This window comes from Drosophila serrata, unplaced genomic scaffold (assembly GCF_035046125.1).
Source record: "Drosophila serrata isolate PLE 108 unplaced genomic scaffold, ASM3504612v1 contig_275, whole genome shotgun sequence".
Lineage (NCBI taxonomy): Eukaryota > Metazoa > Arthropoda > Insecta > Diptera > Drosophilidae > Drosophila > Drosophila serrata.
The window spans coordinates 3,144,101-3,720,816 of record NW_028257173.1 but is presented as its reverse complement, the minus strand read 5'-3'; the positions used below and the strand labels follow the sequence as shown (position 1 = coordinate 3,720,816).

At 37.4% G+C, this 576,716-nt stretch overlaps 30 protein-coding genes, 6 long non-coding RNA genes and 1 pseudogene across 86 annotated transcripts; 18 read left to right on the top strand and 19 right to left on the bottom strand.

Moving 5' to 3' along the window:
• Nucleotides 1-21,535: 21,535 nt before the first annotated feature.
• On the top strand, nucleotides 21,536-65,806 carry LOC110183951 (uncharacterized). Of its 8 annotated transcripts, none has more exons than XM_086834814.1 (7): nucleotides 21,536-23,050; nucleotides 34,441-34,485; nucleotides 56,113-57,826; nucleotides 57,890-58,670; nucleotides 58,903-59,633; nucleotides 59,690-60,063; nucleotides 62,141-65,806. In XM_086834814.1, exons 3-7 carry the CDS (start codon nucleotides 56,160-56,162, stop codon nucleotides 62,188-62,190), a joined length of 3,603 nt encoding a protein of 1,200 aa, XP_086690940.1. In that variant the 5' UTR covers nucleotides 21,536-23,050; nucleotides 34,441-34,485; nucleotides 56,113-56,159; the 3' UTR covers nucleotides 62,191-65,806. The 8 variants fall into 8 exon arrangements, with proteins under 8 accessions (XP_086690940.1, XP_086690938.1, XP_086690936.1 ...); XM_086834812.1 differs by having other exon boundaries at nucleotides 59,690-60,089; XM_086834810.1 differs by having other exon boundaries at nucleotides 59,690-60,362.
• Nucleotides 65,807-66,061: 255 nt separating this feature from the next.
• On the top strand, nucleotides 66,062-67,882 carry LOC110183948 (uncharacterized). Its single transcript, XM_020952309.2, has 3 exons — nucleotides 66,062-67,469; nucleotides 67,538-67,666; nucleotides 67,733-67,882. The coding sequence occupies exons 1-3, from the start codon at nucleotides 66,447-66,449 to the stop codon at nucleotides 67,784-67,786; spliced, it is 1,206 nt and encodes a 401-aa protein (XP_020807968.2). The 5' UTR covers nucleotides 66,062-66,446; the 3' UTR covers nucleotides 67,787-67,882.
• An 860-nt stretch (nucleotides 67,883-68,742) lies between these two features.
• Nucleotides 68,743-74,468, top strand: Ube4B (Ubiquitination factor E4B). 2 transcript variants are annotated; one of them, XM_086834805.1, is made up of 9 exons: nucleotides 68,743-68,986; nucleotides 69,060-69,206; nucleotides 69,871-70,165; nucleotides 70,226-72,222; nucleotides 72,277-72,673; nucleotides 72,727-72,839; nucleotides 72,992-73,316; nucleotides 73,384-73,726; nucleotides 73,793-74,468. In XM_086834805.1, exons 3-9 carry the CDS (start codon nucleotides 69,962-69,964, stop codon nucleotides 74,059-74,061), a joined length of 3,648 nt encoding a protein of 1,215 aa, XP_086690931.1. In that variant the 5' UTR covers nucleotides 68,743-68,986; nucleotides 69,060-69,206; nucleotides 69,871-69,961; the 3' UTR covers nucleotides 74,062-74,468. The 2 variants fall into 2 exon arrangements, with proteins under 2 accessions (XP_086690931.1, XP_086690932.1); XM_086834806.1 differs by having other exon boundaries at nucleotides 68,815-68,986; nucleotides 69,037-69,206.
• A 35,341-nt stretch (nucleotides 74,469-109,809) lies between these two features.
• On the bottom strand, nucleotides 109,810-118,189 carry mTor (serine/threonine-protein kinase Tor). The gene is made up of 5 exons (XM_020952302.2): nucleotides 117,612-118,189; nucleotides 117,327-117,547; nucleotides 116,682-117,248; nucleotides 115,818-116,554; nucleotides 109,810-115,758 (listed from the first exon to the last, which is right to left on the bottom strand). Exons 1-5 carry the CDS (start codon nucleotides 117,835-117,837, stop codon nucleotides 110,082-110,084), a joined length of 7,428 nt encoding a protein of 2,475 aa, XP_020807961.1. The 5' UTR covers nucleotides 117,838-118,189; the 3' UTR covers nucleotides 109,810-110,081.
• An 851-nt stretch (nucleotides 118,190-119,040) lies between these two features.
• Nucleotides 119,041-123,783, top strand: Vha68-1 (Vacuolar H[+] ATPase 68kD subunit 1). Of its 2 annotated transcripts, none has more exons than XM_020952306.2 (5): nucleotides 119,041-119,176; nucleotides 119,521-119,654; nucleotides 119,745-120,442; nucleotides 121,964-122,941; nucleotides 123,002-123,783. In XM_020952306.2, exons 2-5 carry the CDS (start codon nucleotides 119,579-119,581, stop codon nucleotides 123,092-123,094), a joined length of 1,845 nt encoding a protein of 614 aa, XP_020807965.1. In that variant the 5' UTR covers nucleotides 119,041-119,176; nucleotides 119,521-119,578; the 3' UTR covers nucleotides 123,095-123,783. The 2 variants fall into 2 exon arrangements, with proteins under 2 accessions (XP_020807965.1, XP_086690928.1); XM_086834802.1 differs by having other exon boundaries at nucleotides 119,109-119,242.
• On the bottom strand, nucleotides 120,946-121,629 carry LOC147643414 (uncharacterized). Its single transcript, XM_086834803.1, has 3 exons — nucleotides 121,416-121,629; nucleotides 121,302-121,358; nucleotides 120,946-121,245 (listed from the first exon to the last, which is right to left on the bottom strand). The coding sequence occupies exons 1-3, from the start codon at nucleotides 121,518-121,520 to the stop codon at nucleotides 121,054-121,056; spliced, it is 354 nt and encodes a 117-aa protein (XP_086690929.1). The 5' UTR covers nucleotides 121,521-121,629; the 3' UTR covers nucleotides 120,946-121,053.
• On the top strand, nucleotides 121,041-121,833 carry LOC147643413 (uncharacterized). Its single transcript, XR_015272142.1, has 2 exons — nucleotides 121,041-121,348; nucleotides 121,432-121,833. It is a non-coding gene; the product is annotated as an uncharacterized LOC147643413 (long non-coding RNA).
• A 96-nt stretch (nucleotides 123,784-123,879) lies between the features above and the next one.
• Nucleotides 123,880-124,928, bottom strand: LOC147643412 (uncharacterized). The gene is made up of 2 exons (XR_015272141.1): nucleotides 124,235-124,928; nucleotides 123,880-124,163 (listed from the first exon to the last, which is right to left on the bottom strand). It is a non-coding gene; the product is annotated as an uncharacterized LOC147643412 (long non-coding RNA).
• Nucleotides 124,929-125,861: 933 nt separating this feature from the next.
• On the bottom strand, nucleotides 125,862-126,315 carry LOC147643411 (uncharacterized). The gene is made up of 2 exons (XR_015272140.1): nucleotides 126,212-126,315; nucleotides 125,862-126,140 (listed from the first exon to the last, which is right to left on the bottom strand). It is a non-coding gene; the product is annotated as an uncharacterized LOC147643411 (long non-coding RNA).
• A 3,377-nt stretch (nucleotides 126,316-129,692) lies between these two features.
• LOC147643410 (uncharacterized) lies at nucleotides 129,693-130,383 on the bottom strand. Its single transcript, XR_015272139.1, has 2 exons — nucleotides 129,964-130,383; nucleotides 129,693-129,892 (listed from the first exon to the last, which is right to left on the bottom strand). It is a non-coding gene; the product is annotated as an uncharacterized LOC147643410 (long non-coding RNA).
• Nucleotides 130,384-131,886: 1,503 nt separating this feature from the next.
• On the top strand, nucleotides 131,887-356,639 carry Yip1d1 (Yip1 domain-containing 1). 3 transcript variants are annotated; one of them, XM_086834792.1, is made up of 7 exons: nucleotides 131,887-132,110; nucleotides 132,171-132,376; nucleotides 133,292-133,326; nucleotides 135,273-135,383; nucleotides 135,545-135,729; nucleotides 140,792-140,892; nucleotides 353,376-356,639. In XM_086834792.1, exons 1-7 carry the CDS (start codon nucleotides 132,016-132,018, stop codon nucleotides 353,426-353,428), a joined length of 786 nt encoding a protein of 261 aa, XP_086690918.1. In that variant the 5' UTR covers nucleotides 131,887-132,015; the 3' UTR covers nucleotides 353,429-356,639. The 3 variants fall into 3 exon arrangements, with proteins under 3 accessions (XP_086690918.1, XP_086690917.1, XP_020801217.2); XM_086834791.1 differs by lacking the exon at nucleotides 353,376-356,639 and adding an exon at nucleotides 157,308-157,387; XM_020945558.2 differs by lacking the exons at nucleotides 140,792-140,892; nucleotides 353,376-356,639 and adding an exon at nucleotides 140,027-140,520.
• On the bottom strand, nucleotides 149,706-151,309 carry LOC147643409 (uncharacterized). The gene is made up of 2 exons (XM_086834888.1): nucleotides 149,773-151,309; nucleotides 149,706-149,717 (listed from the first exon to the last, which is right to left on the bottom strand). Exons 1-2 carry the CDS (start codon nucleotides 151,039-151,041, stop codon nucleotides 149,706-149,708), a joined length of 1,281 nt encoding a protein of 426 aa, XP_086691014.1. The 5' UTR covers nucleotides 151,042-151,309.
• Nucleotides 160,900-163,794, bottom strand: LOC110183942 (V-type proton ATPase catalytic subunit A pseudogene; annotated as a pseudogene). The gene has a single exon (XR_015272137.1). The product of XR_015272137.1 is annotated as a V-type proton ATPase catalytic subunit A pseudogene (transcript).
• LOC110183944 (V-type proton ATPase catalytic subunit A) lies at nucleotides 164,452-169,935 on the bottom strand. 3 transcript variants are annotated; one of them, XM_020952305.2, is made up of 4 exons: nucleotides 168,710-169,935; nucleotides 167,395-167,493; nucleotides 165,234-166,909; nucleotides 164,452-165,166 (listed from the first exon to the last, which is right to left on the bottom strand). In XM_020952305.2, the coding sequence occupies exons 2-4, from the start codon at nucleotides 167,468-167,470 to the stop codon at nucleotides 165,074-165,076; spliced, it is 1,845 nt and encodes a 614-aa protein (XP_020807964.2). In that variant the 5' UTR covers nucleotides 167,471-167,493; nucleotides 168,710-169,935; the 3' UTR covers nucleotides 164,452-165,073. The 3 variants fall into 3 exon arrangements, with proteins under 3 accessions (XP_020807964.2, XP_086690916.1, XP_086690915.1); XM_086834790.1 differs by lacking the exon at nucleotides 168,710-169,935 and adding an exon at nucleotides 167,568-167,983; XM_086834789.1 differs by lacking the exon at nucleotides 168,710-169,935 and adding an exon at nucleotides 167,703-167,954.
• Nucleotides 169,377-368,494, top strand: kek1 (leucine-rich repeat, immunoglobulin-like domain-containing kekkon 1 protein). 6 transcript variants are annotated; one of them, XM_086834783.1, is made up of 4 exons: nucleotides 169,377-169,620; nucleotides 279,733-279,761; nucleotides 356,687-357,316; nucleotides 357,619-368,494. In XM_086834783.1, exon 4 carries the CDS (start codon nucleotides 363,289-363,291, stop codon nucleotides 365,986-365,988), a length of 2,700 nt encoding a protein of 899 aa, XP_086690909.1. In that variant the 5' UTR covers nucleotides 169,377-169,620; nucleotides 279,733-279,761; nucleotides 356,687-357,316; nucleotides 357,619-363,288; the 3' UTR covers nucleotides 365,989-368,494. The 6 variants fall into 6 exon arrangements, 4 of the variants coding, with proteins under 4 accessions (XP_086690909.1, XP_086690912.1, XP_086690911.1 ...); XM_086834784.1 differs by lacking the exon at nucleotides 169,377-169,620 and adding an exon at nucleotides 216,319-216,329; XR_015272136.1 differs by lacking the exons at nucleotides 356,687-357,316; nucleotides 357,619-368,494 and adding an exon at nucleotides 336,067-338,224.
• On the bottom strand, nucleotides 175,319-178,612 carry LOC110183947 (uncharacterized). Its single transcript, XM_020952308.2, has 2 exons — nucleotides 177,917-178,612; nucleotides 175,319-177,809 (listed from the first exon to the last, which is right to left on the bottom strand). The coding sequence occupies exons 1-2, from the start codon at nucleotides 178,070-178,072 to the stop codon at nucleotides 177,117-177,119; spliced, it is 849 nt and encodes a 282-aa protein (XP_020807967.2). The 5' UTR covers nucleotides 178,073-178,612; the 3' UTR covers nucleotides 175,319-177,116.
• LOC147643408 (neprilysin-2-like) lies at nucleotides 212,635-214,545 on the bottom strand. The gene has a single exon (XM_086834887.1). The coding sequence runs from the start codon at nucleotides 214,543-214,545 to the stop codon at nucleotides 212,647-212,649; it is 1,899 nt and encodes a 632-aa protein (XP_086691013.1). The 3' UTR covers nucleotides 212,635-212,646.
• Nucleotides 237,098-241,993, bottom strand: ACXE (Adenylyl cyclase X E). Its single transcript, XM_020952299.2, has 13 exons — nucleotides 241,819-241,993; nucleotides 241,619-241,759; nucleotides 241,400-241,559; nucleotides 240,569-241,343; nucleotides 240,409-240,509; nucleotides 240,023-240,347; nucleotides 239,512-239,962; nucleotides 239,092-239,453; nucleotides 238,938-239,032; nucleotides 238,729-238,880; nucleotides 238,539-238,674; nucleotides 238,008-238,484; nucleotides 237,098-237,763 (listed from the first exon to the last, which is right to left on the bottom strand). Exons 1-13 carry the CDS (start codon nucleotides 241,873-241,875, stop codon nucleotides 237,753-237,755), a joined length of 3,243 nt encoding a protein of 1,080 aa, XP_020807958.2. The 5' UTR covers nucleotides 241,876-241,993; the 3' UTR covers nucleotides 237,098-237,752.
• On the bottom strand, nucleotides 243,117-247,304 carry LOC110183936 (Adenylyl cyclase X C). Its single transcript, XM_020952298.2, has 11 exons — nucleotides 247,071-247,304; nucleotides 246,881-247,021; nucleotides 246,654-246,813; nucleotides 245,782-246,556; nucleotides 245,614-245,714; nucleotides 245,225-245,564; nucleotides 244,705-245,155; nucleotides 244,293-244,654; nucleotides 244,133-244,227; nucleotides 243,918-244,069; nucleotides 243,117-243,859 (listed from the first exon to the last, which is right to left on the bottom strand). The coding sequence occupies exons 1-11, from the start codon at nucleotides 247,212-247,214 to the stop codon at nucleotides 243,176-243,178; spliced, it is 3,405 nt and encodes a 1,134-aa protein (XP_020807957.2). The 5' UTR covers nucleotides 247,215-247,304; the 3' UTR covers nucleotides 243,117-243,175.
• LOC110177976 (uncharacterized) lies at nucleotides 268,439-426,105 on the bottom strand. Of its 9 annotated transcripts, none has more exons than XM_086834796.1 (4): nucleotides 425,872-426,105; nucleotides 425,674-425,781; nucleotides 367,238-367,258; nucleotides 268,439-268,510 (listed from the first exon to the last, which is right to left on the bottom strand). In XM_086834796.1, the coding sequence occupies exons 1-4, from the start codon at nucleotides 425,996-425,998 to the stop codon at nucleotides 268,476-268,478; spliced, it is 291 nt and encodes a 96-aa protein (XP_086690922.1). In that variant the 5' UTR covers nucleotides 425,999-426,105; the 3' UTR covers nucleotides 268,439-268,475. The 9 variants fall into 9 exon arrangements, 8 of the variants coding, with proteins under 8 accessions (XP_086690922.1, XP_086690921.1, XP_086690923.1 ...); XM_086834795.1 differs by lacking the exon at nucleotides 268,439-268,510 and adding an exon at nucleotides 308,430-309,251; XM_086834794.1 differs by lacking the exon at nucleotides 268,439-268,510 and adding an exon at nucleotides 350,342-351,312.
• A 2,981-nt stretch (nucleotides 426,106-429,086) lies between these two features.
• Nucleotides 429,087-430,564, top strand: LOC110183927 (beta-1,4-glucuronyltransferase 1). Of its 2 annotated transcripts, none has more exons than XM_020952290.2 (2): nucleotides 429,087-429,881; nucleotides 429,948-430,564. In XM_020952290.2, the coding sequence occupies exons 1-2, from the start codon at nucleotides 429,216-429,218 to the stop codon at nucleotides 430,500-430,502; spliced, it is 1,221 nt and encodes a 406-aa protein (XP_020807949.2). In that variant the 5' UTR covers nucleotides 429,087-429,215; the 3' UTR covers nucleotides 430,503-430,564. The 2 variants fall into 2 exon arrangements, with proteins under 2 accessions (XP_020807949.2, XP_086691012.1); XM_086834886.1 differs by having other exon boundaries at nucleotides 429,087-429,886; nucleotides 429,948-430,086.
• Nucleotides 430,565-434,363: 3,799 nt separating this feature from the next.
• On the top strand, nucleotides 434,364-436,147 carry LOC147643407 (uncharacterized). Its single transcript, XR_015272134.1, has 3 exons — nucleotides 434,364-434,790; nucleotides 434,848-434,971; nucleotides 435,036-436,147. It is a non-coding gene; the product is annotated as an uncharacterized LOC147643407 (long non-coding RNA).
• A 6,339-nt stretch (nucleotides 436,148-442,486) lies between these two features.
• Nucleotides 442,487-444,259, top strand: LOC147643406 (uncharacterized). The gene is made up of 3 exons (XR_015272133.1): nucleotides 442,487-442,902; nucleotides 442,960-443,083; nucleotides 443,148-444,259. It is a non-coding gene; the product is annotated as an uncharacterized LOC147643406 (long non-coding RNA).
• Nucleotides 444,260-462,852: 18,593 nt separating this feature from the next.
• On the bottom strand, nucleotides 462,853-481,235 carry MRP (Multidrug-Resistance like Protein 1). Of its 16 annotated transcripts, XR_015272130.1 has the most exons (14): nucleotides 480,975-481,235; nucleotides 477,333-477,462; nucleotides 475,742-477,259; nucleotides 475,286-475,423; nucleotides 474,680-474,826; nucleotides 473,748-473,832; nucleotides 472,868-473,687; nucleotides 472,428-472,801; nucleotides 466,896-467,116; nucleotides 465,378-465,598; nucleotides 464,812-465,029; nucleotides 464,244-464,750; nucleotides 463,797-464,178; nucleotides 462,853-463,712 (listed from the first exon to the last, which is right to left on the bottom strand). XR_015272130.1 is itself a non-coding variant. In XM_020952276.2 (13 exons), exons 2-13 carry the CDS (start codon nucleotides 477,384-477,386, stop codon nucleotides 463,521-463,523), a joined length of 4,659 nt encoding a protein of 1,552 aa, XP_020807935.2. In that variant the 5' UTR covers nucleotides 477,387-477,462; nucleotides 480,975-481,235; the 3' UTR covers nucleotides 462,853-463,520. The 16 variants fall into 16 exon arrangements, 14 of the variants coding, with proteins under 14 accessions (XP_020807935.2, XP_020807924.2, XP_020807937.2 ...); XM_020952276.2 differs by lacking the exons at nucleotides 465,378-465,598; nucleotides 466,896-467,116; nucleotides 474,680-474,826 and adding exons at nucleotides 467,390-467,613; nucleotides 474,994-475,140; XM_020952265.2 differs by lacking the exons at nucleotides 465,378-465,598; nucleotides 466,896-467,116 and adding an exon at nucleotides 470,947-471,167.
• On the top strand, nucleotides 478,039-487,090 carry LOC110183921 (PIH1 domain-containing protein 1-like). Of its 2 annotated transcripts, XM_020952282.2 has the most exons (6): nucleotides 478,039-478,156; nucleotides 478,231-478,321; nucleotides 478,405-478,516; nucleotides 486,035-486,672; nucleotides 486,730-486,873; nucleotides 486,946-487,090. In XM_020952282.2, the coding sequence occupies exons 2-6, from the start codon at nucleotides 478,253-478,255 to the stop codon at nucleotides 486,979-486,981; spliced, it is 999 nt and encodes a 332-aa protein (XP_020807941.1). In that variant the 5' UTR covers nucleotides 478,039-478,156; nucleotides 478,231-478,252; the 3' UTR covers nucleotides 486,982-487,090. The 2 variants fall into 2 exon arrangements, 1 of the variants encoding a protein (XP_020807941.1); XR_015272132.1 differs by lacking the exons at nucleotides 478,039-478,156; nucleotides 478,231-478,321; nucleotides 478,405-478,516 and adding exons at nucleotides 481,794-484,669; nucleotides 484,816-485,672 and having other exon boundaries at nucleotides 485,773-486,672.
• Nucleotides 487,091-487,131: 41 nt separating this feature from the next.
• On the top strand, nucleotides 487,132-491,352 carry LOC110183929 (uncharacterized). Its single transcript, XM_020952293.2, has 3 exons — nucleotides 487,132-490,038; nucleotides 490,132-490,979; nucleotides 491,042-491,352. The coding sequence occupies exons 1-3, from the start codon at nucleotides 488,202-488,204 to the stop codon at nucleotides 491,096-491,098; spliced, it is 2,742 nt and encodes a 913-aa protein (XP_020807952.2). The 5' UTR covers nucleotides 487,132-488,201; the 3' UTR covers nucleotides 491,099-491,352.
• Nucleotides 491,353-492,774: 1,422 nt separating this feature from the next.
• On the bottom strand, nucleotides 492,775-494,841 carry LOC110183933 (protein D3). The gene has a single exon (XM_020952297.2). The coding sequence runs from the start codon at nucleotides 493,712-493,714 to the stop codon at nucleotides 492,947-492,949; it is 768 nt and encodes a 255-aa protein (XP_020807956.1). The 5' UTR covers nucleotides 493,715-494,841; the 3' UTR covers nucleotides 492,775-492,946.
• spict (magnesium transporter spict) lies at nucleotides 492,775-496,729 on the bottom strand. Its single transcript, XM_020952296.2, has 2 exons — nucleotides 496,221-496,729; nucleotides 492,775-495,552 (listed from the first exon to the last, which is right to left on the bottom strand). The coding sequence occupies exons 1-2, from the start codon at nucleotides 496,522-496,524 to the stop codon at nucleotides 494,696-494,698; spliced, it is 1,161 nt and encodes a 386-aa protein (XP_020807955.2). The 5' UTR covers nucleotides 496,525-496,729; the 3' UTR covers nucleotides 492,775-494,695.
• On the top strand, nucleotides 496,710-500,020 carry LOC110183930 (ATPase family gene 2 protein homolog A). The gene is made up of 3 exons (XM_020952294.2): nucleotides 496,710-497,179; nucleotides 497,249-497,740; nucleotides 497,800-500,020. The coding sequence occupies exons 1-3, from the start codon at nucleotides 496,774-496,776 to the stop codon at nucleotides 499,305-499,307; spliced, it is 2,406 nt and encodes an 801-aa protein (XP_020807953.2). The 5' UTR covers nucleotides 496,710-496,773; the 3' UTR covers nucleotides 499,308-500,020.
• Nucleotides 498,330-502,107, top strand: LOC110183931 (thiamine transporter 1). 2 transcript variants are annotated; one of them, XM_020952295.2, is made up of 3 exons: nucleotides 498,330-500,102; nucleotides 500,182-501,143; nucleotides 501,430-502,107. In XM_020952295.2, exons 2-3 carry the CDS (start codon nucleotides 500,394-500,396, stop codon nucleotides 501,982-501,984), a joined length of 1,305 nt encoding a protein of 434 aa, XP_020807954.2. In that variant the 5' UTR covers nucleotides 498,330-500,102; nucleotides 500,182-500,393; the 3' UTR covers nucleotides 501,985-502,107. The 2 variants fall into 2 exon arrangements, with proteins under 2 accessions (XP_020807954.2, XP_086690907.1); XM_086834781.1 differs by having other exon boundaries at nucleotides 500,012-500,102; nucleotides 500,167-501,143.
• A 171-nt stretch (nucleotides 502,108-502,278) lies between these two features.
• Nucleotides 502,279-506,266, bottom strand: PICK1 (protein interacting with PRKCA 1). Of its 3 annotated transcripts, XM_020952258.2 has the most exons (4): nucleotides 506,105-506,266; nucleotides 505,760-505,963; nucleotides 504,809-504,920; nucleotides 502,279-503,696 (listed from the first exon to the last, which is right to left on the bottom strand). In XM_020952258.2, the coding sequence occupies exons 1-4, from the start codon at nucleotides 506,149-506,151 to the stop codon at nucleotides 502,335-502,337; spliced, it is 1,725 nt and encodes a 574-aa protein (XP_020807917.2). In that variant the 5' UTR covers nucleotides 506,152-506,266; the 3' UTR covers nucleotides 502,279-502,334. The 3 variants fall into 3 exon arrangements, with proteins under 3 accessions (XP_020807917.2, XP_020807918.1, XP_086690906.1); XM_020952259.2 differs by lacking the exon at nucleotides 505,760-505,963 and having other exon boundaries at nucleotides 506,105-506,264; XM_086834780.1 differs by lacking the exons at nucleotides 504,809-504,920; nucleotides 505,760-505,963; nucleotides 506,105-506,266 and adding an exon at nucleotides 503,778-503,894.
• LOC110183928 (uncharacterized) lies at nucleotides 503,886-504,792 on the top strand. Its single transcript, XM_020952292.2, has one exon. It carries the CDS (start codon nucleotides 503,886-503,888, stop codon nucleotides 504,732-504,734), a length of 849 nt encoding a protein of 282 aa, XP_020807951.2. The 3' UTR covers nucleotides 504,735-504,792.
• A 176-nt stretch (nucleotides 506,267-506,442) lies between the features above and the next one.
• Nucleotides 506,443-507,654, top strand: IFT43 (intraflagellar transport 43). Its single transcript, XM_020952286.2, has 5 exons — nucleotides 506,443-506,557; nucleotides 506,616-506,866; nucleotides 506,925-506,948; nucleotides 507,087-507,209; nucleotides 507,266-507,654. Exons 1-5 carry the CDS (start codon nucleotides 506,468-506,470, stop codon nucleotides 507,525-507,527), a joined length of 750 nt encoding a protein of 249 aa, XP_020807945.2. The 5' UTR covers nucleotides 506,443-506,467; the 3' UTR covers nucleotides 507,528-507,654.
• Nucleotides 507,577-508,562, bottom strand: LOC110183925 (PITH domain-containing protein CG6153). Of its 2 annotated transcripts, none has more exons than XM_020952287.2 (3): nucleotides 508,125-508,562; nucleotides 507,862-508,052; nucleotides 507,577-507,806 (listed from the first exon to the last, which is right to left on the bottom strand). In XM_020952287.2, exons 1-3 carry the CDS (start codon nucleotides 508,442-508,444, stop codon nucleotides 507,682-507,684), a joined length of 636 nt encoding a protein of 211 aa, XP_020807946.1. In that variant the 5' UTR covers nucleotides 508,445-508,562; the 3' UTR covers nucleotides 507,577-507,681. The 2 variants fall into 2 exon arrangements, with proteins under 2 accessions (XP_020807946.1, XP_086690899.1); XM_086834773.1 differs by having other exon boundaries at nucleotides 508,106-508,526.
• CCT4 (chaperonin containing TCP1 subunit 4) lies at nucleotides 508,519-511,253 on the top strand. Its single transcript, XM_020952260.2, has 5 exons — nucleotides 508,519-508,847; nucleotides 509,349-510,001; nucleotides 510,066-510,205; nucleotides 510,272-510,956; nucleotides 511,016-511,253. Exons 1-5 carry the CDS (start codon nucleotides 508,742-508,744, stop codon nucleotides 511,031-511,033), a joined length of 1,602 nt encoding a protein of 533 aa, XP_020807919.1. The 5' UTR covers nucleotides 508,519-508,741; the 3' UTR covers nucleotides 511,034-511,253.
• A 7,469-nt stretch (nucleotides 511,254-518,722) lies between these two features.
• Nucleotides 518,723-549,745, bottom strand: pdm2 (POU domain protein 2). 3 transcript variants are annotated; one of them, XM_086834769.1, is made up of 4 exons: nucleotides 549,011-549,745; nucleotides 533,033-533,890; nucleotides 524,975-525,031; nucleotides 518,723-520,499 (listed from the first exon to the last, which is right to left on the bottom strand). In XM_086834769.1, the coding sequence occupies exons 1-4, from the start codon at nucleotides 549,540-549,542 to the stop codon at nucleotides 519,175-519,177; spliced, it is 2,772 nt and encodes a 923-aa protein (XP_086690895.1). In that variant the 5' UTR covers nucleotides 549,543-549,745; the 3' UTR covers nucleotides 518,723-519,174. The 3 variants fall into 3 exon arrangements, with proteins under 3 accessions (XP_086690895.1, XP_086690896.1, XP_086690897.1); XM_086834770.1 differs by lacking the exons at nucleotides 533,033-533,890; nucleotides 549,011-549,745 and adding an exon at nucleotides 527,372-527,790; XM_086834771.1 differs by lacking the exons at nucleotides 524,975-525,031; nucleotides 533,033-533,890; nucleotides 549,011-549,745 and adding an exon at nucleotides 520,569-520,824.
• Nucleotides 540,571-542,586, top strand: Nepl7 (Neprilysin-like 7). Its single transcript, XM_020944973.2, has one exon. The coding sequence runs from the start codon at nucleotides 540,571-540,573 to the stop codon at nucleotides 542,584-542,586; it is 2,016 nt and encodes a 671-aa protein (XP_020800632.2).
• Nucleotides 549,746-576,716: the final 26,971 nt, after the last annotated feature.

Genomic DNA, 576,716 nt, shown 5'->3' with positions numbered 1-576,716 from the left:
ATTAAAGTGTACTATTTACACCAGTGCGTATACGTAATTTTCTATTTGATATTGAGAACAATTTTAACTTTTAAGAAATTTATTTTAAAATTGCAAATTATAACCTAACACAGACTTTCGAATTGAAATTAATCATTTTTTTTCGCTTAGTTATGATCAAATACTTGTTACACCAGTGCGTATACGTAATTTTCTATTTGTTATTGAGAACAATTTTAACTTTTAAGAAATTTATTTTAAATTTGCAAATTATAACCTAGCACAGACTTTCGAATTGAAATTAATAATTTTTTTTCGCTTAGTTATGATCAAATACTTGTTACACCAGTGCGTATACGTAATTTTCTATTTGTTATTGAGAACAATTTTAACTTTTAAGAAATTTATTTTAAGTTTGCAAATTATAACCTAACACCGTTTTCCGAATTGAAATTAATTAACTAAGCCAAAAAAAGTTATGAGAAATACTTTTTACACCAGTGCGTATACGTAATTTTCTTTTGTTATTGAGAAAAAGTTTTATTTTTAAGAATTTTATTTTGGGATTTAAGAATTATAACCTAATATAGTTTTCCGAATTTAAATTAATCGTTTTTTTGCCTTAGTTATGATCAAATACTGTTTACACCACTGCGTATACGTAATTTTCTATTTCTTATTGAGAAAAATTTTAATTAAAAAAAAATGTTATATTGAGTTTGCAAATTTATTAACCTAATAAGAACATACATAAGAATGCTTTGCGAATTAAAATTAATGATTTTTTTGCTTAGTAATGAGTTTTTTAACTTTGATTTATGGAAAAAATGTCATATAAAATTATAAATAAATATTGATTTACGGAATGCAAATTTTAAGCTTAGTTAGGATTTGCGATGGGATTTTAATATTAAATCTGCAAGGGTTTGTAAACTTCAACTTCCCGAAGTTCCTCTCCTATCATGTTATAGATTTTTTCAACTTAATCTTTTGAAAGACATGTTTAGTTTCAAATTATAACTTACTATTAAAAGTATTATTATTAATCTTTTTACTATTTTCAATACATTTTTAAGTTATTCATAAAACCCTTATTTTTATTAATTTTTTTTTAGAATATTCTCCACTTAACTGATATGTTAAACTAAAATTCAAAATAATAATATTTTTAATTAAATATTCTCTGTACTCACTACTTAAAAGAGTACCGCATTCCCGCTGTGACCCAGTCACGAAATTTTCCCCTCCCGTTCTTGAAGGAATTTCAAAAAAACTGATAAGACCGAGCCGCACCACTCCACACACACTAGCAACATCTACAGCAGCAACAGCAACATCTACAGCAGCAACAGCAACATGCATGGAGACAGCAAGCAACATCGGCATGGTGGCGTCGAATGTCTCAATGCGATGAAGAGCCTCCAATGCCCGGCACTCGAGCACGCATATGAACTACTACGTTCAATGGGGCGTGGCTCCAGCCATCGAGAGCTGCTCTTCTTCCCGCCGATGTCTTCGTCTCTGCCTCTGCCTCTGCCGCTGGGTTTCAGTTTCAGTTTCATTTACAGTTCCAGTTTCAGTTCCACATACTATCGCTTCTTTGGATTCAGAACCCTCCCGTTCCCCTAAACTAAAAATCTTCTAAGCCAGCTTCTTTTTTACGTATGCTGATGCTTTGTGCCATTTGATGATGATCTGTTTTGTACAGTGGAACATCGATATAGATAAAATAGTAATAGAAATTTACAGAATATCTATCAAAAGCAGTTCTGGACCAAAAAGTCTTAATTAATAATGGAGGAAAATTTTACAGAAGAACAAATATATATTTATTATTGATCCAGTATACAGTTTCAAAATATTTAATCAAGAAAAAATAACTTAATAATGGAAGAAAATTTTACAGAAGAACAAATATATATTTATTATTGATCCAGTATACAGTTTCAAAATATTTAATCAAGAAAAAATAACTTAAAGAATATATTTATTGCCTGAAGAGGAAAACCTTAACTAAAATAAGAAAAAAAACTTACGCTGAAAAGCACAAGTTATATACACTTGCAGTTTTTAATTAAATCATAGAATCAAATCGGAAATCGATCATTAGGCATAAAATATTCGCATTCTTTGAATCGTTATTTATAGATATTTTTATATGACAATTTTTGGGGCAAACCAAAGTTAAAAAAAACTCATAACTAACCCAAAAAAGAATTAATTGTAATTCGGAAAGCAGCCCCATTCAAGTTTTTATAAGGCTTATAAATCTGCATACTTCATTTAAAATGTAAAAAACTCAAAATTTTGACAATTTTAATGATGTAACCCTCTAAAAAGAAATTTTTTTAATTTTAAAAAATTTATAATTTTTCCAACATGCCCAGAAAGAATCGCCTGATGCTGATCAAGAATGTATATGATTTATAGGGTCGGAAAAGACTCCTTCACGGCGTTTTAAGCTGCTGACTAAAATTAAGAGATTATAAAATGTGGTAAATTTTATTATAATTTTCTTATAATTTCCTATAATTTTAAGACTACTTATTTATTTAGATATTGATTTCACTTAGCCAAGCTTGACTGTCCTACTTCCTCTGTTGAAAGCACAAACTGCTGCTACTGTTGCTGCTTCTGCTTCTGCTTCTGCTGGTTGAACTGCTTCCTCTTCCATTTGTATGAGCACTTCAATTACAAAAGCACGCAAGTCGCCATCATTTAATGGAATTAGTACAATGACAATTGTGGCCAAAGACCAAGGAGATGTTAAAGAAGAGACGACTTAGCTCTCAACTCAACTCGACACGAAACCACACACGACATGCGGCATACCAGCAGCAGCAATAGAAATAAATTGAATAAATTCAGAGCAACAGCAACAGAAGCAGCAGCAGCAACTGAAGAACCCAAAATAAAAGAAAAGAAGGGGCGAGGTCACTCAGTCAGAGACTCAGAAAGCGACTCAGAAGACTCACTGTTCACTGATAATTTTCGGCAGATAGGCAATTGCCAGGGAATGGAGATCATCAGACTTTCAGCTACAGCTTAGAGTTTGTTAAGTTTAACAATAACAAAAGTTCACGGGAAGAAAATGTACTTAAAGGTTTGTGAATTGATAATAAATTACTGAAAGAATTTTTGTGTTTAAGAAAAATTCTTCATACCTTTCTTAAATAAAAGAATTTTTCCAGTAATTTATTAATATTATAAATAAAGTTAAATGTTTGTAGTAAAATTGAAATAAAGATATAAGGAAATTAAAAATCATGTTAAGAAGTATTCATTAATTTTCACTTACCTCTTCTTTATTAAATTAAATACATTTAGACTTCAGGTACCTTTTCCCCTATAAATATATATATTATGATTTTCTAAAATGTTCTTGTAAACCTTTTTGTTTCTTGATAGCTTAAATTTCTTTAAAACCGGTAAATACTTCTTTTATCATGCAATCTTCTTTACCAACATACCCAGGAACCTTCTGAACATGTTTAATACATAATATAAATATTTTAGGATAATCTATTAGACCTTTTTATACCCTTGCAGGGTATTATAATTTCAGTCAGAAGTTTGCAACGCAGTGAAGGAGGCACCTCCGACTATATAAAGTATATATATTCTTGATCAGGATCAACAGCCGAGTCGATCTAGCCATGTCCGTCTGTCCGTCTGTCCGTCTGTCCGTCTGTCCGTTTCTACGCAAACTAGTCTCTCAGTTTTGAAGCTATCTGAATGAAACTTTGTAGTTAGCCTTCTATATACTCTCACTCGTATATATGTCGGAACGGGCCGGATCGTACGACTATATCATATAGCTGCCATAGGAATGATCGGAAAATTTTTACAAAAAAATTTTTAACATTTTCAGTTTTCAATAGAATTGGATCAAATTTGAGATATAGCCATTTTATTATACTCTACAATTTTGTATAAAATTTTATGAAAATCGGACTACTATATCATATAGCTCCCATAGGAAGGATCGAGAAATTAATACAAGTAAAAATTATAACTTTTTCGGTTTTCAACAGATTTTCATCAAATTTGAGGTATAGCCATTTTATATTAGTCTTAAATATTGTGTCAAATTTCATGAAAATCGGACGACTATATCATATAGGTGCCATACAAACGATCGTTTGATGTAGAGGAAAACTGCAAATCTGTGAATGTAAAACTGTAAATATAATATGTATAGGTGAATACAATGAAAGCAGGTATTACTTCACTGTTTTTTAACACAAATATATATAATTTATATTGTATGGATTCCTATTCATAGAAGTTCTATCTGCAAGGGTATATAAACTTCGGCGTGCCGAAGTTAGCTTCCTTTCTTGTTGAATCATATTACCTTAAATTTCTTTAAAACTTGTAGATACTTCTTCTATCATGCAAATCTACTTCACCAACATACCCAAAAAAACCCTCTGAAAATATATTTTTATATCATATTTACCACTTTAACAACCCCATATTTATTTCCCAGTGCATTCAGAAACAGAAGCAAACTGGCAAAGCCAAAGCCCATCCCCAATTTTCCATTCCATCCATTCATTTGAAGTCAGCTGCAGAACAACAAAGACCCGTGTCGATGACAATTAGCGATTGGCTGGGATGGCATCGAACTGGAATGGTTGGGTGGAGGATGATGATGTTCGCCTCTGGCCCAAAACATTTTTTTTTATTTTTCTGGCTGGGGCACACCTTTAGCCAACTGGTAGCCGGAATATGTAGAGCATGGAGCGTTTGTGTTGCGCCATAAATTAAATTTAACACCCAGCAAAAGCACACACACACACCCACAACACACAGAGAAATCAAAACAAAGACTGAAAAGCGAGATCCAAGCGAGATCGGTTGCCAGCGATAGATCCAATCCAAAATCATTTCTAATGGCAAGTGAAACAATGCGAAAAAATTACACGCTTCAATGGGCTGTCAAACAATTTATCAAGCTTGATTTCGAATCCGCATCCGCGGTTTTTGGCTAGCCTTAAATTTAAAAGCTAACTGAATTTCAATTTCAACCTAAAGTTGAACGCATCTTTAGGTTCGTTTTGAGCGAAGAAAAGTGGACTCCAGGGTGTAATTTTGAATGGTATCGGTACCATTTAAAAATAAACAAGAAAAGTCATATAAAGAGAAAGCATTTTGTAATTCCAGAGCCATTTAAATACTCTTCATCAAAATATGGAAAAATTCAAAAGTCTCTAATTAGCTTCATAGAATTCTTTTAGGTATTAATTACCGTTTTATATTGTTGAAGACTCAATTGTTATTTAAGTCACATAATCACTTAATATATTATATGGCCTGATACTTGAGATATGGCTTGATAATAAAACAAATTAAACAATAAGAATTCTCTTTTTGAAACCTCTTCTCCAACTTCCCACCGGAAATTCTCCATTTATCAGATCAAACCCTAAAGCCCACGTTGATGTAACTTTTATGCACTATCATAGAGCATCATAAAAACCCCCTTAGTCTACTCTTAACTACCATATACATCCATATATATATCTATATATGTTTACAGATAGCATCGTGGTCACTGTTGAATCGTCGTCGTCATCGTCATCGGTAATATATCGCTTCGAGGTTTGAATGACGCGTATCATTGGCAATTAAATTAAAATATACATAGCCATAAATATGTATAAATAAAAGCTGGACGCCGAAGTCAGCTCCCCAGACAAGCGCAAACTTTTTTTTCGCAATGTCAAGCGCTTTCCAGATACAGATACATTTGTATCTGTACAAGTATCTGTGTATCTGTATCTATGTTCGAGTGACTGCAGTGGTCTAGTGATTTTTCGCCAGTGACATTTTAATTGCTGTTATGTTTTATTGATATACAAAAACTACTAAAGCTAATTGTTTTATTGTTAAATACACTTTATTTGCTCTCTGAGTGGCAGCTTAATAATCAGCTTTAAATATCGTACAAATTAGCGCTATTATGGGAAGTTAATATTTATCTAGCACCCCCTACGTTTTATTTCTATATCTTTGTACCGGGCTCTCTCATTGAATCTTTCAATTTGATGGATTGCAGTTGAATTCCAAGTTGACATGGCAATGTTTCCATGGCGTTAATTGTGTTGAGGGAAGTGAATTTATTATTTAAATACTTTATACTGTAATTGAGTACTTGGGGAAGTGGAATTATTGTTATAAAATTGTTGTTATCAATGGTTAGTAATATTTTTGTATAAATTAGTTAGGGAACTACGGAAATATGGGTGAATTTATAATAAATATTTTAAATTAAAGAGTAGAACATTTATTTCCTTTGAATATTTTTATGTAGAATTTAATTAGAGTGACTATTTCAATCCCCAAATTATTTAATCTCAATTTTTTTCACTCCATACAACATTCCCTGATATTGATATAAAAGTTCCCCCTATTTCTCTGTCTTTTTCTTCTTGTCCCATCACAATCCTGGCTATTCAATTGCGTAATTTCATTAGCTCTTCGTACTCGTAACACAAATTTTGTTTGCATTATTTGCCGCTTCTCTGCTACTGCTCCATTGTTCTGCCTCTGGAAAAAACACTTGAACTGCCAACTGGTGACTGTATTCATCATCATTTTTGTTGTAGTTTTTTGTTGTATTTTCTTCTTTTATTCCACTTTTGTCACTGCCGCCTTCAACTATTGGAAGTTCGCATGTGTAATTGCTGGAACTTGGAATGAAGGAACGTGCACAACAAGAGCTTTTTGGATGGACGTGGCTCGTCATCATCATCATTACGATCATCCAAGCTCTGGTCATTATTGTCATCTATACCGTCATCGACTCCAATGGCTCAAATGACATTTCCGCACCTGCCGCCCCCTGAAGCACACAAATCCACCCTCCGTCCATGGCATTCATCAGCCGGGAGCAATGTATAAAATAGCCTGTGCCTTGTCTATATCTCAGAAATACCCTTTAAAAGGGTGGGTATTATGGGTTGCCTGAAAGATTATGTTAGGGCATAAAGTAGGTTATTAAATTTGCTTTAAATGTTTGGTTTTAAATTATAGAATAGATCTAAGACTGCGATGAATGACTTATAAGGTGTTAGATGGAAAATACTATGAGGATTCTTTCAGAAACAATTTTAAGTACCTAAGATTTTTCTTTTTAACGAATTTTAGAAGAAAAGTACTGTCCGAATTACTCCACAAAAAGCTTAAAAGACATAAGGTTTTCCTATTAAATTTTGCAGAACTAAAAATTTAAAAAATAGGTATGCATGTATGGATATAATATGGATATGTTTCAGTTATCAAGATACTTATTTATATAAAGTTATCTCAAGAAAACTTAAGCTATTGCTTGAATCTTTCATTATATAGGGACACTTTTTATGATCTAATTAATTTATAAATAAAAAGAGTATCTAAAATACCAGAACTAAAAAAATCTGAGTTTTTTAGCTGTCCGTCTTCTTTTTTTGCGTCTGAAGTGTGTGCTTGAGTTTTGCCTTTGCCTTTTCCAACCGCCTTCCATCCTCTTCTTGTTCTTTTGCTATTGCCTTTTTTTGTTGGTGTCTTGCGTTTGCATTGCGTTCTTTTCATTTGCCTCTTGTGCAATCCCCAACCACACACACACACAGCTACACACACACATAGCAATTTCTATGGCACTTGTCCATGCCGCCACTTGTCTTCCACTTTATGTGGTCGCCGCTGGCGGTAACTAACCAAACCGTACCGAAACCGCACCAAATCCGCACCAGAACCACCAACGGACCACCGGACAGCTCCACCACCACCACCGCCCTCTCATCAACGCCCCGAAAAAAAAATATATAAAAAAAAAGACCAAAGACAGACACTTCAATTGATTATTGGCGCTGGCTTTTTGTTGTTACTGCTGCTGTTGATTCTTTTTTTCTTTTTGCAGTACAATGATTTACATTTTGGGTTGATACCCTGTAAAGGAAAAGAATAATAAGAATATGCTGATATATATTTTCTTATATTTTATATAGATAGAAATTACTTGTACAATATAAAAATTAAGTAATAATAAAAAGCTAAAATAACTTGAGGTTTCATTAAAAAAAGGCCTTTAAGAGTCTCTCTAAAAAATTTATCTTTTACCCTGTAACCTGTAAAGTAATAAATACGTATATGCTAATTAGACATTTACTAATTTAAAATCTCCTTTATTTTGTAAATATATCAATTACTTGCAAAACATAATAAATAATAATAAAATGCAGAAATAACTTTAGGCACTATTAAAGAACCCCTTACAAAACCTGACTAAAAAATGTATCTTTTAAGAAATATAACAATCTTTCCTTTAAATTTAGTTAAAATTGTTCAAATAACCCCTCTTAAATAATCTTCAGTAATAAACAGATTTCAGCCAAGTTAACTGCCTATAAAAAACGTCTCTCTTTTATGATTTATTGTACTTGGTAATAACAAATTCAAATTCGTTGATTCTACCATATTAAACAGTTGTAAAATGTTAGTTAAGCATACTTAGTTACATTTAACGAGGTATTTTAGCCATTATTCGATTAATTATTCGTGTTAAATTTATAGGATATAAAGTATCTAATAGTCGCATCTTTAGACCTGACTTTACTGCCTAAAATATGCAAAATGCTAATCAATAAGTATCATCCAGTGCCACCACCTCAACTAGAGATATTCTTTGTTGTGGTTCTTCTTCGTCTTTTGTATTATTGTACTTGTGGATTTTGTATTTTCTTTTTTTTTTGTGACTGGGTCTCTCATTAACCATACTGGTTGGTCTCCCTTCTCTACAATATCTTGTTCAATCTCGGACTCGGCTCGTAAACCTGAGTATCCCCCCGATTCCTGCCTTTTGTTGTCATTTGCACTTTTGATTTCATTTGAAGTCCGAATACGAATCGCAGACATTTCGCTGTCTGCCGTTCCTTTGTTGAGTTCTCAACTTTTTTGTTTGACTTGTCGCTTCTTTCGTTTCGTTATGCTTCGTTTTTTTTACAATTTTTTTGGTCTCTTTTATTATAATTTTTTGGCATACAAATTAAGTTGCATTCTTTTGGCTGTCGCCGTCGTTTATATATACTACATTTGTTTTGTCATAAGTCAGAGGGTCGAAGAGGAAGGAGGAGGTGAAGATGGCATCTAATAAGCTCTGTACCTTTTGTGGTAAGCCCACACAATGATGACTTGAGATACTGATGGGGATGTTGATGTTGAAGCTAATGCTGATGACGATGATGATGATCAGCGAGCCATAATCGCAGCAACTTGTGACTATTCAAAGCACGTCAAAAACCGCAGATAGATTAATTACGGAACGGACTTGGACAACGCTGGAGGTTTTTTTTTTTACAAACAAATTGTTTATTTTTCTTTCCTGTGCTTGGCATGAAGTGCATTTCATTTATTCTATAAATTATCGCCACGAATTGTTCATGTGAAACGCGCAATTAGTTTTTCCTATAGCCATCAAAGCCATGCCATCCCCAGCCACGGAAAGCAATTTATCGAAAATATATCGAAAATATTGCCTTTTATATTAAATCGATAAAATAATTTAGGACTAAAGATCAGTAAGCTTTCTAAATTTCCTAAAAATTTATAATTTGTGGAGTTTGATTAATGATAAAGGTTGAAGAATGATTTAAATTATGTTACTAATAAATAAGCCTAAACTGCATTGATTTTAATATTTGTTATCGATAATATACCAACATGTCTTTCTATTTGGTCCATTATAATGGATATATATCTTTCGACATTCTCGTTTTCACAAAAAGTCATTATTTATTATATACAGATAGATTTCTATATTTGTTATCAATCACATAATCATTGGTTATAATTATAGCCGTATTGTTCTTGTTAATTTTCCATAAATAAATAGATTTATATTATATATTTATCGATTTCGCAGTTTTTTGACTTTACCATTAATATTTACATATATTCCTTAATCGAATTTCCACATTCTTTATCGATAATATATAATATATAGTTTATAATAGTTTATAATCTGCCATCCGTAGACACCGCCATCTTTTCGCTTCCGCCGTTTGCCTCGTGCATCTTAATTACTGTTTTTTTCACTTCTCCCCAACCTCTGCCGTTCCCAGTTGAAAATTTCCACAACGAAACGAAATTCAATGAAAAATACTTATTCAAATAGCAGCCAACTATTGAGGCTGCAAAGCCAAGCGGTAGCAGATACTTTTCCCTATCTGAATTCTGTATCTCTGCCTGGGAGTGTGTGCGAGTGTTTGTGTGGAGAGTATCTGTGTGTGTTTGGTTTCGTCGAACGCTTCGCTGGCTGCTTTGCACTTGAGATTCTTATCGCCGCGGCGTTAGTTGCGGGGGCCTTTAGCGTTGATTTTACAATGCACATTCTCAGTGTAGGGTCCCCATCGTTCCCCTCCTCGTTTATATCTATCTATCTATCTATCTGTAGTCCAAGAAATGTATTTGTATCTGTTGGGTAATTCTCTGGTTTTCCTGAAGAGGAGTTCTAGGCACACCCACTAATAATTTTGGTTACATAAATTGTCTAGAAAGTGACATTTTCTATGTCCAAGAAGGAGACCAAAAGCATTTCATACAAGAAGTGTCGTAGAAGAGAAGGTACTTGAGATACCTTGGAAAAAAATAAAGTTATCAAAAGGTAGAAGCTCTTAAAGTTATCAACCTTAAATTAATCAAACCCACAAGTCAAGGTCGAATTATAGAGTATTTAAGAATAGTTTCATTAAGTTTTTACTATATATATTTAAGGAAAGTTGTCTTGAATCTAAACCGACCCAAGAACTACCTAATCTAGGGTACTAAGAGAGTGGAGACTGGGTCTAAGGTGGCAAGATTCCCTGAGAGAGATGTCCAACTTAGTTGGGCACTGAAGTGCTCTGTGCTTATGTGTCATTAGAGATACTTTGCCGGCGAATCATCGTCGTTGTTGTGGATGCTTTGCCCCGTGGTTCTGGTGGTGCTGCTTCTGATGCTTCTGTCGTCTTCTGGGGCCTGACCTCGCTGTGGCTTGGCTTTATAAAAAGACACAGATTAGTAATGCTCTCGAGTGTGTGTGGACGCATTCCCATTCCCATTTTCATTTCCACACACAAGTGCGAGTGTAATGTGTGTGTAAGTAGCAGCACAAAGTGTCAGCTTTGGCTGGCAGATTTTCAGCATAAGAAGAAAGCTTGCTACTAAAAAGAAGGGGGGAGGAAAATGAGGGAAATCCAACGTTAAATTAGTGGCAATTGTGCGCGACATGTGGAGAGTGCCTTAACCCCACCCTCAGAGTCCTCTTAAATCTCTCTCCAACTATTTATTTAGTCGACTTTCACAGTTCCAGATACACATGTATCTGCTGGATACGAAATGGCCAGCGATTTGTCGCTCTACGCGGAACTCTATCCAAGAATATCGCAGATTTTGGCAACTCTATAAATGACTCTGGTTTTGCCATTGATGAAGGCACTCCTTTGCTGGGTCATAAATTACTTAAGGGTTTCGGGGTTTCGCTTCAATTCGTGCAGGGATTGAAAATAGTTTCAAAAGGAAATTTATGTAGCTCTCAACCGATCCTAATCTGGGCCATTGAAGGTGGTTAAAGCTGGAATTGGAAAGAGTTTGGGTATTTTTTATGCAATTTATATTATTTGGTTTTTATTTATAGAGGAATTCATGGGGGTTTTTTTTTCTAGATTAAGAAAATTCAAATTAGATTTAAGTATTGCTAAGAAATCATATCTGAATCATTAGGCCTGCAAATAACTTGCACCACGTGTTACTTGCCTTATTAGATTCAACTTCCTTTCTTTATTTTGAGAAAACTAGATAAGCTATGGTCTTAGCCGATCTTAAGTGAACTTAACCTTATGCATACAGAGTCTGTCTAGGGTTGATTGGCCACCACCTCCTATTACCTCTTATCATCCATCCATTCCACTCGGCTTTCTCGTGATATAGCCATGGATTTATTATCGGCCCTTTAGAGCCTAGAAAGCCACTTGTTCCACCGACTTCTTGTGACTTTCTGTGGGCTATCTCAACATTTATTTGGTGGCCGGGATTTGCAGCTAATTTCGCTTATCGCTTGACGTGATACAGTGAGAGAGATACACAAGGTAAATAATCACTTTAAATGTTTACGAGCCATTTCGTCTTCACTTCTGCGTGTTTGTGACCTCAGAGGTCTGGGAATTCAGCATCAAAAAAAATGAGGAATAAATTCTATATTTCCTCGCAAAAACCAAAAACTGACCCAAAAAGAGAAGCAGCGCGGCGGTGGGGAAATAAAGGAAAATCCCAAGGCAGACAGATTAAACAAACATTGGGCCGACAGCAGTCGAGCTGAGTCAGTCAGCGCCTTGAAGTGGCCAGTGCTTTTCCGCCGACACACCCCCCTTCCTCCCTTATTTTCCTCAATTTTCCAACCCCCCTCTCCATCCCGCTTCTATTTCTGTGGTCACCAGCGAACGAACTGCATAAATTTTTGCGTTCTGTGTGTGTGCTTTTTGGTCTCTGTAAATCTCGAGGCAAATCGGAATGTTCGCTCTGCGTGTGCAATTTGTGCCAAAGTTCTTGTTTAAAGACCGCACCGAAAGGAGGCCAAACTAATAAAGATGAAATGGAAATACATTGAGAGAAACGAGAACACAGACAGCGAACTATAGTACAATATGTGTGATCACCAGACCGAAGGCAGCGAAGGCGGGTTCAAGGCTGCCGCCCATTTGGAAAACTGTGGGAAAAATATATATGCCAGACGATCTGAGAATAAGAATTAAACGAGTATGGAAAGGGAAATGCCTTGGAATGGAAAAGAAAATAAGGAACATAACAAAGGAATAAACTAAATGAGTTTAAATTAAGGGTTATTTATAAAGTTATACTTTATCTTTCTATTTATAATAAATAATAGCATTATTTTAAAGGATTGCTTGTACCAATTTTATTCCCCTTAAAACCCAATAATAATAATCCTCTTGAAAAAACATCTGAAAACAAAACAGGGATTACAGCATTGTAATGATTTCGAGAATTGTCAATTTCTAAGCCAGCTAAGCCTCATTTTTGATCCATGGTTTATTCTAGGGCTTCGTCCCAATTAATCCCACTGAACTGCTACATTTTCCTAGGGTCCGTATTTAATTCTGTGGAAACCAAAAAATCCTCTTTTAAAGCATGCCCGACCACAGCAACAACATGTTGCACGACCTGCCCTCCGGTGGCAACCATTTTGTCACGAGTCCTGCCGCAAAGCCCCACTAAAGAGGAACAGGCTGCCACTTTCAGGTTCTGCCGCCCGCAAATAAAAACATTAAATGCTTTGTTGGCCATGACTACCCTTGGTCCCTTTGCCATCCCATTCCCCCTTATCCGGGGGCCTACTCATCCCCATCCTTATCGTCCTTCGTCCTTCGCGGCAACGTGTTGGCCATTCATTCAGTCATTAAGTGGCAGCTGACGCCGCAGGGGGTGTGGCTCCTGCTGTGCCTTCAGGGGGGGGTGGGTGGAATGGGATGTTAGGAAAAGCCGGGATCCTGCTCCCACAATTTGTGGCCAGCTAAATAATTTTTATTACAATTCGGTTTCGGCTTAATGCTGTTTTTAGTGAATTTATTATTAATTTTCTCGTGTGGCTGCTGTTGCGCTTTTGTGGGCTTCGAATATACATCTATGGCATTTTGGGTTAGGTGACATATGGAACTTTCATGGTATTTTGTGCTAATTTTAATTTTTGATCAATTAAAAAGTAATGAATAATAGACAACTTTAATAATGTTACTCCATAAAAACTTTGAAAAGTTTAGGTTTATATTTTGTCGAATTTTTTATTTTTAAGTCTTTATTGATTAACATTTTAATTTAAAATAGGAATACTTCTGGAAATCATTGGTTTTTTGGCTCTCGCATAACTAAAAGAGTCTAAAATAAGTTTAATTTAAGTATATAAAATCGATATTAAAAATATCCTATTTTTTTTTGTTTTTTTTTTTTGATAAATCAACTTTTTAAAATATCATAACTAAGCCAAAAATGCATCAATTTTAATTCGGATAACTTTTCTGTGTTCGTTTTTACAAGGTTTTAAAATCTGCGTACTCAGTTTTAAATTTTAAGAAAGAAATATTTTGTCAACATTTTTGACCATGTATCTCCTTTAAAAATTTGGTAAAAAATTTAAAAAGTTATTTTTCTACTGAACATGCCTAGATCGATTCGGCTGTTTGTGCTGGTCGAGAATATATATGATTTATAGGGTCGGAAATGACCGTTCATTGCGTTTTAAGTTACTGACTGAAATTATTATACCCTGAAAACGGCTATATAAGTGAATATGCTTTTAGTAAGTTAGGTTGTTAGCTTTGAGAGTACGTATTTATTTTAAATACAAATTGCTGTGTCACTTCAAATTAAAATAAAGTAATGGGATTAGTGACAAAAAGTTAATTAATTGGCACAGCTAATTCTAGACGTAGGACTGATCACTCCTATTTCGCCTATATATATGATATAAATCTCATGTTTAAGACTTACCGCAGTAGAGGACACGTCATTGTTTAATTTCTTCCACAGCTTTTTCCTGGTTATCCAGATGCATTCCATTTCTTAGGTGATATTTTTGAGGTTGAAGGGTAATCACTATCACTATCACCAGAGATTCTAACACTAGGGACTCCACGGACAGAATGAGGGCGGCGGGCCTTCAGTGCCTCTATTTATACTCCACGAGTGGAGAGAGCCGAGAAAGTGAGAGCGAGAGAGTAAGAGCTATCTCTAGAGAAAGATAGAGGGAGTTACAGAGAAAGCAGCATCTCTAGAGATACAAAGAGGGGGTTAGACATACAGAAAAATAGAGCGAGAGAGAGAAAGAGAGAGAGAGAGAGGCAGAGGCTACAATTACAGGCTCCCTCTTAGACTGGCCATAACTATATTTCCCTTGTTTTTAAGTCATAATACTCTTATCCTAAATTAGTACCCCTCCAAAAAAGTAGAATAAACATTTTGGGGGGGTTTTTTTAGTGTGTTTTGGAAATGCAATTAAAAACATTTCCATTGTGTACTTAACCTTGATTAGACTACGACTAAATCGCTGATAAAATAAATCCAATGTTGCGGAACCAAAGTTGTGCGATTGAACCTTTCAGTAGGTCTCCGGCACACACACTTGTTTATAAATCAAGTCGAAAATTTCGTGTAAAGTTTGGCACTTCTTCAAAAAATCAACAAAAACAAAAACAACGCTTTAAAGAACCCCCGTCAAATTAACCTTGAAATGTGAATAACATTTCGTCGAAGACTGGCAGCGCATTTTAATTGAATTTAATTAACATTTTACTACGCTCGATACTTTGGATATGGGAAAAGCAATACAAAAAAGAAAAAAAAAAACGAGACTTAAACTGGCGGACAAGCGGACACTGCGGACGTGCGGACAGCTGACAATTGGCGGACAATCCAAGCCGAAAAAAAAAAATAAAGAAACTAAAACCAAGTTGACAATGAAACGGCGACGCATGCGCAGACTAATTGTCGCTTCTTTGGGGAGATCGAGGGGGCTATGGGGGTTGGACAACTGCCCCTGAAGGCGACCAATAAAAAATATAAAAAAGTACATAACAACTACACACGCAAAGTGACCCAGACAACAACAACAAACACACAGTGGGAAATATTCGCAATTTGTGGGTGGGAGTTAAAGCACTGAGACATTGCACTTGAAACTCAAGACAATGGAAAATTTGTAATGATGAATGTTTGTCGGTGATTAGATTTCAAGGTTAGAGATGAGACTTTGGATTGAGGAGGAAGAGAGGGTTTCCCCTGCCTAGAATGCCAGGCAGTCAGCGGATGTAAGTGGAAAATTTTAATCATATTTAATAGGCTTAAGCAAACTAGGAAGAGAAAAGTGGCTAAAGGAAATGTAAATCTTGTCTATTTATTTATATTTAAATTATTAAAGTTGAATATATAAATAAAATGAGGTTTAAAATTTAATATTTCTTCAAGAGTAACTATATTCAAGAACCTACAAAATGTTTCAACAGAAATTTTTCTTGAAAGTAAATCTCTATATTGTATATTTTTGTTTAAAGGATAAATAAGAATGCAATAAAGATATTTTATATTTCTGTTTAAATTTGAAGTAATTTTCTTATATTACAAGTCCAATCAAATTTATATATATTCTTGTTTTTCCTCCTTTTTACTAAAAACAAAACCCCTGAAAATTCAACTTACTATTAAGCTGCAAATGGAGTTGCTTCTGCTGCAGCTCTTGTTGTTTTTCTTATAAAATCTCCACTTTCCGTTTATAAAATGCACTAAGAATTGTTTGTGTTGGGAATTGAATTTCCCAAGCCAAACTAAAAAACACAAGCAGACTCAACGGATTCAGGTGCAATGGCTGGCCATCGAAGATTCAGATATACAAGAGAAGTCACCCACCGTTCCAGAAAAGGTGTCAAATTTGCTGGGTCTTTTGTGTTTGTGTCTCATATTTAAAAGCTTAGCTGCCTGCCTCCCCCTGATAACACCCAGAACCCTTAGAAGACCAACCCCAACCCCTATTTTGTGGACAGTTCTCATCTGTCAACGAGAATCCAGAACTCAGAACTCAAATGTGTGTGCATTAAATGTCAATAACCATAAATTAATTCATTTGGACTTTCATTTGGTTTTTGGGCTTGGGTGTCTCTGCCTCTGTGTGTGGATTTGTGTGTCTTCTGGTTTGTCTTTCACATCGTTCATTGTCATTTGTTTGCTTTTGCTTTTGAAACAAAGGTCAACTGACACCGCCACCAGCAACGCCCCATTGTAAATTCCCCTCCACCGGATAGGAGCTCTGAAATCGAATAGGTCTGGTGGCCATTGGCCACTGCGAAAATATTGACTCAACTGCTGCATTTTTGCCGGGGCAGCCGGGTTAAGGTGCATCATAAATCACAATGATGACCTGACTGGGCTTTGTTGGTGTTCCAATATTGGTTTAGGCTAACCGGCGGAAAGGGGAAACAGTTTAAGCTAATTGTCAGTAAGAAAAGATCAAAGGTTTGGTTTACAGGAAGGAAGTATTAGAGTTGAAGACAAACAATGAATTGGAAAATATTACAGGTTATAGAAAGAAGCCAAAGATTATATGTAACATATATTTTATGTTACATTTTTATATTTAGTTATTACACATGATATTACACATGATTAAATATAACTGAAATCAGGTGTGATTATAAGCTTTTAACTGAATGATTTATTATAAGTGTCTTACTAAATAATTTGTATTTTAAATATAATTAAATGCTCTACCCTCCAAAATTTATCCTTATATAAACAACTTTTATTTCTATTTTCTAATCTTACTAAAAAGTCATACATTTCTTTCTTAAATTTATCATAAACTATATTTCCCTTTGCTTATCTTACTGACAACTCACACCGTTCTTCCTTAAATTTCACATTATAAATTTCTACATTATAAATTTCACTTCATCTGCAAAAGAAAACCCTTCCTTAAGGTCATCAAAATACTTCTCAACTCACATTTTATTACCCCCTAACCCTCGAAACATAAAACTGGCACTCAGTCCCAAGAACTTTCCACTCTCTCCGAGGACTCCTCCCTCGGCCATCATCAGGTAAATGGAAATGAAATACGTCTCGTCTCGCATTGAAATTCTTTTGGGAATTTTGGGGCATCAGCTCTTTGGGTCTGAAACTATCTTTCCGACCAATAAAAACGAGACCATATTCGACTCGCAAAAAAAAATGAAATACCACAGGTGACTGACGCACACAGAACACACAGAGACTTTTATGCATTCGGCCATAATTTACATATTTTTTAGCCAGCGAAAAAGTGGAAATATGAAGGAGCAAAAAGCTTGTGGCCGATAACAAAAAAAGAGCAGTGAGCAAACGCAAAAGTAAACAGAAGTTTTTATTTTATTTCATATTCTTTTATTTTTCCTTTTTTGGATGGGGATGCAACCCAGGAAGGTTTGGTTGAAATTGAAAACGGCGTTGATTATAATGTCAATACTCATAAAAACAACAGAAATACTCGTACAAAAAAACAGAACAAAAGTGGTTCGCTAAAAAAAAATGTATAACTCTAAAACTTGTGACACAACGTGAAGTACAAAAAATAAAACAGAAAGATATATACATTCAAATATATAAAAATATATTTTGGGGTCCACTTCTCCTCCTCTTGGGTGCGGTCCAAAACATTTGGCTCGGTTTTACCTTTTACCCCTTTTTATTGTTATTTATTTTGCGGTCAGTATATTTGTATATTGCTGTTTTATTGGCATGTCTCTTCGGGGCTAAAAAATCAAAATGTACGTTTCATGTTCACCATTGGCTCATTGGCACTTCCATGGGCATTACTAATGGCGAAAAAATAAAAAAGGTGAGGGTATATCTCTGGGTCTTTGGGCGATTAACTTGTTGAGCTAATGGGCTCCATTTGCTCATTAAGAGTGAAGACTGAGAATTAATTTAATGTACTTTTGATATTATTCAATTTAAATTATAGTTGGTTGGGCACTAGAAATTAATTTGTTTAGTTTCTTAGTTGCATTTAAATTTATGGTATTTAAATTGGGGGAATTATGGTATGAGAAACTTTATGGAAAATGATGATAGTGATCTGAAATTAATTAGATAATAATAATAAGAAAGGATATTAAAATGCTTCACTTGTTATTTTAAATTATTAAAAATGATTCTTAATACCCTTGCAGTTCACAATTGATTTAAGAAATGATATAAAAAATCAATCTTAAGTAAGCCTTAAATATATACATTCTTTAAATCGATATTTAACGATTTTTTATATGGCAATTTTTTCGAAAAATCAAAGTTTAACAAACTCATAACTTGGCCAAAAAGGCATTAATTTTAATTCGGAAAACTTCTCTATGTTAGTTTTTAAAAGGTTTATAAATCTGCATACTGCATTTAAAATGTAAAAATAATTAAAATTTTTGTCAATTTTAGACAATTTTAAAGATGTAACCACTTATATAATTTTCGAAAATTTTGAAAAAATTACAATTTTGTAAGACACAGCTAGAATCAAGATATATATGATTTATAGGGTCGGAAATGACTTCTTCACATTGTTATAAGCTTCTAAATAAAATTATAATTCTCCGCAAGGGTATAAAAGATACTTTATTTACGTAATAGTTTAATTAATATATAATAATTTAATTCAAATAGCATTTTGAGCTTTAATTACAAGCTAACTTGCAAAGCTTTTATTGTATAAAGTATTTCTATAAGATGTTAAATATAAATATTAGTAGTATTAGTAGTATTAGTAAATATTTTCCCTTTCAAAGAGTATAGCAAACATGGCTTTGTATCTAACAAACATTTGATATCTTGTTGCTGGCCTGTCCTTTGGCTACCTGGCCTGATCCTTCTCCCCTCTCCCACAGGGGGGGATTGCTCTCGGGGCGATGTCACCCCTCGGACCTTAATGCGCTTTGGCATGCTTTTAGGCAATAATTCATGGATTAACGCCATTTGGCTTAAGCTCATTTCTTTGGCTCTGCTTTTAGCGCAGAGTTTTTTTGATATTTGAAGCCTCACCCTCAGCCATCAGCTTCATCTTCACCTTTTCATTTTTTTTCTGGTCGTGGTGGTGCCACTCGGGATTCACATTCCTTGGACGTGACTAATAAACTTTTGTGTCCCAAACTCTAATGATCTTGCTCAATTTTTTGGGCAAGAAACCGAAAATCGTGTGTAGCGATTTGTTGACCACAACAAATTGCATTCACCCGCAGGCTCATAAATAACTTTTTGCAAATGTACCGGGAATCCCATATCCTACATCTATATATATTTTTGTATATATATATATACAGATATGTGGGTGTCCTTGTACCTGGTACCTGACTGAGTGACTGACTCCCAGGACTGACTGAGAGCACGTGCTAAGAGCAGGGATATCCATTAATCAATTCACGGAGAACGGAGGCGGTTTGGTTGCCTTGATTTATGCTAAGGAATATTATTTTTGATATTTTTTAACTTTAGAATATATATATATATATATTCGAGTGCCTGACCAACATCTTCTATCCTTTAGCCAGGCGTTGGATAAAATTCAATCGTTATGGAGAGCATCCTTAGCCAAGTTCCTTTTCTCTTAACCCCTTTTTACCCAACTTCCTTTGGCCATTTCTATTCCCAGGCGGCGAAACATTTTGCGCTTGCTTTGTTTCTGCCAAGGCATGCAAAATTTTTCGGACGATGGGGATGAAAATTCGAAGGATACGAAGGATACAAAGGGGTTGAAGGACCAAAAGCAAGAGCCGGAGATGGTCCAAACGGATGTAGAACAAGGCAAGGAAAGACTATCTCGAGGACCGAAAGTTTTAAACAATGTTGTCAATTTAAAAAGCTTGAAAAATATTTAAAGTTAATTTAAGAAAATTAAATCCAGGCCAAGTTTATTCCATCTATTTATCTGAACTGCAAGAAAACCTATTAATAGTAAATGCCGGAACTTACCTGATAGCTTTCCCGGCAATCCCTAAGAGTGTGTGTTTTCATTTTGAGAAATTCATATAAAATATATCTTTACAAACTTATAAATGCCAAGGAAAGTCAAGGGAAAACGCAACGGGATGCCGCCATGAAAAAGGAAAACTCATTGAGTAGCAGCTGGCCATCATTGTTTGGGGAAATGGGGAAAATGGAAAATGCCGGGGCATACACACTGGGGCATATCTTGTGGGTGAGTGACGTTTCTCCCCCCCCACCCCTCCCCTCCACAGCACCAACTTGCATAACTTCATCTGCTTCTTTCCACCAACTTCCGTTGCGTGAATTTCCGGCCATGGCATCTCCATTGTTTTTTGCCTCGACTACGTCCTCGGTTGCCACTTTCCATTTAGCTGAAAGTTGATTCGGATTCAGGGCATTTAATAAGCGCTTATTGTCCCATAAGTCCCCATTGTGTCCGGGCTACCATAGTTATTTGTGTTGTTCGGTTAATACTTTCAGCGACTTTAATGGCCAACGAAAGAACAATAAGCCCCAAGGCAAGTGGGAAAACTTTAGCCAGAAAATTAGCAAAAGTCCAAGAAGAGCAACAGGATTTTCCAGATCAATTGAAGGAAGTTACTTGTTGGGAGTTTGGTTAGAGTTATTTTAGTATAAAGGGAGTTGAGGGAGTGATTGAAATTATTAAGAAAATTGAGAAATAATAAGAAATTTAATATAACATCACATTAAAATATTTAAAATTGATAGAGATACATGAAAATTGAGGAAATACATATCTGTAAGCAACAGATTACTCTTTTGTATTTTCATTTAGTTTTCCTTTTGCCTCTGCTTACTCTTCTATTCCCCAAAAATTGGTCTAAGTTTGGGGGGTCGGCTTCTAATGCCATTTTGCGGCTTCTTTGGGCAATTAGATTGGGCATTTAGCCATGAAATTTTCCAACATATGGCTTCTGTCTGGGCAACAACAACAACAGCTAGCAATGGCTAACATTAACAGAGTCTGTTACTGCCATCTAGCACTGTTAATGGTACCAAGTGCAGCAGCAGAAGCAGCAGCAGCAGAAATGTGGGGCTTGGCTTTTGTGGGGCTTTCTGGGCTCTCTCTTTTGGGGCTCGCTCTCTCTCCCCCGCGTGAGAGCTTCGGCTGGCGCCTCGGCAAAACTTCGGCTGTTGCTTCGGCAGTGTTACAGAGCGGATGAGTTCTTTCACTAGCCAGTACCAGTACCGCGGATGCTACACTTCGGTTGTGTTTTTCTTCGTCCGCAAAATAACCGCCGCCGTGTTTCGCTCTTAAGCTTTGAACTCGTATCTCTTTCGCTCTGCGTTGCCGCTGCTGCTGCTGCTGCTGCTGCTGCTGGGACCGCTTCTGTTGCTGCTGCTGCCTGCTGCTGCTGTTGGTGTTGGTTCGATTCTGATTTTGACTTTGCTCTGCAGCTGCGTTCGTGCGCTTTTTGAAAATAGTTACAAGATGTTCATCGGAGTGAGTGGAACGCCGCAGCGGTAGAACGAAACGGTTTACTTTTGAGTGGACTCGAACTCGGAATCGGACTCGAACTCTCTTGGCAGCCGAAGAAGCTCGCTTCCGAAAACGCTAAACAGAATTGAAAATTCAATTCCAAGCACAATCTCGTGGATGCTACGTTCTTCGTGTGGAAGTGGAAAAAGGCAAACAGCACAAAGCAACCAATTTAATCAAAGCAAAAAGTTCTTATCAAAATCAAATATAATTCCATTTAAGGGGAAATATATGTTCCAAAAAAATTAAAAGTAAGAAAACACCGAGTACAAGACCAGTGAAACTAAAAGTGCATTCTGTTCTTCCTTCAACTGAAGCCATTTGTTATTTATAAATTGCTGACCGCAGAATATCTTCACTGCTTAAAAATAGACAGCAACAAACCACACACAAAAAAAAAATAAAGAAAACCAAAACACGCCGCAGAAACAGAAATAAATCGAAAAAAAAAACCCCAAAGGGTAAAAACTCGAAAGTGCCAAAACAAACAAGAATTTCTAAAAAAGAAAAACCTAAACCAAAAGCCCAAGAAGTGCGTGTTCTTAAAATATACAAAAAATACAAAAAAACACCGCAACAAAGTAGCAACTGAATATATTTATATTTTTTGCTTACAATTTTCTACACAAAACTGCATTTTGTAAAAAAGTTGAAAACAAGTGTCAAAGTGAAGTGCGAAAACACACAAAAATACATATTTTGTATACTGTTCTCTGCCAAAACATAAACAAATCAAAGAGATTGTGGAGAATTCTTCTATTTCTCATTTCCACTCGGATTCTGTGCATTTTTTATAAGAGATTCTCGTTTTCTTGGAATACACAAAACAAATAAATAAAAAACCACAAGAAGGCGAAATCCATTGGTTCCGCATTAAAGTGTTGAAATAAATTAACACTCTTTGGATACTAACGTGAACTTTGCATTTTGGAATACTGCAGCAGCACCGCTCTTGGATAAATACTATATATACTTTATATTTCCTATTATTATATTTACCGATCGATCTGGAACTTGGAGGGAAATAATTTCACAAAGGTCAGTAAACAACTACTGCGTGTGTGTGTGTGTGTGTGTGTGTAATTTCCCCGCGTTTTGTTGAGTAATAAATAGATTGTGGCTGTGTGGCATAAAGAAATTCATTTATTGCCGTCGCAAAATATTTGTATTATGCACACGTCATTAAGCATACGACAGGTTGGCCAATGTAAGAATCTGCTTGTGAGCCAAGCAAATGGCCCTGAGAAAAGTGTAAACAAGAAAAATATATTGATGTGTGTTTTGTTGATCGAAAATTAAGATAACAAAAAATACAAATTGTAAAAGAAATTTTTGAAAATATGTTTTCGGTGAATTTTTAAAAAGAAAGATTGTATTTTATAGAAGTAAGAGGTTTAAAAAGACAAAATGTATTAGAAACTTCTTTAACAAAGCATTCCTTTACTATTTGTTATGATTTTCCTAATTCATTTTAAAGTGCAACAAGTTTTCTATTTTAACTAATTTAAAAATAATAGAAACCAAAATCGGGACCCCAAAATACCTATACCCTTGCAGTGAAAATCTATCATAACTTGGCTACAAATGCATTAATTTTCAATCGGAAAACAGTTATATGCTAGTTTTTATTAGGTTAATAAATCTTTAAAGTTTAAACATTTTTAAATTTTCTTGAAATTTTTTGAATATTTTAACGATGTAACCCCTTATAAAATTCTCAAAAAATGGTCTAAAGTTTGTTTCTTCCTAAGATGGCTAGATCGATTTGGCTGTTGATGCTGATCAAGAATTCATATGATTTATATGGTCGGAAATGATTCCTTCCCTGTATTTTGTGCTTTCGAAAATTATTTCAGTCAGTTTTGTGTAAAAGTAATAAATTGTTAATATGAAGTTTTGACATATATAAATATAAACAACTGTTAGAAAATAGAAATTTTATAAACAGTAATATAGTGTTATTAAAATACAATAGCAAATTAGGAAAAAATTCATTGTAAAATAAGAAAATTTCCATGATTTACCTTATATTAAATTCAAATTAAGAAACTCTTGTATTTTTATATGCCTTATTTAAACTTTAAACTCTCTTTTACAATTCATACATATTTTTCTTTAAACAACAAATTTTAATAAGAAAATCTTTTTTAATTACAACTCCTTAAAACTTAAAACTGAAATTCTATCAACTGCTAGCCGGATTTATTTGGAATAATCATAACCAGCTGGGGCTTAGGTAATTGAACAGACTTTCCGTGGAAAATAATTCCATTTCGCATCAAAAGCGACGTCCACCTGGACACTGGTTCGGAACAGAAAATTGAAAGATATATACAAAAGAATAATACCTATTTGTGGCCATGGACGAAGTAGTGTAAACAAAAGTGCCTCGGTGCATATCTCGTTACCAGACCAAGGATCATCATCGTCAAAACAAAAGTGGAGAATTGCAAGAAAGAAAACAAATATGGGCAGAACAAAAAAGAAAAAAAGAAAAGCGAACTTTTCTCATTATCAATGCAAGTGTTTTTTGCACTCTCGTTCTTCTTTTTTTTTTATTTGAATCCCCCTCCTATTCCATTTTTTGTACTTATTTTTTACTTAAGTAAAAGTGTCATTCGGTGGGGCCATGGATATGGTCAGTTTAAAGCCACCTCCATGCACACCGGAATCAACGTCATTCACAAAAATCCTAGCAGCAGAAATATAAAATATTAAATATATATTGTAAAACGCGCAGCCTGACAATTTTTACATCTGTCATAAATTTCCCAGCGTTCGCACATAAATCTATTTTCTGCATTTTATTTGTTTATTTAAAAATTCTTTCGAGGAAGAGAGAACAAAAAAAGGCGAGAGCGCCATAATTTGCAGCCTGATTGATGTGACAATTCTTTAATTAATTTTTTTGTTGGAACTGCGCTGTATATATATGTACTTATGGCTGCCATTTAATTAGCAAATCTGTTTTTGGGTAGGTAATACATCAGAGTAAATGATGGGATGCGAGTGCAGCAGAGAAATGGGTTTATTCACACTCAAAAGTGTCTTATTATCTGGCTCATTTACCTTCCCCCTCGATCAGCAGGTAATTGAACCCTAGTCATGTCCTGACTTGCCCTTCCTACTAAGATATAGATCGAGATACTATATACTGTATATATCGATCTCGTGCTGTCACCTTTTCCCACGATTTGCCAATCATTTTTACGGAATGTCTCTGCCAAAAACCAAGACATATTTCGGTAATTATTTAGAGACACCCCGAAAAATGGGAATAATGTAAATAATACGTAGCGTTGATAAGAACCGAGCATTATGTGCCCTGACGTTGAGATCGGGTTCAGTGACTCGACTTTATCACTGCATTCGGTCACTGTTTGCTGAAACTTTTTCGGCTCAACATTCTTCTGGCTTCTTGTTTCTTTTCCACTGATAAGAAACAGAAACCGAAGCAAAGATTATTCTGCATTTTGGTTGCTTTACAAGAGATGAAGACCTCTGTACTTTCCAGTTTCTTGCAATTAAATTAATAAAACCTAAGTTTATCGCTGCCTTTTAAAAGAAGCTTAATATATAACAGCAAAAGTTAAGGATAATTTAAAGGTTTTCCTTAGTATATATTTATTTTTAAATACAAAAGGCAAAAACTCACCTAAATCATTTGCAAAACAAGTTACTTAACCAAGCCCTTGCAAACTTCATAAATTATTGAAGCGCTTGTTATGACACAAAATAATTAAAAACCAATTTTCTTATCGTACAAAACCCCGGCAAAGTAAGCCACAAATCAAAGGGAAATACAACACTTAGTATTTCAAGCTATAAATATATATATATAGTATATATATTATTGGCAAGAAACTACAACCGATGGAGAGTGATGCCACTTCAAGGCATTTCCCAGTCATAATAAATATTGTTAAATATGCACAATGCATTATATTACATTTTCAATCCCCCTCACCCAATTAGCTTCGGTTGCTTGTGCAGTAAATAAGCCGCAGAAAGGAAAATATACAAGAGGCTGAGGAGAAGAAGAGAAAAAAAGAAACATAACAAGAAAAGCTAGCAATAGAAGAAAATACGAGCATTTTCTGCGCCGCGCCACATTTTGCAGGCAACGCACATAAATAAGCCTGTGGACCCAAAGATGCCAAAAAGGCAACAGAATGGGCCGAATGCCGAAACTTGGTCGCATTGTTGCCTGCTGCCACTGCCGCTCGATGTTATGGTTGGCAACTGGCCAAAAAGACATGGCCAAATGTGCGCCAGTTTTTAGCCATCATCATCCAAAAAGTCAGCCATTCAGCCTCCCATCCCATCCCATCCGAGTTCTTCTCTTGGCCAATTTCTGTTGTCGGCCCCGCTAATAAATAATTTTAATTGTATTGCTTTTATTTTTACTCTTTTACTGGTGCGCTGCTCTATATTTTTTTGGTAATAAAAAGATTTCCATTGTTGCACTAGTTGACAGTGGGGAAAATGGCCAGAAAACGTGATCAACAGCAAATTGAGTTTGCCTTTACAGCCTGGCCAATTTGCACAGTGTGAGTCTTATCAGGTTGCAGCGACAGCATTGAGGTTGGCCAGGTTCCTCCATTACCTTTTTTTTTTATTATTTTCCTTTTTTTGCACTCTTTTGGCCGTGTCGTCTGGGTACGACGATGCCTCCCTCCTTCACCAATCTTTGGTCGACAAATATGTCGAGTGCTTGACTTGGGCAAACTTTGTCACTGATAAGACTGTTGAACACACCCGATCAGGCCGACTTCTTGCTCTTGCACCCATCCAGAAGCTCTTCAATTTTTATGCTGATGCACTGGGAAAAAATATATTGAATTTATGTATTTATATAATATATTTATTATGATTGGGAGGCATTCCTGTTGGTCTGGAACTTAGGATAGGGAAATAATGCAAATAAGCTTATATTTAACATAATAAAGTATATAATTTGCTATGTTAAGTTATATTATAAATTTTAAAATTTATTAAATCATAAGTTAATTATTTCTATTAATTATACCCTATTAAATAATTTCCATACCTTTTCAAAATATTAGTTTTTTTATATACTTCAATATTACGCATACGCCTCGTTGCACTGAAACTGAAATTAAACTAAATGTATTACTATTTTATCATTATTTAATTATTTCTATCTATTACTAGACTCTTAAATATAATCTATAACTTTTCAAAATATTATTGTTCCTCTTTACATTAAGATGTACTATATTACTCATACGCCATGTTGTATTGAAACTGTATTGAAACGAAATATTATGTTCTCATGCTATTTTATAATTTTTGATCATTTCTTATTATTTCCACAATGTTAAATTTATTCTTTACCATTGTAAAATAATCATTTTTCTCTGTACATAAAGAAGTAACATATTACCCATACGCCACGTTGGACTGAAACTGAAATATGACCACGAAATGTTGTTATGTTTATTATTTTATATTATTGTATATTATTTCTTATTATTACCACACTTTTAAATATATTTCTTACCTTTCCAATACATTATTTTTCCCTCTGTATCCCAAAGAAGTACCATATTACCCATACGCCACGTTGCACTGAAACTGAAATGAAACGAGACGAAAGTTGTCTTGGTTTTATTATTATGATGATGTTTTTTTCTCTCATTTCCTTTTTTTTTTGGGACTTGGTCACGTCTTCAATGCACTTTGCTACTCAATTGGGGGAACCCAAGGGAGAGGGGAAAAGGAGGCTTTTGGGCGGTGTGCAGTTGGTGACATTTATTGTAGCCTATCATTGGTGTTGTTGTTGCTTGGTCCCTGCCCGCGTATCTATATATCTTTATATCTATATAGCCAATGCACGGGTGTATCTACATATGAGACACACCCACACAAACACACACACAGAAGGATGAAGAGAGGAGGAAGAGAGAGGGGACTGTGAGTTTTATAGGCGCTTTCAATACTGGGCCAAGGTAGTTTTTATCTTTTTTACTTTGCCATTTCATTGTTGATGTGATTGCTGCTTTTCGTTGTTGTAATTGGTGTTGTTGTTGTTGGTGTTTGTTGTTGTAATTGTTGTTATTGTTATTGTTGTTGTTAGCCCGTCTGGCAGCTTTTGCCGATTTTGTTGCCTTTTGTAATTGCAATCCTTGAAACAATTTTTTTGTTCTCTTTTCTTTTGCACAATTTTCTTTCGACCGGCTGTCTCTTTAATGTTGCATTACTCAGTCGCTTAGTTTTATTTATTTATTTATTTTTTTTTTTTTTGCTTATGCCAGATGCAAAGAAAAGCGTTAATCTGGGAAATATTTAAAGGGGATTTAAGTACTTAAATAATAAACAAATTTTCCACTTATCAAACTTTTTTAATATCTGTAATTCATTCTTTCTTTTCTGCATTATTTTAGGGTTTGTAAAACTTTTATTTTATTTATTTTCTGTGACTTTTTCCCATTTCAGCAAACATTTAATCTCTCTCTATTTACAATAACGATTTAAATTATGTACAACAACTTGGAAAAGCTTCTTCACATTTCAATTTCGAATTTTCTTCCATTTAGTTTTGTTAGCTTTATGCTTGTTTTGCACTTTTCCACTGACGTCTGCTAGAAATTTTCCATTGCATCGAGACAATTGGCAGCCAAGTCAAGTCAAATGAATGCAATTGGCACACACACATGCATACTTGGATGCATTTTCCCCCCTCCTCTCGGTACGCCCCTGCACTTGTATATCTCTTATTCGATCAACCTTCCTTTCTTGGCCTGCTGACTCTTTGGGTTCGTTTTTCAAACAATGCCAAGCTGTCAATGCTATTGATTTGAGTGTGCGACTTATGTTTGCCATGTGAACGCCTTTGACGCCCATTGATGCCCCCTGCCTGCTCCCTCTTTACCCATTTTACCGGCGCCTCTGTTAGGTCCTTTTGCACTAACATCACTGGGTATCCTTGCATTCTTGTCTGCGTGTTGCAATCAATGGGTTTTCCTTGGCAAGCGCTTTTCTTGTGCGCCATTGTTCAAAGCCTTTGCCACTCGCTTCTGGTGTTGTACACCCCTTTTCCTCCCACACACACACACACACACACACATGTGACTGCATCCCAAGGCAAAAGTGCAAAACTAACGCAAAAAAAGAAAAAAACGAATAGAAAAACCAAGGCAAGAGAAGCGAAAATTTTCCGCTGCACAAACTTTGTTGCCGAGCTTGTTTTACTTAAATTGTATTTGTACAAGGCTTCAACACTGCCACTTTACACCCCGAAAGAGAAAAAAAAACACACCCGTGAAATATATTTCTTTGCCTTCTTTTTTTTTGGTGCTGCCAAAAAACTGCTAACTTGTAGTTTGGTACGCCTGCCGGTTAGTAACTCCTAACTTTATGCCTTCCAAAAACAAAAACAGCAAAAAAGAAGGTAATTCCTGGATATATATGAAGCAGATCCAGCTGTTATATAGCCACTCCCAACGAGACAAGGCAATGGAACCAATATAGTAAAGCGAATTCATTGGCTTTTGGCCTCTGCTGGGGAAAAGCTGGTCATAAACAAGACTTTCTAGCTGCTGAATAGATGGCCATAATCTATGATGGGCCCACTGCCTTACTCCTTTTGGCCAATGTCCTTGTTATCCTCCCATATCATTCGACTTTCGCCCCGGAGGCCTTTTGTTTAGATTTATTGCTTTTTCTGTTTTGTCTTCGCTGGCTGTGCCTGGGTCTGTTTCCCCTAACCCCCGGTTCTTTTTAGTTGATAATTGATGAACATTGTGACTGCTGCATAAAAGGATGTTGTCCCAGCATCCACACACTCGAGCGAAGATGACCAGAGATCATAGTCCATTGTATGCGATTCCAATGTGCCAATACATACATGTATGCAGAGGAGACATGTCAATCACACTGATTCAATTAAGTGAAGTGCAAGTCACACAAATAAGCAACGCATACAGACACAAATCCTGACAAGGATGCGACACCAATGCAAACAAAATCTCTAGAGGGAAGGGGCTTTAGTCCAGGCAATTGAGAAGCGACCTCAAAACAATTGTTTGCCTTGGTACTCCACTTGAGCCCATGCCAGGAATCTCTTATAGCTGGATGTAGGAACTCAGGAAAGCTTACATTTAGGACACCAAATGATTTATAGAATAACTAAGGAATAGTAAATAAACAACACAAGGAAATCAATCTGCAGACTCTCTCAGTAAGATTTATTTTCAACCAAAGAAAAAATCGTTTATAACACTCAAGAAGACCCGACAAAATCACTCAGTTATATCATATAAATGTCGTAAATAACAATCAGAGGTACTTTTCTGCCTTTCTCAATTCAATCCGTGGGCTGTCAACAAAGTCGTTGCAGGTGTTAAGGCGTGAACATGCACACACGATTGGGGGAGTGTTAAGGTCCTGCCGCTAACTGCTAGCAGGACTAAAATTGTGTGCCAAAATGCCTTCGAGCGGCAACTAAAAGTCATAACAGCCAAACGGGAACAACAACAGAAATAGCAACAAACGGCGGCGATGAAGCTGCTTTAATGATGACAGGACTCAGCCCCGAAAAGGGGAAGAAAAAATACAGCTCAAAGCCAAGGACCAAAAGTATTTCCTACCACCAAGCTCAAAGAAAACACAGCTAGAGAAAATCAATAAATAAGAATAAAATAAAAATACTTAAGATATTAGATTTTCAGTAAAATTTCTGGTTAATTCCACGGCAAATAATATAATATTTTATAGCTTCTGTGTAATATATACTTCTAACCAATGGATTTATATAAATTTTTCTCTGTGCAGTTCATTGTTTCTTTGCAACTGAGCACACAGTTGTTGAATGTTGAATGATTGCCGACGCCTGCTGCTGACAAGTGTTGCGTGTTTTGAATATGCTTCCACATCTATTCAGTGAGTACATCTATACTCACTCAAGTATGTCCTTTCGAGTTGCCGCCTAATGACAAAGCCAAGCGAATTTCGAGCTCCTCAAGTGCTTTGTTTGCCACGCTCATGGCAAATGTTGATTGCCGCTGTCGAGTGGGGGTTTGTATATTGAAAGTGTCCTTCAATGGAAAACATATGTTTGATCTGCAAGTACACAACCCAAAGCCTTCTTCAGTGACTCATTTAGGGCTCATAGGTCGTGGCCTGATTAGAGGTTCTTTGAAAAGAAGAATGGTGAATAATAAAGATAGATTTTATAAGAAAAAGAGACCCTTAGATTGATTGAAAGAGGGTCTATTATCTGTCTTAGTTTCTTTTTATTAATATAATATTAAACCCTCTTCAAAGCACTCTCTTTTTGTATAGTAGTTATAGTTAAAACCCAAGCTATTTCATCTTAAAATTCTGTATTTAACTTGATTTATCCCTCTAATTTATACTCCCCATGTGGACAGTAAATAAACCTCCGCTTTTTCAGCAAAGAACGGCAGCAGCTGCCACTTGCTTAAATCCTTTTGTTGATTGACTCACCTTGAATGTCGGCAACTTTGCCTTTTAACTGACCTGAAAGTTTGTTAGTGCCATTCCCTGAACGGCGATAGAATCCCGGCTATGCAAAACTGCAGGCAACAGCTTCTCCTGCTTAGCTTCATTTTAATTTTTAGCTCCTGCTCCTGCTGTGAGGGCACAAAAAAAATACAGCAAGGAATAAAAAGTTTGCCGTCGGGGCTTTTGTGCCACTTTTCATGCTGCATTGCAAATTTTTCTCAATGTTGCTACTGGCCCTAAACGAAAAGCGGGGATTACGAATGGGGGTGGCATAAAGTTTTAACACTCATTTCATTCAAAGTTTTTGCCGGCATAGAATCAAGTTGTGGGTAGAGGGAGGGGAAGAAGGGAGCTGTAACTGTGCGGCACTCTAGGGGTCATTCAATGGTTCATCAATCATGCCACGCCCTCTAATCAAAACATGAAGTGTCGAATAGAGTGGGCTTAGGTTATGGCCAGCCATATGTTGCCCCCTTTGGCTTGGTTGCTCTTTCTGTCTGCCAACGGCCCCTAAAAGGCTGCAGCAATTTCGTTGATTAGCCTTGTGTCTGCGGGAATTTTCCACCCACAACGCCCACCGGTCAACGCCCACCACCCACCGCCCACTACCTTTCTCTGCTCCCCCTTTATCCTGTTTGTTATGGCTAAACATAAAAACTAAACGTTAACGCGCATACACACACACACACAGATGGCTTGTAATTGATACGAAAAGGTAGAGAGATGTGGGGAGGAGACAGGAGAGAGAAGAGAGATATACCTCAGCAGTTTGCACAAATTTTTACCTGTATAAGGATATAGGGAGGTATATAGAATAGGTAACAATATTTGGAAAATAATAAATGTGGTTTGGAGTAAATAATTTGGAAGGAAAACTAAATAAACTACAGAAATATTCGCATTTAATATTTAATGGAATCAGCTAAAGATACATTGAATATAAAAGTAATAAATAAATAGTGTTTTACTGTAATAAATTAAATAATATAAGAGAAATCTAATGATAGATTTGTATGCCAAAACGTTTAATATCTAAACATTTACTAAATATTAAATAGATAATATGATAAGTAGTTTGCTTTATTAGTAAATCTCCTTTAACCTTTAAGTTTCTTCAAGTTTTCTTCAAATTTTCTTTTCTTTCTTCTTATTTTCTTAATAGGAATTAAGCAGAGTGTATCTTTCTAATGTCGACTCTTAGCATCATCTCCATTTAGAATACCTTTTGGGTTCCTTGCTTTTCTTTTTATGTGTGACGCTTGGTTTTTATTGCGACTTGGCTTGCCTCAAGGTAAAAGGCATTGCTTGAATGTGTGTATTCACACCAAACACCCACAGACACACCCTTCTCCTCCCATCCCCCCACAGAAACCACCCTGAGGCTCCCATTTCCACTTGGAAACCCAAGACCAAAAGCAGGCCAAACCTCAGCCATTCCTCGGATGGCGGCCAACACCCAACGCAGCTTCATTTGGGGGCCCAGGTTTTATTCCCATTTTGCCATTTTTGGCACACAGGTGCACCTTGATATATGAGTTTGGGGTTTGGCCAAAAGACAGACAGTGGGATGAGGCAGAGGCCAAAGTCGTTTTAGGCTTAGATTCAGAGCTGATATATGTATATATGTTTATATGGCCACGTGGCAATAGCCAGATCCCCAAAGCACATCTCCTCCATCTCTCCGTTTATTTGGCAAGAGCTACATTTGAGTTTCTAATCAAGGTAATTTTATGTTTGCCAAGCTCCGGACTAATGCCAAAATTACATTTTTAGTCGCTTTTGTTGTGGGTGCTATAGCCACTTGCTGTGGATCTTGCCGCACTTTGTGTGGTTTTTTTGGCCAACGCGGCGTATGCGTGATAAATGCAAGCCAACATTTGGCTTATCCTTAATGCGAATGTAGGTGTGTGTGTGTGTCTGTGTGTGGTATAAGGATGTGGCTATGGGTGGAGGGGTGGAGTGTACAATGTGTATATGGCTCTGCAAGTGTGACTGTGACTGTGGAAAATGGCCATTCTCTTTGAGCTGCTAATTAGGCCAACACTGTGGGTGGGTAAAACCAGCAAAACAACAGCATCAGCCGCCAATTGTATATGCCAAGACAAGCCATTAACATTAGTGGAGAGGCTGCGAATGGAATGAGATGAGATGGCCAAATGGAGATGAAGATGGGAATGGAGGATACCATTTGGTGGGCAGAAGCCAAAAACTAAAGCTCGTTATTACAGCCTTGACTTGCTAGCAGAAGCTGAGAAAGTGTAATACAATTTGCAATTACATATTAAAATATAACTACTTATTTATACCTCTCTTTTTTCTATTTTATTAAAATCCTTCACTTTCCTTTTCCTTGAGCCCCAAAAAGTGTGCTAGGCAAAATGTCCTGGTCATCATAATGATGTGACAATGTGTGTAAATGCATGAACCCTCCCCTCCCTCCCCTTGATAACTCAATACCAATTCGAATTGATGCATCCAATAAACCATTTCGCCCAGCCATCCATCAGTCAATCAATCAATCAGTCAAGCGTTCAATTGCGCCTGCGTTTAGGGTCAATAGAGGAGCGCTTGTCAACGATGAAAGCTCCAATAAGAGTGTGTGTGTGGGAAAATGTGAAGGGTTGCTATCAGTGTGTGTGTGTCATCAGTGTGTGCGATGATGATGTGAGAAGTGCATCACTTAATGCATCGATGAGCAAACGATATCTGGGCCATTGGCACTAAGTGTTAAGAGGCTGTCGATATTAAGACCTTTGCACTAAATAAGTTGAGATTGGGAACTATAAAATCTATAAAGCTTATATTTATAATGATAAATATCACTGTATTCTTTCTACTAAAGTTTATTGATAATTTCATTTTGTATATTGTTATAAAATATTCCTTTAAAAACTTACTTATCACACTCCAATTTTTCATATTTTTTCCTTTCTTTGCAGTTGACATGTTCAAGGGCAACGAGGAACGCTTTACTTTACATATCGGTAAGTGGAAATTTGTCTGCTCCATATATACACGCTCAACTTAAAACCTCATTAAAAATTGAATGCATATGCAAATTCCAAAACATTTTATTTGGGTTCCCATGGTGGCAGTCAAAGGGCACAACTTGAAGTTGAAGCTAATCAAAAATACATATTGACACCACAACGATGTGAGTGGAGGAGGGAAGGGAAGGGAAGGAAGTACTTGTGCAAATACCAAATGAACATTTTGGTAAAAAAAGGAGACAGGATAAAGGAAATTTCATTCAAATGTTGATGCTGGCATTTTACCCTCTTTTAAAATGATTGTACATGTGTGTGTTTGTGGCAGTTTTCCCAAAGTTTTTGTTTTGAATATTTGACAAGAGTTAACCTAATTGACAGGCTCAATGTTCTAGGATATCCCTCCGCATTTGTCGCATTAATCATACGCCATGTGTTACACACACACACACACACACACACACACACATTATTTTGGGTTTCCAAAAAGAAATTCAGCATTCCGGGTCACATGAAAATTTCATTAAATTTTAAGCTTGTTATTTTCCAACTGTCTCTCGGTCTGTGTTATGGGTCCGGAGTCTGGTTAGGGTTTGTTGCTATTTGCTGTGATGACAAACGCCCCAAAAAGCTGTCATTAGTTGAAATCACATGTCATTGGCAGGGAGACCCAGAGTGACCCAAGCGACGCCGATGAGCGTGTCAGTCATGGAAGGTAAAATGAAAGGCGTAGCCAAAGAGGGTCAAACAAAAGGTCTCTCCGGTGACCTTTTCGGGAAAGCTGTGAAAGTTTTTCGGGGTCGAAGGTAACACTACGCTTGGTTGATTCTTTTGGGGCTTAGATAGTGAAACCTATTTGTTATATGTCTTGTTAAATGAATCTTCTTTGACAGCTAGACTAGGGCAGAAGAACGAAAAGAAAGTTTTTAGAAATGTTAACAAAATATTGAAATAAAAGAGGTTTATGGAGAGATTTCTTAAGGATTATATATTTTAAGGAATAAATTCATTAAACTTTATGCCGATTAAGCTTAAAAGTATTTTTATTGTTTTATTAATTTGTTTTAATTTTTTTAAATACATTTCCCTCTTGAAAACTTCCCCCCTTCACATACGCTTATGAACTCGCTTCATCTGTGAAATTTGTGTGTCTGTGTGGGTTTGAGTGTGTGTGTGGCTGTCTGTGTTTGAGTGTGTGTATGTCCTTGTTTGCCGGCATCTGTTGTTGTTGGGTGCTTAAATGTTTGCCTACGTGTCACTCTTGTCACTGACAGTCGCTCTCTTACATTCACACAGGATGCTGCTTTTATGACAGTTCATTGATATTCATTTGTGTGCGTGTGTGAGTTATATGTCCTTGGAATGAGGTATTCCTCTGTCCAGTTTAACCCTTTATTTCTGCAAAACTTAGTAAATTCAATTCCGGTCAGTTGAATGCTCCTTCGTTAAGGTATTCAATTAAAAAAGCACAGAAAGCAGCAGCTGTACCAGGCTTAAAAACAAAACAAAGCTACCACAAATCGGCTTACGACCATAAAGCGACTTGCCAAAACGAAATGAAATGCAAAGGAAACCCGAATGAAACTCAATCAAAAGTGAAGTTTGATTTCCTGCATGCGACTCTTGTGTTTTTTCCCTATTTCGATTTCCTTGCATACTTTGCAGGGCTACGGGAAAAAAAAGAAAATTGTTCGAAATGCTGGCGATTTCCAAGTGCTCAGTCTTCCGTTGCCAGTGCCACTGCCACTTCCATTTCCCCCTTTTCTTTTTCTTATTTTCCATTTTCTCGCATTGTCTGTCGCCGTATTTTCCTGCCTCAATCAATATGGCTTAGGCAGACTCGTTATAAATTCATGTCCGGCGTTTTTTACTTTATTTTTTTATCCCAGGGAAACCGGCATGAATATGAATGAAATGGAATATAAAGACAGAGAAGGTCGGTAATATAGCAACATATATAGGATATAAAATATAAAGACAGCTTATTTGCTGAGTAACCATTTCTTGAAACTTATTTTTATATATTTTTTTGTGATTGAAATAACATTTTTAAAGATTTTTAGAACTATTATTTCATCCGCAATCGTATATAAGCTGCATAGCCCTGGGCACAATTCTTATGACAGTTTTTTTTCTACCCCCAGCTTATCCTTTTGGAGCTGAAAAAGTTTCACTCCAACCAGCCTTTTCTCTGTTTGACTTTTTCTCCGCCAATTGAACTATCTAAAAAGAAAACTCTTTTTTGCCATCCCTTTTGCGTCTTGGCCTTTTGTGCGGAAATTCCTTTTCAAAATCCTTAGGATGGATGGTTGGTAAAAGTTCAAGTGTCGACAAACTTTAACTTTAGCCCAGGAGCAAACCAGAGCAAACAAAATCTCATCAATTTTTCAATGCTCACCTGGCGGGAAAAACAGAACAGAACGGAAGGGAGAGAAAAACAAAACACGGCAACAGAAATTAGCAAAGTTAAGGGCGAAGCGGAAATTTCATGTGGTTGATGGGGGGTTTGGGTGATGGTGTTTCCACAAAATCCCCATTGATATACATCTTCTAGGCCGAGAGCAGACACTGAGACACTTAATCCGCACGTTTACACCTCAACGCACACAACAAACACTCGAAGTAAGGGTGGGTGTGGCCTCAAGCACTGTGTTGTGTTACCTTCAACATAAATTTGTGTATCCTACTTAATAATTAACCGAAAAAGGCAGAAGGGGGCGTAAAAAGTTTGAGGTTTTCAGCCAACAAAGGACTCGAAAGGTGGCTAAGTGGGTTTCTGTGGCAGCTGAAGGTCAAGGGGTTGCCATGAATAGAAAGTACCGAAAATCAAAAGTAAGATTAGACTTCGATACGAGTTGCCGAGATGAGCTTCTTCCGAATCGATTCACTTGCCAGATTAATTGCGACTCATCGAAGCGGTATAATAAACTATTTCCAAGAATCGAATTAGATATCCCCCAAGGACCAAGTCGAGTGTGTGCATTTAATTAAACTTGATATGGACAGGATAATGAGATTCAATCCCAAGGCTAAGATTAGCTGAAAGCTAGTAGAATATTATTATTAACTTTTTAGTGGAAAAATAGCTTTCGGCATCTGTTTGAGTTTAGGTATTGCATATCCTAGAAAATCCATAATTTAAATGTCAAATTATAAACTATTTGAACTTCCTCAGAAATAATTGGCAACATCAAGAAAATATACTCCTCCAAGAAATACCTTGAAACTTAACAAGTTTTCTCCTATTCTTTTCTAGAGATATTTTTCCCCCCATTTCGTATTCACTTTTCCTGCGGTTTTCCTTATTTTTCTCCTCCTCTCCAGTCAGCAATAAAAAAGAATAAAGGTGGAGAAGCAAAAAGTTAGATGATTACAAGACAAAATGCGGCGTTGCTTTAATTGCACCTGAAGCCCCAAACCCTCGACCCACATCTGACCCCTTCTCGACCCCAAAAAGTTACCCCCGGAGTCAGGCAGTTCAAGTTAATTTGCTCGACGCCTGGCTCAACGATGTTCCACTCGCTCATTAATTACAGCTTAGTCCGACCCGCAGTGCGGAGCCCTAATGATTTACCTGCAGATGCTGTTGCTCTGTTCCTACAGTTATTGCTGTTCTTGGGGTTTTCCCTACACTTGTAATTTCAATGGGGTTAAATTAAAAGGAAAACCCGTGTGATTGAACATAAATTATGCAGCGAGAAATATTGGAAATATCATGCCAAGAAAATCAAGGATGAATTTTTATTAATCTTACTAGAAATAATCGAATCCAAAGGACTTATTAGAGGTTTATTTTTCTGCAAGTTTTTTATTTAGTCAAGTTCATAACTCATTAAATTTATAGTAAAATCCTGTACAAATCTCCCATTTTTTTACCTGTATAATTACTTTAATATATATAATATATATCTAATTTTATTCTACCTTTTTTGCCTTATTATTTCTTGATTCCTGGCACTTTGTCTGATGCCGCCGCTTTTTGCACCTCTCGCTTTTGCGGCTGCTTCCGTTGCGGCTTCTGTTTGGAAAAAATAAGGACTCTTCTTTTGGCGTGGCTTTTACTCTGTTTTATCCTTAACTCTGTTTCTTTTTTGTCTTTCAGCGGCTTCTGCTTTTCCTTATTAATGCTTTGTAATCAAATACACTTTTACCTATCTGTTCTCGTTACCTTTTTCCGTAACGTTGTTCGTTGATTATTTTGAGCTTTGCTCACTATCTGATGGCCGCCTGCCACGCCCCCATTTGGTGTGCATTTAATTAAGCAAATAGCAGGAAAAGTTTGTTTGCTTTTTTTCCGGGTTTTCCCTTTCCCTTTTTTTGGGTTTTCCTTTTTTGTGGGTCAAAATGAAATGGATGCTCACTTGTTGCTTATTTTTTGGGGTTTACTATTAGTCTTTCCTTCTTCCTTGGCGGTTTTCTTTGAGTAAATAATTATGGGAATAGTCAAGTAAGCTGGTGGATAACGCTCAGAAAAATAGGACTTTTCCTTTTTGACTTGATAAATTAAAAAGCATTTATAAAGTGGAGTTTGAGTTGTATAAAAGTAAACCAAGAAAACCCCTGCAGTTTGCAATTGATTTGTATCGGAAATTGGTCATAATTAATTAATTAAGCTTCAAATTTATTGACAGTTTTTATATGAAAATTTTTTCGATCAATTAAATTTGTAAAAACTCATAACTTGGCCAAAAAAGCCTTCATATTTATTTGAAAACCGTTCCTATATTAGTTTTTATTAGGTTAATAAATATGCATTTTCAATTAAAAATTCGAATTTTTGCCAATTTTTTAACATTTTAACGATGTAACACCTTATAAATTTTTCAAATTTTTGAAATAATTATATTTTCCACAAACAAAGTTAGATCGATTCAGCTGTTAATTCTGGTCAAGAATATATATAATTTATAGGTTCGGAAATGATTCCTTCACAGCGTAACAAGCTTCTGATTGAAATTAAATAACCCTTTAAGGGTATAAAATTAGAAACTTTTTAAGAACTTACCTTAAGCACTTAAATACACCAATTAACTTTAAAATATAATAGAAAGCATCACTTTTCCTATACTTTTCCACTTTTTTCTTAGCAATCCGCTTTCGGAATTTTCATCTCTGTGAAACATCTGCTACAGTTGCAGCTATTTTGATTTCCTCGACAAATTTCCGCTGGGAATTGTCATTCCTTTTTTCTATTTTATTTCCCGGAAGTCAAGTGTGACGCTCTCTTAGACTTCAATTGCTATTCTCATGTAGCTCTTCAATGGTGCACATTTTTCTACATTTCTATTTTTAGTGCTTACTGAACTCAAGGATATATTTGGATAGGTATTTTCTATTTAAAGATGGGAAAGAGAAATATTCTACTTGAAGTTAAGATATATAAATATGGAAATAATAGTTGCTTCCATGGTTGATTTAGAAGAAATTATATACAAGTTTGCCTCAGGTTACATAGAATTTGTTAAAGATGCAGATGCATTTTTTTATTATTTTTTTTTTTTATTGATTTTTCCTGAGAATATGTATGTGATTGAGCACCTTTTCCAACAACTTGTCGACTCTCAACTGCACTCACTTTGCCAATTTGCAACTAAATTTGCACGGTTGTCACTCGGCGGAAGGGAAGGTGCTTTTTCAGCCAGGACGAAGGACAACCAGCTCGCTCACGTTTGTCGGGCAGGAATTTAATAAGAAAATATGCTCCCAGAGACGTGACACAGCTCAGAGCAGTGGAAATGGAAATGGAAACCATGAAGGAAGGAAAATAATTCCACTTTAAGCAAATGTCATGCCACAATGCACCACACAACCATTGGACCGCAAATGCAGTTTAATTTTAATCAAATTGCATTGTAATTAAGCGGGAAAAGGAGTCGAAGTAACAAGGAGATGCTTAAATTAATAATAAATTAAAAGGAAAACAGTGGCACAAGCGAGGGGAGACGTGAGGATTGTGGAAATTGGAAGGGGTTGGCAGGCACTCAAGCCGAAATGTCAAGATTGCTGCGACAAACAAGGTTGCCCCTGGTGAAGACAACTTAATTAACCTCGACCTTCTCTCCTTACAACAACAACTGCAATAATAACGACAACAACAACGACGACAACCGGCTGACGTCAGACATCAGACATCAGACATGAGATATACTTGGCTCGATATCGTGGTGGACATCGTGGGCACAAAAGTCACCGCATTCGAAACCAATTCCAATTTCCAGTTGACCATCGCCAATTGCCACATAAAGACATCAATAATAAACCAAAAAGTCAACTTTTCAACAGCACAATGTGACACTGTGCGTATTTTTAGGGGGTTTTATAACAAATATTAAATAAATATGTTTCAAATATTATTATTTTCAAATAATACAAAGCTTTTGTTGGGTATTCTAAATTTTGGGAATTATTTCCTGCAATTATCACAATGTTACGACTTAAATTGAAGCATTATTTCAATTTTATTTTTTGAATAAGTGTACCTACACACAAAAAAAAAACCCTGAATGCCTTATAAATCTATTTTTATAAGTAATAGATATACTATATAAATAATTTTTAAATCAATTTAAAATGATATATAATTTCTTCATTAAATTATCTCCCATTACTTCAAACCTTTTTCTCCCAGTGCACATATAAATTACATAGTTATTAAATGCGTGCTGGCGTGCATTGCAAATTTGTGCGCATGCGCGCGGTCCCAAAAAATGGAAAAAGCAAAACCAAAGCCAAAACCAAAGCCACTGCTGCTGCTGCGTTTTGCCGGCATGAAGCCAGCGTGAAACCTGTTTGTCAGCCTCTCTCAATGTTGCACAAGATTGTTGTTGCTGCTGCTGCTGCTGTGGATGTTGCTGTTGCTGTTGCCATTGCAGTTTCAAGAACCAGGTCAAGGTTGCTCCGCTGCACTGCCTCGGCGATCACAGTCGGCGCCAGCAGAGCAGCGCAGCTTTCGCCTTGTGCGCTTTTGCATTGAAAGTCAAGTTCGCGCACACATGTGTTTGATTGACATTGGACAGAGACAGAGACGGATAGAGAGACAGAGAGAGAGAAAGATAAAGAGAAAGAGAGAGATAGAGAGAAAGAGATATAGAGACAGATAGAGATAGAGAGAGAGAGGGACAGAGGCTGATGGTGATCATGAGGAGAGCAGCTGTAAAAAATGCAACGATCTGCAACATGTTTGATGATGGCCAAGTTGCAATTCAGTTGGGTTCGATCCATAAAGCCAGATAGGAGCTTTAAAAAAAATGTTAATGGGCAGAGTTTTCATAAACTTTAATCAGGATATTTTACAAGACTTAAGTGATATAAAATCATGTATACCCGGGGTAAGATATATGATACAAATGATTAAGAAAATACAAGGCCTTTGTATTAAGAAACTAATACAATATTTCATATCATTTAATATATCATCATCCGCTTATTATGATAAATATTCTTAATAAATAAGTACTATTTTAATAATAATATATAATTCCTCTTAATTTGTAGCCTCATAGTTCTACTGAATTCTTCTTATTATACTAATTCACATTTAATTAAAACATTTAAGTAAAAAAGTCAATTAAGGCCACTTAAAGAACAATTATCTGACAACTACGAATATTTTAAAACGATATTATTTATTACTATAAAATTCGCCCAATCTGATGACTGAATAAATCTCTTTTTTCATTTGCTATTTTATTGCCAAACTCAGCATATTTTCCATTATATATTCATAGGCAATACGTTAATTGCCTTAACTGAAATATAGCTTATCTCGCTGGATACATGAAAATCCTCTCCAATTTTTTCATATTTTAAAGCTTTTTTCCATGCATTTTTACCCTCTTCCAATCTCTCGCTGGCATATGCAAAAAACCCAATTAAATTGCGTATTTACGAATGCAATTCGATATGAAAGTTATATTAATTGGAATACACACCATAATTAATAAAGTTTTAATGAAATTGTCAAGTCAAGTAACGCACAACAAAATAAAAAAATGAAAAACGTTGGCATTAAGAGTGGTAATATAATATAAAGAAAATGCAGTGGAATTAAAGGAGGCAAGCGCCTTCCATCAGCTGCAGGCAGCAATTTAATTTTGTTTGTGGCAACATTCTCCCTCTGATTAATGGCTGGCCACGCACAGAAGCCTCTCTCGCTTCTTTTCCCACCTCCAATTTCCCGCCACCCCTTTTGCCGGGTGGGAAAACTCGAGCGCAAGTTAAGCGAAAATGCTATTAATTTTCATAAGTAAATGAAAATTGATGCACGTGGCCCCCAACCAGCGTCGTCTCATCGTGCATATAGAGTGCCTATACAGATAGATATATGTATATATATATGTGTGTGTGAGAAGGAGGCCTTGGCTAGTCCAACTTTAGCACTCAAAGTGCAAGTGGTGCCTAGCAAACTATCCTCAAGTGTCTGCCCGCTTAGATCGGAGTAATTTCAGATATTGTTCCCCCATAATCTATATAGGTTTCTTTGGTTCCATTGTCAACGAGCCGCAGTCGGCAAAACAGCTCTCAAAGTCATCGAGTGCCCGACCATAACACACAACTGAAACAGAATTTATCTATACTATATATATACTATATAGAGTGTAGACGCTGTTTATTTAGATGCACCAGAGACCGGAGACCCTGAAAACCGCGACGAACAGAGATAGCAGCACGCGAGCAAGGAGACGCAAGTGAGATAGCATTGAGCAACTTGGCAGCCTCGATTGTGCACTCATCATCAGTTGCTGTTGCTGCTGTTGCTGCTGTTGCTGCTGTTGCTGGTGTTGCTGCTGCTGCTCCACCGGCAACCGCAATGCCAAGCAGCAACTCAAATGACTCAAGAAGTTGCCACTGATAAAACCAGGGAGGGGACCTTGCAATGATTTTGCATAACCCTTTCGGAAAGTGGATTAATTATGTTTTGAGGGGGATACCTGAAGGTTATTTATTTAATAATTGATGGTGTCTTACAGCTTGTTTTTGGGATTTTTGAGTTCATTTTCAAGAGTTATCAAGTAAAGAGAAGAAATATCAAGAATTATTTGAATGCTATATGTTTTGTAATAATGGTAAATACCATGAAAACTATTTGCCAAATTCCAGCCAATATTTAAAAGCATTTATCTAAAACTCACTCAAAGCCAGATGTCTATAGAAAGAGCATTTAAGGCCTTGCGTGCTTTGTGTAATATGCATTTTCATTTAAGTATCATTTGCATTATTTGTTATTTTTTCCAAAGCGTTTTAGGCCTCGGCGGCTAAGAATAAATTATGAGTCAGGCTTTAACCACAAAAGTGGATGCCAAAGTGGTTCACTCTGGGGTGGCTGTTGTTATTGTCGCTCTTTGTGGCTGCGAAAATCAATTGTCACAAGGCCAGACTTTGGCTCGAGCTCTCCTTCAGCCCTGCCCCCTCTTTGCAACATCCCGCCCCAGCCACGCAATGCTTGGATTTTTTGTTTTTTTTCTCTCTTTTTGTATTTTTTTTTTTTTTGTTGTTGCTGCTGCTGATCTTGAACCAATTGCAAATTGCTAAAACGCAGCCAGAACAGCAACAGCAACAGCAACAATCGTTGTCACGGCCAGATAGGCACAGACACAGATACTGAAAATTGTTTGAGTTACATTTATAGGCATGCCATGGCATTGACTAGCATCAATAAATTAGAATTGTTCTCTCTTCTCGATTCGAAATGCGATTCTCTTTTTTTTAAACCGCTGTGGAAACGGGGCGTATGCGTAATAAACTTGAACTTGCATGCGTAATGAATACACGATATCGATATGGTGTGGACTAGAGGTGGCCTGAAAGCGATATATCAGTATAGTGATGGTAGAAACAAGGATCGGATTTTCTTATTCTATCGAAAATTAATTGATCTATACTAAAATTTGTATATGCTATATTTATCCATATGAAATATGGTCTTAATCTATACACATCCCACACATGCTACATTTATCTATATCATATATATTCTTAATCTTCTTAATATTTCTGTACATCCCTAGTCTCTATTTCACTTTTCCATGCCTTCTATGAATAATTCGTGTGTTTGGCCATATTTGCACATTGCGCATACGCAGCGTTGACCTCGCCTCGGACAATGCAACTAATTAGCGATTGCAGGCAGATAAACAAGCAAGTAAATGTGTGTGTGTTTGTGGACAATTGTTTGATTATCAATTAGTTTCGTACAGGCTTGAAGTGGCTGACCTTAGTGGGGCAGATAGCTTTAGATAGTGGAGGTGTTGGCTCCTCACTTCGCCCTCTTTTCAGCAAAACTTTACGCCTGGAACAAACTGAAACCAATGTCATATGCAAAATATTTAAGAAAAAACAAAAGCCAATGAAATTTGCATTTGTTTTACTTTTGCATTATATATTCCTCACTTTGTGGTAGTCTCCAGTAAAAGAGCTTTAATTGTTTGCTCATCGTTTTGCTGTAGAAATCTTTATCTATTATTCTAGTTATTACTTTAAGCCTAACTTATTTCAACAAAGCAGCGTAAAATACTTTCTGTCGCCTCTTTAAATATCAACCAAAACTGACTATGACATTTCCAGAGAACCCCAAGCGACCCCAAAAAAAAGAAAAACTTGTTCAAAGAACAAAGCTAAATAAAAACAGAAAACCCAGCTAGAGGAACATGAACTCGTCTAAAGGGGTGAAACAAATGGGGATTTGGGGATTCCCCTTCTGCTCAGACGAGGACGTGACAGCGGCAATTTAAGCAGGAAAATGGAACAATATGTAAACTGTGCCACATTTTGCGGCCCAGACATTTTTTTATTAATAAATTTTGGAATTCGGAAATTTCCTCATTCCCTATGGAAGTGCATTAATTTTGCCAGAGTTCTTGTGGCGCCCTTCCTCCTCGATATAATTAAAATGCGAGCCATAAATTTAGCCAGGGCAAAAACGTTGCATAAATTGTTTCTCTCTCTCTATACTTTTTTTATATTTTTGAAATAATTGCAATTTATGAGAGTTTTGTGGCCTATCTACGCGTGGCATCGGCGTCGCCGTTTTCGTTGCCGTCGCTCCATAAATTTCGACAACACTCGAGTCACAGACTGGCTCAAAGAATATTTAATAAACAAAACTTGCGCTAATCGTTAAATTATGATTAATGTGCCGACAACCAAACAATAAACTTTCCCGCCCGAGCACACCGAAAACGTGCGAATAAAAGCGTGGGCGACAGCATCGGACGTGCCTAACAAAATCCCAGACAAAAGAGGGCCAGACTAAAAAGACTTAAAGACCAAAAGACCAAAGAACTGAAGCCAAAGAAAGAGCCCAAGAGTCGACGAGTCCTTAATGTCATGTGTGAGTGTTAGTGTCTGTTTTTGTATTAAAATATGCGCCGCCATGAACTTTGCTGGGGAAACAAACATGGAAACTTGGAAGGCATTACGTGATAATATGTGACGAAGTGAATAATTAGAGGGGTTGTGTTAAATAGCAAGACGACAAAGTTAATGATTAAAGTCAGGGACCGCACTTGTAGGAAGTTAATGAAATCATGAGATACTTGGGAGTTTAATTCAAGGAAAAGGAGGGGAAAGTATTTATGAAAAGCTTATGGTTTTACAAGAGACAGAAAGTGTGACATTTTATAATAATATATCACATATCTATGTTCCATTTGTTCATATAAGAACTGGATAAAAATTACATCTTTTAACTTACCTAAATATTTAAGAAAACTCTTTATTTATTACCCAGAATTATTGATTATTCTTAAAGTCAAATTTACTTGGGATTATCCAAAGTAAACAGACAAACTTTTTCACTAGTTTATGCCACAGAAAAGAAAACCTTTTCCAATCTGCCACACCACTGCATAATTTCCAACCGGCCTTGGTCTTGTTTTTTCTTTTTTTGCCGCAAGTCATTGGCCATGTCACCGTCTGGGCCAAGTTGCCTTTTGCCACGCCTCTTTTGCATAATTGAAGGAGACTCCTGGTGCTGGAGCTGCTTCTGGTCCTTGCTCAGCTTTTTTCCTGCTGCTGCTGAGGCTCAGAGCTCTGAACTCGCCTAGAACGTAGTCGGCTTATTAAATATTAAAGCCTCGACTGGGGACCGCTAAATCCTGCGGCTGTCAAGGTGCCGCAAAAAAAAACGAAAAAAGAGAAAAAACTCTGCTCAAAATCCTGTCACACATCCTGCCAGTCCTGGCCTGCCACCTGCAGCCGAATTCAATTTCTGGTCCTACGCTTAGTGCCTCTGCCATCTTGTCAAAGCTGAAACTGGAAAACTCGGTTGCAAGTCTATAAAAAACCAGGACGGCAAAAGAAAAAAAAAAGAAACCCAAAATAAAAAAGGAAAAGTCCGTAGAAAAGCCCCGGGAGGAAAAAAGTGCGAAGTGAAGGAGGCAAAGCGAGAGCGAGGAGAAAAATCAACTACTAAAAGTATTATTATTGTTGGTTGCACCTGGAGGTGGTTTACTTTGTCACGGATATGTTTTCTTTAGACTTACCATGTCAGACCCAACTCTCTCTCTCACTATATATATAAATATATATATATGTGCATACATATATCCTTGCAGGATGTGCGAGGGTGTGCTGAAACATGCCGGAAGTTAAATAGGAAATTTTATATGCTTTTATAACTGTGCACGTGTCTACAAGTGGCGAGCTCCTAGTTTCTGCTGCTGCTGCTGGTTGCTGCAACCAAAGCAAGGAGTTCTCAACTGCTGTATGCTTTTCATAAACAGCAGAGTTTAAAATATTAGTAGATTTCAAGGAAATACGAAATTATTAAAGTTTCAACCAGAAATATATAGGTTTAAATGTAGAAAAACTATTTAAGTGCTTTCTCTCATTTTCAATAATTCTTTTTGAAATATTACTACTTTAAAATAACATTTTATTGGTTCTAATAATGTGCTCATATTTATATATATATATATAGCTGTGCTACCTTGCGGCAAGTTGTTCGTTTGATGAAGTGCCGCTCTCGGTTGCGGCTGTGGCTTTGACTGCAAGTTGCAGCAACTTTTGAGGCAAGTGCGTGCATCCTGCATCCTTGCCGCATGCCTAAAAAAGAAAAACTTTCGCACACGTGTATACACGGGTTTTCCATCCCCAGAGCAAATCGAACTTACCTGTAGAACGATAGAAAATTCGTAGCAAAACCAAAATCGCTGAAAGGTAGGCAATGAAATATTGCTGATTGAGTTGTGACGACAGGCAGCTGCGATTTATGTAATTTAATGATACAAGTTATTGACTTTATTTTGGTTGAATTTATTTTTCTATAAGCCTGTGATATTAATAATCATTTCCATTGGGTATGGCGAACAGCGCAGCAAGCTTATAATAATAAATAAATAAAAGCTTATTATAATAAATAAATAATGTATGAAAAGTGCATTACATGTACATGCCATTCTGCAGTATGCGAATTATAAAAACAAAAATTTACATAAAAGTTCAAAGCAGTTTATACAACTTTAAATTATAGTTCTAACCAGATTCAACGAATTCTGTTTTGAAAACTAGTTTCCAAATTCCCCTGCTTTCTCTTAATGCTTCCTTAATTTTCCCATTTCATTCGAGGATCGAGCAAGTAAACTGCAACAAATTATTTTCGTTTCGTTTTTCCTTCTTTTGATAACTGCCAAAAACCCCTGAACAATGCTGTCTGCATTTGTGCGGCTTCATTACACCTCCTTGGTAGGTTCCATCCACATCCACATCCACATTATCCTTCTCCTCGTCCGCATTCACTAACCAGGCAACACTTTTTCAACCACAGCAGGATATATGGATATAGGGATGCAAGCAAGGAGGTTGTGTGTGCCCGGAGGATTGCAGATGGAAAGGCTTCAAGCTTCACATGTTGCACTCGGGAAACTTTCTCCCACTCTCTCCCCCCCTCTCTGTGGGCGAAATTGAGCTGCTTCATTTAGCTGTGGGGTTAAAAGGGGGAAGAGGAGGAAACATGGAGCAGGCAAGAGTTCCGGGAAACAAGTGCAGCAGCAGCAGCAGCTGCAAACAAACAAACAAGTCGAGTTTTTGGACATGGGAGCACACACACACACTTTCCAGTGCTTCCGTGGCCAAGTGTTTGATTAGAAAAGTTTACAGAAAAGTTTCTCAAAAGATTTGGCTTCCATTCTCTGGTCCACCCTCAGCGTCTGGTCAATATTGGAGCAGCTTTTCCAGAGGATCAGCGGCATGTCCGGGTTCATAATTGCACAGACAGGCTCGGAAATTAACTGAATGTACAAAAAAAAAGTGTTCCCCCTGCATTTATCACTGTGCCTACAGGGCACACAAGGATATGCAGGTCCTGGCTCGATGGCCGGCTCAAATGTCAAGTGTCCGTGTCTGATGCTGACCAAAGGCATCCTTCCGGACCAGCATGTCCTTCCTAACTCGACAATGGCTCCTCTTTTTGGCCTTGTCTATGGTGCAGAGAAAGAAATATAAAAATGGGAGCTTGGTTATATAAACGGAATTGTTATAGATTTTATAAAATATTTTTTAGAGACTCTTTAAGGCTCATAAACTAAGTTATTTTTTGATTATTTATTTATATTTTCTGCTACATATTTTGTATGAGTTTTCCTTCAGTGTAGCAGCGTATAAAAATGCATGACCGCAACACATTTCTCAACCAAAAACCCTCCTTCTACCTCTTGTTGTATCCCTTTGGCTCGAAAGTGTTAAAATGTTGATTGTCCTTTTTTGTCGGCGCCTCATGTGTCTGTGTCTGTGTCTGTTTCCTGTGTGTGTGCGTGTGTGTGTGCGTGTCTGTCTGCCCCTGTGTGTATGTGTGCGTGTTAAGTGTTTGTGCTTTGCAACGCCTTCAGTTGGAATCCTTTTCCTTCCTCTGTCTCTCTCTCCGAGCCTTTGTGTCGGCGGCGTCTCGTGCGTGTCACAAATAAATTTTTAAGTAGCATTTGTGTTGATTGCCTTAAAAAAGGACACGGCAAAATCCGTCGACCAAAAGCAGCATAGTCATCCCAAAAAAAAAGAAAAGAAAACCAAACCCGCATCGCAGCTCGTCTCGTTTTACGGCCTCAACTTAGGCTCTCGACCAACTGAAGTGCGCTTGAAATCCACATTATTTTCTCCTCAGATGGCTTTCTTTTTTTCCTTTCATTCAGTTTCCGGTTTTCCCATCAAGTGGATCTTGTCGTCCTTCTGGTTGGTTAACAAATTAAGTGCGGCATCGGGATTGGGACAAATTAAAATGGTTTAAATTGAAAGGTTACCTTAGCTATTAATAAGGTGTGTGTGTGTGTAAGGAGATTAAATTTTGGGTTGAAAAATATATGGGTTTGTAGCTGTTTTTCTATAAACCTAATTAAATTACAAAATTAAAGTAAATGAATTGTAAATTCTGAAAATTTACAAACTATAATTTGAAAGAATCAGGAAATCTTCAAGATCTGGAAACTGAAAGAAATAATTTCAATCTATTTAGATTTCAAAAATATATTCCTAGCTGAAGCACAACTCTTCAAACTATTATTTCTTGTATTTTGGTCAGGGTGTTGTTTCAATATTTAATTATTTTATAAATAAAATATAATTTAGTTTTCTAGAAATAAATCGAAATAATCTATTAGCTGTAATTTTTAAGCATAATTCTGTCTCATGGAATTATTTCTTGGACTTAACATTCTTCGAAAGACAACATCCTCTTTTACTAACATTATCCTTACATTACCCAAGAGAGCAGACCGCTTCATTTCTCTTTTACTCTCTCTTGCATTTCTCTTTCATCTCTTCTCTTACTTAACATTTCTCTCTGTTCTTGGACTGTTATGGCATCCTTTTAACAGTTTTGGTGTCCTCTGCTGCTGCTGCTGCTGCCGAAGAGCAACCAAAAGCAGTAAAAGCAGCATCCTTTTCACAGCATCGTTTTCCCTGTGGAAATTCAACCGCGGCGGTTACTTCTTCAGTTGTTGTTGGACCGCAAGAGCGATTCGTTGTGTTGCCGGATGGAAATTTTCTAACAAAAAATTAATAATAATAAACATTGGCATTAAAGAGAGAAAGAGTGAGAGAGCAAGAGCGAGAGTGTTTGTTTTCGGTTTATTTCATTTTTTTTGCTCCTGCTGCTGCTGCTTCTGCTTCGGTTAAACAAAAGAAAATCCTGCTGTTAAAACCGACGACAGACGAATCAAGTAAGTGTCTGTGTGTGTGAGTGTCTGTGTGTGTGTGAGTGTGTGAGTGTGAGTGCAGACAATGCAAACGGGGCGCATTAGCAACGTTGTCCTGCCATTTGTTGTTGTTGTTGTTGTTGATATTTTTTGTTCCTTCTTTGCTGTCTGTTAATTTGCATGTGCGCGGGTTCATGGATTTCTCCTTGCGGTTTTTACACTCAACATTTGGTTTTTTTTGGATGCATTTTAAAGATTATTATATTTCCTACTATTTTATAAAATGTTGTACACTCTTATCCTTTTGTTCTTAATTTTCTTTTATGGAAGTATTTAAAATTAAACTTTTCAGCAGTTTTTTAGGCTTTTAAATCATTTGTTTATTTTAGTTTAATGATTTTTGTAACTAATTTACAACATTTCCTAATAATCTAAAATTAAAATCCAGAGCCATCATGGCGTATGAGTAATATGACCCTAGCAGATGACAACTTCCTCTCTTTTTTAAGTAAAAAACTAAGAAAAAAGGAACTTACTAAAAGAAAATAATGTGAAAATATATGCACATATTCATGGCCACAGGGCATCGCAGCAGGTGATTGAGAACATATGCTAACATATGCTCACACTCCCTCCCTCATAAACCCCAAAGTGGGAAAATGGGTAACAAAATCCAACTAAAGTAAATTAAAAAAGAAAGAATAACTCATACTTTTAGTAGCAAACTTCTATATTAATATTCCGCCTAGAAGCTCAAGTAAATTCCGGCCACTCAACTTTAATCAAAAGCGGAAGCGGAAGCGCTTCCAACTTCCGGTAAAAAAAACTTTTTTTTTCGCGACCCAAACTGAAGTAAGCGAGGAGGAAGAGCTAAATGCCAAAGTGTCTTGAAAAAAAATAAAGAAGAAATTACAATTTGCTGGCTAGGCGTGGCCAAGACTTGAAACTCCTTACAAAACACCAAAAGAAATCACAGTAGACAAAGTTTCGACCTTGGTATTTATCTAGGAAAAGTAAAGAAAAGCGTGGCACTTTTCCCTTATGCTGCTGTCTCATCGGTGTGAATGTTAAATGTGTGTGTGTGTGTGTTTGTGTGCGGGTTAGTGTGTCTTTTGCTAGTGATTTGCCAATATGTGTGGGGTGACTTTCACCAGAAACGGATTTCTACGTGACAAATCTTTATTTAATTTCAAAAATGCGAAATAAACTTTGACATTTGTTGAGATTTATGTGAAGGCAATAGAAAAGCTTTGCTTCATCTCTGCAAATTTCAGACTTTATCTTAAGAAGCCTGGTTAAGAGGGGGTCGGGTAAAAGTGGCTGACTCTTGTATAAAAGTTTTGACTGCCTTGACGGTTTTAGTAATGGCAACTGAATCCTTAAATAATAACACGGGAAAGGAAACAGCCTAGCTAATGAAAGTTTTTGGGTCTCAACTTATTTCGAAATGAATCTCTTTTAAAACTTAAATGCGGGCTTCATTTAAATCCTAACTTTAAATAGATATATATTTAATTTACATTTAGAATATGTTTCAACACTTTAAGGACATTGTTAATTATTAACTTGACTGCCCCTCTGTGCTTCTTTCATTTTACGATGTCTGTTATTAAATTTTTCGTACCAATTCGCATGGCCATAAACCAGGCGATAACTTCCTGTCGAACGGATCATGAAATTAAAATGAAAATGGCCAATGATGCCATGAAATGGAGGAGGAGCGCTTCGAAAGCGTTAGTTTGCCATCGAATAAACAAATTGATGATGAATAAACATTTTCAGACCCTTTTTCGCCTTTTGGTTAAGGTTTCTTATTTACTTCTCTGCAGTTTGCAGTTAATTTGTAGCAACAACACGGTTTCCCGTCTCCCGTTTCCGGTTGCCACACTTCCCTTTCCGTACGCTCTCTCTTTCTCTCTCTTTTGGCTGGCAACCAAATGACCAAACAAGGAAATTGGCTACCAGGACGCCACTCGGTCCACAGGATCTTAACGATTGCAGTGGCAATTAAGACGGGAAAATTCGAACGAAATGTTGGCATTTAATTTGATGAAAATGTTAAATTATGTAGCTATTTCGTAGTATTTTGTCACCACAGCTTAAAGTATTTATGGCTGAAGTCGTAATTTCTTTGAAGTATTTAATTAGTAAGCATGAAAATTCATGGATTTTCCAAGAGACCACAAAGCAGAATTGCAGTAAAACACCTTTTTTTTAAATATAGCCTTAAGGAATGCTTTAATTGGAAAGATTCCTTTAAATAAATGTTTATTACTCTGATTATTATTACTTTTTAAGAATTTCATTTATTTGTTTATTAAGTTTTATAAATGCTGAAGTTCGACACATTTTAAAACCCTTAACTAAACTCATTTCTTTTAATTTTCTAGATTTTTCATTTACTTTCTAAGATCCGCATTTCCCTCATATTGATTCTTAATTAAAAATTTAAATGCCTAAATTTTAATTGCAATGACAAAAAGTTAACAAGCCAAGCCCAAAACCATCCCAGAACCATCAATCAAACTGGCCAACGCTCAACAGTTTCAAGTCCAAGGAAAGGTTTTCCACAGTCGCCTCATTATCACCGAAAAAAAATCCAGGAAAAACCCCACAGAAAGAGACTAAAAACCAAAGAAAAGAAGCCTTAGAGCGTCAAAATGGGTGACAAAAAGGAGCCGAGGGGGGATAACAGGGATAACTGGGAGGATTGCCAGGACAACGGGCTAAGCCCACAGTGAGATTAATTAAGTCCGCATAGGCTGTAGCAGCGGCGGGAAACAAGAAAAATACAAACAAACAAAACAAGAAGCAACCTCGCGGAACATCCTTGCCTTGCCTTGCCTTGCCTTATCCTTCGTAGCATACTTTTTGGCGTCGCGTGAGAAATTAAAATTTCGCATAAGCAGGTTGTGTGTACGTGTGTGCGTATTTACAGAACCAAGAACAACAACAACAACAAGTAGAAAAACTGGAAACTGAAAACTGAGAGAGCAAAATAAAGGCAGGAAAACATCAAAAATAACAAAAACCAAACATAAACAAAGGCAAATAAGCAGGAAGCAGCAGCAGCGCCGTAATAAGCGCGGCATCAACCATGCACAAGTATAAGGTGATCCTGTCCAGGACGAAACGAGGGCTACATAAAACAAACCCATAAATAAGCTGTTTTTCTTTATGGAATATCTGGGATTTTAAGTATTTTAGGAAGTGCTTTAGCTGGTGAACGAAAGTCAGAGTAAAATAAGAAGAAATTGTATATATTTATAGTATTTTCTTTCATTTATGAATTAATTAACGAACTTAAAGCATTTAAACTTAAAGAAATTAATATAAACTTTGGCTAGTAGCTATTTTGTACTAATTAAAAATAAAATCCCGACTCATTTGTTATTTAATTTACTATTTAACCTGAAATTAAGCTCAAGGCTACTAAGTGTTGTCCTAGGAAAGTGCACCAATTTCAATCCCTTTGACCAACCCCCAGTGACATTTAGGTTTTGAGTGATCGTTAGCAGTGACTCCTTGCGTACCTGTGTGCACCTTGATAAAGTGTCCTTCCAACCCTGAATACAACCCAAGCCACCCCTCACATACGCACACACACCCACACTCACTTAGACGCCTCTGTTAATGAGTTCCGCCTTGACGCTGATGAGGATGTAGGATGTAGGGATGTTGAGATGTAGAGATGATGATGGTATGATGGTCTGAAGGGGATGTAGGGGTTGCAGGGGATGCCCGGCTGCTGGGAAGGATGATGAGCTTGTTGCTCTGCGACAATAAACGTGTTGAATGTCAAGAGTACACAGGGACACAGCCTAAGTCTGTGTGAGAGATGTGTGTGTTTACACGGGAAGAAAATGGGGTAGAATATTAAAGAGAAGCTTTAATAAATATATAAACATATTCAGTATTTAGAAAAGATCATAAGGGGTCATTAACTCTACAGAATTAAATGAAATATTTGATTATGTCTTAAATATTTTTCAAATATCTTTAAATTCAAATTTAAATACATTATTAGCTCATTTATTTCTCTCTCTGCATTCCTTCGCTTGTGTGATTTTGTATTTTCCACGCTATCTCTCTTCTCTCTCTCTCTTTTTATATAATTAAATATGTTACTTAAATGATGACACCAGAGAGATGCTTCATCAAATTGGAGCGTTTTTTTCGTGTCCCCCTTTTCTGCCTTGTCTAAGCCAAAACACAATTGCGGTTTTTGTGGGGGAGTTAGACACACACACACACACACACCCACACCCACACATGTGGGCAATAAAAAACACTTAAAAAGCAAAATTACTGCATTTGATAAAAACGACACCCCAAGGATTAGCTTAGTGGTCCGGGTCCGGGGAGTTTTGTGTGCTGAAAAGCGGTGAAGGCTTCCCGAAAATTCACTCATGCAAAAAGGTTGACCTTCATTGGGTCTTGGCCCTTTATTTATGTCTCTCTCTGTGTGTATGTGTGTGTGTGTGTGTCTGGGTATTTGAAATTTTCCAGCTCCCTTAGTCAGCCTTCTCCTGCTCCTTTTCGCAGTTTTCCCTTTTCAACTTGGCCAACTCCAATTAGCCTTAAAATGGATTTGTGTTACGCACAAACTACAATACATTTACCTTCGAGATTTGTTGAGCGAGCAGCTCTCAAGTTGCCTGCCTGCAGGACTCCCAGGACTCTCGAATGATTTTCCATTATCCCTTGCCCAATTTCCCCGGCTGACTTTCCTGTTGATTTTACGCTACTTTTGTCGCATTTTTGGCGGACAGAAAATAAAAAAAAAGAGGAGAAAACATTTCATTTTAATATCCTGCAAAGGAAGTTGGCAAAACCGAAGCAACTTTTGTTATAATCACTGGGGAGGGGATGTAGCGGTATTCGATGGGGAGGGAAGAGAGGATATCTGGGGAAAATGTGAAAATATTTAGGAGACTTACACACACATATATGTATGTATACCCGCTTGCTATTCATGTGTTATGCCCTGTGCGTTAATGTATGTGTAATGACTTGGCCAAGTGTGGAAATCTGCATTTACGGCAGCCTTTGTATCGCATTTGGGATTTAATTTCCTCCGTTTCGTCGCTGTCAGTTCTCATTTTGTAATACCCTTTTAAATGGCTGAGAAGTAGAAACCCTGGAAAATCTATCAAATATAATTTATTTGTATTAATAAAGAATAATTTAATATTTATTATGATTATTTATACAAACTACAAGTCAACATTGTTTTCCTTAAACATTATAAATATTATATAGAAAAGTACAGATAAATAACAAAAGTCAAATATCCTTACAAACCCAATTGGCTTTAGAGAAAACCCACACTAATTACTCTCATAAATTATTCAACAACATTGTCTGTGATGCAATTCCATGCAAATAATTATCACAGAATTGTGACCAAAATGTAATTAAATTGGTTTTTCAAGTCATTTTCCTTTCATTACAAATACAAACCACAACTAACAGGACATCTCCTTTCCTATCCTTGCAGTTAACTAAGACATTGTCCAATCAGGACCTAGCAGCAGCCACAGCGACATGGACCTACCGTCCATGGTTCAGCGCTCGGGGGATACGCTCATCGTGCGCAGCGTGGTCAGCGGTAATCAGCTGTACGCGGAACAGGGACAAAATCACCACAATTCCGCTGCCGGCAGTATGAGCAACATTGCCAGTCTCATTGGCAGCAACAGCGGCAACAGCAATGCCGGTGGCAGCAACACAGCCGTCTCTCAGGTAAGCTCGTCACTCCTAGAGCGGCATGTGGAACGTTTTCGGTTGCAGCAATTGCTGCAACAGCAACAACAGGCCGCCGCTGCAGCTGTTGTGAACAGTGTGCAGCAGCAACAGCAGCAACAGCAGCAGCAACAACAGCAGCAACAGCAGCAGCAGGCAGTGCTCAGCCTGGATGCCAAGGAGGAGGGTCTGCCGCAGTGCAAGATCAAGCGAAACTATAGCTGCAATCATTGCGCCTACTTCACCCAGAACCCGCGCTATCACCTGACGCACCTGCGGGACGTGCACGGCGAGAAGATTGTGATTAACAAGTGCAAGCTCTGCCTGTATGCCTCACGTCACTTCCAGAAGCTGGTGCGGCACATGAAGATGGTGCATGGCTGCACGGACGGCATACCAAGTGGACATGGTCAGGCGCGTGGCAAGCGCGGCATGAGCCGAGAGGCCCGCAAGCGACGCCTCGAGGAGAGCGTGGGTGTAATGGGTGGCCAGTCGCTGTCGGTGACGGTGCCCGATGTGCCCACACTGGAGCAGGTGAAGCGAGAACTGCTGCTGCAGGAGGAGAAGCTGCAGCGGGATATCCAAGCCTTCAAGCAGCGCCAGCAGGAGGAGCAACAGCGCGAACAGCAGCAGCGGGAGTTGGAGCTGGTGGCCACCAGTGCGTATGAGCGACAAATGCGCGATTATGAACGCCAGTCGCCCGCCGAACCGCCCACGCCCTCGCCCACCAGCGGCTCAGCCACGCCCCCGTCCAATGGGGAGGAGCCACAGAATCGTCTGCTCAAGTGCAGCGCCTGCGAGTTCACCACCCTCTATCGCACCCAGCTGCGGGCCCACGAGCTGGCCGAGCACGGCAAGACCAAGTTCTTCCGCTGCGACAAGTGCAGCTATGTGACCCACATCAAGGCGCGGTTTAGCAAGCATGTCAAGTACCATTCGATGCCCATGATCAAGTGCGTCACCTGCGATTTCCGCACACCCTACAAATGGAATCTGGACAGGCACATGAAGAATCATGGCGGTGCCGGTGCCTTCAAGTGTGCCGCCTGTGACTTTACCGCCGATATCAAGCAATCACTGACGGTGCATGAGATGAATCATCATGTGCCACCGGTGGGCAATGCTGGATCCATTTGGCCCCGTCGTCAGAACAAAGTGGGAGCCAGTGAGATGTGCGATGATTTCCTAAGCGATTCCGCTGAACTGGAGGATCAGTATAATAACAACAATGTGGATGATGATTTGGATGGAGTTGAGGATGTGGACGAGGCGATGAGTGGCGGCGAAGAGCAGGCACTGCATCATCACCAGCATTATGGCAAGCGGAGCAAGTACGATGACGAGGAGGAGCCCACGGATCTGTCGCAGAAGGGAGGCTGCTCCTCGGATACCTCCAGTGTGGGCACCACCACTCCGCGGGCCCAGCGACCAATGCCCAATCTCATACCGATCAGCAAGGGACCCAAGGAGTGAGTATTCATTGGAGAAGTTTAAAGGCTAATTAGATTATTAATTTTTATGTCTCACCTTAGTGTGTTGAACCTGTCCAAGGAAACGAATGCCTCGCGCAGTTCCCTCACCGAAATTGCCTCCATGTTCTTTAATGAGAAGCAAATCTCGGAGATGCTGGACAAATCGGATGTCCCTCAATTATCCCCTGCAACGACAGTGGCCTCGCACAACTCTTCGAGGAGCCAATTGACCCGAAAGTCCAGCTTTATGGACAAGCTAAAGACGGGGGCACACCAGGAGAATCTGGTTTGCCAGTGCGGTCATGTGGCCAAGTGCCTCTCTGAGTCCATCATTCATGGCAAAACCTGTCATGCCTCCGCCGTGATCATTGACGATGACGATGCCGGGCTCCATGAAGACGATGCCGATGATCGTCTAGAAATCGATGAGGATGACGATGACCATCAGTCCCACTCTGCCTTGAATCTCAGCGTGACGGGATCGACACGTTGCCAGCACTGTCGACACCGTTGCAAGTCCTCCACGGATCTGTTGCACCATCTGACGCAGTGTGTCGAGGCCATACGTTGTGCCAACGAAATGTATGACTCCAATTCCGGTGAGAGTGGCGGCGAACGTCGTCCAGACTCACAGAGCTTGCAACAACAGGCCGCCGTCCAGCAGCAGAGAGTTTGCATTTGGAACAAGGCAGCCAAGGAGATAGCTGCCGCCGCATGTGCTGCTGCAGTGCAGCAGGAGAACAGCAGCAAGAGTCTGGTCAAGTCACCGGCTGGAAGTCAGGGAACCAGCAACGAGGAGAACAGCTACTATGGTGTGGAGACAGCGCCCGGCTACGGCGAGGTAAGTCCGAACTCCACTAAGCACTGAAGCCACACAAAAAGATCCTTTGAGTTATTAGTTATTTGTTGAGTTTTTTTATTCCTTAAAAGAAAGTCTTTAAAATTCATAGAGCTATAGGGACCTTCCTGTATTAGTTTAGTTTTTCTTTAAAACCCATCCTCGACCCCAGCACGAGCATATGCCACGTCAAAATGAAATTTGACTCTCTCACGCACTGCAGGTAACCAAAAAGATGACGCCCGAGGAGGAGGCCGCCAACTCGTCCCTGAAGAAGGTCTACAAGTGTCCGCACTGCAGCTTCTGGGCCTCCACAGCCTCCCGTTTCCATGTCCACATTGTGGGGCATCTCAACAAGAAGCCCTTCGAGTGCTCCTTGTGCTCGTATCGCTCCAACTGGCGCTGGGACATCACCAAGCATATCCGCTTGAAGACCATTCGTGATCCTTCGCACAAGACCGCCAAGGTGCTGATGAACGATGAGACGGGACGTCGTAACTACACCAAGTACAACAAGTACATTACCCTGATGAAGGTCACCGAGGAGGATGGTGACCCGAAACTGATGAAATCCGGTGAGATGACACCTAATCAGGTGGCCTCGCTGGCCTTCCTCAAGGACTACACCAAGGTGGGCAATGTCACGGGTCAGGACATCACTCTAGAGCCAGTGTTGCCTAGTAAGCCAAGTGCCTTGGACGATGCCCATTTGGCGGATAATCTTATACGTATCCCATTGCTGGCCACCATGATGAATGCAGCGATGGCCCAGCAGCAGCATCAGCAGCAACAGCAGAAGGAGCACCAGTCCACGATGATCACACCTTCGGTGACCATATCACCAGTGAAGAGACAGAACCAGGGATCCGGACTGCAGGGAAAGCCCAGCGACGATCTCATCACAGAGGTGCACCAGGAGGGTAATGAGAAAAGAACCGTCTACCGGTGCCGTAAATGCAACTTCGGGTGAGTATAAAATTGGATTTTCTCTAGAATAATATTTAATAAAATTATTATGACAGCCACCAAAACCGTGATGCTGTGTTGGCGCATGTAAAGATCCACTATCAGGATGCCAGCTACCCCAAGTCCAGCTCTGCAACCAGCAGCACCTCGCCACTGCAGGTCTCTGTGGGCGGTAATCCACAGTTCTACATGAACAAAGTCTTTGCCGCCATGTGCCTGTCACAGCAGTCACAGGGTTCACCCGGTTCGGGTTCACCAGGATCCAGTCAGGCCATACCGGCTGGACTGCTGCAGCGGGCCATCCAGGAGGCCCAACATCTCACACCGTCGCCCAACGATAGCGCTCTGAGCGGGCTCGCTCTGGCGTTGGCGGGCGGGAAGCCACAAGCCAATACGACGAAAGCCAGTGCCGCCTCCATTTTAGAGCATGGTGAGCAGAAAGCGAGTCAAAACGAGGCAAGTGCCGACAGTCTGACGTCGCCGAACACCACCACCACAAATACGAGTACCAAAGCCACCACTAGCACCATCAAAGACACAGCCAGATCGCTGCAGGATCTGCTCACATCACCGCGCAGCGCCAGAAATGGAAATCATCATACCTCTAATGCTAACAGTAGTAACTCGGTTGTGGTTAATGGACTCCTTCGGCAGGATGCCGCCTACGTCGCCTCATCCACCAACACCAACAACAATACCACAACACCCAATGCATCAACGCCTCTGCCAGTAACTACCACTCCTACTCCTATTTCTACTGCCACACCATCACCATCAGCTCTTTCCAAGTCCCTGGCTCATCATCAACTGGGTGCGGTCTCATCCCCATCATCATCATCTTCCTCATCATCCCACAATCTTAGCCAGCGACATGCCTGCACTCCACCACCACAACACCTGGCAGCGGGTCTAACTCATGCCCACTCCTCCATAGCCACTAACACGACAGCAGCCAATAATCCCAGCCAAAGCCAAGGCCACAATCCCAATTCCTTTCCCTTGTCATCGTCGTCACCGTTGTTATCGTCGTCGTCTTCGTCGTCTGCATCTGCCTCCTCGTCAGCATCCTCGGTGGCGTCCTCTGCATCCGCCTCATCCTCTTCCTCGACATCTTCACCACCGCCGCCAGCGTCATCTTCCTACCTGGCAGCGATGGCCCAGCAGCATCAGCAGCAGCAACAGCAGCAGCACCAGCAGCAGCAGCAACAGCATCTGCATCAGCAGCAGGCATCAGTTTCCGTGCAGATGCCACACCCACAGACGAGATTCCATAGCCATAGTCCAGGTAGTCCCGGCCTCCTGACCATGGCCGATGGCGATCGACGCGATCCGTCGCCATATCGCTGCGGCCACTGCCACCAGGTGTCGAATTGGAAGCATGTCATCCAGGTATGGCCCAGTGCACTTTAATGGTTTTGTGTTTTGTCCCATTCAAAAACCGAAACGAGCCGCCGCCGATCCCACCGAAAGTTTCGTTTTTGATCGAATACCTAGATACCCTTTTTGAGAAGCCAGAAGCAAGTGAACTTTGGAGGAAGAAATCTTTCATAGAATGGGGGTTAATGGGGAGAAGCATTTGGAGGGAAGTAATTATTCCTAAAAGCTTTGTTACAAGTTCTTTAAACAAGTTATATAAAGAGTACTGAAGATGGGTTAATGCTAGATTGTTCCTTTTCAATTTTGGAATATATTTTAGATACCAAGAATTATAAAAATGTACACAAAAACTCTGTTTAAAATAGCTTACATTCTTGAAAGAGAAAAAGGTTGTGAAAAGATTCAGTATTCAACAATCTAAATAGCTTATATTGCCACAGTTCCTAGTATATTCTGTTTATAATAAAGTACATCCTCTGCTAGTTAAACACCCAAACGATGACTAAACCTTAAGATAATCCCTTGTGAGCCTTTAGCAGTCGTCCCCGATCCGTCACCTTTTGTCATCCAAAATCTCACCAAAAAAAATATCCATCTGTGTCCGTAGTCCCTGCGCTGCGCTGGTAAATATGCAAAGTCAATATTGTATCCCCCGATATTGTTATTATTCCCTGATTAATAATCAATAGCTATCGATTATCTGTTTAAATACATATGTGTGGTGTCTGGTCTTGCTTTTGTTGTACCCTACATATATATACATATATATGATAAACGATTAACTATAAGAAAATCATTGGTGAAAGTCTTGCTTGCTCTGTCTCTTTATTTACCTCAAACTAAATGTAATCCATAAATTCGTTAAATCATGATAAAAAAAAAACAAAACCCATGACACCATGAAACCTAAGTATAATTAAAAACCAAGCTAACCTTTCAGGGATTCCCATTACGGTGCGAGGGTTTTCGATTGGGCTAAACTCATGGTTATTCTTGCCTTTGAAAAAAGGATACATAAACACTCACACACATACACTACACAACACACCCACATAAAGACAGAAGGACACTCGATTAATATAATTAACATAAACAAGATACTAATTATTGATTCTTTCTCCCATCTGCAGCGGCACTGTCGCTTAAAGCATTCCGGGGATATTCGGATCGAGACCCTTGAGCGTGGAGCCAGTGTCTCGGCCAATGCACCGCCCATCTATCGACCATTGGGAGCAGGTGCCAGCAACGAGTCCCAATCCCACATCCCATCGAATCCCATCAATCACAACCTGAAGTCCGGCAATACGAACCCGAACAGTGCCCAGCTCCTGATGACCACCAAGCAGCTGGAACAGCTCCTCCATTCGCCGCTCTCCGCCAGCGCAGCGGCTGTGGTAAATGCGGCCAATACCCAGCAGGATATCCAGGCGGCGGCTGCTTACCTGGCAGCTGCCTGCAAGGCCGCCGTAGCCAGCGGTGGAAACGCTGAGGAGCTTCTCCAACTGCAACATAATGACCAGATTGAGATCACACGTCTGCCCTCGGCTGCAGATCATGGAGGTCACAACCTCAACAACAACAACAACAACAATACCAAGAGCAAGCAACAAAAGTGCCCGGTGTGTCCCTACATCTCGGAGAGCAAATCCCAGATGAACTACCATGTGTCCCTGCACAAGCCCACGCAATATGAGTGCCGTCTTTGCACCTTTGTTTGCGCCAAAAAGCAACACCTAAGCAGCCACATGAGGAGTGTCCATCAGCAGCAGATGGGAGCCGGAGGTGGAGCCAGCGCAGGTGGAGCAGCAGCCAGTGTTCCCTCCCTGGGTCTGGACTTTAGCGTGGCCCTCCAATTGGCAGCTGCCGCCAAACAGGTGCAACAACTGCCCGCCTCCACGCCGCTGTCCATTGATCTGTCGCAGCTGCAATTGGATGCCGCTGCCTCGGATGCCGAGCTTAATCCGCAGCAATTGCCACCGGAATATCAGTACAAGCTGATCAGCTACTGTCCTCGGTGTCCAGCCCGTTTTGCCCAGAAGCACAATGACGAGCGCAATGCCAAGCAGGAGTTGGAACAGCATTTGCTGGCCCACAGCGGCAGCGACCAGGATATGGAGCTGGAGCAGAGCTATGTGTGTGCATACTGCGAATATCGCACCGCCGAGGAAACCATGCTGCAGCTGCACAGAGCCGTGCACATGTCCCACTACCAGGAGAAGTGTCAGCAGTTGTACAAGAACTGCAAAGAGGATGTGGAGTATCCGGCACCAAAGTTGCTGCAGCTCACCGGTCCCGAGACCATTTGGGTGGTGGACAATGAGCTTAGCCTGCAGCTGCTTCAACAGACCACCACCGGTGAGGGGGTTAGCTCCTCGACCGGAAGCTATGATAACCAGAATTCCCTGCTTAAGAAGCAGCTAGAATCCGGCGGTGGTCAGGTGATTACCATTAACCGGGAAGCCACCGATGATGATACACCCCCGAAAGGTCAAGAGGAAAGCCCCGAGGAGGATGAGGAGCGACGTAGCACTTCAACGCCGTCGACTAGCGCCTCGGTGGCCACCAGTGACCTGGCTGCTGATGCCAGCAGTGATGCCGGCTCTATGGACATGCCCCAGTCGGCTTCCGCACCCGAACGTTGCCTCCACTGTCCCTTCGAGACCCAGCGGCACGAGGAGTTGCAGCAGCATCTCCAGAAGCATGCCTGCGTCAATCCACCGCCTCCCAATGCCCAGAAATGTGCCCACTGTGATTATAGTGCCAAGGGAGAAACCGAAATGGAGGAGCACACGGCCTTGCACTTTAATGCCAGCGAGAAACTAAAGTCCGTGGAGTTCTTCACTTGCTACGATCAGCTGGAGATCAGTGTGGAACAGGAGCCGCAGGATTCCGGTGAGTCCAAGCAGCAGGCAACGGAGCATAACAATAACCAGGACAATGTGATGAATGCCAATGTGCAGCAGGAGGAGCATACCAATCCAAATGCAGAGCAGACAGCTGCCGGCGAAGAAGCCACTGAGGATGAGCCGCCGGCCAAGAAACCCAGCACCAAGTTGATTCTCTACAAGAACGATGGCAACTTGAGTGTGAAGCCTTCTGCTCCTGCTGCTTCTTCCCAGGAGGAGCCAGCTACCGCCTCGGAGGCACTGAAGAGCGAGAACATCAGCGATCGCCTGCGACGCAGGACCCTGCGCGGAAGTGCCAATCATTTAGAGGAGTCGCCGGCCCAGGAACGACCCACAACACCGGACAAAATGATACTGGTCAATGCCAAGACGGGCAAAGTCATTTCCAGAAAGTAGGCCACCTCCAAAAAACAAGGCCCAACCTTTTATTAACTTTAATCAAAAACTATGCCTAGGTTTAACTTATTTTTTTATCTTTAATTTAGTTTTGGTTTTGTTAATATTTTGTTGTTGTTTTCACCTATTTTTTTTTCCTTGAGTATGAGTTTGTGGAGTTTGGGATTTGTTTTTGGGGCACCTTTTAAGGGGTTTTCTATTGTCACTAACACACCCACACAAATACACACACACACCTAGTTGGAACATGTTCCTGCACTTCAAATCTTTATTAAGCCATAAGTTAGTCATTAGTTATTCATATAATTTAAAGAAAAAACAATTCGAATACTTTATAAAAGATTTCTTTGCGTAATTAATTGCTAGAACGGTGCAAAATGTAATTTAAATTAATAGTAATGTGTAAATGATCAGAATGAGAGAAAACTATATAGTATATAGAATATTGGCTAATTAAGTAAGATGTAACAAGAGAAAACTTAAAACCCAACACACGAGCAAGAGATCCAAAAGCGTTTCAAAGAAATACATTTGTAGATAAAACTGTAAGAAACTAAAACAAAACAAAAAAAAGATAAATTCCAAATTAAATCTTGCTTTTTTAATTTTTATTTTGAATGGGAACTGTGATTATTGATAATTGTAAAAAACAAAAAAATATATATTAAAGAAGAATCGCGTATATCATGCAATGAATATGGTACTATATACATACTATATATAAATCTATACATATATATATATTTACACACAGCTGCTGCTAGAAGAAACACACAATGTAAAAGGCAATTCAAAAACATAACTGAGAGAATAGGGAAATTTTTTGCAATATTTGCAATATTATTCTTTGTACAATTGCAGCACACGGTTAAAATTAGTATATAATTTCTAGCTTTTGTTCTTATCATTATTATTATTTTTATTATTATCATTATTATTAATATTAATTGTTTTTGAACCTTCAGCAGTTAATCTTTGTAGCACAGTGTAGGCGTAAACAACACTGCAAAACAAACAAAATGTTATCATAAAATCTAAGCAACGGAAAAGAACACACATGTGGAATAGCGGGGCCATATATTTAAATAGTTTAAAGCAAACAAAAGAAAAGAATATTTAAACAAGAAGCAAATCAAAAACCAGAAGTTAAACAAGCGAAAAGTGTATACAGAACAACTTACTTGGGTATAACAAAAAAAAAAACAACTGTAAACCGCCTTTGATATGCATATATACATCTTATATCGAAACGATATCTATACACACAATATATTATTATATATTAAAATAGTCCTTAACATTGAACTACAATTAAACTTAAAGCTTAGTGTAAATAACTTAGTTTTGTTTACTACGCACACACAGATACACTATACACTGACACAAACACCAACACACACACAAGAAGATTTACGGCATTAAATTACAAAACAGAGAAAAATGTACAAAAAACAATTGTTAATAAAGAAATCAAATAAAAAGGAATACACACAAGTTGCATTTATAATTCAATGCTTTTATATAAATTTGATATAAATTAAAAAAAAAGAAAGTTAAAATATTATTGATGTGGTTAAAAGCTTTTAAATTTCGAAAAAGTTTATTTACACAATTATATATTGTATTGAATATGGAAGACCCTTTTCAGTTTGGTTGTTTTTAAAATAATTTCTTTATTTCTTCAGTTTCACAATAAAACTACCTGCTTTTGAAATCAAATTCTGTTACTAATTGAAATTTCAATCAAGTTGGCAGTTCAAAGCAAATCGTTATTGTTATTGGCAGTGAAAATGTATAAAATACGGGAATTTGGTATTTTGTTCATAAGCTATTGCTGAACAATACTTTCACTAAAAGTTAATAATTTAAATCAATTTTGCCAAGAATTTAAGATCCGAACTGTATAAAATTTAAATACAATTTATTGTTTTATTTGCATTTCGATTGCGGTATTTTTCTCTCAATCGTATGGTATATTTAAAAGATTCAGCAACGGTCACACTGAGTGGAAAGCAACAAAATTTTATGAAAGATTACAATTAATTGAAATTGCGATGCATTTAAGCGAAATTAGTCTGTAGCAGTTAACATATACGAACGATAGCCAACGCGGAGCACCCGGAGCCGCAGCCACATGGATACCAAGTCCAACGATGACTCGGCTGGCAGTGATTCGCTAGACAAATCTATGCAAATAAAGTGTGTGATGGTGGAGACAACGGGCTCCACTGTGGACGCAGTGGACGCCTCGGCAGAATGCGAGGCGCTGGACAATTGCAGCAGGGATTCCGCTGCCGAAACGGGAGCACAGGTGGGCAAGGCAAAGGCAACCAAGGGTGCAGCAGGAACGGGAGCTGCAGTTGGCAAGCAGGAGGACCAAAAGACTGACGCTGCGACGGGGGCACGGGGTGAGGGCGACAGTCCGGAAAGTAGCCAGTCCCCCGGCGGTCGTCCGGCCAGCAACTCGTCGTCCACTGCCTGCACTGCCTTCGAGACGAAAGTCAAGCTTATCTCACAGAACCTCAAAGAGACCACGCTGGCAGAGACCACCGCAGGCGCAGCCTCTGCCTCCGCCTCCGCCTCCACACCAGCAGCAGTATCAGTATCCGCATCCACATCCACATCAGCCTCCAGCAGCAGCAGCCTGCTAGAGCCGCAGCCCCTCAACAATTCCTCCACGGACGAGTCCACCTCGTCGTCGTCAGGCCGTGTGAAGAAAGTGCGCTTCCATCCGGACGTTAAGGAAAATGACGGTGGCAATTGGGTGAAGAAGAAACGACGCGCCGCACAGACCAAACGGGCTGCCTCGTCGTCCACCGGCACCACCTCTGATGGTATGGATCTCGACGGAGAGGCGGAAGATGCCGAATGTGACGAAGATCAGGAGGAAGAGACAGAGGAGGAGTTCGATCTAGCCAAGACAATCGCCGAGGCAGAGGACTACCTCAAACAACATCCGCTGACATTCGTGCGGCGCATCGAGCAGAACGGCGAGCGTCCGCAGGACGGACTCCTCAACATCGAGGATATGTCTACTCATAGCAACGATTACGAAGAGGAGGTGATGCCGGGCAACCGAGAAAAGGACTTTTACAGACACGTCAAGCCAGAGAATGGCATTGAGCGCGTTCTGGGCAAGGAGACAAAGGCGGGCAAGGCAAGTTTACTTTATTAAATTAATTAAAGTAGTTTTTTTTTTTATTAATCAATCTTCCTTACTTTCAGGTGGAATTCCTTTTGCGCTACGAAAACCATGGTGGACTTTTTTGGAAATCAGAGGAGTTCATCAGGCGCACGTGTCCTACGCTGCTTAAGGCCTACGAAAAGAATCGCGAGCGCCGACAACAGCGTTTGGTTAGTGGCTATTACTATGTTTAACGTATCTTTAATTATGGTTATTAATTGTTTGTGCCTTTACAGATGCATCACGTTGCGAAAAGGCAGAGTTTGCGACAGCGGTACACGGATTTTTAGTAGCGGCTGCTTAGGTTTTAGGCTCTTGATTAGGTTCCATATAATTGTAACGTTTTTGTAAAATGAAGTAAATGATTTTCTTTTGTTGAACAAAAAGTACAAAGCTACCATTTTATTTTGAGAGCAGTGGGCTATAATTGTATATAAACACAAATAAAGATTATTATAACCACATTCTGGTTTACTCTTCGAAAATTAGCTCCATAGCTCCATAATTAATTTTAGTCAGAAGCTTGTAACATAGGGAAGGAGTCATTTCCGACCCTATAAATCATATATATTCTTGATCAGCAACAAGAGCCGAGTCGAACTAGCTATATCCTGAAGAAAAATAAATTTTTTCGAAATTTAAAAATTTTATAAGGGGTCTTTAAAATTCTCAAAAATTCAAAAGGCAAAAATCCGAATTTTTCAAAATATTAAATGAAGTATGCAGTTTTATTAACCTTATCAAAACAAACATAGGAACGCTTTCCAAATAAAAATTAAGTCATTTTTGGCTGAGTTATGAATTTTTTAATATTTGATTTGTCATTTAAAAATTTAAATAAATATCGACTCAAAATATGGTAAGAAGCTTGTAACGTAGTGAAGGAGTCATTTCCGACCCTATAAATCATATATATTCTTGATCAGCATCAAAAGCTGAATCAATCTAGCCATATTCGAAAAAAAAATTAATTTTTGAAATTTTTTCGAAAATTGAAATTTTTACAAAGTTAAAATTGGCAAAAATTCAAATTCTAAATATTAAATGGAGTATGCAGTTTAATTATCCTAATAAAAACAAACATAATAACGCTTTCCGAAGTAAAATTAAGGCTTTTTTGGCTTAGTTGTGTTTTTGAAATTTTGATATGTGAAAAAAATTTTCATAGTCATTAGTTTAATATTTTCCTTGAAATCCAGAAAAATTCTACTTTAAGCTGCAAGGCAGAAATACAAAATGTATCTATAGTGGAAACGTTTCATTCTGACGTGAAAACAACGTGTTAGCACATATAAATCGATATATCGCACTTCTCGAAAGACATCGATAGTCGTAACATCGATGTTTTTGCAGCACTAACGGACGCGAAAACCAAAAAAAAAATATAAAATTAAAATTAATTTAGAGCTATGTGTGGACGTGTGCCACATTAGCTGAACTTAGCGCTTTAATAGTTAATTGTCAGCCTCAACAGCCGCATTGGGACAGAGGTAATATAGCCGAAAGAGGCCTAATAATCCAGCTCAAATCGGAACAAAAGAGAAATTTTTGCTTGGTCACCAGCCCCGTAGTTGACGTCTGTTTTGTTCGGGACTTGAAGCACGGAACGGGAAGTCTGGACAGAGGTACTGGAGACCAGGCCCGGCAGTAATATGCAATAGTTTAGGACCGGAATATAAACAAATTGTTTAGCAGGTGAAAATCAGCCAGGTAAGTGCACTGCCCCCGCCCTCGCATCAGAATGTCCCCTCTCCGCACGCCACTCCGCTGCGTTCAGTCACTCAACTCACTCACCCTTGTGCCCGAGTATATATGTATCTCGGTGGTTTTTGTGTACTTCCTGCAATGCGCAGCTAACTCTTCTATTCGGGGAGGGGCGGAGAGGAGTCTATTGGCCCGATCGGCTTGCATTATATAAGGTTTATACCTCCGAATTGCGCGTGTGTTATGATATTGTTTACTGCACTTGACTGGGCGAGGTAGCGGCGCATCCCAATAGCATCCCCCAGCTGCTTCTGCTGCTTTTCTGCCTCTATAAATAGTTGCAGCAGTGCATTTTTTGTCTGCCGCTGTCAACCTCGGACGGTGTGCGTCTGTCTGCCTTTTGCGGCAGGTCAGTTGTCCTGCCCTTGCCTCATGCCCACATGTAGTGCGTAGTTCGCGACAAAGAGACGGATTCCATCTAAATTCTGGCCCTGATCTGGGTGCGGAGGCGGCATTGTCTTGTCTTGAACTTGACGTTGACCGCTGGACTTCGTTATTTATTTGTTGGCTACGCGCGTGCCGCTCTTGGCACTCTCTCTGGCTCTCTCTCCCTCTCTCTTTTGTTTGGTTCATTAACCCACATCATCACCGCCGCTTGGCTGGTTCGCAGGAGAAAACTACGCAACAAACAAACAACAACAGAGAGAGGAAAAGCCATTTCGTAGCAACTGCGTAGTGCTTCCCAACGGATCAACAGAGCAATGCCGGAAGAAGAGCCGCCACAGAAGCCCATGGAGGAGGAGGAAGAAGATAGCGAACAGGATCAGGAGCAGGTAGAAGATGAGCAGCCGCAGATAGCTCAGGGCTTGCAGCAACAGCAGGAGGAGGAGCTGCCGTCACAAGACACACCCGCACAGCAGCCAATAGAGCCAGTTGTCGTGGCTACCGAATTAACAGCTGAAGAGGCAAGTATTTCATCATTTAGTTTATTCAAAGACTTCTGGAAACATTCCCTTATCTTTTAGATGCGAGCCCGACGCCTCCGCACCTTGGCCGCCCGCAGTGGCCTGCAGAGCTCACTAGCCCCATTGACGCCCAGTCCGGAAAAGACGCCACGCAAACAGACCAATGTCTCCAGTGAGTCTCGCCTGGTCCGAGAGGCCACACCAAGTAACAAGGAGGTTGTCTCCCTACCCACACCGAAGCCAGCTCCTGTCACCGTCTGGCCAGAACTCGGTGGCAAGCCGGACTTGGATGTGGAAATGAAGTCAGTCGCCTCCACGCCAGTTCAAGACGTGGAAATGACGCCGGCTCTTAGCCTGCCAGCTCCCAACGAGAGCACCAAACGGAGTGTTGTGCAAAGCACTAAAATATCCCCTGGAAATCCCGAAGTAACCATGGAGTCAGTGAGCAGTCCTCCCAAGAACGTGGATGAACAAAACGAACAGCTGCTCTCGCGACTACTGAACGCCACGTGGAATGAATTCGGCAGCGGTTCCATTATCTGCGCGCAAACCGCTAGCTTCCTGGAGCAACAGCCCATCCGCCGATTTGATTTTGAGTGCATCGTATCCAATGTGCTGATGGAAGCTGCGCTGAAGATTTTTAACGATGAGCTGAACGAGGGAGAGGGCGATTCTGTACTGGCTGAAGACAAGGAGTTCTCATCTGCCAAAAAGATCAAATCCGATGATACAGAAGTGCAAGAAATTCTGGCCAATGCGGTGGCACAGACAGTGCCCAGCGAAGAGGCAGCAGCTGGCGGAGCATCGGGACCAATGGAGGCGACCAACAGCGAGCCCGGAATAGCCTGCGTGGCGCCGTCTGTGCTCAGCATAGTGACCACGACCAAACACAATGTGCTGCTCTATCTCATCCGCTGCTATCAGAACTATCAGACGGAGTGCTGCCGCAAGATGGCCTACAACCAGCCAATCTTGCAACTCGCCTTTGAGCACGTAATGCGGATGACGGTGCTGGTGCTGACCGATCGCATCCACCAGAATCTCAACGGGCACATGGACCAGTCGGCTCTGCTCGAGCTCATGTACATGGAGAAGGTGAGCGAATCCTTCCTCATCGATTTGATGGCCCACACACACCCAGATGGCGACACCTTCGACGCCATCTTCGGCCAGGTGTTGCGCGGACTCTTTGCCGGTATGCAGCGGAACATTTGCACCTCCAAGATCAATGTGCAGCAGATCGAATGGCTGGCCAAGCTGGTCGTGATCAAGGTGGGATCCGTCCGACCAATTGCTGATCTCGTGGCCCGGCAGCCCAATTTCCTGCCACCCATCTGCACGAAGATCTCGGGACGGGAAATCGTGAAGTGCAGCTTCCTGGGACCCTTTCTTTCCGTCTCCCTGTTCGCCGAGGAGAACGTTAAGTTTGCTGAGTTTAGCACCAAGAACAAACTGGAGGATGCGGCTAGTTCGCGTCTACGTTGGGAGCTGCATTCAATGCGCACTCACATGCACGTCGTGTTCCACTCGCTGTGCGTGAATGCCAGCAGCCGTTCGAAGACGATGGAGTATATTGCCAAGATCCTGCGCCACAATGACCGCCGCGTCCAGTTCGCCAGCGACGAGAAACTGCTAGCCCGCGACGGCTTCGTAATCAACCTGATGAGCGTGCTCCAGCAGCTGGCGGTGAAGATAAAGCTGGATCGCATCGATTCAAACTTTCACTACCACAAGAACTCCCTGGTTAACATTGAGCAGGACACGAAGATCCGGTATAACGAGGAGGAGTATCGCAACTTCCTAGCTCGTGATTTTAGTGAGCCGGTAGAGAATGCCAACTTCCAAACGCAATGCTGGTTCCTCACCTTGCAGGCCCACCATCTGGGCTATTTGCCCGCCATTCAGCGCTACCGCCAGAAGGTGCGCGCCATCAAGGAGCTGCAAAAGCTCATCGACGAGCTGGACCGCACCAAGCCCCATTGGGTCAACTCTCGCTATGCCAACCGCAACAATCAGTTCAAAGAGCGCTGGGAAAAGCAGCTGCGTAAGCTCAATCGGTAAGTATTATTACCAAATCCTTTTATCGACCATCCACTGAAATCTGTCTCCAGTTCCAAAACCTGCAGCGAGATCACCCTTCTCGATCCCGCCCTGCTCCAGCGATGCACGGAATTCTATTCGACGGTCTGCGAATTTATGCTCTACCAGTTCGAGGGTCGCCCCATCGAGGGACCTTTCATCTCCAAGGTGCCCGTGCAACAGCTAAAGCCCACGGATGCATTTTCCGCACTGCCCGAATGGTATATCGATGATATCGCCGAGTTTATTCTCTTCACCATGCAGCACGCCAACGTAGACATACGCCAGGGCATCGACCACTCAATCATCACCTGGCTGCTGACCTGTGTCTGCGCCTCGCACCTCATCAAAAATCCCTATGTGACTGCCAAGCTGGTCGAGGTGATGTTCGTGTTCTCTCTGAAGCCGGCCAACTCGGTGAACACAGCTGTAAGTAGAGAATTTTGTAAGTTATTATGTTTACTAAAGCTTTTACTATTTAGATGTGGAACCACGAACTGGCCCAAAATGCCCTGGTCAGCGCCCTAATGAGATTTTATGTCGACGTAGAGACAACGGGCCAAAGCACTGAGTTTTACGATAAGTTTACCATAAGGTAAGCAGTCCAACAGCCCCACATGAACTCTGGCTTGTCGTTAAGTGTTCCCTTAAAGCCATAATGAATAATAGCATTCTGTTTGAAATACCCAAAATTATTATAATAATACATTCGAAATCTTTACCTATTCTCTCTCTTTCGTAAAACAGATACCACATTAGCCATCTGTTCAAATCCATGTGGGAGAATCCCATCCATCGGCAGGCCGTTATCTGTGAGTCACGTGTGGGCAATCAGTTTGTGAAGTTCGTCAACATGCTGATGAATGACACCACATTCTTGCTGGACGAGTGCCTGGAAAACCTAAAGCGCATCCATCAGACCCAGCAGCTGCTCTCGGACAAAGCGAACCTAAGCAAAATGAGTGCGGATCAGCAGCAGAGTCGGTTGACCCAGCTGGCAACGGACGAGCGCCAGTGCCGCTCCTACTTGACGCTGGCTCGCGAGACAGTCGATCTGTTTCATTATCTGACGGTGAGTGGCTACTTACTTACGGTCCATCATAAAATTTATAATATATATTTGTTTTTGATTACTTTAGAGCGACATTAAGGAGCCGTTCATGCGTGCAGAGCTGGTAGATCGCCTTAGCTCTATGCTTAACTTCAACTTGAAGCAACTGGCCGGGCCCAAGTGCAATGACCTGAAGGTCAGGAACCCGGCCAAGTATGGTTGGGAGCCCCGCAGCCTCCTGGCCCAGATCTTCGACATTTATCTGCACTTGGACTGTGATAGATTCGCTCAGGCCCTGGCCGCTGATGAGCGCTCCTTTAACGTTGAAATTTGCAATGAGGCAGCGGCGAGGATCAAGCGTCTGGCCATCCGCTCTGCGGTGGAGGTGGAACGATTCAAGGCTCTCACCCAGCGAGCCCACGAAATCTTCAGTAAGTATTGCGGTTTTTTCTGCATATTTTTCTGTATATTTCATTAAAAATATAATTCCCTTGCAGTTACCAACCAACAGACTGAAGATGAATGCGCCGATGCGCCTGACGAGTTCAAGGATCCATTAATGGACACCCTAATGTCAGATCCCGTTGTGTTGCCCTCCGGCACGGTGATGGACCGCGCGATTATTACACGGCATCTGCTTAACAGCTGCACTGACCCCTTCAACCGCCAGCCCCTCACTGAGGACATGCTGGTGCCGAACATTGAGTTAAAGCAGCGCATCGACGCCTGGCGCCGGGAGCAGCGTGGCAAGCGGAACAACAGCTAAGTCCTGCCCCTTCCGTTATCCCTCCCCTCTATAGCTACGCCTAGGACTAGTTTAATGTGCAGTTTTAGTGTCTACCTATATTCTACATCTATATATATATATATAAATATTCTTTGTGCAGGATTTAGTTTGTATTTGTGGCGCGCCCACCTCATGGGCATTCTGCAAGTACCAATAATCATCAATTGCTGCTCCCCATAGGAGTCCAGACAGTTTAGATGTTTGAAAAATATTTTGAAAAAATTTGCAATGTTTCGTTTCCTTTTGTAAAAAAAAAAACGATGTAATATCGCGATTAGTTTGTTCACCCAAAAAAGAAAAGATGTGTGGGTTTTTTGGTGATTTAAAAAACAACAAAAAATTAAATTTATTTGCAATTGAATTCACAAATAAAAATAATGAATAAAGTGGTTGTTGTTTAGTTTATTAATGAGTTGCCTGGATGGGCGTTTAATAGTTAATTCATAAGAATCAAGCTAATTGAATGGAACGAAATGTTGTATATCCTTTAGAATTGCAACTGATTAATTTAAAAATTTTGTGGCCAATACCTTGGGCCAAAATGTAATTTTTGACAATTTTAACGATGTAACATATGAAACAGTTGGCAAAAATTATTAATTTTTGCTACATGCCCAGAAAGATTGGCCTGTTGATGCTGATAAAAAAATATATATATGATTTATAGTTTTTATAAGGCTAATAAATCTGCATACTCAATTTAATCGCAAATTAGTCCCTTGCAGTTCTAAAAGGTTCTGACTAAAATTATAAAACCATTCTTTGAGTCAATATTTATCTACACATTTTAAAAAACGCATAACTAAGCCAAAAATGCATTAATTTTAATTCGGAAACCTTTCCAATGCTACTATTTACAATTTACTCGGAAATGAGTCCCTCGCAGTTCTACAATAAATTATATATTTTATATGACAATTTTGTGAACAAATCAAAATTTAAAAATCTCATAACTAAATCAAAAATGCATTAATTTCAATTCGGAAACCTTTCCTACGCAAAAAAATAATTTTAATGCTATAATATGGCAATAAAACTGCATTCTCAATTTACTCCGAAATGAGTCCCTCGCAGTGCTACAAGCTTTTGACTAAACGTCTAAAACCATTCTTTGGGTCGATATTTATCTATATTTTAAATGACAATTTTGTCAACAAATCAAAATTTAAAAATCTCATAACTAAGCCAAAAATGCATTAATTTCAATTCGGAAACCTTTCCTAAGCTAGTTTTTATCAGGGCAATAAAACTACATACTCAATAAAAAATGATTATTTTTGTCGATTTTTGACAATTTTAATGATGTAACCCCTTATCTTTTTTTGCAAAAATGGAAAAAATTTTCAAAAATTGTTTTTCAACCGGACATAGTTAGATCGATGCAGCTGTTCATTCTGATCAATAATATATATGATTTATGGGGTCGGAAATGACTCCTTCATAGTTTTATAAGCTTCTGACTAAACGTATAATACCATTCTTTCAGTATATATTTATTTTATATGACAATTTTGTCAATAATTCAAATTTTAAAAAATTCATAACTATGCCAAAAAAATATTAATTTTAATTCGGAAACTTTTGCAGTGCTACTACTTATTAAGGCAATAAAACTGTATTCTTAATTTACTCCGAAATGAGTCCCTCGCAGTGCTACAAGCTTTTGACTAAACGTCTAAAACCATTCTTTGGGTCGATATTTATCTATATTTTAAATGACAATTTTTTAATTTTGTCAACAAATCAAAATTTAAAAATCTCATAACTAAGCCAAACATGCATTAATTTCAATTGCCAAAAAAATATTAATTTTAATTCGGAAACTTTTGCAATGCTACTACTTATTATGGCAATAAAACTGCATTCTCAATTTACTCCGAAATGAGTCCCTCGCAGTGCTACAAGCTTTTGACTAAACGTCTAAAACCATTCTTTGGGTCGATATTTATCTATATTTTAAATGACAATTTTGTCAACAAATCAAAATTTAAAAATCTCATAACTAAGCCAAAAATGCGTTAATTTCAATTCGGAAACCTTTCCTAAGCTAGTTTTTATCAGGGCAATAAAACTACATACTCAATAAAAAATGATTATTTTTGTCGATTTTTGACAATTTTAATGATGTAACCCCTTATCTTTTTTTGCAAAAATGGAAAAAATTTTCAAAAATTTTTTTTCACCCAGACATAGTTAAATCGATGCAGCTGTTCATTCTGATCAATAATATATATGATTTTTGGGGTCGGAAATGACTCCTTCATAGTTTTATAAGCTTCTGACTAAACGTATAATACCATTCTTTCAGTATATATTTATTTTATATGACAATTTTGTAAATAATTCAAATTTTAAAATATTCATAACTATGCCAAAAAAATATTAATTTTAATTCGGAAACTTTTGCAATGCTACTACTTATTATGGCAATAAAACTGCATTCTCAATTTACTCCGAAATGAGTCCCTCGCAGTGCTACAAGCTTCTGACTAAACGTCTAAAACCATTCTTTGGGTCGATATTTATCTATATTTTATATGACAATTTTGTCAACAAATCAAAATTTAAAAATCTCATAACTAAGCCAAAAATGCGTTAATTTCAATTCGGAAACCTTTCCTAAGCTAGTTTTTATCAGGGCAATAAAACTACATACTCAATAAAAAATGATTATTTTTGTCGATTTTTGACAATTTTAATGATGTAACCCCTTATCTTTTTTTGCAAAAATGGAAAAAATTTTCAAAATTTTTTTTTTCATCCAGACATAGTTAAATCGATGCAGCTGTTCATTCTGATCAATAATATATATGATTTATGGGGTCGGAAATGACTCCTTCATAGTTTTATAAGCTTCTGACTAAACGTATAATACCATTCTTTCAGTATATATTTATTTTATATGACAATTTTGTCAATAATTCAAATTTTAAAAAATTCATAACTATGCCAAAAAAATATTAATTTTAATTCGGAAACTTTTGCAGTGCTACTACTTATTAAGGCAATAAAACTGCATTCTTAATTTACTCCGAAATGAGTCCCTCGCAGTGCTACAAGCTTTTGACTAAACGTCTAAAACCATTCTTTGGGTCGATATTTATCTTAAATAAATAATTAAAATAATTCAAATTTTAAAATATTCATAACTATGCCAAAAAAATATAAATTTTAATTCGGAAACTTTTGCAGTGCTACTACTTATTAAGGCAATAAAACTGCATTCTTAATTTACTCCGAAATGAGTCCCTCGCAGTGCTACAAGCTTTTGACTAAACGTCTAAAACCATTCTTTGGGTCGATATTTATCTATATTTTAAATGACAATTTTGTCAACAAATCAAAATTTAAAAATCTCATAACTAAGCCAAAAATGCGTTAATTTCAATTCGGAAACCTTTCCTAAGCTAGTTTTTATCAGGGCAATAAAACTACATACTCAATAAAAAATGATTATTTTTGTCGATTTTTGACCATTTTAATGATGTAACCCCTTATCTTTTTTTGCAAAAATGGAAAAAATTTTCAAAATTTTTTTTTCATCCAGACATAGTTAAATCGATGCAGCTGTTCATTCTGATCAATAATATATATGATTTATGGGGTCGGAAATGACTCCTTCATAGTTTTATAAGCTTCTGACTAAACGTATAATACCATTCTTTCAGTATATATTTATTTTATATGACAATTTTGTCAATAATTCAAATTTTAAAAAATTCATAACTATGCCAAAAAAATATTAATTTTAATTCGGAAACTTTTGCAGTGCTACTACTTATTAAGGCAATAAAACTGCATTCTTAATTTACTCCGAAATGAGTCCCTCGCAGTGCTACAAGCTTTTGACTAAACGTCTAAAACCATTCTTTGGGTCGATATTTATATATATTTTAAATGACAATTTTGTCAACAAATCAAAATTTAAAAATCTCATAACTAAGCCAAAAATGCGTTAATTTCAATTCGGAAACCTTTCCTAAGCTAGTTTTTATCAGGGCAATAAAACTGCATACTCAATAAAAAATGATTATTTTTGTCGATTTTTGACAATTTTAATGATGTAACCCCTTATCTTTTTTTGCAAAAATGGAAAAAATTTTCAAAAATTTTTTTTCAACCGGACATAGTTAGATCGATGCAGCTGTTCATTCTGATCAATAATATATATGATTTATGGGGTCGGAAATGACTCCTTCATAGTTTTATAAGCTTCTGACTAAACGCATAATACCATTCTTTCAGTATATATTTATTTTATATGACAATTTTGTCAATAATTCAAATTTTAAAAAATTCATAACTATGCCAAAAAAATATTAATTTTAATTCGGAAACTTTTGCAGTGCTACTACTTATTAAGGCAATAAAACTGCATTCTTAATTTACTCCGAAATGAGTCCCTCGCAGTGCTACAAGCTTTTGACTAAACGTCTAAAACCATTCTTTGGGTCAATATTTATCTATATTTTAAATGACAATTTTGTCAACAAATCAAAATTTAAAAATCTCATAACTAAGCCAAAAATGCGTTAATTTCAATTCGGAAACCTTTCCTTTGCTAGTTTTTATCAGGGCAATAAAACTACATACTCAATAAAAAATGATTATTTTTGTCGATTTTTGACAATTTTAATGATGTAATGATTTGCAAAAATGGAAAAAATTTTCAAAAATTGTTTTTCAACCGGACATAGTTAGATCGATGCAGCTGTTCATTCTGATCAATAATATATATGATTTATGGGGTCGGAAATGACTCCTTCATAGTTTTATAAGCTTCTGACTAAACGTATAATACCATTCTTTCAGTATATATTTATTTTATATGACAATTTTGTAAATAATTCAAATTTTAAAATATTCATAACTATGCCAAAAAAATATTAATTTTAATTCGGAAACTTTTGCAGTGCTACTACTTATTAAGGCAATAAAACTGTATTCTTAATTTACTCCGAAATGAGTCCCTCGCAGTGCTACAAGCTTTTGACTAAACGTCTAAAACCATTCTTTGGGTCGATATTTATCTATATTTTAAATGACAATTTTTTAATTTTGTCAACAAATCAAAATTTAAAAATCTCATAACTAAGCCAAAAATGCGTTAATTTCAATTCGGAAACCTTTCCTAAGCTAGTTTTTATCAGGGCAATAAAACTACATACTCAATAAAAAATGATTATTTTTGTCGATTTTTGACAATTTTAATGATGTAACCCCTTATCTTTTTTTGCAAAAATGGAAAAAATTTTCAAAAATTGTTTTTCAACCGGACATAGTTAGATCGATGCAGCTGTTCATTCTGATCAATAATATATATGATTTATGGGGTCGGAAATGACTCCTTCATAGTTTTATAAGCTTCTGACTAAACGTATAATACCATTCTTTCAGTATATATTTATTTTATATGACAATTTTGTCAATAATTCAAATTTTAAAAAATTCATAACTATGCCAAAAAAATATTAATTTTAATTCGGAAACTTTTGCAGTGCTACTACTTATTAAGGCAATAAAACTGCATTCTTAATTTACTCCGAAATGAGTCCCTCGCAGTGCTACAAGCTTTTGACTAAACGTCTAAAACCATTCTTTGGGTCGATATTTATCTATATTTTAAATGACAATTTTGTGAACAAATCTAAATTTAAAAATCTCATAACTAAGCCAAAAATGCGTTAATTTCAATTCGGAAACCTTTCCTAAGCTAGTTTTTATCAGGGCAATAAAACTACATACTCAATAAAAAATGATTATTTTTGTCGATTTTTGACAATTTTAATGATGTAACCCCTTATCTTTTTTTGCAAAAATGGAAAAAATTTTCAAAAATTGTTTTTCAACCGGACATAGTTAGATCGATGCAGCTGTTCATTCTGATCAATAATATATATGATTTATGGGGTCGGAAATGACTCCTTCATAGTTTTATAAGCTTCTGACTAAACGCATAATACCATTCTTTCAGTATATATTTATTTTATATGACAATTTTGTAAATAATTCAAATTTTAAAAAATTCATAACAATGCCAAAAATGTATTAATTTTAATTCGGAAACTTTTCCAATGCTACTACTTATTACGGCAATAAAACTGCGTTCTCAATTTACTCCGAAATGAGTCCCTCGCAGTGCTACAAGCTTCTGACTAAACGTCTAAAACCATTCTTTGGGTCGATATTTATCTATATTTTATATGACAATTTTGTGAACAAATCTAAATTTAAAAATCTCATAACTAAGTCAAAAATGCATTAATTTCAATTCGGAAACCTTTCCTAAGCTAGTTTTTATCAGGGCAATAAAACTACATACTCAATAAAAAATGATTATTTTTGTCGATTTTTGACAATTTTAATGATGTAACCCCTTATCTTTTTTTGCAAAAATGGAAAAAATTTTCAAAAATTGTTTTTCAACCGGACATAGTTAGATCGATGCAGCTGTTCATTCTGATCAATAATATATATGATTTATGGGGTCGGAAATGACTCCTTCATAGTTTTATAAGCTTCTGACTAAACGTATAATACCATTCTTTCAGTATATATTTATTTTATATGACAATTTTGTCAATAATTCAAATTTTAAAAAATTCATAACTATGCCAAAAAAATATTAATTTTAATTCGGAAACTTTTGCAGTGCTACTACTTATTATGGCAATAAAACTGCATTCTCAATTTACTCCGAAATGAGTCCCTCGCAGTGCTACAAGCTTTTGACTAAACGTCTAAAACCATTCTTTGGGTCGATATTTATCTTAAATAAATAATTAAAATAATTCAAATTTTAAAATATTCATAACTATGCCAAAAAAATATTAATTTTAATTCGGAAACTTTTGCAGTGCTACTACTTATTAAGGCAATAAAACTGCATTCTTAATTTACTCCGAAATGAGTCCCTCGCAGTGCTACAAGCTTTTGACTAAACGTCTAAAACCATTCTTTGGGTCGATATTTATCTATATTTTAAATGACAATTTTGTCAACAAATCAAAATTTAAAAATCTCATAACTAAGCCAAAAATGCGTTAATTTCAATTCGGAAACCTTTCCTAAGCTAGTTTTTATCAGGGCAATAAAACTACATACTCAATAAAAAATGATTATTTTTGTCGATTTTTGACAATTTTAATGATGTAACCCCTTATCTTTTTTTGCAAAAATGGAAAAAATTTTCAAAAATTGTTTTTCAACCGGACATAGTTAGATCGATGCAGCTGTTCATTCTGATCAATAATATATATGATTTATGGGGTCGGAAATGACTCCTTCATAGTTTTATAAGCTTCTGACTAAACGTATAATACCATTCTTTCAGTATATATTTATTTTATATGACAATTTTGTCAATAATTCAAATTTTAAAAAATTCATAACTATGCCAAAAAAATATTAATTTTAATTCGGAAACTTTTGCAGTGCTACTACTTATTAAGGCAATAAAACTGCATTCTTAATTTACTCCGAAATGAGTCCCTCGCAGTGCTACAAGCTTTTGACTAAACGTCTAAAACCATTCTTTGGGTCGATATTTATCTATATTTTAAATGACAATTTTGTCAACAAATCAAAATTTAAAAATCTCATAACTAAGCCAAAAATGCGTTAATTTCAATTCGGAAACCTTTCCTAAGCTAGTTTTTATCAGGGCAATAAAACTACATACTCAATAAAAAATGATTATTTTTGTCGATTTTTGACAATTTTAATGATGTAACCCCTTATCTTTTTTTGCAAAAATGGAAAAAATTTTCAAAAATTTTTTTTCAGCCAGACATAGTTAAATCGATGCAGCTGTTCATTCTGATCAATAATATATATGATTTTTGGGGTCGGAAATGACTCCTTCATAGTCTTATAAGCTTCTGACTAAACGTATAATACCATTCTTTCAGTATATATTTATTTTATATGACAATTGTAAATAATTCAAATTTTAAAATATTCATAACTGTGCCAAAAAAATATTAATTTTAATTCGGAAACTTTTGCAGTGCTACTACTTATTAAGGCAATAAAACTGCATTCTTAATTTACTCCGAAATGAGTCCCTCGCAGTGCTACAAGCTTTTGACTAAACGTCTAAAACCATTCTTTGGGTCGATATTTATCTATATTTTAAATGACAATTTTGTCAACAAATCAAAATTTAAAAATCTCATAACTAAGCCAAAAATGCGTTAATTTCAATTCGGAAACCTTTCCTAAGCTAGTTTTTATCAGGGCAATAAAACTACATACTCAATAAAAAATGATTATTTTTGTCGATTTTTGACAATTTTAATGATGTAACCCCTTATCTTTTTTTGCAAAAATGGAAAAAATTTTCAAACATTTTTTTTCAACCGGACATAGTTAGATCGATGCAGCTGTTCATTCTGATCAATAATATATATGATTTATGGGGTCGGAAATGACTCCTTCATAGTTTTAGAAGCTTCTGACTAAACGTATAATACCATTCTTTCAGTATATATTTATTTTATTTGACAATGTTGTAAATAATTCAAATTTTAAAAAATTCATAACTATGCCAAAAAAATATTAATTTTAATTCGGAAACTTTTGCAGTGCTACTACTTATTAAGGCAATAAAACTGCATTCTTAATTTACTCCGAAATGAGTCCCTCGCAGTGCTACAAGCTTTTGACTAAACGTCTAAAACCATTCTTTGGGTCGATATTTATCTATATTTTATATGACAATTTTGTGAACAAATCTAAATTTAAAAATCTCATAACTAAGCCAAAAATGCATTAATTTCAATTCGGAAACCTTTCCTAAGCTAGTTTTTATCAGGGCAATAAAACTACATACTCAATAAAAAATGATTATTTTTGTCGATTTTTGACAATTTTAATGATGTAACCCCTTATCTTTTTTTGCAAAAATGGAAAAAATTTTCAAAAATTTTTTTTCAGCCAGACAGTTCAATCGATGCAGCTGTTCATTCTGATCAATAATATATATGATTTTTGGGGTCGGAAATGACTCCTTCATAGTTTTATAAGCTTCTGACTAAACGTATAATACCATTCTTTCAGTATATATTTATTTTATATGACAATTGTAAATAATTCAAATTTTAAAATATTCATAACTGTGCCAAAAAAATATTAATTTTAATTCGGAAACTTTTGCAATGCTACTACTTATTATGGCAATAAAACTGCATTCTCAATTTACTCCGAAATGAGTCCCTCGCAGTGCTACAAGCTTTTGACTAAACGTCTAAAACCATTCTTTGGGTCGATATTTATCTATATTTTATATGACAATTTTGTGAACAAATCTAAATTTAAAAATCTCATAACTAAGCCAAAAATGCATTAATTTCAATTCGGAAACCTTTCCTAAGCTAGTTTTTATCAGGGCAATAAAACTACATACTCAATAAAAAATGATTATTTTTGTCGATTTTTGACAATTTTAATGATGTAACCCCTTATCTTTTTTTGCAAAAATGGAAAAAATTTTCAAAAATTGTTTTTCAACCGGACATAGTTAGATCGATGCAGCTGTTCATTCTGATCAATAATATATATGATTTATGGGGTCGGAAATGACTCCTTCATAGTTTTATAAGCTTCTGACTAAACGTATAATACCATTCTTTCAGTATATATTTATTTTATATGACAATTTTGTCAATAATTCAAATTTTAAAAAATTCATAACTATGCCAAAAAAATATTAATTTTAATTCGGAAACTTTTGCAGTGCTACTACTTATTAAGGCAATAAAACTGCATTCTTAATTTACTCCGAAATGAGTCCCTCGCAGTGCTACAAGCTTTTGACTAAACGTCTAAAACCATTCTTTGGGTCGATATTTATCTATATTTTAAATGACAATTTTGTCAACAAATCAAAATTTAAAAATCTCATAACTAAGCCAAAAATGCGTTAATTTCAATTCGGAAACCTTTCCTAAGCTAGTTTTTATCAGGGCAATAAAACTACATACTCAATAAAAAATGATTATTTTTGTCGATTTTTGACAATTTTAATGATGTAACCCCTTATCTTTTTTTGCAAAAATGGAAAAAATTTTCAAAAATTTTTTTTCAGCCAGACATAGTTAGATCGATGCAGCTGTTCATTCTGATCAATAATATATATGATTTATGGGGTCGGAAATGACTCCTTCATAGTTTTATAAGCTTCTGACTAAACGTATAATACCATTCTTTCAGTATATATTTATTTTATATGACAATTTTGTAAATAATTCAAATTTTAAAATATTCATAACTATGCCAAAAAAATATTAATTTTAATTCGGAAACTTTTGCAGTGCTACTACTTATTAAGGCAATAAAACTGTATTCTTAATTTACTCCGAAATGAGTCCCTCGCAGTGCTACAAGCTTTTGACTAAACGTCTAAAACCATTCTTTGGGTCGATATTTATTTATATTTTAAATGACAATTTTTTAATTTTGTCAACAAATCAAAATTTAAAAATCTCATAACTAAGCCAAAAATGCGTTAATTTCAATTCGGAAACCTTTCCTAAGCTAGTTTTTATCAGGGCAATAAAACTACATACTCAATAAAAAATGATTATTTTTGTCGATTTTTGACAATTTTAATGATGTAACCCCTTATCTTTTTTTGCAAAAATGGAAAAAATTTTCAAAAATTTTTTTTCAGCCAGACATAGTTAGATCGATGCAGCTGTTCATTCTGATCAATAATATATATGATTTATGGGGTCGGAAATGACTCCTTCATAGTTTTATAAGCTTCTGACTAAACGTATAATACCATTCTTTCAGTATATATTTATTTTATATGACAATTTTGTCAATAATTCAAATTTTAAAAAATTCATAACTATGCCAAAAAAATATTAATTTTAATTCGGAAACTTTTGCAATGCTACTACTTATTATGGCAATAAAACTGCATTCTCAATTTACTCCGAAATGAGTCCCTCGCAGTGCTACAAGCTTTTGACTAAACGTCTAAAACCATTCTTTGGGTCGATATTTATCTTAAATAAATAATTAAAATAATTCAAATTTTAAAATATTCATAACTATGCCAAAAAATATTAATTTTAATTCGGAAACTTTTGCAGTGCTACTACTTATTAAGGCAATAAAACTGCATTCTTAATTTACTCCGAAATGAGTCCCTCGCAGTGCTACAAGCTTTTGACTAAACGTCTAAAACCATTCTTTGGGTCGATATTTATCTATATTTTAAATGACAATTTTGTCAACAAATCAAAATTTAAAAATCTCATAACTAAGCCAAAAATGCGTTAATTTCAATTCGGAAACCTTTCCTAAGCTAGTTTTTATCAGGGCAATAAAACTACATACTCAATAAAAAATGATTATTTTTGTCGATTTTTGACAATTTTAATGATGTAACCCCTTATCTTTTTTTGCAAAAATGGAAAAAATTTTCAAAAATTGTTTTTCAACCGGACATAGTTAGATCGATGCAGCTGTTCATTCTGATCAATAATATATATGATTTATGGGGTCGGAAATGACTCCTTCATAGTTTTATAAGCTTCTGACTAAACGTATAATACCATTCTTTCAGTATATATTTATTTTATATGACAATTTTGTCAATAATTCAAATTTTAAAAAATTCATAACTATGCCAAAAAAATATTAATTTTAATTCGGAAACTTTTGCAGTGCTACTACTTATTAAGGCAATAAAACTGCATTCTTAATTTACTCCGAAATGAGTCCCTCGCAGTGCTACAAGCTTTTGACTAAACGTCTAAAACCATTCTTTGGGTCGATATTTATCTATATTTTAAATGACAATTTTGTCAACAAATCAATATTTAAAAATCTCATAACTAAGCCAAAAATGCATTAATTTCAATTCGGAAACCTTTCCTAAGCTAGTTTTTATCAGGGCAATAAAACTACATACTCAATAAAAAATGATTATTTTTGTCGATTTTTGACATTTTTAATGATGTAACCCCTTATCTTTTTTTGCAAAAATGGAAATAATTTTCAAAATTTTTTTTTCATCCAGACATAGTTAAATCGATGCAGCTGTTCATTCTGATCAATAATATATATGATTTATAGGGTCGGAAATGACTCCTTCATAGTTTTATAAGCTTCTGACTAAACGTATAATACCATTCTTTCAGTATATATTTATTTTATATGACAATTTTGTAAATAATTCAAATTTTAAAATATTCATAACTATGCCAAAAAAATATTAATTTTAATTCGGAAACTTTTGCAATGCTACTACTTATTATGGCAATAAAACTGCATTCTCAATTTACTCCGAAATGAGTCCCTCGCAGTGCTACAAGCTTTTGACTAAACGTCTAAAACCATTCTTTGGGTCGATATTTATCTATATTTTAAATGACAATTTTGTCAACAAATCAAAATTTAAAAATCTCATAACTAAGCCAAAAATGCATTAATTTCAATTCGGAAACCTTTCCTATGCTAGTTTTTATCAGGGCAATAAAACTGCATACTCAATAAAAAATTAATATTTTTGTCGATTTTTGACAATTTTAATGATGTAACCCCTTATCTTTTTTTGCAAAAATGGAAAAAATTTTCAAACATTTTTTTTCAACCGGACATAGTTAGATCGATGCAGCTGTTCATTCTGATCAATAATATATATGATTTATGGGGTCGGAAATGACTCCTTCATAGTTTTAGAAGCTTCTGACTAAACGTATAATACCATTCTTTCAGTATATATTTATTTTATTTGACAATGTTGTAAATAATTCAAATTTTAAAAAATTCATAACTATGCCAAAAAAATATTAATTTTAATTCGGAAACTTTTGCAGTGCTACTACTTATTAAGGCAATAAAACTGCATTCTTAATTTACTCCGAAATGAGTCCCTCGCAGTGCTACAAGCTTTTGACTAAACGTCTAAAACCATTCTTTGGGTCGATATTTATCTATATTTTATATGACAATTTTGTGAACAAATCTAAATTTAAAAATCTCATAACTAAGCCAAAAATGCATTAATTTCAATTCGGAAACCTTTCCTAAGCTAGTTTTTATCAGGGCAATAAAACTACATACTCAATAAAAAATGATTATTTTTGTCGATTTTTGACAATTTTAATGATGTAACCCCTTATCTTTTTTTGCAAAAATGGAAAAAATTTTCAAAAATTTTTTTTCAGCCAGACAGTTCAATCGATGCAGCTGTTCATTCTGATCAATAATATATATGATTTATGGGGTCGGAAATGACTCCTTCATAGTTTTATAAGCTTCTGACTAAACGTATAATACCATTCTTTCAGTATATATTTATTTTATATGACAATTGTAAATAATTCAAATTTTAAAAAATTCATAACTGTGCCAAAAAAATATTAATTTTAATTCGGAAACTTTTGCAATGCTACTACTTATTATGGCAATAAAACTGCATTCTCAATTTACTCCGAAATGAGTCCCTCGCAGTGCTACAAGCTTTTGACTAAACGTCTAAAACCATTCTTTGGGTCGATATTTATCTATATTTTATATGACAATTTTGTGAACAAATCTAAATTTAAAAATCTCATAACTAAGCCAAAAATGCGTTAATTTCAATTCGGAAACCTTTCCTTTGCTAGTTTTTATCAGGGCAATAAAACTACATACTCAATAAAAAATGATTATTTTTGTCGATTTTTGACAATTTTAATGATGTAACCCCTTATCTTTTTTTGCAAAAATGGAAAAAATTTTCAAAAATTTTTTTTCAACCAGACATAGTTAAATCGATGCAGCTGTTCATTCTGATCAATAATATATATGATTTATGGGGTCGGAAATGACTCCTTCATAGTTTTATAAGCTTCTGACTAAACGTATAATACCATTCTTTCAGTATATATTTATTTTATATGACAATTTTGTCAATAATTCAAATTTTAAAAAATTCATAACTATGCCAAAAAAATATTAATTTTAATTCGGAAACTTTTGCAGTGCTACTACTTATTAAGGCAATAAAACTGCATTCTTAATTTACTCCGAAATGAGTCCCTCGCAGTGCTACAAGCTTTTGACTAAACGTCTAAAACCATTCTTTGGGTCGATATTTATCTATATTTTATATGACAATTTTGTGAACAAATCTAAATTTAAAAATCTCATAACTAAGCCAAAAATGCATTAATTTCAATTCGGAAACCTTTCCTAAGCTAGTTTTTATCAGGGCAATAAAACTACATACTCAATAAAAAATGATTATTTTTGTCGATTTTTGACAATTTTAATGATGTAACCCCTTATCTTTTTTTGCAAAAATGGAAAAAATTTTCAAAATTTTTTTTTCATCCAGACATAGTTAAATCGATGCAGCTGTTCATTCTGATCAATAATATATATGATTTATGGGGTTGGAAATGACTCCTTCATAGTTTTATAAGCTTCTGACTAAACGTATAATACCATTCTTTCAGTATATATTTATTTTATATGACAATTTTGTCAATAATTCAAATTTTAAAAAATTCATAACTATGCCAAAAAAATATTAATTTTAATTCGGAAACTTTTGCAGTGCTACTACTTATTAAGGCAATAAAACTGCATTCTTAATTTACTCCGAAATGAGTCCCTCGCAGTGCTACAAGCTTTTGACTAAACGTCTAAAACCATTCTTTGGGTCGATATTTATCTATATTTTAAATGACAATTTTGTCAACAAATCAAAATTTAAAAATCTCATAACTAAGCCAAAAATGCATTAATTTCAATTCGGAAACCTTTCCTATGCTAGTTTTTATCAGGGCAATAAAACTGCATACTCAATAAAAAATTAATATTTTTGTCGATTTTTGACAATTTTAATGATGTAACCCCTTATCTTTTTTTGCAAAAATGGAAAAAATTTTCAAACATTTTTTTTCAACCGGACATAGTTAGATCGATGCAGCTGTTCATTCTGATCAATAATATATATGATTTATGGGGTCGGAAATGACTCCTTCATAGTTTTATAAGCTTCTGACTAAACGTATAATACCATTCTTTCAGTATATATTTATTTTATATGACAATTTTGTCAATAATTCAAATTTTAAAAAATTCATAACTATGCCAAAAAAATATTAATTTTAATTCGGAAACTTTTGCAGTGCTACTACTTATTAAGGCAATAAAACTGCATTCTTAATTTACTCCGAAATGAGTCCCTCGCAGTGCTACAAGCTTTTGACTAAACGTCTAAAACCATTCTTTGGGTCGATATTTATCTATATTTTATATGACAATTTTGTGAACAAATCTAAATTTAAAAATCTCATAACTAAGCCAAAAATGCATTAATTTCAATTCGGAAACCTTTCCTATGCTAGTTTTTATCAGGGCAATAAAACTGCATACTCAATAAAAAATTAATATTTTTGTCGATTTTTGACAATTTTAATGATGTAACCCCTTATCTTTTTTTGCAAAAATGGAAAAAATTTTCAAACATTTTTTTTCAACCGGACATAGTTAGATCGATGCAGCTGTTCATTCTGATCAATAATATATATGATTTATGGGGTCGGAAATGACTCCTTCATAGTTTTAGAAGCTTCTGACTAAACGTATAATACCATTCTTTCAGTATATATTTATTTTATTTGACAATGTTGTAAATAATTCAAATTTTAAAAAATTCATAACTATGCCAAAAAAATATTAATTTTAATTCGGAAACTTTTGCAGTGCTACTACTTATTAAGGCAATAAAACTGCATTCTTAATTTACTCCGAAATGAGTCCCTCGCAGTGCTACAAGCTTTTGACTAAACGTCTAAAACCATTCTTTGGGTCGATATTTATCTATATTTTATATGACAATTTTGTGAACAAATCTAAATTTAAAAATCTCATAACTAAGCCAAAAATGCATTAATTTCAATTCGGAAACCTTTCCTAAGCTAGTTTTTATCAGGGCAATAAAACTACATACTCAATAAAAAATGATTATTTTTGTCGATTTTTGACAATTTTAATGATGTAACCCCTTATCTTTTTTTGCAAAAATGGAAAAAATTTTCAAAAATTTTTTTTCAGCCAGACAGTTCAATCGATGCAGCTGTTCATTCTGATCAATAATATATATGATTTATGGGGTCGGAAATGACTCCTTCATAGTTTTATAAGCTTCTGACTAAACGTATAATACCATTCTTTCAGTATATATTTATTTTATATGACAATTGTAAATAATTCAAATTTTAAAAAATTCATAACTGTGCCAAAAAAATATTAATTTTAATTCGGAAACTTTTGCAATGCTACTACTTATTATGGCAATAAAACTGCATTCTCAATTTACTCCGAAATGAGTCCCTCGCAGTGCTACAAGCTTTTGACTAAACGTCTAAAACCATTCTTTGGGTCGATATTTATCTATATTTTATATGACAATTTTGTGAACAAATCTAAATTTAAAAATCTCATAACTAAGCCAAAAATGCGTTAATTTCAATTCGGAAACCTTTCCTTTGCTAGTTTTTATCAGGGCAATAAAACTACATACTCAATAAAAAATGATTATTTTTGTCGATTTTTGACAATTTTAATGATGTAACCCCTTATCTTTTTTTGCAAAAATGGAAAAAATTTTCAAAAATTTTTTTTCAACCAGACATAGTTAAATCGATGCAGCTGTTCATTCTGATCAATAATATATATGATTTATGGGGTCGGAAATGACTCCTTCATAGTTTTATAAGCTTCTGACTAAACGTATAATACCATTCTTTCAGTATATATTTATTTTATATGACAATTTTGTCAATAATTCAAATTTTAAAAAATTCATAACTATGCCAAAAAAATATTAATTTTAATTCGGAAACTTTTGCAGTGCTACTACTTATTAAGGCAATAAAACTGCATTCTTAATTTACTCCGAAATGAGTCCCTCGCAGTGCTACAAGCTTTTGACTAAACGTCTAAAACCATTCTTTGGGTCGATATTTATCTATATTTTATATGACAATTTTGTGAACAAATCTAAATTTAAAAATCTCATAACTAAGCCAAAAATGCATTAATTTCAATTCGGAAACCTTTCCTAAGCTAGTTTTTATCAGGGCAATAAAACTACATACTCAATAAAAAATGATTATTTTTGTCGATTTTTGACAATTTTAATGATGTAACCCCTTATCTTTTTTTGCAAAAATGGAAAAAATTTTCAAAAATTGTTTTTCAACCGGACATAGTTAGATCGATGCAGCTGTTCATTCTGATCAATAATATATATGATTTATGGGGTCGGAAATGACTCCTTCATAGTTTTATAAGCTTCTGACTAAACGTATAATACCATTCTTTCAGTATATATTTATTTTATATGACAATTTTGTAAATAATTCAAATTTTAAAATATTCATAACTATGCCAAAAAAATATTAATTTTAATTCGGAAACTTTTGCAGTGCTACTACTTATTAAGGCAATAAAACTGCATTCTTAATTTACTCCGAAATGAGTCCCTCGCAGTGCTACAAGCTTTTGACTAAACGTCTAAAACCATTCTTTGGGTCGATATTTATCTATATTTTATATGACAATTTTGTGAACAAATCTAAATTTAAAAATCTCATAACTAAGCCAAAAATGCATTAATTTCAATTCGGAAACCTTTCCTATGCTAGTTTTTATCAGGGCAATAAAACTGCATACTCAATAAAAAATTAATATTTTTGTCGATTTTTGACAATTTTAATGATGTAACCCCTTATCTTTTTTTGCAAAAATGGAAAAAATTTTCAAACATTTTTTTTCAACCGGACATAGTTAGATCGATGCAGCTGTTCATTCTGATCAATAATATATATGATTTATGGGGTCGGAAATGACTCCTTCATAGTTTTAGAAGCTTCTGACTAAACGTATAATACCATTCTTTCAGTATATATTTATTTTATTTGACAATGTTGTAAATAATTCAAATTTTAAAAAATTCATAACTATGCCAAAAACATATTAATTTTAATTCGGAAGCTTTTGCAATGCTACTACTTATTATGGCAATAAAACTGCATTCTCAATTTACTCCGAAATGAGTCCCTCGCAGTGCTACAAGCTTTTGACTAAACGTCTAAAACCATTCTTTGGGTCGATATTTATCTATATTTTATATGACAATTTTGTGAACAAATCTAAATTTAAAAATCTCATAACTAAGCCAAAAATGCGTTAATTTCAATTCGGAAACCTTTCCTTTGCTAGTTTTTATCAGGGCAATAAAACTACATACTCAATAAAAAATGATTATTTTTGTCGATTTTTGACAATTTTAATGATGTAACCCCTTATCTTTTTTTGCAAAAATGGAAAAAATTTTCAAAAATTTTTTTTCAACCAGACATAGTTAAATCGATGCAGCTGTTCATTCTGATCAATAATATATATGATTTATGGGGTCGGAAATGACTCCTTCATAGTTTTATAAGCTTCTGACTAAACGTATAATACCATTCTTTCAGTATATATTTATTTTATATGACAATTTTGTCAATAATTCAAATTTTAAAAAATTCATAACTATGCCAAAAAAATATTAATTTTAATTCGGAAACTTTTGCAGTGCTACTACTTATTAAGGCAATAAAACTGCATTCTTAATTTACTCCGAAATGAGTCCCTCGCAGTGCTACAAGCTTTTGACTAAACGTCTAAAACCATTCTTTGGGTCGATATTTATCTATATTTTATATGACAATTTTGTGAACAAATCTAAATTTAAAAATCTCATAACTAAGCCAAAAATGCATTAATTTCAATTCGGAAACCTTTCCTAAGCTAGTTTTTATCAGGGCAATAAAACTACATACTCAATAAAAAATGATTATTTTTGTCGATTTTTGACAATTTTAATGATGTAACCCCTTATCTTTTTTTGCAAAAATGGAAAAAATTTTCAAAAATTTTTTTTCATCCAGACATAGTTAAATCGATGCAGCTGTTCATTCTGATCAATAATATATATGATTTATGGGGTCGGAAATGACTCCTTCATAGTTTTATAAGCTTCTGACTAAACGTATAATACCATTCTTTCAGTATATATTTATTTTATATGACAATTTTGTCAATAATTCAAATTTTAAAAAATTCATAACTATGCCAAAAAAATATTAATTTTAATTCGGAAACTTTTGCAGTGCTACTACTTATTAAGGCAATAAAACTGCATTCTTAATTTACTCCGAAATGAGTCCCTTGCAGTGCTACAAGCTTTTGACTAAACGTCTAAAACCATTCTTTGGGTCGATATTTATCTATATTTTATATGACAATTTTGTGAACAAATCTAAATTTAAAAATCTCATAACTAAGCCAAAAATGCATTAATTTCAATTCGGAAACCTTTCCTAAGCTAGTTTTTATCAGGGCAATAAAACTACATACTCAATAAAAAATGATTATTTTTGTCGATTTTTGACAATTTTAATGATGTAACCCCTTATCTTTTTTTGCAAAAATGGAAAAAATTTTCAAAAATTGTTTTTCAACCGGACATAGTTAGATCGATGCAGCTGTTCATTCTGATCAATAATATATATGATTTATGGGGTCGGAAATGACTCCTTCATAGTTTTATAAGCTTCTGACTAAACGTATAATACCATTCTTTCAGTATATATTTATTTTATATGACAATTTTGTAAATAATTCAAATTTTAAAATATTCATAACTATGCCAAAAAAATATTAATTTTAATTCGGAAACTTTTGCAGTGCTACTACTTATTAAGGCAATAAAACTGCATTCTTAATTTACTCCGAAATGAGTCCCTCGCAGTGCTACAAGCTTTTGACTAAACGTCTAAAACCATTCTTTGGGTCGATATTTATCTATATTTTATATGACAATTTTGTGAACAAATCTAAATTTAAAAATCTCATAACTAAGCCAAAAATGCATTAATTTCAATTCGGAAACCTTTCCTAAGCTAGTTTTTATCAGGGCAATAAAACTACATACTCAATAAAAAATGATTATTTTTGTCGATTTTTGACAATTTTAATGATGTAACCCCTTATCTTTTTTTGCAAAAATGGAAAAAATTTTCAAAATTTTTTTTTCATCCAGACATAGTTAAATCGATGCAGCTGTTCATTCTGATCAATAATATATATGATTTATGGGGTCGGAAATGACTCCTTCATAGTTTTATAAGCTTCTGACTAAACGTATAATACCATTCTTTCAGTATATATTTATTTTATATGACAATTTTGTCAATAATTCAAATTTTAAAAAATTCATAACTATGCCAAAAAAATATTAATTTTAATTCGGAAACTTTTGCAGTGCTACTACTTATTAAGGCAATAAAACTGCATTCTTAATTTACTCCGAAATGAGTCCCTCGCAGTGCTACAAGCTTTTGACTAAACGTCTAAAACCATTCTTTGGGTCGATATTTATCTATATTTTATATGACAATTTTGTGAACAAATCTAAATTTAAAAATCTCATAACTAAGCCAAAAATGCATTAATTTCAATTCGGAAACCTTTCCTAAGCTAGTTTTTATCAGGGCAATAAAACTACATACTCAATAAAAAATGATTATTTTTGTCGATTTTTGACAATTTTAATGATGTAACCCCTTATCTTTTTTTGCAAAAATGGAAAAAATTTTCAAAAATTTTTTTTCATCCAGACATAGTTAAATCGATGCAGCTGTTCATTCTGATCAATAATATATATGATTTATGGGGTCGGAAATGACTCCTTCATAGTTTTATAAGCTTCTGACTAAACGTATAATACCATTCTTTCAGTATATATTTATTTTATATGACAATTTTGTCAATAATTCAAATTTTAAAAAATTCATAACTATGCCAAAAAAATATTAATTTTAATTCGGAAACTTTTGCAGTGCTACTACTTATTAAGGCAATAAAACTGCATTCTTAATTTACTCCGAAATGAGTCCCTCGCAGTGCTACAAGCTTTTGACTAAACGTCTAAAACCATTCTTTGGGTCGATATTTATCTATATTTTATATGACAATTTTGTGAACAAATCTAAATTTAAAAATCTCATAACTAAGCCAAAAATGCATTAATTTCAATTCGGAAACCTTTCCTAAGCTAGTTTTTATCAGGGCAATAAAACTACATACTCAATAAAAAATGATTATTTTTGTCGATTTTTGACAATTTTAATGATGTAACCCCTTATCTTTTTTTGCAAAAATGGAAAAAATTTTCAAAAATTGTTTTTCAACCGGACATAGTTAGATCGATGCAGCTGTTCATTCTGATCAATAATATATATGATTTATGGGGTCGGAAATGACTCCTTCATAGTTTTATAAGCTTCTGACTAAACGTATAATACCATTCTTTCAGTATATATTTATTTTATATGACAATTTTGTAAATAATTCAAATTTTAAAATATTCATAACTATGCCAAAAAAATATTAATTTTAATTCGGAAACTTTTGCAGTGCTACTACTTATTAAGGCAATAAAACTGCATTCTTAATTTACTCCGAAATGAGTCCCTCGCAGTGCTACAAGCTTTTGACTAAACGTCTAAAACCATTCTTTGGGTCGATATTTATCTATATTTTATATGACAATTTTGTGAACAAATCTAAATTTAAAAATCTCATAACTAAGCCAAAAATGCATTAATTTCAATTCGGAAACCTTTCCTAAGCTAGTTTTTATCAGGGCAATAAAACTACATACTCAATAAAAAATGATTATTTTTGTCGATTTTTGACAATTTTAATGATGTAACCCCTAATCTTTTTTTGCAAAAATGGAAAAAATTTTCAAAATTTTTTTTTCATCCAGACATAGTTAAATCGATGCAGCTGTTCATTCTGATCAATAATATATATGATTTATGGGGTCGGAAATGACTCCTTCATAGTTTTATAAGCTTCTGACTAAACGTATAATACCATTCTTTCAGTATATATTTATTTTATATGACAATTTTGTCAATAATTCAAATTTTAAAAAATTCATAACTATGCCAAAAAAATATTAATTTTAATTCGGAAACTTTTGCAGTGCTACTACTTATTAAGGCAATAAAACTGCATTCTTAATTTACTCCGAAATGAGTCCCTCGCAGTGCTACAAGCTTTTGACTAAACGTCTAAAACCATTCTTTGGGTCGATATTTATCTATATTTTATATGACAATTTTGTGAACAAATCTAAATTTAAAAATCTCATAACTAAGCCAAAAATGCATTAATTTCAATTCGGAAACCTTTCCTAAGCTAGTTTTTATCAGGGCAATAAAACTACATACTCAATAAAAAATGATTATTTTTGTCGATTTTTGACAATTTTAATGATGTAACCCCTTATCTTTTTTTGCAAAAATGGAAAAAATTTTCAAAAATTTTTTTTCATCCAGACATAGTTAAATCGATGCAGCTGTTCATTCTGATCAATAATATATATGATTTATGGGGTCGGAAATGACTCCTTCATAGTTTTATAAGCTTCTGACTAAACGTATAATACCATTCTTTCAGTATATATTTATTTTATATGACAATTTTGTCAATAATTCAAATTTTAAAAAATTCATAACTATGCCAAAAAAATATTAATTTTAATTCGGAAACTTTTGCAGTGCTACTACTTATTAAGGCAATAAAACTGCATTCTTAATTTACTCCGAAATGAGTCCCTCGCAGTGCTACAAGCTTTTGACTAAACGTCTAAAACCATTCTTTGGGTCGATATTTATCTATATTTTAAATGACAATTTTGTCAACTAATCAATATTTAAAAATCTCATAACTAAGCCAAAAATGCGTTAATTTCAATTCGGAAACCTTTCCTAAGCTAGTTTTTATCAGGGCAATAAAACTACATACTCAATAAAAAATGATTATTTTTGTCGATTTTTGACAATTTTAATGATGTAACCCCTTATCTTTTTTTGCAAAAATGGAAAAAATTTTCAAAAATTGTTTTTCAACCGGACATAGTTAGATCGATGCAGCTGTTCATTCTGATCAATAATATATATGATTTATGGGGTCGGAAATGACTCCTTCATAGTTTTATAAGCTTCTGACTAAACGTATAATACCATTCTTTCAGTATATATTTATTTTATATGACAATTTTGTAAATAATTCAAATTTTAAAATATTCATAACTATGCCAAAAAAATATTAATTTTAATTCGGAAACTTTTGCAGTGCTACTACTTATTAAGGCAATAAAACTGCATTCTTAATTTACTCCGAAATGAGTCCCTCGCAGTGCTACAAGCTTTTGACTAAACGTCTAAAACCATTCTTTGGGTCGATATTTATCTATATTTTATATGACAATTTTGTGAACAAATCTAAATTTAAAAATCTCATAACTAAGCCAAAAATGCATTAATTTCAATTCGGAAACCTTTCCTAAGCTAGTTTTTATCAGGGCAATAAAACTACATACTCAATAAAAAATGATTATTTTTGTCGATTTTTGACAATTTTAATGATGTAACCCCTTATCTTTTTTTGCAAAAATGGAAAAAATTTTCAAAATTTTTTTTTCATCCAGACATAGTTAAATCGATGCAGCTGTTCATTCTGATCAATAATATATATGATTTATGGGGTCGGAAATGACTCCTTCATAGTTTTATAAGCTTCTGACTAAACGTATAATACCATTCTTTCAGTATATATTTATTTTATATGACAATTTTGTCAATAATTCAAATTTTAAAAAATTCATAACTATGCCAAAAAAATATTAATTTTAATTCGGAAACTTTTGCAGTGCTACTACTTATTAAGGCAATAAAACTGCATTCTTAATTTACTCCGAAATGAGTCCCTCGCAGTGCTACAAGCTTTTGACTAAACGTCTAAAACCATTCTTTGGGTCGATATTTATCTATATTTTATATGACAATTTTGTGAACAAATCTAAATTTAAAAATCTCATAACTAAGCCAAAAATGCATTAATTTCAATTCGGAAACCTTTCCTAAGCTAGTTTTTATCAGGGCAATAAAACTACATACTCAATAAAAAATGATTATTTTTGTCGATTTTTGACAATTTTAATGATGTAACCCCTTATCTTTTTTTGCAAAAATGGAAAAAATTTTCAAAATTTTTTTTTCATCCAGACATAGTTAAATCGATGCAGCTGTTCATTCTGATCAATAATATATATGATTTATGGGGTCGGAAATGACTCCTTCATAGTTTTATAAGCTTCTGACTAAACGTATAATACCATTCTTTCAGTATATATTTATTTTATATGACAATTTTGTCAATAATTCAAATTTTAAAAAATTCATAACTATGCCAAAAAAATATTAATTTTAATTCGGAAACTTTTGCAGTGCTACTACTTATTAAGGCAATAAAACTGCATTCTTAATTTACTCCGAAATGAGTCCCTCGCAGTGCTACAAGCTTTTGACTAAACGTCTAAAACCATTCTTTGGGTCGATATTTATCTATATTTTATATGACAATTTTGTGAACAAATCTAAATTTAAAAATCTCATAACTAAGCCAAAAATGCATTAATTTCAATTCGGAAACCTTTCCTAAGCTAGTTTTTATCAGAGCAATAAAACTACATACTCAATAAAAAATGATTATTTTTGTCGATTTTTGACAATTTTAATGATGTAACCCCTTATCTTTTTTTGCAAAAATGGAAAAAATTTTCAAAAATTTTTTTTCAACCAGACATAGTTAAATCGATGCAGCTGTTCATTCTGATCAATAATATATATGATTTATGGGGTCGGAAATGACTCCTTCATAGTTTTATAAGCTTCTGACTAAACGTATAATACCATTCTTTCAGTATATATTTATTTTATATGACAATTTTGTCAATAATTCAAATTTTAAAAAATTCATAACTATGCCAAAAAAATATTAATTTTAATTCGGAAACTTTTGCAGTGCTACTACTTATTAAGGCAATAAAACTGCATTCTTAATTTACTCCGAAATGAGTCCCTCGCAGTGCTACAAGCTTTTGACTAAACGTCTAAAACCATTCTTTGGGTCGATATTTATCTATATTTTATATGACAATTTTGTGAACAAATCTAAATTTAAAAATCTCATAACTAAGCCAAAAATGCATTAATTTCAATTCGGAAACCTTTCCTAAGCTAGTTTTTATCAGGGCAATAAAACTACATACTCAATAAAAAATGATTATTTTTGTCGATTTTTGACAATTTTAATGATGTAACCCCTTATCTTTTTTTGCAAAAATGGAAAAAATTTTCAAAATTTTTTTTTCATCCAGACATAGTTAAATCGATGCAGCTGTTCATTCTGATCAATAATATATATGATTTATGGGGTCGGAAATGACTCCTTCATAGTTTTATAAGCTTCTGACTAAACGTATAATACCATTCTTTCAGTATATATTTATTTTATATGACAATTTTGTCAATAATTCAAATTTTAAAAAATTCATAACTATGCCAAAAAAATATTAATTTTAATTCGGAAACTTTTGCAGTGCTACTACTTATTAAGGCAATAAAACTGCATTCTTAATTTACTCCGAAATGAGTCCCTCGCAGTGCTACAAGCTTTTGACTAAACGTCTAAAACCATTCTTTGGGTCGATATTTATCTATATTTTATATGACAATTTTGTGAACAAATCTAAATTTAAAAATCTCATAACTAAGCCAAAAATGCATTAATTTCAATTCGGAAACCTTTCCTAAGCTAGTTTTTATCAGGGCAATAAAACTACATACTCAATAAAAAATGATTATTTTTGTCGATTTTTGACAATTTTAATGATGTAACCCCTTATCTTTTTTTGCAAAAATGGAAAAAATTTTCAAAAATTGTTTTTCAACCGGACATAGTTAGATCGATGCAGCTGTTCATTCTGATCAATAATATATATGATTTATGGGGTCGGAAATGACTCCTTCATAGTTTTATAAGCTTCTGACTAAACGTATAATACCATTCTTTCAGTATATATTTATTTTATATGACAATTTTGTCAATAATTCAAATTTTAAAATATTCATAACTATGCCAAAAAAATATTAATTTTAATTCGGAAACTTTTGCAATGCTACTACTTATTATGGCAATAAAACTGCATTCTCAATTTACTCCGAAATGAGTCCCTCGCAGTGCTACAAGCTTCTGACTAAACGTCTAAAACCATTCTTTGGGTCGATATTTATCTATATTTTATATGACAATTTTGTCAACAAATCAAAATTTAAAAATCTCATAACTAAGCCAAAAATGCGTTAATTTCAATTCGGAAACCTTTCCTTTGCTAGTTTTTATCAGGGCAATAAAACTACATACTCAATAAAAAATGATTATTTTTGTCGATTTTTGACAATTTTAATGATGTAACCCCTTATCTTTTTTTGCAAAAATGGAAATAATTTTCAAAATTTTTTTTTCATCCAGACATAGTTAAATCGATGCAGCTGTTCATTCTGATCAATAATATATATGATTTATGGGGTCGGAAATGACTCCTTCATAGTTTTATAAGCTTCTGACTAAACGTATAATACCATTCTTTCAGTATATATTTATTTTATATGACAATTTTGTAAATAATTCAAATTTTAAAATATTCATAACTATGCCAAAAAAATATTAATTTTAATTCGGAAACTTTTGCAATGCTACTACTTATTATGGCAATAAAACTGCATTCTCAATTTACTCCGAAATGAGTCCCTCGCAGTGCTACAAGCTTCTGACTAAACGTCTAAAACCATTCTTTGGGTCGATATTTATCTATATTTTATATGACAATTTTGTCAACAAATCAAAATTTAAAAATCTCATAACTAAGCCAAAAATGCGTTAATTTCAATTCGGAAACCTTTCCTTTGCTAGTTTTTATCAGGGCAATAAAACTACATACTCAATAAAAAATGATTATTTTTGTCGATTTTTGACAATTTTAATGATGTAACCCCTTATCTTTTTTTGCAAAAATGGAAAAAATTTTCAAAAATTTTTTTTCAACCAGACATAGTTAAATCGATGCAGCTGTTCATTCTGATCAATAATATATATGATTTATGGGGTCGGAAATGACTCCTTCATAGTTTTATAAGCTTCTGACTAAACGTATAATACCATTCTTTCAGTATATATTTATTTTATATGACAATTTTGTCAATAATTCAAATTTTAAAAAATTCATAACTATGCCAAAAAAATATTAATTTTAATTCGGAAACTTTTGCAGTGCTACTACTTATTAAGGCAATAAAACTGCATTCTTAATTTACTCCGAAATGAGTCCCTCGCAGTGCTACAAGCTTTTGACTAAACGTCTAAAACCATTCTTTGGGTCGATATTTATCTATATTTTATATGACAATTTTGTGAACAAATCTAAATTTAAAAATCTCATAACTAAGCCAAAAATGCATTAATTTCAATTCGGAAACCTTTCCTAAGCTAGTTTTTATCAGGGCAATAAAACTACATACTCAATAAAAAATGATTATTTTTGTCGATTTTTGACAATTTTAATGATGTAACCCCTTATCTTTTTTTGCAAAAATGGAAAAAATTTTCAAAATTTTTTTTTCATCCAGACATAGTTAAATCGATGCAGCTGTTCATTCTGATCAATAATATATATGATTTATGGGGTCGGAAATGACTCCTTCATAGTTTTATAAGCTTCTGACTAAACGTATAATACCATTCTTTCAGTATATATTTATTTTATATGACAATTTTGTCAATAATTCAAATTTTAAAAAATTCATAACTATGCCAAAAAAATATTAATTTTAATTCGGAAACTTTTGCAGTGCTACTACTTATTAAGGCAATAAAACTGCATTCTTAATTTACTCCGAAATGAGTCCCTCGCAGTGCTACAAGCTTTTGACTAAACGTCTAAAACCATTCTTTGGGTCGATATTTATCTATATTTTAAATGACAATTTTGTCAACAAATCAATATTTAAAAATCTCATAACTAAGCCAAAAATGCGTTAATTTCAATTCGAAAACCTTTCCTATGCCAGTTTTTATCAGGGCAACAAAACTGCATACTCAATAAAAAATTAATATTTTTGTCGATTTTTGACAATTTTAATGATGTAACCCCTTATCTTTTTTTGCAAAAATGGAAAAAATTTTCAAACATTTTTTTTCAACCGGACATAGTTAGATCGATGCAGCTGTTCATTCTGATCAATAATATATATGATTTATGGGGTCGGAAATGACTCCTTCATAGTTTTATAAGCTTCTGACTAAACGTATAATACCATTCTTTCAGTATATATTTATTTTATATGACAATTTTGTCAATAATTCAAATTTTAAAAAATTCATAACTATGCCAAAAATGTATTAATTTTAATTCGGAAACTTTTCCAATGCTACTACTTATTACGGCAATAAAACTGCGTTCTCAATATACTCCGAAATGAGTCCCTCGCAGTGCTACAAGCTTCTGACTAAACGTCTAAAACCATTCTTTGGGTCGATATTTATCTATATTTTATATGACAATTTTGTCAACAAATCAAAATTTAAAAATCTCATAACTAAGCCAAAAATGCGTTAATTTCAATTCGGAAACCTTTCCTTTGCTAGTTTTTATCAGGGCAATAAAACTACATACTCAATAAAAAATGATTATTTTTGTCGATTTTTGACAATTTTAATGATGTAACCCCTTATCTTTTTTTGCAAAAATGGAAAAAATTTTCAAAAATTGTTTTTCAACCGGACATAGTTAGATCGATGCAGCTGTTCATTCTGATCAATAATATATATGATTTATGGGGTCGGAAATGACTCCTTCATAGTTTTATAAGCTTCTGACTAAACGTATAATACCATTCTTTCAGTATATATTTATTTTATATGACAATTTTGTCAATAATTCAAATTTTAAAAAATTCATAACTATGCCAAAAAAATATTAATTTTAATTCGGAAACTTTTGCAGTGCTACTACTTATTAAGGCAATAAAACTGCATTCTTAATTTACTCCGAAATGAGTCCCTCGCAGTGCTACAAGCTTTTGACTAAACGTCTAAAACCATTCTTTGGGTCGATATTTATCTATATTTTAAATGACAATTTTGTCAACAAATCAATATTTAAAAATCTCATAACTAAGCCAAAAATGCGTTAATTTCAATTCGAAAACCTTTCCTATGCCAGTTTTTATCAGGGCAACAAAACTACATACTCAATAAAAAATGATTATTTTTGTCGATTTTTGACCATTTTAATGATGTAACCCCTTATCTTTTTTTGCAAAAATGGAAAAAATTTTCAAAAATTTTTTTTCAGCCAGACATAGTTAAATCGATGCAGCTGTTCATTCTGATCAATAATATATATGATTTATGGGGTCGGAAATGACTCCTTCATAGATTTATAAGCTTCTGACTAAACGTATAATACCATTCTTTCAGTATATATTTATTTTATATGACAATTTTGTAAATAATTCAAATTTTAAAAAATTCATAACAATGCCAAAAATGTATTAATTTTAATTCTGAAACTTTTCCAATGCTACTACTTATTACGGCAATAAAACTGCGTTCTCAATTTACTCCGAAATGAGTCCCTCGCAGTGCTACAAGCTTCTGACTAAACGTCTAAAACCATTCTTTGGGTCGATATTTATCTATATTTTATATGACAATTTTGTCAACAAATCAAAATTTAAAAATCTCATAACTAAGCCAAAAATGCGTTAATTTCAATTCGGAAACCTTTCCTTTGCTAGTTTTTATCAGGGCAATAAAACTACATACTCAATAAAAAATGATTATTTTTGTCGATTTTTGACAATTTTAATGATGTAACCCCTTATCTTTTTTTGCAAAAATGGAAAAAATTTTCAAAAATTTTTTTTCAACCAGACATAGTTAAATCGATGCAGCTGTTCATTCTGATCAATAATATATATGATTTATGGGGTCGGAAATGACTCCTTCATAGTTTTATAAGCTTCTGACTAAACGTATAATACCATTCTTTCAGTATATATTTATTTTATATGACAATTTTGTCAATAATTCAAATTTTAAAAAATTCATAACTATGCCAAAAAAATATTAATTTTAATTCGGAAACTTTTGCAGTGCTACTACTTATTAAGGCAATAAAACTGCATTCTTAATTTACTCCGAAATGAGTCCCTCGCAGTGCTACAAGCTTTTGACTAAACGTCTAAAACCATTCTTTGGGTCGATATTTATCTATATTTTATATGACAATTTTGTGAACAAATCTAAATTTAAAAATCTCATAACTAAGCCAAAAATGCATTAATTTCAATTCGGAAACCTTTCCTAAGCTAGTTTTTATCAGGGCAATAAAACTACATACTCAATAAAAAATGATTATTTTTGTCGATTTTTGACCATTTTAATGATGTAACCCCTTATCTTTTTTTGCAAAAATGGAAAAAATTTTCAAAAATTTTTTTTCAGCCAGACATAGTTAAATCGATGCAGCTGTTCATTCTGATCAATAATATATATGATTTATGGGGTCGGAAATGACTCCTTCATAGATTTATAAGCTTCTGACTAAACGTATAATACCATTCTTTCAGTATATATTTATTTTATATGACAATTTTGTAAATAATTCAAATTTTAAAAAATTCATAACAATGCCAAAAATGTATTAATTTTAATTCTGAAACTTTTCCAATGCTACTACTTATTACGGCAATAAAACTGCGTTCTCAATTTACTCCGAAATGAGTCCCTCGCAGTGCTACAAGCTTCTGACTAAACGTCTAAAACCATTCTTTGGGTCGATATTTATCTATATTTTATATGACAATTTTGTCAACAAATCAAAATTTAAAAATCTCATAACTAAGCCAAAAATGCGTTAATTTCAATTCGGAAACCTTTCCTTTGCTAGTTTTTATCAGGGCAATAAAACTACATACTCAATAAAAAATGATTATTTTTGTCGATTTTTGACAATTTTAATGATGTAACCCCTTATCTTTTTTTGCAAAAATGGAAAAAATTTTCAAAAATTTTTTTTCAACCAGACATAGTTAAATCGATGCAGCTGTTCATTCTGATCAATAATATATATGATTTATGGGGTCGGAAATGACTCCTTCATAGTTTTATAAGCTTCTGACTAAACGTATAATACCATTCTTTCAGTATATATTTATTTTATATGACAATTTTGTCAATAATTCAAATTTTAAAAAATTCATAACTATGCCAAAAAAATATTAATTTTAATTCGGAAACTTTTGCAGTGCTACTACTTATTAAGGCAATAAAACTGCATTCTTAATTTACTCCGAAATGAGTCCCTCGCAGTGCTACAAGCTTTTGACTAAACGTCTAAAACCATTCTTTGGGTCGATATTTATCTATATTTTATATGACAATTTTGTGAACAAATCTAAATTTAAAAATCTCATAACTAAGCCAAAAATGCATTAATTTCAATTCGGAAACCTTTCCTAAGCTAGTTTTTATCAGGGCAATAAAACTACATACTCAATAAAAAATGATTATTTTTGTCGATTTTTGACAATTTTAATGATGTAACCCCTTATCTTTTTTTGCAAAAATGGAAAAAATTTTCAAAAATTGTTTTTCAACCAGACATAGTTAGATCGATGCAGCTGTTCATTCTGATCAATAATATATATGATTTATGGGGTCGGAAATGACTCCTTCATAGTTTTATAAGCTTCTGACTAAACGTATAATACCATTCTTTCAGTATATATTTATTTTATATGACAATTTTGTAAATAATTCAAATTTTAAAAAATTCATAACTATGCCAAAAAAATATTAATTTTAATTCGGAAACTTTTGCAGTGCTACTACTTATTAAGGCAATAAAACTGCATTCTTAATTTACTCCGAAATGAGTCCCTCGCAGTGCTACAAGCTTCTGACTAAACGTCTAAAACCATTCTTTGGGTCGATATTTATCTATATTTTATATGACAATTTTGTCAACAAATCAAAATTTAAAAATCTCATAACTAAGCCAAAAATGCATTAATTTCAATTCGGAAACCTTTCCTAAGCTAGTTTTTATCAGGGCAATAAAACTACATACTCAATAAAAAATGATTATTTTTGTCGATTTTTGACAATTTTAATGATGTAACCCCTTATCTTTTTTTGCAAAAATGGAAAAAATTTTCAAAATTTTTTTTTCAACCGGACATAGTTAGATCGATGCAGCTGTTCATTCTGATCAATAATATATATGATTTATGGGGTCGGAAATGACTCCTTCATAGATTTATAAGCTTCTGACTAAACGTATAATACCATTCTTTCAGTATATATTTATTTTATATGACAATTTTGTCAATAATTCAAATTTTAAAAAATTCATAACTATGCCAAAAAAATATTAATTTTAATTCGGAAACTTTTGCAGTGCTACTACTTATTAAGGCAATAAAACTGCATTCTTAATTTACTCCGAAATGAGTCCCTCGCAGTGCTACAAGCTTTTGACTAAACGTCTAAAACCATTCTTTGGGTCGATATTTATCTATATTTTAAATGACAATTTTGTCAACTAATCAATATTTAAAAATCTCATAACTAAGCCAAAAATGCGTTAATTTCAATTCGGAAACCTTTCCTAAGCTAGTTTTTATCAGGGCAATAAAACTACATACTCAATAAAAAATGATTATTTTTGTCGATTTTTGACCATTTTAATGATGTAACCCCTTATCTTTTTTTGCAAAAATGGAAAAAATTTTCAAAAATTTTTTTTCAGCCAGACATAGTTAAATCGATGCAGCTGTTCATTCTGATCAATAATATATATGATTTATGGGGTCGGAAATGACTCCTTCATAGTTTTATAAGCTTCTGACTAAACGTATAATACCATTCTTTCAGTATATATTTATTTTATATGACAATTTTGTCAATAATTCAAATTTTAAAAAATTCATAACTATGCCAAAAAAATATTAATTTTAATTCGGAAACTTTTGCAGTGCTACTACTTATTAAGGCAATAAAACTGCATTCTTAATTTACTCCGAAATGAGTCCCTCGCAGTGCTACAAGCTTTTGACTAAACGTCTAAAACCATTCTTTGGGTCGATATTTATCTATATTTTATATGACAATTTTGTGAACAAATCTAAATTTAAAAATCTCATAACTAAGCCAAAAATGCATTAATTTCAATTCGGAAACCTTTCCTAAGCTAGTTTTTATCAGGGCAATAAAACTACATACTCAATAAAAAAATGATTATTTTTGTCGATTTTTGACAATTTTAATGATGTAACCCCTTATCTTTTTTTGCAAAAATGGAAAAAATTTTCAAAAATTGTTTTTCAACCAGACATAGTTAGATCGATGCAGCTGTTCATTCTGATCAATAATATATATGATTTATGGGGTCGGAAATGACTCCTTCATAGTTTTATAAGCTTCTGACTAAACGTATAATACCATTCTTTCAGTATATATTTATTTTATATGACAATTTTGTCAATAATTCAAATTTTAAAAAATTCATAACTATGCCAAAAAAATATTAATTTTAATTCGGAAACTTTTGCAGTGCTACTACTTATTAAGGCAATAAAACTGCATTCTTAATTTACTCCGAAATGAGTCCCTCGCAGTGCTACAAGCTTTTGACTAAACGTCTAAAACCATTCTTTGGGTCGATATTTATCTATATTTTAAATGACAATTTTGTCAACAAATCAATATTTAAAAATCTCATAACTAAGCCAAAAATGCGTTAATTTCAATTCGAAAACCTTTCCTAAGCTAGTTTTTATCAGGGCAATAAAACTACATACTCAATAAAAAATGATTATTTTTGTCGATTTTTGACCATTTTAATGATGTAACCCCTTATCTTTTTTTGCAAAAATGGAAAAAATTTTCAAAAATTTTTTTTCAGCCAGACATAGTTAAATCGATGCAGCTGTTCATTCTGATCAATAATATATATGATTTATGGGGTCGGAAATGACTCCTTCATAGATTTATAAGCTTCTGACTAAACGTATAATACCATTCTTTCAGTATATATTTATTTTATATGACAATTTTGTAAATAATTCAAATTTTAAAAAATTCATAACAATGCCAAAAATGTATTAATTTTAATTCGGAAACTTTTCCAATGCTACTACTTATTACGGCAATAAAACTGCGTTCTCAATTTACTCCGAAATGAGTCCCTCGCAGTGCTACAAGCTTCTGACTAAACGTCTAAAACCATTCTTTGGGTCGATATTTATCTATATTTTATATGACAATTTTGTCAACAAATCAAAATTTAAAAATCTCATAACTAAGCCAAAAATGCATTAATTTCAATTCGGAAACCTTTCCTAAGCTAGTTTTTATCAGGGCAATAAAACTACATACTCAATAAAAAATGATTATTTTTGTCGATTTTTGACAATTTTAATGATGTAACCCCTTATCTTTTTTTGCAAAAATGGAAAAAATTTTCAAAAATTGTTTTTCAACCGGACATAGTTAGATCGATGCAGCTGTTCATTCTGATCAATAATATATATGATTTATGGGGTCGGAAATGACTCCTTCATAGTTTTATAATCTTCTGACTAAACGTATAATACCATTCTTTCAGTATATATTTATTTTATATGACAATTTTGTCAATAATTCAAATTTTAAAAAATTCATAACTATGCCAAAAAAATATTAATTTTAATTCGGAAACTTTTGCAGTGCTACTACTTATTAAGGCAATAAAACTGCATTCTTAATTTACTCCGAAATGAGTCCCTCGCAGTGCTACAAGCTTTTGACTAAACGTCTAAAACCATTCTTTGGGTCGATATTTATCTATATTTTAAATGACAATTTTGTCAACTAATCAATATTTAAAAATCTCATAACTAAGCCAAAAATGCGTTAATTTCAATTCGGAAACCTTTCCTAAGCTAGTTTTTATCAGGGCAATAAAACTACATACTCAATAAAAAATGATTATTTTTGTCGATTTTTGACAATTTTAATGATGTAACCCCTTATCTTTTTTTGCAAAAATGGAAAAAATTTTCAAAAATTTTTTTTCAACCGGACATAGTTAGATCGATGCAGCTGTTCATTCTGATCAATAATATATATGATTTATGGGGTCGGAAATGACTCCTTCATAGTTTTATAAGCTTCTGACTAAACGTATAATACCATTCTTTCAGTATATATTTATTTTATATGACAATTTTGTAAATAATTCAAATTTTAAAAAATTCATAACTATGCCAAAAATGTATTAATTTTAATTCGGAAACTTTTCCAATGCTACTACTTATTATGGCAATAAAACTGCGTTCTCAATTTACTCCGAAATAAGTCCCTCGCAGTGCTACAAGCTTCTGACTAAACGTCTAAAACCATTCTTTGGGTCGATATTTATCTATATTTTATATGACAATTTTGTCAACAAATCAAAATTTAAAAATCTCATAACTAAGCCAAAAATGCATTAATTTCAATTCGGAAACCTTTCCTATGCTAGTTTTTATCAGGGCAATAAAACTGCATACTCAATTAAAAATTTTTTTTGTCGATTTTTGAAAATTTTAATGATGTAGCCCCTTATCTTTTTTTGCAAAAATGGAAACAATTTTCGATTTTTTTTGTTTCAACCGGACATAGATCGATTCAGCTGTTCATTCTGATCAATAATATATATGATTTTTGTTGATTTTTACAAAATTGGAATTTATTTGAAATTTTTTATTCACAAATAAAAAGATAATAAAGCGTATGTCTAACATAAATTATACAAATATTATATACTTAAAGCCTACTTGCGTCCGCGTTCATCCCCGAATCCTCTCCAGGGGCGGGTGCACTCAATTCAGTTACGGGTAGTGGTGGTGGTGGTAGTAGTAGTAGTAGTAGTGTAGTAGTAGTAGATGTAGTGTTCGTAATCTCGTTCAGTCAGGGTTGGAGGATCCCTCGATTTACCAGAACGGACACCAGCCAATGTAGCACTGGCAGAGGTTCTCGTTGTTGGTCGCTTGCAGGATGAGCAGGTCCACCTGTTGCTGCTCGTTGACGCTCTTCTGGGTCTGGAAATCGGTGCCGGTGAGCTTGCACTTGACCCGCTTGATCACCTGGCTGGCCTTGCTGTTCGTCTCGTCGGCCACGTTGTTGTGCAGGCCGCCCTGCTGTAGCTGCGGATCGTAGGGCTTCGACTTGGCCATGGGCAGCGAATCCTCCACCGAATTGCTGAGGCTATCCTGCATGCCGGAGCCTCCGCCGCCACCTCTTCCTCCCGGCGCTCCATTCCCGGCCGCCGCATCGTTACCCTTCTTGTCCACATCCAGGAGACGCCAGTTAAGCAACGGATCGTAGACAAAGGCCTCCAGTACGGCCATCAGCGAATCCTTATTCCGGCGAAGCACCAGCATCACACTCTCGCATGTGCGTCGGTAGGTGCCCTCGATGCCGGTCACCTCCATGGCCTTGATCAACATCCGGGTGAGTCTGAAGGGGATCTTCTCCGGGAACTTCTCGCGCGTCATTGCCACCTCAAAGCAGTCACCGAAGTCAATGTGCAGGATCTTGCCGCTCATCCTGTCCAGCATAAGGTTTGACGGATGCCGATCGCCCAGGCCGAGGATGTAGCCCACCATCGACATGACGGCCAGGGACCGGGTGTAGTTATTCCTTCGCTCGAACCACAGCTCCGAGGACGGTGACTTCAGCCAGAGCAATTTGGCCAGGTCGTCGCCTTGCGTCTGACCCAGCGCGTACTCAAACACCTCCACCTTCTGCATGAGCGTGAGGTGATCGTAGTCCGGGGCAAAGTTCAACATGGTGCGATGCTCCTGGTTTAGCGGCACCTTCTTCTTGTCCCGGTAGTCCCGGATAAGCGTGTGCAGCGTGTCACAGTGCGGCACCCATCCGATCAGACCCGAGTTGGTGCTGAGCGGTATTACCGCGTACCGCTGGATGGCCAGGTTCCGACGGAAAGTGTCCGGGTCGTCCAGGAGCAGGGTGTTTACCAGCGAGAACAGTTGCATCACCCGCTCATCCTGACGCAGATCCTCGTGGCCCTTGAGCAGGTACATATAGTCCTTGCCGTTGGAGCCACTGATGCATAGCTTGCGGGGACGCTGCTTGGAAGTGATCACCTGAAGGTTCGTCTTGATGTGACTTATCCGAATCAATTCCTGGCCCGGATTATACGATCCCGGAACGGCCAGCTCCAGGTCCTTGCAGGTCATCAGCTTGGGCGAGACATACGGCAGCTCTAGCGAAGTGAGCTGCGGCAGCTGTCGCGAGATCTTCTGGAAGACATGATAGTAGATGTCCCAGGCTCGATCCAGGTCCATCACGACGGCCGAGGTCTTGTAGCGCTGCGACCACTCATAGGCCTCGGTCAGCTCTCGTCCGTAGGCCTGCGAAAAGGAGGTCTCCTTGAGCGTTTGCGGTCCCCTGTCCAGCATGGCGTGCAGCGGCTCTAGGATCTCGAACATTCCTTTGACATTGCGATCTCCAAAGTAGAGGCGAGAGGCCTCCTCCAGACCCTCGTGCCACTGTTCGTGCCACAGGATGGCCACGCGGATCAGCTCCTCGCTGCACATAACCGCCTGCTCTACCAAGGTGGGAGAATGCTTTCGCATCGAGTCCAGGATCTTGAAGGCAGCATTCCGTCGCGCCAAAGAAGCCGACTTGGAGGCCACTGTTAGGGGATAGACCAGTGCCTGTGGATGATTCTTGCCGATGTCCATGAGCAGTTGGTGGATTAGCTGTCCTACCAGCTGGCGGTGGGTGTCGATGCGGGCAATTAGCTGCGGAATCACCTGCAGCCACGTATTAATCTCGATCAGCTTCATGCCTGAGAGCAGGGCGTCGTAGACCTCCGCATGGTTGCCATAGTCGAACCAGAGGGTCAGAAGGCGCAGCGTGTCCTGCAAGGAGTTGCCCTTGATGAGGCTGATCGATCGGAAGAAGCCTTGAACTGCCGGCACTGCGTACTGCTGGATAATCATTAGGTCGCTGTCTAGGCCGAGGCTCATCATGCCCATGCCCATGCCCATGCTGGCGGCACCCTGTGGCTGCTGCTTGTCCAACGCCGTCTTCTGGGCCTGCACCACCTTGAAGTTCATGTAGGCCCACAGGTGCCAGGCCTTGTACCAGTTCGGATCGTAGCTGGTGGCCTTTTCGAAGCACTCTAGTGCTCCGGGTATCGCTTCCGGCCCGAGGCTGTCCTGCAGCTTGTTTTGCCAGGTGGCCAGCCGCAGGTAGCATCGTGCCATCAGTCGCTGATCCTGCTGCTTCAGTGCCTCCGGCGGCAGGCAGCTCAGCTCCTGGCTATAGGTGTTGACAAAGTGCCGCAGCTGGTCGTAGGCCTCCTGCAGCTCATTGTTGGCCGCCAGGAACTTGGTGTAGGCGTATGTTACCTGGGGCTGATTGCACGGCAGCGGATTCATCTTGGGATCGGTTCCCAGCAGCATCACGAGCGTCTTGTGGGACAGGTGCAGGGAGCCGCTCTTCCGGCACAGGCTCGCGTACTTCAGCCAGGTGTGAATGTCGTCGTGCGGCTTCACCACCAGCGAGTGCACTTGGATAATCTTTCGCCAGTCCTCCACCAGACGTTGTCCTCCCTGCAGGCGCTTCCACCACATGGCCTTCAGGGGCTCCCTTCGTTCGGGTATCAGCTTGTACTGGATGACTTCCTCTAGCTCCGCTAGCATTTGCACACAAACCATGGCTCCGTAGGCTCTCTCGTAGGATTCACCCGCCATGGACGTGAGTTCCGTGTCCAGGAGATCCCTGGTCTCGTCTATCAGACGCTGGGCGGTCTCAAAGTCGTCGTGATGCACAGCCAGCACGGCCCGGTAGAAGCTACCGTCCTGGGTGTCCTCCGGTATGCATCTCACATACTCTCGCATAGCCTCCCAATCCTGAAGGCCCCAGGCAGCCACGGCAGCTCCGCGACTCGCTCTCGCCCTGGCCTCAGGACTGAAATTCTCCCACTCGTTCTTGGTCACATTGCTCAGCTCCGACCAATCACCGAGCGCTTCCAGGCACCGCATGTGGCCGAGGCGCGCCTCCAGATCCGAGGAATCAGCCTTTAGATTCTCTTCGTAATGTTCCAAGGCCTGGTCCCAGTTGTGAAGCTTCTCATACCATCTGCCCTGGACATTTAGCTCGTTCGCCGCTTTGCGGTAAGTGGTGAGCAGACCCTCGGCCGCCTCGCGCTGCTGCAATTTGTTATTGATAAGGATCAAAGACTCAAATACCTGCGGATCTTTGCGCAGCAGAAACTCCTCTTCCTTGTAGCGTAGCGCCTTGGCATAAGCTCGACATGCCATGGCCCGAGTGCCCAGAAGATTCGTCTCAATGGGTATGGGGTCCCGGTCGCAATGCTCCATAAACTCTGCCAGATTTAGGATCGTTTGTGTGATTTCCGGCATGTCGGTGACTTGCAGGGCCTGGATGAGGGACTGGGTTAGCTCCGACTTCAGATCCGGTGACAGTTCAGTCCAGCAGGAGATGAAGGCGGCGTTAAAGAGGTCGCGGAGCAGCGTGTCGTACTCCTGGGCCAGCGAACGACAGGCGCGCAGGGCGTGCGAGGGGGACTCCTTGAGCAGGCCAATTGACAGGCGTTTCAGCCACTCCACCCAGTCGTCCTTGGACACGCGTCGTGTCACCTGCCACGAGGTGCGCAGCTCATTGGTCCTCACTTGCAGATTATTAATATTGCTATTCCTGTCCGTCACAAAGGGCTCGTAGTTCTTGATCTTGGCCGGGCGCAGGCCAAACTCTCCAGCTCCAGAGGCATCCGCCAGCGTGCTGTTGGATTGGATGCGGCTGAGCAGCTTTTCGTATTCCGCGTCGGCGATGCGGTGCTTGGCAAGGGTGCGTTGCACCATAGGCACGAATACCAGATACTTCTTGCCCAGCTGCTTGACCAGGGAGCGTAGCGTGAGCATGGCCTGGTCCCGCAGCTCTGGTTCGGCGTCCAGCACTCGGACTAGCGGATGAATAATGCGCGAGGAGAAGTCAGTGAAGTCCAGCTGACAGGCCAGATTGTTAATCGTCTCCAGGGCCACCATGGACACCTGCTGCGGCACGTAATGGGAGTCAAAGAGCTTCACTATGGGCGGCACAATCAGTGGCAGATAGTAGCCCAAGGTGCTACCGAACTTCTGGAGAGCTTGGAGCAATCTCCTGGTAACCATTCTGTCCTTGGAGTTATCGTGCTGCAAGACACGGAGGATCTGCGGGATCAGCTCGGCCAAATAGTCCCTGAACTCACAGCCCAGAGCCACCGCGATCTGCTCAATCAGATTGATCAGAGTGTTCTGCAGCGGTGTATTGATGGTCCAGAACTCCTTGATTAGCTTGAAGATGTCGCCCATGTAGCTGATGATATGCAGCTTGACGAAGGCCACCAGAATGGCTAGTTGTTGGAACAGGAACTCCCTTAAATTGTTATCCGCCGTGCGCACATTGTCCAGTAAGTTGGGCAGCACTTGGGCCAGGTAGGGGACACACTTGATGCCCAGGCTCTGGAAGATGTAGGTCACTGCCTGTACCACACTTGTGTGCAGGGTGCTTAGCGTGGGATCTCGCAGGATACGCATCAAGGCAGCTATGGCCACCGCTGGGTAATATTCATCTAAGGCATTGCCCATATTCACCAGTAGTTCTGCCGTGGATATGTCCTGGCTTTCGTCCACCTTGCCATCGGAATAGGCAATCAGAACATTATCCTTTTGGCTGTCAATCAAGCCCTTGTTCATCTTGTGTTTGTAGGGATCCATTGCTCCTAGCAATCCGAGTACACGGATCGTCTCCCTTCGAATGGAGCGGCGTGGTTCCGTTTTCAGGAAGTTGATGAGGATGTCGATGAGCACTGGATACTTGTGATAAGGGCTCACCACCCTTCCCGTGGCACTGATCAGCTGTCCCAAGGTCCACAGAGCAACGCCGCGCTTATCCGGACTGCCGGCATCGCCGAGCATCTCGAGGAGAATGGAGAGTAGATCATCGGCCCACAGTTCCATTTCGTTGGAGCCGCCATTCACCTCCGCCAGATCACCAATGGTTCGCAGTACGTTCAGAATAACGCCCGGATTCGATTCCGGTTCGTGCAACTTGGGCACCAGAGCCTTGAGGATCGGATTCATGTAGGAGGATATCAGCCTGGGCGTGCTTATCACCAGATGGTCAAGCATTCTAGCACTCTGCTCTTTGTTCCTGCTCATTCCCGAGTACTTGAGGTCCGTCAGCAGCTCAATCATAGTCGTCCTGAGCTTGGGCATCACATAGGCCGGGTTCATGGAGGACAATCTGCCGATGGTGACCATTGCAAGTTCCCGGATCTCAAAGATCTCATCGTGCAGCGTGATGAATAGCGAGTTTAGAGACTCGGGCTGAGCCAGTTTGGCGTCGAAGGTCTCGTCCAATGAACGGAGGATTCGTATCCGCACATTGCAGTCCATGTCCGTGATGGCCACCATTAGCAGGCGCTCGATCACATGCGAGACGGTGTCACTGAGCGTCTTGGAGTTCTCCATGCTCTCTGAGGATTGGACTGCTAGCTTGAGGAGTCGCGTACAGGTTTGCACTGCCTCCAGGCGAATCTCCTGCTGTTCGTGGATAATAAAGTAGTCGGCGCAGCTGTGGGGAAAAATTTGTCATACAAACTGTAACGATAAAGCATAATCCGTAAAACTTACCGCTGCACAAAGTCTAACATGTTTTGCTCTTCAAAGTTAAAGGTTCCAAGGGTCTTGAGGGCCAGAACTGTGGTGGCTCCGTCGGCATTCTGCATGATCAGAGAGCCATCGATGGCAATCAAGGGCACGGCGGAGTATGGAATCGCAGCTGGCTTGTTCATTAGCACTTGGGACAACACACCGATTAGTCCTTCTGTAATGGCCGACTTCAGTTGCGGCACATTCTCGGAGAGCTCTCGCAGGCAAACAGTCAGCGCTGGCGAAAGGCCCGTGTAGAACATTTGCTCCAGGATCTCTTTGACATCTTCACTGATCTCAGACTTGACGGCGTGCGCGAGTAGCGTGATGCAAGCGAACACCGCCGGGTCAACGGGCACCTTCCGTTTACTGGTCAAATCCTTGGCTGGCAGGGCAAGCTTCACGCTGCTCATGATTCCCGATAGATGCTCTTGTATCGCACTCTGTACGGCCACTGCCATGTAACCGATGGTTATGTAGGCCACAGCACGATCCTTCTCCTTGCCTCGCAGGATGGCCATCAGATGGGATATGCATGTCGGTAGGTATTTCTCCACGAATACTTCGCGGTTAAAGGCAGCCAGTCGGGGCAGGATCTGCAGGAGAGCCTGCTGCACATACGGCGATTTGGAGGATCGTTGTTCCAGTACATTATCGCAAATGGTGGTGTAGTGCTCCTGCAGGATCTCGTGAGCGTAAGCCGACTCCAGGACGTTGTGCTGTGGAAAATATACATCAATGTAAGTTTATAACAAATACAAATATAATTGTAAATTTAAATAAATAATAAAAGTAAATGAAATAAATACATTCTGGCTTGTGGAAATTATGGATCGTTAGACTCACGCTCGCGAACTTCGCCACGCCATTGTGATGCTCCGCCTCGCTCATATGCGTCTGGCTGCTGCCAAGCCGCTCGATGAAGGGCACCTTCAGCCGCGGCACCAGTGTGTTCAGCTGGGAACCCATGCCCAGTGAGCTACTGGCCTCCAGAAACTTGTTGTGCTGGGTCTTGGGGAAGAGCGTCTTTAGAGCCGTATAGCGGCGCTCCCAGGTGGCGTTTGCGCTGCGAAAAAGCTCATTAAAGACAATAAGGCCGCCATGGATTCGATCGTCACGGGTCACGCCCTTTTGTTCCTTTCCGACAGCTAAATCCGCACTGAAGCTACCATTGGCTTCATCATAGCAGATCTTGTACCACTGCGGTTCACTCGACTGCTTTGTGCTCTCACGCTGGGCGGTAACAATTAAGGCTGCCCTCAAAGCCTCTCCTGCGGATTCCCGAATGGCCGGTTTCGGATCAAAAATGGCATTAAATACGACCTCGAAGAAGGTGAGGATGTGCTGGTAAAAGTACGTGGGCAAGGCAATGGCCAGCTCGCGAAGAATGAAGACAGCGGCGTGGCGGCGATACTGGAAAAGGAAAAAATATATTATGAGATATTCTAGGGAGGACTTAAATGGGTTGATTCATGATAACCCTATACGCACCTCTTGTCTCTCGCCTCCGAGCACCTCAAAGGCCTTCTTGATGTCAAAGTCAAAGGAGTCGGCTCCCTTGGAGGTCGGCATATTGGCCAGCTTGACTAGGGAGCGGGCGGCTATCTCCATTACGGACACATCGTTAATCAGCAGGAGATCCCGCAGGCGGTTCAAGTAGGGCGAAATGCCCTTTCTGGCTGTCAAACTGCCCTCGCAGTTGATGAGGCACTCTGAAAGTGAGAAAACTCCCTTAATACCAATCCGGATTACCGGCTTACTCCATCCAGGACTCACTCATGGCAAGGGCGCCGCCCTTCTTCTCGTTGATATCCGCCGCATTCACCATGGTGAAGATGTGATGATCAAACTCGTCAAAGAACTGCGCCAGTTCCTCCTGGGACATCTCGCGCAGCTCTGTCTTCACGTAGAAGAGCAGATCCTGGGTGGCCTTGTTCTGCACATTCCGGTTGCGGGACTTCAGCCCGTTCACGAACTGCTGCACCACCGACGACGACGACATGGCTGGGCTGTAGTATTTATCCACTCGTCGCGACTAATTAGTGGCTCTGTTTCCGTTGCATTAAGGGGGGCAAAGGAGCTGGCAAAGCCGAAGCAGGTGCATCGATGTCTGCGATGTCTGGACTTTGGAGGTTATCTTTTCGGTTGCCCCGGTGGGCTGCGTGCACGTTACACTGGTCGGCCGAAAGGTTCGCACATAATGACACTTGTGCCGAAACACTACCACACGTTTAAAGATTACCTGCTTGGTTTAATTACAGAATTAATAAAGTTTTTGTCGAAATCTTGCAAGACATTAGAGGTGCGAAAACATCGATGAAAATATCGATAAAAACATCTATATTCTGTGCTTTAAAGAGACCAGGTTGCAGGAACATAAAAATCCTACATGAATTCTATATTATTTGCACAACAGCGCCCCCTAGTTTTCAAAGTTGAAAGCTGCGTCACGACATGACAAACGAAATGTAGAAACTGAAAGTAAGCTACATTTTTACATTGTAAAACGAGCAACTCAGTTGGATTATTTTGCCCTATTATTAAAAACATGAGGATCGAATTGATTAATTTATTTATTATTTAAAAAAAAAAAACAACGAACTACTTTTATTACCATCCTATATTTATTATTAAAAACTAGTCGTTGTAATCATATTTGGAATTTTATATACCAACGTTACATTGTAAAACGAGCAACTCAGTTGGATTATTTTGCCCTATTATTAAAAACATGAGGATCGAATTGATTAATTTATTTATTATTTAAAAAAAAAAAACAACGAACTACTTTTATTACCATCCTATATTTATTATTAAAAACTAGTCGTTGTAATCATATTTGGAATTTTATGTACCAACGTAACGATTGCTTGGAACTGCCGCTCTTTCGTTTCTCGAGAGTGTGCGACTATCTACATAAAATATGATTTTATGGAATATTTATTTAAATTAATTAACAAATGATTTGATTTATAAATGCGTTTAAATAAATATAAACTTATATATTTAAGGGTCATTATGTACAAACTCTATTCTTTGCTATTGTTAGAGTTTTCCATGAACAATCCTTAAGGATTTCCGATGTATTAAGATTAAGTTAATTCCGATTCTATAGTGTTCCACTAGAACGAAAAAAATCAATACAAGGTAAATAAACAGATTTTTGAATAATATATAAAATTTTTTCCTAAAAACTCTAATTTGTAGCACTTCGGAAAAACTGAATTTTGAACAAGGATTTTCTACAGGGCGGAAAATTCTCAGCATGTTTTCACTTACACAATCTGGTCGCACTGAAACCAAAAAGCAAAAGAATTTTCATAAGAGCTACTGAAACAAATGTGAGCATATTTAATTTTAGGGCAGCCAAAAAAAGATTAATTACAGCACAGCGCGAACAGAACCCCGTAATTATGCTGCAGAATAAAGTGAAAGTGTGAAAATCCCGTTTGTGCGACGGGAAATAGTGAAAATTCAGCTCGCCATCCGTGGCATGCGTGAAAATTGTATTGGAAAATCGATGCTGGGCTGCGGGGGTGTGAAGCTTTTCACTGGGGGCTGCTGCTACTGCTGCACAGCAGCGCCATCTACGATTTTCCCTGCTCAGCACACTCGGGGAAAACTGTCTCTCTCGCGGAAAATGTGTTTTTGTTTATTGGTAAATCGAAATCTTTTTTTTTCGCAGCGATCGCGCGTTTTGACCGTTACCGAAGCAGAAGAAGAAGAGAGAAGCAACCGCGACCATGTCCAACTTGAGGAAATTCAAAGACGAGGAGCGCGAGTCGGAGTACGGCCGTGTCTATGCGGTCTCTGGCCCAGGTAGGCGACGTCACCCGTGTCCTTCACTCGCTGACCCCGTGTGGATCGGTCTAATCCAGATATCTCTGTCGCTCTCTCCCCCCTTTCCAGTGGTCACCGCTGAGGCCATGTCGGGATCCGCTATGTACGAGTTGGTCCGCGTCGGCTACTACGAGCTGGTGGGCGAGATCATTCGTCTCGAGGGCGACATGGCCACCATTCAGGTGTACGAGGAAACTTCCGGCGTAACCGTAGGTGATCCTGTCCTGCGCACAGGAAAACCCTTGTCCGTGGAGCTCGGTCCGGGCATCATGGGCAGCATCTTTGACGGCATCCAGCGTCCGCTGAAGGACATTGGTGTGATGACCAACTCCATCTATATACCCAAGGGCGTGAATACGCCGGCTCTGTCCCGCTCCGAAATGTGGGAATTCAATCCCTTGAATGTCCGTGTGGGCTCGCACATCACCGGAGGCGACCTGTACGGCATGGTGCACGAGAATACGCTGGTGAAGCAACGCATGATTGTGGCGCCGAGAGCCAAGGGAACCGTCAGATACATTGCCCCCGCGGGCAACTATAACCTGGAGGATATCGTCCTGGAGACGGAGTTCGATGGCGAAATCACCAAGCACACCATGCTGCAAGTGTGGCCCGTAAGGCAGCCGCGTCCCGTCACCGAGAAGCTGCCCGCCAACCATCCGCTCTTCACTGGCCAACGCGTCCTCGACTCGCTCTTCCCCTGCGTCCAGGGCGGCACCACTGCCATTCCCGGTGCCTTCGGTTGTGGCAAGACTGTGATCTCACAGGTGAGTGTTGAAATATTTTCATTCGTTGAGTCAATACATATTTATCTATATTTTTATATGACAAATCAAAGTTTAAAAAATGCATAACTAAGCTAAAAACGACTTAATTTTAATTTGGAAAGCTTTCGTATGTTGTTTTTTATTAGGTTAATAAATCGGCATGCTTCATTTAAAATGTAAAAAAATTAAAAGTTTTTCGAATTCTTGACAATTTTAACGATGTTACTCCTTATATAAATTTGAAAAACTTGTCAATAATGTATAACTTTTCCTACATGCCTAGAAAGATTTGTCTGTTAATTCTGATAAGGAATATATATATATATATATATATATATATATATATATATATGATTTATAGGGTCGGAAATGACTACTTCACCGAGTTTCAAGGTTTCGACTATAAATATAATACCTTGTAAGCATATATAAATCGGATCTGTTTCCATTCTACATCTCCTATAGGTTTAATCGATGCCAACTTTAGTTAAACTCTAGTAACATTTTCATTATCCAAAGGCATTTAATTATTTTGAAAACAAGTTAAACTCATTTAATTACTAAACTCTTTAAATTTTCTGGTTCCAATTCTTTGAAGTTAAATCCACTATTTAAGATCGCTTTTTGAATCTATCATGAACGTTGCTGGCCAGTTGGTTTTTACTGCAATCGAGTCCACCAAGGGATTCAGGACCGGGGGCAGCACCGGCTCCATTATCGGGAGCACCATTAGGTGAATCTGTAGAACCAGGTGCCTCTGGCACACCACCATAACTTAGCGATTCTCCCGTACTGCGACCTCTCTGAAAAGAAGAAAACATTACCATTTCCGAAGAGAAAGTCATATTATTTGACTTACGGCTGGCCCTCGCCTACCATAGTTCCCAACAGGGACTCTGTGACCCGGTGTGTTTTGCTGTGAAGATAAAAATATTCAAATTACTGAATACAAAAATTAAATTATAATACTTACGTCAGTTTTTTTATAGTATTGCTGCTGCGGTTGCCATTGGGCATCACTGAGTCCCAAAAGGACGAAGCAAAGAAGTACAAGTGCTAGACCAAATCTGGGAGACATCTTGAGTTTAATAGAAAAGTCTGAGATACTACTCGTTATTTATAAGCTGCTGATAGCGAAGTTATTGAGATCATCAACCTTGGTCCCTTGGTTAATCTCTCTGCAGTCTGAGCTTTTCATTTATGATATTTATTTATAATTTCTTGGAATAATCAGTACATTGAGTTGTTCCAAGAAATGTGTCGTAGTTCATTTGCAATAATTAAATGATAATCTTTAATTCTTTGAATTTGTAGGCGATACGTTGAATTTTAATTTCTTAGTAAATAAATATATGTTATTGAGCTATGTGATACAAAGGCCAATAATTAAATGTAGTTTTTTTGTTGATAAGCTTGAATTTCAGCTTAAAGATATTTAGATTAGGATTTCTTTATTAAGTAATTTCTTGTTCAATTACGTAAAATGTTTAATTTAATTCCTTGTTCTTTTTACCTTTCTAGGCCCTCTCCAAGTACTCCAACTCCGATGTGATCATCTATGTAGGTTGCGGCGAGCGTGGTAATGAGATGTCTGAGGTACTACGTGACTTCCCTGAACTGACCTGCGAAATCGATGGAGTGACCGAATCTATTATGAAGCGCACTGCCCTGGTGGCCAACACATCCAACATGCCTGTGGCTGCCCGTGAAGCCTCCATCTACACTGGCATTACGCTGTCCGAGTACTTCCGTGACATGGGCTACAATGTGGCCATGATGGCTGACTCCACCTCTCGATGGGCTGAGGCTCTTCGTGAGATTTCGGGTCGTCTGGCTGAGATGCCTGCCGATTCCGGTTATCCAGCCTATCTGGGCGCCCGTCTGGCCACCTTCTACGAACGTGCTGGGCGCGTCAAGTGCCTGGGTAATCCAGAACGTGAGGGTTCCGTGTCCATTGTCGGTGCTGTGTCGCCGCCCGGTGGTGATTTCTCGGATCCAGTGACATCTGCCACCCTGGGTATTGTGCAGGTGTTCTGGGGTCTGGACAAGAAGCTGGCCCAGCGTAAACATTTCCCCTCTATCAACTGGCTTATCTCCTACTCAAAGTACATGCGAGCTCTGGACGAATACTACGATAAGAACTTTCCCGAATTTGTGCCACTGCGTACCAAGGTCAAGGAGATTCTGCAGGAGGAGGAGGATCTGTCCGAGATCGTGCAACTGGTGGGCAAGGCCTCGCTGGCCGAGACCGACAAGGTGACCCTGGAGGTGGCCAAGCTGTTAAAGGATGACTTCCTGCAACAGAACTCCTACTCGCCGTACGATCGCGTCTGTCCCTTCTACAAGACGGTGGGCATGCTGAGGAACATCCTGTCCTTCTACGAGACCGCTCGCCATGCTGTAGAGTCCACCGCCCAGTCGGACAACAAGATCACATGGAACACCATTAGGGAGTCGATGGGCGGTATTATGTATCAGCTGTCGTCGATGAAGTTCAAGGTGAGCTGAGGATTAGGCTGGGTTGTGGTGATGGCCGCTTAAACATTTTCCCTTTTTCAGGATCCCGTGAAAGATGGCGAGCAAAAGATCAAGGCGGACTACGATCAACTGTACGAGGACCTGCAGCAGGCCTTCCGAAATCTGGAGGATTAAGCGGTGCCAGCGGGATGCGGAGGAAACCAGAAAACGAAATAGGAAACCGCAGCTAGGTTACTTATTATTCGAATTCCCCATTTCAATCTAGTCATATTTACATAATGCATAATAAGATATTTGAATCCAAGTTTACTTATAAGTTTAACCGTTTTTTGGCCCACTTCAGGACTAGTCCAGGTCAGAATCGAATCATATAAAACACACAAGAAACACGACGACAGGCGACCAGTTAGGAATGACGAACAATAATTAGTCGGTAGCGCAAATAAAACACAACAGACATGACACACGACACGACACGGATTAAGCCAGCCATAAACATAATAAATACATAATTAACGTACATATACGAGACATATGTATACCTATTCTATGTTGATATATATGTAATTATAGTTCAGCTATTTATTGTTAGTAAATTTTCATAAAGTTATCGATTGTGTTCGTTCCCTTCCCTACCCCCATTGCGTGAAACTAACTGAAAAACAAACTAAACGAATCTAAGAGAGTTTGAAACTTTACGAATTACAATATTATATATATATTCCTACATATTATAGACCCTTAAAGAACGCAATAACAACGTAGCCCCAGAAGCAGACGAATAGCCACTTATTTCAGTAACTTGTGTGTGTTGCTACAATGGAGCTATGGAAATAAAAATGTATTATGAATGTTACCGAAAATGAGGAGGGGCGTGTTTTCAATATCTTTGGTATTTCCTACCAAAGATTAGATTTCATTTAAATATGGTTGTCGAACAAATTTTTACAAAAATATGATTTTTAGAAAATTGAACAAATCTTTATTGAGATAAGGATTATATGCATTTTACACAAGTAACTCCCATTTAATAACCACATTTTTACAAATTTCTTTGAGTTTCTTGATGTCCTGGTCTTGATGTCCTGGTCCAATTGCCGATCCCGTATCACCTTTATTAGTGTCTGAACCTATCCCGAGTGTTACTGGCCAGGTTGTTCGTATTGCAATCGGCAGGTGCATCCAAAGGTGGGGGATTGGCGTCTGTTCCAAAGCTACCGTCTCCTCCCAGATTGCGATAAGTCTGAAAGTATATAAGTATAAATCCTCATTCAGATTACGAAACAAAAAACTATATCACTCAATGAGACTTACGTTTCGCCGTTGGGCATTGCTGGATCCCAGAAGGACGAAGCCAAGGAGCAGTAGTGCTAAAATGAATTTCGGAGACATCTTGGATTCGAAAGGAAAGTCTGCGAGATACTGGTTGACTGAGACCGGGACCTGCTATATTTATATGCTACTGATAACGAAGTCCGTAAAGCAAGCTCTATAACTGCATACATGTATAATATGTGTGTGATTCATTCAATGCCAATTGAGATCAACATTTGTGTGAGCTTTTTGAATTATTGTTTTTATTTTATATTTCTTATAAGTATGTATAAAAACATCAATTGGTTCTAAGAAACGTGCCGGGTGAACTCCGACACGAAAACCAATAAATTGGAAATCTGTTTTTATTATTTTAATTATTTATATAGAATTGGAAGATAGTTCGTTCATAGGTTAAACTTATCAATTCTGTCTAAAGTTTAAAAAAAAGGAAAATGATGTATACTCTGTTCATTTTATTGTAAATCTTAATGGTAAAGATTTCATAATACATAAAAAAAGGTGAAATTTATCTAAATTTTTATTTGAATGTCAATTACTTATGGGGCCATCCTGACCTGAATATAAATGATGATTTGATAATATGTATTATACCCTTGCAGGGTATTATAATTTTAGTCAAGGGGCAGTGAAGGAGTCATCTCCGACCAAATAAAGTATATATATTTTAGCATCAACAGTCGAGTCGGTTTAGCCATGTCTGTTTGTCTGTCCGTCCGTCTGTCCGTTTCTACGCAAACTAGTTCCTCAGTTCTGAAGGTATCTCACAGAAACTTTGCAGATAATCTTCTATATTCAAACATATGTACTCTCACTCTTATATAAGTCGGAACTGGCCAGATCGGATATCTATTTCATATTTTTATCTAATTCAATTCAAAGCTATCTTTTATTATTAGTAAATTAAATTTTTAGTTTTATGAAAATCGGAAAACTATATAATTACCAGAGAAACGGTTGTTAAATTTAGAGAATAAGTATGTATCTTTCAACAGTAAGTAACTATGATCAGTAATTAACTGTGATTAATAAGTTTCTATTACCAGTAAGTAACTAAGATCAGTAAGTATCTATGACCAGTAAATATGTATGATCACTTACTAACTTTGAACACTTATAAACCATGACTTGCAACTTTTGTAATAACACATTTCTGAGACATGGCTGGCAGAAGTCACTTCGTTCCGGGGATGTTAGAACTAGTTGGGAATCATATCCCCAGACGTGCGAGACTTGTTTTGGAACAAACTTAAGAGCAAGCTATTTGAATGAAACTATGGTGTTATTCTTCTATATGATTTTACTAGCATATAAGTCGGAGCATGGCGAATCGGTGGACTATATATATACATATATATAGCTGCCATAGCAACGATCGGAAAATGTTAAGTAAAAAAATATAACTTTTCAAGTAAGCAACATATTTTCATCATAGCCACTTTTTCAGTAACTTGTGTGTGGTGCTACAATGTAGCTTTGGAAATAAAAATGTATTATGAATGTTACCGAAAATGAGGAGGGCGTGTTTTCAATATCTTTGATATCTCCTACCAAAGATTAGATTTCATTTAAATATGCTTGTAAAAACAATTGTACAAAAATATGATTTTTAGAAAATTGAACAAATCTTTATTGAGATAAGGATTATATGCATTTTGCACAAGTGACTCCCCTTTAAAAACTACATTTTTACAAATTTCTGTGCGTTTTGTCCTGGTCCTGATGTCCTGGTCCAATTGCCGATCCCGTATCACCTTTATTAGTGTCTGAACCTATCTCGAGTGTTACTGGCCAGGTTGTTCGTATTGCAATCGGCAGGTGCATCCAAAGGTGGGGGTTTGGCGTCTGTTCCAAAGCTACCGTCTCCTCCCAGATTGCGATAAGTCTGAAAGTATATAAGTATAAATCCTCATTCAGATTACGAAACAAAAAACTATATCACTCAATGAGACTTACGTTTCGCCGTTGGGCATTGCTGGATCCCAGAAGGACGAAGCCAAGGAGCAGAAGTGCTAAAATGAATTTCGGAGACATCTTGGATTCGAAAGGAAAGTCTGCGAGATACTGGTTGACTGAGACCGGGACCTGCTATATTTATATGCTACTGATAACGAAGTCCGTAAAGCAAGCTCTATAACTGCATATATATATATAATATGTGTGTGCTTCATTCAATGCCAATTGAGATCAACATTTGTGTGAGCTTTTTGAATTAATGATTTTATTTTATACTAGCTGTACCCTGCCACGTTTCTCTGTGGCATATTATGGTTAAGAGGGCACTTCTGAATACATCAAGGTTCTGGCAAAATCATCTTTCTGGCATAAGGTGAAGAAGGCAGTCAGAGTTGTCGCTGGCGGATTCAGGACTCTTTCTTGCACATTTCTTTCTGTGAAATAGACACGTTGACCATTCTCCAAATGGACTGCAAAGTGAACTAAATCTGAATAGCGTTCATGAATGGGGAACGAAAAAATTCTCCATGCAGCCTCGTTGCTGCTTATGTATCTTCCAGCCTGGTATTGAGATATTTCATCGACAACTCGTACTGCATTGTTGTCACCATTTTCTGCCTGAACACCAAAAACTGCCATATCGCTGCCTTTATTCACGTACTTGCAGATATATTTAATCGATTTCACGGAATTGCAATATTCTACGTTGATGTGTTACGTTACGTTGATGTGCGCTTTGTATGATTTTGACAATAGTGTTGAGTATGGAACCACCCAACGATTGTCTACCTCAATATCACCAATTCTCATGTTTAAATTTGCCGAAGTCCCTCCATCTTTAGTTGACCGCCTCCCATACAGAGGATATCCATCGTCCCCTGTTACGGTGTTGGCTGTAAATGCTCGACGATATCGCTTGGAACACTTCCCGTCTACCATGCATGGTGAACATGGGTTGAGGGTACCACATGGGCCATGGATCATGTTCTTGATGACAACTTCATGTAAATCCGTATCAACCTCGGCCCGTGGAATCTCAGCGCATATAACATCGTTGATTTCATCTGGAGTAATTTTGATAAAAATCATACAGCCAAATCAGTATGTGCGCATGCGGCAATCCTCTCTTCTGCCATTCTACTGAATACATCCAGCACCGCACAGATCCAAAAACTCCATGTTTCACAATGAAATCCATCAGTGACTTGAGCTTTTGTCTGAAAACACGGGCTGTGATGCCTATCCCTATACGATTGTCCAGGAAATAACAGCTGAACTATCTCGTCCCAAGCTGGATTGCATGTGAAGGTGATAAATAAGTCTGGACGGCCGTGGCAACGAACATATGCCATGGCATCTTGAGCATATTCCTGCATGTGGCGTGGACTACCTATGTATGAGGATGGCAAAATCGTGAGCTTTCCAACGTTGGTTGTATTACGGTCATTCATCACAGCATCCCGCAAATGTATATATTCATCCGACCGAAGTTTCGTCTGATTCTAGCGGAGGAACAGCAAACGTTCTGTTTCAATTTTTGCATACATATCGACAATGTACTGATGAAACAACTGACGACATTTCAATATATGATTGCAATCGGTCCTCCGAACCATTAACCTGTATGAGTAAAAGTTCATCGCGCAGCCGCGTCTCTCGGATGGAGGCCCGTTCTTCGTCAGTCATATTCGTAATCTTACGTCTTTTTGCTTCTGTATTGCGAATACGACGACCCAATCTCGACTTCTTTGGTGCCATGACTTCGTTTCTTACTGAACCTGAACAAAAAAATAAAATTTGTATCTCCAATTTCTTCTTTCAAAATGTTTTGAATGTTTGACAGGAAATGCTTTGATTCAGCTGGCTGCCTGTAGAGGGCGCAGCAGTAGGGGCACGGGGAAACGCTAAAAAAATTGATATATTCGCAACCGCAGATAAGCTATCAACATCAAAAGTAGACAATACCCGAGCTGGAACCTCAACGCATGTTGTGTAAAAATTTGGGCTTAAACGGTTCAGAACTTTTCAAGTCTATGAAGGATGTAGACACGAACAGAGCATTTTTATATATATAGATTTCTTATAAATATAAATCATCAATTGGTTCTGAGAAACGTGTCGGGTGAACTCCGACACAAAAAACAATGAATTCGAAATCTGTGCTTATTATTTTAATTATAAATATAGAATTGGAAGATAGTTCGTTCATAAGTTCATAAACTTATCGATTCTGTCTAAAGTTTAAAAATAAAGAGAATGATGCATCCTCTGTTCATTTTATTGTAAATCTTAATGGTAACAAAAAGTGCAATTTACATAAATTTTTATTTGAATGTCAATTACTTATGGGGTTATCCCGACTTGAATATAAATGATGATTTGATAATATGTATTATACCCTTGCAGGGTATTATAATTTTGGTCAAGGAGCAGTGAAGAAGTCATCTCCGACCCTATAAAGTATATATATGTTGATCAGCATCAACAGCCCAGTCGGTCTAGCCATGTCCGTCTATCTGTCTGTCTGTCCGTCTGTCTGTCCGTCTGTCCGTCCGTCTGTCCGTCCGTCTTTCCGTTTCTACGCAAACTAGTTCCTCAGTTCTGAAGGTATCTCACAGAAACTTTGCAGATAATCTTCTATATTCAAACATATGTACTCTCACTCTTATATAAGTCGGAACTGGCCAAATCGGATATCTATTTCATATTTTTATCTAATTCAATTCAAAGCTATCTTTTATTATTATTAAATTAAATTTTTAGTTTTATGAAAATCGGAAAACTATATAATTACCAGAGAAACGGTTGTTAAATTTAGAGAATAAGTATGTATCTTTCAACAGTAAGTAACTATGATCAGTAATTAACTGTGATTAATAAGTTTCTATTACCAGTAAGTAACTAAGATCAGTAAGTATCTATGACCAGTAAATATGTATGATCACTTACTAACTTTGAACACTTATAAACCATGACTTGCAACTTTTGTAATAACACATTTCTGAGACATGGCTGGCAGAAGTCACTTCGTTCCGGGGATGTTAGAACTAGTTGGGAATCATATCCCCAGACGTGCGAGACTTGTTTTGGAACAAACTTAAGAGCAAGCTATTTGAATGAAACTATGGTGTTATTCTTCTATATGATTTTACTAGCATATAAGTCGGAGCATGGCGAATCAGTGGACTATATATATATACATATATATAGCTGCCATAGCAACGATCGGAAAATGTTAAGTAAAAAAATATAACTTTTCAAGTAAGCAACATATTTTCATCATAGCCACTTTTTCAGTAACTTGTGTGTGGTGCTACAATGTAGCTTTGGAAATAAAAATGTATTATGAATGTTACCGAAAATGAGGAGGGCGTGTTTTCAATATCTTTGATATCTCCTACCAAAGATTAGATTTCATTTAAATATGCTTGTAAAAACAATTGTACAAAAATATGATTTTTAGAAAATTGAACAAATCTTTATTTTTACAAATTTCTGTGCGTTTTGTCCTGGTCCTGATGTCCTGGTCCAATTGCCGATCCCGTATCACCTTTATTAGTGTCTGAACCTATCTCGAGTGTTACTGGCCAGGTTGTTCGTATTGCAATCGGCAGGTGCATCCAAAGGTGGGGGTTTGGCGTCTGTTCCAAAGCTACCGTCTCCTTCCAGATTGCGATAAGTCTGAAAGTATATAAGTATAAATCCTCATTCAGATTACGAAACAAAAAACTATATCACTCAATGAGACTTACGTTTCGCCGTTGGGCATTGCTGGATCCCAGAAGGACGAAGCCAAGGAGCAGAAGTGCTAAAATGAATTTCGGAGACATCTTGGATTCGAAAGGAAAGTCTGCGAGATACTGGTTGACTGAGACCGGGACCTGCTATATTTATATGCTACTGATAACGAAGTCTGTAAAGCAAGGTCTATAACAACATACATAGAATTGTGTGCTTCATTTAATGCCAATTGAGATCAACATTTGTTTTTATTTTGTATTTCTTCGAAATATGTATCATCAATTGATTTTAAAAACCGTGCCGGGTGAACTCCGACACAAAAAACAATGAATTCGAAATCTGTGCTTATTATTTTAATTATAAATTTAGAATTGGAATATAGTCCGTTCATAAGTTCATAAACTTATCAATTCTGTCTAAAGTGCAAAAATAATGAGAACGATGCATCCTCTGTTCATCTTAGTTTAATTATTAATGGTAAAGATTTCGTAATACCTGAAAAATATGTGCTATTTATCTAAATTTATATTTTAATGTCAAAATACGGTGCCATTACAACTTGAATATAAATGATGATCTGATAATATTTATTATACCCCTACATGGTATTATAACTTTAGTCAAAACTTTGCAACGCAGTCAAGGAGTCATCTCCCACCATATAAAGAATATATATTCTTGATCAGCATCGACAGCCAAGTCGGTCTAGCCATGTCCGTCTGTCTGTCCGTCCGTCTGTCCGTTTCTACGCAAACTAGTTCTTTAGTTTTGTAGTACATATCTCAATGAAACTTTGCTGTTAGTCTACTAAATACTCTCAATCTTATATAAATCGGAACTGGCCAGATCGGATGACTATATCATACAGCTGCAATAGGAACGATCGGAAAATTTTTAGAAAAAAATTATTACTTTTTCAGTGTTTAATATAATTTTATCTAATTTGAATTTTTATGAAAATCGGAATAATATATAATAAAACTGCACAGAAACGGTTGTTAAATGCAGAGGATCAGTACGTATCTTTGAACAGTAAGTAACTATGATGAGTAATTTACTATGATCAATAAGTATGTATCTATGATCAGATACTAACTTTGAACACATATAAACAATGACTTGCAACTTTTGTAACAACACATTTCTGAGACATGGCTGGCAGAAGTCACTTCGTTCCGGGGATGTTAGAACTAGTTGGGAATCATATCCCCAGACGTGCGAGACTTCTTTTGGAACAAACTTAAGAGCAAGCTATTTGAATGAAACTATGGAGTTATTTTTCTATATAATTTTACTAGTATATAATTCGGAGCATGGCGAATCGGTGGACTATATATATACATATATATAGTTGCCATAGCAAATGTTAAGTAAAAAAACTATAAATTTTCTTGTAAGCAACAGATTTTCATCAAATTTGATGCCGCCGGTGGTAGCTCAAAGGGTTGAGACGACAAACACTGGAACCCGTAGCACTGCCGGTCCGGGTTCGAGTCCCGGTAGTAAGTAGCATGGTCACCCCCGGACCTTCCTTCCATTTTCCATTGAACTTCTCCCCTCACTATTGTAAAAAAGTTGCTATACTACAGTAATTGTACAATAATAAAATTCAGCTCAATATATAAGCATTTAAAAAAAAAAAATCAAATTTGATATATTAGAGTATACAAATTTCGGCGAGCCAAAGTTAGCTTCCTTTCTTGTTACAAATGAAATAAGTTTATACTTAATAACAAAGACATTTTTAATTTTCTTAAAAAATACGTTTTGCTGTTTCATATTTTAACATACATTCTAATAAACTAATTTGAATTGTTTTTTTTTTTCGATATGATTCAATTTCAAAATTGAAACGGTTTCAAAATAAAAACAGCGATGCCAGATTGAGTACCCCACTTTTAAAGTGACCGAACTGCGTAGTTTTAAATATTTTTAGTATTTTTGTCCAGAGCTCGTTGGTATATGCTGACATGTCAGTAATGGTCACACAGTTGACGTGTAGCAAATATTGTTTGTGAAATATAGTAAATATTACTGAAAATAGTGCTTAAATTACAGTGAAGATGTCTCAATTTGGTGGTCCCAATGATTTCTACGCTTCCGGGCCATCGGCGGATGCCAGCTACAACTTCGATATGCCGGAATTTGGTCAGGAACTGTGAGTATATTGCGGTCATTCTCGCTACCACCTTCTATGCATTGTTCGAATGGATTGCAGGAACTTCCAGAGCTTCGATAATACACAGCCCTCGGTGCCGCCCAACTATGATGCGACATATGCCCAGCCTCCAGCGCAAGGCTTGGGCGGATTCTATGACCCCACGGCATACACGGACACGAGCTATGGCCAGGACAAGAGCGCCAAACAAGGCGGCGCAGGTGGAACCGGCAACGAGTTCGATGATGAGCCGCCACTTTTAGAGGGTAAGTGGACTTGGATTGGGGGTTTGAAAGTTGTTACATATCTTGAAGAGATTGGAAAACCGGAAGAAGAGACGGACAAAAAATTTATTAAAGTATCAGGGAAATGTAGAAGTCTGTAGAAACATATTCAATGTACAGATAGGAGACAAGGTGAAACTCTTGACGATACTATTCAAAATATTGGTTAAATTTTCGAGAAGGATACATTTCCAACCCTATAAGTCATATATATTCTTGATCAGCATCAACAGTTTAGTCAAACTAGCTATGTCCGGAAGAAAGAAATTTTTTTAAAATTTTAAATTGAGTATGCACATTTCTTAACCTAATAAAACTAACATAGGAACTCTTTTCAAATTAAAATTAAGTCATTTTTGCTTGAGTTATGCATTTTTAAAACTTTGATTTATCATTTAAAAATATAGATAAATATCGACTCAAAGATTGGTATTATAATTTTAGTCAGAAGCTTGGAACGCTGTGAAGGAGTATAAGTATATAAGGAGTATTCTTGATCAGCATCAACAGCATAATCATACTAGCTATGTCCTGTAAAAAAATTAATTTTTCAAATATTTTTCAAAGTTTTTTGTTTTAGCTATAAGATTTTAAAACTTAAATTTGTCGAAAAATTGCAAGGATTCCCGAAGCTAGCATTTTATATTTTGACCATAATTAGTTTAATGTAATGAAGTGATGAGAAATTAAAAGATTAATCTTAGTTTTACACTTATCAAATATTGGCCTTTGCCTTAAATACCTATAAAGCCTATGTATACATTAGTTTTTTTTTGCCATCCATATTTTAGATTCTTAAACCATTACTTTCTTTCTTTCCACTTGTGAAATTAAGCCCTTCCCTCATTTAGTTGGCAATTACCTAATGCAACTTGTTTTCATTTTTTTCTTTTCCAGAACTGGGCATCAATCCGAATCACATTTTCCAAAAGGTAAGAGGAAACAGCAAGATAAAGAAAGCTCTCCATAATTGGCGTTGTTCTCCACTTTTGGAATTGCCTCAAGGGGGGATGCAGAAATAAAAGGCAGTCCTGCTCCCTGCACCACTTGAACGCATTTTTAACTAGACATCTTGAGGAAGGCGCCGTAGTCGGAGCCAAATTGCATATTTTATGCGGCCGATTCTAGCCGGATGCCACCGACACCGCCACAAAGGAGGAGACTCCTTCGGTTTTGAGTTGCCCACTTTGTTTGGCCGAACAATTACTCCAACTCAACTCCAACCGCATAATTCCTGCTTTGCCTTTTACGCATTTTCCGCCTCCCTCCTTCGGAACGGTTGCCTTTTTCTAATTTGTGCAACACAGCGGGGCGGCGCTTTTCTTTTTGGAGCGGCCACTTTAGGCCGCGCGATTTTCCGCTGGTGCCACGCGCTCCCTTTCCAACTCCGCTTTAATTGAAATTTAAATGTTTTTGCATTTCGCTTTTGTATTTATTGCGAGCTTCTCATCCTGCCGCAATAATTCTATTGTTTTTTGTTTGGTTTCCTATTTTGTTTTTTTTTTTGTTTTGTGCAATTTTTATTGTGCGCTTTGGTCGGCGGCATTGTTGTCGCTGCACTTGCCGGTTTGTGTCGTTAATGAAGACATATTTTTTCATTGCACTTTCGCCCTGGGCCCCCCTGGACGTAGTTGTTTTTAAATAAATAAAGCAACTTTTGTGTTTTTAATTAAAGTTTTTCTCGCTTACTTTTTTCCCCTGCTCTTTTTCTGTCCAGTTTGCTGTGTGTAACTTTCTGCATTTTTGTCCATTTTGTAAAAAATTTGCGTGCGCCTGATTCTCTCTCATTTCTTTCGCTCCGGCACGGAATTTATTACGTTTGTGTTAATTGAAAAATGAAAATGTTAATGAGAGTCCGTGCGCCATCATAAAACTGAAATGAAATGAAATGCTAATTAAATTGTACATCAGCTACATGGCTTGGGGTAGGAATTATGGTTTGATTTGTGTGTATTTTGACTCCCCGTTTGTTAATGTAATGGCAGATCGGTGGCAAAAGTCAACAAAATTATGTATTTGATGTTAGGGATATATATCTACATATGTAAATGAGTAAGGGTCGAGTAAGGGAAAGGTAGTTGGAGATAAATTAATAATATTAGGTATATGGAAGCTCTCTAAGCTCTCTTACAAAGATATATATTTTTCATCGTTTATTTAATGTAATGTATAACCTGACCATTTAATCATCTTAAACCTCCCGAAACTACCACAAGTTCTTGAAATTGTTTGGTTACAGCTGCTATCCACAGGATACAAGTATTGAATTTAGTTAGATTTTGTCCCTTGTCCTTCACAAATAGATGTCACCATTTCCGCCCCTCTCGAAACCCTGTTCTATCTCAATTAAAGCCGGCAAAACCACGCACAGTGGCTCACTCGAAATTCCATTGACAACCAATTTTTTGTGGGTCCTTTTGGCCAGGGTTGTAATATCAAATTTCATGGCCTCTTGTCCTGGCCCACATTCGTATGCGTCAAATGCGTTGACAGCTTTTGCTGGCCCAGTTCCCAGGCTAGCTAGCTGGCTGGCTGGTCAGCAATATCATTTATCATCAATTTCCATTTTTCAAATTTCTCTGCAAGAAAGGAAAAGGGGTGGTGGGAAAACCCGAAAAACGCTGGAAGAACAAATGTTTGGTGAAAGCGGGTGCCAGGCTACGTTTTATGACCGCTGTGCGAACAAATGAATTGTGTTGTGTTGTGTTGTGTTGTGTCCCGGAGTCCCGGTGATCGGAATCCCGTGTCCAGCCGCAGGCACCATGAGTGATGATGGACCGCGCTCTAGTCTCGCCGCCCCTTGCTGTGTAATCCTTCACTTGTTTTCATTTTAATCGCATTACTGACCCCGCTTTTCTCCTTCTTTTTTCTTTTACAGACACTGGCTGTGCTCAATCCTTTGAGGGGCACCGACCAGCAAATACTGCAGGACACGGACATGGCGGGGCCGTTGGTCTTTTGCCTCACACTTGGTGGCTTCCTGCTGCTGGTGGGTTAAACTCCAATTATAATGCTTGATTTAATAACAAAATGGGAGTTTGTCCATTGATTTACTTGTTTACAAATTAGTTGTAATTAAGTTAATTGATTTAAATATCGATTTGCTTTCTTTTATAATACTTATTTAATTGGTTTTCTCCTTTTCTTTAGAGCGGCAAGGTGACATTCTCCTACATCTATGGCATCGGCGTCATGGGCTGCATTTTCTTCTATTGCCTGCTGTCGCTGATGGTCATCCGGGCGCAGGTGACCTTCGGGGCGGTGGCCTCCGTGCTTGGCTATTGTCTGCTGCCCATGGTGGTGCTGTCGGGCATCAACATTTTAATCACCATTCAGTAAGTAATTGTTGACACAAGTCGCTGGCTTTTCATTCCATTCTGCTCATTCACTGCATGCCCCCCGTAATACTACCCATTCCCCCCCTGTTTGCTGGCTTCTTTATATTTATGTTTTTAATTGAAAAGTTGCCAATGCATTGGCATCCCATCGCTGCTCCTCATTGTTTGTGGCCTGTAATTACAAACTTTTGCCTAAGCTCGTCCAGCTGCGACTGCAGCACGTTTTCAATCCGCTTTTCCGTTCCACAAATTGGTTCAATTGATGCCGACTCTGTGCCCGGCTACAGTTCTGTTCGTCTGTTCTCAGTTATTATTATTATTATTAATATTGGTATGGTTATTGGGGTATTGTTTTTCGATTGTTTGATTTGAACCAGTAGTTGGTATTGAAGTTGCAAAATTTATATGAACTGAAGTAACATACTCCTTTGTTTGAAGATTAAATGTCTAAAGATAATCATTTATGCAGTAACTTTTAAAAATTATTTACAAAAAATTATAACAATTTAAGAAAATATTAACTATTCATTATTCAAATATCACTTCTTCACAATTTTTTAGACAAATGCAAACACATTTTAAGAACATCTGCATCCTTAGTATACTGCTATTATAAGGTCTTTTGTGCCTGCTTTTTTATGGTTTTTTATTGACTAATATTGCTTTTCATATTTTATTTCTTAACCTTCTTTTTACGTATTCCATAAATGGAACGGATTGAATTTATTTATTAATTTTTGTACTAATAAATATACATATAATACATACATACATACATACATACATTTAATGTGGAATCACTTTTACTACCTATTGTATGTATATGTCTTATAATCTTTTAATTATTAGAAAAGTTTATTACAACAAAAACAAGTCTAAAAAAAGTAGAGTAGATATATTCCTATAACCCTGATTATTTAGATTATTTTTATATAGTTTTCTCTCTAATTCAAATGTATTTGTCCTACAAAAGTGTGAGAATATTACGTTTGATCTAAATGGGGTTCCAAAAGCCAATTGCGATTCTCCTCGTTAGGCAACTCTCTCTGGGCGGACATTTAATTTCTCCTCTTTTTTTTTGTTTCCGTTTCCGGTTGATTTCCCTTTGCCTCTTTTCGCACAATTTAGGTTTTTAATTTTGTTGCAGTTTTGGGCCAGCGATGCATACACATGGCGGTGAATGCAAACTAAAAAAAGGAACTAAAAGGAGAGTAGCCAACTTAATTTGCGCTTTTAGTACACTCGAGGGCCACAACTGCCAAACTACAGACTGCGAGTGGAACGAGGACTATGGCATACCGGACTCTGGACCGTGGACTACGGACTTGGGACTACAGACCACCGTAGCTCGGACTCCATTGAAGCACAGGCAAGACAGGCAGCAAAAAAATGGAGCAAAATAACGCCAACTATGTGCCGTTTAATTTTCGCGCTGAGAACAGAGCAGGATGATGGTGGCATGGATGTGAATGTGTGTGAGAGAGGATGAGGACGAAGGACCTACGGATTGGAAGTGGGTCGAGTGGGTGGTCCAGGTCTCGTGTCCATCTGTCTAACGTTCCGTGTCCTGTTTTGCCACCCGTTGAGTTTCGTTCACGTAGTTTCCTTTTCAAATATGTGTCCAGCACTTGCTGGCCGGGCTTTCTTCCCGCCGGTTCTCTTTCGTGTTCTGTGTTTTTTTTTTGGTCCTGATGGCTCCACTCGCCACGCTTTTTTTATGATGGCCATGCGAGTAGCAGCAACACGCAAATGCTGCGTGAGTTTTTAGCGCTTCCTTTGGTGGTGGCGCCACAACCATCGCCGTCTCTCCATCGTCCGATCTCTCTATCCCCCTATGGCACCTCATAATTTCAGAGCAGCGAGGGGAAACTAAGTGGTGCATTGGTCTGTGACAGGGCGGGAAGTGTATGGTGTATGGTATGGTGTGTTCTGTGTGTAAAAAACAACCATGGCTTGCGTTTACCCGACACCAAGCGCGTTTTGTCCGCACACCCCACCCAGCTCTTTTTCTATGGCATTTTTACCAAACCCAAACCCAAACCCAAACCCAACCTCCCTACACCCGACCCACCATCATCATGGCCAAAACTGTCCAACTGCCCGGTGCAATTGCCATTTTGGTTGCCTGTTTGCTTGCATTTTTTATTTGCCGGCTTTAAGCGCTTGCACTTTGTGGGCAGCACTAGATGTGGCTCTGGTTCTGGCTCTGCGTGTGTGTTGGCTTTGATGTTCATATAGTTCCACCCCCTCTCTCACACACACACACATATCCCAGAGCCAGTCCAAGTTTACAGTAAATATTTTTGCTATTCCCCGCTGTCCTCTTGTCTGCTCTCCATTTCTTTTTTTTTTGTAGGACAGACTTTTTAATTGAGTTTGTTTGGTGATGCAAAAGTGCGCAAAAATTACACAGACAGTCGAGTTATCCGGGGCTACATAGTATTGTTTTGATTGGTTTTTAGCCTAGTCCCCGGTGCGGTCCAGTTTGGGGCCAAAAAATCTCTTGGCACCGGCAACAGCAACAGGGACCAACCAGCAAGCAAAGTTCTAGAGAAGATTGCAGGAACAGGAATACAAAAAAAAGAGAAAAAAAAGTCTGGGAGCATGAGTGGAACAGGATTCGAGGCGGATTGGGGGTCAGGGGTGACAGCTGAGCCGCCGAGACCACAGAAAGGCAATCCATTAAACGCGTGCGTGTAGCTGGAAATTGGAACTTTTGGAATATGGGGATTTATGTTTTGGTTGCGTAAATTGATTTCGGGGTCAGATTTTATGGGTTAAGAGTTAAAGGTCTTTAAAGCAAGAGGTTTTTTGTAGTTTTATATATATATTTGGGTTATTTTGGATAGTATTTAAACATTTTTTAAGGGGTATTTGTATAGGAATCTTTATAAACTGAAGTTTTGGTTTTTAAAAGTTATTTAAAGGTTGTTTGCTCGAGGGCCTAGAGGCATTCTAAAAAGAAATAAGGGAAAAGCAAGACCTAGCTTTAGCTATCTGATAATATAAATTTAATATTAAAGAATTTAGGTATTTTACAGCAAAATATCACTCATTCCACCGAAATTAAAGTCATTGAAAGTTATGCCACCTTGCAATTAATTAGTTCTTGTTACGAATTTCATTGTGATTTACTTAGCTTGAATTTGAAGATAAATTCCATTATGGTCGATATATATTGGTAATATACTGCACTTTGATTATAGTTTCATTTCCCGCTGGCTTTTCTTCTAGGCATTGTGTGTGCTCTTTGTTCGGTTTGCAGTTAGACTTTGTTTGCTCATCCTTTTTGCCCGGTACATCGCCTGCTGTCTTTGTTTGTTCTGCCCATTCATTCGCACATACGTGCAGTCATATCCTCTCCCCTCCTTTGTACTGTTTTTTTTTAAATGAAATATCCCTAATACAGAGAGGAAAAATATGGCCCTCAATTGGGTTATTGTTTTAATTAAATTAATTTATAAAGTAAAAAGTTAAACAAATTGGAAGAGTATATCATTTTGATGTGCTGTTTAAGAATATATAATTTACATTTGATTCGATTCAATAATTGATTAGATTATTAAAACAAATTAAATAGTTTTAGATTAAAAGTAATGCTCTAAAGCTTCTATATTAAAATTAAACATGTTTGCATGAACTTTGTGTATGAAAAAGTACTCAGTAATAATAACGATATAGGACTAGGACTCAGTGAAAGAGTCATTTCCGATCCTTTAAATCATATTAGTCTTGATCAGCTAATAAAAATCAACATAGGTCAGCTTACCGAATTAATATAAGTGCTTTTTTGGCTTAGTTATGAGTTTTTAACTGTCTTATAAAAATATCTATAGATATCTACTCAAAGAATGCGAATATTTTAATCGTAGTTATGATCGATTCTCGATTCTATCCTATAATGCAATTTCAAACTATAAACAGGGTATATCAACTTTGGCTAGTTTCTGTTTTCCTTTTCTAGTTTTCTATTTTTCCTTTTTTGTTTTTTATAACTTGTAGCTAAGCAATCTTAAATATGTTTATATTACAGCCTCGGTTTTATTTCATGTTCTCCATTCATTTCGTTCATTTAATTCACTCACACATTTTGCATACTCTAAACTAACATTGCCTAGTAACTTTGGCAAAAGTAATGTTGCACAAACATAACACATTTGACGTTGTATTTTCTCACTGTGCACTCTCTCGCAGTAGCTGGTTGCTTCATGCATATGCATTGTTTATTGATTTCACCCACTGTCTATAGCCATCCGGTACTGAGTTCTCCTCGTATCTCGTTTCACTGTTGCAGGGGCACACTCGGCCTAATTGTGAGCGGCATCTCCATATTCTGGTGCGCCATATCGGCCTCGAAACTGTTCGCCACCGCCTTCTCCATGGACCATCAACAGCTGCTGATTGCCTATCCGTGTGCGGTGCTCTATGGAGGATTTGCGTTGATTACCATTTACTAGGGCCACGGGCAGCCACTAGTTCCCTCGTCCATGCCACTCCCACTGCTCCCCAAAACCCCTCGTCGATGGTTGTGTTTGCCTGCTTTTAATTGTCCTGCAAATACACACACACATACACAACAAATACACAGGCTTGGAGCAGGAAGAAGGAAAAACAACAAGAGGAAGGGGGAGGCTCTACACATGGATATGTATATTTTTAAGAAAATAAGCGCCGATTGCAAATTTGTTTTGCTTTCCCTTTTTTGTCGGGTGGCTCCTCTTCACTCAATTCTTTTGTTGTGGGCCCATGTAATAAATTTGATTGGGAATAAAAAAAATGGTTAACAAATTGAAATTGTTTTTTTTTTCCGTAACACACACACACACATACATAGTGCTTCTCGCACATATGTGTGTGTGTGCATTTTTGTAGCGGCGAAAGCAGCATATTGGAATTTCGCGCTCTCGTTTCCGTTTCCGTTGCAATGCACACTTTTTGGGGCATGCAAAATTAACGGCGACTCGGGCAAAGTGCTCCCTCTTTTTTTCCTTTCCTGCTTCCCGTTATTATTATTATTTGTGTTTCGTTTTTTTGGTTTAATAACTTTGGCATTTCGCAGTACGAATTTATACGGGTATTACGTCATTGAGGTGAGAATTAACCTGGAAATGAAATCGATTGCGAAAGCTGACGGAAAAAAGTGTACAGATGCTGCTGCGGGTAAGTGCAATCAATTTTTTTTTAATATTAATATTTGTGAATGACTTTTACTTGTGAATTATTTTATTGAAAGATTTATTAGAAATATTATTTATAAGAACTAACTACTAAAGAATGGAGAGAGTAAAAAATATGGGGTTTCTCAAAGGTTAACTAAAACATATTTATGAAAACATATAGAAAACCGATGGTATTTGCAAAAACCGTATTTTATTTTGGCATAATAGTCAGGTCTAGATTTATGATATTTATGCGAAAATCACGAGACTTAACCCTCTTAAAACGATAACTAAAACGAAACAAAGGTCACAAATCAAACACTAGTTTATGTTAAATACCTTTAAAAATACAGAATCATGAGGGGATTATGAAAATGACCATAAAGATGGTATTTATTCAGGCTGAAAGCCATTATTTGCCTTACGGAAAAGTAAAGGAAAAGCTACCCTTGCCCATCTAAATACATACATATGTGGCTATGTTTTTCCTATTCCACAATCTGCTTCCGTTGTTGCCAAAAAGAATCGCATGCAACAATAAAAGAACAATTTACATATTCGAGTGAATTCAAACTCTTGTCTCTCACTCTCTATCTTTTTGGATGCAAATAAAGCTTCGATGAAATTTCCAGCAGATTTGATTTACTTCCTTTCCTTTCTGGCCTGGGAATGGGTTTTTCGGTATTTGGGAATGAGTTGAATTTTCCACCTTCGATGACTAGAATTTATGATATTCACAATCGTGTTTTTGTGTGTTCCGGTCGATTGTTGCACTCTGTTTTGTTGCACTAATCGACGACAAGCAGCAAAAGCACAAGGTTTTTACCAGGTTTTCCTAGGCTTTTCTAGTATTTTCCTTTACCCCCCCAAAACCATTCTCAATTCGAGTTTATTCAATTGTAAATTTTCAGGCCTAATTGAAATTTCAACTGCAGTTGCAGCACAGACAGTAGACAGCAGATAGCACTGTAAGACCAGAAATAAATGTGGATTTGATTTGGTTGTGGTTTTTGATTTGCCACTGTAAATGGTAATATGAAATTTACAACAAAAAATTATTCACCACAGCATGCTGAGTGTTAATTGAATTTGTTAATGTCTGGAAAAAGAGACCCTTAAAAAAAGGGATCATAAAAAAAGGGTTCCATTTTGTCCTGTACTTTGCTGCTTACCATATGCAAATAATTCAACGTTGTCCTCGTATTTTCATATTACATAATTAGCGTTATACATTTTTTTGGGGGGATTTTTTTTTTATTTCCGGTATTTCTTTACCCCCTTTTGTCTGCCTGAATAAATTGGCAAATGCGAAGCATACTTTTGTGAGCTCGGCTTTGCGCTTTTTGATTTCCGCTTTCTCTCTTTCCCTTACCCTCTCTGTCTGTCTTTCTTTGTCCCGCTCTTATGCAAATTGTTGTAATTACTACAATTCGGTTGAGCATTTTTATGGCCAAAAAGGAAAGGCAGTAGAGCACAAAAAAAAAGAAACGAGTATATATAAGCGAAATGTATGCGGAAATATTTGTGCGCTAATTGCGTGGCCCCGAAAAAAAGGGGAGCCGGGAGGAGCCGGCAAGGATTCCGCCCAGGATCTGTGTGCTTAAGCATTTTACGCTCATCAAAGGCGTCGCTTGCCATTAGCGCCATTAATAAACACTCGTTAGCTGCCAGACAGGAGCGCAGGCTGTGGAGGAGAACCCAGAACCAGGACCAGAACTCTCGAATGTGTTGCTGATAATTAGAATTACCTCACAATTAGCAGAGCCCGGCCAAAGGATGATGGGTTGGGGGGATAGGGCCCGGCCAGGACGATGCCAGGTTGCCATAAGCTTATTAGTTGGCGCTCATTTTTATTATTTCTCTTCTTATATACACTTTTTTTTCGCCGCGATAATAAGCAGCTTGGTCTTGAAAAATCCTTGGCAACAAAATGAACGCTGCTGTGTGAGCCAGCCAAGTGCAGGTGAAGAAAAATGTTTAGGAAGCTAAAGAAATGGTTTTAAATAGTGGAAAAATTAATAATTATTAGAAGAAAAAAATTGATAAAAAATATATTTAAGGCAATAAAGAAGTAAGTTATTACTTTATAACAGAAACTAACTTACCCAGAAGCAGATCAACTATGTCTGAGAGTTGATTGTCCATTGATTGGTATTAGAAAATGATGATTTTATTAAAAAACAAAATTATAAGTAAATATTTCATGCAATAGAAATGTATTGAGTAAAATTTGAAAACCGTTTTTGTGGTATTTTTCGAAGACAAAATTATATATAAATATTTATTGTCATGAAAGGTAATGGATAATATTTTAGAACAGTTTCTATTCAATTTGATAAAAGTTTCGACTTCAAATCCATGAAATTTATATATACATTTTTAAAGCTACCTTCAAAGGCTATATATTTCCCTGAAAATATTTTAAATTTATCATGTTCTGATTTTTTTAAATAGTATGCAGTAAAGGTAAACTACTACTTTTTCTGTATTTTTTTACAATAAACTTTAAAGTATCAAGCATCTTCTAGTAACTCTTATACTCTCTTGGCTACAAAAGTTAGGTGTTAATTTTTGTTAATTAAATAAGAGGTTTCCAGTGCTTCCAAAATTTGCCTTAAAGCTGTGAAAATTAAGTTTGACTTCCAAGAAATGGAATACCTGCTTAAATATTTTACTTAATTAATTAAATAATTGTTTGTAAATATATTTTTTTAAGTGCCCCACCCAGCTCATGGCATAGCTTTCCATCGAGCGCTAAGCGTTGGGCCAACACAATAGCAAACACCTGCGGACAAAAGCTGCTTACGGAAATGCACAGCCAAGGAAAAGCGGGCCAAGAAGGGGGAGGGGAGGCGGGGTAGGGTGGTGGGCCGGAGGCATTTGGCGGGATATGGATGGCTTCTACAAGAGTTATTACATTTTAGCTTTTCCTCAGCTCCGTCATCTTGCGTTTGTGCGCTTTTCATCTGCAACAACATTTGCTGCATTTTAATAAATATGCAATCTAAAAACGCTTTCCACACAAACAAAGCCGCAATAACCACAGAGGTTCCGGGGGCTTGGAAAAGCTGGCTAAATGCTTTTCCTACGCCATTTTCTTCTGTTTTTTTTCTAGGGCAGCCAATGCCAAGAGTAAAGGCGTTAATTACGCTCTCCCAGAGACGCAAAACGCTTGAGAGCAAAGCCGCCAATAGAAAGCGAGGCGACGACAGCCAGCCACATTATGTGCGATGCGATGCGATGCGTTCGGGGCCAGGCTTTAATGGCATCAAGAAAAGCGAGGAAAAGCGGGGAAAGGTGGGGAAAGCGGGAAAACGGTTGCGGAGTAGTGGTGGTGGTGGTGCGGTGTGTCTGCATCGCTTGCAGCTGCCACATTTTTAATTAGCGTCCTTAAAAGCTCATTGAATGGTCGAAAAAAAAAGAAAAATGAGAGAAAAAACGTGGCAAGAAAAGCGAAACAAGCTAGTGAATGGGTGGGGTGTGTGTATGTGTGTGTGTGAATGTATGTATATGTGTGCGGTTGCATTATGGCTTCAGTGTGGGTGTGTGTGTGCGTGTGTGCAATGGCCGCCAATTAGGAAAATGTCCAAAGGTCAAAAGATGTAAGCTGCCGGGAAATGCCCTAACAGAATCAGGGATTAAGAAACGAGCTTTAGTTTTAAATTGAAAATTAAGCCAGGGATGGATTTTTAGGGTTATAAAAGTTAATATAATGAATGTCTACTTCTATAATTTTTTATGAATTAAGATTTTTAAAAACCTTTTTATAATTCAATAATAAGCAAGGTAAAGCGGAATACTCAAGTAAATATATTAAAAGCAATGATAATATAAGAATAAGGTGCATAACAAGCCCTTAACTTTGACTTTTAAGACCAGCTAGGATCACTTTCCCATCGTTTATCTATCAAAGAAAGTCCGACCCTCTTCAAGACAGGTCCATACCCATTTTAGTCCGCCAACAAGTGGAAGATTCAAATAGACCACAACTCCAACCGGCTAAGGGGCGTTACCTGGGATGGGGCCATAATGGCAGGTGGATTCCTCCTGAATTGCGGGAGTGGAATGCATAGAGAATTAGCCGGAGATGAGCGGTTCTGGGCACTAGAACGCGGCGGCAACGCGCCATCGAGGCACGTGTAAAAACGTGGCCAGATGTTGCCTGGTTACCAGCCAACTTCCCCCTGCACCCTTGACTCTCGAAAAGCCAAACCAAATTGCTGGTAAGCCTCATCCTAAAACCCTCGAACCCCCTCGAACTCGTCCTTCATCAAATCCCGCTCACACACGCACACACACATGGCTTAAAAGCGAAATGCAACATTTATGGTTAAGCTCCCAAAATGGCCGCCATTGCAGCCATGATGCCATGATGCGGTGCATCTCCCCGGCCGAGGGGCTGTAGAGCTGAGTGGCACGAAGGACTTCCAACTTGGCGCGTTGATTGCTGCGGCCACACTTCCGGAGCGCCAGAGACAGAGATTGAGCATGCCGGAGCTCGATGATGGATGGATGGGGCTGGGTGTAGGTGGAGGTGTAGGTGGAGATGGAGATGGGTGTCCAGGTAAATATTCTAGGACACTCGACCACTGCAGAACCAATTAGCTGAAGAGCAGTGGGATTTCCATGAAGTGAAGAGAAGTGTGCACAGGGAAAATATAATGTATATAAATGGGATTGGGTATCAGAAGGAGGACTTAAATCAATTAAATGTGGAATTTAATCATTTACAAAATTAATATTGGTAAGGGGATTTAATTGTGTAATAATAAAGTAAAGTAATGTAGCCGCCTTTTAGTTCTAAACACTTCTAATTCGTTTCTTCTCTTACTAATGTTTCTTTATTATTTAATCTAAAACTTTTATACTTGGTCTTATCTTTTCTTCACTCTTGTCTTTACACTTTTTGTCTTTACACGTCTACTCTCGTTCCGATCTTCTCACCAAGTGATCTGCCGCTCTCAGCAAACACTCAATCAACCCCCATTCTTAGCCAGTCGCTCTCTCATGTTCTCTTTTGAGAGAGCGAACCATCTCAATTAGAGTGGCCAGAGCATACTTATCTTAACTGGCCTGCTACAACTCGGCCGTCCTGACTTTGAGATAGCCCTCTATCTCTGCTTAGAATTATAACTTAACTACTATTTACAATTTGATTTTCATTTACAATTCAATTCTTAGTTTACTATCTTAATTACAGTTTTAACCAATGTCTTATATTATTTGCATTCCAAACACCTTGATATGGATTGCGAGACAACTGAAACCCATCAATATCTTTAAGCAAATATCTGTCATTTTTTAAAACTTTTTCAATTACATAAGGACCTTTACTTTTTGGAATGAGTTTTCTCGAAGCTCCTACAGTGCTATCAAAATTCTTTACCATAACATAATCTCCTTCTTTATATTCTGTAGCAGTTTTCTTTTTTGCATTATAATATTTTTCATTCTTTATTTGAGATTTCCTTTGTTCCTCTTCTGCTTCTTTTCTAACATCTTCTAAGGTTTTTCTAATATTTCCTAACTCATTTTCGTCTTCTAATCTTTCTTTTAGATTATCCAAAACTTCTCCTTTCTGTCTTATCCCAAATAATGTTTCACTAGGACACTGCTTAGTACTATTATGAATTGTATTATTCATTGCATACTCTACTTTTTCCATAACTCTATCCCAATGTAATCCCTTTTCCGGTTCTGTCAATTTTGCTATCATAGGTCCTAGACTTCTGTTGATTCGTTCAACTTGGCCATTAGCCTGCGGCGAGCCCGTCGCTATTTTTATGTGCTTCACATTACTTTTTTCCATAAACTCTGCAAAATCAGACGATGTAAAACAACTGCCCCGATCTGATACTATGCATCTAGGTATACTATAAGCTCGAAAATAGTCTGTTAATGCATTTATCACCTCTTTTGTATTTGTCGTTTTTGTTGTGTACAACCTAACAAACTTTGTAAATGCATCTACGACCACAAATATATGCTTTTTTGATCTGCTACTATCTACCGGCCCATAATGATCTATATGAATGATCTCAAAAGGTTTGTTGCCTTTTGGTATGCTATGTAAATGTCCATCTCCTCTACCTACCTTCGGAGCATACGCTATACACTTTAAGCAATTTTGAATGTGTTCCACGACTTTATCTTTCATGCGTGGAAACCAATAGCTTTTTCCAATAACTTCTAACATTTTATCTCTCCCAATATGACCCATTTCATCATGATACTTGTATAGCACATGTTCCTCCATTCGATTCGGTACGTAAAACAATAATCTGTTGTCGTTGCTTTTCCTATAGATCACACCATTTCTCATTTCATATAACTTATGCTCGTTACTTTCTAACATTTTCCTAATTTCCTGAACCTTTACATCTTTTGATTGACAAATTACTAAATTTGTTTCGAATGTATTTGCCTCCACTATCATAATATTGTTGCATCTACTCAATGCATCTACATGTTGCATTTGTCTGCCTGCTCTGTGTTTTAATTCATAATCGAATTCCTGTAGCTCTAGAGCCCACCTTGCTATTCTTGGGTTCAACTCAATCTTATTGAGGGTTAAAGTTAGAGAGTTACAGTCTGTTACAATTTTAAATCGTTTGCCTAGCAAATATATTCTAAATCTTCTTAACGCGTATATTATAGCTAAAGTCTCCAATTCAAAACTGTGATACTTCGCTTCCGTTGCAGTTGATCTTTTCGAAAAATAGAAAATAGGATGTAACTTGCTGTCATCTTTTTTCTGAAGAAGCACAGCCCCAAATCCTAAGGCACTTGCATCACAATGAAGTTCGACATCATCTCTGTAATCATATAAAGCTAACACTGGCGCTTCCATTAACTTTGCCTTTAAAAGCGAAAAACAATTCAACTCTTCTTCTTCAAACCTAAAAAGCCTATCCTTTCTTAATAAATCATATAATGGTTTCGCTAATATAGAAAAATCCTTAATGAATCGTCGAAAATATGAACAAAGACCCAAAAAGCTTTGAACTGCTTGCACCTTGCCTGGGATCGGAAAATTTTGTATAGCTTCTAACCCCTTGCTATCAGCCTTAATCCCATCGTTTGAAATTAGAAAACCTAAATATTTGACCTTGTCTTGTAAAAATTTGCATTTATCCATTCTCAATTCTAACTTGTTTTCTACTAACCTTCTAAATACTTCTTTTACAACATCTAAATGTTCTTCTAAACTTTTGCTTGCAACTAAAATATCGTCCATGTATATGATTACCTTCTTTTCTCTTATCATGTCCGAAAATATGTCATTGACGAATCTCTGGAATACCTGTGGGGCTGTTTTAAGACCCATGGGCATCCGTAGAAACTCAAACTGCCCTAACGGGGTGGTAAACGACGTATATTTCACTGAATCTTCGTTGACAAATACATGAAAGTAACCATTCTTAAGATCCAATTTTGTAAATACTGATTTTCCCACTAAGCTATCCAAAAGGTCATCAATTAATGGTATCGGATAATTGTCCTTAGCCATTATTTTGTTCAATTTTCTAAAATCTATACAAAGTCTAAGTTCACCCGACTTCTTCTTCACTAATACGATAGGAGAAGCATACTCCGATTTACTAGGTTGAATAATCCCATCTCTAATATATTCGTCTAACATTTTTGATAATGCTTCCTTTTCACTATATGACAGTCTTCTTGGTGCGCAGCTAAATGGTTTTGAGTTTTCTAACACTATTTTCATTTCGCATTTTATTTTCGGAACTTCCGGTCGCTTGATTTGAACATAATGCGTCTCTAACATCTTGATAAACGTTTCACAATCCTTATAGTTTATTTGCTCACCAATATTATAAATTTTTTCTTCCTCACAGTTTTCTAAAATGTTTATATCCATCATTTCCCTATCAAAATTTTCGTCTAACACACCTCGATGTTCCTCACCTAACCCTTTTGTACCTAAAGTTTGTTCCCGTATAACATCTGTACCTAAATTATTATCTTCTAAACATTCACCTAAGCTTGTATCTAAACCATTTTCTCCTAAATTTGTACCTAAAATGTTTTCATATAAACTTGTACCTAAACCATTTTCTCCTAAATTTGTACCTAAACTGTTCTCATATAAACTTGTACCTAAACCATTTTCTCCTAAATTTGTACCTAAAATGTTCTCACCTAAACTTGTACCTAAAAGATTCTCTCCTAAATTTGTACCTAAAAGATTCTCTCCTAAACTTGTACCTAAAAGATTCTCTCCTAAATTTGTACCTAAAATATTCTTTCCTAAATTTGTACCTAAATCATCTTCTCCTAAATTTGTACCTAAAATATTCTTTCCTAAATTTGTACCTAAAATATTCTCACCTAAACTTGTACCTAAACCTTTTTGATCTAAATCTGTACTGAAACTACCTTTATCTAAATTTTTGTCCACTAAAATTTCACTTTCTAAATTTTCGCAACCTAATACTCTATCCAAATCATAAGGGTCCTTAGTATTGTCATTCACTAAGCTAATGTTTGTATCACGACCGACTTGGGTTTTACATTCCTCGATTGTAATCATTTTTAAGGTTTCTAAATTAATTTCTAATTTACAAGCTTTCATAAAATCTCGCCCCAGCACAATATTACAGAGCATAGATTCGCTAGCCACAACAATTAATTTAAACCAAATCTTTATTTCATTTTTTAATACAAAGCATAATATTTTACCATAGCTTTTCAATAAGCTTTTGTTTAATCCGAAATAATTTTCTCTTAGAGGTTCTAACTTAATATTTTTCGGTATACAAGAACGTTTTATAAGCGAAACTGGGCTTCCCGAATCTATTTGGCACTCTGTAATAATCGGCTGGTTCGTATTTTTCACACAAAAAATTTTGAATACTCTTACATAGTTGTTTTCCACCTCCTTCTTATTCTGGGGACATACAGCAATACGGTGATCCTCTGCGCCACAGCCATAACACGAACCAGGCTCTCGCTTTGGCTTGGTGCACTCCCACTTCCAGTGCCCCTTGCCGTTGCAGTTGAAGCATCGAGTTTCGTTGTTCGTCGAAACCGCCTTTGCCGCCGACGCCTTCGCCTTAATTGACGCCCTTGCTGGCAGCTTGATGTCCGCAAACGCTCGCAACATTTTCCTCGGTGCATCAAAACATTGCATTTTAGCCTGTATTCGAAGACTTGGTAATGGAATGCCCTCTACCAGTCCATCCACCAGCTCATCCTCTTCCATTGCCACATACCGAGCCAATCTGCACTTCTCCTCGAAGTACATCGCAAATTGTTCATCCGGCGACCAGACGCGTGCCTCAAACTTGCGCCTTAATGCCGCTTTTGACTCAATGCCCCCAAAAGCTAGCTTTAATTCTTCGATGAGCTCGTCCATTGGCTTCGCCAACCGTCCCGTCTCAGCATGCAGCCATTGTAGGGAATCTCCCTTGAGCTTGATAATCAACAGAATTCGCCGCTGCATGTCCGTTAATCTATGAAGGGCCGAAATACTGTCCCACTGGTCAATCCACGATCGCACACACACCTTGCTGCCGAAGTCCATTAGCATTTCTCTGGCCATGTTAAAACCCGGTGTTGCGAAACTGTCTGTTGCTATTTCGCCATCTCGCTGTACGTCGCCTCTGCCGTCTCCTCTGCCGTCGCCTCTGCCGTCGCCTCGTTGCGAGTTCTGGAAACTTCTGGTAGGTAGCTGTTCAAAGTTCTCAGAACTGTTGTTGTTGGCGTCGTTGTTTCGTCGCCCGCCACTGTCGCCAACTCTAACGCCTAGCTGTCCTTCCTTCTCGGAACCATGCCGAATTCGAGAATTTTCGTCTCTTTCATTCCCGCCGTCTTCGTTGCTCTGGCTGCCGCCGACATTGGCGCCGATCTGGCGATTCAAATTTGCCAGAATTTTTCTCGCCTTGGCAGTTTCCTCACGCAATTCTCCAAGAGTTTCTTTGGCGATCTCCAGCTCACCGTCGATTTCCACGTCCGTGTCACCTAACTTTTCCATCTCCACACACTCTTTCGGATCACTGCCTCGAATTTCAATCGGGACCTTGGCTAGCCTTGCGAACAGCTCCGCTTTTGTGCCCTTTGTGGGCAAATTTAACCGCTTCAACCACCGTTTTAATTGCACAACCGTTATATCCGCTATGTTCAAATCCATTATTTTATTTTATTTTTCCAAATGATGAGAAAAAATTTTGATTCTGATCCCACTTCTGAAGTTTGTAGCCGCCTTTTAGTTCTAAACACTTCTAATTCGTTTCTTCTCTTACTAATGTTTCTTTATTATTTAATCTAAAACTTTTATACTTGGTCTTATCTTTTCTTCACTCTTGTCTTTACACTTTTTGTCTTTACACGTCTACTCTCGTTCCGATCTTCTCACCAAGTGATCTGCCGCTCTCAGCAAACACTCAATCAACCCCCATTCTTAGCCAGTCGCTCTCTCATGTTCTCTTTTGAGAGAGCGAACCATCTCAATTAGAGTGGCCAGAGCATACTTATCTTAACTGGCCTGCTACAGTAAATACTTTGAGTTAATATTATTTCTCTCTGAATACAAAGGAATATTTCCCAGTGTCTGCAATCTGAGAAGTCTAACAAAGTCCTTCCATTGCTATCCCTTCTTTTACTGAGCTGAGGAAGTGTAAAAGGTATTCCAGGATTCCAACTAGAATCAATTTTAATTTAAATTATCAGCCAGCACCCCCTTTTCTCTACTTTTTCCACTTTTTCAAGTGGGAACAATAACAGGCTCCATGATGTTTATTGTTTTTCACTTTTTACACACTTCAATGGGCATTGACTTGTACATGGTACCTAGGGGTGTGTGTGTGTGTGTTGATTCCAGATCCTGTATTCAGGATACTGGCGAAGAAACAGTCGATTTCAACTGAACTGTAGATAATCCCCTGACAACGGCAGTTAACAGGCAACGATTACTTGGCAACAAGTCAATTACGACTCAACTCGAGCCCAGGAATTGTTCCCAGAGTATCCATCCCACCTCCTTGCTTCATTCCGGGGTGGCGAGAAGCCGCCTGGTTCTAGCGATAACCGACTTGGAGTTGGGAACACAATAAATTCCTTGACCGGCCCTGACCAGTCCAGTCCAACTCAATAGCTCGGGAATCCCCTTTAATGCGCTAACTAATTGAGCGGGGTCATGCGGGTAGCCAGGAAGAAGGATTTGGCGGGGGATAGGGAGTGGGACTCCCACTTGGACTAGGTGGTGGAGGAGGTGGGACTCCTGCCTGGCAGTTCTTATCGCCAAGTGGCAATCGCTTGTAATCTGCCGGGTAGCTTCGCGCCACAGCCGCCAAAAACTAAATCGGTGGGTTAGGGTATTAAACTATTGGGAAAGGGTATATCAGTATTTTAAATAATTAAAAAATTTTGATATACAGTAAAGTATATTTTAATATGTACAATACATAAAGAATTTATAACAAAACAGTAAACCCAACGAAGGATTTTATAAATATACTTTGGTTTATTTTATATTTAACAAACGCTTTTAATGTAAGACCTTTTAAAAAATTCTTCAATATTCTGGAACTTCCATATTTTTTGAGGAATCTACCAATATATATAATAATCATGTTCCTTGATCTATATAGATAAAGTTTTTATACTATATACCTCCCCTAAAGTTCTCACTTTTAATAGCAAACAGAGGGTATTTCCCCGTTTTGCAAAAAAAAACCAACACTTTCTTAGAACAAATTACTTTTGGCGAAATTTTTACAACATTTTTATTGGCTGTCGAATGGTGTGGGAGATATAGAGTGAGAATGGGAGGCCGAGGTCAAGATTTTGGCTGGCTTTGCGATTTCAGTTATGCGGTTTCAAAATTCAATTAAAAGCTAACATCACATTTCTCTTGTCGTCGTCGTCTTGAGCTCTGCCTTTTACCCCATTCTCCCATTAAGCCAGCTGAACTCACCGAGATAAGGCTGGAAAAGTGAAAACAATAGAGGGGAAAGGATGGTGATTTGGGTGAAAATCAGTAGAAGTAGCTGTAGTCAAGGCTGCCCATGGGGTTTTATCGGGCCAACAAGGACCTTTGCCAATAATGGCTGTAACATTTCCTTTGAAGCGATTAGTTTTCAATTGGTGTGTGTAAGCCCATACTTAGCCAAGTAAAATATCAATTTATTTTTAAAGTTGGAAAGCTTAAGAGTATGGTAATTAGTGGTCAGGATAAAAAGTTTTCAATAGGGTTGCGGTGAAGAGATACAATAAGTTCTATAAGTATTTAATTATTAGGAATTATTAAATGGTTATTTAAGTGGTTTAAGATCAAAGAATTAAATTAGCTAGCATTTCTTAATAGTTATTAAATAACTTAATACTCTATTAATTCAACTTAAACACCTCACACTTAATAATAAAACAAATAATATTTTCCGTAGCTTATCTGAAAATATGCACATTGACTTAATTGTAATTAAGAAACTTTCAATTTAATTTAACAACATCAAAGGCCAGTTTTATTTCACAGGATTTAAATGTAATTAAAAGTACCAGGACATCCCCAAATCTCGAATCTGTTCAAGCTCTGCCACCTCTTCCTTTGACAGAAGTATTTAATATAGTGTTTTTTTTTGTTGTTGTTGGTTTGTTTTGTTCTTATTTTGTTTAACAGCACGTGCTGCAAATTTGTCTGGAAAATGTTCGGCTACGAATCATTCAGGCGGCAACAGACAAACACAGACGGAAAAACAATGCGGCAAACGTCGAAGCAAGGACAGGATTTTATGGTCTAAAAAAAAGGGGATGGGGGAAGGGAATAAGGACTCTGCAGGAGACAGAGGATGGGTGCAGGAGATGAGCTCACTCGCTTGGCTGCATTTGCATATTTTGTTGCGAATTGTTGCTTGGCTGCCTGCTAATAGGAAAATGCGACACATAGGCTAGTGAATAGAGCACAGGGGCGTATCAAAGAGGTCCTTTTGGGGGGTTGAAAGTAGGCTGTACCACTAGAAAAACTAGAACATTATTTAACTGAAGGATTAGTGTCTATAAATAGTATAAAAATGTATTAGAAAATACTATAAATATATATATATTTATTAAACAAGGACCTTCCTGCGCCTCTGATTCTCCTTGAAGGGAGTAAAAGAGAAGGCCTATTGAGTGAAGGAGTTGGCAGTTGGCCTGTGCGTGTCGGCACGTGTTTGTTTTGCATGTCTAATGCGCTTTGAACTCCATCGCCTGCTGCTGCAGCAGGAAACTATGTATGTCAAATGCTTAATCAGCCGCACACACACACTTGCACACATACACACACAGTTGCACTCCATACAAACACACACTCACACGAAAAGAAAGCAAAGTAGACGTTAGCAAACAAAGAAAAGCAGCAGCGAACGAGGCATAAATATTTCAATAGCATACTTTTCGGCTACGTGCTTCAACGTTGCAGCGCCTGATCCGGATTCGGATCTGCATTTAACACTGAACTACAATTGGCAACAGCCGAGGCTAAAATAATAGTCTTTGATAACAAGAAAAATTAAATTTAAATTAAATGTATATTACATTTTTTATACAATCAAAATTCTGGTGTTAACAAAGCATTTTATAAAAGAGTTTTACAATTTTTATTTCATGTAATTTAATATTTCTAAGTTCTTTAAATAATACCTACAACTCTATCCTTTATTGTTTAAATAATGTCTGCAAGTGTGTGTGCTGCCTTTATTGCATTTTATTCAATGTGTATAATTGAATATCCTTTTGCCTTTTTAAACCCATGCCTGGCAATGAATGACGGTAAACTTTGTCGGATTTTTCAGTTGATCGAATCGGTAAAGTGCCCAAAGAAGTTTTCTGTAGGAAGAACATATTCAATTTATTCAGATATTAGAGATATATAAGAAAGCATAGAAAGGAGGCAAATAAGGGTGTAGAAATAATTGAAAAGGTATTAAGAACTCAAATAAAATTCAATATTTTAAATACTTTCAGTGATTATAGCTTAGACAAATTAGCTTTTATAAAAATTATATTACTCCATAAATGTATTATTATTATTTGTATATATTTCATATATTTTATAATATGTTCTATATCAAAAATCCCCTAAGATTAATCTCAACATCTCTCCCCCCCAAAGATTCATCTCCTTAGCCGCCTTTGGTCATTAATTCCCCTCACTGCAAAAATAGATTTAATTCAGCTTTTAATACAATTATACCGACTTCGGCTTCAGTTTGTGCAAAAGTTGTGCCATCAGTTTCAGCAACTGGGTAAAATCTTAAAGGAAGAATCGCCTTGATTCGATTACTTAAACATTCTGGGAAATCTATGGCCACGACAAACAATTAAATGCTTTCCCAGCATGACAAGCAGCAGCAGGACGGAGGTGCGATGGGTGAAGGAAAATGGGGTGAAAGCCTTGCCGCCCGCCCACACGGGTCTATTAAAACTGGCAGCAGGCCCTGGAAAATGCCAGGGGAAATTGTTTCTGTATTTTCGGGCATTGCGTTCTATGCGTGGCGGAGACAAAGTTTCGGTCTCAAAGTATTTGGAAACTCATTTTGCTCAGTCTCTCTGGTCTCTGGTGCTGTTGCTTTTGGCTTTGCTTGGCTTTTGGCGTAATTTCGTTGTCATTAAGTTGGCATTATAACAAAATGCCTTTTCAATCACTTTTGACTAAATGCACTGACTGCCAGGCGGTAGGGACGGTAGGAGTGGTAAGGGGAAGCCCCGAGAATGAGAGCTCTCCGCCGCCAGTTGCCTTTCATTCGTTCATTCATCCAACATTCACTCCCGGCTCAAGGACGCGCTCCACCAAGTTTCGGCAATTTTTCGACAGGGATAAGTAAGCACAACAATGCCGGCTAGCAGGAGCAGGAGCAGAATCAGAAACAGAAGCAGGACCAAAACGAGAAGCAGGATGCGGGAAAACCGCAAAGTTAAAAAACAGAAAGGAAAAAAGTCCAGCTAGCCACTGGGAAAAATATAATCCAAAAGGATTGGAAAAGGTTTAAAACGATTGTAACGCTGTGAAGGAGTCATTTCCGACCCTATAAATCATATATATTCTTGATCAGTATTATAAATTTTTGCCAAATTTTTCAAATTTTTATTGTTAAAATTGTTAAAATTGGCAAAAATGTTTTTTTTTACATTTTAAATGAATTAAAATTAAGGCTTTTTTGACTTAGTTATGATATTTTTAAATTTTGATTTGTCGAACAAATTGGTGTTATATATATAAATATATATTTAATGATTGATATTTTGAGCTTAGTTATGATAGAATTTGATTTAAAACGATGATAAATTGGTTTACTAAATGTGTGTCAGGTAATTATTTTTATACAAATAACACTTTATATTCCAACGAATTCGTAATGATTATATTTAAATTAAATATATCATTTTAAACATAGTTGTTACTTTTTCTCCTATAATTTTTTTATTATAATTTTCTTGAGTGTGCTTTACTTTATTTTAAAGAAGCCAAACTGGGAGTAGGTGGACGTGGAGGTCGAAACGCAGTAAATTTCAAGCGTTTCATCAATGTCACTGCAAAAGGACTCCTCGTCCTGGTGGCCCACGCATATCCTTTTGTATTTAAAATGTTTGCCTGCCTTCGCCTGATGAACACGGAGCAGAGCCAAAAGTTTCTTCTGCTTTTTTTTTCAATTTGTTGTTTTTTTTTCGCTCTCCGCTCGCAACAATTTCATTATCTGCGGAGAAATGGAGAAATGGCAGCAAGGGAAACTGGGGGAAAGTGAGTGATAGGGCAGTTGTTGTGTGACAGGCGACACGCCGCAGCAAGTGGCAAAGGACTCGCTCTCGCTCTCGTCCCCGTTTCCCATTCCCTTTTCCTTTCGAAGGCTCCAAGGACCGAGCAAATTTTTATGGCAAAAACTTTTTCATAGCATTTTTCAGAGCATACATTAAGGCGCTGATTCATGTGTGCACAGTAAGGACTGGCTAAATTGGCCAATGCTTAGGAAACGACTTTTGAGAACTTTTTAAAAATCAAAATATTTCAAAAGAAAAAGTTGTGTATTTATGCGAATAAATTTAATGAGGTTTAATGGTGTAAGAAATGTGCTATGTAAGGGGTTTAGTATTTGTTTATTAAATAAGAAAATTTGTGAATAATGAATCTATAATGTGATAAATAAATGTGTTTCAAGTGAGAAATAGTTTGCTAAGGCACCTAACGAATTTAATAACTGTTTATGGTTATTTAAAGGCGTCTTTGTTTTTGTTTCATTAAAGATCTTTAATTAATTTAGTCTCTAATTAAGCCATAAATATTTCATTTACTTACCACAAATATTTAATTACCAGCTCAACACCCAATTAGGAAAGTTCATAATATAATCCTGAGACATTCGTTTGTTTAAAAGCTTAAAATTAATTATAGATGCTTCAGAGGCATTCTATATTTATTTCTAGCTTACTGTATACTTGGGGGCGACAACCCAAAAGTGGGCGTGGCTGCAGCGATAATGCGGCGTTAATACGCAGCAGAAAGAAAAACAGGAGTTGGGAAAAAGAAAAGCATCCTGCGGCGCATTTGCATAGGCTTAATTTAAATTCCCTTAAACAGCAGCCCCGCCTAGGACTGTGTGTGTGGATAGGCCCGAAAAAGGACAATGATCGTTGAACCTTTTTTCCACCGAAAAAAGGAAAACGTAAACTTGGACAGAACGAAACCGAAGAGACCCCAGACCAAAAGAAGCGTGGAAAATCAGAGAAAAACAAGGCGAAAAGGTTGCACCCCTTAAGTTTGGCCAAATAACTGCAGGCGAGCTCTGGTAAACTCATACACACGCAGAGACACGCTCAAGAAAGGATATTCCAGGGAATAAGCACGGGACACTGGAGACCGTTGAGCAGCGACATAACAAAATCAAAAGGATTTTGCGTATAAGTTGCAAATTAAGTTGCCCTCGTCCTTGTTGCTGTTGTTGCCACCTCCACTTTCACTTTCACTCTCATTTTTACATTCACATCCACGCCCAGTTTTTCCCATTTGTCCGTGTCCTTGTTTCGCTTACTCCCCAACCACCTCTGTCTTTGGGGTTTCTCTTCCGTTATTTGGGTTGTTTCCTTGCGTTTCCAACTTCATCATCTTATGTGCTTATGATATCCTTTTGGCCCCTGCGGCCAAAGAACAACAACCAGGAACAACAATAACAAAATGTGAAACATGTCCTTGGCCTCGGCACACGCTTCCTATTTGGGTTAAACTTGTCAACGATTGTGTGGCATGGGTTAAGGATTGAGTGCTGAGACTTTAAATTAACAGATGGATATCTAGGAAAGAGAGAAAGTTTCTGAAGGAGAAGGCGCGTGGGAAGATCCTTTTTCAGTCATCAGTTTAAAATTAAATATATCATGCTTTGGAATATTGTATTTATTTTTCTGGGTTTTGAAGTATTTGATGATATATATATCCTTTTTTTGTAATAAGTATGTGCTTTAATTTTACTCAAACAAATCCTTGATTAGCTTGCTTATTGAATAGGAAAATCCTTCGATTAGCCAGGTAAGTAAACAGCTTGAATCGGAACTGGTGCGTAAATAATCAATAATGCGATTAGATTCGAAGTTATAACCAGCAAACAATCAAGGAAATCATTTTAAATACTTAGAAAAAATCTTGGAACTTCTAATGAGAATATATTTCACAATTCCTACATTAATTCTGACTTTAAGTTAATCAAACGCATTGAAGGAGTTATTTCCGACCCCATAATTCATATATATTCTTGATCAGCATGAAAATTAAATTTTTAAAAAATTTTGAAATTTTAAAATTTCATTAAAATTGTAAAAAATTTATAAAAATTTGAAATTTGTAAGATGTTAAATCGAGTATGTAGATTTATTAACCTAACTAAAACTAGCATAGGACAGCTTTCCAAATTGATATTAAGGCATTTTTGGCTAAGTTACGAGTTTTTAAAACTTTGATTAATCGGTAAAATTGTCATATGAGAATATAGATAAATACCGATTAAAAAAAGTCATATATTTTAAGCTTAGTTATAATTGATTTCCGATTCGTTCCTATAATATAAATTATGGCTTCCGGAAGTTAGTTTCCTTTTCTGTTTTAATATAAATTCAATCCCATTTCATTATAATTTACTATATTATTATACCTACTTAATATTTTAGTCCCAAAAGAACCCACTTCAAAGCTTTGTAAATATGAAGTTAATATCTGACAGAGTAAACGCACAGAAAGGCAATGTGTATGAGGCTTATCTAACCATTCGAATATTCTGCGGCCGTTAGCCTCTGCCCCAAAATAAAAAAAAAATCACTGAAATCCTTTAATTGAGTGCACACTTAGGGCAGCAAGCCAGCAGACGGGAAAAAGGAAAAGAAGAAAAATATGTATATATAAAAGGGGGAAGGACTCACAAGCACATGGGTAGAGCGGGTCCTTGCCGCCTGAATGCTGCCTTTTTATGCGCTTTTAGCGCCATTATCCTTTTACGATTATCGCCGCTAAAGCGAATTGACTGTTTGACGTTCAATTGAAATTTTGCATTAAAGCTCAATGGCTTAACCCCTTCAAATTATGCAATACGTTCCCGGGATCCGCACATCCTTCGTCCTGAAACTCCGCCATCAGCAAACGCAATCCCAGTGCTGAGCCCAAGCAGCTTTCAGCTGGCAAATGGATCGGGGACTTGCAGGGGAGGCTCTGCCAAAAAGGAGCGAGGGTGGTAAGGATGGGTGGCAAGGATTGGGGCCTGGGATATGGGGGCGAAGCAAGGATACTCGGCTGCTCACAGATCCAAAGCGATGCCAACGGAACAGAACGGAACGGAACGGAGCGAGCATCGAATGGCAGCCAATTAGCGCGCATTGCTCATACGCCGCGTTTGTCATGGCAGCCAGACGCCCACACATACACACACACACACTCACTCACTCACTGACACACACATAGAGGCTTCCAGGCCCTGACACACATATGCATGAGTAGGATGTACACTGTAGAAAAAATATATATAGAGTGTTCATTTAAAACTATCATAAAGAATGTTCACTCTGACAGAAACAGCACAAGTCCTGAGATCTATTTAGACTTAAAATATTTCTTACTTGTGAAACAAATTAACTTAAATTCTCCTTCTATTCTATACTCAAATTTTCCTGCAGTGAATGTCCCTCGCATAGCGGAAACGGAAGTTGTAAGGGGATTTTCAATTTGCAATTGAACTGATTCTGATTTTTTGGCTTGCTTCTTTTGCTCGGCGCTCATTTTATGGCTGACTTGGTACGCCATACTGGGCGGGGTGCGGAAATGTAATCATCGCAATCCGCAGATGGGAATGGGGCTCTGGCTCTGGCTCTGGCTCTGGAAAAGCGAAGGCGACTCTACATATATACTTACATTTAATTTCCACTAATTGAATCGAAATCGATCTCTCGCTCCCTTGCTGCGGAAAAGCGGAAAAAGCTTTCCACCGGGCCTTGACGTTTGCCTTTCGATTGCGGCGTACTGGTGGAGGTGTGAGCCGGGAAATTTGAGCTGCAGTGCTGCTGGATTTTCGGGTTTTCCTGTCGGCCCTGTTGGCTTTGGCATTAATAAACTTTTCCTATAAATCAAAGAAATTATAATTATTTTTTTACCCCCTTTTTGCTGTTGGCAAAGGGATTAAGTGCTCAGAGGGAATCCGCAGGAAAATTCGTGAACGGATCTAAAGAAATTGCACCACGAAGGCTTCTAATGAGCAAAACCCGTCAGAGGGTAAATGACTTTTCCGCGACTAGGAAAATTATCGCAATAAGAGTTAAAGGGGGGATTGGGGTGAATATAATCGCTCGATAATCGCAGTCACTGATTTGATTTTGTGGGTGGAAAATAAGCAGAGAAGGCAGCGATAGTGGAAAATAGTATGCAGGGAAATGTAAATATAATTTAGATTAACCTGATATGAATTCCAGTGAGTAGCGAGGTGAAGTGGCCTCTTAACTTTGTTGATGATAAAATCTCATCGATTTTGCAAAATAAATAGAAATATTTTTCCGAGTTTAAATGCTAATAAATCAGCATGTAGGAATTTAGTTCTTTTTATAGGATTTTAGAGAGGATAAAATACAAATTTATATAATTGGTTCACCATGAATTTAAATACTAAAATATATAGATGAAAACTTAAAATTTCACACTTTACAAATAATTTCGACAATCTTTTCCCTACAACAAATCTAAACTAAGAATCAAGAAGCCCAATTAGTATTTGCCAGCACTCTCCTCTATGTCCTTGAAAGTAGTCAGGATATTCTGGTATAGCTTCTCCATCTGTTCCTCCATGGCCTCCTTGCCCATCTTGGGATCTAAGAACTTCATCATGGACAGCTCGTAGAGAACGTTGGCAGCCTGCGTCCGGATCACACTCCAGGTGACACGTGCCTCCTCTCCGGCCGTGTTCTCCACCGCCAGGTTACAAGCGTCATAGAAGGCCATCATATTCCTTAGCATGCCCTCGGTCTTGTAGAAGGGACAATAGGCATCGTAGGTCGAATACGAGTTCTGCTGCAGGAAGTCATCCTTCAGCATCTTGGCCACCTCGAGTGTGATCTTATCGGCCTCGTTTAGGGATGATTTGCCCACCAGCTGGACAATCTCGGACAGGTCGTCCTCTTCCTGCAGCACCTGCTTAGCCTTGGCCCGCAGTGTTGTGAATTCGGGATTGGACTCCTCGTAGTAAGCGTCTAGAACTCGCATGTACTTGGAGTACGACTGCAGCCAATTCACCGAGGGGAAGTGCTTCCGCTGGGCCAGCTTCTTGTCCAGACCCCAGAACACCTGAACTATGCTCAACGTGGCGGAGGTCACCGGATCGGAGAAGTCACCACCGGGCGGCGACACTGCACCCACAATGGAGACGGATCCATGACGTTCCGGGTTGCCCAGGCATTTGACCAAGCCGGCTCTCTCGTAGAAGGAGGCCAGTCGGGCACCCAAGTAAGCCGGATAGCCAGCATCTGCCGGCATCTCGGCCAGGCGGCCAGAGATCTCACGGAGAGCCTCAGCCCATCGTGAGGTGGAATCGGCCATCATGGAAACATGGTAGCCCATGTCCCGAAAATACTCCGACAGAGTAATCCCCGTGTAAATGGAGGCCTCACGGGCAGCCACTGGCATGTTGGAGGTATTGGCCACCAGGGCGGTGCGCTTCATGATGGACTCCATTGTCCCATTCACTTCCACCTCCAGTTGGGGAAAGTCACGCAGTACCTCGGACATCTCGTTGCCGCGTTCGCCGCAGCCCACATAGATGATGACATCCGAGTTGGAGTACTTGGACAAGGATTGTGAGATCACGGTCTTGCCACAGCCAAAGGCACCCGGAATGGCGGTGGTGCCGCCCTGAACGCACGGAAAGAAGGCGTCCAGGACACGCTGACCGGTGAGGAGTGGACTGACACTTGGCAGCTTGTCATCCGCGGGACGACTCTTACGCACTGGCCACACCTGGAGCATGGTGTGCTTTGTTACCTCATCATTGTACTCCGTCTCTATGATCGTATCTTCCACACTGTAGTTACCCGGCGAAGCTAGCCACTTGATGCGACCCTGGCAACGTGGAGGCAGCATTAGTTGATGCTCCATCATGCTGTTCTCGAAGACGGACCCATAGATATCACCGCCGGTAATTAGACCCCCTACCCTAAATTTGCCGGGAGTAAAGGCATACTGGATGTTCCTGGGCAGGCTGGGCACATCGATGCCCTTGGGCACATAGATGGAGTTGGTCTGCTCGTGGATCGTTCGCAAAGGTCGCTGGATGCCATCGAAGATGCTGCCCATGATGCCGGGACCCAGTTCCACGGATAGCGGTTTGCCCGTTTGGAAAACCGGATCGCCGACACTAACGCCAGAGGTGTCCTCGTACACTTGAATGGTGGCCATGTCGCCCTCGAGACGAATGATCTCACCCACCAGCTGGCAATGGCCTACACGCACCAGTTCGTACATGGCGGCTCCGGCCATTTGCTCGGCATTTACCACTGGACCGGAGACGCCAAAGATTCGTCCCTGATGTTGTGGCTCAAACTCTTCGGTGTCTTCCTGTGAGTAGTTATGCGTATTCACCACTTGCTCATCCACTTCGTGCGATTCCTGCAAAACCAAATCATCGCTTTTGAAGCTCCGCCTGGGTGGTGTTTTCGGTTCCGAGACGTCAGAAGGTGTTTTGGGGCAGATATCCTCGAGGATGGGTCGACAGGGTTGACAGGGTATGCAAGGGGGTTTGGGGGATTGACAGGGTGGACTACGCCGACAGGTGCATTTTTTTGGACTTGCTATTGGCCTGGGTTCAGGTTCCACCAGAGCTTCCACAACAGATATAACCCGCGAAGAATCCGATGAAGATTTTATCGATTCCACTCGCGGAGAATTTGAGCCAGACTTTATCGATTCCACTCGCGGAGAATTTGAGCCAGACTTTATCGATTCCACTTGTGGAGAATTTAAGCCAGACTTTATCGATTCCATTCGCGTAGAATTTGCGCCAGATTTTATCGATTCCATTCGCGGTGAATCTGAGTCAGATTTCGCTATAGATTCTACCAAAGATTCCGTCCGCGATGAACCCGAGCCACAAGTTTGGGTGTTTGAGGTAATAGGAGCTATCCAAGACTTTTTCCCTTCGTCCTCGGGATTGTCTGAGAGATATTTTGCTGCATTTTCCACCACAGATTTTTTCCGCGAAGTGTCCGAGCCACATGTACCAGTGTTTGAGGTGATGGGAGCAATCCAAGGCTTCTGGCCATTGTTCTTCATAATGATTTTGTTTCGGAACGAATAATTTTAACTTCCAGTTGGATTAATTTTGTCATTAACTGTGTTGAATTTATGTATATTTTAAATCAGGTGGCAGAACAAGAAATGAGCGAGAAGATTGTTTCACTAAAGTTTGTATTTAAATACAAATGTATAAATATTTTAATTATTACTGGAATAGAAATTTATTGTCATTATAATCCATTCTTTTAACTTCAAGATTATCTGTAAGCTTCGGTAAAGTCTTCATTAATTTATATTCGTTTGATTATTTTGTATGTTTTAATTGAATTAAAATTTATCAAACAAGGAAAATTAAATATATAAATAATACGTTTAAATAAATATACACATTCCCTTCATCGAAATTTATTGATATAATTTTTGTGAGGGAATAAAAGCTTAAGAAAATACTAAATTTTAGTGTTGAAGCTCTTTTTAAAATATAAAAAAATATATATTTAAAATGGAGCAAGAATATATTTAGTTAACTGAATCGGAAATCTTTACTTAATTGCAAGCTTCTTACAAATTATAATATACTGCAAGAATATACAAATGTTATACCAACATATTGAATTTAAAGCATACAAAATTACAAGTATAAATGTATAAAATTTATAATTATAAATTGTAATTAATAATTTAAATGCCAATAAAGCTACACCTTTTCCGATTCATGTTTACCAAGCTTCCAAGAGCTAATAAAAATATATATTAGAAAATTCATTCAACTTAAGGTTCTACCCTCAAGGGGGGAACCAAATAAAATTCACCTTGCACTTACATTAAATGTATTTGTTGTTGCACTTTATTATTCGTACATTTAATATTTTCATACTTTAAATATTTACATAAATTTAACAAACAAACAGGGAGAAAACATGACTTTTTTCACAAATAAACAAGAATTTCCATTCATTAAACAATAATACTATTTATGCATGCATTTGTATTTGTGTCTTTTTTTTATGTATGTGGGCGTGTGTGTGTGGGTGTGTGTGTATGTGTCCAAGTACTGTTATAGCTTTTGTTGTTGTTATTGTAAATGGAAGTACGTTAAAGGACGTTTATAAGTTGTGGCTCTGGTTGTTGTTGTTGTGGTTGCCCTCGAGGAGCTGAGCCCTTGCTGGGAAGATTGACGAGGGGCTGATAGAGGCGTGGCTAAGGGAAGTATCAACCGCAGGCCGGAATGTTTACATCTCTTGCTTGGAGCTCCAAGGAGCTGTGTGTTTTGTTGGACTTTTGTTTGAGCATCGCCGTTGATGTTGTTTTTCTTCGCAATTTCTGATTAGGAGGCTTTTTTCGGGATTGGTTTTTCGACTGCTTTCATTTTTAAAAGTTAACTATATAACAAATATAAGATTAGAGTGTAAAAGTAGGGCCACCAACACGGTCGGTCGCTCTAGTCCTCCAGATTTCTGAAGGCCTGCTGCAGATCCTCATGCAGCTGCTCGAAATCGGCCTTGATCTTGGCCTCGCCATCCTTAACAGGGTCCTGTAAATTACGGAAAAATCAAAGATTAATAGATATTTCTTGATCACCTTAAGTTTCGATTGATTACCTTGAACTTCATGGACGAGAGCTGGTACATAATGTTGCCCATAGCCTCACGGATCACGTTCCAGGTAATCTTGTTCTCAGACTGAGCCGTCGACTCCACAGAGTGGCGGGCCAGGTCATAGAAGTCGATGATGTTCTTCAGCATGCCGACGGTCTTGTAGAAGGGGCAGAAACGATCGTACGACGAGTAGGAGTTCTGCTGCAGGAAATCATCCTTCAGCAGCTTGGCCACCTCAAGTGTGATCTTGTCGGTCTCGGCCAGAGAGGCCTTGCCGACCAGCTGCACGATCTCAGACAGATCCTCCTCCTCCTGCAGGATCTCCTTGACCTTGGTACGCAGGGGCACAAACTCGGGGAAGTTCTTGTCATAGAAGTCATCCAGGGCACGCATGTACTTCGAGTACGAAATCAGCCAGTTGATCGAGGGGAAATGCTTACGCTGGGCCAGCTTCTTGTCCAGACCCCAGAACACCTGGACGATACCCAGGGTAGCGGAGGTCACGGGATCGGAGAAGTCACCACCAGGGGGAGACACAGCACCGACAATGGACACGGATCCCTCACGCTCGGGGTTACCCAAGCACTTGACGCGACCGGCACGCTCGTAGAAGGAGGCGAGACGGGCGCCCAAGTAAGCTGGGTAGCCGGAATCGGCAGGCATCTCAGCCAGACGACCCGAAATCTCACGAAGAGCCTCAGCCCATCGAGAGGTGGAGTCAGCCATCATGGACACGTTATAACCCATATCACGGAAGTACTCAGACAGAGTGATACCGGTGTAGATGGAGGCCTCACGGGCAGCCACAGGCATGTTGGAGGTGTTGGCCACCAGGGCGGTACGCTTCATGATGGACTCGGTGACGCCGTCGATCTCCACAGACAGCTCGGGGAAATCACGCAGTACCTCAGACATCTCGTTACCACGCTCGCCGCAACCGACGTAGATGATGACATCGGAGTTGGAGTACTTGGACAGGGCCTGCGAGATCACAGTCTTGCCGCAACCGAAGGCTCCGGGAATGGCGGTGGTACCGCCCTGGACGCAGGGGAAGAGCGAGTCGAGGACACGCTGTCCGGTGAGCAGGGGGTGGTTGGCGGGCAGCTTCTCGGTCACTGGACGGGGCTGACGCACAGGCCACACTTGCAACATAGTGTGCTTGGTGATCTCACCATCGAACTCAGTCTCCAGGACGACATCATCGACCTTGTAGTTGCCAGAGGGGGCAATGTAGCGGACGGTACCCTTGGCACGTGGGTTGACAATCATTTTGTGCTTGACCAGGGTGTTCTCGTGCACCAGACCGTACAGGTCTCCGCCGGTGATGTGAGAGCCAACCTTGACGTTCAGGGGATTGAATTCCCAGCTGGCCACACGCGACAAACTGGGCACGTTCACACCCTTGGGGATGTAGATGGAGTTGGTCAGCTCGTTGATGTCCTTCAGGGGACGCTGGATACCGTCAAAGATGCTGCCCATGATACCGGGTCCGAGCTCCACAGAGAGGGGCTTGCCGGTACGCAGGACGGGATCACCCACGGTTACGCCGGAGGTTTCCTCGTACACCTGGATGGTGGCCATGTCACCCTCCAGACGGATGATCTCTCCCACCAGCTCGTAGTAGCCGACGCGGACCAACTCGTACATAGCCGATCCCGACATGCACTCGGCGGTGACGACTGAAATTAAGATAGTGATTGATCGGATTAGTTGGGTTTGTTATAATTGCTTATAAATATATTCTGATTTCATTTTTACACAATTACTTAAAGAGAGTATTTTGAAGCTATTTTAATTTAAATGAAACTTTATCGCCATAAACCATAATGGTTATTAGCTTTTCGCAATCAAGTTAAGCTATTAGATCATTTCTGAGCCAAGGTCCTTCTTTAAAATATATTTTTAAACCCCGGAACGTGCACTTTTTATTAATTTTTATTTGATGAAATTTTTAAAAGATTGTTTAATATATCATTATTAAATATCATTACTTTTAAGTGAGAGAAAAACTTAAGAGAACTTCCTCAATATCCCATTAGGGTTAACCTTCAATTTAAATTAACGGAAAACTCTATAATTTTTATTATGAGAACCCTTAGTTTCTTCACTTAAATGTTAATCATTTATAGATGATCTAATATAGTTAATAATTAATATTACTTACCAGGACCAGAGACAGCGAAGACACGTCCATATTTGGACTCACGCTCCTCATCATCGAATCGCTTGAGGTTTGACATTTTGTTTTATTCTGGTTCAACGACTGCAAAGAATAAATCAAATAAAAAGGGGGAAAATTATAAAATGAAAATCCAGCGAAGCAGGGGAGATAGTTACAGGTGAAAATTTTCTTATCACTAATTGCTAGTTGGCCCTTTTGTCAGCTGACAAGCAACAGGTGTAACCGGGTGCCTCGCTCGCTCGCTCTCTCTTTCGCTGGGTTTCCCATAAATTTGATGTTGAATTTCCTACCTGATTTAAGGTTATAAAATCGTGTTCGATCTACTGCTGTTAGACTACTAATTTTTAGTGATTTGTCGATTTTTAACTCCCCCGTTCTTCGATAATGCTGCGTAAAACTTTAAAAGCAGAGCTTTCGTTTCACGTGACAGAGCTTTGCGCAAGTTCGAAAAGTAATTCTGTTCACTAAAGCGCTAAATAAATAAAATAAAACTCAACAATAACTGTTGAAAAAACACTATCTACTTTATGAAATACGAAATGTAACTGAAACACTCGCTTGACAAAACCAAAATATGCGGGTTGTATTTTATCTAAAAAATAGGAAATAACAAGAGAGAGAGCGGGGGAAGTTACGCTCTTTCTTGCTCTTCCTCTCTCCATTCGAGTTCGAATATTTGACAATTGCTTTTTGACGTTGATCACAAGACTACTGTCATTGCTGTCAGCTGACAAATGAAAAAAGTGGTTAACGAAAAAAATTAAGAAATCTTAGGGTTGCCTATTCATGGCTTGAGAACCACCACCATATTGGATACATTGGTTATTTATTCAAGAACCCAAGAGGCGTACAACTTCAGTTCGAATTTCGAAATGAGCGGCGGCAGCGATCACAAGACCCACGGTGCGAGCGGGATGGGGCGAACACGGGGAGCGGGGTCAGCTGACAAGGCAAAATAATTTTCCACGCGCAGAATTTTCACGTTCGTAGACCGCACTTTTCGTGTTGCATTCAACACTGGTATTCTTTGGGGATTTTTAAGCTTGTTCTGCACTTGTGGGTGTGTCGACGGCTGCATTTATTATCTAACACCAATGCAGGCGCTCTGCGTGTTTTCGCTCCCCGCTTTGATCGCTGCTTCGTCACTTTTTTTCGAGGCGAATTCAAGGTGGAATTTCGGATAAGATCGCCGCTTTAATATTTAGTGAAATTACCCGTTTTTAACTGTTATTTGTTTAGTGTTTTTTAATTGTAGGGTGTGAGTTGGCGATGAGAGGGGGTGGGGGCGGGCGCTTACTTTGCTGTGTCTTCGCGTTCACCTTGCGAACGTGTGTGCTTGCTGCTTTTCTCCAAACCGAAAACCGACTGTGAGCCGCAGAAATAAAACGTCGACGCTCGCACTTCGAAAGTTCGCTGTCTTCGATTTCGATTTCGCCTCCGATCCAATCCGATCGCGAGCTTTTGGCGACGAACTTTGTAGCTTCAGCTTTACAAGCGAGTTGAGTGAGTTGTGAGCCGATATCGATTGCGAGCGGAGCTTTTCGTCAATCGAAATGAGAGGGAGAGAGATAGCGAGTGAGGGGGAAATGAGAAGAAGCTACTGCCGGAGAGAGCAGTGTTGCCAGTTTAGCTAATTAAATGACATTTGAAACTAGCTTAATTGCCTTAAAATTAGATTATTTTAATGTTTAGTCACCAAAATATCTACGACTTTCTTGATATGAACGACTTAAATGGTTTTAGTCTCTTCCTTTTATTTGTTTTAAATTTAAATGGATTCCTTGCCATTGTCCAATATAGAAAAAACAAGTTTTCAGTTAAATATTATTTTTATTAAATATGTCTTGATTTTTTAAATGTTGGTTCATCAAAATATGCGCCAAAAAAACTAAACAAAATTAAGAAGTGCTTAGAGAGGCCATATCTGGCAATACTGGACTCTCTCTAACGTTCTGTAACGGGGTTCGAAAGCTCGCAAGGTCCCAGCTTCCCAAGTTCGGAATGTCGAAGTGCAAAAATTTGTCATTGTTAAAATGCCTTTAGTTCAGTTTGCTCCATTTTTCGTAGTTAATTGTTTGTGCAGATTTTAAAAAAAAAGTGTTACCAATGTGTTAAGTGTTAACGTTAAAATCAAGGAGCAAAGGGCAAAATAACAAATATAATAATCTTGTAATACAATGCAAGTGCAAAGAGGATGAGGAATAGAAGGTAAGTGCACGCAATTACATACACACACACATACATTCTCGTATTTGGTTTGTCTTTTAGCATTTCTCATTCATATTGAGCTTATTTTGTGCTGTTACGGGAAACGAAACTTTTTAAAAGCATAGCTTATTAATGAAATTTTATAGATTTATATTTTGAGTAAATTAAATAGGTTAATATATATAATGTACCTATGTACATATGTATATGTATATCAATTTCCAATTCATTTCCCCACTTTTGGTCCAATTAAAATTAACACCAAGATAAATTGGATTTCCTGTAAACTGAATTTCAACACATGTACTTGCACACATAAATATACATACATACATACATATGTAAGCAAGTGTTAAATGCTGCGAATAAAAAGTGCAATTAATTAATTACACAAGCTATTAGTTTGCTATTTAAAGTTCAAGTGAAATGCAATTTTAAATGAATCAATTCGTGTAAATTGTTGGCTCGAGGGATGCCCCAACAGTGCCATAAAATGGTATTTTACAGAATCCTCTTCCCTTTAAATTTTATTATATAGTTTTTAGCCCACATTCAGTACAAATGAAACTCACTGCCCCTGACGGCAACAGAGGCTGCGGTGAAAAAAACTTTGATTAAAATTCGCATTGTAAAAAGATATTTACCAATGATTTACAATTTTTTTGTACATACTGTTTTACCCATTATACTACCTTTTCCTCATTCAGCTGTTGTTCTACTTCGATTTCGTCTCTCTCTCTCTTTTTGTGCTTGTGCAGATGCAATCAATGGGAATGGACCCCAACTCTAGATAAAAATAAACAAGAAGGGGAACTAACTTCGGAAAGCCGAAACTTAAATACCCTTCCAAATAAATATTGGGATTGTATAGGAAATCGATCAACACTTATCTTTAAAATATTTACATTCCTTAAATCAATATTTATTAAAATGACAATTATTTCCAAAAATCTAAGTTTAAAAAACTCATAACTCAGTTAAAAATGCATTAATTTTAATTCGGGAAGCTTTCCTGTGTTAGTTTTTTTTAGGTTTTTAAATCTACATACTTAATCTAAAATTTAAAAATATTCATATATTTGGCAATTTTTACAAATTTTAACGATGTAACCCCTTATAAAATGTTAAAAATTTTCAAAAATTTATTTTTCTTCCAAACATGGATAGTTTGTCTTGACAGTTGATGCTGATTAAGAATATATACGATTTATAGGGTCGGAAATGACTTCTTCACGAGTTATAAGTTTCTGACTAAAATTATTATACACTGAAGGCTATAAAGGGTCCGAATAATGTATTATTAAAAACTAAGTGTAATTCAGGTTTGAAAATTAACAATTTTTAAAGGGTATCGGAAAAATATACGACTAAAACACTAATTGGAATCTGAGTAACCTAAAGAGGAAACCGGAAACATAAAGTAGGTATGACAAGGAAAATAGAACAGAAACAGAACTGAGGAAAACTATATTCAAATTTAAAAGCAAAGCAAAAATGTATGTAATATTAACAAAGGAATAGGGAAAAATTAGGTTACATAATTTTCTAATTATTTTTTTTTATATATGAGTAAACTTGATTAGTACTGAAAGAATATTTCTTAAAACGTAACATGATTTAAAGTTGGAATTTATTTTTCGTTGTGTGTTTCCTTTATTTAAATTCCGATTACAATTTGTCCTTAGTGCACCTCCACTCCCAGATTGATTCTACTAAATTTTCGTATTGCAGTCAGCAAAAGTGGCATCTACATCGCAAAACCCAGCTTACAAAGTAGTCAAACAGTCAAAGAGTCGTTGGTTTGTTCAGATGCTATAGATAAGGATATAGCAGGAGGGGTGCTCAGAATTCTCAGGCTCTCACTTGCTTTTTGCATAACTTATAAATCGATGACGTTGGCAGGCGAGAGCGCATCTCGAGTCCGGGACATTTGCATAATAAGGCAGCAGCAGCAGCAGCAACAGCAGCAGCAACAGCAGCAGCAACAGCAGCAGCAACATCAGCAGCAGCAGCAGTATCCAAGCAGCATTGCATGCAGCATGAAGAGTAGTTGCCTGCGATTCAGTGGCGGGGATTCCCCTTCTCGACTACGGTGCAGATGTGTGAGATGTACTACCACACCGAGTGTTTTGGATTCTGTGTCAAAATGGCGCAGAAAAATGCTCGAGTGGAGCTGCTGACTGCAGAGCGCCAAAGTGGAATGAATTTGACACGTCGATGCTGAGATATGTCAGAGACCCGCAACACTCACACACACCCCCACACACACATTTTCGCAGCCACTTCATAGGATTTTCTCGGTGGGTGTAAGTGGTGTGTCCTGGTTAAAAATCCTTTCCATGTTAGTTGGGGAATTAAGCATGGAAATTTGGGCCACAAAAAATTAGATATTTCAATTTTGTATAAGAAAAATAGGTGGCCAAGCTGCTGTTTATTGAGTGTAAAAATAGTTATTTTAGGGTATTTTAATTTTAGTCAGAAGCTTGAAAGGAAGTGAAGGATTCGTTTTTAACCCTATAAATCATATATATTCTTGATCAGCATGAAAAGAGGAATCGATCTAGCCTTGTTTGGACAAAACAAATTTTAGTACATTTTTTCAGATTTTTATAAGGGGTTACATCGTTAAAATTTTCAAATATTGGCAAAAATGTAATATTTTTAACTGAGTATGCAGCTTTATAAACCTAATAAAAACTAACACAGGAAAGCATTCCGATTGAAAATTAATGAATTTTTGACTGAGTTATGATCTACAGAAGGTAAAGAAATTTCTGGTTCCTAAAGTTAGAATCCTTTCTTATTTTATAATAAATTTTTTTGTTTAAATATAAGCTTAAGAAAATATTTGGATACCGAATTACATTTGTTAGTGTTTTAAGTTCCTTTTTCTTTACTATTATTTTTAACGCTTGGCTAATCTTTTCCTGCGGAATATCTGCATATCATCTGGATATATTCGCATGTATGATAACTTTATTTTCGTGCATAGATATTTGGATAGAGCTCTAGGGCTTTTTCCATTCCGTTTCTCTAGATATGGATAACTGTATACATTAAGTCATAACTTCATTTGTCTGCCATGGGCATTCATTTAGTTTATGTTTGTGCATTTCGCGTATCTCTCTCTCGCCCTCCCGCTCACTTCATCTCGATAAATTCATTTGGGTCTTGTTAGGGAACGCCGCCTGGTCGAAGGTTCCGAACCGACGGCACACCACTGGCTAATCTTGTTGCGCATTGCCATAATTTTCAATTTACATGCACCCAGTGAGTTCCACCCACACTCCCAGCCAGTTCGCCCATCCGCGTCCTCATCCTCGTCCTACTCTGCCGGAACGGGAGCTATTCCGGCTATCCGAGTCTGTCCGGGCGTTATATTGGTCACAATAAATTGACTGCAATGGCCCCGACCGTGTGTCTGTCTTTAATCGGGTGTGAGGGTATGTACACTGGGGGAAAATATTAACAAAAATGTCATAGAAAAAATATATATTATCAGTTTATAATTCCAGTTCCATATACTTTTTTAGCTTGGTGTATGAACTGTGTTTTGTTTTCTTATCAAACTGATTATAGGGGTTTCTTATCAACTACATACATATATGAGCTTATCTAAATTATCATTTATTATAGAAATATATATACCTTCTTGCATCATAGAAAAGTGGTTAAAAAATATATGTGTAAATACTGATAATTAATATAAACATTTTTGGTTATTTAAACAAATCAATATTTGAAATAGGGATTAAACAGGTTGCTTAAACAATTTGTTTTGCTTTGACCACAAAAAACTAAACCGAATTCCGACTTGGGAAAATTTTAGAGCACTCTTAGAAACAACTTTACGTTAATAAATCCTAACAAATTTAATAAAAAGTTGCTTATTTAAGAAGGCAAAATATTTATTTTGAATTTAATATTCTTGGAGATTTATTTTGGGAATTTTTAGAGCACTCTTAGAAACAACTTTACGTAAATAAATTCGAAACATTTTTAATAAAATTTTGCTTACTTAAGAAGGCAAAATATGTATTTTGAATTTAAGATCCTTGGAGATTTATTTCCATATTATTTTGTAAAAATTTTAAATAAATATATAAAAGTACCATAAGCTATTGTTTCCCCTGAAACCACTATATTTTTTCTGCTTGTGCATTTATCGAGCATGACCGTCGTTGGCCTTCGCTTCCATTCGCTTGATTATGGCATCGTCCTGCCTCGTCCTGCTGCCTGCTGCCTGCCATTACACTGCAGTTGCATTAGGCGCCATCGAGGCGCCGGCAAAGTGCAACATTTCGATGGGCCCCATCAACGTGGGCGCATCATTTGTCCTCCATTCCGGCGTGCCTAATCATTGACACATTCATTGATGCATTCGAGCGCATTCTGGCATATTTACGAGCTGTCCTAATTGTCCGCCAGCATGCCGCATCTCGCAATTAGATCCTTAATTGTAAAGGTTAGTTACCAGCTTTTAGGGTTTTTATTACCAGAACTAAAGTTTAAATAATTATTTAATGGAAATTTAACTTTCTTTTTCAAAACCTGGCAAAGATCTTTGAAATTTCGCGAATCGTTTCTCCACCAGTGAGTTTTTATGCCTCTTGGCAGAAAAGTCCTGCTGCATTTTACCACAACAAACAAAGCCAAAGATTTAGCATAACAGCAAAGAAGCCAAGCAGCAGGAGATGTAGTGAAAAAGAAGGATCCCAGCACACAGGACGAAATGCTAAAGGAGCACAGGACGAAGCCAAGCCTTTTGGTCCCCCTTAAGCAGTAAACTTTTTCATATGCTATCCTCCTCATACACCCATAAAGTCAGGCTGGAAAACTAATTTGCAAGAACATTGAAAATCCCTTAAAATTTCAGCAAAACTTACAAAGCATTAAAAGTTGCAAATAAAGGGGAATATTTTTGGAAAAATAATTTAAATCTTTTAAATATTCAAAGAGAAATAATAATCTATAACATATAGTAATTAAATTTTATAAATGCTTTCTTGTGTTTCGTGTAAAATAAAAACTTTAAGACTTCATATTTCCTAATTACCCATATTAGCTGGCATTTTATGGTTTTCCTAATACTTTATTTGTTTTACTTTTTTTTAGACCCCCCAAAAACTAAAGTTCAAAAACTAAAACTATAAACGCAAATTGTAGAGCTTCTTGCCAACTCGCTCGCACTTGCTTATGGCTCCCCAGTGGGTGGCAGTATGTGTGTGACCCCTGTGACCCCTCTCTGATATCCTGATATCCAGGATACCCCGCTCCTGCTTCGGCAACTTGTGTGCAACTTGTGTGTGCTGCACATTTCAACTTAACTGAATTATTAGCCGACTTGTGTGAATTATGATCTCTTAGTGCTGATACACCAGGCCACACACGGCAACGCTTCGTATCCTTCCGCTCCTGCGGAGGCCCTCCATCCTGAGTCCTTGGGTCTCTCTTTCTCCCTCACTCTCCTTTCTGTGAACTCTCCCCCAAAAGCTTTCGAATGCACACCCCTTGTGTTGCACTCTCAGCCACTTTCGTTAATGCATTTGCCCAGTGGCCATGTGGGATTCTTGTTGCTTCTGCTGCTCAGGCAATTTTCCAAAAACAATAAGAGAAGCTGCAAATACGCATCGTACTTATATATGCACTCAAAGAAAAATAAGAGGGTTTTGGGTAAATAAAAAGGAGATTAAGATTAAAATTAAAATATATAACTTGAAGAATATTCCGTTTCATGTAAAAGTTATATATATAAGGAAAGTAGGAGGAGGTCAAAGATTGGTTAGTTACTCTATTAATCTTTTTGAGAATATAGATCATTTCTCTTTAAATGCTTTCCCTATATTAAGAACATTAAGTTCTTGTATATTATATTAAATTTGTTCTGTGCATTAAAGTAGAATATAATTTCATCTGCTGACTGCTAACTCACCTTACAGCCAAAAAGTTACTCGAAAGTCAGATACAAAAGACTGAGACGAAAATAGTGTCCTTTGGAGTCCAAGATGAAGACTGGGCCTACAGTTCCTCATATATTCATGTTGATGTTATTGGCCCTTGCAGTTATGCTGCTGCAGGCAATGCAGATCCCCAAGGATCTGGTTTAACATATATATTCCTTCCAGTATAAGTCATCACAGAAAGTGAGGGGAAAATCTAGAAAAGAAAGAAAAAGAAAATGTTATACCAAGCCATGATGCTTATGACTTTAAACAAAATTTGTAACTTATCAACTTTAAATTGAAATTTCTATCTTTAACAAGAAATTGAAGTTGTTTAAAAAACACCCCTTCAAAACATTATTAAATTATGTGTATCTAGGCTAAAAAAGGGTGCTTTATTTTCCGATTTAAATTCTTTATTTATTTTCTCTTGTCATGGTTTATAGTCTTTAAGTTGTTATTTGGAAAAACTATTTATGCCTTGGCATGCTCCTAGAATATCTCTGGGAAAAATCCACAGGGCTGACTGTGAGGCAAAGGCTTTTAGGACCAGACGAACTTTACTTAACCCCGACCTCGATTGTCCGAGGTTGAGCCTTGCCCGGGTCGCCGACTATTCTCCAGTTGGTTGAAAATGATTTATGACGCTGGTCTGAGGGATTAGCATATGAATCCAAACAAAGCTGCTTGTCCTTGCCGGATCCTTTGCCTTCACATCCCCTGTCCATCTCTCTCTCTCTCTCTCTTGGTGCTGCTCCGACTAAGCCAGTTTCCGTTTTGTTTGCTTAGGCTGGAAAATGGACAAGATTTTGGCTAAAATCGAACCGGAAATGGCTTAAGCAAACTCTTATAAATTTGTGTGTGTGTGTATCCGAAGCTGTGTGTGTGTGTGTCCGTGTGTGCGTGTTGGGTCAGGACCTGCAGTATGCGTAATTAACCTTTGACACGGCAGGTTGGTCCTGTCCTACATCTCCGTCGCCTTCTCTGGCATATTCATATTTCACTTACCGTTTTGGCAATTAGTCCACTGCAGGTGTGTGTGCCAAAAGGGTCAAGAGGGGAGGGGCCAACAGCTTCAATTGATCTCCGGAACCTTCGAGAACTTGGCTCCGATTCTCTCTGTAATTATGTTTTCTTTAATCTGTGCTCCATGCTCCATCTGTCTGTCCGCCCGGGAATATGTCCAGCATAATCTCTTACTAAGCAGATGCAAAGTAATATTTGAGGCTTTCCAAAGGTAATTTAAAGATAACTACTTATATCTAGGTGGGCCTCTAAGGGGTCTCTGTGTGCATTAGATATGTTAAGCTAGATGGGATTTGCAGTGACCTGAATATCCTGTAAAAGGGATTACAGCTAGGGCACAAGGAACATACGGATATATCAGAAACTGTGGCAGCTTTTACATATTAATTAATTTTCAAAAATAAAGAGGAGATCTCTTTAACATTTCTTCAAGTTCTTTGGGTCTGAATTATCTGTTTTTAATGCTTAACAAAAAAAGAAAATCTATATAAACAAAAGAGATATCGAGTATAGGATCCGCTGCTTAGGTTAATGATGTCCATGGTCATGTTCGCTGCTCTGTTTGTGGGACTTGTGCCACTTTTTCTTGTGCTCCTCGCCGCCCTTCTTGCCGTGCTCCTTCTTGTGGCCCCACTTTTTGGCCTCCTCGTGCTTCTTCTTGTGACCTTTGTGACCCTTCTTCTTGTGTCCCTTCTTGCTGTGACCCTTTTTGCCGTAGTGCTCCTCATGGCCACCCTTCTTGTGGCCGCCCTTCTTGAAGCTGCTGCCTTTTTTGTGCTTTTTGCCCTCCTCAAAGCCGCCATGCTTCTCCTCGCCACCTTCATCGTGATCCTCGTCGTAGAACTTCTTCTCCTTCTTGTTCTCGTCCAGCTTGTGGACATGGTGTTTGCCCTTGATGGAATGTCCTTTTTTATAGGATCCATGATCCTCGAACTCGCTGCCTTTTTCGCCTTTGGAGCCCTTTTTCTTCTTTTTGTGATGAGCCTCGGAGTGTTTGTGCTTCTTCTCGTGACCTTCCTCACCGCCATGCTCGCCCTTCTTGCCCTCCTTGTCATGGTGTCCTTTCTCGCCCTTCTCCTCGTGCTCCTCGTGCTTGTGACCCTTTTTGCCCTTGCCGCCATGCTTCTTGAAGTGCTCGCTGTGATGCTCCTCTCCGGACTCCTCCTCGCCGCCCTCCGAGTGCTCTTCATGCTTGGAGGCAGCCACCAGCTGATCGGGTTCCTGGAAAATCAAAGAAGGATTAAACCAAAGGTTCTATATTTATAACTCTTTAAAAACTCTCAATTCTTAAAGACTTTTATTTATGCAAAATGTTGCAGTTCTCTTACCTGTTCTTTCTTTTGGCTGTAATACGGTTGAAAATCCTCAAAGTCCTGGCCAAGCAGCAGCGAGCTTATGGCCATGGCCCTATCCGGCGTTGAGTGGAGACCCAAAGCGCCGGCCAGAAGCCCAAGCAGCGTTATCACTTGCCACATTGGCCACATGGCCGCGATGCCACTGCAGCTGCTGCTCTGGTGCAACGACTGGAATCCTAGCTCCTCCTGGCTTCTCCTCTCTTTTAGGTCCGTCACGGTAATCTCTGGAATTTCTAGTGCGGCTGCCACGCCCGCTTGTAGTCGTCTACTGGTTTCGCCTCGAGGCTTCCAAGCCTTTTATCCACACTCTCCGCTCTCTGTGCCGGCTTTGGAGTTGCAGCTTGTGGCTGATTTGCCAACTTTTCCGACCATTTTTTGCCACCACTCTATACCAGATTTTGGTCTCGGTGTATTGCATTTGATAAGAGGTATAAGGTATTTCAAAGGGATTATGATTGGAAATGGAATTTTGCTATAAATTAATCAATTAAATGCCATATACTATAGGATAGGTGTCTTTACATAGTAAGTAATCAATGTTTACCTTAAAGACTGGTTATTTAAGGGTTCATTTTGTCTTGTAAATTGTATTCTTTATTAAATTTAAAACCAAGTTAAGGTATTTTACAGTCACTGTATACCTTCAGTCCATTCTTTTCCTTTTTTCTCCTATAGATTTGGTTTTTGTTCGGTTGTTTTTCCCATGTTTCAATCGCCTCTAAGTGCATAACGTTGTCCCAAACTAGAAAAAACCCTTCGTACTGACCAACTTCTTGCGGTTTTGGGAGGTTTTTCTTGCTACTGGCTGTTGCAGTTTGCTGTTGGCCAAAAACAAGCGACTTTTGTTATGCTGCACATTGCAAAATGGCAAAACCGAATCCAGTTTCGTACAGCAAATAATGCCCAAGTGGCACAGTGGGCCTTATTGGCTTCCGATTGCTTAAATTCAGCGAGAGTCAAATGATGGATTTGGTACGAGACAAATTCCCCTCGACTCCTTCGCCCAATTAGCCATCAATCATGAGGATTGCCGTTTGCTTGTTTGATTTTCAACTTAATTAATAATTTACTGACCACTTGTGAGTGTCTTGTATGCGGTTGATTGATAACAACCAAGGGGATTTGGCCACAACATCGGTTGAGTGATAAGAAGAGGAGGGGTTTTTTGGGGAGGGGGAACGTAATAGAGAACCAGCAGATATGTCAAAATATATTTGGGTTTTCCGGGTTTCTAAGATGTATGTGTTATGTTTCCATGATATGGTTTTGTTTAATAAAATGTGACATTTATTTATTGTGTTAAATTGGGAATAAAAAAATCATAAATGATATTAAATGGTAAGCTAGATATTTCATTAAAACTTTGTTCTTCTTTATATTTAAATTTCTATTTATCTTATTCTTATATATTTTTATTTTTCCTTTTACTTTTCTCAGTATCATTATCTTGGCAAGTGTCTCCACCAATAAATTACTTTATCATTTATTTTCCCCTGTTTAAACTTCATTAGCTTACCCCACTCACCCAATATGAACCCCTTTTCTCTTAAGGCCACATCATCACCTTAAGAGCTGTACCCTTTAACCCTCATCATCCTCTCTGTTGTTTACCTTTCCTCCCCAAAGGTTTCTACCAAGTTATCGCTTAATTTTTGGTTACCCCAATCATAGGGCTTCATTAACATTATAAAGTGTTTATATATTCTGTATTTAGTGCCCAAGTTTATTTTTCTACTTCATTTCAACTCTAATTTTAATGTTTAAGGATTTTGCTACTGAACTATATAACCTATTAAAATAAATAGGAATTATTTAGAGTGGGAAATTAATTCAATTATTGATGTAGACTTACAAAAAAGTAAACCAAAAATAAGTTCTCATTTAAGAAAAAACATTACTCTTATTCCCATTTGTTCTTTAATGGTGACCTATTTTTTTGAAGTACTTACTCTGGGGCATGTTCCCGGAGTTTGCCCCTGATCGCTTCTCAAGTCACGTGGACACCTTGTCGTATTTATGCGCCCGATGCGTCGCTATAAAGTTGCCCAGTTGCGTTATAAATACACGTCTTAAAGATATTTCTTCCGAATTTCTTTATCCTTTTTTTATATCTTTTTTTTTAACCGCCGACTCTGTTTATCCGTGGCTTTTTGGCCATTTCTCTTGGCCATCTTTGGAGGCCATACCTGGTCACAGGAAATGCATTTTAAATGTCGGCGGCGGCATAAATAAAACGTTAATGTTGCGGGGCGGCGAATGCAGGACGAATTTGGAGGACGATGCGTTGCCTTGCCATGCCGTGCCGTGCCATGCCTTTTGCCTTTTGCCTTTGCCTTAATTTATGAGCCGCGGCAACAAGGACAAACGAGGAATTTCATTCGATTTCGCATTTCGATTCCATTCGATTCGATTTGGGCGAAAATTCCGTCTCCGTTTCCGTTCCACCGCCTCTGGCGCCATGGCAAAAGTTTGACAGCCACTTGGCACCTTCGGAACTTTTTCTAGCCATTCCCATTTCCATTCCCATTCCCATTCCAAATCTATATCCCATTCCAGCTTTTTGCTCCACTCCACTCCACTTGAATGCTCCAAACTGTCCCCAGTTCCCCGGCTGCTTTCGCATTCACACAAAGTTCAGTAGTTGGCCAAAAGTCACTTGGCATGCATATAAATTGTCAGCCATTAAATTTGCATTGACATTTTGGCCGTGTTTTTTAACCCGCCGCCACCCAGTGACGGCATGCGGACCGAACACCCCACCCCCCTCCCTGTAGAGCCGAGAGAAAAACCCCTTTGGAAAAACCTATGGAGAACCCCTCCGGATTTAGCCGGGTGATTTATCTATGCACTCTTTGATTGCATGGAGCTGCGAGCATTGAGGGCAAATTTTCTCGACGACTCGACGAGTTTTGTTTGCCATGTTTCGGTGCTTGTTTTTATTGAATTTCCTGAATTAATTTGCCAACATCAGGCAGAGGCACATATACAGCACAAAAAAAATGTATATAAACTAGATGAAAAGTTGACGAGAAGAACGATGTGATGAATACCCTACAAATATATTAATAATCCCAATAATAAATTACCTTAAAATATATTAATAATAGTAATTAGTATAGAAATTATATCCACATTTTTACAACCCTTAAAGATTCTTCTTCTGACATTTAGATTATTTAAAGACTCACTTAAATGTTATATTTCTCGTACAATTATAAATACTAACCACTTCTACCACCAATCTTAGTTTTTAACTAATTTTTTATTGATTAGTTTCATACATAAAGTATAAATCCCATATAAAACCATCTCTGATTAATAAACACTCCCTCAGAAAGTGTACTCTAGGATCTAAAGAATGCGAAAAAAGTCACTAGCTAAAACAAGAAATAGAAAAAAAATAGTCTGTGGAACGTTGATTAAACTTGGCTTGGCATTGACATGAGCCGAGGAGTTGCATCCACTCCACAGATTCAATCTCGGTCCGGATATCTTTTCAGGTTGGCCGGCAATTAGCCTAATACCCAAGGACCTCGTGGCATCCTCGTTTGGCTTTTAGCCTTATTGAGTCCAGCCAGCAGCAGAGTCATCTGCCCCATGTGTCCCCCAATCATAATCAGAGAAAAAAGGCTCCTCCTAAACACTACCACCTCCACTCGTATTTCAAGAAGGGGGGACTCTTTTCTTTTTTCGTTGGGATTTATGTAATCACAGGGTTTGGGAGGAAAAACCAAGAGGTGGGTATAAGGGTATTGAGCAAAGGCTTAATTGTGAATCTTGGCCTGGAAGTGTGGGATTTCCCCCATCAAAAGAAGTCTCGAATTATTATCGAAGATAATCAATTCATTTGCCAGGACATCTCTTGGTAATTTATTTGCCTGAGTAGCAAAAACTTGTGTCCTCATTTGGTTTACGCTTTTTGTGGAGATGAGCTACGAACAGTTTTTGTTAAAGATTTCTTTGAGAAATTTCATGTTTAAATTCATTCCTTTAAATTCAGTTCACTAAACATTTCAATATTTCATCAAATATACCATATTCCGGACCTAAGGTTCATTTATTTCCCTTTTGGAAAAGATTTCTGGCATTAATGCTTCCGCCGGCTTTAAATTTCTCCATCATTTGCATCTGCTTTTAATTTTTGAACTGTGAATTAAATTTCCTTTGCTTCACTTGATTTTCTTCCGGCTTGTTACCTCAGAAACTGACAGGTGCCAAAGGTCAACTAGCCGAAAGGTGAAAGCATTTCCGTTAAATGTTATTTACCCGAAAGCGATTTCAAATGTTTCGCAAACGCAGCCACACAGCCACAGGATCCCTTTTATAATAGCTTCCTCTACTTCCTGTTTTTCCCTGCCTTCCCCCCTCAAGACATTTAACGTTGCAGCCTTTAGTCAGCCACGTTTATTTATTGCAACGCTTTTGACAAACTTTAAAACATCGCCGCTAAAACTTTGATCGCATAGAAGGCGATGTGGAAAACTGGAAACCCCCGAAAGGAGCATCTTTTGCAGTGAGAGTAATTGGGGGGGTTTAAATGTGATATATTCAATTTTTATAAAGGTATTTCTTATTTTTGAAATATTTAGTAACTTTCCGAAATAGTAATTTGTATGAAATCTTCCTAAGAAAGTAAATATATTTTAAAGCTTCAGTCTTTTGCTTAATATTTTCTTTGATCACAAATGTATATTTTCTTTATATATATATTATTAATATGTATATATTTCTTAAAGTGTACGTCTCTCCCATGAGCACGTGCCGGCTTTGCTTGAGTCTCCTTTGTCCGCCTCCGCCTCCGCCTCGAGCTGCACCTTGGCTATGGATTCTGTTCGCTGAATGCTTCTTGCCGCTCCTTGCGGCAAATGCAGCGTGACACCCGCGGCTTTTTCACTCACTCACTCACCTGTGTGTATGTGTGTGGTTCCCCCTCTATTGAAATGTGGGTCGCCGGGGCTGACTGTCAGGTGTACAAACGAGGGGGGAGTGCAAAGGGGTTTTCACCTCAGCGCAACATTTCAAAATTCAATAAAAAATCTTTTGTTTTCGTACGCGAGCATTGAAAACTTTGAGCCAAGGTTTGCCTGGCTTTTCCGTGGGGCAACATGACTTACCGTTGCGGCGACTTACACCCCAGGTAGCAGCAGCCACGCCCCCTTTTTTCTGTACTTCCCCCTACCTTTGGCTCTGCTTGTGGTAGATTTTGCACGTACGCTGCATTTTTACGCTTCGCATTTTTAGCAACAATTTCAGCATCAGCTTCTGCGGCTGCTGTTGCTTCTTCTTAGCGTGTGTAGGAGTGTGTGAGAGTGTGTGTGAGAGTGTGTGTGAGAGTGTGTGTGCGAGTGTGTGTGGTTGTGGGGTAGAGGCAACGGGGGCGTGGCACGTGTCTGTACAATTTTAAATGATTTGCTGAGACTGCACAAGGGGAAAAATTGGGGCAAAAGGTAGGAGAAATAAAGGTTGATTAAGTAATTTAAATCGGGAAATTTAAAGATTTAAAAGAAATATAATAAAACCTTAAAAGAATTTTTAAAAATTTAATTTGAAATAATTTAAGATTAATATATAAAATGATATATAAAATATGATATATAAAATAAATCAATGAGAAGGAAATACTTTAACATAAGATTTAATTCTATATGAAGCTTTCTTTGAATTTATTTGAGAAGTTTTAAATATAAATACTAAGATTATCTCCTTTATTATTTATATACGTATTAATAGATATATGTACGTATTTATATATATAATAAATAATATATATTCTCAATATAATTTAAATACTAATTTTCTCTTGGTGTTGCTTGGTTGTTATTTAATTCGAAGTTTTCATTAAAACCGAGCCCAGACTGAATGGAGATTTTGTGGCAGCTTTAAACCTTTTCCTTATATCCTTCTTTATCAATCGATAAGAGCAACAAAAACTTGTGGAATAAAGCTAATTAATTCACATCCTGGCAGCAAAAGGGGAAGTCGCGACCAACACGGCGTATGAGCAATTTGTCTGACTGCCTTTCCCTGTTTCCATGGCCAGGTGTCATAGCAGACATACCTGAAATAACTTTGTTGTTTTATAGCTACCCAAAAAAAGGAAAATATACAAAAATATTGGGGTTGATCCAGCATATTAAAGGGATTTTCGTGTTTTGCTTACTCTGGGGAAAAAGTTTTTAGGAATTTTGCAAAATCCGAGCTTGGGCGTCGAGTGTTTTATAGCTGTCAGATTTGGTTAAAGGATTTTCAAATAATTCCTATAAGAGGGGTTTTATTTAAATTGAAGTATATTCTTTAAGTAACTAAAAAAGAGATATATATACTATTGAAACTGTGTAAATATATAGAAAAGTGCTAAATTTGAATATCTGTGAAGATTTATGCTAAATAAGCTCTTGTCCCAACCATCAACTGACTGAATTCAAATCATCGGATTACTTCGATCAGAGCCATATTTTTCGATTCCGCATGCATAAGCCAAGTTTATGACGGCTCCCTGGCACATGGCAAATATCTCACATTGTTTCGACACCTGAGATAGATTCCCAAATTGAATGCAGGATTTCGAAAGGACGTTCGGTCGTTCGAATACATTGACAGGCGACGGAGGCTAAATTATGCGATGCAGTGGGAAAGCACTACCTCTGTCTCTTACATATACACAGCAGCAGCTTATTTCCCACCCGATTTTCCACACAATTTTTCCAACTCCCCAAAGCCTCTCTCGTGTGTGTGTGTGGGTTCAGCGGTTTTTCCTACCTTTTATTCTTTATGTGTATTGATTTGAAATGAATCTCCGTGTAAGCGAGGCCAAGCGCAGAATCCGCTTCAGAATTGGAATCAGCAGCACTTTTCCAACTGGAATCTAGCCACTGCCACGCCCCCAGAAAACGCCGCCCAATTGAACATTTTAGCGCAACAAATTGCAATGTTTCAATGCCCTGACAATGGTTATACTACATTCCTTTGGGTAGCTTTTAAGGGTTTCAATTATTATTTAATATTATTTTAAAAGCTTTAATTATATTCTTATTAAAATAATAAATCATTTACAATGATATATATATTGTTTTCCGAGAGAAAGGCCTCATAAATTGATTTAAATTTAGTTATTTAAAGCATTATATTTCCCTAATTTATTTCATAAATAAATTTTATGAAATTTATTAGTAAGTTGTACGATTCGGTGCTACATTTTCACAGTTTTATTTTCAACTTTTGCAAATTTTTCACTCACCAGCTTTTTGGCGTCTGTTTTTCTTTATTTTTATTTTTGCCGATACTCCTGTCTCTGGCACTGTTTCTGTTACTGGTTGCCATTTCCGCTCCTGGTTCATGGCTCCGACTTTGGCTTTGGCATATAACTTACTGTCATATTTTCATCTAGCTATGGTTCCGCTTTGTTCAGCCATATTTCCCTCTGCTCCTGAAATCCAATCCCCTTCGCCGAGTTGTTCTCTTTGTTATTATTGTGCGCTAGCCCGCCCTTCTATTGAATGCTTCTTTCGTATTAAAAGTTTCATTCTTTTCTGCATGCTGCTTTTTGTTCTTTGGGGGATCCCCCATCCTCTTGATTTGAAGGGGAATGAAATGCTCTTCTGGATTTTGTTAACTTTGTTATTTTTGCTGTTGTTTGGGGATACTGGTGGTTGCTTCTGGTGGTGCTGCTGCTGCTTGGCGCTATTCAATTTTCAATAAAATATGTAAATTTATACCGCATTCTGTTGTCCTCCTTGTGCTCTCTCATCTTTTTCCTTCTCCTCTGTCCTCTTTGGACCATGGTCGGGGTTTTTGGTCCTGGTCCAGGACTCTACTCTTAATGCACTCGAGAAATAAATGTTATCGATCAATTGGTCGCATTTTCTTTGTTTAATAATTCGAATAGGAGACGGAAAAGAAATCATGCTTATATTTTGTATGTTAAAGCCTTTAAAATGTAAGTAATTAATGATCAAAGCTATTTTGTAGCTTACTTAATTTTTGAAAGGAATATAGAAAACTTTCTTGGTGGGGTTTATATTAAAATGCTTACTTCTTATCCTGGAAAATATGTTGACTTAAAACTACTCCATTTTGCTCGGCGTCTCTTTCAAGCTGTTATATAAATAATCAAAGTAAAACCTCAGTAAATATAATTTAAAAATAAAAATTGGAATCACTACTTTATTATTTATTTATATTTTTTCAAGTGTTGGCTCTTATCTCAGCCGTTTCTCATCGGCCACATTTGATAGCTCCAAGTTATGGCCATTGCTGGCCCTCTCCCTTCCCTTACTTCCTGTCTGCACAGTCTCCACTCTGTGTGTGTCCCTGTCTGCCACTAAGCAGTGAAGTATGTTATTAATTTGTAATTTGTTTATGGTTATTTGTGCACAAATCAAAGGCCAGAGATTGTAACTTTAAAGTAGTCGATGCAAAGAGCTTACCCAGAGGATAACTTTGCGCGGATGCTTCTCAGAAGGGCAAAAGTTATGGTAGAGACTGGGGAAAATTATTTTGAATATTTAAGTGGAATTATCCCATGATAAACTCGCTGAAATTGAGTCGAAAATTGACTTGGTATGTCGTTTGGAAAATAGCTTTGCTTCTTTAGCCACATTTTTTCTAGGATTAACTTTTACGAATAGCAATTTTTGCTAAGTTATCTCACAAACAAGTTTTGAATGTTAAAATATGGTTTTTATGTGCAAAATAAATTTTACGTAGTAGTTTTCTATTTGTTTGTTCAACACTTTAACGATTTGTATTTTTAAATTTGCAAAACAAATCAATCAGAGTGATTTTCATTTAAGCATTGTCATTGAATAACACGAAATCTTATTTATCTAGTGAATATATTTCATATTGACTCATCTCTGTTTGTGTAGAGAGTTTAAGGATATTTGGTTGTACTCTATCATTTAAGAGTATATTCCTTAATTTTATTAAATATTTATTGTAAATGTGGTGTTCTGTTTGATAGGTAAATAAATGCAAAACTTATTGATTTTAGGTATATCAAGCATACATTTTAAAGTCATAAATAAATAGTAGAATAATAGAATATTCTCGGCCTCCTTTATTTATTTTCCCATTTATTTGAGGGCATTCTCCCATTCGAAGTAAGCTAAATAATGCAATTTCCTTAATTTTCACTTTGATTCTGTTTCTATTTGCTGTTAACTGGTCCGAAGAATATAATCAATCATTAAACTTCAATAGTCACAGCACCCGTTTTTCCCTCCATTCAGCTCGCTAAGCAAATCAAATCAAAGGAAATAAATGTTGTGCGAGGATGGTGGTTATTGTTTGACTTTTGCATTTTTCAACACAAAAAGTCAACAATAAAAAGCAGCCATATGAACAGCAACAATTCACTCCACTCATTCGCATTCATTGTCATTTTTCAGTGTGTGTGCCTGTGTATTTATTCATGCATTTGTTTGCTTTCTGACGCTTGCTTCCGAAAAATTATGTGCAAACAAAGTTGAATTAAAACAGACAAAAAAACAAAAAAAAAAGAAGTACAAAAAAGAAAGAAAAAGGAGAGTAAAATTGTCAAATAAGCCCAAACTCAAACAAAAGCGAGATGCGACGGAAGAGCGCCCAAATAAATGACACAACAGCAAAAAATAAAAAAAGAAGAGATTCTAAAATGTAAAAAAATATAATACATAAGGAGAAAAATATACCGAAAAACAATAAACACTCGCCCACAAAAGGGAATTTAATTGCCTGTCCTTTACCAAAAAGAGAAAGAACGAATAAAGGTCCTTTTTAGCCATTGTTGTTGTTGCTTTTGTCAATGTTAATTTTATTGCACGCGGGGCACAAGTTCATAAATAAGTGCGAGTGCGAGTACCAGTCTTTGTCTCGTATCCGCTAGATACAGGACCATGCCCCATGACTTGCAAAAAGGCAAGCCCTCCACTCAAGTTGGCCTAAAAAAAAGTTAATTAGAATGTTCCTCCATCATAATGCATGGCCCCTCAGCAGCCCACCAAAAAAAGGAGAAATAAAATAAATATATACGAATTAAGTCGACCATAAAATATCGGTTTTTAGTGTTAAGAAAAAGTGTAGCATACTTAATTGGGTTTGGGTGCAGAGGACATTCCTAAGGGTCTCTTAAGGTTACAAATATAAATAAGCAAGACAAAGGTTTAATAACTAAGTAATCCATATATTTATAAATAAGCTCGCTTAAAATATTTTCAAAATATTTTCCCTATATTCCTTACAAAGTTAAAAGCAAAACCAATATACCCTTGTGTTCTATGAATGACAGGTATAAATAAAACAAAAAAATAAACAGAAGCCGAGCAGACAAAGTTGCAGGCAGTAAATTAGATTAACAACGGCAGTAGCAACAACAACATCAACAATAAAACCAACAAATGTTGACAAAACAAACGCAACAAGCAATTAAAAATGTAAAATTTTGAAGCTCTCAGCTTTCGCCTTCCTTTAAAATTATTTGCACAATTTTATGAGCAAGCAAAGTTAAATTTGGCATTTTGAAAATGGAAAAATACAACATTTTAACAAAAAAGATTTATGTAATTAAATACACAAACCCTTAAATTATATCAATTTAAATGAACAAAAATGCTGCAAACCTTGTTTAGAGTTTTCTTCTAAAATAAATAGAATTTTATTCGGACTTTGAATAGTATTAAATATATTTTTTACAAAGAGAAAAGGAATAAAATAAGCTTTAGTTTGGTTTTTATATTTTAGGTAATCTCAATTCCATAAAATTCCAAATATATATTAATTTAACCACCAAAACTAGATAAACTTGCCACCAAATTTGTAGCTAAGGAAAAGTTATTCCCAAATACATTTCCGTTTTCCGGCAGGAAAATTCCAAAGTCAACTGTTAATTAGAGTGCGCGAGACTGTACCGTCAATGGGCTTGAGCATGTTTTTCTTTCGGCAATATCAACTTTTAACTAACCATAATTTATGATGCTGCTGCGAAAAGTTTGTCAAGGGGAACGGACCTGGACCCGAAGCTCCTCCATGTCCATGTCTTAAGCTATTTTTAAATGGGCTTCGGACACAAGAAACTTTTTGGCCAAGCAAACAAACAAAATTTTTGCGAGTTTTTCGCAATGCCTTCTTGGCCCCTCTTTCCTCCCTGCCCCTACCCGCCTTGCGTGCGTCTGGAAAACTGTGGAAAACTGTAAAACCGTAACAGTTGACAGATCCTTCTAATGATAAACGAAACTTGCAAGTGGCAATGGGTTTTTAATGAAGCCCGGCATGTCCAGCACGAGGCCTAAAAGTAGCACTTCGAAAATTAATTAAAGGAAATATAAATATATATGTTATAGATTTATTTTCTATATTAGATTCATTTGTATGATTTTCTATGTATTTAAATATTTTTTTTCTGAGTTGTGTACCTTGCTTTATATATTTTAAAGTAGTAAAGAATTTTTTTTAATATGTTAGTATGCTTAAAAAAAAGAGTGAAAGGTAATTTTGAGGCTTTTAAATTTTTTTTTTTTTAATAATTATATATCCTTTGATATTTTATTTAATAGATATTTATATTTGTTTTTTCATACAAAATATCAGCCTTTATGAAATACAAGCAGAATTCGGCTGAAAAACTCTGAAAACTTTAAAGAAATTCTGAAATTAAATATGACACTCCTCTCAGTATATATAAAAAAAATTCAATAACCATAATTGCATGTTCGGTTTTTTAAACTCACAAACTGAAATGAAAAACGGATGCATTCCTCGTTTGACAGCATAAATGCAGTAAGAATTTTACTATACTTTTTTTTTTTGGATCTGGGATAATACCAGGTTGTGCATATTTTTAGCTTTATATATGAATACATTTTTTGTTAAAGTGTGAAAAGCAAGAACGTGAAAGCTTCTGGTTGAGTTTGTGTTTTCAGTTTTCAGTTTTCAGTTCCATCTGCAAGTCAAACAAAGTGAAATGGGCCAAAAAGTGGCTTTAAGCTAGTTGAGCGGGCCGAGCGTGTTTGGTCATATTTTCAACATGGCTAGCAAATAAATAACAGGACAAACTTTTCAATAAATAAAATTAAAAACTTTTCCTCTACGTTTTTGCCCCGGTCAAAAGTTCGTCGCCAGGCGGCTCTCTTCTCACACACATAGAAATCTCTTTGGGTTTTTCTCGATATTTTTTTTTTGTACTTTTTGTTTCTCGTCGAATCAAATTCGAGTTGGGCAAACAAAACAAACAAAACAGAGTAACTGGAGATCGAGGCGGTGGGTTAAAGGCGACGGGGTTCTCCGGGACAGACAAGCGGCAATTGACCGTCAAAATGTATATGTATATGCCAGTTAAGCCAAACGAACGCCTACGAATGACTTTACCGGGGGATTCCCAGGAAGGCAAAAGGGGGGGCGTGGTGCCCTGGACCTAGTCCACACAACAACAACTGTTGTAAAACTTGGCCCTCTAAGTAAACCAAGTGGAGCGCTTGAGGTTTGAAAACAATCACCTTGACGGCCGAATTTCATTTCGAACATCCTTGGCCAGAATTACACTCTCCCCTCAACAAAACAGTGGTCCAAATAAGTTTACTTTTTGATTTAAAGTTTGGTGAGATATTTAAAGTGGACTCTAGTATAAAATAATTGAGGTTCTTAAAGTTGCAATTTCTTTGAAATATTTACTATAATAAAGGGGTGTGCAAACTTAAATGAAATTGAAACTATTTCAATATCTCTCAGATGAAGTTATTTAGCTAATACTTTCATTTAATTTTCTGTAATTTATTAAAATTTCAGAGGATAAAAGGTAAACACATTTATTATTTGCCAAGCATTTAACAGACACTTTTATACTTTCATTTAATATACAATTGAAGATAATAAAAATCTAAACAATTCACAAAAACAAGAAGTTATCTATTTAAATTTCTCTATTAAATATCCTTTCACATTTGTTATTACCTCAAATCAACCTTCCAAACTTAAAACGAAACTTTTAAATTATCCCGAAAATGCTCCAACATTTATCTCTGGAAAAGTGCAAGAAAATATTGTAGAAATTCCCGGTACTTGTACACATTTATACATATATATTTTGTGGAATCCCTTGCCCGCTGATTGCCCTTTAGACCAATCAGAATCGGAATCAGAATACTGTTTGCACTCAGTGTAAGCAATCAGTTGAGCAGAGTCCAGTTCGCGTCGCGGGGCAGCTAAATCAACTAAAAGTTGGTGCGAAGAAAAAACAAAATCAAATTGAGGGGCAAGTTGAGGGGTTACTACTGGGTTTTGGGTTTTTCGGCCAAAAATGAATTGGTCAAGTGGAAAAATTGGCAGTGCTCGTGGCGGAAAGCAGAAGGGAAGATGGTCAAGGGCGCTACGGGGTGGAAAAAGTATTGAAATACATTTAATGAAAAAGTTAGACAAAGTCGCGTGGGAAGGCGAAAAATCGGAAAACATTGAATCCAAACTTGCCTTTGCTCGTGTTCTGTGTCGGGAAAATGGGTAAATGGGAAAAATCGACACCCGCACATACACGAGTGTATACACCCACAGCGGATTTGATGTGATTTTGGTGTAAGCAAGAGGAACAAGTAGGAAAATGGGAATCCCCGGGCATGCTAAACACTGATTGCGCTTTAATGCCAGTTATGGATGAATAGAACGAGTCTCTGGGAATGGGGAAACGATGTTCGAAAAGGGAGCAAAAAATACCAGAAAAGCACTCTATTGATCACTGAACTAAAAATAAATGAAAAGTCTGAAATTAGCAAGTTTAAATAAGGGAGGAGATGAGAAATATTAACAGGAAAAGACTTTAAAATAAAGTTCCTGGTTTTAACACTTGTATATAATTTTAAAACATTCTGTTGTCCTTAAATGATATTTATTTTCAGAGTAAATCCAAAAGGGGTACATTTACATAATTTTTTTTTAATTTTTATTAAGACTTAAGATTTTAATATATATTTTCATTATTTAAAGATTCCCCTTGACTCAGTAAACAAATCATTATGACAGAATAACAAACATTAAAGTAATCATTCACTAGGTATAATAACATTACTCAAAAAGTCCAACAAATTAGAGTAGTTTCAACTGACTTTCGGGGATAATTTGTAACCCAATTTTAATTTCCCCGCCCCAGCCAAAAGGAGTACACTTTTCCCCATTCGAATCTCAAATAATTTGCACATTTATCTGGCTGTCTTCCTGCCGCATCGTCAATCATCTTAACGTTTCCCCCCCCCCATTCTCCAGGATGGGGCCACTGCGACGGCCGGCTAACTGATGATTCCCTGACCATGGTCCATGACTTGGCTGCAGATAACAAATTGGGCTGCCTCCAGTGCTCTGTCTCCGTCTAGAAGGAGGTCCTCGTCCTTGTTAGCACCCCTCCCAAAAATGGTATTTTGGTCCTTTGGTCCTGTTCTGCTCCTGTTGCTGCTGCTTGGAATACACTTGCACTACTCTTTGCCAATCAGGAGCTTCAGCTTCCTCTCGTGCTGCTGCTGGATCCCCTCCTTATACAGATATCCTCGTTTTTAACGGCTTGGCATTTGCAAACTGCAGCGTCATTTAAACTTTTCTCATTTGATGGCAGCGGCGGCAGCAGCGACGCCAGCGCAAAACTTCGTCCTGCCACCGCTGATCCTTTTGTTGCTTTTGCAATCGAGTGCTCAATGAGGGGCAAGGAGTTGGCCAGGAAAAGGAGGTTGTTGCACTGCCTTCTCGATAAGCAATGCACTTATAATATATTCGCTATGATTACAAATGAATTTTATTCCTGTAAAAAAGAAGGAAGTTCCTGAAATACTATAATATTAATTCGATTAAGTTATCAGAGAGTTTTGAAGAATTATTTTCTATGAATTCCTGTTGCTTTTCTCCAAGTGCACTTGATGTGACTCTTTGCTTTCATGGGACTTTGGCAAAATTTCGGCTTCGGTTTCCCTCAAGGCTTGTCATTGTTTGGCCAGAGCATTTTTAATATGCAACTAATTTGCAGGACACGACAGCGACGCAATGCGGCACCAAGTCCGATGGGAAGTGGGTGAATTTACAGGTTGCAGGTTGCACGTTGCAAGTTGCAGGCTCAGCAGAAGGATTCGGAGAAAGGACTGAGAACAGCAGGAGCTGAAACAGCAGGTGATGCCAGACCTGAAGCAAACTTGGGTTTTTGTCCCCTAGACGGCTATTGTTTAAATTCAATTCCCGCCTTTGTCGCCTCAACTTCTTTGGCACAAAAGTTTTCGCACGCCAGGATTTCTCCCTCCAATGTTGTATTCCCTGGCCCAATCCATATCCCTGTTCCCATGTACCACTTCCCTCTCGATTTCTCATGGGCACTCTCCGGGCTGCTGTTTGACTTTCAGTCTCGAATGATTTACCTTACAAGATAAACAGACCGACGCAGGGCTTTGTCTGAGCAGCCAAGTTTGACTTTTGTCTTTTGTGCTTCGAAAGGCAGAATGCAGCGGATTTTTGCTTAAATCTGACTGAGTGATACTAGAAAAAGGGAAAGATGAAACCTATTAAGTGGGAGAAAATTAAGTAACACTTACTTAATAATAGGAATTTTCCCCAATTTAATTTGTCTATTCTAATATATTTTATATCATGATGATAAGCTTTTCAGCTCCTTTCGAACCCTTTAAATTCCAGTGTCAAATCAGCATTGATGCTCTTACATCTGAGCTGCTTTCTCAGCTCACTTTCCTTTCAGAGCTCTTTGGGATAATGCGCTTGAAATTGTTGCCAGAGATGGCCCATTCAGTTTCTTCTCCTCTCGGCTCGGAAGCCGCCGCATTGGGCCTGGGCAATGCAATTTCAACTCTTTGATAACTCGGCTAAAGTGCATTTGGCTGACAACGATATGCCCCTCGGTCGGCAGACGCTGCCTGCACTCTGTCTTATCGCGGGGAAAGCTCAGAAAAAAAAGTAAGACACATGAAAACGCAATAGCCAAAGTTTGATATGAAAACGCACCGAGTCGAGTCCCAGCCACCCCTTTTCCGTGCTTTCCCCTCTTTCATTCAGCCGCGTATTGCAAAAGTTTTCAATTGTATTTTTTCCTGCGCTCAGCCTTTTCTCCCCACCCCACCCCACCGCTTTTCTTTTAGTTTTTCCCGCGCACACACCCACTCCCTCCACGTCTCTCTCATTCCCGATTCTTGTTCGCACTTTTGGGTTTTTTGTATGTGATTGCGTTTAATTTTGAATGTTGCCGCCAAGCTGATAAATTGCCTTGCCATTTGCATTTCCTCTTTTAACCACAAACGTAGATTCTTTCCCGCCCAAGAAGAGGGTGAAGAAAAACCATCTTTCAACCCTTGCAAAATAAAGAAGAAAATATTCTTGAGCAACTTTCTTAAGAGATGAATTGTCAGCTGAGCAAATGCAACTGAAAATGGTTCCAAGTTCGTTGGGAGGGGATTCCCCGGAATAAAAGATTTGGTTTGGAGCAACTTTTGGGTGGGATTGCAGGTGAGAAATTCACTGATACAAACTTTAAGTTTGTATTGATTTTGGCTTACCTTTTTTTGGGAATTAAGTTGAGAATTTAAGAGAATCTAGTGATGTCTGGGGATTAAATAAATGAAAAAGGGAATGGGGTATTTCTTCACTCATTTTAATGCCATTGAATCTTATGTTTAAATACCTTTGAGCTTAAGCCTAAATAAGATATTAAAGATTAAAAATAAAAATAAAGCTTATTACAGGTGTCAGAAATATTGGTAGCCAGAAAAGTGTATAGTCTTCTTTCCCAGGGAAATAAAAACTTTGACACTTTTCCATAATATTAGAACCTTAGTCCTCAGGATATTCTCTACCCTTCTCCATTAATTCATGGTCACATGGAAACCACACGATCTGTCAACACATCACATCGACCCATTAGCTTCCCCTTCTTTATTTTTCCTTTTGGATTACGCAACCTTGTCTCAAGTTAAAGTCAAAATCCTCCAAAAGAACAAAAAGAAATTGAGGGAATGGGAAGAAAAAAACACATTTCTGTTGCAAAATATGTCACGTGCTAAAATGTCCGAGTGCCAATAAGTGAAGGAACTAAAATAGAAACCGTGCAGTGTCCGGAAAGAAGGATATCGGGGAGTAAGGACAACGGACAAAGGACATTTTGTTACGGACAGCGGACACATGTTCCTGTTAGTTGCGAACTGTCCTCGTCCGCTCAAAACTTGTCACTTTTTACGCGCAGCTGCAGTTTATTTTAAGATTGGCCGGGTGGCGCCTCCCTCAGAAATTTTTGGGGGGGAAAAACCAACCCCCCCATAGTCTTTCTTATACTCATCCACCGCCTGTGCGGCCTTATTTCGGTGGCATCGCTGACGCTTTTCGCTTACTTTCCGCTGGTCGAAACTTTTCCACTCTCGTCACACTTTTCTTTTCCTCCCCCCTCCACCTCATCCACTCTTCTCAACACTTGTCGCTACTTTTTAGCTATTTTGATTTTTAAGAAACAAAAAGAGAGTATGGAAGAGGAATGGGGAGGAAAATTACACAAGGACTAACCGAAAATTTAATATTCTATTTAAATTTTTGGAAAAATATATTTATAATATTTTTTGGCACTGTTTTATTGAATTATTTATGGAATATTAATTAATTTATTATATTCAAATGTTGTATATAAATAATAAATTGTAATGATCAGTTACAGTTTTAGCAATAGTTTTTGTTTGGAAAAACCAGCTCAAACTTGAAAGCAATATTTTTAAATTAAAGCTAAAGTTGCTAAGTATTTGAATTGATTTAAATAGTATTTAAAATGCTTTTAATACATTTTTAAAAATATGTTTCTTTACCTTAATTAACGAATATACCTTAAATATAATTTCAAAAACTTGTAAAAAACAAAGACACCCTTGGGAGTAGGGTATTCGAAAAAATAAGTGGAACAGGGGGCAAAACATCAACGGAAAAGAAAACTTTTGTTGCTGATTTCTTTTGCAATTTTCGGCAGCTGCCCCCTGCCACTGTCCTCCATCCCCCCTCCCCACAACACCCCCCTTAGCATCCCCTACACCCCTCCATTCCACTCAACCGGCGTCATGTGCGAAATAAGTTTCACACTTAACGACATAACAAGTTTTCGCCGAGCGATGTCCGCGTATCCTTGTTGCTCCTTGCTCCTCGCGATACGACAATGTCCAGGGTTTTCCCGTATTTTCAGGGTTGTCAGCGGCAACGCGTTGATTTCTGAGTGCAGGTCATTTCATTCATAAAGGAGGAAAGCAAGTGAGTGGAGGCGAGGAGAAGTGCCATCCACTCGGCGCAAAGCGCATTGTTAGCTGCAAATGAAACAATCTTCGAGTGCCGGGGTGCGGATCTCGAGATGCGATGCTCCGAGAGCTTAATTCGGCCAAGTTATGGCTAAAACGGAAACAGTCGAGTGCAAGTGCTTTCCACTTTGATGAGAGCTGTCATCCTGCACTTGTCAAATGTAATTCAGAGTTTTGGGTTTTGAAGCTTCAGGTTTTAGGTTTTATATAGCTAAAGCTGGAATTTACATGCATAATTTCAGTATAATTTATATCTGGAGCTTATCAACTCGTAGATCTTATAGATAACTTAGAGCTTTTAATTCGTAGAGCTCATGTCTAGTTCTAAATCTGGATTAGTTTAAAGGTGGTTTATAGAAATTATAAATTGGAAATTATAATGCACAATGCGTTTTGATATACAAAATTTTAGAAAAGAAATTCAAAATAGTAGAGCAGTAGTAGTAGGGCAAAAAAAATAGAGAAAAATATAATGAATCGAGAAGGAAAATTAACTTCGGGTAGCTGAAGCTGAGAAAACATAAAATTTGTACCTTATAGAAACTACAAATCAATATTTTTATTTGATCATTTGTTGTAAAATTTCACCGTTTTTAATATATCATAACTAGGCCAAAAATGCACTTAATTAGTTTCGGATTTCAGATCTGTGCTAGTTTTTAAAAAAATACCAAATCTGCATACCAAGTTGTAATATTAAAAAATATCAATTTTTGTCATATTTTGACAATATTAACGATGTAACCCCTTATAAAAATTTCAAAATTAAAAAAAAATAAATTTTAACTGGACATAGCTAGATCGACTTGGCTGTTAATGCTGATCAAGAATATATGTGGTTTATAGGGTCGGAAATTAATCTCCCAGAGCTTAACCAGCTTCTGACTACAATTATAATAACCTTCAAGGGTATATAAAAACATTTAAAGGTGGCTTAACATATTTTTCAAAAAGTGTGCGTTTGATATACAAATTACGTATACGTAATATCCTATATAAAATTTACGTATCCGTAGCTCATTTTGTTAATATTACGTATACGTAATGTGAATAAGTTTCAATTTTTTGCTTTATTTTTAATTTTCCTATCATTAATTCGTTTAAATATTATAAAAAAAAAAAAAAATTATTTGTTTAAACAAATTTATTTTTTTCAAATATTACGTATACGTAATATTTTTTAATTCTGACTTTACTTGAAAAATTGTTAATAAAAGTGTGCCTTATGACTCTTTTACTAACTATAATTATTATACCCTTCAAGAATATAAATATACATATATATATATATATCTTCGCACAGAAAAAATTATGCTAACAAAAATTTAACTGTCTTTTAAATTTGAGTATTCTTGGTTCCATTGATAAACGTATAATTAATCACCATACTGTGTTTATATCTATAATATAATATATAAAATTTCCCAATGATCAGTCTGTCATTTTCTTAGCTTTCCTCGCCTGTCATGTTTCACAAAAGATGCTCCGATATGTAATTTAATTTCATGCATTGCCTGGCTAATGCGCTTTGGCGCTTAAAAGTATGCTATAAGTAAGGAAAATGCGCAAATGTGCTTAACAAAAAATAAAGTTTAAAAAAGTTTTACCGCCGAGGGGGTGAGAGGGAAGGGTGTGGGGGGCGCAAGGAAGTGAGAAAGCGAGTGGGGAGTGTGGAGGGGGTGGGGTAGACTGGAAAATGGAGGCGGGGTTTCGGCTCTTCAGTTTTTGGTAGTGTCAGAGGCAGCGGCCTGGAAACAATGCGCGACATTCAGGCGACATTGTTGCCAAAGCTTTTTACAACTCACATGAGTTTTACCCACACACACAGACACACACAACACCACCCCACACCCCCTCCCTGAGATCCCCTCTTCGCGATGTCATTTGCGCCACAGCAGTTGTAGCATATTATCTAAATGTGTTGCTCTACATATGCGAATGTGTGCGTGTGTGTGTGTCTGTGCATTTGTTTTGTTTGCTCTATGATTTGTTGTTGTAATGTGCTTTAATGTGAAAAGTTTTTAATGCTTAAGCTGTGCCCATGCCCCCTTCATTACGCTTGTACCGCCCGCCCCTGTCCTTGCTTTCTTTATTTCAGTTGGAGAGTCACTCACTGCCATAGAGTCACTCTCTCACTCAGTTGCTGGTTAGGGAAGGTGGGACACTGAGAGAAAATAATGGTAAGAGTAGGGATATTTATTGCAATTTTATACTTCTTACTTTTAAGTACTTTTTGGTACTTTTATATAATAAAATTGTATTGTAAGTTTGTTTAATTGTTGAATTTCTCGCAAGTGCTGTAGTAATTTGTAGTTGAATTTAATTTTAAAAATCAAATTAAAGTGGAATATGGACTTAATATTTATTCTTTGAATTAATAATTTTAATTTGTTTCCACTTTTCTTTATTATTAAATCATTATTGAATATTTTTATCATTAACAACCGGTCTTTAATAATTTAGACTTGGTAACTTGGAATCCATTATATATATAGTAACAAATAATATTATTTTGTAAACTATTTTTAAGAAGCAATTTATTATCTTGAAATACAAACAAATATTTTTTTGTAAAGTAATCTCAAATGTAGTCTAAACTTGAGGGGATAATTTATATTTTCTTGACTGTCTTCTCCTTTCTTTTTTAAATGAAGTTTTTTATATTTGTATTTGTTTTGATATTCCACATTTTCTCTCAGTGCATGAGGCATACGCAATTGTGATTGTGCTTCTATTTTCTTGGGTTTCTTCTGATTCCGATTCTGATGCTGCCACTGCTGCTGCTGCTACTGTTTCTTCTCGCTGGCGCTGCTGCGTTAGTTGGCAACTTTTATTTGTGGTTTTTTTATGTAAATGCGCCCAAGTGATAAGGCAACTTTTCGGCTACTGCAGCGGAGAGAGAGAGGGAGACTTAGAGAGAGAGAGAGAGAAGGGAGAACGCTGTCGCTACATGACAACAGCAGCAACATGAACATGCTGCCAAGTGCTCTTCATCTCTCGTCCACTCCCTACTCCCCTCCTGTTCTTTTTTTGCCGCTTGGAAATTAAATTTCAGTGACTTTGTTGTTTATTTGATGGCAGTGGAGGGAGGGGAGGATGGTGGGGAAAGTGGTGGCTTAGAGCGGGAGAGATAGCTGGGAAAGGGCTGAGGAAAGGGCATAATGACTTGGGGAATAGCTTGGCGAAATTGTGCTGATCTCGAAGGGGTGGAAAACGAGGGAAACTGGTCTCATTATTATACCCTTAAATCAAATTGGCAAAATAAACTTAACTAGCCTTTCTCATCTGACTTTTGGCATTTTAATTTGTTTTTTTTTCTCTTTAAAGTTTTATTTTAATCACTAAACATATCAGAGTTTATTGCAAGTCCTGCAAATATATTTTAGTGCTGGCCTTTAATTTCTTTAAATCCTGCATATCATTAAATAAGATGCTAACTTCAAGATTAAAAAAATAATATAAAATAGACCTTATTGTAAATATATTGACCTTGTTTAAATATTTTCTCAATGTACTAAATATATTTGGAATATACTCTGAAATTTATGTTTTAAATATATAAATATTATAATGCTATTATAAACCTCAGGAATCCTCTTTTTCCGATTTATTTTTATATCATTTAAGGCACCTATAGAATACCTATCCAAACCTCCTCTTCTACAGGGTATTTAGGGTTCGTTTTTGTTATCCTTTAACTTTTTGCGACATTTCTATGGGGCATTGTGTCAGTGTGCCTGTCACGAGGTCCTTTCGCCTCATGTGTGTGTATGTGTATCTCTGACTTCTTTGTCCTGTGCGACTCCGAGTGTGGGTGTGTGTGTGTGTGTGTAAATTAGAGAAATTTACGTTTATTATTATTTTTAGTGGCAGTCGCTCATCAGAGTCCTGGGTTGGCTGTAGGTCCACTTACAATTCCACTCGCACCCAGAGTCCATTGTGAGATGGTTAGGAGGAGGAGGCTCAGCTGACTGCTCTGAGATCCGCCTCTGCCCCAATTCCAGCTCCCTGGGGTATATATCTCTGTTATATTTATGTTTTCAGCATGTGCTCGCAGTAGTTTCACTTGGTTTGCTCATGCCGCTCATGTGTGGCACCAGATAACATGCAACCAGCTCTACTGTCCTCCAGAGAGGAGGGAGAGAAGGGAGAGGCAAGAGCATGATGCCTTTTGAATATGAAATGAAAGTGCAACTTGGTCCTGGGTGATGATAATAATTATGGGCCCTGCAGGCGATAATTGCCCACTAAGCGAGCCATAATCTCGGGCGACATACTATAGAGTCTCCACAAAAAAAGGGGAAGTACTTGAGGGGGTGTGCTTATGTCCAAAAAGAAAACCACAAAAGCCAAGCAAACCGCACCGCAGTCGGAGAAACTTTTTTCCGAGTCCATGCACACATCCTTCTATCATCACATATTGCGTCCTTGCGTCCTGCCTTCTAAGTCCACCCACCCAACATCTACCACCTAAAACCAGCTCTCTGCGGTTTCTTTGTCTTTTGGGTGAGCAACGCTTTATCTCTTTGCCACCACCCCCTCCTGCTGCTTATTCATCTACATCTCCTTGGTCAGTAGCAGGAAATTATTCATGGCATCTTCAACTTGAACTTCCTGTGGCTTCCAAAAGGGGGTTTGCTGGTGCTTTCCTAAACTCAATGTTTAATTGCCGTTGCGAAAACATTAAGAGCACCAGCGATGGCAACAAACAGGCCACAGAGCGTTGTGAAATTTATAATAAAATATTTTTTAAGGAGGTCAAAGGGTCAGAAAGTCAGAATAAAATTTTAAGCCGCAAAGTAGGTAGCTTAAAGAAAAGATAAATGTTACATATGTGTAAGGAATAGATAAATAATTATTAATATTACAGCTAAGCTACTTTCTCTGCAAGTCTTTCCATAATCATACTTTAAAAATAAAAATTCAAAGACTGTATCCTTATCGTTTTCCTATCGGTCCGTGCACCGTGATGCAATCAGGAAAACATAAAACTTTGCTCATTTTTATTTTAAGCCTTCTGTTGACGCTATTTATGTTCTTAAAGTCCTTCCATTCAGCAGACCTTCTTTTCATTTCTTGCTTGAGTGCTTTTGTCATTTTGAAATAAGAAAGAAAGCCAAGTTCGAGAAGCGGAAGTGTGTATACACTTGCAGTTAGCCATAAAAACATACGTTTGAATGTGAAATTTATCATAACAAAGCCAAAGATGCGAATTTGAAATCGATCAAAACTTAGCCAAAAATGCAATAATCTGTATTTACAGAGTTTTTAATTTTAAATATTTAAAAAGTTTAACATTTTAGAAATTTTGGTGCCACTTGGCAATAATTGGAAAATAAATGTATAGCAAGCACATAAACCTAGACATGTTACCTCATATACCATCTATATACGTGATATTATAGCCATGGTAAAGACTTACCGGAGTAAAGGACACGTCATTGCCTTACTTCTTCCAGAACTTCTTCCTGGTTATCCAAAGAGCCATCTCCAGAAATAGGGGACACGTCATTGTTTACTTCTTCCAGAGCTTCCTCCTGGTTATCTAGATGTATTCCAATGGCCAGATGATATTTTTGAGGTCCAAGGGTAATCACTATCACTATTACTTTAGATGTTAACACTGGGTAGGCCCCGCACAGACTGAGGCCAGCGGGCCTTCAGTGCCTCTATTTATACTTCCCGAGTAGGAGAATAACAGAGAGCGATCTCCAGAGATAGAGGACACGTCATTGCTTTACTTCTTCCAGAGATTCTTCCTGGTTATCCAAAGAGCCATCTCCAGAAATAGGGGACACGTCATTGTTTACTTCTTCCAGAGCTTCCTCCTGGTTATCCAAGGAGCCATCTCCAGAAATAACGGACACGTCATTGTTTACTTCTTCCAGAATTTCCTCCTGGTTATACAAAGAGCCATCTCCAGAAATAATGGACACGTCATTGTTTACTTCTTCCAGAATTTCCTCCTGGTTATCCAGATGTATTCCAATGGCCAGATGATATTTTTGAGGCCGAAGGGTAATTGCTTCCACTATCACTTGAGATGTTAACGCTAGGTATCCCCCGCACAGACTGAAGCCGGCGGGCCTTTAGTGCCTCTATTTATACTCCCCGAGAAGGAGAATAACAGAGAGCGAGAGCGATCTCCAGAGATAGAGGACACGTCATTGTTTACTTCTTCCAGAGCTTCCGCCAGGTTATCCAAAGAGCCATCTCCAGAAATAGGGGACACGTCATTGTTCACTTCTTCCAGAGCTCCCTCCTGGTTATCCTGATGTATTCCAATGGCCAGATGATATTTTTGAGACCGAAGGGTAATTGCTTCCACTATCACTTGAGATGTTAACGCTAGGTATCCCCCGCACAGACTGAAGCCGGCGGGCCTTCAGTGCCTCTATTTATACTCCTCGAGCAAGAGAACAACAGAGAGCGCAAGAGCTAGAGAGAAAGAGCGATCTCTGGAGAAAGGCAGGGAGAGAGAGCCGTTTAGAGGGAAAGATGTATCTCTTAATCCCAGCGAGCTGGGAATGCCGGAAAAAAGGGACACACTTACAGGTGGATATGGCATGATCGATCCGACTGATCAAGAATATATATTCTATATATCGTTGCAAACTTTTGACTTAAATCAGTATACCCTGCAAGGGTATAAAAAAAAGGCAAACATTATTGGCTCAGTGAGATAAGCTCCGACTGTAAACTATTTTTCTTGCATTTACGTGACGCTTTCCCCTCCACCCCCACACCCCTCTCGGCTTTTCCTGGCAACCGCAAAATGCGAAAAATATTATGCCTTATCCATTTTAATAGTCAATCGTTTTGTCATTTCGCAACTCTCCTGCCGGCTTGAGTAAGAGAAAAATTAATTTTATTTTAATGCCCGATGCGGGGATTTGTGAAGGGGTTTTGTTCCGTTTTTCCGTTTTGCCTGAATGGGATTTCCAAGGATTTTCCTTATCAGTGATGCGGGATCGTTGTGCCTTCGGTGTGTGTTGTCAGGTGTGTGTGTCTGTGTGCGTTCTACCTTTTTTTTACCTGCTCCTTTATTTTGCCTTATTTATTGCGATTTAAGTGAGTTGTCAAGCTGGAATAAAGAAAGTGCGATACAGAAGGGGCAGGAAGTGGTGTGTGTGAGTGTGTGGCTAAAAAGAGGAGGCGAGTTTTCCACAGGAAACACAGGGGTATAGAGGGAGAGGTTTGTGGCCATCGTGTGGTTATCTAATGTGATTTTAATTGAAAAGATGGAGACTGTTGATGGTGTGGTTAGGGCCACTGGTTTTACCATGAGCTTGGTTACAAGCAGATTGCAGGAAAATAAATAGATAAATAAAAAGCTATCCTTTTAAATAAGAACCACTTTAAAATCAAATCAGTTCCTTCAAGCATACAAATCACTACCGAAACGACTGAAAAATGCTTAAATTGTTTGTAAATAGTTGCAACTTTTATCCCTCTATCAACTGACAGTGGTTCCGAAAATTAACAACAAAAAAAGGGAAAATTAAAAGGAAAAAGGGAAAATAATGTTACCCACTTAATGAACTACTTTAAATAATTTTCCAACTGAAAATTATTTTCATTTACTAAACTTTGTCGTCGCATCGTCCTCGACGTAGTCGCTAGCTGCTCCCAGACATCCTGCCAGCTCCTCCCCTTTTTATTCCTTCACGGCCAGCGCCAGGACTTTCAGGAACGCCTTAACTCTCTCGTTCAATGGCAACTTTAGCATCGTTAACAATTTGGCAAGATTTAAAAATGGCAGCAATTGAGGGTACGAGGTGAAGAAAGAGACAGAGATTCGGATGAGCGGCGTGGAAGGACGAAGGCGGACTCCAAATAAAAATATCACTTTACTGTGTCGCCCGACAACGTCGAAATCGCTGCCAAGGACGGGGTAATTTATCAAGACAAAAACCAAGCAACAGTAGAAGAACAGGGTACGAGTGCGACAGATATATAAAAGCCAAGGACTCACTGTAAGAAAGTTGACAGCCTTAGGAAGGATACTCTTAGGAAATCAAAAAGGAATTTCATTAGATGTTAATGAAATTCAATTTTAAAATGGTAACTTTAATGAGAACTTTGAACTAAGTTGGATGAGAAATTGATATTTTTAGATGTTTTTTTTTTTAAATAATGAAACTATAGACCAAGGTTTTTTTAAATATTAAATAATATTGATAATATTATATGATATAATATTACTGTGACTTGTTTTTTAGTAGAGAATAAATTACTTGTCGTGCTAATAAAAATGTTGAAATAAAATACGTATACGTAATATTTAGAGAAATTATGGTATATATATATTTATATATATTTATGGAATAAATATATTTAAAATTAATATTAAGGCAAATAATTATGAAAAGTAACTGATATTCGAGAATTAATTAGGTTAGCACCCACTTTCATTAACAATTATTAATATAAAGTCAAAATTAAATATTATTACGTATACGTAATATTTGACACAAACATATTTTATAGAAAAAATATATTTCTAAAAATGTATTTAAAGATTCAGGATATGATTAGAAAGAATTATTAAAATTTTGCAAAAATGTAGAAGACGGAGCTGATTAATATTACGTATACGTAATATTAATAAAAATCGTTTGTCGAATAAATTAAACTTTAATAATATATTTTTCGATACAGATAATAACAAATTATATGTAACTTAGAAGTAAAGAAAAAGATTCTGCTCGTTAAGTTAACACTGCTTTACGTATACGCACATAATATTACGTATAGGTAATATTTCTATAAATATTTTCAAAAATGTTTGTTTTTTTGTTATTCACTTTTCGGGTATTATAACTATTGTCAGAAGCTCGTAGCCAGTGAAGGAATCATTTCCGACCCTGTAAATCACATATATTCTTGATCAGCATCAACAGCTGAATCGATCTAGCTAGGTAGGGTTAAAATTGTATTTTCCATCATTTTGAAAATGTTATATCCCTAAAATTTAAAAAAATTGGCAAAAAATATGAAAAAAATTAATTTGTTAACTAGGTATGCAGCTTTATTAATCTATTAAAAACAATTTCCAATCTGAAATTGGTCAATTTTTGGCTTAATTATGACTCTTCGAATCTGAAAGGTTATAACAATTCGCTTCGGAGGATATATCTTTCTTTCTTCTTTTAATTTAAATTATTTTTTAGCATATCACAAATTATAAATAAATTTAAAAAATTCACATAAATAGCTTAAGAAGCTTTCTCCTCAGTGCAGAGATGGCAGCAGGAGATTGGTAAAAGTAGCTGTCTGGTAGGATGGGGGGAAGAGGGGGCTGGGATAGAGTGTAAGTAAGAAGAGGCTTTGAGTCTTTGGTTACTTTCTTAATTTCATTTACGCAATAGCAGCGACGCCGACGGCATCGCCGACTGAGGCAGCGGCAACTTTACAGCTTCCTTTGGACTGTTTTGTTTTTCAATTTGGCCCTGGCGATGGAAACTTTACCAAATACATCTCAAAAGAGAGCCAAACAGCAGCAGCAACAACATCCAGAGACGAGAGCATCAAGAGCAGAACCAACAACAACAACAATCTTGGGGGAGAAAGACGTGCAAAGTTTCTATTAAAACGGATTTAATTATGTAATGGAATCATGATAAATTTCGCGCAACGTGAAAAGTGTTTGGCCAACTGCTTCCCTTCCTTCCCCTATCCGTAATTCCCCCGGCAGCGTTGTCGACATCCCCCTTGGTTTTGGCCAAGTTGTAGCACAAGACACAAAAGGCCAAGCAAAAAGCTGGGGCCAAGACAAAAACTTGTACAAGTGGAGCGGCCAAAAAAAAAAAACATAGTAGCAGCAGATATCCAGAGGATAGATGAAGGATGGCGGGGGGAATCCTTTAGAATCCTTGTTTTGGTGTCTATGATTTATATGGGAGTAGTTTAATTAACGATGCTCATAACTAGTGGTTCAAAGTTTCCAGTTCCGGGTTCTATTCCACCGCATTTTATATTGTTTTATTTTCTACGCTGCTCTTCTCTTACCTCGATTGCCTCTCTAAAGAAGTCTGGCCAATTAGCTACGGAAATGTGGAACAATAGCTTTATTATTTTTTTTAAGTTATTAAAGTTTTTTTAAGCTTAACCCCCAAAATGGAAACTTTTAAAGACTATTATCTCAGAAGAAGTACATTATTTTATGGTTTATATAAGCCTCTTTCTTTGTAGCTAAATAAGCATTCTCTTAATTATCTGCAAATAGAAAATTTTCCTTTATAAGCCATCATCACCACATAGTATTATTTGTTCGTTGCTCCTGATTAATTAAAATGCAGTCATAACTTTTGTTTTTCTCGGTTTGCTTCCTAATATGGGAACTCTTCTTGCATTTCTGCAAATATTTGTATTTCTGTGTGTGTGTGTGTATGTTTGTGTTTAAGGGGGGAGGGAAAATGTCTGTTAGAGTGCATTATTCTGTATTTTCACCAAAAAAAAAACCCCACACTCGGAAAATATGTATATATGCTTATTTGTTTGTTGCTCTCCAAGGCTCCTTTTGTTCGCTTGCCATGCTAAATAATTAACATTTGTGAAGTTTTTGTGTTTCGCTCTTAGCGCCCCCCGAAAATGGAATTCTTTTCATGTACTTCTTTGGTCGTAATTAACATTTCAAGACCAGAAAAACAAATGCACCATCAGCAACAAACACAAACTAAGATCCGAGAATACAATGTTGAGTGAAAAACAAAAGTTTTGTTTTCATTTTAGTTTCAATTCCCCGGGAAAAACCTACTGCACCGTCACTAATTGATTGTCATTTGCACCACAAATTAAATTCAAATTGATGAATTTGAGATAGATTAAATTCAGAGAAGTGGCAATTTAAATCTACATTAATTTTTTGACACTATTATAGATTGAATCTGTTAGTGAGTCTTTTTTTAAAAGGTTTTGTCTCAAGTTTAACATTTATTAAGTATTAAAATTTAATTCTTGTCTAAATTCCCCTCTAAAATTCTCGAGAAATAACTTCACCTAAGCTTAGTAATTACATTTCTCTGTCATATTTACTTTTAATTTATTCCGCATGTCCCTTTTATTGATTGCGCACTGTAGTCACTCCCATTTAGATTCATACACACACACATGTGCTGAAACATTCATACATATATTTAGTTTATTCGTTCATCCCACACATTCATTAGCAGAGCTGCCTTTTGTCCATATCCTTGGCCACAAATTCACTAACATTTTTTACCGCATTGTCATTTATTTGGTACTCGCTTTTAGCTTTTCTACCTTTCATTGTATCTGTTTTGTGGTCCGCCACTTCCGCTTCCACCTTCACCTCCTTTTATTACTCCTTCTACCTCTGGTTTATCCTTCTCACTCATTTTCCCATCCTTGCATAATTTCCATTCTTCTATTTTTTTTGTTTTTACTCTCCGCCGGCCGCTTAATAACGTTTTAATTGTTGTTGTGGGCTTTGACCGTGGAGGACCGTGGAAAATTCCCACGCAGATCTACCCCGCCCCCTCCTGCTCCGACCCCTGCTTGGCCACATTTCCCTACCGCTCAGCATTTTTATTATCATAATGAGTATGCGGTAAGGGGTAAGCGGGGGTCCGCTCAGTACACTAAAAGAAAAGAGTCTTTTTAAAGGGATAGCGAGAATTAATATTTATATAAATTAAATGAGAGAGATAACTATGTGAAACAAAAATTTGTATTGCATTTGGCAATTGGATCATTAATTCGATTGGGAAATTGTTCTAAACTAAGCCAAAAATCAATAAATTTCAGTTCGGAAAGCAGTTTTGTATTAGATTTTATTAGATTAATAAATCTGCATACTTCATTTAAAATGTAAAAAAAAATAAAAATTGTTGTCAATTTTTTACAATTTTATTGATGTAACCCCTTATACAAATTTGAAAAAATTGGCAAAAATTTATAATTTTTCCATTTGCCTAGAAAGATTCGCCTGTTGATGCTGATCAATAATATATTTAATTTATAGGGTCGGAAATGATTCCTTTACTGTGTTGCAAGCTTCTGACTGTTTTTATAATACAATAATTTTAAAAGCATACCATTATTATATATAATAAATGTTAAGGTTTCCTAAAAAATTATAAGAAACCAGAAAGAAAGCTTGGTGGAATTTTGTCTTTATGAAAAGCAAGAACAATATAATTTATAGGTCTGAAAATTCCTTTTTAAATGATTTAATAGTTTTTCTACATTTCCTTCGTTTAACATATAAGTCTGGACAGGTGTGTTTATAAACACATATCCCCATTTTTTCCTAGTGTATTTTGGGTCTGTGTGTGTTGAAAGGAATGTTGCATAATGTGGCCACCAGGACGCCGAAAAACCATTCGAAATTATGCATGCCGCGGTATTATTTCTAGCCTTTGTTTTTTACGTCTCTCTCTCTGCCCGGCTCGCTATTTTCCTTGTTTTTCTGTTTTTTTATTGTAACTTTTAACTTTTTTTTTGCGGGGGGAAGGGGAGTATCGGGAGGAGGGGTGGAAAATAAATTCAAGTTGCTTTGGCGAGTCTATTTAGATTTTGAAAACAGCTTCACGGCTCGCTGAGTTTATTACCATGAGTTTAAAGCGACTCTGCCGGCTGTCTGCTTATCAAGTTGCCATTAAATCTCCCGCTTAAACATCCTACAATCCCCTGCCACGCCTCGCTGATAAGCGAAATTTCAGCGCAAATTTATTTGATGTGTTTTATTGTGTTGTTAAATTTCGCGTGGCAGCAAGAAAGTAAGAAAAAACAGCAAAAAAGCCTCTGCCTGGCTTGGCCCTATCAGTCGAGCCGTTTATCATTCTCCGAAGCTCCTTCCAAATGGCGCTCAGCTGTTCACCTTCGAGTCCTTGGCTCACCTGGCTTGGCTGCCTGTCGCCAAAGTTCATTAAATGCGCCATGAATTCCAAATGCCAGTCCGTAGGACTGAACTTTAAGTTGAAATGGGACTCGATATCCGTTTCCGGATGAATCTTCAAGCCACAAAAAGACTTGAAGAAGATTTTAGTCAGTGTTAATGAAGAGAAAGGGATTAGAGTTGAATGTAAGATTAGAGTTTCCTTGAAGGGTCTATAGACCAGGAGATGTTAATTAAATATTGGTAACTTTACAAAATATATTACAATATTTAACTTTCTAATTTCCAGTTCAACTCTTTCCTCCAGCTTCCTTAAATTGGAATATCTTTAATTCAAGTAAATTCCTTGCATCCAATATCTTCAGCAGTTAAAAAACAAAATGCAATTTCTCAAGAGCAGATCGATTAAGTGAAGTTTCCCCGTTTCTCCCCCTAAAACCATCACAAAAGTATTCCAATATTAGCCATCATTCCCGACCAGACCCTCCCGCTCTCTTGGCCTTTAGACCATAAACAAGCCATTATCGGGAGACCGAACAAAAGTCGAGCCAAAAAATGCAGCTGGCTTCGTTTGGATTATCGTTTATTGCATTATTTTTATGCGATGAACGCGCGTCGATTAGAAAACTAAAAATGTATTTCGCATTTCGCTGGCTGGCTGGCTAGCTACTGCTGCTTCTGAGTGGCGAAAAGCGAATGAAATGCAATAAAAATGAAACAGAAATGAGAACTCCTCACGAAGGACCTCTGGGGGGAAAAAGGGATACAGGGCAGGGACAGAAGGAAAAAGGCAAAGTGAGCGAAGAGCAAATGGCAATCGCATTTGGCGCATTGCATTTTCCAGGCAACAGCAGCAGACACAGCACAGCACAGCAACTATCAGCAGTTTACAACAATATTGGCACCTCCACTTGGCTAACTTGGCTAACTGTGAAATTGTGGCCCATAAAACGTGAGCATTGCAGCGGAAAAAATGGCTGGGACTTTTCGACTATCAAATATCCGGTGTTCACGTTAAAATGATTGTGCCAATAAAGAGCAAGTTGTAGTGGCAAATATAAATATAAATAAATAAATACATTTATTTTATATATTATGGGTCATTAAATAATATATATTATTCTGCTTTAGTAAAATATAGGAAAAGTCTGTAACTTAAATACCCTAAAATGCACTAATATTTAAAGGCGTGATGTATTTAAATGCTCAAAACTTACATGGCTTCTTTAAAACAATTAGATTATTATAAATTCTTACTATTAACTAAAAAATAACTTAATAAATACGACCCAAGATAGGAAATATATTTAAAATATATTTTAATAAAGAAAGCATAAGTTTTTTAGTTGTTATTAATACCTATTTTACTAATGGTATAAATAATATACCCAATTTTCCATTGCTAGCATTCCCAGACCCACAATTACCCATTAATTTAGCATGTACTTTTAGCTAACAAAGAATTTCCACAAAAGAAAAACTAGCGACTGGCGGCTGGCCGGAAAGTATGCATGGGGAAAATGTAAGCAACCATTCTAACCATCTAACCTGCAAACTCCTTGGCAATTGCCAAGCAGACAAAAATCTTGGCCGGCCACATGGCGTATACGTGTTAATTTAGCGCAACGATTAGACACTGTGCGCTCTCCGTCTCCGTGTCCGTCTCTGTCCGCTTTTCCTCCAACAATTGCAGTTTGGTAAATTGCCCGTTTACTTGGCACAATAATAAATTTCAACACTGGCTCCTGTCAGTCAATGGCCAGGGGCTCAGCGGGGATAATGCCGCGACCGGTTAGGCTGGGCCCGGTAAGTGCATTTCGGCCGAAAAACGTTTTCAATTTGGCCCAGAGTCGGTCTATTTTTAGGCTAAACTCGACACAAAACACTATATTTTGGCTGGACTATAAGTAATGATGTGACGATTTGGCAGCAAACTAAATGAGGATGGGTTGTGGGTGTTCCTAAAGTCAGTTCATTGGCCCCAGGGGGCTATGTTTTCCCAATGGAAATTTGTATATTAGAGGTGCAGTTCAAGGCCTTGTTTTTGTAGGTTTTATATTTAAAGTGGGGGTATATGATAGTTTATGATTATTATTTGAATATTGAATACCCTTTAAGGTATTATAAAAATATTACGTATACGTAATAGTTTCACATATATACAAATAAATTAAAAAGAACTTAGCATTAAATATATGATAATCGGGTCATAAGATGATATAATTCTTTCTTCAACTTTTGATTTTAAATACACTAAAATATATACCCAAAAGAGTATCTCAAATGTTAAGCCATAATTCTTGCTGAAAATGTTGCCTTACTTTGTTTGTTTGTTGCTGCTGTTTCTGCTGCCGTTAAATAAAATTTACTTTACCATGCACTTTGGGCTTACATTCTCTGAACTCAGCTTGTTTTCGTGTTTCTTCCCTCGACTTTTTTACTTTTTTGTTTCCTTTCGGCTGGGCAAAAGGAGCTCTCGGGTCGTTTGCCCAGTCTGATAAATTGTTTCCGTACCGAGAGCGCTGCACGTAATTGCTGAGCGGATCGATGAAAAGTAGCTTAAGGATGCCAGACAAGAGTAAGTTGTAGTTGTTGCTGCTGCTGCTGCTGCTAAAGTTGCAGTTGCAGTTGCTGCTGCTGCCTCTGCCTGTGACAAGGCCAACTAATTTGTACACTTCATTCGAGAAACCGAACGACAGTTGGCATGAAAATAAGACAATGTTCAAAAGTGCCGAGCCAAGTTAGTGTAACACCCAACTTGGGTCTGAGAACAGTGCTGGCAAACCAAAGAAACTACTAAAAAATAAGGGAAAAGCTTTGAAAAGTAAGGGAAAATAAGATGAGAAAAACAAAATTACCAAAAAGTAAATAAAAAGCTTAAGAAAGTGAGCAAATGATACAATAAATTAGAAAAATAGTACAAGACCTTCAAAGATACATTAATATATCAATTTAAAGTATATAATTGGATATATATATTTATCAGTCATTGACCTCATTTTGAAATAATTCGAAAGACAACAGTTGATCAGCACTGTTTGTGCAATGTAATGCAATTTCATGTCAAAAACTAACACAGACGACAGGACTCACAGGGAAAACTTTAAAGTGATATTTTTGTGTCGGTTAGTGCAGCACCACCTGTCCTGCTGTCTGTATATCCTTCTGCCAGCTTCGTGTTCCTTGGCCTGCCGTGTTGTTGTCGCTCCTTGGTTTTTGCTGTCACTGCAACAGAAATAGCAGCAGCAGCAGCAGCAGCAGGAGTAGCACAAGGAGCAGGAGTCGAAGGACCAGCACCATCAGACAGAAGTGCCAGTCATGAGGCCGCAAGAAAACAAACTTCAGCCGGCTTCCTGTCGCTTTGCTCCTTCTCATCCTCGACCGCAGCTCACGACGCTTACTTCCGCCTTTGAGTGTTAAGCAACGCACACACAAATGGCAACACAAACTCACTTCCAAAGTGCACTGGAGAAAAATATGGCAAATAATATGAGGGAAATTTAAATTCTATTTATTAATTCATTTAATGTTGTAATTAACATAATGTTGTGTAGTGTATTTCTGAGTTAAACCCTCTACCAAATAAGGCACTTAACTGGCGGATTTAAAGTCGCATTAGCTGGACAGTTGAAGGATTCAGCAAAGGCCTTTAGATTGCTAACCGAGGCATGCAAGGCTACATCGTTCGAATCTCCCAATCTATCCCGATAACCAACAAAAAGCTGTGCAAAGTTGAGCAGAAACAACTGCTCCAAAGGAACCTTAAAGAAACAAGGCTGCTCCTTGCTTATCTTTAAATCCTTGCCAAAGAAGCTATCGTAGCTCAGTTCCAAAGCAAGCACATCAATCACTCGATAGGTCATATCACGCGTTTTGGTACGATTGAGACAGGTAATTCCATCGATGTAGCCCTGATTTTCTTCGAAATTCCCAAAGAAAGTACTATTATTGCCAATACTGTCGAAGGGAAGGTAGTAGGGATCAAAGTACAACAAAGTTTCGCCAGCCAGAAGATAGCCCAGGTAGCTCAACTTGAAGACGTCATGCATTTCGGGTGAAAAGTAGGGCTCCTGGAGGTTTAAATAAGGTAAAATGATCACATTGTTAGTCTCATACAAAGTACCCTCGATAGCGGATTTCATTTGGTTTTGAAAAATATAAAACTCTTTGCCCCTGGTTATCGGACGATCAAGTTGCTCCAAAATCTTTCGATTCAAATGCTCTAAAACCTTTAATTGGGCTTCAGCAAAATTCAGATTATGGTTTATGTAGAGATCCGAGTAGAAATTGGTGACAAACCCGCGCTGATCCTCCACTTGGGGCAGAGACCCCACCCTTACAGTCATGGTGCGCAGCTTCTCCTTTAGATGTTGTACCTCCACCGAAGTAAGGTTCAGTCGATTGTTTTGAAGTCGTTTCATAAAGTTGTCAGAGATGATCTTGAATATACGTTGCACTTCCTCAACATTTCGCTGTAGCCTCTCCTCTTTAAAGTGACGATTCTTGTAGAGAAACTCAGTGGCGGGTTTCATGAGAACACCCACGGCGGCTGCACACTTGACAGGATCTCCATTGGATTCACTGCCATCTATACTCTGCAGATAGCGAATGAAACCGACCATCAGGTGAGTGGCCACCACTTCGCTATCGTATTTGTCAATCACATTTTTCAAACCCTCAAGGTACTTAATTTGTAGCACTTCAACTTCGAAATTACAGTCTATGGAGCTGTCTAATACAATCTCCAGATATTTTGCTATAGAGATATTGGTTCGCTTCTCAAACTCTTCAGTGGTCATAGTTTCCGACGAGCTATTGTCTTCTTCGGCCAATGTCTGTAAATCAGTTTCAAGATCCAAAATGTTACTGGCCAGGAGAAAAGCCTTCTCCCTGGGGACCTTGAGGGAAATCAGTAGGTTTTCGGTGTCCGAAATCTCCGGGATTATCTCAAGAGGATGGCTCCCAAAAGTAATTATCAACTGGCTGCTGTCATTTAATTTCGGGAGCAGATCCATGGGTAGAAGAAATTTCTCAAAGCCAAAGCGACGCAAACGGGCTAGGGTAACCAGCCATTGGAAACTCTCTTTGGGCCACTCATCTCCGTGGGGCGTAAACTGAGGCCAAGAAAGATCAAAGTTCGGTGACACCAGCTCCAAGTAGTGCCTCCACAAATGGGTTTCCTTGGGGGCAGTGAGGCAGGTGTTGTACAACCACCACACCTTCTCCTCCACACTTGACTCATCAACGAAGTTTGTGTCCTTTAGCTCGTCGAATATCTTTTGTAAATTATGATGGTGCTTTTGGATAATTAAATCCTGCAGCGTGTAGATATCTTCACCGTCATTCACATCCAAGAATTTGCCGCTGGAGAACTTTTGAAAGTCCTCGCAGGGATCGATGGTTTTGTCCATGTGTTGAAGGATGCGGCTAAGAGCGGCCTCATTGGAACTGGTCGCCAGACCAAGTAGCGACATTAAACACAAAATTAGTGTAATTCTCTCCATAATCAAAACCTAACTGAGGTTTTACTTAGAAAGAACACAAGTTTTTAAGTCGCTGCTCTGACAATTGATAGTGGAGGCTCAGCACGAGAGGCCTTAGGCTGATAACCGGGCAACAAACACAATCATTTTCAAATTTGACAAATAATCAGCGGGCAACAAATAAGACCTAAAGAGAGAGGGAGCCCTAGAGAACTTTGAAATATTTGCTATCTATAAGATTATACGGATCACAGAAGCCAATTGACCTTTTATAGAACTATTCTTAAGGCAATGAGATTTTAGCTGTTAGCAAATATATACAAATAGATTATTTATTCCTAGAGTTAATCATATGTCTGCTTTACAACAATGCCTTTCCATTGTTTTCTTCACTTATTTCTTTCGTAATAATAATAATTATTATTAGTAATTATTATCATTATTTGTCACAGTGCACACTCACACCCAAATATTTCGTTGTCCTTTGACATGCATGTCTGGGTCTTTAGCTGTTCAACCTGTCTGCTGCCTGCTGCTGCTCTTCTCTGTGTGCAGTTTTTGTCATTTTGGGTTGCTTTTCCTACTCTCCTTTTTCATTTTTTTTTACCTTGCACCGCCCCCTAAGGCTGTGGAAGTTATGACAAAACCTGCCACGCCTTTGCCACACGAAGTCGTCCTGCCTTTGGCCAGGATCCTCCGCCTCTGACAGCACAAGAAGACTACGAAGGATTCGAGTGGCGGGGCAAAAAGGGCGCGTGGCATTAAAGGTGATTCACTTGTTTGTTGCTTGTTTGTTTGCAATTTGTTGCCATAATTTTTGTTCTCGCGCTTCTGGATCTAGATTTCTGGCAAAACAGGAGGCCGATGCAGGTGGAAATTGTTATGGCAACGCATTTGATACTGAAAGTGGGTGGAATTTCCTCGGGATGTTTGTTAAACGGGTAAATATTTTACAGAATTATTTTCCAAGAAAAAAATTTGAATTATAGATGAGAAATGTATAATTTCTATTCTCATCTTCTTACTAATAATAGTACAACCTGCTCTAGTTGTTTTTATTGTGTTTATGCTGCGTATACGTGATATTTTTCTTGGCATCCATTCGCGTCTCAGCTGCTAAGGGGTTCGGTGTGAATTCTAACCATTTTTGGTGGCCATATCAATTTCAGAATCGCTTGCCTTTGGCCCACATTATCGTTAAAATTGTATTGGATTGGTCCAGGATGCTTTTGCTGACCAACTGGATAACCGAATGGCTATTGTGGCCCCAAGTCAGAGCCAGATTGAGCTTTTCACTACACATTTTTCCATCGTCTGCATTCTATATATATCTATATATATACGTATATATCCGTATGTGGAAGCGTGTGTTTATAGATTTTCCGTTATAGCAACACGAACTTCTTCTTAAAATGCAATTTTCAAGATTTTTCTTTTCCTTTTCGGCTCGTTTGGCTGACGCCATTTTAGTCCGTAGTCCTTGGCCGCTGATTTTAAGCCTTTCCTTTCCTTTTTTTTTTTTTTTTTGATGGGTTTGGCATCCCATTTTCTCCCCCCACATCCTTCGACTGGCCAGAGCTATGGCCACGCCCCATTTGCCTTTGCTTGCATGTGTCAAAAGGTATTTTTTATGTTCAGTTTCGTGTTTTCCAGCATTTTTCCAACGTTTTATGTTTCTTTCTCGTTCGTTTGGCTCGCAGGACATTCGAGCAGAGAAGGAGAAGGAGAAGGAGCAGAAGCAGAAGGACTCTCCTGAAGTCCCATCTTGTGTGCAGGTAATGTGGCACTTGGCTAAAATGGTGTGTGAAATTTTATGCGAAACGGCTTAAGATGTTGTTGCCTGTGGCCGGGCGTTGTTGCCGTGCTTGTTGTGCTGATATTTCTGGAACGGAACACAATCATTCTGCTATGTTGCACATAAAAAGTTACGTTGAGTGGCAGTATATATACGTATGTATATGTATAAATCCTACATATACATACAGCATAGTAGTTTTGGAGTTTCGTTCGGTTGGGTTTTCCCTCTGTTCTCGGACCAAAAAGCTCGACTGCTGATGATGACATTTTCGTTTTTGGTCACTCGGATTGGCAGCTACAAAAAAAATAACAAAAAAGGGTAGAAGAAATCCCTAAAAAAAGATTAGTTAGCTCGGTAAGGGTTTAGTTTCAGTTCAGCTTCTTTTCGCATTTTCACATTTCGGTACAGACTTGAGTCTATGCTGTTAGTTTGGATTCTGGCAATGGCAAATGGCCTGAGAATGAAACTCGATTTCGATTGCGTCCCTTTTATTCTTTTTTTTTATTCCTCTCACTTTTTGTCATGGCAACTTTTTTTTCGTATTGTTATTGATTGTGGGTACAGGACGGGAACGTAAGGCAAAAAGTGGATTTAATCATTAAAAATTGTAGTAGCAAGCACCTGATTCAAAGCTTTTTAAAAATGTGTTTATTGGCTAAAATAAAATATAGTTTGTTGTATATTACATAAAGAAGATTTGTTTCATCTGTAAGCCTGTCTATTTATCAGAATTCAAAAGAAAATATAGGTTTTGAGAGAGAAGAATGATTGGTCTTCTTCTGTTTGTTGAATCTTGGGTTTATAAGAATGCAACTTGGGACTTATGTTAGTATGTTGATTTTAGCTTCTTTCTTTGATGCATGCGGATATAAGTAGTTTGCAAGCAGTATTTTTAAGAAAATATTTAATATATTAGTCTATTCATTACTTTTCTGACATACTTTGTATACTCGCCAGCTTTTGTGGTCCGATTCAAGGCAGATTGAATTGTTACTCTCCCTTTTTTTTAATTTTTTTTTAATATTTTTTATACCATTGCGGAGAATATTATAATTTTAAACTATGAATGAGCAATTTCCGACCCTAGATATCATATCTATTATTGATCAGCATCAAAAGGAGAATATTTCGAGGCATGTAGAATAAATTAAAAATTTTTTCAAATTTTTATTAGGGGTAACAATGGTCTTTTTTTACATTTTCAATAAAGTATGCAGATTTATTAGCCTAATAAAAACTTGCATGGGACAGCTTTCCGAATTAAATTTAAGTCTTTTTGGGCTGAGTTATGAAATTTTTCAACTTTGATTTGTTTTAAAAATTTTCATTAAAAATATAAATAATATCGACTCAAAAAATGGTATCGTAAGTTTAGTCAGAAGCTTGTAGCACTGCGACTCATTTCGGAGTAAATTGAGAATGCAGTTTTATTGCCATAATAAGTAGTCGCATTGGAAAAGTTTCCGAATTAAAATTAATATTTTTTTGGCATAGTTATGAATTTTTTAAAATTTGAATTATTGACAAAATTGTCATATAAAATAAATATATACTGAAAGAATGGTATTATACGTTTAGTCAGAAGCTTATAAAACTATGAAGGAGTCATTTCCGACCCCATAAATCATATATATTATTGATCAGAATGAACAGCTGCATCGATCTAACTATGTCCGGTTGAAAAACAATTTTGAAAATTTTTCCCATTTTTGCAAAAAAAGATAAGGGGTTACATCATTAAAATTGTAAAAAATCGACAAAAATTTTAATTTTTTATTGAGTATGCAGTTTTATTGCCCTGATAAAAACTAGCATAGGAAAGGTTTCCGAATTGAAATTAATGCATTTTTGGCTTAGTTATGAGATTTTTAAATTTTGAATTATTGACAAAATTGTCATATAAAATATAGATAATCTACCCAAAGAATGGTTTTAGACGTTTAGTCAGAAGCTTGTAGCACTGCGAGGGACTCATTTTGGAGTAAATTGAGAATGCAGTTTTATTCCCATAATAAGTAGTCGCATTGGAAAAGTTTCCGAATTAAAATTAATATTTTTTTGGCATAGTTATGAATTTTTTAAAATTTGAATTATTGACAAAATGGTCATATAAAATATAGATAATTTACCCAAAGAATGGTTTTAGACGTTTAGTCAGAAGCTTGTAGCACTGCGTGGGACTCATTTCGGAGTAAATTGAGAATGCAGTTTTATTGCCATAATAAGTAGTAACATTGGAAAAGTTTCCGAAATGAAATTAATGCATTTTTGGCTTAGTTATGAGGTTTTTAAATTTTGATTTATTGACAAAATTGTCATATAAAATATAGATAAATATCTACCCAAAGAATGGTTTTAGACGTTTAGTCAGAAGCTTGTAGCACTGCGAGGGACTCATTTCGGAGTAAATTGAGAATGCAGTTTTATTCCCATAATAAGTAGTCGCATTGGAAAAGTTTCCGAATTAAAATTAATATTTTTTTGGCATAGTTATGAATTTTTTAAAATTTGAATTATTGACAAAATTGTCATATAAAATATAGATAAATATCTACCCAAAGAATGGTTTTAGACGTTTAGTCAGAAGCTTGTAGCACTGCGAGGGACTCATTTTGGAGTAAATTGAGAATGCAGTTTTATTCCCATAATAAGTAGTCGCATTGGAAAAGTTTCCAAATTAAAATTAATATTTTTTTGGCATAGTTATGAATTTTTTAAAATTTGAATTGTTGACAAAATTGTCATATAAAATATAGATAAATATCTACCCAAAGAATGGTTTTAGACGTTTAGTCAGAAGCTTGTAGCACTGCGAGGGACTCATTTTGGAGTAAATTGAGAATGCAGTTTTATTCCCATAATAAGTAGTCGCATTGGAAAAGTTTCCGAATTAAAATTAATATTTTTTTGGCATAGTTATGAATTTTTTAAAATTTGAATTATTGACAAAATTGTCATATAAAATATAGATAAATATCTACCCAAAGAATGGTTTTAGACGTTTAGTCAGAAGCTTGTAGCACTGCGAGGGACTCATTTTGGAGTAAATTGAGAATTCAGTTTTATTCCCATAATAAGTAGTCGCATTGGAAAAGTTTCCAAATTAAAATTAATATTTTTTTGGCATAGTTATGAATTTTTTAAAATTTGAATTGTTGACAAAATTGTCATATAAAATATAGATAAATATCTACCCAAAGAATGGTTTTAGACGTTTAGTCAGAAGCTTGTAGCACTGCGAGGGACTCATTTCGGAGTAAATTGAGAATGCAGTTTTATTCCCATAATAAGTAGTCGCATTGGAAAAGTTTCCGAATTAAAATTAATGCATTTCTGCAATAGTTATGAATTTTTTAAAATTTGAATTATTGACAAAATTGTCATATAAAATAAATATATACTGAAAGATTGGTATTATACGTTTAGTCAGAAGCTTATAAAACTATGAAGGAGTCATTTCCGACCCCATAAATCATATATATTATTGATCAGAATGAACAGCTGCATCGATCTAACTATGTCCGGTTGAAAAAAAAAATTTTGAAAATTTTTCCCATTTTTGCAAAAAAAGATAAGGGGTTACATCATTAAAATTGTAAAAAATCGACAAAAATTTTAATTTTTTATTGAGTATGCAGTTTTATTGCCCTGATAAAAACTAGCATAGGAAAGGTTTCCGAATTGAAATTAATGCATTTTTGGCTTAGTTATGAGGTTTTTAAATTTTGATTTATTGACAAAATTCTCATATAAAATATAGATAAATATCTACCCAAAGAATGGTTTTGGACGTTTAGTCAGAAGCTTGTAGCACTGCGTGGGACTCATTTTGGAGTAAATTGAGAATGCAGTTTTATTGCCATAATAAGTAGTAGCATTGGAAAAGTTTCCGAATTAAAATTAATGCATTTCTGCAATAGTTATGAATTTTTTAAAATTTGAATTATTGAGAAAATTGTCATATAAAATAAATATATACTGAAAGAATGGTATTATACGTTTAGTCAGAAGCTTATAAAACTATGAAGGAGTCATTTCCGACCCCATAAATCATATATATTATTGATCAGAATGAACAGCTGCATCGATCTAACTATGTCCGGTTGAAAAAAAATTTTGAAAATTTTTCCCATTTTTGCAAAAAAAGATAAGGGGTTACATCATTAAAATTGTAAAAAATCGACAAAAATTTTAATTTTTTATTGAGTATGCAGTTTTATTGCCCTGATAAAAACTAGCATAGGAAAGGTTTCCGAATTGAAATTAATGCATTTTTGGCTTAGTTATGAGATTTTTAAATTTTGAATTATTGACAAAATTGTCATATAAAATACTCAAAGAATGGTTTTAGACGGTTAGTCAAAAGCTTGTAGAACTGCGAGGGACTCATTTCGGAGTAAATTGAGAATGCAGTTTTATTCCCATAATAAGTAGTCGCATTGGAAAAGTTTCCGAATTAAAATTAATATTTTTTTGGCATAGTTATGAATTTTTTAAAATTTGAATTATTGACAAAATTGTCATATAAAATATAGATAAATATCTACCCAAAGAATGGTTTTAGACGTTTAGTCAGAAGCTTGTAGCACTGCGTGGGACTCATTTTGGAGTAAATTGAGAATGCAGTTTTATTGCCATAATAAGTAGTAGCATTGGAAAAGTTTCCGAACTAAAATTAATGCATTTCTGCAATAGTTATGAATTTTTTAAAATTTGAATTATTGACAAAATTGTCATATAAAATAAATATATACTGAAAGAATGGTATTATACGTTTAGTCAGAAGCTTATAAAACTATGAAGGAGTCATTTCCGACCCCATAAATCATATATATTATTGATCAGAATGAACAGCTGCATCGATCTAACTATGTCCGGTTGAAAAAAAATTTTGAAAATTTTTCCCATTTTTGCAAAAAAAGATAAGGGGTTACATCATTAAAATTGTTAAAAATCGACAAAAATGTTAATTTTTTATTGAGTACGCAGTTTTATTGCCCTGATAAAAACTAGCATAGGAAAGGTTTCCGAATTGAAATTAATGCATTTTTGGCTTAGTTATGAGGTTTTTAAATTTTGATTTATTGACAAAATTCTCATATAAAATATAGATAAATATCTACCCAAAGAATGGTTTTGGCACTGCGTGGGACTCATTTTGGTGTAAATTGAGAATGCAGTTTTATTGCCATAATAAGTAGTAGCATTGGAAAAGTTTCCGAATTAAAATTAATGCATTTCTGCAATAGTTATGAATTTTTTAAAATTTGAATTATTGAGAAAATTGTCATATAAAATAAATATATACTGAAAGAATGGTATTATACGTTTAGTCAGAAGCTTATAAAACTATGAAGGAGTCATTTCCGACCCCATAAATCATATATATTATTGATCAGAATGAACAGCTGCATCGATCTAACTATGTCCGGTTGAAAAAAAATTTTGAAAATTTTTCCCATTTTTGCAAAAAAAGATAAAATTTAAAATTGTTAAAAATCGACAAAAATGTTAATTTTTTATTGAGTATGCAGTTTTATTGCCCTGATAAAAACTAGCATAGGAAAGGTTTCCGAATTGAAATTAATGCATTTTTGGCTTAGTTATGAGGTTTTTAAATTTTGATTTATTGACAAAATTGTCATATAAAATACTCAAAGAATGGTTTTAGACGGTTAGTCAAAAGCTTGTAGAACTGCGAGGGACTCATTTCGGAGTAAATTGAGAATGCAGTTTTATTCCCATAATAAGTAGTCGCATTGGAAAAGTTTCCGAATTAAAATTAATATTTTTTTGGCATAGTTATGAATTTTTTAAAATTTGAATTATTGACAAAATTGTCATATAAAATATAGATAAATATCTACCCAAAGAATGGTTTTAGACGTTTAGTCAGAAGCTTGTAGCACTGCGTGGGACTCATTTTGGAGTAAATTGAGAATGCAGTTTTATTGCCATAATAAGTAGTAGCATTGGAAAAGTTTCCGAACTAAAATTAATGCATTTCTGCAATAGTTATGAATTTTTTAAAATTTGAATTATTGACAAAATTGTCATATAAAATAAATATATACTGAAAGAATGGTATTATACGTTTAGTCAGAAGCTTATAAAACTATGAAGGAGTCATTTCCGACCCCATAAATCATATATATTATTGATCAGAATGAACAGCTGCATCGATCTAACTATGTCCGGTTGAAAAAAAATTTTGAAAATTTTTCCCATTTTTGCAAAAAAAGATAAAATTTAAAATTGTTAAAAATCGACAAAAATGTTAATTTTTTATTGAGTATGCAGTTTTATTGCCCTGATAAAAACTAGCATAGGAAAGGTTTCCGAATTGAAATTAATGCATTTTTGGCTTAGTTATGAGGTTTTTAAATTTTGATTTATTGACAAAATTGTCATACAAAATATAGATAAATATCTACCCAAAGAATGGTTTTAGACGTTTAGTCAATAGCTTGTAGAACTGCGAGGGACTCATTTCGGAGTAAATTGAGAATGCAGTTTTATTGCCATAATAAGTAGTAGCATTGGAAAAGTTTCCGAATTAAAATTAATGCATTTTTGCAATAGTTATGAATTTTTTAAAATTTGAATTATTGACAAAATTGTCATATAAAATAAATATATACTGAAAGAATGGTATTATACGTTTAGTCAGAAGCTTATAAAACTATGAAGGAGTCATTTCCGACCCCATAAAGCATATATATTATTGATCAGAATGAACAGCTGCATCGATCTAACTATGTCCGGTTGAAAAAAAATTTTGAAAATTTTTCCCATTTTTGCAAAAAAAGATAAGGGGTTACATCATTAAAATTGTTAAAAATCGACAAAAATGTTAATTTTTTATTGAGTACGCAGTTTTATTGCCCTGATAAAAACTAGCATAGGAAAGGTTTCCGAATTGAAATTAATGCATTTTTGGCTTAGTTATGAGGTTTTTAAATTTTGATTTATTGACAAAATTGTCATATAAAATATAGATAATTATCTACCCAAAGAATGGTTTTAGACGTTTAGTCAATAGCTTGTAGAACTGCGAGGGACTCATTTCGGAGTAAATTGAGAATGCAGTTTTATTGCCATAATAAGTAGTAGCATTGGAAAAGTTTCCGAATTAAAATTAATGCATTTTTGCAATAGTTATGAATTTTTTAAAATTTGAATTATTGAGAAAATTGTCATATAAAATAAATATATACTGAAAGAATGGTATTATACGTTTAGTCAGAAGCTTATAAAACTATGAAGGAGTCATTTCCGACCCCATAAATCATATATATTATTGATCAGAATGAACAGCTGCATCGATCTAACTATGTCCGGTTGAAAAAAAATTTTGAAAATTTTTCCCATTTTTGCAAAAAAAGATAAGGGGTTACATCATTAAAATTGTTAAAAATCGACAAAAATGTTAATTTTTTATTGAGTACGCAGTTTTATTGCCCTGATAAAAACTAGCATAGGAAAGGTTTCCGAATTGAAAGTAATGCATTTTTGGCTTAGTTATGAGGTTTTTAAATTTTGATTTATTGACAAAATTGTCATATAAAATATAGATAAATATCTACCCAAAGAATGGTTTTGGACGTTTAGTCAGAAGCTTGTAGCACTGCGTGGGACTCATTTTGGAGTAAATTGAGAATGCAGTTTTATTGCCATAATAAGTAGTAGCATTGGAAAAGTTTCCGAATTAAAATTAATGCATTTCTGCAATAGTTATGAATTTTTTAAAATTTGAATTATTGACAAAATTGTCATATAAAATAAATATATACTGAAAGAATGGTATTATACGTTTAGTCAGAAGCTTATAAAACTATGAAGGAGTCATTTCCGACCCCATAAATCATATATATTATTGGTCAGAATGAACAGCTGCATCGATCTAACTATGTCCGGTTGAAAAAAAATTTTGAAAATTTTTCCCATTTTTGCAAAAAAAGATAAGGGGTTACATCATTAAAATTGTTAAAAATCGACAAAAATGTTAATTTTTTATTGAGTACGCAGTTTTATTGCCCTGATAAAAACTAGCATAGGAAAGGTTTCCGAATTGAAATTAATGCATTTTTGTCTTAGTTATGAGGTTTTTAAATTTTGATTTATTGACAAAATTGTCATATAAAATATAGATAATTATCTACCCAAAGAATGGTTTTAGACGTTTAGTCAATAGCTTGTAGAACTGCGAGGGACTCATTTCGGAGTAAATTGAGAATGCAGTTTTATTGCCATAATAAGTAGTAGCATTGGAAAAGTTTCCGAATTAAAATTAATGCATTTTTGCAATAGTTATGAATTTTTTAAAATTTGAATTATTGACAAAATTGTCATATAAAATAAATATATACTGAAAGAATGGTATTATACGTTTAGTCAGAAGCTTATAAAACTATGAAGGAGTCATTTCCGACCCCATAAAGCATATATATTATTGATCAGAATGAACAGCTGCATCGATCTAACTATGTCCGGTTGAAAAAAAATTTTGAAAATTTTTCCCATTTTTGCAAAAAAAGATAAGGGGTTACATCATTAAAATTGTTAAAAATCGACAAAAATGTTAATTTTTTATTGAGTATGCAGTTTTATTGCCCTGATAAAAACTAGCATAGGAAAGGTTTCCGAATTGAAAGTAATGCATTTTTGGCTTAGTTATGAGGTTTTTAAATTTTGATTTATTGACAAAATTGTCATATAAAATATAGATAAATATCTACCCAAAGAATGGTTTTGGACGTTTAGTCAGAAGCTTGTAGCACTGCGTGGGACTCATTTTGGAGTAAATTGAGAATGCAGTTTTATTGCCATAATAAGTAGTAGCATTGGAAAAGTTTCCGAATTAAAATTAATGCATTTCTGCAATAGTTATGAATTTTTTAAAATTTGAATTATTGACAAAATTGTCATATAAAATAAATATATACTGAAAGAATGGTATTATACGTTTAGTCAGAAGCTTATAAAACTATGAAGGAGTCATTTCCGACCCCATAAATCATATATATTATTGGTCAGAATGAACAGCTGCATCGATCTAACTATGTCCGGTTGAAAAAAAATTTTGAAAATTTTTCCCATTTTTGCAAAAAAAGATAAGGGGTTACATCATTAAAATTGTTAAAAATCGACAAAAATGTTAATTTTTTATTGAGTACGCAGTTTTATTGCCCTGATAAAAACTAGCATAGGAAAGGTTTCCGAATTGAAATTAATGCATTTTTGGCTTAGTTATGAGGTTTTTAAATTTTGATTTATTGACAAAATTGTCATATAAAATATAGATAAATATCTACCCAAAGAATGGTTTTAGACGTTTAGTCAATAGCTTGTAGAACTGCGAGGGACTCATTTCGGAGTAAATTGAGAATGCAGTTTTATTGCCATAATAAGTAGTAGCATTGGAAAAGTTTCCGAATTAAAATTAATGCATTTCTGCAATAGTTATGAATTTTTTAAAATTTGAATTATTGACAAAATTGTCATATAAAATAAATATATACTGAAAGAATGGTATTATACGTTTAGTCAGAAGCTTATAAAACTATGAAGGAGTCATTTCCGACCCCATAAATCATATATATTATTGGTCAGAATGAACAGCTGCATCGATCTAACTATGTCCGGTTGAAAAAAAATTTTGAAAATTGTTCCCATTTTTGCAAAAAAAGATAAGGGGTTACATCATTAAAATTGTTAAAAATCGACAAAAATGTTAATTTTTTATTGAGTACGCAGTTTTATTGCCCTGATAAAAACTAGCATAGGAAAGTTTTCCGAATTGAAATTAATGCATTTTTGGCTTAGTTATGAGGTTTTTAAATTTTGATTTATTGACAAAATTGTCATATAAAATATAGATAAATATCTACCCAAAGAATGGTTTTAGACGTTTAGTCAATAGCTTGTAGAACTGCGAGGGACTCATTTCGGAGTAAATTGAGAATGCAGTTTTATTGCCATAATAAGTAGTAGCATTGGAAAAGTTTCCGAATTAAAATTAATGCATTTCTGCAATAGTTAAACCTGCGTGGGACTCATTTTGGAGTAAATTGAGAATGCAGTTTTATTGCCATAATAAGTAGTAGCATTGGAAAAGTTTCCGAATTAAAATTAATGCATTTCTGCAATAGTTATGAATTTTTTAAAATTTGAATTATTGACAAAATTGTCATATAAAATAAATATATACTGAAAGAATGGTATTATACGTTTAGTCAGAAGCTTATAAAACTATGAAGGAGTCATTTCCGACCCCATAAATCATATATATTATTGGTCAGAATGAACAGCTGCATCGATCTAACTATGTCCGGTTGAAAAAAAATTTTGAAAATTTTTCCCATTTTTGCAAAAAAAGATAAGGGGTTACATCATTAAAATTGTTAAAAATCGACAAAAATGTTAATTTTTTATTGAGTACGCAGTTTTATTGCCCTGATAAAAACTAGCATAGGAAAGGTTTCCGAATTGAAATTAATGCATTTTTGGCTTAGTTATGAGGTTTTTAAATTTTGATTTATTGACAAAATTGTCATATAAAATATAGATAAATATCTACCCAAAGAATGGTTTTAGACGTTTAGTCAATAGCTTGTAGAACTGCGAGGGACTCATTTCGGAGTAAATTGAGAATGCAGTTTTATTGCCATAATAAGTAGTAGCATTGGAAAAGTTTCCGAATTAAAATTAATGCATTTCTGCAATAGTTATGAATTTTTTAAAATTTGAATTATTGACAAAATTGTCATATAAAATAAATATATACTGAAAGAATGGTATTATACGTTTAGTCAGAAGCTTATAAAACTATGAAGGAGTCATTTCCGACCCCATAAATCATATATATTATTGGTCAGAATGAACAGCTGCATCGATCTAACTATGTCCGGTTGAAAAAAAATTTTGAAAATTGTTCCCATTTTTGCAAAAAAAGATAAGGGGTTACATCATTAAAATTGTTAAAAATCGACAAAAATGTTAATTTTTTATTGAGTACGCAGTTTTATTGCCCTGATAAAAACTAGCATAGGAAAGTTTTCCGAATTGAAATTAATGCATTTTTGGCTTAGTTATGAGGTTTTTAAATTTTGATTTATTGACAAAATTGTCATATAAAATATAGATAAATATCTACCCAAAGAATGGTTTTAGGCGTTTAGTCAATAGCTTGTAGAACTGCGAGGGACTCATTTCGGAGTAAATTGAGAATGCAGTTTTATTGCCATAATAAGTAGTAGCATTGGAAAAGTTTCCGAATTAAAATTAATGCATTTTTGCAATAGTTATGAATTTTTTAAAATTTGAATTATTGACAAAATTGTCATATAAAATAAATATATACTGAAAGAATAGTATTATACGTTTAGTCAGAAGCTTATAAAACTATGAAGGAGTCATTTCCGACCCCATAAAGCATATATATTATTGATCAGAATGAACAGCTGCATCGATCTAACTATGTCCGGTTGAAAAAAATTTTGAAAATTTTTCCCATTTTTGCAAAAAAAGATAAGGGGTTACATCATTAAAATTGTTAAAAATCGACAAAAATGTTAATTTTTTATTGAGTACGCAGTTTTATTGCCCTGATAAAAACTAGCATAGGAAAGGTTTCCGAATTGAAATTAATGCATTTTTGGCTTAGTTATGAGGTTTTTAAATTTTGATTTATTGACAAAATTGTCATATAAAATATAGATAAATATCTACCCAAAGAATGGTTTTAGACGTTTAGTCAATAGCTTGTAGAACTGCGAGGGACTCATTTCGGAGTAAATTGAGAATGCAGTTTTATTGCCATAATAAGTAGTAGCATTGGAAAAGTTTCCGAATTAAAATTAATGCATTTCTGCAATAGTTATGAATTTTTTAAAATTTGAATTATTGACAAAATTGTCATATAAAATAAATATATACTGAAAGAATGGTATTATACGTTTAGTCAGAAGCTTATAAAACTATGAAGGAGTCATTTCCGACCCCATAAATCATATATATTATTGATCAGAATGAACAGCTGCATCGATCTAACTATGTCCGGTTGAAAAAAAATTGTGAAAATTTTTCCCATTTTTGCAAAAAAAGATAAGGGGTTACATCATTAAAATTGTTAAAAATCGACAAAAATTTTAATTTTTTATTGAGTATGCAGTTTTATTGCCCTGATAAAAACTAGCATAGGAAAGGTTTCCGAATTGAAATTAATGCATTTTTGGCTTAGTTATGAGGTTTTTAAATTTTGATTTATTGACAAAATTGTCATATAAAATATAGATAAATATCTACCCAAAGAATGGTTTTAGACGTTTAGTCAATAGCTTGTAGAACTGCGAGGGACTCATTTCGGAGTAAATTGAGAATGCAGTTTTATTGCCATAATAAGTAGTAGCATTGGAAAAGTTTCCGAATTAAAATTAATGCATTTCTGCAATAGTTATGAATTTTTTAAAATTTGAATTATTGACAAAATTGTCATATAAAATAAATATATACTGAAAGAATGGTATTATACGTTTAGTCAGAAGCTTATAAAACTATGAAGGAGTCATTTCCGACCCCATAAATCATATATATTATTGATCAGAATGAACAGCTGCATCGATCTAACTATGTCCGGTTGAAAAAAAATTGTGAAAATTTTTCCCATTTTTGCAAAAAAAGATAAGGGGTTACATCATTAAAATTGTAAAAAATCGACAAAAATTTTAATTTTTTATTGAGTATGCAGTTTTATTGCCCTGATAAAAACTAGCATAGGAAAGGTTTCCGAATTGAAATTAATGCATTTTTGGCTTAGTTATGAGGTTTTTAAATTTTGAATTATTGACAAAATTGTCATATAAAATACTCAAAGAATGGTTTTAGACGTTTAGTCAAAAGCTTGTAGAGCTGCGAGGGACTCATTTCGGAGTAAATTGAGAATGCAGTTTTATTGCCATAATAAGTAGTAGCATTGAAAAAGTTTCCGAATTAAAATTATTTTTTTTTTGGCATAGTTATGAATTTCTTAAAATTTGAATTATTGACAAAATTGTCATATAAAATATAGATAAATATCTACCCAAAGAATGGTTTTAGACGTTTAGTCAAAAGCTTGTAGAACTGCGAGGGACTCATTTCGGAGTAAATTGAGAATGCAGTTTTATTGCCATAATAAGTAGTAGCATTGGAAAAGTTTCCGAATTAAAATTAATGCATTTCTGCAATAGTTATGAATTTTTTAAAATTTGAATTATTGACAAAATTGTCATATAAAATAAATATATACTGAAAGAATGGTATTATACGTTTAGTCAGAAGCTTATAAAACTATGAAGGAGTCATTTCCGACCCCATAAATCATATATATTATTGATCAGAATGAACAGCTGCATCGATCTAACTATGTCCGGTTGAAAAAAAATTTTGAAAATTTTTCCCATTTTTGCAAAAAAAGATAAGGGGTTACATCATTAAAATTGTAAAAAATCGACAAAAATTTTAATTTTTTATTGAGTATGCAGTTTTATTGCCCTGATAAAAACTAGCATAGGAAAGGTTTCCGAATTGAAATTAATGCATTTTTGGCTTAGTTATGAGATTTTTAAATTTTGAATTATTGACAAAATTGTCATATAAAATACTCAAAGAATGGTTTTAGACGGTTAGTCAAAAGCTTGTAGAACTGCGAGGGACTCATTTCGGAGTAAATTGAGAATGCAGTTTTATTCCCATAATAAGTAGTCGCATTGGAAAAGTTTCCGAATTAAAATTAATATTTTTTTGGCATAGTTATGAATTTTTTAAAATTTGAATTATTGACAAAATTGTCATATAAAATATAGATAAATATCTACCCAAAGAATGGTTTTAGACGTTTAGTCAGAAGCTTGTAGCACTGCGTGGGACTCATTTTGGAGTAAATTGAGAATGCAGTTTTATTGCCATAATAAGTAGTAGCATTGGAAAAGTTTCCGAACTAAAATTAATGCATTGCTGCAATAGTTATGAATTTTTTAAAATTTGAATTATTGACAAAATTGTCATATAAAATAAATATATACTGAAAGAATGGTATTATACGTTTAGTCAGAAGCTTATAAAACTATGAAGGAGTCATTTCCGACCCCATCAATCATATATATTATTGATCAGAATGAACAGCTGCATCGATCTAACTATGTCCGGTTGAAAAAAAATTTTGAAAATTTTTCCCATTTTTGCAAAAAAAGATAAGGGGTTACATCATTAAAATTGTTAAAAATCGACAAAAATGTTAATTTTTTATTGAGTATGCAGTTTTATTGCCCTGATAAAAACAAGCATAGGAAAGGTTTCCGAATTGAAATTAATGCATTTTTGGCTTAGTTATGAGGTTTTTAAATTTTGATTTATTGACAAAATTATCATATAAAATATAGATAAATATCTACCCAAAGAATGGTTTTAGACGTTTAGTCAAAAGGTTGTAGAACTGCGAGGGACTCATTTCGGAGTAAATTGAGAAAGCAGTTTTATTGCCATAATAAGTAGTAGCATTGGAAAAGTTTCCGAATTAAAATTAATGCATTTTTGCAATAGTTATGAATTTTTTAAAATTTGAATTATTGACAAAATTGTCATATAAAATAAATATATACTGAAAGAATGGTATTATACGTTTAGTCAGAAGCTTATAAAACTATGAAGGAGTCATTTCCGACCCCATAAATCATATATATTATTGGTCAGAATGAACAGCTGCATCGATCTAACTATGTCCGGTTGAAAAAAAATTTTGAAAATTGTTCCCATTTTTGCAAAAAAAGATAAGGGGTTACATCATTAAAATTGTTAAAAATCGACAAAAATGTTAATTTTTTATTGAGTACGCAGTTTTATTGCCCTGATAAAAACTAGCATAGGAAAGTTTTCCGAATTGAAATTAATGCATTTTTGGCTTAGTTATGAGGTTTTTAAATTTTGATTTATTGACAAAATTGTCATATAAAATATAGATAAATATCTACCCAAAGAATGGTTTTAGACGTTTAGTCAATAGCTTGTAGAACTGCGAGGGACTCATTTCGGAGTAAATTGAGAATGCAGTTTTATTGCCATAATAAGTAGTAGCATTGGAAAAGTTTCCGAATTAAAATTAATGCATTTCTGCAATAGTTATGAATTTTTTAAAATTTGAATTATTGACAAAATTGTCATATAAAATAAATATATACTGAAAGAATGGTATTATACGTTTAGTCAGAAGCTTATAAAACTATGAAGGAGTCATTTCCGACCCCATAAAGCATATATATTATTGATCAGAATGAACAGCTGCATCGATCTAACTATGTCCGGTTGAAAAAAAATTTTGAAAATTTTTCCCATTTTTGCAAAAAAAGATAAAATTTAAAATTGTTAAAAATCGACAAAAATGTTAATTTTTTATTGAGTATGCAGTTTTATTGCCCTGATAAAAACTAGCATAGGAAAGGTTTCCGAATTGAAATTAATGCATTTTTGGCTTAGTTATGAGGTTTTTAAATTTTGATTTATTGACAAAATTGTCATATAAAATATAGATAAATATCTACCCAAAGAATGGTTTTAGGCGTTTAGTCAATAGCTTGTAGAACTGCGAGGGACTCATTTCGGAGTAAATTGAGAATGCAGTTTTATTGCCATAATAAGTAGTAGCATTGGAAAAGTTTCCGAATTAAAATTAATGCATTTTTGCAATAGTTATGAATTTTTTAAAATTTGAATTATTGACAAAATTGTCATATAAAATAAATATATACTGAAAGAATAGTATTATACGTTTAGTCAGAAGCTTATAAAACTATGAAGGAGTCATTTCCGACCCCATAAAGCATATATATTATTGATCAGAATGAACAGCTGCATCGATCTAACTATGTCCGGTTGAAAAAAATTTTGAAAATTTTTCCCATTTTTGCAAAAAAAGATAAGGGGTTACATCATTAAAATTGTTAAAAATCGACAAAAATGTTAATTTTTTATTGAGTACGCAGTTTTATTGCCCTGATAAAAACTAGCATAGGAAAGGTTTCCGAATTGAAATTAATGCATTTTTGGCTTAGTTATGAGGTTTTTAAATTTTGATTTATTGACAAAATTGTCATATAAAATATAGATAAATATCTACCCAAAGAATGGTTTTAGACGTTTAGTCAATAGCTTGTAGAACTGCGAGGGACTCATTTCGGAGTAAATTGAGAATGCAGTTTTATTGCCATAATAAGTAGTAGCATTGGAAAAGTTTCCGAATTAAAATTAATGCATTTCTGCAATAGTTATGAATTTTTTAAAATTTGAATTATTGACAAAATTGTCATATAAAATAAATATATACTGAAAGAATGGTATTATACGTTTAGTCAGAAGCTTATAAAACTATGAAGGAGTCATTTCCGACCCCATAAAGCATATATATTATTGATCAGAATGAACAGCTGCATCGATCTAACTATGTCCGGTTGAAAAAAAATTTTGAAAATTTTTCCCATTTTTGCAAAAAAAGATAAGGGGTTACATCATTAAAATTGTTAAAAATCGACAAAAATGTTAATTTTTTATTGAGTATGCAGTTTTATTGCCCTGATAAAAACTAGCATAGGAAAGGTTTCCGAATTGAAATTAATGCATTTTTGGCTTAGTTATGAGGTTTTTAAATTTTGATTTATTGACAAAATTGTCATATAAAATATAGATAAATATCTACCCAAAGAATGGTTTTAGACGTTTAGTCAATAGCTTGTAGAACTGCGAGGGACTCATTTCGGAGTAAATTGAGAATGCAGTTTTATTGCCATAATAAGTAGTAGCATTGGAAAAGTTTCCGAATTAAAATTAATGCATTTCTGCAATAGTTATGAATTTTTTAAAATTTGAATTATTGACAAAATTGTCATATAAAATAAATATATACTGAAAGAATGGTATTATACGTTTAGTCAGAAGCTTATAAAACTATGAAGGAGTCATTTCCGACCCCATAAATCATATATATTATTGATCAGAATGAACAGCTGCATCGATCTAACTATGTCCGGTTGAAAAAAAATTGTGAAAATTTTTCCCATTTTTGCAAAAAAAGATAAGGGGTTACATCATTAAAATTGTAAAAAATCGACAAAAATTTTAATTTTTTATTGAGTATGCAGTTTTATTGCCCTGATAAAAACTAGCATAGGAAAGGTTTCCGAATTGAAATTAATGCATTTTTGGCTTAGTTATGAGATTTTTAAATTTTGAATTATTGACAAAATTGTCATATAAAATACTCAAAGAATGGTTTTAGACGGTTAGTCAAAAGCTTGTAGAACTGCGAGGGACTCATTTCGGAGTAAATTGAGAATGCAGTTTTATTCCCATAATAAGTAGTCGCATTGGAAAAGTTTCCGAATTAAAATTAATATTTTTTTGGCATAGTTATGAATTTTTTAAAATTTGAATTATTGACAAAATTGTCATATAAAATATAGATAAATATCTACCCAAAGAATGGTTTTAGACGTTTAGTCAGAAGCTTGTAGCACTGCGTGGGACTCATTTTGGAGTAAATTGAGAATGCAGTTTTATTGCCATAATAAGTAGTAGCATTGGAAAAGTTTCCGAACTAAAATTAATGCATTTCTGCAATAGTTATGAATTTTTTAAAATTTGAATTATTGACAAAATTGTCATATAAAATAAATATATACTGAAAGAATGGTATTATACGTTTAGTCAGAAGCTTATAAAACTATGAAGGAGTCATTTCCGACCCCATCAATCATATATATTATTGATCAGAATGAACAGCTGCATCGATCTAACTATGTCCGGTTGAAAAAAAATTTTGAAAATTTTTCCCATTTTTGCAAAAAAAGATAAGGGGTTACATCATTAAAATTGTTAAAAATCGACAAAAATGTTAATTTTTTATTGAGTATGCAGTTTTATTGCCCTGATAAAAACAAGCATAGGAAAGGTTTCCGAATTGAAATTAATGCATTTTTGGCTTAGTTATGAGGTTTTTAAATTTTGATTTATTGACAAAATTATCATATAAAATATAGATAAATATCTACCCAAAGAATGGTTTTAGACGTTTAGTCAAAAGCTTGTAGAACTGCGAGGGACTCATTTCGGAGTAAATTGAGAAAGCAGTTTTATTGCCATAATAAGTAGTAGCATTGGAAAAGTTTCCGAATTAAAATTAATGCATTTTTGCAATAGTTATGAATTTTTTAAAATTTGAATTATTGACAAAATTGTCATATAAAATAAATATATACTGAAAGAATGGTATTATACGTTTAGTCAGAAGCTTATAAAACTATGAAGGAGTCATTTCCGACCCCATCAATCATATATATTATTGATCAGAATGAACAGCTGCATCGATCTAACTATGTCCGGTTGAAAAAAAATTTTGAAAATTTTTCCCATTTTTGCAAAAAAAGATAAGGGGTTACATCATTAAAATTGTTAAAAATCGACAAAAATGTTAATTTTTTATTGAGTATGCAGTTTTATTGCCCTGATAAAAACTAGCATAGGAAAGGTTTCCGAATTGAAATTAATGCATTTTTGGCTTAGTTATGAGGTTTTTAAATTTTGATTTATTGACAAAATTATCATATAAAATATAGATAAATATCTACCCAAAGAATGGTTTTAGACGTTTAGTCAATAGCTTGTAGAACTGCGAGGGACTCATTTCGGAGTAAATTGAGAATGCAGTTTTATTGCCATAATAAGTAGTAGCATTGGAAAAGTTTCCGAATTAAAATTAATGCATTTTTGCAATAGTTATGAATTTTTTAAAATTTGAATTATTGACAAAATTGTCATATAAAATAAATATATACTGAAAGAATGGTATTATACGTTTAGTCAGAAGCTTATAAAACTATGAAGGAGTCATTTCCGACCCCATCAATCATATATATTATTGATCAGAATGAACAGCTGCATCGATCTAACTATGTCCGGTTGAAAAAAAATTTTGAAAATTTTTCCCATTTTTGCAAAAAAAGATAAGGGGTTACATCATTAAAATTGTAAAAAATCGACAAAAATTTTAATTTTTTATTGAGTATGCAGTTTTATTGCCCTGATAAAAACTAGCATAGGAAAGGTTTCCGAATTGAAATTAATGCATTTTTGGCTTAGTTATGAGGTTTTTAAATTTTGAATTATTGACAAAATTGTCATATAAAATACTCAAAGAATGGTTTTAGACGTTTAGTCAAAAGCTTGTAGAACTGCGAGGGACTCATTTCGGAGTAAATTGAGAATGCAGTTTTATTGCCATAATAAGTAGTAGCATTGGAAAAGTTTCCGAATTAAAATTATTTTTTTTTTTGGCATAGTTATGAATATTTTAAAATTTGAATTATTGACAAAATTGTCATATAAAATATAGATAAATATCTACCCAAAGAATGGTTTTAGACGTTTAGTCAGAAGCTTGTAGCACTGCGTGGGACTCATTTTGGAGTAAATTGAGAATGTAGTTTTATTGCCATAATAAGTAGTAGCATTGGAAAAGTTTCCGAATTAAAATTAATGCATTTTTGCAATAGTTATGAATTTTTTAAAATTTGAATTATTGACAAAATTGTCATATAAAATAAATATATACTGAAAGAATGGTATTATACGTTTAGTCAGAAGCTTATAAAACTATGAAGGAGTCATTTCCGACCCCATAAATCATATATATTATTGATCAGAATGAACAGCTGCATCGATCTAACTGTGTCCGGTTGAAAAAAAAATTTTGAAAATTTTTCCCATTTTTGCAAAAAAAGATAAGGGGTTACATCATTAAAATTGTAAAAAATCGACAAAAATTTAAATTTTTTATTGAGTATGCAGTTTTATTGCCCTGATAAAAACTAGCATAGGAAAGGTTTCCGAATTGAAATTAATGCATTTTTGGCTTAGTTATGAGATTTTTAAATTTTGATTTATTGACAAAATTGTCATATAAAATATAGATAAATATCTACCCAAAGAATGGTTTTAGACGTTTAGTCAAAAGCTTGTAGAACTGCGAGGGACTCATTTCGGAGTAAATTGAGTATCCAGTTTTATTGCCATAATAAGTAGTAGCATTGGAAAGGTTTCCCTGGTCCAAATTAAAACAACCTTCGGCTTCCCGAGTTTAGTTTCTTTTTTATGTTATACATAGAGAATTGATAAAATTAAAACTGACAAACCTTAAGTAAATTTCGGAAAAATACTGAAAATGAAATATGTTATAAAAGGTGTTGATGCGGGATCAAGATGCAGCCAGGAGGTTATAGGATAATTTTAGGGACCTAGCCCTTAGACGGACCTCTTTGCATGCAACCATATCTTTTGCTTTTGGGACATTCTTTATATTTATTTTTTAATAATCCGTATGCAAATATTTGTATATTTAAAAGGCTAATAACAAACATATTCTATAAAATATTCTATAGATATAATTTTTGAGCAGAATTTTCAATATCTAAAAAAAATTGCTTTAAAATTTTATATACAATTTTTTAACTGGTGTATCGGCACACTAATGGTGAAAAAACCTTAACTAAAAAATCCAGAAACACACTCGTTAGTGTAGCTTGAATGAGAAAGATAATTTTTATTTAATTTTCTCACCTGTTTTCATGGGAAATACGTTTGCAAATAAGTTCACATTTGAAATACACATGCATTTCAATTAGTTTCCACCAAGTTTTTTACTTCGAAAAACGAGAGGCTACATTTCTTTTTTTGTTTTTGTCGTGGATATTCATTTGGATGAGAGAGCGTGAAGCGTTTTACATGTCAAAGGAACATTGGACCGTGTCCGTGCGGATAAAACAACTCGATTCAGTGCGGAAAAGGACACACGGGAATGCAGAGGGTGTCCTCGGGGGCCTTTTTCCCGGAAATGCCTGTTTGTCTAACGCGAATTTTCGTACATTTGTATTTTCGTGTTGTCGTATTGCTTTTTTGATGTTTCACTTCAGCGTGGACTCGTCAATTACAGCAAACAATGACAAGCATCACCATCATCATCATCATCATCAGCATCAGCATCAAAGGGAGAGGTAGTGGCAGGCGATCACATTGCACAGGTCTGACAGCGCCATCATATTTTCCAAATTGCTTGTAAAAATGTCTGTTAATTGCACGTGCGAAAAGGGTTCTTTCTTCGAATCGGTAGGCACTCAGAATTTGAACATGGTTTGGGATTAATTCAATTAAACTGGAAAAGGGAAAATGGAGATGGAGAGTCAAGAGCGAAAATCAACTTAGCTTCTGATTTTGATGTTAATTTTCAGTTGCCATGCTTTTGCTTTCGACACTCTTAATGGATAGGCGTAGTAAAATCATTAATTATGCTTTCAATGGAAAGTACGTGTCATTCCCTGGATCAGAGGTGGCCTGGTGAGACAATATGGAAAAGTCATTAAGGTCATATTAGCATATTTAAATTTTTAAGCCATTATTAAGTCTATTTAACAAAGCCGAAATAATGAGTTCTTCACTTTTTTCCATGACAAATTATTTGGCATTTTTAAAAAGCAATCGTTAAATATCTAGCAAAGTTTGTTAATGGTTTATTTAAAGTGTAAGTCTTTTCTAGGTTTTGTTTTTAAAAATAATATATTTAACTAAGCGTACGTACTCTCCATTGAAATAAATGTACTTCGAATCGAATGATTAGGTTTCCGGTCTGCATTAATACGTATGAAATTGTAGCTCTCATCGATGCCCAGAAAGTATGTAGGAAGTAAACCCCGACCCTTCACAAAGGTCAGTCCCCGGTAATTGGCCTTAATGCCAAAAGATTGGAGTATATTTGCAGACTCCTCCGTTACTTGGATGTGACCCGAAAGACCTGTCATCTCCATTCTCGCTGCCATATTCACTGGATCACCCCAGATGTCATAGTGCGGCTTTGAGGCACCAACGATGCCAGCCATTATTTCACCACTGGATATTCCAATTGTTATCATTCCATCCATTATGTTGAACTCCTGGATAATGCCATTGTAGGCCTTGTTGCAGTTAGCCAAGGTTCGCATGAGATCCAGAGCAAAAGAAGCCATCACGTAAACCACTTCTTCGCTGTCCCCAGTGTTAACCTGGTGCAAGCGCTTTTCTGTGAGCAAAGAGATATATATTTTAATGTTTATTTTCAATATGTATCACTTACCTTCGTCTATGGATCCCGGTCTCAATGGCTTACTGGTGGTACCAGCAAAGTTAATATCCAAACCACAGGCTGCCATATATGTGCAATTGACAATTTTGATTTTCTCAACCACATAATACTCTCTGTAGTACAATAACTATACTTGATTTAATACAAGTAATTAATAGGTAATAATATTTATAATACTTACCAGTACATCAAACTGTGTAATAACCTCATTTAGTATCCGCAAACTGTGCATATCCATTTGAAAATTCGATAACATGGCAAACATGACTGATACCATTTTATAACTTTCATAATACAATTCGTTGTGGGATAATGAGCTAAGATAGATATCGACTGTGGAAAACAAGTAGTAATATTTATTGCTTAACTTTTACTTTTCGAAGAACTCACCAACATGATTGGGAAGAATATTATTCAGTAGAATAATGATAGATTGATTGGTTATTAGGGCATCATTCTGCTTCTTTTCCAACTCGACGCGCCAGCTAAAATATTTCACAAGTTTTAGAATAAGTTTGATGATGTTTAAAACTCACAAACTCACTGAAAGTTAACCTTTTTGGAAAACTCAGTTTGCCGGGCCTTCAGATACATTATGGTAAAAGTAACTATTATTATGAAAGCATGGGAATACTCTGCGGGAAAGTAGGGATTCGTAGTGATGCTGTGATGGAAAACGAAATCAAACTGCAGGAAAATGAATATGAAATAAATAAAAATGTGTGCCAGGGCTATTGAGGTCTTCAGCAGGAACGGAATGTGACTGAAGGTGAAGGACATGCTAATCATCAGGGCTATCATATCGGTGGAAACCCATGGTAGAAAACATATTTTTTCATTACTTTCATAACGATAGATCCTCTCCTCGATAAATTTCAAGATGAATTCCTCAAAGTGGCAGGTCATCTGATGGATACAAATAAATTTCTAATAAATGAGGAGATCTTTATTAAGAAAAACTTACCGTAATCAAAATGACTAGAATCCAATTCAATGATATTACAAACAGGTATGTGCAAATGCGAACGGTTAGATTTTCCTGGATTTTCTCATGAATCCGGAAAATAGTACAACTGAAACGGTTATATGTGTGCGGTTTTTTGCTCTTGTCATATATCATCCAGCAAAACTGTTTGTACCACGATATAAAGCCCAGAGCAGTCAGGGACAGAAATACAAAAGCGTCAAGAATATAGCAATATATGCATATATCCGAACCATTCAATATTTCCACGACTATTAGGGAAGTTCCAGCGAACCAGGCCAATAGCATGTGGTATTTAAATAAATAATCAATTTGTTTCAAATAGGCTTTCTCCAGATCCGATGAATAGAAGGTCAGGCAGCAGTCCATTTGCTTACTCAACTTATGTCTAGTTTCCTTTCTAAGCAACCAATCGTAAAGTGTCTTTAAGCTGTTTGATTAAGGAATTTTGTAATATGATTTTAGAAACTCGTAAAGAGAATCAACTCACTCAAATCTTATGACTGGCATCTTTCGATACTCTTCATGCAATTCCTCATTGAAAAAGGTGCTCAACCGTTTTATCATTTGAGTGCCGGATTCGGCGTTTATGTCCTGCGAAGAGGACTCAAACTCGATGACATCATTTGCGAAAGATACTATTAGGTATGTGCTAATTCTATATTTTTGTAAAATCGGATCGTTCTTTGCCTTTTCTGGACCGCTCTCAATTATGTAGTGACTAACCGTAAGATTTCTCATAGTGGCGCTGCTAACGTGCACAGCACCTGGAACGCCAGTAGATTCAAGGACATTTGCAATTGTGACATCCAGTCCTTAAAGTACATGGAAAGTCGTTTAAAAAAAGGCTCTAGGGTTAAAGATTAACCTGCTCACCCCACACATCATATTGAAGTTTTGCTTCACCGATTACCCCGGCGTACAAGCTGCCAGAATGAACGCCAATGCGCATATTGATATTCAACTCTTGTGATTCACTGGGAAGATAGAAAGGTTCTTAATTAGATTATTTAATCAAATATTAATAGAAGCTTACCGCACTTCCTGCATGTGAGCAATCATGGCAATACCCAAAGCCACTGCATTATTCGAATGATCGGGATCCGCATCCGCTAAGCCCGACACACAATAATAGCAATCTCCCAAGAATTTGATACGCTGCACACTGTACCGTTGGGCAGCAAGGTCAAATCTGGCATAAAGGTCATGCAGGGTGGTCACTAGCTTCTCCACGGTCAATGTCGTTGTCAGGTAGGTGTAGTTCACCACATCTGCATACAGAATACTGACATCTGAATGGGTTTGGATGGCCATGGAACGTTTAAAGGCGTACATATTTTCAGTTGGTCCAGAGGAATAACGCTTAGATATAAGGATCCGTTTCTTAATGTCCTTTTGCAAGAGCTCTGAAAACTGAGAGGGCAGGATACTGTCCAGCAGGAGTTTCTCCTGGCGCCTTGCGTTGCGTAAACTAAACTCTTCCTTAATAAATTGGTGGCGATCTATGAATGAGGATCGCACCACCATTTCATTAAGGAAACGCCAATAAATGCCAAGGAGATTTGTGCACAGACCGTGGAGAAGTTCTAGGGAAATGTCACCCAAGGTCGATTCTTTCTCATCGATTCTAGAGGACATGATTTTCGCGTAGATAATAAAATACATGAGAGTGACTATAGAACCCAACAGAATGGCGCATTTGGTGGACAGGATCGGCAGGAATAAGTAGATCATGTACTGGATATATGTGTCGTAGAACGAGCCACACTGCCAGCCATTGCGAAAATGATGGTATAGGCTCTGGCTCAGATCTGTGAATCAATTAATGTCACACCTGGGAAAATAGAAATTTATACACGGAGCTCACCTGCAGTCACCAAAGTCATACAGGCCAATGTAGAACTGACAAGCATTATCCACGTATGCCTTTCAGTTAGTTTCTCCCAGAAATTTATGCTCAGAATGAGTAAAAGCATCAAACAGCTTCCTATATATACACCAACGTCAATGTGTAGATACTTCTTTTGCTGTAAATTATTAAAGTAGCGTGTGATTCAGATAGAAAGGAAATATGTAGATGGCTTACCTCACTCAATGTCGATATCAATACACAATGAATAATTGTAACGAGAACATGAAGTACGCAGAATACGCCAACGAAACTCCTGAAGAGTCGTATCTGATAAGCCTTAAACTCACCTTCTAAGCCGAGCTCTTTACATTTGGCCTAAAGGTTTTCGATTATTATATATAGGTTCATAAATCAGACTTGGTTTCGCAAATTACCTTGAGGTATCGAAAGTCCCACGTGCTCTCCACCAGATAATTGAGCTTGCACTTCATTATTATTTTAAGATTTTCGTTGTCGGATTTGAATCTGTATTTCAACAGTTTGCAATCTTTGACAGTTTAAATTACTACTACTTGATTCAATATTCATTACTTAAAAATGTATATTTAAATCATTGGTATCCAAATATTTGCTAACGGGTAAAAAACAACTATGTTAGCATTAATCAATGCATCAAATGCAAATATTCTAAAAAAAAGCTAGTTATATCCTTCCAGGGTATAATTATAATTTCAGTCAGAAGCATAATCCTATAAAGCATATATATTCTTGATCAGGATCAAAAACTGAGTTCATTTAGCTATGTTTGCCTAAAATAAATTTTTTTGAAATTTTTAAAAACTTTATAACATCGTAACATCGTTAAGATTTGCTAAATTTGATTTCTTTTAAATATTAAGTGCACTATGCAGATTTTTTAACTGAACAAAAACTAACATAAGACAGCTTTCCGAATCAGAATTAATTCCTTTTTGGCAAAGTTATGATTGACTTAAAATTAAATGAAAAAAAATTATTATTTTTTGTTAAATTTTTAAAACGAGGCCTACAGAAACCAGGACAGTTCATTTCTCAGGAACTTATCGCCTTTTTACATTTGAATTTGGCAATTAATGAGTTCAATTTCAACGCCACATATGGCAAAAATTAATCGCCTATTTAATTTTTGGCAGTTGATTTCCAAAAAATTACGTATACGCATGGATGTTATTATACAATTGTAGCGTATTAAAATGTTTATAAGAAACATGTAACGCAGTGAAGGAATCATTTCCGACCCTATAAAATTTATATATATTCTTGATCAGCATCGAAAACTGAGTCGATCTAACTATGTTGGAATAAAATTACATTTTTTCAAAATTTAAAAAATTTTATAATTTTACATCTTTGAAATTTGGAAAAATTTATCAAATATTTAATTTTTCAAATTTAAAAATTGAGTATGCAGACTTATAAAACTATTAAAAATTAACATAGGACAGTTTCCCGATTTGAAATTAATGTTTTTTTGGCTGAGTTATGAAAAAATTGTCCCATTGTCTCATTAAAAGAATTCCAATATTTTATGCTGTTATGATCAATTTCCGATACGATAATATAATATAAACTTTGGCTTCTGGAAAATACATTTCCGTTCTTGTTTTCTTGTTATGATCAAAACCGCAAATATGAAATAGCACCAACCGGATGTGCCACGTAAAAAAAAGTAATCACAAATAAAAAAAACATCTACGTATATAAAATTTTCAAAATATATTTTTGTTTGTAAGAATTAATCAAATAGAGAAGCTATAGCTCTACTTCAATATCAGTAGTGTCCTCATCATCATCGCTAGTGGAGGCCTGCTGCATTGTTGACATGACAGTGAAGCGCCTCGATGGAGCTCGCTGCAGATTCGTGTTTCGTGGAGATGTAAACTTTAATTTTTCATCAATAGCCACAAAATATGTGGGAATTTCGCCGCGTCCTTTCACAAACGTAAGGCCACGCGGATTGCAGATGATATCAAAGTCCTCTAGAATTTTGGCAGACTCCTCGGTCACTTGAATGTGGCCCGGCAGTCCCGTCGACTGCATCCGCGAGGCCATGTTCACCGGATTACCCCAGATGTCGTAGTGCGGCTGCGAGGCTCCCACCACACCGGCCATGATCTCGCCACTGGAGATCCCGATGGCTATCTCGGTGCTCGAGAGGCTCCTATCGAAGGGCGTCTCCGAATATGCCCTGTTGCAGGATGCCAGTGTCCGCATCAGGTCCAAGGCGAAGGTTGTCATCAAGTAGACCACTTCTTCGTTATCGTCATTTGCATTCATTTCCATTGTGCGTCTACCCCGTATAAGGTGGGAATCTCTAAACGAATTTCCCTTACGAACCCTTGCTGCCAGGGCAAAATCTAGGCCACATGCTGCCATATAAGTGCAACCAACGACCTTGATCTTTTCAACCAAGTAATACTCCTTGTACCGACTCAGCTGAAGCATGAAAAAAAGGATAATTCAGACAGAGTGAGAGTCACAAGGATCTGCTTACCAGAATATCAAATTCGGTGATTATGCAATTTAGTACGCGTAAACTGGGCAAATCCATTGTGAAGTTCATTAGTTTGGCAAACATTACGGAGATCATTCGATAGTTTTCATAATATAACTCGTCTTGGCCTAATTTATACAGATAAAGATCGACTATTGTGGCAAAGAGAAAAGGAAATTAGTTGAATACGAAGGAAACTTTTGGTAGGAACTCACCAACATGTGATGGAAGAATGTTGTTTAGGAGTATTATGATCGATTGATTAGTTGCATTGGCAACCCTTTGCTTGTTCTTCAAATTCACATTCAGCCTATAAAAAGGTAACGGATAGAAGTTATGCTAAAAATCTCAAGAACTTTATATTGATTTACACACCTGTAATTGGTTTTTGCATTGAACTCGACCTGATGCTCCTTCACGTACAATGTGATCAACATGAGCAATATGCGATTACAGTGTGCAACCTCTGATCGCATATAGGGAACCGTAGTGTTGCTATGCTGGAATACAAACTGATATTCGGCAAGGATTAAGACCAGGAAGGTGATGGCCTCGAGGAAGGTGAGGATGGTCTTGAGGGCGAACGGTATACGGGCGAATGTGTAGCTCATTCCAAGAATGAGAGCCATCATATTTGTTACGGCCCACGGATGGAAACAATTGTAACGATTCACCTCGTAATGGTAGAGTTTGCTCTCAATGTATTCCAATTCATATTCGGCACGAACGCAATTTATCTGAAAGTTTTCAATAAGGGATTTGGATTTGTAACAAAAGATACACTCACCATAATCATGAGCAATACGGTTAAGTACGACGTTATAATCATCATATAGCACATTATCCTTAGGAACAAACTGCGCAGGATCTTTTCGTGAAGGTGGAATATCAGGCAAAAAAATTTGTTGTACACCTTAGACTGTTTTTTCCCATTTTTCCAATAGCACACTTTCTTGAACCACGAGATGAACAGCAGAAATGTGAGAAATATGAGCACAATCACATCCACCACAATGCACTCTGTGCAACTATTGCCCAGCAGTTGAATGTAGATTAAGCAAACTCCAATTAGCCAGGCCATTAGTGTTGATCGCTTGAAAATATAATCTGGCTGCTGTAGATAATGCTTTTCCAATGATGAGTCTTTAAACATTGTACACAAAAGTCCAATTTCCTGCTCATTTTCATGTTTTGAGACTTCGCCATATCGATCACAGCATGGAAACATGCGTCGAAAGCTAAGGGATAAAGTCAGTTTTTTATAGGAATGAATATAGGATCCTTTAGATTTTTGCGTTTTTACTTACTCAAAGCCACCCACTGGCATATTGCGAAATTCCTCCCGCAGTTCATCGGTCATAATATTAGTTCCCGGATCGCCCTGAACGGGTCGTGACTTAATGTCAATGGCCGATTGATGCGTTCTGGGACGTCCAGAGCTTCTCGATGGGACCCAGAAGGGAGTGCCAGTAATTAGGTATGTCCTCATTGGATGCTTTTGCAGTACAGGATCATTGAGGGCATCTTCTGTTCCCGGTAATATTTCATAAGTGGACGGTGTTAAATTGCCCAAAGTTCGTCCACTAATGTGAACATAGCCCGCTTTACCAGTGGACTCCAAATGATTGGCAATATCCACATCGGCTCCTATAGATTTCCAAGAATTATTTTAATTATATCTTATGATATAACTTACCCCATATATCAAACTGCAATTTGGCCTGACCGATAACGCCGCCAAAGAGACTTCCCGAATGGATTCCTATCCGCATATCGATATCCAGTCCTCGTGCTTTCCTGTGGAAAAAGTTTTGTTTGAACGGTGTGAATGATTGTCCCCAAGTTCACTTGCGAATATTCTTACCTCACTTCCTGAATGTGAGCAATCATGCAAAGGCCCAGGGCCACGGCATTCTCGGCATGATCGGGATCGGGCTCAACCAGACCGGCCACACAGTAATAGCAATCGCCCAAGAACTTGATCCTTTGGACCTTGTACATGGCGGCAGCCACATCGAATCTTCCGTAGAGATCGTGCAGCACCATCACCAGACTCTCCACCGACAAGGTTGTGGTCAGGTGTGTGTAATTCACCACATCCGCATAGAGAATGCTAACATCGGGATGTATCTGTACGGCCATGGAGCTTTGATAGTTTTGCGAACCGAACTCCATGCCAAAGTCCGCTTGCATTATCTTATTCTTGATGCTCTCCTGGTAGGGTTTTGCTATTTGCGGTGGCAAAATGTTGTGCAGCAGCATTGATTCTTGGTGTAGGGCATGATGCAACCAATTCTCCTCCATGATATACTGATGGCGATCGAGGAACGATGACCTCACCATTGTGTCATTCATGATGCGAAAGAAAATGCCCAGCATATTGAAGCCAAAATAGTGAAAGATATCAACCGAAATTGCATCATATCCATGTGAGGTGCGTGCGGCATACACTGAGAGAAAGGCGAGCACTTGCAGAAAGTAAACCACATAGGCAGCACTGGCAAAGAAACCAAGTAGGGCAGTCGTCTTGATGGAGGGAATCGGAAGGAACATGTAGATCATACACAGGGCATAAATATCCATTGCGGAATTAAGGGGCCAGTCGTAGCGGGTATAATGATATGCATTCAATCCCAAATCTAAAAAGGGTCAAAGGTGTTATTAAACACTGAGGATTGAATAATAATATTCTTGAACTTCTACTAATATATCCATTCTGGATCTATTTTATCTCACCTGTTCCCACTAAGCAAAATGTGGCCAGAACCGAGGTAAAGGACATTACCCATCTGTGTCGTCCCACAAAATCTTCCAGGAAATTGATAGCTAGTATAGCCATAATTAGGGTACCCACGACTGCGCAGCAAATTATATTTGGATACACGCGTTCCGTATACTGGAAAAAATTTAAGAAAATTAGTCAAAAAAAAAAAATCCTTTTTAATGGGGCTCTCGAATCTCACCTCGGTCTGAGTAATCATCACTGTGATATAGACTGCAACGACCATTATATGCAATACGAAGAAAACTCCCAGATAGCTGATCATCAGACGGATCTGATACTTTTGATACTCCTCCTCCAACTTTAGCTCCTTGCACTTGTGCTATTGAAATTGTTAGTTTTGCAACATATAATTTGACCCAGATACTTACCTTTAGGTAATTCGATTCCCAGATTCGCTCATCATTGTAGTTGAGGGTGCATGACCCCGGCTTCTTTATCTGATAGTGTAATGAACTTTGTCTTCGGGATCTGCGGTATCTCCGAAATTCCGTATCCGAATTTCTGTCTGTCATTTTGGAATATATATGTATGATTGTTTTGGTGTATTGAAATGATTAGGTTTGTTAATGGATATATCTGATTAATAAACCTAAGTCAACTACAAAAGACTTACCATGTCTGGATATGCGATGTTGGTTACAAAAAAAAGCTGCATTCGTCCTCCTGTCGGAGAGTCCTGTGCCCCCATGGCCATCTGCTGCTGTTGCTGTGTTGTGTTCTGCGGTTTTATTGGTTTCCGCTTGCACATTCCATTTGCAAAATGATTGGAATTTATGCTTACAGATTAGACAACCGAGATACGCCCTGGGACTGGCCTCAGTATCCATTCGGCTGCGGTGGCTGCATCTCCTCTGGTCATTGCCTCCTTTGTCCCTTTTTGTGTCCGGCAAAAGACGTGTCCTTCTTGGTTTTTGCAAATCACTGCGGTAGCTTTGATATCCTGCAAAAACGTTGCATTTTCCAATGGTGGCGGGAGAGGGGTCAGAAGGGGCTTTCCAATCCGAATTTGGTCAAATGTTGCGTGCCCGGCAACCGCTTTGAGCCCGATTCGAGTGCGGCTCCGATGATTTGCCACGGCCTCGCATGAGGTGACCCATAATGAAATGCTGAAATGCAGATTCGCTGAAAGCTGAAAGCTGAACCCTGGCATTCCTGGGCAAAGCCTGGCCATGTCAAAGCCGTCGCCCATTTACGCCCAGCTGCGCAAATTAAATAATAGCCGCGAGTGCATAAAAAGCGGAGTGAACTTTATTTCACTTAAAGCCAAAAGCAACACCAGCCAGGATGTAACTGTAGCCATTGTAGTGGCAAGAACTTCCTTTTTTGCCACCCTTTGGCTGGCACACACACACACTCGGTGGTTGTATAAACAATCCTGTTCACGCAAACACACACAGAAATGCGGGGTTTATACTGCCACAGAAATCGGGATCTTATCTTATCTTATTTGCAAAAATATATTAATAAATGGTAAGATTTAATGTAAATTTCAATAAATTTGAATATTTCTTAGAAATAAATTTTTGATAATTAACAAATCTTTATTCAAGCAGATAGTTTATCCCTTTTTAGACAATTTAAAATATTTGTCATATTTTTTTATATTTTGTTTTTGTTTTTTGTATTAAACTCTAACCGGTGCACACATACTTGTGCTCAGTTTGTGGCTCTCGCTATTTCGCATAAGGTTACATATTTTTTAAGCCAATCTTACAGGCCACTGCCTAACAAGGACATTAATTGGTAGTCACTGCTGCTCTGGCTTTGGCACTGGAATTCGTCCTGGAACAGGCTCCAGCTCTGGCTCTGGCTCTGGCTTTGGCTCTGGCTCCCATTCGGGCCGAAACGCCTTCACCACGTGCCACGCCCTCAGACGCGCAACACGGCCAAAAGAGTAGTTAGCTGTATGCGTTGCGATTCGTTTCTCTTTACTTTTGCCCTGTCACCAATACAATTGTAGTCAGTTTGATGGTACAGGATAACATATTTGAAAAGAATTTTATAGTAATTATTTTCAAAGTTTTTGAAGAAACATATCTAATTACAAACAATTAGTTCGAAGAGCTTAGGTATTATTTAAGCAATTTCCAAAAGGACTTTACAAAGGAGCTTAGCTGAGTGATAAAATTAGTTCATGTATCTCTATTGGTTCTAGTTACAATTTTGGCAAATATCCTTTAAGCCCATGTTTCAACCTTAGTTGTGTGAATTTAAATACAGACAGAGACCTATATATGTATATACATATATCCACACGAGCGTAATGTTGTTGTAATATTTTTTTTTAGCTTGGCTTCTTTTTCATGGTTTTTATTCACTCCAATATTTGCTTAACCCTTTTTTGTATGCCCGCCACGTTGACGTCACTTCTTGGCCAGCCTCGAATCCGCTGCGAGGACCGAAAGGAACCTTCTGCCTTTGGCAACACGGCAAAAGGCCGAATGGTAAATGGGAAATGGGGAAATGTGGAAATGGGAAATGGAAAACGGCGACCATGCCGTGTTGTTTTTGCTCTTATGATTAAACATGCCTTTCGCTTTTGTTTAAGCCCGGCCGGCAAACTTGCCTTAAATATTGCATGAGTGTGTGCAAAATGGAGGTGGAGGGGGGATGATGGAGAGGACCCAGGTCTCTTGGCCGGGTCGAGTCTGGTCTGTACCTGGCGACCAGTTAATTAGCTGGCACTGCTGACTTTTGCCGCTTGACGACATATTTCGTTTAAGGTTCAAGTGTTTTTAGCCAAGTTCGAAGTTCCAAGTTGAGTTTTCCTTTTGCGTTCCCCCAACCCTCCCTCCCCTCGCTTTCAGCTTTTCATCTGCCTCGTTTTGCCCTTTCTTTACCTTTACCGTTACCCTGTTGTGCCACGCCAGGACTGGCATGTAAAAGTGCGATTATAGTCGCATAATTATCACGCTGACATGCCCACACACAGAAGAATCGAGGGAGCTGCCTGCCCATACAGAGAAAATGCCGAAATGTAATTACCTGGCAAACAAACCGCAATTTCTCGGTACACACTAATACAGGTACTTCAGCACACTCGCAAACACACACACACACACAGATATACACACACAGATATACACACACAGACATACACACAAATACCGATGAAAACTAAGTGAAAGTGGACACGCAACAAGCAAAACTCTCGAAGGAAAGTTCGAGCTAGAGATGACAGTATTTGAATTGTACTCTAAAGTTTATAGTGAAATCTATTAGGAAATTGTAAAATTACAAAAAAGAAAGTACTTCAATTAATAGAGATTTAGATTAAGAGTAAAATCTATAGATAACTATTCACCGGTTACGGACATTAAGGCTTTCATAGCTAACATGAAGAAGTTATTTATTTAATTTTAAAGTGTAAGTAAGGGTTTCATATAGCTCCTCTTGTATATTGATTTAAATTCACTAAAATTCATTTTTCAAATTAAATTTCAATTATAGAAATTTAGAACAGAGACCCATGATTTTCCACGATTTTCCTTCACGCTGCCATCGCTGGTGTGTAAAGGCCATCTGCTTCACCTGCAAAACTTTTTGGGGGTCTGTCATTTGTGGGGACCTGCGTGTTTGCAGTGCCATTGCCCGGACTTGGACCCAGACTCGAATCCTGCTGGGGTCGGGTTGAGTTTGGGTTTGGGTTTGGGTTTTGCTGGTTTTTTTTTTGGGGTCGGCACTTTGAAGGCGATATCGTTAATGTTGCCGTTGATTGTGTCCAAATGGGCCAACACTCAGCGGCCATTTGGCGCGGGGCATGAGTGAGTTTTCGATGTCGATTCTTTCCGCCGCAGCACCATTTTCATGGGTCTGGGCTGTAAATTTCGTAATTTATTTGGCAATTGGCAAGCCGTTTTGCTTCGCGTTGAATGCAACACTTTAAGCGTTCGAGAGGCTTTAAAATATAAACAACACTAACAACATAATTCCTGGCCATAAACAAAAACAAAGGCAGGGAAAATGTGAACAAAATAAAAACAAAAACAGCTGCTGCTGCTGACCAACAGTGACAACAGCAGGCAGACAGGCAACACCGCTATGGCGGTGAAAATCGGGTTCAGTAGAAGCCTGCAAAATGGGAAATGGAAAATTGGGAAATGCGAAGAGAGGAGAGGAGCCCAAACAAGGGGGGAGCATGCAAATTTTCGGGTATAATAATGATGTGATAATGCTTGAAGTGCCTTATATGGTAATTGCAAGTCTGTAATGAATGCAAATACCTTTTGGCTGAAATTCAAAATTCGTTTAAGAACAAGTTTAACTTGAAGTTTTGAATATTAAATAAGGTGGATTTGAAGTGAAATGCAGGAACTGAAGGGAAATTCAATTGAATTAAATTAAGTTTATACAGTAATAGTAACAGGTAAATGTACTCTAATTTAATGAAAGTTTTTATATAATTTCATTTTTTAGTTTACTCTTAAAGAGTTAAAACATATATATTCTTTATAGAATCCACCACAGTTGTCCCTTAAAACCTTCTGCTTTCTCTCCCAAAAATATTAAATATTTTATGGGCGTGAATTAAAAAACCTTTATGGAATGTCCTCTAGGGTATATAAAAATTCCATTTCACTGCCTGCACTCTCCTTCAGCCCCATGTCCTTGCTGTCCTTGCTGTATTTTTCGCGCATTTCCATGCAGCCTATTTTGGAGCTGGCTCGTTGGTTTTATTGGCCCGTTCGTCTGACGGTTTGGCCTGGCCTGGCTGCTATTTATGTAGTCGCCGAAACAGAAACTGAAACTGAACTGCATGAGCTCTGGACTGAAGCTGGACTGAAGGGTTGAGCGGAAATGGGTTAAGGGGGTCGCTAAGGGACACTGGCAGCATCATTTGGTTAACACAATTGTGTGTGCGGTGCACGGTCATTGCCGTTGACGTTTATGATGTGTGCTGCGGAGGACGGACATGGATGGCAATGTCCTGCTATCCAGCTGACTCCCTCCCTCTCTTTATTTTTGGCTTGAAATCCCGGCTACTCGCTGACTATTCCAGGGATCCTACCCCCTCCTGCTGGCTTTTCCCTCGCTCCCCCCTGGGCTTGCGTGTGCTATCATTAAGTGTTGAAAATTTCATCAAACACTTCAAAAGCGGACCACCACGTGTCCCCCGCTCGCTGCTGCTGCTGCTGGTTCGTTTCAGTTTATGATTCTATTATTTTCACAGCAAATAAAAGAGAAAACTGCGTATCATGGCCAAGTGCTAAATGGGCGCAAGGGAAAATTGCAAAAATTTTCGAAGCTGCCTGGCTTCGCTGTTTTTCCACTGTTTTCTGCTGCTCTTTTTTTATATGTTCCTGCTGCTGCTGCCACTGCTTTTTCCGGCTAAATTTAAAGGTGGTTGGGGGCGTGGCAGCTGAGCACGTAAAAAGCGTTGAACCGAAACGTTGTGGGCAACAGCTGCAAAGAAGTGTAAGCGAGTCTGTGTGTGTGTGTGTGCGTAAGGAAAGCGGAATTTCCCAGCGCGCACACGGAAAGTTTGTGCCATGAATCAAAGTTTAGTGTAGCATACTTTTTAGGTGCGATTTATATATTTCAAAATAAAATAAATGAAGGGCGAACGAGGGAGCATTCGATGCGAGCTCTGCGAGCTAAAAGCCCAAAAGACAAAAGGCATCTAGGAGGACCGGAGGACCGAAGGAGCGGATGGGGAGCGCCAAATTCAAATTCTCTGTTTTATTTCAACGCGCAAGGAAATGCAAAATTTACACTTGGTTAGCTGATTGATGAATGCATAAATGAAGCGTACACATTCGCTTCTCACGCAGCAGGTGGAGGAGGGGGCGATGCCAGAGTGGTCCTGTGGGGTCCTGTGGCAGGATGCCAGGGGAGGAGAAAGGAGTCCTGGAAGGTAAGGGATCGTCTGGTGGGTACAGAGGCATCCTTGATTACGAACAAGAATGTATGAGTTTGTGTGTGTGCTGTCGCTGCAAGCTGGAAGCAATTTGGCAAAAGTCTGAAAGATGCTTCACCGGGAGATCCCAAACAGGTAGCATTACACAGCGAGAAATTGGTAATAGGAAGCGATTTGGTAAGCAGATGGTCATGGGAAATTTTAAGGAACTTGATAATATATATATTCTGGGAGGTATTTGCTGTTGATTAACTTAATATATTGTTTTTGTTTCTTCAAATAAATACCGATTATAACTAATCTTAAAATAATCGCAATATTTAAATATGTATTTATGAATATTTTTAGATGACAATTTTTTTGACAAGTCAAAATTTAAAAAGCTCATAACTAAGCCAAAAAAGCATAAAATTCTATTCGGAATGCGTTCCGATATTAATTTTTATGTGTATAATAAATCTGCATACTTCATTTAAAATGTAAAAAATTAAAAATTTTTTTGTCAATTTAACATGTAACCCTATATGAAATTTTGAAATATTTTTCAACAATGTATAATTTTTCCTACATGCCTAGAAAGATTCGCCTGTTGATGCTGATCAAGAATATATATGGTTTATTGGGTCGGAAATGACTCCTTCACGTCGTTACAAGCTTCAGACTAAAACAATAATACTATTTTTTTAGTCAATATTGTTTATATTTGTAATAAAAATTTGTTCAACAAATCAATGTTTAAAAATCTCACAACTAAGCCAAAAAAGCCTTAATTTTAATTCTGAAAGCAGCCCCATGCTAGTTTTTATTAGGCTAATAAATCTGCATATATTTTAAATTTAAATTAAAAAAAAAATGAACATTTTTGCCAATTTTTGACAATAAAATTTTCTAAATTTTGAATAAATTAAATTTTGCCAAAAGATAGCTAGATCGACTCGGCGTTGATGCTGATCAAGAATATATATGATTTATGGGGTCAGAAATGATTCCTTCACTACTTTACAAGCTTCTGACTAAAATTATAATACCTTGCAAAACGTATATAAATACAATACATAAAAAAATAATAGTTTTCAAATGATTTAAATAATTAAATGTAGCACCTAAAACTAACTCAATTCCTAATCCTAAACGATTCTGACATTACCAATCCTAGAGCTAATTTAATATGAAGTTCAATTTCAATTTCGATTATAATTTATGGCAAATATCTTTTTCGACGTGCACCTTTATTCTTTTCCACCATGATGTGTGTGATGGCGGTTGATTTCACCAATTCCACTGACGTCACAAGCCATTGCTTCACTGATTGTTATGCAGAAAATATGCAAATGTGATTTTTAACTTAAAACGTAGCTCACAATTTGATTTGATTTCCATTTGGCCACCTTCCTTTCCTCTGGTTATATAATATTACGAAAATCCTCCTCTAACCGGCGGCAAATTTAACAAATTATTGTAATTTATTTCGACAATGATGTGGGCAACTGGGCCGGCTAATGCGGCGTATGAGTAATGTTTAAGCTCTGACCTTGTCGGGCTTTAATTAGATAAGCGAATACAAAAAAAGGGGGAACTGTGGCAGCGAGCCGGCGATTTGTATGATTTGTAAACACAATTTTGGTAAGCGGGGCAGCATGAACATAAAGTCAAATTTATTGCGACTGAGATTTCGTTTAATATTTCTGTGCCAGAATCAAACCGGCAAAACGACGACGACACGGACGGTCCATTCAAATGCTGAGTAATCTGTTTGGGCAGCAGGGGCATCGTCCTTGTCCAGCCAGACAACGAAATATGCCAAAAATGAGCTGAAATTACTTTTAATATGCATGAACTATGGACCGGCAGAACTTGGAGCAGCAGCAGGACGATGCGGATACTCTGACAGTCAAAGATAAGTGAAATGCATGGCATGTTCAGTACAAGGACGAGCCAAAAACCAACGGCAAAGGGCTTTGTCAAGGCAACAAATATCACCCACAGTCTCCTTCCCAGTTAGATGAATACATATGTATATATATTGGGAAAGGGAACGGGTGTCCGGGAGATAGAGCTCGTTAGGCGCCAGACGACAACATAATTTCGTAATTAATTTGCCAAAACACGAATGTAATTTAATAAAATTGCGCATACGACGCGCTGCCGCAGAGAAAGGGTCGCTGGGCGAACATTTAAGTAATTTATGCAAGGCTCTTAGACAATTTGTGGCAACATCCACCACCATCATCCCTTAGGCAAAGCAAAGCAACGAGCAAGCAACGATTATTTATGATCTATTTTGAGCAAAGCACTAATTATGCTTCAGCATTTGATCAAGACTCCTGGCAACGCGTTTCAATTACACAACGGAAATAAATCAAGGACGGCAAAGAAAATGCCAGCAACTTTGTGGCATGGAAAAGCCCGAAATTGCTGCCAGTTCTTCGAATTGGCTTTGCATTTCCCAAGTCCTAATCTGGCAACAGAATTACTCATCCTTGCTCCCCAGAGCTGTAATTAAATAATTAAATATTTCAATTAATTGTCATTTGTTCCTGAGAGAAAATACACAAAGTGTTGGCTTACAGTACATACATTTGTAATTTAAGCAGCTGCAAGTAACAAATTAAGCTATGAATATACTACAAAGGAGCTTTACTTACACAACTAATTGTGTGGAGTAATAGATTCAAAGTGAATTAATAAATCTTATTAGATATTTTAAAGTTCTGCAAGCCCTTAAAGTTATGACGACAGTTAATATGTTTAAAAATCCTGCTGAAAATTAAGTACAACGCCTTTGGCTAAATTCCTAAAGTACTTGAAATCACAGAACATGAATTTGCATAAGTCTCTTGGAAGGTTTCAATTAATTTCGGAAAACCCTGATGATCGGTATCTCCTAAATCAATTTGACTTTTCCCCGGGGTGGTTTTAAATTTCCAACTCCTTTCTCCAATTCAATTCCCAATTCCCTACCAGCAAAGTCCTCTCAAGTGTTTTCCTTCGCTAATGCCCAAAGTAAACTATCCATCTGCAACTTGAGATCCCGACTTTGATGGCTTACTGCGTCAATTTGAATCGCGATTTGAGGTTTTTCCTAGACCAGGCGGGACCCCGCGTCACGTACACCCGCCGGCAGTTAAATCAATTGCGGCAATTTGATAATATTTCACCAGGGAATGATTATGAGTGGCCAGGGGAGGAGAAGTTCGGGATTTATGGAGCCAGGAGCAGTGACTTGGGGGGTAAAGCGTTTTGCTGTTTTGTTGACATTTCCGTTGCCGCCGTTTGCCACTTCCGCTTGAAGTTTGTTTTCCCTGACCAAGAAAGAAAAAAAAAAAGCCGGGAAAAGAAAATAAACTTGCTGGCACCCATTCCATTCCATTCCTTTCCTTACATTTCTGTCTTGTCCTTGGGCGGCCGGGATTCACGTAGAAAGGATTTTGGGGCAAAACGCATTTCGCATGCCTAAATGGCTAAAGACGTCGCATAAACATGACATGCCACGCCCCCAGTTACCCGGGCAGCTCCCCAAGCCCCCCATGTCTTTGAGTCACATTCTTGGCCGCCGCAAAAACCGCGCAGGCCAGCAAAATACGAAAAAAAAGAAAGAAAATAACCTCCCAGAGAAAGAGGGAAAATTTATATATTTTCTTTTATTTTCGCTTTTGCCTCGCTTCGGGTTGTGTGCGCATTTGGCGGTTTTTATGAAAAATTACCATGTTTTCTTCGCACTCATTCGCCACCCTCTTTGGCCCCGGTAACACGCCCCCAATCTGACGCCTTCACTTGGACCCCAGCACTTTTGCGCGATATATATATATAGAGCTATATATATGTGGATATACATATATATATATATATATATATATATATAGCGTTTTGTGTCCTCCTTTTTGAGTTCTTGGTGCCTGGCAATTTCGGTGTTTGACTTTTTTGCGTCAGGCACTTGAGACGGAGATGGAGTAGGAGGAGGTGGTGGTGCTGCCATGGGAGCTGCCATGGGAGTCAAGGCTGTGGCAGTGCCTTGTGGGTGGCTGCCAACATACTTCTTCTAATGATGCCACTTATGTCGTGACGAAATTATTTTTATATACATTTTTTCCTTCTTAGGATACCCTGTAGGTATTTTTAGTTACGAAAGGGGATGGTCGAATTAAGGGAAAGGTGAACAAATTCACAAAAAAAAATCATGAAAAGAGATTGTATATTACGGCGATTTTAACACTATATTAATTATAGTTAAACTTTCCATTAAAATGCTTGAGTTTATTCTCATGAAATGTATTTTATTAGTAATAATCAAAAACCTTTCAATCAAAACATATGATTACATGTTATTTAATGATTTTTATAGCACTTCCTGCTCATATTTTTATCAATGAGTAATCCTGTGTTCCATCATCTCTCTAAAAAGTAATTCCCACCCGACTTCCTCCTTTGCATAGCATTGTGTTTTGCCTATTATGCCATACATATGGTTGTGTGTCATGCAAAAAATAGCCCAACTCTTACAAAACCCCAAATCGCCTACGACTTCTTTTTGCTTTGATTTCTCTTATTGTCCAACTTCATATTTTTACTCGAGGTTTTTGTGTGCTTTGCGTATTTTTGGTCACATTCTCATTTCCTTTTCCGATTTCTCTCTGAGGAGAAAGAAAATAAAATTGCGTGCAGGAATTTGTGGCCTGCTAATTGGCAGCACATAATTTACGTGCCTTTTGCCAATTTTCAGTCTCATGTTCATTTCCATTTTCCATTTCCAGTTGCAATCTTTTTTTGGGGCTCCCCCCGTTTATTTTTGGCAACTAATCGGATAAGTTCGTGGCAGAAAAGGAGTGGTAAAAGAGCAGGTGGAATGGTGGGTCATGTGTGTGAGACAGGTAAATGCAATTACGTTGACCCCTTGGGCGCTTTCTGTGGGGTACGAGGGTCACTTGCAGATTTGATTAACTGCTTCCCTGCGTCATCAAATTCGTTTTCAGAAAATAACGTTTCGAAGGGGGTTTCAATTGGAGAAGGGATAACAGGAAAAAGAATATCAGAAATCGTAAAGAAGATATTGATATTTGATCAAAATAAATGGATTCATTAGTAAACAAGCTAAACTACAACTACATTTTTTCATTTAAAATATATCTTTAATAATGTAAAGCAATCTTAAGCATTGTAGATGTATTCTTTCTAATAAATACTTTGTAAAAATCTCTTTTTCCGATACCATTCTAGATATAGGTATCGATATAGTTTGCCATCTCTACGCTAGGTTAGTTCACACCTGAGGGGGTCACCCTCGGCTCTCACTGCTACTCAATAAAACTCATTAGTGGCGTTTTTGTCGAGGACTCCAGGGTTGGGCATCTCGGGTCCTGTAGCTCCAGCGGCACTCCACGGAGCTGGCAATTATCGCCGGCTTGCCCCCGTTGACTTTGGCAATTGATTGCAGCCGTTGGTCGTCGATGGCGATACGATACGGCAATGTCCCCGCGAGCTAGCAAGGACCTCTTCGAACTGCCAGCAACAGCATCACAAGGGCCGATAAAAATTTATAGCAAACTGATTTGAAAGTCAATTATCCTTTGCCACCTAGAAGCAGGCAGGCACACAGCTCGGCAGGAGACGCCTCCTGCCTTTGCCAGCTAGTCAACTATTCCGGCCCAGTCGCCAGAGTCAACGGCGTGCAAATGGCTTTTCTATGCAAACGAGCCAAAGTCTTGGTTTTTCTAACTAGTTTATGCTTAAAGGCCTTAGTCATACCCCGGCATGCGAGGCATATACAATCCTTTGAACGAAATTCGAAAAGACCACAAGGTATTATAGGAAACAAGCATTTTGCATGATTAAGTAATTGGGGGAACATTTTTAAAATATTTATTATTTATATTCCATGCAATATATTTAATATGTGAAGTTTTGAGGTGCAAGTACCACATATTATGCATTGCTTGACTTTAGGAATCTTTATATAATATAAACTGTGCTTTAAAACCAAGTTTCTTACTTTAATATATGTAATTTGTAAAACAGAATCATTGAATTAATTAGAATGTCTTTTAGCTTGATTAAATTTTCTTTATAGGGTATCATAGTCTTCTCCTTTTCTCAAAAATCAAATGTTCCCCCTTTGTTCCTTCAACTCCCCTAGATATTTAGTCGAATTACCTGAGCGGATGCTCCTGCTCCTCGAGTGGGAGCAAAAAATGCCTGTCGAAATGGACAAAAAACTAGCACCAACACTCAGCCAGATCTCTCGCCTAATGCCTAATGTCTAATGAAGACAGTTCTTCAATTTGTCGATCGATGGTCATTAAAGGTGGGCAGCAGGAGCAGCACTCTGCTGTTTATTGTCCGGAAATAGGAGCTTTTCTCCACCAGACCCCCTCCCAAAGGAATATCTCAATACTGTTTATGTAGTTTTGGAATTCCCCGGAGGAGTGTAGTAGTGTCCTGTTGGCAGTGTCCTGTGTCCTGTGCTCCCTCCTGACGGCTGTGTGCAGTTAATGAGTTTAATGGGGAGCATTGAATTTGAATTGCTAATGCACATCCGGTTGGAAATGGAAAATGCAACTGGAAATCAGGTTTATGAATGTTTTCTATGGCTCCTGACATTGCCATCGTTCTGGTTGTTGTTGTCGGTGGTGGTTAGGGTGGTGCTAGTGCTATGTTTTTGTAATTAGTGGAACCCGCCAGAAATTCGTATTGTATTCTCGGTGGCTGTTCGATTTGGCAATTTAATTTTCTGGCGTTTTGGTTATTTCGTTTTAATGAGTTAGTTCAAATCACCTGCAAAACAATTATGGTGACGCCAAAATGGGATTTTCATGGCGCTTTGATTGATATCCCTGGCAGATGTCTCTCTTTTTCCACAAAAATATTTAGGAAAAATGAATGAATGGTAAAATTATTTGAATATATACAAAATATTTAAATTTGATGCATTAGAAATATCTATATTAAGATTATATTTACATTTAAATCAAATACATTTAATACCGAATCCATACTTTTTCTACAAGGATTTTCTCTTTCCAACTATTCTGTTTATTTATCAATGAATTCTGTAAAGTTCAGAAATCTACTCATTTAATTCCCCTTAATTTAAACAAATTATAGGACATGCTTATCTCCATCGAAGTTTAGTTCTGTTTTAGTAAATATCAACTAATTGTTGGTTAGCTGTCCCCATTTTGCTGACAATACTGTGGCTTACACGGCATATTAGTTTGGTGGCATTGGCGAAAATCCCATTTACTGGGCCTAAACTCGGCCAGCGATAGGTATCTGAAACGCGAGCCGGCCAATGTGGCCCATTGTTGGTCGCTTTAGAGGCACCATTGTTGACCTAAGCTCCTTGTCCCTAGCACACACATGCTTCTTATTGTTATAAATGGCAGGGCCGAGAGTGGATTATACACTGAAGAAAAATACATAGTAACTTAGCGAGCTACGCTGGAGAAAATAATATATTTCTACTATATTTATACACTTGCACGGTATTATAATTTTTATCAGAAGCTTGTAATTATGTGAAGGAGTCATTTCCGACCCTATAAATCAAATATATTCTTGATCAGCATGAACAGCAGAATCGTTCTCGGCATGTCCGAGAGAAAACAAAATTTCCTAAATTTTTTCAAAATTTTATAAGGGGTTACATCGTTAAAATTGTCAAAAAATTAAAAAAAAAATTAAATTTTTTAAAATTTATTTTAGTAGCAGATTTATTAAGCTAGAAAAAAACTAACATGGGAAAGTTTTTCGATTTAAAATTAATACATTTTTGGCTTAGTTATGACCAAATACTTTTTACTCCAATGCGTATACGTAATTTTTGTTTGGGACTGCTATGCAAATTGTTTTTCTTATAATATAATTTTAATCAGAGACTTTTAATGAGGTGAATAAGTCAATTGCTACCAATAAATCATATATTCTTGAGCAGTATCAACAGCAAATCAACAGTCAAACTAATTTTTTAAATTTTTTCGAAATTTAAAATTTTTATAAGGGTAACATCGTTAAAATTTTTAAAAATAGGTAAAATTTTAAATTTTAAATTGAGTATGCAGATTTATTAACCTAATAAAAACTAACATAAGAACGCTTTCCAAATTATTATAAATTTTTGGCTCAGTTATGATATTTGACAATTATTGATTTACCTTGAAAAATATCATATAAAATTATATTTTTAATACTCCCACAGTACATATATTTTAGGTTTTATATATAATATATATCTTTCTACTTGCAATTAAAATCTTTATCAATAAAGAATAAAACATGGAAATTGTTATTGATTTAAGTATATATTTTAAAGACTTATAAAATTTGTATAAATGCTGGCATTTAATTCAATACTAATAACTTAAACTAAATAAGGCAGTTTTTCCCAGTGCAGGTTAGCTAACACTCGACAATATTACAGGTAATCTTGGCTAGATACTCATCACGACAATTGTTTGTCCCAATGGGGCGGAATGGGGGCAATAATTTAAATTAAATTTGAAGTAATGTTATTGTTAACATTGCTTTTACTGTTACCGTTACCGTTATTGTTATTGTTATCTTTTCTTTTCCTTTGGGTGTGGTGTGCGAGTGTGTGTGCTTTGTGGGTGCGATTTGCTGCGAATTGTTTTCCCATTTTCCGTCTTGTTTGTCACGGGCGAGAGCAAAGGACGCCTTCGACGTGGCCTTGGGCACTCTCTCGTAATTTATGCCCTCTGATTTATGATCTGTTGCATAGTTTTAGGCGCAATTGCTTTATGGCCAGGACATTGGCATCCTTCGCTGTTCCTCTTACACCACACACACACACACACAAAAGACCCGCCGGTCGCGGTCTTTGGGGCACCATAAAATTAAATTAAACACACAAATTATTTTCATTTTAATTTTCATTAAATTTTTATGACCCTGCATTGTTCTGTCTCGCTGCTAAAGTTGTTTTCTCTTCCATTTTCTTTTTTTTTGCGTTTCTCTGAGCTTGTTTTTTGTCTCGCCACAATTACGACAAACAAATAAAAAATACAACAATAACAAAGAACGGAGCAACAACAATGAAAATGTCACAGGTAAAAATGTCAGAGTCGGAGGAGAGGTTACAAATAAAATTTATGACTCTCGCTGGGTTGAGTGAAACAGACCAAAAAAATACATATAAATAAAATAAAAAACCAAAAAAAAGAAGCGTACAAAAATTAAACGATTTGTGTAATTTTCATGTTGCTACAAATGGTTCAACATATGTTCGAGGCCGGCAATAACAATAAAAGCAATAATAATATTAATAATGCAGGATATAATGTTTGGCAACGCTTTTTTGTAATTGCCTTAAAATCGGCTTTAAGGCTTCTCTGTACGAACCGAGCCAGGTGAATAATTAAAATGCAAGCCAATCCAAAATCCGATTTTGCAGTAAAAAGCTGGATTTCGTTATACTGAAAGTCAAGCGTTTACTGAAAATCAGAAAGGATATGAAGGAAGGTGTTGACGTGACAGGTGATAAAAGTAAATTAGGTAATTACAAAATAGCATAAAAAATTGGTAAAATATTTTTCTTGGTGGTATATCTCAAAATGAAATGTTTTACACTTCAGAAACATTATTGAACTTCAAGCAATATCAAGTACTTAATTTATACATAATATTAACTTTGCATTCGTGACTTTACATCTCTCACGCACTCAGCTCTGATCAGTACATTTTATTGCGACCGCAAATACTACAAATTCCCGATACGGAATTGCGTTTCGTTGTTTTATATTTATGTGCAATTATTACTGCTTAATTAAGCCAATATCGGGGTGCTTATGTCCATTGGCCATTCGATATACAAACTCGTCCTTGCATATATACATTTATACATATACATATTTCCATGCGCACGTGTGCGTACATGCTTAAGCGGACATGCTCACATACATATATATGCGTACTTCCGGCCATAATCGTTGGACCAATTGTCCGGCATTCTTGCTGTCCGTACGGACTTCTGCGGGTTTTCGGTGTCATGTCCAGCATTATTGCATTTTGTTTATGGTCCTGGCCTGCTGCTGTTGCTTCTGCTCTTGCATCCCCCTCACTATTCGTTTAATATCCTTGATGTTGTTGTTGTTCCTGCCGACGCACTTAACTGCCTGGCAAATTGAGTGACCACACCACCCCAGTGTCCAGTGTCCAGTGTCCTGTATCTTTCAGCTCCTTCCTCTGCCCACCTGCACTTTGCTGCGGCCAAGTGTTTGGCTTAATTAACGTATTTACCCCCCAAAAACAAGGACAATAGTCACAAAGGTGCAACCGAGTCTTGAGGTTCCCAATTAAAACGGTTGCGGTTACCCAGCAGCAGGTGGCCCGCAATTATGAGTTAATCGACGGAGCAAAAGGGGTAAAATCTATTTCAAATTAAATTTTGCACAAATTGAACATGTGCTTAAAGTAAATTGGGCTTAAGAGAAATGTCCTAACATTATTATTTTTATTGCCACCAAAGAAGCCAAAGCTTATTTCTAATTCAAACTGCCAAAAGGAGCCGCGAGATCTCAGCGGAGGCTGCGCCAAATTGCCAAATGCCTTTTCATAAAGTTAAGAATTCCGCCCCCAAAAGAATAAATGCGGAAATTGCAACAAAAACGAATGCACACAAAAGTGCATTCTCATGTGCTGCTATCTGTATGTGTATGTGTGTGTTTGGGCCATGAAGTGGCAGAAAATTTGCACTGGCACTTAAGTTATACAACATTCAAAGATGTTCTTTGTCCGCGACAGACAACGACCATAAATTTTTGCGACCTAGTGCCAAGTCCCTCTCTATATAGGTATAACTATATATATATTCGGTGGAATGCCATCGGAGTGGGCGTGGGCGAGGGACCAGGGTCCTGGAGACTGCCTGGCCTCGTCTTGAGCAATATTTTTTGGCACATGCTCAACTAATAATTTGCCGTGTGCCAGCACCGAGAACTTTTTATATGCCTCTGGCTGCAAGCCCCCAGTTACCAGCTCTTCTAGCTTCTAGCTGTTTCCAGCTTCATGAAAGGAATGGGAAATTTCGAAAGAGTCGGAATGGGCATATTAACTTGCCATAAATCTGGGCCACAATGGATGCACTGGATGCCATCTTAAGTGAATCAAGAGAATGCAAATGAGATTGAAGGTGAATTATATGCCTGAAGAACCAGAGCTGCAAGGGAAAGCTGGGAGAGCTAGGAAGGCTTGTAAAATAGTTTTGAAAGTAATTAGTGAACAATAGAGGTAGCTAGGAATTTTCTATAGAATTAAATATAGAAGATTTTCCTTAATTGAAATGTATAGTAACTTAAAGTTAAGTAATTCTCTTTCTTTTCTATGAAATATATTTCTTAGTTAGATAAAGAATTAATAAAACAATTTTTAGAAATTTATTACAAGTTCTTTTAGTGTTTTTGGTGAAACCACCTTTAACATAGACATAAACATTTGCGACCCTGAAATTCTAAATTCTCATGTGGAATTGCTTCCCAAAAGTCTTCATTCCGTTTCATTTGTCATGTGTCCTGGCCATGCCGCCCATTGTATCAGCGAAATTGAATATGCCAATACACCAGGCATTGCTCATTTCCACATTTCCTTCCATACAGTCTGCTTTTTCCTGCTTTTCCTGCTGCTCGCTTCCTCTGGACCTCGCTCTCTCCCCTTTGTTGAGCCTGCGGTGACTTTTTGTAGCCTACTTTTTGGGGCCAAACGCTGTCTATTGGCATCTGTTTGGCATTGCCGGTCTGCAATTGCATATTGGTTGGTTGGTTACCCTCCGCACTGTTTGAGCCCGACAAGCCGCAAAACATTTCGCTTGCAAATGTAGAAAAGGCTAAACGACAATGCCACCATTGTTGTTTCGTTTGCAGCAGTGCTGCAGAATCAATGAAAGCGGCGACACAAAAAATAAAACAGAAACCAAACCCAACCAAACCAAAAAATAACCCAAAAAACCCCCGAGAAAAGAGAAACACCTTCAAAGGATACAAGGCAAACTGAAAACAGCAATACTAAAGGGAAGGCAATACTGAAGGCGAAGCCAGCCAAGATTTATGGACAGTTTTGCACGTTCCTCATGTGTGAAAATCATTTTGGCGGCAAAGCCCAAAAATTTCCAAAGAGAGGGAGAGGGGGCCTCGACCTGTTTCTGTTGGAGTTTATTTGAAAATAATGCCGCATTATTTATGGCTCGACTGCCGGGGCTCAGTTCCAGACTCCACACTCGCCGCAGCACCAAGATGCATTTTCAATTTTTCGCTTGCCGGCGAAATGTTCACAGTTTTGCAGTTTTCCAGCAAACCGCAGGAAAACAATCAACTCCGCCTGAGATCCTTTTGCCTTTTGCCTAAGTGTTGCATGCAAATGCACAGGCCATGCCTCCAGCGGAAGCAAAAGCAACAACGACAGCCTTGCAATTGTGGGTGGTTTGGGGAAAATACGAGGGGGAGCCTGCATTTCCATGGAAATTGAGTGGCCAAGTGTCCGGGCGTCGCCTGGTGCCGTCTCTTCTTTGGCCTCTAATGAACAAAGTCGGTCTAAGTGGCATGGATGCTTGGCCAAAAGCCTCACCCCAAGGGAGTTAATTGCAAAAGATGTTTACTCTAGCTATAACATAGGTAGAGAAAATTTAAAGGCACTAGCATTATTTTTTTAGTTTGGAGTTATTTAAATGTATTCTGCTCTGTTTTAAATTGAAAATTTAACTTCCTTTCCTGTTAGATTGCATTTAATTTACTCTTTGCAACCTGCCTTGTGCTTTACACAGCTCAGGCTTAGGCTTCCCTGGCTAATTGTATAAATGGACTGGAAAACAAAGACCAAAGGACATACACGGCGTATGAGTAACATTTTTTCCCCACTCCTCACTCTCTTCGTGTGGCCTGGCGATTTATAAACAAACGCGCAACACATGCCGCCATATTTCCTTGTCCTTGTTGTCTTTGCATGTGCCTGTGTGTGTGTGTGTTTGTGTCGGGATACCCTGTGCCTTTTCTCCTCTCCTCTGTCGACATTCCTCCATTGGGGCTTATTAATGTCCTCACCCGCAACCAATAGACAAAAGGACACCAACAGCTGGCTGCGTTTGAATGAGAATTGTGGCATTGTTGTTGGCCGTAGCTTAGCTGCGATTTCATTTCCGCCTCAACAACGTGTGCGTGAGTGCGTGTCTATACTATATATGTGTATATATATACACTGAAACAAAATTTATTTAGGGGTGGAAGTAGTTGAAGGAGAATTATCTATGGTTTATAGGCTATCTAGGTAAGGGAAATATTATTAAACATTTAATTAATACTGCCCGTAGATCAAAGGAGATTCCTATAAATGCCTTATCCTAATTGATCATGTAATAATTGTGTAGTAAACATATGCATATAGAATATAGGTTTTAAATACCAATTACATTATAATTTCTAATGAGAAAAACTATGCACAAATGTATTAGTTTTCCCCACTCTTCCTTCTAAACCCAATTCTTTCCACCCCAATTTTTTCCAGTCCATTTACATGTGAGTTTGTGTGGACAGGCAGCAGGTGTTTATGTTTGTGCCTTTTAATTAAAAGCAATTTACAATTTTCTTTCATTTGCCTGGGAAACACAACAGCGCAGAGCAGAGCACAAATCGTGCCGGGGGAATCCTTCGGGCCTAATAAACCAATTGCCAGCTGGCATCGAGGGGCTTGGTAAAGGGGATAGGGAACAGGCGTAATGGTAGCCACTCTCCCTCTATCATTTTGTATGCTAAATGTCTGTCTACTTGGCCCTGATGAATGCTTTCCAATTAGTGGTCCGAGATTGCACATTTGGCATCCTAAATTGTTGATTGGTTGCCTATAACTAACTTGGGAGATATGGCAAAGGCATTTTGCGGTTGCCACCGTGTAGCTGCCTCTCGGCGGTTAATGATGAACTGTTACCAATAATGCGGAAATGAAGAGTCTACGGTTACGGTGGCGGCTGAAAATGAACTAGCTGCAGATTGGAAATTGTGGTTTCAATGGGCACTAGCTTGATGAAACCGAAAAAGAAGGAAGTTGAGATATGTTTTCAGAGGGTGAAGAAGGAGTTGAAGATGTGTCTCAAGTCTCTTTAATATATTTAACCAAATATATATTATTCTAACCATAAGTTTTAATTTTCCCATCGGTTTCCCTTTGGAAATCAAAATGATCGAAAGCGAGGAGAAGCCCAGCTTAATCAATGGCTTGACCTCACCGCATAATCCTGGCAATGTCGAGTCAAGGATATCGTTAGCATGAAGGACCTGCTCTATCTTACCCTCCACGCTCTAGGTCCTTTCGCCAGTTTGCTATTTGCCGTTCACCTTTTGGAGAAATCTCTCGTCCTGGCTGTGATTTTATATGCTGTTTTCGGTTTCGGTATCCGCAAATTTATTTGCCTGCAGTGCAGAAGAGCGTAGTAAACTTTTCTCGCCAGCTAAACTGGTCTCTATCCCCTCTGCTCTCCTTCGTCCTTCTTTGGCTCGTTTAGCTTCCAAGCACACAAAGCTCACACACACTGAGAGAGCGAAGGGAAACTCATGGACACACACATACACATATAGTGGAAGCATTTATGCGACGTGCAACAAATTTTAATGCGTTTTCTCGCCAAAACGTTAAAAAATGTGGGCACAACTTGGAATGCCAACAACAAAAGTAACTGCCATTTGCAGTGAGTGTGTGTGTGTGTGTGTGTGTTATGGGGGATTTACAAGAGGGGGCTAAGGGGGCAATCACACCCCTTCGAGTTCAACTCGGCAACTGTTGCCCCAAAAGAAGAAAAGATCCAACAAAAGCGTCACGTACTTGGCAAATCGCACATTTTCTATAACTTCTCCGCTGTGCTCGGGTATATATACTATATATACGAGTGTGTGTGTGTGTGTGTGTGTGTTAAGGTCGTGTCAAAAATATAACTCATATGGCAATGCCAGAAACCAAAATCCTACTCAACCCAGGCAACCCACGATTTCCGACCGGCAAGCTGTTACCTCTTTTCGGGCCTTTCTCCCTCCTACTCCTGCTCCTACTCCTGCTCCTACTCCTCTCCTGATGATAACAGCATTTACAGCCCCCGAAAAATTTGATTACAAATGTCAACACTTTTTTGCTTTTCTCGGTTTCTGGGTTGTGCGGTTTGAGCTGTTGTTCGTGGTGTTGCTGTGTGTATCGTTCCGCGTTTTCCAGCTGCTTTTTCCACTTTGCTGGCCAGAGATTGAGAGGGGGGTGGGGAGGGAAAATCGCAGATACCGCGCCCGCGGGCACTTCATCAGTGGAAATTTCCTTAGCTCCCCATAGGATTGCAGTTTTCAATTCGTTACGCAAGACGCGAGCGCATTTAGTTTATGTAATGTGAATAAGCTGTCGACTGCAAAATAGGCAAACAGTGGTTGGAAAAATAGTAGAAAATAATAATAGAGGGGATTTGGGACTGTTAAATACGCTGAATTTGGGATTGTATTTAAAAATGAGAAATGAATGTGATTTCAGGGTCTTGATTAAGGGGGTTAAATATGTTACCCTTCACCCTTCACCCTTCAATATATAATTGATTTCTTCTAAATTAATTCTTTTCTATAAGTTCGGTTAAAGTCAGTTAGTTTAATGATTTCTTTATATAATTAAAATGATCAGTTCATTCTAATTTTTATATATCCCCGAAACCCTAATGGAACATAGCACTTTTTCCCCAAAACAGCTAGTTCTGCTGAAGAATAAAATAGAAAGAAAGAAGGACCCAGCAGCTAGGACATCCTTACACCCACACACACACTAAAAAAAAAAGAGACAGAGATAGAGAAAGAGAGAGAGAGAGAACGGGATGACGATTCTACAAACTCACCGACTACAATTGCATAACAAACAGTTGGCTGTTGTAACGACAAATATGCGACGCATGCAAATGACTGACTTACTGTGGAGAGAGAGATGCCATCAGAGGAGGAACTAAAAGGATATACAGAGATAGTTTATGGGGCTAATAAAATTATAAATGTTTACTATAATATATAAAACATAACTAGAACTATAGTTCAGAGCTTAAATTACTCTAAAAATTATAATATATATCTTCAGAATAAGCCCTTAGCTTTGTTAAAACAATACCTAGAAACTCTGAACATATCTCTAAAATGAATCCTCTAAAAACTGTGTACTTCACATGATGAAAATACCCCAAAATCTGATTCCAAGTCCCTTCAAATCATAATCTTTAGCATCGTATAAACCCCTTTGGGAACACCATATCTTCCGCTGGAGAAAAAAAGCAAAAGCGGCAGCGACATCGGTAGCCACGTTGCCCTCCATTTGCCGTCGCCGCATTCCGATAAAATGCAAATCCGGGATTACTTTGTCGTTTTGCTTTCGAGAGCTGACTGTCGCTGGCTCCTGCTCGTCCTTTTTGCCTCGATCCCCTCGAATCTCGAACCTAGGAACCTCAAAACCTCGAACCTCGAACCGACCTCCTGAGAGGAGAGTAGAGTTGTTGTCTGCTTCCCTTGGAGCAGAACACTATCCCCCAAACGGTAGCACGCGGCAGTGGCATCGCATTCGTATGCAATTCGTTTTGCCACAATTGATCCTTTTCATGTCGCTAGGATATAAGTACATATGCGAAATTGCATATCTTTGTCGTCGCTGCTCCTTTTTGGCTCCCATAGCTTTTCTGCTCCTCTGCCCAGAGCTCTGTCTGTTGTTATTATAAAAATGCGAACATGTCGCTGTTGCTGCTGCTGTAAGCACTCAGAGAAAATGGGAAACGGAATGGAAATTCAGAGACAAATATTGCTTTTTAAAAGAATAGAATAGAATATAGAATATTCAAAGTCTTTTGCAATAGGTATAATATTTATTTTGAATTAAAATCTCAGGTGCAAGGACTCTTTCTCTCTGTGCCTTGTTGCCAGTGCTGCTGCTCGAAGGACTCCTCTTGGGATCGCGTGTGCAACGTCGTGGCGTATTTGCCTTGTTTTTCGTTGCCTTTTTTTGTTTTCTTCGCTTTTCTTATTTCTTATTTTGGCCGGGTTTTGGATTGCCTCTCGTTTGCATTGTTTGGCCCAAATATTAAAATGCTTGACTTACAAATTTAATGGAGCAATAATGGCTGTGCATGCCTCCCTAGGCCACGCCCATGTGTGTGTGCACAACCAGACGAGGTCATAGCCCGGGGCCACAGAGATACACCCAGATACGTAGAGTACATGGATGTGAATGGAGAGGAGTGGAAGGTCCTTTTGGGAGGGTGCAGCGCCTCTCTTGACACGACCGCAAGCAAAAGTTGATTTTAAATTTAATAAAGTGACTGCGCTGTCTGGCAGAGAGTTACCCACTCAACCCGAAATTGGCGACCTTGCCAAGTGTCGAGTTAAAAAACCAACGACCAAGCCCCAGACTTAACCAGGCTAACACCCATGAAAATAAAAACATGGCTAAAAAAGAAGAACTGGCCTTTAAAAGCCGAAGCTTAGAGTGCCCTAAGCAAAGTCATGGAGGAATTTAACTTCTCTTCGACTTTTTAAATAGCAAAAACTTGTTGAAAAAAGGATAACAAATATTTAAAGAGTATTTTAACTTAAATTCCACTATTTAAAGACACTTCTAAAGCAATATTATAAGCTGCTTTACTACAGGCTCACAAAACACCTTCAGTTAGGGCATAAAAATGGGGACATATTTTGCTTTATGAGGCATTAATTTAACATATTTTTCATATAAGCAGGCCGAAACGCATGGCTCATTTATAAAATCGAATGTCCTGCTGTGCTTTTGCTGCCCCAGGACCTTAGCACAGACTTAACCAGGCTGGCAGGACCCATTCACATGGCCATTTGCCATTGCCCTTAGCCATAAATTTTCCAACTGCTTATGGCCCTGCTTTTCCCCATACCTCTCCCACCCTCGTTTCTTCTTCGGGCCAGGCGATTATTGTCATTAGTCTGCCATTATGTGTTGGCCATCAACTTCAGATGCCGTCAATGATGATGACGACGACTATGTACGATGGCCTCCAGTTTAGAGGGAAACGCTGCGGGCAGGGCCATTGATTGTGGAGTTATTGTTCGATACTTTTGGGGCCATCCAGGGAAAGAGCAAAAGTCAATGGAAATTCGGAAGCCAACTGCAACGGCAGCAAAAGTGTGTAAAGTGAACCCAATTGTGAGGCCCCAAAAGCAAGAGCGTTCTATTCAGTTAATGTGCCTGCCTTTTTTGGGGGGCTTCAAAGGCTCACGGTGATCCATCTCCATTCAAATGCGGTGATGGATCTGTGTAGTTAAAGCTAAACTTATTGTTCTCAAAGAATAATTAGGTTCTTTAGGTGTAGTGAAATTTTGAATAATAAAATTAAACTATAAATTGCAATCAATTTAAAAAGCTTAGAAGGTCTTTAGTTAATATATTTCTTTATGTAATTATTATATTTAAAATATATATAAATATATCATATTTTTTCACTCCTATTTCCCTAGACTTCATAAAAATAAACAGTAACCTTAACCATATCATAATGTGTACATGCTCTATATATGGCTGTGTGTATCACATGAGCTTAATGATTAATGTGGTAATTCAATTTCACCGTATTTTCATAGCCACTGCCAGTAAATCCTTTCATAAATGCTCAGACAACGACCGACCCCCCTTCACGTCATGAAAATCCGCCTAATGTGCTCTGCAAATAATTGGGCTTTCATGCGGCTCATTGCCGCGTTTTTATAATCAATTATATCCCCAAACTCCCCTCAGCAATCCTCCTGGTTTCCCCATCTAAATCGACGAGGCCTGGCAAACATTTGTATGAATTAGCATATGTCAATATTTGTTGAATTGAATTAACGCGCCGTCTGACTTACTTTCTTCGATGGCAGGGGATGACCCGAGTTTATTGGCATCGTCTGTCGTTTGTCGTCTGTCGTCTGGTGTTGCCTTCCCCCTTTGGAGACCCCTCAATTTGTTATCATTAATTAAACGACAAGGCATTGAAATTTATTACACGCGTAGTTGACTTCCTTCCCCTCTCAAAAGGACTCACACGCCCCGGCTACCAAAAGTTTTATGTACGGGAGGAAAGTTTTGCGACATAAATTGAGGCAATTGTTAAAACTAAAATTCTCGCACAAAATGTACGAAAATTCTCTGCGTCACGACTTGAGTTGAGAATTGTTTTTACCGCAAAGAGAGAGAAAAAAAAGAAAGTTTCCAAGAGCTGAGGGGAAAGCCTGCGTGCGAGTGTGCGTACTCATGCGTGATTCCCACAATCAAAAACTTAACTATCTCACCATAATTGCGTGCACTTGTCTGTTGTTGGTGTATTTAATGAAATTTTATTCGCAGACCTCCCTACCTATCTCCCTTCCTCTCCACAAATCTCGGAGGCAGAGACCTCCACTGTCCTTGCCACCCAAGGCAATTCCCAGAGCAACTTTTGTGTACACACGCACACGGGGATTTCCATACGTTGTTGCCATGACTTTCCACAGCGCCACCAAAACTCCAATTCTGATTCTGTGACTTCAACTCTGACTCTCGGGGAACTCGGGGTTTCCTGTTGCTGTTCCTGGGGCTAAAAGGCGGTGTGTCGACGTGGCTCCAGGATACGGAACCACAACACTTGGAGAAACTCATGTCCTTTACACTGATAGTAATATAACTTGTGATTAGTAATCATTTATAAAAGGGTTCTAGGAGTTGGGGAAAAGGTACTAATCCAATATTAAGGAAATATAGATGATGAGATAATTAGTTTCTATATCCCTGATAATCCACAAAGCAATCAATATGGCTTTACCAATTCCTTAACCCTTTTTTTCTGCTCTGCACAAAAAGGTGACAAGAATCAGGTGGCTGTTAAACTTTTTTGCCGCTCAATTAATAAAATAACCCAAGAGGAAGCTGCTAATTGTGTAAGCAGTCGTACGTGCACGTGTATTCGACTGTGAAAAATATAGCAGAAGGAAAACAATTTCAACTTCTTTTTCTTGTTTGGAGGGCCCCATTCAACTATAAAAGAAGGGACAGGAAGGGATGAGGGACATCTGCTCCAAGTGCAGGCCGAAACAGTTTATCGCGTTTACTGTCAAATAATGAAATTGCTGCCGCTGATTTATTTTGTTGACAACGCAGCTGTTGCCTTTTATTTTCAATTTTGATTGCCACATGACACGTCCCTAAACGAGAGGCGAAACGAGACGAGACGAGACGGGGCTGGATCCTTTCGGCCACTTTGGACACTCACATCCTCATCCACATCCATCTCTAGCCATCTATCCATATATCCACTTGGCCACAGCCCACAAACAATGCGATAACAACAAATCAATTCAACGCAAGCTGCCTCAACTAATAAAAAACGATTCACTTTTGGGCCGGGGGAAATAAGAGGAAAATAAACCCCCCCCCAACTCTTGGCTAGTTTAGTCGAATGTATCATAGGATATATATATATTCTTCACAGAGTTGAACAACAACAAAAGACACAAGCATCAATAGTATCATTCAGGGTTCAGACTTTGGCATACCATTTAGTAATGTTGGAGATTTAGGAGATTAAAAATAATATTCTTTTAAAAAATTATATCCAAATATGTAGACAATTGTATAATTTACAACACAAATTTGTATAATTTTAAACAGAAAATGGGGAAACATATAAATGAATTCTATACGGTAAGGCTTATTATATATTGAGTTAAATGTTGTTTGGCTAATTTACTCACTTTCATATTAACATTAGATATTTCTATAACAAAATATAGTAAAATATATTTAACATGTGTAATATAAAATTATAAATTATAATAATATTTTTGACTTCCTTTTTTAAGAACCTTCTATATCAAGATTTCGCACTTTTAAAATACCTAACGCACCCAATAATTTGTAACTTAAACTAATTTATATTATTTTATAAAATTTTAAACCTATTGAAATATAGAAAATACCCTCCTAACTATCCCAATACTAGGTATACCAAGAGAAAGACATTTTTTCCTGCAAAAATATTGTCATTGAAAACAAATAAAGTTGTGGACGTTTTCATAAAGGGCGGCAGTCGTTGAAATAAAAACCAAAAAAAGAAAATCCTAAGCACTGAGGGACACCAAACGCCCAAAAAAAACATAGGGCGTGGAGAGGGGGCGTGGTCAGAAGGAATAACAGTAGTAGCAATAAGAAAAAAATGCTCCAGAAAGTATTTTATAGTCCACATTGCCAGGCATTTGATTTGATTTCGATTTATGGCCGTCTCATCTCGTTCACGTTCCTTTTCTTGTTGTCCCGCTTGTCCCGTGGACGTGATGGGCGTTCCGGTGTGGGCATGGAAGTCAGGGACTTCCCCCTGGTCGCAAGGGGAAAGAGGAAAGGGTGGGCCATGGGCCAACTGGTCGACAAACGCAATTAACGCTCCGCGAACTAATAAACTGTTCGCCTCGAGTCAACTCTGCCTTTGTTGTCTATCAATTTTAATTATGTTCGGGTTAATGAATTTTATTGCATCTCCGTGCAATCCCTCATCCTTTGTCCTTACGCTTTTTCCCCATTTTATTATGATGATTTTTCATTAATATGGAACGGGAAAAATGACGGACAGCACTTTGTGTAAATTGTTTCATCAAAAAAAAAAAAAAACGGGAATAAAAATGTAATAAAAGATTTAAATAAATGTATTTACTTATTAGCATTTTAATAAATCGAAAATGGAAAAATGGGAAAATTAATTTTATGCTAAAAATTTAATTGTATCAAGATGGGAAACTAAATTTGAGAAAGCGATTTGTGGATACCCTTGAAGTTTTGAAAAAAAGAGCACAAATAAAGCTAAAAGAGCATTAATTTCAATTCGTCCCTATGTAAATTTTTATTAGCATTATAGCTCTGCAAACTGAACTAAAAATAAATAATTTGTTCGTTCTTTTTTTTTAATTTTTTGCAATTTTAACGATGTAACCCCTTATAAAATTTAAAAAAAAACTAGTAGAAAAAACTAGAAAAAAAAACTTTTCTTCCCAAGAATATATATGGTTTATACGGTCGCCATTGACTTGTTCACCTCATTAAAAGTCTCTGATTAAAATAATATTATAAGAAAACAATTTGCATAGCAGTCTCAAACAAAAATTACGTATACGCACTGAAGTAAAAAGTATTTGTTCATAACTTAGCCAAAAATGCATTAATTTTAAATCGAAAAACTGTCTCATGTTAGTTTTTATTAGCTTTATAAATCTGATTACTCTATTAAAAATTTAAAAAATGTAAAAATTTCTTCAAATTTTTTGACAATATTAATATATATTAATATTAATATATATTATTAAAAAATTGTGAAAAAATTTATAAAATTTTGTTTTCTCCCGGACGTGTCTAGATAGATTCTGCTGATCAAGAATATATATATATATATATATAGATTTAAAGGGGTCGGAAATGACTCCTTCACATTATTACAAGCCACGGAATAAAATTATTATGAGGGTATAATTCCAACTGTGCGTATACGTAATTTTTCAGATCAATAAATTTCTAAAGTACAATTTAAACCTGAAAGAAACTAACTTCCGCATGTCGAAGATCAATGAAGATAACAATATGATCATTAGGAACATTTTAAATTTGACCTAATGAATAAAATACTAACAGGTTTATTCTTGCGCTATTAATCAAAATTTGTTCATGAGAAATCATTGTTAAAATAATTCATAGCTAAGCCAAAAATGCAATGATTTCAAATCGGAAAGCTTTTCTGTGATATTTTTTATTAGGTTAAAAAATCTGCATACTAAATTTAAAGTTTTAAAAAATTATATTTTTTTTCATTTTTTTTTTACAATTTTAACGATAAAACCCCTTAAAAAATTTGGGAAAATATAATTGAACATTTTTTTTTTCCCGGCAGACATGCCGAAAGATTCCCCTATTTATGCTGATCAAGGATATACATATATGAATTATAGGGTCGGAAATGAATCCTTCACTGCGTTACAAGCTTTTGACTAAAATTATTATACCCAAAAAAAAAGGTTGTTTTCCATTATTGGTGTATTATTAATTACAGTTTTTTGTGTAATTAGTTTTCTAAAATTGAATATATTAATAAGAAAAAGGTAAACAAATGGCAAATATGTTATATTGAATTAATTGGAATAGGAGTAAACAAATTATCATAACCATTGCTAACATAAATTAATATATATTCGTACTAATTATATTTACTTTCCAAGAAACAAAAAGCAACTTTACTGTCACTCTCTAGTGTTTAGCCTTCAGAATAAACTTTCAATTACTTTGGTAATTGTAGAAATTCAACTCAATCTCCTACAAGTCTATAAAAATATACTCAAATTTAAGCTGGCGAGAAAAGTATCATCTCAATTCAATTACGCATTTAATTTTAATAAGCTGTGGCAAGTTAAAACTCCATCCTTGCCTTGTTTGAAATCCTTTAAACCGCCTTTTTAATTTTTCCTTTCATTACACAAGCGCACAACAAAAAAAAGAGGCGAAAAAAATTGGGTAAAATATTATTACTGAATGATTGTTGGTGATTCGGGTAAATGTTATTAAAACCTGGAAAACCTGAAGATTTCTTCACGTAGATAATTTCGTATATAAATTTGCATTTAAATGTGTATTAAATCGCACAGAAAATTCCTACAGCAGAGAGATATAGTCAGGGAGATGGTTACGTATGTACGTGTGTTGGGTAAAAGATTAAACGCATGCTTTGCTCTGCATAATTGTTGCATAATGAACTGAAGGATATGAAGGATGTGCTGGCCATGCATACACACACACATACACATACAGGGATGTCTGAGTGGATATTTATATGCCTTTCGAAGCTGACCAGAGGCGAAAGGAGAAAGAAGCGGGGGCTCTGAAGGCACAAGTGGATCAGTGGCAAAAAGGGCAGTAAACAAAAATCCCCCAGCGACGTTAATTAAATTGCATTGCATATGCAAGTTGGCTGCATTTTAATTGGATCGGATTTAAGAATAATGCCCAAAGTCATCAGGATGCGTGCTCAACGCTCACCGCTCCACGCCCAATACACTTTACCCTTGGGAATCTGCCACGCATTATGCACCTCCATTGCTCCAACCAGCGTATCCTTCAGATCCTTGCCTCACCCCACTCCCCACCTCCGGCGGCATTAAGTTCATGAGCAAAGTTTTTCCTCTCTGGAGCCAGAGACAATGGCCGGGCAATGCGTTGCGATGGCAAAAGTTAACTTCGTCTTTGGTTGTGAAAAAGCGGATATATATGTATTTCTATATATTAAGCTACTTTTTCGGACTGGAAGATACCCATTCTTTTGTATGGGAAATCTTAAAGTAAATACAAATTTGACAAATAGAATTAAAAGGTGATAAGTTTAGAATCTCGAAATTTAAAAACTGAAACCAACCAAAGAATATTCTACAACTTGTAACAAATGATAATTACTTTAGTAACTAAGAACTACCAGGTACAAATCCTTCGAGTCCGATATATAAACCTGAAGCTAGGAAACTTTTTTTTTTGGTTAGCTTCATCAGTGCGCCGCTGAGAGTTTACCACTGGGATCTTTGGATCAGCAACTCGCTCTAACAAACCAATAATAATTTCCGGCAGCCGAGCATCTCTCCACCAGCAGCTGCAGCTGCATCTTGGGAATATAGTCAAGGATATACTATACTATGGATGCTGGTGGAGGAAAATTCAGGATGAGGATGAGGATGAGAATGAGGAAGAGCTGCTGTAGGAAGTACCGGCGTCAGCGGATGCTTGTCTGATAGTGAGACAAACAAATTGAATTGGCTACCAAGCTTTGACTTGGCTCTCTGCCTTTTGGCCTAATGTGGTTATGTAAGCAGCCAGTGGAAATCTGAATGTGGATATTGCAAATGTAAATGTTATCGAAGGGGCCACAGATAGCCGCCCCCTAAAAATCAATCGATGTGGCTCAGGCCACAGAAGCAACAATTATTATTTATTTATTAAAATATATATACACGTGTGTATTTATATATAATGTGCATTTAAATTTATATAGACGTAAATGTTAATTTTATTATGGGCACGGTGTATTTGCTGAGAGCACACGCAGGGTATATAGAAAAGTTTCAGGTATACACTTGAAGTTAGTAAAATAGGTTCATCGACTTGTTTTATGTTGAATACACTTCACCAAAAACATTATTAATATTTATTAATTAATAAATACATGATATTGTTGTTATATTCCCATTTAAAGAAAACATTTTGCAAGCTAAACTTAACTGCAATTTAAAGACAATTAATTAAGTGATTTAAACTACCTAAACTTCCTCTAAATTGCAATTATAGGTATCAATTAACTCCTGAAATACTTTCCATACTTAAATCCATAGGAAAAACTTTCAAAAACTTGCAATAGACCTGCACAACTATTATATTGTTTCCCATTGTATTGCGTTGCCTACTCATTTGCGTGGGGAAAGGATTAACGCGCGGCTTAAATCGCAGTCAATTTACTGCCCCGCGGCCTAGGCAGCAAATTTGCATTTTCAACTTGTAAACAAATCGAAAAGCAATTAAATTATTTAAATAAAAACAACATCGGCGACCGCAGCAGGACGAACAATAAGCGTGGCTTGGCTGCAAGCATAATGAAAATTCTGAATTAATAATTGCGCATACGCCGTGTTTAACAATGGCATGTGTGTGTGGGTCCCTGTGGGTGGATTTTCATAAAGTGGGAGCCCCAGAGTTCACAGAGGGTCCTGCAACAGACCGCCTGCTGCATTATATATGCTAATTTGCGGCTAAGCCAATAACCACTGGGAAACAGGAACCCAACAGGACACACACGTCAATAACACTCATACGCCCAGTTGGCCAAGCCGATGATGAGTGACACAAGGCAAGCGGAGTGAGGAAGATTAAGAGAGAGAGAGAGAGAGATTCGGAGGGAGACTGCAGGCTCTCCACAGGATATTAAGGAATCCAGGCACGCACATGCCAGAGCGGCAGCGGCACCGAGTTGGACATCCATAATCCTTATCAATTGTATTACTTCCGGTCAATACTAACCACTGACATATCCTATTAATTTCATAAGCAATTGAGTGCAAAACTGTAAATCGGATGGAACGAGGCAGTGGCAGTGGCTGCCATTTGGCTGCCATTTGTACGTGACTCTTTTTGATACGAATGAGCGCACTTACAGGACACAAGGACCAAAGCTTCAAGTCTTTCCATTTTCTTTCCTTCTTCGCCAGAGCTTTCAAATCGAAAAATACTCACATTGTTCACGTGCCAGTTTGCTGGTCGTGGATCCTGTGTCCTGCGTCCTGTGTCCAGGGTCCTGGATTCCACTCCTGACCCCCTCCCTCCCCCTGATTGTACATTTCGCGAGATTACGGCAAACTCTCATTATTAGAAGAACGGAAGCCCGGAAATGAAGTGCCGCAGTGCCGTTCTGTATCTCGCTTGCTCTCCCTGCCTGCCTCCTCCTCTGTTTTCTTGATTTCTTGTGCTGCCCTCATATCAATAACTAAGCAAATTGTTTGCCCAGCTCCGGCAGCTCCAGACCAGAGCCAGAGCCAGGGCACATGCTTTAAATTCCACTCTTTCCTTGCTGCCCAGTTACAGTCCCAGTCTCAGTCTCAGTCCCAGTACCACTTCCAGTCCCAGCGTCAGGATCCTGGGATTCCCTGCCAACCTCTGGCATTGGACATGCTGCTAATGTTATTTTAGGAGAACTTTTTTAATCTGCCCCTGCTGCTCCTGCTGCCGTCTTTTGCTGCTGCTGACAGAACCAATTAAGCGCAACCGAGAACACTGAGAGAAATGGGGGAGGTAAACTCAAGGAGGTCCTTGCGTCCTTGCTAATTTAACTAATTAAAGTCTTAAGAGATAATTTAAGTATGGTGAAATATGATCAATTTGAATGTAAATATGTTTACATTATTATTACATACTCAAATAGTTTATTTCTTTGGAAAGTTGTTATTTATTTTTAAAGGGTTCGTTATATATGATTTGTTGCCGTATTATTTATATTTGTAAGAAACTTTAATGGGTTGAAATATATATTTTAAATGAGTTATAGTTCTTCGAAATTGGATCAAGAACTAAAACCTAACGATCTTTTTGTATTATGAAACATTACCTTTACAAATTCATGACTTCCTTTACTTTTTTTTTTTTAGCTTTGTGAATCAAAATCAAACAACTATCGGTAAGTGTAAAAGAAATACGAAACATGGTTGAAAAATTCCAACAATTTCCAAAAAAGGTTTGTGCTAAAAGGACGAGTACGGTGGCAGGTCCTGCTGTCCGCCGCAATCAGCGACTCAACTGGACCCTCTCTCGCTGTACGTGTGAGCCAGTGAGCCAGTGGGAGTGCTCGTGTGTGCGAGTATTGGCCATGTTGTAAAACGTCAAAAGCGTTAAACGTAATTGAGCTGCGCGCACAAATACAAATAAATAAATGCCGCTGCAGAGGAGCCGGGCAAAAAGGCGTGGAAAACCAAGCGAAGCAGAACTCTGCTGTCTGCTGACGATGGCGCCGAGTGCTGAAATGTTGAAATGTTATTTGAAATGTTGCAACCAGCCAGTCAGCAGGCAAAAGTGCCGGGAACAACAAAGGGCCATCGCCATGTACCCAAAAATTGGTATTTAATTTTCAACCCAACTTGCTGCAGTCCACCGGGAGGAAAACGCAGCTGCCTTTCGCTTTTCCTCTCTCTCTCTCTGCTGCTCGTTTCAGAGCAATTTGCCGCATTCCAAACTCACTCATACGCGTGTATATACATACATACACAGGAGCAGGAGTCCACCATCCATAAAGGATCCAGCGGAAAGAAAACAAAACAATCCGCACAAAAAAAATATACACAACAAAATTTGCACCGAAACTTTTCCGTGTGGCGGAATTTCCCGTTTCACTTCGTACTTCCTTTTTTTATTTATTTTTTTTTTTTTCGCAACGTTTTCATTTTCATTTGACAGGACCTAGAGTGGCGAAAGCAAATTCAGAAAAAAGGAAAACTGAGCGTTATAATTTGGTCTCGTAGCTAATCATTTATGCAAATAACTCATACATTTTCGATTAGCCAGCATTTAATCAGAATTCAAGCAGGGCGAACACATATATATAAAATTGATAAACAACATCTTGTTCAGATTGAAGAAGATGATGTCTCTCTCTCTTTCTCAAGTATAAATTAATGCATAAATTACGCCCCCGAAAAAATTACACAGTCTTCCCTTTTCAGACATAACTTATCACATTTCCTATTTGGATTTAGACAAACACAAACATAAATATATAGTATATATAAGCGCCTTTGGCAACATTTATACACACCATGCAGCAGCTTATTTAATTAAATATAAATCGCTGTGCTGGCACACATAAATTTAAACTTAACACATTAGGAAAGTGACAATTGGGTAACAGAATCAAGAAAGCCAAATACTCTTAAAGATATTAAATGAAAAAAGGGAGACTATAGCAAAGTTAAGTTAATTTTCTTTTTTTTAAATATCCTTAGTTATTTCTTGAGGTCTCTTAAGGTCTTTATTCATAATAACAGGGTCTTTTTTGGCTGGTGTCTCTCATTTGCCATAAACCCATATGATGAAGCAGCCTAAGGACTCTTTTATACTCCTCACACACACATTAATTTCATTCTAAATAAATAAGAAAGGCGCCGGCTCTCACTTCCCTCTACATACAACAATTAATCTTTACGTTAAAGCAACTCCAACTCCGTTTCCACACTGTTTGACTTGGCTCACATGGCGTATGCGCAATGTCAAATAAATTACGATTTCCGAGGACGACGGCGAGGCCGAGTCCTGGAGGCTGTCTGAGGCACCTGAAGCAGAGTGTGTATGCGGTATGGATGGAGGAGACTCCTAAAAGGGACAAAGTCCTCGCCCGGCTAATCCTTTTTGCGCGCCACTTTACTCCTGAATAGACCTGATTTTTGCTTTTTGTTTCATATTTATTCATTATTTATGGTGCATAATCAATCAATATGCTGCTTGATTTGATTATTTCTTTATTTTCATTTCGCTGGCCATGATTGTTGATGTCCTCGAACTCTCGTCCTCGTCCTGTCCCCGGTTTTCTGTTTGCCGTCGCCGGAGAGCTGCCCTCGCAGCTGTAATTCGCGTTAGACGCTCCAGCAATTTATATCAATACAAATCCAATCGTAGTGCGTCCTTCAGCCCCCGCCCCTCCGTCATATCCTGTGTGTGTGCTGATTTGATGTTTTTTTTTTTCTGCTTTGCTTTTTGTCTTTGATTGAGCTTGTTATGTGCTATCTACACAGCCAGAGCTACCCCGCCATCACACCCCACAGTGTCCCCATTGTATTTGTCTATATCCCAACTGCAGCATCAGTCATGGTCGCGCCACGCCCCAATTCGGCCCATCATCACCATCATCATCATCACCAACCATCATTGCCATCTTCATTGAAGTCGCTCCAATGATTTTTCTGTATAAATTTCTGTGTATATCGAGAGCATTTCGCTTCTGATTTGTTTCGTCCTCGTGCCCAACCGACCTATAAGTACCTCTGCTCCCTGCACTCAAACCCCGTCATCACGCGTCTACCAGGACGATGTATATAAAAAATTTAAATGTCACGTGCCTTTCATCAAACATTGCGATAATATTGGATTGGTTTTGGGCACTGTGGGACTGGGGGCGGGGCGGGGCGTTGCGACTCCCCCATGCCCTTTAAAGCAGCCCTGACCTCAGCTTTCGGGTCTGTCAATATTTGCTATTGATTTTACCGTAATAACATTCCCAGAGCGTCGATAAATTTTCAAAATAACGCATTTCACCTTCAAGGCATTAACCTCAGCACCGCGGAAAACCTCCTCCCCCCGCAAGGTAACCCCTCCGCCAATAAATAAATCGGAGTTGCTGTATCCCAAGGGAACCGAGGAGGAGGAGGGAAAAGTCAACAATTGTATAAGTGCGCATTAGTGATATAATTATTGCACTTATTCTAATGGCAGCTTGCAAAGTTTCAGGATAGCCGAGGAGCAGGGGGTTGAACAGGTGAAGGAATGAAAGCAGTTTAAGGGGAAAATAGGGTGATAGTGCAAGAAGTTTTCCATTCACATCGAAGACGTCTTGATTTCAAGGAAAGAAATTGTAATTTCCAGTCGGTTATTCTTCGAAATAGCTTATAGAAGAACTTAAGGAAAATATTTATAGCGAAGTCTATTATTATTATTATTATTAGAAAAATTCCTGATTTATACGAAATGAATATTATGGTTCTTGGTAAAGAAAAAAGGTACTTGTTGTATTGCATCTCCTCTTTCTGTGAAAAAATATGTATAAACTGTTTGTCCGTTCTGCATAATTTTTCCAATTATATCGTTACGTCTGCTTTTAGAGTCAAGATGTTTTTTCAACTGTTGACTCTAATTTAAGGTTGTCCCTGTTCAAATAGATTTGCATGATTCCAGAAGAAGACGCGAAATGCGTTGCGTTGCGATGGGTTGTGACTGTGCTGTCATGGCAACTTTTAATCGGCTCTGGGTCGCACAGTTGCTCATCGGTGGAAGGACTCCCGGCTCTCCTGCTGACGCCTGTCATCAGGACATTTGCATACGGCCATCAGTCACAGGACTCCGGAGGATGCCAGAGGCAGTAGTAGTAGCAGCACGTGTGCGTGTGTGTGTGCCTCGGGATCGGTGCTCCGCAGCTCCTTGCACATTCGTCTTGTAAACATGGAGTTAAGCGCCATTAATTTACCACTCTCTCTCCCCTCTCACACACCTGCTCGAGGCATTTGCATTGCGTTAAAATCACTTTGGTCGGCGTATTAGTGCCTTCTCCCCCATTCGCGTGTCACGTTCCCTGGAAATTTTTCAGCCAAGGCAAACGAAAAAGTTTTCCTTTTGATTTCTCCCTTTTTACGAGCCTCACTGGCGAATCCTTAAGTGAATTTCAGAGTGTGCAGCTTACGCACCAGGCAGGATTCGCCTCCCTTTCCTAAGCTTCCCTATTTACTGTCACCAATCCCACCCACACTTACACCCACCCCCAAGAAACGTGTGATTTACGCAATGCCTTTGGAAGTTTTCATTTAATTCACTTTGATGCGATTACTTCTCGCTTTTAAAATAATTACTATACGTGGCGTATGCGTAATAACTTCTTTTTTTCCCATGAGCAGAAGCTAAAAAGGGTAAAGGAAGGGAACTTCGTTTAGAAAAGGGATAAGTGGCTGGCGAATAAAGGATACCTGTTGATTCTTAGCATAACTAAAACAAATATTAAACTCTTTCTTGTAACTTCTGTAGTATTTTTCCCAAGGCCTGTCTTAATATTTCCCTAAACCTCTCCCAGCTTTGATTCGCTTTCTCTATAATAGTTTCCCAATTTCAGCACATTTCCTGCCCGTTTTTTTTACCAGCTTGTTTATCCGTTTTATGAAAACTTGTTTACAACAAAACAATCTACCCCGGCAAGTAGCACCGAAGGGTGGAGGAGTGCTAAAAACCCAGGGTGGATAACAAGGACAAACTGAGGGAGCCGCCGGCTGCGTGCACCTGCGATGTGGCAGGGATGTCTCAAGAGGCTGACCAATGTTGATCCCTATTAGTGGCACAGCCATTCTGAGGCTCAGTCTCCATCCGGGGGATATGTGCAGATGCTATCGGACGCCGGGCCAGTCCGGGGAGAGGGAAGAATGCAACCAGTTGCGGGACTTTTCGCAGTCACTGTTTGAGGAGGAGGCGTGTGTGTGTGTGTGTGCGAGTCCTTGCCATTGTCCGTTCAGCTTAACCGCAAATCCTTTTTAACATATAAAAAGTTACGTTTCTCGTAGATGTTGTCTGGATCCACAGCCATCGTCTCCTTCGTCTAGCTGTGTGTGTGCGGTGTTCGGTGTGCGGTGTGCTGGTATTCCCATAGTTGTTGTCAACACCGTTTTATCCTTGGCGTTGCGTGGCTGCCAGGACACAAGCCGGGGCCGTGTCCTGCGTTATCCAGGGCGTTGCGTTCAATTGAATTTGCGATATGTGAATATTTAAGCACTGCGCTGGGACTTCTTCCACCTCCTTTTTGCCTACATAACTATCATTGCTGTGGTCCTTTACCCTTAGCCAGCCAACCCACCTACAACCACTCGTCGTCGTTGTCCCTCGTTGTACTGAATTGAATTTTTATTGCACGATAAAGGAAAGAAAGCCAGGTGAAGGAGACAACCCCAGCCCGCACTCGGCAAACACATTGTAAACATTGTAAAATATTTGTATTCAAGATTTCTGCTAACCACTGTCCAAGTTTATTGATTCCTCTGCCCTCGGTACTATGCTATCTGTATCTGTGTGTGGCCGTCTCGCCATCTCTCCGGCCGGACACTTCTTCAACTGACAGCATTTGCAAAATGACACACGGAAAATGGTCAGGAAACGAGGACGGCGAATGAAGATGGAGGACAGGACGAAGAAAGCGGAAGGTTGTCACTGCGGCTGTGGTTTCCTGGACTCAATAAATAAGTGGTATGTGTCGAGTCTGGGGTGTGTCTGGGGTATATATATATCGCATTATTCAATCATTTGATAAGATGGATAAATATTGGGGGATATGAATTGATAATGTGACTTGATTTTTCTTTGAAATCTTGATCGATCTATATCTTTCTTTTACTTCCATAAATATAATTATCTCTAGTCATCTTTTAATAACTCCCTTGCAGGGCATTATTTATTCGATAGTATTCCACCCTACATCTTATTTATTATACTCAAAACTCGACTTGTTTTCTGAAACTTTTCCCTTTCGTTTTTTTGTAGCTTAGCTTTCCTCCTCTTTTTGGATAACAACCGAAGTCAATTTCGGCGAAAACTTTTTAGAAAATTGAACAGAATTTACAGCGCATCGACAATCACTGACGGGGATTGACGAATGGAACGATTGGAGTGAAAGTCTGTCTTAGGGGGGAAGGGAATGTATCTAGAGAAATGGCTCTCTACCCGCATGACCGAAAAGGACATTCGCCCAGCGCCTCGCTCTCGCCCTCTCTGTTTATGTTTACGTTTACGTTTATGTTTATATGCGTGTGTGTGTGGGATATCCTGGATCCGTCTGAACGTGTCTCAATGTATCCGATCCCGATGCGTGTGCGTGTGCGTGGGGAGTGTGTTAAGGTTTTACTGTCTGTGATTTGATGTTTACAATAGCAAAGGATGCGACTGATATGGCCCCAGACGGCTGCCAGGACACAGGACATTTAAGCCCCGGCCAGAGACTCACAAGCAGAAGCAAAAGCAGCAGCAGAAGCAAGTGATTTCAATAAATTTGATGGTTTTCCATTTGCAACCCAAACTCAATCGTCTATTCGCAGTAAAAAATTTCGAATTACGCAGGACGCAGCGAAAAAAGGGAGCAGGAAAGGAGCAGAGCAGAGTCCTGGATAGCTGGATGATTCAAATTGGGGGAGGCGCTCAAATGACTAATACAAGCCAAGTTATTGACATGGCAGCGGCTTTGCCCTCAACGAGGATAACACTCGCTGCGTTAAGTTTTCCCCGTCGAACGCTCAAAAATCTACACTGCAATATGAGTGGTGAAAAAGAGCATGAAAAATTGAAAATATTTTGATTTTTTAAATATTTTTAGGCTTAGAAATATAGGCTAATTTCATACCCAATTATTTAGGATGAGTTTTTATGAACTAATGATACTCTCATTGAAAGCAAATAGTTTCATTTCATTCAAAATTGAACAGTTTTGATCCCATTAAAATAAAGAATTCATTAGAAATAAATTACTAAAATTCAATTAATTAATTAAAATCATATTCATCAACCATTTCCCAAAATACTTCACCAATATTTATATTTAAAATATTGAAATGATTTAAGAATAATTATAAATTTAATTGAATTTATTTTCTCTGTAGAGAAATACCCAAAAATACCATATATACATACTTTAGATATATAGAAAATCCTCTAAAAAGAAGGAGAGTGTGAAAAGCGGGGTGAAGAGGAAAAGTTTCGGGGGATGCGTATAACTTCAAAATGACTGCTTTATGTAAATCCCACGGATAACGTTTTGCAAATTGAATTTTTAGCATTCTATTTTATTTATTTTTCGCCTTTTTGGTTTGGCATTGAACGATGGTCTGGGAGGGGGGGAGGAATGTATGTGGACGGCGTTTGGCTGTCACCAGAAGGACAGGCCGCCTATATAGAGTCCTTCGATGGTCGCAGCAAATTCGCAGCCGCATCCGTATCCGGATCCGGCTCTGTCTCCGGCTCCGGCTCCGGCTCTCCAACGACCCGCCCCGAAAAGAACCCCCTTGGATACTTTGCGTTCCATGCTGTAGTTGCATGACAGTTAAGCTGGCAGGATAAGCAGCAGCAGGAGCAGGAGGAGCAGCAGGAGCGGCAGGAGGAAAGGACCAAGGCCAGAACCCAAATCGAAACCAACTGTCAGACATATTAGCATGTAGGCATAGACATGTTAGCTTTACATCGACATCGACGAGGCGCAGCATTGCAGGGAATTTCGGGTGTGATTGGTGGCCAACGGGAACCCGGAGGATTTTTGTGGGGCCGGAGATGGGGTCCTGGAATGAAGCGATTGCCACTGCCGGCATGTCAGGATGGATCAGTACTTGGGCAAGTGCGGTGCTAAATACGTTCGCATCGAGTGGAGATTTGTACAGCGGAATGTAGGACAATTTTGCGAGGAAAACTCTGTCTAACTATGTAGTTACTGGAAGCATTTTATGGAAAATATCACAACTTTATGAGACAGAAACAAACCTCTAAATAGAATATAATAACAAAATAAATATGATCCTATTAATATTTCCACCCTAAAATTCTATGTAAGCTTTAAAGCAATTTTCCTCAAATACACTGACATTTATTGCTATATTTACTTGCATTAAAAATAACAACAGTTTATTGTTTAATAAATCAATTTAATAGGCTTCTACTTTCATTCATTTGTTACAATGAAAAGTATTTACTTTACTTTTAATCTTCAAAACCCAACAGTTGCATGCTAATTCAAATTAAATGCTTAATAAATTAATTAAATTGTAATTGCAGACAATTATAAAAATTCTCTCCACTAAGAATTCAATTTATGAAATATGTAACAACATTTAATTACGTCAAATTATGGACAATCTTCAATCAGAACCTTCTGCATAAATTGGTTAATAAATAAATAATGATGAAAGGTGAAAAACTTGGTCAACTTTCATTTTCTCAGTATGAAGTCCTTGCGTGTTGTTATCCTGAATTTGAATTAACCATTTAAATTATATACCAGAAGAGGTATAATTTCTTGTATCAACTGGAAAGTTGTATTAATCGGGAAATCAACTTAATCTTGAAATTTCAAAGGACATGCAAGGGTCGGCTTTAATTTTGTTTTAATGGGAGACTCTCGTTTTGCTGTTTTTTGTATTTTTGCGTTATTGTTGACCCAACCTATCAATTAGGTCCTTTGTTTTTTTCATCTTTTTCGTTTTTGCCGATTGCCATCATTTGTAATTGCTGTCCCTGGCGTTATTTATGCTCATGTTTATGCTGTTGTTGGCATTCCGTGTCAAATAAACTTGTTGTGGATGCCATTTCCTCCTCCTATTATTGTTGTTGTCGAGTCTATGTCATTTGGCAATCGGACTAATGAGTTTTGTGATTTTTCATTTATTCATTAAATTTTTTTTAATTAGCCCGCGCAATTGTTTTTCTTTGTTCTTTGTTCCTTACCAACATTTTTGCATGTTGCGAGCCATTGTACATGTTATTGTTGGGGCCGGAACAAATGTTGTAATTGAAAAATAAATGATGCAATCAACTTGCTGACCTGTCGTCGATGTAGCGAAATATTTGGTCATCAATTGACCCACACAGTGAAAATCGGTGTTAACTTTTCCAGCCTGTCGTCCTGTCGTCCTGTCGCTACATTAATACCCCACGTTTTATGCCCTTGTATTTTATGCAGTTGTATCACTTAGTCATGGCGAAATGGGTCTATAAAAATCCCATAAAATGTTTAACTTGCTAAATTTGATCGTAAAAATTAATTCCTAGGAAATCTGTAGGTTTAAAATTGTATTCAAGGGGAGATCGGATGTAGAGTAATGGTATATTTTAAGGAGTAATTTGTAGAGCCTTCTGTTTATGATAAAATTAAACTAATTTTAATAAATATATTTACTACTATTTATTTACTATTGAATTTATTCTGTAATATTTTATTGGGATACTTTTTCCTATTCCTTACTTAATACCCTACCATTTGTTATGTGAGTGTGGCTTGCTGTTTGGACAGCACACATCAAAAATTACAAATGTTAAAAAGGCGGTGGTGGGCGACACTCGCTGAATGCCACGCCCCCCGGACCTAGCACCCCCTTCGAGCCCCTGTGCTGTGCGAAAAAGGTAATTATGGGCCCCAATGGCTACTGGCGGCTACTGGCATTTCTGGTGGTATGCCCAGCCATTTTTGATTGTAATTGTTGTCGATTGTCATTACAGTTTTCTCTGCGCCCCCGTTGTTGGATTTTGGCCTGCCTGATTTTTGCTTCAAGCCAAAAACCCATTGTTGCGGCAGTTTTGTTGCGCGGTTTGTAGCGTGGTTTGTTTGTTGGCAGCGTCGCATTGCCGCTCCTGTCAACACAATTGTTGTTGCCATTGGCCGTTGTTTGTTGCTTTTTGGCCAGAAAACCACAGAGCCCAGCAGCCAAGAGTGCCGCGTATATCAGAAATTTCCCTACTGCTGGCGAGAGAATTTTGTTTTTTCCACTGTGTTGCAAAAATTAACACGAATTGAGCTGTAAGCTCAGCCCTGACCATTGACCAGGTACAAATTTATAGGGCCAATAGAATAGCCATCGATGGAGGGGCTTCAGCGCCAGTTGTCCAAAAACCAAAGACCACAATGGGCGTCAGACTCAATCTGCTGCTGCTACCGGTTTTGGGAAAACATTTTGGGCTTCAATTTCTTGTTTGGATCTAGGTATTGTGTTTATTGCAAAGCCGTGTAATTATTTTGTTGACCAACGTTTGTTTCAGTTCATACTGAAATTTGATTTGCTTTTGGATTGACAGTTTTATGACAATTTAAAGGATTTCTAGTGCTTCCTTTCAAATTGTTAGGCCAAAATGTTTTTGTATAAAGGTAATCCCACTAAGGTTAACCGAAATCAATTAGCCTTGCATTTTATTTTAAATTATTTGCACTATATAATGTATGCTAAAAACCACAAATCAGTTAGTGAAGTGACCTTTGCATTTGTCACAAAAATAAATAAATGACATTTGAATTGTTCAGTATTATTGCCTTGACATTTTATGGCCTTTAGAACAATGTGCTCTTTTATTTAATTAAAATAACCTTCACAATTTGTTAACGAATTTCCTTTCTGTTTTTGAGGCAATTAAAATAAATATAAAGAAATAATTTGAACGCTAGAATGAAATAGGGAAAATGCATAGCTTTCTTTTATAAAAGTAAGTACTTAATTCTTTGACCCTTGATTTAATTAAATCAATTATATATTTAATATTTAATTAACACCTGTAGAAACATATTAGTTGAATCCAAAGTGACTTTCCCATTTTCAATTAAATTTTAACAGCTCAACACAGAGTGTCTTTTAAAGTGGAAATAAAATGGAAATTTCCTTTCAATCTCCAACGACTCCTTGTTAGATTTCTTTTCTTTTTTTTCCCTGTAGCTGTCAAAGCCTTCTCGCCCTAAGATTTTCCAAAGGATTTGAAGCAGTTATTCTCTCCATCCTGGGCCCCCTTTGTGTATGTACATACAACCGGGGCGGACACCTTTGGCTCTCTGGCTACCAAGTTTCGGTTGCTTTTCGCAAAAGATTTTGAGAATTTTGGGCACGTTCGCGACGTTCAAAAGAGATTAAAAGCGTATAATTGTCGCCTTAGCAGCACGAGTGAGGGAGGAGGGATGAGGCGGGATGAGTTTTGCTCAGTTTTACGCTGCCTTTTCTCTTTTGCTCTGTGGGAAGTTATTGCGAAGTTTTTCGGGTAAGGCGGGGGCGTGGCAACTGCCCATGCCTCCAGCCTCCCCCTCACCTTTTTGGCCATGGATGGGAGCTGTCGGGCATGATTTAGGCAAAGTGCTCAGAGGCCTTCACTTCACTCCATGCCACACCAGGCCATGCCACGCCATGCCACTTGTGCCTGCGGCGGCGCCTGAGCGAGCAAATTTAATTTCCGTGACAGAAATAAGTTTTGCGCTCAAATGCACAGGCTCAAGGCTCAAGGCCCGCCTCCGTGCGTGGCCGGTTTTTCTTGGGATTTTTCCACGCTTTCCACGATGGATGGAAGGGGAGCTGGGAGCGAGCAAATTGGAATGGGTAGAGTATAACCTCCTTGGCCGTCTTGACTTTTATTAAAAGCTCATTAAGCGGCGGAGCAAAAGTTTTCCACCGCCGCTGTAGTTGATCAATCTGTGCCGCTGTGCTGATGGAGATAAGTTGGCCAACGTCAGCCGCAAAAATAAATCCATCCCAATTCCAGACTTTACCGGACTAGACCAAATCCTAAAGCCAAAACTGAGGAAACCCGAGAGCTCATCATTATGTGAGGTGATGTCTGTGCTGAAGGTGACATCATCATTATGGCGTTAGCAAAATAGTTCGTCAAGGTGGAAGGCTATGCACTGTTCAAGCAAATTATAGATTTTTCACATTTGTAATAAGAATTTATAAAGATTTTTAAAACTATATGGTTCCAGGTCCTTGTACCATTGAAAACACACACAAAAAAATGTCCATTTGCAAATATTGTTTTAGGGATTTTAAACATCTTATATAGTAGGAAAATCTACTTTGAGTAGAATCTTCTGAGTACAATCTTCTAGCTAATTTTTAATAAATTTAGGTTAATATTTTTCCCCAGTGCATCCCGTTTCTCAAGGTGCACTCCCGACACATCCTGACGTGACGTGACAACGAAAGGAGGCAAAGACTCAGCCAACGGCAGCCAATTTTTCAAACGCAACGCTCAAGCAAATCTACAGAAAGAAGTAAGAAAAATTGTGCGGTCCAAGCAAAAAAGTCTGTGGCGAAGAGAAAAAAAAAAGTGGCAGAGCTGACAGAGAGGTGCCGGTGATGGTCCAAGGTCCTTTGGTCCTGGCCTTTTGTTAGTTACCTTTTTGCGTCTTTAGCGCCAAATCAAAATGGCAGCAGCTCAACGCGTTCCGTTGCTGTCCGCTCTCAAGTGATTTACTTTGAAGGCGGCCGACGACAAGGACGACTCCTTTAGCCGCCTTACTTGGCATTCATGACCAGGAACCAGGACGAAACCCCTCTCCTCACTTTCGACCCCCAGGACCAAGGCCCGTGCCGCCTTCACAAATTGGATATTTCAGCGGGTCCGGTCCACTTGGAAGCTCCGTTTTGCTTCGCTCGTGCGCAAAAATTTGCAGTCCTTTTAAGGACCTTTCCCTCCTGCATTCCTGCCCACATGTGGCACAAGTGGCAAGTAGCAAGTGGCGTGTGGCCGCAAATTAACTGTGGCCAGAAAAAAACGGAATAGGGGAAATCATAATGTAGACATGGTCAGCACAAAAAATGAGCCAACAGCAACAGAATAAAGTCCTCAGCTCCGTCTTTATCATCGCAAAGAGACGCCATGGGTCCTCGTCCTCGTCCTCGGCAATTGGTGTCGGGATTTTGGAGCATTTCCTTTTCATTTGTTCACCCTTTGTGCGGGCTTTAAAGGATATGCTGGCTAACCTTTTTTATTTAAATTATTAAACACTTCGACTAATTGGTGATTAAAGTGCGATTATAAAAATGACGGCGTCATAATTTAGATTATTTGAAAAGGATTTTCAGAGGCTACACAAACACATGGTTATTAAATTCTTTCTTTTCTCTTAAATTATATAAATACTATAAGGATTAATTTAAATATTTATATAAAATACTTTGAAACTTTTCCAGGGTAACTGCTATACCTTCTACTCAATGTAAGACCCTACTGTCTGCATTTCATTATTTTCTCTTCATTTTTGAATTCCATTTAAAGTTTGTAAAGGCGAAACATCAATCTTGGCCCCGGAATGACTGACAGAAGCTGTTATATATGGCTGCCTTTTTGCTCCTGGGGGCGGTATATCCTGGCGGCAGAAGGGAAAGTGTGCTGTGGAAAGATGGGCGGAACTTTCCCCTGGCAGAGGGAGGTGTGCCTGGTGGCAGGCGGTAGGCAGCAGGCGGCAGGAAGTGTCAGGCAGTTGGAGAAACAAGATTGTGACTCATTAAATTACATTGCAAATGTCATTGTAAAGTAAGTCAAATGGGAAAGGGAATGCAGGGGGGAGAAGGGGATGGGATGCCGCCGGGGCAGGGGGATCTAAGGCTACAGAGACATCAGCCTTCGGTGGCAGGCTCGGAGATGACTCTGTTTTGTGTGTCCTTGTTGTGCGTATAAGCAACATTCATTTATTTATATATTACTTGGCACCCCGCTCCCTACAGCTACTCTTCTCTGACGACACTCTTCTGGCGGCAATTTAAAATGATAATTTACACAAATGCGTTTAAATAAATAAAACGCACCGAGGGCGGGGCCCCTCCCCTTCAACTTTTTAGGTGTGCTGCCTACGATTGTCCTTAAATCACGCGTAATGAAGTTGTCCTTGTTGTGTTGCCTTTAAATTATGGTTGTTGTAGGATCTGGCATATCTTTCGCCTGCCCTTGTTGTTTTTGTTCTCCTCCTGTTTTCCGTATTGTTTTTGCATTTTATCGCAGCGCATTTATTTTTGCATTTCAAAGTTGCTTTTGAGGCAATTGGAGCAAGCCATTAAAAGCAGCCACAGGGCGAAACAAACCACTCGGTGAGGGGGTGGCAAGAGCCTTGCCAAGGACGAGGTGTCAAGTCCTTTAAGCCGGACTTCCATTACGTAAATGGGAGCCGTTACTTGGCTAGGAATAAATTGAAAATGGGTAACTGCAACTTTTTTAATTGAAGAAGGAAAATGTTTACAAGAATAAGATGTGGATAAATAATTCGTTAATTAGAAAGTGAGTAAAGGGAAAAATGATTTAATTTATTGTTTTGTAAGAAACTATGATAAGAAGTTAGTTTATTTTTATTGCAAAAATTAAATTAATTTCATTTTGCAACTTAAAGAACTATTTTTGAGAAAATTCTGCAGCATATTATCACTGATCATGCCTATTTTGTACTTATGTCAGAATTATGAATTGTATTCAACAAAATATATGCTTATTATTGTCCAATTAGGTACTTTATCTTCATATTTATTCCACATATAAACCATATCAAAATTGTTTTCGAAATAAAATAAAAACAAGACAGAAAACTAACTTGAGAAGCTAAAGTGTGTATACCCTTGCAGTTACCCATAACATTAAATCACAACAAAGCCAAAGATAGATTAATAATAATTTGGAAAGCCTTTAATTTTTAATTTTAAATATTAAAAGAAAAATACAATTTTAGGAATTTTTGTGCCACTTTAAAGTAAAATTAAGTAATGGGGTCTATGGATATAGGTTAATTTTTTGGAAAATAAATGCATTGCTAGCAGACCTGATCTAGACCTAGACACGATCCCTCGTATAGCACCTATATTCATGATATTATAGTCATGGTAAAGACTTACCGGAGTAGAGGACACGTCATTGCCTTACTTCTTCCAAAACTCCTTCCTGGTTATCCAGATGTATTCCAATGGCCAGATGATATTTTTGAGGTCCAAGGGTAATCACTATCACAATTACTTTAGATGTTAACACTGGGGAGGCCACGCACAGACAGAGGCGAGCGGGCCTTCAGTGCCTCTATTTATACTCCCCGAGTAGGAGAATAACAGAGAGCGAGAGCGATCTCCAGAGATAGAGGACACGTCATTGTTTACTTCTTCCACGGCTTCCGCAAGGTTATCCAAAGAGCCATCTCCAGAAATAAGGGACGCGTCATTGTTTACTTCTTCCAGAATTTCCTCCTGGTTATCCAGATGTATTCCAATGGCCAGATGATATTTTTTAGGCCGAAGGGTAATTGCTTCCACTATCACTTGAGATGTTAACGCTAGGTATCCCCCGCACAGACTGAAGCCGGCGGGCCTTCAGTGCCTCTATTTATACTCCCCGAGTAGGAGAATAACAGAGAGCGAGAGCGATCTCCAGAGATAGAGGACACGTCATTGTTTACTTCTTCCACGGCTTCCGCAAGGTTATCCAAAGAGCCATCTCCAGAAATAGGGGACACGTCATTGTTTACATCTTCCAGAGCTTCTTCCTGGTTATCCAAAGAGCCATCTCCAGAGATAGAGGACACGTCATTGTTTACTTCTTCCAGAGCTTCCTCCTTGTTATCCAGATGTATTGCAATGGCCAAATGATATTTTTGAGGCCGAAGGGTAATTACTTCCACTATCACTTGAGATGTTAACGCTAGGTATCTTCCGCACAGACTGAAGCCGGCGGGCCTTCAGTGCCTCTATTTATACTCCCCGAGCAAGAGAACAACAAAGAGCGTAAGAGCTAGAGAGAAAGAGCGATCTCTGGAGAAAGGCAGGGAGAGAGAGCCGTTTAGAGGGAAAGAGGTATCTCTTAATCCCAGCGAGCTGCGAATGCCGGAAAAAATGGACACACTTACAGATGTATATGGCATGATCGATTCGACTGATCAGGAATATATATTCTATATAATGTTGCAAACTTCTGTTTAAAATAATAATTCCCGGCAAGGGTAAAATGATTTAAAGTGCCACGATCATTCTCTCAACATGAATAAATCCCATTATTCGCGTGTAATCGACTGCTCTTTGCCGGATATTAAAAGAAACTAAATTGTCTAACAAACTTGAACATTTTTGCGAATGAAAATGAAATTGAAATTTCAATGCAGTAAAAAAGAGGAAAAACTAAAGGAGAGCGATATCAACTGGGGTCAAAGCGAATTCCACGACATCTGACATTTCGAGTTGAACTTATTCGCCCGCAAATGGAAACTTTTTGCTCCTTTGACTGCAGTGCAGCAGTTCCAGCCAATTCCGAGTTAAACGTTTGCCATTTGTCATTTGCTCACCTGGGTGACCCCAGGTATTTCCCAGTTCCACCTACCCCATTCCCCTTCTCGGAGAACTGCTCCCCTCATCAAGCAAACAAATGTCCAAGCTTCTGTCTCACTCACTCTCTCTCTCTCTCTCTTTCTCGTGGCCTCACGAAGTGGCTTTGTTAACGCCCCCACAGTTTTTGGCCCTCCCCCCCCCAAAAGATGCGTGTGCACTGTGCCACGCCCCCTCGAGGCCATGGTTTTTGGAGGAGGCAAGGGAAGGTAGGGGGAAAAATACATGTTTACAGCGCGGAAAAGCCAACACAACGGTAAACGTAAACAGACATTAACTTTGGTCGCATACAATATTTTTCACTCAAGGTTGTGCCAGGGGCTGTGCCCCGAACCAAGGACCAACAGCCACGAACAGAATCTCCAAAGGCATCGAGCTACCGTAGCAGCATCAGTGGGTCATGACCTGACCCACAAAATAGATGTAACCAAGGATAATAATGAGATAGGGGGAAAAAATAAGGGGTTAAAAGTAACAAGATTGAGTTTAAATAATTTATAAATTAAAGAAAACTATGTAATATAAAATGAGACAAGAATATACAATGTGATTGATGGATAAATAAATTTTGTATTTAATATTAAGTAATTAATATTAAAATAAACGTAAAGAACAGCTTTAAATCTCAGTATTTCTTTGATCTATCAATAAACTATGATAAAGACTAAAGTCCCCATAATCCTTCTATATCTCAGTTCCTTTAAATTTCTCACACACACTTAAAAATAAATCTTAATTTAATAATTTTAAATATAATAAAATATCTATAAAAGCAATGGTTGAACTTCTTACTGTGCACATATAATGCCATGAGGATTTTCCCGTACATAAGTCGAGCCAAGAAATTGGAAATCCCTTCGCTGCTTTTTCTTTATTGTATTTTTTCTATTCTTTTTTTTTGGGTCACCCTAACACATGTTCTCTCGGTAACTAAACAATAATATGCAACTGCAAGAGCGACTGCAACAGCAGTAACAACAATTTTCCATTTATTTTTACCGTCAACATGTCTCAGATACGTTGAGAGAGATAGTGTGTAAGAAATCCACAAGGAAATACTGTAATACCCTTTTTTAAATATTAAAAAAAATTACAAGAAGATCTAAACTAAGCCTATAAGAAATAAAAATAAGAAACCTTGACTTATAATTTGATTAACACCTGTCTAAGCTTAAAACCTTTAAACCCAAACAACTTAGTAGACAAATAGCTATTCTTAGGAAAAATATGCAACAAAAACCGTAAGCTCTTTTGACGATTTTCCTTCTGAAACCTGATGCATCTTCAGTTTTCCTTAGAAAAAAATCTTCCCCTTGAAAGAGTAAAAAAGAAAAGATGTAGGAAAAACGGTAAGGAAACTCTAGCGAATCCCGCTCGCAGTTGACAAAATATGAAACATGCTGCTGGCTTCCTCTCTCAGCTTTCTTTTCCCCGAAAACTTTCTTTTCTTTCCTTCGGGTTATTGCAACAAAATGTCAACCGAGGGCCATAAATTGCGTCAGTCTGGCAAATTTTCCCCCAGCACTTTTTTTTCCGCCATGCCAGCCATAGTTATTGTTGTAGTTCTTGTCGCTCCATCGTCACTGTTGACATATTTGAACAACTATCTAAAAGGTGAAGCGGCAGGCAGAACTTTGATTTTTTCCACCCTCCCAAAAAAAACAGGAAAGTGGAAGCTATTGCAAACAACACGTGTATATAGTTTAAGTGCCCTGAGTTGCCCTCCGTTTATGCCCCGAACCGAATCTATCCATAAAACTCATCTGGATTGCTTTTTGCGCTACGCCCGTCGCATATTTTAAATCCCCAGTTGAGTGGCAATCAAACCAGAGCCTGGAATCAGAATCAGAATCAGTACTAGAACCCAGAACCCAGAGTCCTACAAGCCTACAGTAGAGAGGCGAGTCAATACACTCTTGGGGGAGGGAGGGCAATGCCACCCCAATGACCTCGTCGGCCAGAGTTCCTTCCGCTCCTTCCACACCCACACCACACCCCCATAGCAAGTCCATTCATCCCCCTCTCTCAGATCCTTTTCAGCTGCTCAACTGCTTCTGGCTTAATTAAACAAGCGCAGCGTCACCTCAACAACGAGACAGATGCGAGAAAAGCAGAAGGAGAGGCCGGATGAGTTCGCCAACTTTTAAAAATGATAATAATTTGCTTTTACCCCCACAGCGAGAGTGAGTTTTCCATGGCCATGGGTTTGTGGATACTGTAAGAAATTGGGAAAATGAAGGAAATATTTGGAGATATTTGTAATTGATATATTATTTGAGGTGGGATATAAAATTAATATCTGTGGAAGTGATAATATCTTAGCAAAATTATATAGAACCCTTAGATAGTTTTTCTCTTAGTTTGCTCTTCTCAATCTAGCTTCTGTTGAGTGGCTTAATGTTTATAATTCTGCAATTAATTCCCTTGAAGTTTAAACACTATATCTTCCAGTGTATTCCCCTGTCTCTCATTTGTAGTTCAACCCCCTGAAGCGGGATGTTAGTGACACTTGCTCTGCGGCTGTTTGTGCGCTCCCCTCGAAAACCACCTCCGCTGCTGACATTCAACTCATTGCGGTGCTCCTTGGGCCAACAATGTCTCCATCTTGTTACGGCCATAATTATATTTGACTGTCGTTAGGCCGGCCATTGTGTACTTCTTGGCTCTCGACTCTGGCTCTTTGGAGTCTATGTCGATGGGAATATCTGTGGCAATGCTCACCAGACGTGGCTAATCCAGGTGGTCATCGTCCTTCCTTCCACCCCACGGTTTATTTAATTTCTATTTTGCAATTTACAAAAGCGTTCACGGGAGGGGAGAATGATGATGATGATGATGATGATGATGCTCTTGTCCCTTTGAATCGTATTTTTGCCTAAAATTGCTTTTGTATCTTAGCACTCCACTTATTCCCTTACCCCCTGGGACACTTGCCTTTCGAGCATCGTTCGCTTTACTCAAGTGTCAAATCATTGCCTGATTGTTATGCCCATTGGTTGGCAGGATTTAAGGGGTTATAGGCACAAGTTAAGACAACTCTATAAAAAGAACTCATTTCATTTGGTAGTTGAGTTTAAGAGAATTGTAAAAAGAGTTTGATTTATAAGTAATTCAAGAAATATTAATGAAACAACGCTAGAAATTAATGGGTATCTGGTGTTCCCAACAAGGATAATGGCTATTGTTTGTGTCGCCATTGCAGGACTCGTTGCATGGCCAATTGCACGCTCAAGTGGCGAGCGTCAAAAGCGGGGAATGAAAAGTCTATGGAAATCGAGCAAGTGCACGGCTGCTTTGTTGGCAGCTGCAGCAGGAGCAGCAGGGATTGAAAATGGTTGTGGCACATTATCACCCCAAGGGATGAGCTAGGGATCGGTACCGGGATTGGGACCAGGACCAGGACCAGGACCAGGAGCTGCCTTTCACCTGCTCATCACCTTGGCAACAGCTGGCGCGGAGCGCTGCGTGAGATGCACGCCTGATTGGGCCCCGAGAATGGCCTTTTTACCCTAACACTTGTCGGTCTCAATAAGCTAGGCAAAAAAAAAAAGAAAATAGAAAAGGTAATAGGGAGTAGAGAGAAGAGTCTCAACGACTTATAACTCTGAAATGTTATTTGCAATCCAAATCAGTATGAAATTCCATTTAAATTTTTTGAGACGTCTGTCTGCATCAATTGGGTGTCAAGAAGTGTTTTACGTGGAACGAAGATAAAGATATAGACTCATTAAAGTCATACTTTCATTTGAACTTTAACTTTTAACATACTGTATTTTGATTTATAATTAATGGTTAACCAAATAATTCCAGTTAAGCTTTTCTCTTAACCCTAAACCATATTCCTCATTAAAATGCAACCAATTTGGTAAGCTTGGTAAGATTTTTCCACTTTTCCAAGAAAAAACAACTAAATAGAGGGACAACCGAGATGAACCAATTCGGGTAGCTTGAAGCAAAACGCTCTCTAATTAAACTAACCGAATAGTCAGCATTTTGGCCAAAAACAAATGCCAGTGTCTCAATTATTTCTAGAAGCTATTCTCTAGCTTTCACTCACCGGCTAAGTGAAATTCCTAATGGATTTCTCCGACGCCTCAGATGCCAAGGTATATATATGAATATATGTATACGAATGTATGTATAAATTAAAATCCAAATGCAGGCAGCGTGAAAATTTCGTTTAAAATGGCAAAATTAAATACAGATGCACTCACATGCTAGCCAGACAATTTCCACTGGCTGCCACGGCGGTAGCAGTAAAGAGTGGAGATTTTCCTGCTCGTTTCTTCTACTCTCCTTCCAGTTTTTTCTTTTTTTTTTTATATATTTTTGGTCTTTTCCCTCTGCAAACAAATTTAATTTATTCGTGCAACTTTTTCATGCCGAATTTACGAGCGAGTGCAGGAGCTGCTGCTGTTGCTGCAGCAGAAGCGGAGCTCAGCTCAGAGCCGGGCTCGGTTTGCCGCGGATGATTGTGTCCTTGCACATCCTGCAATCCCAGAAAAAACCCCACACCCCTCACTCTCAGTTCCCCGATCCCAGGATCCCATTTGTCCCTGTCCCTGTCCCCGCCCCAGCCCATCTGAACCGTGTAAGCGTCATAGCCACGTCAATTTATTTATTTCTGGATTTCAGTTTTTAGTTTGCCGTACGTTTTTCCACAGAATATATCCACAGTGGTCGTCTTTTTGGGTGGAACTGGGTGCCAACAGAGAGGGTTAAGCAGCATGGAGCAAAAGAAAATGTATATATATATAAAATGTAATAAAAAAATGCACTAGACCAGGTTAACACAGCACGAAGTCAAAAATGCCCTGCCGAGGGATTATGGAATAAAGTAATAACTGAACTACAATAAAAGTATTTTTTTGTGACTCATTTTTTGCTTAGAGAATTAAAAAAATTAAGAGTTTGTATTTTAAATGTCATGTTTTTTCTTGAACAAAAATGTTTACACTTCTCAAAGAGAACTATAATAATTGGTTTCTTTTTTATGGGAATACAATAATTTACAAATGCAGTCATTTAATAATAATAATTTTAACTTTGTGTACTTTTTCATATGTTCATATAAACCGTATAGAAAAGTTTTTTTATTCAAATATATATGAGAAAATTCTTCGGGAAATTGGATTTCTTATTAATGAAATATCAGTTAATTAAAATATCACTAAAGAAAGAAGTGTAAGCATTTGCAGAAAGCATTTTCAATAGAATATTAATATGTTAAATTTGTTTTTTGAAACCTCTCCATGCAGGAGGAATAAAGCCCTATCATCTTATAAATTTCCCATGAATGTACACCACAATCTAGTGAATATACCCTCTCCTAAAGTATCAGAAAAAAAAAAACATGGAAAAGAAATCACTTGATGCGTTGAAATGGTGTTCCCAGACCAAAAGGAGATGCAGGAGAGTAGGTCCAGAGTTGGGTTTCGTTGCGCTCGGCGCGTTAAAATTTCGTTATTATGTTGACAGCATTTTTGCTATTTTTACTTGAAAGCTTAACCAAGCACACACAACCTCGCACACACACATACACACTCGCACACTCACATACACACGCGTGATGGGGTCCCTCGGTGTGTTATTTCGGTGCTTCCCCAAGCTTGTTTTTTGGTTGGCTGGCCATTCCTCCCCTCTCTTCTTGCCACTCTTCTGGCCATTTCCTGATCCGTCGTCGCTTGTCAGTGATATATGTAAAATATATATACGTATATATATATGTGTATAAATTCCGTGGCTGGAGCAACGCTGGCTGCCACCAACTGAGCTATTTTGTGGCAATAAGCATGAAATTTAAATGAGTGCTGTCCCAGGCTCCCTCAACCACCCCCACAATTTCCCGCTTTCCTGCTTTTCCAGCTTTTCCCTCAAACCCCCACATAAACCCACAATTCCCAGCCCGCCTCCCGAGCCCGCGCTTTCACTTAATCCCCCTTGGAGCGGTCTTCATTTGAGTACCATTGGGTTATTATTTCATCTCTCCGCTTCACAGTTCTGCACTTTTTTTCTTTTGCCCTCTGTACGCACCGCTTGCAATTAGTGAGCTCGTATGCAGGAGCAGGACCATGGCCCCGAAAATGCCACCGAAACAGCGCCAGAGAGACAGATATGTACATATGTGAGTGTGTAGCTGGGGCCATATGATAGATTATTATGAACTCAGCTACAGATATTCATACGAGTTTATTGGAACTTCATGTTGCATTCAGTCATTCAATAAGAGTACCAAAAGAGCACACTAAATATAAAAAAAAATATTCAATTAAATAAATACAAATGCCAGCATGAATGGCGGATGGGTGAAATCGATACTCTACAAGGACTTATTAATATTTTTCCATTTCAAACTATTATTTCAGAAATTTTAATCATGATTTATGATTCTTAGTTATATAAAGAAATTTATATATAGAAATTTAACAAACAAATAATAATACATAAATATGTAAGGAAAGACTCCTTCAAAGAAAAAAGAATCTTAAAAAAAGAAAATCCTTGCAAAATCAATATGTCTTCCTCTTGTTGCTCCAAAATATTATTTCCAATTAATACCCAAACAAAAAATCAATTGTTATTACATTTAGTTTCTCGTATGCATTCTAGATTTAAGCTCCAATTACCAACCAACAGAATATTGAAAATTCTAATTCCACATTTCAACAATTGAAAATGTAATCTATTAAAGTACCTTCACGTAAATACACTGTTTAATTGAAGCAAAAATAATATTCACAAGGGGATAGGAAAAACAAAAAAAAAAAAACGCATTTAAGCATAAACAAAAAACTATTTACAAAATGTTTGGTTTGTATTGCATGAGAGGGGGAAAGAGCTTCTGGTTGTTTTTTTTTTTTTTTTTATCAATGCCCAAAGGCTGACCGAAATCCAGCTGCAACTTTCATTAGAGCCAAAGAAGGATATTTTGTGCTGCTCCGGTTTATTTTTATTTTTCTTTTTATTTTGTGTGTGTGGTTGTGCAAAAACCTGAGGGGGAAAAAGCTAAACAAAAGCAGCAGCAGCAGAATTCCGTTATAGACGAGGGCTACGTGTGTATTTGTATATTTATTTTATTTATTTATTTATAACATTTAGAGCAAAACGTTAGTTAACTGCCTTCGGTTTGAAAGGGGAGTAGATGGTGCGAAGGACCTGCGAATCCTGACAGCTGTGTCCGTCTATCATTCCCCTGTGTGTGTGTGTGTGTGGGTCACGGCAAGTGCAATCCAAATGCGCCTAGGGTTGTTGTCTCAACTACACCACCCACAGGACCTCCCACCCACTGGAGGGGGGTGTTGTATGTTGTATGCGCTGAGAATGCGCTTACACAAATTTCTGGTATTATGTTGCATACTTTTTGGGGTAATTTATGATTTCCAAGCACATGCCCCGAGGGGTGGCAGAGGAAAAGCCACCCCATCCGACAGCAAAAAGCAATACAAATGATGTTTAGTGACGTGCAAGTTTTTGTGTGTGTGCTGAAAATGGAAATGGAACCACATTCGATTGTCTAGAGAGGACGAAATGGGATAACAGGATAAGATAAATAGAAACAAAAAGTTGAGGGTATAAAGCCCAAGGAGATGGAGCTGGAGAGGGTCTGAACCCAAGCTCAGCGAACGGATTTCAGGGACTTTGCCCTCGGCTTCCTTTTCTCTACCAGTAAGCCTAGATGCATTGAACTTTTAAGCCGAAGGTCCGAGGTCCAAGAGTTCGAGTTCGCATCGATGTCGAGTCTGTGGGCAAAGTAAAATCCTTTTTCGGTTTCCATTTCAATCAAAGCTGAAATCGTTGAATTGCGTGGGCAGTCCCTGGGCAGTCTCCCTTCTTCACATTTTCCCTTCTCAGAGGGTCCAGACCAGTTCGAGGGGCTTCTCGTCATTAGCTTTGAACCTGGCACTGCAGGAGCGGCAACGCAAAGCAAAGATCAGAACAATTAATGCGACTTCTTGTGGCTTCCTCTCTAGTAGGACCTCTCTGCTCGTGCACACAGAAAACAAATCAGTAAAGAAAAGTGTCGTTTACATAAATTTATAAGCAGCTAGAAAGACTGAAAACAAATTACTTGTAATGTTTTCTTAAATTTCGAATCGTAATTGTTGTTTAGAAAAAAGCATTAATTCTTAATCGTAAGCTGTTATGTTTTGGTTTTTTAATTAATTGGTTTAAATTTAAATTTAAAATAAAAATTCTATAATTATACCCCACATTTTTGTATGATCATTCGAGCTTATAAGGTTAATTTATTTTATCTTTAGTTTCGGTTCATATTTTAGTTATTTATCATTTATAAAATGTTGTACAAAATGCTTTTGTTATAATTTAATATATAAAGAATGTATTAAAACAAGAAGTTATGTACAACTTTTTATATATAACTTTTATACTCTTTTTAACTGTACTCCCTTGTTGTTTAATCTTTGCAATTTATTTTCTAAAACTTTTACAAGATTTGTTTCAGTTTAGGCATAGCAGATGTGGGGTTCGTGTTGGTCTTTATTTTGTAATAGGGTCGGTCCGGGGCTTGGGTTGGGTTCGGGGTTTGGGGTTGGACTCGAGAGAAGTTCATTAAAAAATCTCATCAAAAAGCAAATGCCACTTGCTGCCGCTCGCTTGCTCGCTTCCTTTTTTCCCTCCTGCTGCTCGCCTTGGTCTTTGCATATTTATGATGACTGACAAATCAAAAATGCAAATAAATTTCAATTTCTAACTTGCAGACGACACACACACACTTCGTGGGAGTGGGGGCGGTACACACGCACAACATGACAGTTACAATTACTGTTGGAAAATGGGGACATCAGGCAGGAGTCGGAAAATGCCACAAATCATGTCGAGACCGAGATGGAGAGCGAGAACGAGAGATTCAGACGGCAGATCGGCTTTATCCCCCATACCCGTTCTTATGCATATTTATGAAAAGTGCAGTCGAGAGTCCTGTCAAGTCCTTGGGGTATGGGTTGATGCTGCTGCTGCTGCTGCATTGTTATTAAATAATCATTTTGTTGTAATAAATTTCATTTTGATTTTATGCCAACCAAGTGACAACTTAATTTGCAAAAAGGACCAGAACACCCGACACTCCCCCGAGTTGCGCCCCGCACTTAAAGTGCTGCATATTTCTGCAGAGACCTTTAAATATTTAGGCTGCAAAGTGAATTAGTTTCGCTTTACAAACGGGACATAGAACAAAAAAATGTTGAGAAGAAATGCAAAACTAGCTTACAGGCGTTGTGGGAGTAGTATTACATAGCAAACCGAATAAAATCGTAATTAAGTTTGCATGCCAAATGACTCGAGTGGCAGGAAAAATGCAAAACACAAAAAGCTACGAAAATGGCTAAAATTCCTGTCCTGGTTAAATATTGATGCACAAACATTTTCACGGCACAGAGAGAGACACACACTCCCAAATCCAGGTGCAGCTAAATGTATTTTGCCACAGCTAAAAGTTTAACTTTAAATCGATTCGTGGCAAAGAAGTCAGCGGGTTAGGGAAAAGGACGATGCGAATTGGCCAAGTCAGTGCCAATAACGATGGCGTTGGAATCGTGCCTTGGCATTTGCATCCACATGCCACAAGGACTCTCTCTGGTCTCTGGATTCCGTGAAAAATAAGCCAGGAGGCAGCGATGTCGACGTCCTGCCAACTGGCCTCTGATTGAAATGTTCGGACATGTCCTTCAGGCATTACAGGTGCACTGGATTCCGGAACGTGGTGTTAGGTGTTCGGACAATTTTTTGTCTCCTGTTTGTGTGTTTGCCCTTGCCGAAACTAGAGAGGCCCCAACAATGTCCTGACATCCTGTGGCCGTGACAGTCACACTCGTCAATAGTTGGAAGGCATGTGTATTTTTTCCCCTTTTTTTTATGTAGGAGGAAGATGATTTTTTGTTGACCAAAAAAAAAAGGGGGAACGTATTGCACCTAATTTGGACCTTGTGACAGTGACGAGTGCCGGTGGATAGAGTCAATGGAAAGAATTACAATGGAACGAACTCAAGGATCCAAGGATATAAAATGGAGTTTAATTAACAAGGAATATAATTATTATATTATTAAGTCAAGGTTTTTAATTCAAGGATTTCCAGTTTTTAACACATCTTAAACCACATTTAATAGCACAATCAAATAAAAATAAACAAATCAAAAAATAAATATAAATTTGCACAAATACTTCAAGGCTGAACCTCAATACTGATACCCTACAGATTTCAATGTCTTCCAATTTTAGTTAAATTTCCTTTGGCTTTTATTATTCCATTCAGGGAAAGCGAAAATCGCAAATCAAAATTCAGAAACGTTTTGCAATCAGCAAAAGAGTTTCAATTAAGATCCCAACCACTTGCCAGCTTAGATAAAATCAACAAGAGAAGATTTTTGTAAGGGGGAACCAGAGAAAGGATGTCACACCAGAAACCTGTTGGAATCGAAGGATAGGCATGGGGGACACAGACAGGACACACACACACGAACTCTACGAATTTGCAATCGATTTCCAGGACATTTTGGCATTTAAGGCAAACAAAACGCCTCGAACAGAGCACAGAGCGCACAGCAGGAGATACACTCATTTTGTCTTGTGTATCTTGCAGATACGTTTTTACATCAAAAGCTACTAACGGATGCGACGCTACGCTCCTTATGCCGCATTCGATCGCATTAAACAAAGTAAACACAATTATTTTTATGTGCGAAATGTGGCAAATGGCAAATGGCAGCCGGCAAATGGCAATTTTTTAACTGCTGCGGCAACACGTGTCGCATTTTTTCACTTCCCTTTTCGTTTTTTTTTTTTTTGGTCAGCCATTCGGTGCTCCGCCGCAAAGTATGCTACGCAAAAATGTCCTCTTATCACACACACACCAACACCAGCACCAACAGCAAAAAATAAAAACAAAAATGACACCAATACAACACCAACCAAACACCATCGTTTGTCTGTTTGTTTTTGGTGTTGAATATTTTTCATTTTCCTTGTTTTTTGCGCCTCGTCTCCTTCTGTTAACGAGATGCGCAACACAACCGAAAAAATATATAAATAAAAAATAAAATAAATCAGTGAGGGACCCGAAAAATGCTAAAAAGGTGGGGGGTGCGGTGTCGGGGCTTGGGTGCGCCAAGGGCTCTGGACTGTTAAAAATTATGCAAATGATTGAGCAAATTATGTCAGAACGGCATTTATATACGCACGAAAGTACCTATATCTGTATCTGTATATTTCACGCTGACCTTTGAACCGCCTTCACCCCCCCTCTCTCTCTGTCTTTCCTCTGTCTCTTTCCTTCTGGCCATGTCCATGGCAGCAAATGCCGTCAATTGAAAAGTTGGTAAACAAAAAAGCAAATGGCAGAAAAACAAAACGCACCAAAAATGATTTGAAGAAAACATTTTGAAAAAATATTATTCCTTCTCCTTGGCATCGGAATTAATTTATTTGGGAATGAAATTATGTATGAAAATGGTGTCGACGGGGGGGCTGTAGTTGTTGTTTTTGGGGCACCTGCCCCGGTCTTAGGTCCCCCTAATTGGGTAACAACGCAGGAGTGAAAAGTGCCCCCGAGTGGCCTTTAATTAATGAACCTTTAGTGTGGTGTGTGTTTGGGACATTTTAAATATTTAAGCTCTCTACTAAAAGTCAGTTATTTGAAGTTTTAACTGATAAATATTGCAGCACTCTCATTGGGTATTATTATTAACCAAAAGTTCAGGGCAAAAAGTGCAACTATAACCGTACTTGGGGGTTTTGGTTAATTAAGCTGTCATAAGCACCATTACCAGAACATAAGCCAGCATTAATTCGCAATATGCGTATATATATATATATATATATATATATATTTCAGAATTAAAACTCATTACAAAAATCGCAGAAAACTAATTGAAAATTGCTGGCATAACAAATGTTTGTTTGTTTGTTTTTTATCTAGTTTTTTGGCGCCATCAGCTTACATTGTCATTTCCATAATTCCCCTTTAATCCAAAAATTACGAGTGAATAAATATTAAAAACTGGCAAAACTAAAAAACTAAGAGAGAGAGAGAGAGAGAGAAAGCGCAATGCGTGTTCTGCATATTTCAATTTGGGTAATGCTCTATGCAACTTTTGTTGCAAATTAATTTGCCACGAAAGTTGACTCCTAAAATATGGCCAAGTCGGTGGCAGAGGTAGAAATGGAGGTGATGCATACCGGGGGAAGGAGTATAAAGCCCATGGAAATCCATGGCAACAACAGTGTTACCAATTAGGAATGGTTTTTCAGGAAAAAAGGGATACAATTCTTAAATTTGAGGTTATTAATTCAAATAATAAATATAAATATTAAATGAATATAATAATTTCTTAGTTGAAGTTGAAGTTAACCATTTTAAATAGCATTCTTTTAGGCTTTTCTTCAAAGCTTGGTAAAAAAATCGAATAAATAAGTGTACCATATTTTTAAAATGCATATTTTTTATTTTTTTAATAAATATAGTGTCATTTTATAATTTAACCGTTTTTAAAAATCGAAGCAATAAGTTTTTAAGCTGTTTAAAATCATGTTATATATTTTTAAAATTTATACTCTTTCTTCCTTGAATATAAATCTCCGTAATTTTCCTAGGAAAAAGCCAACTCGACAACGTCAGAAAGGAAAAGGATAGCTGCACTTGAACCGCATCTCCGTCTGCCTCCGCACAGTGGAGTAAGTGGAAAGCTCGCACACCTCTCACTTGTAATAACCGCAACTTAGTTAACTAAACATGCTGACAGTGGGCTGGAGGCGTGGCACCGCCTCGTTTGTTGTGCTTTTCCAACCGTTTGCACTCCCACTTCCCCTCTCCCTGAATTTCCAGTAGTATCCCGAAATGTGCGCTGAAGGAAATTGCAAACAAAATTGCAACTTCCTGTCAGCGACAAAAACTTTTGCTTGTGGCGCCAATGTTGCCACTTCCGTTTAGACACACTCACACTCACCCCCACACACATACACATTTGTATCTGTGAGAGAGTCCTTAGTGCAGTTCATATGCAAACGCTTGCCATGTTTGGCAATCAAAATATTTCACTAAATTGCTCCAACGACGGCCCTCGGATGCAAACCAAAAACTACAAATATTAAATAACATTTTTTGGGGACCATACAAAAATTTTTTTTTTTTTGTAACAAAACGTGACCAAGTCCAAGAAGGACTTCCAGCTATGCAAATAAAAGTACAAAATATAAGGGAGAAAAGGGAAAAAATATATTTGTATAAATGCTTCTTCGCAGCTGGAAGTGTAAAATTAAATAAGAAATATAAGCAAACTGACCGCAGGGCCAAAAATCCAGCAATGCTCCTACAAAAAAATGATGCTCAAGTTTTTGGTTATTTTCTTTTTTTTCTTTGCTTCCTCGGACAGTTTATGACTTTTTTATTTGCCTGCAACATTCTCGGTTTTTTCTTTATTTTATGTTTTTGTTGCCCCTGCCTGCCGTTTTGTCGGTTTTTGGTCAGAGTTGGCCCCAAAAGTCTGCCATGTTTTGTTGACTGTTTGATTGAGCCAAGCAGATAGCCCTCCTTTAGGCCGAGTTTTGCCACTTGAAAGTTCTTGCCAAACTGCCACGACAGAAATTAAAAATAATTGCATAAAAAATAATAAAACAGTTTACTTTTTGGGCCGGTGAGTGCTTATTTTTGCATTCTTTCGTGAGGTTATTTTGTTTCTGTACATTTTGGTAAAGAAATTCAAAGAAAAAAGTTATTTGGGAATGTTAAGGGGGTGTTAATGGAGGAATTATAAATATTTACCCTCCATATCAAATTATTTTTAAATATATTTTATTCTGACGAAAATCAAAGAATTATGGATTTTTTAAAGACTTATTGAAAAATATTAAGGGTAGCAAATGGAGGAATTATAAATTCTTACTCTATATATAGAATGAATATAATATTTTAATATAGTTAAGTTCATAACAGCACTTTTACCTTAATATTATTGTTATTGTTTTGATTGTTATTACCATTTTATTTTGTGAAAATTTATGAAAACCCGGGTAAAAAGGTCCTGAAGTTGGTGGCTTCCCTTCCAAATAAACTACGTCACTTTGCTTTCATTTCGAAGCCTTAAAATAAGCATTAGAATACAATATACTTTCATCCTTATATTTAAGGTGTCAAGTTGTCAAGTAATTCCTTAAATAATTACCGCCTACAAAGCTAGTTATTTAAAATTCCCCTAAAATTAATCAAATTTAATGTTCAATGCCCTAAAATGCCACTGAAATGTCCTTGAACCAAAGTCCCTAGACCATCAAAACATTTTTATTTTTAGTCACCAGAATATCTAAAGAAGTCTAAAAGAGGATTTTGACGCCCAAAAGGAACTTAAGAGCTTACTCTTCACTCTATTTTTAGTTACGATTTGAGCTGGACATGTGTGTGTGTGTGTGTGGATTTCAGGGATATTTCCAAAGGTGTCATGTGGTTTATAAATAATTTTTTTAATAAACGCAAAGCCGGCAAGAGGATGTGACACTCACAAAAGTCTGACACCTTTCGACCAGACACGTGCGACTCTTACAATATTTATCAATGACGAAAGCAAGGTGGCAATAAAAAAAAACCAAAAAAATAAACCAAACAAAATTCGAAGGAGCCGAAAAAAAATATATAAACCACGCATTAAAATTGTTGTTGTTATTAAATATTTAATAATGTGAGTGCGATAAAGAAGGAGGCCTGGCACCCTCCAATCCTGCCAAGGATTCTGTGCCTGTGTGTGTCTCTGTGTCTGTGTGTGTGTATTAATGGCCGAAATTATGATGAAACACACTTGACATGAAGCATGAAACACCCTGTGCTTGCCCCCAAGAAATTTCCCATCGTTGGACATGCGTCGAATTTCTCTTCCTTCGTTTCCTGTGTATATAGCCCCAAGTCGCTGACTTGCGAAAGAGAAAAGAGAAAAGAGAGAGGGAGTGAGAGCAGTCGAAGAGAATTCAGCAAAAACCTGTTCTCCCCAAAAGAGAGCAAACGGGTAAATATCCCCAGCAACATGAAGGAAATGTTGCCAAGCTCAAAATCAAAGCGAAAAGTAGGAAGGAAAAAAAATAAAGGCAAAGAAAAATCAACTCCAGAGAAAATAATGATTTCAGCTGCTGCTCCTTGGGGGCCAAAGTCGGGCGATTGCTTTGTTGCCAAACGGAGTTAGGGAAATACAAATCTTTGATTAATTGTTTGCCATCTAACATGACATACCATTTACAATGGCCACGTGCTCTTTAAATATTTATATGGATATTTCAAATGCGAATCCAAACGGATTCCCTTGCCCCACTCCCAGGCGAAACTCTGCAGACAGGCATAAATCATTTACTCAAACAATCTGAGCTACCAACAAAAAAAGCAAATAAATAAATGAAATAAACAGCAAACCCGAAAGGGAACCAATTACAAGAGGAACAACAAATGCCCCTCCAATACAGTTAATCTTCTTTCATTTTATGGGAGGAAAAAAAAACATAATAAACATTCGGGAAAGAAAATTAAACGAATAAAATATTACAATAAAATGAATTTCACTTGAGTTATTTTCAAGATAAATGATTGTAAGCGATTGGAAAACCTTTTATGGATTTATTTTAAAGACTCGTTCTTCAAATGTCATAACTAAGCTTAAAATGCATAATTTCAATTCGAAAAGGTATTCTATTTGTAAGGTTAATATGTCTGCATACTCCATTTAATATTTAAAAATATTAATATTTTTTTGGCACAATTTTAATGAAAATTTTAAAAAATTTATAATTTTTCCTACATGCCCAAAAAGATTCGCCTGTTGATGCTGATCAAGAATATATATGCTTTATAGGGTCGGAAAGGACTCCTTCACTGACTAAAATTAAAATTCCCTTCAAAAGTATAAGAAATAGAAAATTACGTATACGCACTGGTGTAAATAGATTTTGATCATAACTAAGCCAAAAAAGCACTAATTTCCATTCGGAAAGCTGTCCCATGTTAGTTTTTATAAGCAGATTTATAAATCTGCTTACTCAATTCAAAAATTAAAAAGAAATACATTTTGTTCCCAATTTTTGAAAATTTTAACGATGCAAACCCTTTAAAATTTTCGTAAAATATTTTGTTCACCAGACACGACTAAATCGATTAGGCTGTTTATGCTAATTAAGAATATATATGATTTATAGTGTAGGAAATCACTCTTCACTGAGTTTTAATCTTCTGACTGAAATTAAAGTTCTCTGCAAGGGTTTAATAAAAAGAAAAATTGTTTGCCATAATTTAAATGAATAGTTTTTTAAGGTTTTATGTATTTAAACCCAAAAGGTTCTCCATAAACTTTTATAATATTGCTAAATGAAAACCTTAAATACCCTTATTAAATGTGTCTGTTTTAATTGGTTTTATTTATCATTATAATATCTAAACCTAAAAATTAGATTTTTTGGTATTTCAACCCAATTTTTGTTTCCTATTTCTTATGTTTATTTTGTTGTTATAATTTAATAATTTTATGTTATTTATATTTCACCACCATCCTGCGTTGATAGTTGCCATTCCTAAAATCCTTTCGTTTTTATTTCTGCTTTGCTATTGTTCATTTTTGCCAGCCACTTTTGCATCTGTTTTCATTTTCGCTTTCGCTGTTGCTTACATTTCCCTTTTTCTGCTTTTCCGATTTCCCTTATTTTTCCCTTTTCCCGCTCTCGCTGCTCTCTGCTGACTGTTTCTATCAATCTACCCACACCCGCAACCTCCTCTGCCGCCGCATTTTAGCCCTGTCGCTTTGATGGGAATAAACATTAAATTTGATTTGGTCACGTTTCCAAGCTTTGTTCCACTTATGGCTCATTCTGATACAGCATCCGAGAGATCCATGAAATCTCAGTTCTCTCTCTTTCTCTTTATCTCTCTCTGTCTCTTTTTCTCCATATCTATGTCTGACTGTTACATCTCCTTTCTCTCCTGGCCTGCTGATGATAATGGACGCATGGCCATCATAAAATAATTGACGCCCCTAATGGACATGACATGATTTGTGTATGGAAGCGGCAGCGGAAGTCAGCCTCTATCGATTTACCTCACAGGAAGCTTACCTGAATGTGGTTCAGGATGCCCAGAGTTAAGGGGTTTACTTTTAGAAATTCCCATATAGATAAAATTCAACTTAAATCAACTTAAAAAAGCTTTTAAAATTAAATAAAACAAGTGAAGTAAATATGAATAAAAAAAGAAGTACAACCTTTTAACAAGAACATTTAATCCAAAGCCCCAACACCACGGGCAGCTGGTATGGAACAAGTTAAACAGAAATAAATAAATTGAAAACCAGTTAAGGGGCACTCTTCGTTTTTTTCTTTTCTTGCTCCAAACTGGATGCATTCCTGCATATAAATTACCATCTTGTGTCGTTTCAACGAGGGCAAAAGCGATCCCTAAACGAGTCAGATGCGAGGATCCGTCAGATTGGAAGATTAAGGATGCTGCATTGACAGCTGCAGTCGAGGACAAAAGAATTTATAAGCAGTTCCAGTTTATCTTTCGGCACAATGATGCCGAATTGAGACAATGTCTCGAGGCGAATCTTGACTTAATAGCCAAAACCGCAAGAGGGATCGCTACGTTTCATACCGTCGGAGATTGTCAAAGGGAAGAGCTGTCTGGCAGCTTTCTGCTCAGTTTTGATGACATTTTCCAAGCCAAGTTTTGACAAAGAAAAGCGTGGAAAGAGAACATCAACTTCAGAGGCAGATGCAAAGGCCTGCGACTGAGGCAGCGGCAGCAGAAGCAGTTTTCCCTGATGATGTTGCTGCTGCTTGTAGTCACTACTATTTTTCAATTTCCGTTTTGTGCATATGAAAACAGAATTGAATTTTAATTCCAGCATTGCAATTGACACATGACAAGGATGCTGGCTGGCTGGCTGGCAAAACGGGGCGCTCAAGCCATTCAAATTGAAATGCACGAAAGCAAAATAAACTATGTGGCACAAGAATATAAATTGATCAAACACAAAATAGGGATAGACAGAGGAACATCATCATAAAAAGTGCCATTTCCCAGCCACTTGCAACTAACACGTAGAAAAAAAGGATGGAACAAGGACCAGGTCCCCAGAGTGGACCAGGACTCTAATCAGTTTGGGAAATTCCACATATACATATGTGTTATGTGCTATATATACCGATGGATGGATGGATGGAGAGAGACAGACTGTCCTGGGAGATATGAAAATCTGCAAATCAAATTACAAAAATCATAGCGCACAATTTTCACACGGGCAAGTGCTCGGGGGAATTGTCACCCATACCCATCAGCATTACTCCGATGGGTCTCGAGTCTCGGGTCTATGTCCTTCCGAAACCAATCCCATTCCCGATCCCAGTCCCAGAGCCATTCCCCAAACCAAAAAGCAAAAGCAAAAGCCAGTCCAACCGGCCGGCAAATAGTCAGACGCCAAATGATGTAATGAAATCAAACAGAAACGGAAGCAGGAGCAAAAAAAACAGTAGAGCAAAGCATTTCGGATAGATAGTTTCCAGTGGCTAAAGTGGGAATTTACACATGTATATTAAACAGTCTTACTTGGATTGATTAAACTTTTACTATAGAAATTATAACTATAATTCTGACAGCCTCTTTCTCCAGGACTTACTTTTAATGTCCTTGTTTTTAAATTCAAAAGTCTGTGCAAGCTTTACAACTCAAAATAAAAAATGAATATGCTGCCGTAGTACTTAAGCTTAGATCAAACATTTTATACAAAACAATCTATATATATTCAAATAGGAAATATCCCAGAAAAAAAACCATTCATTGGCAAACCCAACTGTAGTGAAATATTTTGGCCATGTTTGATGAACGACTAACTAGTCCAGCCCTCTGGCCCTGTCCACTCCCATCCTTGATCCTTTCCTACTCGTCCTGTCCTGTCTGTCGGTCACCAGGGGAACTCAACTCAACTCGGCCAATCTGCAAAAATTTGAATTTGAAATTTTTATTTATTTACTCGCCGCTAGAGAGAGAGAGAGTCGGTATGGCAAAGGAGAAAGTGTGAAATTTGAACGGTGAGGCTGCAAAAAAGGATTCGGATGGTGGTGATAATCCACAAAAAAAAGGGGGGGAAATAAAAGGAAAACCATAGTCTGCTTAAACAAATGAAGAGCGGCATTTGAAATCGAATGTGCATTTTAATATTTGCCATCGAGACTCTCCCCATCCTTCCTCTGATCGAGGGGGGAAAAATATTCAAAATATATATGGCAAATGTATGGGGTCAAATCAAATTGAGTTGGTAAATATTTGAAATATATGCTCGTTCCGGTACGTATGTGAGTATGCGTTTTAATTGTTGTTTGATTAGGTTTTGTTATAGTTAAAAAAATGAAATACAAAATGGGTAGCGAGAGCGAATTTAATTCCCCAAATTCCCCCACAAAGAAAATTTCTATGCACAAATCCAGTATAGTATTAAAAAATAATAAGAGGGCTTAAAACAATTTACATTGCTATGGTAATATTTGTAATTCATGAAATCCATTTATTTGAAAGGGCTCTATAGAATGCATTAGCTGACTTTGTTTGGGTTTTGTAGGGTAATCTAAGGAAGCCTTTGTTGTTTATATTAAAATTTATTATTTGTGTAAAATTTTGCTGGATTTTAAATTACCTAAATATACAAGGTTCTTATTAGCTTGTGTTTCAAATTTCCTATATATGATTATCTGATTTAATTTCAAATAGAAAAACAAAAACAACAATGAAAGATTAAAATGGAATTAAAGTGTATATCTTAAAGTTATTTAGTTGCAGTATATGGCAATAATTTCTTCATATTTACACCTTTTTTATTTAATTATTAATCTCCAATCAGTTCACCTTCGACAGTCTAACCGATCGGTCGTGTTCTTCCGCGAGACGTCTACGTAGCGCAGCATCAAAACATCCAAACGCTAGCACAAAGCAAACGAAAACAATTCTTATCTCTACTTCAACCGGAGCGACAAACAAATTTTGGCAACTTTTAAGAGGCCTTAAAGTTCTTTGACCCCACAATGCTTGACCCACCGGACATCTGGAGAAAGCACCCGCCTGACGGAATATACTTGGTTGCAACTAGAACTGATGAGAGTTCCCAGCCACTAGCTGCTATCTGCCCATTCATTGTTAAAAAAACAATCGACAATGCCATTCAGGGCGAAGTGTCAAGCTGCAAGAGAACCAAAGACGGTAACTTACTCATTAAAACTAAAAATCTGCTACAAGCCGAAAAGCTAATGAAACTTATCAGCATGCCTTCTAACACTCCATACATCGATATACCCATAAAAATATCAGAACACCGAAGCCTTAATTCCAGTGTAGGAATAATTTATTCAAATGATTTACGAGGAATAGAAGAAAAAGTTATCTTGGAAAACCTAAAATCACAAAAAGTAGAAAGAGTCGATAAAATATATAAATATATACCTAACCAGGTCCTCCAAAAAACTGAACAAAACGAAACGGGTCTTATTAAAATCTTTTTTAAGCAATCCAATCTGCCAGAATTCCTCTATATTGGATACGAGAGAGTTCAGGTGCCCACATTTATACCTCGCCCTATGCGCTGCAGCAATTGCTCTAGATTTGGACATACTGCAAAATTCTGCAAAAACACTCCAACCTGCGCCAACTGTGGTATGGATGCCCATGTAAACTATGAAAATTTAGAAATTTGCCAAAATAAGTCCAATTGCATAAATTGCTGCCTTAAAAAACTCCCAGCAACAGACCACCATGCCCGCAACAAGGACTGCCCTGTCCTCTTGTCGAACAAGGAAGTCCAGGCCATCAAGACCCTACAAAAAGTCGATAATAGGACAGCCTGGTCCATATATAACAAAAGACACCACGATGGATCACTTTACTCCTCAGCAGCGAAATCCAATGTAGCCCACTCTTCCCAACAATCAACAAGGAAACCAATTAGCTATGCCCAAAATGAATTTGACACACCAACATCCGAGAACCCCGAGCCAGACGAACCTATGTCATCCAGCTCGGAAACCCCCTGCACTTCCCATACTGCAAAAAAATCTGCAAAAATTCTTCCACTCAGCTCAACAAACAGAACAAAAAGACTATTAAAAAACGATCAAAGCGCAATAATAACTAGAGCAAAACTTAAATCCCTTGCCTCAAGTGAGACAAAAACAACGCATTAATAATCAAAATGACCCTGAAACTCTTACAATGGAACATGAATGGATACCTGAATAATTACAACGAACTGCAAGTCTTAATAAAACGCTTTACTCCCAAAATCATTTCACTGCAAGAAACCCACATTACATACACCCAACCAATCCCTATTCCAGTAAACTTCGACATTCACTACACAGCCTCCCACAGCCCGGATGGCGGAGCGGCAATTTTAATTCACAAATCCATTCAGCACAAACTCATCCCTCTTCAAAACTCAGTTGATTCCATAGCAATAGAAATTCAGTCTGTAAAAAAATTCAATATTATATCTTCTTATATATCTCCCAACACTAAATTTAATCACATGGATCTACGTTCGATTATACCATCAGGTAACTGCCCAAATCTGATTACAGGGGACTTCAACAGCTGGAATACCAGCTGGGGATCTCCAACAATAAATCAGAGAGGTAGAATATTGGGAAAATTTATCCTGGACAATAATTTCATTATCCTTAACAACGGACAACCCACACATTTCTCAACACATAGAACGTTAACACACGTTGACTTGGCATTCTGCTCACCTGAACTAAAAATATTTTGCGACTTTAAAATCAGTGACTCCCTCCAAGGTAGTGATCACTTCCCAATCACCATCGAAATTTTCCCGAAAAACCAGAGAGAAAGACAAAAGTATGTACAACGGTTCGTTACTAGCAGAGCTGATTGGGAAAAATTCGAGACGCTCACTGATGACCTGAACAACAAAATTCCAAATTCACCAAACATTAATCAGGAAGCGGGTAACATCAAGAAAATTATATTGCAAAGTGCATACAACACCATCCCACATACGAGACCACCTAGATCACACCATAATGTCCCTTGGTGGAACAACAAATTGAATAGTATGAGAAAGGAAAAAATGAAAGCCTGGCGAACTTTCAACAGAGACATGTCCATTGAGAATCTCATCAAATATAAAAAAATCAACGCACAATTCAGAAGGGAATTAAAATCCAGCAAAGCCGAAAGCCTATTTAAATTGACTTCAACAATCTCCCCACAGTCCAAGCCGGAAGCAATTTGGAGCAATATTAAGAAACTCTGTGGCCTTCACAAAGCCACACAAATACATGCAATAAAGGACAACAGCAGTAGCGATCTTCTTAACAGCTCTGAAGAAATTACCCAAGCTTTCGCAAGCTATTGGTCTCTTCGCTCGGAAGACTCCCAATTTTCCAATTCCTTTATTGAAGAAAAACTCAAACTGAGTATGCGGAACTACTTAAATCCCCCACACCGAACTGCAGCCTTTATGGAACAAGACATAAACTTCCTAGAGTTCGCATCAGCTCTAAATAGCTTAAAGGGTCACACCCCAGGACAAGATAAGATAAATTACGATATGATAAGACACGTAGCTGATTCACTCAAAATGAGAATTATATACTTTTTCAACAATATATTAAAATCCTATATTCCTCAATCATACAAAATAAGCACAATTATACCAATACATAAACAAGGTGCTGACAAAACCATGACTGAATCGTACAGACCTATCTCTCTCAACCCATGCTTGTCTAAAACCCTCGACAAGATAATCTCAAAACGGCTATGGTGGTTTGCAACAAGTAACAAACTACTAAATAGCCGTCAACTGGGATTTAAAAAGGGAAAATCTGTTATGGACTGTCTGCTATACACAGACGCTCTAATTAGCAGAGCCCTCTCTGGAAAAAGACACATATCCATCTTATCTCTTGACTTTGCAAAAGCATTCGAAAAAATAGGATTACATACCATCATTAATCAGTTGTCGGAATGGGGCTGTGGACCATTGATAATCAGATACACTGCGTTTCACTTGAATAGCACACTTTACATACTGAATTTCAAATCTCGAAATCTTTTAAACAAAAAGAAAACTCGTTGATGTTTTTGTTTCTATTTATAGAGTAATCAATTTTAATTATAAGAAAAGTAACAAAACTTAAATTAAATTAACAATTAATAAAGGATAACAAAAAAGACTGAAAAACTTAAAAAATACCACAAAAATTTTGTTTCACATGAATAGCACATTTTAGATTTAGTGTCATTTCAGCAGCCAAGAAGATTGATTCATAAAAGTTTTTTGATTAATTTGTGAATTTCAAACAAAGTTTAATCATTTTGTGCAATTATGGGTCGTGGAACGTCACTAAGTCACAAGGAACAGATCCAAATACAAAGCTATATTGATTGTGACCTTTCTGTGGCTAATATAGCGAAAAAAATTGGAAGAAGCAGAAAAGTCGTACACAATTTTATAAATAACAAGCAAAACTCTGGAAAAAATATGAAAGGTCGCCAAAGTAGTCTCCTTAGCGACACAGATAAGCGTTCAATCCTGCGGGAAGCCTCAAATTTTCATGACTCTGTGAGCAAGATAAGGGAAAAAACAGGTGTTGACGCGAGAAAAACTACTGTTTGGCGAGTTATTTCCAAAGCTAAACATCTTAAATGCTTGAAACTAAAAAAAAAACCACCGATTAACCCCAAACGAAAGGAAGCACAGTTGACCTTTTGCCGCGTCAATATGTCATGGTGTAACGAGTGGAGGCGCGTAGTTTTTTCTGATGAAAAAAAGTTCAATTTGGAGGGGCCAGATGGCTATAATTATTATTTTCATGATCTGAGGAAAGAGACGCATCAATTGGAGCGTTTACACAGTCGAGTACGCGGAGTTATGGTTTGGGGAGCCATATCTTACTATGGGACTTGTGAACTCTAATTCTTATCCTCAAACATGAACGCAAAAGCGTATCTAAACGTCCTCGAAAAAGGTTTTCCACCATTGGAAAATGTTTTCAATCATTTGCCGTGGACATTCCAGCACGACAATGCCCCAATACATACTGCACGTGTTGTAAAATCTTTTTTAAAAGATAAAAATGTTGAAACTCTGAACTGGCCACCATACTCGCCGGATATGAATATAATTGAAAATGTTTGGGGATGGCTGGTCAGAAAGGTTTATGAGTCTGGTAAACAATTTTCAACAAAAGACGAACTAATTGACGCCATTCGGAGGGCCTGGGCTACAATATCCCTAGACTACATTAAAAGTCTATATGATTCGCTGCCCAACAGGATCTACGAGGTTATATTGAATAAGAGGGGCTCGACCCATTATTAAATTAACATATATATTTACATTAATACTTACTATTGAATAAAAACACATTTCCTAATACTTAAGTTCATTAAATATACTTAAAAAAAAAAAATGTGCTATTCATGTGAAACAAAATTTTTGTGGTATTTTTTAAGTTTTTCAGTTTTTTTTGTTATCCTTTATTAATTGTTAATTTAATTTAAGTTTTGTTACTTTTCTTATAATTAAAATTGATTACTCTATAAATAGAAACAAAAACATCAACGAGTTTTCTTTTTGTTTAAAAGATTTCGAGATTTGAAATTCAGTATGTAAAGTGTGCTATTCAAGTGAAACGCAGTGTATGTGATTAACTTCATGTCAAACAGAAAAATCAGAGTTCGGGCCAATAATAACACCTCAAGGATACACCCACTCCACAATGGCATTCCACAAGGATCTCCACTCTCTGTAATTCTCTTTCTCATTGCGTTCAACAGTCTCTCAGATATAATCGACAAGCACAAGGAACTTCAACACACAGCTTATGCAGACGACTTCAACATCTTAATACCATTAAAAAAAGACAAAAACATTTCAATCAACGTCGATACACTCTTTGCTGAAATCAATGAGTGGTGCCAAAAATCCGGAGCTATGCTTTCAATCTCAAAATGCAAACATATTCACATTTGCCGGAAAAAACAATGTTCATGCCAGGTCTCTACACAATCCACAATTATTAACACAGTTAACGAACTCACCATTCTAGGTCTATCTTTCAATAAAAAATACAATTTCAAACCCCATATTACTAAACTACACAAGTCACTACAGAAATCATCGAACATAATTAAATGCCTTTCCAACGGAAAATATAACAGCCACCCCAACACCCTAATCCAAATCGTCAAAAGTCTATGCATTTCCAAAATTGATTATGCTCTACCGATATATGGTAACTCCCCGAAATCACTAATAAAACCAATTAAAACCTTAATTAATTCACTCCTACGAACGTCTCTGGGAGCCTTCTGTTCTACACCCACTTTCAATTTATACCTAGAAGCAAATATTGAACCAATAGATAACAGAATCGACCACTTAAAAACAAAAACAATCAACACTATTATCCACGCAAACGACACCCCTCTAAGGCAAATCATTCACCGGATTACCAAAAATAAAACAAAAAAATATCGATCCTCCGCCGTCAACCACTGCATTAATCTTGGCCTAAAGCTCGGATTCCCCACCTCTCTTCCCCATAAGCCAAAACCATCATGTCCACCCTGGTTTCTGGATACCAACCAGATAGATACCCGACTAAGCCGAGTAAAAAAATCAGACACCAACAAGGACATATTTGTCAAACAATTTCTGGAAATCAGACACCAGCTTATTAGCAAAAATTTCACGCTTCTGTTCACAGATGGATCCTTGAGTAAGGAAATAATTGGCTTTGCGATAACGACAGAAGAGGAAATACTGAAACAAGCTATCCTTCCAAGCTACTCATCTGTATTTACAGCCGAGGCGATTGCTATCCTTGAAGCCATCAAAATAGCAGTCAAGACAAGAGGGAAATTTTGCATCTGCTCAGACTCCCTATCCACATTGGAAGCACTTGCAAACATAAACAATTCCAACTTTTACGTATCATATATCCGCGACCTTCTGCTAAGACACAAAAACAAAATCAAGCTCTTATGGGTCCCCAGCCACGTCGGAATCAAAGGCAACGATAAAGCCGATACAGCAGCAAAAGAAGCGACCAACGCTCCACTACTAACAATGCCAAATGTTAACCGTGGAGACATCAACAATCAAATAAAAATCGACACGCTAAAACTTAAGCCTAAAATATTGCAGAAATCATCGCAGTGGTATCAACAAATTAACCCAGATGCCCTAAGCATAGCTGACTACATACAAACCTTCAACCTACCTAGAAGAGAGATCACCAAAATAATCCGTCTTCGACTCGGCCACACCAGGCTCACCCACGAACATCGCTTTTCACAACCACCAAACGATCAGTGCCAGCTCTGTAACAACGAAAAAATATCAATCTCCCATATCCTTAACGACTGTCCAGCACTTCAAACACATAGATCAAACTTCCCAAACATTAAACTTACTGATCAGTTATTCAACCCTAATTTTGCTAACATCCAATTAATTCTTAATTTCCTCAAATCAGCAAATCTTTTACACCGTATATAAACCAATCACTTTCCTCATAAAATATCTGTCATTTGTTACTTGTAAATAATCCATGTGCAATTAACTGTTAATACATTTATAAGATCCCTCTATATTTATTTAACCAAATCATGTAAACCTTATTCCGGCCGAAAATCTCCGCTGTTATGGCCGATCCCTGTAGCCTAAGTTTGTAACTTCTGCCTACAGTGTACAAAATAAAATAAAATAAAATTAATCTCCAATATATAGCAATATTTTCATAATTTTTTAAACCATTAAATTCCTTTGTAAATCTTTTGTATTAGTTTCATCTGTTACATTTATCTTATATCCCTTAGTACCAGATTCACAAGTTTGCTCTGGTAAACAGACACTTTTTACTCGTCTTTCCTGACAGGTAATATTAATATTATTTTTTATAGCATTTCACCTGCTTCACTTGCTTGCTGGCTTCTCTCTCTCTGTGTTTTTCTCAATGGATGTGACGTCATGCCGGGAAAAACTTGCGCTAATTAAAATTCCCATTTAATTGGCATTGGCCGCTTGTTTGTCTTCGGCTCGATTGCAGCAGAAGCAGAAGCATCAGCAGGAGTCAAGGGGATATTTAATTTTCTCTTTTTTGTTTTATTTTTTTTTTTGCTCTTCGCTTGCCGCCAACTGCGGCCAGGATGTTTATTCAATTAAAATACGCATGAGGCGATGCGAGGATTGCCGCCACTCGGACGGATGACAGAGTTTGGGAGGGGAATCCTATATATGGGAATGGAGGAGGAGGAGGAAACCTGACAGGCAGTCTCATTGATGCCGCACCAAAATCAATTTCATTGCTGGCAGTCAACGCCTTTCAACCACTAACGAACATATCTACATACACTTCAATCGCCCAAAAGAGTATCTCTCCTAGGGTGCACATAAAGAAATCAAGTCATAAATTTATGGATAACTAAATGGGATTTAAATGTATAGTATTTACAAAAAATTCTAGCTGAAAACATGGCTTGGCTGATCTTTAAAAGTCGGGAAGTAGAAATATTCATAAAGATATCTTAGATCCTTTACAGGAATAGAATACTAATGGAGCAAAGCTAAAGCTCTGCCTAAATGTTCTTTAAATTTTAACAAATCCAAGTACTGATTTAGATATCTTAGTGCCAAATAAGTATTAAAATACTTAATCAGCCGAGAATACAATACAAATATTAAGGCCCCAACTTTAGCAATCCGTTTCTAGTCTTGGAAGTACGAAAACTGCTATTTTTTTACCCAAAATCAATCTCTTTAATATGGATAAAATAAAAAAAATACAATTATTTTGAGTGGAGTGTGCATGTGTGCGTATAAATGCCATCGATGCCAACACGTTGACAGTATATTAACTGACCGAGCACGAAATATTCTTGACAGCCCACACACACGCAACCGGAGGCCACGGAGGGGGCGGCGCTTTTCACATTGCTTTTGGCGGAGATTTCTGGGCTACGGGATGGCCCATTAAATGGGCACATTAATTAGTCGCCATTGGATTGCAATGGACAATGTCGGGTGATTTTCCCTGGGGTAATTGCCAGGCGGGATCAGGAGAAGACAACACAGCCGGCGACAATGCCAGGGAAACTTTTTTTCCACTCCCCAACAAGGCCACCCAAACGAAACTGCATTTTTCAATTGCATCAACCAAAAACACAGTGGTAAATGGCTAAGGATAACAGTTGTTAATTAAATAAGATTGTATTTTTTATTGAATTTAGTTTTATATTGTTTGTATCCAGTGGAGAATGTAGAAAATGCTGATATTTTCTTTGAAAATTTTAATAATTTACCATTTTAGGGTATTTTAATTTTACTCAGAAGCCAGAAACCAAGTGAAGAAGCCATTGCTGACCCTATAAATCATATATATTCTTGATCAGCATTAACAGGGGAATCTTTCTAGCCATCTTGGACGGGGAAATTTCTTAAAATTTTTTTGTACATATTTTAAGGTCAAAAATGTTTGTTTCAGTTTTCAAATATTTGAAAAAAAATTTGAATTATTTTGTAATTTTAAATTAGGTATGCAGATTTATAAAATTAATAAAACTTCACAAAAAACAGTTTTCCAAATTGAAATTAGTGCTTTCTTGGCTGAGATCAAATACTATTTACTCCAGTGCGTATACGTAATTTTTTTGGGGATTGCTTTACGAATTTTTTTTCTTAAAATATAATTGTAATCAGAAGCTTGTAATAATGTGAAGGAGTGATTTCCGACCCTATAAGTCATTTATATTCTTGATCAGCATTAAAAGCCGAATCGATATAGCCATCTTAGGCAAAAAAAAATATTTGAAAAAATTTGTAATTTTTTTTAGGTAAAAAAATGGCTTTGTCAATTGTCAAAAATTAAAACAAAATTAATTTATTTTGTTTAATTTAAATTGAGTATGCAGATTTTGTAATGTAATAAATACTAGTATAGGAAAGTTTTCCGAATTAAATTTAATGAATTTTTGGCTTAGTTATGAAATTTTTAAACTTTGATTTTTCGATTAATTGTCATATAACAATTTTGATACAAATTTACTTATTAAATGTGAATATTTTAAGCTTAGCTATGATTTATTTCGTATTTAATTCTATAATTCGATTGCAAACTGCAAGGGCTTATAAATTTTGTCTTTCCGAATATAGTTTTTTTTCTATTTCTTAAATAGGTTTATTAGATTTTTAATTACATATGAAATTGTTATGCATATTTCATTTCTTGTTCTTATAGAAGTTTATTACATTTTCAGTTATATAGGAAATTGTGAAACATTTTAAACATTCCATCATTTCATATATAATTTAAAGAATTTTGAATATATATAGCTCTTAAATGCAATTCATTTCATGGTTCATTAATAGAAATTACTAGGGAAATAGCAATATTAACCCATTTTCCAAAGGTTCTAATCCACTTCTCATTACTCCTAATTAAATCCCCGAATAACCCCACACCGACATTTAAGCAAAATCCCAGTTTACACCACCATTATTATTGTCCCACATAATGCGCACTGGAGGCGCATACATGTCAAAGACACATACACATGGCTTACAAAAACTTTAAACTCAACAGGAATAGTTAATTCTGGAGCAAACATTTAATGAGATCAGCAGGTGTTCTCGCATCGAAATCGATTTTCCCGCCTGGTTTGTTCACCTTGTCTTCGACTTAGCGTCTGGCGTTGAACACGCGCCGCTCGCTTCGATGGTTCTTGATGCGAAACACAAATCGCATTTAATTTACTGGAAATCAAACGATGGAGAAGACGAATGAAATTTCCATAAAAAGCATAAAAGTAAATGGGAAATAGAAAAATGGCAAATGGTGGGAGGCACAAATTTACGGGTCACACCTGTTGTCCCACAAAAAAAAATAAACCAAGAACAAGCTGCAATTGAAAAATAAACCAACCAAAAAAAACACAAACCCAAAAAGATGAGAGAAAACAAGGTGAGTGGGTGGGAAGTCAGCAAACAGGTGCTAATCGAAATATAATGTTTCTGGCGGCGGTCGCACATAAAAAGTGATACGCCAATAAAATTTAATAATTTAAAAATGAAACAACAGCCAAGTCGAAGGTGTAGGGATAAGGGGGGGGGGGGGGGAAGTGCAGGTGTCGAAATATAATAAAAAATTCATGAGCGGAAAAGAAGCTCAAACAAAAACAAACCAAACAAAGGAACAACGTTGGAGAGGACAAAAAAAAAGTGCAAATAATGAATGACGGACAAGGAAGGGACACTGCGTGTCCTTTGGGGGATGGGGGTGAATCCGAGGGAGGTGGCAGATCCTCCCAAAGGATATAAAATGCGGTTGGGGCGGTGTTTGGTGCTGTAAGCGGTGACAGCGAAATGACATAAAAATGAAGCGTTTAGCCTACTTAAAGGCGCATAACAAACCAATTTCCACAGCATCTTAAAGCCATCAAGTATGCAATGATATGGCGCACTCAAAGAAATTAAGCACCCCTAAATTTTGATAACCAAAATTCAGCCCCCAAAAGTGTTTCCCTTTTTAATTTAAGAATATAAAGGAACATGCCTTAATTAGGAATGCATATACACTGAGATTTTGTAAGGAAAGCTTTGATATCTACTTTTAAATAAAGTTTAAAAATGGTTTTTAAAAAGGTATTAGTATGCATTTATTTGTCAAATATAGGTCTTTGTTATGTCATTTGTAATGCGGAGTATGTATACAAAAACTGCCTTAAAAATTTATATTTTCTGCAATAAATATATTCTTTAAAAGGCTTTTTCCTCCCTTTGCTTTCTTTAAGTGTCATTAGATTAAGGGTGACAGGGTTTTGGGGTTGCAGATAGACCAGTTCATAGGTAAGGGCAGGAGTAAGATATAGGGGCTATAACTGGGCTTATTGATTTGCTTGGCTGGTCATACAAAGCACTTAAGCCAAACAGCAAATAGTGTCGCAATGATAATTACAATGCCAACACCGAGAGTCAGCAGGTGAGTTCGAGCAATATTGTAATATCCCCGGTGGAGACACACACATACTCCATCCTCTGCCTTGTCCATGTCTCATTGTATTTACACATTTTGTGTTTACCTTTGCATGACCAGTCCGTCACTTTGACAATCATAATGAGGCAACAACAAGCGAGCCAAGGCAGCCGGGTAGCAAGGTAGCAGGTAGCAGTAGGTAGGTAAGTAAAGCAAATACCAAAATGGCTGACAGCAGCAAAAGCTGACTGCAGGACACTGACACCCTGACCCAGTTAGAGATGGCCCGCAAAGTGGCAGGTGAACATTCTACCTAGATATTGTGTTACTTTTTTCTTTTTTTTATCCAAAAATAAAGCCAAGAAATCAATAGGGTTCGTCGTTAGCAGAAAGTAAAAAGTAAAATGTTTGAAACAAGATTTTGTCAAGCTGCAGGATAATAAATGGGGAATATATCTTTTGAAGTGTTTGCCAAGGATATAACTCTTAGTTTGATCTACAAATATTCTCATATTTCCTGCAATCAAATAAAGTTTAAATTAATTAATAAATTCTTAAGCAAAACCTATCTAATTATCATAATTTTGACCACTCACGCGTGCCTCACGCAGGCGTCTCCCTGGCTCACTTTTCCTTTGCGTCGAATAACAAAAACATTGCCAAACCCAAAATGTCCTGTATGTCTGTGTATGTGTGTGTGCGTGTGGCTGCCCCTCTATGGTATCCTGTCGAGCGTTATAACGATGATGGCTAACATGTTGCCTCATATTGCCATATTTGCCGCTGTAGCTGTTGTGGCTGTTGTCCTTAGCTATGGCTGTGGCTCCTAGTATTTGTTGTGCAGTTGACCAAAGCAAAGCAAGTAAAGCTGGCAAGCAAATCTATGTTCCTTGTTGACTTTTGCTTTTATTTAATTTTGTGGCAAGGTGACTATAAATACACATTTACTAGCAAGCGAGCGAGCGACCGTGCTTGTGCGAGTGTCTATGTGGGAGCAAATAAACTTTAATTGTTGCAAACCACAGCGTGTCCTGGCACCTGTGTGCGTCCCTGCCCCCTTTTGCAGATGTAATGCTTAAGTTAATGCGCTGTTATCCTTTAACTGCTTGGGCGATTCACACACACACACACAGAGTCACAGAGACACACACACTAGCTCACACAACCGAGACTGCAGTCATACATATTCATGTTAATGTCAGCGCATAAATCTTGCAAAGTCTTCTAACACCTGTCAGCCATTTTACAAGGTGTTTCCACTTAATACATCGACACACGCTCACACACACACACATAGAGTCGTACTGAACACAGGAAGGATGTGCCGAGTGTGCCAGTGTGTGTGTCCTGTGAGCTGTGCTGGTCTGGTCTGTCCTTTTGCCTTTGTACGCCATGTGTCAATGTGTCGCTCATGTGTCCAGCTCTGCGTGTGATATTGACAGTTGCACGGGAGCGCCTTTGAATCGCTTCGCCGGACACAAGGAAGCAGCAGCAGTCGCAGCAACAGCAACAGCAAAGGAAGACCTAAATGGCATTAAACGTACAGAATTGATACCTCAAGAAATCAGTTGAGTAACAAAAAGATAGTTCTTAATATTCTCTTTGAAATTTCCTTTCAAAAAATCGATTAAAAACTAAATATGGTGCTTAGAGTGTAAAAGTACTCCTAATGCAAGAAAGTATGCTACAGTTTTTGATGTAAAACCCTTTCAAGTATATCAGAGCATTAAGCACACTTTCCTTATATTATTTGTATCATTTCCTACATTTTTACATTATAATTATGATAAAATATATTTAATTTGTAAATCCAACTAATTTTAAACATTACATTTACATTTCTTGCTGTGTAAATTCCCCTAATGCCTCTTTTTCTAGCACTTGGAATTCCAAAATCACCCAAAGTAGAAGTGAAATCGTCAGCAGGTTTTGCTTGAAATTATGGTACGCAAATGTGAAAGAATCTTGACTTTCGGATTGTGGATAAACTGGATGGGGTTTAAGGTGGTTGCCAGGCAGGCGGAAATCGAGAGAAATGAAGCAACAGGATCGGGCAGGTGGTAGCAGGACAATGACGTTGACATTGATTGAACGATGTCCACAACACGACACAACAAAGTACACACACACGTACACACTCTCGGCAAGTGGAAGGTGGGGGATGAAAGGGTTGAGGATGGGGGAACAGGATGTTCTAAGGGAATAGGAAATAAAAGGTTAAAATGGCTGGTTGTTAGTCACACGGTGTTGATTGTTGTAATCTAGCCAATCATTGGGGTATCATTGAAGTCTGATGAAATGATATTAATTGGAGGGGAATTTTTAGGAGAAAATCTTGTATCAGAATGAATTATTAACATAAAGATTTATAGGCCGACAAAACAAAATTATATTCAACATAAAAAAAACAACTAATTTGTGATATCATAAATTGGTTTGCAATTCAAAATAATATCAAAATGGTTTAATACAAATTGACTCATAAATATGCCATTATAAAATAAACATAAATGCATCAGAGATTATGCCAGTATTTGTATCAGCTCTTAATAATTTTATTTTGAAAATCATTTCATTAATGTTCCATATTTCAAAAATGATAAGAACATATATGAATTAATTAATGATTTTATTACTCTATAGATTCTTTAAATTACAATAAATCATTTTTAAATTGTTATTCAACTTAAATGAAAATATTCTTGAACCTTGTAAATAACCATAACTTAAAAGATTAATAAAACATTCATGAAAATACAACCTTAAATTGAATTAAGACAAAACATGACTGTATTACTTGCAAACTAAATCATGGATTAGAAAAGTCGTAACAATGACTTGATTTCCATTTAGTATTCCAATAAATCCCCTCAGCAAATCTACTTACACAATTATAAACATGTTTCTATCGATGGATCAGGACTGGCTTTCTCTCCGTTCTGAATCCTTTCAATGTTTCTCAAATGCCATCATAATCCTAAAGTAGTCCAGCTTATTCCAAACAATATCCTGGTTAGTAAAAGCCACTTTTTAAGCTCTCTCTCTCTCTCTCTCTCTGTACCTATCTATCCTCCTCTTTTTGCCTCTCATAAATAGTGCATACAAATTTCGACTTTCCGGCTGCAAAATAATCCCCGATTTACCCATTGTTTTCCAGGGGGGTCAGAGGTGGCGTTGGTTTATTTTAATTGCCTGGGCTCCTTAATTGTTGAAATATTTAAATTAGTTTGTTGAGAGCTGTCCTCTGCTCGTTGATTTTGAGTGAGCGCAGGTGGGCGCAGGACTCTCGCCTCCTTTGAGGGCTTAACATCCTGACTTACTGTTGCCGGATGTGTGTGTGTGCCTGTCCTTGGTCTGTACCAGTGTATATGTGTGTGTGTGTGTGTGTGTGCTGGCCATCCATTAAATTACATTGAACCGCACCCAGGACTTTAACACACACACAAACCCACATACACACAGGTAAGCATTGGGGACACTTTGTTGCAAAGGCAAAAAGGGACGTAGCTTCAAGTTTTTGTATTTAAGACGAAATAAATTGGATTAAAAACCGCAAAAATCCAATTGTCTATTGTGGTGCCACTGCCGAGGAAAGCAAAGGAGAAATCGGGAAAAGCATGGAGAGAACCGGAGAAAGTCACAGAAAGCCGGAGACGGAGACGAAGAAAGCCAAATGCGGTAGCGCCAGGAAGGATGCTTAGGGGATTTTTATTTTATTTTTTTTTTTTGTGAGAGGTAGGGAATCCCCCTTAAAAAGCAACAGCTCAAAGCGAAGGCCAAAATCAAAGCCAAAATACAAATTCGCTTGGTTCACATTCGGAGGGAATGGTCTTAAAATATTTAGCAAGAAATTCTGCGACTGTTTTGTGTGTGTCACTTTCTCTGTATCTGCCTCTCCCTTTTGTCAGTCTGTTTCCTCTACGTGTGTTTTGATTCTCTGTTTCTTTTATTACAGGGTATTCGATTGAAATTCGAGCTTGTTTTTTGATAAAATATGAGATTTTATTTTTTTAAAGAAAATTATAGAAAATGGAAGCAAGTTAAAATAAAGTACACATTTATGAATGCTATGAAGAAAGATTTTTGAACTTATAGAACAAAGGACTTCATTTCATTTTATACAATATTTCATACTTTATTTCTAAATAAATTGAATTAAATCTTAATATTTTATTACTCCAAGCCATGGAAAAGATATTTAAGGCGTATCAGTATCAATATCTATTAAGGAGAAATGGTTTATACAAAGATCTTGATGCATATTTACATATATCATTTATTCCAAAACTTATTTAAGATTTTCCTACATTATTATTAAAACAATTTTAACAAAATTTTACAATAATAAAATAATATTCTGAAATCTCTTTTGCCTTTTGCAAAAAAACCCACATAAATCTCTCATAATATCCCTCCTGATACATACAAGTATATTTAAAATACCTGAAATAAATGATCATCCCTTAGTCGATATATTGATTTTCTCCAATTCAGTCTGCATTTTTTTGCTGTGTATATATGTGTGTGTGTGTGTGCTTGTTGTATGTTTGTATGCAAATCAAAGACTAATTGGATTTTTAAGCTCAAACTGTCAATGCTTGGGCCGAACTCAACTTTACATGGAAGAGGGAACATGGAAACGTTGCTCATCCGTCCATCTGTCCGTCTGTCCATCCGTCCGTCCGTCTGTCTGCGCTCCACTTGTTTGTATTTGTGCACCTGACTAGAAAGATATTCGGGGTGGCTAACAGGTACTGGTAGTACACAGGTGCAGATAGGGATTGGAGTAAGCAAAAACCGTTGACAAAGGTAAACGTAACGTTCGACGAGGCGAACGTTTGTGTATATACAACGGATTTATGTTTTTAGGTAAACGATTTAAGCTGCCAAAGCAAACAATTCCTCATGCAGCTGGAAAGCGTCCATTGAACCGGTAGATGGGTGGTTGGGTGGTTTTGGGTGGTTGTGTCTGCTCTTCGGACGAATGATAGTCGGAAAATGCCAGACTAATTTGATTCTATTTAAATCTCATTGCGGACATCAAGCGAAGCTGGCTTAAACGCCCATTGATGCCTGATTTTGCCCCAGTGGTGGTTGTGGGCCCAGGGCCCGCTTTTCCTGGTGACATTGCGGTTCCAGGACCCGCATGATGCGCACTCATCACGTAACAGTTTTTCCACCCACTGTCCCCCAGTCCCCTCCCATTCGAAACGAGTGCCTTGAGTATCTTTTCTATTTGCGTGAACGCAGCTGCCAGTGGTCTCGAAACGAGACCCCAACGAGGGCCCCTCCCCCGCCCCGAGCAGCACGACCAGAACAATGTCCTTGCCAAGGCGGCGGAACAAAACGCATGGGCACATGGAGCAGGACACCAGAGTGGAATGCTAGTTCCGACATGGACACGGGCCAGATATAACAAACACTTGAGCAGCAGTCGGAGAACACACTCTCTCTCTTAGACGCTGGTCGTCTCCTTATTGCCATGACATCAAGTGAGATCCTTGCTGTAAAGCTAGAGGAGTCCTGGGAATCCCTGGGAGGGAAATATATTTTGTAAATGTTATAGCTATTGTTTGGTAAAAGGTTTTAAGCACTGCCTAATAAGTAAAGCAAAATAAAGTGTTAGATAGAAATTATAGTATTAAAGCTTTAAGGCAAGTACATTATCCTTAATAGCTATTAACTTACATACAACTTCAAGTCCCTGTAGGGTACAATCATCAGTAACTCTAGCCGACACCTGAACGTCCCCTCTCTCTCTCTGCTTTTCTTTGCCATCTGGTGTGGGGTAGTAGTGCCTATTGCCGTACCGAAAAATCGTCAAGTGTGTGACAGTGACACACTTGGTAGGCAGCACACACACAACACACACACACACACACACACTCTGCTCTGCTCTTCTGCAACAAAAACAGGACCAAACAGCGGCAACAGTAACACTGGCACTACTCTCTGCCCCCCTCTTGGCCCATTCAGTTGGCTATTTTCGGCTTCGGGGGCCAAAGTCAAAGCCGCACAAGGACATGTGTGACACTTCTACACGAGATGGGGTCGCAAAAACCATGGGAAGCCCCATTTTATGGATCTCGAATGTATGGCAGAGGAGGAGTGGGTGGATTACATGGGTGGACATAAGGGAATGGGAATGACGGAGCAATGCAGACGTAAATAATACAATAGACACCTAGAGTTCCCCCCACAGCTTTAACGTTTTACGAGGCATTCATCATTCCGCCTACGGGACACAAAGTATATTCTATATATACTATGTATATATATATGGGGAGTCTATTAATTACACATGTTGCGCCGAAAACTTGAAATCACTTGCCATTTATTTTTATGATTTTCGCCTAGGCTCACAGAACTCGGACTCACATTTGTTTTGGCCAGATTTTCCTTTTTCGGGCAAACAATATTTTTCAATGTCCAACCAATAACAATATAATAAGGGATGATTTCGACCAGAAGTTACCCTAGAGTTTGTGTTTTATTAATAGGAAAAATGAGGATAAAGTTATCAAATTCCATTTAATTGAAGGTGAATTCAAGATATTATACCATTTATAATTTATTCTTTAAATTCTAGTTCTTTTTAAGAAGGAATGTGGAAGGAAATATTATATTGACATTTAAAACATTCGAATTCAATTAGAACTATTATTAGTTACATGTTTTAACTGACATTTATTTAATTAAAGTAATATCAAATGTATACAGATACTCTTTTTAAATTACCCTGCAAAGCTAATTTTATAAATCCGTGAAACTAAAGGGTACATAGAAAAGAAAAGTCTCAAATATCTTGACTTGGACCTTGGCTTAGACCCCTTGCCTGGTGTTGCTTTTCAGATGGATAAAAATAAAAATTCCAAGGCTCTCTGGGATCGATGCCGAGAGTGAGAGGAAGCCGTCTAATAAGTTTGGCGCCAGTTGGCCCTGAAATATGACGTAAACTCGGGCCTAAAGTGCCACATGTTGGCCCAAAAAAACTTTGCCGGCAACTGTCGTCTGTCAAAGTGTCGGCGCTATAATTTTTTCTGGTTGTTTTCTGCCACGATCACGTGCCGGCGGCGACAGTTGGTGGGCCTCCTCCAGATGAGAGACAGGATCTGGGCAGTCCAGTCCAGCTAATTGTGTGAAATTTCATTCATTCGCCGTGCTGGACTCCTCCCCTCTCCCTTGAAACGCAAGCCGCAAAATTAAGTTTTAGTAACCGAGAGAATTGTTAACGCTCGACTGGGCCCCACACCGCAACGCCAGAGCAGAAATGTTTCTGGTCTCTGTCGATTTTGGCAGGAAATTAAATTCGATGTATCGCCCAAAGGTGGGGAAGAAATGGAAACGCAAGGTCCCTGAGATAGGGATAAGACAAGGGCTTGGGATCCAGAGCTTGGATGGGCTTTTGTTTTTTAGTTTTTTTTTTTGTGTGCTTCTTGGCAACGAAGAAGAGAGCCTCTTTGCCAACTGAAAATTCATGCGGCTTCAGTTTATGTATGTACCCTTTCCAGAGAGTTTGTAGAACTTTAGGAGAAGCTCAAACAAGTTTGAACTTTTCATTGAACTTTACAGATGCATAAGCCATAAATAAATATAAATAAAAAACATACTCTTAATAAAATTAGATTTACAAAATGTTTAATAATATTTCTATTACACTGAATCAATTTTAAAAACCCCTGCAAACATTTCCTTTTCTCAAAACTCAAATCACTTTCAAGAGTATAAACTGATTTGGCTTCTGTTAAGCTCAAACCTTCTTGGTTTTGGCCCTTTTTTGTTTTTTTTTTTTTTGTTTGATTCCCTTGGTCTCATCTTCGCTTTCTGGTTTATTTTCTGTTGGCCAGTAAATAAACCGGAGATGACTTTGCGGTTTTCATTGCCAGCCCAACTGGCTTGGCTCCCTGTGTGAAATAGAACCAACTTCTGGGCTCTGGCCCAGGCTCTGAAATGGAGACTAACTTTTGTACAATTTTCGGATGAGATCGGAGGTTCTAAAGGAAGTTCAGTTTGGTTATTATAATTACTGCTCCCATGGAATTCAATAGGTTGGATTATGATAAATAAAATGGAAGCAGGATGTGCATTTAATACAGAAAATTTAGTACAGGAAACGAAGAGATAACGGGGGAAAAACGATTCAAAACGTATTTAAAATTTTTTTGTTAATTATAGAATTTATAACAATATTTAAATAAAAATCTAGACTTGTGTAATATTTGCACAATACTTTATAAACATACATATCTTTACCTTAAGGTGAAGATATTAAACGATGGTTCTATGTGAAAATTTATTCGACAAATCAATTTTTAAAAACCTCATAAATAAGCGAAAAAGGCATTACTTTAATTCTTTCCTATGCTAGTTTTTATTATATTAACAAATCTGCTTACTCTATTTAGAACTTTAAAAATTTTGAATTTTTTTTCAAAGTTTTGACAATTATTTGACCTTAAAAAATGTTGAAAAAATTTTCAATTTTATTTTTTGCTTCCGAACTCAGCTAGATCGACTCGGTTGTTCATGCTGATCAAGGATATAGAGGGTCGGAAATGACTCCTTCAAAGTGTTTTAAGCTTCTGACTGATACTATAACACCATTCTTTGAGTTGATATTTATCGATATATTTATATGACCATTTACCTACAAATTTAAATTTAAAAAACTCATAACTTATCAAAAAAATGCATTAAATTCAATTCAGGAAGCTGTTCTGTACTAGTTTTTATAGGTCTAACAAATCTGCATATTTAGTTTTAAAATTTAAGAAAATTGAAATTTTGTCAAATTTTGACATTTTGACAATGACAAATTTTAACAAAAAAAATGTTGAAAAAAATTTTCAAAATTTTTTTTCTTTTTAATATTCCTAGATCGATTCGGACTTTCATGCTGATCAAGAATATATATGATTTATAGGGTCGGAAATGACTCCTTCACAGTGTAACGAACCTTTGACTGAAATTACAATACCCTGCAAAGGTATAAGAATAATCTTTACAATTTTTAAAATTTACAATTATAAATAAAGGTAAATAAACAAATATTGCAGCTTTAATTAAAGTGTTTCCTGTTCTGACTTTATTTTATTGGAAAGGAGCAACTCCTATTATAGCTTTGCAATGCTTACATGGATACTTATCTAAAACTAAATTGGCATTAAATTTGACACATTCCTATCCAATATATTTCCTTTTAATTATAGCTATTTTACTTCTCATATTTAATTACTTTATAATCCAATAAGAACTACAAGTCCCATTACTCTCCTTTCTATATCAAGGGGAATGGCTCAGAAAAAAACAAATATATATGTACTTTTGGTTAAGTTAAGGTTTGGGAATGATATACCACGGTATCGCCCACACTTCAGTGAATTGCAGGCAATGTCAGTTGCTGAAAATCTCTGCCAAGTGGATCACATGAACGAGGAATGCGAAACGAACGCCCACTGCCTCGGTGTAGATGATGACGACGATGAGGACGAGGACGAGTGGGCACACCAAACTAGTAAATCGGGGAGAGGCCCCAGAAAGACACACACAGAGATCGGGAACACCCACATAATTATGAGACTGATGCTCTGGGATTTGCTCCAGGAGAAGAAAGCATGGCCAAAGCTGTTGTCTTGACATCTTGGCTTATAGGACTCATAAATCTTCATGCAGATTTCAATGAAGGTATGTGAAAATATTTGTTTGATGTTGAAGCCATTGAAGTTGGATTAGTGCATATAGAAATATAATATAATATAATTTTTAACTACACAGCCTTTTGGATTTATAATATAGAAAATGTTTATTAATGATATTAATAATATTATTATTATCCAATGTGTATTAAATTGTCTTTGGTAATACCAAAACAAATGGCCTTTAGGTCTATTAATTAAGTCATTAAAAAGACCTGTTTATGGAATATAAAACATAAAAATGATCCTGCTTTTAAATATGAAAAACAACCAGCGTTCAGACATTTAAATTAGAATGTAAGCTCTATTTCAATTTTACAATTATTTTACCTACCTGCCTGTCAATTTTCTCAATTTCTCATTTCCTAAGACTCCCTCAACACCACTTCCCCCTGTCTTAAATTATTTATTATTATTTTTGTGATGGGTATAAACAGCATTTAGTATGCTAAATGATGCCAACTGTTTGCCAATTGCTGCCATTCGCTGACACCTCCAAGTGCCCATTAATGTCAACTCAATCAATGAGCCAAATGCGAAATACAGAAAAAGATGCGCACAACAATAAGGCGATTAAAAAACCAGGCGGGGGGTAAGTGCTCCCCCTTTGCCTCAGGAACAGAAAAAGAAAAGGTTTCACAGCCGAAAAACTTTTTCTGACAACAAATTGACATGGAACAGGACTAGGGTCGCCTTGGAAAAAAGGAAGAAAAAAAAAACAGGAGTGAAAGGAGTGGAGCGGCAACCCTAATCAGCGAGCGGCGCACTTGTGTTCGACGTTAGCCGTCAATTAGGTGGCCCCATCGTTTTGGGCCATCGACAAACGGGGCTAAAAGATCAGGGCCAACGGCGGCGGCGTTGGGGCCAAATTTGCATCAATAAACGCCAAAACCATACGCAGATGCCAATGTAATAAGTGCCAAACGAGTATGCTCCATCAAACCAGATGAGCCAGGAGAGCAAGGACACCAGGACATCAGTGGTGTCAACTTGGAGTTTTTAGAATCAGAATAATATAGAGAAAATCTTCTACAAATGCTAAAAATAGTTGCTTGAGAGCTAATGACTTCAGCTTACAGTTTATAAAGAATTTCCCATATTTCTGTAATAATTTATTTATATTTAAAGCAAACCAATCTATCACCCGAGTCTTTTTCTAATCAAATGTTTCTAGAAAGTGTTTTCTGTAAACACAGTAATTTTCGAAGGGTTTCAAGATATTATTAAAATATTTCAAATACATAAATTAATACTTCTACTCAATTTAAAGACTTTTTCCCATCATTTTGTCATCACTGTAAGGAAGCAAAGCCTGCCTGCAGTATCCTCCCTGGGTCCCTGGTTTTTGAAGAACCTTTTGCATTTACATGTCAAGCCCAGATGTCGACAATTAAAGCCCCCGGCAAAGGAGGCAGAGGCAGCTATATTGCAAAAGCGACAGCGTTTTCGGGATCGAAGCCCTGATGGCAAATGGCTCTGAGGATAGGGGATTGACCCAAACCCTATATACCCAATGAACGAGGGCCATTGAAGCAGCATTTTGACAAAGTGGCTGCTTAATTTTTCAATTGAACGAGCCGGTAGCGAGGCGAGAGGGTGAAGAAAGGGGAAGGAGGTTGGGATTTGCTGAATGCAGACCGCGTCAAGTGGCGTCCTGCCACCGCAGGATGCTGTCATCCGAGCGGCGATATGTGAGTGGGTGTGGCCGAGCGCCAAGTGGACCAAAAGTGTGCACTTGGACTCTTCACTCCAGAAACAAACAGAAAAATAAAAAAAGTGAAGTCCCACACACTCAACCATTGCACACTTGAAGCTGTCACAATCAGGCGAGTGAATTGTTTAACACGGGAGCAAATAGCGCATCAAAGATGACCACTTGCGTAATCGAATTAAAAATTAAGTGCATATATTTATATGTATGAGGGAAATGGGGAAAAATTTTGATAATAAAAAAAGAGGTTTTTTACAAACAAGTATTAGAAAGGTTTTGAATATATTCAGTTAAATGAAGCAATTAATATGGATTAAAATATAGTTCTGGGGTATTAAAGTTCCCTGAATCTCATCATAAAACTGTGGAATCCATAGGTCTATTAAATACTTAAATTAAGTTTAAATAAAGTTTATAAATATTTATTAGTAAATGGTTAATATACCATAACAAATCAAATCAATCATTTCTAATATAATCAAAATTCCTAATTATAATAATTTCAAATATATATTAGTAACGTCCTCAAAAAAGCCTAGTTTTTTTAATACAAAATATTTTAAAACAAGAAAGGAAACTAACTTCATATACCACGGTATCGCCCACACTTCAGTGAATTGCAGGCAATGTCAGTTGCTGAAAATCTCTGCCAAGTGGATCACATGAACGAGGAATGCGAAACGAACGCCCACTGCCTCGGTGTAGATGATGACGACGATGAGGACGAGGACGAGTGGGCACACCAAACTAGTAAATCGGGGAGAGGCCCCAGAAAGACACACACAGAGATCGGGAACACCCACATAATTATGAGACTGATGCTCTGGGATTTGCTCCAGGAGAAGAAAGCATGGCCAAAGCTGTTGTCTTGACATCTTGGCTTATAGGACTCATAAATCTTCATGCAGATTTCAATGAAGGTATGTGAAAATATTTGTTTGATGTTGAAGCCATTGAAGTTGGATTAGTGCATATAGAAATATAATATAATATAATTTTTAACTACACAGCCTTTTGGATTTATAATATAGAAAATGTTTATTAATGATATTAATAATATTATTATTATCCAATGTGTATTAAATTGTCTTTGGTAATACCAAAACAAATGGCCTTTAGGTCTATTAATTAAGTCATTAAAAAGACCTGTTTATGGAATATAAAACATAAAAATGATCCTGCTTTTAAATATGAAAAACAACCAGCGTTCAGACATTTAAATTAGAATGTAAGCTCTATTTCAATTTTACAATTATTTTACCTACCTGCCTGTCAATTTTCTCAATTTCTCATTTCCTAAGACTCCCTCAACACCACTTCCCCCTGTCTTAAATTATTTATTATTATTTTTGTGATGGGTATAAACAGCATTTAGTATGCTAAATGATGCCAACTGTTTGCCAATTGCTGCCATTCGCTGACACCTCCAAGTGCCCATTAATGTCAACTCAATCAATGAGCCAAATGCGAAATACAGAAAAAGATGCGCACAACAATAAGGCGATTAAAAAACCAGGCGGGGGGTAAGTGCTCCCCCTTTGCCTCAGGAACAGAAAAAGAAAAGGTTTCACAGCCGAAAAACTTTTTCTGACAACAAATTGACATGGAACAGGACTAGGGTCGCCTTGGAAAAAAGGAAGAAAAAAAAAACAGGAGTGAAAGGAGTGGAGCGGCAACCCTAATCAGCGAGCGGCGCACTTGTGTTCGACGTTAGCCGTCAATTAGGTGGCCCCATCGTTTTGGGCCATCGACAAACGGGGCTAAAAGATCAGGGCCAACGGCGGCGGCGTTGGGGCCAAATTTGCATCAATAAACGCCAAAACCATACGCAGATGCCAATGTAATAAGTGCCAAACGAGTATGCTCCATCAAACCAGATGAGCCAGGAGAGCAAGGACACCAGGACATCAGTGGTGTCAACTTGGAGTTTTTAGAATCAGAATAATATAGAGAAAATCTTCTACAAATGCTAAAAATAGTTGCTTGAGAGCTAATGACTTCAGCTTACAGTTTATAAAGAATTTCCCATATTTCTGTAATAATTTATTTATATTTAAAGCAAACCAATCTATCACCCGAGTCTTTTTCTAATCAAATGTTTCTAGAAAGTGTTTTCTGTAAACACAGTAATTTTCGAAGGGTTTCAAGATATTATTAAAATATTTCAAATACATAAATTAATACTTCTACTCAATTTAAAGACTTTTTCCCATCATTTTGTCATCACTGTAAGGAAGCAAAGCCTGCCTGCAGTATCCTCCCTGGGTCCCTGGTTTTTGAAGAACCTTTTGCATTTACATGTCAAGCCCAGATGTCGACAATTAAAGCCCCCGGCAAAGGAGGCAGAGGCAGCTATATTGCAAAAGCGACAGCGTTTTCGGGATCGAAGCCCTGATGGCAAATGGCTCTGAGGATAGGGGATTGACCCAAACCCTATATACCCAATGAACGAGGGCCATTGAAGCAGCATTTTGACAAAGTGGCTGCTTAATTTTTCAATTGAACGAGCCGGTAGCGAGGCGAGAGGGTGAAGAAAGGGGAAGGAGGTTGGGATTTGCTGAATGCAGACCGCGTCAAGTGGCGTCCTGCCACCGCAGGATGCTGTCATCCGAGCGGCGATATGTGAGTGGGTGTGGCCGAGCGCCAAGTGGACCAAAAGTGTGCACTTGGACTCTTCACTCCAGAAACAAACAGAAAAATAAAAAAAGTGAAGTCCCACACACTCAACCATTGCACACTTGAAGCTGTCACAATCAGGCGAGTGAATTGTTTAACACGGGAGCAAATAGCGCATCAAAGATGACCACTTGCGTAATCGAATTAAAAATTAAGTGCATATATTTATATGTATGAGGGAAATGGGGAAAAATTTTGATAATAAAAAAAGAGGTTTTTTACAAACAAGTATTAGAAAGGTTTTGAATATATTCAGTTAAATGAAGCAATTAATATGGATTAAAATATAGTTCTGGGGTATTAAAGTTCCCTGAATCTCATCATAAAACTGTGGAATCCATAGGTCTATTAAATACTTAAATTAAGTTTAAATAAAGTTTATAAATATTTATTAGTAAATGGTTAATATACCATAACAAATCAAATCAATCATTTCTAATATAATCAAAATTCCTAATTATAATAATTTCAAATATATATTAGTAACGTCCTCAAAAAAGCCTAGTTTTTTTAATACAAAATATTTTAAAACAAGAAAGGAAACTAACTTCATAAAGCCAAAGTTTATATACCCTTGCAGCTTGCAATTATAGGATCTTATAAGAAATCGATCACAACTAAGCTTAAAATATAAATATATATAAATTGAAATTTATTGATTTTTTATATGAGAATTTTTCCTACAAATTGAAATTTTAAAAACAAAAATGCATTAATTTTAATTCAGGAAGCTGTTCTGTGATAGTTTTTGTAGGGTTAACAAATCTGCATATTTACGTTTAAAATTAAAGACAATTGAAATTTTGGTCAATTTTAATATTTTGACAATCACAATTTTTAACAAAAAAGTTGAAAAAAATTTTCAAAATTTGTTTCTTTTGAACATTACTAGATTGATTTGGCTTTTCATGCTGATCAAGAATATATATGATTTATAGGGTTGGAAATGATTCCTTCACTGTGTTTTCATCTTCTGGCTGATATTGTAATACCATTCTTTGAGTTGATATTTATCGATATATTTATATGACAATTTTTCCTACAAATTGAAATTGAAAAAACTCATAACTAAGCCAAAAATGCATTAATTTTAATTCAGGAAGCTGTTCTGTGATAGTTTTTGTAGGGTTAACAAATCTGCATATTTACGTTTAAAATTAAAGACAATTGAAATTTTGGTCAATTTTAATATTTTGACAATCACAATTTTTAACAAAAAAATGTTGAAAAAAATTTTCAAAATTTGTTTCTTTTAAACATTGCTAGATCGATTCGGTTTTTCATGCTGATCAAGAAGATATATGATTTATAGGGTCGGAAATAACTCCTTCACATTGTTATAAGCTTCTGACTAAAATTAAAATGACCTGCAAGGGTGTAAATATTTCTGAGTATAGGAATGTTAATATTTATAAACTGTTATTGAGATTTTATACCTACCCTTAGAAAATGAAACTATTTAGCCATAAAAGAGATCAAAGGCAAGATATTACCCCCTGAAAGCAATTCCCTTTTGCAATATTCTTATCACCCGCATTTGAAGGACTTTCCCAGAAAGAAGAAAGAAATCGGTTATCGCTATTTCCGCTACATTTAATATCTATACAAAGGCCATGCCATTCATATAACCAATTTTAAAAATGTTTCACTCGAATAATAAAATAATGAATGGAAAAGAAAAAAAGTCCAGAGAAACTCAAACAAATTGTAGTCGTCGTCGAATGGCAGTAACAAGTTTATAACAATTGTGCCATCTCAAAGCTCATTATGGTAATCTAGACTGGGGGAAAAAGAGAGAAATCTAGAAAAACCCTGAAAGGTAACTGGATAGCAGCTAGAAATGTGAAGAGAAATGAGAATTGACTGAGTCGACAATCGCCGCACGCTGATCAAATTAAGCGCATTTTAAAGTGACTTGTATATGGGCAAAAGTTTTTCGATTAGAGTTTAAGTGTCCATTTCATTCACGAGGTGCCGACGAGCCTCCATAAAGCCAGAACTACGCCACCTTCCCCCAAACCCCGCCTTTGAACTTGTAAAAAAGTTGATTTTTGCATTTGGCCGCACAATTAACTTGAATGACTTGGTGGGTGTCCCATAACAGCTGCCCGACTTCCCACCAAATCAACAACAAAAACCCAAAAAAAAAAACAACAAAAAATCAACTCAAAAAAAAAAAAAGAACAGGAACCCAAACCCGTTTGTCCTTTAGGGGGATATATGAGGGGGGAGATGGTACACTTTTAGAAATTGGTATTTTATTTGAACATAAAATATTTTTAGAAGATATTCAATGGAACTGGTATTTTATTTGAAAGAATTCTAATAATCAGCCGTTTAATAAATCTTTATTTTATTATAGTGGAAAAGTATAACAAGGTAGTAGCTTTTCGAAATAGAAATATTAATTTTACTTCTTTTTACGTACAAGCATTATAATGATTGAATGATAAAAAGTCGGATCCAAGATATTAGTAAAGGGCAATATTAAGTTGCCTCAGGCGATCTATATTTATTTTTTACTATATATCTAATAAATTCTTGTATATTAAGTTGGATTTCTTTCAGTAATATATATTCTGCCATCATCATCCTCTTTAATTACATAAGGGATGTGAATATTTCGAGTATGTTAAATCAAACTGAACCAAATTAATTATACCTTTTAAGTCATGCAATTGGAATATAAAATAAAAGCTAAGACCTTAGAAAAACAAACATTTTTCTTTTAGTATTAAAACGAAATAACTAGTTTATAACATCCCAGATTTTGTATCTATTAACCAAAGCTCTCTAATTTTTAAGAACCAACTAAGAAATCCCTTCTCTCTGAGCACTTGGATATTTAGAGGATGTTAAATCAAACTAAGAACTAATTAAATATACATACCATTAAAGCCCTTAGAAAACCCCTTTTTCTTTTATTATATTAACGAAAACATACTATATAACATCCCAAATCTTTCTAGTAACAAAAATTCTCCGAATTTTTAAGAAACTAACTAAGAAGAACAACTCCATTCTCTCACTGCAAATACTGAGGCTAGGGGTGCACGTTCACAATTTTTTGGCTGTCGGAGCTGGTGGTGCCGCCGCTTCTGCTGCTCATAGTTTTGCTTATCTTTGCATAACTTTTGCATAATAAACCAGCCAGGAACAGAAACCGAGGAACCCAGAAGGGGAACCCCAACCAAAGGGTGTGTGTGTGTGTGTGTGAGGGGGGAGGGGGTATATCTGATGGTTCAGATGGTTTTTGGTTTTTGGGAGAAATGCGTTCTTTTGTCATTGTTATGCCTGCGTTGGTCGCCCCGTTGTTGTTCCTGTGTTCCATTGTTTATGTATGCGCCAACACATATGCACGTTCCCTAAATGCAAAACAAAAAAAAAAAGGAAAAGGGGGCGGCAATGGCAAATGGGGCGAACCATGGGTTGGGATATTCTATATAAGGGGTTTTTTTTGGGGGGGGGGGAGAGACATTCATATGCGTTGCCGAGTCAACAGCACGAAAATTCCGCAAGTGAATGCACGAAAATCCAAACAAAACATCTGAGCAACAAACAAAAAAACGCAACGTAAAACAAAAAAAAAGTAGGAGGAAAAATATAAAGAAAAGCCACAGAAATATAGGGAAGATTTAACGACTAAAATATACCCAATAAAGGTTATAGTTAATATAAATAATTGAAATTTGTTAGAAAGTAAAGAACACTGATGATAATGTAATTGATATCTGCAAAGAATTATAATCCAAAAGTTTATTTATGGCCAAAAAGTATATTTATAATTATTGTATATTGAAATTTTGAGTTTATTTTGTTAATTAGGAAATGGGAATTTTTAGAAAGTAAAGAACACTGATAATAATATAATAAAAATAGGTTAAAGGTTATAACAAAAATATTATAACAAAATAAAGAACTGCAAAGGTTTACAATAAATATATTATTTTAAAATCTAATTTCTTGTTGTATTCAGGCATTCCATTTTTCACTTAATTAAATTTGTTAATTAATTTATAGCATCAAAAACCTATTATAAATACACAACTGATCCAAGTTCTTCAATATTTTAAAGAACCTATACCTTTGTGAATTGAAATTTAATCAAATTCATTGATGTGAATAAAACTTCATCCGAAGTGGATCAAATTTTTTAAAGATTCTTTGAGATGCTGTGCCCAAAAGTTAACAGCTTTGCATACCGTGTATATAAAAAACTACACAAAAACATAAAGAATATCCGGAGGAAAGCAGCCGGGATGTTTGTTATTTTTTTGTTTTTATTTTTTTTTATTCCTGCCTGAGGTCTGGTTGAGGGATTTGCCTGCATGGGTTTTTGGCTTTAATTTGGCATCCTCTTTTGTCGCCAGCAGCGGTGAAGGTGGTCCTGGTGGTCCTGGTCTTAAGCGGATGGGGGGAGTTGCAGCGAAAAGTCTGTGGCCGCTGCTTATGTAAATTATTCAGTCGATGTGGAGGGGAAAATGAGCTGGGGGATGATGATGCTCTCTCCAAGAGCTGGGAGTCAACAGCAGACTGATGATTTAATGCGAACCGCAGACTTTTGTCGAGCTAAGCATTTAATTGTTTCGAGGAGCTATGGCTTGGCAGCGGGGACAGAGTGGAGTGCACCAGGAAGATCAATGGGTTGGGTTTAGGGTTGGGTTTGGAGTATGGAGTCTGGAGTCTGGAGTCTGGGGCTTTGGCTTTGGCTTAAGCTCCATTTTGTTAGAGTGCCGAGTGCACTTGGCTCAAATACCTAAAACAGAGCTTGCTGCTAGCTGTGGCAAATTTGTGAAGCGTTCATGATTAGATTGCTATCCATTAATGGGTTATATTGTGGGCTAAATGCAAATTACCATTTAAGCGGTGAGGTAAAGATCTTTGGAAAGAAAATGTGGCCTGAAAGGACTAATAACATACCAAAACAAGAAAGGAAGCTAACTTCGGCAGGCCGAAGTTTATATACCCTTGCAGATAGAACTTCTATGAATAGGAATCCATACAATATAAATTATATATATTTGTGTTAAAAAACAATGAAGTAATACCTGCTTTCATTTCATTCACCTATACATATTATATTTGCAGTTTTACATTCACAGATTTGCATTTTTCCTCTACATTAAACGATCGCTTGTATGGCACCTATATGATATAGTCGTCCGATTTTCATAAAATTTTACACAAAATTGTAGAATAATATGAAATGGCTATATCTCAAATTTGATCAAATTCTGTTGAAAACTAAAAATTTTTTATTTTTTTTTTTTAAACTTTTCCGATCATTCCTATGACAGCTATATGATATAGTCATCCGATCCGGCCCGTTCCGACATATATACGAGTGAGAGTATATAAAAGACTAACTGCAAAGTTTCATTCAGATAGCTTTAAAACTGAGAGACTAGTTTGCGTAGAAACGGACAGACGGACAGACGGACAGACGGACATGGCTAGATCGACTCGGCTGTTGATCCTGATCAAGTATATATATACTTTATATAGTCGGAGGTGCCTCCTTCACTGCGTTGCAAACTTCTGACTGAAATTATAATACCCTGCAAGGGTATAAAAATAATAGGAAGCTCATTAATCATTTCCCAAAATATATCTCATTTTAAACCGCACTTCCAGAAACAAGAAATATGTTTTTTAAGCATCCAATTAACTTTAATTACAACACGTTCATCTTGCCCCTTTCCGCTTAAATCCCCCTTAACTTGGATTCATATATATTTTGTCATTGCTGGCTTATCATAAATTGAACCCAAAATCATTTCAAGAAATCTGGAAGCTACCCTTAGACATTCCTTTTTAAAGCAGCGTTAACTAGGCTATTTCTGAAATCTAACCCTTTGCACTCTTAACCCATTCATCTGCCACCCTTAAGGATATACGATGGTACATATATATTCATGCAGAGAAAGAGCTCATATATAGAGTTTATTTTGTGCTGATCATGGGAATGGTCAAAGTAACATCAAACAAACTATTCATCATCACTTTTTGACGCGGCACAGCAAACATCAGAGAGTAGCATATGCTAGACCCTCGTTTCCCCTCCCTCCCCCCTAACAGTCATGATGTGCTTTTAAGTGCATATGTGTGTGTGTGTGTGTGTGTGAGAGAGCGGGGTTTTACTCACGCATGCACTTGGAGAAATTTAATAAGTTAGTTTCAAAAAATTATAGTCTTAAAAGGAAATGTAATTAATTTCTTGATAATAGTATATAAAATTTTAAATATGTTTTCATTAAGTTAAACAATTAACGAAAAAAACATAATTAGTAAAACCTTGAAAATATATCATGAATTGCTACAGGAAGTGCTGCAAATGCTAAATCCCTGGAATAGGTGCAGTAAAGTATGCAATACAATTTTTCAAATTGCATATTCCATTGGAAAAGCTTCTTGTGTGAGTTTGACTCCATTATAATTAATTCTGCAACCATAATTATATACATATATTATATATTTTATAATATTATTATAGTATATCATCCTTTTTTAATGTTTAAATATTCTCCTATAGGAGTTTATTTATTTCCAGTGTGGAAGCTGTAAGGACTAATGGAAAATTGGCATGAAAGACGAGCTACTATGGAAATTTAATCACATTCACATCTCACACAATACATCATCATCATTGAGTGCGTATGTGTATGTGGTGTGTGTGTGTGTATATATATATATATATGTGTGTGGCACTTAAGACTCTCACACGCATGTCGTCTCTCTAAGCGCCATTGTGGGTGTGAGTGTGAGTTAGGGTGATGGGAGAGCGATTGCGAGTGTGTGTGGGTTGTGTTTCCGCAAGTTTGTTAACTGCATTAGTACGAGAGCCTTCTGTGTTTGATTATGCCTAGAGGGTAGACACACGCAATACCCTGCACATCCACACGCACACTTACTTGTACGAGTTCCAATGAATGGGATAAAGTTTTTAGGTTCTGATTGCTTGATTGTGTCTGTCAACAATGGTTGACATACAGACAAACTCATTCTCACATAGAATACCGACTGACCTAAACAGATTTTGTGTATTATCATGGGTAGGGATTTAAAGTTTTTAATACCCTAACCACTCTACAGGGAATATCTGAGAAGAGTTTTGTAATTTTTTGTGAGCATTTAAATATATATTAAGTGGCATTTAAAGTGATCTAAACATTATTTAAATAAGTAGAATTTTGGGGAATATTTGTTTTAAATTTTGTGGATTAATATTCTTTCAGAATTCAGTTTAAATTGAATTGGAAGACTGACTGGAAAAGTAATATGATAATTTTAAGAATATAAATTCTATATTATATTTCTTTGATTCATAGCTTTTACCTAACACTTTCCAGTGTATCTATGCTTTTGTATCAAGTGACAAATTTTCATATCTTAATTATAAGCGGGCTGTCATAGTTTTGGCTACTGGAATTGTTTTTCATTCATCCCTAAATTTTCATAGAAATCGGGTCTTATCAACATTTTCCGTTTATTTGTTTGCTTTTGCTCATTTGCAACAAAAGGGGTTTTTTAGGGGGAGTTTCGGTTTAGTTTCGTTGGGTTTTTTGGGGTTTGGCTTCAGTTACTTTTGGTTTTGGTCATATAATTATGTTGTGTCAGTTTACGGCAATCAAAGCAAAATGCTTTATGTAAGCAAAAGAAGAAAAAACCCCAATGACAATAACGAATGCAATGACAGTGACAATTTCTCAGTGAAACAGAGCGAAAAAGAGGAAGAAGCGGTCAAAGATAGAGGAAGAAGAAAGTAAACACAGAAAGAAAATACGGGAAATAATGATATAAGATTGTTTTAAATGAATAAATTTAAAAAATATTCTAAATATAATTCAAGAAGTATTTATGATTTTTTAATGAAATCTACTTAAGTGGAGGGAGGCATGTGATGTGTATTCAAGATATATTAAAAATAGGTTCAATTTAGCTAATATTGGTATACAAAACTTTTGTTTTCTTTGAATTTTTAGTAAGAACTACATTTTATTTACATTTATAAATATAAATGTTTGATCTAGTATATCTTGTAAAAACCTTTATAATATCTTTGTTTTATATTCTAAATGTTTCCTTATTTTCTAACTCAAAAATATCTTCATGTGCAACTTATTTGGAGTGTAATTACTGTTATTTCGTTAACAAAAAAAGAAATGCGACAAGATGAAGTAAAATTTTACGCTAAATTTGCCATGTGCAATGTACCCCCTTGTAACTTGGCCAATTCAGACCTCCCACACCCACACTCACATATACTACTACATATGCAACGCGTCACGCTTGAAAACTTGAGTTTAATTTCAAGCGATGCGCCTTGAATTAAAACATGTTAGATAACAGCACTAACAGCACTAACAATACTAACAACTTTGGCAACAGAAACCAAATTGCCGTTGGCCTTCAAAAAGGAAGAGAAGAAAAAGAACAAGAGCTGAGCAAAAAAAAAGCGGAAACAGAAACAGAAATTGCGGCAACTGTAACTTTTTTGGACCAACTAAACGACGCTGTAAAGCAGCAACAAATAAAACTGTAAAAAATAGAGTTAAAGGTTTAGAAAAAAACAAAATAAAAAAAAAATTAAAGAGGAGGAGGAGAAGTGGTGGCCATGGAGCGGCAAGCGGGAAAAGCGTCGTCTTTATTCTAATGCCACTTCATGGTCCGGAGAAGATGCAGAACACCAGTAGTCCCAACAAACACAGTAACAAATGAAAAGAGAGATATTAAGTTTAAAAAGTACTCTACTATACTTAATAAGATAGTAAAAAACCATTTAAATATACCGTTAATATTTAAATAATAATAATAATACTAAATAAATAAAAATTGTTCCTATTTGGAGACAGTTTTAATAAGAAATAAAGTTAACTTCGGAAATCCAAAGTTTGCAATGGCCGATGTATATATTTTTATATTACAATCTTACCTGCAATTAAATGTTAAAAAAAACGCATACCTAAGGCAAATATGCATTAATTTCAATTCGGAAAGCTTTGCTATGCTATTTTTTATTAGTTTGATAAATCTGCATACTTAATCTGCAACTGAAAAAATGTTAATTTTTTTCTCTTAATTTTTGACAATTTTGACGATAAAAATTTTAAAATTTCTGAAAAAAAGAGTGGCAAGGCTAGATCGACTCGGCTGTTGATGCTGATCTAGAATATATAAGGTTTATAGGGTCGGAAATGACTCCTTCACAGCGTTACAAGCTTCTGACTAAAAATAATAATACCATTTCTTGAGTCAATATTATTTATATTTTTAATGACAAATTGTTCAACACATCATAGCTTAAAAATCTCATAACTTAGCCAAAAAAGCTTTAATTTTAATTCGGAAAGCTGTCCTGTGTTAGTTTTTTAGGTTAACAAATTTGCACACTCAATAAACAATTTTAAAACTTTTAAAATTTTGTCAATTTTTGACAGTTTAAAAAAGTAAATTTTTGCATGTAAAATTTTGAAAAAATTTTTAAATTTTTATTTTCTGTCTGAGCTTGCTAGATCGATTCAGCTCTTCATGCTGATTAAGAATATATATGATTTATAGGGTCGAAAATGATTCCTTTAATGACAAAAAATAAAATGCCCTCCGCATGGGTATAAAAATGTATTTATCAATCAATTATTTGTCTACAATCTTCTCTTTGAACTTAAAAACTAATTAAAAAAATATATATATTCCGAAAAGCATGACTTTATGTAGGCAATACGAATAAATATAGGAAAAGGTATCAAAATAACTATAAATATTATTCTTTCCACTCGAAATTACTTTAATAAAACTATAACCCTTCAAATGCAAGAGAACAATTTCATTAAAGTATAAAATATAAAGCTAAAAATTTTTAAATTTCTCACACATTTATATATTACATATTGGTGTACCATTTATGAGGGTGTTGGTTGGAGACACAAGAGGCAAGCAAGGACATAGACAGAAGCGAAATGCAGGCGGCAGGATAAAGTGTCCAGCCAAAAAACCGCTAAAACAGTCGTCGTTTCCGGCTCCGCTCCGGGCTCTTAACTCCCATGGCTGCCAGCGAGTTATCCTTGCATTCGGCTTTCTCTTTTTTGCAGCTGAGAGACTTTAACCCATGCTGTGCCCAAGGACCAAAAAACTAAAAATAATAAAAAAAAAACTAGAAATCAAGAGGAAGCTAAAAACACAAAACCCCAGCGAGAGGGAAAGTGAAAGTCTGGCCGAGTGCGACTTTAGCAATTTTTAGTGCAACTAATTCTTTCTGAAGTATCTCATTGTTGGACTGCAAAAAGCCGCAATTTAGTGCGGCGTATGGGGTACACCTCCTGCTTCTCCTTGTTATCCTTCCTCCTGGCACCTCTTTTGCCTCACCCAAAAACACCAAAATCCAAGCTAGCTTTTGGGAGGCAACATTTTCACAGTTGGAAGCCTAAGCCTACTTCGTGTTCTTGTTTTTGTTGTCCTTGTTTTTTGCCGCAGGAAGTCAAAAGTCTCGCGGCAGCTTAAACAGGCGAAAAAGGATGGCAACAGGGGCCCTAGAAAGAGATGGACTAAGTGGGCATGTAGTAGTAGTAGTAACAGGAAAGAGTGGTCAACAGGGGGGAGGGGAGGAAAATGGAGAGGCTCTTGTTATCCTTGGCCAACGGAGTTTATTTCCCTCCAGTTGATTGTCACTGTTACAGTTTAGCCAGAGGAGAATTCACACTCTCTCTCTCTCTGTCTCTCTGTCTCCGTTATGGCTGTTGTCCTTGTCCTTGTGTCCTTGTGGGTGTTGCCGGTTATACACTCGAGTACAAATGGCCATAATATGTTAGCCATATTGTTGCCGAGTTGAAAGTCACTTGGCGTTAGCCTGGCAAAAGTTGTCGCAAACAGTTGTACAGGAGTCCAGTTGAAGTGTGCAAAGTCTAGGATCAAGGATCAGCTAATCACTGCCAGATGTTGTTGAGACTCTACATTTCCTTGTTGTTTAATTGTACTTTTAAGGATTTTTTATAGTTTTATAGTGAAGGTTTGGAGAACATTTCAAGGAAAAGATTGCTAGGTTACCTCATAAATAGTATTAGATAGGTAATCAGAATATATCTCTTTCTTTAAAGTATAAATAATTACTCTTTGTATGTATTTAATCAAATGTATACGTATTTAATCTACTCACAATACCGTATTATCTACAATTCGTTGAATCATCTATTAAAAATAAATCTTAAAATGCAATATCTTTTCACTTCGATGGCTTGCTATGAAGCATGCTCCGATATTTCCAACTAAACAGAACCAATCCATATATAGAACCCATGAGAATGATTCATATATAGAGGAGGCACTCATTCAAGGCGAAAAATCGTAAATGAAACTCATTGCGTTCCGCTTGACTCAGATTTAAGGTCTAGACTCATAGGCTCTCGACTCTAGACTCTAGACAATCCTCAAGACTATTTGTAATTTCTCGACTAAAAAACGGAAAGTAAAATATAATATTCGCTGCGAACGGAAATGAGCAATTGGAGCGTGAAAAAAGCGTAATTACAGCCAATTCTCTTCAAAGATCTGGACGAGGGAGTAGCGTTTATGGAAATTCAGCTGGCAAAAGAAAAACATCATATCCGCTGGCAAGATGGCAAGCTAATGAGCGGCGATGTTTAATTAAAACTTCTCGCAATTGTTTCTAATGGGTGTCGTTAGGGCATTAAACAGCGGTGTATAAATCACAGGGTCCCCTTGCCTTTACACACATCACATGTACTATAAGCTTCCATTCTGGCCACTTCCGTTTGCCAAACACGTAGCCATAAAGGCCAACACAGGGAATGGGAATAAGATAGAAAAAAAAGACGACACACGCGGCGAGGAAAACTTATGCTGAAGATAAGACATAAGCAAGGGAAAACTGGTCTAAAAGGGAGGGGAAAAACCTTATCAACTCAAGCCCCAAGATTTACCAGCCAGACACGTGGAAATGTGCGGCAAGCTCAACTACTATTATTTTTTTTTTTTCCTCGCCTCCCTTTTTCGGCTATACATATATATTTCTTTTTTCGTCCTGGCTTCTATTGCCTCTTAATGCTAATGAAAAATATTTCCAACTGTGCTGCCAGGATTAAGGGAGGTTACCCGTTTATTACTCGACAAGCCTTCAAAATCTCAAGCACCACAATACACACAACCCACCAGCAGCAGCAACGGAACAATAAGTGGCATAAAACTGAAGCCACGACCTTTTATTATCTATCTTGAGGGAGATGGAAGAGTATAGGGGGAGAGACATCGTTTAATATTTAGTTGAAGATTTAATGCAGCCACTAAATAGTCGGGGGACGCATAAGAGCAGAAGGTGGAAAATGGAGATGAAAGCGTGTCACGACCGATTAAGAGCAGAGAGATTAGAAATGACACTTTTCATTCAGCCAAAAAGATTCATTTTCAGCTATTCCTTGGAGTCTTTAAATTTATCGTTGGGTTTTCTGAATAATTTAAGGAGAAAATTAAAATTATTTAGTGCTACTTTGAAACATTTTACCAACTATTAATTAGATCTTTAAATTAATTTCCTATTTTTAAAGCTAGTTATCCTTTCCTATCAAAAACCATATTAATTTCCCATTAACCTTAGCCTCCTTTGGCATCTTATCACGGTCTCCTCGCTGGCATTTTGTATCGCTGTGATAAGCTCCGAGAATGTGCTGCCTGAATTACATAATGAGTCCGGGGTTTAAGGTTTCATCTTTGCCATTTGGCCGTCCTGCTGTGGGCCTCCTTTAGGACCCCAAGGACTTCCTGGAAAATTATGCCCCCCTGGGCCACCAATTCCAGCCTCGATTCCTGTGTGGCACGTACCTACAGCTGAACTTGCGGCTGTACATTTTAATTAAGGAGGAGGGAGGAGTAGCCACTGTAGCCCCTGGACACCACATGAAGTTTCCGACGCCTGGCCAAAAAATATTTCAATAACTTCTATAAATAAAATTATGCCTGAAAATTTCTAGATGTCCAGAGATTTATTTTCGGCAATTGAAATTTAAATGAAACCATGTGAAAGGCCTGAACAGAAAGCAGTCCCAAACGCAACGACCAGAAGTCGCACAACTCATTCATGCAGAAGTCCATTGACATTTAATAGCCGACAGAGTCCGACTCGGAGTTGAGTCTCAGGTCTCAGTCTCAGTCCCAATATTTGGTCACAGGCAGAGCTTACTTGACTCTCAGGTGACTCGACCTGCGGGACCGGGTACCCATCCCCAGGACTCTGGTCTTGGAGCTCTGAATCCAAAGCCCGAACTCAGTCATTCTCCCGCCACGTTCTTGCCTCGAGGGTCTCCACGAGTATGGAAGCAGGTCTAGTTAAACCAGAAAATAAGGTAGCAAAATCCAAAAGAGAGTACCGAGTTTAGGCTACATTACAAAAAAATATATATATATATGTATATTTGTTGTTAATATATAAATCACGTGTAATTTTAAATTGCTTCAAGATAAAAAAAAGTTTTGATATATATTTATAAACGCAGTGAACTGAAAGCCAAATAACCAGACAAGTCAAAAATAAATAAATATTTATAATTTTAATTTGCTTTGAAAAAATCTAAAAAAAAAACAAAAACTTAAATGTCATGAAAACAACATAAAAATTGGAACGAGAAAATAAATGAAAACAACATTTTATAGATGAGAAAAAAGCAAGGATCGGCTAAGAATGTCCAGAGACAATAAGTGTCCCCTATTTAAGGCCACCTGCAACTGTGCCCCTACAACTCAGTCTGGTGAATAAGGTCCAGATATACAAGTCCAACCTTGCCCCCACTTGGAGATATGGGATTCAAGTTTATGGCATAGCGGCCAAAACTAATGTGAGTTGCATCCGGGTCTTCCAAAGCAAGTGCCTGCGGAGAATTACTGGTGCTGAGTGGTTTATTCGTAACATTGACTAAGCGAGGGACCTTAGTATTAACAAAAATTATAATTTGCTTTAGGAAAAAGAAATAAACAGATTTTAGTTCTAGCAAAGTAAAAAAAAATATATAACAAAATATAAAGAAGTAAGTTGAGCTCAAAATAACATGTTTCACCTTGGGGACTCACCAACAGAATGAACTGAATCAACTGAAAACATTACTTAAATAGCTCGGGATGAAGCAGCAAAGCCTACTTTGATTTGCAAATAAAATTGAATAGAAAACAGGGCCAACTAAGATTTATAGCTCTTTAAAATGATTATAACTAACAATACTAAAACAAAAAACATTCATTGCGAGATATCTTCTAGTCGTTCAGACTTACCTTTGTGCAGTTCTGGTATTTGTATCACTTGGTCTGCCTCTGCAAGTTTTTTTTTTCCATTTCACTTTGGCTTATTTGCTGTTCCTCTCTTGCACAGGATGTGGCCAACACACAGGTGCACATGTCTCCATTCCGGCGGCATTTGAGCCAAGAGTGAAGCGAAGCTGGGCGGGGGAAGTCCCCGTCCTCTTAAATGGACAGCAGGTTCGGTTCGAAAGCAAATTACGCATAAATCATAGAAAATTAAAAGGCCCAAGCAAGTGAATGAACGAATGAATGAGTGAATGAATGAACGAGTGAGTGAATGAGCGACCAAAGCGAACGGATGGAATGTAACTTCCGTTCAAGTAATTAATGATGACACACCCAAAGTATGGGAATGATTTTGCCGCAGACATATAAATTGTGATTGCCTAATGGGATAAGCTGGACATCGATTAAGGGATTTGGTGAAGACCAATGACAGCCATGGAAAAATGTGTGAAAACTGTCAACAGGAATGTCAGTCTAATTGGATTTTAACTCTTTTTCGATGAAAACAAAACGAAAAATAAAAGAACGAACAAAATGAAACCAAAGATAAGGGAATAAAACATGATTTTCTCTGAGGTCTGAAAGTGTTCAATTAAAATTGATAGAATGTTTAAACTAATCACATTTAATTCAGTATTTTTGGTTGACAAAAATATTATTAATTGATTTAAAAATCATTCCCTCAAGCCTCAGTATCACTTAAACCATTATAAATTTACAAACAGATTTTTCAATTAAGAACCAAGAGATTTAGGAACCCGACTCGCATGAAAGCCCATAAATTGGTGCCGCCCAAAATCAATTTCATCTCTCACAGAGATTACCATAAAAGCCGATTTTCATCGATATTTGGAATCGACCATCGGGTTTTTTTTTTTTTTTTGGTACTCGTTTCGGGCCACGTTCGCCGCGGCTCTAAGCCGCAAAGTTCAATGGTCGAAACAGTCGCCGCCGTCGCATCCAATGAACTGATTAGACGAACAATTAATTTCGGCCAATTATGGTGGCGCCTCGGACCCAAAAGCTGGACTGAAACTGGAAACCACTTAAGCGCGATTTGATTGAAAAGCTTAAAAGGAGCACTGCCTGCCCCAGCTCCTGCTCCTGCTCCTGCCACCCCTGGAGGCACCCACAGTCGAAGAGTCAACCCCCATGGCATTGCGTGGCGCATGGCCACCCCCAACAATTTGACATAAATCTAAACAAAACAAGGCAAGCCGGGGCAGACCAAGTCCGCAAATCGTAGTCCTGTCCTGTCCTAGTCCCTGTCGCAGTCCTCTCAGTCCTCAGAGCCCCGTTTTAACAGTGTTTTTGTAATTATCAGAGAAGGACGTATGTCCTTCGCAGAGGTGATATTATCCATAGCACAGAAAAAAAACGAAATACGAATACTTAAGTTAAATAAAACTCTTAATAAACAATGTTCTCCCTTATTCAAGAGTTAAGTAAATAATCAAAAGTCTATAATTTAATTAAACCATATTATTTTTACACCATTTATTAACTAGTACTTATTATTTAAATATTAAATATGTGTTTAATCACTAGTCCTGCATATCCTGCGCTACCCTAACACCAGAATTTCATTGCTTTTGTTGTTATTGTTTCTCCCAGGATTGCTCCAGGCGACGAACGGCCGCAGGACGACTCCATTAATCAAGGCCGCAAACAAGCGTGGCAGAGCCTGGGGTCGGAGGTCAGACCGATGACAGTGCCGGGGCGATATGCAATGCAAGTGGGTGTTGGTGTGTGTATGCTCTACTCTACTCTACTCTGGCCCACACACACACACACATAAATACATAAATAATTAGAATGATTCTTTAAAGGGCAAATTACCTAATTTGAAACGCTTTGAATAATTACCCCAGACTAAAATTTTAGTCCTTTCAGCAGAGCAGAGAAAATCTGTTTTAAATGCCGGAGCAGGGGGACCAGCAAAAGATACTAGACACTCGCCAGAGACTGCACTAAGCGGCTTAATGCCCCCAAAATGAAGATAAAGTGTTTTTGGACCAATGCAATTCCTCCGAGAGAAGGAGAGATACAGACACATTTTAAGTCCAAGCTGTTTGAAAATAATTAGAGCGTTTACTGACCGCCTCCCACTAATTTTCCGATTTTCCCCGCAAAATGTTGAAAGCAGAGATAAATCAAGATGGAGACATAACTAGACGCTGATGGAGGAGCTCAAGCATATTTAATGGCTGCAGCAAATTGTTGAATTTAAGCATTATATTATAGGTAAAATGCAGTAGAGTTCAAAGGATAAATAATACAATCAATAGAGTAAAATATATCACTTGTATTATTACGAACTTTAGACTATTTTAACTTCTTCAAAAGTATTTATAAATGTTATTTATTATATGATAAATAAAAAACCCTCTTCCCAACATAATCTTATAAAAATCCCAAAACATAAAACACCAATTAGCAGAGACCTCCCGACTTATGAATAATGTTTGTATTTAACAAATTTCAAATGGCTTTTTCTGCATTTTCTTTTTCAGTTTCTAAAGAGATTTTCGCATTAATCGTTACAGAGATCATGACAAATTGCCAAATACCTTTAACGCACTTGACCGGATTTTGCTTTGGGAACAGCACAGCAAACCAACCAAAAGGACCCACCAGACACTTGTTCAAATCCAAGAAGGAGCCACGTCCCAAGTGACCCAAAAGGACACGCAGCGAACCCTTGACTCCGATGAGGCTGAGGAAGTCTGGGAGGGGGCCTCAGCTTGAAGTTAAATAAATTAAGGGCAATTAGGCGCAGCATTACAGTCACAAAAGCTACCTTAAACAGAAACAGAAGCACTCCTCTCCTCTCCTCTCCACTTGAAACTCCGCCAGGACCAGGTGATTTTTTAAATTATGAACGCAAAAATGTTTTTTTTTGCGCTGGCAGACAAACTCAAAAGTCATCTTCTTCACGGCGGCTGCTGTGATTTTTAATTGCGCACTTTACACTGTAAATTTAACAGTTTTGAAACCCCCAACCCGATGGCGGAAGTTGTTCGGCCTCAAAGATTAGCGGTATGTTTTTTCTTCTGCTTCTTGGCCAGGCCCAGACACAAGTGCAGAAAGCGTAGCGCAAATAGCAAATAGCAAACAGCGTTTTTGGCCAATTAAATGCGGCTAATTGTTGCGTACCGAGGAGAGTGCGCTGAATGCGAAACGTGAAAGTCAACAAAATTTATATACCTATAGAAGAAGTTGGGGGAGTCAGCCAAGAGTGAAAAAATATATATATGGTAAAGAAAAAAGAAATCGACAAAATTTGTTGATCATATGCAACACCGATCAGCATTTTTCCTACCCAACTTCCGCCGTCAGAAAAAATGTATTTTGCATAATGGCCGAGTTCTACTTTCGCCAACTCAAGCAAAAGATCATCAAAGACGGTCAAGCGTGGCCAAAAGTGTTGGGAGGAGAGAGAGGAGGGGAAATGGTTTAAGCCAGAAAGGAAGTACGGTTTTTTAATGTGGCAAATAAAGTATTAATTTATTCCAGTAGTAAGCATTTTTGATTCATTAAATTAATAGGCGGTTTCTACAAATTGAAAGAGCAAAGAAAAAAGAGTTAATAGCGAAAAGTTTTTATTAATGGAGTAAACAGAAATCAAGCTGTATCATTTCAATTAAATATATATTCTTATGTAAATATTTTATTAAATAATACATTTATTTTCTATGTATCTTTAAGTTCTAGTTTCTAAAACTCCTTTTAAATATCATCGTGTAAATATTTCAAACTCTAACAAATATTTACTTTACTTTTACAATATTTTCTTTGCAGATAAAAATGACATTTATTTATTTTTGACTCACAAGACGCTTTTTTTACACAAATTTGTTCAACATAAACATAAATTGTGGCACTTGAGTTAAGTTGCCAAAAGGCTGACATACCATAAGATGTCACAAACATGAGCAGATGTATTTTCCACATAATAATTCAAGCGAATAAAGTTCCAACTTTCAAACCAATCTGCTTAGAGTTCTTGGAGTAGTACCTGAGGAGCGCTCATGCTTGGCTGCCCAGCAACGACTTACCAAAAAAATGAAAATGAAGATGAGGGGAAAAAACAACAAACAAACAATACACCCGAAACACGCTAGAGATTTCACTTTTTTGAAGCTTAGACAAGGCAAGCGAAGCGAAGTGGAGATGCGAGAAAACAATACACAATCATAACTGACCTTAATCAATGTCTACGATGTTGAGTTCGCTTGCTGGTGGGTGGGTCGTGTGGGTGGGAAAATGGAAATGTATCTGCACTGGAAATGTATCTTCGAGTGTAACAAGCATATGCATCGCGTGTTTTTTTTTATACCATCTTCTTTGGATCGGAAAAGGGGACAAAACAACAACTGTGGAGCAGGCATCGTATCTATGTATCTTTTTTTCTTCCCTCTCTTTGGCCGTAAACAAGTTTGCTGCGAAAACTTCTCAGGCAATCTAAATCTGGACGAAGGCATCTGCTGGTGCTGTGAGATGCGGCGATGCAATTTCATTCATATATACGTATGCAGTAAAGACAGGTAGATAGATACGTTGGCAGAACAGGTAAGGTAAGCTAAGGTAAGGTAAGGTAAACTGGTAACTGGAAACAGGCAACACTGCCAGCGCTTCCTGTCTGGCCAAAAAAGAAAGAGAGAGAGAGAGGGAGATACATGAGAGTAGTATCATGTACCTGCCCCCGGAGTCATCCGCAGGTGAAGTAACTTATACGCCATTTCAGCATCATTCACATCCACATCCACTCCACAAAAGCCCCGGGCCCTCGGGGTAATTAGTTTAGAGCTCTTCGCCATTCTGGCTCCACAGTCTTTGGCATCATTAAACGAGCCACCGAGATAGTTTTTATTTTTTATTTTCTATAGCTTAGCAGATCTCTCTAGGCAGCCGGGGAGATACATATGTAAAGCGATCTTGAATGAACAATTCCAACTTGGTCATAAAATCATCAAATTGTGAAATTTGCTGAACACCATGCAATGAATTCATTCACTGGATTCGACTCACCCATTCAAAAGACAGTGAACATTAGATATATATCATTTTAGGAATATATTGAATATTTTCAATGCTATAATATAATAAGAAAATACGTAAATTTTTAAGTTAATTAATTAAAAAAAACTAAATAATTAAATATTCTTAATAACAGGGGGCATAATATAAAATATAAAATGAAGATTGAAATGTAGATATAGATAGAAAATAAAATAGAAAATTGATAACTCAAATTACAGCAAAAACCAATTTAAATTACTTTAATGTTGAAAACTGTTGAGATATGAGAAAATAAAATACAAACAAAATTGATTAAATATAAATGAATATATAAAAGTATTAAACTATCAATAAAGATTTTTAACTTTTAATAAGTATCTTCAACACTAATTTAATTAATAGGTGTAGGTATGGTATTTTTATTTTTTTGAAACTTAATGTTCCATCAAAAGGTTTCCAGATAATAATATTATATAAAAATGAATACTCGAATCGATAAATATCGATTACAAATATAAATATCGATTCAAATGTAAAAAGTTCCATCGATTATAAAATCTTAATCTTCAATATGTAATTTTTTGTGATCTTTACAAATACTAAACACGCATAACATTCACCTGAAAGTTCTGATGACTTTCCCTTGTATCGAGTGCTTACTGTACATCTCGTATCTGGCGGATGTGACTCATTGGGTCAAGACTGAAATTGCGCCGCACTCGAAGCCAAAGCAGAAGCGAAGCAAAGCGCGAAGCGAAGCCAAGCTATCTTTTCCCTCTGCTTTATTTTTGTTATTTTTTTCCAGCTACTTATTCGTCTGTGCCGGCTGCAAGCTTAGCAATTCTTTTTGTTGTTACTTCTATCTGGCGGATTTTTTCGTTGCCTTTTTTTCATATTATTATTTTTGTTTTCTTCTTTATTTTTTTGGACGTTGGTGTTTCATGCCTGAGTAGGTTGATCGCTGATTGACTGTAGGCAGTGGGAATAAAGAATACAGAATGGGGAGCGAGTTGTTGGAAATATATCTATATCCCAAGTACACTCGAAAGCTGTAAACAAAACTTGGTTTATTTTTTTTTCTTCTACCTAGTATAACTTAAACTTGGGCAAACGAAGTTAATTAGTCGGAAAGTTAAGATGTACCAAGGAGAAGAGAGAGAGAGACAGAAAAAGTAAAACATAATAGAGGTTGGCAGATTTCCAGGAATTAGAAAATGTTTTGAATATGTTAACAATTAAATTAACATAGTTTTTTTAAGCAGATACAACTAAAAACATTTGAAAGCTGTGAGAAAGTAATGTCTTATTTGATTGTTTTAATTAATTTGTTAACATTTTGTATACCTAAAGAAATCTGTATTAAGAAATATAAAATTAAATTGAAAGTTTTATTCGGGTAAAATAAAAACCATTTAATAATTAATATCTTTTAAAACCTTCCAAGATTCCTTGTTTAAAATTGAGCTAATTGTCTACACAAAACCATACAAAAAATTGACATTGCTTCAATTAAAAGGATTTTTAATGATGTCAGACAATCCGGTCCACGCTTTCCTTTCAGTTTATTTATATCGCATAAATCCTTTTATTTATATTGCGCCAGGATAATTCACAATCTTTACAACGGAGGCGTGCGTAATTTCGTTTTATTCCATTCATGCTTATTTTGTTTTTTTTTTTGCGTATTTTTAATCCTTTTTACTTCCTTTTGCGTCCACATGTTGCATGTTGCACAACATGTTGCAGAATTGCGAAGCGGTTACAGCAACATGCTCAAACCTTTCGGCTCTCTCCGGTACTTTCTCTGGCTTTCTCTCGCTGAGTACGAACGGTGAGCCGAATGGCCGAAGTCACTTCGGCTCGAAACGAACACGAAAAGCGACCGCTGAAGCTTAGAATCAAGTTCAATAAAGTCAGTTCAAGTCGGAGCTGCCGAGCGGTTGCATCGTTATCGCTGCCTGCCGTCGTCCTTGTCGTCGCCGTCGTCTTCGCTGTGGAGTGTGTGTGTGTGTGTCTGCCCGTCCGCGCGAGTGTGTGTGTGTGGCTGATGCTGATGCATAAAGAGTCCCCCTTGGCCAGGATTCACCACTGTTTTGTTGTTTGCAGTGCAGTGAAAGAAAAAGAAAGAAAAAACACAAATCGCAAATCGCACACAATCTCGGAAAAACCACAGTCACAAAATTCCACCCCCTCGGTTTTGGAACTGACCCTCCCCCCTTCGGTTGCGTATCATCCTGAGTTTGGACCGAACGAAAACGAAAACGAAACCTTAACCGAAACCGAAAAACGACGAAAAAACGCGATGCGAATTAAAGCTTTGCGTGGCAAAATGCGCTAACAAAAAAACCCCAGGAAGAAAATTAAGAAAATATATACAGAAGCTAGAAAAAAATACACACACATGCACACACAACTAAAGAATTCAGCACGTGAAAAAGCAAGAAAAGCGGAGGAAAATTTGTGCTGCTAGCAAAAGTTGCGTAGCAAAATAATAATAGAAAAAAAGCAAAAAATAAAAACGATTATCATCCAGGCGAGTGTGAGTGAGTGTGTGTGTGTGTGGTGTGTGCGGAGTGTTTTGTGTGTGTTTATAGGCTAGCCCTATAAATAACATTGGCTAATTACGGCGAAACATGAAAATCTTGGCCAAAACCGCAACACCACCACCAGCAACAGCAACAACAACAAGTGAGGCCAAGGCGGCAATTAATCAATTTTCCGCTTGACCCATAAGCAAAAAATTCCATATCATAATTAAAAAAATAAATAACTAAAAAAAGAAACCCCAAGGATACTAAACGAAAGCCAAGCAAATCCTTAAAATCAAGCAAAATAATCAAGAAAACAATAAAAAAAAAGACAAGGCAACACAAAATGTTCCATATATCAATAGAAAAATACAAGACACATCAAGAAAAGTAACAAAACCAAGCTGAAAGCTTATTAAACATTATTAAATAATTAAATAAAGTTTCCATATCACAAAAACACACAAAAAAAAGACTCAAATAAAGTAAAAATATAATAAACTAATCAATGACAACCTGTGAAAAGAATAAAACTTATCTTATCATAAGGGAAAAAGAACTTAAACTTAAACTATATGATATCGTTACTGAAAACCAAACCAAGCTGGGCTTTAGCCTAGAAAGCTCAACCCCAAACTAGAAGACTTGAAGGAAAAACCAAGGAAAATGCAGATCATAGGACTTGCAATCCTGGTACTGCTGCCTGGATTTATCCTGGGCAATCGCTATCATCATCAGCTGCATCTCTATGCCAATGGAGTGGCAGGAGGAGGAGGAGCAGTTGGAGCTGCGCAGGGAAGTTCCTCAACATCATCCAGTCGATCCTCCCAGTCATCCCAGAACGAGGTCTACTCCGTGGCGGATAGTCAACCAATGACAGAGGATGGTTACAATCAGCATCATTATCCACCACCACCACCACCTGGTCATCACTCCATGGGCTCTGAACTGGATCCACCTGCCCAGCAGTTGAGCACCTGTCAGACGGTGTGCGCCTGCAAATGGAAGGGTGGCAAGCAGACGGTGGAATGCATCGATCGTCAGTTAATCCAGATTCCAGAACACATTGATCCCAATACCCAGGTACTGGACATGTCCGGAAATAAGCTACAGACCCTGTCCAATGAGCAATTCATCCGCGCCAATCTCCTCAACCTGCAGAAGCTATATCTGCGCAATTGCAAGATCGGTGAGATCGAACGGGAGACCTTCAAGGGTCTCACGAACCTGGTGGAGCTGGATCTCTCCCACAATCTCCTGGTTACTGTGCCCAGTCTGGCCTTGGGCTTTATCTCATCGCTGAGGGAACTCACCCTGGCCTCCAATCACATACACAAAATCGAGAGCCAGGCCTTTGCGAATACACCATCGTTGCACAAATTGGATCTGTCACATTGCGATATTCAAACCATTTCCGCCCAGGCATTCGGTGGCCTTCAGGGTCTGACTTTGCTCCGTTTGAATGGGAATAAACTGAGCGAATTGCTGCCAAAGACCATTGAGACATTAAGCCGTTTGCATGGCATTGAGTTGCACGATAATCCCTGGCTCTGCGATTGCCGTTTAAGAGATACGAAACTGTGGTTAATGCAACGCAATATTCCATATCCGGTTGCGCCTATTTGCTCGGGCGGACCCGAGAGGATCATCGATCGTAGCTTTGCCGATCTGCATGTGGATGAGTTTGCCTGTCGACCGGAAATGCTTCCCATTTCCCATTATGTCGAGACCTCAGTGGGTGAGAATGCTCCAATCATCTGCAGAGGTCGCTCAATACCCGTGGCGAATATCAATTGGTATTGGAATGGACGACTTTTGACCAATAATTCTGCCTTCACTGCCTACCAAAGGGTACACATCTTCGAGAAGATCGAGAGTGGATTTGAGAAACGATCGAAATTGGTTCTGACCAATGCCCAGGAAACGGATTCTAGTGAGTTCTATTGCGTTGCGGAGAATCGAGCTGGGATGGCCGAGGCTAACTTTACGCTACATGTGAGCATGAGAGCCGCTGGCATGGCCTCACTGGGAAGTGGCCAAATTGTGGGTTTAAGTGCCGCCCTGGTGGCCCTGATTGTCTTCGCTCTGGGTGTGATTATGTGCCTCCTGCTGAGGGTCAAACGGCAACCGTATGTGGACAGCAAGACCCCCAATCACATGGAGGTAATAACATCGGTCAATCATCAGAATTCCATAACGAACAAGACACAACCGGCAACTGGGAATGGCAGCATAGGTGGAGTGGTCATTGCCAATGGAGCTGTGGCCAATATAATCGATGGCAGTGTGGTTCAAGCTGGAACTCTGGAGCGGAAGACCAGCAGTGGAGGCAGAGGAGGATCCCATGTGGCGCATGATCCACGCAGCACAAATCCTGTACAGAAACCACCGAGACTAACGGATCTACCATATGCCAATCAAGGATATGACAACAATGGCAGTGTCCTGTCCACGGCCACCTGTTTCATTTCGCCTACTGGATCGGCGGGAAATGGTGGCAATAATCCGGATCTAATCAATGACACCCAACGCTTTGGCAGCGATGAGTTTGCGGATCTGAAAATACCACCCATTAGTGGCGGTGTGGGAGGCAGTGGAGAGTATAGTCGCGCCAATGGCTGTGACTCCCTGTATCCCTCCGGTCTCTGGGAGCACAATGCATCCGTGGGTGCCACCTCGGCTGATGATCTGTTCATGAAACGCTATACGGATAAGACACCCATCATTGATAGCTCCTCCTCGCAGCTATATGATTTGCATGAGCGCACCGCGGCCACGGATTACTTTAGCAAGACATTTCCCAGGTCGCATCTACAGCAACAGGGATTAGTTTCAGCAGGAGGAGGAGTTGGAGTGGGAGGCACTGGATCCACTGCCTCGACCGTGACCACAAATCTCTCGGGTGGCTCCTCATCGGGCGTGGGCGGTGGCTATCCCAATGACTATGGCCTGCCATTAGTGCCAGGAGCGGAGCATCAACATAACCACCAGCTGCAGATGCATCCGCTGCAGCAGCTGCAGGCGCAGCTCACCTCCACGCTGAACCATCAGAAGCAGGAGGGCAGCTCCACTGGCAGCAGTCCGCACTTTAGCAGTCGCACTCTGCCACGACTGCATGACGCCGGCGGTGGCAGCTCCTCGTCCCGCTCCTCGCCAACGCCCGCCCAGGCGAATCCAGCCAGCTCATCCAGTTCCTGCTCGATCCTGCCCAATGGTCAGCCCATCAATGCCAAGACGATACGCGTGTGGCAAAAGGGCGGTGTGCCCGTCCTGCCACCGGTGACGGCCCTGAAACGGGCCCTAATCAGCAGCAGTCGCAACTCACCGGATGAGGGCTACCAGGAGGGATGCGGAACGGATGTGTAAAGCGGCAAAGATGGCGGAGCCGGCAAAAGGAAACCAAACCAAGAACTGACTAAACTTAACACAGCAAGAGGGAGGAGGCAGCGTCAGCTTCTCCTCCTCCGTTTAGGTATATAAAATATATATAAAAAACATTCATAATAGATAGCGCAGAAGGTCCTAGGCGAGCAGCGATTATTATTAATATTATTATTATATTGTGCAAGCGAACTGTTTGTGATAGTGTCTGACAAAAAAGATAATGCGAATGAAGATAATAATTGCCCAAAGCAAAGAGAAAAAAAGCTAAAGCGAAATCAATTGCACTAACACTAAAGTATACTCTCTTCTTGGCAAGTAACTCAACTAAACTAAAACTAAAACCTAAACTAAATTAAAATTAACAACTACAACTAAAACTAAATGGTAAACGTAACGCCTAAGACTAAGATATGTACAGTTCATTTTCTTTATAGAAAAAAACAAAACAAAATATAAAACGCAATCCCAACTCCCTGTAAGAAAAATAGTCCAACAAAATTTGAGAAAAGCAAAATGTAACTAAATCTATAAAATATATATATGTATATGCATATGTATTTATGTGTATATGTGTGTGTGTAATCCGTGTGTGTAATTTTCAATAAGAAAAAGTGTTAAAAAGAAGAAACCCAAGTCCCCCTCCCTCCAGTTTCCCCTCCAAGAATTATAATCGTAAATCAGAACTGAATAAATTCAAAAAATGGTGTCTCAACATTTGTAAAATACACGCATATATATATTTGTATATGTATACAGTACGGTAAATGGTAAATGGTAAAAAAACTGCATAAGAACTAACATAAATCATTGTAACTGTGTGTGTATATATTAGATATATCCCGTAGTAAAAAAAGAATAGAAAAGAAAGCCAATTCTGAATCCGACTATTGTTGAAATCTTCCCATGTTCCCCATATTATAAGCTGTGAAATAATGCAAGAAAAAACTTAACCAGGTCTCACGAAGGGTTAGCAGTAAATCAGAAAATGTTGGAATTATTTAAAACTAATTATTTAAATATGTATTTTCTTATACGTTCCATATTTAAGAATCCCCATTTAAATTTTAATTCCCATTAAAGTAAAACCTAACTGAACTACTTATATTAAAAGTCTTTTTCTTGTGTCTTGCACATTTTAAAAAATTCTCATCCTAAAATATTTATTCTGAAACAAATTAATATTTAGACCCCATTTTCAGTTCATCAAAAGATAAAAGGTTTCGTGACTTACCCCATTGTTCTGAAGAAGATTCTGAAAAAACAAAAAAATTATTATAATTAGTATATTATTAATAATTTCTTTTATATACCATATTTTAAACTGATTTCTTAGTAAATAATTTCTCTAAAGAAGGTTATAATATACATTATAAATTATTCTTCTTAAATTCTTTTCCAAAAAACACACATTTTTCATACCAAACTATTAATATTTAACATCACTCCTCTTAAAAACCAGTCTATTTACAACTCGACAGCTTGACAACCTTCTCAACAAACCAACTTTTCAGTTAATTGAATTTTCTAATAAAAACTAATAAAAAATAAATGTTGACCCAATTCAATCAGACAAAAATACTATCGTAATTAAATTGAAACAGTTTTCTTGGTGACCGAATAACTACTGATTTACTGCAATCCACACAAAAATGATAGAAGCTTATAAAAATTAAAATCAACAAAGTTTTGTAAATTTCCCCAATAAATTAGAGCTATACAAGGAGAAACCCAACAACAACAAACAAAAATTGTAAACCAAATAAAATTCGCAAAACAAATCGAAGGGGAATTGCCCAAGTAAAAGAAGTGGAAAATATTCATCAAATGCATACGTAAATAAACATATGTAAATTGTACTCAAAGTGCACACACATCACACACACACACACATCATTTACATGTAGATATGTATGTCAGTATGCCAGTTTTTGTCCCTCCTCCTCCCCCCCTCACAGGTAAAGATTTAAATCATATCCACAAGATATTAATTGCCCGTATGTGCTAAGACTTTAGATTTAAGGAAAAAGAAAGAAAAACAAAAATAAGCAAAAGACGAAAACCGAAACAAACACAAAATAATATTTTTAAGGTAAACCAAAGACTTTTTTTCTTTGCATCTAAATGAGCGCAGGACTTCCTTCTTCAAAGGACTCGCAGCAAACACAGAACACTCACACAAACAAACACACCTACATCGGAAAGTAATCTTAAACGAGACATAAAAGAGCAAGCAAGAAAAAAACCATAGCATTTAAGTTGAACCTATGTATTATGTATTGTATAATATATATATATATATAAACCTACGTATAGTAATATATAGTCTATAGATGTGTACACTTATCAACAGAGCGGCATAGCTAACAAGGAGAAAGGAGCCCGCAGACAAAGGCGAGCATTGAATGCATGAAAGCAACTGAATGAACAACAAAGAAAAAAGGAAATATATATAACATTATATATATCTATATATATATATAAACGAAAAGCATAAACCATTGTCATTACTTTTTTTGTTCTTAGTCTGTTTTTCCTGCTGCTGCTGCTGCTGTTGCCTTCCCCCCACAAGGCTCAAGGCTCCACCGCAGCGACACCAAAGAAAGGTAGGTACCAGATTTCGGGGGCTTCCTGGGGATGACATGACCCAATTAGTTGGTCGTCCGAAGCTGGGGCTAAAGCCAAAAGCCGCCGGTTCTGCTGTGGCTGTCAATGCCGCTGCTGCTGCTGCTGCTACTGAGCTGCTATCGCTGCACTCCGCTTGTTATTCGCTGCAAAGCTCTGGCATATTAGGGCCAATCGTCTAATCGCCAATTATGCATTTCAACCAGAACCCCTTCCCCTTCCCCTTCCCCTTCCCCCGAAACACCGAACCTCCAATTCCCAGGCCCTGGGCACAAACCGTGGCAAGCGGAAAGTGTGGCTGGAATCGATATGGCTAATCGGTTGAGGCCAAAATGATGTCCATGAACGCAGAATATGGAATACCCTAAGCAGATTACACACAGAACTAATATGGGATGCACTTGAAGAAATATAGAGTGTTCTAAAATGAACTTCATTGGAAATTATTATTTAATACATACTTAAAGGTGAAAAATCGGTTTGATAATAATATAGTCACCTCTCTTAAATGTGATTTAAATAGTCTTACATATTTATCCTCAAATCCTTTTAATATTTATTATACTTTATTAATTTAAGCCCAACATTTTATTCAAAGAAATACCAGAGAAACATATATGTAGGTCTATAATTTGAATAAAATGTAATGTTTTAAGTTTCTCTATATTCCTTAAAATTATTTTTTGTAAAGATCCTTTACACATATTACTTTTATTTAAGTAATTAGGTATGTTTATAGTTTGTCTGAACATAAAACAATTTCAAAAAATATTGTTTAATGTATTAAAGGAACTTAACTTTATCAAAAAAGATGTAATCCAAGATTTGTAGATCTATAATTTCTATCAAATTTTATATGCTTTGAATTTCCATATTCCTTAAATATATTTTTGGTAAATATACCTATTCCTTTTATTCATATGGTATATATGGTATGTTATAATACCATCTTTTAATGGCTTGATGTAAGAATTAAAAAGTATTTTAGTTGACCAGGTTTAAGTCAAACCTTAAAAAAAAACAAAGCAAATAAAATATGGCAATGTAACTGAAGGATTTAAAGTGCATTAATTACATTATATATATATTTATTGCCTTAAAGAAAATCTTATTCCTTAGTAAGTTATATGATAACTTCTTTACTATATTTCCTGTATTTCTTATACTTTACATTACTCATTTAACACATTTCTTATAAACATTTTCAAATTTATCTCTCTATATTTGTTTTCTTTTACGTCTACCCATTTTTTTTTTTTTTTGCATATTTACCATATAAACCAATTTCCTTACAGCTCTTTATCTTTGAACTTGCTGAGAAGGAACTACATTTGGTCAGAACTACATTTTCCATGGCAAATTGGAGATGCCTATTTTGGTGGGTCAACCCCGAGACTGACTCCATCAATATGCACCCAGCGACCCAATGGCCTTCTGCCCCCATCCGTGTGTGTGTGTCTATTTTGGGTGGCTCCGATTAGAATTGTGGGTGTGCGAGTGTGTTTAGACCCAAATGGGTGGGAGTTGTTAGGCAGCGCGTAATAAATACGGCGTCCCAGCACCAGATTATATCATGGCGTGCGGCGGCTATGCCAAACTGTCTGGGCTCAACCTCATCCACGGCCCCCTCCCCCCTCTCGCTCCCCCTCGACACCCTCGGCAAGCCTTATATTGACGACGCGCAAAGTTTGCCAACTAAACAAGTTTTGTGCCTCAAATGAAATTTAGGTTGCAACTGAAGCCCAACAAAAGCCAAACAAAACACAGGCCAACAACAACAACGGAGTGCCAGAGTGGAAATTGGTAGTGGGGGGGGAGGGGAGAGGGAGGGGGTATGGAAAAAATTAGAACTTTTCTGCGCCGAAGGAACCCACAAAAAAAAAAAGTGAATTTTATTTGTTCAACTTTATTACGTATACGTGCCGTTGTACCGCCTGTGCAAATAACCAAAAATGCAAAACGTGGCCCGCTCCTTGGCACTACCTCTCCCTCTCCCTCTCCCTCACTCTCTCTCTCTCCCTCTCTCTGTTCGCGCTAATTCTACCTGTCCCGCTGCCGAGGTGATCTCTAATGAAGCCTCTCTCTCTCCGCCATTTTGGCATCGTCAGGTGCTCGTCGCACTTTTATGTTGCATACTTTGCGGCCTTCTTGGGGGTCGCTTTCCCGTTTAACGACTTTGGCCAACATATGCCTTTTGCACAATGAGAAAAACTATGAATTTATATAGTTTATAAATTGGAATAGTACTTTATAATATTTAAAGTAATATTTTGGGGGAATTTTTAGATGAATTTTAGGTTCTTAGAGGTTGTTTATTAGTATTAAAATTAAAAGGTATTTTTCCATTGTAAAATGGAATTTCAAAGAGAGAAATATTTAATTTTACTATTATTAAAGCATATTGGATTATAAATTATTTTAATATAACATTTATTTATTTACTTAATATTTGCAAATTAAAAATAAATATTTAAGCCATATCTTGTGAAACCTTTTCTGTTCTAACCATTTATTCACCTTAGTTTTAATTATATAAACACAATTATAGATTATTTGTAACTTTCATACTAGGAATCATTACTTGAATTTTTATAATATAATTATATATGATTTATTAACAATATTTTAATTATTTTTATTATTAATACCAAGAGCATACAAGGGAAAAAAGAAAGACTACAAATTCGTATGCTCCAATGGTTTTATTTATTATTTCCTTCGCAAGAATCAGAATTTGTTATAAAGGAATCAATATATTTTTTTAACTTAAAATCCTTAAAGTGTAGCGTAGTATTTATACCGCCTCCATACTCGTCAGCCATGCGAAATTTATAAGCGAAAAAAAAGCGCGCGCCACGAAGACGAAAGGTAAACCGCACACACGCAGGTAAATACAAAACACTCGCTCTCATCCATACCAGAGTGTGTGTGTGTGTGTGTGTGTGCGTATACCTAAGCTAACAGACAACGGGCCGTAAATATTGTTGAAAACGGCAGTTTATTTTTGGGGGAGCCCAGAAAACATCATTCAATCGAGGGGCTTCTGGCCATGCTACTAAGCCAAGCCATCCAAACCCAGGCCAGCTTGGGTCCGATCCTGGGATCCTGGAGGAGGAGGAGGAGGAGAAGGAGGAGGAGGAAGAGAAGGACGAAACTCTGCAGGACTGAAGGACAATCGGCAACCGCTGATGGATGTGAGCTGGAGCAACAAAGAGACAGCTGCTTGAAGGTGCACAACCATAATGCTGAGCGATATTTTTGTACCATTTTGTCTTCCTTGAGGCACGTGTATGAGTGTGTGTGTGAGTGGGTGAGTTAGGACCAAAAGGACCAAAAGCGGCCACAAGTTAAATAAGGAGCAAACGAGCAGGAAACTTTCCGGGTAACTCAGCTCACGAATGCTGTTGGTAGTAAATTAAGTGGCTTTTCAGGGAAAAGTTTTTAAAATATAAATATATTTGTGAACTTTTTTAAATTTTAAAGGATCATAAAAAATGTTTCAGCTAAGCACAGTAAGTATTTTTAATGGGAAATGCAGTATTTTATAAGTCTATATAAAAGTTTTACTATTTACTTAATTATTATAAAAACAAAATGCGTTTTAAAGTAATTTAAAGGGTTTCAAAATGCTTCTAAAATATATTAAAGAGACAACTAGAAAAATCTAATTTAAATAATAACAGAAGCTTATATTAGTTATATCTTTAAGGTATTACTCGAATAATTTCTTAGGTAAACATGGCTTTATCTGCTTTAATCCGAATTTTTCCCCTTTAAAAACCTAGCAATGTAAATATTTTTAATCAAAATAATTTTTGTTTTATTTTTGTTAACAAAAAAAAACTTAAATTTTGCAGCAACAGGATGACAACAAATGCTTTTCTGTAACGAAAAGAAAACATGCCCTGCTAACAAATTCAGCTTTGCATAGTGTATAAACGAGGCACACACACGCCAAACAGGCGACACACACGCACACTCTCGCACCGAGAGTCATAAACAGAGACTCAACAAAGAGTTGTCCTTTGACTGTCAAGCACACACACACACACGCAGAGTCCTACAGAAGACTCCTGCTCTGTGTGTGTGTCTCTTTAGCGTCTCCAGGATTTAATGGCCTCATTAATTTTGTATGCTTGGCCTTAAATTATTTTACTTGCCTGCCCTGCTCAGCTATTCCATTAACTTGACTTTCCTATGCCCACAGCCCACATGCCACGCCCACCAACTCTACGCCCAACGCCCAAACAATCCACACACACACACATTCATATAAAAAAATATATATATAGAGGGAAAGAGACATCCAAGTTAACTCGTCGACTACATTAATTTACATAAGCTTAATTGTTTTATTTAATCAATAAAAATAATTAAATGCCATGTGCGTAAGTAATTAAAACAAATCGCTTTTATTGCACGCCCCAAATTGAAATTGCATAAACATAAACCTCAAATAGAGACAGAGAGAGAGGGAAAGCTAGTGGGAGAAAGAGAGGGATAGCAGCTAGTGGCAGTAACAAAGGGACTTGGAACCCAGAAAATTTGCATGCAACATGATTGCATGCGAGTGTGCGTGTGTGTGTGTCTATTTAATTACTGCACATCAAACATTAATCAGCAGCCAAATATGCAAATAAGCGCATGTGGGATGCCCCGAAAAATGAATTTTCTGGCCAAAAATGATAATTTTGTTTTGATCGGCAAACAGAATTTGACGCCTCCAATTGGTGAACAAGAGCGAGAGAGAGTTGGGACCCATAAACCAAATTACTTTGTGCAACCAAATTTTTTTTTTATTTACAGCACAATTTATGGCGCGTAGAAAGCGTAAAAACCAGAAAAACCCCAGGAAAATCAGTACGAGAAATTATGCAAAAATATACATATATATGGTCAGTGCCAAAAAATGTTACCATATGATGTGTGTCCGAGTGGGTGTGTGTGTGCGATAGGTAAACGATTTAATCCTAAACAGCAACACACACACACAAATACAGCTACAAATTAAGCTAATGCCCAGATAGATACATTTATATTGATCAGCAATTTAATGTAAATTATATTGTATATTACGTGGGCCGTTCCCAGGTCTCTTTTGTGTGCGTGTGTGTGTTCCAGCTTGCCACATTATGCAAATCACAATTTCTGTGTATTTGTATTTGTATCTCTCTTTCTGTCTGTTGCTTTTTATCGATATTTGTTTTATGGCAAACACACACACACACTCCCACACGCATACAGCACGCAGAGATATAACGTGGAAAGCCCATTGAGCATATTGCCCGGGAAAGTAGGCTACGAAATTTTTTGGGGGGAAACGGAAAATTATGGTAAACTTTTGTGAGGCATTGAAAATGTAAAATACAGATTTGCTGGCGTACACCCATACAAACACACACACACACACGAGACAGGAGCTTAGTCCAAATAGGGAATCAATAAAGCATTTGAGTTGATTTAAAAATGCATTTAATGGTTATTACAAATGTATTAGAAGAGATTTTAAGTGGGGTCTCAATTGAAAGCTAAGTCTTAATAAAATTCAGAAGACAAATGGTATGCAGAGAATAGCAGAAAGTGAATTTATTAAGCCACAATGTATTCTATATATTAATGAAATTATTTAAAATCAAAACAATCAAGCAGTCTTATAAATATGAAATCATTTTCTGTTCTAAATTCCCACAAATTCATTAATTCATTAAGAACTAGATCTTCTTCTTTAAATTCAACCCAAAATGAATGTTTTTTCACATTTCTTTAAGCACAAAATCCCGTCGTCTCTTATATGTTTTTTTGCATTTTCTACATACTTTTTAGCCATCTTACTCAATTACCTAATGTGCAGATATGTTTACTTCCATCTTGTCATTTTTAATTTCCAGGAAAATGTACTCCGGGGTCCATCATCGTCTCTTTTCTCGCCCACTTTATTTTCTGCGTAGAATTCGTTGGGGTGAGGTGGGTGAATTCACCTAGAATCGGCAATAACAAGGCCGCAATACTGTTGTAGAGGGAATATCAAGATCTCAGTATCTCTATATAAAACCCCCTCAGGTACCAGCATCTTTCCTTTTTTTTCTTCTTGTTGCCGTCGAACTCATTAAAAATTCAATAGAAAATACATTGTGAATGCATTGTTGTTGTTGGTGGCAATGGTGGCCTTACCTGAATTGAATGAACAGGGGAGATGGATAGATACCTCTCTCTCTTTATATATATATATATATATTTTCGACAACAACAATTACATTTCCATGCAAATCAAATTGGAAAAAGATGTTGGCGGGGAGGAAAATTATAAAAACAATTTGCAATTTGACTTTAATCTTTGAGGAGGTGGCATTGGTATTAAAGCAGTAGCAAAATCATTTTGTTTCGATTCGTTTCGCTTCGATTTCGCCTCGAAGGATAATTGGGCACGTGTGTCACCGCAAAGGAGATAGCATAGGATATCGAGATTCCATTCCCCCCTCAACTCAACTCAACTCAACTGAAATCGCGTCGAATCGAATCAAATTGCTGCCAATCAAATCGATTCCGTGTTCCTCTGGTCTCTTATTGATTCATTGAGTGTCGAGGCAGCCGGCTAGTTAAGTTAAGTTCATTGCCACCTCCGACGCCCATGTTGTCAGCGTGATTAAATAATAATCAGACCACCTTGGCAACGAAATATCCCCATCCCATTCCCTGCTGGCACTCGACGATACCCGTAATATCCTGTCGCTGCGCCTGGTGGTTTTTGCGTGTCTGATTCGGAGACATTTATGACTTATCGATTGTTATTCATTTCCCAACGCCAGCTCAAATATTTAGTCAATTTGTCAAAAAGAACGGCAATGAAGGACGACGACGAGGACTCCGAGGGCGTGGCATGGCACATACATAAAGGGGTTAATAATTCATATTGTGCAATGGGAAAAAGTGAAACTTTGACTTTTTTTTTGGCGGCCCACCGCCATCTGTCACACCTCATCAGAGGGAGGCGAGTGCGTGTTGTGAGTGGTAACACACACACACAAGTCCTGTTCCAGGATTTGCCTTCACCCACCCCTCTGGCACACTATGTACAATGCCTGTCTGACAATATCGTCAATAATTATCTCCATATATCACGAAAAATTTTCGTCGGTTTGACAAATACGTGTTAATGAACAACGAGCGCGAACCGAACAGGACGATGCCCGCTGAGTGGAAAATGGTTAAATGTTGAAATGAAAAGTGCAACTGGCAGCCGAAACGGAGACTGGCTTATTAATCGAAACTGATGGCTCGTAATGTGGAAAATTGAATGGTAATTATGTGACAAAGTGCGATTATTGAATGCAACGAGAAGGAAATGGCATTGAACGCAAAAAGTAGCTGACTTTGGTTTTATTTAAGGGAAAAGCGATTAATAGAAAGCACCCATTATTTAAAATTTATTATTAATTATATCTTATATCTTGGTTTTGCTATTAAAAAAAAATAAATAAACCTTATTCTATATACATTTTTTGGTTCAATTGGAATATATTTAAATAAATCTTAATGGATTTTAAGATCAACAAAAATAAACACAATAGTAATTAACTATACTTAGAAAGCTTTATAAAGAGTATACTTATTTCTGCTATTTCTTCTTTCCTTTTCCGTTTTATAAATTTAAACAAATATATTCTTATCAACACCAATTAATTAAAATCTAACTATATCATTTAAAGAATATAAATCATGTTTATTAAACACCAAACTCTATTAAATCACTTAAATCATTCAACTGACTTTATTTATTTCCAATTCTACATTTATTAAAATCAAAATTAATATAAACGAAGCCAAGTCAATAAATCACTTAATTGTTTTTTTGAGCCCACAGGCTAAATGCATTGATTGATTCATTTAATTTTATTTATCTTGAACAAACGAAGGGTTTTCTAATAATAAACTCTCCATCTCTCTCTGCACTCAACTGTCATGGAAAACACTTACACTTCACTTACATGTATTACAACACATGTTTTTAGTTTTTGCCATCAATGACCTCATACACACATATAACCGCATACGTCATTGAATTCGAGACTGTGTAAACATTAATTAAAAGCAGAGAAGAAACGCAAAACTACATTTAAAATCAATGGGTAGGAGGACATTGCGTATACGCTCCGTAGGCCGACATGAATCAAGGCGCGACTTTAGACGTCACACGTTTAGTACATTGACCGACTTAAGTGTCAGTTTGAAGCGGGTTTTATGAAGTCATAACTATTATTCCAATAAGTCAGGTGGGTATATAAACGGAGACCTCTGTCGAACTTACAAATCATTCGAAAGGGGGGCGAGCCCCTAAAGCAGTTGATTGCAGGCTGTATTACTTCGATGTAACCTCTCAAACCAAACCTCCACCATACCATTCATCATTATTAAGGCCCTTAATTTATGATGCCCCCTAGTCAGAGTTGGTTACGATGTGTTTCTCTTTTTTATGTCCTGTGTTTTACATTGACTATAACATTGTACGATATGCTGCCGCCGCCAGCTGCCGAGACGTGGATTCCAGTCGAGTCGAGTCGAGTTCAAAGCTCGGCCCGCACACAGGTAACACACACGGTTGCCTCGCTTTCATGGTGCACATAAAAATCGATAAATCTTAAAAATTCAATAACAGCCCACACACGCGACTCCCACTTTATTTTTTTTGCCCCTTTTTTCGATGACTTTGTGGCAGCAAGGCCGAACCCTTTGGTCCTTTTGGTCCTTCGTTGACCAGGGTCAATGACGAACGGCTCGTGTCAATTTCGGTTGACTTTCCTGCGTGACTGTGTGTTAATTAAAGATTTATCAATCGTAATCAGATGCATAATGTGATCAAGAATTCAGGCTATAGGTAGTTCGAAGCAGGTTTCAATATCCTTTCCTGAACTGAAACTGGCTATCAATTTACAAGGGAAATCTTTAATACATAGTCTTAAGAAGTCATATATACTGATTTTGCCTTGAAATCTATTGACATACGAAGGAAGGCTTACACAATACTCATTAGCCTTACATGACTATCTCATAACTATGGAATTTCGGGTATCCTTGAGATTAATTAACGATTTGAGGCTTTTGCCATCGCAGTCAGATATTAAACATAATCCGGGAATCAGTGCGCGATACCACCCCTTGGAATTCTTCATCTTCTGCCCCATCCATTCATCCATCAGAGATTGTGGAAAACTTTTAATTGGCAACTTTAAGGCGTAATCTACACCGCACTCAGACACAAACAAATACAAAAGAGGGGGCCAAAGCAACTTGTTATAAGCCTTCATCGATGCCTCCCAAAGTAGAGCGTCTCAACAAGTTTTTCACGGGAGACGATGGGGTAAAACTTTTGCTTTCATCGTCGCCATCGTGAAGGGAACTTAAAGTGAACTCTATTATTGGACCAAAGGCTTTAAGTCGCTCCTCACAGGAGCAAAGTAAAATGTCAGGTAAGCAGAAAAAACTATTAATTATATACCGAAAATAAAACGTCTGACCCGAGGTAAACACAAAGTTGAGAAAAAAGGAGAGCGAATACAGCAATTTTTATGATTCGCTTCTGCTCCAGGAGCAGCGAATTCGCATTATTTATTGCCTGCATGAGTGTGTTGTGTAAAATATGTACGAATGAGTTTTCCTCCATTTTCTCCTGTTTATTTTTTTGGGGACTCTGCATTGGAAAATGTCGCCCCTTCATGCTGTTTAAGCCGCTCAAGCCTTGCATATCCCATTAAAGTTTTTCCTTTACTTTTCTTACATTTTCTCCATTTATTTTTTTTTCGGGGAGTTCGGAGTGCATTTACGACGATAAGATACTTTCGTAACTCAATTAAGTGCAAAGGGTAAAAGGTGGAAGAAAATGGTGCCAGAAGAAGTGGGGGGACAGGTGAGCCAAAGGAAAACATTCCAAGAGCTTTTGGGGGCCTGGACGTATCACTTTAAAGCACAGGGAAAACAAGAAAGAAAAACATATGCCGTTCAGGGCATTCTTGTCTGTGTTTTTGTTTAACGAAACTTTAAGTCAATTATCAATATCCTTTAATATTCAGGTTGTAAAGTTTGAGATACGGAAGTGTTGGGCAAAGTTATTCACAAAATTACATTTTGAAAACTTAAATAGTACATATTTTATGACTTGGATTTTTTAATTCCTACAATTGTGTACCATTTGATTAATAATTCATTATATAGAATTTAATTTATTATTCGAACACAGTTCTTCCTTTAAGAAATCGATTTCTTTATGCTTAATTACTATAACATATTTGTTATTACCACCTGGTGCCATCTATTTTTAATATATTATCATTAATGTTAATGACCCTTGCTGGGAAATATATTTTCAGTCAGTGGCCTGAAACATGATGAAGGAATCATTTCCGACCCCATAAATCATATATATTCTTGATCAGCATCATAAGCGGAATCGATCTAGCAATCTCTGGCAGAAAACAAATTTTCGAAATTTTGTCACAATTTTTCTTGTTAAAATTCTTAAACAAACATTGGCAAAAAAAAAAATTATTTTTTTCTGTTTTAAGTTGAGTATGCTGATTTTTTAATCTATTAAAAATAAGCATAGGACTGTTTTCCGAATTGAAATTAATGATTTTTTTGGCTAAGTTATGAGTTTTTTAATGATTTGAATAGTTGAACAATTTGCCACTAAAAAATATCGATAAATAGCAACTTAATTATTTAATTTTTAATGCTTATTAATAAATAAATATTGTAACAAATATTTAATGCTTTAGTGTTGGATTGTCAGCAGTACAACTTTAATATAATATCCATTAGCTGTACTATTTTTATTGAGGCATATTTCAATTAAACAATTTTTTAGCAAAGGACTTATTTTACTGCACCGTTTATCTACTTATTTTTTTGGAAATTTACCCTCCTTTCCTGAGGGATTGCATGTCTATAATATGACCCCATATCTTGTCATGCCATCTCCCTGAACCTTGACTAACTATCCAAAAAAGACGCCACTAAAGGTGCCAGGGGAAAACTCCTCCTCAGACTTTGTCAGGAAACCTTAACCCTATCTCTAGATATATTTATTTATTTATTTTTGGCGTTTTCTTTTTTCCTACTTTTGAAAACGGAAGTAAAAGTCGCCATTTTATTGGCAATACTTTTGCTGTTGCTCGCTGCCTAACAATTAAACCATTTACAGTTTATAACCATGGCATGCCATTAAATAGAATTAAGACATACCCCTACTTTTTGCCGATGTCTTTTCCCCGCTTTCCCTTTGGCTTTTCCCCCTTTTCCCCTGTACTGCTATGCTCTCCACTTTCGGTTGGTGGCAGTCAGTCAAGCGCAATGCCAAAAACTGAAGTACCAATTCAAGAGAGCTCCGCCATAAATCGCTTATCACGCGACATTAAAACAACAACGGCAGCAAAAACAACATGGCAACAATGTTGCTGAGTGACTTTGGTCGTTGTTTGGTTGCTTACTGCCCGCAGCAAATGCCAAAAATTGCCGCAAAACAAAAACAATATAGCACAAACCGAGCAAAACAAAAAAAAATCATCAAAAAAGAAAGAATGAAATTGTAACGGCCACAGAGAGTTTTAATGTACTGCCAGTTGGATGTTGGGGTTGCTGGGAAAAGCGACCAAAAGCGGGGAAAACCTTGAAAAATGGCAACAGCAGATTAAGCGCATAAAAATGGAACTCTCGCAGCGAGAACAAGTGGGAGAGCATTAAGCTAAATTCTATCGACCGCAGGATACCCGGTTATGAGGCTGATAAAAAAGCATTGCATACTTTAGGGTTTGCTATTTTGTTAATACTTTTAAGATATATTTACAGATCTTCATTTAACCAAACTGTTTTTTGAAGAATTCATCTGGATCTGCACGTTAAAAGCAAACGAAATATCATAGATTGTCTTCTAAGTTACAATCAAATACTATGTACACCAATGCGTATACGTAATTTTTTGGTACTCCTACAAAAATATGTATTTACTTAATATATAAAATATCCCATTATATCCAATCCTTTTAAACCTTCTGTAGTCATCCTAATATGCATATTTCTTTATATAAATTCCGCATACCCTTTCCTTTTACTCTCACCCCTTAAAAAGAAAAACCAGCAGCGATTCGAGAAGCTGGGGTAAATTGGATTTCGGGTCCAAGTCCGGCAGCCGAAATAAAAATTAAGACGTCATCAAAATGCAATTAAAAAAGTAGGTAAAAATGAAAATAGCCGCAGATTTATTTAAGCCCAAACAACACAAAACCCGTTAAACGGAATGACCCGGATCCGGCCAAGAGAGTGGAGTGTTGTCCCCAATGCCACAGCCAGTGCCCGGCAGATGTTTTGCTCTTGTCTAGTAACAATAACAGCAAATAGATTTATTGTTGATGGCATTATTAAATTTTCTCCCTTTTTTTCTCTTCTTTACGCTGTCATAATAAAAAGAGCAGGGATAAATATATATAAATATATATGTATAATATTTATATATTTTGTATAAGAGCCCAGGGTGCCATGGCATATTGGACACTAAGGTGGCTAACGATGAGCGGCGGTAGCAACAACCATCGCGATGTCAAGCCCCACGACAACATCGCGCCCCAGGCCAAGCCACTCAACTCGCTGCTCGGAAAACTCAGCTCTAAAAAGTACAACAACAAAAAATAATAAAACAAAAAAGGACACAAAAGTTGAACAAAAAAAAAAAATAATAGAGATGCGGAAGATTGAAAAAATGGAAGAAGGTGAACAATTTAAAAGAGCGAAAACTAAATACTCTTAGTTTTATTTTAAGCTCATTATAGAAAGTAATACAAAATATTAATATTATAAGAAAAGACAAATAAATAAATATGCTCATCTTATGAATACATAAATAAATATTAACTTTAAGCACTTATACAAGTTGCAAAGTGTTAAAACAAATAAACCTGAATTCTTTGGGCACCCAAATTGATAAATTCTTTACATTTCCGAAACAAATGGACCAAGACTAAAATTAAACCTTACCTTATAAATATTTTCGATATAATTTTTAATATTAACTTCTCATTTAAAAACCTTATTAGTTTTAAAGCTACAAACTTCCCATAAAAATATAAATACTATTAGTAAGAGTAGAAAATTATGAACTTGAAAACTCTGGGTATGTCCGCAGTGGTGAGGAAATAATTCCCTGGCCTTGTACATTAACTACTAGGGCGGAAAGGCCTATAATTAATTGGTTCTGCTCTTTCAGGGGCATGTTTGTTTGTATAAATTAAAAATGTTTGTACTCTCTACTTAGTAATTAGTAGTTAGATCATAAGCAAATACCATTTAGTTAACTTTTAGAAAAAGTGTGTTTGTGAAACCAGGTCATTAAATAAAAGAAAACTTTTTAATAAAATTCCCTTATTTGCATAATTTTAAATGATCTCTGAAATGATTTTCAGGCATTTCAGAACCCTTAAAAGTAATATCCAAATTTGTTATATATAAAAATCCTTTAATACCTTAAATTGTATCTCCAAATATATATAAATAAACTTCAAAAGGTGTCTGACACTTTAGGAACCCCCCAATGACTTCAGGTGCATCCCCGGTTGCTTTTATCTTTCACAAATCAAATGCATATCTATTTATATTTACAAAGTATTCCCCATTGAGACCCCGATTTCAGTCAAATCAAGGAGTAATCACCAAGCCAAAAATAAATAAAAACAAAGTGTTTGTAAGGCGTGAATAAAAATCCCCGCTTGTCATTATCAAAGAGCGTATAACAGACACAAGATAGCAGCCGAAAAGGACGACAGGCGACAGCAGAGACAATCGCTAAACCCGATAAGGACCTCCACACGCACACTCTTACTTACCCTCTTACACTCACTCACTCACTGAGGCACCAAAATCCTGAGCAAATCCCAAAGAGAATCTGTTGCAATCACGTCCAGACAGTAACCAGGAGAATGGGTAAGAGAATATATGAGAAAAGCGTTTACTAAACAGATTTCTCAGCTCGTATGCTCCCTTATCTGGCATTATTATTGCATTAAAGCCAAGGAATAAGAAAATAAAAGTATATAAAGCATAATAATGTTGAAAATAAATTAAACGAGAAGTGAAAATTCCAAAAAAAAATATAAAAAATATATGTTGATCAGAGGCAAAACCCATCCTTCGTGTACTCTCTATTACCCCAGAGACATAACTGTAATTACAAGAATACACAACTGTTCGCTGCTCAGAGATTGTGTGTGTGTGTGTGTGTCTGTAAGTGTGTTCCTGGCATATCCTTGCGTCTGGCTCAGCGGAAATGCCGCGAGCGGTTAACAGAATCAGAGGAAGGCAAAAAAAAAGAGGACGAAGAAAAATCGCAAACAAAAAACAAAATACATTAAAAAACGAACCATGAAATAAGGAAATTTATCAGCAGCAAAGCTAAAGCCAAAAGCCAGACGCAGCAGAAATGCAACACACTTGGATTATAAAGTGTCTTAAATATAAAATTAAAATTAGTTTTAAAGGACATTTTTGTACCTCAAATGATCAAACATCTAAACCTTTTTTATTATTTATTTCTAGACTTAAATCCAAGGCAATTCTTATTTTTCACTTGAATTCCCTTCATTACTTACACATTCTTTAAGCTGTTAATTTGGGAATTTTTCAGTAATTAAAAAAATGATATTAAGTGTATTATCTTTACCTATAATTCAATTACCTAAAATACTTTTATTTCAAGTGCAGAAAATGCGTGCAGCTTAAGGGAAAAGGAGAAGCTGCCAGGTGAGCACAATTTAATTTCTCAAGCCGTGCTCCCTCTCTCTCTCTCTCCCACTCCCTGTCTCTCTTGCTCTGTCTTTCTCTAATCAAAAGGATTTTTATCGTCGTGGCAACGACTCGCATTTTAACCTCACCTTACCACCTCAAACTACCCCGCCATCTTTGACAGCTTCAGCGTTTTATGCAGTGCTTGTGATAAAATGAATAAGAATAAAATAAAAAACAACATCTAAGTAAGACTGACGCGAAGGCAGAGTGATTGACTACGAAATACCCCGATTTTAAATTGAACTTTAACAGCGGCAAAGAACTTTTGCTTGATTTTCCCAAAAAAGGAAATAATAGGGAAAATGACAAAGATGAAGATGATGATGATGATGATGTTAATGAACAGGAGGATAAAGCTTAACAAACTGATGCTGACTGTTATCCGTCAATCTGTCAACGGCTGTCTCTGACCTGTTACCTGTTACCTGGCATTGTTCCGGCCTTCAATTGAGCAATTGAAGGGGTTAAGTAGAGTAATCAACGGATATTAAGTGGTTGCCTCTGATGTAGCCTTAAAATTTCTTTAAAAATTGTAGGTACTAGCTTTAAAAAATGTTCAAAAGTTGTATAGAAATATATTCAATATTTAAATAAAAGATTCAATAATTATGCTCTCTTATATACCTTTTGGTATACAACCTGAAATTAATCTTAATAAATATAACAAAAATATATATTGTAATAAAATTTATTTTCAACAATATAAGGTATTCATTTTTTGCTCTTAAAAAACATTGAAATAAATGTAGGCATTTCACTAAAACTAAACTTTTACACGCACACAAAACCAAAAGCCACTATTTTCTCCAAACATTTGTCAGAAGTACAAACATATATCCCACTCTCAAGCTGCTTTCCTATCCTTTAGCCTAGATATATACCCCGTTACCTGGCAAATCCTGCAGGGTATTCGCCACGTTGACAGCGACAAAAGCCTCTCTGACAAGGACACGGCTGGTACGCAGGCTAGGCAGGCCAGTGATCCGCCCTGCAACTTGCATGTGGCACGCCAAGAAACGAAAAAAATAGAAACAAAAAGGGAAAGCTAAATAAAAAAAAATAGGAAAATCTAAAAAAAAATATATATAGAAGAAGTGAGGGAGGCGGTGGTGAAACCACGACGAAACAGCACTGACTGCGATGGAATGGCCTGGCCAGGAGCTTGGCACCTCAACTGGCTGAAGACGGCAGACTGAAGTGTGTGTCACAAACATGACAAGCAATGTCGACGTCAAGCTGCCAGCTGCCAACTGCTGCCAGCAGCTGCCAGGTTCCATTGCTAGGTACCAGCTCCAGCTCGGTCACCTCCTCACCTGCTTCCACATCCGCATCCTCATCCGCATCCGCATCCGTATCCGAATCAGAATCAGAATCCTCGTCCTTAGCCAGTTGCAGCAACAGCAGCAGGAAAACTGAGTAAATCATTGGACTAAGCCATGCGTAAGAAGGCGCCTTCTTAATTTTTCTGGCTTATACTCTGGCTAAGAAGATATTCGGATTTAAGGCTGAGGTTTGTCAACTGCTACACAATAAATGGATTTATAAGCTATTTCAAATTCGAGATAAAATAGGACATCTTTAGGATTAAATTGTAAAGAAGTCTTTTCGTAATTGAGAAAACTCTCAATGCTACAGTTATGTTTACAATAGATTTATAAAGTTTTTTAATTAATGATAAACTAAATAATATAATTAGCATGCCAAACAATCATTTGTTTTAAATATAATTATCTATTGACAGTTCTAAAGGCATTAATAAAAGTGTAAACCTCAACAAATGCTCTGATTATATTCTATTTTTATAAGTCTATAGTTATCTTAGTAATTAATGAGGATTTAACAGTGTTAACATATTGGAAAATTGACAAATATTTTAATACTTTCAAAATTAACCTATTAAAAACTAGCACAGAAGAGCTTTCCGAATCAAAATTAATGCATTTTTGGCTTAGGTTTGAGTTTTTTAAGATGTAGGTTATAGAAAAATCGTCAATAGAGAAAAACATCGCCCTTGAAAGGTATTATAAAAGCATGAAATGCAGTGAAGGATGCATTTCCGACCATATAAATCATATATATTCTTAATCAGCATCAACAGCCGAATCTATCTAGCTGTACCAGGGGAAAAAATTTTTTTCAAACTTTTATTTCAATATTTTATCGTTAAAATTGTCAAAAAAAAAATTCATAAAAATTTAAATTTTTTTACATTTTAAATTAAGTATGCAAATTTATTAAGCTAATAAAAACTAACATAGAAAAGGTTTCCGAATTAAAATTAATGCATTTTTGGCTTAGTTATGAATTTTTTAAACTTTGCTAACTAACTCTGATTAGTAAGTATCAATGATCAGTAAGTAACTCTGATTAGCAAGATTCAACATTAAGTAGCTATGACCAGTAAGTATCAATGACCAGTAAGTATCTATGAACACTTATAAACAATGACTTGCAACTTTTGTAACAACACATTTCCGAGACGTGGCCGGTAGCAGTCACTTCGTTCCGGGGATGTTAGAACCAGTTGGGAATCATATGCCCAGATGTTCGAGATTTGTTTTGGAACATTTTTAAGCTATTTGGATGAAATTATGGAGTTATTCGTCTATATAATTTTACTAGTATATAAATCGGAGCATGGCGAATCGGTGAACTATATATAGATATATATATATAGCTGCCATAGGAACGATCGGACGATTAGTGACCAGTAAGTAACTATAACCAAATCATAGAGCATGTAAATAAATTAAAAAATGGATTAAACACTTATAGAAATCAAAGCAGTCCAATGCTTAAGTTTGAAAAGCAGATGGAAAAATTTAAAAATATTATACGGAATAGGATTCTTGAAAGCCTAATGAGCAGCAAAATATTTTATATATATATTGAATATTTAAAACTTAAACACAAATGAAACCTTTTTTGTTGTGATATTTTACCAAGTAATATTATATAAAGCACAAACTTATTGTTATTCTTCATTCTTGCACTTGTTCAGATATATGGATACTGTTTTTGTGAATATTCCCATTAAAGATTATTAATTTGTATATTCTTAAATGCCATTTAAAATGTCATTGCCCCCAAAGATAACATATTAATTCATAAACATAATTCATAATGCCTGGGGCAAGGGTATTCACAGAGGCAAAAGCTCCTGAAATTGCCATTCCTTTGGCCCTTGTTTCAGTTGTTTCTTCCCTTTTACTTTTTTTTCTGTAACCCTCAGTTAAGACAACTAATTAAATTAGGCAATCCCTTCGACTGCCATGGGATTTAAGGTGAGGAATAGAAAGGCAAGGAAAGGAAAGGGTGCCGGTGCCGGTGCCGCAGAAAACATAAATAAGCGGGGCGCCAAGTCAATGGCCCCGCCTCCGTCACCGTCGTCCCGTCCCATGTTTTGACTTCCGCTTTCGTGCCGGAAACCATTTTGGCGTGAACTCATCCCTCCGTACCCTGCAGCCTCCTCCTCTCTTTTCTCATTTGCAGCGCTTTTCGTTTGAATTTTGCATTAGCCCAACCTCGCCGATGCCCCTGAAGCGGCGCGCTAAGTGCAGGCTCGTTTCAAATAAATATGCCGCAAAAGCAAACAAACAATCCGGAGGAGCAGCAGTAGCAGAAGCAGGAGCAGGACGAACAGGACGAACAGGAGGTGCCTCAGACGCAGCCGTAACGGCAGCGGCAATCGCAGTTGGAATCGGAATCAGAATCAGAGTCGGGGGGAAAGGACTCGCGCGGGCGGAGGAACCACAGAGCAAACAACGCGTTAGGCAAACCGCAGGCCAAACACACAGAGAACACTAGCACTGACAGAAAAAATTAAGTCTAATATAAATAATATTAATATTAAGAAATATATAATTTTAAATTAATGTTCTCTATTATAAGAAACATATTTAAAGAGTATTTCAGACTGTTCAATAAATAGAAAAGTTAAAGTAGCGACTTCTCCTTTAAATAAATCAAACAGTGTATGCATATAGATAAGTTTTAGTAAAGGCAAAGTATGTTTATATCTTAGTATCTTTCTATCAATGATGTTATTCAAAATTGGGCATGAAAGTCAATAAATCTTCGTTATATATCTTATAAATTACCATTGTACTTAATATATCGGAACAATATAATCGGAAAAGACACAAAAAATAACTTGAAATATTATTTTCATGATGTTTTCCCATATATTAATGATATATTGGAAACTTCGATAATTCAAATTTCGTTATATCCAACTTTATAGAATTTTCGATATGATATAGCGAGAAAATGTACTATTTTCAATAGATTTTCTCACCAATCATTTTATTTATTTTTAATTTTATAAACATTAAAACGTAAGTAATCCCATTTTTTGTTAAGTGCTCGAATCAGAAATCATGAGTCGCCTTCAGTAAGCCATTCAATGGTTGCCTCTGATGGCCTCGCTTCCGCCTCTGTCCGTTACCACCGCCATATCCTTTATCCAGGACTGCTGCTCCTCCTTCTCCTTCTCATTCTCATTGTCGTCCGCCAACATTTGCAATTCAATTGGTAAGGCGCCACCTTTTCGTCCTGCGCCGGAAATCGCTTACTATGCCGGCAAAGAAAGGTTTACCCAATACTATAGACCCATTCGTACCCCTTACACCTTAGTCCTTAACCCCGTTGGCCCTGCATTGCCCTTTCCCCTCCCGTCCAAGAGAGGTTACCCACATTGTCGTTCGGTCTCCTACCTCCCTTTGCGTCGCAATTGCACAATAAAATGGCAACATTGTGGCCAAGCGTCGAGAACTAATATCGCATATAAATATATATGTATGTATTTATATATTCCAAGTGGTTAGAGGGTCCAAAAAGGGGGGGATTATGCACTTAGCGGACATCATCAGGCTGTCAATGGTGATGGCCTTCATGGCGATAGTGGAGAGAAAGGTTCTTGGATTGGGAATCCAAATTCACCATTTCCAGATGTTAAAATATATAATTAAAAATATTAAAAACTCTTTAAGAGTATCATCAATTATTTAAGATATTATTTCTTCCACTCAACTTAGTCCATTTACCATTATCTTTTCTTACTAAAAGTATATCCCTTTCTCCATTTCATCCTCTTTAATTCGTTTTTAAATTCTTATTTGTATAATATATTTAAAATAATTTATAGTTCAAGTTTTATTCAACTCTCTGTTTCATATTTCCTTTATTAATTCCTCTTCAGTTTTATCAACACAATTTTTGTTATTAAATCAACAAAATGACTGACCTCTTAACCACTTTCCCAATAGTCCTTCAGCCAGGCCTTTGCCTGAACAATACTTGTCCGTTGTTGTTTGCATAACTTTCGCTCACGCACTCATCGCTAATGGTCCATCATTAAGGCAATCAGCTGCTGGGCAAAAATGCAAGTCAATTAAGTATCAAATGGTTTGGCTCTCGGGTGGCCATCAGGGCAAACAATCACAGTTCGCAGTGCAGAGCCATTTCCAAGTATCTTTCTGCATAAATCGAGAGCAAATTGAGCCAATTTCTGTATAAATACAAACGCACTAACGAGATGAAAGATGAGCACGGATATAAAACAGGAGGGAAGGGTGGAGAATAGGTGGATGGGGTTTTTGGGCGGCGCATTACCAGCAAAAGTGCCATAAAAATTGTGTATTAAAATGAGTAAAAACATTTATTTGCATAAAGTCAACCAGCCGAGCCTGGGCGAGCCGTCGTACCAAGCCTTCGGAGAGAGATGAGGAAAAGTGGGTTGTGCGGAAAAACTATTTCAAGTGGGGAAAAGTTTTAGCACTGAGCTCCGCCGAGCTGTGAGCCCCTCGAGTGTGCACTTGAGTCACGCATAAGTTGCAAGCAAGCAGGTCGAAGGAAGCGCCAACAAATGACAGTGGAGTGCGGATTGCCGGGATCTCAGTTGAGCTGAACCGAGTTGAGTAAATTGCAAGTTAAGCCAAAAGGACATGCACACACCCAAACACAAATACGCACTCGCAGACACACACACACACACACACAGTCACTTAATGCAAACATCCTGGCAGGAGGGAGTGCGTGTCAGGGCTACAGATTGTACAATTTTTAATCAATGATCGCCGCAAATTGACATTAATACGATATGGAAACAACAGGACACAATTCAAGGCTTTATTTCTGAGATTTCTTAAGGGCAGAGAGCGAAAGGATACAATTGCTTAAAGTGTTTAAATCAACACTTATTGAAGGACAATAAAAAAGGCATATAAAAGCGGAAATAAGTGCAGTTTAATATTCATGCAAGTGTTTTATGAAAGCCAGTTTTATTTTCTATTAAGACCTATAGCTTACTAAAACCTAAATATATTATAAATTATATTATATAAATATCTTTTGGTTTATTTCTTATTATTTAACAAAATTACGTGCTCCTTTAATTAAATGTTTTGAAACCTGCAGCCCTGGCTTAATGTTTGTGAACGAAGTGCATACTTCAAATGTTTCATATCATATATCCAGAGAGCTGTGTCAGAGAGTCAAGATGCTTCTAGCTCAAACCCAAATGATAGGGAACAGGATCTGGGCAAAACTATTCATCTGGCAAGCCGAAAATGAAATGGCATTGCGGCAATGCCCGCAAGATGAAAATACACGCAATCAATTCTGTTTACCCCCGGAGCTCCTTCGATACGTGAGAGTGTGTATATGTATGTGCGGGGGTTGCACTTATAAGGGAAAATGTTTTCACTAAACACTTGAAGAAATCAACAATGATATACGAAAAACATATCAAACCATATGTTAAAAATCTCCTTAAATAATCAACAATCCTCAGAGTTATTATAAACACTATTTATATGAAATGTAGATAACATTTCTCTCTTAAACTTTGTTTTAGCAGGACATTTCTTCGACTGTACGTTCACTCCAAGGCAAAGTAGTCGAAGGAGTCGGAGCCAGAGTCGATGAGGTGGCTTTCGAAGGCCAACGGCGATTAACTCAAGTCAAACAGTGAGTGATTGTTTTGCAGGGCCAAGTCTGCTCCTGATTACGCCATTGCATTTGTTATCACAGACACGCAGACCGATGGATGGTGATGGTGGGGAAGACGGGGATTTTCGATGAGGAGGACATTGGCAGTGATGAAAGGATAAGAGAGAGAGAGAAACAGAGAGACAGCTCCTGGGATGTGGAAATGGGGATAAAGAATCCTTGGCACCACCATCAGCTACCCACGCAGAAATGCGTCAACATCGTTGAAAGGATTTCCGCGGCATTCGTAAGGATAAAAATAAATGCAGAAATTGCTACCGTTACGCTCCACCATCGACAAGGACAACTTTTCCTCAAGTGTCGAATGCTGAAAGATGGTTAACATTGCCTCCTCCCTTAAACCTTTCCCAAACCCCCCTTTGGCACCGGCTTAATACTCAACTCGTCGGCAATTCGATTTGTGTCGCTTTAACTTTACCCTCTCTCTTGATTGAGACTCTGTGTTTCTTCTATTTTTAGCCCAAGCAGCCAAAATTGTTTTTGAAAAGCATTTTCCTCTGGCTAATCTAGCCTATAAAAAGGATTTAAGCTGGTACTTACAGCTGCAGCGAAGGGAAAACGCTTTATTCACTTACATAATAGCCAACCATCCATCAAGACATCGTCCTGAAGCAAAACTAAAAACGAATAATTAACATCAATTAGTTGCCATGCGAAATGTTGTGTCAATCAAGCGAAAATCCAGTGCGAGTCTAATGACTTAATTTCCACTGCGACAGAAGCCAAATGTGGGAAAAGAAGTGTAAAAGGTTTGAAATAGCACATACCCTGGTTTATTTTAATTACAAACAAAACAAGGGAGGTCGAACAAAAATGTTTTTAAAAACATGCTTTGGAAAGTTTATTGCATAGTTTTTGATAGTATAAATTAATCATATAATATACTAACTTTAAAGTAAGTAAACATTGGCATCAATCCTTATATTTTATATTTATATATTTTAAGTAATTAGATTACTTACTCTTCCAACTTATTTCTTTACTTTATGCAGCCAACTTTTTCGCTTCTAATAACCCTTAAAAATGTTATTTCCAGGGTATCAAAATACTGTAAAACAAATGAAAATTTTGTGGACCATCTATTAGCGCTTGGACCCTTGTAATTATGACCCATGTTATGCGTGTGTATATATATGTATGTATCATTCCTGCTCCTGCGGAGAAAGACAAAGTTTGCCATTGAGCTAAGAGCTACGAACACACCATTTCCCATTTTCTTCAACTTCCCCAAACTTTCAGCCAACCGAAGATGTCTATGATAAATCGACTGAGAGGCGATGCTATGCCATAATGAGGGGTCGCTTTTCGCTTTTCACATTTCCCATTTCGGATTTCAAGTGTACCTTTTACATTAATCATGGCATACTTATGAGCGTCAAGTGTAATTGAAAGCCATTGCAAAACTTGCTCCGGCTCAGCTTCTGGCTGCTCTCCACTAATGGGGCAGCATTTTTGTTATGGATTTATGACACTTTCCCATATTTTTCCTATATTTTTTCCCCCGCTTTTCATTTGTTGCGCTATTGGTTTTGTGGCAAAAGACGAAGTGAGAGAGAGTGTTCGATTGCTTGGGCGTGAGAGAAGTGACAGATGAAGAAAACATAATTAAGACGGCACAACTGCTTTTCCGGCGAGATTCAAAGAAACTAGATCCCGTATTGGAGGAGCTGCGTACAAATAGGATATATATGCGGGCAAAGGACTCTCTGGCTCTCCCTCTGGCTTTGTGGTTACATAATTAATTGCGGTGTGGCATAGGTAGATAAGTGTGGCGAAGGTAATGTCTTGATATGGTTCAATAAACTATAAACGAATCCAATGTGTGAATTGTATTTAGTATGAAATAAAGCTTGGAATACTTATCTGTACTTTTAGTAATTTAAATTGGTATATTTATAATAATTGGTATATATTTAAATATATTTAAAATGCACTTATTTTATAATTATTTGCTTTATCGATCTAAACATTTTTTTTAAGTATCGCTTTAACCGATGAATTACTAATGAGAAACCAGATTTGTTAAACGATGATAAATATTTATTTAATACTCAAATATATTTTTGTCAAAAATTTTGCTATTCACGGTTCACCAATTTTAATATCCTCAACGTAGACAAAAGATACATTTAAATCACTTTGGAGCTTGTCATCATAGAACCACCGAAAAGAAATCATATATTCACCGGTGGGAATAGGAAGAACTAATAGTTCGGGTTTCAAATAAAATCCCTGAATAATAAGTGGACCCTATTAACAAACGGAAAATTATATTTATAAATATTGAAAATATACTTAATTTCAAATAAAGCACTTACCACAAAAGGACACGTGTGATTCAAATTAGAATATTCCTTGAAACTATTGAATAATATTTAAATAATGGGAACATTACGCTTTTGCATAAAGCGACAGCCATCGAATTTGACGTTAAATAACCAGGGCTTAAAACCATTTTCGCGTTTAAAAATCTCCACATGAAATTTGATATTCTTTCCCGAATACATAATCGTTCCATTCATATTCATGGTTACTTTATCCCGACTTATGGCCTTAAGGCGACAACTGTGAAACACAAACAATTTCTCATTGTAGCTCTCACAGGCTAAATTCGAAAACCTAAAGACCATGGCAAACTGTAAAAAATATTAATTTGGAATTATAATTATACAAATTCTTATTTTAGTTCTTTGACTTACACTAATATTAAAGGAGACTATTGCAAGGAAAGAGACACTTATTAAGTTGAACTGCATTTTGTGGAGTCTCAAAGTACAATGAATTTTGTTTACGAAAATACAGAACGGATAGATCTTTCTGCTTGATCTGTTTAATTGTAAGCAAGTAATTTAAAAAAATTGAGCTATTACCATTGAACGTTTTAAATATAATAATACTATTTAAAGCCAAATCACTCTGCCAAAGGTATTAGTTGACAAAAAAATGTACATACAAATTAAAAAAAAAAAAAACTAAATTAATTGGTCTTAAATTGCCTCCAAATAAATACAACTTATTATATATAGTTATTTAAAAATATGTTATTTGTGTAATATAATTTCATATGTTATATGAAAAGAGATAAAGTAATTTCTACATGTTTTGTATCCTTAAAATTCTTATCATAATTAGGTTTCTAACTTTCGTAAACATGAATCTTTTGGCTTGCCAATTATCCATTTGCTGGAGAAATCCGCTCAGTTGGCTAAATAAACTTGTGTCCGTTAAATTTTGCACACGTCAAAGCCAAATTCTGACTCATTAGGCCTTTAGCTAGTATAACACCGAAACACAATCTAATATTTACCAAACCAAGCCGCACAACGGAAAAGTCAAAAACAGCGATTTCGATGAGAGTTTGAGGAGGAGGAAGGGGTCGCCGCACCGTATAAAATGATATTTTAGTTTCACGGGCCTTTTGGCCGCCTTTGATCAGGTCTAGTTGGGTAAATTAAAATAAAAACCGCATTGCCATTAAATTTGCTCAGTGGAAAGCTGTAATCGCAGGCGTGTGTGCGGGTGTGGCAATGGTGTGGCGGCTTCTGTGGCAAGGACCTTTGATTGATAGAAACAAGTTGCATAATTGCGTGAGCTGCGGAATAAGCCGCCAGACAGACAGGATCCATGGAATATTTACAGCATCCTCTTTAAAATTGCAAAAAGAGGATTCACCTGGAACATGAAAGCCCCATTTTGCGATACTCTGCGGCCCTTTAAAAGCCATCACAAATGGCTGGATGGAAATGAAAACTTTTTTTCACCCAAAATTGTAAAATACGCACACAGTTAATAAAAGTTTATGCCTAGAATTCGTCCATAAACCTTGCCCTCTCTCAACTTTAGAAATAATGAAATTTTTTCTTAGTATTTCCCCTCCTATTAAGGAACAGAGGAGCCCCATTAAGATGAATAGAAAATTGGAAAAGTATTTTTGAAAAGGTGAATTAAGCATAGTATATTTTCTTGATTATAAAGAACTCTGTTTAATATTTAATACCTTTTTATATGTCTGTGTCATAAAATTAAACACAATTTAAATAGATTTTATTATTTCCTATTTCATAAATTATAATTATACTTCTTTAATTTCTTTAATAAATAAACTGCTGAGAGAAAAATGTCCTTGTTGCCTTAAAATTTCCCCTTAAAAATACTGGACTGTGGCAAATTTTTCATTTACATATATATATTAGTATACACATATTTATTTGCCATTGCCAGCATAATTTGCCAAAGCTTGTGCTACTTTTTGTACCCCAGGTTTTCCCCCGATTTTTCCGGCTTAATATTTTTTTGTCCCCCCTCTTGGTCTGTTGGGCGCCGTCTCCGTCGGCGTCTGTTTAGCATAAAGGACAAAAGGCAACAACAAAGGGAGCGGCAAACTGTGAACAAGTCTAATATCTTTTTAAATCATAAGTTGGCTTATATACTTCTAAAGTCAGACCAGAGTTCCAGACTCCCAGATGAAACTTTTCCGTTCGTCCGTCTGTCCGTCCGTTTTTTTTTTTTTTGGCGTTTGAATAATTGTTTGACATTTTGAATAATTTAATTCGGCGACTGTTTTTAAGTGTTGCTCGAGTGGAAATGAAATTGAAAACGAGATTTAGTTAAAAACCAGGATGGAGAGCCAGCTCAAAGTAACCCCCAGACCCAGACCCAGTCCCAATCCCAATCCCAGTGCCCCGATCTCATTTCGAACTCCCCCGAAGGGTAGCAAGTTCAAGATTATAGCTCTGGGAATTCCGGGGGCAAGATGATGACTCCGGAGACAGGCAGAGTCGGAGTTGGAGTCGAGGACGAGGGCGGACACGATGACGCGCTTTTCATTTGTGTGTGTGTGCAACTGGAAAAGCGATGACAGACAGCCGAAATGGTGTGTAGAAAGGAAGGAAGGTGCGTGGGCGTGGCATGACTGGGCCAAACAAAATGCTCGCTAATCGAGCAATTAAACACGTCCCATAATTGGCACTCCACTTCAAAAGCGCTGCAGGAAACAGGTGCGCAATTCGGGGGGAGGGCAGGACTTAAGGGATGAAAGCATTTGTCGAAAGCTGGAAATTTGAAGTGCGAAACAGCACCGTCATCCAGCACCACCTTCGCACTTGTAATTAAAACTTGTACTTTGTTCCATGTCGTTGTCACAACAACGCAACAGAACGAAACAGACATTTCGACATTTGAATACGGTTGATTTTAGTTAAGTTAAATATTTGAGAAATCCAAATGGGAAAAATACCATACGAAATCGATAAGCTATTAAAAGCGTATCAGAAAATCACTTAACCTGCTTGGCAATCAAGTCAATTGACTTTGAAATATTTTCCTCGAATTTTCCCCCAAGTAAATCCTTGCGCAATCAAAATAATAACACGAAATACATTATCATTAAGACTTGAGACAAGTAATTATATAAAATTATTACTAAAGACGCAGTTTGTGGGTACTTTCTTATGACAGAAATGGGTTTTTGTTTTAGGTCATTATCAATTGAAAAAGTTCTGGTGAGAGTTTAAATAAAAATACACTACATCTTCAAATGATTTCGATACGAATTACCACCCTCCTTGCTCCTTATTCACATCACCCCTCATCACCTGATCCGTGTGTAAGGACATTAGTCTGGGGCCAGGCCAACGCCTTCCCAATTAGCCATCGGGCCATTGCTACCTGCAACTGGATTCCGACAAAAGGGAAAACAAAGAAAGGGAAAAACTAAAACAGTTTAAGTGGCACTTTTATGGCATTGGCACCAGCTAAAGGGAACTGTGATAATTGGACCCCCTCCTCTCTCTCGGGGGGAGGAGAGCCGGATAAAGCCAATCTAGACGGGGCTTACGGGTTGATATTAATATAAATAAAGAGCTCATGGCTTTGCAGCCAAATGCTTACCAATTAAGCGGCTAAGTCTGAGGCTAAAGGTGCTTATTAATTCGTTGCCGTTTTCAGCATTTTAATTTCTTAATTTTGCCCAAGAACAAATCCAAGAACAACAAGCCTGGCAACCTCTTGTGCCTGGCCAATTGTGTGTGCGACTCCTAAATGGATGTGTCCTGACCTCCTCCCCTTCGCCTCCTATTCGGTATCCTGCAGCTCCGGCTTCACCATTTTCCAACTGTCGCACATTTGACTAATGCACAACAAAAGTGGAGTGTTACAGGATATGCATAATACATCGGGTACACTTGTAAGTGAGACAATAATAGAAAAGAAAAAGCGCTTCCTAGCACACTCACACACACACAAAGGATACAGGACACACAGGACACTGGAAATGGAGCCAGAGACAGAGACACTGGCTGGGAAAGGAAACGAAGAAGGAAAGCTGCAAAAAAGGATGACAATACAAACTGGCGCCACTTGCCTTGCACGCAGCCGCTAGGCCAACAATTTTTTAGAAGGACAACCAGAACGACTACGAGGACTACAAGGACTACGAGGACTAGGGTGACGCTGACAGTATGCTGCACGTCCCTATGCTCAGAGATAAAACTGGCAGAAGGCACAGCACTTTAAGCACTTGAAGAAATCTGCTGGTATATCCTTAAGGATGTTATTGAAACTTTAAAACAATTTAAGAAAATTAGAAACTAAGCTTAGATCATATTTTTAAGCTTCTTTTATTTTCCGGTTTTAATTTGTAAACATTATTTTGTATATACAAATATCTTCAAGTGCTTAGAAAACCATCCAAGTCGAATACAGAGCAAAGAACAAAGCCAAAAACCTGGCAGCTTTGAGCCCAACCAGACCTGACCTGACCTGGCTATAGTTGCGTCTCTGGCTCCCAGTCATTCTCATTTTCATCATCATCATCATCATCATCATCAACATCATATCCTTCTCCGCGGCACGCACATCATTCTTTATGCAAAAGGCTCAAGTGGAGATGGCCAGAGGGTCAGGCGAAGAGTGAGAAACGATGTGATGAGCTACGTGGATGAGCCGACGGTGACCTATATCCGCAGGATGCAGGATGCACAAATAATAAGAGTACTGCACATTGACCTTAGACCAACTGAACAGCTAATTACAGTCCCTTCTTTTTTTTTTGGGTCACTCTCTAAAGTAATATTTTAAAACAATAAATAAACCAAAAAGTTAATTTAACTAATCGGTTAGAAGCTTATTCTTGTATCAGAATTTCAAAGGAATCTTATATCAATTAATCTTTCACATAAATCAGAACAAGCCCGCTAAGCAAATGCATTAAATTAAATCAGGAATATATATATATAAATAAATCTTAAAGATAACCGAAACACAATAATTAATAAATCTTCAATGCAAAAGTCTCTGCCACTATTAATCATTAGCTCTATCTTGATGTATAATATGTATGCAAGGCGATAATAGAAATTATGAAATAATTGTTCTGTATCATATTTGTCGACCCAAATTTAATGTTGAACGAACACGAAGGAGAACTGAACTCAATAAAACTTAATTTGACAAGCAAACCCACTCAATTCCAGCAATGAACACAATCAGGTTAATGGCCATCAAATTCGGATTCCCAACTAAATTATACATTATACGAAGCCGCCGCGAGCTCTATGTACATGCCAATTAGCATTTGCATCTGCTTGAATATATAAATACCATATAAAATTGGACAAATACGAATTCGACTGACCATCTCGCGGAGCATCAATTCATATTTCTTCATTATTTTCGAATATGATTGTTAATGGCTGGGCGGCCGGCAAATAAAACTCTATCTGAGGCATTTTGCAAAATGCATTTTTGCCCAGCTGTTAAAACGCAATAACTGTCTGGTTGTCAGAAATATTTCGGAATTTCTTTAATTGTCAGTGACAGCAAGTTGATGTGTAGATTAGTGTCCTGGCACACATACATTCACACACACACACATACACACACAACGTCAATTGAATTTGCGGTGCAACATTTTGTTCTTTGACATTAACTCGATTAAGGCATTACCAAGAGCTCAATATAGGAATGCAATGCATTTAGAGTTTATCCATTTTATAGGTAAATACTAAATTAATATCAATTCCATTTATATGCATACATAATTTAAAAATTTAAAAATACATAGAAAGAAAAATATAAAGAGTATTTAAATATTATTAATGTACAAGTAATTAGAGAATATATGATTAGACACCTAAAACAAGGCATAATAAAATAATTCAAGACCAATAAGTCTTAAAGTACTAACTGACTTTTATATGAAATGCATAGTTTAAATTAAAATTAACAAGACAGTTAACTTATTTATGATATTTATTAATATTTTTATATGACAATTTTTTCCACAAATAAAATTTTCAAGAACTCATAACTAAGCCAAAAGCATTAATTTCAATTCGGAAAGCTTCTCTATGTTAGTTTTTATTAGTTTAATAAGTCTGCATACTTAAATTAAAATCTTAACAAATTTTAAAATTTGTAAATTTTCGACAATTCAAATTATTTAAAAACCCCTTAAAAAATGTAAAAAGTAATTTAAAAAATTTGTTGTCTCCCACATATGGCTAGATCGATTCCGTTGTTGATGCTGATCAAGAATATATATTTGGATATAATATATAGGGTCGGAAATGACTCCTTCCCAAAGTTTTAAGCTTCTAACTAAAATTAAAATACCATTCAAAAGTATAAGAAATAGAAAATTACGTATACGCACTGGTGTAAATTGTATTTGATCATAATTCAGCCAAAAAATGTTTTATTTTGATTCGGAAACTGTTTTGTGTTAGTTTTTATAAGGTTTATAAATCTGCATACTTTATTTAAAATTTTAACAAATTTTTTAATTTGACAAGTTTTGAAAATTTAAATAATGTAAATACCCTTTAAAAAAAATCTAAAAAAAAAATATTAAATTTTTTTCGGCCAGAGATGGCTAGATCGATTCCGCTGTTGATGCTGATCAAGAATATATATGATATATAGGGTCGGAAATGACTCTTTCCCAAAATTTTTAAGCTTATAACTAAAATAATAATTTATTGCAATGGTAAGAAAACTACCATTAACAATTATTAATTTGAGTAAATTCAATTACCATAAACCATCAATTATAAGAAACATTCCCCAAAAAATTACTCATCAGCGATAAGAGCTATACACATATAATTTGTCGCTAAAGAATACTTCCTTTTTCTGGCTCCCTTAAAATTTGCATATAAACGGCTTTCGATCACATTACGGAGTGTGTGTGTGTGTCTCTGTGTGTGTTTAAAGGGCACGTAATTCGATCGGGGAAATAAAATACAATAAAACGCAGTCAAAAAGGCGTTCCATATCCGTCAGTCTCCTTTTGCGGCGTACTTTTACCTCAATCACAATCCCCGTTTAGTTGAGAGACGGCAAACGACGAGGCTTTTGAGGCCTAAAACCCCAAAAGTGGAGCGAAGCAACGGAAAATCCTTATTTTCCCCGTCTCCCAGGAAAAGAGAGAAAAAAAAACCAAGAAGCAGCAATGCAAAAGGTACGCCAAAGTTATGTGGCTGTCGTCCTTTACCCCTTTCGGCACTTTCGAGGACCCCCTTGCCATGGTCGGTTCACTTGTCAGGCAGGTAGGACCCTGCAAAAATGCAAATATTTGTAAAATATATGCGTGTAAAAATTGTTGTGCTCCATTATCCTTTTAACTGGATATGTAGAGAAGACTGCACAGAAACATACACAGAGAAAGGGAGTAAAGTTCACCTTTTTTGATAGACCTTGAGATACTTACTAAATAAATAATAATAAATAATTGGGAAAGTTGTTAGGCACTTAAATGAATTTCTTTTAAGATAAAAGTATTGAAGTTAAATTAATAAATGAAGTATATTAGGAAATATAACTTTTACTTAAGAGAATTTTATTACTTATCGAGGAATGAAAAATATTAGCTGCATTTTCCATAAGGAAAAATCTGTTTAAAGTTATTAATCAAGAATAAACCTATACAGCAAATTAAAATTTAACCCAGTAAATGATCAAAATTCATTGCATGTCTTAAACTTATTATTATTAAAACAGAAAACATAATAAAACTATTAAAAATGAACTTTATTAATATATTTGCAACCAAAAACAACATAAATCTTGGAAATAATTTCATTTTAGACTCTTTTAAAGTAACTTCTTTAAACTTAAGCAAAAATGTACAATAATTTTCTGGGATAACTCCTTAAATTTTTATATATTTTAATTTTGTCATATTTTCTTATATGATATTCTTCCTACAAATTGCTTAGTTTTTCTAGCTTTTTCTTTATTTAAAATAAACTTTTAACATACTCCTTGTGCCAAATAATTGCGAGGTAAAAAAGCACACACATGGCAAGCAAATACCATACAGCCATACAGCAGCAATAGCTAAGCAAGCAGATAACAACTTGAAGGGGTTTTCCACCCCCACCCACTCAAATGCCACCTAACCCAACTCCCACCCACTGAACCCCTTGTGTTATTCGGTTTTTCTTCTTTATTTTTTGTGCTGTCGATGCGTGTGCAATTTGCTTGTCGAAAGAGGAAAAGCTGAGGGGGGTAGCGGGTACAAGATGACGAGCACACAGGTTTGTTGGCTCCATCTTGTTAAAGTGGCTTGTCAATGCAAACATCCCAACAACGAATAATAATAAAACGAAGACAGCCAAAGAAGCCCCATTATGTACCTATTCCCTTACTCCAGCTTTAAACGTTTTTCCAACCAAAAAAGGTTACTGATTTTGTTGTGAATTTCACGAGTCCTTGCTGGGTTAGCCACTAAATTATATACTTCCCGCACGCGTAATCAATTGAAGTTATTGCATAATTTTGGACTTTTGATGGAGTAGGAAAGTCATTTCGATTTGATTTAATACCTCGCCATTTCCTATAAACAGAGATATATGTATGTGTCCGTATGTATGTCTATATATGTCAAAGGACGAAGGGAAGAACAGTCATACGCCTCGTCGCATAATGTGTCACATTTCATTTGTTATGCTCTGCCGACTACGATGGCAAATACTACAAGTGCACCTTGGTCGGGAAAATATTACGAAGTTCTTAAATTTTAGAAGAATTTGATACTTGCTTATTTAAGTTTCATTTAAAACATGTGTTGTGTATACTACAGATAATATTTATAATGATTTAAGATTCTTTTCTTTTAGTATTACTAATTTAATCAACATGTTTGAACTGAATCACGATACTTTCACCTCTTTATATTTTTTAAACAATTTTAATTAGTTTTTCCTATAGATAATTTCTTTTTAAAATCTACTAAATACCCCAATTCAATTTCTAAAGAATACATTTTTCAATAATACTTGTAATTTTCAAATCAATTAAATAGTTAAAATTACACTAACCACTGTGGGACTGTGCATATGAATGCTGAATCATTTCCACAGAGCCAAACGGCATGAGGTTGGGAATCCCCTACCAAACAAACCAAACCAAACCATATAGCACTGAACTGAACTCATCCAAGCCTGGGCCAAAGCACATCCCATCGTTTTGCAAAGAGCCATCTCCGAGTGTCGTTTACAACAAAATGCAGGCGATACAGATGCCAATACAGATATATATACAATATATATACATTCATATAGAGATAGATATATATATATATAGGATAGGCAGTGAAAGAGACACCAAAGCTGAGCAGTACATCATCATCATATATCGCATTGTGTATTGTGTACGAGCTACATGCTGCATAAACATCGCATCGAGCATATGTAGATGTGTGTTGTGCTCCTCGCAGGATATATTTGCTCTATTCGAGCGGGCATCAGAGTAGGTTTTTCCCCATACCTATACATATATATAAATACATATACATATGTGGGGGATTCCCCTCGACCATCCATCCGTTTGACAGTAGTCAATCAGATCCATACGATTGCCAGTCGTCATCGTAGTCGACATCGCGAATGATTTATGAGTCGCTTGCTCCTCCACCAGGTTCCTGCCTGACTCCACTGGCAATTCACTGGCATCAATACCTCGTCCTCCGCCTGCTCTGTTTCACCTTCTCTCTTTGTTGTTGATAAAATTGAACTGTCACACATTTGGCCCCATTGGCAGCATGAGGCAATCCCAGAAATTTCTTTAACTGTCACGACTTGAGATCTAAGCCGAGATCAGCTATATGAATTTCAAGAGCTGACAGTGAAGGAAATTATTGGCAAAAGTGGCCAGGAAGTTATTTGAAGGGTGTAAGAGAAATATTTAAGTAAAAAGTAATATTTTTTAAGGGAATTGCTGAAAGAAGATAGACATTTGAAGGGGAGATAAATGGAATTTTGTCTATAAATTTATCTACAGTGTTTAATCAGTGTTTTAGTAAATTTTATTTCATATTATAAGGTATAATTTAACCTTCATCATATGATCAAATTAGAGGTCATTAGTAAAAAGATATTATTTTAGTAAATTCCCATCTAGTACTTATTGTAACACCCCTTAAAGAAAATAATTGAAATTCATATTTTCCAATTAATTGGCGGATCAATTTTTTTGACCTCTTCTCTCCCTTTCTTCCCCTCTGTTATCAGAGACCTTTTTTTTGTGACCTCTGGCAAAGGAAATTGCCACCTCATTCCACACAGGGGAAACGCGTGCACTGCTCATATTAGCCATTCATTGAGTGCGTTTATAGCGCGCTTTTGTGCGCTTCCTCAACAAATACACTCGCACAAACACACACACACACACATGGCACTTCGAAATACAAACACAAAGGACACACACACACATACGTTGGGCGAAAGGAACTTTTGCATTCAAAGGAAAAGGTCCTTTGGCAGATTTACTGATTGATAGCTATTAATTTATTTGTTGAGTTGCGCCGCCTGCCCAATGCCGAAATGGTCCCTGAAAGCCAGGAACATATTCCGGTGTACAAGTCCTTTTTTGCCAGAACTTGCCCACAAAATAGTCGAATTAATAAAGATTTAGATATTGTGAACCAAAAGAAAATTCATTGTTGTGCCCGTTGCCCGCTTTCCCCATCTTTGAATACACACACACACACACACACACTGAATATGTTTTCCATTGAATTCACTCACAATAGCTTAATGTGAAACAGCAGAGATCTGTTATGGCATATCATAAGGAATAAACATAATTGATGTGGCACATACTGTGCGCCGAATATTTGATACTTCCGGCCAGTAATGCCATTCGATTGATGGCCTTATTACGCAGAAATTCGACACAGATCCGGGAAATGCATACGAATTGTGAGATGATGACATGTCCATGAATATGAATTTAATATTTTGAAGTCCAGTTTAAAGCTACACTGTTTAATATATATTTTAACTTAAAGTTTGTAATATTTAAATTTCTATTTAAATAAAATAGTATATTCACCCTTAAAGTGTATGACCCCAAAAGAGAAGTTTACCTTCTGTCAGGATTTTCAGTCGTTTTAATTACAAATCCAAATTAATAAGTTTCTACGGAACAGCCACGAACTCTTAAGAGTAAATATTAAACCAACTGACTACATTTCCCAGTAAATATATTACGTAAGCTTCAGGAATTTTAATTAATTATTGAAATCAAAAATAGACTAATCAAATTAATCCTTTGTACACCCACACACTTTGGTAACTTTTCATCATCATCATTATCATTATTATTATCATCAGAAGCATGTTTAAATCCTTCATTGCGACTGGCTTAAAGCGACACCTTTAAAGCCCGGTCAGGAGGCGGTGGCCAGGGGGTGGTGGGTTGCCATCAGGATGATGAAGGCAAAAGTTGGCTAATTACAGCTTGGCATGTGGCTTATGACATTAAAATCTATGGATACACGCCAGTGGGCTTTTTAGGGGGCGTAAGCGGGAAACACACAACCCGTTCAATGTTTGAAATGAAAAGTTTAATTATTTCAGGTGAAATTAAAAATCACATTCCAACCGGAGGAAAGTTTTTTGTTCGTAGAAAGGAAATTCATAAATTTCAAAATTGATCAGAGAGAAATCAATTTAGGAGGGGCGTAAATTTAAGTCAAAAAAAAAAAATGGCCACAAGGAAAAACTGTTGGCGGTTTTAGGACTTCGTCGTGACTTACTTATAGGCGTGTTTCCCACGCTATGTGGCTTTCCCTTTTCCCTACCCCCAACCCCACCCCTATCCCTATCCCCATTTTCCTATGGGTGTGTATGTGCAGTCATAGATAATCAAATTTGGCACTAATTCACAGCAGACACGCAAAGCATAAATAAACTTGCCATAGTCTGTCTCCCCATCATCGCTTTAGTCGATTTTTCCATTCGTTTCGTTTTCCCTTCCTATTTTTTATGTTTTTTTTTTAAGTTGTTTTTCAACCGCAACACAAAAAACCAACATTGGCATAACAAAAATAGTTGCGACACTTTCCCATGGGCCTGACATTTGAATACTCTAGTGGATAACGAAACATATTGTTCTCGTTTTTTTTCATAATGCTTGACATCTCTATCAGGCTTTTTATTATCTGCAATACTAGTAGGTGAGCAGAAATAGATAAATTATACAATTATTTTATCTAATAACAGAAATCTGTAGAATATGCCGGAAAAGATTTATGGTTTAATCTGATAAGTGAGCTAAATAGACTGAATTTAAGTAAAAAAAAAATACTTTTAAATTAAATTATAAAGTTTTTTGAATAAATAATGAAATCATCTGTTTTTTTGCAGCAGCTTGTTTACATTTATATTTAGAAAAAGCTCTAAAAAAAACACACAATCTCATTTCATAATATTAAATTAAATGCAATATTAAAAGGAAATCCAAATTATTATTAATTTAAACCAAAACTTGTCCTTTAAGTGGGAACAATTAAACCGTTAAAGAAAAACTCCACTTTAAACCTGCAAAATATCAAGGAATACTCAAGGATAAAGCCATTTCGGATGCTCCGTTAAATTTGATGGCATTATCTTAACCCTCCCTTCTTTCCTTCCCTCCTTACACGATTTTCTTTCCATTTTTCCATCTTTCCCTCTCATACTTTTTTTTCTCTGCCATCATTTCCATTCACATCTTGCTCAGAAATGTCAAGCAACCTCTGTCATTGCCCTCACTTCTGTATGCCGAATAAAGAGAAAAAAAAAATAAAGAAATTGTCAAAAAAAAACACACACACACACACACACAAAATAGTGCAAAAAAACCCGGCGACAGCTAACTTCAACACCCATTTCCACCCACCTAGGAAACCACGGCCAAAACAAATTGAAAATGGGTGAACAAAGCCGGGAAAATATGATGGAAGGGGGAGGTTGGAGGGGGGAAATGAATAAAAATTGGTGCCATGTCTGCTATGGGGCTATGCCTCATTTAAAAGTGCATGCTAAAGTTGCCAACGTGGCGTATGAGTAACATACTCCAAATAGAGAACGGAAAGAACGGCAGAATTATGCGCAAAAGCCAAAAGCATAACAATAATTTGTTAGCAGCGCAACGCAAACTAAAAAATACATAAAAATAAAGAAAATAGGAAAAGCAACATAACTGCAGTGGGTCTATAGTAAGGTGGTTCCGTTTCCCCGTCATTTTGGTTTATTGACTTTGGCGAATAGTTGTCGGTTCAGGTAATAACATCAATGCAGTTGCCATTTTTTTTAAGGGCCCATCGCCACCCCCTTAACCACTGCCCACTGTGAAATTTACAATCCTTCGACCACTTTTCTTCATTTTTTTTGCTATATTTTTTTGTTACTGTTTTTGCTACGCGCCTGCCCTGTCGATGGGCATTGCATTTTATTAGCAACTATTACACGTCCCCAAAGGACTCGACCCGGGCACAGCGACAGGCCATGGCGGACCACATAAAGGCAAGAATTATTATAATGTGATTATTATTATGATTATGCGATCGTTATCGTAAATAATTTTCAATGCTTCGCATGTGCTTCGACTACAATTTCCCCCCTTTTCTTTCCCCCATCGTACTTTTCCACCATTTCCGCCTGCTTATGGAAATCCGTTTTGGCTTTTCTTTTTTTGTCGGTCGTCTTTGGTCTCTTGGCCACGTTTATGACAAAAACATGAAAATGTAACTATCGGCCAGCAAAATTATCACATACTAAGTCAGCTACTTAGGACATTTTGCCCTATGCAGCAGTTCATAAAGCACAAAATGCAAAATGAGCAAGGGAAAGCTCATCATAATTTTCGCCACGATTTCAGTTCGTTCGCATAGCGATGGCCAGGAGCTAAGAAAAACTATGGAAAATGCAAATTAGATGAAAATTCTAGACACAAAAGAAATGCGGTTGAAGAAAACTGCAAAAGTTGTCTATACGGTATGGTGAACATTAAGATGGTAAAATAAAGTTATGTCGGGGAAATAGAGGAGTATATATGTATATGGCAGGGTATGTGAAACTTTGGGAAATTGTCTGTTGTTTGAGATGACTTTAAGGTTTAAATAGTTTTTTTTTAGTTTCTGATTAAAAGAGTTTCGACATTAATAAATAAATAAAAATAGATCAAATAAAGTAATGTAGGGGAAATAAACAAGGATATATATGTATATGGCAGGGTAAGTAAAACTTTTGGAAATTGTCTGTCGTTTGATATGATTTTAAGCTTTAAATAGATTTTTTAGTTTCTGATTAAAAGAGTTTCGGCTTCAATAAATTTTAAATATTACTGACACTTAAATTGCTTTAAAAGTTTCAATTTATTCCACTTTATTATAAATTTTAACATGCGTATAATTTTAACATGTGTAATTAAAATGTAAAAAAAAAACTGCGTTTACTTTACACCCAGGCAATCCAAAGAAAATACCGCCTGAGACTTGCAGCCCACAGAAGTGGATCGTAATAAGGGATCTAGTTCCCACTGATAAGCGCTTTCGTTTCGTTTTTTTTTTTTCTACATTTTATTTTCAAGGGCAATTATCAAAAGCACAAAGCAAAGTCAGAGCCGTGGGAACCATATCAAAGACAGGGACAAGCAATCAATTATCTTTACTCACCTCTTCTTCTCTTCTTCGATGCTGACAGTCCAATGCGCGAAAGCACTTACCTTATCTTGACGCTGAAATTCACAAATTTATACACTGGAGAAATTAATTTGGTAGTTCACAAATTTATGCACTGAAGAAATTAATTTGGAAGAGCGATTACATTACGTTTTTAAAACACACAAAAAAAAATAAAATAATAAAAAAAATATATATATTTATTATTAATATTATTTTTTGCACTTCACTTCGCTCATTTATACTCATACGATATTTTTTTCACTGACACTTTTTTCGCTTTGCAATGGAATTTTTTTTCACTGACACTTTTTTCACTTTGCAAAGGGTTTGCTTTTTCGCAGACACTTTTTTCACTGTAGTTTTTTCTTATACTGACACTTTTTCACTTGCACTTTAGATTACTTTGTACTTTTGTCTTTGCATTAGGGGAGTAGCTTGGGCGGCTTTGGATCTGGAGTTTAGCAAAGTGATCCGCTTTTGATGCCTCTGGAGATCTGGTTTTCCAATCCGGTGCGCAGAATCCGTGAATCCTCGAGTTTTCCAGCTATTTTCTCATTTTTGATGCCTCAGGAGATCTGGTTTTCCATTCCGGTGCTCAGAATCCATTAATATCGGCGCCAACCTCGAGTTTTCCAGCTATTTTCACATTTTTCTGGAATTTTCCTATGCTGACTTCCGCTCGCCTCAAGCTTCTCCTAATTAATGCGCATTAGAGAAATGACTTGAGATTTTGCAGGGAGAGGATGGCTTAGCAAAGACGGGGGGAGAGGCGGAATAGTGGAGAGCTTAAAATAGAGAGAGCGGCCCTCTCCAAGCTCGTGAGAAATATTGGAAACGCTAATAAAGCCTTGCTCTTATCATGAATCCAATTATAGACTTTAACGGATAAATACATTTTAAAGTAAAGCTCAGCGACCTGAGTTCTCAAGTAAGATAAGTACCAAGCAAGAAATATTTGCCTTTTCTTATCAGCAAATTAAACAAAGCTTCTGTTTTGTGGTTTTAAAAATAAACGGCAACTTGACTGATATATAGATATCATTATTTTACAGTTTATATATCAGCGTTACAGTCTTTACATTTACAAAATGCCACAAAAGTGATTAAACTAAAATATATAGTCGTCGCGCTCTAATTTGAGTTGTGCGCAAAAATTGATATTTTCAGTTTTTGGCCTAATTAGCGGTCAGCACGCTGACAACTGAAATGAACTGCTAATTAAGGCTAATAACCTAATAAGCGAGTTATCAACAGTCGGATTCATTACCGCTGGCATTCAGATGCTGTAAATAATTGGGGAAATCATTATTCAAATTGTTGTAACTTGAAAATATATATATTTAAGACTATTTACATGGATATAAAAGCATTTAGTTGTATTAAGGGATAAACTACATTATAAATATATAAAGTATATATTAGCTACTTATTTGAAGTTGTAGTTCTCTTTTTTGCAATCTCTGGATCCTTTGGCTGTCGCCTTGTTAGTGTCCTGTTAAAGCTGAGCGTGAAAAATATTTCAGTTTCACATGAAGCGTTATATTAGCCGAGACACATGAAGGAGGGAAAAAGTGATGGGGAAAAATGGCGAAAATAGATGGCAAAGGAGTATGAACTGAGGCACAGGACACTCTAACTCTGGCTCAGAGGTGGCACAAAATACGCAAGCAAGGCGAAGCAGCGAGGCAGCATCAACTAATCGCCTAATGGTCACTTTGCAGATAATTACCACGGCTTATAGTTGCTTGTAGGATTATGGGGGGTGCGGACGAGGACGAACACGAGACAGTGTCGTGGCAGGACAGCTCAAAATGTAGACAGGACCCCCTGAATTCGTTCAGCGAATGGCCGTCAAAGGACGAGGAAGTTGTAAGCAAAGGGGCTCTTGGCATTCGCGCATGCAACAAGCTCACATCTCAAAGGGTCATAACTTTGAATAGAAAAGCGATGGGAAAACACTCGGAAAAATAAATGTTAATATTAAAAGGCAGTACAAAAAAATATTTCCTTTATTAAGATCTGAAACTTCAGTTCATTGATTACAATTATAAGCTTATAGATAATTGATTAAAAAATATTTTTAAAAAGATACAAACTACAGGTAATTAGTTTAATGGTTTCTTAACATGCTTAGACTGTTTTCTTAAATGTTTCTTATAGAAACACTTAATAAATATAAGATTTAATAATAAGTTTTGGTTTTTATAACCTATTTTTATTTAAAATGAAAATGTTCTGATACTTTTACAACTTTTTTTAATAGGAACAACTTCCCTTGTAACCTATAATAATTGTTCACAATTTCCTTGACAAACCCTTACTCAATTTTCTCCTCTGTAACCTTAATTGGATTACTCTCCTTTTTGCTCAAGTGTACATTAGGAAGAGCAAAGGCATTGCAAAAAAAAAAGAAGAGAAAAAGAGAAATCAGGATAAGGGAAATGGCAAGGAGCTGCTGGACATAAAGCCTTTGCCAGAATGAATGTCCTTGAATGGGTGTAAATGAGCAGGGAGGAGCCCTCGAAGTGCGAACGAAGTGTTTAGGCCAGCTTTTCCATCCTCTATCCCTTCTGCTATTCCCTCTCCAGGGACATCTGCCAATCTGTAAGGAACTAGACCCAATTAGGTCACATTAGGATTTGCGTGGTTTAATTAACTCAAATTGGTTGCACGGACTGCTGCAAACACCGGGGGCGATAGCACAGTGTATCCTCGCCTTTGACCAAATCTATTTCCATTTCCTCTTCAATGAAGAAAATCGGGTTATCTATCGGTGGATTTTGAGGCCAAAGAGGGTTATATAAGGATTTGGCAAGATATTTTGGTCATGTTATTACAAAGAAATGGTTGAGAGGATTCCCCAAATATTTAGAAAACTTATTAATACATTCATAATACTTTTACAAACTTAATAGAAAGAAAAATCACCCTTTGTTGAACATTTTCCAAGAATGCAGCTCTTATTGTTAAATTACTGGCAGAATTCAAACTAAAAGTTAAGTTAAATGTTCTTCTGTGAAGGCAGACATCAAAGAAATACCCATTTCTTAAAATGCTCCCTTTAAATTATATATGGTTCAGACCATCGACTTTCGTTTACCGTTTTGGCCTATAACAAAAGGAGTTTCTTGTTGCTAACTTTTATTTATTTTATTTTTGTTGCTTGGTTTTTTTTTCTTTGCAATTGGATGTGGCTAAAAGGTGGGTTCAACGGCAGCAACAATGGCAGTACCACCACCAAAAAAAACTACTCGAGAAACAACCGGGCAAAGTGGACTTGAAAAAGTTGGGGCACTTGAGCGTCGTCAGCATGTGTAATAAAGGTTATTTATGTATATTTTACCGCCACCCATCGCTGCTCCGGAAAAATCCCCACCCACTCGAGGAGAGCCTTGAGAGATTGGCCGGACGGACGGACGGACGGGCAACTTGTTCGAGTGGCTCTCGCCAGGGATTTATTTCGGCCACCTAGCTTAGCAATTAGACGAATGAAAAGTTTGCTCCTAGTGCCGCTCATATAAATGCTAATTTAGTAAAATACAAATACTACCAAAAAAAAACCTGCCGAAATTGCAATTTGGACTGCAGCTCATTACGCGAAAGGAGGGAAATAAATTAAAATTCAAAAGGTGACACGGCATTAAGCTCAAGCTGCCAAGCACCTTGTGCCAAAGTGTCGAAACGGAAGTAATAAGTGATAAAACGGAAACACAAAGACAAGCAGGCAACAGGGGCGGAGGAGATGGTGGCCAAGATGGTGGAATAGGAGGTCGAGGTGGAGGTGGAGGTGGAAGCTGGGGGTGGAGTGACGCCTCCACACCGGATGCGCCATGCAGCGCCAGAAAACTATTGTCAAAGCTAATCGCAAACAAAAAAAATAATAGGAGAAAAATGAGATAAAGCCAAGTGGTCCGACTATAAGATACCCGGTAAAGAATTCGTCTTTTCTTGTTGCCTTTTATTTATAAATATTATCATACTTTATCCAGATTAATGGCAGTAAAAAGTCATCTCCAGAGTTATATTATATTACCTTTTATAGTGATTAAACCTTAAAAACGTATTCTTAAATGTAAGTTTGTATATTACTGAACTTATTTCATAAAATATTGTAAGTCTGTGAAGAGGTTTTAATTTTAAATAATGCCATAACATATATAGTTTAAATATAAAATTTAATATAATAAAAATATCAGAATAATATGGTTTACTATATTACTAGTATTATATAAAGCAGATTAATTGATAGCCCAAATATTTATAATTATGACACATTTTTTGTTGAATTTGAAAGACTTGAAAACAGAGCATTCTATTAAAGGAAATATGATGTGTCAAAGGGACCAAGCCACGGCAAGGCAAGGTACACCTCCTTCACAGATTCGTTAAGGCTTCAAATGTCCCTGTCATGTCATATATAAAAGGCGAATCCAATATGATCCTCGTAGTCAATAAGTAACGGGTATAACAATGGGAGGCGAAAAACTTGGAGGGGCGTGCTGAAGAGGTGGCAAATTGACATGCAGCAATCGACCTTTATTAAAAAGTTTCTATTTTTTCGCCAACCGCCAAACCAACCAGGAAACCAAAAAAAAAAAGAAAGAGCTCCCCTCAAGACGCAATATATATGGGAAAACTTCCACTCACTTTTCCCCCAACCCTCGGCGGAAAATACATCTGAGGGTGACCCCTCGGGGCTCCGCTGGCAAACCAATAGAAAAATGTTTGTTTGTGGCAACATCAGGAGTCGAGGCAGCAGCAGTAGTCCTGGTCGCAAAAAAAAGATAGAGGGGACCCGAAGAACCAGGACCCCAGGCGATGACAATAGCTTATTGACAGATTATTCAACTGTTGGCACATATTGCCGCCATAGTTTGGCACCATCGGGCACTGGCAGCAACAACACAACCAACAAATCAACCGGCAACATCCAACAAATCGACAAGCGTTTCAAGCAAATAATTAAAAAAGTTGGCAATATTAAAACTGAGCCATCAGGAACCCAACCAGAGTTTCTTAGTATTTGGAGGGTGACGATAGAAGATTGAATGGTTGGGCAACCTTCACATAAAGTCCTTCAAATGGTTTGTTTTTTGAAGGTTGAAAAATTTCAAAGAGAAAGAAATAGTAATTTAGAAAATGCACAAATACTGATCAAGAATATACATACTTTATATGGTCAGAGATGACTCTGCATGAATTTATAATTCCTAATTAATATTAATTCCTAAGAGTTCTGTGCATTAAATAATGCTTCATGAGTGGGATCTTATCATCTTCATACCTTTCACTATAATAATAAGATTCTTTTTCTTATAATAAAAATGTATTAGTAATTACTTGTCAGATTATTATTTAGATTATTCGGAATCGTATATCGAAGTATATAATTTCCCCCGAACTGTACAAACGATATATTATCCTAGTCAACAGTGCGTATGAGTAATGTACTGACCTCGATACGCTTGCAAAGTCAAAGTTTGGTATTACTTTAAAGGTATTTCCAATCCATAAACCATTTTCAAGCAGCTGAAACTGCGTACATGGATTTTATTCATTTCTCTTTCTAAGCAATTCATTTCTTGGTGCTATAATCGGTCAAATTCTATGGCCGGGGATATCAACTGTTCACCTGCTCAGCTGGCCCCCAGGGAATGTGTCTGTCTATTTATTGAACCTTGTGTCTTAGCCTCGCTGGCATTTGAATCCACAATCCATCCTTCAATCCCCGAAGGAAACTTCTACAAACACACACTCGAGACGATGCATTCAACTTCTTTATTGCTTCACAGTGCAGGAGTTTCTTTTAGAATATATTTCATTTCTGATACCCTGATTTTCTTTTTAATTAAATGTATTCTTTTATGAGTGATATAACTTTGGGTTTGGTTATCAGTAGAAAAGTTAAATCTTAGACATAAATATATTGATAATATATGCAAGAGCACAGAATTAATTTTGTTTAGCAAATAATTGCAACTACTTTCTAGTCATAAGTTCCTAATTAATAAATAGATTATTTTAATATTTTTAAAGGGTATAGCAGCGCTACACAAATGGCATTTATTCTACAAATAAATGTGTGGAGAATATTTACATATATCTATATCGACGATTGTTTTGGCATATTGCGCAATATTGGCTGGGGCAATGTGGCATCGCATCTGCCGCTGTTGAGTCCTTCATCTTTCTGCCCACTTGACGTATACTTAATATGCAGCTGCAATGGCAACGGAAACGGCAGCTGCAACTCAAACAATCAGCCGTAGACACAGAGATACCCTAAAAGGTAAGCTCTCTGAGGGAAAACTCTCTCTACCATTTCTCCATTTCCATTTCCATTTGCATTTCCACCGTGCTCTCACTTTTGCAATTCGGGACTGATTCATGAGCCAAATCTAATAAGCATTAGGCAAGAAGAGTCTATATCCCAGGCTCCTTCCTTCTCTTCCTTATTGCTCCTGCTCCGAATGGGTTTAGGAACCACAAAAGCCCAGAGAGCAAATGCACAAAACCAAAAAAAAAAAACCCAATGAAACAACAACAGAAAATACGGAGTGAAAAACCAAAAATGAATAAAGGAAAGAAATTCAAACAGTTTTCCAAGAGAGAGAGTTGCCAAAAACCGTTTTCTTCTGACCAACACACACATACACATACATAGAAAAAAATGAAGAAAATTCGAATGAGAGAGAGGGATAGTGGGTGTGAGTGTGGGAGTGGAACGAGTGAACCAGTGAAAAACAAATCAAGTTGAAGTTTTCTCATTTCCATAACTAATGCAAAAATCCAATTTCTTATGCAAACATAAAATTTTCCACTCGCAATGGGCTGGCCACCACCAGCAAATGGAGGAACAGCGGTTGGGCAGGGGTGGGCACCGGCTATGGCGGTTGGGAGCCACCATGCATGCATACTATAAAATTCAGGTCAAGCAAACCATAAAATCATTCATCATTTTCGTGTAAGTGTTGGTCCCTACACACGTGCAAACAGAACACACACACACTCTGGCAAGCTTAGAATCCTTGCCGGCTGTGGGAATGTATGTGGGTGGTGGTGGCTTTAAAAAAAAACGGCCGACGTTCGCATTTCCACAATAAAAATCAAAAAGCGAAAATTCTCCCTCCCAAGAAGACCCAACCCATATATATATATTTAAACACAATACACAAATAGAAAACAAAATAAAAATAATAATAATAATAATAATAATGAAGGCTCTCCAAGACCGTGTAAGCGAGACAGGTGACAAGGGCCTAGATATACACACCTACTCACACCCGGCACATACCTAATTTGCATACACTTGGGGAAATCAATAGATATTAATAAATAACAATTGTAATTTCCATATTGAAAACATATTAAAAACAGAATTGCTAGATTTTAAAACAAAGAATAAGCTGTGTTTTCCAAGAATGGACTTTAACATTTGGAAGTCTTGTTTAGTTTACAAAAGCTACTTTAAAAGCTTGGAAATATTAGGTTTTACTATTTTTAGTACTGAATCGAGAAATTTGAAAGAAAATAATTTGATAGAAATAAATCTTTAATATTTTAAAATATTATTTAAATCAAATATTTTTTATAAAAATTTATATTATTTAAATCAAATATATTTTATAAAAATTTATTTAAAATCTATTTATAGAATTATACTTCAAGTGTAAGATGAATAAGTCGAGAAGGAGGCAAGGGATAAGTGTCAAAAAATTTGGCAATGCGTCGCTTTCCCTTTCCAAAATTTTCTTTCAAGCCCATTTTTTATGCATCGTGAATTGTTGTTGCTTGTGTGTGTGTTTGTTTTAATGGTAACACACCCCCACAGTCCGCTTTTCCGCCTCCTCCAATTTCCCATCCCCCTTAAACTTTGTCTTTGCCTTCGTAGGCAATTTAAGCTTTGCTGACTCGACCGCTAAAGGAAATTTTTTTCATCTCAGTCCCTTCGTATTTTATTTTTTATTTCCCAAGCAGCCAACACACAACATTTATTTATAAGAATTTATTGTTGTCTACCTCAGAGCATAGATAAAATAGAAGAAGAAGTAGAAGCAACAAACGACGGACATTATAAAAGTTCAATTTAAATTCGTTTAGAATTCTTCTTTGGGTTTTTTCTGTACATTTTTGCTATCTTAATTGCCGTCAATATTGCCCACAAATCAAATAAATTATACTCGAACTGAGGAATCGCCCATCTATACAAGTAAATTGAAAATTGCCTTTTTTTGTCAATTTAAATAAATCTAAGAGAAGTCCCAAAAGAGAGAACATTTTGGGAAAGCCATTGACCTTTCTTTGTCCCAACAAATACATATTCTCCTCTTAATATATTCTGAGAATTTAATTTAATAAAAGAAATACCAAGAAGAATTTAAATGAATTAATTTTATATAGTTTATTAGAGATATAGTAAATACATCTGGAAGTGAAAAATCTATACTTTATTTTATTTAAAAACTTTAGCGTATAAGCACAGTTGAAACTGAGTTTCTCAACTGGACTCCAATCCCTTCTCAATGATATATTCTTGACTCTTGAAACCCAAAGGCTCCAACTAATTACGAAATGAAAGTCAAATAATTCGATCAATGGCAAACAAACTTATCAACTTTCGAGCGATGTTATGTGGAAAGTCCGCCAGCAAAAACCGACCAAACCAATCACCGAACACCACCCCCTGAGTTCCAGCATAATTGTGTAACACAATGAACCAATTTAGGTCGGAGTTTTCTATATATTAAACATACATACATACTCACACAGACTTCCCTAGCAAAGTTGATAACTTAATTTTTTAGCATCAACACTAGCGGAAGTTGTTCGATGATGTGATATATACTTTTTCCTTCCAAACCCCATCTCTTTTTGTGCACTATATGGTACTATATATACATGTGGCTGGCAACTAATTTGGTCAATTGCAACCCCACCAGCCACCAGGCTCTCTCTCTCGGCTTTGCCTCCATTGACTCCTAGTAGAGGCCCCCGGCAAGTAATTTATTTCCCTTTGGCAGCACTTTCATGAGAATGGAGCTGATGATGCCCACCATGCTAATCAAGGGCGAAAATGTCGTACAATAATTTATTATAGTTTTGCTAACCGCTAACCGCCGAGCAAGACACACAGCACAAGGTACCCCCGCTCCGGAAAATATCCTTAATTCTCAGCCATCCCTTCGGCACCACCTCCACCCATTGGGTGTGTGTGTGTGTTGGGCCAAAAATTAATTGAATTTTTGTACCACAAATTCTTGAGCATTTTCTCGGCCTGGCATTTTCTGTTTAATTGCTGCCATCAGCGTAGCGGTTAAATTTTAGAACCCAAGAGCTGATAATTAGATATGGCAAATATATCGATATATCGGGGTAATAGTGACCTTTTTTATATGTATTTTCTATTGAAATATAAATTAATAATGCTTTAAATATAAATTGGGATGTACATCGAGTTGAAAATATATTTTAAAATATTGCATTTAACATTAAAACATCAATTAAAGGCACATATATAGCTATTTGTATATATTGACTTATGTATTAGTTTTCTGTTATCGACTTTCAGGAAAAATATCGATTCAGTTTCTTTATTTCGATTAACAGAGCACAAATCTTATTTTATATTTCAACTATTTAAAAGGTTATTTAATATATTCCAAAAAAATTTAAATGTATACCAATAAAACTCCTTAATTTCCTTTACGTTTCACATCCCTAATCAGAAGTAGCCAGGCAACCCAAGGCCTTGTGTCGGTTATTGTCCTTGCAGCTCACTCGACAGTCCCACGCCCACAATGTTTCATATTTAAAACGCATTTTTGCTATCAGACCGACCGACCGCCCGCCCGCCCCCGACCTTTCATCCTTATCATAGTTGCGGTTACTGGTGTAGGTCCTGAGGAGGGGGGTGGGAGGATAGGAAAGTCCTTCTCCCTCGGTGGCCTAAGGAACAGGAGCCTTGCTGGCTGCTTGGCTTTTGCCTTGCGGTTAATGCCGCCGGCAATCAAAGCAATTGCTTCTGCTGCTCGGGCCCCCTTTTTCTCTAATAAAATAATTGAATTGCGGCCATGTGGTAATATCTCTCCACTTCAAAGCCAATGAGCCAAATGCAATTAACCAGTAGAGGATCGAATAGAATGTATCAAGTGAGTCTGCTGCAAACATAATTTATATTGAAAGCTGTACTCAAAATGGAATTCATATTTAATATTTAAAATGCAAAGGAACAAGAGACCCTATCTAGAATTTGGCAAATAATATTTTTAGGGAAGCCTTACAACAACTTATTAAGTGGAAATTAAAAAGGAAATATTATAAAGGGCAAGTATTATAATTTTACCATTAATCGTATCCATTACCAGTATCGTCTTTAAATTACTCAAAAATACCTCTCTTTAGCAGTTTTAGAGTATAACAAGAAAGGAAGCTAACTTCGGCACGCCGAAGTTTATATACCCTTGCAGATAGAACTTCTATGAATAGGCATCCATACAATATAAATTATATATATTTGTGTTAAAAAACAATGAAGTAATACCTGCTTTCATATCATTCACCTATACATATTATATTTGCAGTTTTACATTCACAGATTTGCATTTTTCCTCTACATCAAACGATCGTTTGTATGGCACCTATATTATATAGTCGTCCGATTTTTATGAAATTTGCCACAAAATTTAAGACTTATATAAAATGGCTATACCTCAAATTTGATGAAAATCAGCTGAAAACTAAAAAAGTTATAAATTTAATTGTATTAATTTCTCGATCGTTCCTATGGGAGCTATATGATATAGTAGTCCGATTTTCATAAAATTTAACACAAAATTGTAGAATAATATGAAATGGCTATATCTCAAATTTGGTCAAATTCTGTTAAAAACTAAAAATTTTATAATATTTTTTGTAAAACTTTTCCGATCATTCCTATGACAGCTATATGATATAGTCGTCCGATCCGGCCCGTTCCGACATATATACAAGTGAGAGTATATAGAAGACTAACTGCAAAGTTTCATTCAGATAGCTTCAAAACTGAGAGACTAGTTTGCGTAGAAACGGACAGACGGACAGACGGACAGACGGACAGACGGACAGACGGACATGGCTAGATCGACTCGGCTGTTGATCCTGATCAAAAATATATATACTTTATATAGTCGGAGGTGCCTCCTTCACTGCGTTGCAAACTTCTGACTGAAATTATAATACCCTGCAAGGGTATAAATATAGATTATACCGACCTTACTTTAATATCTTCCCTCTCATCTCCCCTCCCAAATGAAACTCCTTTGAATTTCCATCAATTACCAGGGTTTCATCGAGCTGGTAACTACCAAAGTACAGACTCCTTAGCGCTCCATTTTTAAGTACTATGAAATTGGTATGAGAAGTTCTGCGGCGACATGGAGTATGATACAAAGAAATCCAGAGTCTGATGACTGAAGACTACAACAAAGTGTTTGCTGTCGTCAACGCTGATGCTCCACTTTACGCATATGCAAAATATTTAAGTGCAGCCGGCAAAGAGCAAAGCAAAGCCTCAAACACACACTCGACAGGAATCTGGCAGACCCCCAGCCTACGATTCCACCTTATTGCAACCCAAAAGACTCGTCTTCACATTCATTCCCTTGTATACACGAAAAGAAAATTCAACTTAACTCAAGTAACTTAAAGATTTCTAATACATGCATGTTAATATGATTTAAAAGCTTATAACACTGTGAAGTTGTCATGTCCAACCCTATAAATCATATATATATTCTGATCAGCATCAACAGGCGAAGCTTTCTAGGCATTTAGGAAAAATAATCAATTTTTGAATATTTTTTCAAAATCGTTGAAATAGGCGAAAATTTGTATTTTTTAACATTTTAAACGAAAAAATAACTTGACTGGGGCAGCTTTCCGAATTAAAATTAAGGCTTCTTTTTCTTAGTTATGTTTTTAAAACTTTGATATGTTGAACATATTATCATCATGAAATATAAATAAAATCGACTCAAAAATGGTATTATTGTTTTAGTCCAAAGCTTATAATTCTAGTAAGGAGTCATTTCCGACCCTATAAATCATATATATTCTTGATCAGCATTAAAAACCGAGTCGATCCAGCCATCTCAGACAGAAAAAAAAAATTCTAAATTTTTTTTAAATTTTTATGGGTTAAGTTACATTATTTAAATTGTAAAAAATTGGCAATTTTTAAATTTTGTTTAAATTTTAAATTAAGTATGCAGATTTGTTAACCTAATAAAAACTAACACAGAACTGTTTTCCGAATTAAAATTAATAATTTTTTGACTAAGTTATGATCAAATACAATTTACCCCAGTGCGTATACGTAATTTTCTGTTTCTTTTCCTTTTCAAAGGTAGTTTAATTTTAGTCAGAAGCTTGTATTGATGTGAAGTTGTCATTTCCGACACCATAAAGCATATATATTCTTGATCAGCATCAAAAGCCGAGCCGATCTAGCTATGTCTCGCTAAAAATTTTTTTTTTCAAAATTTTGAAAAAATTTTTCTTCAAAATTGTCAAAAATTAAACAAAAAATATTACCATTTTTACATTTTAAATTAAGTATGAAGATTTATTAATCTAATAAAAACTATCATAGAACTGCTTTCCGAAGTAAAATTAATGTATTTTTGCCTTAGTTATGAGTTTTTTTATACTTTGATTTTTTGGTAAAATTTTCATTACAAAATATAGATAAATATTGATTAAGAGATTGCAAATATTTTGAGCTTAGTTATGATCGATTTCCGTTTTCATCTTATAATTTATTTCCAAACTGTAGAGGCATATAAACTTCTACTTTACGAGATACGTTTTCTTTCTTTCAAAGAATAAATCAACTTTTATCATAAAGAAAATCTTTAACTAACCTTAATTCTGAATTTTTTCAATTATAAAAAAGTAAAAGTAATTAAATATTTTAACCCTAACTAATACCTCAAATTTCTCTGCGTGCAAATCCACATGAAACCATTTGAGGCAGGCCCAATTGCAACCACGCACTCAAAAATGTTAACCGTCTTATTTTTGCCACGTTGATGATGACGACGACGCTTCCTTCTACTTTCTGTGCCATTCCTTCCACCAAAAACTCCTCCTGCTCCTCCTTCTCCTCCCCTTCTTGGGGTGGATGCAACACACACATTTCGAGTGCTGCACAAACATTTGCACAGTGAAACGAGGCGAATGGTGGAAAAGGGGTTGAGCGACGCCTAAATGTATGCAGCATATAATTATTGATGGAGTCTGAGTGTTAGAGCAGGCCTGAAAATGATGATGAGTATACTTAAGAGGCATGGTCATAGAGGGGGTGGGGGAGGGGGATGCTTTGCAGACTCCCTCCTGCTAGTTAATGTTGTTAGCAGGTGCTCGAGACATTTGCATATGTTTGTGGTTCATTGCAAGTGCGAATCCATTAACATCAAGTGAAGCATTAGATGAAAAGCACACAGAGAAATGTGTATATATGACACGACAGCTAGGTTTATAAATAATATACATAAATGTTGGAGATATGTGAAGCCAAATAAAATACAGTATTTAGAAATTTTAGAGATTTAAAAAGAATACACTTTATTCAAGACCAAATTAAATGAAAGATCATTTAAAGATTGTTTGTTATTTTAAGACATTCGTCTTCCTTAAACATCTTATGATCATATTCAAACCTTGTGTTGTACTTAAAATAAATTATTTAAAATACTCAACAAAGTTCTTCACACTTTCCTTAAATATTTTGCAAAGTGTACAAACACACACTAGTAGGAACCATGTTTTGGGCATTCTAAGAGAACTAAGATGAAGAGCTTTTCAGTATAGAGGGGAGATTCTAAAGTACCCCCCACAGGATGCCTGGTTATAATTTTCTCATTAGTCAGCCAAAGAATTTCTATATACCGCAAAGGCAATAAATCCAAAGAATCCCAAAACACAAAAAAAAAATGGGAAAAAGAATTCCTAAGAAATTCTACAGACGGCAACGGAAATTGAGCGGGAATGTGAGGGGAGTGAGTAGATGGAGAAAAAAAAGTCAATATAAGGAAATTAATTTCCAAAGTCCAGGAACCAGGCTAGGGAAAAGGTAGAGAGGGGAGCAGACCATCTTAAGGATTGGCGACCAACACATAAAATTCAATTAACCCGCAAACACACACACACACACACATGGTGTCCTGTAGGGGAGACTAACCCCTAGCACTTGTCAGCTCACTTGAAGGAGTTACATGGACCTACACACACACAAACACACCCTCCTACTAACACATACACACATAAAAGCAATTGAAAGAACATGCGAAAAACAATAAAAAGAAATTAAGGTAAAGTAGCCAGCAAGCACGAGGGGAGGAGGTCAGTGGAAAAGGAATCATTGAATCATTTAATTAGCGTTTAGATTGCACACACACACATGCAGCTTATTGAATATGTAAGCATGTATGGGTGACACGAGGGGGGGGAAAAGACCATTTTCAATTAGTTTGCCAACCAATTTATGCGGCTACTACAAGAAACGAGGCAAAATAATGAAGGAAAGAGGATAACATGGCAATGTGACTACTTACACATGCAAGCATATAAGTATTGGTGCGGCATCCTGCGAGCAGGATGTGGGAGCCAGTGAAATACAGTCACTGCTTTCGTCACATTTTCAGTGAAAGAAAGAAGGAACACCAGCAAACAACAAAAAAAAGGACCAAAAGCTGGCCGGAACCAGAGCAAAAGAGGAGGCCCGGCTTCAGGACAACCTCTTTCTCTTGAGAGCCTGAAAAGGATGAAAACCACAAAAACGAATGCCCGCCGGCTGGCACTCTAAAAAAAATATTAATAAATTGATTAAAAATGTTATTACCTATCTAAAAGGAGGAAATATATATTTAGGAATAAAGTAAAATAATATAAAATAATATCTCTTACTTATAGTAAATAAATTTGATCCTTTTTTTGTGGATTAAAATACATTTCTTTCAGTGCTTTCAGCGTGCTCTTCGCTCGCAACCAAAACCACAACAAGCCAAATAAAATGTGTTCGCCTTTCTTTGGCGCAGCTCTTTTTATGTGTATAAAAAATATATATATTTTATACACGTTCATACATATGTATATCTTTTTTTCTTTTTGTTCTCCGCACAGCGAGGAGCTAGCCAGATAAAGAGGAGCATGCAGAGACAAACACAAAGTAGCCGCGAGCGTTTCACAAAAGAGTAAAAATTATTGATTCATTTGCCATGGTTTCATTATCCCGCCCACAGGACCTCCTGATCATTTTTATAATAAAAAAAAAAATATATATATACAATAACGGCGACTGTGGGAACAGCAAAACGAGCAGAAACCCAGACAGACATCCTTTAACAATTATTATTCAATATTTACAGACAGATATACACATGTATGTATGTATGTGTGTGTACTATCAAGATTAATGACGGAGAAAATTTAAGTTTAATTTGTCGGAAAATTTCGAAAAAAAATTCACCTGATTTTGATCTTTTATGAGGAAAGAGATTCGAAAAAGACCAAAGGAAAGACTTTTAATGAAATGAATTATGGTCATAATTTTTCCACGACCAGCTTTTAAATATTTGTGTATCAAAAATTAATACATTACCTTAATACAATGTATATAATTATGAAAAATAATCAACTTTTTAAGCCCTATACATCAGAGCTCGCAAATAACTGTCGACCGATTTTTTTCTTGCGCTCTCGTTGCGAGCACAACCGAAAAAGTTCATACTCTCTCGCTCTCGCTCCGAGCAAGAGACTCTTGCTGTATTCTTTTATGTTTTCTGTTGAACGTTTTTCGTTGAGCTCTTTGTGTGTCGCTCTTTCAATGAGCATTGCCTAAAGAGCGAAACGAGAAACGGTCGCACAATGAGAGTCAGCAAAAGACCGATTGACCGAAAAACTCAACGCAAACGGTCTTTGCATTTACTCACACACACTCAATTCACGATCGCAATACAGGCGCTTAACGTCTTGCTTGCCTATGCGTGTGAGTGTATACCAATACATATGCAAAAGACCTTTTGCTTCACTGAACACGACAAAACGGTCTTGGAACAACCAGAACAAAACAGAATTAAAAAAAACGGTTTCGCTCTGAGCGAGAGCGAGCTCATTTAAGCACCCTTATTTCGGTTGCTCTCTGAGTTTTTTCGTAAAGTGTCAGGAAAAGACACTTATTTGCAGACAACGAGAAACGGTCGACAGTTATTTGCGAGCTCTGCTATACATACATATATTTAAGACAATTAATTGTCGAAATAATCCCTATAATAGTGAAAAATAAATTTACATTAATTACAATGCCATAACACTCACTCTTTAGATATCCATCCCCGAGGAGGAATTAATCTGAAATGAAATAAAACTGCATTTGCGATTGATTTGTGCTGCTGACAAATAAACAAAAAAAAATAAAAACAAAGTAAAAAGAAATTTATATATTTATATACTTGCCTCATGTACAATAGATATACTGTATATGGGGATATGTAAAATGCAAAAGCCGAGAAATACAAAAAGCCAATCATATGGCAATGGCTACACATAATAAATAATGTCAACACTTACGGCATGGACTGCCTGGGAGTTCCCTTCGATGTGGATGGGTGGCAAATCATATATACACAGTATTATATATGCATTGCCTGGTCAATTGAAATGGAATTGGATTCTGTCAGGACACATATCGATAGTGTTGTGTTCTGAAATAAATCACAGGGGGATAAGGGGGTCCTGGGGATTCATCGAATTCATCGTTGTCAACGCATCGCAGTTGAATGACACAAATTTGTATTGCCCTTTTTTTTTCAAGGAATATTAATACAAGTGTACATCGGGTCAAAGTCCTTCAATAGATATATATTTATATATATATATCTGACTATGGAGTGCGTGTTCAGCAGACCAAGCCACAGACAATAATGTACCATAATTATATAATAGAGCTATTACCTGAACACAAAATTGCCCTCGTCAAAGAACCAAAGCCCAGCCTTTGACCACAACTTGGTTTTTTCCATTTTGCTTGCTTTTTTGTGTTGTGTCGCTCCTTTTGCTTTTGAAAAATTTACTTGATGGGTTTTCGATGCGAATTATGGTCTAGAGATGCGGTAGGCCGAAATGCAACCCCCTTAAGCCAAAAAAAAAACGGGGCGGAAAAAAGCGCAGAGAGGAGACTTGGAGCTAAAAACTGTCACAGCAAATATCTTACGACATCCCATCCGAAATGTGCCGGAATCAGTCAGACGTAGCTTAAGAGCTTCCCCCAAACACACACACACACACATATTCAAAGGGAGAAAAAGGACTCGGGGCCAGGACACGGCCCAGATGAAGGCAAAAGACCGCACTAAAGCTATTTTAACAAGGAAAGGGACTGGAAACAACAACAGCAGGAGCAGCAGCAACGAAGAAAAAGGGTAAAAATAAAAAAGAAACTCCATTTACGCTTGCTTAGTTCCTTTTAGTATAAAGTTTAAGCTTAATCCAGCATAAAATCAACTGGTAAATTTTTTATGTCCCCCTCCTGTCCCGTCGATTGGCCCATCAAAAAGATTAAAGAGTTAAATGTTATACCCGTAGTGCCGAGCCTAAAACTATATATATATACATATATTTGCCTGGAATATGATTATAGGGGTTCATTCATGCAATCTCTTTCTGTGTTGGTTTATTTTTTATATCACTATATGCAACTGAATGACAAAATAAGCCTGTTATGATGAAAAGGACATCTGATCTAATCAATTGGCTTACAATAAATTTGTCGCTCTAGTATGGGTATAAGCTACACCAAGCACTGCAAGAAAAATTATTAAAATTAGGCAGAAATTTCTAACATATAAAAGAAAAATATTAAAAATACAATACAAAGTTTCTGATTTTTGACATGCCAAAAGCACTTATCAAATATATCTTTTAGGAAGTCACTCTTTACATATCAACTTAATGGAAATATATGGTTTTCTCTTTAACAAAGGGTAATGTTATGCATTTTAAACACATTTATTTATGTTTACAAGGTATTTTATGATTCTTAATCTTGTTCTTCAAAACCTATTGCTTATCTTTTGAAACATTTATTTCCAAACTTTAAAAATTAAGCTTTAATTGAAAAGTGTACTTTCCAATAGAATCTTCCACTTTAACTCTTTTAAAATTAAAAATCAATGCTAAACATAATGTTTCAGTGCACGCAATGGACACATGCATATGGTTCTTACCTGAATCCTGGCCCGGAATCTGGTTCTGGTTCTGGTTTTGATTCTGCTCTCCAGGATCCATGACCCACGACCAGGTGTGGGTGCGTGCAGCAGATGGCGGAAGCACGTCTGCCGGTCATTTTGTTTGGAATGTGAAAATCAAACCGGAAATGTTAAAATATGCAGCGTGGCTCTGACTCCTCTCACTCAACCACATACCCGTACTCCAGCATCCGTTCTGGGCCCTCTCTCTCTCTCTCATTTTGGCCATTTGTATTGTGTTGTTGACAATTCGATGTTGATGTTGTTGCCTGGTGTCGACAGGCCTTGCTCTGAAAGGCCACATTAAATGTCATCTGCAAAATTCGAGAGATTTGTCTTGATTTTAAATAAAATACGAATTTCGAGAAGCACTTGAATGACACTTGACAAGCTTCGCTAAGCTTCCGGTTCTGTCTGTCTGTCTATGTGTGTGTATTGGCCTCAAAGATTACCAAGAAATCGGCTCAGTGAGAGGACTATCGACTCACTCGAAAGGATAAAATGCTAACACCAAAATTAAATTATGAACCATGCTCTTGAACTGCAAAACATTTCATTCAGCAAGTTGAAACAATGAATGTTTTTCGTTTTTTTTTGAAAGAGAATCCATTGGGTAAATGAATAAACTGAAGTCCAGAGATGATTCATTGCATTTAAAGCTAAGTATAAGATTGGAAATTTCTAAAATATCTATCATTATTTTCCATATCAGTAACTTGTCCAAGGCGAAGTTTTAAAGCAACATCAATTTATCTTAATGCTCGTTTTAGGCCTCTCTCTTATTTCCATTATCATTCCTCATAATTATTTCGTTTTCAAACTGCATTCAGGCTGAAAAATTCTTTATTATGGATACTGGAAAAGCAGCTCGTTATTCGATTACCAACTATTTTTGCCCCTTTTCCTGCAGACTTTTTCATCATCAATCTGAACAGTATCCTACCAGCTTAGACTTCAATCCATCTGAGATTGTCTGACTCTGACTTTCCAAACTCTGTTCCCCTCCTACTACAGGCAAACATAATTTCTTTTGGTGAAGAAACACTTTCAACTTTCCATCGGGTCCATTGATCTGGCCTGCATCAAAAGTTAAACCTGACTTGGTACTTGGTACTTCACTCTTTTTCACCCTGCATCCTTTTGACTATTATAAACTGATTTATTGGTTCATTTCCAAGGTGCCTGGGTAAAGGACTAAGTGCAGCTAGCAGTCAAGGAAAAATCAAGCTGGTGATGGGTCGGGGAGGAAAAATCTATGACAGTGGCAAAAGGGACGACGAGTATACAAGGTAAATTAGATTTGGCACTGCCTTGATGATGATGCATGCGACAAGTGAGTTAAATTTTCACTCCTGGTGAGATCCTTTAAGGATGTTGAAGCTCAAAGGGGTTGCCAGAGAAAAGACAGCGAAGGGGGGGACGAAGGTGTACTGGAACAATAAGAGCAACAGACGGGCGAACGTAACTTTAAGCCGATATCAAATCTTTCAATAATTAATATGGCACACAGCCAGACCCAACCATCCCGGGGCAGGAATTGGGAAAGGAGCTGGCTGGGCAAACAAACGCCGGCTCATAAATAAACACACAGAACGTTTCAGTTGGTAAAGTTTTCCATGCCGTGCACACAACACACACACACTGCCAAAAATCCACACAAATACCAGGTAAATATTGTAAATATCTTCAATACAGTAAAAGAATATATATGGAAAAATAAACAATATATGTATACTATACATATATGGTTAGGTGGTAAAAATAAATATTTTTAAAGCAGAAATTTATTTGAAAAAATGTTTTTAATAAGAAAATTGAATTTTTAAGGGATTTCTAAATTTTATTTACTTGAAAAATAACTTCCATAGATACAATAAAAAAAAACTATATATTTATTGATAAAAAACTGATTCAATAAATGTATACTCTCTGGAATGTTAGAGCATAATGCATTTTTAAATAATATTTAATTATCATAGAAAATATTCACTGAGAAATAATGTTTTTCCATGTAAATACTGATTGGATAACTTTATATTTTCCGTTAATTAAAGCTTAAGGGTTCTTGATTTATTGCTTAAAACTAGTTAAAGATGTCGGCTTATTGTCAAAAAGCTAAAAAACAATTATTTATAGAGGTATTTAGTAGAAGTAATCGGTTTTCCACTATAAATCAATAAAATGTTTTTTTCATTTATCGAAAAATGAAAGTCAAGGACTTCTATGAATTTTATTTAGTTAAAAAAGGTTTTATACAATCAGTTAATATATAGTGTAAATATTGGTTTTCTTCCTATAAACTGATTGAAGTACTCTTTATATTTTGGTAAATAAAATATTAAAATCTATCTTAGTGTTACATAATTAAAAATCTAATAGTTCCGTCGAATAAACAGTAGAAATAATTTAAGAACAGCTTTAAGAAGTTTCTTTATTTCTAGAAAATAATGCTATAATAATGTATTTTACAATCCTTATAAACCCATCATAAAAAAACTATTTTATAGCTGCCATTAATTTTGCCAAGTGTTTCGGCTGCCACACATCAGCACGTGTTCATTTCCGGCTACAGCGTTTACCATGCATATCCTGCGCTGTATCCTTGGCCAGCCAACAAGCACTTGCCTTCTGTTCTCAACTGGCGGTCTGGCCTGCTGTTTGGCATCCTATAAGCCTGTAGCGGCGGCGTCTGCCTAAGCCCTGCTCCATCGTCGATACAGGGAGCGGCTTTCAGATTTAATTTTAATTAGGTGCTATTGAATTTATAAATTTTTCAGCTGCTGTCGCCGGTCCTCAGCTCAGCTCCTCCTCGCCGCACACGGAAAACTTTCGCAGCCACGCAGGACGAAAGTTTTGTGCGAGTCCCTGCCGAAAGCCTGCCTGTTGCCTGACACTAATAACAATAATCGCAAATTGTGTTTTCATGAATTTTCAACTCGTAATTACTATTTCAATATACATATATATACACACAAATACACATAATCTATATATATATATATACCAAAACCCGCCCTCAATAGAAGCCAGAAACTGGGCGCATAATTAAAATTTGTTGTCCATGCTAGAGGGGGATGGGTTTTTTGGGGATTTACCTTTTACAATGAATAACAATGAACAATGTACATTAATTTTCCGTATTAATTGTTTATTTGCGCAGGCTGCATATTAAAATGTCTGCTAATCAATATTAAACCCCATTCGAAAGAGATTATATTCCGTAGGCTGCTTTCCGTTTCAATTGTGAAACCTTTTGGGAATGGTTTGGCTTAATTGAGTTTTAAATGCCCCTTAAAGGGTTACAATTTAAAGGAGAGACTTACAAATAAATAAATAAATGCCATCACATTACAGCTAAATGGTTTAGTTTAAATAATTTAGTTAACAATTACCTGACGTGTGCTATTAATTCAAATAAATTAATTTCTTGACAAGCAATATATAGTAATCCGTTAAACAAACATCTTAAATCTGGAAATCTTTAAAAAATTCAGTAAATTTAAGGCAACAATCGTGCAAATATGTTCAGATTCCTATGTGTTTTGATTGTTTTCCTGGCTCCGGTTGATAGTTACAATGACCTGAAATGGAGTCTACGAAAACTGAAGAGATATATCAACTGCCAGGACAAGGTATACAAGTCAAGTGAGAGAATTTCCCGCGACTACTGGATACTGGAGAACTATATCAAGGCCGATCATGGTCCGCTCTCATGCTATGCCAATGTCACCTACACCACACACGCAGACTATAGATATTTGGACAATGTGGTTCCTCTCCTGAAGCGATGGCGTTCTCCCCTCAGCCTGGCTATCTATGCCCCCGGGGAGGATTTCGAACCCACCCTGAGGAGCATTCTCTACCTGCTACAATGTCATCCTGGAAGGCACTTGGTTCGCGAGCTGACCAGTTTCCATTTGTTCTTCGATGTCCTGCTCATGCCCAAGGTGTTGCCCACGGCAAAGGTGGCTTTGTCCAGGCAAATGAATTGCAGTGCTCCAGCTCCGTATGTGAATGTGAGAAAGATGGACTTGTACAGGTCGCGGATCAAGTTGAATTATCCTGTGAACATGGGACGCAATATAGCACGCGATGCCTCGCTCACACACTTTGTCCTGGCCTCGGACATAGAGCTATATCCCTCACCCGGTTTAGTGCCAGCCTATTTGCGCTTCTTAAGTCTTTCGGTGAGGTTGGATTTTCTGGGAACACAATTTATACAATTTTAATTATTCCAACAAACTTTTCAATAGGTAATTTCAAGACCCCAAATATTGTACACATCTCCAGTGGTCCATGTACTACGCATCTTTGAGGTAATGCCCAATGTTTCGATACCCAATACCAAGCGGAAATTGCAGGAAATGGTATACGCCAAAAAAGCTGTGCCATTCCATTTGGAAATCTGCGAGGTCTGTCATAGTGGACCAAAGCTGATGGAATGGATATATGCTTCAAATATTGACATGGAGTATCTAAATGTGTTCAATGTGGCTCGACGTTTGTCACCGTATGAACTATGGGAACCGATCTTTATAGGCACCGTCAGGGATCCCCCGTATGATGAGCGACTGAGCTGGGAGGGGCAAAGGGATAAGATGACTCAGGCATATACAATGTGTGTCCTTAACTACACATTCCATATCCTGGATAATGCCTTTCTGGTACATAAGCCAGGTATTAAGCGTTTGAAGATGGATGCACTGAACGATGCCCAGACCCAAAAGAACGATGATCTTATCAATGGAAAGATTTTCAGGGAATTGGATATCATCTATGGTTCACGAAGAGGTTGCCTACTTTTATAAAGTGTAATGTTTACTTTCGGGACGATCTTAGCTATTAAAAATTTTCCTTAATACAGGAAAAACCTTAATCATTATTTACCAGGAAAGCTTGTTCTTTATATATATAAAAGAAACTATTTTCTATAAGATTATAGGAAAGTAAAGAAGTTAATCTGTATTAAATAGTCTAAATACCCCAACATAATTCCTAAAATTAAGACCAATAATCAAATTAGTTATTATACAACTCCCTATCTTTAACACTTTCATATAACTACTTCCTCCTCTCACAGCGCATTTCGAGTTCGTTAGACCTCAGGGCAAAAAAACATTTTCCGCTTTTCATCAATGTTTGCTTAACTTTTTCCCTTGTTTCCCATTGCAGTTAATACAAACAAAAAGATAAAACAACAAAACCCAGGCAACAGCACCATCAATAGTATAAAATATGAACTGCAAACCTAAATAAATATTTATTATTCGCTGCATTCTAGTGGTTGTGTGCTTGTTTTTGCCCATGTAGGAGAGCAAAATTTTAGCTTAATTGAATATCAATTCATTTTAAAATGCGCACAATAAAAAGGGATAGAGTGCAGTTTGGCACTATAAAAAAAAAATATATAACATAAATCGAATGGCAAATGAGGCCGGGCCTTGGTCTCTATGATTTGATCGCAAAAGGTTATGGAATATTTATAGCGCAAATTATTAGCATACAAAATGCAATTGATGCCCTCCAGTGATTAATTAAAATGTTTCCGAGCGCACATAAATTTGTATTGTTTATTGCGGTTCCGCACAGACACAATGCACACTCGTGTGAATCCGCACACACACTTTATACACGCACGCACAACACTCAGAGAGAGAGCGAGGTCAAGCGCCATTTTTGTGGTTCACTACACTCGGCGGATGACCCAAGTGCTTATATAGAATATCCCATACTCTTGGTCAAGTTTTTAATATTTTGGCAAGTGTTTTTTGGTTTCATAATTTTGACTCTAAAGGGCATTGAGATAGGCTCAATAAACGAAATTATATGTTATTATTTTACTTCTATAAGAGCAATGATTTATTAATGTTCAATGATCTATATTTGTGGTTAATACTAGGCATTTAATTAGTAATTTTTGGCACTTTATGATGTATTTAATTAAATGATTAGAAAGTTTTAAACCTTAAGTGTTTTGTTTAGCTTGCACTTGTAATTAAAAACAATCGATAAAGTTTGCTTAAAAAAATGATATAAAATAAGTAACATAGTACAACTGATTCCTGGAGATTCTAAATAACTAAACAAAAAAATATTGGAATTTACCTTGTATGTTGACCAATATTTACATGAAATAATAAATAAATCTTTAATAAATAACTCCAACATGCTGTCAATATGGAACAATAGTTCCTGCAACCAGGTCAGGCTTTAGCTTAGTCCTTAACCCATAAAATACTGCAAAAAAGGATCCTTTGGCAAAACATAAATATCCTCTGAACACAAACAAACAAACAAAAAAAACGAGCTGAGCAAGATGGGTCTATATATGTGTCCGCTCGCTTTCCATCACAATGACATGGCAACTTGGCGAAACAAAGTGAGACGAAAAGTTTCCCCCAAAAAAAAAGGCAAATGACCCTTAAAGTTGAAACTAACAGTGACTAAATGGAGACAAGAGCAGACAAAAAAAAATGTGTATGTTTGTTTCCTAGGGGTGGTGAAAAATTCGTGGGGAAAGGGTTAGGAACCCGGACTTGAACAGATGAAGGAGTGGTCGAAAATGAAAGCAGCTGAAGCAGCATGAAAATCTTTTAATTGCTGCCACCAGTAGCCAAGCAAGCGAAAGCCTTCCATTTGTCTTTTGGCCAACTGCTGACGTTGTTGGATCTGTGAGTAGTCCTGCCAGCCAGAAAGGGACACCAGCTCCGATTAGGTCGAAGGAGGAGAACATCGAGGGAATGGGGGAAAACAATGCCTGGTTCGCGTGAAATTGCAAAACTGTTTCACCTGAATGCATGAGGCAATGTTACACAGCTGTCCTTTCCTTCAGAACACAGCTGAGACAAGGCCTTGGGCCAATAAGACAGTGAAGGATGTGCTGAGTCTTAACTGAATGATGTAGCATTGTCAAGGCTACTCTAGGTGCTCTGTAATTTTTAACCTCACATATAATATATATATATAATTTTGATGAACTTTCAGAAACTTGTAATAAGTGTCAGTCAATATTTAAATTATTTGCAGAAAGTTTACAATTTCAAGAAAAATCGAATTGCATTTTTTTTTTATATTCATTTTTATTGCGTTAAACTTCCATAATAGTAAATAATATACAAAAGTCAGTCAATATAATAGGTCTTCTTTAGTATTTTCCTCTCGTATAAATTTTATTTTATTCTTATTATTATATTATTAGTCTATAAAGTTAAACCACATTATTATATCATTTTATTAATGTTTTATATTTCTGTTGCAGTATAAAACATTTATTTTCACTTAGTGTATCTTTTAATTAATTAAAAACATTTTTCTATTATTTGGAAAAATAAAAGTAAGTTGAAATAATATATTTTGTTTAAATAAACCAGATATTCGCCCAGATTTATCTCATTAAAAAAGTGTATTATTCAGATATCCATTGTGTTGGGACGGCATTTATTTATTAAGCTCACTTTTTAAAGCTTTTCTCGTTTTTTTTGTATTTTTTTTTTTATTTTATCATTTTCCCCTTTTTGTTTTTATTGAATCATTTAATTGAATCATCCGGAAACACTTACATAACGCTTTTTGCTTCCAGCTTTGACTCAGAAAAACTCCGTTCAAATGATATGCAAACAAGATTAAATGTCCCAAATCACTTTATCGTTTTAGGTTGAAAACACTCCATAGTTCAAGGAACAGAGCGAAAAGGCTACTCGACCCAAGATGCCCCATCGACAGCCACAATAGAGAGAGAGTGGGCGACCGTAGAGTTCAATAAGTCCTTTGGCCCCGTCCCTGGAACAGAAAGCCCCAATTTTCCAGCTACCTCCAACGCCATTGTGGCGGAGTATGAAAAACTAGAAAAGCAACGAAAGACGACAACGGAGGGAAACAAACAAAACAGGGAAAAATACAAAAGTAGCAAGGGGAAAACTAAAAAAAAAGGAAAGAGAACAACGGCCGAGGAAAAACTTCAAACAATAGGCAGCCGTCAAAGTGAGCGATTGTTCGGAACGTGTCGGGGCATCAATAGAAGGACCAAGTGGACACAGGACCCTCAGGGGGAGGCTAATTCCCCCAAAATGCTTGACAACTGCAGTCAGGACTGATCTGTGTTTAGAAACTAAAGAAAAGTAAATAATTAAAGTACTCAAATTGGGAATATATACTATTAATATAAAATATATTGCTTCCTGGATTTACATATAATTTAACTTAGTTTATAAGGACTAAATCTTAAAAGAACATTATTTTGCAACAAAAAAGACTTAGCAGGAAGTCATAGAAAACTAAAACACTTTGGCTAAACAAACATGCGTTAACTAATAGATTCCTTTATGCCTTTGAATAAAATTATTGTTTGCGGATATGGCCAGAAAAAATTCTTAAGATGTTACCCCATCAAAGGAAAGGAGCTTAAGTAAATATTTTCCACCAGAATGAATGGGTATCTTTACCATACATTATACTCTTCTATCTGCCAGTTGATGGATGAGACTGAGACTTTGGCTGAGGCGTCTTAAGAAAACTGTAATTTTGATGTCAAACAGCGATTAAAAGCAACGAGATTACCTGATGCATATTGCATGAATGCATTTATTGTGTTTGCCCAGCGTTCCAACTCCTTCGTCCTGATTGTGTGTGTCCCCTCGAGGTAAAAGGAGCAGGTGCAGGAGGTGAGTGGGTGGATGGGTGGTGTAGTGGCGACTGAAGACCCTGCCACGGAAATCAGCCTAGAAGGATGCTACGCTTTAGGTGAAGCCTAAGCCTAGCTTCGCCAGTGTTGCCGATCACGTAAAGGTGGTCAAGCGACTACGTAACAAAGCTTTGAGCAAGCTTGCACGTGCCGTAATGTAGAGCTGCATTTAACTAAAACGCGTTTTGGCATATTTAACAGAGAATTTACATTTGCTCTGAAGACGAAGAAGAGCGCATTTGCCAATTAGGAAATTTTTTTCAAGCCGACTTTCCGTTTCCGTGGGAGGTCTTTTTAAATCAAGGTCTAGAAGAGCATAGACGTGTCGGGTGCTCGTAATTATCAATAAATCAGACAGTGGCAGTGAATCGCGTAAACCAAGTGTTGAAGTGGCCGCTGAAAGCTTCGCAGAAAAAGTGAGTAGAGAAGTGCCAAATTTGTGGGGCACAGTGAGTAACCTTTTTGTTGCCCAGGTTAGGAAAACTAGAAAATTGGAGGCAGCAAAGCAGCGTCGACGCACGGCCAGGGCCAAAGGTCGACAAGACCTTTCGCCAAGGGAAAATCCCTTAATTTTGTTACCAGGGCTCAAGCCAGCGGGTAATTATGAAAATAGAGTGTTTGTTAAAGGCAGTGCTTACTGTTTGAATGGAAAAATTTACAGATTGGGCCCTGCAGTAAAGAGTCAAGTCCCTAGGCAAGGGGTACCCCTAACCTGAGGGGATGAAGTAGAGAAGCTACAACCAGCGCAGGAGGAGCCGATCCCCAGGAAAAATCAGGCCAACAGCGCGGATGCGCAACTCATCTCTTGGCCAGCTTCGCGTCGGGAAAAGCGATTAATTCTTTTTTTTTGCGAAAATTTTGCTAACCTCGCGGGTTAACCTTGACCTGACCCCTGTGTTCTAACCTCCTCCTAATGCAAGTGAAGAATAATTTTTAAATAGGGTTATACCCTTAAAGCCCATTTTGGTTACTTTTTCTTCTGAGTTTTGTGCGAACAATTTGCTCTAACAAAGACAATGTGATTAATGGCCCAAAACATTTGTTAATATTGGCCTTTGAATTTAAAAACTTATGCTCGAATTATGCTCTCGATCTGCTTGCGTCTAGCCGTGAATTTAATGAAGCCGAATAACGAAAATTTATGCTGAATTTCCAATATTTTAATTTAATTTATTATTAATTTAGTTTTTTTTTATTTAATTTTTGCACCTTTATTTTTTTTACTTCAAATTAAGTTCCATTGTTGCATAGCAAAAAGAATAATAATATAAGAAAAATAGGGCCATTCGGACTTTAACCCCTTTTTTCCAGAGAAAATCTTCGAGGGAGATCGATCTTCGCCGATGGAAAATTGAGTGAGTCAAAAAAAACCATTCGAATGAAAACATGCAATTGAAAAAAAAAGGAAAATACTTGAAAACTTAAACAATTTAAAAATGATTTAATTTAAAATATACAAAAATAAAATCTCCATAAGCTAATGCAACAATTGAAATTGAAATTGAAATGAACTAAAGACATGAAGTAAATTTATTTTAATAGTTAATAGAAAAGAGAAAACATGAAGTAAACGAACATTTAATAATACAATTTAAATTTGATTTAAACTTTTAAGAAAAATTATTTCTTTTGAATTTTGTGCACAATTTTTAAACACATATATGTACATCTATGCACCTCCTCAAGTTTATACATTTTAATTTTAGCTTTTATTTATCTTTGTTAGCTTTAAGTATTGAATTAATTTTATTAAACCTGTTTTAATTTTAAAAACCATGTTAGTTTAAAAACCGGTATATACCGACTCGTAGGATGACTCCACGGTCGTAGGGTCCTGAAGGGATCACCAGAGCCATGCTCTTGCGGCAGGTGATCGTAGGTTGGGTGGGCACAAAGCGAGCACAACAACATCTGTGTCTCTGCATTGTATAGATTTTCTCTCTGTCTTCTCTTCTCTCCACTTCCGCTTTTCTTCTGTCTTCTTCATGTTGTGTGAATTTTGTTTATCATTTCTTCCGGTTTTGTTCTAGCTTTTATTTTGTCGCAGCACGCTCAATTCTAGTCTTTGTAATAATAATGTGTAGTCGTTGTCCGAGATCTGGGTGAGCAAGACCTCCACCCCCAAAGCCGACGAGCTAGAGCCGGAAAAATAAAGCGTGCCCCAGCAGCCCAGATCCTCACCAACCCCGACGAGTATATGGTTGCACGCTACAGTTATAATTCATTATTATTATTAAGAAAAGTGGCGCCCAACGTGGGGCCTTAGTAAAAAAATTATTTTTTTATTAAGACTCGCGGATAGACAAATTCACCACATTCTACTTTAACTCTCTCTTGTATTTTATACCCTTATTTGCAACAATTTCGTTTTATTTATTCTTGGATAACAGCTTTTTGAATATTTGTATTTGTAACTGTCCAGAATTTTAAAGTTTTTATTAAGTCTTAAGGGTAAATAAATTCTTTCTATTTTAGTTAATTTGAACTAGCTTTCAACTTCTTCAAACTGGTGTTAAATTTTTTTGTTTTGTCTTAATTAGTCTTGGAAAACAGTTGTGATAAATATTAGTATTTCCAACTGGCCAGACTTAAAGGGAAACAAAAGATTTTCCTACATTGAGAGGAAGTGACAAGGTGCCGTTAAATTGAGGAAAACAGAGAGGGCAATACAAAGAGCATTTTCTGTCCCAATTTTATAGCACTAAGTCATGAAACTAGTCTCGACTTTGAACTCAACTCTATGGAAAATTCTGGCATTTCTTTCGAGTCGTGCCATATCCTGGAAAAGTAATTTACAGCTTTCTTTAACTTTCTTTCTAATCTTTTCTTGAAGCTTTATTTTTCTAGATCGTATTCTGGAATACATGCGAACGTGTTTCCGAACTATTCGATGTCCGAATTCGAAATAAATAAGTATCGCTTCCCTTGTTCTGAATAGGTCTTGAACCTAATCAAAAATCTTTTATTTTTCCAATCTTTCAACTTCTGAGAAAATCAATATAAAATGACCCTTCGATACGTGTGACATCTAGAGTTCGGTAAATACAATTTGATTACTTTATTCTTGATTTATTCACGATATTTTATCTCATAAATTTCTATATTTTTTTTGGCTTAATTTTTTTTTTAAACATTTTGGCTATATTTATCGCAAAGAAGCAGAGGGTTCTGAGAATTCGATTGCAGCAAGTTAACTGCTATCGGAACAAGATCTCATTTGTCGAATTTAATTCGTATTTTTTTATTGTTGAGATTTTCTTGGGAACGATGGGGTTAGACCGCTCTCCAGAAAGGGGGGCTGAATCAAGCCCAAGCTATAATTGTCCGATATGTAAGGCAGATATAAACACTGCCGAGGTCTTTGTAACCTCATGCCAACACGAGTTTCACAAGCGATGCATTGAAGCTCACTGGAAGGATAGCGCACAATGTCCGGTGTGCAAAGTATCTTGTAGACCAGCTATCTCAAAGCCTATAGAGGGATCTGACAGGCAAACCCGAAGTGGCTCGAAGAAACGGCAGCCGTTAGATACAGTTTCTCAGCAAGCATTGGATAATACAGCTTCAACCTCAGGACAAAGTTCACAAACGAACACAAGTGGGGTCAACAATTCAAGCGTTTTGACGGCTAATGCTATTACTTTGCTGGCTATGGAGCGAAGGTTACTGGCTACGCTTTCAGAGAGGATGACCGATTTAATTCAAAATTCCGTAACAGATTGTATCACCAGGGCGTTAGCTAATTCAAGTCGAGGTATGGACAGTGCTCAGAGTGAGCATTCTTCACAGCGGTCGCTGGGAAACGATGATGTTAGGGGCGGATCTAGAAATGAATCCAGAAGCGAATCAAGACAAGTCCTCTTGGCTCCTGGTTCTCCCGCTTCTCAAAGAAGCACTTCCTCCGACTTAGTAAACCGACCAGATAAAGTCGTGCATATCCTGAACGGATGGAAAATCAAATTTTCGGGCACAGGAGTATCTGTAGACAATTTTATTTACAGAGTTGATACATTGACTCGGGAGACTTTAGGCAACAATTTCTCTTTGCTGTGCAAACATGCTAGTGTCCTATTTGAAGGCAAAGCAAACGAGTTTTACTGGCGATACCATAAAGCTCATGGAGAAATTAATTGGGACAGTTTCTGTTCAGCTTTGCGCCTTCAGTTTCGGCAGAGCAGAGACGATGGCGATATCGAAGAATTAGTTAGAAACACTAAACAAAAGCCGAACGAATCGTTCGATTGTTTTTATGATACCATTACTGCATTAGTCGATCAGCTGGAACATCCCTGGACATCGAATAAGTTAATTCGTGTTCTGAGAAACAATTTGCGGCCAGAGATTAGACATGAAATTTTAAATATTCAAATTAATTCAGTTTCGGAGTTAAGAGAGATTTGTCGCAGGCGCGAAGCCTTTTTAGCCGATGTTAAGCGGTCCAGTGGCTACGCGCGAAGCACTCCGTTTAGAAGGGAAGTGTCAGAGTTTGGTCAGGAATATGAGGCTCAGATAGATTCCGAACCTGAAACTGATGGTGACGTCGAAGCGTTTTCTTTGTTGTGCTGGAATTGCCGCAAAGAAGGCCACCGATATCAAGATTGCGTTTCGGAGAGAAGAGTATTTTGCTACGGTTGTGGAGCTGCAAATACTTACAAGCCAAGTTGCAGTAAGTGTTCAAAAAACTCCAAAGCCGGCATTTCGAAGTCGCAATTCAGACAGAAGTCTTCGAGTGCCTCACGGAACCAAGCCACGATGACCGAAGAATAGAAGATGCAGCTGAGGTTGCACAACTCCCTTTCTCTGACATTCAACAACTACCTGCTAGTCCCTTGCTACATAGCAAAATCTCGGACTTAAGAGAAATAATTTTACCGGAGGATAACTTTAAATTACAGGATGTACAACAACACAGGTCTCGCAATTCTACTCGTATAAAATCATTCTGGCAAAATGTTAAACAATGTAGAATTGGCATCGAGTACATAAGCTCTCTACCGACAGGACCAAAAGATCCTCGACCCTTTTTGCCAATTAATATGTTAGGTCGAGTAGTTTATGGCCTGTTAGACTCCGGCGCATCAATAAGTTGTGTTGGAGGAAACTTAGCTCGTGAGGTAATATCCCAAGGGGATTACAAAGCAATTAACAGCAATGCTACTACGGCTGATGGCCGATCACAGCAGATACTAGGGTATTTCAAGGCGGATGTTGAGTACGCCGACGTTAAGAAGCTGTTGAAAATTTACATAGTGCCCTCACTGAAGCAGGATTTGTATCTTGGGATAGATTTTTGGAAACTTTACGATCTTCTTCCCAGGAATTTGTTTATTTCCGAATTAGACGCATCGGAGACTGACTGCAAGGACAAAGCTGACCAGCATCAATTGTCCGAAATAAATAAAGCCAAGTTGGCGAATGTTGTGAATTGTTTTCCATCATTTAGTCAGGAAGGACTCGGTAGGACCAATCTCATATCCCATTCCATTGAGGTGGGCAATGCAAAACCAATTAAACAACGCCATTTCCCTGTCTCGCCGGCCATAGAAAAGGCAATGTATGCCGAAATTGACAGGATGTTGCAGCTTGGGGTAATAGAGGAGTCCGACAGTGCATGGTCTTCTCCAATCGTTATGGTTACGAAGCCTGGAAAGGTTAGAATTTGTTTGGACTGTCGCAAGGTGAACAGTTTCACCGAAAAGGATGCATATCCTTTACCTCAAATTAGTGGCATTCTGAGTCGCTTGCCGAAGGCTGAATATATAACTAGTCTTGATCTAAAGGACGCTTATTGGCAAGTGCCTTTAGACGTGGCTTCGCGCGACAAGACAGCGTTCACTGTTCCTGGTAGACCGCTCTATCAGTTTAAAGTAATGCCGTTCGGGCTGTGCAACGCTACTAGTACAATGTCTCGGTTGATGGACAAAATAGTGCCAGCTCATCTTAGGAACGAGGTTTTTATTTACCTAGACGATCTCTTGGTAGTGTCATCTAGCTTTGAGAGGCACTTAGAAGTGTTAAGAGAAGTTGCGTTACACTTGAGGCGTGCAGGTTTGACGATCAATATTGGCAAAAGTCACTTCTGCATGCTGAGGGTTCGATATTTGGGCCATATAATCGGCGATGGTGGGATTCGAACTGACCCTGATAAGGTTGCAGCAATTAGAAATTTCCCATTGCCTACAACTTTGCGCAGCTTGCGAAGCTTTATGGGTCTGTGTGGATGGTATCGCAAGTTCGTTCCAAATTTTGCATCTCTTTCTGCCCCGTTAACAGATCTGATGACTACAAAAAGAAGATTTAGTTTGACTGAGGCAGCAATAAAATCGTTTGAGGAACTAAAACAATGTCTTAGCGAGGCTCCAGTTTTATGTAGCCCCGACTTCTCCAAACCTTTCGCTATACATTGCGATGCTAGCAAAACCGGAGTAGGAGCTGTGTTGGTGCAAGTTTCTGAAGAAGGAGACGAGCGTCCTATTGCTTTCATTTCGAAGAAATTAAATAAGGCGCAAAGGAACTACACAGTCACTGAGCAAGAATGCCTAGCAGCAATCGTAGCTCTTAAGAGTTTTAGGGCTTACGTTGAAGGACATAAATTCAAAATAATAACCGATCATGCTTCATTAAAATGGTTAATGTCTAATCATGACCTAAACTCGCGTTTAGCTCGATGGGCTTTGGCCTTGCAAAGGTATAATTTTGAGATTGAGCATCGCAAAGGTTCGCTTAACGTAGTTCCCGACTCCTTGTCTCGGGTGAACGAAGACGTGATAGCGGCAATAGACTTGCGGGAAGGATTCCTTGTGGATCTTAATTCCGATCATTTTAAATCAGAGGAATATACGCAGCTCGTTCAAAAAGTGAGTGGAAATCAGGCAAATTTTCCTGATCTCAGGGCGGATAGCGGATATGTTTATCGAAAGGCAGAGCATTTGACAGGAGAGCAAGTGCACGACGAATATGCTTGGAAGCTGTGGGTGCCTAAGGAACTGGTGCCTGAGATACTTTCTCGAGCTCACGATAGCTCGTTGTCTGCTCATGGCGGAATACACAAGACAATTGAGAGAGTCAGGCGGTATTATTTTTGGCCAGGACTCGTGGCAGATGTCAAAGCCTACATCAACGCTTGTGAAGTGTGCAAAACAACGAAAGCACCAAATTATGTTTTGCGACCACCGTTAGGGAAAGCACCAGAAAGCCAACGATTTTTCCAACGCTTATTCATAGATTTTCTCGGACCTTATCCCCGATCTAGAGGTGGAAATATAGGTATTTTCATCGTGCTTGATCATTTTTCTAAGTACGTTTTTCTAAAGCCCGTAAGAAAGATCGACTCCAGTGTCGTTATAAAGTATCTCGAAGGAGACTTATTTATGTCGTTTGGTACTCCTGAAACGATTGTTTCAGACAATGGGTCTCAATTCCGGTCGCATGCATTTCAAAAGTTGATGCAGCAATATACTGTTACGCATACACTGACGGCAGTACATTCGCCTCAGGCTAACGCCTCCGAGCGCGTTAACAGGTCCGTCATCGCTGCAATTAGAGCGTATTTGAGGCCTGACCAAAAGGACTGGGACGAACACCTAAATAGGATCAGTTGCGCACTAAGATCGTCCGTGCATTCAAGCCTGGGTACTACACCCTATTACATGGTTTTTGGGCAGCATATGGTCAACTCCGGGTCCACATACTCTTTGCTGAGGAAGCTCAACCTTTTGGATGATCGATCCTTAAAGTTAAGTCGTCAAGACTCGTTTGACGTTGTGCGGGAGAAAGCATGTAAGCGAATGCTGGAGAAACACTCCGAGAACGAAAAGAAATACAATCTTAGATCTCGAGTTGTGTCTTATGCAGTGGGACAAGAAGTGTTTAGAAGAAATTTTAAACAAAGCAGTTTCCAGACCGGATATAATGCTAAATTTGGACCTTCTTTCGTGAAAGCAAGAGTGCGAAAGAAATTGGGAAGCGCCTACTACGAGTTAGAAGACTTGCAAGGAAAACCCGTAGGCACATATCACGCGAAAGATATTCGCCAATGATCTGGCTTCAGTCGGCATCAGTCTAGGGTACCAGTGGCATGTATACCCTAGCCAGATGTTACCGGGGGGCTTTTGTAGTGGCGACTGAAGACCCTGCCACGGAAATCAGCCTAGAAGGATGCTACGCTTTAGGTGAAGCCTAAGCCTAGCTTCGCCAGTGTTGCCGATCACGTAAAGGTGGTCAAGCGACTACGTAACAAAGCTTTGAGCAAGCTTGCACGTGCCGTAATGTAGAGCTGCATTTAACTAAAACGCGTTTTGGCATATTTAACAGAGAATTTACATTTGCTCTGAAGACGAAGAAGAGCGCATTTGCCAATTAGGAAATTTTTTTCAAGCCGACTTTCCGTTTCCGTGGGAGGTCTTTTTAAATCAAGGTCTAGAAGAGCATAGACGTGTCGGGTGCTCGTAATTATCAATAAATCAGACAGTGGCAGTGAATCGCGTAAACCAAGTGTTGAAGTGGCCGCTGAAAGCTTCGCAGAAAAAGTGAGTAGAGAAGTGCCAAATTTGTGGGGCACAGTGAGTAACCTTTTTGTTGCCCAGGTTAGGAAAACTAGAAAATTGGAGGCAGCAAAGCAGCGTCGACGCACGGCCAGGGCCAAAGGTCGACAAGACCTTTCGCCAAGGGAAAATCCCTTAATTTTGTTACCAGGGCTCAAGCCAGCGGGTAATTATGAAAATAGAGTGTTTGTTAAAGGCAGTGCTTACTGTTTGAATGGAAAAATTTACAGATTGGGCCCTGCAGTAAAGAGTCAAGTCCCTAGGCAAGGGGTACCCCTAACCTGAGGGGATGAAGTAGAGAAGCTACAACCAGCGCAGGAGGAGCCGATCCCCAGGAAAAATCAGGCCAACAGCGCGGATGCGCAACTCATCTCTTGGCCAGCTTCGCGTCGGGAAAAGCGATTAATTCTTTTTTTTTGCGAAAATTTTGCTAACCTCGCGGGTTAACCTTGACCTGACCCCTGTGTTCTAACCTCCTCCTAATGCAAGTGAAGAATAATTTTTAAATAGGGTTATACCCTTAAAGCCCATTTTGGTTACTTTTTCTTCTGAGTTTTGTGCGAACAATTTGCTCTAACAAAGACAATGTGATTAATGGCCCAAAACATTTGTTAATATTGGCCTTTGAATTTAAAAACTTATGCTCGAATTATGCTCTCGATCTGCTTGCGTCTAGCCGTGAATTTAATGAAGCCGAATAACGAAAATTTATGCTGAATTTCCAATATTTTAATTTAATTTATTATTAATTTAGTTTTTTTTTATTTAATTTTTGCACCTTTATTTTTTTTACTTCAAATTAAGTTCCATTGTTGCATAGCAAAAAGAATAATAATATAAGAAAAATAGGGCCATTCGGACTTTAACCCCTTTTTTCCAGAGAAAATCTTCGAGGGAGATCGATCTTCGCCGATGGAAAATTGAGTGAGTCAAAAAAAACCATTCGAATGAAAACATGCAATTGAAAAAAAAAGGAAAATACTTGAAAACTTAAACAATTTAAAAATGATTTAATTTAAAATATACAAAAATAAAATCTCCATAAGCTAATGCAACAATTGAAATTGAAATTGAAATGAACTAAAGACATGAAGTAAATTTATTTTAATAGTTAATAGAAAAGAGAAAACATGAAGTAAACGAACATTTAATAATACAATTTAAATTTGATTTAAACTTTTAAGAAAAATTATTTCTTTTGAATTTTGTGCACAATTTTTAAACACATATATGTACATCTATGCACCTCCTCAAGTTTATACATTTTAATTTTAGCTTTTATTTATCTTTGTTAGCTTTAAGTATTGAATTAATTTTATTAAACCTGTTTTAATTTTAAAAACCATGTTAGTTTAAAAACCGGTATATACCGACTCGTAGGATGACTCCACGGTCGTAGGGTCCTGAAGGGATCACCAGAGCCATGCTCTTGCGGCAGGTGATCGTAGGTTGGGTGGGCACAAAGCGAGCACAACAACATCTGTGTCTCTGCATTGTATAGATTTTCTCTCTGTCTTCTCTTCTCTCCACTTCCGCTTTTCTTCTGTCTTCTTCATGTTGTGTGAATTTTGTTTATCATTTCTTCCGGTTTTGTTCTAGCTTTTATTTTGTCGCAGCACGCTCAATTCTAGTCTTTGTAATAATAATGTGTAGTCGTTGTCCGAGATCTGGGTGAGCAAGACCTCCACCCCCAAAGCCGACGAGCTAGAGCCGGAAAAATAAAGCGTGCCCCAGCAGCCCAGATCCTCACCAACCCCGACGAGTATATGGTTGCACGCTACAGTGGATGGCTTGGATGAGGGAGAGAAGCAAATGCAGACATCGTTGAGCTCATTTGCACTTTGACGCGTCCTCAGCTCAGAATTCCATGACACGGCATCGTGTGGCAGGACGAAAATGCAGCGTCAGACTGGTGCAGGTCCCTGGCACTGGTGCAGGTGCAGCTGACGGCAAATGGCAATGTTAACGAGTCCACAAAACAGCACCAAAGAACATGGCAGCCCGTCCCCGAACCCGGAACCCGGAACCCCAAAGCCCAATGAATCCAAGCCCCATCGTTTGGCCCCGCAAATCGATGCAAATAAGCAAAAGGCGGCGATATTGCCCAGTTTAGTCCTTGAGTCCTTAAAAGCCGATCACGCTGTGATGTTTTTTTCGAGGGCATTTCGACTGTAATAAGAAGTATACCATTTCTGTGGAAGAGTTCAAATCAGGCATAAAAGTGTTCAAAATAGGTTCGATTATTATAAATTCTTTTTAAAGAAATATTTCTGTAAATTCAACAACAAAATTTAAAAGCTAAATAAATCCCTTAAATCTAGAAGCTTCCTTTAAAAAGATATTTTTGTAAGAGTATTCAAAGCTCTACAAATCAATTTTTTTCTATCCTTTCAATTTTTTTGTGTTGGTTTTCCTGGCTGCCGGTTTGCTATTTTGATTTTTTTTTCACTCTCTCCTTATTTTGACTCGTGTTGTCGGTTAGTGAAAAGTTCAACCGCAATGTTCAAAATGACAGCGTAACAGGAGGGGAAAATCTGTTAAAATTTCAGCAGTGAGAAAGCGTTGCCAACCGCGATGGCAATAGGCGCTTAAAAAAAGCTAATGGAACATATGGATGCCAGGGCAGGGGCCAAGCGGATCTTAACCCACTCTCAGACCCCCCTGCCCGAGCTCCGGCACTCATTCCTAGCCAAAATACTGAAAGGGGGTTTCATTTGCCCCAGACATTCCGACATGTGCCATGCACTAGGAGAAATGATTTGGATATTTTTGGATATTGGTATCTAGATATATGCAGCTGGATTTTTTATTATTTCAATTTGTATAAGTAATTTATAGTGTTACATGTTTTATTTATGAGTAACTTTAAGTGGAACTCCTTGTTTACACATTATCTATTTGATGATTAGTAAAAATGTGTCAACAGTGCGAATGAGTAATATTCTACTAAGAAATAATATTACTCATACGCAATCTTTTGAGTTTATATTATAAATTTTTCCCTATAACTTGTATTTTTAATTTCCTGTATAAATATATTATTTAATTTAAATGCAATATCTTTGGATATTTGTTTCTATATAATTCGATTTTTTATTAATTTTTAATTTGTATGCAATTTACTATATTTTAATATATAAAATAATATAAATAAATGACTCTCTTAAGGAGTTACTAATCATACAAATTTAAACATTATCCATAAAATTTTAACTTAAAATCTGTCATCGCTGCGTATGAGTGATTTGCTCTCTCATATAATATTACTCATACGCAGTGTTGATCTTTTTAATATATATTCTAAATATATATGTTCCTGCATTTTAAATTTAAGGTAAAACTATTCTGTTTGATTTAAGTGCAATATATGTGGATATTAATTTATATTCGCAGTTCTATTTCTTACTTACAACTTACTTATTTAACTTTTATATTATGTATTATTTAAAGTTATACAATTATGATTAATAAAAAAAAAATACCTCTTATAAAGATGTAAACATTTTCTATAAAATTTTCACTTAATCTCCGTCAACACTGCGGATGAGTAATATGCTCACTCAACTAATATTACTCATACGCTGTGTTGACTTTTTTTTATTACATTACTCTATTTTATTTTTAATTGAAATTTCTTCTGTAGAACTTTGTTATTTACTTTAAATACAATATTTCCTAGCAGTGCACCTCTTCACGTACAATTTCCGGCTGAACACATTTTGTGGTCGGGCGCAAATGCATTTATATTTGAGCAGCAGCAGCAGCAACAACAGCAGCAAAAGCAACAGCAGCAACAACAGGACACAGTGAAAGGACGATGGGAAAAAGAAGGGCAGGGAATTTAGTAGTGGGAGTAAGGGAATTGGAAGCTAGGGAGAATCCAAAAATAAGGAACGAACGGGCAGGGAAATGGGCGGAAAAAAGTGAAGTTACCATCGGCGACGCTTTGGAAAAGCTTAAGCCATTTCATTTTTGGTTCGTTGGCGCTTGTAGCATTTACTATTTTGCACTATTTTTATGACTCACAATGGGGGCAGCAAAATGGTTAAGGCGAAGAGGAGTGGAGGCTGGAGAGAAACTTGGAGCAGCCGCTCGACCAGCCACAGGGCACTCATATTTCTTGGAACTCATACAAAACACTCACAAAAACTAATAGAGAAGCCAGCCCGAGAGCCAAGCTAAATAAACATTGGCAAGCTGGAGAGCAAATACAAAAAAGAAAACTCGATCAATATATGTTGGTGATGGTGATGGTGGTGGTGGTATTATATGAATGAATTCTTTTTTGTTTACTATACAGGGATTGCCCTTTTGCAATTATTTCAGTTTGGGAACCACGAGCTTGGGATAATCTTTATTGCTTTGTCAACAAATGTGTTAGGAAATAGATAGAGAACTTTTTTGCTTCATCATACTAACTTATAGATAATAATGGTTTTAATGGAAATCATTAAATTTTAATACAAAAAACTTAATTATTAATGTAACAAAGATATTCTTGACTTTACTGAAACTTAACTTCTTCTTTTCTATACAAAATGGGAGTACAGACTTTCCTATTCTTCATTAATTTCACCTTCAAGCTGTTCCCATAACTCTTCCTCCCTTTAATTCTTCATCTAGAATTTTGCCATAATTCTCCATCTACTTGTTCCTCTTGATTGTTCAGAGACTCTGTGAATTCCCGTTCATATCGAACATAAAACCCAGAAACAAAGCAAATGCCTTTAGTTCGATTGGCTTATCATAGAGAAATCTACTGCCAAGATGAAGCCAAGTTCCAAGTTCATTTGCAATTTATTAAACGCAGCTATAAACAAATCGAAAGCGAAATGCTCACCATGGCCCCCCCAATGACCGCATTTATGTCGATTTAAGCCATATCGCCTGGCTGGCTGGTTGGCTGGACCGAGGCCATAAAGGAGAACCGAGGAATGAGAAGCAGGATATATAGAGTCACTAAGTCAGTCGGTGCTGGGCTTATGTCTCTCCGTCCGGCAATGGAATTGAGGCACAGCGTATTTTGTGGACTGCAGACACGCACCAGCCTATGGAACATGCACGGGGTCCTGATGGCAGGGGAGCAGATTGCACATAAATAGCAGCCAGAAGTCAGTCGAAGGCACACTGAGAGGAATTTGAATTGTTTAAGGGAAAATTCAATTTTTGACTGCTCAAAATAATGTATAACTAGAAAGGAAAGTAACTTTGGGCAGCCAAAGATTATTAGCCTTGAAATTTGTAATTAAATTATAGAATTGAATCGGAAATCGATCATAACTAAGCTTAATATCATTCTTTGAATCGATACTTAATGATATGTTTATATGGCAAATTTCTCGAAAAATCCAAGCCTAAAAAAACTCATAACTCAGCCAAAAATTAAGTAATTTTAATTCGGAAAGCTTTCCTATGTTAGTTTTTATTAGTTTAATAAATCTGCATACTAAAATTTACATTTTAAGAAATTTGAATTTTTATCAAATTTTTACTTTTAATTTTAACGATTTTAACCCTTAAAAAATGTCGAAAAAATTTTTAAATTTTTTTTTCTGCCGGAGATGGCTATATCAACTCGGCTTTTTGTGCTGATCAAAATTATATATGATTTATAGTGTCGGAAATGACTGCTTCACTGAGTTTTGAGCTTTTGACTGAAAGTAGAATACTCTAAAAACAGAATTCTTGTTATAGGACCTATATCTTTATTTTATTATATTTGAACTTAGTAAAATATTATGTCTTGATTGATAAAAATATAAATAACACAATAAATCCGTGCTTTATAAATATAAAAAAATATAAATCATATAATAGTTAAAATATATATAAGAAACGAACCTCCTTTGGTGCCTTAAAATTCCAGCAAAACAGTGATTTATTTTTCCAGTGCATCCACGGGAACTAAGCTAATTTACTTTCATATGAACCGAACCGGACCCACATCACAGGGGGGGCGCTTATTTAAGGGGGCGTGGCAGATGCGAACCGACCCCAAAACCCAAACCGAGGTGGAGGGCGAGGCGAACTGAATGCAATGAGCATCTACATAACGCCCAGGAGTGATTTTCTGTGTCATTTGGTTGTAATCGTGTCTGTTGTTTGTTACTTATTAGCATGTGAGTGTGTGTGTGCGCTAGTGCTTCAGTGTGTGTGTGTGTATGTATTTGTGGCATATTGCATGTTCTATGCCATATTGCGCCATTTGCATGGATGAGAGTGTCTCTATCTGAGAGAGAGAGACTAAGAGTGTGTGTTTGTATGGCACTGCATGCATGTGCGTTTGCAGTTTGACTTGTCTTAATGGTCATGTTAAACAAATGTTTATCAGGCCATGCAGCTGCTGTGGTTCCATCCTTTTGTCCTTTGGTCTTAACCCACTAAAGTACTAAAGCCCCACACCTTCCGCCAGTCAAGGCCATTAGTCAAATCGTTGCTGGTTGTTGCTGCTGCTGCTGCTGCTGCTCCCTGCAACACGAGGCAACACGAGCAGCAGCAGCAACACACATGAAATATGCATAAATGCACTAAGAAATATCTAAGGTTAAGGTTAAAGTTAAGTGTTTTGGCCAAAATGGCAAGCTGACAAATTTCATATGCAAACATCTAATAGCCAGAAGCAGTACAAATGCTTGCAGTCCAGACACAAGGCCGGGGTTAACTTATGGCAGCGATCTCTCGCTCACAAAACAACTAACCGGATTTTGTTATTAAATTATTATGATTATACTTCCCCCACATCTGGGACTAACTTTATCACTTTAATTGGCTTTCCTACTACTATTATTAGGGTTTATGAAAATGAAACTTCTGCAAAAGCTAATTGAATATTATGATTTTCTGTTTTATTGTCCACAATTTGTTTAAAATGAAAATAGTTTATTATATATTACCAGCAGAAAGTCGAAATTGCTGTGAAATGAGAGAGCTTAGTCGAAAGTTTTAATGTTAATCATCATCCTTAATGAATCACATGAACCTTTAAATTTAACCATTAAATTGGTTTCTGTTTCTGTGTTAAATACCACAGTCTCTGTTTCAAATTCAGCATTTCGATTAAATCTTGTTCATTTAACTCTCCACTGGCAGTTCAAGTTATTTAAGAGCCAGAAGCACGCTCTGAATTAACATGTAGCATATATGTTGATTTTAATATAAACATTTATTAACGCTTTTGCAGTTCGTCTGGCCGAAGGAAGTGCACATATCATAACCATTGCCAGAGGCTTCTGTTCGACAGACAACTGCTGCTGGCCATTTCAAGTACTATTTGCACTAAAAATCCCCACTTTTTCCAATCAATTTTTCATGTTAAGCGAAAAACGGTAGTTTTTACTTTTAAATGCCATTAAATTGAAAATAGCCAGGGGCAAAACAAATAACACCTTTTATGGCAGGTGCTCGAAGACTAAAAGGTTGTTTTGCTGAAAAAATATATTCGGTTATTTGGGGTTTAAAAATGTGTGTCTACAAGTAAGATTTAAAGTCTTGCTCTTAAAACGGAGATTTTGTGCATTTTCTTTTTCTACAATACAACAATTTGTAATTCTTAATTTTTATGAGATCTAAAAATATAGTATATAAAGCTATATAAAGTTATCAAAGAAACTGCTCAACAACTAAGCTAGCAAAGGTTACACCTTCCTATAATAAATGCATTCCATATTTTTACACAGCTTTTTAATAGATTTCAAATCCAAATCTATGCTAAATTTTAAATAAACTAAAGAAAAAAGAGCCAGATGGTAAATATTCACGCTGTTTGAGCTGACAAAAAGCAACTGGTGGCAAATGACTTTCTAGTTTTCCGTACCATTTCCTCCTTTTCGCATACTTAAGAGCAAAAATCAAACTCAATGCGCTTGTCAAATAAATATTACACACTCACACACATACACTTACGAACAACCATGTTCGCTTAGTCACACACACACATACTCACTGAAAAGCGGAAGCTAAATGCTATAAAAGCGCACTCCCACTTCCGCTTCCTTCAACCCGCTCTCTGCCGCTGTTTGCGCTACGTTTTCAGTTGAAAGGCAAAATTAACAATATGCAAAATTCATGTTAAAATATCGGAAAAATATATATTTCTTTCCTACGCGCAAGCAAGCAATCCCTTTTTCCTTTTTCCCCACCCTCTTTTTTTCCTGCAGCCTTTGCGCTCTTTTCGTTTGGGTTGGCAGCAGAAATAAAACAGCAAAAAAAAAAATAAAGAAGTAAGAGGGGGAAAATCGAAATAACCGGGAAACGGGAAGTATGGATAATAGGACGAGATCGAATGCTAAATATCCTTGAAGCTTACGATAGACATTTGTGGACTTCTGAAATATAGTTTTTGAATTATTTGTATTTTATTTAAAGGTTTTATTATGGTAAAATCAGGATCTTTGTATTTGAATTTGAAATGTAATATATCAACTCTTATTTCTTCATTGCAATATACTTTTATTTATTCATTGCATAGCTAAGTCTTTGAAGTAACCCTAATTCCCTCTCTTATATATTGCAGATCATTATTATTTTCACATATCTTTTCTAATTTAAATGATTTTTTTTATAACAATTTTCTTAAATTAAATCTAACATTTAACAATTTATAATTTTATGCTTATAATGACAATAAATACCAATCAAATGTAAATTCCTGTTGACGAATAATTCCTAAAATATTTCCAACATCCGCTTACAGGGTATTCAGCAGAAAACAAGCATTAAAGGGTTTGTGCGGGTGTGTTATTGTTGTTGTCTTTTTTTTCTGTCTGAGGGTATGAGTACATTCGAGCGGTTTTCATATGCTCGATGCCAAGCAATAAAAATGTAACTCCTGTTGTTGCTGCTGCCATTGAACGAATGAATGAATGAATGAATGAATGAACGAAAGCGTCGACCCGTCGACGACTCAACTTCCACGAGATGCGAAATCGAATCGAATCTCGAAATACTTTTTGGCCCCAGCTAAAGTGAGCGCCAATATATGTGTATACCAATATTACGTATACGTAATATTACGTATACGTATATGTCTGTAATATATATTCGTGGCCGGGGGTTGTGATGAGGATTTGAGTGTGTGCATATAAAAATACAGTTATCTGTTCTATTTGCGCATTTATAAATATTTGCTTGCCTCAGTTCTCGACATGCACATTAAACCAAAGGCACCAAACCGAAGTGAACCCAAACCACTTCTTCACCATCCACAGACTCCTTTTCTGTCTGAGTTATTGAATAAGGCTTCTGCCATATACTAGAAAGAGAAAGAGAGAGAGCAAAAGAAAGAGAGGGAGGGTGACTGAGAAGGGGTTGCCGACCTTTTGCCCTCCCCCCGCCCGTAACCAATCCAATCCCCATTACACTCATCCCGCTGGGATTGCGCTGACACCCAAAAGAAAAGCGGAACCTTTAACCCCACTGCTCTTTTGTGTTCAGCTCCGGTCTTTATTTGAATTGTTTGGGCATAAGTATGTCAAATTTCAAACCATTTACTGGCTCCTCCGGCCAGTGCATAAAACGGAAGGACAAAAAAAAACAACACTGAGAGTTGGCTCAAAAGGAACACAAGTATTGGGAGATGATGGTTTTAAAGCGTCTTTTGGGGGTTTTTCATGTTGAGCCCAAGGTCACAGGCTTGGCTTTCCCATGTTTACATGTGCCAGTTGGAAAAATTTAATAAATATTATATTTATGAAGAGATTATGTTGAAGGGTGAGATATTGTAATAAAATGGGTGTATTTTAAATATTAAAAAGGGTCGGTCATCGCATTTCACATATGTATGTACGCTCTGGCAGTCGTTAAGAGTAATTTAAATTGCATATTTAATAATCGCATTAAGTTGATTTTAATTGGAATGAGGACGAAGGCTCAGATATTTATATTTAAAAGAGATCCTTTGAGAATAATTTATTAAAATATAATAAAATATATTTCATTGATAATTAATATAAATAAAGTGTAAAGATTAAAGTCAAATATCATTATAAACTAGAATGATAAATGTGTGTAATAATTGTTATATACCTTTTACGGTGACTTTTATTTGTTTTAATAACTTAAACCTGAAACATAATCAGTTTGTAATTTTCATGAAGAAAAACGTACGGAACTAAGCTTCTAATTGGAAAATTATTAAGTAGATTTCTAGCAAAAGTATTGGTAATTATCAATTTTAATATTGTTTCCATGGAAATTCAAAAGTTAAATACGAACATTTAGACGAACTTTATATTGACATTTCTGATCTGCCTTTAAGCCTTGAAACGCACTGTTGTAGCTCTCCAGGGCATAGTTTGTTGGGAAAATAAAATACAAAAAAAAAAATGCTCCACTGTTTTTCTCTCTCTCTCTCTCTAAGTTTATTGGAAAAAAATCAAATTAACTTACTCTGCATATACATGAAAAGTTAGAAAAGTTGAGAAACTATCTTCGACACAAACACATTACACCTCCTCCTCCTCCTCCTACACCTCAAGGTCATCTGCCATCTGCCAGAGCGCTAAGAGTACGCAATGGTAGGGAATGGAAAAAAAAAATACAAGAAGCTTGGAAAAAAGTAAGGAAAATTTCATTTTCAAATTGCACCCCAGTGACACATTTAGCAGAACTCCTAACCTTTCACTTTGCCACCGAACCATACCCCCATCATGCACTCCAACCCGAACTCTAGCCCAGCCAGTGGAGATGCTCCCAAGACAATCGAAAAACTTTCAGCCGAGTTTTCCGCTTTTCCCGTTCCCAATTCGAGGAGTTTTTCATTGTTTTTCTTACGACTCATTTCACGTTTTAATTTCTAGGCAGCACCGACTTTCTGCGTCATTTGACACCGACGACAAAAATTTGTCGAGCAGTTGGACAGGATGAAGTGGATGAGTGCACTGAGAGTAACAAATATATGGAAGGGAAGGGATTTAAAAAATAATAATTTGGTTCTCGCAGTTAGCTGCTTAGCTCTTGTATTAATATGTTATTCTAATGGCAGTGAATAGCTTACTCCCTCCCTCTCTCTCTATTTCCCTCACTCTCTATGTCTCTCTGGCTCATTAATAATATAATATAGTAACAGCAGTGAACAGCTTGTTCCCTTTATGTCTCTCTCTCTCTCTCTCTCTCTCTCTCTCTCTATGCCTCTATGCCCATCTCTCTCACTATGTTACTCTACTGTTATCACTTTCTCTGCCTTTCTCCAGAGATCACTCTTTCTCTCTAGCTCTTACACTCTCTGTTGTTCTCTTGCTCGAGGAGTATAAATAGAGGCACTGAAGGCCCGCCGACTTCAGTCTGTGTGGGGGCTACCCAGTGTTAACATCTCTTGTAATAGTGATAGTGATTACCCTTCGACCCCCAAAAATATCATCTGGCCAATGGAATGCAGTTGGATAACCAGGAAGAAGCTCACTGCGATCCAAGAATATAACTCTGCACTGGAAGGAATTAACCAATGTCCGGTAAGTCTTAACTATGATAATTATATACAATACTCAAAGTTTATAGCCTAACTTAATTATAAACTATATTAAATATTGAAATTTTGCTACATTATTATTATTATTATTATTTAAGTCAGAAGCTTGTAAAAAGTGAAGGGGTCGTTTCCGACCCTATAAATCATATATATTCTTGATCAGCATGAACACCCAAATCAATCTAGCGTTGTCTGGTAAAAAAAAAAAAAATTTCAAAAATTTTTCAAAATTTTATAAGGGTAACATCGTGAAAATATTGACAAAAAATTTAAAAAAAAAAATTAAATCATTTCAATTTCAAAACTCAATATGCAGATTTGTTAAGTTTACAAAAACTAGCACAGAAGAGTTACCCGAATTGATCAATCAATTCATTTTTGACTTAGTTATGATATTTGAAAAACATTAATATACCCAATGAGCATATAAAAATAACGATTTAATATACCTAGAAGGCGTATATTTAGACAATGATTCCCAAAAGTCATATGTTTTTATTTCAATTTGAAAGAAAATTGCAAATAAGTTTCTCTTTTATATATATTACTTTATTAAATATATGTTTGTTATTTTATGAAACCAATACAGTATACAAGAGCCACATTTTAGCTATTTTCAACCCCATTTGTAATTTAAATTAATGCATTATTAAAACAATTTAAATTTACAAATACTAACTCCAATTTCTCTGCCTGCATGAGAGATTTTAAATATTTGTCTTTGCTGGTTGGTGTACTCGCACTAAAAATCCAAATTGCTTGCCTCACTAAGAGTTCAATTACGAGCTGAGCTCATGGAGGATAATGATAAAGTGGGGATGATGATTAGGATGATGGGGCATCCAGATGATGATGGCCCACATTGATAGCAGCTGCGATTGATGAGTGGGCGTGGGGGGGCCTGAGAGGGGAACCAGAAATGATCTAGGAGGTCTAGGTCCCGACGAGTCCGAGCAATTGGTTTAAATTTTATTTATGAGCTGCCATCAAATCAGCATAAGTAGGTTAAACGCAAATGTCAATCGTAAATTCGCTGACTTCCAGCCACGCCCACCACTCAGCCGCCAGCCTTCCGTGCCCGTAAAGCGGCCAAATAAATTAAATTGTCGCCCTGTCGCCGCAGCTGAGCTGAAATGCTAACCAAAGTACGTGCCACCATCGATGTGCAGCATCTCTCCATCAGGGAACCGGAGTCGCCTCCCAGCTCTCAATCCCCCCCCCCCCACAAAACAAAAAAAAGTGTTCCGCAATATTTCATAAAGTGGAGATGGACGGCACGGAACGAGGATCCGGAAGCAGCTTTATAGAATTAGCTAATGCTGACATAGATACCCAGCAAACGGAACCTAATCCGGGGCCATCGTTTGTTTAGCCTAAATAAGGGAAAACCACGCCGATTGTAACCAAGAAGTGAGGTTTTTTTTATTTAGGCCTTGTAAAAATCAGTAGAAGGTGGAAAGATTCAGGGATAAGTGCCAGTCCTAGTCCAGTTTAACACGCTAATTGGCATTTATTTTAGTCTAGGCCAAAGTAACAAAAAATTCTATTCTTTTCCCCCTCTCATAATTGACTTTGATAGAAAGTTACAAAGAGGGGGAAAAATATGAACAGAATTTTAAGTAAATACGATTCTGTTTATGCTAAAAAATTCCACTTTTTTACAGTGTTGAATTATTAAAGTACTCATAAATAAACACTTAATCCAATTAGTAAACAATAATATGATTTTTTGTAGATCTTTTTTATAGGATTTCATGAATATTTATTTCAAAAAAATTTAGTTTTAAGGGCATTCAATTATTAAGCAGAGTCCTGTTTTATTTTAAAAGCTTATAATCAAAGAAAAAATGGCAAAAAGTCTTCAAAATTAACATTACATATAACAAATTTATAAATTTCTGAGGAAATTGATATCTAAAATTTAAAAAAACCAGCTGACAAGTAATTCAACCATCACAAATATCCACAACATAAAGCCAAGCCTGGTTAAAACCCCACTCTCAGCCGGGGAAAACTTCACTTGAGCACCAACGTTCTATAAAACAAAGGCGAAGAGATATCAGATGTGCTAAACATTTTGTTACAATGCTCTGTGTGTTCACATTAAAGTGAAGCCTTTCAGGCGATTCTCGGTTGGGAAATCTCACCGAAGGAATCTCTATGGTAACCACAGGCGTAGCAAAAGAGGGGAACTAGGTGTCTTTATGTCTTAAAATATATAATCTGGGAATTAAACCACGGAAAATCTATACCTAAGGAATTCTAAAGATTGGTAAAATATTGGTAAACTAATTATTCAAGTCTTTAAGAAAAATTTTTTTTAAAAAGCCATACAAATATTATTGGCAATATAAAAATAAAGTCCAAGCTCAAACAATTTTTAAATATAATATAATAAAAATGAAATAAATACAAATTAAAAATATATAACTTAAAGAATATAAATTTTAATATTAATTTATAGAATTTTTTTTCCTTTTAAATATTTTTAAAAATATAAATTAAACCTACATTAGTCCCCCTCCTAGACATGTCCTTGCTGACACCACATATACGCTGTGGGACACGTGTTCATCTAAATCTTTCAGTTAAAACTCAAGCATTTCTCACTAATGATGAGGGTGCCCCCCCACATCATCATTCACACCACACACAGTTCTCAGCACCACCCCCACGTCACCATACCCCCGCTCCCAAGCTCTCCATCACTTGCTACTGCCTTTCTGGCCACTGTCTCCACACTTGTCCTTAGCCTGGTTAAACCTGTTAACGTTAACTTTTGCTTCATCCCGGCATGTCCCACACCTCCTGCGATCCTCGAAGCAACCCAGCAACTGGGGACAAATTGATGGAGCCTCCTTTGAGAGGGGGGAGGACCTCCCTCGGCTCAGTCGTGCGCACTTGACCACACATTGGCGCATTGTCACGCGCCGGGCTCCCGCTTTGGTCTGGCCCTCTGTCACATGTGAGTGACCCACCAGCATATTCATCAATAGAGTAGCAAATGCTTCAAGCCAGAGAGACCAGCACCAGCTCCAAGGACCAAGGACTAAGGACCTCCTTCTGTTTCCACTCTCACTCCTTTTGGGCTAACAAAAAATCTGTTAAAATAAATCACAACAATTTGTACATTTTCGCCTCGTTGGAGACCTGGCTAGCATGCGGGGCATTATCAGGGGGTTCCGAAAAAAGAGGGTTCCGAGGAGTTAGTTTCCCACAGCCGTAAAGATGATGGCAAAGGCGACACATGGCAGCCAGCAGGAAAGGCATCCCTGAGTTCGGAGAGGACAATGTCTTCGCTTGGCTTGATTTTTTGGACGATTAAGTTGTCATTTGGCTGCGGGTGGATGTTGCCTCTGTTAAGGAACAGAGGCGGTATGGGTTTAAGTCAAAAAAAAGGGGATGGTAAATTAACAGTAAAGAAATTAGCAATAAATTAAATATTTAAAAACGAAATTAACCAGTTTTTGAGATATACTATTAACAGATAATTTACCTAATAAATAAAAGAAAGGAATAAGTATTGCTGAAGATATTTCTATAACATTTATTTATTATTAAATATAAAAAAATCATTAGTGTACTTAAATTTTAATATATAATAGTATATAGTATATAGTATTCTAATATTATATTTTCTATAAAATTATTTCACTATCTCGGGAACATTTGATTACGAATTTTAAGGACTATTAAAATTATTTAATTTGCTAGAAGTTAACCATAAGTTTACCTTTTTTCATTAACTAGTATATAATGTTGTTTATTTTGCAGTTTACAGGGCTTTTTAATTTAAAAAAGTATTTAAACACTTTCTTAAAATTTCACTAAATAACATCCCCCCTTTTTCCACACCCCTGCCTAACCTGACCGCAGTTATCTGTCCTTTTAGCCAAGGCTGTGTGGGCGTTGTCCTGCCCAACTTATGACAGCTTTGATTGCAGTCAATTTATTAGCAGCTTGCCGCCCCAAAAGAAAAATCTGTTTGCCAAAGGTAAGCCAAGTACCAAGGATGGTTATGGTGTATGTGTGTGTTGTACAAATGTCAGTCATAATTGCTTAATCCCGCTTTTTTAATTAGCTGCCACCTGTGGCCGCCGCAACCGAAAGCAAACAAACCAAAACCAAAAACCAAACGAATCCAAGCGGACGAAAAATTACACAAAAAAAGGAATATCTCTCACGCAAAAAAGCTGTGAATGTTTGCCGGGATATGCTTAAAACCCTATTACCATGGTAATCCCTTTGACAAATGAATTTTAACATGCTCACACACACGGGGAAAAAGCCGCGATCTAAATTCCAGAGGGGAATCCCAATTTAGAATTGAATAATGTAGTTAAAAAGGAGAAAAATATAAATAATAAATATAATATAATTAAAACCAAAAAATCAACTTTATATTCTCTCTAAAACCAAAGCTCAAGAAACTAGCCCCTTCAATGTAATTTTTCTACATCACTACAAAACTAAATAGGTATTTTTTATAGTGTACTCACATCGGAACACACACAGTCAATGCTCGGCACCTAGACATCTGGCTGTCACTGGGCACAGAATGAGAAATAGACGCACACCGACAGCGACTGGGAAGGAGGCGCGAAAAAGTATGCTATAAAATCCGTATGCTCGCTGTCACCTCTTTGCGGGAGTAATATGTAAGTGTGTTTGTGTATGTGTGGAGCGCCCATTTTCATGTGTCTTGCACCATAGACAGGACATGAAAAGCGAATGAAACCATTAGGGAGTTGGCGTCCAACAGTGATTCGGTTTTTGGATAATTTGCGGTTTTCCCTTGGCCATCCAGAAACAGATTTTTGGGCAATCGTTTTGAAAAACCATTTGGTTTCAGAAAGAATTTGTCTTTATTTTGACTTTAAAAAGGTTCAGCTTTTTGCGGATTTGTTTATTTTTAATTGTCAGCAGCTGGAATTTAATATATTTACTGAAATCTGGTAAGGTTTTACTAGATTTCTACGTAAACACTTAAACAAAGCTGTTTCTACCTCAAAATTTATAAATTGAACCAAAGAAAAAAAATATTTATAGCTCTCTTCTTAAAAAGTGTAAGTTGTATGCACCCAAAAATAAATTTTAATTGCAACTGTCGACTGCAATGAATACTTTAATTATTCCTTTACTAAAAACTTCAACCAAAAAAAATGTTTGCAATAAGCTGGCTCCAGTGAAAGTCACGAACTTTCACTCGTTTAACTTTCTCACACTTTGCAGCAATACTTGCTTGCCCCTCTCTCACACTTTTCGGTTGCAAAAATAAATATTTTAAAAATATTCATATACGAGAACGTATATATATATATATATATTTTTTAGCAACATTTTGTTGCAGCAAGCGACTGGAGAGCCATTGAAATGAAGGCGCCGCATGACATCCACCGTGGAGCTTTTGGCACATCCGAAATAGCTCCTTTGATGCGTGAACCGATGGAGCTGTGCCCCCCAGGAACCGGAGCAGGGTCCTCGAAATATATTTATTTATTTTTGTTTAGTTGCGTGGCACGCACAATCCCGCTGCGGCCATAGAAGAATATTCCACGGGTACAGCACAGCTTCTGGATTCTGGATCTCTGCACAGTGGATACAGGAAATCAAGGTAACAATATCTAAAAACTGATTCATTTTAATGCAGAAATATACCTATATCTCATACTAAAAGGAGTCTATGAATAATGCACAAAAAGATTTTCTAAAGATAGATTTTAAAATTTTATCTGAATTTATTTGCTTATGTTTACATTCACTAAACATCATTGTAATGTGTTGATATTTATATAAAATGTACAAATAAATATACATCCACCGTATTCCCAATATAAAGGACCTTCCTATTCCTGCTGCTGCTATTGCACGACGGGTAGCCAATTTTTGGGTAGCAACTTGCCGCCATACATCAAAAATCTTTCACTCACTTTCGGCTGCCACTGATGCGCAGGCAATAAAATATTCATTTGGCTCCTTTTCTCTGGCGCGGGGCGATGCAACTTTCAAAGGAGTTCGAGAAGGGGGGAGGTCCTGGTAAACCCGCCACGCCCTCACCATTCATGTCCTGGCATCGGGGATTGACACTCCAGAGCGGCACCCCTCATAAAAAATGTAATTTCCAAACAGTGGAAGAACACACACAAAAAAAAAATATGTATGCATTGGCTGGAGAAAGGTTGTGAGTTTGAAAATAAGAAAAACATTTGAAAATTTCAAATTGAATTTGCCGCACGCTTGAAGTTTTGCGTTCGCCACCAAATTTGCTGGCGCACCCATCCCCCCACCAGTCTTCCCGCCAGCGTGGAATGTGTATGCAAAAGGCGTTGCCAAGATTACCAAGTGAAAGACCGAAAGACCAGCCGGCACACATAAAAGCCGGCGGTGTGGGAGGGAATGGGTGGGAGGAGCGGCTTTGAAACATGGCCAAAAGTGTAAGTGACATGAAAGCGAGCACACAAAGCGCGCACACACACACAAAACCTTTAATAACTTTACGCTTTTTGTTTTCAAGTGCACTCCACAGTGGCCACGCCCCCCTCAGTACTAAAAATGCCGCCTACTAAAAGCAAAAAACAAAAGGACTTGCAACTTCCCCTTTGAAGTTAGAAAGCGCCTTGGTTTTTGTATTTTTTGTAGCTTTAAAATGCTAAAAAAAATAAACTAAAGCGTAGATAATACAGGGGCAACGTAAATTATGTAATCTGATTAATTGTTAATATTTAATTTAGAGTACCCTTTTTTTTAATTGCAGCTATATCTATAGGTTAAGCTCAGTCTATCTCTAAGTATATCTTTTTTAAGGCCCTAAATTAACCTGAACACTGTGCTTTGTTATATAGAAATATTAATTATTTAACAAATATTCTCCTCAGTTTTTGTTATACATTTAAGATTAATTAATTGTTATTAAAATAAATACATTTTAGAAACTTCACCTTTTAAAAGTAATATTTTAAAAATTATTTAAAGTCTCTGCCTATTTAAGTAACTCCACTAACCATTTCGCATTATTTTCTATATCACGTTTTATTTTTCATATAGACTATATATTTTTTACAATTTTTTTTGTAGCTGTCCCCTGCCTTCTTCTGAGACCATTCAATTTGTAATTTATGACCTGTTTATTGTCAATAAATGCAGCCTCCAAGCAACCATTTTGTGTGCGCGCCTAAATAAAGACAAATGGAATGCTCATTTTCGGTGGGTGGCGCCCAGCAAATATCTAAAATAAATACATATAAATATATATATCTGTAGGTGGTTGGGTAATAAGTGGCTGGAAATTGTCTCCAAAACAGTTTGGACTGCTTTTCGGAGGCTTATAAATATAATTTATGGCCACGTCCAGTGCCACATTAGTCAGGCGAAATTTGAGGCTAAAGCTTAAAGTTGTCAAAGGCGACACCGAAAAGTTCGAAGGATTCTCCTCCGAGATGACAACACTATTCTTGATGGTGCTTAATTCTGAATAATCACTTGCAGGGAAAACATTGTAAAATTGTAATTATTGAATTTTTTAGAATTATTCATTATTATTTTTAAATAAATAATGAACATTTATAAGACATGTGAGTAGGTTAAGCCCTTGTATAACCGTTTAAAAAAAGGATATTTCATTTGTCAAAAATTATATTCGTTTGTTTATATTTTTAAATTATTATTATAATATTTATATAGATCCTGGTTCCACTTTTTCACAATTTAGATTATTGTTGTTATACCCATCAGGATATTATAATTTTAGTCAATAGCTTATAATTCTAGGAAGAGTCATTTCCGACCATAAATTCTTAATCAGCACGAAAAGACGAGTTGACCTAGCCATCTCAGACATAAATAAAAATTTTCGAATTTTTTTTTTAATTTTAAGCGATTTCATCGTTAAAAAATTGATGAAAAATTTATTTTTTTTTACATTTAAAATTGAGAATGCAGTTGAATTAACCTAATAAAAACCTACATAGGCCTGCCTTCCGAATTAAAATTAAACCTTTTTTTAATAAGATGTGAGGTTTTTAAACTTTGATTTTTCTCTATAAATATTTATTCAAACATTGCTTATGTTTGATTAATTTCCGATTTGATCCTATAATTAATTTGCAGAATGCAATCGTATATCAACTTGGGTTTTCCGAGGGTAGTTTCCATTCTTGTTTTTTTTTTACCGTGTTTGTGTGGAAAACTTACTTACGGAGAAGAGGAAAACTAACACAGACTTTTCCTTCAGAGCTTTACATTTATTTCACAAACCTGTGGAAAAAAGCTCTCAATTCTCAATTTCTAGAACAAGTAAAACTCTATTTTGTTTACCTTAAAAAATACAAAATGTAACAAAAGTTTTAAAGTAAAATACTATGTAAAAGTAATAGCAGGTCCTTCAAAAGTATTTAAGCCGTATTAATACATTTAACAACTCGAAGTTGTAGATATTTCCATAATAATTCATAAATATAAAAAACAAATTTAAATTTCATTGTTATTTTAATTGGGTCTCATTTGTGTTCCCAGTATTTATTAATTTTATTTAAGTATACATTTTACAAAAGTTTCAATAATATATATATATTGATTTAACTACGTTGACCATTTTAAGTTACTGATCACATCAGTTGAAGGCAAAAAATTCTTGAGTGAGTTTTCATTGTTCATTTTTTTTTTTTTTGTTTTTGTTAATTTAAGTACATAAATATGTGGCATACAGAAGAGTTTTGTATTCTCCTCGTCACCTGCTTACATCGGTTTTGTTTTTGTTTGTTTGCATAGAAAACTAAGTACAATAGACAATAGAAAAATACACTTGACTATGTAAATTCACATACATATTAAAAACGAAAATAGAGTAACCCGACGAAGGCGCGACTGGCTTAATTATTCTCGCTTAGCCTAATGAACATTTATCTGGTATTTGCTAATTTCTGGGATTTATTCATCTGGTAATTAATTGTTTGTTTTACTTTGTAGTTGATGCTTTTTCCTAGCCATGAGGTAGTGAATTTTTTTTTTCGACCGCCAGTGGCTTAAAGCTACCATTCAAGGTTTTATATTTCTAGGTTTGTTTTGTTTTGTTTGTTGTTTTAAGGGGCACACACACTTCCATTTGAGTTTCGTGGAGTTTCAAGTTTGACATTCGTGGATCTTAAACTAGGTTGGCATCCTTGGCCATGCTATAGAAGGCCGACTTGGGATTGTCCAGTAGCTCTGTGGGCGAGGCGAACTCTGTGATCTGTCCCTTGTCCAGCACAATCACCTTGTCCGAGTCCAAAATAGTGTTCAAGCGATGGGCAATAGTCAGCACGGTGCACTCCTTGAACTCCGTGCGGATTGTTTTCTATAATAAAAATATAAATAATTAGTTTTAAATGTATAAATGTAAATAGATATATATATATAATAAATATAAGAGAATACCAACCTGAATCAAATCATCAGTTTCCAAATCCACAGCGGCTGTGGCCTCATCCAGCACCAGCACCTTGGTCTTACGCAACAGGGCACGGGCCAAACACACCAATTGACGCTGACCAACCGATAAATTTTCACCACCTTCAGCAATCTCGTGGTTCAGGCCAGCGGCCAAGCTCTTAACAAAGGACTTCAGATGGGACAGCTCCAAGGCCTTCCAGATCTCGTCATCTGTCTTGATCTCGAAGGGATCTAGATTGATACGTAGAGAGCCAGAGAAGAGGACAGGATCCTGAGGGATAATGGTGAGACGAGAGCGGAGCATGTGCAGACCCATGGTGGCAATGTCCACGCCATCGATGGAAATGCGACCACCGGCAGCTTCAATGATTCTAAACAAATAACATAAATATTAGGATATTTAACAGAATATTAATTTACTTTCTATTTTTCTTACCTGAACAAAGCCAGGGTGAGACTGGATTTACCGGCTCCTGTGCGCCCCACAATGCCCACCTTCTCGCCACCCTTGATGTTGAAGCTAACGCCACGCAGAACCAGATCCAGGCCCTCGCGATATCGCACCTGGAAGTTCTGGAACTCGACACGTCCCTCCTCTGGCCAGTTCTTGGGCTTGCTCTTGTCCTGCTCCAGTTCCCAGGCAGCTTCCTGTTTGGTCTCACCATACTCCTTAATACGCTCCACGGACACAATGTTCGTCTCAATATCTGAGGTCATGCGCACCAACCAGTTGAGCGTTTGGGTCACCTGCAGGGCATAGCTCACAGACAGACCCACCAAACCGGGATTGGTTTGACCGCCGAGCACGGCAAAGAGCGAGGCAAACAGGATAATCAGATTTCCCACCATTTCCAGACGAATGGCCAGCCAACGGTTGGCAATCACAGAAGGATATTTGCACACTTGGTTCTTGTCCACCTTGGCATCGGATTCGTCAATGAAGCTGGAGATAATAGTGATGATTTATAGTAAAATATAATAATAATATATCAGTATAAACTTACCGATTTCCCACGTCGTACGCACGAATTGTTGAAGCTCCGGTGACTGTCTCACTGAAATGCGAGTAAATGGGAGATCGGGATACGGATTCCAAACGCATCAGCTGCCGTGATGTGGCCACATAGAACCGTTGGGCAAAGTAGTACAGGAAGGCAATCGGCACGATCACGGCCAGGAAAATGGGTGTGGACATACTAATAACCACAATCGTAGCCAGAACCTAACCAATAACAATGAATCAATATTAATATATATAATTCTGAGTGCGGAAATCGATCTAAGGTGCGAGGAGATGCTGGGGTTAATAGGAAAAAGTATGATGAACGGAAAATTGTAATGAATTTGTTGCCTTTCTTTTTTATATTTCTTTTGGATCAAACGCAACTACTTGATGAAAGGGAAATCAAAGGGTATATCAGGATAAGGCGCCGCCAATTGGAGGAATGTTAACCTGGGTTAGTCATTGGATATATGCACACAGGATTGGGGGTTACTTCCGATGGGTTTGTGTACACTTTGTAGCAATTTGAAGACAGTTCCTAAAGTGCCTAGTGCAAAGGACAATTACCTCGTACGCACACCAAATGCAATCGTTAATGACTTGCGGCATTTTCTGGTCAACCGACTCAATGTCTTTCGAGAATCGGGACAACATGCGACCCACCGGCGTTGTATCGAACATGGACATGGGTGCCCTGAGCACATTCTTGAGGAGCAGCGAGTGCAGCACAATGGCGGCATGCAAGCTGCCCAGAGCCGGTGCCAGGTCCGAAACGAATGAAGAGATACCTGCGATTATGCAATTCGGTACGAATGGTGGATTAAATATCGATCTCGATATTGGATACTAAGAATCCAAATCGTTGGGAAATAGGCGCTCGAGAAAGGGTTCTTCGAGTAGGAAAATCGTCTAAAAGGTAGCCCAGTCAAATCCGTAGATTGTTTCGGAAATAACTTGCACTCATAGCTAAATACTTAGTTAAACTACAAGCAATATTATTAAACTTTATTTTGTGATCATTGAAATAAAGCTTAAAGCTGAAGCTTGTTGATTAAAAGATATGAAATCTCAAATATATATTTAAGTTCGAATGCCTTTTAAATACTTTATTGGCAATTACTTGTTCTATATTTTTAATTACTTTAAATACTGCATTGCTAAATATTCAGTTATAACGAGTGTTTAGGCTCTCTAGTTCCGATTTTCAAATATAAAAGGGTAGACAGACAGCCACAGGAAAAAAGAATCTTACATTATGGGATTAAAGTTGAACGAGACACAACATGCGCCCGCCCCGTAAAACCCATCCAAATATATTTACAAACTACTTTTTTAGAAATGTGCCATAGAGAAACTCTCAAATTGCTACGAGCTGGGAGTTTGTACAATATGAAATTTGTATAATTGTGTTAGTTGCGATTAGTTTTCAAAACAAATCAATTGTTTTAATGTATTTGCTTTTGGTGGTTAGTCACAGCGCACATACCCGAAACACTTGCGAGTTAAAGACGCGTATTAATTCTGGCAGGACCAAATCCAATTTGTATATATCGTTGGCCAGACGATCGAGTATACGTGCCCGGGGTTGAATGTCGAAAAAGGATTGAGGGGCTCGCATAATGCGGCTTAATAGGAAAATGAACATTTTCCGGGCACCAATTAGAGCGCCTAGGTATACTATAATCACACTGCCTATATAGGTGAAGACTAGGAATTGCGAAGGGAATATATATTCATATGAATCTTGATCAATTTTGTAAATTTATATGGGAATCATTATATAAACCAGGGACAGGAGTTAGGATACAAACTTAATTTAGAGGGTTAGTTAACGAGATTTTTGGGTACGATACAAAAAAGACTTGTACACGGGAGTAAACCCTACAAAGTGGAAAAAACCTAAAGAACTGATATGAAATTAATTCAATTTAAAATATTTTCAATCACATGCCAACAAAATGTATACCAATTGCTTGATCACTTCTCAACTCTTCTTGTGTTTAGAAATAAGAAGAAATAAACTAGAAAATCTTTAAAAGAAAATCTATTTAACTTCACTCAAACTTCATCTACTAAAAAGATTACCTGAAATGCTGTGCTCATGACCATTCTTATATTAATCGGCATTATCAGATCCAAACAGTTGATATCGTTCGAACATCGATCCAAGAGACGACCTTTGGGCGTTATATCAAAAAACTCAGAGGGACAATGCATAATGTGGTTAAAGAGTCGATGGAATACTCTGGATGAGGCGTGCAAGGTGGCTGTGAAAAGGGCTATGGCGGCGCCGTAATTGCAAATTCCTAACACGATTCAATGGGTTCATTAGACAGGTAAGAAGAGAGAGATCGAATGAGATAAAGAGAGATATCGAACGTTAGAGATAATGTATATATGTGAATGGGGCAGAACTTTCTATAACAAAAGTTCTGCAGGTACAAACCGTAGTAACTCTTTTAAAGGCTACAAATCAAAAATTTTGATCATAATAATAATGATAATTATAAACAAAACAAAAGGGAGAGAAAAATACTGGAAAAAATTTGAATTTCTGGGAATATCAAATATGCAAATACCATAAAGATAAAGGTCATAAAGGAGTCCATGGTAGCGGGCAACTCTTCATCAATAACATCCATATCGCCGCTAAAACTGTTCAAGAGTCGCCCGATCGGAGTTATATCGAAGAATCGGCAAACGGAGCCACGGATAACGATGCGCAGCAGATCGTTGTGAATGACCTTGGCCGCATGGAAGCCGCCCACGTAGACGATCACCACAGCGAAGTAGGCTAGCACACCTGGTTTCAATCGGAAAGGGGGTGTAAAGAGCGGAACACAGGTGTGCCCGAAGGGAACTCGATCAATATGTATATATGTTTTTGAATGGGGAAATCGATTATTTTAATGAGGCGATCATCTCCTACATTATCGTCTATCCACAACGAAGCGTAATGGCAGCACTTCCACATATAACCAAATGTCTTAAAGTTAGGGGCTCCGAGACCAGTATATCGTCAGAGTGTTTTATGTTTAACCCATAGCCCCCTGATTAGGATTGGGTTTAAACTAAAAAAAATGGTTTTTAAAGTTCCCCTTTCGGGCTTTCGCACACACATAATTCGCACATTAAAATTAAGGCGATGTTTGCTAACTAAATGACTCTCTTATTCAAGTAAAAATGCTCTTTTGATCCAAAAAAAAAGAAAGGCAATAAATGTTTGAAGCTGGTGGGGAATGTGGGATCAGTGGAAAGCTGGAAAAGTTATGTGGGGTTTGTTAGGGTTAATGTCAAATGGTTTGGAATAAGTAGTGTCTTTAAATATTCTAAAAAATGCTGGAATTTGTGAAAATTAAATGTGAAAAAATGTTTAACATACAGTTAATTTTAACTGCAGATAAAGTGGTATATATAAAGTGAATTTAATGTATTATCAGAGGTAAATTAAATGAAATCTATGTGTATAAAATGATTTAAAAATAGCATAATGATTTTATATGCTATGTTTTAAGGTGAAAAGTACTAAGGATGTTTGGGATAAGGATTTGGGATATTTTGTATACATGTATAAGGAAGCCAGATTAAGGGTTTGAGGTTCAACTAGGAAGTGATTTAGATTAGGATGTCTTGGGAGGAAATTTGAACTGTGGTTAGTAACATAAATAGGGTTTCAGGGCAAGGCGTTAGGCAACTCGAAGTTCCATTCAGCGGTCAGCGGGGATATGTTAACAGTTAGGATAAAATCTTTACCCCGAAACACGTGTTCAACAACTGAACAATTATCAAGGGCAGCACGCCATCAATCGTGTCTATATCCTTTGAGTAGCGACTCAAAATGCGACCTATCGGCGTCGTATCAAACAGTTCCATGGGCCACTTGAGCCCCCTGTTCAGCAGCCGGTTGAATACATCTATGGAGCTGTGAAGGCATCCGAGGGCCAAGGCCAGACCCGATAAATACTTAGCCAAAACTGCATGGAATGTAAATGGGATTTTTAGGTTCTCTGAAGTTTACCATTGAGAAGGATTACAAATGAAACTAATTTTCTAAGAAAAACAAATAAATTGAACTCATCATGCCGCTAAGTTTGTGTTTGTGTAAGCCCCCAAAAAAGGTTAGTGATCTTATTTATATGTACATATAATTTTACACAACATTTAACGTTGGAGTTAGTGCCAAATTGGATTACTTTCTTTTCACATCTGCAAACGTGCAATATATTAGCGGAGGACTACTTGAGGAAAGTTTTTGGTTTTAGCTGTGAATTACCAATTTGGAAAATATGACTAATTAAGTCTGCAGAAAACATAGATTACTACAGTATGCAGGAAAAGAAATATTTTAAGACAGTCTGGGGAAAGCTAAAATAAGCTGAATGTTGTGTGGGAACTCCTTAAATTGCCTGACCCTTAAAGCCTTGTTCTGATATAGATATGGTTTGAGATTCTGATTCTTTAAAAGGTATATAGGTGCTCATAAATAGATATGGGTGTAAGTTATTGAGTATTTCATAGTTACAAGTCAGTGGAAATACTTAATAATCCTTTTTTAATCCTCATCTATCTATCCAACTGACTTATAACTTTGATTTATAACTGAAATGGGTTGGAAAATTACCGCAAAGGCTTGACTGATCACCATGCGCCATAACATGGGCAGGATATTGTCTATGGTATCAACATCCTTGGCAAAACGATTGACCACACGACCAATGGGAGTGGTATCGAACAATTCCATGGGCCAGCGGAAGACGTAGTAAAGAAGCGTCTCATGCAAGGTTTTGGAGCAGTAAATGCAACCAAGAGCCAGCGTGAGCGAACAAAAGAAGTATGAGGTAACTGAAAATTTAATTATTTATTTAATCTATATTTCCTTTTAAACAAAATTACTGAACTAAATAAAAGCGTGGACAAAACAGACTAAAGAACTTTAGTGCCCTACAACCAATGTGCTTATCAACCAATTGACACTGTGGTTTTTTCTATAAAACCTTTAGTCTTTAAACAAATATAAATTCTCACAGACACAATTTTCTGACACACTTCTCTAGTTAAATCCTCTATTTTATCCTAACCCTTCAAGTCTTTCTCTGGCTATGATGCAGAAATATTATTAAAGAATTACCGCAAAGGCTTGACTGATCACCACACGCCACAACATGGGCAGGACATTGTCTATGGTGTCAACATCCTTGGCAAAACGATTGACTACACGACCAATGGGCGTGGTGTCGAAGAGCTCCATGGGCCAGCGGAAGACGTAGTAGAGAAGCGTCTCGTGCAAGGTTTTGGAGCAGTAAATGCAACCAAGAGCCAGCGTAAGCGAACAGACAAAGTATGAAAAAACTGCAATTTTAAATAAATATTTAAACATCTTGATTTTTAACGAATTACAAGAGAAGCTATGACCCCAAAGCGTGGACAACACAGGACCTACAACTTTGGTAACAAAAACAAGAAGCCTACTCAGCCAAGGATTGGGATTCGAGGGGAATTTTGGGAGGATTAAATGATTTTATCATGGATAATTACCACAAACAATTGCATAATGCCGAACCGCAAATTTAGTGGCAGGGTATTGTCAATAGTGTCGATATCCTTGGAAAATCGATTCACAATGCGACCAAGTGGCGTGATATCGAACATTTCCATTGGCCAACGCATTGTGGCCATGAGGAGGACGTTGTGCATATACCTAGCACTGTAGACACAGCCCAGGGAAAGGATCAGGGTTGACAGATACCCGGCAACAACTTCAAAATGGAACGAAGATAGAAACGGATATATAAATAAGTGATCCGATACCGCCACAAAAAACCTCTTGCCCCAGGCGACGATGGAAGTTGGTTAAGGCGGAATCTTATTTTTTAAATTTATCGCATATTTGCATAAATAAATATTAACATTACGAATTTACAAATTCTTGCTAAAGTGAAAGAAAAATTCCGACTCAACCATTATTTTTAGTTTAGTAAAAATATTATTAGTGGATTTCTTTTAGGATGCATAATGAACCAAGCCATGATATATATAGGGTGAACTGATTTGATTTCTTTGAGCCGTGCTTGAATTAATTTAGTTTGTAGCATTTGCCATGGCATCTACTCTTTCGATCTGAACCCAAATCAATTACCATGAATGCCTGGCCCAAAACGACACGGATGTTGAATGGCAGGACATTATCTATTGTATCGATATCTTTCGAAAACCGATTAACAATGCGTCCCAGCGGTGTTGTATCAAAGAGTTCCATTGGCCAGCGGAGATTGAAGTACAGGAGGGTCGTATGTAACACCCGTGAGCACTCGAGACAACCCAATGAGATGGCGAGGGATGAGAAGAAGTTCGTGGCGACTAAAAATTTTTGTAATCGATCGTGTTAACGATAATAGCGATTATTGGTTTTTTGCTTTGTTTTGTCAATTACAGTTGGAGGATTAAAGTTTACAGAACGTAATGTAAAATATAAGAAATGCACACATTTACTCACACACACATACACACACAAAAGGAGAACTGTTAGTTACGCAAGGTTAGTAAATTGTTTCGATTTATATTGAAATCGAGGACAATCGATAACACCATCTAGAATATATTTTTTCTACTGTATAATATTAATAGTTCTTATTAATATCGAAAGCCTTTTGTGTTCTGGTGTTTAAGCGTGCAGGTATATAAAGAGTTTCTATTTTTTTATAACGTGTAAGTGTTTTTAGCATTGTGTGTTTTGCGTGTGCTTTTGTGGTAAGCCAAAGTTTGTGGGGATTAGTTTATTATATATCGAGAGGCTGAGAACTGAGAAGTTTATGGACAGAAAAGTCTTAAATGATATACTAACAAAAATATTGCGCTTAATATCACATCGAAAATAGCGTATTCTTTGGTATATCGTAAAATGTCATTTATCATTAAATAATCGATATTGTTTGAAATATTCGACATTTTATAATTTTTTATTGTTTTCCAATTATATTGCTTCGATATATTAAACAGAATATTTTTATTTTTTGCACATATGTATTATTAATATATCAACTTGAAACTTTCGCGTCAAATATCAATACTAAATCGATATTTTCTAAGGTCCCTAGCTGAGACTAATCAAAACCGCCTATTGAAAGCTGAGCAGCATGTGTCCTCTCGGCGCCAGAGTTAGAAGCAATCAAATAAGCAAAAAACATAAATTATAACCCCTTGAACCAAACAGATATAAAAGCACATAAACACTTAAAAATTAAACAAAACAAAAAGATGGTATCAATGAAATAAAACAAAAAACCAATTTTAAAATATGACGTGTCAAATTGAACCGTTGAAATTCTTGAATTCTTTTGCTTCAATTTATGTGAATTTTATGCTAATCTTTACAAATAAAATAGCAGTTAAACTGGCTTGTTAAATGTGATATTCATATCCATTAAGACCATCTTTTTGTAAGCTAACTTTATAACATTTAACAAATAAAAATCCATAAACCATAACCAAAGGCTTTAAATTAAAAAGAAAGCATGCAAAACAACTTAAATTAAAAAACAAAATGGACAAAACGAACATGAAACAAGTAAAACTTCAAACGAAGAATATCAAAATTAAATCGAATCACAATGGACTCACCTTGACCAAAGCCGAAGGCACCGTAAACACCCAGATACATGTCCCTGAGGCCTGTGTCGTTGCCAACATTGTCATCATTGGCCCACTTGGTGAGCCACAGATTAGAGCCGATTTGGAATGCTTGGAAAACGAAGTTGAGGACGAGCGTGGCGACCGATAGGAAAATGCCAACACTCTTGATGTAGTGCTTGTACACAGCAAACTCAACGCCGCCGGTCTGTGCCTTTTCCGTTTCAATCAGCTTGCCCTCGACCTCTTGCTTCTTTTTCAGGGAAGCGGCCGAAGCCACAGAGTCGTGGGAGTTTTGGCGTTTTGTCCGTCTACGAAGGCTTCCATTTCCACCACCCATCAGACTGTCAGCGGAGGTAACAGAGCTAGAAATATACAAATTATGATAAGGCATACCGTTTTCAATTAAATATTAATTTTAGTTTACTTACATGGAATCGGACAAGCTTTCCGTGCGCGCCAACTTAATGGCCTTCTCGACACTGCCTAGCAATTCAGGGACATCACCGGTGCTGGAGATCTGTCGCTTGATCTGGTTAAGCTCCTCCTCCTCTTCATTACCATCCTGCAGATGCTGGATAATGAAGTCGGCGAAGGCGCCCTTGTTCTTAACCAACTGGTCAAAGGTGCCGCTCTCACTGATCTCGCCCATTTTCATCACATAGATGCTGTCCACCTGGGGCAGGAAGGTGACGCCATGGGTGACAAGGATGCGGGATTTGCGGGCAAGCACGCCCTTGGGTCCGATCACTTCCTCGAAAATGTGCTTGCCAACATGGGCGTCGACGGCGCTGAGTGGATCGTCCAGCAGATAGAGATCGGCATCGCTGTACACGGCACGGGCCAGGGAAATACGCTGCTTTTGGCCACCTGAGAGATTAATACCCTTCTCACCGATTTCCGTTAGATCTCCCGCCGACAGAATGTCAATGTCGGCACGCAGGGCGCAGGCATCGATGACCTTGTTGTATCGTTTTCGGTCGTATGTTTTGCCAAAGAGGATGTTGTCCCGCACCGTTGCATTCTGGATCCACGCCTGCTGGGGCACATAGGCCAGCTTGCCCACCGTGTTGACATTGCCAGCAAGTTTCTCCATTTCGCCTAAGAAGGCCTGGACAACCGACGATTTGCCGGAGCCCACGGTGCCCACAAGGGCCACCAAGTTGCTCTTGCGCACTTCAATGTTGATGTTGCGCAGCGTGATCTCGTCGCCCCAGGAGAACTCGCCATTTTCAATGGTCATGGGATGGGCTGGAATAGAATTCAATCATTAGTATTTATAATTTATTTTAAATAAATGGTATTTCTTACGTTTGGACGAATCATGGGTCACGCTGTTAGGGTCCAGTTCCTCACTGTTCAGGAACTTGTTTATACGCTTCACAGAAACTTGCGTCTATATCGCACATGAAAATGGTAAATCGATTAATATACTATGCACAATCAACTGGCTTTTAAACACAGAGTATAAGTTAGTAGGTCTTGGGAAAAGGGCAGGTATGAAAGGGAGGAAGATGACCATAAAATAAATTAATCCAAATTGCAATGAATGAAAAATATCCTCGGAGTCTGCCGAGGGCTTTAACGCCCCTGCAGAACGGCGAGAGAGTTTAAGGGGCAACTTTAAGAAATTATTGTAAGAAATTAATTATATAAGACATTATTATAAATCTCCTCAAAAGTGAGCTAAGTTGATGCATAAAACTCAAAAAAATAAAATTCCTTGAATATTTTAATCAATACCCAAAAACCCACACCATTCTTTCAAAGCAGACAAACCCTCGTGACATTAAAACCTATAATTAAAATCCCCCATTAAGGGCCCTCTGCAAGGGCATGTTTAGAGAGAGAAAAAACCCAAACAAATGGTTGCTATCGAAACGGATGGAAGTAGAGGATCCCCACAACCATATATATATGCGAGAAATCGGAACTGGTTTGGTTCGGACAACTTTAAATCCCAGATGAATGAGATGATGCAAAATTTAAATTGAATAATAATGAAACCAAGAAATGAGGGATCGGGAAACTTTGGTTAAAGGGACAATTTTCGGTGTAAATTCTTTGCTAAAAAAATAGAATTCAAATTGAGTAAATAAACATAAATCACAATCACAAAACGGCACAAAATCACCGATCACAGAGGGGCCAGGAATCATAGGAATCATCATATAATTCCACAGCCCCACTGTGATCGGATATAAGTGGATAGTACTTTGGTATTGTAATCGGGCGTAACTTACTTGTACCAGGTTGGTGATCAGCATGGGCAACATTGTTAACGGAAAACGTAGGATGTTGAATAATGATAATGAGACAAAGGTTTTTGTGGCATCAAGCACGTTATTTTCATCGATTAGAACGTAAGTGGCGAATGTAACTAATGAAACCTACGAAAAAATAATACACAATATGGTTTAAGGCGTTGCTAAAAAATTGCATTTCTTGATCCATTAGATTTTGTTGGCAGGAATATGGAATTAGGACAGGCAGTGATGCACCATAGCCGAAGAATTGAAGTTGATTCCGTCATCATCATTATCTGGCGCTTCCATACCTCGGCTATGTCAACACTCAGCATAGGCAAGACGGTCAGCGGAATTTTCATGATGTCGAAGAGGGCGAGTGAGACGAACACCTTCTCGACGCTCAGCTGATTCGCCTCGCTGACCAAGACGTAAGTTGCGAACGTGACCAGGGAAACCTTTTTGTAATTGTTCGAGCACACACATATTTGCCAGATTAGTCCACTTGCCATACAGGGTTTCACCACTCAATCATCATTATCCAGTTTGGCTGTAAAGAGATTCTCGAAGGACTCAGAGCCCTGCGGGGCTGGCATATCTTACCAGGAAGGGGGCGCAGGACCAGAGGAACGAGGTTCCGGCATTCAGATAAGCAGTAGATCTTAGAGTCGCAATTTCCTTGTCACGAATATCCAGCACTTGCTTCTCGAAGCTTGGCTCCCAGGCGTACAGTTTCAGGACCTTTTGAAAGAATGGAAACATATATTTTAGATATTGTTTTATATTTAATCGTACATATTAGAAAACTGACAAGAGTTATATAATTTATTCCAAAGAATTTATATAAAAAACACATAATTATTGACTTGAGGATTCATAGATAAGCCGGATAAGCAAAGCCATACATAAACATGAAAATCGTTAATTACGGGTCAGGTTTTCTTTCCACTCGTAGGTACTCTGCCGTTCAAGTGCTCATTAAAGAGGATTACTTGCAAAACCCGACTATAATGTTAACCTTTCTCTCAGAAAATATACTCATAATCCCCCACAACTCACCTTAATTCCACTGAGGACTTCGTTCATCAGTTTGACACGCTCATCCTTGTACTTCATCTGTCTGATCTGATAGGTCTTGATGCGACTAGCTATAACTCCGTTCACGGGGATCAGGATAATCATCACAGCCAGACCGGCCAACACAGAGGGTCCCAGCTGCTGCCAGAGGAAGAATAGGGCCAAACCGATCTGTAGCGGCGCCGACCAGATCATGTTCAGGTAGGTAGTCAGCTCCATGAAACGCTGGGCATCCACGGCCATCAGGTTGACAATCTCGCCGACGGTAGACTCCTTTTTGGTGGAGTTCGAAATGCGGAGGGCTTTTCGGTAAATGGCATTGATCAAGGCAGTCCTGATCCTCAGGCCCACAATGAACATGCGGTGGAAGTACTGGCCAAGAATAAAGGTTTGGGCAGCGGCCAAGATGAACAGCAGGACGGAATATAAAATTCCCTTCCACTCGGGCTGTGGATCCTTCTCCTGATCCTGCACGAAGCCGATGATTAGACTCAAGACTTGTGGCTGGGCGAAGGTCAAGACATCGGTGAAGAGCTTCATCAGGGCGCCAAACATGAAGACACCGCCGAAGGACTTGTAGATGGGTGGCATAATGCTGGCCATGCCCTTCTTGCGTCCGTTCTTCTCGCCATGAGGATTCTCGAAGGTTACGTGGCCGTTGCTGAACTGAGCCTTAGGCTCCACGCGGGTCTTGCTCCTGTAGTTCTTGCGCACGTTCTGGTTCCAGTGATGGGCAAAAATGGGCATGACCTCAGAGCAGCTGTCCTGCGGTCGCAGATCCCACAGATCCTTCTCCTCAAGAGGGTTGCGGTAGCCCTTAAGGGCCATCCTATCGAACCACTGGTACGTGATCCTGGACAGGAAACTGGCAGACAGTTCGGGAATCTCGTTCTCACCGCGCTGGTATTTGGTCTGTCGAGGCAGGCCGTCGGCGAAGCAGTTGAGGATTAGCATGATGCACGAGAAGGTGAAGAAGATGAAGAAGCTAACGAACTGGTACTCCTCCCAGGAGAAATCCTGCTCCGTAGCTTGCTCAGAGCTCAAGATTTCCTCGCGTTCCTTATCCAAGCGAACTTCAGTGCGGCAGCGCGGGATCGACAGTACGACGAGCAGGAACCAGAACAGGAACTGACAGCCCGTGGTCTGGACACCGTACTTTCGGTTCAGCGGTATGAACACGAAGAGCAGCAGGAAGGTGGCGAACTTGATGATCGGACCCCACACATCCAGGTCATACAAAGGCAACTCACTGTCGCCGCCCTTTTTGATCAGCGCCATAATCAGATCCAAAGCCGTGATGACCAGCAGGCCCATATTGACCAGGGCCTTGGATACATTCAGCCTGTTCCATGGTATATTTCTGTCCAGGCTCGCCTTCAAGTAGTAAAAGTCGAAGGCCACGAACAGCCAGTAGAAGGCGCAGGGCGTCCATACCAAAGCCGTTTGTTCAAAGCACGGCGTAAAGTCGGGGGTATTGGTATACCATGTCTCCGTTGAGTTCTATTTGGTTACAAAGTCATTAAAAAACTATTAATAAGTACTGGGATTCCTATTGACCGATGGAGGCACTTACCCAGAACGTGGAACCACAGAATCTGTCCATCGAAGAACTTGTGTCCTCCGCCATGGTCAGTCGTCGTCTTCCTTGGTACCTACTCCACGTGCACTCCTTATATCTTGGGTTATATCTGGCGATGTGGTAACTGTAAATCGGTGGAAAAACAACGGATTATCAATACTGTCTGCTCGCCAGCTGTTTCGTTCCCAAAGCGGGCGAAGCAACAACACCATTCAGCTGCCAATTCCAATTATTTCTTACGTTGGTATTTTTTAGTACTTTGTATGGTACAGTGGGTATTGCTTACGAGTGCCCGCAAGCGAGAAATATTGGTGACATTTATAACAAAATATGTTTAAAAAATGAAAAAATATTTCTTTATTTATATTTATTGCTGTCATCATTTACTATTTAATAATTTTCGTAAATATATTTAAAATATATATACATATATTATAATAATATGATAACATAAATAAAAATCAACAAAAATAATCTTAAAAAGTTCAATTAATTCTCATAGTCTAATAATTCAGAAGTTTTTACACACATATCTGAGTAAGTATTAGCGAGTTCTTAAAATTAGATCTCAAAGCGACAAATAAAAATAGGTTCGTATTTAAATTTTACTTGAGTATAAAGTTAGTAAAAAAGTTAAGTTTTAATATATAAACTCATATTAGCTAATTTTGATCAATTCCGCAAAAGCAGCCCACTGTACCACCTGCTTAGTCTTTGGTATTTTATCGGTATTGTGAGGATTAATAACTCTGTCCACACGGGGTCATACTATTACAGCCCTTTTCCAATCAACAGGAGTTGGCAGTTCCGTTTTTATTGTGAGAAAATTTGCGACATTTTTACATAGCCGAACGTGAAAAGAATTGTTAATTTTTGTTTTAACTCGTGACAGGTTGCTAATAGCTTATAGCAGAATGGCGCGTCGCTCAAATTTCATCGAGGGCAACGACAACTTTCGCGAGCAGAATCTGCGTTTTGTGAGGGTAAGCGCAGCACCACCGCCAAGAAGAGGAAGAGCACATTCCAATGAAAACTACAAATTGTTGTTTTTTTTTTTTTAACACAGAACGAGTTCGAGGACAATATTAACCAGTTCTTTGGCGGTGCTAATCCGGACGGAGGCAGCAGCCAGCAGAAGCCGCCACCTCGGGACTCGCTAATTGTGCAGCCAACGCCAGGTGAGTGTAGGCAGTTTCCGTAACCGGAATTTTCAGCAGCAAAAAAGAACGGCGGACCCGGTAACGCGTAGAATCCGCGGGTGAATCTTGCCGGCCAGGCATGACGCGGCTATCACTTGTGTTCAGCCGGCTGCACCAGCTCGCGCTGCTAATCTCTGCGAGTGCGGAACCATGTCGTCCCAGATAAACATCTCACGTCGCTATCGATTGCGCTTGAGGACGCACGGTACAGTGAACCGGCGATAGGGCGGACATCAAACACGCGTATAGACAGAACTGATAAAGATAAACCCTCTTGTGTACAGGGTTAAAAATAGCGAAGACACGGAACTGCTATGAAGTAGAGTTAATGAAAAACCCAACAGTGAACTCGCGATATACCAAACTACTACTAGTATTTACCCTTAAATGCCTAGGATAAACCTTTTTTGTTTGTTAGCGGAAATTGATAGATATTGATGGATGAATACTTATTTTAAAAATATTTGTTTCACTTTCAATACTTAATTTAAAGCATTAAATCATACAAAATGAATTTTAAACATGTTTAGGGTAATGAAAATTGAAAAATACAAATAGAAAGCTTTTTGTATGATAAACAATTAGTAAACATATGTTTATTACATTAAAAACTAAATTCTTAGACTTATTAAACCGTTTCCCAAAGAATCAGAATCCTTCAAACAATCGGATTCTATTTTTCAAACTCAAAATTCAAATTATCAGGCATTTAAGGGTTAAGTCCCTACCTCTATTAGTTTAGTTTCTAATCTTTTTCGTAATTGTGTGTTATGCGCCGATAAGTGTTTACATGCCCAGGGCCACGTCGCGGAAGGTCCCCTCCCCATCATCGTCGTCATAGTCAACGCGCACCCACTTGAAGCTATAGTTTATTGTCCAACCTGACCAACGACGACGACAATTCACTGTCAATGACAAATTGTGCACCGAAAACGAGTTTTTCCCGACGCGGAGAACCAAACTAAATAAAAACTAAACTTGGCAATAAATAAAAGGAGAACCCACGATGAGAAAGACAAACTCTCGGAGCAGCTAATCTTCAACGGAGCCGAGCAAATTTAGCTAAAGGCGTTGGACTAGTCACATTTTATGGGCGCTAAAAACTTGTTTGCCCGTTTACGCGTGTATTTTAACCATGCTTGTTGCCTGGCTTTAGATAAAATTCTAGCGCGGGACACCGAAAACGGGTATTATATTCAGTTTTGATATAATTAACGGCAAAACCTGTTGGCGAGCGATTATATAAGCACAACAAAACCCCCTTGACAGCAGCAAACGTAACTGAAATTCCATGCAACAAATTTCTAATTGTTTTCACTCTCTTGAAAACAAATTTCTCTTTTGTATAAAAAAAGCGTCGAGTCATGATGAAATGCTACGCGCAAACAAAATCTCAGCATTTGTCTGTCGTCTCTTGACTCTCCGATAAAAATGCCGGAAAAAGCATTGCTGGAGAAGAGAAGAAAACTCTGAGCCTTTCTCTCCGATGTTTACCTTGGATTTACCGACGAGCCGGCATAAGTTGTTTATACAATTTTTTGCAGCGCAAAATCAACAAACAAAACCGTTGAGAGAAGTGATTTATTTACACGGTATAAAGCACATATTTACAACACTTGACAGGGGGGCTCTCTTTATTAATAAAGAAAACTGGAGATAGCGAGTGTTGCACTTGCCTGAATCAGAGAGCAAACTCCAGAAAAGAATAGCTTTTGCTTTATCTAAGAGTTTCTTATCGTCACTATATATGTATACACTACTTGATTCCAGTTTGTTGTTACTCTAATTCTGAATTGCAGTTTATAATCCTAATTACTGGCTCCTTATCGCGCAACACTTGTTTGTTCTAGTTGCTGCTTACAGCATCTTTCTCAGGGCTAAGCTCTCATTATTATAATCATGATGGGCAGAAGCTGTCGAAGCTCTATTAGAGGAGAGAGATACCCACATCTTTCAAGGCCCATATGACGTCAGCAGCACACATACACTCAATTACACACACACAAAACTGATGGAAGCTCACAAAGCAATTAGTTGCTATCGGCGTGTGTAATTTCATTTGAATGAAAACACAAAAACCTTGCACACTTCAATTACATATTATTTTTTATCAATTAAATAATAGCGCTACAAGCATGACAGAACACTAATGCTTATTATCAAACAGAAACTGTTTTTTGATAATGAATCATCCATCCATTTTCTGAAGGAGGAATGTTTGGCACGCGGGATTCTCTGGAACAAATTCAGGAAATTTCACAATTTCAGGCAAAGCTACGCATACTTTCGCACCCACCAAAAAACTATACAGAAATATATATATATATAACTATTTTCACATAGATACCAACGTACACACGCACGCACACTCTCTGGTTTCGATTTGGACGACGGCGTCGGTGGTTTCGATGCGACTGAAATGTCACTTTATAATTACCTCGGCGTCGGAAAAAAACAATCGCTGCGATTCAAACGGATCGCAACGGAGCGAATAGAATCGAAGCGGACGACGGATGGAGGGCAGTAGTAGTAGGAATATTATAGCAGGAATGGCAGCGGCAACAAAGCACTTAAATCGACGGGACCACCGGCTCGTAACGAGCGCAAAAAGGCAACTGAATTCGAGCCAAGCGCGGCGAACAAACTTATTTGTTTTGCCCTGTCAATCGGACAAAACACTAAAAACAAAAACAAAAGACTGAAAATGAGATAATATAGCCATCGCAGAGAGGGGAGAATAATATATAGAGAGAATTGTATACTCTTTATTTTATTTCTCTGCTCCCCGCCGATCAATTAAAAACTCTAGCAGTTGAGGCTCTCTCGCAAAGCTCTCTCACTGAGCAGGGCTAAGACCATGTTTGGACTGAAAAAAACGCCGTATCATGGCCAGAGAGATAACGCCATCGGTTCTCTTCCACGTATCCCAACGAAAAAATATTGGACTTTCCGAGTCTGATGAAATTATTTTCAACCGCGTGCCAAATACCGGCAGAGATTTAAGCAAGCAACAGCGCGCTCCACACTCTTAAACCTTTTGTTGTCACAAGAGTAAAAAAAATATTATCAGCAGAATTGATAACGATAAAACCTCTGCCGCTGAGCACCCAGTGGCTATTAGGCCCCCAAACGAGGAGCATTTTATTGAGTGTTTGCTTGCGTATATTTTACTTTTTGGTATAAGCATGACCATTATTATTATTATTAGTGTAGCCCAGGTGTTGGGATTGCTCAGAGTGCTTTTGTAGTTTATCAGTTTTTTTTTTTTTTTTTTTTTCTTGTCTTTATTATATTTGAAATCAATGCAATGGTCACTGGGAAATAGGAAACTCCTCTACAAGGGCTGAGAAAATTCTGGAAATTAAACGGATATGCCCTCTGTAAATATTAAATACACTATAAATAATATTTGATAGCCTTGTTAATCTAATCAATATCGCTGAATGTTTAAAATACAACAACAGAGTATATCACTGATAGGTAAAAATAAAAAACAGCAAATATTAACATTAGCAAGCGTGTTTATTGCAAATTTAAAAGTTATTTAGATTTAAATTCAAACATATATTAAATTATTGCTAACAACTCACAATTAAAACAATTCCTAAAGACAAACAAGTGATTACATAGCACTGTTAAATCAATTTTTAAAATTTCAAAGCATTAACTAGGTTTTTTGAAATATTTTTCGCTTTATCTTCATTTAATTTGATGTAGATTTATATATCCATTAAATATTAATTTCCAGTGTCCACTGCATAATTTATATAATAAACCATCGAACCCAGTATGATTTTCTGCGAGTGAATTAGATCTAATCTATAGTATGTGTTCGATTTATTTTTACATTTATAATTTCATGTGATTTCATGAAATTAAAAGGAACGCTGCCCGATCCCTCGGAGCCGGGTCGCAACATCGAGCTGGATATTCGTCGGCAATTCATTCGCGAGCTGGGCGCCAGCCGGATGACAGCTCACGCCCTCGCAGTGCGTTCCTTCAAGGTGACGGACTTCAATCTGCGCTACTTTCAGCGCCAGAGATTCCGGCTCAGCGTAGAGTTGGGTGATAGTCGTCAGAACATTGTGGATGCCGAGGTGCTCCGTGCCATCGGAGAAGCGGTGGAGAGAAATGAATCGGATCTTACGTCGCAACCACGTACTCCGTCGCCTCCAAGAAACATCGATTGGCATAACATTAGACGAGATAATTCACCGATGGGAAACGATGATCGATCGCAGGCAAGGAATCGTCAAGGAGCAGGTGACTTTCGAGGCATCAGGGACAATCGTAATGCTGGACCGAAAAATGCCCCCAACAATCGATATAATCAGCATCCAAACAGCGATAATCAAAATGCAAATCGAGATGAATTCAATCGTAATTATCGTAACCAAAATAATGATGAATTCAATCGCAGTAATTGTAATCCAGATATTCAGGAATTCAATCGCTATAATCGAAACAGTGATGAATTCAATCGAAATAATCGCATTACGAATCCACAACAAGAATTCGATCGTAATGCAAATCCACAAATGGAATTTAATCAAAATATTCGAAATAGAAATTCAGAAACGAATCGCAACAATCGAATGGTGAATCTTCAGAATCCAAATAATAATCGTAATACGAGCAACAATGAATTTAATCGTAACTCTAATTGGCAAGAATTTAATCGAGATAATCGTCAGGCAAGTCCACAGGATTTTAATCGAAATGACAATCCTCAGGGATTTAATCGGAATCCCCAGATGTACAGTCGTAATATGAACCCTCAACAATTTAATCGGAATTCGAGTCCTCAGAGAAATCGGGATCTGCCATTAAACCCCAGAGAAATGCCACCGAATTTTAATAACCTGGGTGCTAATCCTGATGGAAATTTCAATTTTCGTGCTCAACAATCACGAGAAATGCCGCAGAACCAAAACAATCAACGATTCAACAACAATCGAGGGCCAAATCATGGACAACGTAATAATGATTATATGACCAATCTAGAAGACAACCTAGATGGAACTCCAATGATCGATCAACGTCAAGACATTGATGACAACTTTTTGGAGTCCAGGGACCGACCCCATTCTGATTATCGCGAAATGCAACCTAACTTGTCTCCACAAATTGGTCGCAATTATCAGCGCATTGTCAATAATAATCAAATAACCCTTTGTCGTCAAGATTGGATTGAAGCTAATAGAATGGAACTAGATAATCGCAATAGGCCGAATAATCCCAACTTTAATGACAACTTTCGGAGACGCCAATTTGAAGATCAAGATCAAGGTTATAACGATGACCAAATTATGGAAGATAGTGATCGCTTTCGTAGTCAGCAGCAGCAGGATGACTTTGGAAGACCGGGTTTCCGAGGTCCAGAAGATCATGGAATCCGAACATCTTTCAACGAGTTCGAGGGTAATCAGGGAAACATTATAGTTCAGCGGAACAATAATCCTAATTACCATGGACGTGGACGCAACGATCGCAACGATAGGCGTCATTTCAATGATGATAACTATGAGATCGATCGTGCACAATCGAATGACTCTGTCACATTCCGAGGCTCAAATAACTTCGATGTTTCCGCTAAGCGGTATCAGCGGAGATCGGGTTCGGGAGATCGTCATCATTCCCAACCTGCCAATCCCAATCAAAACCGATCTAATCAAGGCAGAAATGCCCCAAATCCCAGACAAACCAATACAAGTCAAGATCAAGCAATGGCCAGGAACAATTATAGTTCAGGTCAAAACCAAAGATCAACTTCAAAAGCCAGTCAAGATCGCAATCCTAAGAAAATCCCAAGTACAGGCGGGTCGAGAACAAATGAAGACCGCATCCCCAGATCAACTTCGTTAGCAAGTCAAAATCGAAGCACATCTGGTGGTGACAAACCTAAACAAGATCGCATTGCTGCATCCAAAAGTGTGAAGCCTGGAGATGCCAACCTAAAGAAACCAATGCAAGCAGGACAAAGGAATCTAGGTGGTGTTAAACAAAATCGTGTCTCGCCCCAAACCAAATCAAACCGATCGGCAAGTGAAGCCAAAACCAACTGCGGTGCATCAAAGACATCTACGTCTAAAGAAGCCAAGTACAATGCGTCTGCGGAGAACGCACGTGTTGGTAAGTATTAATACCCAAAAAGAACCCATTTATATGGGAATGAAAACTGCATAAATTATATATTTTCATGTAGTTTCCAGTTGACATTCCTCAGCCTCCCTAAAATTAGAAAAAATACTATATAAACCGATTTCAACATTTTTCAGGACAAAAGAGAAAAGTAGAGATCAAAGAGTCCGAGTCGAATCGTCCCTCAAAAGTGGATAACAAACGCAAAAAGATGACCCCGTCGCAACCTGAATTTATAATCGGTGGCATCAGCCTGCCATACATTAATAACAATAACAAGAAGCTGCCACAAAGCGAGGATATGTCTTATGCAGTGACCTTTTTCGAGCAGACTCCGATATATAATACAAACATATATGTCCTCGACCATGGCCAAATGGATGATGCCCATGAAGAGGAGTCGGATGCCGAGTCGCTAGGCTCGAACCAATCAGGATCAAAAGGAAACAAACTGAATTCAAAGAAAATTTTACAAAACAAGCTGAAGAATGAATGGCTGGCTATCTATCGGGAGAATAACTACAAAGACTGGTATGCGTGGTGGAAGGATTACAAGTGGTGCGGCACCGAGATCAACAAAGAGCTGGCCAAGTTCGGCGATCGCAATTTGCACGATCGATTTATTCCCAAGTATCCAACCACGGAAATTATGGTCCGCGAGGTCTTCAGATGCGGCCGCAATGGTCTTGAAAAGAATACGTTCAATCACTCTGGCAATATGCGCTCCATTTTTATGATCATGAACGAGACGTTCCTTGAGGCTCTAACCGATGAACAGAAGGAGCAACTGCAGGATCTAATTCGTTGCATTCCAAATCATTTGTGGCTTTATAAGATTCGTAGCATGGTCTACCTCTGGGAGAGGTACCGTAGCATTCTAAAGAACCTAGACGAAAGAAAAATAAACAATGAAAATGAACTCAGAGCCATAGAGCGTGAGTGGAGGGATCCATTATTCCATTGGCTGGCCAAGCAGGCCTTTGATGAACTCAAGGTGAGAAATATTATATAAATTTTGTTTTTTGTAAGATATAACTTGGTTTTATTGTGAATATCCTTACTAACATTTATCTTTCCTTCTTTTCTTCTTGCAGGCAATCAGCGGAATGGCCTGGCCTGATCACAAAAAATTCTATCACGGCCTAATTTAAACATTTTTGAACAAAATAAGACCTGAAACAAATTAGATTCATTAATTTAAAACTTACATGTGTATCATAGTGTTTCAAAAATACGAAATAAATCCGGTTTAGTTTCTTTTCAATCTTTATCTTCAGAATTTATTCAGATAGCTATAAACTTGTTCAATTAAAGTCTGTCTAATCGGTTTTTCTCTTTATCATTTCATCCCAACAGGAATCTGTGTGAAGAGCTTTAAGGTGAATAGCAATGAGAAGTTCTTTATTAACGTGTGCCAGGCTCCAGAAGTTCCAGCACCCGAAGATGTAACCGAGGAGGAGCTGATTGCCATACTAGAGTCCCCCACTCCGGGCTCGTTTCGAGTGCCCATGAGTATTTCGGAACCGCGGCATACCAAGGATCGTTCCGATAAAACCGTCGATGTCTGCGACATTGCCATCAATCCAAAGTTCCTGGTGAAGATCCAAAAATCACAGCTATTCAACAACTTTTTTCTGCAAATTGTTGCCGAGGCGATGAGCGAGAAGTATAATATCCAAATTAACATGCAGAAGACCATCACACTGAACAATCGCAAGTTCATTGGCACCTTGGTTTCCCATCGAGTGCGCAATGATGATGTTAAGAGAGCTCAGCCAGGGTCTGGTGAAGCTATTGCTGGCCGGGAACTCGCTGCCGGAACATCGGATAAATCCGGAAAGTTGGTCCAGGAGATCAACGAAAAGGATGCGGCAGCAATCAAGAACATTTTTCGGTCGACTGGCGGTGGTCACGAATTGAAGTACAAGCTTCGGGCGCGAGTTCGCGAGGATATTGTTGATGAGATCCATGCCGAGATTTATCTACCCAATTGCGTAAGGCTTTTAATTACTTTTTATTACTGTTGCCGTAATTATTCTTTTCTCTTACAGGTTTCCTCACAGGAGGTTAACTTGGATGTTGGGGAGGATCGCATCTTGGTGGAGTCTCAAAAGCATGGCTATGTCTTTGACAAGTTTGTGAACTACCGTCTGCAGCAAGATCGCGCCCAGGCTTTGTTTGATAAGACCAGCAAGGTACTTAGGAGGAATTGATACCATAATTAAGGAGAAATGTGTTTTTATTAATTTAATTTTCTTTCGCTTCAGATGCTGCAGATTCGCATTCCAGTGTTTATCAACTAATAGTTGTTATGCTTGTGATTAGATGTCTAAAGAAGTTTACCAATTGCCTGTGACTATTGAATAATTTATAATAAATTGCTGAAAGGCAGATTGAAATTACGAAATATAACTCGTATGTTGTATTAAGTTTTACAAAAGATTATACTGGGGATTTATGCCACAACAATGTCATAACAATTTTTATACCTTTAAAGGATTTATAATTTCACCTATAAGTTTGTGGAGTCAGTGGGTCGTTTCCGATCTAATAATGTATATATATTCTTGATCAGCATCAACAATGTTCGTATGTTAACTAGTCTCAGTTTTTGAGCTATCAGAATGAAATTGATTTATTTATATTGGAGGTAGAAAAAGGGCAGATCGCACGATTATATATACAAATATATCTTCGCGAAGCCGAAGTTTGCGTTCAGATCATGGATTAAAGGGAAATCGATCATAAACAAAACAAAAATGCATTCGAAAGCACTTCTGTGCTAGTTTTTATTAGGTTAATAAATCTGCATACTCAATTTTAAATTTTAAAATATTACACTTTTTTTAATCAATTTTTGAATTTTTTAACAAAATTATACAATTATAGAAAATTATAAATATAAATTGTAAAGGTGAATGTAAAGAAATTCATATTTTTTAGTTATATTTCAACCCAAAAAATTTGGGATATATTTATGGATAATATTCTAAAATATTATTTTTAATTTCATCATCGAATTACCTAAATATATAGGAGCTATATAAATTATTAATTAAAATTCATCATAACACCCCTAAAAAGCTATGACATTCCCCATGTTATTTCCAGTTTTCAAAACCAGTTTTATTTTTTGAATGCGCATATTTTTTTAAGGAGCTGTGGCCATAAAATAGCATATTAATATTATAATAATATTAAATTTCAAATTCTTAGTTTTAATCAAAGTTTTATACTAATTAAATTTGTAAATTAATTTTTAATTGGATGAAAATTGGTTGCTAGTATTTTTTTTCTGACAAGTTAGTATTTTTTTGGGACGCCGTCAGGCATTTCTCTTTTAGCCGGTTTCCATTGGTTGGTAACACTGGTTGGCTTGCTGCGAAAAAATTCGGGAGAATTTGTGTAAAAGGAAAAGTTTGTCAAATTACATCCAAAAGAAAAAATAGCAGCGCAAGAAAGTTCAATTAAGCATCGAATCATTTAACGCCGGGTAAGCAGCATTCGCGCACGCGGATCCGACATGGACTTCCGTCAAATGAAGAACGACGCTTACGGAATTGGCCAGCGGCGTGGAATGGGGAACGCTCTTGGCGGCGGCTTGGGTGACTTTTCCTCGAGTTACAGCGGTGGTGGCGGCTATAATGGCGGCAACTACGGTGGCGGCGGCGGTGGAAACCAGGGAGGCTACGGCGGTAACAGAAATGAGAGTCCGGACTCCGGTAACTACAACCGTGGTGGCGGTGGTGGTAACTTCGATGGCGGCCCTCGCAGCAACAACAACTATTCACGTTCCATAGATGATCGCGGCTTTAATGCCAACATTAACAACAATCAGCGTTTTGGAAACGTCAACGATAACTTCCAGGACAATTTCCGTGGCCAATCGGACAATTTTGGGCCCTCAAACCGCGGAGGAGGCGGTGGCTCTGGCGGCATGCAGTCCAATTTGCAGCGCATGCTGGACTTAGAGGATATGAGGAGCCGCAATACAGGTGGCAACTTCAATTCCGACCTGTCCAACAATTATCGTGGTCAGCAGTCGCAGGGAAGCGGCGACAGATTCTATAATGACTCTCCGCGTAACCAAGGCAATTTTGGCGGCAACTCTGGTTCCAATTACGGACCCAATGATGGGCCCCCGTTTGGTGGAAACAATGACAATTTCCGCAGCCCGCAGCAGTCTCAGAACTTTAATGACCAACAGCGTTCTGGATACAATGATTCGTATGGACGTGGCGGCAATTTTGGTGGGCAGAACTCGGGGAACTTCGGAAACCAAGACTCTGGCAACTTCGGAGGAAACTTTGGTGGTCAGAACTTTAATGATAACTTCAACAACCGAGGCTCAAGAGGCGGAGGCGGCTTTAACAATTCAGGTGGCGGAGGTGGCTTCAACAATTCCGGCGGCGGGGGAGGCTTCAACAATTCCGGCGGCGGAGGTGGCTTCAACAATTCCGGAGGCGGCTTCAACAACTCGGGCAGCGAACGCGGACAAGGTGGCTACAACTCAAGCGGCTCTGGTTTTAGCAACAACATTAGTCGCTCCTTTAACGAGGCCAACTCACGCAACTGGAGCAACCAGACCAATCAGTCCTCCTCGTTCCAGAACTCCGGCTATCAGTCGAACAACAGTGGTGGCGGCGGAGGACAAGCTATTTCCGGCTGGGAGGCCAGCCAGCGCGCCTTCAACTCAAAGCGAAATCAGCTGCAGAAGATCAACGTGAACAATGGCGGCGCCGTTCGTAAGCCGGGACCTCAGCAAGCTGCCAAGGCTGTGTACAACATGCGCAATAACCCGAATGCCGCAACCGCAGTCACCAACGCTGCGGGCCGCAACACCCAACCGAACAAAGCCGGTAACGTGCGTCCAGGAACTGCCGCCGGCGTCCAGAATAAGGCACCCAATCAGTATAAGCTCGTTAATACAGCTACTAAAACGAACAGTGCTGGGGCTGTCCAGAAGAAGCCTCCAATCGCCGGACAAGCTATCAAAGCCAGCCCGGGAGCCGTAAAGGGTGGAACACAGCTTGTTAAGAAGGGTGCGTCGGTAGCTGGAACTGGACAGCAAGGGGGAAAACCTGGTCCCCATGGAGTACGCGCTAGTCCCCAGGGAGTTCGCGCTGGACCCCAGGGTGTTCGAGCTGGTCCCCAAGGAGTACGTGCTGGTGCCCCAGGAGTACGACCTGGTCCCCAAGGCGTACGTCCTGGTCCCCCAGGAGTACGACCTGGCCCCCAAGGCATACGTCCTGGTCCCCAAGGTGGACCCGTGCAGGGAATTCCCCGTGGTCCCAAGGCAGGCAATCCCGCTGCAGGCCCTAACAAGCCACCAAATGCACCAGGAATACCTCCACAAGTCGGTAAGTGTTACTAATACGATATATACCTACGATTTTTTAGTTTAGTTTTCGTGTAAATAAAAATTATAAAATTAAATTGTTTACCTCTTGCAGGGCAAAAGCGCGTTGCTACCGCACCGCCGCTTGAAACGGAACCAGTTTCCAAGTCGGTGAAGAAATGGCGACGCGTGGCCCGGAAGCGTGGCTTCCTTATGGGCGGATTCAAATTGCCGTACCTCAACGACCACCCGAAGAAGCTCCCGCAGCCGGAGTCGGAATCTTATGCCTTGACCTTCTTCGAGCAGGTCTTCAATTACAGTACAAACCAGGAGGCCGTAGACGAGGACTTCTCCGAGGAAGCCTTGCTGCTCAACGATCTATCGGACGATGAGTCTACCGAGGAGGTCAAGGTGGCCCGCAAGGGCGGCAAGAAGAGCAGGAAGCGTATACGAGGCGAGTGGGCACCTCTGCATGAATCAAAGAGTTACAAGGAGTGGAATAACTGGTGGAAGGACTATAAGCAGTTCGGCGATAAGATTGAAAAGAAGCTGGTGGAGATTGGCAATTACAATTTGGAGCATTGTTTCCTACCTAATCTACCCAAAATGACCACTGAGGAGGTGGTGTACGCCATCATCAAGTCGGCCCACTTTGTGCTCGAGAAGAATGCCGATGTGCCGTTTGACACCATGAAGACAATTTTTACCCTAATGAACCGCACCTTTTTGGAGAACATCACTGAGCTAAATATGCTGGAGGTACAGGACATTATTCGCAATATACCCAACGATCTCTGGGTATATAAGATGAAGAGCATGATTTTCCTGTGGTCCAAGTACGAGACTATCCACAGTTCCAAGTCCACCGACGAAGAGATAGTCAAGGATCAGCAGTCGACGATCCGCGAGTGGAAGAGCCCCGCTTTCCACTGGCTGGCCAAGCAGGCATTTGACGAGTTGGTGGTGAGTAAAGGGTCTGTGTACATATATAAAAGCTTTTACACTATTATTTAATCCATTTTTAGGCTATTAGCGAAACCGAATGGAAGGAGCACCGCACTATTTTTCCGGCTCTAGAGTAACCGGGCTCGGAAATCCCAAATAGCACACTGTTACTCTTCGTTTCAGCATTCAATTCTACACACACAGACGATTCCCAACATCGAACACACTGCGTAGGTTCTCTTCAGGATTATTTTATGATTCATAAGATTACTTATCTAGATTTTACACCCGAACCTTAATCTAAACACTAATTGATGCATCATTCTGACTATATATTGTAGTCTGTAATTAGAACACATTGTTTTGAGCGAAATAAAGGAGACAACCCAAAGGACCTTGCCTTTCGTTTCCTGTGGGCGATACCAAAACGAATACATTGATCAGAAAATTAGAAAGAAACTACTTCCTCAGAGAAAATCAATTCCCGCGTTTATCGGCATAGAAAACTAGCTTATTAAATGATAATTTGTAATTTTTGATTAACGTATTAATGATCACCGATCAAAGTGTGCCGATGAACGCGGTACCGCGAGTGTGTTTTCCATTTGGTAAGATTTTAATTACCCGGATTTCACAAAAAATTTTGTACGACGCTAGAAGAATACTATTTATAATATAGAATGTAATTGGATTTGAAAAATAAATAACCGCTCTACAATTTACATGTATTTTAATTACGGGTAACACCCATATGTATATTTAAAGCAAAGCTAATTAAACCGCGAGCCGAAGGGCTAAGATGATATGGGTCTTAACCCTATGTTTGCTTTTAGTTTAGAACAAATTCTTAGATAAATAATTAATTAATTTAAAATAAATTTATTTTTAAGGCAGACCTTTTAGGAATAAGAAGTATATCTAAAAGTAAGCTACAAACTTGCGCCGTTCGCTAGCACAAAGCTTCAAGTGCTGTTTCCGACATGGTTTAAATATTATATACCGACTTACATAATCAGATTTACATTTTATTCTAAACATACCGATCGGATCGTTCCTATGGGAACTACTTACATGATAAATTTATTCGTTTTATAAAAAACTACAACTGAAATCCTAAAATAATAATAAATGGCCATAGACTTCAGAGTAGGGTAGTAAAGATATGTATATTAAGAAATAGCAATGTTATTATTTGTATGCTTTTGCATAATTATATATGATAAAATATATACAATAATTTTAGTCAAAAGCTTGTAACGCAGTGGAGGAGTCATTTCCGAACCTATAAATCATATATATTCTTGATCAGCATCAACAGCAGAGTCGATCTAGCTATGTCAGGCTAAAATTTAATTTTTTCAAATTTTGAAAATTTTACATCGGGTTACATCGTCATAATTGTCAAAAAAAATTTTTTTTTATTTAATTATAAGTTGAGTATGTAGATTTATTAACATTTTAAAAACTAGTACAGAATAGCTTTCCGAATTAAAATGTTTGGCTGTTGTTTGTTGGCTTAGTTTTGATATTTTTAAACTTCTATTTGCCAAAAAAAATTATCCTTCACTATATTCTGAGTAAAATTATAATACCCTTGGAAGGGTATATAAAATAATTTGACAAAGACAGAGCTCAGAAATTACTAAATTACAGAGGATCTAAGATATATATTAGATAAGATAACTTATGTTCACCTTTAAATAATTATGGACAGACAAAAAATGTTGTATTTTGTTAGCAACTAAGGCCCAAAAAGACATATCCAGTATTTATAAACTTACATTTAAGTCTTTAAAAGATAAGATATGACAAATTAGGTTTATGCAGTCGATGCCTTTAACAATTTTATTATTGCCAGCAAAAATTTTACATAGAATCTTGGAAATAGTGTCTTATTTTCAGGCTTTTCAATTTTTTAGCAATTTGTGAATCCAATTCAAACTGCTGTTACATAACGAGAATACATTGGTCAACTAACAAGTGACTTAAGCGCCCAGCTGCTTGTAGAGAATGGGCACATAATCGTCGTACTCCGCCTGGTAAAGATTACCGGCAATCGGATCGCCCAGATCGTACTTCTTAGCAAAGGCTGCGATTTTGAAGCCCCCACGTCCGTCGGCACTGTTGTTGGGCAGCCTCTTCTCGTCGAAGGTCAGCTTGCAGTTTTGCTCGTAAATAAGGAACACGTAGCGATGCAGGCCAGTGTCCGGCGGCGGTCCAGATCCGACGTAAGCGGAGAGCACCTCGCCCTTGGCGATGTCGCCGCCGGGAATGTTTCCCACCAGCCAGTGGTGCCATTCGCGGAACGTGGGCTCCTTGCGGCTCGGTGCATCCGGGTCGGTCATGCACAGAGTGTAAAGCTTGTCAGGGTTCGCCTCCCACTTGACAGTAGGCTGGTCTTTGACCTGGGTGGGGGTCAGAACCTGGCCGGGCTTAACCACAATATCACAGGGATATTCCACCGTTGCCGTAGCCTTCGGGGCCTTGGCAATTACATCGGGTACGACACAGTGTTCCTCCATAGCTTTTCCAACTTTCCCACAAGAATACTGACGCAGATTTTGGGTAAATGCAGAGAGCGGCTCGTTGGTTAGAATGGAATTTTCCGAAGCGCCTCTAAATGTCTTCAGCGTTCTAACCGTAATGGCGGCCGGCAAATTGACAGTCACAGCGGTTGAACGGACAAAATCTTTACGAAGATTTCGGGAAATACGGGACAGATTGCGCAGGCTTTGCATTCGCACCAAGTTCATCTTGATTGCGGAATTAAGCTCAGTGCAAATTAATTAAATAACTGTTTATTGGCGAGTATTTGTTTGCCAATTAAACGGCGGCAACTCTGTCATTCACTGGATGGTCGGCAGCTTGAGTTATCGTTATCGATTTCTTTTGTATAATTTAAATTTTAATATTTCAGTTATTTTGACATTAAATATATAGTAAATGTGATACAAAATTTAGAATAGAATAGAATAGCGTTTCTATAAAAAATAGCCTAAGAACTAGAACCTCGGAACACTGAAATTTGTATACCCTTGCAGATTGCAATTTGATCATTAATGATTAATATAATATAATATATTATTTAAATTATATATTGGTGATGCCTATTTTCGTTACTTTCCCTACGTTTACAGTTATAAATTCAGTTTCTAAGGGGGCAATATGATATATTAATTCGATTTTCATTTTCAACAATAATTTGTATCATTCCCATGGCAGCTATATGTTAAAGCAGTCATATTTTCATAAAATTTAAACCGAAATTTTAGAATAATACAAAATGACAATATAAACATATGTTAAAAACTGGTAATTTTTCTAAAAAATTTTTAATCATTCCTTAAGCACCTATATGATATAGTCGTCTCTTCCGACTTATATACATACAAGTGAGAGTACCTAGAAGACTACCTGGAAAGTTTAATTCCGTTAGTTTAAAAACTAACAGAGTGTGTGAGTAGAAGGGTATAACATAACATAAATATTAACATAAACTATTATTGTTCGTTAAATAAATCGTTTTAATATATTAAATTTCGTCCTAAACCCTATGTTCTTATTCTAGCGAATGTGTTTTTAACAAGATGAAAGGAACAATGGATGATAGACAGGATGTGATGTGATGGGCAAGTGATATGCTTTTTGGACCAATATTTCGTTTCGGAAGCCATCTGCATCCTTCAGGCCAAACGCTGCAGGGGATGCAACTAAACCTGGTAGCGATGCTTGTGTCAGGCCTTTCGGAACATGTCGCCGGAGCCGTACGACAACCGTCGCTCCTTAGTGTTGCTGGTGACCAGCACCTCCTCGTCGAACTGCGACACTCGCTGCATTTTCGGACGCATCAGTCCCCTCACATCGTTTAGCGTTATGTCAATGTCCCGGAAGGCGTTAAGCAGGAATACAGCTGTGATAACGACCAGGAAACCGCACACATCGCCCAGGATGTCATCAAAGCGCATGTGAGTGAACTCCTTGAACAGAATGGCTGAGGCCACGATCACCAGGGTGGTGAACATGACGTAATACACAGGCGTCACAATGCTGGTGTTGAATATATCCAACGCCTTGTTTAGATAGTTCATCTGAATGGCGATAAAGGTGACTGTGACCAGGATCAGGAACCACGGCATCCAGGTGAGGAACACGTTTCCACCGTTATTCAACGTCTGACGAATGGCCAGACCCAGAGCCTTGCACGACATCACGGTCAGGGAGCCAATTCCCGAGCACATGAAGATATAGACAACCACATTGGTGTGTCCATGGCGCGGTGCAATAAAGCAGGCCACAAACACCGTGGAGCCAATGATGCAGATCACATACAGAATGAACACAGGATCCTGCAGCATGTCAAACAGCAGCTGCAGATCCTCAATCTCCTTCTCCTTGGGCGAATGAATCACAATAATTGTGGAGCCCAAGATGCACAAAAAGCATCCAATCTTTCCCAATAGGTTCAGCTTTTCGTTGAGAAATCTGGAGGCCATCACAGCCGAGATAATCACACTGAGGGCCCCCAAGGGGGTCACCAGGGAGGCGGGCGCAAAGGCATAAGCCGCAAAATTAGCCGCCTCGCCCAGTCCCACTGAAAGAAAAACAACAAACAGAGACAGTAAGTCAATGAGTCACAGATAAGGGGTTTGTTATGTACATATATCTGCGGGTATACCCTAATAGGCGGTATAATAATTATTGCCGGATGTTTGTAGTCTTTAAAACAATAACATATATATGTTTCTTTAAAGTTTTGCAGGTTTAAAGATCAGATATCGGATAGACCTTATAGGGGACTTTAAAATAACTAAATAACTGAATTTTGTAAGGGGAATATGAATTTAAATTTAACTCTAGGTCGGAATTAATTATAGTTGTAATCGAAAAAACAATGAAACAAGATAAGAACTACCTTGCTGAATCTGAACATATGTATATTTATGTCAAACATGACGAACTTTGGCTCTTTATCTGGTTTTTGGGGAACTTTTCTTATCTTTATCAGGGCGTTAGAAACGTATTCAAATTCTGAGTTTGGAAAAACTTCGACAAAAGAACTAATAGATTTATTAAATCGTAATTTAGGGCAAATCTGACTATTAGCTTTGTGTTCTTTGTTATGTTAGTTCTCTGGTGAAATTCGTGACAAAGACGTTAAAGTAACATAGAATAACCTATACACTTTCACAAGAAACTATCTTAAGTATTTTGGTGTTCCTTAATAGGGCTTTAGCTGCCAAAAGACAGTTTCCTACTCACTTGTTAGGAGACCCGCCCACCAGATCCACTCCCGTAGGTAGCCAAATCCTCCCGCCGAGGCTCGAACCTCGCCATATCTGCTTAGCCGGATGAGTGCCTTCTTTTTGATGATGAAGCTGGAGCCAATGAAGAAGCAGGAGGAGATTGCCAGGCCGACGCCGATGTAGAAATCAGTGTTGGAGATGGCGGCACTGAGGGATGCAGACGCTTGACTGGCTTCCTCCATCGACGCCGCCGCGGCTGGGAGGCTGCCGGGTACCGCCTGGGTCATTGGCATCTGCAGTGATGAGGCTTCGCTATTCATATTGCCCTCCGTGCGCTTTGTTTTCCTCTGTGCGCTCCGTTTTTCTCTGCTTTCTGTTTTACCACTTTTTGCACAAACAATTCTGCGTGAGTCACAAACAGAGTTGCAGTATTTCGATGTTACTATCGATACTATCGATACAATTAAAAACACGAAACACCGATTTCAACGATGTTTTTGTGCTCACAGTGAGTGTGCCATTCACAAAGAACGCGAACATGAAAACAAAACGTGCAACCGGTAGAAGAAATGCCGCCGAAATCGAGCAGCAAGAAAAACCAGGCCAGCTGGTATCACTGCGAAGCCTGTGGCGTCCACATTCCCTCCAAGGCGAGAGACAACCACGATGACCACTGCTCCACAATCAGCCAAGGCGATGCCACTCCAGATTCCGATGCGGAGTACGTGCGAAGCGGAACGATCTTCACGAGAAGTGTGCAGCAGCGTAACTTTGAGGTAGAATCGCTGAAGGATCTTTCTACCAAGTATGCCAACATGCTGTTGTTTGTCTCCGAGGGAGCAATGCAGTTAGCCCAACTGCATATTGGTCAGCATGTGGTGATAGAGGCACCGTCGGTGGAGCTACAGCCGCTGGTGAGGATTTTATGGCCCATATCAGAGCAATTCCTTACTACGGTGTTTGTGAGCGAGGGAGGTGAGATATCCCAACTGAAACTAAGAGAAATTTAATTCGAAATATACCTTAATATTACTATCTTTGTAGATTTCAAGCTCCATTGGACGCAGTTACGTGGTAAGCTCTTAAAGATCAGTTCCCTGGACACCAGTTGTCTCACAGCTGCTGCGAGCATATCCTTGAGACAAATAAACAGCAAAGAGACTTCATTGGCGCCAGGACAGATGCAGGAGGCCATTGCCCTGCTTAAAAGAGACATTGTTAATGGGATCTTTTGCAATGGCAGTGAAATCCATATGAATTTCTTCAACAAGAAGCTGCTTTTTCGCCTGGAACGATGGCAGGGCGCAGTGGAAGAAGCACTAGCTAGTCTCAGTCTGGATTCCAAGCCCTTGCAGTTCGTTCAGGTGACCAACGTGACGAAACTCCAGTTAATAGCTGAGAGTGCGGAGCAACAGCAAAATGAGCAAAAGAAAAACCATCGCATTACCAAATCCCAAATAGGAGGGCTGGACAGACAATTGCACCTGGTAGAGGAGAGCATGGAGTATGCCTTGGGCTTTAGGGCGTTACCTACAGGTAAATATAAATGTTTTAAATACTAAACCTGTTTAAATCTAATGTATGGTTTCCGTCAGGCCTTAGGGTATCGCGTGGAATGCTTTTATATGGCGCCACTGGCTGTGGCAAGTCCCTAATCCTCGAGGCCATGTCTGCGGTGGCCGAGGAGCGCAGTCAAGGAAATGCCCAACTCATACGCATCAACAGTGGCGAAATCTACAGCAAGTTCTTGGGAGAAACCGAACAAAAGCTGACGGCAATCTTCGAACGTGCCTATAATCATTATCCGCACCCAACACTTCTGCTGATTGAAGACGTCCACAATCTGTGCCCCAAACAGGAAAGCAGTGATCTGATCAAGCGCGTCTCGTTGGCCTTTCTCTCTTTATTGGATCAGCTTAGCAGTCCCAGTCAGCTGAAGGGAAGCAGAACCTTCCTGCTGGCCACCAGTTCTCAGATTGAATCCCTGCATCCGAGCATAAGAAGAGCTGGTCGATTGGACAATGAGCTGGAGTTGGGTGCTCCAACTCCCCAGGCGCGAAGAGAGATTATACAGTGTTTGACCCAGTCTTTGGATCATCAGTTAAGTGAAGAGGCGGCGGAGCATATAGCTTCCATAACCCATGGCTATGTGGGAGCAGATCTGGCGAATCTGGTGTATGCCGCCATGCTGCAGGCACAACCCCATCCGCTCCAGCTACAACATTTGCAGGCTGCCCTGACCCGCATCAAACCTTCGGCTATGCGTGAAGTTCTTATCGAGTGCCCCAACGTCCAGTGGGCGGATATTGGTGGGCAATCGGAACTCCGTTTGGCCATGCAACAAGCCATAGAATGGCCGCTGCTCCATGCTGAGAAATTCCAACGATTGGGCATCAAGCCGCCCAGGGGTATCCTCATGTTCGGACCGCCTGGCTGCTCCAAAACGATGATTGCCAAAGCTCTGGCCACCGAGAGTAAGCTTAACTTTCTTTCGATCAAGGGACCGGAGCTCTTTTCCATGTGGGTCGGCGAATCGGAGAGGGCGGTGCGTGAGGTCTTCCGAAAGGCTCGCCAAGTGGCACCCGCCATAGTTTTCTTCGACGAAATCGATGCCATTGGCGGCGAGCGGTCCGAAGGCGACGGTTCTGGCTCCGGATCGGGTTCCTCTGTAAAAGAACGCGTTCTCACCCAGCTTTTAACCGAGATGGATGGCGTGGAGGCTCTTCAAAATGTTACTATTGTTGCAGCCACAAATCGACCGGATATGATCGACAAGGCTCTACTTCGACCAGGAAGAATTGATCGTATCCTCTACGTGGGTTTACCCAAGACGGAAGCGCGTCGTGAAATCTTAAAAATTAAACTGCGGGCTATGCCGGTATCGAAGGATGTGGACATGGAGAAATTGGTGCAATTGACGGAGGGATATTCCGGTGCAGAAATACAAGCGGTGTGTCATGAAGCTGCGTTGCGCGCTTTGGAGCAAAGCTTCGAGGCGGAACAAGTGCAGTGGTTGGACTTTGAGCATGCCTTGAAGGCAGTGCCACCAAGAACAAGTCCGGAATTGTTGAAACTATATGAGGATTATCTCAAAAGGAAGTAGAAACCCGAAGGAGATATTAATGAGAAGTTAAGCAATGGTTCTTAAGACAAACCAAGAAGATTTGTATATAAAAACAATTGAAGAAATATGTTTTAATAGTATTTCTTAAGATTTAAGGCCTGGTAAATCTGAGATTGTAATCGAAAAATTTAGAGCTTTTAGCAGGCACAGCCTTAAACTCCAACCGACGATTGAAAACTGTAAAAGTGTGAGATATACAGTCCCCTGTTTTCTGTTAAACATTACTTTGCTTTATTTAGTGTTCTCTGATTAGGCTAATGAGATAAGATCAAAAGCAGAATAATCAGTTAACCCCATACTGAATTTGTATAAAGGCACAAATTTCCCAAATTGTCTTTGTATCGTTTATAGACATCGCGTGAACATTGAAAGGGAATTTCCAATTAATGCGTCAATTAATTGATATTGGATTCTTTCGGAATTGCCAATAAAATCAACTTGACTCAACTTTTCAGTTAAGAAATAATTTCACTGATGGTTTTGCTTGCCTTGCAAATCACTAAATAGAGCGAAGAGAGAATTAAGGCTTATTTAAAAGCGCTTCTCATGTTGTTTCTTACACTTAGTAAGTTATAATCAGTTTTAAGAGTAATTAAATATCAAGAAATTTCTCTTATTTCAAGTTTTGAGGGTCTCCTAAGGTCAAACAGTGGCTATACAAAATATGTTAACTATTTAATTGATTTTTTAAAGAGCTATTTGTTTGATTTTAACCTTAACTTCCGGAAGAAGATTACTATTGAGAATTCTATAAAATGTGGGAATTTAGAAAAGGTAAACCATTGACTTTTATGTTATGTTTATGTTTTAATTAATTATTAATTGTAACCTAACCCAGATTTTCCCATTTCAGGCTGTTGTGTATGAATATCTCTGGCATCCACTGTGGGACTATTTGACGAAGAGCACGCGAAAGCTTGGGGCTCTCTCCGCTCCCAGCTGACACGATCAGTTGCCGGCTGGCGTTCGTCGCGTTTGGTTACGACATTTTTTCAACTGGCGCAAACTTGTCGCCGGAGGAGAAGTATTCCAAATCCGATCCGTTCCGATCCGTCGTCTGGAAAAATGAAGAATTGGTTAAAGCTTTCGTTACTGCTATGCACCTTTGGATTCTTCCGGGAGCTGCGGCCCTCTGAGCCATATGTCACGGAATATTTGGCCGGGGACTATGGTAACCTGACCTCTACGCAAATCTACCAGAATGTCTTTCCTTTTGGCACCTACTCTGTGCTGGCCGAGCTGGTGATTGTGTTCCTTATCACCGATCTTGTGAGGTATAAGCCGGTGATAGTGCTCTCGGCGGTGGCCGGTATCGTTCTCTTCTCCATGCTGGTGTGGACCGGGTCTGTGCTCATGTTGCAGGTGGCCCAGATCTTCTTTGGATTCTACATGGCCGCCGAGGTGGCATACTATACGTACATGTACGCCAAGGTGGACAAGGAGCGGTATCAGATTGTGACAGGTCACACGCGGGCTGCAATTTTGAGTGGAAAATTTCTGGGTGGCTGTTTAGCCCAGATCATGGTGTCTACTAAGAGCATGAACTTTCGGGAATTGCATTATATCTCGATAGCCTCACAATTGGTCTCTTTAGTTGTGTCTCTATTACTGCCCGGAGTTCCACGGAGTCTCTACTTTTATGCGGTCAACGAAAAGGGTCCAGTCCATCAACCAGTAGGCGATGTACAGACACCGAAATTCTCGTTTAAAAACGCATGCCGCTTGCTGTGGTTTCACCTTGTCACTTCCTACTCGAATCCCGTGGTGCTGCAGTGGAGCATCTGGTGGGCTCTGGCCACATGCGGTCAAATACAGGTGAGTTTTGGATGTTAATTTTAATATTAATAAATGAAATGCTTCAAGTTAAATTACTTTTAAGTGGAAAAGCGGGATATCTGGTTCTTAAAGATGTTTTTAAAATGTATTTATGTTTGATTTGTTTGTAAATAATTGCCAGAAAAACTGGTATTTCCGGTCAGAACAAGTGAAATAACCTTGACCCAGTATACGTTTTATCAATGCTATTTATAATTAAATTTCTATACATTTACATGAATTAATCAGAACACTAAAATAAAATTTTTCTCCTCTTATTCCCCAGGTTATATCCTACATACAGTTTCTATGGAAAGAGGTAGCTCCGGGTAACCGGAGCCTTTACAATGGCGGCGTTGAGGCCTTGGCCACTCTACTGGGAGCCGTTGGAGCTATCCTGGCAGGACTTTTAAACTCGAATAAGCGTCGAAGTGCCTATATGCTAGGCATATCCATCTGTGCCACTGTCCTTGGAGCATTGCTTATCTGGGCAGCACGTACCCAATATATCTGGGTGGTCTATGCCAACTATGTGCTCTTCTGTGCTGTGCACTTCTTCATTATCACCATAGCCGGAGCAGTGGTGGCCGAAAACGTCGTCGAGGACAGTTTTGGCTTGATCTTTGGCATTAATACTTTAGTGGGTCTACTTCTCCAAGCTATCTTGATCATTGTGGTGGTGGAACCAAAGGGATTTGGTCTTGCGCCTAGAGATCAATATGTGGTTTACGGCAGTTATTTCCTAATTCTGGGTTCTATCTATATAATAGGTATTGTTTTTGTTAAACTATGGCGCAGAAGAAAGCTTTCCCGTGAGGGTAATGTGGCAAACTTGACGTAACGACTGGTTGAATTTATTAAATTATAATAATATTACTATATTGTAAATAGAAACCTTGAAAAGCACTAGTTAAAGCTTCCACAAAAATAAACACTAGGAGAATTAATTCACGTATAATGAAAATTCCTTTTTTTAAATAACTTTTTGTTGTATATAGACATTAATTGACTCAGGGATTTCATTATTATATAGAAATCCTGTCTTCCCGTATTCTCAACATAAAAGTTCAAAGGGAGCTAAAGTATAAGGAATTATATCATGAAATTACATAAATCAAAATAACCGGCATATTAATTACATTAAAACATTTAAATAAATTTTATTTATAATTATAATTGTACTACATAATACTATTGCAAGAGCAGATCCATTTCCTCCGCATTCGAGGACATCAGATCCCGCTCTAAACTAGTGGAGGCTGTCGTTGCTTGATTCAGAAAGAGATCAAAGTCGTAGCCTTCCTTTTGGGCCGCAATGGAATCCTTTTGGTTGCTAATGGTCTGCGGATTGGAGAGCAGGTCTACATCATACAGACCCAGTTCCTTGAGGAGCGTATCATTCTCGCTGTTGGGTTGGGACGCTGAGACGGAGGAGATGTCTACAGATTCCTTGGTCTCCACATTAATGATGGCCGCAGGTTGTTCCACCGCCTCAAAGCCACAGTCAACCTGGGAGGGTGTCGTATTGGAATGATTATTGGCTTCGATTTCATCATCGTCCAGCTCCTGGGGCTTCAGGGTGCTCGACTTATACTGAAAGTCCGTCTCCTTGAAGTCCACTTCGATGGGAAAGAGAGGTGGTAGCGAGTCCAGCCGCTCCACGAGACTCCTGTGCAGTTCTGCTAGACTCTCCAGTAGGCTTCTCAGCTGCTTGTTGAGATCCATGGCATGTTTGCACTCCAGGAGTTCCATTTTCTCGAGGACGTCGGTCCGGAGCTTGGCGAACTTACTGCGGGCATCCTGGCGACATCGCAGGATTAATCTGTACTCATAGTTGCCCGTCTCCACGCGGTACAGTGGCTCCTGGAGGGCCGCAAAACCATGCTCCTCGTCGTCCATTTCCTTGACCTTCAGGCAATACGAGAGATATGTGAACTTGGCATCGGCATAGCGACGCACAGTGAGCTTTGTGTCCGGTATGGCTTTGTTCAGGTACGTTCCCAAATCAGCAAGCACTGGCTTAATCTGCTTAATGATACCCAGGCCATCCTTCTCCAGGGTGCGATGGAACTCGCCAAATGTTCGAAACGCCTCAGAGGCTCGCTGTTGCGGCTCATGGACAGAGATTTGGGTGAAGCAATCGCCAAAAGACTTGTAGGTCTGCAGGAGATCATAGTAGGCCTTGAGCATTCGACGGGCATGCTCCACCAGGCCCTTGTACATCAGTTCAGTGCCCTCCAGTTCCTCCAGTCGCTTCACCAGGGAATCATTGCATAAAATCGCCCGGGAGAGACCCAAAGTGTCGGCGGTATTGCTCGATAGGTTGTCCACGATCCTGTGCTTTAGCTTCTTTAGTATAATGTCCAGGGTCTTGCCCTGTTCGGGATCTGCATGCAGCTTGTTGTAGTGGATGACGACCTCGTCGGTGGCTGTTTGAATCATCTTGGCCACCTCCACCTTTGTCTTGCCCTTCACGCTCACTGAATTCACAGCCAGTAGTTCGTCTCCGGATTGCAGGGAACCCTCCCGAGCAGCGGGAGTGCCATCGAAGATCTAAAATTGTAAATATATTAAAATCTTAATACAAAGAATAATACACAAAATAGTAAAAGGGACAATTCATCAGTATAGTACCGACTTTAGATATTTGTTAAAAACCAAGCCTATGAGTTGTGGCATTTTAAACAATTTTTGAAAATATTCCGAATTGAAACACCTGGAAACTTTTAGGCTAGCCAAATTATGACCATCACCAACTGGTATAAATGGGCAAATGATGCCATCAAGGCCGCTCCCCAGATTAAGCCTAAGGTGATACCCGGCTTCGATTGTTTGGATGACCGGCTGCAGGCTGTGTTGCGGGAACAGGGACCTCAGAAAAATTCCCCTAAACGGAAGCCAGCTGGTGGCGGTCAGAAGCAGGGGAAAGCGAAAAAAGCCAAGGCAAGGATTTCGTCACCGCGGTTTCATAAGTACCAGAAACTATACTCTGACAACCTCCAGGACCTCAAGCGTTGCGCTGCCGGCAAATGCAACGAGTACAAGTTCCGGAGCAAGCCAGTGCCAAATTTCGCGAGGTCCCACCAGCTTCTGCAGAAGCGCAAGCAGTACTTCACCTCCATCAAGAAGCTAACTAAGCCAAAATCTCCCCGAACTCTCGTCACGTCTATGAAGGCCCTGATCAAGCGCAACAACGAGGAGAGTAAAGAGCTCAGTCGGTTGGCGTCCAGATCAGTACCGAAAATCAATTCGTCCAAATCGATGGACTATATGATCCGCAAACCGTTTAAGCCTCAATTGGAAATCTCCTTTACGCGGCCGAAGCCTTTCCGTCTTCACACCTCGAAGCGGGCGTTAATACGTTTTCTATACGATAAAGAGAAGCGAGTGCGGATGGAGGAGCGCTTCTTGCAGCTGGCTAACGAATGGTTAGAGTCGGAGAGAAGGGAGTATTTTAGGCTACGTAAACTGACCAACTTTAAGGCCAATCCAAATCCCTGGAGAGAGAAACTAACCAACTTTAGACCCACTCCGAGTTCCTGGAAACCAGATCGTGGATATTATAATATTTGGCATGGAAGCAAAAATTAATGAGTAATTAAAATAAAAGGTTTTTCTTTTGATTCTTCGGAGGATAAAGCAGTATAAAGCCTTCCTCCACTCACCTGTACTATATATAGACAGGGACACATGGGGGCTCCTCCGCCAATGCTAATTCCAATCAGGTTGCTCTGATCCTTGGTGATGACGACGGCATTGGTGGTGACAGTCATTCCCCTATTAAATTTAAAATTTAATATATACGCCAATTAGTTTAAATTAAAATATACGAAAGAATGAGGCGTGAACTACCCGTGCTATTTTGTTAATTGTAGGTAATGGCTATGAGTGTGGGATATTGTGGCAATTTTCCATACGTACTCACATCGATCGGTGCAATTTTCTAAATTAGCCATATGTTACCAGTTCTAGCAAGGCCATTGGACTATATAGTAAATAATATAAATCTGTTGATCGGGGCAGTTTAGTTTCGTAGAGCTATAGTTTCTGACTGAATTTGGGATTCGGTATACTGGAGGAAACCTCGTAAACAATACGCTCTATATGGTATTCACTAGCTAGCCTAGCATTATAATTGTATATAGTATATTTTATATAAGCATCTAATTACTACTACACACAAAATAAAATCATAATTGTTCTTAATTGGGTGAAAAAGAAAAACAAAAATAAAGAAATACCTTTAGTTCTAGTTTTGGGTTGATTATTATCACAAATTACTTTACAAATATATATAGTGGTCGCTCGGTGATAACGGTATACTCATTTGTAGAATAAATTGATAAAGTCTAAAAACAATTTATAACTAAAGGGAGAAAATAAGAACTTCTATTGAAACAGTGTTATTATTTCAAATAAATATAAAAGAAACGGTTTTATACCTAAAATAGGAAACTGCCAATTAAAGAATTTTTCTTTAACGTGATCTAAAAAAATATAGTGATAAAAAATTATGTTCTCAATAAAAACATATTTTTTTCTAGCTTTCGAGCGACCACCAAGTGGAATATAGTATTATCGAGACGAATCTGAGTCAATCGGCGGACTTGACTTACAAACGGTCTAACTCATACTTCTGCCTATTGGCGGATTCGCTGCCAAACCTGTCCGAACCAAAGCCCGCCGGAGAGCAGAGCATAACGGTGGCCTCGCTGATGGCGGAGGACACCTCCGGCTTCTCCGGCTCCGCGGGGAGTTCCTTGTGCCGCCGTACATCCTCGGCATTAGCGCCATCCAACTGGATGAGCAGCGGCACTGGCCTGAGTCCAACAATATGTTTGAGTTTGTGTTGCGATTATTGATTTTTAACAGATACTTTCGCAACAGATTGTCTCGTGCCCATGAAAACAAAGCTATGCAGAGAGTTTTCCTTATTTGGCAGGATTTCAAAGGATACTCACATCTTGTCCTCCTCAAAAAAGAAGTCATCCTCCGTGTCTGTCAGCATTTTTGGGTCTTAAAATACTAAATATTTATTTAAATTTGTTTATTTTGGCCACTTGAAGTTCCTTCTGGAGCTGTAGAAACATATCGATGCTATCGATGATGCGGCTATCGAGAGACCTATCGATTTTTTCCGGCTATCAAGAAAAAAAGAATTGTTTTGTTATTTTGTAAAAATATTTAAAAGGTACTGTGTTAATAATTAATTATATATATAAAATATAATATAAATATATATATTTATAAAAAAAAATACCGATATGTTGATATTTAGATACATTTTTCACATCCCTAGTTTTGGCCATTCCCACGGCGTAACCATGACCACTTGTTGCCTAGGAAACGCTGAGCAAAAACATAAACAAAAGATGATGGACTGGGCCGAAGAACTTAAGATGACAATTAGGAAGGTAAAAAACTACTAATAATTAAGTGTAATTAGTATTTTGGCTTACCTGTACTCCACAGACGACGGCCAGGAAGGGGCGTCGCTCCAAGAGTCGCGATGTCTTGAAGGAGGAGTCCTTGCAGACAGCAGCTGCAGGCTCCAAGGACATTTCCATTGATATTACATTGAATGTACAGGCCCAGGGCGGAACGCCGCCCTCTACATCGGATGCAGGCACTTCGTCATCTTACAACAATGAGTTCGAGTCGCATCGTCCACCCATCCGACGCATTTCGGGTGGATGGGCGGACTCTGGCCTGAAAGGATTGAAGTAAGTATGGTTGTCGCTCTGTGAGTCCTTTACTGAGCCTACTACTTTTTCTTTTTAGGTCCAAGAAGAACTCGTTTGATGAGTAAGTTCCCGAAATGAAGTTACTTAACGCAGAAAGTTTTATGTGAAACGGATTGCCACATATTCTTGCTTACATTTCCCTTAATATTCTTTGTTATATACATATTTAGTACTAATATATTTTGTTTCCCACTTCCAGTGAGCGTTTTAAGCAAACAAAATCGGCCACAAATTCAATACCAACAGATGACATACCCGTTATACCTGATATGGATGATATCAAAGATGAAATAATGCTCAATGAGATAGTGGAACCGGCCAGGTAAAAGGAATATTTAAAATCCCTTAGCTCAGCAATTAAAAATATTCTATTCCCAGTGTCGGTTCAACACGTTCTGCGGTTTTAAAGGAGGCCAACTCCGATTTGCTGTCTCAATACGCCTTCTCTGCCGTGGATGGCTTTGATCTCTCTATATTAACCGACTGCCTGGTTCCCCAGGAGAGCCTTAATGAGAAGGACGATCTCTGGCAGTGGGACAAGCTCTTCACCGAGGTAACAGCCGAAATCCATTCGGATAAAGTGCCTAATATAGGCATGAAGATCGGACCCGATGTGGTGCCGCCAACTCAACATTCTTAAATGAATTCTTACTCAAAGCAATTAGTGCAATATAAAATACTCAATTAGATGTAATGTAATTTAAAAATCCATTCATTAGATGCCTTAAATGATCACAAATACTCAATTAAATTGCGATTTTAAACTAGCTTTACAAGTGACTTTTGGTTGCGAGTTATTGGATGGCTCTGCCAACACCATCCAAAGCCTTTTCCTTGTGATCGGCAGCATTGGCACGAGACTCGTAGTTGCAGATGGTGACGCCATGGTAATGCGCTTCAGTAAATTCGCCTCGAAGACCTGGCATAGGGATAATGTATGGTCATATATAGGCTAGAATGGCATTAAAACTCACCAATATAGTAAATGAGTGTGTTGTCATCGCCAAAATTGCTGGGAAAGTACAATGATAGATGGTGAACGGAGGAGAAGGTGACCACTTTCGGTGAGTACTCGATCTCTCCACGAGCATCGCGCGTTAGCTCGAATTCCTGATCCGGCTTAGCTTTGGCGTCGTCGAAGGTCATCTTCGGACGGTTTTTGAAGCTGCAATGAACATCATTATTAAGGTTTTGAACATTGAACATGATAAATAAAACCTGTGGAAGGATTGATTACATTTTAACCCTATTTGGATGCGAATCATCGTTGGGGCCGCTTATGATGATTCCCTTGAGCTTGACGTTGCCGGTGAAGGGTATATTGAAGAGCAGTTCCTCGTCCGCGTCGCTCTGCACATATTTTGTGAGATCTAGGCGCCTTTCGTACGGCTTGAAGACGCCTTTGCCCTGGCCATCCGTCTCCTCGTTTAGGCACTCTGTGTTCTCGATGTCGATTTTTGTATATAGACTGTATTCGATGCCCATTTCCAGGGCATGATCAATATCTGTAGCTTCGTGGCCGCAGCCGCCATGGTCGTGTGAGTGTCCGTGCGGCATGTTTTCGGGCTTAAAGTTAATATACAAATATAAATAAAGGAGTCGAGTCACTTATGCACGAATGCAGTCACATTAGAAAACCATTCACACAGAACGACTACACTTTTGGTATATTTAACCATTAAAAAGTATTTTTTTTTGTTTAAAGAGCGTTGGTATATCTATGCTACTTTACTACGGTCACACTGACAGCCAGCCGAAAATCGTAAATTGTAGTAATTTTTAATCTGTGTTAATCGGCATTAAATTGATTCGGAATAATTGTTCTTTGCCGCAAATCGTGTAACTAACGTTCCAATGGCGCCCAAGGCTAAATCGGTTGGCATCAAGCCCCAGGCCAAGGCCTTCAAAGACAAGTCCAAACCCACCGATGTGCGTATGTCCAACATCCAGGCGGCAAAGGGTAAGAAATGTGTTTAAAAAACGTAAATTAAGAGCGAAAATCATTAGAAATGTATGCCCAATGGCTATTTGTAATTATGTGAAGACGTTGAAAGGATTTTGGGGCAATGTTATGTTAAAATTGCTGCCCAAATGGCAAAGTAAAATAGCAGTTGGATGCCGGCTGTGTCTGGAACCTTCTTGAAGAGGAAGAAGAAGAACGCGTGTGGATTACTCATGTGATGGCTGAGAGTGGAAAATGTTTCGGCTTTGGAATACCCTTTTAGGGCTTCAAGAATAATGATAGAAACCAATACAGCTATTAAGTTTTCTGTAATGTATAGATAATCCTACCTTAACAGCTGGGTCTATATATACAAGTCCATCTGTTTGGTTATGGGTTAATTAGTCATATGTTTTTTAATATATTAAGCGTATAACAAGCTTTTTTGGAAAGACAGCGATGTACTACACTCTTTATACAATTAAACAAATATTTATTACAAATTCTCTTCCTTTACAGCTGTTTCCGATGCCATCCGCACCAGCTTGGGACCCCGCGGCATGGACAAGATGATCCAGGCGGGCAACGGCGAGGTGTCAATCACCAACGATGGTGCCACCATTCTGAAGCAGATGAACGTTTTGCATCCGGCCGCCAAGATGCTGGTTGAGCTGTCCCGCGCCCAGGATGTGGCAGCTGGCGATGGGACCACCTCCGTTGTGGTCATTGCCGGCGCTCTGCTGGAGGCTTGCGAGAAGCTGTTGCAGAAGGGCCTGCATCCCACTGCTATCTCGGACTCGTTCCAGCGGTGCTCCGACAAGGCTGTGCAGATCCTCACACAGATGTCCACGCCCATTGAGTTGACAGACCGCGAGACGCTCATTAAGAGCGCCTCCACATCTCTGAACTCCAAGGTGGTGTCGCAGCAGAGCAGCCTGCTGGCTCCCATCGCTGTGGATGCCGTGCTGAAGGTCACCGAGCCCGGCAAAGAGGTCTCTGTGGATCTTAAGAACATCAAGGTCATCTCCAGCCTGGGCGGCACCGTCGAGGATACGGAGCTGATCGATGGTCTGGTCTTCACCAGCCGCTCGGCAGGCACTAATGCTCCCAAGCGCATCGAGAAGGCCAAGATCGGTCTAATCCAGTTCTGCATCTCGGCGCCCAAGACCGATGTGAGTATTTTGCGGACATAAAAGTTCTGACTGGGAAACTTAATACAAAAACTAAATCTTGCAGATGGACCACAGTGTGATTGTGTCGGACTACGCTGCCATGGATCGTGTGCTGAAGGAGGAGCGTTCCTATATCCTCAACATTGTCAAGCAGATCAAAAAGGCTGGCTGCAATGTGCTGCTGGTTCAGAAGTCCATCCTGCGGTAGATTAAACAGCTCTGTTCTCGCCGTCCATATACTCATAATTCCTGTTATCACAATTTCCTTAGTGATGCTGTTTCGGATCTGGCTCAGCACTTCCTGGACAAGATCAAGTGTCTGGTGGTCAAGGATGTGGAGCGCGAGGATATTGAGTTTGTGTGCAAGACCCTGCATTGCCGCCCGATTGCCTCGCTGGATCACTTCACAGCTGAGAACCTGTCCAGCGCCGAACTGGTCGAGGAGGTGGCCAGTGGCACAAACAAGTTTGTTAAGATTACCGGCATCCAGAATCCGGGACGCACCGTCTCGATCATCTGCCGTGGATCCAACAAGCTGGTTTTGGAGGAAGCTGCCCGCTCGCTGCATGACGCCCTCTGTGTGGTGCGTTGTTTGGTGAAGAATCGTGCGCAGATTGTGGGTGGTGGCGCTCCAGAGATTGAGATGTCTCTGCAACTGGCCGCTGCAGCTCAAACCGTTGAGGGTGTGGATGCCTACTGCTTCCGTGCATTTGCCGATGCTCTGGAGGTCATTCCTTCGACGCTGGCTGAGAATGCTGGTTTGAATCCAATTGCCACGGTCACAGAGCTGCGCAACCGTCACGCCCAGGGCGAGAAGACGGCCGGCATTAATGTGCGCAAGGGCGCCATCACAGACATCATGGCAGAGAATGTGGTGCAGCCGCTGCTGGTCAGTATTTCGGCCATCACCTTGGCCACGGAAACGATTCGCTCGATCCTGAAGATTGATGATATTGTAAGTAGAAAAGTCTTTTATTTATTGTGAGTATTTCGAAAATTCATTTCTTATTGCAGATCAACACCTTCTGCTAGGAATTGAGCGCAGTCTCCTTCAGTTGTCTATGTCTCTGTTCAAGATCAATCTTCAAGCATTTTCATCTAATCCCTCACATCTTATATCTATTATGCGGCTGCGCATGAAATTTTGAATAAAATTCACATTATATACACTACGCCTTACCAGCTTAAAACCTATGTATTTAAAAAAAGAAAAACAAAAACTAAAAGATTAAATACTTCGCTAACACGGAAAGGAATTGTTTTGTTAATTGAGAAGGAAATGTAATAGAGATTTGAGTGATTTTATAAAGAATATTTAAAGATTTTTATGATATGCTAGCGAGAATTAATTAAATTTTGAAATTTAAATGTATTTGCTTTAAGCTATTAAAGGTTCTCTAGGCCTTCTATCAACTAGCTTCTAATATTAAACACACAATGAAAGACTTTTACTTTTAGACCCACTTCTCCGCCCCAAGTGATTATCAGCTAACCTTATCTAATGTGCGAACTCATTTTCCCTTAGTTTCTGTCTTCGAAACCTAGGGTTTCAAAGGGTTCACACCAACGCCCCAAAAATAATCCACCCCGCCGTTCGTTCCTGTTTTTTTTGGGGATTCCTTTTTGTCCTGGGCGTGTAAATAAAAATCACTTGATGCGATTTTTATGATGTGCGTTAAATGATTAAACCACTTGAACTGGTTTCAAATTGTCAAAAAAGGAGAGTAGAAGCAAAGGGAGGCGGCAAAGGGTCTTTATCCTTTTGTTTTCTTAGCCCCATTTTCGGGTTTCGTTTACACTTGGGTGTGATTAGATTGGGGAATGGGTCCGAGATTCAAGACTATCTCTCGTGTCCGGAAACTTTCGGCGCGTGTAAGTTAATTAAATGTGTAAACATGTCAAAGGGATCAAGTTTTTCAGAACCACTATCATGTGCCATCGCCACCCCCATATTCACCCATCCTCCCAAGATGGTGTTGATTTCGAATAAGGCCCTTGATTGGCTTTGATTTTTGAGCCTCGGATATAAAAAAAGCTATTCCGCTAATTGGCTGACTAACTTAAGGGGAGGTTTTCCATTGGGGTTCACATGCAAATTTTCCATTTTTAAGTCTGGTTTTTTCTGAGGCGGCCATTGAACAATGAACTTGGTGGGTTTTCCATTTTGATTTTCTGAGGGTGGAAAATTTAAACTCTCAAAGGTTTTCCTTTTTATTTGCACCCGTTTTTCGTGTTTGCTACAATTTTATGCTCTTGTAAAAGGATATTTATAAACTTACCCAGGAATTTGGTGAGTAGGTGGGATATTGAAATGTTTTAAAAATGTAAAAATAAACTAAAATATTTAAAAAGTAGGTATTCTACAATATAAATTATCTTATAACAAATTTTGTTTGACCACAATTTGTGGTGTAAACTATTTTATTGCATACCCTTAGGAGCATTTTAAAAGGATGTGAAGTCCATAACGAGATCTGCTTAAATTAAAAATGTTTTATTACTGAATTATTATTCGTTAAAAAAGTGCTCAGAATCTTTTTTATTTCACCATTTTTGGTAACACTCATGGGTATTGGTAGCTTCGATTTATCCAGCTTCATTTTCCTTGTTATTTATTCTATTTTCTTGCTACTTTTTAGCTGTTGTTTACTCGCCTGTCTTGGGGCATTTGTCGTTTTCTCTGTGTTCTGGACTTCGTCCTCGTTCCCATTTGTTTCTTGTGCAAATATTGAATTTGCGCTTTTTTTCCCCAGCTATTTGCCGGAGCCGGGAGTGGCCCAGACTTTTGAAACTTTTCATTTCGGGGGGGGGGGGGTTATTCCTTTGTTTCGCCTGTTTGCTTAATTTTTGTATGCGATTTTCTTCATCTACTTTTTTGCTCATTTCATATTTTCATTGTAATTCAATTGTGTTTTCCCATGCCGCGACGCCAAAATGTTTGCACAAGTCTTATGTTCTCTCCAGTCGGGTGAATAAAAAGGGGTGTATTCCCGCCCCTCATCGGCGGTGCGGTGTCCTTGTTCCTTTTACTCGCTAAACGAATTGAAATTCAAAGCATCAAATTGTCAGCCAGTCACGCAGAAATTTAACATATGTTGGCCGTATAATTTGCGAGCACTTTTTATTGAGCCACGAAATTACCACAGTCTGTTATCCTGCATCCTTGAGAAACAAAGGAGAATAGATAAATTATAGTAAAATTTAAGATAAACAAGAAAGGTAGCTGTCTTTGGGAGACCGACATTTCTATATCATTGCATAGAAAATTAATTATCTCAGTCAAAAATGCATTAATTTGCAATCCGAAAACTTTTCTGTGCTAGTTTTTATTAGGCGAATAAATCTGCATGTTAAATTTTAAATGTAAAATTTAATTATTATTTTTTTTTTTAATTTTAACCCCTTATAAAATTTGGAACAAATTGATACATTTTGTTTTCTCCCAAAGATGGCTAGATCGATTCGGTTCTTTATGCTGATTAAGAATAAAGAATATAAAATTATAGGGTCGGAAATGACTCCTTCACTGCGTTACAAGCTTCTGACTGAAATCATAATTCCCTTTACGGGTATAAGAATTAAACTTCGTAATTATTTGTTTCAGGGAAGTAAATAATTCAGGAATAATTAACTTTATTAAAATAAAATCACTTAAATGTGTTTAAAGGTTTTATATTTACACCTTTAAACACAATTCAATCTTATGTTGCAATTATAACCACGGTTCGAGTCTAAGCTGATCCAGGAAGTGTTTTGGAAATGGGCAGCAGATCTCTCTCACTCTCTGGCGCCTCTTTCCAATAAGCCGAAGCAATGCCTCCTTCCAATATGACTTGGAGAGCTCTCCCGATGGCCATGCAAATTCAGTTTATCAAACGACGCCGGTCGGAGCGGGAGTAAAAAACGAAAAAATCTCCGTGCAGGAGGTCGCCGCGTCGGTTAACGGTAAAAACAAACGGAAAATTACCGCAGAAAACTCGGTTTTAATTTGGAAAAGTGCGAAAAATCAGTAAGCCCCCGCAGTGAAAAGTGTTTGTAAAGCGGGGGCAGACCGAGCCGTGGTCGTGTGTTTGTTTTTCAATTACTAAACGTCTGTGGTGATATATGTTAGTACATATATATGCAAATATATATGTAAATACATATATACTTAGTCAAGATCAGTGCGCTTTTCTTGGCTAGTTAAGTTTTTTGTTTTTTGTTATGTGCAAGTGAAAATCCAAGCAGGCAAAGTAAATGTATTCGCGTTTTCAAAACCTTCAATAAGACAGCTTAATTTCATCTTTCTCGTCCGTTTTCGTATACCAATTCGCCGTTGGGAGCTGCAGCTGCTACATGCAGCGTAATGCGAGTGAGTGAAACAAACTGATTTTCATAATCCTTTTTCGCCCGCCTTTTTGTGCATTTGCGCGCGGAATTTTTGCTCATCTCCTATCCTTTAATCAGTGCTGCCGGGTTATGGGTAGACGTAGTAGCTAAATACTGAGCACGAAAAAGCTAAAAAAGCTATATTAAACAAAGAAGATAAATAAAACCTGCCAGATAGTTTTCTGTTAAAGTTAACAGCACTAAATTTATTATTAAACATAGTGTTTAGAGAGGTAAAAGTACGCCAGACTCCATTTGAACCCCCATAATTTGGCAATTATAAAGCGCAAGATCTAGCGTGAAAATAGTTTAACCATTGTGGCCATTTCAAATATGATAGATGTAGTCAGAAAAAAGCTAAGCTGGCTACAGTGCCTTGAATACTCCTTTGAAATTCCCGTAGGAAGTACCGTAACGGTCCGCTCTCTCGCTCGTAAGGTGGAACCTGTAAGTGAAAGAGGCTCTTAAAGAGAACACGATGCACTCTTCTTGTTTTTAATTTTGGCAATTATAGATCTGCTCTCTTTGTTTATCATTTTTTTTTCTTGGCAAAGAGACAAAATTCGCCGTTGGGAGCTGCAGCAGCATCTAATGTAATGTGAGTGAGTGAAACAAACTTATTTTCATAATTCTTTTACGTCCACCTGTTTTTTGCATTTGCGCGCGGAATTTTTGCGCTAATCTGGTGGCGGGCAGTGTATATGATTTATAGGGTTGGAAATGATTCGGTCAGTGTTTCAAGCTTCTGACTAAAGTTATAATCCCTTGCAAGGGTTTTAATAAAAGTATCCAAAATTATATATGTATATCAAACTTTTATATTACTTAATCTATTAGCTTAATAGCATAATATATTGTATTATATTAAAGTCTTCTGAAGAACTCTCAGTACTTCCTATATAATGACTTCTTCACTGCGTTGCAAACTGACTGAAACTATAATACCCCGTATTTACCCATTTTTTTTTTCAATATTTATCTATATTTTTTAAGAAACTTTTTTGTACAAACTAAAGGTTTAAAGACGCATAACTAGACCAAAAATTCATTAATTTCGGTATCCTGTTATGTGCTAGTTTTTAATAGGCTAATAAATCAGCATACTCAATTTAAAATTTAAAAATATTTCATTTTTTGTCAAATTTTGACAATTTTAACGATGTATAAAATGTTGAAAAAATTTATAAAAATTAATTTTCTTTCCTACATACCTAAGACTCGCCTTTTGATGCTGATCAAGAATATATATATGATATATAGGGTCGGAAATGACTCTTTCACAGCGATACAAGCTTTTGACTAAAAGTATAATACCCTAAAGGGTTTAAAAGTAATATAAAATAATCTTGTAACTGAATATTGAATTTATTTTTGAAAATAAGTAATCAAAAAGAAAGCAGTTGATGTATTTGTTCATATATTTCCCTTCTAATATGCAATAACTTTAATAAAATAGTTTATTTAACCAAGAAAAGATCCTACTCCATACCCCTAAAAGAAAAAATAACTACAAAAAGCATTATTCGAAGGAAAAGCATGGAAGGAAAAGCATAAAGAAAACTTAATTTTCGTTAGTCCTGCCAAGTGGCGGGTGATTAATGATGTCGAGGGCCACGACAATATTATGAAAACGCGTTCGAAAATTTCATTAAATTGTTATAAATGAAGCGGACTGGCGTAAGGAAAAATGAAACGTTTTCTCTCGCACAGAAAATTCAATTTGCAAATGCAGCAAATGTTTGCTAGCCCCGTCCCAGGGAAATCTATCAAATGGAAACCTGCCGAATGAATGAAATCTCGGCCGGGCAATCTCCCCCAGAATTCCATATGAATGGCCTACGGGGCTTATCACAGCCCATTTTGGACCAGCACTTTGAATATGACCAATGCCATCGATATATTCCCCCATCGGTTTAGTCCATTGAAAACCAAAAATTGCTCAAAGCCATTTTGTGTTCGTTTTCATTCAGGACTCTTGAGGTTTTTTCTTCTCTTCTTGGTTATTTGAACTGGACAGACGTCGTCGTCTGCTCGGGACTGATAACATTCAAAGGAGTCCTGAGTCAGGATTCGAGTGCTCGCCAATTATGTGTGAGTGCTGGCCGAGATTGGGCCGTACTCTGGCCGCCGTTTGATGTGTACTGGGGTGTGTGTGTGTGTGTGTGGATCTGCAAATTAAATAGGGTAAGTAATGTGGTCCAGATTTCACTTTTGGTCAGATTAAAAATTTATTTGCTGCTTTGGACAGCTGCCTGGAAGGCAAATTCTCAAGTTTTCAATGAATATACAAATATAAAGGAAAGTGTTTGTGAAAAATAAACTTCACTGAAAGTAAGCTTAAAAATTAATAAATTAAGTAATTCATGAACTCCTCTTTAAATGTAATATGTTTATAAAGAATTAATACCATCACTATTACGTTTTTTATACAAATAAATCCACACCATATGTACTATTCCCTTGGACCATCATTTACCTAATTTATTGGCACACTTCCATTAAGATATCTCCAACAAGGACTTGACTCGCTTAAGCGATTTCAAAAGGATACGTACTCCTTCTTCTGCCAAGGATACGGGAGAACGGAAAACAGCAAACAACAGGAACTAGGACACGAGAACAAGACCGAAATCAACCACCGAAGCGGGCACCATATGACATAACTATGTGTGAATTGATGGCATAAACCCTTTTCCCCAGCTCCTTTCTATTTTTTTTACAGAGAGCGAATCAGAGCTCGGCAAACCTTAGGGGTTGGGGTTGGGATGGCTAAAAAAGGATTTACACGCTTGCCTCGATATACAAATAAGGGTTTCTGCCATATTGACTGTCGCCGGGGCCCAAAAGATGAAGTGATTTCTTATCCAACAAATCCACACTCGACATCGGGGGAAAAAAATAGAAATAAAATAAAATAAAAAGGGTTGTGCTGGTGTGGGTCCCCTCTTCGTCCTTCGGATCCTGGCTGGCGCTTGGCCCGCGTTTGCCAGGAAGTTTATTAAAAAATGGTCGTGTTTGCCTTTGTCGCGTGGCTGGCGAACGCTTTTGGAATGGGCCAAGGAAATCAGTTAACTAAATATCTCGTTCAATATTTATTTAGGCTTCGCCTAATGAGATTCGAGTGGCACACGTCGGCAGGCAATGAACCTAAAACGGTGGCTAATTGAATAATAAACTTAATCCTTTTGGAAATTATGGAATTATGGAAAAGATAATTAAATATACAAAACAATTACATATAAACTTATCTATAAACTTATGTAGAATTAAAATTAATGCTTTTTTGGCTTAGCTATGATCAAATACTATTGACACCAGTGCGTATGCGTAATTTTTTATTTGGGACTGTTTTATACCCTTGCAGGGTATTATAATTTTATTCAGATGCTCGTAATGATGTTAAGGAATCATTTCTGACCTTATAAATTATTTATATTCTTGATCAGGATCAACAGGCGAATCTTTTTAGGCATGTAGGAAAGAAAATTAATTTTTGACAATTTTTTCAATATTTTATAAAATTGCCAAAAATCGGCAAAAAATTTAAATTTTCTTTTAATTTTTAATTGAGTATTCAGATTTATAAACCTAATAATAATTAACAAAGGAAAGCTTACCGAAATAAAGTGAATGCTTTTTTTGACTTAGTTATGAGTTTTTTAAATTTTGATTTGTTAAAGAAATTGTCATATAAAAATATTGGATAAAAAAATTTTCATATTTTAAGCTTAGTTATGATCGATATCCGATACGATCCTATAATTCGATCATTTATTTCTTGAACTAGGCCTGATTTTTCCTATTAGATCTATAGACATGATATAATTATAATGGTGAAGACATAGCGCATTAGAGGACACATGATTATCCAGATTCATTGCATTTGTCAGGTGATATTTTTGGGGTGGAAGGGTAATCACTTTCACAATCACTAGAGATGTTAACAGTGGGGAGGCCGGGCACAGACTGAGGCCACCGCGACTTAAGTGCCTCTATTTATACTTTCCAAGTAAAGAGAACAGAGAAAGTGAGAGCGTGAGAGTAAAAGAGATCTCTGGAGGTAGGCAGAGAAAGATAGAGAGTAAAAGCCATCTCTTGAGATATGCAGATATAATGAGAGAAAGAGTATCTCTAGAGGCACACAGAGAGAGAGATAGATATACCAAAAAAGATACTTTTGATGCTGATCAAGAATATATATAAACTTTGAATAATAATAAAAAAAGCAAGTTGCAGCAACTAATCTTCATAAATTTCTTAAATGTTTTTTTTTTTAATTAATTGAATTCCCCCACAAAAAGATACTGTAATGTTTTTTTTATAAATAATTTTATCGGAATAATTTTATTGAAATTTTTGGATGTTTAGGTCTAAGTTCAAGTGTTTAAGATCAATTTACAATTGGACATCGTACAACAACATCGGTATACATACATTCACATCTAAATGAATACACATTAAATACAGCTCTAGGGATCAATCGATGATGTGTGACTATAGGATATAGGACACAACAGATACATACATATATTTATGGCATTTTTGGGGGTCTTGTTAGAACTAGAGAAACTCTTCTACATGCATACAGATACCAATAGGTAATGTGGAGCTATAAGTACTCATAAATTCGTAATGGATCTCTTCTGATACGACTGGCTATCACCTAGATTCCTAAATACATCCATGGCTTTTGTTGTATTTGATATGGAGTGTGTCTGTTTAGTGTGTTTGTGTTGGAATGTTGTGGAAGAATTTGGAGTAAAAGCTGACTATATACAGGTATTTCCGGGGATCTTCGGATCTTCCTATTCGCCGGAACTGATGGAACTGCCGCAGAGAGAACCGGAACCGGCTTCCATTTGCATGTGGGACATGTTCAGGGCCTGAGGTGGATACCCAAAGGCATGACTGCTCAGAGGAGTACCCGTGGGACTGTCCAGGTCCAGGGAGGGATTGATGCGTTTCTCCTTCTGGCGACGATTGCAGAACCACACACGCACCACCTCCTTGTCCATATGCAGGCGCTCCGATAGCTGGTTAATCTCCTCCGAGGTGGGCTTGCAGTTCATCAGAAAGGCCTTTTCCAGGGTGGTACGCACTGTGGTCTCAATAGAGGTGCGTTTCTTACGCCTGCGTCCCAGGATACTCTCTGGAGTGCTGGTCAAACTGCTGGTCATCGTGTTGATATTAAACACACCGCCACCTGACTTGGCCACACTCGAATCGGCATCCTCCAGCCACTTCTGGAGCAGTGGCTTTAGCTTGCACATGTTCTTGAAGCTCAGATTGAGGGCCTCGAAGCGGGAGATGGTGGTCTGAGAGAAGTCATTGCCATAGAGCTTACCCATGGCCAGACCCACGTCACCTTGGGTGAAGCCCAGCTTGATCCTACGCTGCTTGAAGGTCTTGGCGAACTGCTCCAGCTCCTCCAAGTCCGTGGTCTCCTCCGGCGACTGTTCCAGCTTGGCCATGGCCGAGGCCACTGTCAGACCACTCTGGGGTTTGGGAGTACTCTGCTGCTGGTGCTGATGCTGATGCTGCTGCATGCTGGGTGTATTTGGAGTCATCACAGCACTGCTCAGTCCCAGGGAATTGGCAGTCATCGAGTTGGGGGGCGTCCGCTGCTGGGACTTGCTGCTGTGCCTGGGCACAGGACTCAGGGAGGGACTTCTTAGGGGAGACTTGGCCAACGGCGTGGAATAACTGGGCGGATGATCCTCCCTCTGCTGCTGCTTTATCTGCTGTAGTGCCTGAAACTGGGCCAGGGCCTGCAGAGAATTCTGGAGCAGAAACTGTGAGGCCAGATTTTGATTGGGAAAAGCCTCGGGAGCCAGTTGTCGGACCATTTCGATGTAGCTATGCAATTGAAGCTGCAGCGCCTGATGCATTTCCTCGGGCGCAAAATTCATAGGCTGTGGTGGCACCACACTGGGCTCCAGCTCCTCTTCCTCCTTCACTGTTTCCTGCTTGATTTCAGCTAATCTCTTTGGCGGTGGAGCCAAGTCCAGGACCTCGTTCTCCATCTCTGGATCCAGATCACGGGCCTGGCGCTTGCTGCTTAGATTCTGTGGCATCTCGACGCAGTTCTCGCCCAGTTCAAGTTCCTCCTCCTCAAAACTCTTGCCGCAGTCTGTAAGCAAAGGAAAAGAAGATATTTTTATATGTTATACGGAAAAGAGATATATTTTTATATATGTACATGTATGTATATATATATAGTAAACGTCGATTGTGGTGGGTAGTTTGCTTTTCAATTTTCCAACTCAATGAAGTTCAAGTAGCCGGACTCTGGTCAACGCACGCGTCCTATAATTTGATTTTAAGCAAAAGACTGTGCAAGTTTTACAATATTTCCAAAGCTATTTTGAAGGGTATCGCAAGGATATATTGGATTTATGAAAAAGTTTGATTACAAAGGAAGAACCTAATATGTTGTAATTTTTGTATAATAGTAAAAGTATTAAAGGGATATTGTTTTTGTGGCTAATTTAATTTAAAATCTTTTTTGATTAACATTTTTGAAGGTAGCTTTTGGTATTTAACTACGTACGTTTTCTACTTTTTATTCTCCCTTAAAAAAAATAAAAATTTAAACACTTTACAATATTTTCCTATATTTTAAAAAGAGTATATATTGTAAGTTCATTTTTCTTAGACCAATTTATCTTCAGCCTTTTTAAGGCAAATTTTATTCAATCTTCCAATTGAATTCCCATCCTTTTTTTCCTTGGCTATCCTGTCCAATGTCTGCGTCCTGCGGTTAGCTACGATAGACGCTCAAGCGGAAGGGTTCGCCTTTGTGGCCTCCACTTCCCCCATTGAACCCACAGCGAACTCTCCACCAAAAAAACTGTGTTGTTGAAAACCCAATCATGCATAATAATTGAAAAATAGCCGTACATCAGAGAGCAGTACATAGGAGTCAAACAGGAAGCTGGGCCCAGCCGAGTCCTTTGTCTCTGGTAAATGCGCAGGAGCTCAGATTTCATAATTATTTTCTTAACAAAAAATGATTGATTTAAGAGAGGAATAAAATATAATGAGAAGGAAACTAGTGACAGGAGAAATATTATAAGAAATAATAAATGCAGAGACAACAATTCAATTAAGAAATACTCTAGAAAAAAATATATAACATTCAACTTCTAAACATTTGTTTTAAATGTAAAAAGTGAAACCCTAAGCATTTACAAGGCAAAAAATCAAACCCTGTAAACCGATTTAGAGACTGGAATTGATAGTTTTAAGCGGATTCAACCCCATGTTAAACTCGATTCATAGGATTAGAGGACATTTTTCAACAGAATATCTACGATGCGGGAGTTTTAAAACTTTGCCACTAAATTGCATGCGGCCAGCTGTTTTTATGACTCCCTTTATGTAGAACGGCAAAAGTTGAGAATACGCCATAATAAAATTAGCCATTGAAAGCGAATCGGGGAACCAGTCAAAACCAAGCCAAGGGTTAGGCGTATTCCCAACGAATTTGTCACCCTTTTTTGTGATCGAAATTTTGCAACCCCTCGTTTGATACGAGATTTTTCAAATTTAAAATTCGTTACAATTTCGAATGCACGAGTCGCGGATTACAACTAAATGCAACTTGCCACTGGAAGGGTTCCAAAGATGCATTGTTTATTTTGCAATACTATAAAAGGAGGTAAAGGAGGAAAGTCAAGAAGCCTCTGTGGAGCAAGTTCAAAATCTAGAAATACACATTACTGTGATCCTTTTGTGCTTGGAATGCGCCTGCAGTGCGCTATCCACGATCCTTGATTCCCTCTACCCAAAAACCAGGTGATGCCGCTTTGTCTGTTCTGCCGGAGCAGATGTGTTATCCTGCTGACGAGGCAAGCCGGCAAGTTCCTCGTTCTCGTCCTGCCACAATAGCAAATGTGTGAATGTTTCCACTGACAAATGAAGTGTTGCCTCTATTTGAAAATTCTGTGTACTCCTTTTTCCTCTTGCAGTTTTTAGGGGTTGATTTTTGGGATCCTAGCATCGATAAAAGGGAGTGTAAAGTGCGTTTCGATTTATGGGAAAGATATAGCCGCGCATATATGTATATATAAAGAGAGAGTGCATTGGTAAAGATTTATGGTGATAGAGAACTATAGAGTCTGGCAATCCAATTATCCTTGCATATCGCATGCAGTTTATCTACATACATATTTGGATATTTGGAAAATCGTTCTTTGATAAAAGTTTTATCATTAATAGTTTAAAATTACTTTTAAAACGTAGAAAAATGTTTTATATTGTAAAGCAAGAAATCCCTTGTAGCTTGAATTATAGGAATGTATATATATATATACATATATACAACAATACAATATATATATGAAAATTTTTTCTACAAATCGAAATTTAAAAACCGCATAACTAGGCCAAAAAGTCATTGATTTAAATTTGGAAGACTTTCCTATGTTAGTTAAAAATAGGTTAATACAACTGCATACTCAATTATTACAATTTTAACCCCTTATAAAATTTTGAAATTTTTGAAAAAATTGAATTTTACTCGGACATAGCTAGATCGACTCAGCTGTTGATGCTGATCAAGAATATATATGATTTATAAGGTCGGAAATGACTTCTTTACAGTGTTTCAAGCTTCTGACTAAAGTTATAAGCCCTTAGCTTTAATAAAGGTATCCAAAATTATATACATCAAAGTTTTATATTACCCAATTATTTTTAAAGTCAATTAGCGTAATAAAAATATAATGTATTATATTATATTCTTCCAAAAAACTCTCATTACTTCCTATATAATAATCCCTTAAAGCCTTAGCTTCCCCTTTAACCCTTCATTATAGAAACTCATACCTCCTCCTGACTCCTTTTTAAAAGCCCTATGATTTTCAACTTGTTTGCATGCCACACACAAAACGCCCTCGAAACGCCCACAGAAGGAAGTAGTATATTTCTAAATACAAAATGAAAAAAGGAGACACCCAATCAAAACCTCTGATTATAATATCCTTTACCCGCTGCCGCCATAGAATTACCCTTCAACCAAAAAAAGAGAGCCTCAATTAACTTCACGCAACCAAATCCTTTCAATTTGAATAACCGAGGGGAGATTGCTCAACAAGTGGCATTAAAAAAATAATATGTAAAAAAAGGTGGCAAAGGGTAACCCTTCACACCTCGTCGCTATTCAAATGATATGTTAAATAGGGTTGAGAGCGGGATCAACAGTTTGCCTTCAGTTCCGGCACTTGAGTTTTTTAAGCAGCCACAACCCTTTTATTTTTTTTCGTGTAGAGGAGGACTTCCCCTTTTAATATTATTTTGACAATATTTGAATATGCATAATAGAGAGAGGGGTGTTATCAAGAGGGGTTTAGGGTTAGAGCTAGGCACCCTTGGCACTCATTTGACTCGCCTAATTTGTGTAAACCAATAAAAATGCGCTTTTAATTGTCAACTACTATCGGATGGGCATGGGGCAACCCCTGCTAATGCCACGTCAATAAATTATAATATTCAAATCGGGGTTGGTTTTTGTTGCATGTTTTTGCATAGATTAGTTGCACTCGGTTAGGGGTTGTCCTGTTTAGGGGTTCGCACAATTCGAGGTCCTTGCATAATTGCTTCGGGCCAAAGTAGAAATTTACATTCTGACAAATTGTTATTTCTGTTTTGTTTGCCAAATAGAAGAGGGTCGTGTTAGGGTCAATGAAAAGCAGAGGGAGTTGAAGTTTTGGGAGGTCAAAAGAGCATGTATAGGGGTCTCAGAAGGATGATCTCCTGTTTTTAGCAAATACAGCGACCAGGGGTTGTTTTCGGGGGAGGATGTGGGTGGGTTTTTCCACGGACAAAATAAGTTTTTGGTTGGCATTCAGGGAAAATGGTCAAACGGATATTTAAAGTTTTGCAATTTTATAACAATGGACAATAATGAGCGGATATTTAAACAGAACAATGCTTCGTCTTTAATTAATGGTTATTTAAGGGAAAATTGAAATATTTTTAGGGAAATAAAATCTATTTCTAGAAATTATCGATAAGTAACAATAGTTCCTGCATGTTTCAATGAAGATCTTGTCAATAAAATAATTTTATTTATTTATTAAATTTTAAATATATTTAAACAATAAAAAGAATACGAATTTGTCTTGTAATTCCTCAATATCCTTCAGCTTCTCCACCCTTTAAATTCCTCGAATTTCCTATTGCCAAACCCAAAGGACTTCTGTTACGACTTCAGTCACACTTTGGTCACGTGCTGGTCCCTCAAAACAGCACCTATAATAAATATTATAGGTACCCCTCGTCCTAACCTAATGCCTCATTACCTATAACAGAACCAAGGACTCCAGTTCCTACCTAAGCCGAACCCAGGATATAAACTCTATAGAGGATAGGGGATGCGGCAAAGGGAGAGGCATGGCTGATTGCATATTGCAAAAAAAAAGGAGAAATACTGAAAACTATAAAAACTGGCTGTCTGTCTGTCTGTCCGTGTGAGTAATCAATTTAGCCACAAAGTAGCCACGTTCCGACACGAGTCGGCAGCAGCATAAAAAAAGGACATGCCAGCTGAATGCTGTCCAAGGATTAGCCATATATACATATTAAATAGTAAAATATATTTACCTGATAGTGAGCGCAGCGGTGAGGGCGGTGTGGGTGAGTTGGACATGTGCCGCATAACTGCAATGACAAAATACAAAACATATTTTATAATTTTTAATAATAATACTTTTGAGGCAAGAAAACCTCGAATGCAAATGACACGTACTCAAAGTCAAAGACAGACATGGAAAATAAATCCATAAAAGGGAGTGGGAGCTGTGTCCAGGGTGTTTTCAATTCATGTCTGGATCGTAAAATGTCCATTAGGAATTCGGACATATATACACACATTTTCTTCTTACATCTTTTCTTATGGCAAATATAACATGCAAAATTGTTCTTTCTCGCCCTCAGCTGAGTGCCCTGTGTTGTAAAATTTTTAAGGATCAATTTCCGCAAGGAAATAATACTTAAAGTAGTTTTCACACTATTTTATGGTCATTTCGCTCACTGTGAATATTTTTGAAGTGATTCAAGCTAGATTGTATAAGAGATTTGAGTTGTAGAAGTATTTTAACAAAGTTTTTAACAACACTTTAAATATTTTTCTTAAAAAGAGGGCACCTTTTGTGATTATATCTTTACAAATTAGATTTATTTTCATAGAAAGTTCTTTCCCAATCAGGTTTTAAATTAATTTTAATGTTTACAAAAATATTTGTATAACATATTTAATATAACATAATATATACTTCTTATAATAATTTACTAATAGATATATTAATTATATTAAAACTAAAAAAAACTCTTCGATTTTGCCCTAAAAAGTCCTGAAAACTGTCACAAAAATCCTTCTCTCTCTCTCTCTTTCTCTTCCTTCCCTTATCCACCGTCCACTTTTTCGTCCTTTCGCTCAGGCTTCCCTTTTTTTGTGCCATTTGGTTTTTTGTTTTGCAAAGTAGATATTAAATTTATAGCTCCCTCGGGGCGTAAGCAAAGTAGTATCCTTGCTGGGTCTGGGAAGGCAGGACAATGGGCAGCAGGAAAAAAGTAACATATTTTTACGACAATATATTGTTTGTGAGAATGCTCCGACTTGGGGAATCCTTGTGCATAATGTCTCCAATGCAGGACAATATAAATATACAGATTACCCATTGGCCATTCGGTTGGCGTTGTCCTTGTGGTCGGGTAATGGTTTTCCCCCGTTGGGATTGGGGCCAGCTTAGGCAGTGGCAGTGGCAATGGGTGTGGGGTGACCCTCACACCTCACTTGTTGGCAGGATAACAAGTGGCATTAGTCAAAGGATCTATGGGATTTTGGCAGAGGAGATGATCTGCATGTTAGCCTTGGAATATGTATTCCCTTTTCTCTTCTTTTTTTTATACCCACACCTTCGGCTTAAATGTAATTACAGAAAATTTGCCTTTTGTGGCTAAATTGGTTGCTTTTCCTTTGTTCTTTTACCAACTACCAAAAAAATCTCTGCTCCTTAGGACATCGTTTTCTCCCTAAAAAAAATGCCTCAGGAGGAAATGCGTAGAAAAAACGTTTCGTTTTTGTCTTTGTTCAAATGCAAAATACCATCAGAAGAAAAAAAAACGAGACAACGTCTTGGACACAGGTAAAAAGGACACTCTGCCAGGATGCAAATGTAAACACAAGCGAAGCGACGATCACACGCTCGCACAGTGGGATGTCAAGGACAGCTGCTGGCTAAAAACGACACCGCCAGGAGCAGCAGGACATCGCATCAAATCTATTGCAAAACGCCATGAAATCGTTCATCTGATAGGGAAATTGTCTGTGTGTGCCTGTTCTATATATATCCTGATCTAGACCCTCTGCCCCGGAATAATGTGTGGGCGTGTAATCATCATCGGTGTCCTTTGTCTATTCCAGGCTGGTTACCTTTCTTTCTGTTGGCCTTTTTCTGGTGGAAATTATTGCTCCAAGAAAGTGAAAAGTTGTATTTTTTTGGTAACAGGTACAAAGTCGCATTAATTTGGTTAGGATTTGGGTTTTCTTTTGGTTTTGTTTTCATGGTTTGGTTGCTTAAGGTATAATTTTGTAAAATTAATAATTAACTGATATTTTTGAATTGCAAAAGATTATTTTAAACGAATTTTAAAGTTGTTGTAAATAAATATGAACTACATTATAATATTTAAAAATCAGGTAATGCACTTTGTTGATTCACATAAATTACTTTAGATTTTTTTGAGCAGTAAAATGTATCATAAAAAGTAAGTACATAAATGTCTAAGATTTATCTATACCATATTTTACTAAATTTTTAATGTTGCTATCCTTTTAACTGCGAAATGTCCTCATTTCTTAACTTGCATTCCAGTTTTCCTACTATATTTCCATATATTTAAATTAAATTAAGGGTTTATAATCCCCAAACACCTGACAATCCTTTTCGGAAGTCCTTTTTTATAATGGAAGCAACTTGGCAACTCTAGAAAACTCACATGTGTGTGCTGTCGTTGTTGTTGTTGTTGCTGCTGAGGTAAGGTCCTTGCAGACTCTAATTTTTGGTATCTCCACATTTTCAGGTTGTTGTGGCGTTTGTTGTGCCAGTTGTGTGTTTGTGTTTGACGTTTGTGAGTTTTTTGGCGGTGTGGTTGCCTCCCAGAGACACCGCTGTTGTTGTTGCTGTAGCACCATCATTTTCGATTTCAGTTGATGTTAATTTATTGTTAATTTATTAAATTAAAACCAGCACTTGATATAGATATATATTCCACGAGGAGTAAGGTAAAAAGAACGTCTGCGATTCGTTTTTTGAATTCTCAACTTTTGTGACGTTTCTTTGGATCTTTTTTGTTTAAGTTAAGATACTTTTTTTTTGCTAGAGGCGACCGAAGCCGAAGAGTAGCCGAATGCAACTGACTGAATACGAGAAGACGAAGCGACTTGCTGCACTCGCTGTGGGACCCGTTATGTGCCGAGCATGCTATCCCGCACACACACTTGCCCTGTGACCCTCTCGCTCTCGCTGCCCTACGCTTATGATTTGCAGTGGCAGTTAGTTTTTCCACTCACTCACTCCACTCATTCCACTCACTCTACTCAAACTTCTCTCACTCGATGAGTCGCACTCACAATCAACCCTGCACCGTTAGCCGAATACATCCGGGTGTGTGTGTGAGTGTTGGTGAGTGTGGAACGTATTCTTTGTCGCCTGCATTCTGATCAGAATTTCCATTGCACTCCATTGTTGCTGCCTTCCCCTGAATTTTCCACTTTTTCCCTGCATTTTCCTGCATTAGCATAGGCCACAACTTGACTTCTCCTCCAGGAATGGGTGTGGCCTATATATATATATACATATATATTTGTATATATAATGCATTTACCCCGATTTCCCTTCGATTTTTCCTCTGATTCTCTTATTTTTCCCCCCAGATTTGTTCTGCGCAGTATGCATATTGCAATTTGCTCTCTGTTGGCTAGTAAATCATAATTAAGTACTATATATTATATATATTTGGCAGAAGGTAATGTCTGGTTGATATATATACATAAGGATATATAGTCAGGAATTGAGGGGTCAGTCTAGGGGCAAAAGTGGAGGTAGCTCCAAATTTGGTAAGATTCTTTATAAAATGTTGTACATTTATGTAAATCAAAGAAATGTATCCTAAATTGTATATATTTTATGATATCCTTTATGGTACCTTTTTATAGACAATAAAATTTAAATAATCTAATATAAAGATTGATTGGGATTTATATTACAAATCAAATCGATTTGATTCTAAATTATTTAAAAAATAATGTTTATCTATAGTTTAAATTAATATATAAACATAATGAAACCCCAATTAAATCCTAATTAAATACTGAACATATTTCCCTTTTAAGGGCAGTAACTATTACTCTATTTCTTTCAAAATCGTGTTATTTATAATAAAACCCAATCTTTTATTTCAATTCCATTGAACTCCTACAACTCATTGGTCACAGAATTTCCAGGATCCAGCAATCCTGACTGCAATCGTCCTGCCATCTAGCTTCGAGCACATTTCAGTGTGATTATATAAACACAAAACCCATTCATATAAACATCAGCGCAGCCATTGAACCGAGACTTTGGTCGAGTAATTACAACAAGTGTTGTTTGTTGCGTTCTCTCATTCTGAACAGCTTCCTCCCACACCCACTTACACACACACAGATGTACTAGGATTTTCCTTTTCCTCTTTGTTTTTGTATTTCCTGAAAAGTAAGGAAAAGCGTAGGGAAAGGGTCTTGTGGTGACAGCGCATACATTTTATGATTATGACTGTGACTGCGGCTGCATTTTTCTTAGCTTTTCTTTTGGCTCTTTGGAAAAGTTTTGTGCAAGTTTCAGGCGGAAAATAATGGGGAAAGAATTCTTATATTTTCCTTTAGCTGACCTGGGCCCATATCCCATTCCTTTTTTTTTTTTTTTTTTCCATTTTGACTGAATTTATTATTGCAAATTACTGTAGTGTAGCAACTTATGCAATAGTGAGCGATATCCCATTCCATCTGAAATGTTTTAATTAAAACTGCAAAATTATTGATTTTTGCTTTCTTTTCGTTTTAAATACATTAAATAACTTAAAAGTTTAAATGATCATATAATCATAATCACTATTTTAATAAAATCTATAAAAATCCCTCCTCTTAAATCAATTTAAATAAATAATAATACGAATACCACACCCTTTATTTACACATAACATCTCATTAAAGTGCCAAAATGATTTAAGAGCCAACATCGAAACAAGAAGAATGAGGAAAATCAATAGCAATCGTTCGATTCTTTCCCCAAAAACTAATTTCAATAGTTATCATTTTTGGGGTCCTGGCATTCCTGCTGCTGCTCCTGCTGCTGATTAAACTTGTCACTGGGAGACAAAAGATAAACAGTTCCTCACTTTGGATAGTTTCCCCTGTCTGTTACTTCGTTGGGCGGTGTCTAGGCAATTTGATTATTTGCCAGGAGCAGACAGTCAGGACAACCCAGACAGGACACACACTGACCGAAGACAAAAAAAAAGAAAGAGGAAGAAAAAGGGGGAGGCACACCCTCACCCACACACACACACATGTGCCAGTCCTGGCAACATAGAAGTTTTCGGGCATTGAAATTAATCAAGAAAATAAACGCTTGGCAGCATCGTCGCAAATTTATATAAGTTGGGGGGAAAAACCACACACACACACTTTGCATGACGGAAACAGACGGGACAAGGGCAAGGACATCGTCCAGGATCAACAGTGGGAGTGGGAGCTGCCGGGCTGAAGCTCTAACCCGGAACCCGGGTAGGTTGTGGTTGTGAAAACTCGGACATTTCCCTGTCGCTTCTCATTCAGCTATTGCAACGCATTAAAATGACATACCAATTTGCGTTAAGCAAATAAGACGAGACTAGCATTTGGGTTCTGGTCTATAGTTAGTTTTACTTTGGACTTTGGGACAGGGAGAATTGGGAGGAAGGTTAAGTGGTTGAGGGGGGGTCAGTTCTGGGGGTTCATAGCCTTGTGATGGGTGGTTTCTGCATGGTTTTTCCTGGGGTTTTCCTTCGGAGCCTTGGGGTTCGATGTAAAAACGCAATTTTTGCAGGATAATTTATGCGTACAATTTTATATTGAATGTACATTTACCTATTTGTACTTAAGAGGAATATTAAATAAATAAATGGTAAATAACATAACATAAATAAAACAGATGAGAGAAGACTACGTTTTTCAGGAAATCCTTGGAAACTTACAAAGAAAAATGAACTGTCATTATATTAAGAAATTAAATATTAACAAATATGTATATCACATCTTTCAGGTTCTCAGAAAACTTAGTAATCTATATATTTCCTTAATTTAATTCATTCCTACTCAAAAATATTTCACCTTTCCAACAAAACCCCTCAAAAAAGTAACGTATATTTTAACCAAGACTTTATTTTCTTTATCCCAAAATGGGTTAAAAAACAGGCACATAAATCAACCATACTTGTACCCATAAAAATTGTGAGAAAATTTTGCAAAAATTCCGTTAGATATCCCGTACTTAATCAGAGTCCTGGCACCCAGAAAAAATACAATATATATATAAAAAGGAACCGCAATTTTTCGTGCCTTTTTCTCACCCTCCTCGAAGACATAAAAATCGCACAAAAAATCACCCAAAAAAATGTTATGCCCTTTGTTCAATTTGAATTTCTTTCAATTTCGAGCTATTTTTACCTTAAAAAATTACGCATTATTGGGGTACATTCACCCTTAGGTAGACAGAGAGCCCTAAAACTAAGGGGTTGGTGCTACCCCTCGGTGTGGCGAATGCGAGTTTACCTTTGAGCTAAGCTGTGGAAGATCTTGGGTAATCCCTGACAGTGATCCTCAATTTTTACCCTTGAGTCCCTGTCTCTGTCTCTGTAGTTTTTTCCTCCCAAAAAAACGGCGCGCAATTTTCTTCGGCATTGTGAGATGGTAAAAATCGGAAGAAAATGCATTATTTTTTTGGTTGAAATTTTCTGCGAAGGGTTGTCGATTGACAGAGATTTTCTGTGGCAGATTGGCCCGAGGACGGGACAGAGCCTCTGGCAAGTCGAAATCAATAAACGTTAATAAATAATCCAAGAAGGGAAGAAGATGCGGCGCTAGAAATGCGGAAGTAAAGGGACATTTTGGAGGCTGTTTTTGTCCTTAATTCTCTATTGATTTTCGCTTTTGGTGGCGCAGTTTCCTCATCGATTTGCAATGGGTTCAATCGGGTTTCTTTTCTTTAATTTTGGCGCGTTATTTTTAAGGGGTTTTTTGTATATGTTTTTTTGTGTTTTCTGATCTGCAGATGGAAAGAGTTAATAAGTTTTTGGAGGGAACGTGGCTTCGAGAGGGTTCTCCTTAAGATTTTGTAACGGTTTGGAAATAGGTTTTAATAGAAATTTAAGGTTTCGAAGCTTAAAGGCTATGTTTTGATATTTGATTGAAATAGTTTTAAAGGTCTTAAAGGGTTTTATAAAAATCTGGTGATTATTAGTTCAAAACTTTCAACAATTTTATAACCCTCTATTACACTCTGATTTCCTGAAAACCAAAGCCATTTTCTATCTCTCAAAAAACTCCCACAACCTCCAAGCAATTTATGCTAATCTAACCCTTATTGCGCAACCATTTTTGAGTCTGTGAAGAAATTTAAATCGCATTTAAATAAAAGTGGTGGTGGTTTAAAAAATAAAAGTAAAGAAAAATGGATTTATGATCTCAGCTTTACAGCTTGTAAAGCGTTTTTATTGGATTTACGGCCACCCTTGACGGAGTTTGGTCCCCGGGGCGGGGCTCAATTGGCCATAAGCTGCTCAGAGTACCGGGTCACAGTTGGTAGTGACACCAGTTTTGCGTCAGAGCTTTTCTTTTGGATTTCCCGTGTGTGCGTGGGGTGAGTTCTTTTTTTTTCGTGTCCCTGTCAAAGGTTACCTCATGCAATTGTGGTTCGCTTGTGCGCCTCAAGCAACCTTTTTCCAACTACCCCACATACACAACCACCCACCGAATGGAATGACCCATGCCCCCTGACCCAACCACTCACCACCACCCACTGGCCGCACAAAGTGGTTTTAAATTCCATTAAATAAAGTTGTAAAGGTTGCTTTCGATGGATGGAGAGTTTTCACGCATATTTTGTTCGCACTTTTGTAAAATTTATTAATATTTTAGTGATTTTAAATGGAGTTTGTATGTTTGAGGGGGGATTTCCCTTTCTATTTCCAAGCTTTTCTCATTTCATTTGGTAACTTTGGGGTAGGTGATACCATGGAATCTATTGTATTAAATTGAGAGCTGGTAATTGAGTTTGGATTTTCTTGTCTTATTTTGAGTGCTTTGGATTTGAGTTTCTGTGAAATTTAATTTGAGAAATGAAAAGAGTTTTGTATGGAAACTAAAATTACCTGTTATTTTGAGGGAAAAGTACGAATTGGTATAATAAGTACTATAATTTCCTAATTAATCTAAACAAAGAAGAATTTCACATGAAAATTCTCTTCTAAATACATCTTTTATAAACTCAAATATCATATTTATTTTCCATCTAACCCAATTCCTTTGTTTTTCTTACCTTTACCTGTAAAAAAAACAATTAATTCGAGCATAAAACTTACCTTTGTTGACGGGACGACAATGTCGACCGTTTGGTGTTGGTTGCTCGTAAATGTCGTGGTCCTTGGGCGGAGCTGCTGGAGTTGGCGAGGATTGGGGTAGCGGCAGGACCTCCTCCTTGGGTAGAACAGTGGGTTGCATTGTCGTGGGTGGTAGCAGCTTTCTAGCCAGACCATTGCCATCACAAACGACCTCATGCCAATGATGATTATGTTCAGCTTCCTCAGACTGCTCCGGCTCCAGCTCTAGCTCTTGCTGAGGCTCTTGCTCCTGCTCCTGGAGGATTTCCTCCTCGTCCCGCAACTGCTGCTGCTTGAGCTGATGCTCCCGAATGAGGCGATCCCGTTCGTGGAAATGCCTCACGAACAAGTGGTCACCATTGGGATGTTGATGATGATGATGGTGGTGCTGGTGGTGGTGCTGTTGCTGTGGCTTCGGTGGGGTTAACGACTTGAACGTCTCCGTTTTGGGGGGATAGACGCCGGCTACCAAACTGCCCGGCAGACTATTAATTAATGTGCCCATTGTCCTTTGCTGGTAATGATGTTGTTGGAACATAATTTCGTGCAGCGGTATTAGAAATTCTGGCAGGGATTTCTGACGCTGCTTGACCAGCGTTTCCATGCCAAAATAAGAGACCGGCAGACATGTCTGCTGCTGTTGCTGTTGCTGCTGCTGCTGCTGACCATCCTCCATTGGCAGGACACGGCTACAGGCGGAAGTCATCATCTGCGGAATGGCGATGACATCCTTGTCCCCGGCACTATTATAATTATGATATCCAATGCCTTCGGCGGGCCTTAGATACCAGGGATTTAATATTGTTTTGTTGCCACGACAGCTTGTAGTAGCAGCCAGCGCTATAAATCACAGAGAAAGAGATAGAAAAACACAACCGTATAAAAAAAGGGTTTTCAGCAATTGCATTTTTATAGACTAGACCCGGAAAATGAAGTGAGAATTGGTTGATTTTTCTCCCCAAAAAATACAGGAAGTGATAAAGCTGATCAAAATGGGCTAAAAAAAGGGTAAAAAAAAGGGGTTATCGATATCATTATCAACACTTGCTGGCTTTTCACCCCTCAGCAACCCTCCTCCAACCCCTTTTTCTCGCTAGCATATTGCCAATGGAAACCGTTTATGTCACTATCAATTACTCATCATTATGGAACTCTGATACGCCTTTCCACCTTATAGACACCCCTTACCCCCATTTGGTTACGCTTTTTTTGTAGTTTGTATTTTTTCAGTGGGGGTTGTATGTCATAGATTCGCCATATTTTGTTCTTCAATCAGTTTAGTTTTTTTTTGTTCTACGCCAATCTATTCATTTATGACTTTGATTGATTATGAAATCTGTACATAATTTGGATTTTATAGTTTTCAGATAAAGTGTGTGGAGGGAAGCGGAATTTGAACATTTGTTCAATATCAAAGTGTGGGCGTTTTTAGTCATCTTCGAAACTGAGTGGCACGCCCTTCGATGAACGTTTTTGGGGTAACTCTATTAGAGACAACTAATGGAGGTAGAGTGCTTTTTGGTGGTGTAAATTTTGATAAACTGGTTATTTTTTTTTTTAATTTTTGTAAAAAAACAAGGACTGCGGGAAGTCGAAGTTTGTATACCCTTGCAGTTTGGTATTGGATCAGAGTTAAATTGATCATAACTATGCCAAAAAAGCATTAATTTCGATTCGGAAAGCTGTCATATGTTAGTTTTTATCAGGTTAATAAATCTGCTTACTAAATTAATTTTTTTTTAATTTCAAATTTGTATCAATTTTTGACAAATTTAACGTTATAAAATGTTCAAATTTTTTGAAAAAATTAAATATTGGTTGGACATAGCAAGATTTACTCGGATGTTGATGCTGATCAAGAATATATATGATTTATAGGGTCGGAAATGACTCCACATCATTTCGAGATTGTGAATACAAATATAATACCATTTAAGGGTATCAGAATTAAACTTCGGAATTATTTGTTTTAAGAAAGTAAATAATTTAGGAATAATTAACTTTATTAATATAAAATCACTTAAATGTGTTTAAATGTGTAAATATGAATCAAATTTAATCTTATGTTGCAATTATAACCACGGTTCGAGTCTAAGCTGATCCAGGAAGTGTTTTGGAAACGGGCAGCAGATCTCTCTCACTCTCTGGCGCCTCTTTCCAACAAGCCGAAGCAATGCCTCCTTCCAATATGACTTGGAGAGCTCTCCCGATGGCCATGCAAATTCAGTTTATCCAACGACGCCGGTCGGAGCGGGAGTAAAAAACGAAAAAATCTCCGTGCAGGAGGTCGCCGCGTCGGTTAACGGTAAAAACAAACGGAAAATTACCGCAGAAAACTCGGTTTTAAGTTCGAAAAGTGCGAAAAATCAGTAAGCCCCCGCAGTGAAAAGTGTTTGTAAAGCGGGGGCAGACCGGGCCGTGGTCGTGTGTTTGTTTTTCAATTACTAAACGCCTGTGAGTATACATGTAAGTACATATATATGCAAATATATATGTAAATACATATATACTTAGTCAAGATCAGTGCGCTTTTCTTGGCTAGTTAAGTTTTTTGTTTTTTGTTATGTGCAAGTGAAAATCCAAGCAGGCAAAGTAAATGTATTCGCGTTTTCAAAACCTTCAATAAGACAGCTTAATTTCATCTTTCTCGTCCGTTTTCGTATACCAATTCGCCGTTGGGAGCTGCAGCTGCTACATGCAGCGTAATGCGAGTGAGTGAAACAAACTGATTTTCATTATCCATTTTCGCCCGCCTTTTTGTGCATTTGCGCGCGGAATTTTTGGTCATCTCCTATCCTTCAATCAGTGCTGCCGGGTTATCGGCAGCCGTAGCACAAAAAAGCTAATAAAGCTATATACACAAAAGATAAATAAAAACTGCCAGATAGTTTTCGGTAAAAGTTAATAGCACTAAATTTATTATAAGAAGTTTTTTAGAGAGGTCAAAGTACGCCAGATTCCATTTGAACCTCCATAATTTGGCAATTATAATCCGCTAGATCTAGCGTGAATATAGTTTAACCATTGTGGCCATTTCAAATACGCTACATGTAGCCAGAAAAAAAGCTAAACTGACAACCACAATTGAAATACCCGTAGGAAGTACCGTAACTGACTTTGTCCGCTCTCTCGCTCTGGAAGTTGGGACTTAAGTATAAGCGCAAGAGTCTCTTAAAGAGAATACGAAGCCTTTTTGTGGCATGTGAAGATCTGCGCTCTTTGTTTTCCTTTTTTCTCTTGGCAAATTGGAAAAAAAAGAAAAGAAAAAATTAATTTTTTATTTGTTATTATTATATAATTTTTTTTATTATTATTTCTAACATTATATTATATTATATTCGTTTTCTTATATTGAAATATAATTTTAATTTATTACCATATGTGGGGAATTTTAATCCTTTTTCTTACATAAAAATAACCCATTAACCCATATTGTCCACTTATTCCGTCCATTAACCCGTCCAATAGCACAAGAACTTAATAAGTTATTGTATGTTGATGATGATTATGTAAAAAGCCAACAATTTTCCTGTTCTTTATATAGTTTTTTCGATATGTACATATATGATATTTCAACGTTGAGATAAAGTACAAAAGATCATGGCCCACAATACCGCCTAAAACCTTTAATAATTATCCAAAAATATATCTAAAAATATCTCACTTTTTTCTTTTACAATCAAACAAAAAACCCAAAGCGCCATGTAAAACCCCAAATGATGTAAAATCAACGCTTTACACTTTTCCGACCCACATTATTTATGCCCTTTGCTACTGCTTCAGCTACTGTATGGCGCATGATCACTTCATTGTGAGATCATTTATGAATCCCAACATTCAGAAGCACAGAACTCAGTTCATGAATGAATCTCTGACCTATGGCTAATGATGCACAAAGATAGAAAAGCATCAAATACAATTGCCAAGGCAACCGCAAAAAGTTCATTAGAGCGCCAAAAACTGTTTGAATAATGAGAGAAGTTCACGAATCACAGAGTCCGGGGTATAATTGTGATTGTAGCTGGTCAGATCGGATCACAGAGACGATGTTATGGGTATTAATTTGATTTATACTAGACGAGGGGGTCAGGTAGAACAAAAGCCGGCAAAAGCCGCAGGAAAGTCATTTCCCATTCTTTTTGGCTAAGGTACAGATTTAACCAGAGGAGTGGAGGGTAGAGGTTTCTTTGGCATAAAAATAATGAAAATATTAGTTAACGCTTAACCCTCTGTCACCCCAGCGACTCGTGTTGGCCACGTGACATCTTAAAGATGCAGAAAGGGTTGAGTTTGTGACGACACACACCGGAAATGGAACAAAAAAGTCGGATGTTATCCGGGGGTTATGGGTATTTAGCTGATTTCAAGCTGCAATTGGAATCGGGAAAGGGTTTTATTTATTTAAGAAATTATTAAAAACTTTTTATAGAATTTAAAAGTAGGAAGAATTTTATACACAACATAAAAATGGGTTTTCAAAAGGATATTCAATTGAAAATAACTATATTTTTAATGGTTTTTAAGTCAAATAAAATATTCAACATTTTAAATGAAGATCTTAGATTAAAGCTTAGGCTTATTCAAATTCTAAATTTTTTACATAAAAAAGGAACTAGGATTATATTTCATTCAAGACTATACAAATTCCCTTTCAGTTTTATTTCCTCCCATATATAAAATTTTATAATTTTTTTTTTGTCACCACCGAATGCGAAGCGTGCCATGTATTATGAAAATGAAATAGGGGGCGGTTTGGGTAAGTCAGCTGACTTTCAATTATTTGGAAAGGCTTCCTGTTTCTATTAATGATTTTCCTTCAACGCCGGCTGTCAATCGCCTTGAATACTCGTGCCAGTCAAGGTCCTTTTCAATTGATGCAATCTGTCGAAAGGGGGAAAACTCTCTTTCACTTATTCGCTGAAAGATGAAGATCCAAAGGTGAAAGTTTCAATCGAATGAGAAGGACGTTGTCGTATCCTTGCTTGCACAGTTGCCGCAGAGCAGCTGCGTTAGCCGCACAAGCCGCAATTGTTAAAAAACTGAACATTAAATCCTTTTTTCAGGCTCAATTTGATACAGAAGCCGCGCACATCCTTTGGGCCCTCGGCTCCTAAGCCTGGCAAGCTGTTTCAACGAAATCGAAGGCGCTCCAAAAGGGATCCTCCTGCCATAACTGTCTTCCTTCTTTCTCGGTTTTTTTCTTCTGGTATTTTTTGGCATTGTTACTTTGTGCGATTATATTTACCTGCAACATGGCGATTAACGCGCATCCTGCTTTACCTGAGCAAGCAGGACCTCCTCTTTATTGCTTTCCTATGCGCTTTGATTTCACATTGCGGCAACATCCTTTATCCTTTGTCCTCCATTGTTGCATGCACCGGCTGGCAAACACATTAGAAAAAGTGAAACGAGGGGGAAAAGCAAAAAAAAAAAAGCAAAGGGGAAACCCCGGAGAAGTGACGGGACCAGTTGGCGATCCTTTCTTTTGGCGCGTTTTCAATTACGCAATACCTTGGCAGGAAAATTCGCTGAATATCTCTATTTTCGTCTGTTTGAAATTAGTTTTTTTTATGATTTTTCTTTGGAAATATTTTTAATTGAGAAATTGGACCACACAGCAGCAGATCTGCTTCAGACATTCAGTTGGGTAATTGAAATTTTAAGCCATAAAAAGGTTATAAAAATATGAAGAGGGTAGCTCTCTATTCTCCACAATAATGTTATATTATGATTTTAAAATACAACATAAGATTGAATTTGTTTGATATTTACACATTTCAACACATATAAGTAATTTTTAATTAATACAGTTAATTATTTCTGAATTATTTACTTCCTAAAAACAAATAATAACGAAGTCTGATTCTTATACCCTTAAAGAGTATTATAATTTTAGTCAGAAGCTCGTAATGATGTGAAGGAGTCATTTTCGACCCCATAAATCATATCAACATCCGAATCGATCTAGTTATGTCTGGCCAAAATTAATTTTTTTTCAAAATTTTTTTAATGATGAAATCATCGTTAAAATTGTCAAACATTTATACAAATTTTGAATTATTTTTAAATGTAAGATTTAGTATGCAGATTTATTAAACTGATAAAAACTAGCACAGAACAGCTTTCCGAATTAAAATTAATCTTTTTTTGCCTAGTTATGAGTCTTTGAAAAGTTGATTTGTCGATAAAATTGTTATAAAAAATATCAATAGATATTGATTCTAAAATTTTAAGCTTTCCTATATGATACTATAATTCAATTGTAAACTGAAAGGTTTGTAAATTTCGGGTTCCTGAAAATAGTTTCGTTTTTTGTGTTTAAATATATTTTACTATTATACTAAAGGACGCATAACTTTAATTTTGAATCAAACATGTTTGATAATATATATTATATTTGAAGTAAAACGTATAAATATCTTTATTTATGACAGTTAAGCAAGCTTAAAATAATAAAACCTATAAAAAATCTAGTTAAGCTAAGAAATGCTAAATATTTCGTTTAATATACAATGGATAATTTCTTTTATTAAGGCCTTTTTCTATACTCTTATTATCATATTCTCTTAAACACACATTCTCTAAAAAAACCCAAAATCAGTTCGTTGAATAAACAATTTATACACTTTTAACCCCAAACACTTTTTCAACATATAAATTGAAATAGAATACTTTTTGTACAAGCTCCCCAATTTAATACAAACCATTTTTTTGCAATTATTTTTGTTATTTAAATAACAGTTATGGTACTATTCCAAAAAGTATAACTATGGGGGCAGCTCACGATAATATATATTGCGCCCAGCTGACTGATGTAACGAGTCTATTCGCAGACAGATACGTAACACACACAAAACAAAATAAAATAATATATATTTTAAACAAAATCAACCGGCAGCAGCAGCAGAGTTAAAAACCATTTAGAAATGTTTGCATTATAATTGCGGTGATTATTTCGGAACGGGGTCATTAACATGTGACAATAAAAAATAAATAAAAAATAAAACAAAAAGGCAGACCAACAAACAAAACCTGGAAAGAGACAAGATCTCCGAAGAGTGATAAAATCCCGAATTTAGGGCAACTGGGAGCTTTCTTTGCCAACGAAATGATAAGAGCTCTTTTTCATTCTTTCTTTTTATTTTTCCCTCTGTTGTTTTGTGGAGAATTGCGGTTAATTGAAGAATGCAAAGATTTGGCGCGAAAGATTTAAAAGAATTCTAAGGTAGAACCATAAATTGTTTCACTAATGTGATTTCTGTGGTGAATCTGAGTCTGCTTTTGGAGTGTGTGTGTGTGTGTGTGTGTGTATTGGGTATTACCTAAGCCACTGAAGCGTGTGCTTTTTTTTCGACCCTCGAATCTGCCCCCCCTGGAATCGGATCGGATGATTCCGTATATAAATTGCCTAAGCGCGTTGCCAAAAAAGTTTAGAACTTTTCTGTCTGCTGGCCGGCTCACAACTCGAAATTAAATTATTTGCTTGCCGTTTAAATTGTTTTTTGTCTGTGTTTAGAGCCATGGTCATGGCTCTGTGGGCCACGTTAATATCGCTCACGTTAGCCGGTCGTGTTTGGGTTTTTGCCAGCGATCTCTTCAGCCTGCCACCTGCCACCAATCACAGCGAGGAGCTGCTTGAGGATTATGGAAAATTCCTGCTGTCTGCCATGAATAGGAGCATCGATCCCTGCGAGAATTTTTACGAGTTTAGCTGCGGTGGATGGAAGAAAGCCGAATTGGTGCCGGAACAGGCCAGGAATACTAGCTTTCTACATGCCATACAGCACAAGATTGATGAGCAAGTAATGGAATTTCTTCAAAATGCCACCAAAAGGGAATTGGAGGATCTGGGTGTGAATGGCACTAGATCGGCGGAGGTGAAAGCCAAACAATTCTATGCCAGCTGTGTGGAAGTCAAGGCCAATTTGTCTCTCGGATATCAGTTTCTTCAGGATCTAGATGAGGATCGTCTCAAGGAAAGCAACGCCACCTATGACTGGTTATACATCAACTTTATGTCCAAGTATGACTTGTATCCTTTGCTGCCTTTGAAAGTTCATTATAGTACTTCCTCAAGGAAGTTTGATATACTCTTGAGTACACCCAGTAAGGTCCTAGCTGGTTTCAGCGAAGAGCAGCTTAAAAATATGACCAAGGAGTTTGGATTGGATGCCAGTGCAGAGAAAACTAAACAATTTCTGGAGCACTTTAAGAACCTCACGGAATTTGAAAGGAATTTAACTTCCATAACCAAACCACGAAATGAAACAGAACAGTTGAATCTTAAGGATTTCCTGACCAAACACAAACACGATCGCCTTAACTGGACTCGCTATTTTGACCTTGCCTTCAATGGCAGTCAGGAATCGTATTGGCCAGTCCTAAATCAGTTGGATAATGTCAACGATTTGGTTTATTTTCTGGAAGAAACTCATCTGGATACTCTGAAAAGTTATGTGAAAATGCGGGAATTGCTCAAATTTTATGGCTTGTGGAAAACCCAAACTAAAACAGGAGGAGTACCCAGTGAGTGTCGCTCCTTGACGGAGACTTACTTTAACTACGCCCTTTTACCTTGGTTCATAGGCAAGGTATTCGACAAGGAACGACGCGCTGATATACTCAGTGTGGCTAAGGATATTAAGGACACGTTCTACGATCTCCTCGATCACTATACCTGGCTGGATGATGAGACCCGTTCGCAGGCCAAGACAAAGCTGGCTTCAATGGACGTTCTGGTGGGCTACACCGATGATCTGCAGCATCGTGAGGTGATTGATCAGGTGTACAATGATATCAATATGACTGGAAATTGGTATGAGAACCTTTGTATCCTAGAGGGAAGTCGTGCCAGGATAAGACTGCGTTCCGTGGACAAGGCACTAATTCCCCTGCTGATGCCCACGAGGACAGTTAATGCCTATTATGCGGATTTCCTTAACCTGGCCTTCATCACAATTGGCATGGCCCAGTGGCCCTTCTATCACCTAGACTTTCCCGATGTCCTCAAGTATGCCGGCGTGGGTAATATCATAGGTCATGAGATGGCCCATGGCTTTGATTCCTATTGCTATCAGTATAATTACGATGGCAAAAAGATCAACTGGTGGTCCTCGGCTTCGTTGAGGAACTTTAAGGAACGCTATCGCTGCCTGGAGTCGCAATACAACAAGTTCATATTGATGGGCATCCAGACGAATGGCACTCTCACCTCTGGTGATAATATAGCTGATAATGTGGGCACTCGGATGGCTTACTATGCATACAAGAGGAAGTCAGGGGACAGGGCCTGGTCAGAGAAACCCCTCAGGGGTGTGAATTTCACCAACAAGCAGTTGTTCTTTGTGAAATTTGCACAGACCTGGTGCAATGGCAAGGATAATAGTGACAAGATTCGGAGACTGAAGACCGATGTCCATGCCTACGATGAGTTCCGGGTTCAGGGTACACTCAGTAATATGCCCGAGTTTAGTGAGGCTTTCAAATGTAAGCTGGGCACGGAAATGAATCCTCTGAAGAAGTGTGTGGTTTGGTGAAATAAAGTTGTATGTAAAATAGAAGAAAATTCGAAGGTGGGGACTTTTTACTTGTGGTTAGTTTACGGAAATTTATAAATAATATCCCAAAGAAGACATCTTAATTTCAGCTTCATCCTAGTTCTATCTATACCAGCACTCAGCAATTTCTTGGTCATCTTCTGCCTGCAGGAAAATCAATAATTTATGGCACAAAAATCAACGCCCCCCATTTGGAACAGCTGATGGCAATCGAATAGAGTCGAAATACTAATTGATTTGATGCAGAACCTGCACAGGAGAAGACTCTGACTCTACTTGAATTGTAGGCGGATACCGGCAATATTTGTCTTTTGACTTCTTTTGCAACGATGACACCTTTCTCATTACGAATTAATGGCATTTTCGTTTAAACAAAAGGTCCCAACAATGGCAAAGCAACAAGAAGAAAGTCACCGGGTCACTGGGAATAAAGGTGCAGAAATTGTAGGCTTCAGCTGAAAAACGGTTTTCTCGAAAAGAAAAACAGTTTTTACTATCATTAGTCGTCACTTGAGAGTTTCACGAAGAACAAAAACCTTTAGGGAAAGCGAGAGAAAAGTCAAAAAAGGAAGCCAAAACCGTTGCTTCGACCATGCAGGCTGCATACGAAATAAGGACATAGAGAGAAGGGATATATTTGCTTAAGGATCTTTTGGGCTTATCTCGGGCGTCCGAGCGGCGGCCTAACGGATTTTCATGCATTTGTTATGGATTTTCGGCGCCAGGTCCTCTTATTAGCTGGCAGGTAAATGATCCTGCTGCCTCCTGTATCCTCGCAGCGGGGTATCCTTCCTCCTCCTCACAATCCCACTGACTCCTGGCAGGTCATAAAAATCCAGATAGATCATTAATTTAATGGCTTTTGTGCTCACTTGGAAATGCAAAGTGCATGTGCCCATGGTACCTACATCCCACAACTGATCGTGGCGGTGGTCTGCCGTCTCTCTGAGCAAATCAAATTGCGAAATCTATATGGGAAACTCTAGCCTCTCTATATCTTATAATTGCACTTGGCCAGCACAATGGACCAGTCAAATTAGCCTTCATTTGTAATCTTCTAGCGTTTGGCTATCGCTCTCTTCTGGGTCTCTGGTCACCGCCTCCTCAGGCCTCCTCTGATCGCATTAATTCCATTTATGTAAACCATTTCGATGAGGGCTTGTCGCTAGTAATTCGAAAGGCGTGGATGGGTGTAATAAAAAATCAACTTGCAATCTTGGGAAAAAGGGAGGAGAAGGTGGTATTCTGGGGTCTGGGTGGGTGATGTACGAGATTGGAGTGAAGGTAAAGAGTTGCCAAGCGTTGCTGGGATTAATTATTAATTGAAAATAAATATTAAATATTATTTCCATGGGTTTAGAATAAACTGAGATTTAACTCCTGCTCAAATAATTGATTTCGTAGAGGAAAACTTCTCAAAATTTCAGAAATTATCTTAAAACTTGCAGACAAAGTCACTAAAATTTTCAATACAGATTTTCCTCATCAAAATTTAGTTGAACACTTAATTTTTCAGGAATATATTATATATTTCGCTCAATAGTTCAACTCATTATTAAATTTTAGTATAGTTTTCCTTAAAAATAAACCAATTTCCCCAAAGTTCATCTGGCAACCCTAAAAATCTTGATGTACTGAGCAAACAACTTTGCCAAAACCATGTTTCCATAATTACATGCAGAATGGCTTTTATGCCACGGCAACCTGCTTCCGCCGCTTAGCCAATAATGCTCCTCAACCCAATCCCGAAACCCACTACCATCTTCAACCTTCACCCATTACCTCGTTCCTTCATTTGATTCCTGACCCACCACCACCATCATCATCATCCTACTCCTGGTCATCATCTCCACCTGGCCTCCACCATCGCCAGCAGAAATTGAACAAAAGGGGCGTCGTTGCTGGCCAAACGGAAAGTTAAGCTAAGACGACGGGCCAGCAAACCACATTTCAGGTAGGAACTACCAAAACAGTTGCACTTGCCGGGGATTCCCCTCCCAAGCGGGGGCTACGATGGGGAATCCATCGGTGCACTCTCTCATGGTGTTCATGGTGAATTATGAAAATCGTTGCGAAATTAAGTTAAGAACTTTTTCTTTTTTTTTTGTTCACAAGCTTAGCCAGGAAGCAAAAAGGCAGCGGCAGTGGAAGTCGGATTTTAGTTTTGGTTATGACAACGTGATAGAGTCGTGAGTTGTTTTATATATTTCAAATTGTTTCACTTGTAAGGGTAATATTTAGAAAATGTAAAGATTATTTTAGTGAATCATACTAAAGTATTTATAAATGATCAGTCTTTCAATATAAGTTTACTTTTTATAACCATGAATTGGAAGCAGTATTTAGGAAACTAAATAGCGTCCTATAGAAATGTTGTTATACTGTGGGAAACTATTTTTTAATAAAAATCTCTGCTCAATAATATTAATTTTTAATTTTGTAGGATCTTAAGGATTTGAAGGAATTAACATAGGTAATTCTCGGGCTTATAGTATATACTATCATTGATAACTTTTGATTTGTTGTCCGTCTTTTCAATTTATTTTCAACAAAGCAGTTGATTTATGCCTTGTAGTAAGTATGCCATTTATCCCTTAACAAATGTTATATTGATAAGTACTAAACATAATTGCTCATTTATTATTAGTTGTTAAACATTTTTGCATTAACTTAAAGTCACGCTGCCATCTCCAAACCCTCCAACAACCCATTGAACCTTTAGCTTTATTAAATGGAGATGATCAATTTAAATATTTTGCAATTGTGGCTTGGCGGTGGTGCGTGAGTGCCCTGACCCCCAGCTGCACAGCTTCAACTTCAGCATCGAAGGTTCTCTTCTGCCAGAAAGAAAAGTGAAGCTCCAGAAGGAGCAGCCTCATTGAAGCGGGTGAGGGGTACAAATGCAGCACCACATCTTGATGCAACCTGCTGCGGCTTCTGCCGCAATGCTGCCGCCTCCTCTCGATTTGTATAAAAAATGTGCTTCATTTTATTTGGCCGCGACCGGCGTCCGCCTCCATGGGTAAACGCCCCAACTTGGCCAACTTGAAGCCCCCAAACTTAAAACTCTGCAGAGAGACGCTGGCCAGCCGAAAAAATGCCAGACTAACACAAATCGCATATGGATCGCATGGATCGTTTGTTGGGCTGCTCCATTGGCTTCTGCGGGATTTTTTTTAGTTTTTTTTTTTTTTTTTTTACTTATATTCGCCAACGATTATCTAAATTGCATACGAAATTATTTTAATTAAAAATCTAATTTTCTTACGCCGCCTTACAAGCTTCGCTGCGCTGAACTCATCTTTGGACTTCTCAAGGAATTTCTTTTTTGGGGTTTACCATGTATTGATCTGTGGAAACTCTGGGAATATATTTTTTTTTTGTTAATTCACCTTATTTGTTGTACATTGAACCTTTAATTTGACGCGATTAAAATGATATTAGTGTGTACGTCACAGATGTTGTGCAAGTTGCAACCATCTTTCGACTTGAATCCTTCCCTGAACCCTCCTTGGAGCGAAGGTGTGAAGATGTGACGGCGTCAGCTGGGGTTTTTGTCTTGAACATAGCATACGTGACCCAAGGTTTATTGATTAATGATGCATAATTTGGTGGGGAATATATAATATACATATATATATAGATATATATTAGGGTAAGTCTGGCCTAATTGACGCCTTTCCGGTTAGGTTTTTCTTACAAATATGCAAACGGCAAGGGTTGAAGAAGTAGGGAACATATAATGGTTAAGGTACATAGAGTTATTGTTGTGGGGAAATTATTTATAATAATAATATATTTATACCAAAACTTACTAGGAAAATACTTTAAAAACATCTAGATATTAGCTCCAATTCGTTGAGCCCCTGTTCACAATAAAACTCATCTTCGGTAGCTCTTGGAAATTCCCAGTTGAATGCAATTCAATCAACCACCAACCGATGCATAAAATTTAAATAAATGTTTGATTTGAATTTAATTGCGGTGGCTGTCTGGCATAGAGAACCTGTCTAGAGGTTGCATCAGAGAAAACCAATTGAAAATAAATCAAATGCAGCTCCGACAGCCGTGGATCAAAGAGACGCGCTAATCACACGCTGGGCCAAATAGGATCTAATTTCCACACGAGGAAAACCCATTTTTTATATAAGTAAAACACACACATATTCTGGAGCATTAACAAAAGATCTGAGATCATATGGAGATGCGTTTATAGAGAGATCAGGTGCAGTCGTTGAGCATTCAAATTTCGCGCATCGCGGTAAGATAAATGATGATGCTGAAGCCAGGTAAAAGGAGAACAGGTAGAACAGTGCTAGCTGGCAGGTAATCCAACCATTTCAATTTGAATTTCGACAATAATTAAGCGCAACAATGGATTTATTGAGTTTTTCTCCACACTCTAGACATTACTTCTGCGGTTCGAGACGTTTGCCAGCGAGCCTACAATTAGTCGGGGAACCCAAGAACCCTATATATTCCTACTCGAATCCCATCCGATCTCGTGGCAGTTGCAATTATCATAATTATTTTCATTCATGCGGCGCTGCATTGAGCCTCTCCGACTGACAGTTCATCTCTCTGGCGGAGATTGGCGAGATAAATCCAGGCCCCTGAGCTCTCTGAATGGAGAAATCTTCGTAAAGACGTTTCCCTTTTGTTCTTTACCCCCAGTCTGGTTTGTTCTCACCAGATCCCAGTAGCCGGTAGACTTGGGAAAAATGAGGATGCATTCAAATGATTTGTTTTTCTTTGCATTTCCGGCACTTGCTGCATGCATTTCCCTTGATTTTGAATACCCTTTTTAAAGGGAATGAATGTATGGGGGTTATGTTTATGTTACTTCCTTAGATCTTGATTGGAATTAACTGGAGTGAGTTGGAATTTTGAATGAGTTTTGTTTTAATAAACATTTTGAATATTTTAATATAACATTTTTTAGGATTTTTATTATTAGATTTAATTCAAAATCTTTATTTTACATATATATATCGACAAATTTTACTTCAAAATTCAATTTTCTTATATCTTCAACCGTCTTAATTCTCACAGAATCTTTTTCAGTCTGTACCTATATCTATATTGATTGCATTTACCATTTTTCTAGGCATTTCCCTTAGATGTATCTTAAATGGAAGTGCCATTGTAAGACCTTTGCTCATTTATGGCAAATTATTGTGGAAATCGTAATGAGAAGCTTGCCTCAAACTCAGGTGATGGATCACCTCAAATGCTAACGATCTTGGGTCTGCTCTGTATAGATATAAAAATCACGAATATATCTAACAGAAAATCAAATCAACCAAACCAACTTCGGTGAGTTACATTTGCTTAAATTGACTTTAATTTCCGGTCGCGTGTTGGTTTCATTTTTAGTTTGTTTTTCCCTTTTGATCCGAACTCCCCCGTCGCCCTTTGTTTTACTTTAAATTTTTGATAATTGCAGCACTTAAGGAGGTTTGATTTTTTTTGTTGTGGGTTTTGCATGTCATGGAAGCATTTCCGAGCTGGATCAGAGGAAATGGATTTACATATGAAGATGAATGGTGATGCCTATTTAAATATATGTCTAAAGGTGGTTCGGTTGGGTTACCTAGAAATACAATTGAGGTCACGAGTTCCCTTGGGTGAGATCATCAAACGGCCAAAAATGGCAATTTCAATAATCGAAAGAAAACAAGATGTTTCAACCCCTCTTTTAAGGAGCAACAGGATAAGCACGAGAATGGCAGCCTCCTAACACCCTTTTTGTGGGTCGTCCTTGGTGTCCCTTTAAGATGGATGAAGTGTTTGACAACCCTTTCAATCTTCATAAATGTTCGCACGCGTTGTAAGTGGAGAGACTGCAACATTAGCCCGGGTCCCTTGTGTCGCATCCCTTTTCGTTTTTTTTTTTCTGCTATCAAGATGACGACGAAGAACCCTTTGCCAATAAAAAGTTAAATCTGTTTCGATGCATAAAAAATTGAAACTCTCATAAGCATGCGTTTGGCACGAGTTTTCCTTTTCGCACAAGGGTTTCCCCTTTATTTTCTTGTTATCCTTCTCGTGATGGCGAGGCCTGCTTTTTGGGGTTAAGAAGGCCATGAAAAATGGCCATGTTCTTGTTAACACATTGTAAATACCTCATTTTTCACTTAACGGGTTTTTAAATACATATATGGATTTGAGGAGCAGGTTTTGGGGTGTAAGAGATAAGTATTGGGGAGCAAGTTTTAATCGTTTAAGAATGGGGTTTAAAAAAGGGTATGTTAAAGGTAATAAAATAAAGTAAATATAGTTAAATGTTTTGAATATATTTTAGGAATATTTTAAGGAGGAAATATTTAAAAATTTGATCTCATTCTAATATCAATTTAATCTCTATAATTATAAATATTTGTATACGTGAGTTTCAACTCACCTGATGGTGCCATTTGCTGATGATGGCTCATGGCGGGATGGCAATTGGCTCTCCGTCTTTCCCTTTCCGGAGGCAGGGCCTCCATGAACTCCTGCTTGACTTGGATCTGCGGCAGGCGCAGTAATCCCTCAAAAGCCTCCTTCGTTGCGCTGGTGGGTGGAACTGGTGGGCAGTTGTCTTTAGGGTTAAAGCCATTCAAATGGCCAACGTTAGCGGCATAATTAGCAGATGATGTTGCCGCTGCTGCTGCAATTGCTGGGAGTTGCAGTTGATCGTTGACTAGAGTGCTTGCAACGCCTTTGCCAGTAATTTGAACATTAACACCTGCTGCTGTTGCTGCTGCTGTTGTTGTTGTTGTTGCAGTTGCTGTTGCAGCAAGGCAATGAGTTGCTGCTGTTGGGGACGTCAGCAACATGGTTGTTGCTGCTGTTGCTGTTGCTGCTTCTGTTGCTGTTGCTGCTGTTGCTGTTGTTGCGCTCAAGTGTTGATGATGGGAATTGTTGTCGAGTGTTGTTGCCAACAGTAATGGCATAGTTGGTGGTGCTGCTGCAGTTGCTGGTGATGTTGCTCTTGTTGCCGATGTTGCAGTTCGTCAGCAGCAAATTGCGTCGCTCTGATTTATGGGCAACTCAACTGCTCCTTGCTGCCTGTGGCGACTTGTTTTGCCGCTGCTCACCGGTTGCTGCCTCAGATTATGATATTGACCCATGGACAGATGCGGTCAAAAAACCAGCACTGGAAATATCAGAGATTATTTTTTTAGAAATGTTTGGTGGTTATGATTTTTATTAGTTAATAAGGTGCACATTAAAATATGAAATTATTAGTTAGAAATAAAGTTAGAAACGAAGCTTACTTCAAGAGTTAGATTTTGTCGATTTTGTTCAAATTGATATTTATAAATTTAAAATATGTAATACAAGTTATTTATGCTTAATTTGAGCTATCGGTGCCCTTATTATTATGACAACAGCTGTATTTCACTGCATCCTTCACTCTGCCATATTATTATTAATAATTAAAAATGTCTTCTTCTGCTGAGATTGAGCTTTATTCACTGCTAAGTGCAATTTAAGAAGCTGTAATTAAATTCAACTCAATCGTTATGTTTGTGATAACAAAATTAATTGATTTTCTACACATTCAACGTGACTTTCTCACCTGATTTGATATTTATTTTCGATCACGTTGCAGGGTGGAAACAGTGAATTTGTTTCAATTGAAACACGGATGTTTGCATAAAAGTTTATTACCCTGATTACTAATTTTAGTTTATTGACTGAATCATGAGTTTATCGGCGTCTATCGTCTAAGATTAGCTAGTTTATATTATTGATAATAGATTGATTAGGGAATGTTTTGACATATAGGAAGTTACTTAGGGTAGGTCTAGAAGGTTTTTGTGTTTAACTATATTAACCGTAACTATATTATTATACTAAAAATCTTTAAATACTATTCAAACCCTTATCAATATTTATTAAGTTTCCCTGCAACACTTTCTTTTTAAGATTTCCCATGCCCCGTGAAATCAGCTCCCACAACTCTAAAATTGTCCCATAAAACTTTACAACAGTAGACACCATAAAAGGGACTATAAATAAAAAAAAAAAACTAAACTTTAAACTCTTTTATGCAAACAAAACAAAAAAGGGACACAGAAAAAAAGGCAAGTGACAGTGGGAGATATTTACTTGAAACGAAATTGTTGTAAATTGAAAATAAATTCGAATCAGTTTTGTTGATAACGTTTAACTTTCCGTCCGGTCTTCTTTCAAATGTCACAGAGCCCAGGCGATGAAATCAAAGGAAATGAAAATGGAAAACTAAATACATAAAGAGCGATGACGATGACTACGATCAAATGCCCCGAACGACACGATAGATAAGATATGGCGGCGCTGAAGAAAAGTGCAACGAGTTTAGGGTAATAGACAGAGGGGCATATGTGGGGCATTTACATACGACGCTATTACCTGTTGGTAACTAACATTAATGGCACTTGTAAACAAATCAATTGAGTTGTCAGGTATCGACGGCAAAATTGGCCCACAGCCAAAGTGCCACACGAAGATTGTTTATCAATTTTTGCCAGCCAGTCGGTAAATTATGTTCTTTGCATGTCAGCAACCAATTGCCAAGAATATCGATATGCCTTTTGCCGGCCACATCAAAGTCGGCACTGAAAGTCGGCTAAATGCAGTCGCTTTTCTGGTTCCCCTTTCTGCCGACTGAATACTCTCAATAATTCCAAATCGAGCTGGTTATTTCTTATTATTGCCACGATTTCGCTATTTTGGCTCGTTCCACCTTTATCTTTTGTTAAAATTAAACACAATTGCTTACTCTAGTTTCGGGATCGTATCATATAATACCGAACATTGCGATTGTTTGTTTTCAATTTGGAATTTGTGTTTTTTATAATTTCCACCCATGGGTTTCGGTTGTAAAGATATCAGGTTTGGAGAACTTAGTTTGATGATGTGATTTGCTTGACTTTTGGTGGGGAATATGTTTGTTGTGATTATATGGGATTCGTTTGTAGAACTAAGGCCGTTGAGAGCTTATAAAACTATCCATAAAATGCATAACATTCATTATCTTGGTATTATATAGTAGGAAAAGAACACAAATAATATTATTAGTAAATAAATGGGACTTAAATAATTATATTTAGTTGCATAAACATAAAGAAAGTCTTGTCTAAAATCTTTTTAGGACTTGGTTCTCTTGTCCAACTCAAATTGTCAGCCATATTAGGACACTTGTTGGCCCTCAAACACACATGGCCAATTAAGGACTTTTCCCCATTGACAGACTCATGGGAAAACCTCATTAACAATCTGACAAGTGAGCAGAAAATCTATTTTCCACTCTCTTTTCTCTTTTGGTTGGGATCTATCTGATCCATCGATTGATCTGTGTGAGTGTGGGCGTTACAAGACAAGCTCCTTGTCATAAAGTTAAGATCGTAGAAAAAAGTTAACATACAGATAGAAAAATTAAATCAAGTTAAATATATAATAAATTATTTGTTTTATTAAGGATAATTAATTAATGTATTATTTAAGTTTAATGAACGGATAATGACTTTCAACTTTTCTTTTTTAATGATGCTTTTAAGTCTGCATAAGGTCTTAAATTTGGTTCAATAGAATTAAAATCGTATTGTATATTTATATATACTTTTTAAGAATAATCTTAAATTATAAAATTTAAATAAACATATAGCTTTCTAAAATTAATAATATTTAAGTACCATTAGTTATATATAGTTTTCTGTGTACACTCACTTGCAATGGTTGATGGCGCACCTCCTTACTGGTTTTTCCTCCTTTTATTTGACGTGCTTCTTTTTTGTTGCTGTTTTTATTGTTATTTTTAGTTTTTGTCACATAATTTAATTGTTTATTTTGCCACACTTTTATAAATTGTAATTGCCAGCGAGAATCGCGACAGCTTCACGCCCTTTGTTGGCCCTGTTTTGATTTTTAATCCTTTTTTTTTTTGAGGGGTGGGTGGCAGTGATCTCCGGAGCAAGCCTTCTGGGATTGGGACGATTCTCCGAGACACGCTTTTTGATTGACTTCCGACAAACGACTGACTTAAAAAAACGCGCAAGGAGATATGGGCAAAAAAGTGAAAAAAGTTAAGTATAAAAAGAAGAGAAAGAGCAGAAAGAAGCCAAGTTCGCGACGACTTCCGACGACGACCGACGACGTATCCACAAAATGTCAAGCGAAAACAAAAAAAAGTACGTTTTTTTTATACAAGATGTGGCTGTATTGGTTACCCTGCGAATGTGTGTGTGTGTGTGTGTGTGTGTGAGGGGGTTTATGGTTTTATTTTAAGGGGGGAATGTATGCTGTGTGGGTGTTTTTTTTGGGGCCTTTGACTTCGTTTTTCATTCTCCATTCTCTCTCTCTGCTTTTTATTTTGTATTTTTTTTTTGCAAGTTTCTTTGCACGAGGTTTTAAAATCAAAAGCGTGTATTGTGTGGGTGGGATGTATGTATTATATATATGTATATATATATATATATTCCCTTATCGGATTTGGAATTATGTATGTATTGACTGCCAACGCTTCTGTGCGCTTTCGAGGAAGAAAAAGGAAAAATAATGAAAAAGAAAGGCTCGTGGGGGCTCCTAAGTTGATTTGTAGTTTTTGAGCGGCATGAAAATTTCCCATTTCCCTTTTTTTCGATGAAAAACGAGGCGTATACGTGTGAGGCAAGCAGAGCCTAAGCTGGTTCTTTAAATAATATTTGGAGTGTATATGGTTTTGTAAATATAACAACCAAAAGAATAAAAATATAAAAATTATTATATAAATATTATAAATTAGTATAATCTGTTTATTAGGAAAGCCTTTTCCATATTTATATATTTGTATACCCTTTCCTGGGTTTTATAAAGTAACTTAAAAGCTTCTAAAACCGCGAAGGAATCATTTCCGACCCTATAAATCATATATATTCTTGATCAATACATTTTTGTCAATTTTAAAAAAAATTTTTATAAGGGGTTACGTTGTTAAAATTGTAAAAATTCAAAATTTTTTTTAATTTTTTTAATACTTGAAATGAACATGCAGATTTATTAACCTTATAAAAACTAACATTAGACAGCTTTCCGAATTAAAATTAATGCTTTTTTGGTTTAGTTATGGGACTTTAAAACTTTGATTTTGAGGCCATATAAACTTTTGCTTCCTATTTTACTTTCTTTTCTTGCTTTATTTTTAAAATATATAAACATTCCCATTCATTTATTAAAAAATATTTTATAAATTAATATGTGCTCTAAAATAACCAAAGGAAGTTTAAAAACTAATAAAATCCCGACGGCTTTTCCGCACATGTCAGAAATCACTGCACATCTCGCATTACGTATACGCCCCATGTGACACCTCCCCCAAGAAATCGGGGAAAATACAACAGAAAAATAAATCCAACCATTGCAATGATGGCAGCAGAACAGGGAATTATTCGCTGCGCTGTCAAAATGCGAATGTCAAGGCAAAAACAAAAGAAAAACACACACAAACAAAAAGGACAACAGAAGGAAAATGCAGTAAAAACTCGATGAAGCGGCCACAAAACGGCGGCAAAAGGCAAAAAGCGATAAGCGCATAAATTAAAATAATTACAAGAGGCGTCCTTAGATATTATTATACACACACTCACAGGGATAGTTGAATTTACAAACAAAAAATAAAGAGTAGAGGAAAAGTCGCGAGGACAACAACCGACAAACGGCCAACGGAGTTGCAACTGAAAAACTGCAATTGAATGCAACTTGACCAGGCCAAAACGGTCAGAAAAAAGAAGAAGAAGAGCATCAATACTAGCTGAATGGAGGAAGAAGAAGCAGAATATAGACAAGTCGCTACACTGCAAAGAAATGTTAAAGAACAAGATCTTTTTATAAATATTATGTGTAAAATGTGGTTCCTTTTGAAATAAGAAATTATTTACGTTTTAAAATATATATAAAAATTAGTCAATGATAAAGATAATTAATTAATTTATTTAATAATTTATTTAATGGATTATTTATTTAAAAATTATTTAATAGTTAAGACTTTGTTTTTAAACTTTATTAGAAAAAAATCTGCTTGCTATAATATTTTTTAAATGTTACAAAATATTATGGTTTAATTTTCCTTCTTCTATTTATTCATTCCTTGTATTATATACTATTTTCAACTATCTTTCGAGTGTAAAATCAGCATCTTCGGCAAACTTGGGTTCCACAGCGTTGCAACAATGTTTTTTGTTGCTGTTGATTTTATTCAAAATGGTTTGTTTATGCCTGAGCAGAGAGAGACAGAGACAGAGACTGAGAAAGACGGAGAGAGAGGCAAAAAAAGAGCAAACAGGCTAAAGAGGCAAAGCGACTGAGAAGTGGAGGTAGAATCCAAGTTGGGGAAATATTCACAGGTTCTCTCTCCCACACACACACGCACACACACACACGAACACACACCAGCTAAAGCGCAGCCGGCAGCCAATCGTTTTGGAGCTTTTGGCGCTCTCCTTGGCGCATGCTCGCTCTCTTCGCCGTTGGCGCTCTTACAGCGCTTTCTGTACGAATTCGCCGCAGCTCCAAGATGCTGCCAAGGGAAGAAAAAAGCAAAAGAAGACCAGGAAAAATAAGCAGAAAGAGGGGGCTTTTACCTTTTGACTTTGCCGTCAGAAAAAGCGACTGCTAATTTCCGTTCATTAAAGTTGGCAGCGTCTCGCTCAGAGTAGTGTGTAACATATATGTATATGTATGCATGTACATACATGGCATCCCTTACCGCCTTTTTTTTGTGTTGCTGTTGTGGCAAAAGCCCTTAAAGTTATTTCGCCGCAACTTTAATTTCATTGATTAGCGCCAAGGAGATTCGCTTCCTTGTTGCTGTTTCTGTTGTTGTTGTTGTAGCCGCCTTTATTTTTGGTTTGTCACTTCTATTCACTTGTCTGCCAGTGTCTGCCTTTTGTAGTTGTTGGTCTTCTATCTCTGTTATTTCCGTGTCCCTTTTTCCCTTTCCCCAATTTTCCCTTTTGTTTTGTATTTAAGAAGTCTCTTATATTTGGCTATTTTTGCCTAAATCCAAATTAATCGATTAAACGGTGGCCTTTGTGGGGATAGGTCCTTGAAAAGCATGACCTGATAGCTATTTATGAATGGAAGTACTGTGTAAATGAAAGATAGTTGTGGCTCAGGGATAGCTAGTTGGGTGAGAAATTAAAACTACTAAGTATAAGCATAATAATTAGAATTGTATTATTTATAATTCACTTTTTTACTGACATTTTTATAAAAATCTCGGTTTATCATATACTACGTTTTTACATATAAATATTAAGTATATATACATAGCAAGAAAGTTAATAATATCTGATAATTATTTTAACACAAAATATTATAACTTATTTTTTTCAAAATAAGTTTGTATTTCTTTTAATTTATTTTACAATCAAATATTACATTTTCCCTTCAAGAAATCATTGCTTTTTCAACTATTTTCTCCATTTAACTTTTAAAATATGAAAATCCTCATCCAGATGATTATATTATCTGCAAAAAAAAAGTGTCAAATAAAGTGATACCATTATATAGCAGTTATCAAACTTATTTCCTTATCATTTCCATATAAGCAAAGCGTAACGCCCACGCTGTAAAAGAAATTCCCCACCCCCTCTTGAGGAATGGAAACCCATCCCATTTCATACACCAACACATTACGTATACGCCCCATAAAACTTGAAAATGTCGCCCTTTCCACCCTAATTTTTCATATTGAAGGGCGAGCACCTAAGGACCATAGAAAGAAGGGAAAGGACCAACCAACAAAGCTAAGCTGACGGCTGCCTAAGTTATGGTTCCTGCCATATCATCCACGCCCTGGACTTCTCTCCCCCCCCACTCTGAATTCCATGGAAAACTTTTTAGAATTTTGCACTTTTCCTTTTTTTTGTGTGTGTTCTGGCATATCACAAACATTTCCTGTCTCTTTTTATTTACATTACCCACAGAGGCGACATAAAAGTTGAAAGTTTCCCATAATATACGAGTATTTTCGTGGGTGGGAATATACATATAGTATAGGATGTATATATAGAATGCTTCAAATATATGTATATATAGCAGGGCAAACAAAAGAGAAGAAATATTCCTAAGGCTTTTCTCATTTTCCGTTTCACCGTTTGTGACTTTTCATTTTTCATATACAGCAGAGAAGCTACTGGCTTCTCTTTCTCTCGCGCCATTTTCCATCTCCCTTTGGCTTTTCTTTCTTATTTTTGCCATGAGTTTCCCCGAGTAAATGGCTTTTGCATTGTAAAATGTTGCATACATTTTCCTCTACTTTGCCTTCGACGTGTATATAGTCCCCTGCATGTACATATACATATATCCTTGGGTGTATGGCTGCCATTTACCGTTATACACAGCAGGAGCAGGAGCAGCAGTAGGAGCTAAAGCAGGACAAAAGAAGCTCACATACACACGCCATTCGCATGGTCTCTCTCTGTCTCGCTCTGGTATATTTTAAAATTTATGAAAAATAATATTTTTCCATCTCTCTATGCTGGCACACACACATACTTGGATGTCCTGGAGGAGTCCTGGGCCGTAAGGCGCACAATCAGAATACAATGGCTGCCTAGGGCTTCAATACAGGCGGAAGGAGGTTACGGTATAGGGTGATATATATACAAAAATATATATATATATAGATATATATATCTGGGGATAGGAATGAGCCAGAGGAAGAGGGATGCATGGCACAGTTGGCTTCGCTCGCATTTACGTACAGAGTTGCAGGATAGAGGTGCTTAAAACAGGGTTGCCACCTACATGTATGCAGGTTTTTAAAAAGGATTTCTTACATACATTTTTATTTTCGTTTAATTTAATTATTGCTCTATTTTATTAATTAGTTTTATATTTTTTAAGTTTGCTTTGAAAGAAAGAATGTTGGTGTTTCAATAAGTTAGTTAATAAGTTTTTTATTTAGGATGCTTCGGAAGAGATTTCTTATTCAAAACCAGAACTATCGTAATATAGACTTATTTGTACCTGGTTCAGTAAAAGACTTCAACTAAAAATCGATAGATAATGTTTAATTTTTTTTTAAATTATTTCCTCCCCTTTTAAATTTATTTTAATTTTATATATTTTTATACTCGACAACCCTGGTCACTCAAGTCAAAAGCATTTCCATTATGATAATGTAAGTGCACAATTTTCCCAACTTGAATGCGCACACAGATGCACTCAGTCTGTCTCTCTCTCCCTCGCCCAGGCACTCGACCTCTCCCCCTTCCACCCTGCTGGAAAACCTCCTCTCCCTTGCACACTTGCACACAGATGCACACAGGGCACTCCGCAGGACTCGTTCATTGCGCTTGGAAAATTTTCATATCCTGGCTGGTGCACATGAGAGCATGGAACATGAAAAACTGCACAAATGTGCAGAAAATGTTGCAAAACTACATGACCTGGGGCGGAAGAGGGGGCAAAAAAAGGAGAAGGAGCACGGCAGCCACCGAAAAAAGGACCAAGGACCAGGACAACGAAGCACTGGCACATAAAATACGATAACTGTGGAGCAAAGTGCTACATATGAAAGGTATTTCTTGGGTGCCAACCTCGGGTGCTTTTTCAGCATTGCCACCTCAGTCTCTCATCCCTTTTTAGAGTCTACTACATTCAAGAGCATTAAAAATAGTATAATATCATTAATTTATAAATGCTTATATTATTAAATTTTTAAAAAATTATATTAGATATTTCATATACTTGCAAGATAACACTAAAATATCAATATATAAAGCTTTATTAATTCAATAGAAATATATTCTCTGGGTCTTGTTATTAATTATTTAATAATTTTACCCTTTATATGAAAAAATGTACATTTTAATCATTAGAAATAGCATTATACTTGTGACTATGACTGTTTCTATACATTTGCAATCCTTGTGGCCATGCAAGTGTGTGCAAGTTTTTAGAATATAAAAGGCGTTTCCCTTGGCCTGAAGTGGGGAGTTCGTATATAATTACATTGGCTCCCAGGTTTTTGCACCTCCAAGCGCCCCTCTACTTACACCTAAGCACATATGGAACTATGAAATATGATGGCAGCTTATGTAAGCCAAATATTTCCTCTCTTTCTTGGCTCGCCTCAGTGCTCGTCTATATGGTATGAATGTATATAACATAAAGTATATAAAACTTTGGCATTTATGCCATAAAATTAAGTATGAAATTGAAAAATTGCTTACAGGCCAGCGTAGCAGCTCTCTGCACATATTGGGAAATTAATTTTTAAATATTTATGAGCCCCAGAACAAGCAGCAAAAACTTTTCGTTATTTGTTTACGATGGAGAGAGAGAGGGGGCAGTCTTGGGAGGAGGTCAAAGCTATTGGCCATTTTCAATTTTGATCAATTTCTTGGCATTTTTTTTTGCGTTCTTATATTGAATTCTCAAGTGAAGTGTGTGTGCTCGAGTTCATTTTGTAGTTGCTTTTCGTTTCTTTACATGGAATATGAGAAAGAAATTTCATTTTGTTGAACAGAAGGCCGCCACAGGGCGTATGAGTAATGTGCTTTTCGTGTTTTAGGTTGGCAAGGCAACTTAAAATTTATATACATACATCGAAGGATATATGTGGATAAATTTAATAACAAAAATTATCCCTACTTCTTGAGAACACAAAATTGAGGTACTTGGCTGAGAAAATTCATATATCTTTGAGCTCAAACTTCTCGAAATGTTCTTGGATATGTGAATTTTCTTCTCTATTTATTTATACCCTTGCAGAGGGTATTTTATTTTTTGTCCGTGAAGGAGCCATTTTCGACCCTATAAATCATATATATTCTTGATCAGCATGAACAGCCGAGTTGATCTAGATATATCCGGCAACTTTTTTTTCTGGGGTTACATCGTAAAAATTGTCGAAAAATTTACAAAAAATTTTAATATTTAAAAATTTTTAATGGAGTAAGCAGATCTTTTAACCTTACAAAAACGAATATGGCATAGCTTTCTGAATTGAAAATTATTCATTTTTGACTTACTTATGGGTTTTTTAAGCTTGCCCAAAAAAATTATCATATAAAAATATTAATAAATATCGATTTCAAGTATCAAAAATTTCAGGTATTCTTGAAGGCATAAATTCACAAAAGAAGACTTTGATTGCCAAAAGTCTTAATTTTAACTTGCAATTAAATTATTATTTAAATAATAAAACAAATTTATTACAACTTCTACTGCAAACTGCAAGAGTATACAAACTTCGGCTGTTTAAAGTAAGCAGCCTTTCTTGTTTTATTTTAATATTTTAGGAGTAATTTAATTCTAAGCCATTAAAGACCATTATAAATATTCAAAGTTATAATAGTTTCTCTTTAATTTAGTATATGTGTATTTAGAATAAAGGTTCTTTTATCTATAATTAACTCTTAAAACTTTATATATATTTTCTTAAACTCTTAAGTTCATTCCCCTTGATCTCAAGGGAACACTTATCTCTGCTTAAAAATCTCTTTCGTGTGATAGTTTGATAGCGATAATGATAATAATGCTTCGCGAGTGCAACTCCGCCTTGTCCAAACTGATTATGATAATAATGCGTGATCGGGTTAAGCGCGGAAATTGCTACCCTTTTTTCTTTCTTTTAAAAGCCCATTCTCTTGACTCTTTTTTTCCCCCGCTTTGGTTAATAAGCCTTAAGAACCAGGCCCCCTTTAAAGAGGTCCACAAGCCAAAAGTCGGGCACACACAATGTGCTGCTACCTTTGCTGTGTTGCCTTTGTTTTTTCTTATTCATTTTTTTGTTTATCCTTTTTGCTTTTATTTTGTTGGAGGAGGCACAAGTGCTTAACAAGCTGTTTTGCATGGAGCCAGATCTCGCAGCTGCCCTAAGAAGCTCAGAGCTTGGCGATCCACATTCAAGCCCGGTAGCCACCAAAACAATGCACTTAATGTGGGAAAAAACGTCAAGAATTTGCACGGAAGCCGAGGGACCATAAGAGAATTCACCAGTTTTCCCTTGGTCCCTCGTCGCGTTTCCCCAGTTTCCCCCAGTTTCTCATATGCAAAAAGCCTGCACCGAAGGCAGCTGCAAGTTTTAGCAAATCTTTATACTCTTACGAAGGAGTATAGGAATATGTGGAAAATATAAGAATATAATACTTAGAATATAAAATGAACAATGAAATGTTACAAATAAAGTTTTTATAAGACATGTTTCATAGTTAGTTTAAAATTAGATAACATTTGGGATAATAAACATTTATTTAACAAGAGATTTATTAAGATTTATTTACACTTCAAACTTTTATTATTAAAACAGTCAATGACTATCCTTGGTATGTTTATTAGTTAAAGTTTGCTGCGAAATATCCTTGTACAAGGATATCAATTATAAAATGCACTTTAAAACCCTTAATAAACTGCTTAAAGTTAGTATAAATTAGTGTTAAATTTGAATTTTAGAGCATACATTATTCTGCCTGGTAGTAATATTTTCCTTTTAGTTTGGTCTTACCTGCAAACTTATCTGGCCAACTTAGCTCCTGGGCACGAAACAATTCACACTTGGCTGTGGGACTGGCGGGAAGGGTGTGGTCATCCTTCTGGTCGTTGCGTGTCGGCAGCTTGGCAATCCTTTGCCCGCTGATCATTTGCTTAAATAGCCCAAAGGGGACAACCACGGACGATCCGATTCATTGCGGAATATGGGTGGCTTGGCTCTGGCCAAAACCTCCTTTTTGGCCAAAAGACGAAAAAGAAGCTAAGGTGTCGATTGTGTGTGTGTGTGGAGTGGATTTTGCGTGCTTATCGCGATGCACAAGCTAAGGAAAATTATTAAGGTTTTTTTAATGGTTCAAAGGAGTGAGAGAAAAGGTGGAGGCAGAGATTAAAAACAATTGAATTTAATTTTGAGAAGATTATGTTACCTAATGAGGGGTATTTAAAAGTTAATTACTTCAGTTATTTTATCGTAATTTTATAAACAAAAAATTCATTAAGAAAAACAATAATCAGCAGTCAGAAACTGTTACTAAACAAACACGAATATAAATCTTTCAATTTACTTACCTTTATTTACTAATTTTCTACCAAAATCTTTCTAGTTTACTTTTATTTCCAAACTCTTTTTCCTGGCTGATCTTCCATAGTCAAGCTTCTTCTTGTCCTTGGTATCTCATCGAAAGATATAAAAATCCAGCTCACAATGATCACCATCTGCAAGCCAAGTTAGCCAAGAGAGTCAGGGCCAAAATGTGATTATGAGAATCGAAGCCTGGCATCATGACACGTTACCAGTACTAGTATTTTTCTTCTCTTTCGTTTTACTTTTTTGTTGCAAGCCACCCACATGGAGTTGGGTCTGGTTTTATGGCCCGTAAGCACCAAGGAGGGCTAATAGACATTTTGCCTATTTTAATAAGTGGCAAAAAGGCGTGAAATAGTGACTGCCTTCGGGATGTTTGGGAAATACCTTGGACCCGTCGTTGTCTCTTTCTCTATCGTATCCTATCAATGGCAGTGACTGCTGCCGGGGCCACCTTGGTAGCCAAGCTAGTAGTTTAAGTTAAAGTGTTGCCTTTTTGCTTCCCCAGCTAAATATGATTTTTCTGCAGCTGTTTTTTGTCTGTACCTTTCCCTATTCCACTGACTGCGAGTTGGCCAAAAGAGCACTGGAAAAAATTAAGTAGATATGTAAATAAAAGGGATTTTAAAGGGAATATATCATGAGATTTTTTACGTAAATCTATATAAGAAGGGATGCCTGACTTCTTAACTCATAGAAAGTAATATAGAAAAACGTATATTATTAAGTTGCCTATATAGAAATACTCTTAAAGTAATATTTATTTTTTAAATAACAATGTACAATATTTTTCTAGTGCATCTACCTCGAAATGGTAGTCACTGAGTTTCAGGCTTAGCTTCGGCTTGAGCTTGAGCTTGAGCCCAACTCCAATTTGAGCTGCAGTCGAAACGGACCACAAGGTGAGAAATGAGATTTTAATCGGACGTGTCTGATTTCAAATGAGCCTTAATGGGGAAGCCATTTAGCCCGGCACTTACCACTATCCATGGTGTGGCAGTAACCTCCGCCGGAGGGAGTAGGTCCTCCTACCCTCCACCTTCCCCAAACCAGAGTACTCTGCCAGGTCTTTCCTTTAAGTTCACTTTACTTTAGTTTATTTATTTTTATATTTACTTGGGTTTTTTTTTGTTGTCTTGTTATCCTTTTTTTTTGTTTAGCAGAGCAGCTTTAGGGCCATGAGGTTTAAACCAAAAAAGATCAATAAAAAAAGCAGACATAATGCAATGCCAAGCATTATCAATAGTTTCAGATTAGTTTTGATCTCAAATCAGTTCAGTTTGAATCAAAATTTAATTGTATTTATGTTATATTACACATTATTGTTTAAGAGAATTTCAGTATTTCAAACTTAGAGGAAACTAAAGCCTTCATAACCTTTAAAACCGTTTCCATTGCCCAACTGTTCTTATCACTATCATTTTATCCATTGCACACGCAATGTAGAAAAAAGGGAAACCGAACCAAATGAAATTTTTCGCAATTAACTTTTTGTGCGATTTTTAAATATTAAGGAACACGCACAGAGGGCAGAAGAGGTAGCCAACCAAAGGTTGCACACGTGTAAATGGCTTAAAAGCAGCTCCCACACACCGAGATCCAGACCAGCCTTTGTCCCTCTACTGCTCCTTCCCGTGGATCGGGAGCACTTGCCAGCACATCTGGTAGTAGACTGAGGTCCAAGGCAGCATCCCAGAGATCTGATAAGACCCAAAAAAATATATAAGACCGAACGGAGTCCAGCAATTTACTGTGGTTTAAGCCAAGGCAGGGAGAGATCCTAACCTTGCCCAATCCGCCGGCTGCTGTGCGGTCCGATCTTCCTTGGCTTCCGCTTGCTTGGGTTTTGGGTTCTTAGATTAAGAAATTCACTGGGAAAAAAACTATAATAAATATAATAAATAAAAAGAAATTTATAGAAGCAGATAAAATTAAATATAAATCTCAAAAAGTCTTACATATATTTATTCATAAATAATAATAAATAACCTAGATTATATCTTAAAAGAATTTCTTTCATTTGATTTTTATCTATAAAAATTTATGATCTGTATAAATATTTATTATAAAAATACTGTATAAATTATTTATTTTCTTAATATTTTTCTTCAAAGATATATATTTATCTATTTCCCGGTGTATCTTTTGGCTACGATCAGTTTGGGCTTTTGCTTGTGGCTACAATTTTATTTACGAGTCATGCGCGCGACCGTCGCCTTCAAGACGCGAAAACTCTTTTTCCTCCCTCAACTGAAAATAAAAACAAAAACAAAAAACTCCTCCAACTCCTTTGCGTGTGTTAAGTTTCATTTTTTTGTATTTTTCCTCTTTTTTTTTTATTTTTTACTCATTCATTCATGGTCTTTCACTGGACACGCACCTAATAATTTTTGATTAGAATGCATTTTTGGATTAAGTTGATCGGAGTTGGATTAATTAAAATTGAAGAAGGCAATCCTTAAGTTCTAGCTTAATTATATTTCTTGTCGGTAAAGTATAAGTTATAACTTTAAGTAAATAATAGCTTTATTTGTATCTGTTAAATAAGCACTGAAATTTAAGGTACTATTTGAATATTAGAATAAAAAATGTTCGACGAATTTTTGACTTGGTATTAATCTTTATTATAATTAATATAATATAGAAAAAATTGGTAATTCGATTGTAGTTTCCAGAGTAATTATGATTGCAGGCAGGCTATAAGACATTTAGTTTAATTTATATCTCGAAATGACAATAATAATTTCTGAAGAGCCCAGTAAATTTTATAGAAATACCTTAAATAAGAACTTTACAATTTCAAAATTTTTAAATTTCAATTTTGGGTTATTTAAACCTTAAAGATTTTATCGCTTATTCAAATTCTGATTATTTAAACTCTAAGTACTTGTGGTTAACCCTTCTTTTACCACAAAATGATTTCCAAAAAGCCGTCGGCAAGTTGCTTTAGGCCCTAAGCAAAAGCCAGTGAGAACCGTCAGATATTTACCGAAACAAGCTTAAACTTTGATAACGTGCCACCCCTTTTTTCAGTGACCTTTTGCCACCCCATTTGCCACGCCTCTTTTGGGGCCACCACCAACTTCTCTTTTTTTATCTCACTTTCGCTGCAAAACTTGATTATTTTTCTTCTTTTCTTGATTTTTTTTTGCGCGAATTTTTCACTTGCACTGCGGCTGCTTCTTCCATTGACCTTCTCCGGCTGGATTTGTGGCATGTCCTTGACTCCTGCGTCTTGTCTTGGCCGCCGACTGTGTCCAATTGTATTGTGTTTGCTGTATTTTTTTGTTGTTCTTATATTTCAGTTTTCACTTTTTTTCCGCTGGCTCATAAAACGGCAAGTATGACGAGTATTTAGCACTCAGTCTCTGTGTATCTTCGAGTCTCGGGTTTTTGGAAAACCAATCCTTTGGGTTCATTGACTGAACCCAATTTGGCAAGTGTCCTGGGTTATGTAAACTGTCTGAGTTGAGTTTATTTGACGTGTGGCAATGTTACTTACTGGAGTCCTTTTTGGTTGCTGGGCACAAATTGAAGTGCTAATTGTTCACAGCATTTCATAATCGAGTAATGAAATTGATATATCTTTGGTTATCTGGGGATTGCCTGAGGTGTCAAGACAGAAAGAGATCCAGATCAAATGACAACTTTGGGATCAAAATAATCAAAGGTTTAGCTTACCCTTTAATTAGAAAAATGAATTGATAAATCTAAGTATAAATATATGATTTATATTGCAATATTTACTATGAAAACTAAGGAACTATAGAAAGAACTTCAAAAATATACTTCATAGCTTTCCCTGGCTCTCTGGACGAATCACAGCAGCCACATTCATCACCGACAGCCAGAGGCGTTACCCAAATAAACATGGCTTGTGTAGGGATAACTCAGCATTGAGTTAAATAGTAGAGGATCCGGGAGAAATCAAAAGGAGTTGAAAGAAGGAGGATTCCAACTTCAACTCCATCACCATCTCCATCCATCGAATGCCGCCCTTTCATTGTTCCGCGCTGTCTACTTTGATATGCATCCAATCACTGCCCGCCATTTGCCCCAATGTCCTGAAGTTCCCTTTCCTCGTCCAGAGTTGGAGACCCTGTCAAAGTCTTTCAGCTGTCGTCTTATGGGGATCGTCATCGGCATCGGTCGGCATCTTACCAATGGTTCTCTCCAGTGTCCAATGGTCTGGCGTCCACTTATATAGAGTTTTATGCCACCATAACAATTGTACTTTTTCACATACTCAGGCGTTCCCAGCCAGATTCCACCATCTTCCTTCTTTCGGTCTTCCTTGACTTTACTTATTTTTTTTTAGTTTGTTTTTGTAGCCAGCTTCTTGTTGTTTGTACATTTTTATTGCATTTTTCAAGCAATTACTTTGAATATCACCAGTTGAGTCGAGGGATAAAGGGAAAGAGACGATCCATGGCCAAGTCCAGACGAGATGTCAACCTGGCTGGCCATCAAGTGTTCATATTAGGGAGGAGATCGTAAAAGAAAGGATATCGGTTCAAGTATATATTCCGCATTTTAGTTTTGTTTATTAACATTATCTGGAAGTTTATTTGAAGCCAATAAATACAGATTCGTGAAGGAAGTCTAGGAATTCAAATTTATCAGTGTATAAATAATAGTTTAAACAGTTTGTGTCTATGACCAGTAAGTAACTACAATAAGTAAGTATCTAAAGTATCTAAAAATATCAGAAAGTTTCTAAGTATCTAACGGGGACCAAAGCAGTAAGGAAATAAATTGAAATATATAGTCTAGACCTAGATCTGATACCACCAATAGCTTCTTCATACATAATATAAATGTCATGGTTAAGACTTACCGCAGTAAAGGCCACGTCATTGTTTACTTCCTTTCAGTGTAGTGACCAAGATTGGGTGGCTTCATCCAAAGTAAGCTTCTTCCTAGTCATCCAGATGTGTTTCATTGGCCACGTCATATTTTTGAAGTCGAAGGCTGATCACTTGCACTATCACTATTGATGTTAACACTAGGTACCCCTAGGACAGACTGAGGCGCGCGCGACCTCAGCGCCTCTATTTATAGTCCCCGAGCAGAGCAGAGAAGAGCAGAGCAGAGAAGAGCAGAGCAGAGAAGAGCAGAGAAAGTGAGTGTGAGTGCGTGGGAGAGAAGCAGTTGCCTCTAGAGATTAACATAGAGCGATTAACATAGAGTGAGAGGGGGAGAGGCAAAGAGGAGCAGCGAGCTGATATTTAATTTAACTATAAACAATAAGTAACTATGAGCAGTAACTCTGATCAGTAAGCATCAATGAACATCGAATCGGTGGACTACACATATATATATATATATATATATATATATATATATATATATATTATTATATATATATAATACATATATATATATTATGATTGTTATTATAATATTTCCTGGACTTCTTCTTTCAAGACTCCCTAAGTCACGCTCCCATCTCCATCAGGTGGCACTGTCACAAAAAGCAGTCACAAGTCTGATTTAAATCTCCAGCTCCAACTCCAACTCTCTGCTCTACCTCCAAGTCCAAGCTCTGGTCCATCCAGCTCCATCTCCAGCTCCATTCCGGCAAAACTTGCAGCTTCAACTCATGGTAATTGCCTTTGGAGCTCGCTCTGGTCCTCTTTGCATTATGGCTGCCGCCTCGAACTTGAAAGTGGGACCGACTCTGGACTTGGTCCTCGTCTGGCGTCAGTTGGTGGCGACATCGACATGTCTTCTTCGTCCTCGTTCTCCTCCAATGGCTTTCGGGCAATTAATGGATGAATACTTTAAGTGAGTGATGGAATGACACTTTTGTGTACTTGTAAAGCATTTTTATACTCGTACTTTGTCTGCGCCTTCTTTTGCTTTTCGGCTGAGGTTCTGGTTTTAGTTCAGGTTCAGATTCAGCTTCAGGTAAGAATCCTTATTAATTGGATGGAGAGATAGAGATGGAGAGGGGGACTGGGCCAATTAGTTGTCGGCTCAAAATGCTAGACGATTGCCATAGAATTTATGAAAATTATCAGAGATATGTAGTGAATTATTCGGGATAATTAACTAAAAGTTATTTTCATTGGCTCTGCTAAAAGGGATTCCTTGTTGGGAAATATGTGCTGGAAATCTTGGTAGTTATTTTTAGGTTTTAAGAGGATTTTTATGTTGGTAAATATAAAGAATATAAGTTGAATTTACTATATCATTTTAATCCTCTTTATGTATAAATACTGATTATTTTTAGGCTTAAACTTCTATAAACAAATTTGTGCCTCTTCAAAAGATCAGAGATCTGCATTCCTTGCACCACTTTTTACACCTGAGAAAGCCTACCTAAAAAACTACAAAAAAAGAAGACAATGAAGTCGAGTCATAATCATAATGAGTGCACGATGGTGAAAAAGTCTTGGTACGAGTTTAAGCCATTTGACAGCTCGTGCACGCGTTTCGCGTACTCCACCAGATAGTGATCTCTGATCTTGGAGCTCCTCTCCATCGAAATGAGGATGAGGAGGAGCATCCATAGGATCTGGATCCTGCTCTGCATAGACGGGCACAAATGCAGTTCAGTTTTGAGTGCTTTCCATATCAAGGTGGCCCATCTTGGATGGCTCCTGCACTCCCACTCCCACTACCGACCAGATCTTGTATCTCTGCTATCTCTGGCCTCATTACTGGCCAAGTTTTTGGCCTGTTAATGGCCTAGACTAGAGCTTGGATAGATGCTAGCGATAAATATGCGATGATCACGTATCGGAAATGATTTTTTGTACTCACTTTTTGCACTTTTCGATGAGGTTATTTTCTACGTTTTTCCTGATTAGGCAGAATTAACATGCGTAAGAAGCCTTTAACAAATTAACCGCATTCCAACTCGGTTTATCACCATTTAATTTACTGATAAACCTAAGTGAGACGTGAAAAAAGAATACAAAGAAATAAGTGACTTGCTTGTTATTAATGAATTTATGTTCTTTGACATTTACCAATCTTTGTTTACCTACAATTTTAACAATTCTAATTTTCACAAAATCAAATCATTTTCCCCCAAAAAAGTGTTGTACGTAGTAATTGAATTTAAAGGAAATAATTATGGTTGGGTTGCACAATGCTTATCGGGAAGATCGGTTGATTTTAGTTAGAGATGGGAAGGTGAATTTGTTTTTAAGAAAATATTTATACAGGGTATTATAACTTTAGTCAGAAGCTTGTCACAATGTGAAGGAGTCATTTCCGATCCCATAAATCATATATATTCTTGATCAGCATCAACAGGCGAGTCTATCTAGCCATGTCTGATGAAAGAAAAAAATTTGAAATTTTTTCAACATTTTATAAGGGGTTATATTGTTAAAATTGTCAAAAAAAAATTGACAAAAAAAAATAATTTTTTTATACTTTAAGTTAAGTTAAGCAGATTTAATAACCTAAGAAAAACTAGCACAGAAATGCTTTCCGAATTGAAATTAATGCATTTTGGGCTTAGTTATGATATCTGACAATGTTTAATTTTCCCAAGAAAAATTAATGTCCCTAGAAACATCATCCATCCGTAATCATTGTAATAACAATTAAAATATAAAAAAAATTAATAATTAAGATCTCTTTAATTTCTAAGCGTAAATTTCTTAAAAATATACAGTAAATATATATTTAAGATTTCTTTTGAGAAAAACCTTTCTATTTTCCCATCTCTAACACCTAAATTCTATTGAAAATATCTCTGTTTCTCGGTGTTATCATTGCCCACAAAGAGGTGACATCTTTTCCATTTCAATTATTGTTCTGTTTTTTGGTGACGAAGATATCGTCTGGGCCAGCTTTAGTCTCTTTTTCTAACATCTCCCTCCCCGTCGTTTTTGGCTTTTAATACGCTTTTAGTTATTGTGCGCATTATTGTAAATTTAATGACTTCACCTCAAACAGATATCTCGAAGGGGAGTGATGGGGGAGACGGGCAGAGACACTCCAGATACAATGAAATCGTTTCTGTTATTAAATTTTTGTGTCATGTTGTGTGGCCGTGTTACGGCTTTTGCCTCATTGCCAGTGACACATTTGTGGCGATCGTAAATACATTAGTGATACATATTATCAAGTGCATATCAAGTGACCGACCGACTGTCCGAACGAACCAATAACGTATTAATAATGAACAGCTTTCATTGTCATAGCGAATGGAATGGAGGCAGTGTAATTAATTTATGCGTAATGTTGTTGCTCATTAAAATGATTCGTTAATCGTTCGCCATTTGCCATACGGAGTGCCTAACCTTATGGTTATTTTGATATTGACATAAGGTGGCTTGTTTAACATGTTTTTATCTCCATATTAACTAGAGTTGGATCTAAAATTTCATTCGGAATCGCATTGTAATTTAATTCTGACCTCTCCTCCCTCTTTTATTTTATAGCCAAGTTGCACAAGTTGTTTCCCATCAAAATCGATGAAAATTTAATTAAACTCAACTCCAGTTTTCGCAATTACATTTTCCGCTTAGTTTTAATCAAATTTAAATTCCGCTTTCAAGTCTTTCAAGTGGGCGGCATCTTTGCGACAATTATTGAGGCGCCAGAGGCAGAGGCAGGGATAAAAGGGGGGCGTTAAGGGGGGCTTTTTATTTAATATTGATTTTTAAACTTGTAAAAATGTTAAAATTATAGGAAGTATACCTAAAAAGCACGAAAATGTGTACCTTATATAACAATTTCTGCTTAATCTTTAAATTTCTGTAATAAAAATGTTATTCAATTAACATCTAAGTAAATCTCATTTAATACTTATATGAAATTTTCAAATATTTTAAGTAAGCTAGAAATGACTCTCAAAAATATTTTATATAAATTCCCAAACCCCTTTTGGTACTCCCCTAACTTTCCTCTTATATATATGTGTCTCGATTTCACCAATTAAACCTTTAAATTAATTTGCTTGACTTCCGTGGGAGCCATGCTCAAGCCGTCTGTGTTTTTCCCCATCTCAACTCCTTCCCTGACTTTATCCCCCTTCTGTGGCAACTATTTCTCCTGCTCCGCCTTATCACCATCTGGCTGAGCTTGTTCGCGGCGATCTTTCAATTCGATTATATTGAAATAAATTAAACGTTCTTCAATTGAATAATTAGCAATACAACAGCCGACTTGTGTTCCGTATCGATTTCCAGTCAAACCTCCGCAACCCCCCAGGAAAAAGTGTCGCTAGATGGACAGTGGGACCTCCTTTTGGGCGTCGGTTACAATTAACCAATGTGAGAAATAAAGCTATCGAAGAGGGGACTTCATCTAGTATTCGATTTGCTTTGACAAATTTCCTCTATCTCTCTCAGGGGCCATAAATTCTCATTGCATTTTGTTTTATGTAAAAAGTAAAGAAAAACAAAAACAAAACCCCTCAATGGACGTGGGCTGATCAATGCTTTAATTAATTAATTGGCTGCGGATACTTGGCTCAGCCCTCAATTGAATGCATAATTGTTATGAGGGTCATTTAAATAAAATTGTATATGCCACAATAAGTGTGCGTGGGTGCAGACAAATAAATTAATGCAATCAAAATGTAGTTTGGGAGAAAGAAATGCTTAAAATGGGTATAGTAAAAAAAATAATTAAATAAAATAATAAAGAATTAATAGGAGGCCAGAAAAGCTAGCAATGAGAATATATAATATTAAATGTTATAAGTTAAGATACATATAAAATACACAAGTCTCTGAAAAGGTTATGGAAATACAGGAAATTGTCTTGTTAAATCAATTTTTTCGTTACTTATACTTACAAACAAATATATACTTTTATTTAATAGTAAATAAATAAATACATACAAAGAATAATTCCCAAAATGAAGTGAGAAATTGCTACTTAAAGTTTTTAAATTATTTATCAATGACCTTTGATTACGACTTTCAAAATGAACCCCTTAATTGATGAATAATATTCCAAATATACAAGAAACCCCAAGTAAACGATAAGCAAAATAGAAAATAACCCTAGCAAAATACACACACTCATTGCCATCGTTCAAAGTCAAGAAACTCGTCTGCAAGGTATATATTTTTCTTATCTCAAAGCGTCAGGAAATTTTTTAAAAAATTTAAATTTCATGCACAGTGCAAAGAGTTATATTGATAGAAACTATTCCAATACATAAATATAACTATAATCAGAAATGACCGATTATGTGTGATAGCCAAAGAACATGATTTCATTAAAGAGAAATATCAAAAAAAGTGAGATGGACAGAGACCTGTCATGGCCTAAATAAATACACAGAGTCTTTTTTGGGACTGATAATGCACACACAAATAATCGGGTGCGTAATTCAATTCAAATTGAATTGCAGCGGAGAGGAGGGGAGTCAGGGATGGGAAGGGAAGGGGGTACAAGCAATTAATAAATTTCCGGAACAGAACGAGACGAAGCGAGTGTAATTGCTATCGATGTATAAACAAATTTCGACTGCTCGTTTTTTTTTCTCTCTTATTTATTCCCCTATATATATTTGTTTATGATATTTGGCGTCGAGCACCTTTCACACAGGTGACGCGACCGCTTATCTCTCCACTCTTTCCCTCTTCGCTGATATAAATAACAAATATTGAAATTCCTAGAAATGCAGCGACAATTTCCCGTAGAAAATAAAAAAGAAAAAAATTATAAATCGATAGGAATATATTACATGTGCTAGAACACGGAGCGTTGCGAGTGAAGTCAAAGTCCAAGTGCATTTACTGGTTACAAGCGGATATCAGAGCGGCAAGTTCCATCTTTAAGTTGTTTTTAGTAATTCTCCCATAAGTCAGCAGCCATTTTTTACTTTACCCCGAGAGTTTTGCATTCTCTGTCTGCTTTTTTGTGGCCTCCTCTTAACTCTATAATACCCCAACTGTCGCCACTCGAGGGCCAATCAATCAAGTTTTTTTTAGCTTTGCCCTGTCGCCTTTTGCATGCATCGTGGCCATATACAAGATGGAGTCGGTTTTGAAGAGGATGCCAATCCAACCATCCTTCCATCCATCGGAGGAAGGAGACATAAATATGCAAGGCTCTCGGGGTGCCAGAAAAAAAGGGAACTTCCACAATACACATACACAGGCAACACAGGCCAAAATTTACATTGCAGGTGATGGGCCAACAAAAAAAGGGGGCTAAATATATTTTAAATACTCTTTAGGGAATAAAAATATATCGCATAAAATATATTATAAATAAGGTAGGCTCTACTTTGAAGTATAAACTGAATTGGATTATAATAACCTTGCATTTCAAATTATTATTACATTATTTATTTGATGTAAAGACTAGAACAAATTCGATAATAATGTATTTCTAGTCTTAAAAAACTCTCTCTAGAATAGGGAGGGATCTATTTTAAAATTAACTTTATAATTACATTACTTTTTTGATATATGGACTGAAACAAATTGAATAATAATATAATAACACTTCCTTGAATATTTTTGAGTTCAAGAAAATGGCAATACTTAAAAGTCTATTTCTTTCATATCTCAAACCCATGGTTTACTTTACGAACTTGAGATCAACATATTACAAAAGTGCACTATATTTATCCCAAATATTTTACAAATCTCTGTAGAACAATTGAAATTAATTTAAACTAATGCTTAATGTAACCCCCTGAAAATTAGTTACTTAGCTAATAGACTCTTCTAGTTACTAAATCGACATCTTGTACAGCCGAAGTCAAAATGACAAACTGCACTCTGGTGGCACTCGTCCGGCTGGCAGTCCATCCGTGAGTCCCATCATCCGGCAAACAGGAGGTTGTCCAAGAATGACGATGGCCATCGGAGCCATCAGAGGCAGCTCCTCCTGTATCTGGTATCTGCATTCTGCTGGGTTTTTGCCACTTTTTGCTCGTCGAAAGAGACTGGTGACTGGGGACTGGGCTCTGGTCTCGGGATCTTAATTTATGCGTTTCAAGCGTTCGATATGCAATTTTGTTGCCGCTGCCTGCCGACCAGCGATGGTTTCTAATGACGCGTCTTGTGGCTGGGTTTCCATTTCCCGCGATCCGCAAGCTGCTTTCCTGTTTGGTCCTCGGTTGGTCCCGCCGGTTGCCCGTTTATCTTGTAATGTTTAACTCTTAACTTAATGAAAGACAAATAATTACATGAAATGCATTTAAAATGAAATGATTATCATATTATGGAGCAGATCGATAAGAGTTTGCAAAACATGGGAACATGAAAATTAATAATTAATTAACATTGATTCAACAGATAAATACATATAATTATGGGTTAACGTTGAAGCTCATTAATAAGATATTAAACTAATAGGTTTTGTAATGTTTTAATGTTAAAAAGCATTAAAGTTGCAATATGTCTATGAACAGGGAGGAGATTAAGATAGAAACCATAAAAGCATATATTTTTTATTATTTATTTTTGATTTAGGAATCATATTTCTTGACTAAAATTGATATAGAAATTGAAATTGAATCCTTGAAAATATTTTCAAAAAGTTGTCTGAAACTTGTTTATTTATTGCAATTTCTTTTCACACGATTTGTTTTGTTAGTTTTCCCATAGAATTAATTTCACATTATAATAACTATGATTGACCATAAAAATCTGCCAAAAAAATGATTTGCATTTTGAACATTCGTTTTGCCCAAAAAACTAATATTCCCAAGAGGGTGAACCTTGGGTGGATTGACAAATTTCGTCATCATTACCGTGAAATTTTCATGCAAAAACCTTCAGGGATGACCCTGCCCACGATTTGGGTTCGGATTGAAAGCAACCCTGAATTTGGGCGCCCTATCAAAATAGAGAGAAATAGAAAAAAGGGGTGGCGCAAGTCGGTAAAAAATAGAATAAAACAAAATCCACGACAATCATTGAATCCTTATTACTGTCATTATCGATGCGCGTTCTTGTGGTCGTCGTGCGGTTGCCTTTTTGTCCATCCCCTTTCCTTCCTTCCTATACATATATGTTGTTTTTTTTTCTGTGCCCGCGTTAAGTTTCATTTTTTATCTGTTTTTTATCAGTCGTCAGAGGGGGTGGAGTCGCATCGTTTACCGGCTAATTTCAGTTTAGTTGCGCAAACGAGCGCGACGCGTGTCCTGCGGCAATTTTCAGCCTGCTAGGCGTGCTCCTTACCCCGGCCATTATTTTCTTTTTTTTTAGCCTCCTACCGCTTTGTGAACGGTATATATATATATCTATATATCCGAACCAGTCCGGTGAGAAATTTTTGTCCTTGTATGTACACTGAAATCAAAGTCCCCTTGGGATTACTATTACGAATTTTAGGATAAAGGAAAAACAAACCTGAAGTTAATAATCTCAGAAAATTATAAATTGTATGAAAGTAAACATTTTATTTTTGCCTAGCATAACATAAGTAAAACAAAAATAACTTTAAAATTGTTTCAGTCGATTTCTCATCAATTTTTAAGCATATTTTGAATCTCTGTAAATTTTTAATTGAGAAGTTTTAGTTTCAAAATGATTTGAGATTAATTAAACTATTAATACATTTTTGAGTATTACTACAACAATTTTAAAATATTTCTTTATTTCCAAACTATTTACCATTAAGAAAAGTCTTTATTTCCAAACTATTTACCATTAAGAAATATCATTTTCATTATGGCAATTTACTTATTATTATATTTTTGAAAGTAAAAATCATAATTTTCTTATCTGAATTTTAACTAAAAGTACCCTTTTCTGAACTGAATTCCCTCAAATCTTGATAGAATCATCTTTTAGGTAAAATATTTAATAAACATATAACATTTGTCATTTTTTGTAGTGTAATCTTTCCTTTGACCCTGTGTTTCATCCATCGTTTAGCGTATTAATTGTCACAAAGTATCGCATGGCCAGGACCTGCTGCGGGTAAAAAATTTCGGTTTAAGGATCTCTGTCTCTCTAGGGGTGTGGTTTTTTCATTCTTTTCTTTATTTTGTTGTCCACCTTTGATTGCAACGCGCTTATCGCATTCCAATTTATTTGTATTCGAATTGTAGTCGCCCCGGTATCCATTTATTTGCTTCGCTCATCATATTGAATTTCAATTTCAGATCTCGCACTCCCATTAATCGCGCCCTTCCTCCTCCACGGCGATAGAACTCGTTTATTCCATTTGGCTTTTTAGTTAATTTGCTAAGTAAATATGTGGGTACGGAATGCATAGGTTGTATAACTCGTAGGGGATTCGATATATGTGTCATCTGGGTGTGTTCCAAGTTGGCTGATGGTGATGGAATGACTTTGGGAACCAAAGGACTATCGGTTTATAGAGTTTATTGACCAATGAGTAGGGGAAGGAAAATCTATACAAATGTGTGATAGGTTGGGAAGAGCAGAGCTATTGTTTAAAGCAAGAATATTAAAATTTAAACACAAAAAAATATAAAAATAGATAAATAAAATAAAAAAAATAGATAAAAATATCTTTTTGTAAAAAAGTTTATTTTTACAAAAGTAAAACTAACTAAAGAGAAAATCATTATAATATATATTATGAAATACTTTAGATAAATGTCAAAATATGTATTATACATTTATTAAACACTTCTGGTGTCTTATTTTATTATTCATTATTATATATTTACTTTTGACAAGGAGTACTGTGATTTTTTGTCATTTTTCTTACAATTCACTAATGACAATGTCATTAAAAACTCTTCACACTTTTCCCCACATTCATATTCAAATTAGCTTCACTGAAAAAAGCGTGTAATGAGACCTACCTCCATTTAATTAAATCAAAGCAACTTTTTCACATAACAAATATTCAAATGAAAAATCACCATGAAGAAAGTCACTCAATTGTGAATCTTGTTAGTCACAGACAGTTGAATACGACAAAGAAATAAAAAGGAACACCACTCCACCATGACTATGAACTATTTTCCCTACTCTTCCATCATAAATGCAATTAATCAAATCAAAAAGTTTTTGTAGATTTGAAAGCAGACATTTAACTGCTGAAATTCGGAATTCAATTGAGCATTTAATGGTAGATAATACAGATAATGCGGAAATGTTTAGGGAGTATGGGAAATGATTTGCATTTTTCGTAAGTAAATAAAGGAGGAAGAAGTTTCCTG

Coding starts and splice junctions, on each gene's coding strand:
- LOC110183951 (XM_086834807.1), top strand. CDS start 56,160: ATGGACCTACCGTCCATGGTTCAGCGCTCGGGGGATACGCTCATCGTG. Junction 59,634..59,689: donor TGCCGTAAATGCAACTTCGG/GTGAGTATAAAA, acceptor TTATTATGACAG/CCACCAAAACCGTGATGCTG. Junction 61,023..62,140: donor ATTGGAAGCATGTCATCCAG/GTATGGCCCAGT, acceptor TCCCATCTGCAG/CGGCACTGTCGCTTAAAGCA.
- LOC110183948 (XM_020952309.2), top strand. CDS start 66,447: ATGGATACCAAGTCCAACGATGACTCGGCTGGCAGTGATTCGCTAGAC. Junction 67,470..67,537: donor AGGAGACAAAGGCGGGCAAG/GCAAGTTTACTT, acceptor CCTTACTTTCAG/GTGGAATTCCTTTTGCGCTA. Junction 67,667..67,732: donor AGCGCCGACAACAGCGTTTG/GTTAGTGGCTAT, acceptor GTGCCTTTACAG/ATGCATCACGTTGCGAAAAG.
- Ube4B (XM_086834805.1), top strand. CDS start 69,962: ATGCCGGAAGAAGAGCCGCCACAGAAGCCCATGGAGGAGGAGGAAGAA. Junction 70,166..70,225: donor CCGAATTAACAGCTGAAGAG/GCAAGTATTTCA, acceptor CTTATCTTTTAG/ATGCGAGCCCGACGCCTCCG. Junction 73,317..73,383: donor ATCTGTTTCATTATCTGACG/GTGAGTGGCTAC, acceptor TGATTACTTTAG/AGCGACATTAAGGAGCCGTT.
- mTor (XM_020952302.2), bottom strand. CDS start 117,837: ATGTCGTCGTCGTCGGTGGTGCAGCAGTTCGTGAACGGGCTGAAGTCC. Junction 117,249..117,326: donor TCGGAGGCGAGAGACAAGAG/GTGCGTATAGGG, acceptor TTCCTTTTCCAG/TATCGCCGCCACGCCGCTGT. Junction 115,759..115,817: donor ATGTTAGACTTTGTGCAGCG/GTAAGTTTTACG, acceptor TTTTCCCCACAG/CTGCGCCGACTACTTTATTA.
- Vha68-1 (XM_020952306.2), top strand. CDS start 119,579: ATGTCCAACTTGAGGAAATTCAAAGACGAGGAGCGCGAGTCGGAGTAC. Junction 119,655..119,744: donor CTATGCGGTCTCTGGCCCAG/GTAGGCGACGTC, acceptor CCCCCTTTCCAG/TGGTCACCGCTGAGGCCATG. Junction 120,443..121,963: donor GCAAGACTGTGATCTCACAG/GTGAGTGTTGAA, acceptor TTACCTTTCTAG/GCCCTCTCCAAGTACTCCAA.
- LOC147643414 (XM_086834803.1), bottom strand. CDS start 121,520: ATGTCTCCCAGATTTGGTCTAGCACTTGTACTTCTTTGCTTCGTCCTT. Junction 121,359..121,415: donor AATACTATAAAAAAACTGAC/GTAAGTATTATA, acceptor TTATCTTCACAG/CAAAACACACCGGGTCACAG. Junction 121,246..121,301: donor ATGGTAGGCGAGGGCCAGCC/GTAAGTCAAATA, acceptor TCTTCTTTTCAG/AGAGGTCGCAGTACGGGAGA.
- Yip1d1 (XM_086834791.1), top strand. CDS start 132,016: ATGTCTCAATTTGGTGGTCCCAATGATTTCTACGCTTCCGGGCCATCG. Junction 135,384..135,544: donor TTGGTGGCTTCCTGCTGCTG/GTGGGTTAAACT, acceptor CCTTTTCTTTAG/AGCGGCAAGGTGACATTCTC. Junction 135,730..140,791: donor AACATTTTAATCACCATTCA/GTAAGTAATTGT, acceptor GGCATTTCGCAG/TACGAATTTATACGGGTATT.
- LOC147643409 (XM_086834888.1), bottom strand. CDS start 151,041: ATGGATTTGAACATAGCGGATATAACGGTTGTGCAATTAAAACGGTGG.
- LOC110183944 (XM_020952305.2), bottom strand. CDS start 167,470: ATGTCAAACCTCAAGCGATTCGATGATGAGGAGCGTGAGTCCAAATAT. Junction 166,910..167,394: donor CTTCGCTGTCTCTGGTCCTG/GTAAGTAATATT, acceptor TCTTAATTTCAG/TCGTCACCGCCGAGTGCATG. Junction 165,167..165,233: donor TCTCGTCCATGAAGTTCAAG/GTAATCAATCGA, acceptor CGTAATTTACAG/GACCCTGTTAAGGATGGCGA.
- LOC110183947 (XM_020952308.2), bottom strand. CDS start 178,072: ATGTGGCCAATGTGGCAAGTGATAACGCTGCTTGGGCTTCTGGCCGGC. Junction 177,810..177,916: donor ACAGCCAAAAGAAAGAACAG/GTAAGAGAACTG, acceptor TTGATTTTCCAG/GAACCCGATCAGCTGGTGGC.
- LOC147643408 (XM_086834887.1), bottom strand. CDS start 214,545: ATGTCGCTACTTGGTCTGGCGACCAGTTCCAATGAGGCCGCTCTTAGC.
- ACXE (XM_020952299.2), bottom strand. CDS start 241,875: ATGAAGTGCAAGCTCAATTATCTGGTGGAGAGCACGTGGGACTTTCGA. Junction 241,344..241,399: donor TATGACTTTGGTGACTGCAG/GTGAGCTCCGTG, acceptor ATTGATTCACAG/ATCTGAGCCAGAGCCTATAC. Junction 240,348..240,408: donor ACTTCAATATGATGTGTGGG/GTGAGCAGGTTA, acceptor ATGTACTTTAAG/GACTGGATGTCACAATTGCA.
- LOC110183936 (XM_020952298.2), bottom strand. CDS start 247,214: ATGACAGACAGAAATTCGGATACGGAATTTCGGAGATACCGCAGATCC. Junction 245,715..245,781: donor GCTCACATTCAGGAAGTGAG/GTAAGAATATTC, acceptor CTTTTTCCACAG/GAAAGCACGAGGACTGGATA. Junction 245,156..245,224: donor ATGCCAGTGGGTGGCTTTGA/GTAAGTAAAAAC, acceptor TTTATCCCTTAG/CTTTCGACGCATGTTTCCAT.
- kek1 (XM_086834786.1), top strand. CDS start 363,289: ATGCAGATCATAGGACTTGCAATCCTGGTACTGCTGCCTGGATTTATC.
- LOC110177976 (XM_086834794.1), bottom strand. CDS start 426,008: ATGACATTTAATGTGGCCTTTCAGAGCAAGGCCTGTCGACACCAGGCA. Junction 425,782..425,871: donor GAACGGATGCTGGAGTACGG/GTATGTGGTTGA, acceptor AATGACCGGCAG/ACGTGCTTCCGCCATCTGCT. Junction 367,259..425,673: donor GATTCCGGGCCAGGATTCAG/GTAAGAACCATA, acceptor TTGTTTTTTCAG/AATCTTCTTCAGAACAATGG.
- LOC110183927 (XM_020952290.2), top strand. CDS start 429,216: ATGTTCAGATTCCTATGTGTTTTGATTGTTTTCCTGGCTCCGGTTGAT. Junction 429,882..429,947: donor TGCGCTTCTTAAGTCTTTCG/GTGAGGTTGGAT, acceptor ACTTTTCAATAG/GTAATTTCAAGACCCCAAAT.
- MRP (XM_020952276.2), bottom strand. CDS start 477,386: ATGGCGGAGGACACAAGTTCTTCGATGGACAGATTCTGTGGTTCCACG. Junction 475,424..475,741: donor AAGTCCTCAGTGGAATTAAG/GTGAGTTGTGGG, acceptor TTCTTTCAAAAG/GTCCTGAAACTGTACGCCTG. Junction 472,802..472,867: donor GAAAGCTTGTCCGATTCCAT/GTAAGTAAACTA, acceptor GTATATTTCTAG/CTCTGTTACCTCCGCTGACA.
- LOC110183921 (XM_020952282.2), top strand. CDS start 478,253: ATGGCGCGTCGCTCAAATTTCATCGAGGGCAACGACAACTTTCGCGAG. Junction 478,517..486,034: donor AATTGTGCAGCCAACGCCAG/GTGAGTGTAGGC, acceptor TCATCCCAACAG/GAATCTGTGTGAAGAGCTTT. Junction 486,673..486,729: donor AGATTTATCTACCCAATTGC/GTAAGGCTTTTA, acceptor TTTCTCTTACAG/GTTTCCTCACAGGAGGTTAA.
- LOC110183929 (XM_020952293.2), top strand. CDS start 488,202: ATGGACTTCCGTCAAATGAAGAACGACGCTTACGGAATTGGCCAGCGG. Junction 490,039..490,131: donor AGGAATACCTCCACAAGTCG/GTAAGTGTTACT, acceptor TACCTCTTGCAG/GGCAAAAGCGCGTTGCTACC. Junction 490,980..491,041: donor AGGCATTTGACGAGTTGGTG/GTGAGTAAAGGG, acceptor ATCCATTTTTAG/GCTATTAGCGAAACCGAATG.
- LOC110183933 (XM_020952297.2), bottom strand. CDS start 493,714: ATGAACTTGGTGCGAATGCAAAGCCTGCGCAATCTGTCCCGTATTTCC.
- spict (XM_020952296.2), bottom strand. CDS start 496,524: ATGAATAGCGAAGCCTCATCACTGCAGATGCCAATGACCCAGGCGGTA. Junction 495,553..496,220: donor GTGGGCGGGTCTCCTAACAA/GTGAGTAGGAAA, acceptor TTTTTCTTTCAG/TGGGACTGGGCGAGGCGGCT.
- LOC110183930 (XM_020952294.2), top strand. CDS start 496,774: ATGCCGCCGAAATCGAGCAGCAAGAAAAACCAGGCCAGCTGGTATCAC. Junction 497,180..497,248: donor GGTGTTTGTGAGCGAGGGAG/GTGAGATATCCC, acceptor CTATCTTTGTAG/ATTTCAAGCTCCATTGGACG. Junction 497,741..497,799: donor CTTTAGGGCGTTACCTACAG/GTAAATATAAAT, acceptor GGTTTCCGTCAG/GCCTTAGGGTATCGCGTGGA.
- LOC110183931 (XM_020952295.2), top strand. CDS start 500,394: ATGAAGAATTGGTTAAAGCTTTCGTTACTGCTATGCACCTTTGGATTC. Junction 501,144..501,429: donor CCACATGCGGTCAAATACAG/GTGAGTTTTGGA, acceptor CTTATTCCCCAG/GTTATATCCTACATACAGTT.
- LOC110183928 (XM_020952292.2), top strand. CDS start 503,886: ATGACCATCACCAACTGGTATAAATGGGCAAATGATGCCATCAAGGCC.
- PICK1 (XM_020952258.2), bottom strand. CDS start 506,151: ATGCTGACAGACACGGAGGATGACTTCTTTTTTGAGGAGGACAAGAT. Junction 505,964..506,104: donor TTTTTTGAGGAGGACAAGAT/GTGAGTATCCTT, acceptor TGTTGGACTCAG/GCCAGTGCCGCTGCTCATCC. Junction 503,697..504,808: donor CCTGTCTATATATAGTACAG/GTGAGTGGAGGA, acceptor TTACAATTTTAG/ATCTTCGATGGCACTCCCGC.
- IFT43 (XM_020952286.2), top strand. CDS start 506,468: ATGACCACTTGTTGCCTAGGAAACGCTGAGCAAAAACATAAACAAAAG. Junction 506,558..506,615: donor TTAAGATGACAATTAGGAAG/GTAAAAAACTAC, acceptor TGTACTCCACAG/ACGACGGCCAGGAAGGGGCG. Junction 506,949..507,086: donor AAGAAGAACTCGTTTGATGA/GTAAGTTCCCGA, acceptor TCCCACTTCCAG/TGAGCGTTTTAAGCAAACAA.
- LOC110183925 (XM_020952287.2), bottom strand. CDS start 508,444: ATGCCGCACGGACACTCACACGACCATGGCGGCTGCGGCCACGAAGCT. Junction 508,053..508,124: donor CATCCAAATAGGGTTAAAAT/GTAATCAATCCT, acceptor TGTTCATTGCAG/CTTCAAAAACCGTCCGAAGA. Junction 507,807..507,861: donor CACACTCATTTACTATATTG/GTGAGTTTTAAT, acceptor TCCCTATGCCAG/GTCTTCGAGGCGAATTTACT.
- CCT4 (XM_020952260.2), top strand. CDS start 508,742: ATGGCGCCCAAGGCTAAATCGGTTGGCATCAAGCCCCAGGCCAAGGCC. Junction 508,848..509,348: donor CAACATCCAGGCGGCAAAGG/GTAAGAAATGTG, acceptor CTTCCTTTACAG/CTGTTTCCGATGCCATCCGC. Junction 510,206..510,271: donor GTTCAGAAGTCCATCCTGCG/GTAGATTAAACA, acceptor CAATTTCCTTAG/TGATGCTGTTTCGGATCTGG.
- Nepl7 (XM_020944973.2), top strand. CDS start 540,571: ATGGTCATGGCTCTGTGGGCCACGTTAATATCGCTCACGTTAGCCGGT.
- pdm2 (XM_086834769.1), bottom strand. CDS start 549,542: ATGCCATTACTGTTGGCAACAACACTCGACAACAATTCCCATCATCAA. Junction 533,891..549,010: donor TCAGCAAATGGCACCATCAG/GTGAGTTGAAAC, acceptor TGTGATTTATAG/CGCTGGCTGCTACTACAAGC. Junction 520,500..524,974: donor ACCGCTGCGCTCACTATCAG/GTAAATATATTT, acceptor CTTTGCTTACAG/ACTGCGGCAAGAGTTTTGAG.